The sequence below is a fragment of the Chionomys nivalis genome, chromosome 16 (genome assembly GCF_950005125.1).
Source record: "Chionomys nivalis chromosome 16, mChiNiv1.1, whole genome shotgun sequence".
In the NCBI taxonomy this organism is placed as follows: domain Eukaryota; kingdom Metazoa; phylum Chordata; class Mammalia; order Rodentia; family Cricetidae; genus Chionomys; species Chionomys nivalis.
In genome coordinates this window covers 27090521-27618012 of record NC_080101.1, presented here as the reverse complement: position 1 = coordinate 27618012, position 527492 = coordinate 27090521, and the positions used below count along the sequence as shown (strand labels likewise).

The following is a 527492-nucleotide window of genomic DNA, read 5'->3' as shown; positions in this document are numbered from 1 at the left end:
TCTTTGGATTACGAGCGAATTTCCAAATCTCCAATATCCTTCTAAAGAGGAAACTGAAAAGCTGCTGCTCTCTGTGATGTGCTCTCCAGCCCCTCTAGCTTTCTGCTCCTGAGTACTGCCCTCCACAGCTGCAGTCTGTTATAGAGCGCCCTCTCACAACTGGCTCACAGTTGGGTGAGCATATGCCCTCTTCTGGCTTCCTTAAGCCACTGCATGGATTGGTGCACAGTCATACATTCAAGCAAAACATTCATGCATATAAGAAAGTAAAATACACAGTCAAGGCTACACAGAGAAACTGTCTCAAAAAAAAAAAAACCACAAAGAAGGAAAACACAGAAAGAGAGAGACGTTTTTAAGTCAACAAATTGAAACTTTGGAGTTGAAAAATACAATATCTGAAATGAAATTTTTGATAGACATATTAACAGATTAGGAAGACAGACAAAAACCAGTAAACTTAAAGATAAGTCAATGAGTCGGGTGTGGTGGCTCACTCCTTTAACCCCAGCACTTGGGAGGCAAAGGTAGGTGGATCTCTGTGAGTTTGAAAACAGCCTGGTCTACAAAGCGAGTTCCAGGTCAGCTAGTGCTGTTGCATAGAGAAACCCTGACTCAGGGAAAAAAATAGGTCAATGAAATTATTCAATTTGAAGAATAGAGAGAGGGGGCTGAAGAGATGGCTCAGTGGTTAAGAGCACAGGCTGCTCTTCCTGAGGTCCTGAGTTCAATTCCCAGCAACCCCATGATGGCTCGCAACCATCTGTAATGAGATCTGGTGCCCTCTTCTGGTGGTGTGGGAATACATGGAGGCAGAATGTTGTATACATAATAAATAAATAAATAAATAAATAAATAAATAAATAAATGAAAGAATAGAGAGAAAAAAGAATAAAGAAAGGGGGAGAAAACCTTTGACCCGTGAAACACCACCAAGCAAAACATAAATAATAGAAGTTCTAGAAACAGAGGAGAGAAAGTAAGAAATGTGCACAAGTCCTGGGTTAGATTCCCTAGCACTAGAAGGAAGGTAAGAAAAGGAGGAGAAAGAGGAAGATGAAATGGCTGAAAATTCTCCAAATTTGATGCGAGAACTTATTAATATGTATACCCAAAAAGCTCAGTAATGGAGATCATTGGTGAGCACTTGCCTAGCATTTGAAAGGCCTTGTTCAATTCCAGCACAATAAAAGAGTAATCCAGGCGGGTGTGAGGACAATGAAAAGACCCAAAGCTGGACAGACTGCATCCAGCTTCAGTGAGGCTTGGAGCTGATTGTAATCAGAAGTTGTTCAAATCAGAAAGCACATATGATGTAATCCAAGTGTTGGAGGGAAATCCTATACCCAGAAAAACTACCTATCAAAAATGAAGGAGACAGGGAATGGGGGTCACTGCTTTCATCCTCACAATGAAGAAACCACAGCAGGAAGACTAGAGATAGCAAGTCTGACAAAATAACACCTTTGATCCCAGCACTCAGGAGGAAAGGGCAGGTGGATATTTGGATGTTTAAAGCCAGTCTGGTCTATTTAGTGAGTTCCAGGACAGCCAGAGCTACATAGTGAGACTCTGTCTCAAACAAAACCCTGAAGGAGAAATCAAGACATCCCTAGGTAAATACTGAGAAAATTACTCACCGGTAAATATGTCCGAAAATTCCTCAAGGGCCCTTCAGGTTGACATAAAGGAAACTAAGAAGTAACTCAGATCTACATGAAATAAAGAGAACTAGTCAAAGGAATTACACAGATAAAAATAAAAAGTAGATACAAATATTTTTATTTGTATTTTTTTTTAATCTTACTCCACATGACAGCTCACAAACCTGCAACTCCAGTCCCAGGAGAACCAACACCCTCTAAAGCTCTCTTGGGCACTGCACACACATGCAGGTAAAACACCGAAACACATAAAAATAAATTTAAGAAATAATTAGAAATCAGATTCCTGCATTAATCAGTATTTATAAATATGAGTTGATAGAGATATACTGCAAAAATACTACTTTATGCTCAAAAAAGCATGTGTATATGCACATACACATACACATGGACCTACACATACACAAAAACAGGCATACACACACACACACACACATGAAAGTGGAATAATAAAATACTAAGATGAACAAACTTATGCTCTGTATGGAGATAATGAGAAAATAGCCTTAAGGGCAGAATCCCAGCCTTTGAGGATCCTATCTTGTGAAAACAAAATTCATTTGGAGAGAGAGATCCTGAACTAAGAACGCCACTGAAGAGGCTCTTTGCTGGAAAATAACTGCCTAGGAGCGTGTGTTCTGAGTTCAGTTCCAAGGCACCCAGGGCACTACAGCTGTGAATAGTGGTGCCAGACTGCATGGCAAACAGGAAACAGAATTAGCAGTAAGAAAACTAATACAAGCCGGGCGGTGGTGGAGCACGACTTTAATCCCAGCACTCGGGAGGCAGAGGCAGGCGGATCTCTGTGAGTTCGAGACCAGCCTGGTCTACAAGAGCTAGTTCTGGGACAGGCACCAAAGCTACAGAGAAACCCTGTCTCGAAAAACCAAAAAGAAAAAAAAAGAAAAAGAAAACTAATACAGATTTGGATAGAAGACTAATTTATGACTCTTCTTTTATTCTTCGTGCCATAATTTCTTTCATATATTCTCTGACTTACTCACCTGACCTTAATCCAACCTGCACTAGGGCTCTAGACTGGCATGGGTCATGCTAGGAAAAAAAGGTACAGAAGAGATTAAAGAATACTACCCTGCCGGGCGATAGTGGCACACACCGGATCTCTGTGAGTTTGAGACCAGCCTGGTCTACAGAGCTAGTTCCAGGACAGGCTCCAAAGCCACAGAGAAACCCTGTCTTGAAAAACCAAAAAAAAAGAATACTACCCTTCATCCCCACCCCGGCCCACCACAAGAGCAAGCAAGTCCTGAGTCTCATGAGCTGTATTCTGGTAAGCTTTCTAAGGCTTGGTCACATGTGATGAAGAAGGAACAAGCAAAAGTAGTACAGAAGCTGCCGAAAACAGTCTTTTGTGGGACGCTCTGGGGCACTTGAGTGGCCAATGACAACTCATGAGCTGGCACAAGAACACCGTACATTTTAAAGTGCTTTCTTGTCCACCATACCATACGCTCTTCATAAGCATGCTGTGAGGGATACAGGTCAAGAGTATCTCAAGGAGGAATCTGAGCCGCAGGAAGTTAAATAATTTGTCCAAAATCAAGACTCAGAAAGCCGAGGTCTTGGGACATTTGTTCTACTGTATCACATTGCCACCTGGTGGGCACTTGCCAGCAATACATGGTTCTTCCATTTTCAGAGCAAAGCAGAACCAGAAAGCTGGTATTCCGAATGCTGGCTTCTTCCTTTAGTTTCCTCATGGTGAAGTGTTTTGTTGCAGAAATGAGTTCTAGCAATGAACATTCTCAAAGACTGTGGGCTATGAAAAGAGAGAATTTCGTTAACCCTTGAGAGCTCTGAGTAAATAGACCTTTAGCAATAAAAAGGACCAAGACCAAGATCACCAAGAAGCCCCTCAGAGGGCAACATCTGGTATATCTGCCATACGTGAACAGTTATGGATCCAGGAATTCCAAAAGGTTTTCAACATGACCAAAACAGATGGTTTCATTGACAGAGAAGATTTACATGATATTCTGCCCTCACTGGAGAAAAACTCAGCGGATAAATATCTGGATGTTGTGGTGAATGAAGCTATAGTCCCATCGATTTCACCATTTTTCTCAGCATGTTTTTTGAAAAGCTAAATAGTACAGATCCTGGAAATGAAATCAGAAATGCTTTGGCTTGCTTTCATAAAGAAGTGACTGGTGAATCAGGCGACAGTGGTGCACGCCTTTAATCCCAGCACTTGGGAGGCAGAGGCAGGCGGATCTCCGTGAGTTTGAGGCCAGCCTGGTCTACAAAGTAAGTTCCAGAGCAGTCAGGGCTACACAGAGAAACCCTGTCTTGAAAATGAAAAAAAAAAAAAGTGATTGGTGGGAGTTAGAGTGATGGTTCCACAGCTAAGAGAGTAATGGCTGCTCTTCCAGAGGACACAGGATCAATTCCCCACAACCATATCTCTAACTCCAGTTCCAGAGGATCCAACCCCCTTTCTGATCTCTTTGGATATCGGGAAGGCAGGTGATTCAAAAACATACATGCAGGTAAAACATCCATACACATAAAATAAAATGAAAAGAAGAGGAATGTTGTGGAATAGTAATTTAACTAGGCAAAGATGTGTTACATTTGTTTATGCTGCAGAATAGCACTTTAACTATATGAAGGTGTGTGATGTTTGTTTATGCTGTTTGTTTAATGTTGTGCAGATGTGTTGCATTTGTTTCACCTTGCCTGCCTAAGGCACCTGATTCATCTATAAAAATAAAAACCAAAAAACACTGAACGGCCAATCACTAGGCAGGAGAAAGACAGACAGGGCTGGCAGGCAGAGAGGATAAATAGGAGGGATCTAGGCTCAGGGGAAGAACAGGAGGAGAGAGCAGTCAGACATGAGGAGCATTGAAAGTAAGATATACAGAAAGAAAGTAAAAAGTCCTGAGGCAAAAAGTAGCTGAAGAGAAACAGGTTAATTTAAGGTAAAAGATTAGCCAGAAAAGACTAAGGCTGAGCATTCAAAACTAATAATAAGTCTCCACAACATGATTTGGGAGCTGGTTGGTGGCCCAAAAGAAAAAGCCTGGAACAGAGGAAGAGGAAGAAGAATTTGCACCATTCAGAAGGATTACCCGAGCTGATGACAAACATATAATCAATTGCAGATGAGCAAATTGAATCAACAGTGCATGGAAGCACAAATTGACAAAATGGGGATTCCAACTACATTCATTCGTATTCTTACACGTGGAGCAAAAGACAAAGGTGTCTAAAGGTCTTCCTATTCGAGCCAATCATGCCTTGTTGCCACTTTGGGCACTTCTGAGATTTATCTCCCCTTAGCACTCTTTGCATGCCCTTAGATTTACAGCTTTGTTTTGCACTTACTGTCTGCCAGTTGAGGGCACATATATCTTTACAGACTATAACAAGACCTTCTGTCATTTTCAGAAGACTTACCAGTGGTCTCACCACTCCCAAATAACCACAATTCACACAAAACCAACACAGTTTTTCAGAGAAAATTGTCCATCATTTTTTTTTTCTGAACAGTAATTAAACTTTATGGTAAAAAGCAAAACAAAAAGAAATAAAAGAAGGGCTTGGTACCAATTGTCATTCTCTTCGGTTTAGGTAAACTATCAACATTCACTATGTATGGATAATGTGGTTGCTAATTTAATTAATGATTTTGTGTGTTTTTTTCTAAAATTCAAATTTTGAAGATGTTGAACCTCTCTACACATTTACTCTTCAAGCCTATACTCCCAGCTACTAAAGAGGCTGAGGAAGGAGGACTACTTCAGTTCAACAGTTTGAGCACAAGCCACACGACAGTGAGACCATGTCTTTAAAACATATAGGCAAACCTTTAACCCTAACCCTGAAAGGCAGAAGCAGGCCGATCTTTATGGGTTCTAGGTCAGTCTGGTTTACACAGCAAATTCTAGGCCAGCCAGGACTACATGGTGAGAGCCTATCTTGGAAAAAATGTAAAAGAAAAAAACCCAGAAATGATGTTTCAGTCCTGTAATCCAAGCACTCAAGAGACTGAAGCAGGAGGATTGCCATGATTTGAGGCCAACCTGGGGTATACAATGAGTTCCAAAACAGTCACCACTACAGAGAGACCGTGTCAATGTAAACTGCAGTGTGCAGTGGGAAAATCACAGAATTCTCTGTCCCCATCCTTACGTACTGTTGGTGAGAGTGTAAACCGATGCCATAGAAATAACTGTGGGGTTCTCAAAACAACAACTAAAATTAAAAATAGAGCTATCATGGAGGCTGGACAGATGGCTCAGCAGTTAAGAGCACTGGCTGCTCAGCCAGAGGTCCTGAGCAGCTCACATGGTGGCTCACAGCAGTACGTGGTGAGATCTGGTGCCCTCTTCTGGCCTGCAGCATGCATGCAGGCAGAGCACTGTATACATAATAAATATTTTTTAAAAATAGAGCTATCAGGGCTGGAGAGATGGCTTAGCGGTTAAGAGCATTGACTGTTCTTCCAGAGGACCTGAGTTCAATTCCCAGCAACCACATGGTGGCTCACAACCATCTGTAATGAGATCTGGCGCCCTCTGGCCTGCAGGCATACATGGAGGCAGACTTTCTATACATAATTAATAAATAAAATCTTTAAAAAAAATAAAATAATAAAAAAATAGAGCTATCAGCCGTGTGGTAGTGGCACACGCCTTTAATCCCAGCACTCAGGAGGCAGAGGCAAGTGGATCTCTGTGAGTTCGAGACCAGCTAGCTCCAGGATATGCTCCAAAGCTACAGAGAAACCCTGTCTCGAAACCCCCCCCCCCCCAAAAAAAGAGCTATCATATGAGTCAGTAATACCACTCCTGGGCATATACACACAAATGGCTCTATACCCGACCTTAGAGATACTTGCACATCTCTTTTTTTTTTCTGCTCTATTTACAGTAGCAAGGCCATGAAATCAGAAAAAAAAAAAAAAGGAAAACTAAAATATGATACACAATAGAATTTTCATTCCTAAAGAAAAATGACAGTTGTGCACTTGTACACACAAATAAAAATGAAAAATCCTGGAAAATGGAAAAAACTGGAAAATACAGGAAGTGAGGTAACTCAGCTGTACTGGCTAGTATTATGTCAACCGGGCACAGGCTAACATCCAGGAAGGTGACACTCGGGTAAGAAAATGACCCCAGCAGACTGAACTATGGACAAGACTATGACTCATTTTCCTGACTGATGAGTGATGTGGGAGGATCCAGCCCATGTGGATCACCCCTGGGCTGGTAGTCCTGAATGCTATTAATAAGAAATCAGGCTGAGCAAGTCATGAGGAACAAGCCAGTAAACAGTGCTCTTCCATGGCTCCTGCATCAGCTCCTGCCTCCAGGTTCTGCCTCGAGTTCCTTCCTGCCCTGACTTCCTCAATGATGAACTATGATGTGGAAGTATAAGCTGAAATGAACCTTTTCCCCCCAAGTTGTTTGTTTTATTATGTTTTGCTTTTTGGTTTTTCGGTTTGGGGGTTTTATTTTGGGCAGGGGGAGTGATAGCATTTCATTCCAGAAATAAAAATTGTAACTAAGGACAGGCGTGGCAGCACACACCTTTCTTTAATCCCAGCACTCAGAAGGCAGAGGCAGGCAGATCTCTGTGAGTTCAAGGCCAGCCTGCAAAAAGGAAGGGATTGGCAGAGAAACGACCAAAATTAGCATTATGAAAATGCCATAAGAAAACCAATTTGTGCTAGGAATAAAATTTAAACACACAAAAGCAGTGATTGTGCACATCTTTAATCCCAGCACTTGGGAGGGAGAGGCAGGTAGACCTCCGTGAGTTCAAGGCCAGCCTGGTCTACAAAGAGTTCCAGGACAGTCAGAGCTTTGTAGAGAGACCCTGTCTCAAAACAAAACAAAACAAAACAACAAATGAACAAAAGCCCTGAGGTACTAAGTTGTTAGATTGAGGTTTCACAGTAGAGTTTGGATGGCATAGTTCAATGTTAAAATGCATGTCCTAGAGCATGGACAGTTCTGATCCTGGCAATCAAGACAAGGGCAGCACTGAAATTTCACTGTCTGATAGAGGTAACATTTTGGCCCTAAGCTCCAGGACACGGCTCTGGGATCCATGTGGGGGTTGGGAGTTCTGTGTTCTATGATGTAGTGATGACCTCAAGAAACTGCCACTAAGTTGAAGAAAATGGAATGGCTGCTAGACCAGTTTCAGGCTAAGGGAGACATGGGGCTTCTCCAAGGCCAGCTGACCCACGCTCTGGCCTGCAGACACTGCCGCAGCAGCATCTGCCTTCAAAGTCCAGGGAGTCTGGTGATATTATTCTTGTTTATGGTTTGGCAGATCCGAAGATGGCGGCAGCTCAGGAAATGGCAACAGCTTCAGCCCTGGTACTCTGGAGACATAAGGATGCAAGGCAAGGTAGGTGCCCACTGATGTGGATATGTATGAATAACTATTGAAATGACATGTGAGATCAAAATGGAGGGTCAATGTCATGGATGTGGTCCCAGATATGTGATTATAAGCCACAGATTAGTGACTGGGTGAGTGTTCAGTGACACGATTTGAAAGACTAATCACAGACCCTGACTTGAAGAAATGCTGATCTCTAAATGTGAACTGGGTTCTGACATTAACAATGGATGAAGAACAGGATAAGTGACCACTGACCAGAGCTGTGAGGCAGGTGAGCCTGCACATAGAGCTAATGAATGTATGATACATCACATGTCTCTGAGATGTCACACCTAATAGTATGCTCTACTCCCTAGGGACTACAGCTTCTGTACCATTTAGCCTTCCTTGATTGCCTGTGGAAGCAAAAGTCAGAGGAGGAGGAGGAATATGGGGAAGAGAAGGCAGAAGAATCATCATCTCTGGATCCACTAAAACCATATTCTCCTTCCCAAGACACTCGCACTGGAAATGAATTCACTGCAGCTCCACCCCAGCCATCCTGTAGTTCTGAGGGCCTCCCCGAGGCCACAGAGTTAAGAGAACAAGTACTCATGCAACCTTCAAGCCCTTCCAGATCCTTCCCTACCTTCCAGATCCTGACCAACCTATCTGTGAGGAACAAGATAGCTTCAGGAAATTGCCTACAGCAGAGAAAAAGCCAGTTCTTCTGGGGTCTTCCCTCGCTACACAGTGAGTCCTTGGAGACTATTTTCCTGAGCTTAGATGGCCCTTCTCCACTAAAACTGTCTATTTGTCCTTCTGTCTTTTTCAACAAGGTTGCCTTCCTGCCTGTGTACAACTTGTTGCTTCCCTATTATCACTCCCCAACTTACTATCCTACCCCTGAAGCCCACACTATGAGAAATCTGGAAGGAACAGCAGCTGGTTCTCAACCAGGTCAATCTCCACCTTCCCCTCTTATCCCATCAGTACCCTCCACTATTAAGCCCTTGTCTATAGGTTGCAAGGGAATCATATCTGACACTGAGGTAAACACACAGTGGTTTACACAGCAGAAAGAGGTTCCTTGTGTCTCTGAGAATCAAGTCCTACACTCACAGCCTGAACACCAAAAAATCAGATCTTCCACATTCTTATATTCATCTGAAGCCTGGAGGGAAATGCCAGGGGACCCCAGCCTCCTTCAACACAATCCAGAATCACCTTCTGCCTCTCTGTTGTATCCTTCTAATCCTCAGGAAGTCCTAACTAGATTTGAGGCTCCATGGATAACCATGAAACAACATGAGCACCCAAAAGCCTCTGAATCTGCAATGCCAACTGCAAGCCCACACACAACTTCCCTGACAGAATACCAGAGAACCAACCCTATAGGAGACCTGTCTGGATTGAAAGCTCTCTGGGAAACTACAGGGCAAAACAAGAACCCTCAGATCTGTAAGCTTCCAATCTCCGCCCCCTGCCAATTCACAGTACCCATGACAGAACCTCAAGGAACTGGCCCTCCAAGAACTCCCCCTGGATATGAAGCTCAGTGGGGAATTATACAACATAAAGACAATCCCCAAACTTCTGATCCCTTAATGCCAGTCTCCTGTCAACCACCAGATTTTCTGTCAGAAGCAGAAAATGTTAACCCCAAAGGAAAACATCCTGCACCAAAGGACTTCTGGGGAAGTATGGGATATAGAGAGAGCCCACCTGTTTCCAGGTCTCCAGTGTCAGTCCCCTGCCCTCCTCTAAACACCCTGTCAGAACACCACAGGCCCCTAGAGCATCTGTCCACATACAAGCCTCAACAGCAACACAGAGACAACTTGGGCAATCTCTGGGCCTTTGAAATCACAACTTTGAACTTCAACATGGGGTTCTATGAAGCCAACCCCGCATGTCTCTCCCTGGGATCTGAAACTCCACTGAAGGGTAGATCTGGTACAGAAAATCTCTGTGTCTATATAGACCTAGTTTCATCTCCTAGCCTTCCTTCTGCCTCTCTGCCAGACTTTGCAATAATGGGTCAAAGAGTCTTTTCAGAGTCTAAAGTTTTATGGGAGACAAAGGGGCAGAGAAAGAATCTCTGGGTGTCTGACTCCCCAAGTCCTGCCCACATACCTCTAGCCCCCTTTATAGAACCACAAAGAATCAATACTGTGGATGGCTTCTCTAGATCAGAAGCTACATGGAAAGATCCTGAGCATACAAGAAAATGTTTGTCTTCTGGGCCTTCATATCTGAACCTCAACCCAACCCCAGTTCTTGTACAGCCACCCCTCAGAGCTAGCCCCGTAGAGAACCTACTTAAATCTAAAATGTGTTGTGGGGACACTCAAAGGAAAAATGACTTCTTGGCCTCTGAGCATCTAGCTCAGAGCTTATCCCAGCACCTGCTTGGAGCCAGCTCCTCAGGAGTCCTATCTGAGCCTGCCGGAGGGTACATGAAGCAGAACGAAAACTGTTGTGTTTCTGCATCCTCGGTTTGGGAATCCAGTCCACCTCCACAGTCTGTTTTGAAGTCTCACATAAGTGAGCTTTCTGGAGATCCGTGCAACTATAAGCCTATGGAGTCAGCAGGAGAGCAGAGAAAGGACTCCTGGGCCACTGAGCTACCAGACCCCAGTTTTCTCTCTGCTCACCCCAACACCGAGTTTATATGTAGAAATGTACAAGAAAGACAGGCCTCCCAGGCCCCCAGTCCTCCAGTAGTAAATCCTCTGCAACCAACATCCTGGACTCCCATTCAAGCTAAAGCCCTAAAGTCTGAGTTTATCCAGCCTGGCCTACAGAAGGAAAAGATGTCCTCAGAAGCCAAGGCGAAGGCCCCATCTTCCCAGGGTGGGGCTGTCTCAGGGGTGTGTGACCACCCTGTGAGCCATGCCTGGCAATGGAGTAGAGAATTAAAGCTCAGACTAAAGAAACTACAGCAGAGCCCCACTTTCAAACCCCCAGACCCACATCGCCCACTTTGCGGCTCCCCAGCTCTTAACTCCAGAATCTTGGGGACTCTCCTCTTGTCCTCAACATCAGACTCATCCTCTCAGTCTGCACCCCTGCTCGTCAAGTAGTGGTCCCCCAAAAGTTCAAAGGACAGAACCTCAGCCTGTCCAGGCCCCTCACTGCCCTCACTCCTCTTCTAGCAGAGCAGAACAAGAGTCTCAGAAAAACAAGAGGATAAAATGGAAGGTAAGGGGCCAGACCCCATCCCCAGGGGACGTTCACATGAAGGTTAATGAAAACTGCTCAGGAATGGGGGAGCCCTCAAATATAGTGGTTCTGGTCTCTAGCAAGAGACAGGACAAGACTTCAGTTCTATTTTCAGCCCAAAAGAAAGGGAGTCCCAGAAAATTCAAAGCAGAGAAACGTGGAGGGACTGCAAGATTGGGACCCTCCCGTCACAAGGAAAAACCCTGCCCGGGCCTGCAAACCAACAGAGGCCCCTAGACACAGATTTCTTATAAAGTCTCAGTACAGAGCTCATCGTTCTCCACACACTGTTCTTGCTCAGCAGCTTCTCCCAAATGCGGCTGGTTCCCAGGATCAACAAAGGGCAGGCCTGGTAGCTGGTGATATCCAGAATCCTCGCCATCATAAGCACTGTCCTTGGGCCCCCAAGGGGAAGCAGCTCCCATCCTCCACACGCCATAGTCCCCCTACCAGAGGTTTTCAAAGGTTGTTAGCTAAATTTCTAGGTGTCCGTAGACCCTTGCCAACTAAATCGTCAGTAAAGTATGATAGTACTGGCACCCAATATCCTCCAGTGTGAATCAAACCAGGTGTGGGTATGAAAATAGACACAAACAGAGAAAATTCTAATAAAGTAGCTCAACTAGACAAATCCCATTTATGTCTTCTTTAAAGTCTGGGTTACTAAAGATGTCAGTTCCCTATTCTTTTAGAGCTGATATAGCCCTATTGATTAGGTTCTAGAACAGTGGTTTTCAACCTGAGGGGTTAAACAGTCTTTTCACAGGGGTCACCTAAGACTATTAAAAAACAGATATTTACATTATGATTCCTAACAGTAGCAATTTTGGTTGGGGGTACCAGAGAACATGAGGAACTGTACTAAAGGGTCACAGCACTGGGAAGGTTAAGAATCACTGCTCTAGAGAAAAGATAGAGTTCTACAGCTTTAACTTTCTCTTCCAGGCTTTAGGAGTCCACACATCTCTATTGTTTAGGGTAAAGCGGCAAGGCCAGAGGAACACAGTCTGGTGCTGTTCTTGAGAGAAAAACACTTCATACCAAATGAAAGAAAAATGCATCCATTCACATAAGAACCAATGATATAAACAACTGTGGCTCATATTACAGTCCTTCTCTTCATCTACTTGACCTATAAATTCTGTTGTTTTGAGACAGGGTCTTACTATAGCCCAGATTAGTCTGAACTTAATATCCTCTTCCCTCAACTTCCCAAGTTCAGGGACTCCAGATGTGTGCCACCATGTTTATTTAGCTTCTATATTTTTCTAACCACTCCTCAGTTTTATATCAAGCCCACCCTTCTCTATCCTTCAATCAGCTAATTTGACCCCAAGGCCACATAAAACAAGTGTCTTCACATTTTGGACCTATTTTGAGACTTGTAATTTGTCTTTTTGTTTGCTGTTTACTTTGTTTCCTAGAGATTCAATATAGGGTCTTGCAGTGTTCAGCAAGTGCCCTACCACTTGCTAAATCCCCAACCCATTCTCACATCTTTAGTAATTGCCAATTTACAGCTTTTATCCATGTTCTTGGTGCACTGCTGGTTGGGTAGGGTACTAGCTTACTCTTGTTGATGTAACAATTCAGACAAAACACATGTGTTAGCCAAAAGTCTAACACATCTCACACTGCTATATCAAGGGATTGGCAGAGAAGCAACTCCTTTCTGCCTCGCCTTTTCCCAGCTTCTGGGAGATGCTCATGAACCTTGGCTATTAACTCCTTTTCTTCATTTCCAAAGTTATCAAATGCAAATAGAGTCCAAAAAAAGGAGTATCTCAAAAAGAATTTTTTTTAATGCCACGTGTGGGCTAGAAGAGTACCATATACCTATAATCCCCCAACAGTATAGAGGAAGAGTCAAGGAAGACAAGTTCAAGGTCAGCCTGGGTTATGAAATGGGATACTACGTCAATAAACTAATTATTAAAAGGAAATTAATCAAAATAAATACATGGTTATAGGACATTCATTTAGCATGAATAATTCTCAGCGTGGTCAAGAAAAACAAATACTACATGAAGAGACACATTTACACACCTACCTAGAAGGCACAGAAAGCTGATTTCTGGTCACTGGAGATACTGTTTTTGCTAGGCATGATAGTATATACCTATAATCCTAGCACTTGTACAGCTGAGGCAAGAGGATCATCCCAAATTGGAAGTCAGCCTGAGGTAGAATGAGACCTTGCCTCAAAAATAACTTGCTTTTGCCGGGCGGTGGTGGCGCACGCCTTTAATCCCAGCACTCGGGAGGCAGAGGCAGGCGGATCTCTGTGAGTTCGAGGCCAGCCTGGTCTAGAAGAGCTAGTTCCAGGACAGGAACCAAAAGCTACAGAGAAACCCTGTCTCGAAAAACCAAAAAAAAAAAAAAAAAAAAAAAAAATAACTTGCTTTTATTTTTCTAAATTTCTATAATGCGCATCACCACTTCTTTTGGGGCAGGGTTGGAGACAGGGTTTTTCTGTGAAACAGCCGTCGAACTTGCTCTGCCGACCAGGTTAACCTCAAACTCAAGAGCTCCACCTGCCTCTGCTGCTGGCAATAAAGGTGCACCACCACACCTGCTCACATTACTTCTATGAAGGTTAGAGGAAATTATAAGTTCCAGGCCAGACGGCCCACATAATGAGACCCTGTCTCAAAAAAAGGTGGGAGAGCAGAGGGGACTGGTGAGATGGCTCAGTGGATCGTGTTTGCCACCAAGACTGACCACCAGTTTGATTCCTAGGATTCCACGGATGAGAAAATTTGACTCCTGAAATTTGTCTGACCTCCACCTGCACTTGTCACTTTGCATATCTGTCTCTCAGGGCCAGAGAGATGACTCAGTTGTGAGCAGTGGACCTGTTTCTCAGCACCGACCTGGCAGCTCACAATCATCTGTGGTTCCAGTTCTAAGGGATGGCACTCTCTTATGATCTCTGATGCTATTAGGCACACATATGGTGCAGATATAAACACTTGCCCACACAAATAATTTTTAAAAATAGATTTTAAATGCAAAAAATAAGGAAAAGGGGATAAAAAGTGAATTGCCTTTTTTTGTGATACTGAGTATCAAACTCATAGGCAAGGCAATCTACACCCCTAGCTCAAAAGTGAATATTAAATCTTGCAATATTACTTACATACCACCTTAATTTCCCACATATTTTAGCACAAAATGCACACTGTGGGGATCGAGTGTTTTAGGTGATTGCTGACCTCTCCAAACTCAGATTCCTTTCTTTGCATGCCTAACCTCACACTGCTCAAGCACACCCTGTGACTTCACTCAAATGTTACCCTGCACTTCACCAGTCTCTGAGATTCTTATTTTAGCATGGTTTCCCTCCTTGCTTTCAGTCCTTGTGCCTTTGTTGATGCCCCATTTCTCCAAACTCCAAATTTTAGGGCTTGGAAGTTAAGAGCTTCCTGCTCTTCCAGAGGACCCAATTCAGTCCCAGAACTTCGAGAGACCGTTCGCAAACCACCTGTAACTCCAGCTCCAGGAAACCCAACATTCTTCTGGTCTGAGGTAGCACACAACACATAAACCCGGACTCATATAACTGAGAAACAGGCTGTAGGTAACAGTGGAGTACTTACTTACCTAGGATGCACAAGGCTCTAGGTTCAATCCCTGACCACCACAACAAAATTAGTCATTAGCTAGGAGAGGTGGTACAGGCCTTTGATGCAAACAACAGCCTGGTCTACCTAGTGAGTTCCAAGACACTCAGGGCTACAGTGATACCGTCTCAAAAACGTTCATTTGACATTAAGTTTGTGGCACTGTACATCCATTAGACTTTAAGAACAAATTCTGAGAGCTATCTTGGACCCAAATAGGTCTTTGGATGTTATTTATAATCTTGCCTTTGCTATGTTGGTTCTCTATAATGTAGTTTATGCTGTTCTTTTCAGATAATTACGTCATTTCCTCCTTCCTGTCCTCCCTCCAAAACTTTCCACATGCCTTTCCATGCTTTCAAATTCATGCCTCTTTTTCTGTTGTTACATGTAATGCTATGCCACATCCTTGACCTGGAGCTCTTCCTCTAACCATAGCACATCCTTCTTACACAAGTACCCTATAGTTCAGAGGGCATTTTCAAACATTTTAGCTAAGAAAGTGGTCCAACTGTCAACGCTAGTATGACAAGTAACCATCCTAATACACCTTCCAGTAACTTAACCTGTATTCCTATGTCCTGGGGGAAATGATCCATGTCTTGCTATGATTATAACTTTATGAAAGAGTTCCCAAAGTCGGACTGGAGAGATGGCTCAGAGGTTAAGAGCACTGGCTGCTCTTCCAGAGGTCCTGAGTTCAAGTCCCAGCAACCACATGGCCTGCAAGTATACATGCAAGCAGAACACTGTATATGTAATAAATCTTAAAAAAGAAAAAAAAAGAAAAAAGAAAAAGAGTCCCAAAGTCTTTGTCCAAGTGGGCTCATCTCTGGCCCTTCATGAAAATGGGTTGCCAACATGCAAGGATGATGGTGACACAGTGCAAAGTGGGTAGAAAAACTGCAGACCACATAATCAGGAAAGCCCAAATGGCAAGGGGAACAAGAGCTAAGTGGTAGGTGGAGACACTGATTCAAATCCTAACAGCAAAATCTATTTACTGAACAAGTCTAGAGAAGATGTTCCAGTCTGTAATCAGACAATCTAAGCTATCTTATGTCCTCGTAGTTTGCCCATACAGACTAGAACTTTTTTCTTACTGTAGTTTTTGTGATGACCAATTCTGCTTAGTGGATTAGTAATTATTTTCAGTTATTACACTCTTGGGGCAAGGTTATCATGGCACTGACTTCAGAAACAATAGTCGTAACTATGGTACATCTTGAATGACCAAATTAGAGAGCTGGGGGGGGGGGGGTATAGTTCAGTGGAACAATGCTTAGCTGGGAAGCACAAACCTCCAGTATTTTAAGAAATGTATGTATGTATGACATGTGCAAGTACAAGGATCTGGAGTCCTCTGCAGAGTATATGACATCTTAATGGTTGAGTATTCTCTTCTGCTCAAAACCTTTTATTCTTCTTTTTTGAGACAGAACCTTGGCTGTCCTAGAACTTACTATGTAGACCAGGTTGACCTCACACTAAGAGATCTGTCTGCCTCTACATACATTCTGAGTGAACCACCATGTCCAACCCTCCAAAACTTTTTTTTTTTTTTTTTTTTGCAAATCTAGTAAGAGTACCCCAATCTAATCCTTCAGGATAAAGGGTTCTACAAACCTGGTTTTCACTATCAAATACAGGTAGAAGGGGAACACATTCGCCACACATGCAGCTCCATCAGGCTGCTCCCCTTCACTACAGTCCTATCCACTGATGCTGAATGTATAGTCCAAGAAAGTATAGAACAAATACTATCCCCACCCACCCTGCTCAGTAAAGCTGCATTAAAGTGTTAAAAGAAAAGGGGTGGGACTGCTTTTAGGAAATCCTGGATGCTCAGAGAAGAATTTTATTGGGTTCTTCAGGAGTGTAGGAGTCAATTTTTTTTTTTTAAAGAAATTTCTGATTTAAGTTCTTCCCATGTACAAGACACAGGTCAGTGACAAATTTCATCCCAAAGTATCCTGGCATTATCCTGTCCCTGGTGAGTTTTACCCTTGTGATAAAGAATAAGGAATAAACTCATTCCTATCCTTAATTATGGATCAAGAGTATGGAAAGAGTATCTAGGGAGATAGATGGATTAGTGAACAAACACTTGCCACATTAAATGTGAGGACCTGAGTTTGAATCGCCAGGACTCACAAAGCCAGATGCCAACAGTATGTAATTAATTCTAGTGCTCCCAAGGGAGCATGATGGGAAGGAGAGAAAAAAGAACCTGTGCCAGTGGGTGGCGCAAACCTCTAATCCCAGCACTTGGGATGCAGAGGCAGGCAGATCTCTGTGAGGCCAGCCTGGTTTACAAAGTGAGTTCCAGGACAGCCACGGCTCTTACACTGTAGAGAGAAAAAAATCCCCCCAAAATTCCCAAGCCAGATGTAAGGAACAGCAAAGAGACTTCTTAGTCTCAAAAAAAGTAGAAGGTGAGGACTGATACCCAACAGTGTCCTCTAAATTACTTGCATGCAACCACACTTACACAAAAGCAAGTATATTTTTTAAAAGTGTAAACTTTTTTGGACCCCTGAGAGTATGTCAGTAGGATGCGAACTTCCAGGAAAAGAAGAGGCACGGTGGCCAGGACTCAGGCTCCATTTTGACCCAACATTTATTGTCCTTTTACAACATGTCATTTTTTTTAATTTTTAATTTTTTTTTTGGTTTAGAAACTGCTTATGATTAGTCTTCCAACAGTAACTCAAAAGCATGTAAAATAAAATCAACCTACTTTCTATATAAACACCCAGCAAACTGTGGCCCCTCATCCACCTACCCAGGTTGGCTAGGGGTAAGGGAGGGCTTGGGCAGCATTGAGAAAAGTACAGATGCTTTATTGTGGTAACGGTGAGGGTAGTGCCTTGGTTTACACCCCACAGGTTGCCTGCACCACCCACTCTGCAACAGAAATGGTGTAGGCCCAAGGCCCAATTCCTTGCTGGTAATTCACTCTTCACCTCCCAAATGAAAATCACTTTTATTTTATCGCTTTTGTAATTTTTTCAACAGAAAACCCCTGTCCAGAGTCTGACTGGAGCTGAACTGTTCAGACTGAGGAATGGAACAGGCCATGGGTACACCCATGGTCCCTCTCGGGCAAGTGCCCCCACCCCCAGGGAACAAGGTCCAGCTAGGCCAGCTCGCTGCATGCTGGCACACCACTTAGCCATACAGGTCATCGTCATTGTCTTCTGTGTACACACTGCCACCTGTGCCACCTCCACTGCCCTGGCTGGGGCCAGCTCCACCCTGGTTCCCTGAAGGGAATCTGTATATACAAGAAAAAAGCCAAAAAAGAAGATATGGATAGGGCCTGTGCAAGGTTTTTATAACTACTGCTCTAGCCTCCTTATGAGTCCCCACCACTGTTTCTACAAGTCCAAGTCCCCCAAGCAACTTAGGAACTGCCCATTGCCACCAACAAGATTACCTGAAGCTGCCGAAACCTCGACTTTGCTGAAGTGTCTGGGCAAACATTTCATACTTCCGAATGTCATTATCACTGACAGAACGACGGGCAAAGCGCATGGCTTCTTCAAAGTGATCTCTGCGGATCTCAGGCACTGGATCATCCTCTTCTACTTCCTATAAAGTTGGTAAGCACAGACCACTATGCTAGTTAGGACCCAGTTTGCACTCCATCCCTGGTCTCCTTATCCTCCCATTATTGTAGTAGTTTATGGATCTTTGACTCTCCAACCTTAATCGGGTGCCAGGCCAAATTTCCTAAAGGTAGACACTGCTCTATTTAAAAATGTACCAGTGCATCCTAGAAAAGGGAAAGCTATACAGAAAGAATTCTTATCAGAGGTTGCCAGGGGCTTAAGAAAGAAAAGAGATACTGATTGAAGTGTACTAAGCAAACTTTTTGTATCCTAACTGTTCCATAAGTTAACTTAGATGTGTGAGACACATGGAAATTAGTGCTTAGAGACAACAGCACCTTAAACCTCAAATTTAGAATCAGAGTGTAAATAGATCTTCAATAATCATTACATACTATATTGTACACTGTTTTACCTAGAAGCTTCATTTCCAGTTAACACATACTTTATAGTTGCTTTGTATTTTTGAGACCAGGCCTAGGCTGGCCTGGAAATTCTGTCTTCATATATCCTGATTCCTACAACCTTTCTAGAAGTTATTTGCCCTCTTACTCCTTTATTCAAATCCCAGCTTAACCCCTACTCTTCTACTGAGAATTAACTCCAATTGCTATGATTTATGAAACTAATTCCCAGCATCAATTGCTTTATTTCTCTAAGAAACGCCTTAACAGTTATATTGCAAAGGCTCTCTCTAAAAGGCAAAGAAAGCCACTCGCTCGTTTCTTATTCATTCACAGAGTGAATTCCAAACAGAGTGGAACCACTTTTTTTCCCCCTAAAGGTTTTTCAAGACAGGGTTTCTCTTGTGTTACAGTCCTAGCTGTCCTGGAACTAGCTCTTGTAGACCAGACTGGCCTCGATCTCAAGAGATCCCCTCTCTCTGCCTCCTGAGTACTGGGATTAAAGGCGTGCACCACTATTGCTCAGCTAGTTTTTACATTCTTTTTGTTGTTGTTGTTGTTTTGGTTTTTCGAGACAGGGTTTCTCTGTGTTTTACATTCTTATAAATAAATACATTTACATTTTGGAAGTACATGGATTCCCTTCCCCACCAGAATGGGAAAGTCCAGACTCTTAAGTTTTAAAAAAAATCTTTTCCAGGTTGGAGAGATGTCTCAGCAGTTTGTTAATAGCACTGGCTGCTCTTCAGAGGACCCAGGTTCAATTCCCAGCACCCATATGGCAGCTCACAACTGTTTGCAACTCTAGTTCCAGGAAACCTGACACCCTCACACATACATGTTAGGTAAAACACCAATGCACCATAAAATTGAAAAATAAAAATAAAACCTGGTTTATCTGTTGCACAATTGTACTTTCATTTCCCTCTAGGCATCAAGTTTAAACTGAACACATAGTCAACCCATCTCTTTCTACATGGGTTCACTACTGAGAGATGGAATAGGTATGCACAGTGGAATAGGCATGGACCACACCCAGCTCAGCTGTTTACTATTCATTTTCTTAGATACCTATCTTAACAACTCAGTCAAGGGACCCTTCCTAACACCTTCTGCTCTCAACTCATGGAGAATGGCCCCTAGACGGGCACATTTGGACAAAGTGCTGACTCACCATAGCTGATGGATTTGTCTGCCTCTCTCGTTCTCGCCTAATCTCACTCTCAATAGATTCACGAATGGCCAGTTTACAAGCACGTTGGCAAATCTCTGTCAGATCAGCTCCAGAAAAGCCATTAGTCATCTTAGCCAGGAACTCCAAATCCACATCCTAAAGGAAGCAAAAGAGCTACTTTAGCATTGTGCCTTCCTGCCATGGGGGCACATGGATCTTTGGGCCATCCACCTTAAACACATTTGCTCCTGCCTCTGCCACCCCATTTTATTCTTTATTTCTTAAATTATCCTAATAGTCACAACACGTTCATGTTCCCTTTAGCTAACCTGGAGATCTCCAAAGGCATCCTATTCAGGAATCAAAAAACATTCTATATTAGCTTCATAGAAAAAAAGTCCTACAAATGACAACTTTGCACCTGCCTTGGCAACTGGGGACTTGCGCAGGTTAGCTTTTAGGATGGCAACACGGGACTTCTCATCAGGAAGTGGGATATAGATGAGCTGATCAAGACGGCCAGGTCTTAGGATAGCAGGATCAATGATGTCAGGCCGGTTGGTAGCTCCAATGATAAACACATTCTTTTTTGTGGACATGCCATCCATTTCTGTGAGGATCTGATTGATGACTCGGTCAGCAGCTCCACCACCATCTCCAATATTACCACCACGAGCCTTGGCAATTGAATCTAACTCGTCAAAGAAGAGTACACAGGGGGCAGCTTGCCGTGCCTGTGAAAGAGAAAGAGATCAATTCAAATATTAACTAGATTTCTCAGACTTCAAACAAAATAACCACCAATGCCCCAGCTGGACTGCCAGTAACAAAATGGTCTTGACTCTGGAGAAACAGCCTCTTATCCTACCTTGCCTACCAACATATGAACATTAGCCAGCCTCTGATAGCTCACCTTGTCAAAAATTTCCCTGACATTGGCCTCAGATTCTCCAAACCACATGGTCAGCAGCTCAGGACCCTTGATGGAGATGAAGTTAGCCTGGCACTCATTAGCAATGGCTTTGGCCAGCAAGGTCTTCCCACAGCCAGGAGGTCCATAGAAAAGAACACCTTTGGAAGGAGTCATGCCAAATTTGAGGAATTTGTCTGGATGCTCCACAGGATACTGGAAAAAAAAAAAGATAATTTAGTCAACCTCCATATTTTAAATAAAATTGTTATTAATCATAAGCCTATCATCTACTTCATGGTACATCCTATGGTCTATGATGCAAGTTTTTTGAAGATATGCTCCTTACTACCTAAAACTGACTAACAGCAGGCTTCTGGGTTGTACTCATGATTCTAAGTAAATTTTTGAGTCTGAGGCTTAAAAGGCCAACTACTACATACCGAGGCAATGACTGATTACCCTAGGGCAAATTAGCCTACCTGAACCAGCTCCTGAAGCTCCCGTTTGACATCCTCCAGGCCTCCAATGTCTTCCCAGGTTACTTGTGGCACCTCTACCACAGTTTCCCGAAGTGCTGATGGGTTGCTTTGACTCAAAGCCCACTAAAAAGGGTGTTTGAAAAAGTAGGAATGAGATGGGGTGGGAAGCTTTGCATAAAACAGAATACAAGTTTGTGTTCCTAATTTGGGGATGTGGTCCTTACCCGGAAGTCATCCATAGTAACTGCCAAGGAATTCATGACCTCAGCATCAATGGTCTCATCCTCAAGGTCAATGAGGTCCATTTTTTTTCGGATGGCCTGTAGAGCAGCCTCTGAACATAGGGCTGCCAAATCAGCACCCACATGGCCATGAGTCTCATTGGCTACCTGCAGAGAGAAGATCTACTGATGACCTATACTTAAGACCCAGCTTCCTTAAGAAGTCAGAAACAGAATCATAACTTCATCCCATGATTCCTATCTCTGATTCCTCCTGCATTCTTGAAGAGATACACTAGACCATTTATTGGCAGAGATGTTAAATACTCAAGCCTGGAATTGAGAGGTGGAAATAAAACTGCTCCAACAACTAAAAACGTATTCCTGCCCTGAAACCAAAATAATCTCCATCCAACTCTAAAATTGCTGTGTAGCTTACACTGGCCTCAAACTCAAGATCCTCCTGCCTCAACCCTTCCTGAGTCCTAGGATTTCATACTAGGTTATGTTTGTAGTCCCTTGCAACTTCCTAAAAACAGAGCTACCCTAAATCTTGGCCATCCATCACCACCACTCCACCTGTTCCAAGTCCACATCATCTGCCAGTTTCATGTTCTTGGTATGAATCTGAAGAATTTCCAAGCGTCCTGTAGCATCAGGGATTCCAATATCTACCTCTCTGTCAAAGCGACCTGTGGGATAATACAGGGATGTAAAACAGAAGTAACTGCTGATCATAGACAAGTCACTCCAGAACTCTCTTATTTAGAGTTAACATTAATGCCTCACAACTCGCAAAACCTTTAGGTAAACCAAGATAGGTAGTTACTCTAGAGCAATGGTTCTCAACCTGTGGGTCATAACCCTTTTGGGGTCAGAGGGCCTTTCACGGTGGTCCCATATCAGATACTTACATTACAATTCATAACAGTAGCAAAATTAGTTATGAAAGCAGCAACAAAATAATTTAATGATCGGGAAGCTCATCATAACATAAGGAACTGTATTAAAGGGTGGCAGCATTAGGAAGGTTGAGAACCACCGTTCTAGAGGCAATACAGAATGGAAAAAAAAAAAAGACAGTAGGCCCTGCCATGGCAAAGAAACTGAGGATTTAACAGCCTGGATGAAAGACAGTGAGATAAGGAAATCAAGCCAGCAGAACTATAATATACCAACAAGTAAGAACAAGTTGGGTTGGGCAGTGGGGCGCACACCTTTAATCCCAGCACTTAGGAGGATGAGGCAGGTGGATCTCTGAGTTCGAGGCCAGCCTGATCTACAGAGAATTTCACGTCAGGGCTACCTACACAGAGAAACCCTGTCTTAAAAACCAAACAGATAAAAAGAACAAGCTGGAAAGAATTTGTGTTCTTTACCAAACCGCCGTAGGGCTGGGTCAATGCTATTGGGTCTATTGGTTGCTGCCATAACTATCACATGTGCTCTTTGCTTTAAGCCATCCATAAGGGTCAACAACTGAGACACGATACGGCGCTCCACTTCCCCGTGAGTCTGTGAAAACAGTATGTGTGGTTAGAAACGAAGTCAGGACCTTCCAAGTCCCCACCATCCCCCTAGGTAAGTTCCTACTTTCTCTCTTTTGGGCGCAATGGCATCAAGCTCATCAATGAAGATGATAGCAGGAGCATTCTTCTCTGCTTCCTCAAAGGCTTTACGGAGGTTGCTCTCAGACTCGCCAGCCAATTTGCTCATGATCTCAGGACCTGAAGATACAGAATAGACAAGAAAGGGCCAGTGAGGTGGCTTAATGGGTCAAGGTGCTTGTTACAAAGCCTGATAACCAGAGTTTAATCCTGGACCCCACGTGGTAGAAAGAAGGAACTAATATTTGTTCCTCATGTGTTTGCATGTTCATACAAACACAATAAATTAATAAAATAGTTGTTTTTTCAGAGACAACAAAAAACAATCTTGAAAGAAACTGTTTTGTATTTTCTTCCCTAGCCCCAATACAGGTCCTGAGTAAGAATGTAGTCATTTCTGTCTCTCATAGCATTCTTGGCCCGTTATCAAGCTCAAGCCAGACTAGAAATGGACTCTGCATACTTCCCATAGCACAGTTCCAACTGTGAAGATGACAAAGATGATTTGGTAAAAGGCTACTTGCCATTGGACTCCTAAGATCTAAGTATCATTCTAAAGACAGACAAAAACTCTCAGATAAGAATAGATTTTATCCAGGTGGTGGGGCGGTGGCACATGCCTTTAACCCCAGCATTCAGGAGACAGAGACAGGTGAATCTGCGTTCCAAGACAGCCAGGACTACATAAAGAAACTATGCCTCAAAAACAAAACAAAACAACTTTTTGATTGATCATTACACCTTGTTTCCCTAATGTCTTCAGGTTATCCACTATCTTTCTCAAGGGAAAAAAAGAAGAGAATCCCAGGACTCAGGAGGCATAAACAGGAGGTTTTCTGTGAGTTCAAGGCCAGCCTGGTCTACAAAGCAAAGCAGCCAGGCCACACAGTAAAACCATGTCTTAAATCCCATCCTACACCTCATTGCCCACACCCAAAATATACTCATTTATCAGAAAATGCTTAAGTGGGGTTACAGAGATAGCTCAAGTGCTAAGAGTCTACCTACCTTAGAAAAATGAATACCCAAGTTAGATTCCTAAAACCTACTGTCAAAATAACAGAAAAACAGGCGTGGTGACACATACTTGTAAACCCAGCACTAGAGAGGTAGGTGGATTCCTGGGGCTGGCTGGTTAGTCAACTTAATATACTTGAACAGTTCCAGGCCAGGTAGACTACACCTAAATTTGAGAGATTATTCTCTGAACTGGACACATGTGCATGCATACTCCTACACACAAACACACCACAAACACACACAAACACACACACACACACACACGGCTAAAAGCTAGAGAGATAAGTCAGCAGTTAAGAGCACTAGCTACTCTGCTAGACATCCTGGTTCAATCCCCAGCAACTATATATATGGTGGTTCATAGGTTCACAATCAGCTTTAACTCCTGTTCTAGAGGTTCTGATGCTCTCTTATGGCCTCCTCAGGTACTGCACACACATAGTATACACACATATATGCAGACAAAACAGAACAAACTTGTTAAAATAAAACAATTTTTTAAAGATTTATTTATTATGTATACAGTGCTCTGCCTGCAGGCAGAAGAGGTCACCAGATCTTGTTAGCCACCATGTGGTTGCTGGGAATTGAACTCAGGCCCTCTGGAAGACCAGCCAGTGCTCTTAACTACTGAGCCCTCTCTCCAGCCCCAAAATAAAACAATATTTTAAAATATGCTGAAATGTATGGGTACAAGTGGAATGTCTGTGAGCTTCCCAACTCAGAAATGGTCTAGTCAGATACAAGATAGACCAAGTTTCTTACCATTGATCAGGAAGAAGAAGGCTCCAGTTTCATTTGCCACAGCTCGGGCAATCAGCGTCTTCCCTGTCCCAGGAGGTCCATATAGCAAGATCCCCCTAGGAGGCTAAGGAGAGTAGAGAGTAGTCAGGGTCAGAGGCTTACCTTCCCCAACTTCACCCATCCTAGACTAGCTTAACTACATTTCTTTTACTGACAGGAAAAGTGATGCCAGCAAGTTGGTAACATTTATAAATTCAACTTCCACAGGAGACTAACATGTTATGACAAGGGCTCAATTTGATAAAACAGGATCCAGGTCACTGGATAAAGCGGCGTTTGTTTTTCATTGTTAGAGGCTTTCACGGATGTTTACAACCTACTAGGAAAGGGATTCTCAATCTGTGGGTCATGACCATCAGAAAACATGTATTTCTGGTGACCTTAGCCCAGCCATAAAATTTCACTGCTACTTCATAATGGTAATTTTGCTACTGAGGTGTTTCAGTACCTAAGAGCATCAGAAATATGTGTTTTCCAGTGGTCATGACTCACAGGTTGAGAACTGTTGCTCTGATTTAATCTCAGGTTAGAATGTCAATTTTTTTGTTTGTTTTGTTTTTCAAAATAGGGTTTTTCTACGTAGCCCTGGCTGTGTGCTGGAACTCACTCTGTAGATCCAGCTGGCCTCAAACTCTTAATAAATCCGGCACTCCAGTGCTGTGATTTAAGGTATACATCACCACCGCCCAGCCCAAATTGTCTTTTAAAAATCAGTAATCAATTGCAATTTTTCTTCTTTGAAGATGTCTGCAGCCTTATCCACAGGAAACTGCCCTCAAAGAAGTCAAAACCATTTGTATGCTTACTAGGCAAATTAGTCATTTCATTTTTGGTATGTTCTATTACATAGAAAAGGTCAGAAAACTATATTCTAGATAGGTGGTACTCAAATGTTTAACTCAGAAATCTAATACTTGATCAATTTTCTTCCTTTATTGAGTAATGGGCTACAAAACTGGCAAATTTATGGCTAACATTTTAATATGATCCATGAAAGAACTGTAATGTATATTATGTACGTGTATGTATCCACAAATATACACTACCCATTTCTTTCTTTATAATGGCTCTAATGAATTTAGAGCCTTCTCTAAATGCTAAGGATGCTCACCTTCACACCAATTGCCTTAAAGAGCGCAGGATGTCTCAATGGCAGTTCCACCATCTCCTTTATCTGAGCTAGCTGCTTCCTGCAGCCACCGATATCATCATAGCCTACTTCATTCAAGGACTCTTCCTCATCCTGGAAATGGAAGCATACAAAGAACAAAGAAAACAGGAATAGTATTGTCAGCAAAAATACAATTTCTCTAAACCCTCCCACTATGTGGTATGGGAATATATGCTGTATGAGAAGATTCTCTTCTATAGGAATCTCATCTTACGCCAGATGTAATGATACACGCCTGTAATCTCCAGCACTTGGAAGGCAGAAAGAGAAAAGACTGAAAACAAAACAAAACAAAAACAAACAAACAAAAAACAGAAACAAAAACCTCCTCTGTCACAGCCCTTAGTCTTATTGATAAGGGATCCCTAAAACTAAAGCTAACCTATACATGACTGGGCCCATCAACATCCCATTTTGAATGAAGTGGGGGTGGTTCATAAAGCATCACCTAACCCTGAGGAGCAAGCTGTAGGCAGTTAATGGCTGCTAGGAGACAGAGTCATATTCCTTATGGTACAGTCACTGAGTCACTGGCAAGCTGTAGCTGGTCAATAACCCCCCATAGCAATGATCAACTCTAAATAAATTCAGTGGGCCACCAAGAGAGGAAAATACAAAGAAATAGAAACAGAAACGTGAAGTACGAAGATTTTGAGAGAAAAGGGAGAATCAGTGGAATTAGGCATGATGGTGCACGACTTTTAATCCCAGTTTGGGAAGCAGAGGCAGGCAGATCTGTGAGTTCCAGGTCAGCTTAAGTGACATAGTGAGACCCTGTCTAAAAAAAAAAAAAACAGAGCTGGAGAGATGGCTCAGTGGTTAAGAGCATTGCCTGCTCTTCCAAAGGTCCTGATGGTGGCTCACAACCATCTGTAATGAGATCTGATGTCCTCCTCTGGCATACACACAGACAGAATATTGTATACATAATAAATAAATAAATAAATTTAAAAAAAACACCCAAAACCCAAGGAGGGATAATATGATCAAACACAGCTACGTGGGTGCTGGGAATTAAACCTAAGACCTCTGGAAGAGCAACCAGTGTTCTTAACCACCAAGCCATATCTCCAGCCCGTTTATATTTTTTGAGACAGGATCTGCCATCACAGACCATCGTGCTGGACTCAAACTTAACAGTAATACTCCCATTTCCACCTCCTAAGCATTAGGATTATTGTCATGTACCACCACACTCAGTGTCAATCATTTACATCTTCTAGACTCCATCTCAAATCCATGGCATTGGGTTCTTTCAATAAATACTTAGGAGATTTTTCACTTCCATAAAGATCATCTAATTTCCAAAAGCATTCAGCTTGATAACCAACACAAATGCCACTTGAGTGGTTAATAAAATTGGGAGATGGGGATACAGTTCAGTGGCAGAGCACTTGCCTAACATACACAAACCCTGGGTTCAATTCCAACACCACAAACAGAAAACAAACTCACCTCTCGCTTGATTGGCTCCCCTTCACAGTGAATCACTGTGTCTGGAGCAACAATACAGTAAGGGCTGGGATCTGTCTCTACTACTTTGAACTCCACAGCTCGCATCCCACCCCGGACAAGGAAAATATCTCCTATAATACAAAGCAATACAAGCAAAATTAGAGGTGTCAAGAACAAGATCAAGTGAAAATTCTCCACCAGACCCATGATCACTCAGTAGATACCCTTATTCCCTAACCAATAGTAATACTATTATTATTGAGCAATAGTAAAACTCTAATCTGTATTGCATTTCTCTGCTACTCAAGACTAGTATACAGAAATGGTATGACAGAAGCTCCCTTTAACAAACAATCAGGGTACAGATAGCCTAAGCTTTCACTACAACTAACAATGGCAGAGCTGTATACTTTAACCTTGACAGCAAAAAGAGATCATTCTTCAGAGATACATGAGAACTACTTACTATCCTGGAGCACAGAAGGAGGTGAGAGGGTAGACAAATATGTGTGCAGGATACATATATGCATACTCGTAGATATGAAAATAACATGGAACTGTTCCAAAGTTTACTCAAGTATCAACCATTCTTAGACTCAGTTTCTCTCACCTTTCCGGATGGGTCGATAAGCTTCCAGGAAGTACGGCTTAAGGTACACTTCAAAGAGATTGCCAGTGATGCCTTCCACCGTGTCATCGATGGGTAGCACATGGATACGTTTGCCATACTTTACATCAGGGCATGGCTGGATGCTGAGGATGACAAGCAGACTCCATATTACCAACCACACTGCAGCCCCAAGCACTGGGTGTCCGAAAGGGCCTGGCACAGACAGCTGATGGCAAGCGAAAGAGAAAAGGCAGGGATGGCCTTAGGTGAAGAGAAGAAGGAGAGCAGGGTGGAAGAGAAGGTAAAGGAACAGCCAAGCAGAACTAAGACAAGTCACAACCACAACAAGGGAATAGAAGTCCACTCATCAAGTCAAAATTAAGAATACTTGGAAGCCGCACATATGCACACTTCTACCACTGGAGTCTTCAATATGAAAGTCAAGGATAATCTTTTCTAGTTAATACTGACCATCGCCTGTCTCTCCCCAGTGTTCAGATTACTGGGAATATAGGTACATGCTACCATGTCTGGCCTAGTTAATATTGATAACCCACTTTTACAAGGGGGAGGCGGACGGCAAGGTTTAACAAGAGAAATCGAAACTTTTGATGTCAGTGAAAGATACAAAAAAAATAATCTCAATCACAAGATCAAAACACCTTGAGAAAGTGACTAAGCAGGCTCAAGAAGGTACTTAAATTTAAAAAAAACTTCAGAAACTTGATTGATCCTTGCCAAGTAACTGGAGATTGTGGGAGCCTCGTGCCTAGCTGGGAAGAACAAACAAAATCATTCATCAAGAGCAATCCTAGGTCTAGCTGTAACTATGTTCTTCTCCCCCAGGTTTATCTTTTTTGCTTTCCTTTTCCTTTTTGGAGACAGTCTCACTATGTAGACCACACTAGCCTGAACTCATAGCCCCACCTGTCTCTGGGTCCCACGTGTGTGCACCAAGCCCAGCCTAGGTTTACTTATTTTTAGAAGTACTGTTTTAGAAGACCTCCCTTCCTACTCTCACTTCCACTTCATTACAGCATCATCACAAGCCATTAAGAAAGCCATGGAGATGTCAATTTGTCCTAATAACCATGCAGGGGAGGTGGATTTTGAAGTCTCTAGAAAAGCAATGCAACCTGAAGACAACCCTGAAAATATGAGTCTTCTCATGACCAGGTAGCTTCCTACATATGCAACTGCCATGGATTCTGTCCTGGTTTTAATGGAGGAGGGTTGGTGTCTATAATGCAGACTGTAGTATATGGCCTCACATCTCCCTCCACCCCACACACACCTGATGACATCCCCTAGGCGAACACGGAGGTTATTCCGAACAACTCTATTCATTCGAATCTTCTCATCAGAGCATGTGTCATCAGAAAGCACAATGCACACAGCTTCCCGTCTCTTCTTTCCTTTTAGCAACACTGTGTCACCTCGGAACAACTGCAGTTCGTCCATCTTGGGCTAAGAAAAAAACAGTTAAAGACTTGGAGCCACTGAGCTTTTCAGTAGGCTGAAGACCTCTAGGCTAGAATTCCCTATAAACCCCCACTTTATCCGTCATTGCAAGAAAAATGACAAAAGAAAGCTGGGGAAATCGTTCTACTTAAGTGCAGTAAAGACTGGACTGTACACCCAATTTACCTGAGACAAGGACACCACACTGTTATCTTCATTGATGGCTTCATCAACAATTAACCGATTGGGTCGGTTCTTTTGTTTGAGAATGGCTGTTGATAAATCATCGCCTTTTGAACTAGAAGAAAGAAAATGGGATCAGACCTAAAGGATACTGAGTCCCACCAATCCCTAAGATTCACACAGGAAAGAAAGAATGGATAGATGGCCGGGCGGTGGTGGCGTACACCTTTTTTTTTTTTTTTTTTTTTTTTTTAAATTGTTTTTTCGAGACAGGGTTTCTCTGTGGCTTTGGAGCCTGTCCTGGAACTAGCTCTTGTAGACCACCCTGGTCTTGTGAAGAGCTAGTTCCAGGACAGGCTCCAAAGCCACAGAGAAACCCTGTCTCGAAAAAACCAAAAAAAAAAAAAAAAAAAAAAGAATGGATAAATGAAGCTTAAAAGCTCAGATAAGCAGGTCGGTAGTGGCACAAGCCTTTAAACCTAACACTTGAGAGGCAGAGGCAGGAGGATCTCTGAGGCAGGCCTGGTCTACAAAGCTAGTTTTAGGACAGCTAGGACTGTTACACAGAGAAACCCTATCGGGGAGGAGGGGGGGACCCTATGGGCGAGGGACGATGACTAAGAAAGAAATGAAAATGCTTTCATAGCGCCTGGTGCATAGTCACCATTGAAAAAGTTCTCTTATTGCTTGTCTTCCAAAGAAATGAAGTGAGCCAGAGAATGTTTAGGGAGGCCATGTTCCACCTAGTAAGCCTCTGCACAACAAAAAACAACTTTTAGTACTATCCTCCTCAAAAACTAAACCTCATGAATCCAAGAACATTTCCTAGTACTACAAGACCACCAAGCACAAAACAACATAAAACAAAAAGTAATATATAACAGGATAAAAAAAACATGCCTAGAACCTTCTGAAAGAGGCACCAACTCCTCCTGGCATTCTTATAAAAGCACATGACTTTTATTAATCCAGAAACAAAAATTGAGAATTTTTGAGACATGGGAAAATTTAAATCCTTCACTTAAATTAAGAAACTAAGTTGTTGCTGAGCAATGGCACCTTTAATACCAGCACTCATGGGAGGCAGATCTCTGAGTTCAAGGCCAGACTTGAGTTCCAGGACAGCCAGGGTTACAGAGGAATACCCTGTCAAAAGAAAGAAAGAAGAGAGAGAGAGAGAGAGAGAGAGGGAGAAAGAGAGAGGGAGGGATGGAGGGAGGGAGGAAGAAAGACAAAGAAAGAAAAAAAGAGAGAGAAAGGAAAAGAAACCATGTTTCTTTTTAAAGTTTATTACCAAATGAATTAATTACAAATGATTGGTTTCATTGACATTTCCATACATGTATGTATTTTTATGAGCCCCCATTGCCCTCTCTAGGCCCTCTCCCACTGATTCTTTTCCTCTGTTTTGTGTATGTGACCCATTTTAATTAAGAGCTAACATGATTAGGGGTAATCTACATGAGCAACCTGCCAGTGGCTACACCACTTGAGGAAATGTGTCCCTTTACCCATGCAAACCATTAGCTGCCACTAACTCCTGAGGAACTGGTGGGACCTTATGGGCCTTTCCCCAATAATTTTCTAGAAGTTAGTGTTATTCACTGGACAGTGATACTAATTCCTTTCTTTCTACATTTATTTATATCTATCTGTCTTGAATATATATATGCTATGGTAGTTGCTTTGTCTTCCCACCATGTGGGTTCAATGGACTGAACTTAGGTTGTCAGGTCTGGCAGCATGTGCCTTTACCTTCTAAACCATTACACTGGTACCAAATGTCATAACTAGCTCATTTCTAGCATCCACCTACTAGACTCAGTGGTCTCTCCCTCTGAAAAGTTACCTCTGACCACGAACGGTGGAATAAGCCTTTAATACTAGCACTTGCGAGAAAGAGGCATGTCGATTATCTATGCATTTGAAGCCAGTTTAGTCCACAGAATTCCAGGCTGGGGCTATATAGTGAAACCCTATTTCATCAAAAAGAAACAAATGAAATCCCCAAAGCACTTTTCTTCCAAGGTTTGAGAAACGTTATTAACCAAAATAGAAGTCAAACGATGGAAAAAGCAAATGAAGGGGAGGAAAAAACCTATTTCTGCAACAAATCAATAGGCATAGTGCTTCATGCCTGTATCTCAGCAATTGCCTGAGCAGCATAGCAAGACTATTTCAATAGTAGTAATCATAAATGAGTGCCTATAAAGCATGACATTGTTCTAGGAGCGAGATGAGACAGCAAAATCAAACAAAAACGCACTGCCACTGGAAATAATCTTACCCTCACTTATAGACTATTGATTATTATTATTATTATTATTATTTTATGGGCCTTGCTATATATAGCCCTGTCTGACTATATAAACTAGGCTGACCTTGAACTTGCAGGGATCCTCCTGACTGAAATCAGAGGCACGCATCACCATACTCAGCTATGTTACATCTTTAATCACTACTTCAGATAAACTAGTTTCCAGAGTAGTTTCCTTAGCTCTAACTTGCCTCCTCATTTCAAAGGGTGTGGCCACAATGCTGCTGAGATTCCAAAAATAAGTGTATTCACCAAATTTTCTATTTTCCCAAACTGCTTTGCCCAGAGGCTGCCCATCTTCTTATTTTATTTACAGGACTGAATTAAAGATAATTCCTCAAGTTATCACTTTGTATTTTAATCTCAAAACTGCATTTCAGAATCAGGGCATGGTGGCGAACACCTTTAATCCCAGCACTTGAGATTGATTGGCCAGCTAGTCTACAAAGTGAGTACCAGGGCAGGGAGGCTGTCACACAGAGAGACCCTGTCTGGAAAGAAAAAAAAGAAAGAATGCAACTTCAATCTGACTGAGTCCTGATCCTGGCTCCAGAGATGAGTGGTATGCCTTTAAAGACCTGTAATTCATCTACCCATGGAGTTAGAGCTGGTAACATCTGAAAAGAGCTGAGAGCAACTGCAGCTCTAAATGTTCTTTAGGGAAATCTATCGTCTGCATGACTCAGGTCCTTTCCAGAACTCAAAACCACATAAGGGAACTTGGAAGAAGTTCAGGTAAGAACCATCAAGAAGACCTAAAGGTAAAAACCATCTATGATGCCAGATTTCAGGAATTTTAATTTTAAAAAAATCTGGATATAACTGTGCATACTGTGACTTTTCTATGACCCCATTATTGGGGGATAAGGGTGGCAGAGCAGCAAGACCAGATATTCAAAACAACCTTGACTCCGTGCCCGAGTTTAATCCCAGGTCCTGGGCGGCAGAAGCAAGCTGATCTCTGAGTTCGGGGCCAACCTTGTCTTCAGAGTGAGTTCCAGGACAGCAAGGGCTACACAGAGAAACCCCGTCTTGAAAAATAAGCAAACAAACTTAACTTTACAAAAAGATAAATAGGGGGCTGGTGAGACGGCTCAGTGGTTAAGAACACTAACTGCTCCTCCAGAGGACCTGGGTTCAATTCCCAGCACCCTCATGGCAGCTCGCAGCTGTCTGTAACTCCAGTTCCAGAGAATCTGACATCATTTTACCAATGCACATGAAATAAAGTTAAATAAAGTTTTAAAAATGATAAATAAAACAAAGGTGAAATACTACAGAATAATTTTAAAGTATATTTTGTTGTTTTTGAGACAGTGACTAGGTAGCCCGGGAACTCTCAATGTAAATTAGGCTAGCCTAGATTGAACTTTCGGCCTTGAGTGCTGGGATTAAAGGCGTGCACCACCCCACCCACCCTGGCTATTTAAAATACTAATAGTCCTTTTAACTAAGCAACTGAGTGAATATTTCATCCCAAGGAAATGAAACTCAAAACACCTAATCTCCTCAAAACAGCAAGAAGATTTGTAAAAATTATTTTCCTACGCTTGCTGATTTTTCTTTTTTGCTTGGGTAGCTCTAGTTTCTAAACGGAATGTCTGAAGTAACTGGGTTTTATTTGATGCTTTCCTGAGAGAGTTGGGGCCATAAAATCCCAAGGCCCAAACAATCTCTAATCGTAGCTACTTGGGAAAGAGATGTGTGTTTTTAAGAGTTATTTAAGACTAAGTCAACTCCAACCTGCAATTTCTGAAAGTCGTAATACAGAAAGCAGAAACAAAACCAAACCAACTCAGACTCTAACTTCAGCACCTTAAAATAGAAAAACACCTTTCTAGCCACCCCCTGAACAAAGATATAATAATAATAATAATAGTAATAATAATAGGTAAAGCTTCCTGGTATTTACAACAGGCCTAACGAGGTGAAAATCGCCATTTGAGAAAAGCACGACCTTCCCTCTCCCTAGCGGGCCCGCACTACCCAGGGTGCAAAAGATGCCAACCTCCGGCAAGGCCGTCCGGCTCTACCAGGGCCGACCTGGGCTTCCTTCTCCCGGGTTGCTCGGCCCGGCCCTCCCAAGTCCCAGGGCTCCAGAGGCCTTCACGTGGCCCCAAGTCCACGCCCACTGGGCCCAGTCGGGGCCTCCGGCTCGCAGTGTTTTCTCTTCGCGGGCTCAGGGTCTTCCGCGAGTGGTCGGAGAAGCGCCCGACCGGTGTCCCAGCGCCATGGAGCTCCGAGCCGGCAGCGTGGACCCTAAGGCCTAAGTAGGCCGGGGCCGCCGTGCCGAGGGAGCGAGGCAGGCCGACCGGGGCCTGCATGACACAGCACCATCTTGCCCAGGCTCCGACCCAGGCCCAGCGCGGGCCCGACCTAGGGGGCGCGCGGGTGCACAGCCCGGCCCGAGGCCCTCACTCGCCCCTTGCCTCTCCTTCCGTCTCTCTCCTCCCGGCCTAGACTCTCCGACGCGGCCCTACAGGGCCTACCCAGCGCGGCGAGTCCCACGATGCGCGCCGCCGCAGCCGGCGGCCGTGCGCGCGCATCCACTTACTCGGCTCCAGAGGCCATGGCGCGCGCCTGTCCCGGTCGGCGGCTGTGGCGGCCTGAGGGTAACGGCTACGAGAATGGCAGGCGACCGGCTAGGCCCGGGCTTGACTCACTCAGGCGGTGGATCAACAGCAGTGACAGACCCTCAGACAGCCTCCCTCTCGCTTCCTCCCAGCGGCACCGGGGCGGCAGGCGGGCGGGAGACGCTAGCTCCGGATCCGCGAGGGGGGCAGCGGCAGCGACTAATCAAACGACGGCTGCAAACGCTTCGCTGAGACTGAGCCGAGAAGAGCCGAATCATCGGAAGGAGAGCTGCCCTCACCTCCACCAATCAGCGCCTGCCTGGGCACTCGCGCCCGCCTCTCCGTGCCTCTCCCCAGCAACCCGCGGACCACGACCAATCAGAAAATTCGTTTAGGGTCTGGCCCCGCCTCAAGGCTGCAACACGCCTAGTAACGCCACGTCAATTGGCCGCAGCACTACGCTTCCTCGACGGATTGGGATTCCTGACCAATAAGCAAAAGTAATAGGCCAGCTCGGCTGGTAAAAGGAGAGCCTTTAATTCCTCCGAGGAGGCCTCTCCTACTTGGCTCCTGTTGATTGGCTCCTCAGTTTATAAGCTGCGGGAAGAACCTGACACAATGGCTTGAATCCCTATTAGTTTAGTCAGGTTGTAATGGTAACCCACATCGTTCATTCCTCGCCAATCCTGGGGATCCTCTTACTCCACTACACCAACCCTTCGTGCTCCTTTACAACACTGACTCCAACGAAGGGCGTGGTGGTTGGGCTAGGTCTGTAATCCTAACAGTTGGGAAGCAGAGGCAGGAGGATTATTAGTTGGAGATCAACTCAGGAGACAGGACCTTTTCTGAAAAACAAAACCAGATCGTGTGTAGTGGCACAGATCTATACTTCTAGCATCGATACAATGTCTCAAAATTAAATTTAAAAAGCAGTGTGGTGGCACATTCTTTTAATCTCAACACTTCAGAGGCAGAGGCAAGTGGATCTCTGAGTTTTCAATCAGCCTGAGCTATTAAAAAAAAAAGTCACAGCCAGGCAGGGCTGCACAGTGAGACTCTGTCTGAAAACTAATAAAATTTTAAAAAGCTAAAACAAGTGGGTATGGTGGTATTGACCCTAGATGCCAGTACTCCACAGCTAAGAGCGGGAGTGCTGCAGAGATAGACTAGCTCTAGGCACCCTTTCTCCGGGACCCTAGTACTGAGTCAGCAGCACCCCAGCTCCTAATCCATTCTACTGACACTGCACGCTCCTAAGTAATCCCCCAAGCTTCACAGTTTCTCGGGGTTTGGGAGTCCATACTCCCTGCCGTAGTGTATAAATATCACCTAGGGAGGAGGAACACTCAGGTTCAGAGAGGTCAGTGACTTCTACAGAACACACAGCACTTCAGCAGTGCCTAAGAGCAAGAAAATCAACCCCAGGCTGGGCTTAAGGTCCTTAGGCCTCCAAAGACAATGAATTGGCACTCATTGTAGTCCACAGGCTGTTAGCTCCAGTGGAATCCTGATTCTGTTCACCCTTAACCTCCTACCCCAGACTGATCTCAGACAGTTTGGCTCTAGAGATGGAGCTACTCTGAGAAACATCTCTTTCATTTTTGTTTTGATATTTTTAGACAGGACCTCTCTACACAGCCCTGGCTGTCCAGGAACTCATTGTGTAGACCAGGCTGGCCTTGAACTCCACTTGCCTCTGCCTCCCGAGTGCTGGGATTAAAGCTGTGCACCACTTGTCCCCCCCTTAAGTATCATGTACCCACTCTTCCTTAGTGGCCTGTCAAAGTCATTCTTCAGACCTGACCTCACTCACTGTCACCTAGCCCAGATTCCTGTGCTTTCAGATAACAGAGCTAGCGAGATGGTTCAGTGGCTAAGAGAATGTAACTGCTCTTCCAGAGAACACAGGATAGATTCCCAGCACCCATCAGGTGGTTCACAACCTCCTGTAACTATAGCTCTGAGGGACCCAATGCCTCTGGCCTCCAAGGGCATCCACGCACATATGGATAGCATACACACACATGATTTAAAATAAGTAATTGAAATTTTAATAATAATTTTTAAAGGACTATGTCACTGCTTCCTTGAAAGGATTAATGTAACATTTTCCTCATACACCTCGAGCGCTTAAGTTAGATGGGGGGGAGGCTGGGTGAGGGATAGGGACTGCGGATTATGTGTGAGGATTTGGAGTTCAGTCTCCACAATCCAACCTTCCAAAAGGAAAGTGGGGAGAAGAGGCGATCTGGGAGGCAGGGAAGGCAGACAGAAATGGATGTTGGAAAGATAGCATCTTAAAAACCAGCATCCAACTAGCCTGCCATGAGCCTTCCCATTCAACCATGTGTAGTAAGCAGATAAGAGATAAATATGAGATTTTACTCAACACACACACCAGAAAGAAAGAAAAAGAAAGGAAGGAAGGAAGGAAGGAAGGAAGGAAGGAAGGAAGGAAGGAAGGAAGGGAGACCGGAGAAAAGTGTCATCACCAAAGTCAATGGTTTGCTCATGAAAGCATTCTGGAACCAGACTGGCAGGAAGCAGACCAAGTTCATACGACACCAACCTCCTCAGTGGAAGAATTATTTGGGAACAATCAGCTCCAGCCATATTATCCAAAGAGGATAAGGCAGAGAAAACCCCTCCCCACGGAGACGGTCCACAGGGGCCCTAGCTCAAGCTCCTGGGAACAAGGAAACTACAGGTCACAAGACTCCAGCAGAGACGTTCCAAACTCCTCAAGGAGAGCTTCACAGTTAGGGGGATGAATCCAGCTCAAACACGTTTCTAAATACAGTGGAAGAGACCTGAAAAGCAAGAATGGTGATGCCTAAGAGTGACAGATGGACAAAGGTTTGACATCTTCCTTCCTTCTGTTCCTCATCACCCCCACCAGGATTCCAGCTCCCTACACAGCCCCAAGCCAGGAAGACTCAGTCTTACCAGGTGGCTTCTTCCTGTGCTGGCTGAGTTTGGGCCTTCTGCCAGAAAGCAGCAGCCTCATTCTTCCGTTCCAATCTTTTCAGAGTCTGAAGCAGGTAAAAGGAACCATCTCTGCTGCCTACAGCCCCACCCCAAAGTACAAAGACTTAGAACCTGATTTACAGACCTGGAGAGAGGAAGCATCTTGTCTACACACACACACACGAAACCAAAACTAGATTATTTATAACCATACTCTCCCAGAAGCCACCGCCTGCCCAGTACAAAGTGTTCAATTGGCCCTGTTCCTACAAACCCACCGCTACATAGTCCAGATCTTTATGTCTGAGGACAACAGGGAAACCAGAGAATTCTTAGGAGCTTGCATACATGTTTGTTTGTATATGCACACATGGGTACCTCCTGGGTAATACAGTAAAGACCTACCCAGTCTTCCTATCTGGGCATACTATGCTTACACTTCTGTCCAAGTACCACCCCTCTTGTACAGCTAATGTCATACAAAAGTACTTACCTGGGCATATCTGCACACTAAGGAGAAAGTCACTTAAGGCTTTGGTATCCTGGTTACTGGCTGCCCATTCCAGCCCACGACTAAGCAGAGCAGCTACTTGAAGATGTTTCAGTGCCACATCAGGCCTACACTTCTGCTCACAGTTGGAGCCTGCCCCTAGAGATCACCACCAAAGTCAGCAAGTATCTTCCTGCCATCCTAGCCATAGTCGCTAAACCCCCAAGTCCCCATTCTCATCCTACCTTCCCCAACTTTTTTTTTTTGAGACAAGGTCCTACCACATAGTCCCGACTGACTCAGCACTCACTGTGTATATCAGGATGGCCTCAAACTCAGAGGTCTACCTGCTGAAGGGCTAGGATTAAAGGTATGTGCTACATGCCCAGCAGGTCTAGTGGACCGAAGCACAATGGAAAGGGAGTCCACAAGCCACTTTCAGGAGTTAAGAAAAACTGACAATCTAAATTAGAGTCAGGCATGGTGGCAAACACTGAGAGGTAGAGGCAGGAGGAACAGAAGGTCATTCTTGACTAAAATAGTAAACTTAAGGCCAGCTGTTCTATATGAGAACCTCTTTCATAAAAAAGAAAAGAAAGGAAAAGAGAAATTTTTTTTTAAAAAAATTAAATCAAAAAAAAAAAAATTAAATCACCTTGTTCTTTGTCCTCAGGCAGGGCCCGAAAGAGCAGCTCAAGGCACCTGAAGTAGGATATAAACAAGGATAAAGAGCTGACCTCGGACATTAAGGTGACTACTGAGAACAAAGTCCATCAACCAAGGTCCCCACCAGAAGTCATCCTTCCACACCTCCCCAGCGCTCTGCTTCCTGACTCACTGGCTAAACTCACTAAGTGCCTCTTTTTGAGCCTTTAGTTGTGACCAGGCCTGGCCCTGAAGCAGGTGGGTGGCAGAGACCCAGAACGGACAGTATGGCAGTTCTTTGGCTCTTTTTCTGGCATTTTCCCACAAGGACATCTTGGGAAGCAAAGATGAGGTTCGGCTGAGCAGCTCCTCACATACAGTCAAAGCATCTTGGGCCCGGCCTGCCTGGATCAGCGCCGCTGCCGCCTCCAGACACAACTCTGGTATACAAGGCCCTGTAGAGGAGGTGGGTGGGGAGAACTGGGGGAGGGGAAGAGGAGACAGTGTCTTGAAGTGGCATGACACCATTCCTGAGCTCATCACCAGGTTCCAGTACCATGCAAAGAGACCAATGAATAGGGTGGGGGTGTCCCAACCCACCCACCTAACTGCAGAGAACCTTAAGACACACCTACCCCTGGCTCTGAGCCACCCAGCAACATAGCTAGCAGGTCCAGGTAATGTTCCGCAGCATCCTCTGCCCTGGAGAGGCAGGCAGACCGTGAGTTTCACCAAGGACTCTGGCCCCCCAATAAGGTTCCAGTAAGAATACTCTCTTTGCCGGGCGGTGGTGGCGCACGCCTTTAATCCCAGCACTTGAGAGGCAGAGGCAGGCGGATCTCTGTGAGTTCGAGACCAGCCTGGTCTACAAGAGCTAGTTCCAGGACAGGCTCCAAAACCAGAGAAACCCTGTCTCGAAAAACCGAAAAAAAAAAAAAAAAAAAAAAAAAGAATACTCTTTGCTAATGGATGCCTTGGGTCCTGAGGAGTAAAGGGGGAGCAGGGTTTGGGAGCTCCAACCCTGGCTCAGTATAGATCTATCCCATTTCAGGAGAGATGAGGGAGGTTACTGTCTGCATGAGGACTTCTCAGTTAAGGTCCCGCTTTAAGGCAGGAGGCTATGTCTTGCCAATGCTTTAATCACAGGGATAAGCAATCACACAAAGGAAAAGAAGGGGTCTGGGAAACATGGTTCAGTGGATACAGTGCTAGTTATACAACTATGATGAGTTTAGAGCCCCAGTGCTCTTGTAAAAACCCAGTACGGAAATACACTTTTTTCTTTTTCTTTCTTTCTTTCTTTCTTTCTTTTTTTTTTTTTTTTTTAAGATTTATTATGTATATAGTGTTCTAACTGTGTGTATGCGTGCAGGCCAGAAGAGGGCTCCAGATCTCATTACAGATGGTTGCAAGCTACCATGTGGTTACTGGGAATTGAACTCAGGACCTCTGAAGAAGCAGTCAGTGCTCTTAACCTCTGAGCCATCTCTCCAACCCCTTGTTTTTGTTTTTATGAGACAAGAGTTTCTCTGTGTAGCCCTGGCTATCCTGGAACTCGTTCTGTAGATCAGGCTGGCCTCAAACTCAGAGATGCACCTGCCTCTGCCTCCCAAGTGCTGGGTTTAAAGGCACACACCACCACCACTGCAGCCACTACCACTAGGCTACAGTACACATTTTTAACCATAGCACTGGGGACGAGGGAGGAGTCAGAGACAGGCAAATCACAAGGCTTCATTGGCCAGCCAGTCTAGCCAAAACTAGTGAGGTCCAGGTTCACAGAGAGATCCTGTCTCAAAACCTACAGTATACAGCAATATAGGAAGATACCTGTCAATCTCTAGCTTTCACACACCCCAAAATAGCCAAGAGGAAGCTCCCCCATCCCTGCACACACAGGCATACCACACATACCAAAAATAAATAAAATTTTAGAGAAAGAGAATTACAGTTCAGCAAAAGCATCAGAAATGGGAAGAGAGGCTCAGGTGAGCAGCAGGGAGACTCACCTCCCTGTCTGTAGACATCGACTTGCTAGCAGGTGCTTAGCCTGGCTCTGTGTGCCGCAATGAAGAGGAGAGGCTGGGCCAGGTTGTGGAAGCAGCAATTCTACCTCAATAAGAAGTTTGAGTGTTGAACTATGAATGGGACTATGAGGGGCACTCAAGGCCTAAAAAGAACAAAAAAAATTTAAATCTTTTTTTTTTTTCGAGACAGGGTTTCTCTGTAGCTATGGAGCCTGTCCAGGAACTAGCTCTTGTAGACCAGGCTGGCCTCGAACTCACAGAGATCCGCCCGGCAAGAATTTAAATCATCGAGCCCCACACATCTGTGCACTTCTGTCTTGACGAGTCACCCCAACACAAGCACCTGCACAGTCCTCCACAAGGTGTCTCCACTAAAGCTCCTCACCTCAGCCAGCAGCTCCAGACTCTCCAGCTCTGCTGCTGTATTTCCTAGTTGCCGATATATTCTGGAAGCCTCCAGAAGTGGAAGGGCACAGGTGGCTCCCACCTTCAGGGCTGCAGTCAAGTACAACAGCGCTCTCTGTGGATTTCCCTATATGAATGGGAAGAGACAAGCCTAAGCTACCCTCACAGAGCATGCTGCCCAGGGTTTCTCCCAACCCTTACAGGTTTATCTTTACCATCTTCCGAAGACAAGTCCCCAGAGCTGTGTACACCTGGACTAACACAGAAGGTGGACACAGGCCTGAGGCTGCTTCATGCAGGCTGCTTAGTGCACGGGGTAGGCTCCCTGTGATTAGCTCCTGGAGGCCTGGGGGCAATCACGGTACAGGATTAGAAAAGGCAAGAAGCATGATGGGAAACAAGAACCTAGAGAACTCCATGAAGATACAAAGAGCATAAGCCCAGAGGACCCCTTAGGGAAAGAGGAGGTTACTAGACCTTGGCGGCAGGCAAATGCTGTCAAAAGAACATCCCTCAAACTCTCAGCATCCTGTATACTCAATGGGGTATCTGCCTTCTCAGCCAGAGGGCTCCAGGACTTTAGCAGTAGCAGCAGATCCTCAGAGGTCTCTGTCTGGAGAGAGAAGGACAGTCAAAGGCTCTATCCCTGTGAGCATCCTGTCTCCTGTCAGTCTGTCCCTGTAAGCATCCTATCTCCTGCCAGTCTATCCCTGTGAGCATCCTGTCTCCTGTCAGTCTATCCTGTGAGCTTCCTGTCTCCTCCTGTCAGTCTATCCTGTGAGCTTCCTGTCTCCTCCTGTCAGTCTATCCTGTGAGCTTCCTGTCTCCTCCTGTCAGTCTATCCCTGTGAGCATCCTGTCTCCTCCTGTCAGTCTATCCCTGTGAGCATCCTGTCTCCTCCTGTCAGTCTGTCCTGTGAGCATCCTGTCTCCTGTCAGTCTGTCCTGTGAGCATCCTGTCTCCTCCTGTCAGTCTGTCCTGTAAGCATCCTGTCTCCTCCTGTCAGTCCTGTAAGCATCCTGTCTCCTCCTGTCACTCTTTTTTTATTTATTTATTATGTATACAACATTCTGCCTCGATATATGCCCACATGCCAGAGGAGGGCACCAGATCTCAGTACAGATGGTTGTGAGCCACCATGTGGTTGCTGGGAATTGAACTCAGGACCTCTGGAAGAGCAGCCAGTGCTCTTAACCTCTGAGCCATCTCTCCAGCCCTCCTCCTGTCACTCTTATCCCAGTTTTTGAGCCCAAGAATCCTTCTGATTACTGTTCCCCCATTATAAGAGAAAGATAACTATGGGGCAATGACGTGGGCAGGACGAAAAATCCTAGAAAGTAATAACTGAAGTTCCCTGTCACTCATATGTCCAGGTCCCATATGACATGGGACATGGAATATTCTTGGGTTACTATGAGAAGACTGAGGCTAGGAGGTAGCTTCAGCAGTCACAAGAGCCTTATCCTGATTTTGATTTATTAAGCTATTTTTAAAACTGCCCTCAAGAAAAATCCCCCAGGCCGGGCGGTGGTGGTGCACACCTTTAATCCCAGCACTCGGGAGGCAGAGGCAGGCGGATCTCTGTGAGTTCGAGGCCAGCCTGGTCTACAAAGGGAGTTCCAGGACAGACTCCAAAGCTACAGAAAAACCCTGTCTTGAAAAACCAAAAAGAAAAAAAGAAAAAAAAAAAAAAAGAAAAGAAAAATCCCCCAATGAGGAGCTAACCAGAGAAAGGTCACTCAAAAACAAACAAACAAACAAACCTGGTTTTAGCTGGGCAGAGGTGGTTGCACACGCCTTTAATCCTAGCACTCAGGAAGCAGAGGCAGGCAGATCTTTGTGAGTTTGAGGCCAGCCTGGTCTACAGAGTAAGTTCCAAGACTGTTAGGGCTATACAGAAAATCCCTGTCTCAGGGGGAAGGGAAAAAAAAACTGGTTTGGTTTTTATTTGGGTTTTTGTTTTGTTTTGTTTTTTGTTTTTGTTTTTTTTGTTGTTGTTGTTTGCTTGCAATTTTTTGCCAACCATCATAGCAGCCTTCCCAGCAGATGACGCTGTAAGCTGAGAATGGTGGTATAGGCCTGTGACTCTAGTGATGCAGCCTCTGAACAGTGGTTCTCAAGTTCCTAATGCTGTGACCCTTTCAAACAGTTCCTTATGTTATGATGACCCCCCACCATAAAATTATTTTGTTGCTTCTTCATAACTGTAATTTGGTTCTATTATGCATCATAATATAAATATCTGTTTCTGATGGTCTTAGGTGATCCTGTAAAAGGGTTATTTGACCCTCAAAGAGGTCACACAGGTTGAGAACCACCACTCTAGCACCTAAGGCAAAAAGGATCATCTTGAACGGGGCTACAGAGTAAGTTCAAGGCTAGACTGAACAATTTAGTAAAGTTCTATCTCCAATTAAAAAACAGTGAGAGCCAGGCAGCGGTGGCGCACACCTTTAATTCCAGCACTCGGGAGGGGAGGCAGAGGCAGGCGGATCTCTGTGAGTTCAAGACCAGTCTGGTCTACAAGAGCTAGTTCCAGGACAGGCTCCAAAACTACAGAGAAACCCTGTCTTGAAAACCAAAAAAGCAAAACAAACAAACAAACAAAACAATGAGAATCAAGAGCTGGGTATGGCGATTCACACCTGTAAAGCTCGGCATTGGAGGGGCTGAGCCAAGGAGAAACGCAGCAAGTTTGGGGCCTGGGTACACAGTAAGAGCCTGTCTCAAAAATGACGAGACCTGTCATGATGGCATAATCCTCTAAACCCAGCACTTAGAGGCAGAGGCTGGAAGATCTTTGTGAGTTTGAAGCCAGCCTGGTCTGCCTTGAGAACAAGTGTGGGTGGATGGGTAGGGGGTGGTGTGGACTTGGAGAGATGGCATTTGTTCTTACAGAGGACCTAAATTTGGTTCCCAGCACCCACATGGTGGCTCACAACTATCTGTAACTCCAGTTCCAGGGAATCTGACCCTTTCTTCTGACCTCCATGGGTACCACGCATGAACACTGTATACATACATACATATAAGTCAAACACTCATACATATAGAAATAGATTTTCATTTTTCCTTTTTTTTTTTTTTTTTTTTTTTGGTTTTTTGAGACAGGGTTTCTCTGTAGCTTTGGACAGGGTTTCTCTGTGGCTTTGGAGCCTGTCCTGGAACTAGCTCTGTAGACCAGGCTGGTCTCGAACTCACAGAGATCCACCTGCCTCTGCCTCCCGAGTGCTGGGATTAAAGGCGTGCGCCACCATCGCCCGGCCTGGATTAACTCTTGTAGACCAGGCTGGCCTCGAACTCACAAAGATCCACCTGCCTCTGCTTCCCGAATGCTGGGATTAAAGGTGTATGCCACTACAGCCCAGCTAGAAATAAATTTTCTGAAAGAGTGGGTGGGAGGGGAAATGGAAAATGTATCTTGGCAGTAGAGTGCTTGCCTAGCATGTCTGAAGCCCTAGGTAAAATACCACAGCTATGAAGACAGGAGGGTAGGCAAGTTCATCTTCACTTCCCCAGTTACCTGGCTGGCATTTAGGGTTTGCAACAGCAAGGCCAGATCCCCCAGGTGGTCAGTACTCATCCAGAGGATAGCCTGAAGGCTGGCCAGGCAGTGTAAGGCAGGTAGCAGCTCCGGCAGAAGGGAGGAGGCAGAGAGGACGGAGTGCCACAGCTCCGGGAGTCTCTGCTGCGACTTGGGCTCCAGCTGATTCTGGGTCTCCAGCACTGTAGAGCACACACACACATCCATCTCTCAGCTCCCCACACTCTCTGATCTAAAATCCCAAAGAAAACAATAATGTGCCTGGTCTGAGGAACATGCAGAGGACTAGAAACGGCATCATTCTCAACGAAGGTATTGGTGCCTCTCGCTCCTCCTCCAGCCCCTAGCCTCACCTCTAAATCCAGACTGGATTGTTAGGGACATGGGAGGTCTTACCTCTCTCTAGGCCCCTTTGGACATCCTGGGTAAGGTCTTCAGTGAAATCCTGGGCCAGGCTAGCCCTCAGGATTATATAATTACAGGTAACAGTCAGCTCCAAGGGGAGAACAGGAACAGCAGCAGGGAGTCCTGGAGCAACAGATGCTGGTCTCTCAGGCTGTCCCATGAGATACAGCCCGAATGCTTTCCATCCCAGAGATCAAGCCCACTCCAACCAAGATGGCTTCAATAAGGAATTCATCTTTTGGTCAGACAACCTGGAGAGAAGATCTCGAAATCTCCTGAAAATCATTCTTCAAATGTTGCAGTGTGTGAGTGTGTGTGTGTAGGGTAAGGAGGAATTCACCTATTGAAAGACAAGTCCACCCCTGTCTCTTTTGTGCTTTAAACAGTGTAGGTGGGCGATTAGTTAAACCTTTTTTTTTTTTTTTTTTTTTTTTTTTTTTGGTTTTTCGAGACAGGGTTTCTCTGTGGTTTTGGAGCCTGTCCTGGAACTAGCTCTTGTAGACCAGGCTGGTCTCGAACTCACAGAGATCCGCCTGCCTCTGCCTCCCAAGTGCTGGGATTAAAGGCCTGCGCCACCACCGCCCGGCTAGTTAAACCATTCATTGTATCCAGGGTAAACATCCGAATGAACAGTTGTTTTCTAGAAGTTCTTAGACTTTGAAGAAAACATGTGGAAACAGTGGTTGTTCTCTGTTATCTACAGAGCTGTTTTTCTGAAGGAGCTGTACACCATTTGCATGGCTTTGTCACCGCGAGACAGTCCTGGCACACTTGGAGCGCCCAGAATTATTGAGCACTACAAACGGTACACAATAGGGACTAAAGCGACAAGGATGTGATGCTGTCCTCCAGAAGAACATGCAGATGAAATGAGGGGCTATTGTATGAGGAGCTTGTTTTACCCCAAAAGCAACTTTTGTGTAACAGTCAACCAATACACCTTTGCACGGCTATTCGAGGTTTAGTCCATTGCAAAAAGGCGAAAATTCATCTTGAAGTGACCTTTCTTTCTTTGATCATCCGCACAATACAGAACACCCGACAAAACAGGGGTCCCTGAGCCCCAGAATACTCACAGTTCCAGAGCCACGTAAGAGAAGCTGATCTTTGGCTGCTGGGGAGAGGAAATGAAGCTCCTGGAAGCTCTGTCTTACCTTGCAAAGTGATGAGGAGCTCCTTAAACCCTTCCAGTGTGTCTTGAGCCAACTGCTGTCGCCTCAAAGACGGACGAGAATCCCCAGTCAGCTGCTGAAATTAGAAGGTGATGGACAATGGACACATTTTCCAGGCCCTTCTGGTTCTTCGGATAGAAATCAAGCTCTGCTCCTTTCCCTAAGCAAGGGTGAAATCATTGCAAAACCGCTTTCTGGGATCTTGAGGATACGGGACGAGGGTCCCAGCAACATCTTACCTTAGCCTGTCTAACGAGCCGGTCATTCTTTTCCCTCCACAGGTCCAGGATACTAGATGTTTTGGGGAGAGCTGGAATGATCTGGCTGGACATTGTCGCTGAGGTGGCGCCCCGTTACCCGAAGAGGTTTTCTGATGGGTGAGGCTGGTCCCACCGACGCCTTCACCTTAGACGCGAGGAGGGTGGCCCTCTCGGTCGCAGCCGGCGGGCTCTCGGTGGCCAGAAGTTCACTCACTCCTCGCCGCCGCCACCGCGGCTCTGGTTGGCCAGGCTGCAAAACTCTCTGCCGCGGTTGGTTCACTTCAAGAGTCGGTTCCCGCGGGAAACTGAAAAGAAACCCGGAACAACGAAGTGGGGAGACAGGCCAGCCACAGGCCAGGTACAGACTGTTGGCCTTGGCCTGGGCCAAAGTAGTGAGACTAGGTTAGAGAGCGAGCCTTGGCCCCAGAGTCTCTGGCCCCGCTCTGCCTGAGCACCAACGGCAGCCCAGGTTTTCCCCTCCGTGGCAGGCTGGCCCGCGCGGTGCCTGCTGGGGGTTGTAGTACTGTGGAGAGAGCCCAATGAAGGGTTCCCCACCCCCACCTCCACTCATCCTCTCCACCCCCACCCCCTTCAAAGAAATGTCTCCTGAAAGCTAGGGACAGGGGACTGAAGTCCTTGGTAATCTTCCCATCCTTTCTCTTTGAGCAAAAAGCCAGGGGAAACGGACATCCCAAAACAGAGAGGAGAAAAAAGTACATGACACTGTTATAATCCAAAACGATTCACAGAAGAAATGCAAAATCCCCAAATATAAAGCTTAGAAAACAAGCGATCACCTTCATGGGTTTAACAAGTTTTGGTTTTGCTTCGCTGTAGTTATTTCTGAAGACTATTTTTTGTTGGTAATTATGTGTATGTGTCTGTTATGAGTAGGTGCATGCGAGTACGTGTGGCCAATGCCCTGGACCTGAGCTTCAGGCCTGACCCCCCTGACATGAGTACTGGGAATAGAGCACAAGCCTGCAAGAGCACATTATACTCTTACCCCGGAGCCATCTGTCCAGCCCAGTGTTATTTTTGAAAAAGTCTCACTATGTAATCCTGCCTGGCCTGGTACTGGCTTTGCAACCTCCAATTGGTGGTAGTCCTTCTGCCTCTCAAGTGCTGGGATCACAAGTGGGTGCCACCATGCCCAGCAAGCAATGAGGGTTTTGTTGTTTTGTTTTCTGAGACAAAGTCTCTCTATGTAGCCTTAGCTACATGGAATTCACTTCAAAGATTCTCAAACTGTGGTTCTTAACCTATGGTCAAGACCCCTTTGGGGTCCCATATCAAATATTTGTGTTATGATTCATAACAGTAGCAAAGTTACAGTTAAGAAGTTAATAATAATTTTATGATTCAGGGGTCACCACAACATGAGGAACAGTATTAAAGGGTTGCAGCATTAGGAAAGTTACGAACCACTGGTCTAGAATATCTGGTCTCAAACTCCTAAGGATTTCGCTGCCTGTCTCCCAGTGCTGGGATTAAAATGTGTGCCACCATGCCCTGCCAAAACATTTCTTATTTGGTTCATTCATTTCTGTCTTATGTGTGAGGGTTCTACATATTTATGCTATGTATACCTCAGGCAAGCCTAGTCCTGGGGAGGGTTAGAGGAGGGTATCAGATCTCCTTGTACTGGATGGACGGTAGCAAACCAGCGCCTGTGCTGGGAATTGAATCCATAGCGTCTACAAGAGCAACAAGTGTTCTTAGCCACTGCACCAGCCCTCCAGCCAACAATATGTTCTTAAATCAATTAATAAGCATGAACATTAAGTAAGAATGAAAAATGAGGAATAAAAAGTTGAACTTCATTAAAATGGAAAATATTTAATCTGGGAGTGGTGGTGCATGACTCTGATGGTAGCGGCGTGATGGGAGTGGCGGACCAAGATCTGAGGCAGGAGGATCAACAATTCAAGGCCAGCCTTGATCCACATGAGACCCTGAAAACCAAAAAGCAAGCAAGCAAACAAAAATAATAATAATAAATAAATCTCATGCTCCAAAGAGAAAGGTATCTATCTATAAGAAAAATCACACCTTCAATCCCAGCACTCTGGAGGCAGAGGCAGGTTGATCTCTTTGAGTTTGAGGCCAGCCTGGCTGGTCTACAAAGTGAGTTCCAGGACAGCTAGGGCTGTCAAAGAGAAGCCCTGCCTCAGAAAACAAGCAAAGGGCGGGGGAGGTGGTGGAGGAGGAGGGAGAAGAAGAAGAAGAAGAAGAAGAAGAAGAAGAAGAAGAAGAAGAAGAAGAAGAAGAAGAAGAAGAAGAAGAAGAAGAAGAAGAAGAAGAAGAAGAAGAAGAAGAAGAATTATTAGGTCTGTGTGGACAGTTCAATGGTAGAGTTTCTTGGGTGTTTTTTTATTGTTTTGTTCTTGAAACAAGATCTCACTAAGTGCATTTGGTTGCCCTGAAACTGTCCACGCAGACAAGGCTGGCCTTGAACTCACAGAGCCTCACCTCCCTCTGCCTCCCAGGTGCAAGCACCACCACACCTAGCAGTGGCAAAGAAAAAAAATAGAGAATCTGAATGGACATTTCTCTAGTAAGCACAAGAAAAATATTCTACAAGTCCTCAAGAAAAACTAGAATGTAAAACTAAAACACATCACATCTTCTAGGAAGACTGAAGTCATCAGTAGGAGACAGATAACAAGTATTACACAGATACAGAAAAATCAAAGCCCACATCTGGAGATATGGCTCAGTAGCAAAGCCATTATTCTCAGGAAATGTTAGTCAGGGTTGTGCTGTAGGCCTGTAATCCTGCTGTGGTCGGTCCTGCCAAAGCCAGGGTTCAAGTCCTGAGATGGGGAAGGGGCTTCGGGTATGAAGAAATGAAGTAGTGTCCGACCTCCAGATGAATTGCACACAAGTGGCTGCCCTGAGTAGGTCAAGACATCTTTATTTATACTTCAAACAAGCATATTTTCCATATTAACAAACATTTTTATGCTGATATTTTGTCTGTGCTTTAACAAATAAAGCTTACCTGAAGATCAGAGTGTGGAGCTAGCCACACTACTCAGCCATAGATAAAGGCCAGGCCGTGGTGGTGCACACCTTTAATCCCAGCACTCAAGAGACAGAGGCAGATGGAACTCTATGAGTTTAGGGCGATCCTGTGTTACAGGAGACGTGAATCAGTCTAAAAGAGAAATAGAGCCATGCAGTGGTGGCTCACACCTTTAACCCCAGGGGAGGTGGAAACAGGAGTGATATGGCTAGGCAGAGAGAGAGGAATAAAAGGCAGCAGGAGACAGGAGCTCAGGCCATTCAGTCTGAGACAGGATACCCCATTCGGTAGAGGTAAGAACTAGTGACTGGCTGCTCTGCTTCTCTGCTCTTTAAGCATTCACCTTGATATCTGACTCTGGGTTTTTATTATTAAGACCAATTAGAAATCACATAACACATGCTTTTTTCCACCCTCCAACCTTAACTCCAGCAAAAACAAATACATCAACTATGTTTTTCCCAACCTTTACAACAAAATATCTTTTAAATCAAAACAACAATTATAATTTTGCTAGGCCAAATATCAAGCCACATAATCCTGTCTTTACAAAGCTAAAAGATGGTAAACATAGGCACACATGCTCAAGAACAGCATCATTCAAAACTTAACAAAGCATATATACAGAAATATGGGTGATCCATCGCAGATTCTGTTAACACTGAATCAGAATAGCTCTGGAGGCCTGGAGTGACAACTGTCACCCCCAGACAAGAAACCCGAGAAGCATCAGCTCCCAAAGGATTTTAGAAAATATGAGAAAAAAAATAGGTTTTCCAGGAATGATCACATCTGTCCCATGCATGACTAACACTAATAACCAAGAAAATTATCAATATTGTGAGAGAGAAGATAGCTCGCAGGCAGTGCAATCCCAGCAGTATTCTACGCTGTCTTGAAGTTCACTGGTTCTTGCCCAGTGAGACTGTCTCCTTGGGCTTTGCCTTGTGGAGACCCATTGGACCAACACTCACATGCTGATCCAAAGCTAGGCGAATGGCTTCCAACATAATCCCAGCACTCAAGAGTAGGACAAAGGACCAGTTCAAGGCCATCTTTGGCTATAAAGTGAGGTGGAGGCCAGCCTGGGCTGCGGGAGACACTGTGAGCAACAGAAATAAATGCATACAATGCTGGAGAGAATGTAAAACGGTGTGCAACTTCACAAGAAGTTCTCTGACTTATGCTTTGTTTTTAAGACTCAGGATAAACCCACTTCAGTCTCCCAACTGCTAGGGTCACAGGCACGTGCCACTATGCTCAGCAGCCCAGCATGTATGGCAATCTTTTTATTATTATTATTATTATTTTAGCTTTTACGTTAAATAATTATGTACTTCCTTAATTTTTTTTCATTGGTTTCATTCATTGTACATGGTACTGGCTTCCATAAGGACATTCTCAAACAAGTAGAGACGATACTTTGAGCATCTCACGCCACTCCATACTCCCTATTCTTCCCTCACTCCCTCCTTAGTTCCCTTTGTTTCTCTACCAAGTAAGCTGGACAGGGCTGAGGGCCACATGTGCTATGGGTTAGCTATGAATATGGCCCAATACAAAATCACAAACTTATTTAAAACATTGTGAGATTTATTTAATGTATTTATTTATATATCTTATGTACTCTGTCTGCATGCCAGAAGAGGGCATTAGATCCCACTATAGAAATGGCTGTGAACTGCCATCTGGTCCATGGGAATTGACCTCAGGACCTCTGGAAAAACAGCCAGTGTTCTTAACTCCTGAGCCATCTCTCAGCCTGAAATTTTTATTTTTTTGAAATTTTTAATTTTCCTGGAGTTTCATTCTACTTCTTTATTTGGCCATGGAAACTGCACATATGTGAGGGTCAGAGGGCAACTTTTGAGAGTCAGTACCAGGGTTCAAATTCACTCTGCTTGCTAAGCCATCATCTCTCCACCCCCCAACCCCCGACACACCTCAAAAAAAATACATACTTCTACAGGGTGAATTTTGTAGTCATGATAGTACACATGCCTATATCCTAGCACTCAGGATGGTAAAGTAGGAGGGGGATCAGAAGTTCCAGGCCATCATGGGCTATATAATGAGAGCCTATTTATAAAACAAAAATTACTCTCACTGTCTGAAGTTTGTTTAGCAACAGAGTCTCATCATACAGCCCTGGAACCAAGTTGTCTTAGTTAAGGTTTCTAATGCTGCCAAGAGACACTTTGACCATGACAACTCTTATATGGAAAACATTTAATTGGGGTGGCGCACTTAGTTTCAGAGGTAGGGAGCATGGCAGCACGCAGACAGACTTGGTACTGGAGCTGAGAGTGCTACATGTCACCGCGAACAGAAAGTGAAGTGATTGTCACACCGAGGGAACTGGAAGCCCGCCCCCAGTGACACACTTCCTCCAACAAGCCCCCTTCCTAACAGTGCCACTCATTTTAGGGGCCATTTTCTTTCACACCACAGTCACTGTACCTAGCTGTCCCCATTTTAACATCTGTTCATCTGTCACATAATAGTCCCATCTCCTCATGACTGGAACACAAACCTCAAGGGCAGTCCCAGCCCCTCCCTCTCTCCAGAGCCTCTTCTCAAGTCCACAGGTGGACATTTTCGGGACAATGTCACACTTTAAACTCGACATGTGAGTGGTGGGATAAGCAGAGGCACAGGATGAACATAAAAGAGAATCATTAGCCAGGCGTGCTGACACACACCTTTATTCTGGCAGGCAGAGGCAGGTGGATCTCTCTGATTTCAAGGCTAGCCTACTCCACATTGAGTTACAAGCTACAGATACATAGTGAGATTGTTTTTAAAAAGATGCATTACATTCATTTCATTTTGGCTTTAAGTTGGGAATAATCAATAGGCAGGTAGATGTGAGAAAGGTGACATGGGCTAAAAACTAGAGAGAGGCTTCTACGGCTGTGGGAGAGAAAGGAACCAGAGGAAGAAACAGTGCTGCTTAAGGCTTCAGACACAGACGTCTATGTGCTTCACGATGCTGGGCTTGTCTTCTCTGCTATCAGTTAAAGCACAGAATGACCAAAACCAAACAAACAAGGAGGACACAGGACAAACAGGACGACTACAACATTTGGGAAGAACCCAGACAGCTTCTCGCCAAAGAGTTCTCGGGTACAGCAACCCCCACCTAAGGTGACATAACTAATCGTGCTTGGTGGGAGGAGGCTGACTTGGCGAGCTCTTCCACATCTTAGATACACACATTTACACTGCTATTTGATTCCACTTTGGGGACCACCCCTGTAGTCCATCAGATGCATCCAAACAAGGAGCGAGGGCTCAGGCTCCACAGTGATTCTGAATTATAGAATGAAGTCCCAGGGTAAGCAGTCTCTGGTTACATGACGGTAGGAGATGTGTCTGAGTCTCTCCTGCAGAATATCCAGCACCAGTACAGGTCAGGCCAGATGATTCTTCAGCCCTCTCCATGGCCAGGTGCCAACAGGCAAGGCCTGGGCTACCTCTGCTGAGCCAGAACCAACCGTCTGAACCAGGAACTCACGGCGCCATCCACTCGCATTACCAAAGCTATGCCCAGGAGAAGTCCCACGCTGCTCACAATGAAACCGGTGGCTTCAAAAATGAACCTGTGAAGAAAGATGGAGTATTTCAGGACACAGGTAATAATAGGTCGAATACCTTTCTTAAGACGCAAAACCTTGTCGACTTAAGATAGCCATGGTTTCCTCAAAGTCTCTCCCTCTACACCACTTCTTCTCAAGCAAACCCACTTACTTTGGGGCAAACACCTTCCAGACCATGAGATGCCTTCGGAGGATGGAAGCTGCCAAGGCACAGGCTAGAATCTACGGGAAGAGAGATGGGCGGTTACTTTGGAGGAAGCAAGGCGAAGGAGGAAAGCAGTGTATACCATTGGAAAACACCCTGGGTTGGGAGTTAGGAGACCCAGTTCTTGTCCTGGTTCAACTACTGACTCCTGTGAACTTGGACCAGTCACTTCGCACTGTCTGTAATGCTGACATTAGTGCTCTGCCTTCCAGCAGAGGGAGACATGAGTAACTCATCTCTGCCTCTGCATCAGTCTGGAAGAGAATCCTGGCCATACCCACGACTTTTCCATTATGTCTGACAGGCCACGAACAGGACCCAGATCTAGACACAGCAGAGAAGAGATGATCCAGGATTAGAATAACAAAGCCCAGGCCAGTACAAATCTGCCCTCTGAGGCCTGAATGTGAGCAATCATTTCACTGATCTGAACCTCTATCAGGGATCATTCCCCCAAGGGATTTGAAACTAAGAGTGTAAAGTGCACACTGGGGCAAAGGTCATCAGCTCCCATGTCTCCCCTGCACCCACCTGAACTCCAAGGACGAAGAGGTACTTGAGGCCAAGCTGCATCAGGGCTGCATTGAAGTGGTGCGGAGCATCCCGGAGGCGCATCTCCATCAGTGGCTCCTCCTCCTCCTCAGGCCTGACTCTGGCCTCGGCTTCACTCCCTGAGAGCTGCTGCCTCTTCCTTGGCCCTTGACTCTCACACAGGAAGGGCCAGAGCAGGAGCAGTGGGCAACCTACTGCCTCCGGGAGGACAGACTGGCATCAAAGGAGGATCCTGGGACCAGTCCAGCCTGATCCCCAACCCCGAGCTGGCTTGGGCTGCAGGGAGCTTAGGGCCAAGGGATTGCAATGAGCCAACAAAAACTGCGTCCTCCCTTCCAGATTCAAAGTTTCCCTTTCTTTCCACAAAGCTAGAGTCAACAGAAGTTAGGGAGAAAAGGAAAGAGGTACCTGCAAAGAGGATGTGGGAGGCAAAGGTGTTTGCTCCCACTAGTAAAGCAGGCAACCAAGTAGAGGAGCCATGACCCTCTGGGAATCCCACGAACGCTGCATGCCAATGGATGGCTGAAAAGACAGGCTGGTGGCCAGTGGAGTAGAAGGTCTGGGTGGCCAGAAGGGCCCACGCTGAGACTGCCTGCCACAGCACAATAAAAGGACCTAGAAGAAAAGACGCGTTTCTTTACAATTACATCTCATCAATAGCCTTCTCTTCTGGGACCATCCACTCCAAGTACTTGAGCAAATTGTTTTGTTTATTTATTTATTTATTTATTTATTTATTATGTATACAACATTCTGTCTGTGTGTATGCCTGCAGGCCAGAAGAGGGCACCAGACCCCATTACAGATGGTTGTGAGCCACCATGTGGTTGCTGGGAATTGAACTCAGGACCTTTCGAAGAGCAGGCAATGCTCTTAACCTCTGAGCCATCTCTCCAGCCCCCTTGAGCAAATTGTTTCACACAGTCACAAACTATCCCAACCTTCCTTACAGCCAATATTGCTATTCTCATTGCCTCAGTGTTTCAAGTTATAGCACAAGACCATAGCGTTTGGCTTCTTCTCTCTTCCTCACAAAGCGCTCACCATGCCATAATATATTCATAGTGTATCACGTTTGTAACTAACTGAAGTGCATTTCTCTGAGAAGTGAGTTCTGAAACCTCTCTCTCCCCTCTCGTGGGTGGGGAGGGACGAGTATGGTGACGACAGATAAGGGAGGACATCAGAAAGATCTTCCCAACTGCAGGGACGCGGGACTGTGGGTCAAGGTGAGAAACACCTGCCTCAAAACAAGATGCATCAGGGCTAAGGTTTGTATTTACCAGTGGTGGTGACTGATGTCCCAGCAGCAAGCAGATGCAGGAGAAGGAAGCTCTGCAGAAACAGGAGCAGGAACACGAGGCTGACACGCTCTGCATGCAACAGCAGAAGCGGGAAGGCCAAAAGGATGAGGGCTGTGACCATCGCAGCGGAGTAGACACTTCCCAACTGGTACGCGGCTACAGTGACAGGACCCTGAGATTTGGTCCTCTCTAGCCGGCCCTGGAACTCTTCCTGCATGTGGCGGTAGATTTGTGGGACCACATAATCTAGGTCAGCCTGAGAAGTAGGGGGACCTGAGAAGGGAGTGAGGATAGTCCTGGTCCTTGAAGCACCAGCCCCAACCTTGACCAGCACAGTCACAGGCCTCCACAGCAGCAGCACGAGCCCTGAGGCAGCCAGTCCTACCACAGCCCGAGGCAGCACAACTGACGCCCCAGAAACCAGGGCCCGGAGACGTGGTGGTGCTTCATCTGCCCCTGACGCCAACGCCCAGTAGGCAGCCGTGCCTAGTGCCATGAGGGGCAACCCCCAGCGCACGAAGAGCACAGGTGGCTCAGGACTCTTGAGATTACCATAGCGGCGAAGCCACAGGCGCACAACAACTAACAGAGTCACCAGTGCCCCCACGCAAGCTCCGTACCACAAATTCTTGGCTCGACCGCCCACCATAGACGCCAAAGGACTCAGCCAGGGAGAGGAGTGGCAAGCAGGTGTCTCTTCAGGGCAGCGATGGAAAAGCCCAGCTAGCCTTGTACATAAAAGCAACCCAATTCCAAGCCTCAGGGCATATGTGCCACTGTGCCGCGGAGGGCCTGTTGGGGCAGAAGAGCCAAGGCGGGACATTGTAAGCAGTTTAGGTGGCAGTAACTGGCCCTCCCAGTGAAGATGGGCAACCAGGAATAGGATGAGAGAGCCCAAAAGGAAGGGAGTAGCCCTGGCCTCAGCAACAACAAAACTATCAGAGAAGAAAGTGGCCCAGCGAATGAGCAGGAGCAAAAGAACAGGTCCAGGGACAGGGAGTAGGGGTACCAGGGGCCTACTGGACCCCCAGCTAACCCACACTTTCCACAGAAAAATGAGGAGTGACCCTGCTGCAGCCACAGCCCCTAGAACCACTGTATCCACCTTTGACCCTGCAGTTACCGCAAGTCCAGCATACAGTACGGCCCAAGTTAGGCCCCAGGCTACAGGCACTAGCAGTAGCGGGCGGAAGGGAAAGCCTGGGGATACTGCCAACTGGGATGCAAGCAGACAGAGAAAGCAGGCAGCAGCCAAGAGAGCAGCACCCCCTGCCATTCGGACCAGAGAGAAACGGGCCCAAGACTCGATGCATATGGCCCGAGCTCCCCGCAGGAACCGCTGCAACTCAGCGGTCAACGTCTTCAGCGACGTCTCAGCCTCCTGGGGGTCCTGCAGGAGCTGCTGGTAGCTAGCAGAGGCCTTGGAGAAGAGCTGCTGCAGCTGACGAAGCTCTTTAACCTGGAGATCCTGAGTAGCAGCTGCGTAAGTATGAAGAAATCGGGACACCTGGCAGGAAAGGTCAAACAAACAGGAATAGGTCAGGGAACGAAACTGGGACGGAGGTAAGGACAGAAATAAGACAGAGGTAAGGATGGGGGTAAGACAGAGGTAAGGACAGAGGTAAGACAGAGGTAAGGACGGGGGTAAGGATGGAGGTAAGGACGGGGGTAAGAACGGAGGTAAGGACAGAAGTAAGACAGAGATAAGGACGGAGTAAGACAGAGGTAAGGACAGAGGTAAGGACAGGGGTAAGACAGAGGTAAGACAGATGTAAGGATGGGGGTAAGGACGGAGGTAAGGACAGAGGTAAGACAGAGGTAAGGACAGAGGTAAGGACAGATGTAAGGATGGGGGTAAGGACGGAGGTAAGGACAGAGGTAAGACAGAGGTAAGGGCAGGGGTAAGGATGGGGGTAAGGACGGGGGTAAGGACGGGGGTAAGGGCAGGGGTAAGGATGGGGGTAAGGACAGAGGTAAGGACAGGGGTAAGGACGGGGGTAAGGGCAGGGGTAAGGACGGGGGTAAGAACGGAGGTAAGGACAGAAGTAAGACAGAGGTAAGGGCAGGGGTAAGGACGGGGGTAAGGACAGAGGTACTTAGAAACCTGGGGCCCAAACTATCCAGGATGGGAGAAGGGCGTGGCTGTGTTATGGAGGCGAGGTGAGGATGGGAAGGACAAGGGTGTGTTTCATCCTCGAACTTAAGCACACACAAGTCTAGTCCTCTCGCCTACCTGCTGGGCATTGATATAGAGAGCTGAGACTTGGGCCAGAGCAGATGCCTGAGGATGGGAGTCGTTGCCACCTGGGAACAGCTCAGTTATCACTTCTCCGATGTTCCCAAATGGGATGGGCAGGCCTAGCAGCAGTGCCAGTGTGGGCACAAGGCTGACTTGAGGAATAACCTCTGGCTCCTAGAAAGAAAGGACAGGTATCGGGGGGTTCATCAGGCCTAGGTAAGAATGGTGGGAGGGAGAGTCTGGAGAGATGGTCCAGTGGGTGAGAGCGTTTGCTGCATAAACAGAAGGACAGGAGTTTGGGTCACAGAATCCATGTAGGAAGCTGGGCATGACCACGTGTGTCTGTAACCTAGTGCCGTGGTGGGCAGACAGGACTTCTGGCCACCAGGATGGCTCAGTGAGAGACCCTGTGTCAGTGGAAGAAGGTGGAGCATGCGAGAGCAGGATCCCCAATGTCCTTTGGCCTCTTTGCACACGAGCCATACCAGCACACACATATGCACATATACCACATACATATCTCACACACACAAATAAATAAAAATAAATGAGAGTGGGGCCAGATGGTGGTTTAGGGAACCTACGAAGACGGGGTCACAATATGGGGAGAGCAGAAGAGGTACAACCAGGCCTCACCTCCGGGGGGACAGTAGGGAAGAGGGGGGTGGGGCTGTACAGGAAGAGAGCAGCTGAGACCTCCAGCTCACTGTCCCCTCCATGGTCCCCATTCATGGTCATCCCATGGTCACCAGCTACCACCAGCAGTGTGTCATTCTCCAGACGTTCCAGAAGTTCCCTGAGGGCCAAGAAATGTGTCAGAGGGTAGGGAGAGATAAAGACTCTCCTCTGGGGCCCATTCAGCCCCACCACTGACTTCCATAACAGGCCTCAGTCAAAAAGACATCTCTTAGCCGGGCGGTGATGGTGCACGCCTTTAATCCCAGCACTTGGGAGGCAGAGGCAGGCGGATCTCTGTGAGTTCGAGACCAGCCTGGTCTAAGAGCTAGTTCCAGGACAGGCTCCAAAACCACAGAGAAACCCTGTCTCGAAAAACCAAAAAAAAAAAAAAAGACATCTCTTCAGTCATAACCCTGCAGCCCAGAGCACAAGCCAAGTTATTCAAAATGGATGGTGCTCCTAAGTTTTGGGGAAAAGGCCTGTATAAAATAATTCAGAGCCAGAGCACAAAAGTGCATGCCTTTAAGCCCAGCACTTGGAAGCCAGAGACAGGTGGATCTCCGTGAGTTTCAGTCCAGCCTGATCTGTTTTATAATGCAAGTTCCAGGTCAGTCAGAGCTATATAATGAGACCCTGTCTCAAAATTACTTATACATACATACATGCAAACATACATTCATGCACAAAAGAGGCTCCAAATAAGGTGTTTTTCCTCACAGTATTCTATGTCCTGAGATTCTCAAACATAAACCCACTCCCCCGGCCAATATCCCACACTCACTGGATCACTTGGTCCATCTGGCTAAGTTTCTTAGCCATTTCAGGGTGGTGAGGGCCATACTTGTGACCACAATGATCCACGCCCAGGAAGTGAGCAATCAGCACGTCCCAGGCACCGCTGTCCACTGCGGAGGGGAGAACACTGAGCACAGGACAGCAAGGCCCACTCCTCACCCGAGCCCAGCCTTGGCATTCCTGTATGCCTAGGGAGACAGCCACAGGCTCTGCCACAGCCGGCATCTATAGACTAAAAGCACCCTCTCTGACTTCCAGGGTTGAGAGGCCCCAAGCGCTCTCTCCCCATGCTCACTGGTAGGATAGAGGTGTTCTAGGATGCCATTGTCCACTGTGTGTAGGTCTCTGACATTGAAGGAGGAGAAGAAGAAGGCTTGGGAAAACGCTCCAGGGAAAAGGTCTTTCCAGGTATCATCTCCCATGAAAACGATACGCCTTCCTGTAGAGACAAGAGGGGAATCAGAGCAGGGGAGAACATGAGAGAAGACTCTAAAAAGCCCATCAGAGAGCAGGTGCGACAGCTCAGTGGGTCAAAATGCTTGCCACCAAGTCTGACAACTTGAGTTCAAGACTCAAAACCCACATGGTGGAAGGAGAGAATCGACTTCTAAAGCTGACCTCTTATCTCCATGTGGACCATGGCATGTGCACTTGCACATAGAACGCTATGTGTGTGTGTGTGTGTACACACATATCCAATAGGAATGTCTCTCTTTTTGTTTTGGTTTGTTTGAGACAAGGTTTCTCTGTAGTTTTGGAGCCTGTCCTGGAACTAGCTCTTGTAAACCAGGCTGGCCTCAAACTCACAGAAATACGCCTGCCTCTGCCTCCCGAGTGCTGGGATTAAAGGTGTGCGCCACCACTGCCCGGTGTTCCAATAGGAATCCCAACCATACATCCCCAAGATTAGGAATTCATTCAGTATCACCTAAAATTTCCCATCAAGCTTTCTCTGACAACCACATTCCCTAGACCACATTCCACTCCTACAAAATGATCTGCTACTCCTTGGTCCCTAGGGTTTCTACTGACATGTATGTTTGCTTGCTTTGAGACAGGTCTCACTATACAGACCAGGCTAATCTGGAATTCAGAGATCCTCTTGCCTCTGCCTCCTGAGTGTTGGGATTAAAGGCTTATGCATTATGTTCTGCCTTTGACCTATTTTTTTCACAAGCAGTCAGTGAACACAACTGTACACCTCTATTCTTTCCTCCACACTGCAAGCCAAGATTCCTGCCTTTTCTTCCTTAACTGGGAGTGCCCAAGAGTTAAACATTTTGTGTATATTAGAAGCTTCAAGGACAGAAAAAAAAAAAAAAAAAAATCTCTTGAGTTCTCCACAAGCAAGGTCCCATCTATTTCTACTCCTCGGTTTCCCTACACCATAGTCAAACTTACAGCTGGGTACGCTAAGTCCTGGCTCCCCAACTTCTAAAGGCCAGTTAGCCCTGGCTTCCAAAGAGGTACATACTGACCTGCACTGTTGAGCTGCTTAATGAGATTATCTTCCACTATAGCATGGCTGGCAAAGTTACTGCCAGCATCAATAAAGGTAGGCAGGGAACCAGTGGTGAGAGCTTTGAGACGCTGCATGGTGGTCGTGGGGGGATCCACCTGAGATCGGTATAGTCGGGCATGGTGGGGTTTATTCTCTAGGATCCTCTGCAAGGAGCCTAATTTTCCCAGAAAAGGCACGGAGACAGGACGTTCCCCAGGCACATGTGAGCGCTGGGGCTGGGCAAAGTCAAATCGCAGAGCGTCTATCAGCACCAACACAACCCTGGAGAACTGGGATGGCATCCAGCAGGCCCCAGATTTTCCTCGGCTCCCCCATGGCAGGGAACCAGGGCCGGGGGGCTCTTGGCAGCTGCTTTGGTTGGTGAGCTCCAAACGGGTGAGAAGGAAGCCACTTGTGAAGAGCGCAATTCCAGCGTAGAAAAGAAAACAGACCCAGGCTAAGAAGAGGAGCACGGAGACTTTCTGCATCCTGATAGAGAAGAGGAAAGTTTTCATTGTGGTGCAAAGAAAGTGGATATTTTGTCCCTCAAAACAATACCCAACAACAACCACTTACTGCAGTAAACTTCAAGATGTAAGCAACTCATAGCCAACTCATTCCAGCTGTTTCTACCAGTCATACCATCTAAGGGAGAGATGCAGAGACTCTGGATCTCAACCTGGAACCCACACTACACCTACTGCTTCGGGCTCCGGGCGTGAGCACAAGAACCTGGGCATATACAACCAGGAGATCTAATGCTATCAAACCACAGTCTAGAAGCAAGACTATTCCAAACGGCTGGTAGATGGTTCTCTGTCAATTCATTTCAATGAATCCCTTCGGACTATCTCAACACTGCTAGGGTGGCAATGGTAATAGATAAGCAGCCACACGGAAAATCGGGTTGAGTAAACGGCGCCGCCTGGCGGGGGCGGAGGAGACGAGGGGGAGGAGTCACGCGCCGCTTCCGGGCGACCAGGATCAACAGAAAACCGAGGTCCGGCGTCCCCAGGAGCCCTAGTCTAGAGCCCGTTGAGCTAATCTGGGGTCCAGGAGTCCCGGCGGCTCTGTCTCCTCCGGTGGAAACCCGGCCAACACGTGGGCATGCTCACTCCGGTGCCGGGCACCCCGGCAGCAAGCTGAGGCACCTGTACTAGGGATGGCTGCGACAGAGGGTTCTCGGGAGACCTTGGCTCACCTGGATCCGCGCCCGGAAGTGCAGCGGCGGTGCCTGTAGCCTGACACCACAGAGGTGCGCACATCGGACAGAGCGCCCTACGGGAGATTCGTCGCCACCTGCCGGCCGGCGCCAGGGTGGAAGGCTGGCAAGTTTGAGCGAAGTTCTAAGAGTTGGGAGGATTGGGAGGACGACGGGTGTGTACATAAACATGAAAAACAAATTTATGGAACACTTTTTTTAATCCATTTATTTTATGTGAATGTGTTTTGTGTACCTGGATATATTAGTGTACCAAATGCATTTAGTGCTGCAATTGCTCTTAACCATAAGCCGTCTTTTGTTCATTTTTTGAGTAAGGTCTATTCTATTATGTAGCTTTGGCTGTTGTGGAACTTATGTAGACCAGGCTGGCCTCGAACTCAGAGATCCGCCTGCCTCTGCCTATTTTTTTTTTTTTTTTTTTTTTTTGGTTTTTCGAGACAGGGTTTCTCTGTGGCTTTGGAACCTGTCCTGGAACTAGCTCTGTAGACCAGGCTGGTCTCGAACTCACAGAGATCCGCCTGCCTCTGCCTCCCGAGTGCTGGGATTAAAGGTGTGCGCCACCATCGCCCGGCTCTCTGCCTATTTTTTGTTAGCACTTCTGGGGTCAAATTTGGTTAGCTAGACTATTCATATTGTCAAGCTCTGAGTTTAATTACCAGACCCTCCTTCAGTGAGTAAGGTGGAATAAAGATGGAGGATTATTCCACACACATACAGAAACATGGATACATGCACATAAGGCATGGAAAAGACCTTTTCCTCCTCTGTTTTTAGCTGATTCCAGTTGATAGCACCCATCACTGCTCTCAAAACTATTAGCTGGCCGGGCGGTGGTGGCACACAAAAAACTGTTAGCTGAATCTTAAAAATATATTAATAGGGGCTGGAAAGTTGGATCAGTGGTTAAGAGCTCTTATTTTTACAGAGGACCTGGGTTCAATTCCCAGCAACCACATGATGGCTCAAAACCATACAGAACTCCAGTTCCAAGAGACCCAAAGCCCTCTTCTGACCTCAAAGGCACCAGGCACACATATGGTACATATTCATACATGTGAGCAAAAGCACTCATCATATAAAAAAAATCTAATTAATAAAAATCAAATAATGCAATTTAAAGGTGAACAGTGGGCCTCTAGACATTTCTCTAAAAAGGATACTCATAGCCAGTGAACACATGGAAAGATTCATAACATCATTAGCCATCTGGGAGGTGCTAGAAGTAGCATTTTAACCATCCTAGTTTGGACAAGGGATGTATCTCAGCAGTAGAATACTGGACTGGCATACACAAGTCTCTGGGTTCAGTCCCTAGCACACCAAAGAAAACAATAGCTGGAATGCTTGCTTGTAATCCCAGGACTCAGGGAGGAGGATCACCACATGTTCAAGGCCAGCCTGTGCCAACAGAGACCCACAAAGAGGAAGAAAGATGGTGACAAGTACTAGCAAGGATGTGCAGAAACTGGAGCCTTCACACACGGGCGGAACTGTGAAATGGCATAGCAGCTTCTCAAAAGGTTTAGCTGATGTATTGCCCAGAAATTCCACGCCTACATAGCTACCCAGGGGTGATGCTTAATAGTAACTGTCAACAGAATCTAAAATCACCTGGGGGATGGGCTTCTGGACGCGCCTGTGGGGATTATCTCGGTTATGTTAGCTGAGGTGGGAAGACATGTCCACCGTGGATGGCACCATTCCTTAGGCAGGGGACCCTGAACAGACTAAGAGTAGGCCAATAGTGAGCAGGCTACGAATGCATACATTCATCGTTCTCTTCTGATTACAGAGGTAATGTGACCACCGCTACAAAAAAACCCAAAATAATAAAACTGCTTCAAATTTTTTTTTTTTTTAGTTTATTTTTAGTTATATGTGTTTGTGTGTATGTGCCTCATGGAGGTTGGCGTGTCGGATTCTGATGGAGCTGGAGTTATGTAAGGCTGCAGTTCCCCTGCTGTGGGGGCTGGGAAATGAACTCTAGTCTTCTACAAGAGCAGTACGTGCTCTGAGCCACTGAGCCGTCTCTCCTGTTCTCACTGCTCTGACTTTCGGGCCACGATGGACTGTGACCTGAAACTGTTTGCTAAATAACCTTTCTCCTTTAAATGTTTTTACCAGAGCACTTTATCACAGTAACAAAGAGAAACTACACACCAAGATAAAAATACATCTAAATAAAAACCTGTATGTGCCAGGTGGTGGTGCACACCTTTAATCCCAGCACTTAAGAGGCAGAGATAGGTGGATCTCTGTGAGCTTGAAGTCAGCCTGGTCTACAGAGCGAGTTCTAGGATAGCCAGGGCTACACAGAGAAACCCTGTCTCCAAAAACCAAAACACCTATGTGTAAACATCCAAAGTAGCATCTATAATTACCAAAAGATCAAAACACAAATTTCCACTAGGGAATAAACAAAACCTGGCATGCGCATGCGGCAGTGTGCGTAGGGAGGGGTCTACGTTCTAAATGTGTGCTTACACAGTCTCTAAGAATATTAAGATCTGCTGGGTTTATTGGTTGATGGAAGATGTTCAAAACCCTGAGTTAGATCTCCAGCACTCCATAACATCTGGTATAGTCACACATACCTGCAATCCTAGCACTTGAGAGGTAGAGGCTAGCTAGTTTGGGGCCAGTCTGCGACACACAAAACACTGTCTCAAAAACAGTAAGTAGTTAGCTAACTAAAAGCCTAACATACATAAAATGGGTAAGTTGGCTGAACATGGCGGCACATACCTGTATTAGCACTTGAAAGCTGAAAGCAGGTATACCACAAGGTCAGCCTGGACTACGCAGAGGGCCTACCTCCAGAAACAACAAAAAGGGCAATTTGTATATGTGAGTTGTATCTTGGCAGGAAAAACAACTCAATTTTCTTTTGGTTTCTTAGTAAATATGGGGCACTCTATCTACAGATTATCTACAGTCCTACAAATATACTTCTTCCTTTCCCGTTAAATATATCCAGTTGCTACTTCTTGCTTCTGTTACCTGTCCCAGCCACAGCAGTTCCTTTCTCTTGTTTATAAGCCAGATGTGCTCTGCCTCTCAGCGTTTACACACTTCATTTCCAGATCACCAGATGGGTCTCTTTCCCTCCATATCTAAGCTATGGTGTCATTTTCATTGACATTTCCTGGAACCCAAGCTAACTTACGTTAGTTCTTTCATCAGAGCACTATGACTTAAAGATGATTATATGTATGTGCATGTGCCACGGTGTGCGTGTGAGTTAGAGAACACCTTTTGTGAAACTGGTTCTTAGCCGGGTGATGGTAGCACACGCCTTTAATCCCAGCACTCAGGAGGCAGAGGCAGGCGGATCTCTGTGAGTTCGAGACCAGCCTGGTCTACAGAGCTAGTTCCAGGACAGGTTCCAAAGCCACAGAGAAACCCTGTCTCGAAAAACAAAAAAAACAACAACAAAACAAACAAACAAAAAAAATGGTTTTTCCAGCTTTTGCATGGTTCCAGGGATCCAACCAGGTCATTTGGCTTGCACAGCAAGAGGCTTTAGCCCCCTGGTAACCCAGCCCTGTTTATGACTTTCTATCACTGTCTACTTCCCTACCTGACTTTGTATTCCGGGGAAAGCAGAGGCCACTGGGGTTCAACTTTATTGCTGCTGCTTTTGAGACAGGATCTCACTAAGTACTTCAATCTGGCCTTGAACTCATAATCCTGCTGGGATTTTTTTTTTTTTTTTTTTTTTGCTTTTTTGAGACAGGGTTTCTCTGTGGTTTTTTGGAGCCTGTCCTGGAACTAGCTCTTGTAGACCAGGCTGGTCTCGAACTCACAGAGATCTGCCTGCCTCTGCCTCCCAAGTGCTGGGATTAAAGGCGTGCGCCACCACCGCCCAGCTATGTGAAGTTCATTCTTGAGGAGAATCAGCTCCCCAGACCTGCCTGGGCTGAAGGTTGGGAGTGGTCATCCAAAGAAAGCATGAGTGATTTTTCTAACTTCATTCCCTAATCAAAAAGGACAGTTTCCAATTTGCCGCTGATAAGTTTATTACATGATTATTAAGTTCAAATAAAAAAATAAAAACTAAAATTTTAGCAGGGAGGCTAGAGCCAGAATCTGAGAGTAGTTTCCTGTCCCCAGACTCCCTGGCCAAGCCATCTCCTTAACTGAGCTTGACTCTACCCAGTTCTTCAAGACTTGCATCTGTACCCTGGACATCTCTGCTGTTCTCGCTGGAGTTCTGGGCTCCAGGCACTGGGGTTTTAGTGAGAGCCCCATATACGCCCATGGCCTGCAGAGAGAGGGAGAGAACCATCAGGACACTACAGAAGATCTGCTCCAGACTTCAAACAGGAGCCACTCAACTCCTTTTGTTTTCCCCTTTCTCTCTCTTTTTCTTCCTTTCGAGACAGGGTTTCTCTGTAGCTTTGGAGCCTGTCCTGGAACTAGCTCCTGTAGACCAGGCTGGCCTCGATCTCACAGAGATCCACCTACTTCTGCCTCCCAAGTGCTGGGATTAAAGGCGTGTGCCACCCCCACCCGGCTCCCTTTTCTCTTTCATCCTTCTCTTCCCCTTTTTCTGAGCCAAGGTTGCATTGTGGAGCCTAGATAGGTTTCTCGCTTGTGAACTTCCTGCATCTCCTGAGTGCTGATATTACAGGCATGTACCACCATCCCCAGCCCCTTGTTTTTTTCTTGTTCCTTCAAGTTTCCTAAGCATTGCAGTCAGTGATAAGAATCCTGCAAACCATCACCCCGGGGTGACTCAGAACACTGGTACAGGTATCTGCAGGACTGAGTGGGGATTTCCATTCTTAGTTTCTAACACTGTTATTGTACACTTGTCTTCAAAGAACTCTAACCTGAGCCACCATACTTGTGACGTCACTGGGGTTGGAGGGCAGTAGGACTGTATTGGAGTCCTTGGCAAGCTTGGAGAACGCGTTGACATACTGCTCAGCCACAGTCAGTGAAGCTGCTGCATCTCCATTCTGTGGGCACAGGGGGTTAAAATCAAAGGTCACAAATTTAAGGAGAGAAAAGAAAGGTCAGGTTCCTGGAGAAGCAGTATACAAATCCTAATACAAAGCTCATGTTGTCTGGCTTAATAGAGTCCACAGTGTCAGGAACCTCCATAAGGGTGGATGAGCAGAACCCTTAACTGTCTGTTCCTAACCCATTCCCACCCATTGGCCTCTTACATGTTGAGTCAAAGCTGAAGCCAGGATTCGAATTGCTTCAGCTTTAGCCTTGGCCTTGGCCAGAACAGCACTGGCCTCTCCTGGAAGGGAAAAAAAAAAAGACAGTTTGACCCAAGAAATGAGAGTACCCCAAAGTTCCTGCTCTAGCACTTACCTCTCAGACCCAAGCTGTGTTCTCCCTCAGCCTCTATGCTACTCACCTGCTGCCTGATTTATCTGTTCAGCCTTTTCTGCTTCCGAGGCCAGAATCTGGGCCTGCTTCTTCCCCTCTGCCACATTGATAGCTGACTCTCGTGTCCCTTCAGACTCTAGAACTGTGGCCCGTTTCCGCCGCTCTGCCTCTACCTGGAAGCCCCAACGACCCCCATCAAGAAGAAGCCAGGGGGAACCCTACCCAAGACTTACAACTCTATCTACCACAGTAGGGGATTCTGACCCCGTCCCCCACCTGCATCTGCATAGACTCTTTCACTCGGGGTGGCACATGGATATCCTTGATCTCATAGCGCAGGCAGCGGATACCCCAGTAGTCAGCAGCTTGGTTGATGGCATCCACAATGTGGGCATTCAGGGACTCCCGCTCCTAGGGATAAATATGAGCAGGTACAAGTCACTGTAGCTATCAAGAGCCTAAACTGGGAAGGTCCCGGGCTAATCCTCATCTCCAGAAAAGCTCTGGCAGGGCAAGGAATGTGCCCCCAAGCCCTCGGGCCCAGATCTGCTTACTCGAAAAACTTTGTCCAGAGAGAGTTTGCCAAGCTCTGATCTCATCGTCGTCTGAGCTAACTGGGTGACAGCATACTCAGGGTCTTCCACACCATAACTTGCCTGAAAAAGGCAAGTATAGGGTAAGAAATGACAATGCAAGATTTTGGCCAGGCAGTGGTGGCGCACGCCTTTAATCCCAGCACTCGGGAGGCAGAGGCAGGCGGATCTCTGTGAGTTCGAGACCAGCCTGGTCTACAAGAGCTAGTTCCAGGACAGGCTCCAAAAACCACAGAGAAACCCTGTCTCGAAAAAAAACAAAAAAACAAAAAAACAAAAAAAAAGAAAAGAAAATGCAAGATTTTAATGAGGGGCAGTTGAGAAGGCTGGATAAAGCCGGGACAGATACCTTGTAAGGATCCATAATCCGCAGGTAAAGGACTCCATCTATTTGCAGAGTTACATTGTCTACAGAAGCAAAAGAAAGAGAAAAGGAAGGTAGTCAGGCCTCTTGTCTCAACCAGCTCTTTTTTCCTAAGCCCCAGATAATGGCAATCACATCCGAATGCACTTAGTGCATCCCCATCACCCCGTGTCTCTCACCAAGGGTCACAGCCGACTGCTCCGGAACATTGATGACAATTTCCTTGAGACTCTGCACATATCGGATTCGGTCTAACACAGGGATGAGGATATTCAAGCCCTGGGGAAAAAAAAGTCATAGATTCTCAGTGGGAGTAATCCAAGCTAAGTTTGGAGTAAGCAAAAAGTCATGTACAGAACCCAGGAAAGCGATAGCTTCTACCAGGACGTGTCCTCAAAGGCTGAGGTGTCACTGATAGGGAAACCTAAGAGCACAAGGATGAAAGACTAGGCCACTGAATGTCAAGAGAATGGGAGCCAGCATTTTTAGGCAGACAGGTGAGGCTGAGAGGAAGGGTAGCTTCAAGAATGCAGCCTGTGGAATACTTGGGTAAAAGGAAAGCAGCAGAACACGGATGTGATGGTCAGGGGCTCTGTCAGATCCGGTCCCTGCTAGGAATGGTCCCTAATAGTCAAAAGGCAAAAGTGTAGACAGGCCTCGGGTAAGTCCCATTCCCACATGAGTAAGATCACTTGGCTGGCTGGAGGAGGACAAAAGAGATTCTCACAGGTTCCAGGATCCGGTGGAAACGGCCCATCCGCTCCACCACCCAGGCCTCCTGCTGAGGCACAAACAGCACCACGGTGTTTCGGGGCAGTCCAGAGGAGGCGCGGCGCGGAGCGCGGCCAGAAGCCTGCACAGAGCCCTGAAGAAAGAGCAGAGTCGACTGAGGACGCGGCGCGGAATCCCACTTCTATTCGGAAGGCATATCCCTAAATCGCGACCCCCAAGGATCCCCGGAGAATGACTCACGTGGGGACCATGACCTCTGACCCCAGTCCTTCCCCAAAGTTGGAATCCCGCTCCTTCCCAGCTGAGGACCCAGGTGATTTCTGTCCCGGGCCTCTGAAGAAGGTTGCCTCGTCCTCACCCTCAGCAGAAGGGCTCCAGTGCCCCGCGCCGCGCGCGCCAGCATTTCCCACAGCCTCAGTGACCTCCGGAACCAACGAGAGGTGGGGCAGAGCGGTCTCTCCTGAAGCCTAAACCCGAGCCCTTCCTCCTGATGTTCCACTCCGCCCGACGTACTTCCGGCGTCTCATTCCACTTTTGCCCTCGTCCGTCCCGGCCCCCCAATCGGCGTACTTAGCAGAGCGTACGTCAAATCGTTCCCTGGGAAACGTAGACTTTGAAGAGAGAGCCCGAGGCTGCAGGTTTGTTCTGGGTGTCAAGAAGTTCCTGGGTATTGTAGTCGAAACTGAGGTAATTGTCTGAAAGTGGTACAGAAACATACCCCACCAAATTCTGTATCCACAGCCGTGACTCAGTTTACTCCCCAGCTCGTATAACTGCCCTAATCTGTCACCATAACAATCAGTGGTTTGGCGCTGACGAGTTGCCGTGGTTGCCATAGTAACATTCTTGGGTAGTCGGGCTGTTGTGCCCAACCCACCCACTGGGGACTGACCCCATTCCTGTTGTCATGGTAACTAGGAGGCCTAACTTTGCTTGACGACTGGGCGGAGATTTTTTTTTTCCCTCTTCCTTCTTTTCCCAAGGCGTCAACAGTTCTTTCCATATTTTCTGAGCCAGATACTGTCAGGCGTGATTTCCTTACGTTCAGAGGCCAGCAAAGACCCTCAGTCTTTAATTTTGTCTGGAGCATGTCACCTTGCTCAATCTCTGACACTCTCGAATACATCCCTTAAACGGCCTGTATTACCATCATTCTCATCCTTGTTCGACATACAAGGACAATGAGGTTCTGAAAGGCTAAAGTGACCTAGGGAATTAGTGTAAGAATCCAGATCCTCAGAGTTTAGCTTCTATAGCTTCACTCTACCCTCCCACCCCCAACCCTTATCATATGAAGAGGAATAGGACTATGCTCCAAGAATCAGCCCGACCTCGCCTAAGATCCCACGGGGTTAGCAGCCTGTTGCTTCCTCTTTAGAAGAGAGAACAGTTCTAGCTCCAATTAGGCCCTACCTCTCCATCCACATCCTCTGAACACAGAAAAAAAGTAGAACTTAGTTCAAGTTTCCAAACAAGAATTTATTTTTTTTTCTAAAAAAATGTACCAGGTACGATTTTTTCTTGTTTTTTGTTTTGTTTTCAAGTTTCAGCAAATGCTTGTTCCCCTCAGTCAAGCCCCAAGGGATAACAGTTGAGGCTGGGCCAGAGTCTTGAGTGGAGAATGTGGTAACTGGAAACCACATGACCGAATAAGAGGGGCACCCCTCATCCCAGCTGAGGTAGGTGGGTCAGAGTCTGGTCAGGTGAGAGGAGGCTCCCCAGTCCTTAGGCCTGACTCTGTCCCTGGACACCTTCCTCAGTCAGGACCCCAAAGCAAGGAAACACAGGCAGGAGGAGAGGGACAACTGAGTCTGAAGCCCTAAGTAAGGGGTGGTTGAACCCCTATGTTACACATACATGCACATTCTCTCCCTCACACACACACCCACACAAACCCAAGTTTGTGTGCATGCGTATATTTGCATGAGCACTTACACATGCGCAAACACACACACACTCACACACACACAATCACATTAGCTTTCAAAGATGGATTGGAGGGGAGGGAAGGGAAGGGAATAGAGGAGAATGCAGGAAGCTGAGTCTTTGGCTAGTGACTCAGTTCCTCTGGAATCCACTCTCCGCCCTCAGCCGAGGGAGAGCAGTTCTTCCCTCGCCCCAACATCAGCTTCTTCAAGTCCTGAGGTTGGAGCAGTATCTGAGAGTGGGGTGATGCCAATGATCAGGTTTGGGAGATCACCAAGGCCATCCAATTTGAATAAATTATAAATTAAAAATAAATAAAATAATAAGTGGCCCCTGCCCAGGACAGGGAGGCAACACTGGCATTACTTGCCTAGGAACTTGGGACAATCTCAGGGTAGCTCTGGTTCCTCCCTACTACCTAAGCTGGCCTGGAAAACCCAAGGGAGGGGACAGGCACATGGAGGACCCAGAGTAGACAGAGTATGGAAGGATCAGAAGCTTTAAACACCCAAATAATTAATTTGGGTGTGAGCGTGGTGAGGACTTTAATTCAAGCCTGAAGAGGCTCTCACCATTTCTCCACGGTTTACCCTGTCCAGGATGGAGCAGGCTAGGCAGGCTTTGGGCCCACCTAATTTAAGATGATGTCAATCAGGGCAAAGGTGAATAACGTGGATTATGGGGGGCCTCAGTCACAGCCTGCAGTTCATAGGGGAGCCCTGTATCCAGCTCCAGGCTCCGGCGGGAAAAAAGCAGGCGGATGTCTCCATGCAGGCTTAGGCGGCCTGAGCGGGAGCTCCGGAACCTAGGGGAAGACAGCGCAGACCAAGTCAGTGCGGGACAGACAGCGCGGACCAAGTCAGTACCGGACACACAGCAACAGCGCCGACCATGTCAGTACGGGACAGACAGCGCCGACCAAGTCAGTGTGGGACAGGTACCCGGATTTCCCCAGCATTCCCGGGAGCCTGTATTTACCTGAGGTGCAGCAAGTAGCAGAGGAGGCGGTGGGTGGGGTTAGCATTTCCCTCCTCACCTACAGGCACCAAAAAGAGGCGATGGCGCAGGAAGGTCATGTGGGCAGCAGGCATGTCCGAGAAGTCAAAGGTCACAAGGAACATCTTCACCACAGTCTGGTTGGGGTTAAATAAGGTCTGGGGACATGGCAGTCCAAGTCAGCAGGGTCTATGGGTTAATTTTCCTCTCTTCCCACATCAACTCCCTCTGGGTACCACTCTCTCACTTACCACTTGAATGGTGCCCACCTTGGGCACACTGTAACCCTTCCTCCCCAGAGGATTCAGGTCCACAACACCCTGGGAAGATCAATATCCATTAGCCAGGCTAGGAAGTAGAGAACCATGCGCACTAAACCCTGGCTGTTCTGTAATGTCTCCCCTTGGACTTAGGATCACCCCATAGTAGAGTTTTGCCCACATGACCCTAACTCTTAGAAGAAGAACAAGTAAGGCATACCTTTTCCCACTCCTCCTACCCCCAAACCCTCTCAGGTAACTTTGGGGTCATACCAAGAAGGGGGCTGGGGCATTTTGCTCAGAAACATCAAAAAAGGTGACAGTGACAGGCAGCGTGACATGCTGGGGACAGTAAGACCCACTGGCTCCAATCTCTGCAGTAAAGCCCTCAATGTGGCCAGATGGCGCAAAGCGTCCTCGAAGCAATGATTCCTGGTATTGGGGGGGAGTAGACACAGTCTGAGAGTGACGCCAATTCTTTCCTTTGTCTGAGCCACACTCCACCACTGAATTCCTCCCAGGAACCCCTAACCACAAAGGCCAAAAGGAGTTACCTCAAAGTTGCCCAGCAGGGTACGGCTGACAGCAGGGGTAGGAAAGGGGGAGGCACTGGAAGGGTTCAGCAGGCCTGGCCCCTTCCGGAGGCTTCGAAGGGAGCTTCTGGTAAGAGAAGGGGCACATATGGGTTGCTCCGAGTAGTCTGGATAGTCCTATATCCAAACCTTGGCCCCACTCTTTGCCACTCCCCAGGGCTCCCTACTATATATAGTGTTGGGAAAATGACAGACTTCTGCCTGTGCTCTCATGGCCAGGGTAGAGCGAGATCTGGTCACTTACAGCTTCAGGCGACAGGCACCTTTCAGCCTCCGCCCCATGGGACTGCAGTCTGTTGGGTCCTACGGTGAAAATATTGGGAAGAGAGACGGCATGAAGACCTGACGTATTTCGGAATAAGGACTTACTACAAGTTCTCTGGAGAACATCTCTATAGGTCTCTGCCACCTTCACCTACACAAATGTCCACTTAAAAGTGCCGAGAGTACGCTGGATATGGTAACATATGCCTGTAATCTTAGCACTCAGGAGACAGAGGCAGGAGGATGAAGAACTCATGCTTGGCTGCATAGGGAGTTTGAAGTCACTCTAGGCTATCTGAGACTTTGTCTCAAAAAACAAGACCAAGAGACTGGGGTTATAGCTCAGTTGATTAGAGTGTTCGCGTAGCATGCATACAGCCCTGGGTTCAATCTACAGCACCACTGACAATACGGTGGGGTGGGGGTGGCACAAGCCTTGTGTAATCCCAACACTGCACTTGGAAGGTGGAGAAGTTCAAGGTCATCTCTGGCAACCTAGGCTTGCCTGGGATACATAAGACCCTGTCTCCAAAGAACGAAAATTAAATAAAAGAATAGATGAATTCATCCACTGGCTTACCAAAACAGGCTCCTTGGGCCCAGGCAGCAGGTGGCTCCAGAAGGGTGTGGCTTTGGCATCAGAACTATTGGCAGCAAGAGGGCAGCCCAGGGTTCCCCGGCGCCTCCGAGGGGCTGGCCCCTCATCCTCAGAGCTGACATCCAAGGCTTCTCCAGCAGGCAGCAGCCTTCGCTTGGTGGGGCAGGGGCCTGGAGGTCCAGGGCCAGGGGGTGTGTGCTCGGGACTGTGCCCATTGGCAGTTCCAGGGGACTCCCTAGGCCAGGGGCTGCTCCCGTTACCCACCCTAGCCACTGGGCTCTTACCCCCTGTTTGTGCAAGATTGTGCAAATCAGTGTCAAGTGTGTGCAGCTGGCCTGAAGGGCCTGGCCCTGGAGACTCCCCCAGGTACCCCTTTCCCCCTTGATCTGGGAAAGCCCAGTCTCTGGTGTGCAAAGTATTGCAGGAAGTATTTGAAGAGGGCCAGGGGGTACTTTGGGTCCCTGAAGTCCAAGGTGAGGTGGCACTACCTCCCTGTTCCACAACACAGAGGCCATGATGGGAAAAATGCTGGCTGGCCACACCCAGTCCCAGACCCAGTCCCTCTGGGCTCAAAGGTCCCACAGTAGATGGTTCTTCAGGGGGTAGTCTCTCTCTGGTCCCCAGCCCAGGGCCTCTCTTCAGCTCCCAGGGACCCTCAGTAGGAGGGGCGGGCCGCTTCAGAGCCCTAGGAGGCTCAGAGGCACCAGCTGAAGGGGAAAAGATGGATACCTGGTAGACCCCGGGGGATGTCGCCCCCCCTGCTGGGCTGTAGCCCATGAGCAGGCCACCCTGGAGGGTCCCCTGTCTGACTGGAGGCTGTGAAGGGCCAGCCTCTGGCTCTGAGGATGGAGACGGCTCTGCCTGCACGTGGCGCATGAAGCCCCCCTTGGGTCAGGGGGGGCCCCCCACACGGCCTTTATGCTGGGCCTGGGCTGGGGGGCCTGGGGACATCTGTAAAAGAGAAGAAAAGGAGGTCAGGGGAAATCAAGAATTTTTCTTTCTTCCAGCCAAGTTTCAGACCCTCCTCCATCCTCAGCAGGAGATCTTGAGCAGTGTGTGGAGGTAAAGTTGACTGATCCTGGGACAGATTAAAGTAATTCAGAGGCTACTCTCAGAATTCCAGGCCGGGCTGGTGGACACGTTTTGCTCCAGAGTCTTACTGAACTTGCTATTCCCTCCTTCCTGGAAATTACCCCGATGAAGACGCCTCAAGCCTAGGTGTGTGTCTGTTCTTCCTGTCTGATGTCTTGTCCCTCTAGCTTGCAGTCTGGTCCATGCCCACTGCACTGGCAAGGTGACTGCCACCATTCCGTGCAGCTCCTGGACTCTCAGCTGGACCCTGAAAGCAAAGAGAAAATATAAGTCAGGATCCCTGAAGCCAAGGGTAAAGATCCCTCCATTAATATGGGCTACTATATTAGCGCATACACTAAGACATCCTCCCCCTTTGCCACAAGCTTTTCTGAAACAGAAGAGGCAGACTTGAGACCCAGGGCCCAGGTAGAAGAGTTGGGCTACTTGAGGAGTCAACAAAGAAGCAAGTCGTGCCTGACTGTATTAGGGGTAAGAGAGTAGAGGCAAGATGAACCATTCATCCGGGTCACTATCATGGCAACTGGCCAATAGGGGATAAGAATCCCCAAAGATCAGAGATACCATGTCAGCTAGTAGGTGGATAGGGCAATAATTTACCTCTCTTACTCAAGGCCACCCAGTTACACAACCCACTTCCATACGTCTATCCCAAGGGGCAAATGCCACCCGAGAGCGCCACGGGCAGAGGGGGCAGAGGTCGTGAAGACAGTCACACCCCATCACACACCTACAAGCCTCAAATCAACTCCACGCCAGCCCTTCATGTCTGAAACCCCAACTGCCCCCAGCAATCTGTCTTCTTAGCAAGAGAAAAGAAATCCAGCCAAAAACAAGTGGTAGGAGAGGACCTGGTGGGAAGGCACCTTCTGGTTCTCACCCCTCCCCCCAGGCCCTGCACACCAGAGATAAGGAGGCAGCAGGCAGTGGACTGGAAACAACAGGAGAATCTCTCCACGCCCCTCCCCCAGTGCACAACCAATACTCAAAAAACCTAAACCATTTCTCTGTGCTGCCCAGGCACAAAAGTGGTATTCCTGGGCCAGAAGCCAATATTACAGTGATGAGACTGTCGAGCTGAAGGTCAGCTGTCCCAACGGCCATTCTTATTTGCTCAGCAGCCTGTGAGCACTACCAACCACAGCGCCCTTTAGCATAATGCTAGAGGCTGAGGCAGGAGGATCTTGAATTTAGGTCTGGTCTAGCTACACTTTGAGGATCTCTCTCAAAATCAAACAAAACAAAAAAGAAACAACAAAAACCAGGTTACATCCAGCCTCCACTACACCAGAGAGTTCAAAGGTCATCTGAGGCTACAAGAGACCCTGTCTCAGACAAAACAAAACAAAACAAAAAACAAGCTGGGGCGGTGGTGGCACACACCTTTAATCCCAGCACTCGGGGGGGGGGGGGGGCGGTTGGATCTCTGAGTTCCAGGCTAGCCTGGTCTACAGAGCAAGTTCCAAGAAAGTTAGGGTTACACAGAGAAAACCTGTCTTGAGTGAGTGAGAGAGAGAGAGAGAGAGAGAACGAACAAGAAACAAATTCCAACAAACTAAACAAAATCCTCTTTCCCACTCCCCTTCCTTGGATAGCTCAAAGTCCACCCCCTCTGAAGGTCTCTCCTCTGAGACTTCCCCATGATGTTCACCATATCCTGCAACCCAATAAATACTTCTGTTCACTTTTGATCATGCCAGACCTGAGGACAAGCCCAGTTTTAAGCTCAGGAGAAACACACAAGCCTGGAAAAAGCCTAAATACCAGCCCTAGTGAGCTGGGCAGCAGTTCTGACAGAGCAGAGAAAGCCTCCCCGAGGACAGGAAGAATTGCAACAGCAGATGTGGTGGTAGGAGGCAGAAAGGAGACATTTACACTTAGGGACTGGAAAGCTCTCCTGTGTCAACAACCCCCATCATTGCAGGTCACACGTTCCCATTTCCCCAGACCTCCTTAGCATGGAGATCCTGAGAGTATTCTGGTCCTTGGTGGTGGGTGAGATGGCTAGAAAGAGAGCACTAATAACGGCAGTGTGGTAAGAGAGTACAGTCTGTTCTCATTTCTGCCCTCCTATTCTCCACCCAGTTCAAGAAGGGCATTTTCCTTAGCATCCCAATTTCCAGGTCATCTCAGTTGGCCTCCCGAGTCCTTGCCTCGAGGAAGTCAGGTGATGGCATGATGCTCTACTTGACCCCAGCATGCCTGGCATCTGCTCATTAACCCAGAGCCCATTAGTTCCCTCCCTGTTGAGAGACGCTCGAAGATTCACTCCTCTGCCACCCAGCCAGTCTGGCTTTAGACCATGGCTTCAAGCTGACTCATGGGGCAGGATTGCAGGGAGGGGGGACAGACCAGGATAAGCCAAACCTCACCCTCCATGCAGGGGATGGGCAGCAGCTGGCATTAAACAGCTGTGCGAGACTGTGGCTGCCAAGGACTACAGCTCCCAACATGCCGAGAACAAGGCCAGCAAAAACAACAAGTCCCAGAATACCATGAGGTCTGTACCCTCAGATACTTGTTAGGCCCAGGAGGTGGGAGAGGTTCTAGTATAGGGAGAACACCTAGGCTCACTCTTTCCTTCCCTTCAGTGTTCACGACACCCATTTCACCCTGACCAAGGAGTGTTCCGGGAAGAATTCTTCTCCATGTGTTTTTTCACTCTTATCCTATGCAGAGTACTGCTGCTCACTGCTGTACGTTTTGTCCTCACACATGGCTACACACGCTACGGTAAATGTTCTAAGACCACCACTGTGAGTAGGAAGGTCAGCCTTTGCTTTCACCCTCCCTCTGGCTCCTGACCTAGAGTCCTTCACCCTTAAGAGAGAGGGAGCAGACTTCAGCAACCCCTTCAAACTCAAACGAGTAGACTCACCTTGGCCCCTGGACTCCTTGTTCTGGACGATCCCCCACCCCCGTTTAGCTTCCCAGGTCGGTTCTCACTCCCTTCCTCTTCACAACCTGGGGCAGGCCCCATAACCTGCAGAGGCTTTGAAGATCTGCACCTTCCACCTAGTACACACTCACCCCGCTCCCAAATTGGCTCCGCTGCGGTGGCCGCTGCTCCGGGCCCTTCCGTCCCGTCCCGGTCCCTCCCCTCGGATAACCAGTCTCCCCTGTTACGGGCCCCCAACCCAGACAAAGGGTGGCTTAGGCGGAGAGCCTTGCTCTTGTTTGGCTCTTCTCTGATCAGCTTCGTGTGCAACACTAGCGGGCCCTGGCGTCCGAAGCCCCTCTAGCCGCTGTTGCACCCCTCCCCGCGACGGTCCCTCCCCGGGGCCGCCCCGGCTCCGCGCCGCAGACTCCGCTGCCCCTCTGACTCACAGGCCATTTCCTACCAGCTGATGGGGCCGCCCGCCCCGCCCAGCGCCCGGCCACCCCCGCCACTGCGACCACGGCTGCCACGCCCCCCTCAGACCACACCCTCTTTGGGCAACAAGTATGCTCATTGGCCCAGTGGAGGCCAGCCTCTCAGCAACCTCAAGTGTGAATCACGCCCTCTCCAAGGGGCGCACATCTATTGGTCCACATAAGGGCAGGCCTACCCAATGTTGCCCCGCCCACCCTCTTAACCCTTTTTTTTCTGTCCAAGACCCAAGTAATTCTCCGTCCTGTCATTTAACCCTTTCAGACTTCATCCTCACCCGTCTCAACAAACGTTTCTTCTCCACTAGGAAGCTCCAGCCTATTCTTCTCATACCAAAACCAAGACTAGATAGGTTCCAAGCCTATTCCCCTCTCCCAGCATTCCTAAACAGAGCTCCAAGTGAGAGGGTTGTTGCTATCCAGTAAGCTTCCTACAGGTCAGAGGGGAAGAAAAAGACCTAACATCAGAGGCTATCTCCATCCATACTGAAAGATGACCCTCCTTCCCCCCCTCATTTTTTTTCTTTTCTTTTTTTTTCTTTTCTTTTCTTTTTGGTCTTTGCTTCTAATCCCAGGGAATTTCTGGTTTCTGAGACAGGAATATGTTCAAATTTCAGGGACTCAGGCCTTATTCTTTGTATCTCGAAACTCTTCTTGGATTGGGCTTTGAAGCACTTTTTGCTGAGAGGCCTCTGCTCTGTTTGAGGAAGCACAGCACCCTAAGAAATGAGTTAAAGAGGCTTCTACCCAGAGTCACTCCTGAGACGAAGCTGGTCTTCATGACTCAGCTCTCTCGGTCTCACTAACCTCCTCCTGAGTCACTGGGCCCCAGGCCCAGCCCTGTCCAGCCAAATCAAGTGGCAGCAGAATCAGCATCCCTAACCTTTGTCCTCTGGCTCTGCACATAACCAGGTGGAATCTTTGCAAGGACCGGGCATTCACAGACACGTTTTAGAGGGGCTTTTCTGGAGATAACCTAGGAAAATGGATAGTCTTGTCTACCTTGTCCTCTGAACTCAACAGCGAGTCAGACAGGTCATCACCAAATCAGACCTTTCCTCCCGGCCAGTCACAGAAACAGGAAACAAGAACCAGAGCCAAAAGAAGTAGAGTTCACTCTGTCATAGTTTAAAGGCCCAGTAAGGCCCAAGGTCCTTTTCTGTCGTGCCTATGCTATGAGCCCCCAGGACCGTCAGTTGAAACTGAACTGTAAAAAGAGACACCCCTTTTCCCCCTGCTTCCTCTCTGTGCTCTATGATTAGCTACAGAAAACAACAGTTTTCTAGTGTTCTTTCTCCTTACCTCTGATGAGCAGGAAGCCCCCCAAAAGGATGTACTTCCCTAAGACTGACCTCCCTGCTGCAAGCAGCAGGACTGACAAAATTGCCAAAGCCCTAGCAAAACTGCAGCATATCAAAGTGTGAACCTGTTTGCTTAGTAAAGCTCTCTAAGAAGACAGAAGAGACAGAGATCATCTCAGAAAAGCCCTCAGCAGCTCTGCTGGGTTCTTCTTACTATCCTACACTCTCAATCTTCAGCTTTGTACAAAAATCAGGGGGTAATGTTAAAGGAGTCAGAATCAAAAATATTCCAGGCCTCAGTGTGCCCTGGGGAAAGAAGTGCAATCATGCATGAGGTCATACCTAGCTGCGCTAAACTCTGAGCTTGCATTTTTGTTGTTGTTTTGAGTTTTAGAGCAAAGATCCTGCTGTGTAACCTAGGCTAACCTTGAACTCATGATCCTCTTGTCTTAGCTTCCAGAAGGTTAGGACTACAGGTTATTGGGTGTTTTGTTTATTGTCTTTGCTTTGTTTCTTTGAGACAGGGTATCTAGTAGCTGAGACTGTATTTAACACTGGTAATCTCTTGCCTCTGCTGCTGGAGTGCTGGGATTACCTAGACACAGCCTGACTTTAATATTTGGTTATGGTTGTTAGGGGTGTGTGTGTGTGTGTGTGTGTGTGTGTGTGTAGCCTTGAACTCACAGAGATCTGCCTGCCTTTACTGCCTTTAATGAGTTTGAAGCCAGTCTGGTCTACAGAGCAAGTTCCAGGACAGCCAGGGTTACACAGAGAGACCCTGTCTCAAAAAGCAAACAAACAAAAATTATTCACTGCTGGGAATGATTGCACATGCTTTTATTCCCAGCTCTAGGAAGGCAAAGGCAGGCAGATCTCTGGGAGTTTCAGGCCAGCCTAGCCTACACACAGAGCCCCAGGCAAGCCAAGGCTATGTAATAAGACCCTCTCTTAAAAAAACAAACATTTTCTACTTGGTTATGATGATGCAGGTATATGCATGTATGATGTGTGAGGGCAGATCAGAGGACAACCTGGAGAATTTCGTTCTCTTCTTTCACTATGAGGTCAGGGACAGGAATCCGGTCATCAGGATTGCACAGCAGGTGCTCTCACGAGCTAACTCGCCTTACTGCCCACCCCCCTCTTAAAATAAATAGCAGTTATCACTAGTTTAGTTCTTTTTTGGGGGGGTGTTACTTTTTCTGTTTTGGTTTTGAGACAGGGCTTCTACCCAGAGAAATCTGCATATCCCTGACTATCCTGGAACTCATTCTGTAGAGCAGGTTGGCATCAAACTCACAGAGATCCACCTGCCTCTGCCTCCTGAGTGTTGGGATTCAAGGCTGCGCCTCAATTTAATTTCTCACAAGCATACACATGTGTTTGTGTTATTTTTTCTCTCTTTTCCTTCTTACTGGCAAATCCGTGAGAACAGCAACTTTGTTCTCAGTGCTAACATTCTCAGAGTCTGGCACACAGTAGGTATTCAATAAAATTTTGTGCCGAAAACAGTGGGCCCAGATACTGAACAGCAATTTGAAAACTTAAACCTTAACTCCTGCTCTCTCATCAAGTAGCCTTAGGAAAGAAGCCAGTTTCTTTGACCACAAATTTGCAAATTTAAAAGGAGAGGTTCTGAGCTGGGTTTGGTGGCATGCATCTATAATCCCAACATTTGGGAGGAGGACACAGAAAGATTAGGAGTTCAAAGTCATCATCGGTTACATAGTGAGATAGTGAGTTTGAGGACAGTCTGGGTTACTTAAAACCCTGTCCCCAAGTCCAAAATTAAAAAAAAAAAAACCCCAAAACCCCAAACAGACAAATAAAATAAGGATTCCATTAAACAGTGACCACTGAGGACATCTGCAACCCTGGCCTTTTAATCCTAATGGCTAATGCGCACTCACGTCCATCACAGAGGACAAGCAACTGAATTCCTGCTGCTGGGAGCAAAGCAGAAAGGCTATATACTCAGCATAGCAAACTGGTGGCTTTTCTCTTTATGCCCCACCCACTCGCACAAAATGCCCTAGCCCAGAGGAAGCTTGAATGCCTCTGCCTTAGGCCCGCCTCCCTCTGATAAAGAGCGACTGGGAAGCAGTGTTGCCATAGAAATCAGTGCCTCCTCAAAAGGCTTTAGTTGGCCCTTCTTTACCCCACCCTACCCCATGGCTTTGTCTGTCTTGAGCACCCCTCCCTTCCTCAGCCAGGCTCTCAGCAACTGGGTGGCTGTGTGAGGAGGCTGGCTTAGGGCCCCTTTTCAGCAACACCGTCACACTCGTTCAGTCACGGTGTGGAAGACAGCCCTTTCCCACCGTCCCCAAGCCAATCCAGAGGCAAAAAGAATGGTGGCACCACATTGATTCTCTTGGCCCCACTTTGTGTTCTGACAGTCTACTTCCAAACCCAGAGTGTAGGGAGCCATTCTCTCTTCATCCCCTAGCTGGGCTAGAACCTTTCATCCCTTCCCAGATCACGCTTACCGCAGTGGCCCACCTTTCAAAGCATACAGAACCCTCACTACCTCTCAGCATTTCTCTCTAGAGAGCCCCCAGAATTTCTGAGGATCCTGTAATTCCCCACCCAGGGAAGGACAAAGGTAGAGAAATCAGTTTCTGGCAAGAGGTAAAATGTGGCTTCCAGTCACTTGGGATTTCCTGGCCGAGGTGTTGGTGGTAGTAGCATGGTGGGATCTGAGCCTCCATGCTGGTCACCAGGGTCTCTGAACATTAAGTACAAAGTCTGGAACAGGTCACAGATCCTAGACTGGCAAGAACCAGGCCAGGCCCCAGTGTGAGGAAGGAAGTGGGAAATGAGCACACCCAGAGCATAAGGGCAGGGCAGGGGGTGGGGTGGGGTGGGCAGAGACCAAAGCAGGCTTCTGTAGGAACAGGAACTAGATTGGGGATTGACAGGAACCCAGTGACAGAAAGGGTCCCGAGAGATACTTGTTGGGGATGGTGTCCTGGCCTCAGCTAGACAGATTCGAAGTAGGATCTAAAGTCACAGTCACACAAACCCTTGAGGCAAGCAGGGCCTGCCTGCTCTCTGTGTACACAAGTCAGAAGGAGGGGTTAGGAGCTCAGCATCCAGCACTAGATTAGCTTCTTGTTCTATTAAGTTCAGCACCCTCACACCTAGAACACAGACCACAAATGTCTTCTTGGAGGCCCTACAAAGCAGTAGATAGAATGTTACTCTCTAGAAGTATTAGGATTCTCCCCAATAGGGGTGCCTACAACTCCTGCCCTTCACATAGTACCCTACAACCCACCCCTCTTTCTCCACACAACCCCACCAACTCTCCCATATGCTGGACTACCAGCCAGTTTTCCATCACATAGACCCCCGTTCTCCTGAAATTCCTCCAAATCGCTCAAGTATCACCTCTAATCCTTCACATCAGACAGCGATCCTTTTCTCTAACCCTAACCTCCAAATTCACAAAGCACTCCCGCCCTTCCCCCACAACAGCCCCTAGAGAGTGCACCTCCTTGCACACTGAACCCCTAACTGCTCCCCCAATTCCGCATCATCCACTCCAGAACAACAATCTCCAAATTCTTTTCTTCGCTAACGGTGGTCCTACTTCGGGTCTGCCCAAGCCCACCCTTGGCCTTTCCTCCTTTTCCACGCGCACCCCGCCCCACACCTGTAGTTCCGTGGGTCCTGTTGCACTTGAGAAGGTAGTAGGAGCAGTGACTGAGCAGCCTTAGCTGCCTCCTGGGCCTGTAAACCTCGCCCCTTGGGTCCGAACCCCGCCCCCGCAAAGCCCGGCCCACCCTCTCCCTTGTCCCAGCTCCCACCTCCCCCGGGTTTGTCCCCCTTGCCCCGGTTCTTTAATCCTTCAGACTCCTCCTCTGCAGCAGAAACCACGCCCCTTCCATAACCGCGCCCCTTTCGTCTTCTTTGCTTTACCCCAGGATCCTCTGCTTTCCTGAGCACCACCCTCTGATTCCCGCCCCCTTTGGTTCTCTCCGCCTTTCATCAGGACCCAACCCCTTGGATTACTGCCTGGTGGAACACCTTCCATGTCCCTTTCACGTGAACACTGTCCCCTCTGGACTGCAGTGACTTTTATCCCCCGCCCCTTCTCCCGCCTGCCTCACCAGGGCACACACGCTCCTTGGCCCGGGTCGGCAGGCTGTGATTGGCGGCGGCTGCCCCAACAGATGACGGAGGAGACAAAGTGACGGCTGCAGGTCGTCTGAGGTCCCACCCCGGCCACGTGCGGCTTCTGTGATGACAGGTCCAGGAGGGCGGGGTTTTGCCTGACCAGTTACAACCCCAAAATGACCAGATCCCGCCGCGGCTGGGGAGCCGGAGCTCCGGCCAAAACTCAATAAACTCTCTTTCTAGGTTCCTCTCCCCTCCCCTCTTCTTCTCTCCCCTCCCCTCCTCTTCTCTCCCCCCCTTCCTCTTCCATCCCCTCCCCTCCCTTCTCCTTCCCTTTTCTATCTTCTTCTTTTCCTTTAAGTGTCCCATTTTACTGTAAACTGGCCTCTAACTCGCCGTTCTTCTGCCTCCTCCCTCCTCCCAAATGCTTGAGTTCCCGATGTTTTCTTGCTGGTGTGAAAGAGCCTCTTGAGGATCTTGAGCCTCTGTAAAGACTCTGAGTTAGCTGGGCGGTGGTGGCGCACGCCTTTAATCCCAGCACTTGGGAGGCAGAGGCAGGCGAATCTCTGTGATTTCGAGACCAGCCTGGTCTACAAGAGCTAGTTCCAGGACAGGCTCCAAAACCACAGAGAAACCCTGTCTCGAAAAACCAAAAAAAAAAAAAACGAATATCCGAGAGGTTTGCAACATAGTGTATAGGAATAACAGGGGTCTAAGAAAAGTGGAAGAATCTGAAGAGTGGGGTTACAGTTTAGCTGAATTATATGGTCGGGTCTGGGTTCGGGAATGGGCAGTAGGAGTCACATCTGTTTCTGTTGAGGTGGCTCAAGGAAATGTGTGACCTTGTATCGAAAGTAGGGAGGTAAGACACAGAGGGATTTTTTTTTTTTTGCAGTAGATTTCTCTAGCAAAAGAAGACTCTCAGTAATAAATAGAGACCTCCCTCAAAGTAGAAAAACACAAATGAACATACATGGTGCTGTTACTTGAAATGTAAAGTACTGAAATGGAGCTATGGGAGCCTGAAACTGATGAAGAAAAGTATTTTGCCTTGCAAAGGTGCTGAGTGAACCATCTGAAAGCCAGAAAGCAGATCCAGGAGCGCAGAGAGATGTAGCCCAGATACCGGTAGGTGGCAGCACAGGACACTTGTAGAACTCAGTGAGGCTAGCCGCAGAGCCAGTTGGGGGCCTTCCTGGGGCTTTGACAGGGTGGGTTCTGATAAACAGAGAAAGAAGTTCTTGGAGGCTCTGATTCTTTAGGCTCTGTGACTTTAGTTAATGTGTGTGTGTGCTTATTCATTTGTATTGTTTGTGCTTTGAGATGGGGTCTATCTTACTCCAGTGGTACTGGCTTAGAAATCACAGTGTAGCCCAAGCTGGCTTTGAATGTGCGGCGATCCTTTGGTCTCAGTCGCTTGTGAAGTAGGATGGGGGGGCGGGGGAGGGCAGTGAGTAAAGCAAACCGGTCAATTCAGTGCCGAAGGTGTGCTACACAGCTACAAACAAAAGAAAAAAAATCTCCACCTTTAAGAAATTCACTTACGCAGTCTGAAGTTTGTAGTGACTTGAGCTCAGAACTGTCTGTAACTCCAACTCTGACACTGGTTATTGGCTTTTGCCAGCACCTGCAGGTACATCTGCATAATTAAAATATTTAATTTTTTTAAATTTTTTTTTATTTTCCGAGACAGGATTTTTCTGTGTAGCCCTGACTATCCTGGAACTCAAGCTGTAGACCAGGCTGAACTTACAGAGCTGTGCTTTCCTCCGTCTCCCAAGTGCTCGGATTAAAGGTGTGTGCTACCACTGCCTGCTAAAATAAATCTTTAATCCCAGCGTTTGGGAGGGAGAGACAGGCCGATCACTGTGAGTTTGAGGCCAGCCTGGTCTACATAGTGGGATAGCCAGGGCTACATTAAGAGACTTTGTTTTTTTGTTTTTTTTTTTAAAGGATTGTGCCAACAGAGTTGTATGTGTGCATGTATGTGTGCACATGCACGTGAGTACAAGCCTGCATGCATGCTCATACCACATGGCATGTGTGAATGTCATAGGATAAATTTTCTGGAGTCTGTCCTCTTGTACCATCATGTAGGGTCTAGGGACCAAACTCAGATTGTCAGACTTGACAGCAAAGGGCCTTTATCCACTGAGTCATGATGTGGGATTCCCCTCTGTATGCTGTGAATATGGTTTACTACCATTGGTTAATAAAGAAGCTACTTTGGCCTATGGCAGGGCAGGATATAGCAAAACGAGAAATCTAAGCAGAGATAAAGGAGGAAAGAAGGCAGAGTTAAGGAGATGCCATGTAGCTGCCGAAGACATTAGAACCTTACTGGTAGACCATGAGTCTTGTGGTAAAATATAAAATAATAGAAATGGGTTAATTTAAGGTGTAAGAGCTAGATAGGAATATGCCTGAGCCATTGACTAAACAGTGTTGTAATTAATATAGTTTTGTGTGATTATTTGTGTTTGTGTGGCCGGGAAATGAAATTGCAATCTCTGATTGCAGAGCCAGCTCACCAGTCCCAGAACAGCGTTGTTTTTAGATTTACAGAAGTCTCGTGAAGGTGGGATAGTTTCCATACATACCTCAAACCCAGTTCCATTACTATTATTATTTCTGTACTGGGAGTTAAACTTAGGGCACTGTACCCCAGACAAGCAATCCACCACTGACTATTCAAACTCCGTTTATTATAAAGACCATACAGTATGGGTCATTTATTACGATTAAAGAAACAATATTGGTACAGTATCATCGATTAACATTGATGTTTTATACAGCTTTTCTTAGTTTTTTTTATTTTGCCGTGTTAGGATTCCTTCCAGGATTGCACCATCATATGAAGTAACCTTAGGCTTCTGTTTGGCTGTGACAGTTTTTCAGGTTGACTTGATTATTGATGATCTTTAACAGAATCTCAATTTTTGTTCTGACTCAGACTCCCAAGAGCAGGGATTACATATGTGCCTACCACATCTGGATCCTACGATTCTTCTTTAGTCAGTTGGATCTGAATGTGTGTTAGAAACCTGTAATCCCAATGCTGGGTAGAGGCAGAGGCAAGAGGATAAGAGTCAGGACTAGCTTCTGCTGCTTAGATTAGGTGATACAAACCTGGGTTATATAAGGCCCTGTCCTAAAGGGGAAATAGCATCTGGGGAGTGGCTCAGTGGGTTAAGTGTTTGCTGTGTAAATATGAGGGCCAGAGTTTAGATCCCAAGCACCCATATAAATGCCAGGCATGCACGATGGCTCTGCCAATACATTAATTTTTTCCTATAAGACCCTTTTTCTGGGTAGTGATGGCCTTTAATCCCAGCACTTGGAAGGCTGGGAGGATATCTGGAGGATATCTGTGAGTTTGAGGCCAGCCTGGTCTACAGAAGTTCCCAAAGCTACACAGAAACCCTGTCTCAAAAAAAAAAAAAAAAAAAAGACAACCAACTTGGGGTTGGAGAGACAGCTCAGCAGTTAAGAGCACTGACTGCTCTTCCAGAGGTCCTGAGTTCAATTCCCAGCAACCATATAGTGGCTTTGTAATGAGGTCTGGTGCCCTCTTTTGGCCTGCAGGCAGACATATGGGCAGAACACTGTATTCATAATAAATAAATCTTTTTTAAAAAGACCATTTTCAGATTTCTGAATGAAATAACTATGAAATGATGAATGTGTGATGTTTAGGCATAAAGTTGTTGACTATTCTTTAAAATATTACATTTTCTGTCTCTCTCTCTTTCTTTCTTTCTTTCTTTTGGTTTTTCAAGACAGGATTTCTCGCCGGACAGTGGTGGTACACGCCTTTAATCCCAGCACTTGGGAGGCAGAGGCAGGGAGATTTCTATGAGTTCAACGTTGGCCTGGTCTACATAGTGAGTTCCTAGCCAGCCAGGACTATATAGTGAGACCCTGTCTCAAAAAAAAATTTTTTTTTTTACTAATAGTAGTAGTATTGGCATTTTATGTGTCTGGGTGTTTTGCCTGAATGTATGTCTGTGTATCATGTGTGTGTCTGGTGCTCAAGGAGGCCAGAAGAGGGTATTGAATTCCCAGGAGCTGGAATTACAGATAGTTGTGAGCTGCCATTTGGGTGCTGGAATCCAACCTGAGCCCCTGCCAACATATTTTTTTGAAGAATTTGTAGCAGTTTCAATTCCTAAAGCAATATACGAGAGCTGTACTTTCTTTACATTTTTTGCCACCTTTTCCCCCTTGCCAGTGCTTGATGCCAATCTTTTTTTAAAAGGCTTGCTTATGTATTTATTTATTATGTATACAGTGTTGTGCTTGCATGTATGCCTGCAGGCCAGAAGAGGGCGGCAGATCATTACAGATGATTTTGAGCAACCATGTGGTTGCTGGGAATTGAATTCAGGTCCTCTGGAAAAGTAGCCAGTGCTCTTAACCTCTGAGCCATCTCTCCATCCCCGATGCCAATCTTTTTAATTCAAGTAGTAGTACCTCACTGAGGCTTTAATTTTATTTCAGTCAATTCCCTGGAACTGAAGTTACAGACATTAGTGAGTTGTCTTGTGAGTTCTGGGAACCAAACTCAGGTCATCTAGAAGAACAACCAGTGCTCTTAGCTGATGAGCCAACTCTGCAACCCCGTATAGGAAACTTTTCAATATATATTTGACAAAGGAAACTATTGCAAATATCTTTTTCCCTCTCTCTGGCTTGTCTCTTTTTGGAGATAACAGTTCATTGTGAGCTGGGCCTGGTGGAGACAGAAGCAGGTGGATCTCTGTGAGTTTGACCAGGCCAGCCTGGTCTACAGAGCCAGGACAGCCATGGCTACACAGAGAAACCCTGTCTTAAAATACAATAATAATTAATAATAATAATAATAAAATAAATAAAAAGAAAAGAAAAAAATGACTGTGTAGTACAGGTTGGCTTTGATTGAGATCTTCCTACCTCAGCCACTGAAGTGCTAGGTTAGAACTGAGATTTAATTAGGTCTTACTCTCTTTTTTTCCCTCTGTCATCCTCTTCTTCTGGATGTGGATAGAACCCAGGGCCTTGCCCATTCCAGCCATATACTCTACCGCTGAGCTAGAACCCCAATCTCTTTAACAGTGTCTTCAACGAACTTAAGTTCTCAACTATAGTGATATCAAATTGTTACTGAAATCAGGTCTGCTCTGTTCTGCTGAAAACCTAGAAGTCAGAGACTGGGGGAAGGAGCAGGGTATGTTAACACACACCGGTAATCTCTGTACCTGGGAAGTTGAAGCAGGAGGATTACCATAAATTCAAGGTAAGTCTAGAGTACATAGTACTTGATCAGCCAGAGATACATAGCAAGACTCTGTTTCAAAACATCAGCAATAAACAAACGAGTGGGAGGAAAACGGGACCAATTAAAAATTAAAGCTGGTCCTGAGGAAAGTGGAGGAGATATTTCCAGTGCAAATTTCTATCTCCAAGGGCTTGGGAAGTGCAAGTGGCTATTATGGGACACAAACAATAAAACAGCAACCACATGGTGGCTCACAACCATCTGTACAGAGGTCTGGTGCCCTCTTCTGGCCTTCAGTCATACAAACAGAATATTGTATACATAATAAATAAATAAATATTAAAAAAAAAACAAAAAAAACCCCCAATAAAACAGTAGGTGGGAAAGCTGGCTGAATGGGTCTTTCTCTTCAGAGTCATTTCGTCCTCCTTAAAAAAATATCTATTTTCACCGGGTGGTGGTGGCACACCACCTTTGATCTCAGCACTCAGGAGTCAGATACAGGAGGATCACTGTGAGTTCGAGGCCAGCCTGGTCTACAGAGCAAGTTCCAGGACAGGCTCCAAAACTGTATGCAGAGAAACCCTACGTTGAAAAACAAAACAAACAAACAAAAATTATTTCATTTTACGTTATGTGTATATATGTAGGTCTGTGTATAAGTATGTGCATGTGAGCCCAGGTGCTTGAGGACTCAGTCCAGAAAAGAGTGTCAGATCCCTGGAGCTGGAGCTACAGAGAGTTGTCAGCCACCCCACGTGTGCTGCAGACCAACCTTGATTTTCTGAAGGAGCGGTACGACCTTTCAGCCCCTCTCCATCTTCTTGAAGCTGGGCTGCACCTTAACCTCTTCCAGCAGCATCTGTGTTTCCTTTTCAATAAACCAGCTTCTATGAACAAGAGAGGAGGAGGCTTTATAAGCAACGTCCTATGAAAAGGACAGAGGGGGATGGAGAGATAGCTCAGAAGTCAAGAGCACTGGCTGCTCTTTCAAAGGACCTTGGTTCTATTGTAACCTTACATGGCAACTTGAAACTGTTAACTCCAGTTCCAAGTGACCCAGTGCCTTCTGGCTTCTGTGTACGCTGCATGCAAATGGTTGATAGACATATTTTCATGGAAAACAGCCATACACTATACCATATATATATTTTTATATACACACCATATATATACCACATATATACCATATATATACACACACCATATACATACCATATATATATGATATATATATACTTTTTAAAAAAAAAAAAACGAGGATAAATTAGAGTATAGCCAGGCATAGTGGTGCCTGCCTATAATCCCAGTGTTTGTGTGGAGGTCAGAGAACAATGATGCTGTCTAGGGGTACAGGAACATATTTGTTTTTTCTGTCAATTAAAATGCAGGAAAGGTCGGCCAGTGGTGGTGCACACCTTTAATCCAAGCACTCAGGAAGTAGAGACAGGCATATCTCTTTGAGTTTGAGGCCAGCCTGGTCTACTAAGTGAGTTCCAGGACAGCAGAGCAGAGAAACCCTGCCTCAAAACAAACAAACAAACAAACAAACAAATAAATAAATAAATAAAATGTAGGAAAGAAGTTTTACTGAAATCTTGGGGGAATACTAGCAGAGCCATCATATGATATCAGAAAAAACAGGGTCTTTGTTTCATTAATAAAATAATGCAAAATGAATTTAAACGGAAGCTCACGTACAATTTATTAGAGTTTTAAAAGAAAATCCCAGGGTAGGCAAACTGCAAAGGTTGCAGCATCCGGGGCAGAGGAGGGTGGAGAAGATAAGCGTGGAGGTGACCCAGGTGGCAGGCAGCCCCACCTGGAGGAGGGCTTAAGAAAAAGAAAGGAAACACAAAGCACTAGTTACGGAGTTTAAAAGCATATTTAGGATCCGGCCAGTATGTAAGCTAAAAAGACAGAAGAGGAGAAAAAGAAATGGTCAGGCCTCAGAAAGGTGGGCAGAGCCAGAAGAACCTCTTGGTGGCTCTTAGGGACTGCACTAGAGAAGGGAATGCTGGGAAGGAAAGCATATTGTGTTAAGGTGAACCGGCCTTCGTAGCCAAGACTCTGTCCCGCTCCACTGCAGCAGGGAGGAGATAGGAGCACAGCTCCATCTAGAGGTAGATTCTATTATTTGCAGGAAGATGCCGAACTTGACTTTTCCTCCTTTGTGAGTCCCAGGTTTGAACTCAGGCCATCAGGATTGGCAGCAAGCCCTGCTACCCACTGGCCCGTCTCACTTATTTCGGAGTTTCACATAAGAAGAGCCACCTTGAATGTAGGTGACGCTGTTCCTTGGTCTTGGAGAAAACGGGAAGAGTACTCCCATACATACATCCCTCTGATTTCTGTCCTGGGTTGTGGACGTTACCAGCTCTCTCAGCTCTGCCACTGTGACTTTCCTGCTATGATGGACGTTACTTGGAACTGTGACCTAAAATAAACCTTCCTCCCTCTGTGGCTTTCGTCACTGCAATTGATCACACCGACAGGAAACAAAACTAATAGGTCAGGTGTCCTGTTCTGTCATTCCTTTCTCATTCCCTTGAGGTGGCGTCTCTTACTGAACCAGAAACTCACATTTTACAGTTTGCCTGGATGGCCTGCAAGACCCGGTGATTCTCTTGTCTCTTTCCCTACCATTTCGTACACTCCACAGACACCCAGAAGACGCTGCAGAGGACATGTGGCTGCTTACTCTGGCTCCTGTGGTGTAGCCTCAGACATGACCGTTTCAAATAGTTTGTATCAGACTTTTTGCTACCACAAGTCTTAGGGACCATACAACATTTTCCACTCAGGCAAAAGGTGTATGTGTGTGTCTACGTATGCACACGTCCTAGCAGATGGACTCTAGTAACTAGTGAAAAGGAACAATGCCAGTAGTGTAAACAATTTGGCACAAAGGTTTTGTTTGGCATGATTAGCCCAAATATTTGTGTTTTTGTTTTGTTTTGTTTGAGAAGAGGTCTCTCTGTATGGCTGCCTTGGCTGCCCTAGAACTCACTGCGTAGACCAGGCCAGCCTCAGTCTCAGAGAGATCCATCTACCTTTGCCTCCCAAGTACTGGGATTAAAGGCGTGCATCATCATGCGGCCTTGTTTTGTGAGTTTTTCTTTTTGTTTTTTAAAATGTAGCTGGGAGTGGTGGCACATGCTTTTGATCCCAGCTCTTGGAAGGCAGAGGCAGGCAGATCTCTGAGTTTGAGGATAGCCTGGTCTACAGGATGAGCTCCATGACAGCCAGGGTTACAGGGTTACAGAGAAACTTTGTTTCGAACCCCCCCCCCCAAAATTACATTTAATTAATCCTTAAATTTAAATTATTGTTAGCTGGGCTGGGTAATGGTGGCACATACCTTTAATCCCAGCACTCAGGAGGCAGAGGCAGGTGGATCTCTGTGAGTTTAAGGCCAGCCTGGTCTACAAGAGATAATTCCAGGATAGGCTCCAAAACTACATAGAAACCCTGTCTCAAAAACCAAAAAAAAAAAAAAATTAAAAAAATTACATTTAGTTAATTACTTGGTTAATTTTGTGTGTCTATGATCGAGGGCAATTTGTGGTAGTTGGTTTTGCTACTCACTCGTGAGTTCTAGGGTCATCAGGTTTGTCAGCAAGCCACGTTTAAAGGCCGAGCCATCTCACTAACCCTTGCTTTGGTTTTTATTTGCTGGCTAGATAAGAAAGTAAGCCCCCCCATCACATTCCTGTTCTTCCTCCTTGACATTGTAACAGAAAACCCTTTCTGATATTTTCAGGAGCAGGCTGAGCAAGTAACGTGAAGAAAGAAGCTGCTAAATGAAGCTGACCATGGTGGTGACGCGCACACACACGCACACACACACGCACACACACGCACACACACACACGGAAGCTGTTGCAGCAGAGCGGCACCTGCAGAGATGACAGCAGAACAGCCAGTGCTGATATCCACAGAAGTCGAGCTGTCATGAGAGTGGCCCCAGGGCCGAGGAACTGTGCAGCCTTCCCAGTGGCAGAGGCAGAACCACGGGAGCAGCGGCAGTGCTGAAGGAAGGGCCCCTGAAGTGCTCATCATCAGTGCATCAGCAATGACCGTGGCAGACAGCACGGTAACTTCCAGAGACAGGGTCTCAGACACCCAAGCTTGGGAACCAGTGCCACTGAGTGCTGTCAAGAGTAGACAAATCAGCCGGGCAGGGTGGCACACACCTCAATCTCAGCACTCGGGAGGAGGCAGAGGCAGGCGGATCTCTGTGAGTTCAAGGCCAGCCTGGTCTGCAAAGCTAGTTTCAGGACAGTTAGGGCTGTTACACAGAGAAACCCTATCTCGAAAAATTGAGTAGATAAATCTCAGGGCCCTAGACTTGGGAGCTATAATGAGAACAGCTGTAGGCACCAGCAACTCCCCAGTGCCCTAGACCTGGGTGCTATGATAGCATGAGCTGAGGAATTCTGACACCCCAGGTCTACATACGTGCTGTAACAATTTTGCTAAAGGTCTTTTATACCCCAGGCCTACAAAAAGAGTAGTAAGGGCTGGAGAGATGGCTCAGTGATTAAGAGCATTGCCTGCTCTTCCAAAGGTCCTGATTTCAACTCACAGCAACCACATGGTGGCTCACAATCATCTGTAATGAGGTCTGGTGCTCTCTTCTGGCCTGCAGGCATACATGTAGACAGAATATTGTATACATAATAAATAAACATTTTAAAAAAAGAGTAGTAAGATTTGGTTGTGAGGAGCGGCGGGCTGAGTTCCGCCCAGCTCCCAGCCGCCTGGCTAGCTTATGCCCCGAAATAATTACACGGAAACTGTATTCTTTTAAACACTGTCTGGCCCATTAGTTATACCTCTTATTGGCTAGCTCTTACATATCGATTAACCCATTTCTAATAATCTGTGTAGCACCACGAGATGGTGTCTTACCAAGAAGGATTCTAGCCTACATCCATCTGGGGTCGGAGAATCATGGCGACTGCCTGACTCGGCTTCTTTCTCCCAGCATTCTGTTCTGTCTACTCCGCCTATCTAAGCTGCTGTCCTATCAAAAGGGCCAAGGCAGTTTCTTTATTAACCAATAGACATATGACCCTCCTCCATCACCTAAGGGTCCTGGTACTTCAGGCCTGTACAAGGAGCTGTAATACTAGTACGTGCCACCTACTGCTGTTCCCTACCGTTTATTGCCACTGTGCTACTGCTCTCTGATAAACGCCAAAGGACACAGCAGCTGCCAAACCCAGTACTGTAAGAACCTCACTTACACTTTTTTTTTTGATCCCCAGCCAGCTGCTTGACAACATAATGAGGCCTGGGCAGGTCCAGGCAGAGTATGAGGGACTCTAAGTGCCTTCCTCTGGTAAGAGCATCACAAGGGAGTTTGACGTCCTCCAGTGAGTTGACTGACACTTAAGGAGAGGCTTCCTTATAGTCAAAAGGTTTAGAACTTGGCCTTAGAGCATCAGTTCTCAACCTATGAGTTTTGACCCTTTTGGAGGTTGCATATCAGATATCCTGCATATTAGGTATTTATATTACAATCCATAACAGCAAAATTACAGCTATAAAGTAGCAACAAAATAATTTTATGGTTGGCGGTCACCACAACATGAGGAACTTTGCATTAAAGGGTTGCAGCTTTAGGAAGGTTGAGAACCACTGCCCTAGAGCCATCTTCCCTACAGAAATGTCTGAAGAAAGAATAGAAGAAGAAAGATGCTTCAAGGCCAGCCTGGTCTACAGAGCCAGTTCCAGGCCAGCCAGCGCTACACAGAAAAACCCTGTCTCAAAAACACCAAGCAACCAACCAATCAACCAGGAAAGAAGGAAAGAAGGAAGGAAGGAAGGAAGGAAGGAAGGAAGGAAGGAAGGAAGGAAGGAAGGGAGGGGAAGAGAAGGGAAGGGAAGGGAAAGGAAAGGAAAGAAAAGAAAAGAAAAGAAAAGAAAAGAAAAGAAAAGAAAAGAAGAAAGATGCAGCAAAAGCCCAAGTAAGCTAGCTTGTGTACCCATGGAGACTTCAGGAGCAGCACATAGATGCTGAAGACTTGAGATGCTCGTGCAAGTTGTTGAACTGGAAGTTACTGTTCATCATTATCTGATCACCAAGGCCACCTCTGAGAGCCTTAGCTTGTTCATAACCCAAATGATTCCTGTAGGTCCTTAATCCCAATGTGGCACTATGGACTAGTTCTCATTCGTGGCCAAGTGAGATGCATTTGCAATAATAAATCATCTTAAGCCAGTGCAGTGCATGCACTTTCAGTCCCTCCCTCCCTCCCTCCCTCCCTCCCTCCCTCCCTTCCTCCCTTCCCCTTTCTTCCCTTTTTGGCTCCCATTCCTCTTAATATACAGTTCAGGGGCTGGGCTCACACTTTGATTCTCTTGCTTTTGTGTCCTGAATGTTGGGATCACAGGCATATACTATTCATCATGCCTGGCAGATATCTCCTGAATGTTGGGATCACAGGCATATACTATTCATCATGCCCAGCAGATATCTAAATTGTCCCTTCAATGACTTGGTCTCCTGACAGCATTCATGCATTCGTGCAATTCTTTTTCTTTAGCTTGTTTGTTCATTTGTTTTTGCTTTTTTGAGACAAGGTTTCTATGTGTAGCCCTGGCTGTCCTGTAACATACTCTGTAGACCAGGCTGGTCTTGAACTCATGAAGCTCCACCTGCTTCTTCCTCCCAAGTGCTAGGATTGAAGGTGTGTGCCATCACCACCTGGGAACATTTTATTGTTAGTGTGTGTGTGTGTGTGTGTGAATGTATGTATGTGTGTGTGTAAGTGGAGGTCAGAGGGAGACAGTAGTGTGTTGTAGAGAGCGGGCCGGCTTGTTTGTCCTGGCCACCTGGCTAGCTTAGCCCTGAAATAATCACGCAGAAACTATATTAATAAAAACCCGCTTGGCCCATTAGCTCTAACTTCTTATTGGCTAACGCTTACATCTTAGTTTAACCCATTTCTATTTATTTTTTATTTTTTGGTTTTTCGAGACAGGGTTTTTTCTGTAGCTTTGGAGCCTGTCCTGGAAATAGCTCTTGTAGACCAGGCTGCCTTGAACTCACAAAGATCCGCCTGCCTGTTCTCCCGAGTGCTGGGATCAAAGGCGTGCGCCACCGCTGGGGAAATGGATGACCAAGTTTGGCTCTCTGCATCCAAGTTGGGTGACACACAGTTGTCTGTAACTCCAGCTTGAGAGATGTTGATTCCTTTGGCCTCCGAGGGCACTTGCACACACACATAATTAAAAATGAAATAAATCGACTTGCTGAGTTCTGCTCGGCCTGGGCAGCTGGAAGACTTTTACAATGGGCGGGCACTTTTACAATGAGCAACTGTATGGTGGAGAGATGGGAAAGAGAAGCTGAGCGGGTCATGTGCTGTGGAGAGGCAGGACTGAACAAGGAGGCAGTGGGGAAGAGGCTGAGTGGGTGGTCTGTGCTGCCACCTGGGGTCATGGTGACGTCTAGCCAAGGCTGACGCCAAGGGCTATGTCTGGATTGGTGGCCCTAGAGCAGCCAGGGTCTGCATGGATGTCCGTGGCTCCTATTACCACCGAAGGTCCTGCAGATCCCCCAGGGTCTGGGCCTCCACCTGCTGCCATGTTCGTGTCTGAGACCTGTTGACCGAGATTTCTGTCCTGCCCGGTCATGCAGCTGTTCAGTCCCAAAGAAACACACAGAGGTCTACATTAATTATAAACTGATTAGCCTATTAGCTCAGGCTTCTTATTAACTCTTACATCTTAAGTTAACCCATAATTCTTGTCTGTGTTAGCCACATGGTTTGGTACTTTTTATCAGTGATGCATTCTCATATTGCTTCCTTTGCATCTAGGTGACAACTGCAGACTGAGCCTTTCCTTTTCCCAGAATTCTCCTGTTCTGGTCACCCCACCTATACTTTCTGCCTGGCTACTGGCCTATCAGCATTTTATTAAACCAGTACAAGTGGCAAATCTTTACAGGGTACAAGACCATTGTCCTACAGCAGAGAGCCAGGCTGCCACCTTGCTATGCTGATCTGAGTGGCCTGTACTGTCACCCAGGGCCATGGTGACATTTGGTTCGGTCTATGTCTGGGCCTCTGATCTTACCATGGCTGGGGTCTGTGTTGATGTCCATGGCCTGTGTTGCCACCAAAGACCACATAGATGCCCAGGTCCTGGGTTGCCACCTGTAGCCATGATGATGTCAGAGGGCTTTGCCGCCATTGGGGCCATGCAGATCTGAGTAGCTTTGCTTCTCTCCGGGATCACAATGGTGTCTGGCTCAAGCTGCTGCCAAGGGCCATGTTGGGTCCATAGTCCTGTTGCAACTGGGGTCAGTATTGGTGTTCATGGCTTGTGGCCATGCAAACTACATGTGTTGAAATCTGAGGGCCATGCTGAGCTGGCCCTGCCCTTTGCTGATCATGGGAGGTCTAGCCTTGCCTCTCTCTCTGGCTGCTGCAGTGGGGGAGCAAGGCCCTGACACACGCAGGAGAGCTCGCCCCATGACCCCGGCCCCTCAGCATGTTCACAGGAGAGCTGTCCCTGATGGTGTACACAAGAGTGCCGTCTCTCCCCCTTGCCTGAGGGAGCTGGTCCCTGCAGAGGCCCAGACTGACCAACTCAGCTACCACCCAGGCTCATAACAGACCCAGTGCCTGGAGCTGGTCTACTCCAACATCTACTCCATCTATGACCTGCTATAGCGCTGGAAGGGAGCCATCCTATGGAATCAGAGCTACAGGATCTCTTGACTTGAGGGGGCAGCAGGATGCCCGAGAGGAGTTTCAGTGAGGGTCCAGTATTGATGACGTACCAGAAGCCAGAGGCTTTGAACTGGACCCACAAGTCATTGCAGTGACCATTTGCAAGGGAAGCTGATTGGACAGGGGGGTTTACTGGGTGACACACCACAGCTCCTACTGATGGAGAATGAACCAAGAGGTGATGGAGAGGCAGGAAAGACAGAGGAGCCAAGTGGTTTTTTGTTGTTTTTTAAATCAATATTTTTTTCTTTTTTGTGTATGGGGACACTGTAAGGGTGAGGGGTAGATATGAAGGGACTGGGAAATGAGTGGGATTGGGGTGCGTGATGTGAAATTCCCAAAGAATCAATAAAAAATTGTTTTACTAAAATTAAATAAATCTTTAATTTATTTAAGGTGTCGTCACTCTTATAACTGGAATAGCAAAGATTATGACTTATTTTTTCAGACTATTGCTTTCTCAGTTTATGCCTCAGCTTCCATTTTTTGTTTTATTATTATTAGTTTTTATTATATATATATATATATATATTTATTTATTTATTTTCGAGACAGGGTTTCTCCGTAGCTTTTGGTTCCTGTCCTGGAGCTAGCTCTTGTAGACCAGGCTGGCCTCGAACTCACAGAGATCCGCCTGCCTCTGCCTCCCGAGTGCTGGGATTAAAGGCGTGCGCCACCACCGCCCGGTTTTTTTATATATTTTTATTTTGTGTACATTGGTGTTTTGCCTGCAGGTATGTCTGTATGAGGGCATCAGATCCCCTGGAACAGAAGTTATAGACAGTTGTGAGCTGCTATGTGGGTGCTGGGAATTGAACTTGGGTCCTCTAGAAGAGCAGCTAGTGCTCTTAACTGTTGAGCTATCTCTCCAGCCCCGTTTTATTATTTTTAAAATTATTTTTATTTCATGTGTATGAATGCTTGCCTGCATGTATGTATGTGTACCATGTGCATGCCTGATGCAGGTGGAGGCCAAGAAAAGGTGATCTGATCCCCTGTAACTGGAGTTGCAGACAGTTGTGAACTGCCATGTGGCTGCTGGGAACCAAAGGTAAGTCCTCTGCAAGCGCAGCAAAAGCTTTGAACTCCTGAGTCATCTCTCCTGCCCCTGCTCTTTTTCTATTTGTTTTTTAGACAGGGTCCCATGTAGTTCAGGATTGCATTGAACAAACTGTGTAGCCAAGAATTGTCTTAAATTCCTGAGTCTGAGCCGGGTGGTGGTGGTGCACACCTTTAATTCTAGCACTAGGGAGGCAGGGGCAGGTGGATCTCTGTGAGTTCGAGGCCAGCCTGGTTTGCAGAGTGAGTTCCAGGACAGGCTCTAAAACTACACGGAGAAAACCTGTCTCAAAAACACCAAAATAAATAAAAATAAAAATAAAAAAATAAATAAAAAATAAAAAAAACTTTTACTGAGCCTGCTGCCTCTAATCTCCCAAGTGCTGAGATTACAGGCATCTGATGTCATGCTTGGCCTCAGTTTACATACTTTGGTAAAGCCATGTTGACCAGGCCCACACGTCAAGGTACTGAGGCTTGCCCCTAGTTCCTAAGAAGGTGAGGCTGTTACCCCAAGCCCTGGAGGAACTGAGTTCTGCCAACAATCACGGGAGAGAGCGCAGAGCAGAGATACTGCAGCCAACCCGGCACATCAAAGATTCTGAGAAGCCCTGAATTGGAGGGCCCAGTTAATTTGTGCCCAAATTCTCGACCTGCAGAAACTTTGAGATAACCAGTGTTGTTTTAGGTTGCTAAATCCTGGGATTATTACATGCCAATAGAGAATACCCTGACTGAATCTACTTAGCTCTTGTGTGCTCCTTACTGCTCTGTTATTTCCAGGGGCAAAGGGATTACCAGGCTCTCATCGGCTGACCTCTGCATTCTCCAGAATCAATAACAGCTCTGTTCTTTCTACTCTCAGTACCACAATTCGAAAGTTCAACTCTTGTGTGTGTGTGTGTGTGTGTTTGTGTATGTTTTTGAGAGAGGGTTTTCTGTGTAACAGCCTGGTTGTCCTAGAACTTGCTTTGTAGACCAGGCTGAACTCGAACTCTCAGAGATCCACCTACCTCTGCCTCCTGAGTGCTGGGATTAAAGGTATGTGCCACCGTGCCCAGTTTAAACTCCTTTTTCAGTTCCTTGCTTGCTCTAGAAAAACAGCTAAATACTCCCACCATGGGTAACTGTCTTTGAGATCTCTTGATTAGGGTGCCTAGTTAGCTTGCTCCAAATCTTCCCCAGATTTGTAATTTTACCATTAAGAAAATCAGCCTCTCTCTCTCTCTCTCTCTCTCTCTCTCTCTCTCTCTCTCTCTCTCTCTCTCTCTCTCTCTCTCTCTCTCTCTCTCCTCCTCCTCTCTCTCTCTCTCTCTCTCTCTCTCTCTCTCTCTCTCTCTCTCTCTCTCTCTCTCTCTCTCTCTCTCCTCTCTCTCTCTTTCTTTCTTTCTCATACAGGGTTTCGTGGTTTCGTGCAGCACAGGCTGCCCTCAGATTTACCATTTAGCCTTGAAATTCTCAGCCTCCATAGCCTGAAGAGCTGGAATTTTGCCTCCACAGTCCAAATGCAACCTGTGTAATTATTACGGCAAATACCTCTTCGGTTGTAAGGTCTAGCCTCATTAAGGAAATCCATTACAAAGTCAATTAAAAGAATCTGTTTTTTGTGTGAAAAACTCACACGCGCTAAAGGAGCAAAAGGTTTCAATTCCCGCCGCTGACAGGCGAGGGTTAGTTCCGCCCACCCTTGCTTTAATAGCCCTTTCAGTGGGCGGAGCTGCTTTCAATCTCGTAGATTAGGAAAATGAAGCGGACCTCGTTGTCGTTGCGCTCCTGAGGGGGCGGGGTCGTCAGACTGGGCGCGAGCGGATTGGCTGGGGGCGTGGCCCTGAGGCTTGGCCCCGCCCAGGCCCTCTCACGGATCCCAGCCCGAGTGACGGCGGGGAGCTCTGGTCGCACCCGCTTCGCAGCTATGGCGCCTCGGGGCCGCGCCCAGTTCTCAGTTGGCCGGCGGAGCCTTAGACCTTTCCTCTGCTCACTCCGACCGTGAGAACCGGGGCGGCTCCGAGGGAGCGGGGAACGCGGCCGGCGACGGGCACCATGAGTAGCGGCCGGCCCCGCGAGGCGGACAGCCCGAGGCGGCGCGGCACCTGCTGAGAGAAAAGAGGGAGCGGCCCGGCGCAGCGAGCGCTGAGGTGTGGCGGAGGTTGGTCCGCGCCTCGGCCATGTCGCTGCTCTGCGTGCGTGGTGAGTGCGCGGCCGGCTGGACCCGAATCTCCCGCGCCTGCCCCACGCGCTTCTCGGAGCGTCCGGGCACCGCCTCTCCCGAACTTCACTCCTCTTGCGTCCCGGGGTGGTGGGTGCCCAGGAGGGGGATGCGTTCCTCGTCCCGGGTAAACATTCGGCGAGTTCCCCCCCTCTCTTGACCTCCCTTCTGCAGTGGACTGCTGCTCTTTCTTCTGACAGCCGGTGACAGTGTTGGCTGCCTTGCCGGGTTCTGTAAACAGTGGACGGGGTCTGAAGAGAGTGGCTTAGTTAGGGGACCGCCAGCCTGTCCGGAGCCGGCAGCCTCGCCTTCTTCCCCCTGCTCTGTGAAAGTACTGGGCTGGAAGCTGCTTCTTTTTTATGGCTCTGGCCGTGTTAGTGGTACAGCTGTCGCGTCCCTTTAGTTTATTTCTTGATTTGCATCTTACTCTTGTCTGGCTCCTCCCTGGCTCCTTCCCTTGTCTAGGCTGAGATTATTTTCGCATAACGCTTTGAGGAAGGATATGCTGCCCTCTCTGCTTTGGGAGCAAAGCATGGAGATATGGTTTATTGTAGTTGAGCATCTGTCCCTTTCTCTGAGGGCACTTGATGCACCCAGGAAGGGATGTGTGTTTGTGTGTGATTTTTGTTGGTAACAGTCTTGTTATGTAGCCCAACCTGGTGTAGCTCAGGCTGCATTGGAAGTTGTGATGTAACCGCCTCACCTCCTGGGATTACAGGAAATTTTGGAGTTTCAGTCGTATGAGGTACAGTGTCCTGGTTGGACGTAGATCTGTGTGAGTGGAGTCTATTCGTGGCTGGTTTTTGTAGTATTCTGAGAGCCAGACTCCGTAGACGTTTTGAATGAATGCAAGAACCGTGATTTTAGAGAGATTATCAGGTCAGAAAAAGTAGGGTTTGGATGGCTGATTGAATTTGATCTTGAGAAATTCAATCTAGAAGCTATTCGTATCTGTGAACAAAATGGTGTGCTAAAGTGGCTTGATTGCGAGAGCACATTTACCCCCTAAGGCCTCCCCAGAGCCTTTTCCTGTCGCTTTTTACGGGACAGCCAAGAGTTCATGTTGCTTTTGGCTGTCCAGATTAGAAGCATTGTTGTTTGTGAGCCCTCTGATTACAGGGCTTTCCCCAGCTGCTGGCAAATGGGGCCGCTTTGGGTTGTTCTCTTCCACTGTCTAGTAAAGCTGTTCTAACCCCAAGTAGGATTTGGTTATTTCCGGGGATTATGAGGGATACCGTTTTTCTTCTTTAGTGGTTGATTTTTCATTAATGAGAATTTTGCTTTGGTTTTAGGGAGGCATTTTCCCCTCAGCAGCTGGGAATCTATTTATTCATTTAGATCCCTGCTGCCGAGTAGCAGGGTTTGGGAGAGGTTGGGTTTGGGAATGCCTCTTGGACAGTTTATTAATTCCCTGCTGCCACACCATACAGAGCTAGACCTTATGAAAGACTCTGTATGCAGGGGCATTTTAAAACCACATATTATCTATCTGAATTTAAATAAGTAGAGAAGCTGCTGCGGTTCTTGTTTGATTGTCTGGACATTCAGCTACCTAGTCTCTCACGGTCTCTGTCCCCTCTGCCCCTTCTCCAGCTTTACTCTAGAGTCAGCTCTCCTACATCCCACTTTCTTGGATTAGAGGTTTGCACTACTGTGCCTGGTTTGCTTCCTGCTTGTTTGCTGGGGTTTGAACTTGTGCCCTTGGCACGTTAGGCATGCACTTAACCATGGATCTAGACCCTTAGCTCCTCTGCTTTTTGAGAGGGGAAGTGGGCAGGGCAGAGTCTTACTTAGTAGCCTAGGCTGGCCTTGGTCTTCAGAGTTTTTCAGTTGTTGGTGTGAGCTATTACACCTGATAAAAACTAAATTTTATACAGTGACATTTCTTGCATTATATTCTGTCAGCTGGAATTTGTATTTTTGTTGCCTTTTTTTTATTTTTTGAGATAATGTTTCATTTTGTAGTCTACAATAGCCTACATAACTCATTATGTAGCCCTGGCTGGGTTTGAACTGGTGGTGATGGTGGTGATCCTCCTGCCTTAGTCGTCTAAGTACTGGGATTTGCTATACCTCATCACACACACATTTATTTTATTTTATTTTATTTTTTTGGTTTTTCAAGACAGGGTTTCTCTGTGGCTTTGGAGCCTGTCCTGGAACTAGCTCTTGTAGACCAGGCTGGTCTCGAACTCACAGAGATCTGCCTGCCTCTGCCTCCCGAGTGCTGGGATTAAAGGAGTGCGCCACCACCGCCCGGCTTCACACACACATTTAATTCCAGAATTTGGGACGCAGAAACAGGCAGGTCTCTGAGTTTCAGGCCAGCCTGGTCTACATAATGAATTCCCTGCCTGCTGTGGCTACTTAGTGAGACCTTCTCTCTAAAATAAGCAAACAAAACCAAAACAACTCCATAAACAAACGCTGGGATTATAGACATATGCCCACCCAGCACCCCTCACTGGGAGGAGGAATGATACTTATTATCTGAGAGCATATTATCTAGTGATACTTTTTAACAACTCAATTTCAATTCATCTTGAAGTGGAATTGGGTTAAAAACTTTTCAGACTGGCATGGTGGCTCATGCCTTTAATTGGAGGGCTGAGGTAATTGGACCTCTGAGTTTGAGGCACCCTGGTTTACAAAGCAAGTTTCAGGACAGCTACATGGAAGAACCCTGTCTCCAAGAGAGAAAAAAAAGAGAGAGAAAGAAAAAAAAGAAACTTTTTTATGTATTTAAATTCAAACTGTAGTTAGCAATATATAAATTAGTAAATTGTGTTTTTGCTTTTTTTTATTGTTTTGCCTTTGCCTTTATTAATTTATTTGAGACAGTACCTCTACCTTCTAAGTGCTGGCCAAATTGGCTTTGACCCTTCAATCATGCCTCATTTCCCACAGGTTAAAGGCTCTCAGTATCTTGATTCCTGTGTTCTCTCTCATATGCTTCTTTATCTTTTAATTTTTATTATATTAATATGTGTATGAATGTTTTGCCTGCATGTGTGTTTGTGTACCACATGTGTGCCTGATGCTGTGGGAGACCAGAAGAGGCCTTGGATCCCCATGGAGCTGGTGTTACAGATGGCAGTAAGTCAGTATCTGGGTCCTGTAATCGAATCCTTGTTCTTTGGAAGAGTAGCTAGCACTCTTAACTGATGAGCTATCGCCTCAGTCCCTAAAAAGTGTTTATTTAGAGTGTGCATATTTGTAGGTTCATGCTTTTTTTTTAAATATTTATTTATTTATTATGTATACAATATTCTGTCTGCAGCCCAGAAGAGGGCACCAGACCTCATTATAGATGGTTGTGAGCCACCATGTGGTTGCTGGGATTTGAACTCAGGACCTTTGGAAGAACAGGCAATGCTCTTAACCTCTGAGCCATCTCTTTTGTGGAGGTCAAATGACAACTAGCTGGAGTCAGTTCTTTCCTCCTACCATGTGGGTCTGGAGATGGAAGTCTGGTTATTAGTCTTGGAGCAAGTGCCTTTGCCTACTAAGTCCTTGGCTGGCCCTAGCTCTCCTTTTTGATATATGTGTTCTTTTTAAGAATTTATTTTAAATTATGTGCATACACGTATGTCTGTATGGGGGTATGTCTATCTGTAGATACAGGTGTCCCCAGAGTCCAGAGTGACAGTTGTATGCTGGAGCTTGAGTTGCAGGAGGGTGAGATACCCTGTGTGGGTGCAGGCAACTGAATTCAGGTCCTCTACAAGAGCTACAGTGTGTGCTCTTAACTGCTGCAGCATCTCTCCAGAGATGACACTTTTACCAGCGCTTTGCTCTTAGCACTAACTTTGTTCATTCCTGCATCTGCTTTGTTCTGTGCTGGTACCCTCTAAAAGACTTATATCTCCTATTTATCTAAAATACGTCCTTTCACAGTTTAAAGCCTGCCTCTGTTGAAAACTTCCTCAGTCCCCAGTGACCTTTTTCTCCTTTAAACCTTAGAGAACTTGTGGTCTGGGCACCGGCACTAATTTGGATGTGAATCATGTACTCTGGCATTGGTCTTGTATTATTACACTTAAGGTGACCTGAACAGAGAGACAGCATTGGTCAGATCAAACTAGAATTGTCTTACCCCTTGTAAGAGGCACAATGAAAAACTAGATTGAGGGAGTTATTGTTATTATTGAATTATTGGTTAGACTAATAAACAGTGTAGAAGCTGTTTGAATAACACAGAAAGTTTAATTCTGAGTAGATATAAGATTGAAAGTTTCATAATAACAGATGGAAAATAGTTTAAAAGGTTTTCTAGATCACTTCATCAATAAAAGAATAGAACCAAGATAAATGGGTTAGTGGTTTAAATTATAGGATTTTGTCAGGTGGTGGCTCATTCCTTTATCTTAGCACTTGAGAAGTAGAGACAAAGATCAGGAGTTCATGACCAGCCTAAAAGTTCTGTGAGAGCTTTTGTCAAATGACCAAATATAAACAAATTTATGAGACCTTTATGTTAAGGGCTGGGGTTATAGCTGAGTGGTTGAGCTGCCTCACAGGTCTAGCCCCTGGATTTGATCCTTAACACCACAAAAATGAACACAAACCCCAAAAGAAGAATGTTAACAGTTAAGGTTTTTTGTTTTTTTTTTTAAAGAAAGAAATATGATAGCCTACTTATGAGAACTACTGTATATTGTAAGCAGTAAGTGAAGCAGTTGGAGGAGTGTCCTAAAAGGATGTCATCCTTTGGGTGGAAGGTTAGTTTTAGGTTTTTTTTTTTTTATATTTATTTATTTATTATGTATACAATATTCTGTCTGTGTGTATGCCTGCAGGCCAGAAGAGGGCATCAGATCTCATTTCAGATGGTTGTGAGCCACCATGTGGTTGCTGGGAATTGAACTCAGGACCTTTGGAAGAGCAGGCAATGCTCTTAACCGCTGAGCCATCTCTCCAGTCCCCCTAGGTTTTTTTTTTTTTTTTTTTACATTTTTCTTTCTTTTTTCTTTTTAAAAAATCTTATTATTATTTATTTATTTATTTGGATTTTCAAGACAGGGTTTCTCTGTTAAAAAATCTTATTTTATATACCAATTCCAGTTCCCTCTCCCTCCTGTCCTCCTGCTCCCCCCACTTTCTCCCCACCCCACCCTCCATCCACTCCTCAGAGAGGGTGAGGCCTCCCAAGGGGAGTCAACAAAGTCTATCACATCACTTTGAGGCAGGACCAAGGCCCTCCCCCTGTATCTAGGTTGAGCAGGGTATTCCTCCATAGGGAATGGACTCCAAAGAGCTGTTTATGCACTAGGGATAAATACTGGTTCCACTGTTAATGACTCCACAAACTGCCCAAGTCACATAACTGTTGGAGGGCTAGTTTGGTCTTATGCTTGTTTCCCCCATAAGTCCAGAGTCAGTGAGCTCTCACTTGCTCGGGTCAGCGGTTTCTGTGGGTTTCCCCATCTTGATCTTGGTCCCTTTGCTGATAATATCGCTTCTCCATCTCTAAAACTGGACTCCAGGAGAGTTCGGCCCAGTGCTTAGCTGTGGATCTCTGCTTTTGCTTCCATCAGTTACTGGTCAGCCTGGTCTACATAGTGAGTTCTAGGACTCTGGGATATGTAGAGATACCCTGTCTCAAAAAAACAAAACAAACTATATATATCTTTAATATGTTTTGGTACAAGTATACTCAGAATAATGGTACTATTTTGTTTCCATTGTAATATAAGAGCAACCACAGTAAACTAAAGACTCTTTAGCTTCTCTTGGTATTCTCTTGGTATGCATGACTAACTTTAATGTAAGCATTTTGAGAATTGGGCCTTTTGTATTTCTTTGTAATTCAAATAATTGAACTATGGATCCTGATCCCAATTTATTCCATAAGTGACCACCTTTCATTTGTTACATTGGGTGTGGTGACACACATCTATAGTCCTAGCATTTAGTGGGTGAACATAGGAGGATCAGTAATTCAAAGGCCAACCCGGTGTACACAAGAACTTGTTTCAAAAAGAAGAAGAAAATAGTTTTGGATCGTTAGTAGTGGCACATACCTATAACCCCAATATGCTGGAGTTATGGCAGAAGGATCACCATGAGTTCAAGGCTGGCTTGCACTACTGAGTGAGACCCTTTAAAAAAAATGTCTTGAGAATTCTCAGTTTTTAATTAGATTATTTGGTATTTTGATGGTATTTGGGTATTCTTAAGTTATATATAAAATATGTATATAAAGACCTCTGTTCTGTGTGGGGTTGGTGAAGATCTTTTCCCATTAAGTTGACTGCCATTTTGTCTTATTGTCTGTGGATTTTTGTTTGTTTTTTGTTTTTTCATTTTTTTTGTTGTTTTTTTTTTGTTTTTTGTTTTTGTTTTTTTTTGACAGGTTTTTCAGTGTAGTTTTGGGACCAGTGCTGAAACTAGCTCTTGTAGACCAGGCTGGCCTTGGACTCACTTAGATCCGCCTGCCTCTGCCTCCTGAGTGCTGGGATTAAAGGCATGCGTAGTCAGATGGACGACTACCTTAACTGTCATCATAGAAACTTCATCTAACAACTGGTGGAAGCAGAGGCAGAGATCCACAGCTAGCACAGGGCTGAGCACCCAAGTCCAGTTGAAGAGAGAGAGGAGCAATAATATGAGCAAAGGGGTCAAGATCAAGATGGGGAAACCCACAAAAACAGCTGACCTGAATTAGTGGGAGCTCACTGACTCTGGACTGACAGCTGGGGAACCTGATAGGCCCAAACTAGGCCCTCTGAATGTGGGTGGCAGTTGTGTGGCTGGGGCATTCTGTGGGGCCACTGGCAGGGGGACCAGGATTTATCCTTAGTGCTTGAACTGGCTTTTTGGAGCCCATTCTCTTTGGAAGGATACCTTCCTTGCTCAGCCTAGATGTAGGGTTGGGGGAGGACCTTGGTCCTGTCTCAAAGTGATGTGCCAGACTTTGTTGACTCCCCATGGGAAGCCTGAGGAGTGGATGGGGGTGGGGTGGGTGGAAGGTGGGGGGAACAGGAAGAGGGAAGGGAGAGGGAACTGGAATTGATATGTAAAATGAGAAAAGATTGTTTTTAAAAATAAAAAAAGGAGTCTTGAAAATTTAAAAAGTAATATATTCTTTGTGTATGTAATTCAGTGGTAGAGTGTTGGCCTACGTCATGGAGAACCTGGATTCAGTCCCCCAGCACTGCAACAAGCAAACAGTCCCTGAAAGTAATAGATGATAATATATTGGTAATTATCAAAATTTGAGACTATGTAGAAAATTGTAAAATGAAAAATAAAAATCATGGTTTTCCCACCTTCACCCAAAGTCATTTTTTAAAAAATTCATTACCTTTGTGTATATTTGGGAGCTGAACCATAGGCCCAGTGCCTGTTAAGCAAGTGCTATACCACTGAACTACACCCGAAACTTTGTTTTTATTATAATTGATATGCATGGTAAAATATTGAAACAGTTGACTGAAGTGAAAGGAAAATGTTTTCCTGTTATCATTCTTTATTCTCACTTCTTAGTAGTAATTACTATTTACTGTTTTGTGTAAAGTGTAGAAATTTTCATAATGTGAATTTTTTCAACATAAAGGCATATACAGATGGTGTTATATAGCCCAGGCAGTCCTCAAAGTTGCCTTCTAGCTGAGGGCGACCTTGAACTCATGATCCTTCTGCTTCTGCTTCTCAAGTGGTGATATTAACCACATCACCATGCCAAGCTTCATATGAGTATGTGGTTATATATAATTTAATATACACAATATTCTATATTTGAACCTAGGGCTTTATGCATGCTAGGCAAGTTCTTTACAGTAAGCTACATCTTCAGCCAATATTATTTCTCATTTTTAAATTTGTTTTGCTTTGTTTTGTTGAGACAGGGTTTCTCTGTAGCCCTGGCTGTCCTGGAACTCACACTGTAGACTAAGCTGGCCTCAAACTTAGAGATTTACCTACCTCTGTCCCCCAAGTGCTGAGATTAAAGGCATGCACCACTACTGCCTGGCCTATTTCTCATTTTTTAAAAGTTAATTTTATGGGGCTAGAGAGATTGTTCAGCAGTTAAGAGTGCTGACTGCTCTTCCAGAGGACCTGGGTTCAATTCCCATCACCCACATGACGACTTAAAACTATCTGTAACTCCAGTTCCAGGGGACCCAATACCCTCACACAGATGACATACCTACAGGCAAAATACCCATGCACATAAAATAAAAATAAATCATAAAAAGTTAATTTTATGTTTTATTCTTATATAAGTCATACATACATATATGTATATAATATGATTTAATATAATACATGACATATAATATAATATATGACATATTATAATAATATGATTTATTGTCAATAAATAATATGTATATATATGCCATGTAGCTTCTTAAGGAGAAAGATGCCAGTTGCCAGCCAGAACCTTTCCGGTAGGCCACAGCCTCTTGGTGATTCACAGATTAATAGAAATGGGTTAATTTAAGATCTAAGAGTTAGCTAGAAATATGCATAAGCTATTGGCCAAACAGTGTTGGAATTAATATAGTTTTTGTGTGATTATTCGTGTTCGGGCAGCTGAAAACAAGCAGTCTCCATCTACAAATGAGTAAAATCACATACCACCAGCCTTGGTGGAAGATGAGAACAGACTGAACACTGTGGCATATGTGCCTCCTACAAGGAAACAAATACATCTACATAATAAAGTTTAAAAACTTCTATTCTTCTAAGTGTGACTTGTGATTTATCCATTCTTTTCTGTTTTAAAAATCATTTGTTATTTTTATGTGTATGTATCTGTGCCTACATGAGTTTATGTGTATCTTGTGTGTGTAGAAGTCCAAGGAGACAAGAAGAGAGCATCAGATTCCTGGAACTGGAGTAATAGATGGTTGTGAGCCACTATGTAATTCTGGGAACCAAACCTAATCCTCTGTAGTCAGTACCACTGAGCCATTTCTCCAGGCTCTCTCTCTTAAAAAAAAATCTATACACAATATGTAATATATTATAATATATAACAAATATAATATATAATAATATATAACAAATTATAAATATGATTTAAAAATTGGAAACATGTACAGTTGTGGGGCATCTGTGTCACTTTTGTCTCAAACACACAAAATAGTTGAATAATAAATGCTTTTAAAAATTTGTGCTTGGGGGGCCTGGAGAGATGGCTCAGAGATTAAGAGCATTGCCTGCTCTTCCAAAAGTCCTGAGTTCAAGTCCCAGCAACCACATGGTGGCTCACAACCATCTGGAATGAGGTCTGGTGCCCTCTTCTGGCGAGCAGACATACACACAGACAGAATATTGTATATATAATAAATAAATATTAAAAAAATATTGTGCTTGGTTGTAGCTCAGTGACAGAGTTCCTATCTGTTTGCCCAAGGCTGTGGAATCATCCTTGTACCACAATTTTTCACATATTGCACAAGTATTGCTTCCATTTTCAAAGTAAAACAATGGTTTTAATAATGTTAAGTGAACATAGTTGATTTATGTTGCAACTTGCCCTTAAATAGCTTATGATTTATTGTCACTAATTAGTTGCCCAATTAACTTAATGGGAAACTCATAGGTTAACTTTGATGGCTCAGATATTTATAGGACATTCATAATCATAGTATCCATTCTACTCAGAGATGCCCTTGGTTTAGATTTCTCTTACTTTTCCTGGACAGTATTGTCATCAGCTTCATCTAGTTTCTTGTTTCTTTCCATCACATTAGAATTCTGGTAATCCCTGTCTTTATAAATAGAGTAGTTACCGGATTCCTTTTACTTAACCAAGGCACCAGGAAGTTGATGCTGCCTTGTCCTTTCCAGGCACCAGGAAAGGGCCAGCTTCCTCTAATATGGCTCATGTCATAAACTCTCTGTGTAAGCAGTACGTTCTCTAATTTCTTAGGTTTGTTTGCTTGTTTTGTGATAGTCTCATGTTCTTAAGGCTAGTCCTAAAGTCATGATCCTCCTGCCTCCAATTTCCAAATATTGGGATTCTAGGTGTGTGTCATCACTTTGGTTTAATTTCTTTGTTTATAAAATTATAGTTTCTCTAAGATTTGGGCTTTTCAGGCAGATTTGATAAAGATATGTATAAAATGTATTCCAAACCTAAAGAATCATGTTTTAGTTCAATTTTCAAATCTTATTTATCTGTGCTGTGTGTTTCAGACTTACTTTTCTATAAGTTTGTTTAAAGTTTGGGCTGTGTATCATTTGTAAATATTTGTTGAGTACCATCTCTATGCTTGCTTATGATAGAAATTTGTATTAGATAAGAGGCCATAGACTCCACATGGGTTTTAAAAATATGTCCTTAGCTGAGTGTGGTAGTGAATGCCAGTGGATAAAGGCAGGAAGACCAAGGACTGCCTAAGCTACATAGCAAGTTCCTATCTCAAAACAAAAACAGTCTCTGAAATGTCCCAGAAGTTAAAAGTGCTTTGCTGTGCAAGTCTGATGACCATGGCTCTGAATCTGACTCCTGGAACCTATGGTAGAAAGAAAGAACTGAGTCCCAAAGTTGCCCTCTTATGCACACATGCACACACACATAAGAATGATAAATAAAATAAAAGTAAATTAAACATTTAAAAATAAAGATGAAAATGTCTGTATAAATTCAAAGACTATTCTTTTTAAATCTGAGTTAGGATGAGCAAAATAATGTATTTTTTTCTGTACTGTATTGTCTTTTAAAAGCTTGTTTTGTACTGTTTTCAGTGCTGAAATTGAACTTGAATCCTTACACCAAGTGCTCTACCACTGAACTACATCTCCAGCCCTCTTTTTCTAATTTTATGTTTGTTTTTGGTTTTGCATCCAGGCTGGCATCTAGAGTGCTAAGATTATACACATATGCAACCTGGGAGGTGTTAGCCAGATGCTTCCACTTAATGTCTATTACACTAGTGCACTATGCTGTATCTCACTGTGTGAATATACCATGGTTTTCTGGATGAACTTACTTGCCTGGTGACAGTGTAGATTGGATGAGGTGGGCAAGTGACTCAAGGTAGTTAATACAGGAGTAATTTAGGTTGTCTGTAAAGTTTCTTCCACTCTCACTGTGTTGCCCAGTATGGTTCAGGACATTCAGTAGTCTGCTTCAACCTCAGGAGTCTGGAATTACAGTTGAGTAGCAGCATATCCACATTTTTTTCTTTTTTGCTATACTGTACATTGAATTCAGCTAAAACATGATTCTTTAGGTTTGGAATACATTTTATACATGGTAGCTATGTAATTTCTCACAGTTATACCTCAAACCTTTCTAAACTTAAAAGATGTATCTTACATGTATGAGTTTACATGCTGTGCCATGTTGCATGTATGGACATCAGAGGACAATTTTCAGGAGTTGACTCCCTTCTTCCAGGGGATCCTGAGCTTAATTAAGCTCAGATTCTCAGACTTTCATGGAAAGCACTCTACCTGCTTTGCAATTTTATTAGCATATGTTGATTATACAGAATAATGGGCTTCATGTTCTTCATCATTTGGAGTCTCCGTTATTGTTCTCTTGTTCTTCTCCCACTTTAGCTAATCCTTGTAGCCTTCTTTCTACTTTCATGTTTTTGTTGTTAAGTTAACCAATGAGGATCATCAGGATCGCTTACAGGAGCCCATATACCCTACCAGTGATTATACTATTGAAGAAAATACACTGCCCCCCATCAGTTGCTAAATTTAAAACTGAGGGAGGAGGGATTGGGTCCTATGAGCCCCTCCTCCTTCTATGATAGAATGTTGGCAGGCAGATCTAGTGCAGATAATCACAGCTGCTATTAAGTTCAAGAGTTCAGTACCATGTCATGTGTGGAAGTCAAGTGTTTCATACCACTCCCCAACTTCTTTTGGCTTTTATTTATTTTTTTTGCCCCTTCTTCTGTGATATTCCCTGAACCTGTAAGGAAGTGAAATAGATATCACATTTATGGATTCATTTGTTCTTCCTTTGACCACTGTGAATTTATTCAGTTACTGAGTACTTCTGTAGAAAGAAATTTGTATGGCCAAAGCTGACAGCTTCATGAATATGTAGGCATAAATATAGTTATTTAGAGGGCAATTCGACAGGCCCTATTTTAACTTAAAAAAAAGTCTTCCTTGAGACTGGGTCTTGCTAAATTGTCCAGATTGGCCTTAAACTTGTGATCCTCCTGCCTCAGCTTCCTACATAATTGGGATTACATTTATTTATTTGAAACATGGTCTCACTGTGTAGCCCAGATGGACCTTGAACTCCTCATCCTCCTGCCTCAGTCTCTTGAGTAGCTAGATCACAGCCTTTACTCCTGGTCTGTAGGTATAATATTTTCTGATGAGTTTGAACTATCATAGAAAAACTGTGAAATCTATCACTCCCATCTCCTGCCTCCCACCTCCCACTTAGTCTCACATCACACAAGCTGGCCTTGAACTCAGTATGTAGCTGAAAATGACCTTTAACTACTGATCTTTCTGCCTCCTTCTTCCCAGTGCTGCAATTATAAGCATACCCCATTTTTGTTCCCCCCTTTTAAGATTTGTTTATTTATTTAATTTATATGGGTGTCTGCATGTATATCTGCATACCAGATGAGGGCATCTGATCTTATGGGACTATAGTTAAAGATAGTTGTGAGCCACCATGTGGTTGCTGGCAATTGAACTCAGATTCTCTGGAAGAGCAGTCAGTGCACTTAACCACTGAACAATCTCTCCGGCTGCTATTTATATAGTTTTTAAGACAAGGTCTTATTGTATAGCTCTGACTTAGTAGTTCTGGCTGTCCTGGAACTCACTCTATAGACCAGGCTGGCCTTGAACTCACAGAAATCCTCCTGCCTTTACCTTCCAAGTGCTGAGATTAAAGGCACGTACCACCATGCACAACCCTGACTTAAGAGTGTGTTGTTTCTCTACCCCTGCCCTGACAGGATTTCTCTGTGTAACAGCTCTGGCTGTCCTGGAAATCTCTCTGTAGACTAAGCTGGCCTCAAACTCACTGAGATCTGCCTGCTTCTGCCTCCTGAGTGCTGGGATTAAAGGCATGAGCCACTACTGCCTGCCCTGACTTACATTTTTAAAAGATTAATTTAGTGTTGTGTGTGTATGTGTATATGCATATGAGTATGGGTATATGTGCATGTATTTGGAGGCTAGAGGTGTGATGTGGGAAGGTCATTTGTCAATCTGTTGTTTCATTGGTTAATCAATAAAGAAAACTGCTTGGCCTGATAGGTCAAAAAATTTGGTAGGTGGAGTAGACAGAACAGAATGCTGGAAAGAAGGGAAGTGAGCCAGACACCATGCCTCTCCTCTCCAGGGCAGACACAATGAAGCTTCAGCCCAAGATGGACATATACTAGAATCTTCCTGGTAAGCCACCACCTCGTGGTGCTACACAGATTATTAGATATGGGTTAAGCAAGATATGAGAGTTAGCAAAGAAGAGGCTAGATATAACGGGCCAAGCAGTGTTTAAAAGAATACAATTTGTGTGTTGTTATTTCAGGGCATAAACTAGCCAGGCGGCCGGGAGCTGGGTGGCAGGAACGCAGCCTGCCGTTCCTTCTACAGAGGTGAGTCTCCTGGTGGTATTTATCAGGAGAGATGGCCACCTTATTTTCTGAGTCGATTGCTGATACCTGGGGTTCACTTATTAGACTTGCCTGGCTGATCAGCAAGCCCCATGGATTCTCCTGTCTCTGCTTCTCCAGTACTGGGATGGCATGGCTTTTTTATGCATATATATCTGTGTGAGGGTGTTGGGCACACTGGAATTGTAGTTATACACAGTTGTGAGCTACCATGTGGGTGCTGGAATTGAACCCAGGTCCTCTGGAAGAGCAGCCAGTGCTCTTAACCACTGAGCCATCTCCCCATCCCCAATGTGCTGCATTTTTTGATTGTCAGTTGATATAGGAAGGGCCAGCCCACTGTGACAGGGCTTCTGGTTGTACAGGAAAGTTAAGTGAACAGACATTGGAGAGCAAGCTATTAAGTAGCCTACATCTGGTTTCTGCTTCAGTTTTTCCCTTCTTTTCTCAAAGATGTACTGTGACTTGGAAACTTAAGATGAAATAAACTCTTTTCCCCCTAAATTGCTTTTGGTCAGAGTGGATTATCTAGCAATAGAAGATTCAGTGGAACAGCAGCTATCTACGCAATGTGTAGGAGAGGTCCATAGGTCAAAAGACGTGTGAGAGTCTCTTTCTGTGTTGGTGAGTTCACAGTGATTAAGTGCTTACTTGGTGTTGTGATCAAGACATTTAGGCTTTCTTGCAGCTGTTTTTTTTTTATTTTTATTTATTTATTTTTTATGTAGACAATACTGCCTTGTAAATGATGCTGAGAAGAAAGAGGTTAGAGGGCAGTGAATGAGAAAGGTGTGCTTAGCAACCATGAAGAGGCTGGCATTTGGACACTGGGAAGATAAATACTTGTATATAATTTGATCTGAGTCCTAAATAAGGGGGGAGGGAATTAATAAAAAGAGAAAACCAGGAAACCAAAATACTGCCAGGTAACCTTTAGGACAGGGAACTCTAAGAAGTAGTGATCAGAGGGTAGAGATGAATGATAGTGATTGAATATTAAGAAAAAATAAAGAGGTCGTTGGGTTTCAGAAGTAGAGCAGTTTTAATAATGTGAGGGCAGCACCATATTCCAGGAGTTGAGCATTTGGGAAGTGAAGACATAGAATGAGCAAGTGGCTAGTCAGAAGTTTTGTGATGAAAAGAATGGTTCAGAATAGTCTTAAGAATGAAGGAATTTTAGTGTTTGGAGCCTGAAGGGAAGGACTCAAGAGCTGAGGACTTAGTCTACTGGTAGAGGGCTTGCTTAGCATGCACAAGGCCTTGGAGATTTATTCTCAGTGCCTTAAGAAAACAAAGGGCAGGGGCTGGAGAGGTGGCTCAGCGGTTGAGAGCACTGGCTGCTCTTCCAGAGGTCTTGAGTTCAGTTCCCAGCACCCACATGGTGGCTCACAACCATCTGTAATGAGATCCTATGCTCTCTTCTGGCGAGCAGGCATACATGCAGGTAGAACATTCTATAATAAACAGATAAAATAAATCTTAAAAAAAGAAAACAAAGGGCAAAGTCACAATGAGGTGAGAATAAGGATTGATAGTAATTGATTTCTTTATCAAGTGGGATGGAAGATTATTGGTTGGTAATAACATGATGGGAATGTGTTGGAGAACTTAAGAAAAGTGCAAAGGGTTTCATTCATTCATATTTTGTCCCAGCATGTGTTGTGCTAGCCTCTTGGGGAAGAATGAGAGAAAAATTGCTTCCCCTCTTAGAAGTTTTGCTAAAGGCAATGAGAGAGTAGACATTAAGCTAACAAGTATTGCACAAATTAATATAAAAGTATAACTATGGGGTGCTGAGATGGCTCAGCAAATATGGGTGCTTACAATCAAGTCTGATGACCTGAGTTTGATTTCTGGAACCCATGTGGACATAGATAACTGACTCTTGCAAGTTGTCCTCTGACCTTTACGTGGGTGCATGGTATGCCCTCTCTCAAAATAAACTCAAAAAAAAAAACAAAAAAACAAAAAAACAAAACCAAAACAACAACAACAAAAAAAAAAAAAAACAAAAAAACAACCCAACCCTCTAAAATTGCAACTAGTAAAAAGACTGACCATTCTGTGAGGTAGTCTACATGTTATTGTGAGAACAAAAGTTAGGGGAAGTGATCTACTCAGGTTACAGAAACCTTTCCTAATAAAGCTAAGATCTGGAAGAAGAGAAAATCTTACCAAGTGAGAGGCAAGAAGAAATGATGTTTTTAAAGAAAGAGAAGCTGAAAGCAAGCAAGGATAGTATATAAAGAAGAGAAAAGATGCTTTACTGTGAGGCAAGGGAGATAAGAAAGGCCCAGTTATCATTACAGGGCTTTGTAAGGCTACATGAAACATGAGATGTTAGTAGAAATGAGATGGAAAAGAGACCAGAAAAGTGTTTGCCCTGCAAGCAGGAGTGTAGGCAAAATATTCTGTCCTGCCAACTAGCTCCCAAATAACCACACAGAGACTTATTATTTATAAATGCTCAGTCAATAGCTTAGGCTTGTTGTTAACTAGCACTTACAACTTAAATTAACCCATATTTAATCTTTGTTTTGCCACATGACTCATGACTTGCTATTTTATTTTCTACACATCCTGCTTCCTCTGTCTGTCTGGCAACTCAGCCCTTCTTCTTCCCAGCGTTCTTAGCCTGGCTCTCCTGCCTAACCTCTTCCTGCCTAGCTGTTGGTCAGCTGATTTTTTATTAAACCAATGAGAGTAGCAAGGTGGTGGTGGTACACACCTTTAATCCCAACACTCAAGAGGCAAAGGCAGACAGATATCTGTGAGTTCAAGGCTAGCTTGGTCTACAGAGCAAGTTCCAAGACAGGCTCCAAAGCTACAGAGAAACCCTGTCTCGAAAAACCTTAAAAACAAATAAAACCAAAAAAACCCCAGCACGCAAGAGACAGAGGCAAACAGACCTCTGTGAATTTGAGTCCAGCCTAGTCTACAGAGCAAGTTCCAGGACAGGCTCCACAGCTACACAGACTGTCTCAAGAAAACAAAATCAAACAAAAATACAAACAAAAACAAAAAATAAAAGAAAAACCCAATGAGAATAATACATATTCACAGTGTACAAAAGGATTGCTCCACAGCAATTTCCCTTTGTCTGATTATAAAAGGTTTTATCTTTAACATAGTAGAACTGTATATAACAGAAACAGCTATTAAGTAAGAATTACAGTTGTAATATCCAGTTCATTTGTATTTGACAGAATTAAAGAAAATCCCTATTATCTATCTTATCTTTGTGAGTCTAAAGTTTTATACATAATTTTTTCTTTTACTTATGAAAACTTTAAGTCTAATTATTTCATCTTTAACTTTCTCAAAAACCCCAGAAGGGTGTAATGTTATCTAATGACAGGGGCATTTGACTTCCTGGACACTCACCCAAAGTTCTTCTGTAGCATTGGGCTTCCAACTTTGGCCCACAGGCCTAGTATATCTGATGCATGAATTTTGTGAAGCAGGAATTTTGAGGGACTGTATTACCCTGTCTCGGCAAAATTTGGCAGATGCTTTTCTTTGTGTCCTGCTGGTCCAGTTTGGACAGCATACTGTTAGTTGTTAAAGCAAGGGCAGTTTCTTGCCCAAATGGCTAGCTTTTGCCACAAAGAAAGTAAACTCCAATATGGAGATTCTTTGATGCCCATCATCTTCTTTTGAAGTAAATTGGTGCTGTCAGGAGCAGAAGTGTCTCACTGGTATGAAAAGCCTTAGGTTATTAAACATCTTAAATGTCATATTATGTAGATTTTTGAAGTATTTGAAGACCATCTATCTATGTATCTATCTATCTAAATATATCTATTTAACCTTGAAAACATACCTAATATGAATACAAGTTTGATTATTATAGATGACTACTAACCTGTAATTATACATTACATTTAAAAATTTTTTTGAAACAATTTTTTTTTTAAATCAATCCCAGTTTCCCCTTCCTCCCCTCCTTCCACTCTGCCCAATTTCTCACTCCACCCACCTCACCCCCATCCACTCCTCAGAGGCCTCCGGGGGAGTCAACAAAATCTGTCACATCACACTGAGGCAGGACCAAGGCCCTCCCCCTGTATGTTAGAGTTTTTTTTTTTAAATATTTATTTATTATGTATACAGTATTCTGTCTACATGTATGTCTGCACAGGCCAGAAGGGGACACCAGACCTCATTACAGATGGTTGTGAGCCACCATGTGGTTGCTGGGAATTGAACTCAGGACCTTTGGAAGAGCAGGCAATGCTCTTAACTGCTGAGCCATCTCTCCAGCCCTGTATGTTAGAGTTTTAAATGAGCCGCATAAGCACAATACCCCAAACAAGAGTAGAAACATACATACAGTATAACAAAAATAACTTTAAATTTTTATTAATAAACCAAAATCTATACCAATGTAAAATATTTAAGATTAATAGTTGCTTTTTGGATTAAAGTAGATTCAATAATCTACACTTTTATCTCATCATTTCTATATTATAGCCCTCCTTTTCCTGTAGAAAGAAATCTTTGAATTTAACTCTTTTGTTAGTTTTTTTTTTTTTTTTTGACCATGACCAATAACAACTTGTAACCAAGCCCTCTTAAATGATGACAGATATCCATAACCTATCTTTTGGGAATGTGGGTATTGTTTTCTCTGGACTGCTTCCTGTTGTCTTGGGGTGCTGGTATGTTTGGGGGATATAGTGATTGTGATCTAGGAAATAAGGCTTGCCTGAAGATCAGAGTGCAGAGTTAAACCACTAGTTAGCCATAGAGACCAGGCTGTGGTGGCACACACCTTTAATCTCAGCACTCAGGAGATAGAGGCAGATGGAGCTCTCTGAGCTCAAGGCCAGCCTGGGCTATACAAGAATGATCTAGTCTTAAAGAGAAACAGCCAGGCAATGGTGGCTCACATCTTTAATCCTAGTATTTGGGAGTCACAGGCCTTTAATCCCAGCAATAGGGAGGTAGAGATAGGAGTGATATGAGAAAGCAATATAAGGCAGGAGGAGACAGGAGAGCAATGCAGTCTGGAGGTGCAGTCTGAGGATTCAGAGACAGGATTACCCTTTCAGTCTGAGCATTGGTAGAGGTAAGAACTCTCTAGTGGCTAGCTGCTCTGCTCCTCTGATCTTCAGCATTAACCCCTATATCTGACTCCGGGTTTTTTATTATTAATAACAATTAGAGTTCGTGTTATAGGGGAACCGTGAGAAAGGCATGATAAGTCAAGTTCTGACTGGAGTAGTCTGTGAGGCTGGACCATCTCATCCAACAGCCTTAAAGCTGTTGCAGAATTCTGAGGAAACTGCAACAGAGGTGTTCTGAGATGTTGGATGACCTGGGCCATTCATTTTTATTGGTATCTGGTACCCTTGCTCAGAAAACATAAACTTTTACATAACATACACATCTACATTAATAGAAATATAGACTGTATGTTGTACACAAGTTAGCCAAAGATGATCTTTTGTTTCATGTTTGAGTTGATAAAATATACATTACATGTCTTGTATTTTTCTAGGTTTATTTCTTTATGTCTGAAGCAAGAATGTTCAGAGGTTCTTTCTTGATCAAACGTGATCTTCTTCAACCCTGAATGAATCTATAGTATACAGAATCCAGACTTCCTGTGTATTTCCCATCTCTATGTGACTTATTCTTTTTTTATTATTTTACTTTTCTCTTTAAAGATTTTACTTCGTTATTTTTAAACTGTTCTTTTTTCTATGATTGTTTATAGCCTTTCTCCTTTCCTTTTCAAGCCTATGTACATTTTTAAACACACTGTAACATGTTTAGAGGTTTCTTTCATCAGGATCTGTCTTTACTATCTATCCGTAACCCCTTTTTGTCTGTATGAGGAGAACTTAAACCCTTATAAGCTTAGGTCATGGTGTACTGGCAGCTGGCTCCTCCCGCCTCGGCTTCCTGAGAGCCTAGTCTCACGACAGAGTTATTGGCAGGAGCCATTGTACTGCCCCAGCTCTGGGAAGTTTCTGGGTCCACACTGCTGTCAGCGTTCCTAACTAGTCTCATGCCCCCTAGTAATGTGCTGCTTGCTGCTCATAAACTCCATACAAGTGCTCGGTAGCCCGGGCCTCTTAAAAGAGCCACGCCTCTGTTTGCCTCTGAGCCTACCTGAGAGGGGAGGGGGTGGTCACCAGGAAGCTGTGTTGGACTCTGTGTTCTTTAACTCTTTTTTTTTTTAAACTTTTTTCAGGCTTTATGTGGATGTACGTGGTCCTGAACATTGTACATCATTTGTAGGTAGAATATTTTGTCCTTCCAGTCAGCATTGTCCCACTAGTCGGCTCCTAAAAAAACACACAGACACATATTATTAATCATAAATGCTCGACTGATAGCTTAGGCTTGTTACTAACTAGCTCTTACCTTAAATTAACCTGTATTTATTAATTCATGTGCTGCCACGTGGCTCATGACTTGTTACCTCATTTTCTACATGTCCCGCTCTCTCTGCGTCTGGGTGGTGACTCTGTCCTTCTCAGTGTTCTCTCAGTTTGGCTCTCTTGAACAGTTCTCGTGAATCCAAAATTCTGCATTTTCCATCATTCTATACTTCCAGGGGGAGGTTTTAAGCCATGAATGTTATTATACCAAAGTCAGTATATAAAATACCTATCATAATCATATATATATCAATCCTAAGCAAACAGAAACCACAGCTACATTAAGTCTGAGTAACAGATGTCAGTATATAAAACTGCCTTCTCAAGTTTAAAGTCTAAGCACTTTTTTGTTTTGTTTTTGAGACAGAGTTTCTCTGTGTAAGAGCCCTGACTGTACTGGAACTCACTTGGTAGACCAGGCTGACCTTGGAAATCTTTCTGCCCTTGCCTCATGAGTGGTGGGATTAGAGGCATGCACCATCATACACAGCAAAAAACTATTTTATTTATTTATTTATTTATTTATTTATTTATTTATTTTGGTTTTTCAAAACAGGGTTCCTCAGTATACAGCTCTGACTGTCCTGAACTCACTCTGTAGACCAGGCTGGTCTTGAACTCAGATCTTCCTGCCTTTGCCTCCTAAGTGCTGAGATTAAAGGCATGTAACACCATACCTGGCAAAACTATAAATTTCTTATTTTTGTAAAAAAGCTGGACTTAGTGGCATGTACTTTTATCCCAGCATTGGGGAGGTGGGGATGGGTGCATCCCTGGGACTTGGGGGCAGCTACCCTAGGTTACTGGTGAGCTCCATGCCAGTGAGAGACTTTGTTTCATAAAAATGAGTGATGGGGTCTAAAGAGATAGCTCAATAGTTAAGAATACTGGATACTCTTCCAGAGTACCTAGACTTGATTCTCAGTACTCACATGGCAACTCACAACTCCCTATACCTCTAATCCAGGGATCCAACCTCTTCTTTTGGTATCTGCAGGAACCAGGGATGCAAATGGTGCACAGACATATGTGCAGGCAGAATACCCATACACATAAAATAAAGACAAGTAAAAACTAAGGTGATGGCACCTGATGAACCGTGCCTAAGGAATGATACCTGAGGTTGACCTCTGATTTCTGCATACACGTATGTGCATGCACTCACATGAACACACACATATATACAAAGAACAGTATAGGCATGATGGCACACTTGTAATCTGAGCATTTGGGAGGCTGAGGCAAGAGCAGTATTGGGTTTGAGACTTTTTCAAAGAAAATAAAAATAATCTAGCCTGTATAGATCCTGTCTCAAAGTGCAAAAATTTGGCTGGGCATCATGATTCATGCCTTTAATCCCAGCACTTGCGAGTAAGAAAAAGGCACATCTCTGCCAGTTCTAGATTAGGCTGGTCTGCATAGCAAGTTCAGTCCAACTAGCTAAGGTTATGTGGTGAGACCCTATCTCAAAACAAAAACAAAACTCAAAAAAACCCAACCCCCCTAAAAACGACATACTAATTAAACAAACAACCCAGCCCCCAAGTCCCAAAACAAAGCAAGAAAGAAACAAGAACACCAATAACAAAACAAAGAACAACAACAAAATCAGAACCAGTAATGGTACATATACTTGTAATCTCAGAATTTGGGAGGGGAATGCTGAAGAATCAGGAATACAGGATCACCCTTGACTACCTATCTAGTTAATACTAATATGGTATACATGAGATCCTTTTTCAGAAACACAAAGCCAAAATAAAGATTAAAAAAGTGAAGAAAGAAATATAAAGGAAAATATACTCACAAGAGAAAAATAAAAGTTAATTTAACATTTTTTCTTTTATCTATTTCCTTTTTATCATATGCATTAAATTACATTACACTTTATATGTCCTGATTTTTTATCCTTTATTTTTCTTTTATTTTCTCTGTATGGGTGTTTTGACTTTATGTATGTCTACCATTTTAGTGCCTATGAATTTCAGAATAGGACATTAGGTCCCCTGGAACTAGAGTTACAGGCAGTTGTGAGCTACCATGTGAGTGCTGGGTCCTGTGGAAGAGTATCCAGTCCTTTGATTTCCTTCTTTCTTTTTAAAAGATTTATTTTATTTATGTATATGTGTTTGTGTTAGTTATGTGCATATGCAGGTATCCAGGGAAGTCAGAAGAGGGAGTTGGAGTTGGGTCCTGTAAAACTGGAGTTTCAAGTGGTTGAGAGCCACCTGACATAGGTGTTGGGACTTGAACTCTAGTCCTCTGCAGAGCAGTAGATACTCTTAACTGCTAAGTCATTTCTCCTGCCATGCTACATTTAGAAAAATCTTGTGTGAGCCGGGCAGTGGTGGTGCACTCCTTTTAATCCCAGCACTCGGGAGGCAAAGACAGGTGGATCTCTGTGAGTTCGAGGCCATCTTGGTCTACAAGAGCTAGTTCCAGGTCAGACATCAAACATCAAAGCTACAGAGAAACCCTGTCTTGAAAAACAACAAAAAAAAAAAACCAAAAAAAAAAACTTGTGTGTGTATGTGCACGTGCATGAGAGAGAGAGAGAGAGAGAGAGAGAGAGAGAGAGAGAGAGAGAATATGAAGGTAAGAACAGCTTTTGGTGTTGTCTCATCTTCCATCTTGTTTGAGACTTGACCTTTTTATTGTTCCTGTTTGGAGGATTTTCCTGTGTCTGTTCTCATCTCCTGGGATTAGATACACATACTACTCGGTCCAACTTTTATGTTGATTCTAAGAATTCAAACTCAGATTCTCAATCTTTACAGAAAGCATTTTTTTTTTTTCTGAGACAGGGTTTCTCTGTGTAACTTTGGCTGTCCTGGAACTCACTTTTTTTTTTTTTTTTACTTATTTATTTATTTTTATTCTTTTTTAATTAAAATTTCCACCTGCTCCCCATTTCCCATTTCCCTCCCCTCCTCCCAAATATTGCCCTCCCCCCACTTCCCTCCCCCATCCCCACTCCTCTTCTCCTCCCCCCACTCCATTCCCCCTCCCTCTCGATACTGAAGAGCAGTCCAAATTCCCTGCCCTGCGGGAAGACCAAGGTCCTTCTATCTACGTCCAGAAAGGTGAGCGTCCAAACAGGCTAAGCTCCCACAAAGCCAGTTCATGTATTAGGATCGAAACCTAGTGCCATTGTCCTTGGCTTCTCATCAGTCTTCATTGACCGCCATGCTCAGAGAGTCCGGAATCAACCCATGCTTATTCAGTCCCAGACCAGCTGGCCTTGGTGGGCTCCCAATAAATCAGTTCCGCTGTCACAGTGGGTGGGTGCATCCCTCGTGGTCCTGATTTTTTGCTCATGTTCTCCCTCCTTCTGCTCCTCATTTGGACCTTAAGAGCTCAGACCGTTGCTCCAAATTGAGACTCTGTCTCTACCTCGATCCATCGCCAGATGAAGGTTCTAAGGTGATATGCAAGATATTCATCAGTATAGGATAGGGTCATTTCAGGTTCCCTCTCCTTAGTTGCCCAAGGTACCAGCTGGGGACATATTCCTGGACACCTGCGAACCCCTCAAGAGTCAAGTCTCTTGCCAACCCTAAGATGGCTCCCTTAGATAGGATATATACTTCGCTGCTCCCGTATCCATCCTTCCTATATCCCAACCATCCCAATCCTCCGAGCTCCTCCCATCCTCCCCTTCTCATATTTCTCATCCCATTTCCCCTTTGCCCCATGCCACCTCACCCGCAAGTTCCCAGTTTTTGCCCTGGAATCTTGTCTACTTCCCCCTCTCCATGCGGATGACTATATGATTTTCTTTGGGTTCACTTTCTTATTTAGCTTCTATAGGATCACACATTATATGCTTAATGTCTTTTATTTTATGGCTAGAAACCGATTATGAGTGAGTACATCCCATGTTCCTCTTTTTGAGTCTGGGATACCTCACTCAGGATAGTGTTTTCTATTTCCATCCATTTGCACGCAAAATTCGAGAAGTCATTGTTTTTTACTGCTGAGTAGTACTCTAATATGTATATATTCCACACTTTCTTCATCCATTCCTCCATTGAAGGGCATCTAGGTTGTTTCCAGGTTTTGGCTATTACAAACAATGCTGCTATGAACATAGTTGAACAGATACTTTTGTCATTTGATGTGGCATCTCTTGGGTATATTCCCAATAGTGGTATTACTGGATCTTGGGGTAGGTTGATCCCAAATTTCCTGAGAAATCGCCACACTGATTCTGGAACTCACTTTGTAGATCAGGCTGGCCTCAAACTCAGATATCCACCTGCTTCTGCCTCCCCAGTGCTGGGATTGCCAGTGAGCCAACTTCCTAGCTCCTGATTTAGTAATTCTAATTTGCTTACTATTAAAAGAGCACACTAATGAAATCACTATAAATTACTGAAATAAAAAAATAAGGAGTCAATAATTGACATTTAAGGACATTGGTCTGGCAGTATGCTTTTGTGGTGTCAGTGTTGCTTGCTTAGCAGAATAGGCCAGCTGTTTCTAGTAGAAGCCAGTCAGGAGGTCATAACCTCTGCTTCCTAGTCCCATGATGACAGGTGTTTCTTGGTTTCTATGACATCTGATGTTGCTTTCTAATTTCCTTGAGATCTAGTTCCATGACTTGTTCTAACTAGAGAGAAGAGGTATGGTAAGCTGTTAACATAGCTCTGAGCACATGCACCTTAATAACTTGAATTCTTACTTGTAGCTTTACCTCACAGGCTCCCAGTCTTACATAATATAGAATGCTAAATAAGAATTTGATTTGGTTCAATGTGTATATATGTTAGTAACTTAATGAGTTCTGACTTTCCTGTTGGAAAAATGAAATTATTTGGTGGTTGGTTTGTTTTTGAGATTTTGAATTTGGACTTGTTTTGTATTTGTTTCCCTGACCTTGAACTCACAGAGATCCATCTGTCTGCCTCGTGTGCCACATGCCTGGCTGTTTATTTGGTGTTTTGGTGTTTTCAGACAGTGTCTCATTTAGCACAGACTAGACTTAAACTCTCGCATCCAGGTACTCACTAGGCTTGACCCTGCTTAACTTCTAAGATCAAAATAGGTTAGGTGCATGCAGAGTGCCATGATTGACATTATGTAGGAGAGGATGACCTTGAATTCTTGATTCTCCTGCCTCCATCTCCTGAATGTTGGGATTGTAGATGTGTGCCATCCCATCCACTTTATGTGGTTCTAGTGTCTTCATGCATGCAAGGTAAGCATTCTTCCAACTACATCCCCAGCCCTAGTTAATGAATTTTAATAAATACCAATAAATAGGTCTGCTACAGTGATATACAGCTATAGTTCCAGTTATTGGGCAGCCTGAGGTAGGAAAATTTCTTGAGCCTAGGAGTTTGGGGTTAGCTTGGACAACATAGTGAAACCTACCTATAAAATAATAAAATAGCAATTATGATTATGTGCTAGAAAAGAGACTTTTGGTACTGGGACTCAATGAATGCTAGGCAAGTACTCTATTCTATAGTTACAACTTTCATCTATGGTTTATTTTTTAAGACAGGGCCTTACCAAGTTAACCCAGGCTGGCCTTGAACTTGGAATCTTCTTGTAGCTGAAGTTATATGCTTGTACCACCAAGCCTTGTAAGAGTGCTCTCTCTCTCGCTCACTCTCTCTCTCTCTCTTTTCTCTCATCGTACTATGTAGCTCGATCTGGAATTTACTCTGTAGACTAGGCTGGTCTCGAACTCACAGAGCTCCCCCTGTTCTTGCTTCTTGAATGCTGGGATAAAAGGTATGTGCCACCACACCCAGCTTTGTAAGAGATCTTAAAATAACAGTGTTAGCTATTAAGTTAAACATTAAGTTGACGGAATTTGAAAATACCTTAATATTTCATATTATACTCCACTAGAATTGTAATAATCACTTGATTTAGAAAGTAGCTAGGTAGATAGCTGAACTGACCTCGTCCTGTCCATGTGTAAGCAAACTTGAATTGCTTCTAATAAATAGTAACTATAGAAATCTGATAGCATATTAATGTAAACACAAGGAGGCCTACTTATTTATAAAACATTTTAAAAGATACATGAGCACTTGTATGTGTTCAATTATAACCTAGATTGTGTTTACTTTAGAATTAGTCATTGGCTTTGTTAGTGAGGATTGACGTAAGTACTTGTTTGTCTTTTGGTTTGAAAAGGACTTTATAGTTAGTAAATTTTTTTTTGGCTCTTGGATAAATTATGTTTTTAAAGCATATTTTATATTCTTCATTCTTAGTCTCTTCAAGTTATGATAGAAATCTATAAAGTGTAGTGAAAATTTACCAGTGATATTTAAGACTTTTCAGATGGGCTGGGCTTGTAACTCAATGGTGGAAAGTGCTCCCCAGCATGATAGCCCTGTGTTCAATCCTTAGTGTTAACTGTAAAAGGAAAATAACTCTATAGAATACAAGAAATCATATATACATTATTTAGTTTTGTTTACACTAACCATGCTATACAATATCCACACTACCTTCCACTTTTATGTGGAATTCAGGGACTGAACTGAGGCTGCCAGGCTTGCCTGGAAAGTGCATTTACTCTGCCATCTTGCTGCCTCCTGAGATACTCTCACTGTTCCCCCAGGCTAGTCTAGAAAAGTATACATTGCAGGCTGGTCTGGGTCTCTCTCTCTCTCTCTCTCTCTCTCTCTCTCTCTCTCTCTCTCTCTCTCTCTGTGTGTGTGTGTGTGTGTGTGTGTGTAAGCCAGAGGTCAATCAATGTCAGATGTCTTCATCAGTTGCTCTCTGCCTTACTGGGTTAGGGTCTCTCACTGAACGTGGAGCTTGCTGATTTGGCTAGGCTAGTTGACTGGTGAGGTCCAGAGATCTGTGTCTGATTACCATCCCTCCAGTGCTGGAGTTACAGGCACTCACTGCCATGCTGTTTATTTTTATTTTTTTATAAATGCTTGGGCTATGAACTCATGCCCTCATGCTTGCATAGCAAGTACCTTATTGACTGAGCCGTCTTTCAAGACCTTGGAACGCTAGATCCTGCCTCAGTCTCCTTAGGACTGGGGTTTCAGGCATGTGCTACTATAGCTAGCCATACTACCAGATTTTCACAAAATTAATTTTGTTTTTCTTTGACTTGGTTTATGTTGGCCTAAATTATAGCTTTAGCTATTTCAGTTGGTGTGGATCTGATATTAGTGCTGCAGTGAGAAAGCTGTGGGCTGCCCAAAGTGTAGGCTTTCAAATCTGGGCTTGAGTTTCAGAGTGTACTGTTTGATTAAGTCTGAGACCTTGGGCAGTTGACTGTGTTTTAATTAATCTTTAAAGAGGAAATTGTATGTTGTATAGTAGCTCTCTCTCTCTCTCTTTCTCTCTCTCTCTCTCTTTCTGAGTTGGAGTCTTACCATAGCTCTGGCAGATGCTGAGTCTTGATCAGCCAAGTTCCAAAGAATATGACTTATAATTTCATTTCTTTTCTACTTTCTTGTTTTTTTGAAACAGAAATTTAGCTGCATACATTTAGAGTGTGTGGTTTGAAAAAGAATGATTCTCACAGGCCCATGTATTTGAATGCTTAGATATTAGGAAGTGGCACTATTTGAGAAGGATTAGAAGGGTTAGGAGATGTGGCCTTGTTGGAGGTAGTGTGTTACTAAGGCTGGGCTTTGAGGTTTTAGAAGCCCAGGCCCAGGCTGTCTCTCTTTGTCTCTCTGCCGCCTGTGGATCAGGATATAAATCTCTCAGCTCCAGTGCTATGCCTGCCTATGTAGCAACTCTTGTTGCTACAGTCACAGTGTCTTTTCACAGCCATAAAACAGTGACTAAGACAGACTGGACAACACTTAAAGACAGGTATGATGACAAGTCCTCTTCTATAACCCAGCCCCAGGACTAGTTGTTCAATCTGAATTTTGATATATATAAGAGGGGATATGAAATGTTAGACCATGCAAAGGGATGATGGCATTGATAATAAGGTTGGGTCTGAGAATAAAGAGTTGGTAATTTTAAAGCTAAAAAAATCCCCTTCCTCAATTTTCTTTGTAATTTTTTTTTCCTTCAGGTTTTTCTATTGTGGGAGTTTACTAAGTAATACAATGGTTTATTTATTTATTTATTTATTTATTTTACAATTTGTAGTACTTGTCCAAGTTGTTTTTCAGGTCTTAAGATTATGATAGTTATTCCTGCATAAGGGGGATATTTTTAAAGATTTTTTTCCTCTCTCTCTCTCTCTCTCTCTCTCTCTCTCTCTCTCTCTGTCTCTCTCGGTCTCTCTTTCTCTCTTCCATTTCTTTCTTTGTTGTTGTTCAAAACAGTATTTCTTTGTATAGCCCTGGCTGTCCTGGAGCTAGCTCTGTAGACCAGGCTGGCCTCAAACTCAAAGATCTGATTGCCTTTGCTTCCCAAGTGCTGGAATTAAAGTTGTATCTCCACTGCCCGGCTAAAAACTTTTTAATGTGGACTTATATGTATGTATGTATTTAGTGTGTGTATGGGGCATTGAGAATTGAACTTATGACTTTGCACATGCTGGGCAAATGCTTTGCCACTGAGCAACACACCCCAGCCTCATGAGGGGATTTTTTTTTTTTTTTCAAGTTTGAAACAGTCTGGACTGTCCTGGAACTCACTGGTTTGAACTCATAGAAATCCACCCGCCTATGCCTCCGCCTCCTGAGTGCTGCGATAAAAGACATGTGTCACCACATACAGCTCAATTTTAATTTTTAAAAATATTTTGTGTGTATAGCTGTTTTGATGCATGCTTGTCTGTGTACCATGTTCATGCAGTACCCTCAGAGGCCAGAAGAGGGTGTTGGATTTCCTGGGGCTGAAATGGGTGATGGGAATCAAACTCATCCTCTGGTAGAGCAGCCAGTGCTCTAACCACTAGAGCATCTTTCCAGCCCCATGATAAGAATATTTTAAGTTCTTTCCATCTATCTTACCCTTTTCTTTTTCTTGAATACTTCTATTCTCTCTCTCTCTCTCTCTCTCTCTCTCTCTCTCTCTCTCTCTCTCTCGATACCTTTTTCTGTGCTTGGTGTTCAGTAGTAATACATTCAGTAGTTTATTCAGGTTAATATACTCTCCTTATTTTAAGATATGGCTTCTGGTCTGATCCTTTATTTTTATTTATTATTTTTTTGATATTTTTTTTCTAGAGTTCAAAGTAGAGACCAGAGGAAGCGTATCTCCCCTGCCTCCCAATGCACACTCTTTTAAGACAGGGTCTCATGTAACTCAGGATGGCCTCAAACTTCCTTTGTAGGTGAATATGACTGATCCTCCTACCTCTACCTCCTAAGTGCTGGGATCACAGGCATGTGCCATCACTAAAGCACCCTTGTTTTATATTTCAATTTTAGAGTAAATCCAGGCCTAAATAGTTAGCCACACTTTTTATTTGTTAGGTCACAGAAAGTTTCTAAGTAGAAACCATTATTGGTTCTATCTTGGCAAGAGTACAGAGAAGCTCGTGTGGCAGCATATGCCTGTAATCTTAATTAACACTTAGGAGTTTGAGTTGTCATGATCCAGCCACCTGATCTACATAATGATGTCTTGTTTCAAACAAAACCACAACAGCAGCAACAACAAAGTATATAAAATCTGGGTGTGGTGGGTCTTGGGGTAGAGGCAAGTAGATTCTGAGAGTTAAGCAAATGCCTTTACCTGATGCCATCCCAGTATCTTGATTTTTCTCCTTGTGTTATGTGATACGGTATTTAACAGTAGATATTCTATAAATATTGAAGGAATGTATGCAAAATACAAAAGCAGCTTTGTATTTGAGACTACTAGCGTTCAACAGGTTTGTCTTGGCTTCATAAACTAATGGTTCTGTCTTTCTTTCTTTGTTGAGACAGGGTCTCTAATCTGGCTATTCTAAAACTTGCTAGGTAGATGAGGCTTACCTTGATTTCCTAGTGTTGGGATTCATAGATTAATTCTTAATTATTTACCTACTTTATTTTCTCATCCTTTTTTAAAAAATCATCTTTACTTCTATTATATTGGCACAAGCCACCATCATTCCTCATCTGGACTACTTCAACAGGTTTTCAGTGTATCATTTTTTAAAAAAAATAATTTGTGTACCTGCAAGTGCATTTTCAACACAGTAGACAAGTAGAGATATCTTCTAAAACTGCAAATCAAACCCAGTGGCTTCCCAGTATATATTTCTCATTTTTATTTGTTTATTGTTACTTTTTTTTTGGTTTTTCAAGACAGGGTTTTAACTAGCTTAGTAGAGCAGGCTGGCCTCTGCCTCCTGAGTGCTGGGATTAAAGACATGTGTCAACATGACCTGACCTATTTACTGGCTTTTAAAAAGGCTTATTTATACCAATTTTAATTACGTGTAGGTGTATGTATATCTAGGTGTGATTTTGTACATGTGAATGCATGTTCCCGTGGAAATTAAAGGCATTAGAACCTCTGGAGTTGAAGTTATGATAATGAACTGCCTGACATGGGTGCTGGGAACAGAACTTGAGTACTTTGGAAGAGCAACAAATGTCCGTAACTACTGAGCCATCTCTCTTGTCCCATACTAACTTTTTTGAGATAGTGTCTTGTTATGTAGCTCAGACTGGCCTTGAACCTGAGATCTTTCTGCCTGTCTCCTGAGTCTTGTACTAACATGCTAAATTTTATCTCTAGTTTTTAGAATCTATTCCATTTCTGAGTTAGGAGACAGGACATTCTGACATTGATAGTCTATTCAGAAGTATTTCTACTCCTTTCCTTTCCCCAACCAAAACACACACAAATAAAATATGCCTGGAAAGATGATTTGTTAAGAGCAGACAGAAAGGCTTCAAAAGACAGACTAGAATTTAGGAGTTATCTTAGTTAGGGTTTCTATTGCTGTGAAAAGACACTGTGACCATGGCAACTCTTTTTTTTTTAAATTTTTTTTAATTTATTATGTGTACAGTATTCTCAGTATTCTATCTGCATGTATGCCTGCAGGCCAGAAGAGGGCACCAGATCTCATTACAGGATGGTTGTGAGCCACCATGTGGTTGCCGGGAATTGAACTAGGACCTTTGGAAGAGCAGGCAGTGCTCTTAACCGCTGAGCCATCTCTCCAGCCCCCCATGGCAACTCTTATAAAGGAAAAAAACTTAATTGGGGTGGCTTACATTTTCAGAGGTTTAGTTCATTATCATCATGGTGCAATATGGTGCTGAAGCACATCTTGACCCACAGGCAACAATACTGAGATACTGGGCATGGCTTGAGCATATATGAGACCTTAAAGCCTGCCTTTGCAGTGACATATTTCCTCTAATAAAGATTCATCTACTAATAGTGCCACTCCCTGTAGGCTTATGGGGGCTAATTACATTCAAACTACCACAGGAGTCTATATCCAGAGCTAATATGGCGGTACAGGCTGGTAATCATGTGTGGAGAGGCCCAGACATCAACAGAAGAACCCTGTCTGTCTTGGTCACTCACATGGAAGTTGTGTACCTTTGCTGTCCTCTCCCTCCAGTTTCTTAGGAAAAACCTCTAGCATGCTAGTGGGATTGAAGAGATTTTCAAGCTCCACTCACTGTGGAGCTAACAAAGGTAGCTACTAGAAAGAAAGATATTTTTATCACTCAGACTAAAGGCATGGGAGTCCTCCTGAGCAACAGACCTTGCAGTCAGAGGACCAGTGATGGAGTCCCAGCTCTATTACTTGGTCTGTGACCTTATGCAAATTGTTTAAATCTTCTAAGACCCAGGTCCTTATCTGTAGCAAGGAAGTACAAGTAGGATTTATTAAAAGATTTAGTTACTTTCCCACTTTTCTCATGGTTCTGTAACACCATGCTCATAGTTATCTCTGCTGTAGTATTTATGTTGTAACTTTGTTTTATTTAGGGGAGTGGTCATGCTTGTGCCGTTCCTGAGTATGTAGACATCAGAGGACAATGGAGTCATTCAGGTTCTCTCCTTACACCTGTGGCTTCAGGAGATGAAACTCAGATCATCAGCCTAAACCTGTTTTTTTTTTTTTAAGATACTTAAGAGATGACATGTTTTGAAATTTATATTTAATTGTTGTCTAGTATTCTTGACACATAATATGTTTGAGTTCTCTAAATGACTAGGCCTTTGTATAGAATACTTAAAATATAGATAAATTATAAGCAACCTTTAATGCTGTCCTCCAGGATTTGGTTGGGAAGAAATGGCCTTGCCATGTATATATGCAAAAATATCCTTTTGGTATAGCTGTCTTTTCAGAACATGTACAGAGCTGCTTGCTTCGTACATGTCAACTCTCCTTGGGTCTGATGTTCATCCTTGGTGTAATTAAAGGGGACAGGCTGATAGGGTCATACTATACATATGACTACTTTAAAATATGAATTACCCTGTGATTTCCTTTTCTCAGGGTTAGCAGGATGCCTAGAACATTATGGACTTCACATGTGAGTGGCAACTGATGGTATAGATTTCTGGGTTATAGTGCTTTGCTGTTAGACAATGTTGATGGTTGCTTTTCTTGAGAATTTTTTTATTATTTTCATTAGTATTATTTGATGTTCTTTGAGAACTCTCAAGTTGCAAATTTCGATCTTTATCTGAAGAAAACTTTCTTCTATATTTGAAATTACTTATGTTCTAAGTACTCAGGAAGTTGAAGTGGGAAGATCATATCACCTGCTTGATATCAGCTTGAGTAACAGAGTGAGACCCAGCCTCAAAAACAAACAAATAAAGTGGGAGGAATATGAGATGGGGTATAGCTGAGTTGGCAGAATACATAACCCCAGCTCCCAGAAGTCAGGAAATGGAGGCAGGAGAATCAGAGTTCAGGTCATTCTTGGCTACATAGGGAGTTTGAGGTTAATCTGGGATACAGGAGACATGAAGAACACAAATAGAAGCTGCTTAAGCGCAATACAAGTCTCTGCACAAGTTGCTGTGCGTCAGGAAAAGCGGCAGGTGGGGGTAAGCGTGCGAGAGCTTGGGAAAATTATCCAGTCCCCATGTAGCTCTGCTGTGGCGGGGTTTTTGCAAAAATCCGCTTGTAGGTGAAATCAAGACAGAGGTACGGGGGTGGGAGACCCTTGACCACAGACCTTTTGGGCCTTTTAGGTCGGTCCACCAGGTAGGTGTAGAGTTGGGATTCACGCTGAACACCAGATGAAGATGGACGCTAAAAAGAAATCCCTCACTACCTCAGAATTGAGTATAATAAAGGATTATTTATTTAGGGGTAGACTCACAGATCACAGTCCTTTGCACAAACGGGGAACAGGAACCGAAACCGAATCCAGCAGCTGGAAGAGAGAGTGGGCACACAAGTTTTATAGCTGCATTTATAGTATGAGACCATGCCCAAGTGGGTTGATATCTTAAAGGCTATTGACTGAAGGAGTTCCCACAGCAGAGACATGTCTCTAGAACAACAAAAGCATTAATAAACAAGTTAACTTAGAAGAAAACTAAAGTGATAATGTGAGGAAAACTTTAAGAAACTTCCAAAGAATAAAGAGATCAGTACAATTTTAAAAGGGGAGGAATCAAATTTAGCATGTAAGCAAAAGCCAGAAGTGATAGCACATGCCTGTAATCCCAAAAGTTCAAGACCAGAATGAAATGGATTCCAGGCCTTATCTTAAAAAACAAACAAACATTCAATGCAATGCCCCTCAAAATCCCAGCAAAATTCTTCAAAGACCTCGAAAGAACGGTACTCAACTTCATATGGAAAAGCAAAAAACCCAGGATAACCAAAACAATCCAGTATAATAAAAGAATTTCTGGAGGCATCACAATCCCTGACTTCAAACTCTACTACAGAGATACAGTACTGGAAACAGCCTGGTATTGGCATAAGAACAGACAGGAGGACCAATGGAACTGAATAGAAGATCCGGATATCAATCCACACATCTTTGAACACCTGATCTTTGATAAAGAAGTAAAAATTATCATATGGAAAAAAGAAAGCATATTTAACAAGTGGTGCTGGCATAACTGGATATCAACATGTGGAAGAATGAAAATTGACCCATCTCTACCACCATGCATAAAACTCAAGTCCAAATGGATCAAAGACCTCAACATAAAGCCAGCCACACTGAACCTTATAGAAGAGAAAGTGGAAAGAACATTTGAACGCATTGGCACAGGGACCCACTTCCTAAATATAACTCCAGCAGCATAGACATTGAGAGAAACAATTAATAGATGGGACCTCCTGAAACTGAAAAGCTTCTGTAAAGCAAAGGACACAGTCAACAAGACAAAATGACAGCCTACAGAATGGGAAAAGATCTTCACTAACCCCACATCAGACAGAGGTCTGATCTCCAAAATATACAAAGAACTCAAGAAATTGGACACCAAAAGATCACATAATCCAATAAAAAAATGGAGTCCAGACCTAAACAGAGAAATCTCAACAGAGGAATCTAAAATGGCTGAAAGACATTTAAGGAAATGTTCAATATCCTTAGTCATCAGAGAAATTAAAATCAAAACAACTCTGAGATTCCATCTTACACCTGTAAGACTGGCCAAGATCAAAAACACTGATGACAACTTATGCTGGAGAGGTTTTGGGAAAAGGGAACACTTCTGCATTGCTGATGGAAATGCAAGCTGGTACAGTGTGGCGATTTCTCAGAAAATTAGGAAACAATTTTTTAATTGTTTAAACATTTACTCAACAATTAAACAATTACTCAAGACCTAGTAATACCATTTTTGGGTATATTTCCAAAGGATGCTCAACCATGCCACAAGGACATGTGCTCAACTATGTTCATAGCAGCTTTGTTTGTCATAGTCAGAACCTGGAAACAACCTAAATGCCTCTCTATCGAAGAATGGATAAGGAAAATGTGGTACATTTACACAATGGAGTACTACACAGCAGAAAAAAAAATAACGACATCTTGAATTTTGCAGGAAAATGGATGGAGCCAGAAAACATTATTTTGAGTGAGGTAACCCAGACCCAGAAAGACAATTATCACTCACATGTACTCACTCATAAGTGGTTTTTAAACATAAAGCAAAGAAAGCCAGCCTACAAACCACAATCCCAGAGAATTTAGACAACAGTGAGGACACTAAGAGAGACTTACATAGATCTAATCTACATGGGAAGTAGAAAGTATAAAAAGACAAGATCTCCTGAGTAAATTGGGAGCATGGGGACCTTGGGGGAGGATTGAAAGGGGGAGGGGAAAAGTAGGGAGGGGAGCAGCAAAAATGTAGAGCTCAATAAATATCAATAAAACAAAACAAACCAAAAACAAACCAAAAGGCAGAACTGGGTAGTGGTGGTCCACGCCTTTAATCCTAGCACCCGGGAGGCAGAGAAGGGCAGATCTATGTGAGATCAAGGCCAGCCTGGTACAATGAGAAACCAAAAATCAAACAAACAAAAAAATCTACCACCACCACCAACAACAACAAAACAAAAAAGCAAAACAAAACATCAACAACAAAACTCCAACCAGAATCTAGTTAGAGCCCTAACACAAGGATAACTGGAGCTCCAGAAGTTGACAGAAGAACAAATGGCCAGGCATGGTGTGCATGCATATAACCCCAGCACATGAGAGGTGGAAGTGGGAAAACTAGGAGTTCAAGACCAGTTTCAGCTACATAGATTTTCATATTTTTCTCCTATTTTGTTAAATAGTCTTATCTTACTGAGTTTCTTTTTATTTAGTCTTCACTTATTTTGTGTTGAGATTCAAACTCAAAGCCTAAAAAAATGTTAGGCAGGTGCTGCACTACCTCTTTGATGCCCTCTGCCCCTTTAAATGCTTTTAAAATGTCTTTGTGTGTGTGTGTGTGTCTGGGTTGATGTGTTGTATATCACAAATGTGGGTATCGGATGATAACTTTTACTAGTCAGTTCTCTCCTTCCACTCTTGGTACCCAGGATTAAACTCAGATTGGCAGGCTTGTGCACTACCCACTACCCACTGAGCAGTCTCACTAGTCCCCCTTTAAGTTTAAATTCTTTCCTGTCTCTTAGTAGGCATCTTATTATTGTAGTCTTTGGCCTTTCCTCCTTTGCTTCTGTGTCACCCTCTTCTGTTTTGGTATTTGTTCATTTATTCATTTACTTATTTTTATTTATTTTTGGCCTCAAACTTGCTATGAAGCTGAAGATGATCATGAACTTGTGATCATCTTGTCTCCATCTTCCAAGTTCTGGAATTACAGGTGTGTACCTCCATGCCAGATTTATGCAGCACTGGGGACCGAACATAGGGCTTTGTGCATGCTAGGTTTGCTTTATACATTCCCATTACAATTTGTTTTTGTGATAATGTTTTCTGTTGCCCAGTTTGGCTTAACATTTTCTTTTTGAGACGGGGTCTCATTATGTAGTTCAGACTGGTGTTGAACTTGAGGTCTTGCCTTGGCCTTCTAAATACTAGGTTACAGACATGTTCTGCCACACTTGACTAAATCATCACTGTCTTCTCTCTGTCTCTCTCAGATAAGGTCTCATATAGCCTAAGTTGACCTTGAACTCACTATGTAGCCCAGGCTCTTCTTGAACCTGAGGTCTTCTTGCCTCAGTCTCCTCTAAGTGTTGGGATTACAGACACATGCCACCACACTTAGCCATATTACCAATTTCTTTTCTTCTTTTTTGATATAGGATCTCCTATAGCCAAGAATGACTTTAATTTTCCTACCTCCACTTCCTAAGTGCTGCTATTATAGGTATGGACCACCATACCTGGTTTATTTGGTTCTGAGGACCACACCCAGGACTTCATGCATATTAGGCAGCACTCTATCAATGGACGTATGTCCCCTTCCCCACCATTTTTTATTCTGTCCTGGATTCACTTGGTAGACCAGCCTGGTCTCAAACTCACAGAGATCTGCTTGCCTCTGCCACCCAAGTGCTGGGATTAAAGGTGTGTGCCACCACCACCAGGCTCCCCACTATTTTTTGAAGAAGCAATTTTTATACATAATTTTTGTTAGAAGATTAAACTTTATGTCATGAGAACTAATGAGAGAAGACACCAAAATACAAATGAAATAAACGACAATGCTTAAATGTATGGAAATGTGCAAAATCAGAATACAATAACATAATCAGTAGCATTACTTACCAGAAGGAATACTTCTAGAAGTAAATTTAATCAGTACTTCCCATTTTTTAAAAAATTTATTTAAAAGTTTTCATTTCATTTTACATACAACCACAGTTCCACCTCCTTTCCCTCCTCCTGCTCCCTCCCCACACCTTCCCCCACCCAACCCTCCTTCCACTCTTTAGAAAGGGTAAGACCTCCCATGAGGAGGAGTCAACAAAGTCTGGTATATCAAGTTGAGGCAGGACCAAGCCCCTTCCCCTGTATCAAGGCTGAGCAAGGTATCCTTCCATAGGGAATGGGATCCAAAAAGCCCTGGGATAAATCCAACTACTAGTGACCCCACAGACTGCCCAAGCCACAGAACTGTCACCTACCTTCAGAGGGCTTAGTTTGAGCCTAGATAGATTCCGAAACTATCAGTCAAGAGTCAGTGAGCTCCCACTAGCTCAGGTCAGCTGTTTCTGTAGATTTCTCTGTTGGGGAATATTATTTTCAGGTGTGTGACTTATTTATGCTGTATTTGTTTAACTCTGAAGCTGTGTTACTGTGCCTGTCTAAAACTTACCTGATGGTCCTAATAAGGAGATGAGTGGCCAGGAGCGTGGCAGGAGCAAGGATAGACAGGACTGGCAGACGGTATAAATAGAAGGAAAAATCTGAGAAAGAGAGAACAAGGAGCAGGGCCATCAGGGGCCAGCCACCCAGCAGGTTGCGGAGTAGGAAGGAAAGAAAGGTATACTGAATAGAGAAAGATAAAAGCCCAGAACCAAAAGGTAGTCAGGATAATTTAAGAAAAACTCTCAAGAAACAAGCCAAGCTAGGGCTGGGCATTTATAACTAAGAATAAGCCTGTGTGTGATTTATTTGGGAGCTGAGTGGCGGGCTCCCCCAAAAACCAAAAGAGCAAAGCAACATACATTTCCCTGTCTTTATCTTGACCCCTTTGTTCATAGAATCCCTCTTCTCTCTCTTCCAACTGGACTCTGGGAGCTCAGCCCAGTGCTTAGCTGTGAATCTCTGCATTTGATCAGCACTTCCTACTAGAGTAACAGGAATTAAAAGTACCCTGTAAGGGCCATGAGATGGTGGGCAAAGGTACTCTCTACCAAGTCTAACAGCCTGAGTTAGATCCCAGAGACCCACATGATGGAAAGAGAGAATCAACTCCTGTAGGTTGTCCTCTGACCTCCACACATCTGTTGTGGTATGTGTGCATGCACACAAAATAAATAAATGCAATAAATTATATCATAAATGGTCATCTGCTAACCTAATCACTTAGGACTTTTATTTATTTACTTAGGTTTTTTGAGAGAAGGTTTGCCTATGTGTAAGTGTCTGGAGGCCAAGAAAAGGTCACTGAATCTCCTGGTAGCTATATCTTCCTGACCATGGGTGCTAGGGGCTGAACTTAGATCCTGTAAGATCCCCTTACTCTGTAAGAGTAGTAGGATCTCTTAGCTGCTGAACCAGCGCTCTCTCTCTCTTTCTTTCTCTCTCTCTCTCTCTCTCTCTCTCTCTCTCTCTCTTTCTCTCTCTCTCTCTCTGATCCTGGGGATCAAATTCAGGTGCTCATGCTTGTATGACAAGCAGTTTACTGACTGAACCATCTTTTCAGCCCTAAGTATTCAGTTTTAATAGTTAATAAGGGAGAGGTGAGGAAAAGGACATCATGCCAACCATTCTTCATGGTTTTGTTAGTTCCTGTGGTCAGTTGGTTAACAAGTGTTATAATGTGTCTTTTATATTCAAATATTTGACAGGTGTGAAAGTCAATAAAACATACTATGCAAATTGATCATTATAAATGTTTGATGTTCACCAGAGATTGATAATAAGGCAGTAGGAATACATATAATTTCTGTTTTAAAAGATGTTACCTTTCAAATAAAAAGAAAATGGTAGTTACTGCACTTAAGTGATAGACTTTAATGCTGAGTTCTGAAGCAGGAGGGTAACAAACAAGAGACCAAATTCCATATGGCTTTGGAAATTGCTTCCTGAGAGGTTAGGCTTGACCAGGCAGGTTAGTGTCCGTGTGCCTAGAGAACTAGGTCACTGCTTGTGAGTCAGTGTGAATAGGATTATCTCCTATAATCTTAAGAGAACCTGTAGTAGATTTGGTCCTATAGTAAGGTTAGAGAAACACAGGTGCTAAGGTTAGATTTATTTTTTTGAATATAGGCACATAGTTTCTCTCTCTCTCTCTCTTTGCCTTTATTTGTGAAAAGCTTGGGGAAATGGGCTCTGTCTGGGTCTATCTTTAGCTGACTTTAGGGTTTTCATATCAGCTGTAGTCTTTGTACTGATATATTTTTTTTTTTTTTTTTTTTTTTTTTTCGAGACAGGGTTTCTCTGTGGTTTTGGAGCCTGTCCTGGAACTAGCTCTGTAGACCAGGCTGGTCTCGAACTCACAGAGATCCACCTGCCTCTGCCTCCCAAGTGCTGGGATTAAAGGCGTGCGCCACCACCGCCCGTCAGCTGTAGTCTTTAAGAACCCCAGTGTTCTGTAATGATTGTTATTTTCCCATCATTTCTACTTTTTTTTTTTTTAAATAAACAGTAGTGGTGTAAACAGAGACAGCTCGCTTGTTTCCCAACTACTCAGACCCGAATAATTATACAGAAGCTATACTAATTGCAACACTGCTTGACCTATTAGCTCAGGCTTCTTATTAACTAACTCTTACATCTTAAATTAACCCATTTCTATTAATCTGTGTATTGGCATGAGGCTGTGGCTTACTGGTAAGGATCTGGCGTCTGTCTCCAGCAGCTACATGGTGTCTCCATGACTCCCCCTTTCTCTCTCTCTCTGTATCACTTCCAGCCTGGCTATATTCTGCCCTGCTATAGGCCGAAGCAACTTCTTTATTAACCAATGGTAATAAAACATATTCATAGCATCAATGATGGATTTTGTGTTAGAGTCCTTAGTAGCTGTGATTTCGAAAACAATTTTAATTTTAAATTGGCTTCATAGATAGTAAATTTGTTTAATATGTTGTCTGATAACATTGAGGTTGAGACATATACTTTATTTTGTCTATCTATACATTCTACTTTATCTTTCTATCTATTCATTTATTTGTTTGTTTAGTTTTGAAGCAAGGTCTAGTCTTGAATTTGCAATGTACCTGAGGCTGCCTTTGAACTCTTGGTCCTCCTGCCTCTGTCTCTCAGCTGCAGGAATTACCAGTATGTGCTACCATGCTTAGCTCCGACTGTATTTTTATTTAACTATAATATATTTAATGGATTTTGTTTGTTAGTTTGTTTTTGAGACAGTCTTATTTAGCCAAGGCTGGACTCACATTTGCTATGTAGTTGAGGATGACCTTTAACTTCTGATTTTATTGCCTCCATCTCTCAATTACTGGGATTAGAGCCCTTCACCACCATGCCCAGTTAATTCATTGTTTTAAAACTGTTGACACCGGGGCCTGGAGGGTTGACCTAAAGGTTAAGAGCATTGACCAGTGTTCCAGAGATCCTGAGTTCAAGTCTCAGCAACTACATGGTGACTCACAACCATATATAATGAGATCTGATGCCCTCTTTTGTCGTGCAGGTATACATGCAGACAGAACACTGTATACATAATAAATAAATCTTTTTTTAAAAATGTTGAAACCAGGCCTGGTGGTACATGACTTTAATCCCAGCATTTGGGAGGTAGAGGCAGGCAGATCTCTATGAAATCAAGACCAGCCTGGTTTGTAGAGCAAGTTCCATACCAACCAAGGCTCCATAGTGAGATATATCTTAACCTACCCCCAAAATAATAACAACAAAAAAAAATAGACAAACAAAACCAAAAAACCCCAAGAGAAACAACAATGAAAATCTTATGTTGAAAGTAATATGGACCTATTTTTACACATGAACAGCATGAAGATTTTGTTTTTTAAAAACAAAATAGTATAAGTTTATAGTGTAGGTTGACCTGAAACTCACTATTTAATTCAAAGATTGTCCTTAAACTCTTGCTGCCCTCACCTCCCAAATGCTGGGATTAAAGCATGTGCTGTCCCATCTAGATCTAATGTTAGGACTTAAGAGCTAAAACTATGAGTCAGATGGAGTGGCACACACTTTAATCCCTGCTCCCAGGAGGCAGAGGCAGGTGGATCTCTGAATTCAGGGCCAAACTGGTCTACATAGCGTGTTCTAGGACAACCAGGGCTACATAGTGAGATCCTGTCTTGAAAAAAACAAACAAACAAACAAACAAACAAAAACTAAAACCCAAAAAAACCAGCAACCCAAAAAACTAAAACGGTGATAGCCTCACATCTGAGTGGACATGATCCCATTGTGTGACCCTGACTGGCCTAGAACTCAGATATCTGATTGCCTCTACCTCTTTAGTGCTGGGATCAAAGGTGTGCACCATTGTGCCCAGCAATTTTTATTTTTATTTTATTTTTTTACTTTATGAGACAAGGTCTTATATAATTTAGGGTTTGACATTGTGGCCTCCTATCTTACCCTTCCAAGTGCCAGGATTACAGCATACACACTGTTGGATCCATTTTCCCGCTGTGTCTGCTCTCTCTTCTCAGTTTCCTGCCTTAAAAGCTGTAGTGTTAGTTTTCAGGGATGAATTATTAGACATAATAATCTTCCATAACTATTTATTATAATGAGATAATTTCCATTCCATGTAATGTTATTTTAATTCTCTCCCTTTTTAAGAAAGGAGCTTTTTATTATTTAATTTTATGTGTACAAGTGTTCTGCTTGCATGTATGTATGTGCACCATGTGTGTCCTTGGTGCCCAGGAGACCAGGAGAGGATGTGGGATCTCCTGGAATGGAGTTACACAAGGTTGTGAGCCACCATGTGGGGGCTGGGAACCGAATCCAAGTCTCTGCAATAGCAGCAAGTGATCTTATTTGATGAGCCATCTCTTTAGCCCCATTTTTGAAACAGGATTTTACTAAGTAGTTCTTCTAATATTTAGAAGTCATTATATGACTTCCAACTTGCATAGATCCTTCTGTCTCTTCCTACAAAGCAATGGGATTATAGGCATTGACCAGCCCAACCAGCTAATTTTTAAAAATTTTAACTATGTTTTAAATTTTGTTTGTAGTTTTCATTTATGCTGATTTTATTTAGTTTTCATAGGTATTGATAGGACAATGATAAATATTAAATAGATTAATTTTATTAAGCAGTTTTTTGTTGTTTTGTTTTTGTTTTTTGAGTTTTCTTTGTGTAGTCCTCACTCTGTAGACCAGGCTAGCCTAGATCTCAAAGATAGACCTACCTGCCTTTGCTTTCCCAGTGCTGCCGGGATTAAAGGTGTGTGCCACTACTGTCTGGCTTTTATAAAACATTTAAAAAACTTTATTTTTATGTATTTGGTGTGTGTGTATGTGCATGTCAAAGTGTGCATGTGAAGATTAGGGAACAGTTTTGGGGAATTGGTGTTCTCTTTTACCATTATGGGTCCTGGGAATCAAACTTAAGTGGTCAGACATGGACATAAGCACCTATTCACTTGGCTATCTCTTGAGTCCTGTTTGAGTTTATGAGAGTCTCGTGTAGCTGAGGTTAACTTCGAACTTCTGTTCTTCCTGCTTTTTTTTTTTTAAAAAAAAATTATTTAAAAAGAAACTATCTTTTTTCATTTTACATGCTAAATCCACTCCCTCCCCTCCCCTCCTCCCACTCTCTACCTCTCCCCCATTCCACCCCTCATCTACTTCTCAGAGAGGATAAGGCTTGCCATGGGGAGTCAACAAAGTAGTCTAGCACATTGCTTTGAGACAGGATGAAGGTATCCCTCCAGAGAGAATGGGTTCCAAAAAGTTAGAACAAGCAGTAGGGATAAATCCTGGTCTCACTGCCAGTGACCCCACAGTCTGCCCCAGCCACACAACTGTCACCCACCACATTCAGTTTGGTCTTATGCTGCTTCCCTAAGTGTCAGATCAGAGTTGATAGGCTTCCATTAGCTCAGGTAAGTTGATTTAGTAGGTGTCCCCATCATGGTCTTGACCTCTTTGCTTGTATTCTCACTCCTCCCACTCTTCAATTGGACTTTGGGAGTTCATCAGCCCAGTACTCTGCTGTGGATCTCTGCATCTGCTTCCATCTGCTTCCTGCTGGATAAAGGATCTATGGTGACATTTAAGATAGTCATCAATCTCACTATAAGGCAAGACCAGTTCAGGCACCCTCTCCACTATTGCTTAGGGTCTTAGCTGGGGTCATCTTGTGGATTCCTGGGAATTTCTCTAGTGCCAGGTTTCTTGTTAGCTCCATAATGATTCCCTCAAACAAGATATCTATTTCATTGTTCTCTGTCTTTGTCCTTCCCCCATCTCGGCCACCCTGTTCCCTCAAGTTCTCCTCTCCCTCCCCTTCTCCCCTCCTCCTTCCCTTCTGCCTTCCTTTCTCCCCCCACCCCCATGCTCCCCATTTTCTCAGGAGAACTTGTCTCTTTCCCCTTTCCAGGGGAATATATTTATGTTTCTCTTAGGGTTCTCCTTGTTACTTAGTTTCTCTGGGGTCATGTACATACCATGTTCATCTTTCAGGGTCTGGGTTACCTCACTCAGGATAGGGTTTTTTTTGTTTTTTTTTTTTTTCATGAAAAAGGATGGAACAACAACAACAACAACAACAAAAAAAACCTATCCATTGTTTTTTACTGTTGAGTAGTACTCCTCATTGTGTAAATGTACCACATTTTCTTTATCCAGTCTTTGGTTGAGGGGCATCTAGGTTGTTTCCAAGTTCTGGCTATTATGAATAATGCTGCTATGAACATAGTTGAACAAATAAATGTCCTTGTAGTATGGTTGAACATCCTGGGTATATGCCCAAGAGTGGAATTGTTTGGTCCTGAGGTAGGTTGACCCAATTTTCTGAGAAACCGCCATACTGATTTCCAGAGTGGTTGTACAAGTTTGCATTCCCATCAGCAATGGATGAGCATTCCCCTTACTCTGCATCCTCTCCAGCATAAGCTATCATTTGTGCTTTTGATCTTAGCCATTCTAACAGGTGTAAGATGGTAGCTCAGAGTCGTTTTGATTTGCATTTCCCTCATGGCTAAGGATGCTGAGCATTTCCTTAAGTGTCTTTCAGCCATTTGAGATTCTTCTGTTGAGAATTCTCTGTTTAGATCTGTACTCCATTTTTAATTGGGTTACTTGGAATTTTGATGTCTAATTTCTTGAGTTCTTTATATATTTTGGAGATCAGTCCTCTCTCTGATGTAGGGTTGGTGAAGATTTTTTTTTCCCATTCAGTAGGCTGCCTTTTTGTCTTATTGACTATGTCCTTTGCTTTACAGAAGCTTCTCAGTTTCAGGAGGTCCCGTTTATTTATTGTTGCTCTCAGTGTCTGTGCTACTGGTGTTATATTGAGGAAGTGATTTCCTGTGCCCATGCATTGAACTGCCTCTACTTTTTAAGTGCTAGGATTACAAGCAAGCACTAACAAGCCCAGCTGAAATGTATTCTCTCTCCCTCTCCCTCACTAAATCCCTCTTTCCCCTCTCTCTCAATTTTTAAAGACAGGGTTTCACTGTGTAGCTCTGGAACTCATTATGCAGTCCAGGCTGACTTTAAACTCATTCACTAGCATTTGCCTTACAAGTGCTGGGATTAAAGGCGTGCTCTGCATGACCTGCTCTATTTTCTTAACATTTATGAAAAAGAATACTTGGGAAGAAGAGCTGGATTTATGTGAGACTACAGAAGGCATATTTTGGATCAATAAAAAGAAATAGATTTTAATAATAATAAGTACTGACTGAAAGAAATGGAGATTTGATGGCCTTGTGAGGTACTAAGTGACTCATCTCTTGGAAGTATTCAGTGAGGTAGATGCCAATTACTGGAAGCTTTCATTTGTAATGCAGAAGGTAGAGAAAGGCAAATCAAACCTTATATATACTTTCTAGGCACTTTGCTACAACAACACCCCCACCCCCACCCCCGGCACTTATCCTTAATCTTTATGGATTGATTTTGCTGCTTTCTCACTCTGTAGCCCAGGCTGGCCTTGAATGTGCAGCAGTTCTCCTGACTCAGGCTACCGAGGGCTAGGATTCCAGACTTGAGCCGTTAGTCCAGCTGTAGCCGTTTCCTTACATGTATAGTCCTTAGTTTTCCACAGGAGTTTCATGTGCTGCTCTGGCTCTAGGATTCTTCTTCTTCTTCCTTTTTTCTTTCTTTCTTTCTTTCTTTCTTTCTTTCTTTCTTTCTTTCTTTCTTTCTTTCTTTCTTTCTTTTTTTTTTTTAGGAAGCAGTTCTGTGTGATTTTGGAAAGGAGCCCCTCTTGATATCTGCTTGTTCTTAGAAGTAACTTATCACTCTTGTTTGAAAAGCTATCATCTATATTTTCCCTAATCTCTTGTTTTGTTGAGAATCAACTGGAAGAACTTTTCTTTTTTAGAGTTTATTTCTTATCTTTTTTGTTTGGCTAAGGATAGAATTCAGGGCCTCACACATTCAAGGTAAGTGCTTACTTCCAGCCTGATGATTGCTTTTTAAATAAAGAATATTTATAACTTAAAACATTTTTTAAAAAGATTTATTTATTTATTTTATGTATATGACAGCTCTATTGACTTTATGCCAGAAGAGGACATCAGATCCCACTATAGATGGTTGTGAGCCACCATGTAGTTGCTGGGAATTAAACTCAGGACCTCTGGAAGAGCAGCTAGTGCTCTTAACCATTGAGGCATCTCTCTAGACCTATAACTTAAAGTTTACAAAGACATCTAGCATAAAACTGATCCTCTACCATTTGGATTTCTCTACCACCTTGTCAGGAGGTGGGAATGGAGGTTTTTTTTTCCCTTTGGGTATGAGGTTGGGCTGAATACTTTTGAGAAGGTCTTTGATCAAATGTTCAGCTTCTTTTCCCAATAATTAGACTTAACTTCCTAATTCTGCCTCTTTTGTTTCTTTCAGTTAAAAGAGCCAAATTCCAGGGTTCACCAGGTAAGTAAGTCTACCCCTCCATTATTGTTTCCTTTTATGCTTGCTGTGATGTAAAGCAGTCTCCCTCCCTCCCTCCCTCCCTCCCTCCCTCCCTCCCTCCCTCCCTCCCTCCCTCCTTCCCTCCCTCCCTCCGTGTGTGTGTGTGTGTGTGTGTGTGTGTGTGTGTGTGCAGGACCCCAAGGAGGCCAGAAAGGGTGTCATATCCCCTGGAACTAGAATTATGGGGTGGTTGTAAACTGCCATGTGGGAACTGGGATTTGAACCCAGGTGTTCTGCAAAAGCAGCTAGTGCTCTCTTAACTACTGAACCATCTGTCTGTGTTAAGAACAATCTTCTCCGCCGGTGCACAGAAATCCAATCAGGCCAAATTAAACCAAATTAAAATGCCCATGTTTTAATAAATGCAGCACTCTCGGGTGGCCGAGAGCATGGCAGGGGAGGCAGAAAACCGTGGAGCACATGCAAAACCCGGGACCCGTGTTCCTCCTTGGGCGCCCCACTTAAATACCGGTGGAAGTGGTCCTGGCCCTCCCCCGGGGAGGGGTCAGTACCTGGCATGCTGGGATTTGCAGTTCAGACCAAGGCAATTCCCAGGCTAGGGGGCTGGGATGGATGGATGGGGTGGGGCTGGGGTGACCTCCCAATTTAACATCAAAGCCTCCTTTAGAGCAAGCTTAAAAAAACAAAGCCAGCCGGGCGGTGGTGGCGCATGCCTTTAATCCCAGCACTCGGGAGGCAGAGGCAGGCAGATCTCTGTGAGTTCGAGGCCAGCCTGGTCTACAAGAGCTAGTTCCGGGACGGGCACCAAAGCTACAGAGAAACCCTGTCTCGAAAAACCAAAAAAAAGAAAAAAAAAAAAAAGCCAAAACTGTGGGCCAGCAGGATGGTTCAGGGACAAAGCCCTCGCTGTGAAAGTCTGATGACCTGAGTACTTCTTTGGGGATTCCATTTTCTGCTTCTACCATGTATTTTCCAGAGAATGAAGTCAGGTTGTTTCGGCTTCATATCAGGCACCTCTCCCTGCTGAGCCATTTGAAAAGCAATCTTAAAATAGATCATTAATTATAAACTGGACAGAATGCCGTTTCTATAATCCTGTACTTGGGAGGCTGGTGCAGGAGGATCGCATGTCTAGGTCAGCCTAGGCTATATAAAGAGACCTTGTCTCAGAAAACAACGATTTTATTTAGTTTACTACTTAAATTCATTGGTTTAATTCACTATGTTAATTTATGAAATTATTAATTCATTGCTGTAAAGCATTTTTCCTGTATTTTTATTGTTTTACTTGTGTTTATTAATGAAAAGTGTACCATTTTCTCTCTTTCCAACCCAATTATACTCCTCTAAAGCAATTATTTAGAAGTTTTTTGTTTACTTTTCCAGATCTTTTTTATATGTATTCTTGTAAACATAAATGAAGCATGATCCTAATTAATTAAACCCAGAATCAGATATCGGGGGTGAAAGCTGAAAGATCAGAGAAGCAGAGCAGCCAGCTGCTAGAGACTTTTTATCTCTATGAAATCTCAGAATGAATGGGGGAGATCTTGTCTCTATAAATGGAATCCTCAGACTAAATGGTCAAAGATCTCTACCCGCCTTATATTCCTGTTTCCACCTCCCAAGTGCTGGGATCAAAGGTGTGAACAACTACTGCCTGCCTCTATTTCTATTAAAAACTGGTTCAATCTTGCATAGTCCAGAGTGGCTTTGAACTCCTGATCTTCCTACTTCTTCCTCCTAAGCGCTAGGATTAAAGGAGTTTGCCACCATGGCCTGGCCTCTATGGTTAACTAGTGGCTAGCTCTGCTCTCTGATCTCCAGGCAAGCTTTATTTGTCAGAACACAAAATATCACATGTGTGTCTGGTGCCTATGAAAGCAAGAAGAGGGTGTCAGAACGCTAGGAACTCTTCCTCTTCAAGAGCAGCTAATGTTTTTGAATATTTCTCCAGCTTCTGATATCACTTAATTTAACGGATTTGTGAATTGGGTAGTACTCTGAATACTATTAACATCTTTGTTTTGCAATTTTTCAAAGATAAATTTAACACATACGTGACCCTGAAAGTCCAGAATGTGAAGAGCACAACTGTAGCAGTTCGTGGTGATCAGCCCTCCTGGGAACAAGATTTCATGTTGTAAGCACTATGCCTAAGTGTTTGTCTGTACATTCCATGTCAGGGATATCAGGTAAAACAGTAAATGCGTCTGTGTGTGCCAGTGATGTATTAATGTGCCAGCAGTGCTATGGATTTTTTAAAAATCTGTTACAGGAGCAAGTGAGGCTTGTGGTAGTAGGCATGATACATTGCAGTTTTTTTTCTCTCATTGATTTGTAATTTATTCTTGCAGATGAATGATGAATATGAGTAATTTAGTGAGTTGTGGATACTGCCTGCTCAGACTTCTCACTGGTCAATTCAGATGCTGTACAGTAGCACACTTAGCATAATGTCAAATGTAACTTTGTCTTTGGTTCTCAGAGGCTAAGGTGGTCATATGTGTTAAATCATTTCCTTCCTTCCTCCCTTCCTTCCTCCCTCCCTCCCTTCCTTCTTTTGGTTTTTTTGAGACATGGTTTCTCTATATAACAGTCCTGGCTTTATGTATATAGGTATATAAAATAGGTATATGGAACAGACATTTACAATAATAAATAAATTTAACTTTTTAGGGCTGGGGATGTGGCTCAGCTGATAAAGTTTTTCTTTTGGATTAGGGATGTAGCTTAGGTACAGTTCTCAGAATTGAAAAAAAATTAATTTTTTTCCAAGACAGAGTTTCTCTGTAGCTTTGGAGCCTGTTCTGGAACTAGCTCTTGTAGACCAGGCTGGCCTCAAACTCAGAGATCAGCCTGCCTCTGCCTCCTGAGTGCTGGGATTAAAGGTGTGTGCCACCACCGCCAGGCAAATTTTTTTAAAATTTATTTATTTATTATGTATACAATGTTCTGTCTGCATGTATGCCTGCCCACCAGAAGAGGGCACCAGATCTCATAGATGGTTGTAAGCCACCATGTGGTTGCTGGAAATTGAACTCAGTACCTCTGGAAGAACAGCAAGTGCTCTTAACCTCTGAGTCATCTCTCCAGCCCATGGCAAATTTTTTTTTTTATTAAAAAAATTTACTCTTCATTTTACATACCAACCCAGTTCCCCCTCCCACCCCTTCTCTTGCCCCCCACCCCACTTCTCCCCTTCATACCTCCCCCCTTCCAATCCTGCAGCCACTCCTCAGAGGGGGTAAGGACTTCCTTGGGGAGTAAACAAGGTCTGGCATACCAGCTTGAGACAGGACCAAGTCGTCCGTGTCCCGTCCCCCCCCCACTCCTCCCTCACCCCCGTATCAAGGCGTCATAGGGAATGGGCTCTGAAAAGCTAGTTCATGCACCTGGGATAAATCCTGGTGCCATTGCCAGGCCGCCCCCCCCCCCCAACAGATCGAGGCACATAACTGTTCACCTATATTTAGAGGGCCTGGTGCAGTTCCATGCAGGTTCCCCAGCTGTCAGTCCGTGAGCTCCCACTAGCTTGGGTCAGCGGTCTCTGTGGTTTTCCCTATCGTTTTAAAGGAAAATAAAAGAAATTTTACTTTTAAACAATTCTTTGTAGTTAGAGATGAAAGCAGGCTGTATACAAACGAGATGGATGTGCCTGTTTACTTTTTATGAAACTCTTCTTAAGAAACAGCAATCCTCAAGGTAAAACATGTTAGCATTAGACAGTGCAAGATAAAATTTTATGTTTCTATGCAGAAGAATGACCTAATTAAACCATTATGAGTCTATAAGAGAAAACCTTTGTATGTATAATATAATAAAAGAGTACAGTCCAGAGCAAACAGTAGTCTTGAATCGGAGGCGCGCTGTTTCAGGACCATTCTTTGTCATTGTGTGGTGCAGTGGTGCGCACAGTACAGAGTTGCAGTGTCATCAAGTGGTGCAGCACAGGCCAGCACTGCTGGAAACACCTCAGGTTCAGTCCACTGCACTTGGATGTTGAGTTAATGGCTGGGCATCGTGTGTTTGGGAACTTTGACTGTTTGCACATTTTCTGTGACCTCTCAGTTCAATTACATGGCCACCATATGGTGTAGCAACCCAGGGTCTAAGCAGCTGCCTTAGGAGATGAAGATTCTCTCCTAATACTGCTCCTATTTTAATCAACAAGGTGATAAACCTCGTGTACTTTTTTACACAAGAAATATATATATATATATATATATTTCTTTATATATAAAGAAATACCTAGAGTCAGTTATACAAGCCTCTTCCCTTAGTAACTGTACCATAGTATGGTATGCCAGTCTAGCCTTCCTGTTCTTTCCTGACTTGAGTCCTGTAACAATCCCTCCATTAGAACTCTTCCCACTGTGTGAAAAATTCTGCTCTTCTGTGGTCTTCCTCAATATAGCTAGCTGTATTTGTGCGTGTTTATTTTCCAATTGCCCAAAGAATTTTCTTTCAACCTTGCTGTGATTTGCGTGAATTTTTGTCTGTTTCCTATATTGAGTGTGTGAATTTTGCTTTTTTCACTTTTACACATAGACTTTATTAGCTATTTTCTTTCTTCTCTCATTCCTTATTCCTTCTATTGTGTCCTTTGGTTGCTAGCAGCTCCTTTCTCATCTGCCTGCCTTTTTCATTCTTTGTGGGTTTTTTTAGCCTTTTCCTCCTCAATATATTTTGTATCTAATTGGTATAGATTTTGGTATTTCTCACAATATTTTATACTATATTATTATTTTATTTGTTGTGGTTTTGCAATAAAGGCTAACATAGCTCAGGTTAGCCTCAAGTTCAGTACATTGCTGAGCATGACCTTGAACTTCTAGCCTTTGTGAGGTCCAATGATTGGTTTTGTGTGTGTGTGTGTATTTGTGTGTCAGTGTGTGTGCACGCGCGCACGCGTACGCATGTATGTGTTTGTATATTTTAAGACATTGTAGCTTAGGGTTACCTGGAACTCAGTACAAGGAGAATGACTTCTAAGTTGCAGAAACCCTTCTGCCTCAGTCACTAAATTCTAGAATAATAATCATGTTTCATCATACCCAGATCATGTTATTTATATTTAATAGTCTGTATTTTTTTTTATATTTATTTATTTATTATGTATACAATGTTCTGTCTGTGTGTATGCCTGCAGGCCAGAAGAGGGCACCAGACCTCATTACAGATGGTTGTGAGCCACCATGTGGTTGCTGGGAATTGAACTCAGGACCTTTGGAAGAGCAGGCAATGCTCTTAACCACTGAGCCATCTCTCCAGCCCCAATAGTCTGTATTTTATTTGCAGCACTAGATTGGTCACTTCTTATAATTATTCTTTTTTATAATTATTTGAGGATCAAACCTAGAGCCTTATGCATTCTAGGCAAGCACTCTACTACCAAGTTATATGCTCCAGCCCTCAGATTCATTATTTAAAGAGGGCATCTTCACTTATTGGTGTGAGTGTTCCTGACTCTGAATCTTGTATACACATGTGCCTGTATACCCTTGGTTGTGTTAATTAACAAGGAAAACAAATTTCCTCTGGGCTCTGGGGATATACATAGAGTTCTAACTTCTTGCTTGTATGTTCTGTGCATACATATACATGAGAGGAGAGACTCCTCATAGAAGAGAAATCTGTGAAGAATAGATTTTCTTTATCTGTCCATGTCAGGCTGTTAAAGACCATGGACTATTTCTTTTATCTGGCAGCTTGAAATATAATTTAGGAGTTGCATTGGGACTATATTTATGTATCCCAAGAAATGCTTCATTTTTAGATATAAATGAAAGACACTTCAGATAGATTTACAGATGTTGCGTGTACTTTTACTAGCCTAAAAGCCCAGTTCCTCCACCGTGAACAGCCTAAGTTAGTGACTGGGTTAATTACCTAGTGTGGCTTTGGACACTTCTCCAGATACCTTGGAAGAGTTTTTGGAGATGATAACTGGGTTTGATATTAAGTGTCCTCCCCCAAAGTACCAATTACATTTAAGTGCTTGGAAAATATTAATTGAAAAGGTAAATGAACTCACCAATATACTCTGTACTCTACTGTATTTGTAAAAGGAATACATTTTCTTTGCCTTATATCTTTGCAACATAGTTGGTATGATTTCTGTTACTAGAACTTCACACACCAAATTTTTTAAAATTATTTATTTTTATTTTATGTGTATTGTTGTTTTGCCTGCATGTATGTCTGTGTGAGGGTGTCAAGTACCCTGGAAATGGAGTTACAGACAGTTGTGAGCTTCTATGTGCATGTTAGGAATTGAACCTGGCTCCTCTGGAAAGAGCAGTCATCTCTTCAGTCCCAACTCCAAACTTTTAAAAAAAAATATTTATTTATTTATTATGTATACAATATTCTGTCTGTGTGTATGCCTGCAGGCCAGAAGAGGGCACCAGACCCCTCTACAGATGGTTGTGAGCCACCATGTGGTTGCTGGGAATTGAACTCAGAACCTTTGGAAGAGCAGGCAATGCTCTTAACCTCTGAGCCATCTCTCCAGCCCCCAACTCCAAACTTTTATACTTTTATGGTGTTTATAAGACAACAGAGAGGCCATGCTTTCTCTAAAGCACACACTTTGCACTTCCTGTGATGAGTAGCCCATGTTTTTCTGGACTGTCTGGTTTTTTTTTTTTTTTTTTTATTGGTAGCAACTGTTTTTTATCTTTCTTTCCTTTTTTTTTTCAAATCACCTTGTGTTCAACAAAAGCTTTCTTGAGAATATTCTTAACACTAATATATGTATTTTTTGTTCTACCCTAACAGTGTGATTGTGCTTGTGATAGCCCCTACAAGCCAGTGTTCTACTGTATATGACACTGCTTTTATTTATACTTTTTCATTGCTCGAGATAGAACCCAGGACCTCATACATTAGAAAAGCCCTCTGTTACCCAGCCCTCCCCCCAATTCATGTGTTCTCAGAACCCCTTTCTTCTTCCTGGGTGCTGTTTCATAAATCTTGTAAAGAAGACTTTGCTTCCTGAAAGTTCCTGTATGTATTCCATAGATTTAAGTTAGGACAGTGGTAATGTTAACAATAAAACATTTAAAGTTGCTGCACAGGGATAGAAATATAGGCAGGCCTGAAAGGAATGCCCGAATTACCTAACCTCATGTTTAATGTGCTGCTGCATTGGTCTGACCATGATAGCATCTCCAGAGGGCAGGAGATATTGCAAAGGTCTTTCTCTTCCTCTTTGCTTCAGTACCTTCATCCCTACATCATTCTCTCCTTCCTTCTTTGTTTTTCTTTTGTTTGTTTGGATTTATTTATTTATTTATTTATTTATTTATTTATTAAAATTTTCCACCTCCTCCCCTCCTCCCATTTCCTTCCCTCTTCCCCCTCCCCCTCCCTCTCCAGTCCTAATAGCAGTCAGGGTTCCCTGCCCTGTGGGAAGTCTAAGGTCCTCCCCCCTCCATCCAGGTCTAGGAAGGTGAGCATCCATTGTTTGGATTTTTTTGAGACAGAGTTTCTCTGTGTGTAGCCTTGGCTGTCCTGGAACTTGCTCTGTAGAGCAGTCTATCCTCAAACTCACAAAGATCCTCTTGCCTCTGCCTCCTGAGTACAGGAGTTAAAGACGAGTGCCACCACTATCTAGTCCCTTCCTTCTTTCTTATCTCATTCCCTTCTTTCCTTTTCTGCTTTTGTTGAGGTATAATCACTGTATAAAACTAGACCTATTACATATGCAGCACAGGGAGATTGAACATACATACACACTTAAGTTCATAGTAACTTTTCGTTAATAGGTGCTATGTTGTATAGCAGGCCTCTAGATCTTAACTTGAATCATGCATTTTTGGAAACCCAGTCTTAAACAATAGCAGTAAAATATAAAAACAAATTTATTTTCTCCCTTTCTCTCTCACCCCTCTTTATATCCTCTGCCCCATCCCTTCTAGAGTTTATGTAGCACTGACTGGCTTTGAACTTGTAGTTCTCTGGCCTCAGCCTCCTACACTCTGGAATTACAGGCATATACCACCATGTCCAGCCATGACATTATTCTATGGATAACTGTTATAGGTTTCTTGAAATGGAAAGTGTGTTTGCAGCATTCAGGGATACTTAGATTTTTCCTAAAATAGATAGTAGTGAAAGTGTTCAAGGATAGCAAAGTAGGGAATAATAGTGTTTTCTTCCATGTCACCTGGCTCTCCTCAAAGGGCTCTCTTTTTCCCATCAGTGAGATCAGTCGTCTGGACCTGGGCCTAAGTGTGGAGGTGTGGAACAAAGGACTGATATGGGACACAATGGTGGGAACCGTGTGGATCGCATTGAAGACTATTCGTCAGTCAGATGAGGTAAGTCAGTGTGTTGCCTGTTTGGAAGTATGGTTGCCGCCTTTGCCTTCCTTCATCTTAGCTCCACTTCAGCTGATATTTATCCATGCATACCCGATCCTTGTCTAATTAGAGGGCATGTGCTGTCCCCACTTCTGACCTCAACCAGAGGGTTAGGAAATTGTCTTTAAGCTGCTCTTCCCTGTGTCCTGTGACAGGACTATCAGATAGATAGTCTTGTCTCAGTAATGTGTGTGTGGTCTGAAATCCTCATCTTAGACACTATCCTGGGAAGAATGCCATTAAACCTCCTTAGCCAACTGGCTGGATACTATTTTGGGGTTTTCTTTCTCTGAGCTACTCCCCAGGCAACTGGTTTCAAACCAGTTTGGATATAAGGAATTGCCAGATGTGGTGGTAGGTATTTTTATTGTCTCTATTCATATTTAGGTCAAACTCTCAGTCCACCATCTCAGATTTGACTAAGATATCACTGTAAATACAAATTTGCAAAGAAGTTGATCTTTTCCTGTTAGCCTGACTATGCACTACAAGCTTCCACTGGAAGTGGGATGTTGAAGGCATTGACTTCATTTTCTATATTTCTTTGAGTTCTGATAAGTCTGCTCCTCTAGGCAGAGAAGCAGCTCATTTTCATAGCAGCTTTATTCAAGTCTTTCAGTGACAATTGACCAGTGACATAATCATTAAGAATCCCGACACTGAGTATTGGTTCACATTGATGCTTACTTGGTACTCTGGAAAGTCTGTCCTCACCAGGACTTCAGAGCTGAACACACAGTGAAAGCTGACGGCGGAGTCCCCATCTCAGCAGAGGGGAAAGCAGAGTCACAGAGCGGGTGGTGGTAATGGTTTTTCTCCCCTATTATCTGGATGTGAGTGGTCCTCTGAGGCTCTTGAAGAAGGGAACTCAGAAGAAAGCACCTGGCTCTTGAACAAAAAGGGAACCAATAAAGTTTAAAGTTTAATCTTAGGCCTTTGTTTCCTAGGAAGGACCTGGGGAGTGGTCTACACTGGAGGCAGAGACATTAATGAAAGATGATGAGATCTGTGGAACTAAAAACCCAACTCCTCATAAAATTTTGCTTGATACAAGATTTGAATTGCCTTTCGGTGAGTCTATTTTGACGAGATTTTAAAATGATTTAATTCTCTTTACGATATTGATTGAGCTTGTCTGATGTTTTTGTCAATGTCTGTTTTGTCTGCTTAGCCGTTTTCTCTAGAGGCATACATATTCATTTATTCTTTGCCCCATGTCATTTAAACCAAGGTGAAGTATATTGGTCTTCATTAAAGATTATGCATTATCTGAGCTTGGTGGCTCATGCCTATAACCCCAGTGCTATATAAGTGGAATTAGGAGGCTCCTTAGAAATACAAGCCCAGGGGTTTGAAGAGAGGGCTCAGTGGTTAAGAGCACTGACTGCTCTTGCAGAGGTCCTGAGTTTAATTCCCAGCAGCCACATGGTGGCTCACAGTCATTTGTAGTGGGATCTGATGCCTTCTTCCTGGCATAAAGGCTTACATGCAGATAGAGCACCATATATAGAAAATAAATAAATAAAACTTGAAAAAGAAAAAAGAAATACAAGGTCAGCCTAGTCTACACATCAAGCTTAAGATAGGGCCACACAGTGAGACTCTACCAACAAACAAGAAGCACTAAACATAGTGAAGCAGTGGTGGCATAAGCCTTTAATCAGCAGAGGCAGGCAGATCTTATCCATGGTCTACAGAATGAGTTTCAGGACAGCCAATCTACACAGTCAAACTCTGTCTTAATGCCCCCGAAAGAAAAGAAAACACTTTAAAAAAGAGTATACTCTTCAAGTTGTTATAGGTTCCTATTACTACTTACTAAATGACATGAAATTTCTAATTTTTAGATTTAGTCTTTAAAAAAGACCATCTTGAAGTGAATATTAACTCGGTTTTGTTAATTTAAGATTAAAGAGCACTGAAAAAAGAATATACTTAATTGATTTTTTAGTTTTTGGATTTTTGAGACCACTCTAAATTCAGGACTAACTTTGAACTCAGAGCAATTGTTGTGCCTCAGCCTCCAGTGGTATGTATCTCCATCTGCCTCTGCCTCCTAAGTGCAGGGATTGAAGGCATGCGCCATCACTAAGGTCTAGCTTGCAGTTTGTTCTTTTTTTTTTTTTTTTTTTTGGATTTTTCGAGACAGGGTTTCTCCGTAGCTTTTGGTTCCTGTCCTGGAACTAGCTCTTGTAGACCAGGCTGGTCTCGAACTCACAGAGATCCGCCTGCCTCTGCCTCCCGAGTGCTGGGATTAAAGGTGTGCGCCCGGCTCTTGCAGTTTGTTCTTAACTAATATGTTATGTGGCACACAACTGTGTAATGCTTTAAAGAGTTGACAAGTGAAAGTTAAGTCTTCTTCCCAAGCCAGTTCACATTCTTGTAGGCTGTATAAGAATATACGGGGCTGGAGAGATGGCTCAGAGGTAAGAGCATTGCCTGCTCTTCCAAAGGTCCTGAGTTCAGTTCCCAGCAACCACATGGTGGCTCACAACCATCTGTAATGGGGTCTGGTGCCCTCTTCTGGCCTGCAGGCATACACACAGACAGAATATTGTATACATAATAAATAAATATTAAAAAAAGAATATAATATACTCCTTCAGTCTATAAGCATATATATGACCTTTCAAACTCCTTTATTTATAATTTTAATAATTTTTAGGGGCAGTCTGGCTAATGTAGCTCAGGCTGGCTCAGAATTTAACTTGTTAGGACAAATTGGCCTCAGTCTTGTGATCTTCCCATGTAAGTATTCTAAGAGTTGGTCTTATAGGAGTGTGTTGTAATCTTGGCCTCATACTCTTTTTTTTTTTTTTTTTTTTTTTTTTTTTTGGTTTTTTGAGACAGGGTTTCTCTGTAGCTTTGGTGCCTGTCCCGGAACTAGCTCTTGTAGACCAGGCTGGCCTCAAACTCCCAGAGATCCGCCTGCCTCTGCCTCCCGAGTGCTGGGATTAAAGGCGTGTGCCACCACCGCCTGGCAAGCCTCATACTCTTAAAACACAAATAATAACAATCTTGAAGGTTTTTGTTTTTGTTTTTGTTTTTTTTTTTTGTGTGTGTGTGTGTTTTGAGACAGAGCCATTTCTGTAGTCAGGCCGGCTTTGAACTTAACTATGTATTTCCAGCTGGCTTCAAACTCACTGTGATCCTCCTGCCTCATCCTTCTGGTGCTTTCCTGTCCCTTGTTTGCCATTGAGCTAAGAACCAGCTTGGAATTTTTCCCTTTTAAAGGATGAATAATGTTCCATTGTGTATATATAAGTAATTTTATTTTTCATCTATTTATGTTTTTTATCTGTTTTGTTTATTATTTTATCTATTTCATCGTTTATGGACACGGGTACTTTAACTCTTGGCCAGTGTGACTAAATGTTGTTATGAGGTTTGATGCACTAATATTCCTTTGAGATTCTTTCAGTTATTTTAAATGACCATGAACTTGTAATCTTGTCTCCTTAGCTTACTGAATATATTGAATTAGAAATGCATACCACTGTGCCTGCCTGTATTTTTAATTTTTTGAAGGCAAAATAAAAATTTAAACATCTTTATATTCCAAAGTATAGCTTTTCTTCTAATCCCTTGGAGTGTTTTTTTTGGAGTGGTCTGGCTGAGTGAAAGGTGGTACGGTCACATAAACCGTAATTCTGGCATCATACCGACATCAGCTTTAATCATAGCTATGGAGGAACTCAGCCATAGATAGAATATATGTCCTCTCAGAGATTTAGTTTCATCCTTGTCAAAAAGAGAATCAGGAACTGTAGTTTCATTATATTGTCTTTCTGAAATAGTCAGTAATGTTCATGGCAACAATTGAGACATTGTTAAAATTCATCTGTCACTACCACCTTTCTGATTATATTCATTTGTCTAAATAAAGTCTTATTTGCTGATGACTGACTTATTACCAGCTAATATCATCTGTTCTTTTTTATTGTAGACATCCCAGAGGAGGAAGCCAGATATTGGACCTACAAATTGGAGCAAATCAATGCCTTGACAGATGATAATGAGGTAGGAACTGCTTTATTTGAAATATTGAAATATGGGGAAAATCTCTCATCCATTATAGATTTTCCAGGGAGGGGCCAAGAGCATATTGTGTGAGGCATTACAGTTGTGGTAAGAGAATCTAATCCATGGCTTTACATTTCCAGACACATGCTTTACCAGTGAACTACAACCCACTCCGTAATAATGAAGCTGTCATTATTATGATTTTTAGTTTCTTTTTGAGACAGGGTCTTGCTGTATAGCCTTGACTGGTCTTGAACTTGATATCCTACTGCCACAGCTTCCTGAGGGCTGAAAGTACTGGCATGCACACTGTGCCCGCTATCATGAATGAGGGCAGGAGAAAATCTGAAATTTAAGTAGAAAGCTCCGTCTCCTACTTTTCCTATTTCTCCTAGTGCTGCTCAGATGGTAGTGTTAGTCTGACTCTGGGCTGTTGAGGAAGGAGCTGATAGCAGCCCCTCTTATGTTATGTAGAGGAGTAAAAGGTATTTCTTCTGTTTCTGCTCATATTATTATGGATATTAATTTATCATTATCCTGAATCACGTGTACTTTTTAGCACTGTTTAAACCATTGCTTTGCTTGGTCCTGTTGTCAAGACTTATCTCCAGCTCTGAGTCTGTTGTATAAAGAGAAGACAGTCACCTCCATCTGGGGCATCAGGAATGGGAGAGTGCTTTTGTTATTGGCAGTGTAAAGAGATTTACTTTGAAATATGTTAGCTATTAGAAACACAAATTGCCAGATATGGCATTCTTTAATTCCAGCACTCAGGAAGCAGAGCTGACAGATCTCTCTTGAGTTCAAGGCCAGCCTGGTCTACAAAGCAAGTTCCAGGACAGCCAAAGCTGTTAATAGAGAAGCCCTATCTTTAAAAACAAAAACAAAACAAACAAAAGAAACAAGTAGTTATGAGATAGCATTTGAGTGCTATTTTAGGAGAAATGTGGAAGAAGGCAACCTATGAGAAACACCTGAGGATCAGGGTCCAGATGAGGAGCTCAGGTCCAGAGTCTGGATCCGTGACCTTTAGTAGTAGTTGCGCAGCAAAGCCTCCTCTCTCTCTGTCTCTCTCTGTCTGTCTCTCTCTGTCTCTGTCTCTCTCTGTCTCTCTCTCTCTGTCTGTCTCTCTCTCTGTCTGTCTCTGTCTGTCTGTCTCTGTCTCTCTCTCTCTGTCTCTCTCTCTTTTTTGTGACAGAGTCTTTCTGTATTACCCAAAAAGGCATTGAGCTCATCACATAGCCCAGACTGGCCTTGATTTCATGGTGAGTCTCCTGCCTTAGCCTCTTGGTGTTGATATTTCATGTCTGTACCATCATGCTTGTCCCTGTGAATCTTTTGTTTCTGTTCACTTTCTAGGGAACAGAAGGACTACATTTACACCTTTATTTTCTGTTCTGCTGCCTTGTTCTTTAACACCTTTATTGAGTCATAATTCATACCTATCATGCAGTCACCTGTTAAATATACAATTCAGTGTCTTTTAGAATATTTGCTGCGTTGTCTGTGCATATATCCCTACAATCACTTTTGAACATTTTCATTACAATATAACATAATCTTGTGCCCTTAACCATCTTTATTTGATTCTTCTCCCTCGTCAGCCATAGGCAATCACTAAATTCTGTTTTTCTATATAGCATATTCTGGACATTTCACATAAATGGAATTATGCAGGATTCTTTGTGACCATCTTCTTTCAGCTATCATGTTTTCAAGATTTTATTGTTGTGGAATGTATCATTCCTTCTTTTTACTCCTAAATAATACTTTATTATGTGGATCTTAAGAATTTTGGTTTTGAATCAGGGTCTCTGTAGTGCTGGCTGTTTGGGAACTCACTGTGTAGATGTCATTAATAAGAGGCCTTACCATCATGATCTACTTATGTCTGAAAGGCTCCTCTTCTGATTTTTTTTCTAATGTCGAATTCAAATTTATTTAGTCTGATTTCATCCCCTAATAATCAATAGTATGTTTTAAAACAAATTCTTGATACTTATGTATATGGATATTTTTCTGCATGTATAGTGGTGTATGTGGAAGTCAGAAGAGAGCACTGATGTTCTGGAACTGGAATTAAATAGTTGGGAGTCACCCTATGGGATGCTGGAAATCAAATCTGGGTTCTCAGAAGAGCAGTAAGTGCTCTAAACCACTAAGTTATCTCTTCAACTCCTGAGGAATAATGGAGTAAATAAATAAAATAAAATTTGTAATAAGTCATCACTATTATTAGTACTTTGATATCTATTTTTAAAGTACTTACTTTACTCAACAAATATTCTCAAGTTTAATGATTCTTAGCTAGATTTTGCATTTTTTTTTTTTTTGAGACAGTGGTATCTCACTACATAGCTCTGACTATCCTAGAGTTTGAGGCTGGCCTCAAACTTAGAGATCTGCCTTTGCTGGGATTAAAGGAGTGTGCCAACATTGCCCTGTCGGGCTAGATTTTGCATCTTTAAATATTATTTTATTCTCTTTCCAAACTTTAAATCTTTGTACATTTGAATTTTATACATATATTTTTATTTAGCAGACTTAATTTTTTTTAAATATTTATTTATTATGTGTACAATATTCTGTCTGTGTGTATGTCTGCAGGCCAGACCTCACTACAGATGGTTGTGAGCCACCATGTGGTTGCCGGGAATTGAACTCAGGACCTTTGGAAGAGCAGGCGGTGCTCTTAACCTCTGAGCCATCTCTCCAGCCCCCGCAGATTTAATTTTTAAAAAGTAGCTATGACTTACAGAAAATTGAGCAGATGGTTCAGTTATCTCTTCTCTCCCACCCCTACCCTGTAGTTTTTTTCTATTATCAACATCTTTCATTAGTGAGGTACACATGTTACATTTGGTGAACACATATTAGCATATTATTATTAACTAAGGATTTTATTATTATAACTTTTATAGTACACTGAAGAAATAAAGCTTGACTATTTTTATTCTAAGGAAGTTATAATTTTTTGAGGAGATAGATCTGTTATCCTAAAGAAAGTATGTCTAACCTGCAGCCTACAAACACATGTGTCCCAGCGTAGCTTTGAATGAGGTCCAGCATTTGTAGATGACAGCAGCATGTCATTGTCAAAAGTTAAATACCCCTGTGTGTCCAAAAAGAAAAGGATAGAGGAGGAGAAGAAAGGAAAACTGGTATTGATAGTTGAAATATATATTTACATATGACTTAATACATCCTTGTGTATGCTTCAGATATCTTACCTGGGCATAGTAGAATAGACCTGTAATTCCAGTACTTTGGAGATAGACACGAGAAGATCTAGAGCTTTGTAGCTTTGGAGCCTGTCATGGAACTCCCTCTATAGACCAGGCTGGCCTTGAACTCACAGAGATCCACCTGCATCTGCCTCCCAAGTGCTGGGATTAAAGACGTGTGCCACTACCGCCCAGCAACAATAAGGGTCTTAAGCATCTGAATTTTGTTGTATGTTGTGGGTATTGTCTTGGAATGTTGACCTAACAAGGCTAGCCAAAGGATACAACAATTATATTTTTATTTATTATAAGGGGAAAACTCACAAAACAGGAAATGAGAAATCCAAGCACAGCAGTGTCCTGCAGGAATGGCGCAGAGAGATAGCACCAGGTTTTTCCTCGGGTCCCAGAAAACTATGTCTTACCTGGGCTCTACCTCTTAAAGATAATTGGCTAACAAGGTCTTCCCCATCATTGGAACCACTGTCGGAACTACTGTCCAGTGGATAGAGTGGAAATAAGTATTGTCTCTTTCTCAACATTGAGCTTTTGTTTGTTTGAGACAGGATCTCACTTTGTGGTTCTAGCTGACCTTCAATTTAAAGAGATCTTTCTGCCTCAGCATCCCAAGTGCTGGGATTACTGAACCACTGTATCTGGCTTTTCATTAGTGTCTTAGTTACTGTTCTATTGCTGTGAGGAGACACCATGACCAAGGATTTAATTGGATGCTTACTTACAGTTTTATAGGGTTAGTCCATGCTCATTCTGTTGGGGAGTGTGGTGGATGACAGGCAGGCATGGCACTGGAGCAGTAGCTGAGAGTATTATGCCCAAAGTCCAGATCCCTGAATTACCACCACAAGACCAGATCCAATGCAAAAACAAAGAGTCTTTATTGCAAGTTAACTTAGATCTCTCCGTCTGTCCAGAGCTGCTGCAGCAGCAGTGGTGATGACAGCAATAGCAGCAACAGGAGCAGAGTAGGAGAGACCCCGAGTGGTGTGGGGAGGGGATTTTTATAGAGGAGAGGGCTTAGGGAATTTCAAGCCTACAGGAATGTGATTGACTGTCCCCCATGGGGTGAGAGGAATTTTCAAGTCTACAGGTTTGTGAATGGTTGCCCCCTCATGGGGTGAGGGAAATCCCAAGCCTTGGGATTGGCTGCCCCCTCAGGGCAAAGATCTAGGAAAGGTCATGGTCATCCTTAGTCTAGAGGTTACTATTTTCTTACTCAGGGATTGGTTGGTTTTGTGTCAGGGACAGAAGTGGCTCTGATTTTAGGGCCAAACTGTGTTTGTTTGTTTGTTTTTTAAAATATTTATTTATTTATTATGTATACAATATTTTGTCTGTGTGTATGCCTGCAGGCCAGAAGAGGGCACCAGACCCCTCTACAGATGGTTGTGAGCCACCATGTGGTTGCTGGGAACTGAACTCAGGACCTTTGGAAGAGCAGGCAATGCTCTTAACCTCTGAGCCATCTCTCCAGTCCCATATTTTTTTTTTTTTAATAGCTTTTAGGCTCCAATTTTAGGGCCAGGATGAATTTCTTTGACAGGCTCTGGTTCTAGGGGTAAAGTGTGTTCTTTTGGGTCTGATTTCAGACTCAGGGTATTTTTCTTTGGTTCTGGGTTCAAGGAAAATTGTTTCTTTCACTCATGCAAGTCCCAAATTCAGGGTGTGTTTCTTTCACTGGCTCTGGCCTGAGAGCCAGGGTACTCAGGGATTGTGCTAGGGCTACAGATCACAGATATGCTGGGGCCTGGATCTCTCAGAGTTTACAATTTATCTTCAAGTTGGAGGCAGAGCCAGAGAGAGATACCAAAGACACAGACAGAGACAGAGACAGACACTAACTGACCGGGCCTGGCTTGGGTTTTAAAATGTTAAAGTACACCCATAAGTGACACACCTCTGTTGTAGGAACAAGTGGGCCTGCTTTTTGTCCCAGCCACCCAGCTAGCTTACACCCGAAATAATCACACAAAAACTGTATTCATTTAAATTACTGCTTGGCCCATTATCTCTAGCTCCTTATTGGCTAACTCACATCTCGATTTATACCATTTCTAATAATCTATGTTCACCACGAGGTCGTGGCTTACTGGGAAAGATTCAGCAAGTCTGACCTGGCATCTCCATGGTGGCTCTCTCTCTGACCTTCTTCCCAGCATTCAGTTCTGCCTACTCTGCCAACTTAAGTGCTGCCCTAGCGAAAGGCCAAGGCAGTTTCTTTATTCAACCAATGAAAGCAACACATAGACAGAAGGACCTCCTACACCACACCTCCTCCAACAAGCCCACACCTCCTAATCCTTCTCAAACAGTTCTAGCAATTTTTTGCCAAGCATTCAAATATTTGATCCAATGGATGCCACCACATAAATCCTTTTTTTTTCCTTCTTACTTTGAGACAGGCTCTAGTTTGTAGCTCTGGCTGACTTAAAACTCACTAAGTAGACCAGGCTGGCCTCCAACTCACAGAAGTCTACTTCCCTCTGCCTTCCAAGTTCTGGATATGTGCTAGCTACTACATCTGGCTGTCTTTATAAGTCTTTAAATTTTACTTACTTATTTTATTACATTTACTATGTGTGCATGCATGAGTGTGTACCATGAAATATATTTGGAAGTCAGAGGGGAAGTTGCAAAAGTTGAATTTCTCCTGCTGCTGTGTACAACTGGGGGCAGGGGTTGATTTCAGATAGGCTGGACGCAGGTGCATTTACCCACGGAACCATCCTGCTAGAATATACATTTTAAATTTAATTTTAAGTTATCATACAGAATAATACATTTTAAAAAATTCTCATGTAGCCCATGCAGGCCTTGAATTAGTTGTAGTCCTCCTGCTTTAGCTTCCCAGCTTCTCCATTTCCTCTCATGATCTCCTTTCTAGTTAAACACACACACACACACACACACACACACAATTTTAAAAGTATACTGTTTTGCCATTGATTTTTGTAGACTGTATTTAGGTATGTACTACCATGCCAGGCTGTGGATAGATTTTATTTATTTACTTTTTCCATAGCTAGCCTGCTAGCATCTGGCTTATTTATTTATGTGTAGTGCTAAAGATTCAATTTGGGCCTTTGACTTGTTAAACAGGTTTTTAACCACTGAACCACATCCTTGTCTTTTTTTTTAATATTTATTTATTTATTATGTATACAATATTCTTTCTGTGTGTATGCCTGAAGGCCAGAAGAGGGCACCAGACCTCATTACAGATGGTTGTGAGCCACCATGTGGTTGCTGGGAACTGAACTCAGGACCTTTGGAAGAGCAGGCAATGCTCTTAACCGCTGAGCCATCTCTCCAGCCCCTTGTCTTTTTTTTTTTAGACTTATTTTCTTTCACATGTTTGAACATTTTGTCTGTATGTACACCATGGGCATACCTGGTACCCATGGAGGTCAGAAGAAGACATCAAATATCTGAGAACTGGAGTTGTGGATGGTTGTGAGTCACCATGTAGGTGCTAGAAATCGAACCTCTTTAGGAGCAGCAAGTACTCTTTAGTCCCCATCTGCCCTTTTTAAAACAATCTTAATTTTATTAATTTTGTTGTAGTTCCCTGGGATTTAACTTCTTTTTTGGGGCCTAAAACAAGATTGATTAAATGTAGCTTCTTGAAAGTATCTATTCTGATCTCTTACATGTTAATTCTTCTACTTTAATACTTAAATTTTGGGACTTATTTTTGTTATTCCTATGTCCTACCTGAAAAACCATCAGTATTGAAGAGATTCTGGAGAGATGGCTCATTATTAAAGCATACTGATTGTTCTTCTAGAGGACCTGGTACCCACATAGTAGGTCATAACTAGTTATAACTTCGGTTCTAGGAGATCTGATGACTTCTTATGGCCTCTGCTGGTCCCAGGCATGTATGTGGTGCATAGATACTTATAAAGGTAAAACATCACTCATGGAATAAAAAAAATCACCCATCATTATTTAGAATGGTTATAGTTAATAGTTGAGTCCTCTGTCACTTTGGAGTGAGTGTTCAGCCTTGCTGAGCAGTTTCATGGTTGTCAGCTTTACTAATGCAGTCCTATTGTGTACATTGTGCTTGACTTTTGATATCTCCTACTAGAAGTATTAATATCAATATTTTCTTATATTTGTATTATGGTTTACTGCTTGTGAAATACATTTTATACAAAAATTATTTCAGATCCAACTGCTTGAAATATCTTTTGCTACTGAATTCTCATTTATATACAAATCACCAGCTTTTGTCTGGATTATCTTAATGGACAACCCATTGTAATTCCCTAACAGTTCATCCCTGTAACAGCTGGCATAGTCATTTTATTTCAATTTTTTAATTTTATGTTTTTGTATCACTTGTGTGCCTGATGCCCAGGGAGGCAAGAAGACAATGTTGATTCCTCTGGAACTGGAGTTACAGATGGTTGTGAGCTGCCATCTGGGTTCTGGGAAACAAACCCGGGTCCTCTGGCAGATCAGCTAGTGCTCTTTACCACTGAACTATCTCTCCAGCCCTCTTATCATCTTTTAAAAGTGTAATTGTTTTAGTTACTTTTCTGTTGCTGTAATAAAACACTGTGACCAAGGTGACTTAGAGAAGAAAAAGTTCATTTGAGCTATTATTCTAGAGGATAAGGGTCCATCATGGTGTGGAGTCAGGGCAGCAGGCACAGTGACAGGAACAGCTGAGAACTCAAATCTCAAATCAGAAACAGAAAGCAAGGAACGAGTTAAGTGGGAATGACATATGACTTTTGAAAACACACCTCTGACATACTCCTTCCAGCAAGGCCACGCCTCTCATACCTACCCAGACAGTTCCACCAACTTGGAACCAAGATTTCAAATGCCCAAGTCTATAGGGACAGCTCATCCAAATCAACACAGTAACCAAATCATATTTCCCTTATATTTAAAGCTAGAGGGCCTTCCAATACACTAGCATAAACTTCAGACTCCTTACTGTGACTTAAACTCTATATTTCCAACAAGCCTTTGCAAGCAGTGGGTGCTAAGTCAATATTTACTGGATGAGTGACTCATTGGCAGGTTAGCTGTGGCTTTCCCAAGAACTTCGTAACTTGTTAATGATTGGCGAAGTTAGCATGTGAAGGTCAGATACCTTTTTCATGTAGCCCATGGTGACCTCTAACTCTTCATGTAGTTGAGGTTTCCTTGAGCTCATGATATCTTCATTCCCTCTGCTGAGTGGAGGGATTAAGCATGTACCACTTTGACTGCCTGGCCCAGATCTTTACACTTTTCCAGTCCTCCACTGTGCTCAAACTGAACTATCTGTCTAAGATGTGTACATCTGTTGGTTTATATCTTCTTGATTTCTGCCCACTCTTGAAACTTCCCCTTAATTCTGTTCTCTTTTATAGAGAATTTTCTTATGGCCTCAGTACCCTGTACATTTGTATTGTCATTGTAGTGGTTGTGGGTGGCCCTGGAGAGGCTAGAGTGGGAGGGAACTCCCAGATATATCTGAAGTCCAGCTGTATACTCTCAGATACGCAGTTTCAATATCCATAAGCATTTGCAAGGGAAGTAGCATTGTTGCCCAAGGATATGCAGACAGGCTGATAGAGGTTTTCAGTTTTATCATTTGGTTGACCACCAGCATGCACAGAACCCTTAGAAATACTCTAAGGCCAGGCCTTCTGTAGCTGCCTGGCATGCTCTTGGTCAGAATGGTCCCTCTGCTGTACTGCTTTGAGCCAGCACCATAACTGGAGATCTAGCCTAAGCCAGAATCCCACAGGGAGGATAGCAGTGGGAAATTCTGTATATTCAATAAAAAATTGACCCCAGTCAAGCACTGAATATTTTTTTTATAGGTAGCAGATATCCCCACCCCCTACTGTACTTGAAACTCTTACTATATATTTTTTTCTTCTCCTTTCTGCTTCTAGTATTCTAGTCAAGAAGAAAGCCAGCGGAAGCCATTGCCCACTGCTGCCGCCCAGTGTTGTAAGTGAGAAATTTGTCTCTGAGCTGGTTTTAATTGCAGCTGCCTGTCCTGTCTCCACAAAAGAGGCCTGTGTTGAGTTGAGGAGAGCTGAGCTGTGTAAACAGAGGCTGCTCCAGAGGTTCTGTGTCCACCCATAAATTTCGGAGGGGGACTTTTGGTTTGTGTGTATAGTAGGACAGTGCTATCTGCCCTTCACTGACTAACTCTTACTCCATGGTGCATGGTTTTACCTGCTCTGTCCTTGTTTACTCTGCTAGTATATTTTAGGGCTCAGGTTGATCTCTGTGAAAAACTCCTGCTGTTTCATGTTTCACAGTATACTTCACATGTTTCTCTTTTATGTTTCCATGTACCATGTATGTGCACTGACAATATCAGACATTAGAACTTGGGTCTACTTTATAGATATAGTCATTTGGGGTATTTAGAATAGATCTTAGTGTTAGAGGGCTTGTCTAATGGGCACAAGACCCTGGCTTGATTCCCAGTACTGAAAAAGAAAAGAGAAACAAAGAGATCATTAGGAACCCCACAAAGTTTTAAAAGACATAGACATTATTCCATTTTGTATTTCTTGTATTTAGCTTAATTTTTAGTGCATAGTAAACTTTAATAACGTTGAGTGAATTAACAAAGGAAGAGAACATGTCATTTTTTTCTGAGTTAATTTGTCCAGGTCACAGATTTTTTTCTGGGAATGAGTCATGAATTGTTAGTGTATTGCTATCTTTCTTCAAGTCCTTACAAAACTGCTTGAGAGATACTGAAGAACTACTGTAGAGTTTTAGTTTTTCTTTTCTTTTTTTTCTTTTTTTGAGTGAAAGCTCATGATTTTATTGTCTTCATAACAAGGTCAGCTTAGAACTGGATCACTTGGCCCTTTCTCTTCTTATCACCACCCAGTTCAAAATGCTTGCATCTCTTAATAGCCAGCATCCTCTTAGATCTGCAGTTGGGCTCCACACATTCCAGTCTCAGCACAATCTTCTTTGTAGTTTTCACCTTTTTGCGGAAAATAGGCGTAGTCTGCCCACCATAGCCACTCTGTTTCCTGTCATAACGCCGCTTTCCCTGGGCATACAAAGAATCTTTGCCCTTCTTGTACTGGGTCACTTTGTGGGGTTGGTGCTTGCCATATTTTTTGCAGAATGTCTGGCGGGTCTTAGGAACGTTCACCATGTTGGCGGGTGCGATATCGGCACAGAAAGAAAGAGTGAGTTTTAGTTTTTCAACCTGAGAAGTGGTGGTGGTGGTGTGTTGTAATTTGCTTTGCCCTCATTTTCCTGAATCAAATGCCAAATTGTATCACCTGCAGATTAAAATTGGCCGTGGTAGCAGTTGTCATAATAGTACTAGTAATAATAAGAACCATAGGGACACAGGTCAGTCAGCAAACCAACAAAGAGTGAAATAATAACAATAAAAACACAGAAGTAACATATGGAAAGTTAAAATACACAGATGTTCTTCTTAGAGCTTAACTATTATCTGTTCTATTGAACTTACTTACTCTTCACAATAACCCTTAAACAGATTCTACAGTTCCTTTATCTTAGATGATGAAATTGATGTACGAAGAGGTTGAACAATCTGCTGACTCTCATAGATTATTGAGTGGTGAATAAATGTCAAACTGAGGCCATCCTAGTCCATAGCACCTATCTTGAGTGACTGTTACATCACTTTCTTCTTATAGTCAGAGAAAAACCTCCATTCATAGTTTGTACATGCTTTAATACTCTTTCTTGATAAAAGTAAGACTGGTGCAGATAAGAAAATGTATTTTTTATGTGGTTTGTTGTGATCTTCTGTTGCTGCTCCTAATTAGGATCAAATATTTAGGATCATTTAAGGCTGGAAGAATCTGAATAGAAGATTAAACTGTAAGCTAGAATCTAGAAGTCTTTTTCAAAACTCATTGCAATGATTTAATTTTGATCTTTTTCTTAAACCCTTTCTCGGGATTGCTAGTCAGAAACAAATGGGATGATTACTTGTTCAAAGCTTCTTTCTTCCTGAACTCTGTGTGATGAAGTTGAAGCAGCAATGCCTTGTGGGCAGGAGGAAATGAAAAGTGATAAATAATCACAGTTTTTATTATGTTGATAATTTTGTTTGCTGTGAAACCCTGTTCCTATAGCCTCCCTGCTTCATCATTTAAAAAAAATCTTAATCTTACAGAAATGTTGCTTAAAAATTCAGTGAACAGTCTTTATTGTCCTATTTTTTTAATTTTATTGTATGTAGTAATTGAAGACCCTCAATAAGATGGCCTTTGAGCAGAAGCCAGTACAAGCTAATAATTGTTTGTAGAGAGTGTGTTCCAGTCAGAAGGCACCAGAAGCTGAAAGGACTGATGGGGTCTGGGGTCTGTCAGGAGCTTGAATGCATCTAACCTGGATGTCTTCTGTTATTATGTTCAGGAGTTCCAGACCTTTGGGCCTTAGGGGCTCCTGGTAGTCTTCATCTCTTCTACCAATGACTGAACCTTAGCAGAGGCATGTGTGCTATATCTCATGGAAGCCTAGCCTGGTTACCAGCTGCCACTGACCATTTGTGTTGTGACCTTGGACAGGGTACTTCCTTCTCTGAGCTTCCTTTAAAGTGTATCCTAGGTCATTTTGCCCTTTTGGATGCATAGCCCTATCATTCTTTGATCACTTGTGTACAATGAATGTTCTAGGATCATCTTCCTTTTCTCACCTTAGTTTTAGAAGAAGCCATCTCTCCTTGTGAAGTTTTGCTTGAGGAATGGTATTTAGATTCTAGAACTAGTTCTAGGTCATTGCGAGGACTGCTATTGTTTCTTAGCTCTCTGAATGGATAGAGCTAGGAAACACACACACACACGTTCATCTGGTATCACCTATTAACTTCCTTGTTTTTTTCTGGTTTTCATTCATATATGTTTTTCATTCATATATGTATCTTCTCTCTCAATGAGAATTCCTGTTTTTTGTTTGTTTTTGAGACAGGGTTTCTCCGAGTAACCCTGGCTATCCTGGAATTTACTCTGTAGATCAGGCTGGCCTTAGAGATCTGCTAGTGCTGGAATTAAAGGAATGCACCACCACACCCTGCTAAGAAGCTCTGTTGTTAAAAACATAAATTACTCATTCATTTCCTGTGTGCTATAATGAATACAAATAGATTTTAGAATATATTATAATTAATAACAAGCTTACCCAGTAAAGTTTAAGATCCTTTTTTTTTTTTTTTTGGTTTTTCGAGACAGGGTTTCTCTGTGGTTTTGGAGCCTGTCCTGGAACTAGCTCTTGTAGACCAGGCTGGTCTCGAACTCACAGAGATCCGCCTGCCTCTGCCTCCCGCGTGCTGGGATTAAAGGCGTGCGCCACCACCGCCCGGGTAAAGTTTAAGATTCTTAAAAGGTTTTTGTTTTGTTGGTTTTTTTTTTTTTTTTGCCGTGGGAAAGTAGGATTACAAAATCATTGTCATATCTAATAACAAAATTTCATGTTACAATGATATCTGTCCTATTTCAATTCCCCCATATTCCTAAAACATCCCCCTTTTGTCTCACTATATAACTAAGTCAGGATGCATGGTTGCATTTTTATATAGAGTGTGATAACTAACTTTTGTTTGTTTTATTTTATTTAGTGCTGGAGACAAAACCTAGGGCCTGTGCATATTAGGCAAGTGCTTCATCAATGAGTTATGTCCCTGGCCTACAATAAGGTTTAAGATAACCTTTTTGTGTATGTATTGCCTATTAGCCTGACTTTGTATTTCTATTAAAATTATTTTGCAGCCAGAGAGATGGCTCATTGGTTTAAGAGTGCTTGTTGATCTTCTAGAGGACTAGAGGTTAGGTGCCAGCACCCATGTTGGATAGATCACAACTATTAAAACTGTAGCTCTAGAAGATCCCTCTAGCTTCTGTAGGTACCTGTACTCATATGTGCATGTGTGCGTGTGTGTGTCTGTGTGTATGAGCATGTGCACACACATTTATAAAATAAATTCTTAAAAAATTATTCTCGGTCACCACTACTATTGTAAAGAGGATGCTTGTTGCTTCCCGGCTGCTCAGACTCCCAAAATAATCACACAAAAACTATATTATTTAAATCACTGCTTGGCCTATTAGCTCTAGCTTCTTATTGGCTAATTCTTATATCTTAATTTAACCAATCTCCATTAATCTGTGTATTGCCACATGGCAGTCGCTTACCGGGTAAAGTTCCTGCATCTGTCTCTGACTGGGCTACATGACTTCTCTCTGACTCCACCTCCTTTCTCCCAGCATTCAGTTAGTTTTCCCCACCTACCTCTATTTCCTATGTAGGCCCAAGAAAGTTTCTTTATTAACCAATGGTATTCACAACATACAGAGGGGACTCCCACATCACATTACAGTGTCATATTACTTTCTTTCCTGGGCTATTTATCAGACTGGGTTTTATATATTTGCATTAGAGATTCAATATACTTTCCAAAGACATATTTCTCATATATGGCATCAGTTTTGAGTTGGTAGCATGCTGCTTTTTGTATGTTTTGACCTCACAATATCATGTTTTTTGTTGCTTTTCATACTGGAGTCCCCTTTGTTTCTCAAATGGAAGATAATGAAATGGTAGTCTGATCTGTATATCTTGTGCAGATCTGCGTAGCAACAAATGGTAGAATTGTGAACTATAGCCACAGGGCTAAATATCAGAAGTTTATGTAGAATAGTTTCTCTTACAAATGCATCTAGATCTCCACAGTATTCAACTTTGACTCTTCGATAAAGGTATTCATATGTATGTCTTGTCTGGGCATGCAGTAACACATCATGGTGCCATACTTAACAGACTCATTGTGAGTAAGTTCAGTAGTGGTCTGCTGTCCTCAGATTTTATACATTTCAGCTTTGCCCACTCACTGTATTAATGACAGCATTGCTAGCTGTAAGTTAGATGAATCAAAAGTGACTCAGTCTCTGGAAAGAATTTGATAAGTATGCATATATCCTGGTACATTGTCCCCAATCTGTAGGAAATGTTCAAGGAAACTAGATGTACAAGGAAAGAATGTATAGCTTTTAAATAAAAAAAATTTTTTTGAGATACTTGAATATTTATGTGAAAAAATTTTAAAGTAGGTATTAGGAATATTTTCTAACAGAGCCTCTCCCCTGGCGCAAAGGATTTTAATCAGACCAGATTAAACCAAATTAAATGCCGGTGTTTAATAGACGGCGGTCCTGGGTTGCCAAGAGCATAGCAGGGGGAAGACAGAGGGAGTGCACACGCAAACCCAAAATCACAACTATGTGTTTCTTTTTCCAGCGGGACCCTAAATACCCTGTGGGAGTAGTCCTGACCCTCCTTGGGGAGGGGTCAGGGCTTGTCAGGCTGGGAGTTGGAGTCCAAGCGCTTGTCAGGCTGGAAATTAGAGTCCACGCGCTTGGCAGACTGGGGTGATACTTCCAACTCAATATTACAATTGGGTCTTAAAAGTATTAATATGATTCTCGTTATCTAGGGAAAATATATACACATGAATAGATGAAAACTTCAATGTAGTAGTAGCTCCCAGTGGTAAAATTGTAGTATATATATATCTATATATTGGTTTTTCAAGATAGGATATCTCTGTGTAATAGTCCTGGCTGTTCTGAAATTCACTCTGTATACCAGGATGACCTCGAACTCACAGAGAGCAACCTACTTCTGCCTTCTGAGTGCTGGGATTAAAGCTGTGCACACCATGGCCCAGCTATATTTTAATATTTTCCTTACTGTACAGTACTAATGTTATAATTTTAAAAACGGTGTGTATGTGCACGAGAGAATATGAGAGAGAGAGAGAGAGAGAGAGAGAGAGAGAGAGAGAGGCCATCCTGCAATAGGGCTCATGTGAAGAATATTTTTATTGGGGAAAGGGAATTAGAAAGGGAAGAGGGGAGGTAGGAGTCTGGCCTCGGAAGACAGGCACAGCAGAAGAGAAGAAAGAAACAGAGAGAGAGAGAGAGAGAGAGAGAGAGAGAGAGAGAGAGAGAGAGAGAGAGAGAGACATACACAGAGAGACAGGCAGAGAGACAGAGCAAGGAGGTGAGTGGGGCCCGACTTTTAGGGGGCATAACTCATGCTCACAGAGACCAAGTAGTCAGGGCCCTGAGCAGCCCAGAGTACGCTGAGCACTGGCATGCACATGTGTGTACCCTGCTAGGTCTCTAAGGGACAGCCAGTGCAGGTGCCTGAATGCTAACATTCCTCCCTTTTGTTTATTATAAAAAGGTGAGGCATTAGAAAGAGGTAGCAGGTGAGGCTGGATGAGAGTGCCGAGTTCTCGAGACTGCTTCCTGCTTAGCTGGGGACATCAGAATCTTGGGGGTACCCTGAGAAACCTGGAGTGCTGGCCATATCCAGGAATATCTGGCAGGCTCTGTCTGGCACCATTTGGATCTGGCAAGATGTTGGCAGATCAGAGGATAAAGTTAAGTTTAGGGATTTTTTTCTTCCTTAGGTCCTGGTAATTGAGGGAGGGGAGTCCCAAGACCAGGAAAAGAGGGGAAGGCTTAGGCTGTTGATTGCCAGTACTTGTCTAGAGTGTGTCAGACAGTGCATCTGACCTGTTCAAAGTGGATCCAAGTCGACTCCCTGGAGCGCACAAAAATTCTTTGAGTTTGTGAAAAGATGAGTTTTAGAGACATTCGTGTTCCCACTAATGTCTATACTGAAATTTATATTGTAGAAATGGCAATATACTCATGTGAGAAGTGATTCTGGTTGAAAGCATTAACACTCTTTCTTCTATCCAGAAAACTGTGAGAGATGTTTTTAGCACAATGAAAAGCACTTTCTAAGTCTATAGTTAGAAAGCAACTAAAAGGACTTTAAGGTCCTGGGCTTGTGGCTGATTGTATAGTGATATAGTATAGTGGTAGTATTCACCAGAGCTAGATTAACAGCTTATCAGAATCCCATCAAGTATTGTTAAGAATATAACAGTAGGGGCTGGAGAGATGGCTCAGAGGTTAAGAGCATTGCCTGCTCTACCAAAGGTCCTGAGTTCAATTCCCAGCAACCACATGGTGGCTGACAACCATCTGTAATGGGGTCTGGTGCCCTCTTCTGGCCTGCAGGCATACACACAGACAGAATATTGCATACATAATAAATAAATAAATATTAAAAAAAAAAAGCCGGGCGGTGGTGGCGCACGCCTTTAATCCCAGCACTCGGGAGGCAGAGGCAGGCGGATCTCTGGGAGTTCGAGGCCAGCCTGGTCTACAAGAGCTAGTTCCAGGACAGGCACCAAAGCTACAGAGAAACCCTGTCTCAAAAAAACCAAAAAAAAAAAAAAAAAAAGAATATAACAGTAGCATAGTGAGGGAAAGAAATCGGAAACATTTCATTTGTTATACATCTCAGATCACTTTCTCCTTATCACCACATAAGCTTTTCCATCTTCACAGAAACAAACCTTAAAGTACCTTTCATCTACTTCATCAGATGTATATGGCTGACCACTGAAAACAATCACTGCAGAGTAGTGATTTAGACAGAGGAGTGATTAAAAGTGACATTGAAGTATGTTTTGTGAGCTTATCTCTTTTCTGAGTCTGGTGATGAGGTAAATTGTGTATAGACTTAGTATTGGCTCTAGGAGAGTGAGGCCTGTCTCTTGAATTTTACACAGAGGACTGAGAAGGCAGCTGAAGCCTTGGTTGCTGCTGTTAAATTGACAAAGCTACTGGTAGCCTAGTCATCAGACAACCTCAGAGTTCTGAGAAGGATAAATTCTACCTGAGTTAGCAAATAAAAATGACAGAGATTTGCCGGGCGGTGGTGGCACACTCCTTTAATTCCAGTACTTGGGAGGCAGAGACAGGCAGATCTCTGTGAGTTCAAGGCCAGTCTGGTCTACAGAGTTCCAGGACAGGCTCCAAAGCCACAGAGAAATCCTGTCTCGAAAATAAAAAAAATAAAAAAATAAAAAAAAAAAAGACTTGCTGACTACCTAGACAGCTACCCCAGGGTCCTCCATAATTGAGGTTTCAGGACAGTGTCAGTCTTTGGCTGGAAGGTCTAGGTCTGCCAGGCCCCAGAAGGTCCATGTAGCATGAATTCTAATTGGTCTTAATAATAAAACCCAGAGTCAGATATAGGGGTTAATGCTGAAGATGAGAGAAGCAGTGTAGCCAGCCGTTAAAAAACCCTTTACCTCTACAAAGTCCTCTGACTGAAAGGGTGCTCCTGTCCTCAGACTATCTCCTCAGACTGCTTCAGACTGTTGCCTCAGACAATCACCAGGAAAGCCTGCTGAGACCACAAAACCAGTATTGTAATTTAAATGGCAGGTGTGTGAGAAGGAGGGCATCAGGGCTCACTGGATGGTATTTTCCTTGGGGGAAGGGAATGAGAAAAGGGGGAGGGAAAGGGGGAGACCAGCTTCTGGTCACAGGCACAGCAGAAAAGAGGAAAGAGAGACAGAAAATAGAGGGAGAGGAGGTGGGGAGGGCCTACCTTTTAAAGGGGGTGTAATGCATGTATACAGAGACCAAAATAGTCAGGACCCTGAGCAGGCCAGAGTACTGCCTGAGTACTGGCAAGCACATGCATGTATCCTGCTAGGTCCCAAGGGCAGGCCAGTGCAGGTGCCTGAATGCTAACAACTGATTTTTTTTTTTTTTTTAAAGGAATTTGTATTTCTAGGCTGGACACATAGCTCAGTAGAACAAAGACTTAGGTTCCATCCCCAGTACTGCAAATGCAGGAAAAACACAACTGAATACTTTTAAAGACCCGATAATATGAAGGCAAATTGCTGTAAACTCATTCTTTTAATTAGGAGCTGGGATTTAGTTAGGCAGAGTTGACCGTTGAGCTTGATACAGTTAACATCAATAATACCAGTCATTCTTTGATTATACATTCTAAGGAGCTTTGAAGTGTTCTTTATTGATAATACTTCTATTTCCCCCCCTAATTAGTTTCTTTTGGATGTAACAAAATGTTTTTTGGAGTCTATGTAGTCCTGTTGGCAATATGATCCCAACTATAGTTTCAACTTTGGAATAGTTTTTTAATTTTTAAAATTTTTTCTTAAATGTGTGTATGTGCATACCTGTCACAGCACATGGAGATCAGGGACTGAACTTTGATTTTCAGCCTTGGTGGCAATTACCCTTACTGGCTGTCTTAGTTTTCTATTGGTGTGATTAAACACCATGACCAAGGAAACTCATAATGAAAGCATTTAATTGGGATTGGGTTTACAGTTCCAGAGGGCTAGCATTCATAATGGTCAGGCAAAGGTACGAGGGTAGACAGTTGAGTAGCAGCTAAGAGATCACATCTGATCCCCAAGGAGGAGGCAGAGAGCACGCTGAGATTGTCAAGAATCATTTGAAACCTCAAACCTGCTCCCAAGTGATGCACCTTCAACAAGGTCACACTTCCTAATCCTGGAATTCCTAATTAGGAATAGTACCACCAGCTGGGGACCAAATAGTCAAACATATGAGCCTCTGCGAGCCTTTCTTAGTCAAATTACCACATACATCCCTTGAGCCATCTTGTCAGATCCAGTCTGAACTTTTATTTGAGATACAGTCCACCATTTGTGTTTCATAGAAATATTTCTGGTTATCTACAAGTGTTTGTTTTATTGTTTAAAAAAACTATAGAAGCCGGGCGGTGGTGGCGCACGCCTTTAATCCCAGCACTCGGGAGGCAGAGGCAGGTGGATCTCTGGGAGTTCGAGGCCAGCCTGGTCTACAAGAGCTAGTTCCGGGACAGGCTCCAAAGCTACAGAGAAACCCTGTCTCAAAAAAAAAAAAATAAAATAAAATAAAAAAACTATAGATTTTAGGGATATGATACATTTATATGTGCATGTGTGAATATGTATATATATCTAAAATATCCCAAAATTGAATTAATGTTTTGAATAGGAAAAGGGGTTTATAATTTTGCATATTAGTTTAAAATATTTCTTAAAGAATGAACTGTTCAGAACAGAGGGTGTGAATTAGATCATGAATAACAGCTACCAGACATTCAGAAGTACTGTCAGTAATGCTCTGTGATTTTGCCAATTTGTAACACTTTAATTACCATTGTATCCAAAAGAGACATGTTTATGTAAAGCACTTTACCCTTCTTTATTTTCTTTATTTCATGCTGGTATTTGTTGGTTCTTAGGAAACAGAAGTTAGTTTATGCTTTCATGTGCCACACCACATTCAAGCACTTCTCTTAATCCTCCCATTACTCTCTGTTTCTGTGTTGAAAAGCTGCCCACTGCTGCTATATGGCCTGTAATTTCTAATGTTTACCCTAGAAGGAGGTAGAGAAATGGACTATTCTGTGTATGTAACCAGGTATCCACCCCCATGTGGAAGAATAGGATACGGAGTGTTCTAATGGATAATGATTTCATTAAAACACAGAATGCAAGTTGGTGATGCTGATCTTAGTCTGCTTCTCTGTTTAACATAAACAAGATGAGCTTTAAGTTTATGAACTATGCTGGATACCTCTCAAAGAGGGCCTTGCTTTCCCAGTGAGATGATGGCGGATTCCCATAGAACAGATAAGATTGTCCATCTCTTTCTGGTTCAGAATGTTTTTCTATTCTGGACCTACCCTATCTCAGGAGTGGGCCCAACTGGTAATTTCTGAATCAAGGCTTGATCATACAGATATGTGATTATTATACCAACACTTTATGCTGGAGGACACCAAATTGAGAGGACTTGGCGTTTCCTCATCATCAGATCTAATCACCTTACAAAGTTTCCAGATGTAAAGGAACCTTGGGTTGCACCAGAACATGTGACCTATTCTGCTGGTGATTTGGTTCCTACTTAATATGCATCTCTTGGAGACCTTGTATTCTCACTTTCTCAAATGGTATTAGAATTCTCTCAAAAGCAAGTAGGTGAATGGGAAACGGGGAGCAGTTGGAAATTTTAATTAAAAAAGAATAAAAATAAATAAAAAAAAGCAAGTAGGTGAATCTACAAATAAAATATTGTCTATTACCTGCAATCTGGATGGAGCCCCTCACCATAAATTTTGAAGTAGAAATCAGTCATCACAATAGTCATTCAGGATGTTTTATTCTTGTCCAAATATATATGCATGCATTGTTTTCTCTCCATCTTTTGAGTTGGCTTTAGAATACAATATACTGTAGTGAAATGTCCACAGTCATCTTATATTTGATATTAATACTTCTTGATTAGTGTCATAGTTAACTTCAACTGTCTGCTGTCAGCTTGACACAAATATAGAGTTACCTGGGAAGAGGGAACCTCAATTAGAGAATTGCTTCTATATTAGCCTGTGGGTGCGTTGTCTATAGGACATTTCTTGATTGTTAATTGACATAGGAAGGACCAGTCCATAGTGAGCAGTATCATACCTACACCTGGGCTATATACGAAAGGTAGCTTATTCCTTGCCCACCTCTGAGCTTTACCTAGCATATCAGGCAAATCTTTTTGGAATGTTTTAACAGATCAATAGCTTCCACAAACCCAAAAGCTAAAATGCGATCAAGCACCATCTGAAACCTACACCCAGAGACTTCCTTGCTTTGTCATGATCCACCCTTTCCACTACACTGCTTTTGGTCGTGATAGCTTATAGCAACAGTAAAACTGTACCAATTAGTGTTCCTGGGATTTTTAACTAAAGGAATTTATTGAATCCCTGAGAAATAGATTTATAACTGCTTTTCACAATTGAGAACTGTTTCTGGACTTCTGTCTCAGAAAACATTGGGAATGAATGCTTCCCATTTTCCTACAGTGACTTTGATACATTTGCTATGATCTGAGAATTTTTGACAGTTTCTGTCCATAGAGTACGCCAGTTTCCTCACTGATTCTGAATACTTGGTGGCCACTTTGCCTAGAATTGTGGGAAGGGTTGCTTCCCTCACCCTCAAACACACTAATCCCTGCCTCCTTTTTCTTTATTCATCATTTCTAAAAAAATTATTTTTTATTTATTCATTTTGCCTCTGGTCAGTGTACCCTCCCTCCTCTTCTCCCAGTCCCTCCCCTCCCCTCTCCTCTGTCCCCCCATCCATTCCTCCTCCATTTCTATTCAGAAAAGGGCAGTTTTTGTTCACATTTAATCATTTACCTCTCTCCCTAGTTGTCTTTCTGCCCCCACATTGTATGTGTGTTTCAGAAGGGAGCTTGCAGGAGTCCATTCTCCTCACCACATATGAATTCTGATCATCAGACCTTTACCACTGAGCCATCTCATCAATCCAAGTTGTGGTTTTTGAAAACAAGCTTTTATTTATTTATTTGAGACAAGATTTCTCTGTGTAGTCCCAAAGCTACAGAGAAACCATGTCTTGAAAAAAACCAAAAAAAAAAAAGGTTTCTTTGTGTAGCCCTGATTGTCCTGGAACTCTCTCTCTATAGACCTATAGACCAGGCTGGCCTCAAACTCAGAGATCCACCTGCCTCTGCCTCCCAAGTGCTAGAATTAAAGGCGTGCGCCACCACCGCCCGGCTATATTATAATTTTTTAAATCTTGTACGTCTTGGTGGACATTTGGTTTGTTCTTACATTTTTGTTACCAAACACAATGTAATTAAGAAAAATGTAATGCAAATATATTTTTGTTAGAATATGCACTAGGCCTTTGTTCTATTATATATTCTTCATGTGTGCATGTATGGGAAATAGAGATTGACATCAGATGTCTTTCTCAGTTGATGACCATCTTATTTTTTAATATGTATTTTACTAGTTCTTTGGGAATTTCATACAGTATATTTTGATCATATTCTCTCTCAGTCCCTAAAGTCTCCCCTGATCTGCACTCTTTCCATCCCACTCAACTTTTTGTTCTTTTCTTTTTCCATCTTATTTTTTTGAGACAAAATTTCTCATTTTCACTGGAGCTCGTTAATTTGGCTAGATTGACTGACTAGAAAGATTCAGAGACCTTCTACCTCTGATCTCTGCCTCTCTGTTGCTGGTGTTACAGGTGTACCCCACTAACTTAGCTTTAAAAAAAAAGATAACCAAACCTTTTTTGGGGTGTCTGATGTGTGCATGTTTGTATATGTGAATATGGGCTTTTGTAAGTCATAGACACAAATAGAGGTCAGATGACAGCATTGGATATTGGTCCTTGCCTTCCACCTTGCTTTGAGACAGTTTCTTGTTATATTACCACTGCATATGCCATGCTAGCTAGCCTGTGAGTTTCCTAGAATTCTCCTTTCTCGGTTTTCAATCTCATTGTAAGAGTGCTGGGATTTTGATTGCAGATGTCTGTTACTGCACCTGACTTTGCATGGGTTCTGATGTTCCAAATGCAGGTCCTCATATTTGCATGGCAAGTACTTTATTCAATAAACCATCACCCCAACCTCCAAATTTTTTTAAAGTTGAGTTGTGTGAGATCAAATTTATGTCTTCAAGCTTGCATTGCAAGCACATTATCAGCTGTGTCATCACCCCAAGTGCTCCTATTCTGTCTTTTTGTACCTTTTTAAAAATTGCTCAAAGTTAGTATGTATGATTATTTGATTGATTTCTTTTCTAGGTCATAATTTTCATGAGTAGGGAAATGTTTATGTATCCAGAGTAACTATACTTAGTAAATTCATTGAATATGTGCATTGTTATACATAAAATTAATTTTGTTAGGTACTATGAATTATACTTGAATTTTTTAAAAAAATTCCTGTTGATTTTTCATATCTAACCACACTGACTCTTCTACCTGGCTGAACCCTTCCTTCTCAATTCTTTCCTTCTATCTACATTTTGTTTTGTATCAGTTTTATTTTTATCTTGTGGATCTTCAGACTGAATTTAGGCCCTAAAGCTGCTAAACAGGCTCTACTACAGAGCCACACTCCTGTCCCTTAAACACATTTTTCAGTTTTTGGGACAGTGTCTCACTCTGTAGATTGGCCTTGATCACCCAGAAATCTTCTTGCCTTAGCCTCCCCAATGCCAGATTTCAGATGTGAGCCACCATGCCTTGTTTATGCACATTTTGTGGTATTTACATTCTAGGTTCTGTTCTAGGTGCTTGGGATATATCAGGGAACAAAACAACACACAAACTTCTTGAGTAGCAGGGGTATAGGCAATGACCACAATGATTAAGGAAGTCATACAACATGTTAGATAGCAGACTAGTGAAAAAATAGATGGGGAAAAGCATCATGTGTTAAAATTGGAGATGAATGGTACCATTAAGTAACATGATGAGAATATAGATCATATTGAACAGATGACATTTGAACAAAGACTTTATAAAGAAGTAAGAGAATTAGCATTGGCTCTCCATGGAAAGTACGATTCAGGAAACAGCTGGTTGAAGGTGAGTGTTGCCGGCACAGGATTGTAGAAGATCTATTAGATTTGGGGAATGCTTATTCTTCATTTGTATGTTGATTATATGAGTATGCTCACAGTTTATTCAACAGTACAATTATCATCATCAAGTACTTTTCTGTGCCTTATATTTCAGTAGAATTTTTAAATTTAAGTTAAGAAATAGTTTTAGAAGCCAGGCGGTGGTGGTGCACACCTTTAATCCCAGCACTTGGGAGGCAGAGGCAGGTGAATATCTGTGAACTTGAGGCCAGGCTGGTCTACAAGAGATAGTTCCAGGACAGACTCTGAAAACTGCAGAGAAACCCTGTCTTGAAAAAACCAAAAACCAAAAAACAAAAAAAAAAAGAAAGAAAGAAAAGAAAAGAAATTGTCCTTATTTGCTTTTTATTGCCATGATAAAGACATAACTAAAATCAACATAGGAAAGACAAGATTTGTTTCAGTATTTCAGCTTACAGTTGTAGTCCATCATGAAGGGAATTCAGGGCAGGAAGTTGAGGCAGGAACTGAAGCAGTGGTCCTGAGAGACTCTGCTTACAGGACTGCTCTGGTGCTTTGTTTTGTACCACCCAGAACCATCTGCCCAAGAGTGGTACTGTCCCAAGTGAGCTGGGCCTTCCTGCATCAATCTTTAATGAAGAAAAGGCCCTACAGACAAGACAGTCTGGTGGAGGCATTTTCCCAGTTGACGTTCCTCTTAGCAAATAACTCTAGTTTGTGTCAACTTACAAAAAAAAAAAAAAAAAAAAAAAAAAAAACAGGATAGAAGTGAATATTGGACATTTTATAATATCTTAGTACTGACTCAACTGTGGGATTTTGATCTCTTTAGCCAGTGGTTTTCCTCCTCAGCTCTTTGATGGGATTGAAGACTAGATAGTCACAGTTACAGTTTTCTCATATTGTAGCTAGGGTATATTAGGTACAAGACTTAGAATCTCTAGTATAGGACAGCTATTTGAATAATCTCTGTTATTTGCGAATTACCTATGGCCTGGACATTTAGAATTGTTTCTTGCTTGATGTTGTTCTTGTTGGTTGTAATTTCATCTTTGATTGTGTTATTTATTACCTTTTCTTTTTCTGCATAGTACTTCATAGTTGTTCTTATTGTATATAGTTTTATGTTAGGATTAGAACCTTCGTATTTAGAAAAAAGGGGAAGTGTGAATTTCGATCCTTTTAGCCAATGGTTTTTGGGGATTATGACCCCTTGGGCGTGGTCTTGTCTGTGGACATGACAGTTTATAAGCTGAGGGAGAGTGTCTCACACTCTCTTGCTCCTGTGCTCTCTTGGGTGGTCAGAATGGAGCAGTGACTTGCTCTTTATTTCTGGACAGAATGACTGGACAAAGGCATCTGGATCAGTGGTGGTGTCTAAACCATTCTGTATCAGTGAATGTTTACCCCTATTTTATACCTAAATAAATTCTTGAGAATCTTTAACAGACTCTCATGGCTTCTTGTAACACTCTTTTTTTTTTTTTTTTTTTTTTATAAATGATTTGTTTTCTGTTCATTGGCGTTCTGCTTGCATGAATGTTTGTGTGAAGGTGTTGGATCCCCTGGAACTGGAGTTACAGATAGTTGTGAACCACAGTGTAGGTGCTGGGAATTGAACCAAGGTCCTCTGAAAGAGCAGCCAATGCTTGTAGCTTGTAACCCCTGAGCCATTTCTCTAGCCCAGCTAACTCAATTTTTCATCAGTGTTTTCTTTTGGTTCATTAATATAATGAATACATTAATCAATTTCTATTGAAAATCACCATCACCTTCTTGTTATACACTCTGATTTATTGTGGTCAATAGCTTTTTTACATATTTAATGCTAGTGTTGATTTGCTTATATTTCACTTTTGAGTTCTTCATATCTATATTCACAAGTAAGGTTGGCCAGTATTTTGTTTTCTTTTAGTTACTCTCCTATACTAAGTTTGAAGCATTTTTCTTAATGATAGGTTCTTTTCTCTTGTTTTACAAAGAAAGAAATTCTGTGGCACTTGTTTAACCTACTGTCTAGCAAAAGGAAAAGGAATAATTTCTACTGCTTGATTTTATGTCCTTTCTGAGCTATCTGATAATTACTACAATTTAGTAATTTAGAAGTGAGTCCTGTCATTGCATGGGCAATGTCTATTCACTTGGAGTCTGGATTTCAAATATTCTGGCGTTGCAGAGTCACAGAATAAAATAAAAAAAAAACAACTAGCTTGGACTGTTAATTGGTGATGTAACAGTTGCCTGGGGGGATGTTCTGTTGGTAATTATAGACCTTATTTTTTAATGTGACTATTTCTAATTTTTTTTTACATTGCCACTAGAAACAAGATAAAAATTACAGACCCAGAGAGATGACTCAGTCTATAAAGGCATGTGCCTCAAAGCCTGCCAAACTGAGTTTGGTCTCTGGGATCCATATGGTAGGAGGAGAGAATTGAGTCTTGCAAGTTGTTCTTTGACCTCCATACATACCCTGTGGTATGAGTGTATCCACACAATACATGCATGCACCTAAATTAAATAACATAAAACTGATAAAAAATTTAAAAGATAAAATATACAAAATTAGAGGAATGTATGTTGATGTAGCCCACATAGCCCAACCAGCCAGTTTGGGCATAAATGCCAAAGATTTACCTTTAAAAAAGTATCTGTATTGAATTAGGTTCTAGAGTGGCTAGAACTTCTTATATTACATTGAGGGGGGGCAGAGAGAGGGACAGAGAGGCAGAGAGGGACACCCAGAAAAAGTACACATGTGGAGGTGGGAGGACAACTCCTGGGAGTTGGTTTGCTCCACCATGTGGGATAAAGCTCAGTCTTCAACTTGATGAAAAACTCCCTTATCTGAGCTGCTGAGCCATTTATTGGCTTAGTGGCTATAATTTTTTTAACTTATTGTGTAATCACAGTTTAGAAGACTTTAGCATAGTAGCATAGTGTGGGTCTAGCCACCTTCTTCCCTCCATTAGCACAGGAGTGCTGTGCTTTGATGTGAGAGACTGTTTTTTTTTCATGGAAGAAATTTTGTTGCTTATTTTTCCCAATATAATTCAAAAATTATTGGCACAAGAATCATCAAAGTGTTCATTAAAGGAAGGTCCATGGCAATAACAACAAATACAGATTCTCAAACCTTTCTCAGCCCTTTGACTCAGAATCTTTGAGAACAGGATCTAGAAATCAGTATTTTTTTTAAAAAAAATATTTATTTTTCTGAACCAGGTGGTAGTGGTGCACACCTTTAATCCCAGTACTTGGGAGGCAGGGGCAGGTGGATTTCTGAGTTCATGGCCAACCTAGTTTAGAGAGCAAGTTCCAGGACATCAGGGACTACACAAGAAACACTATCTCGAAAAAACCAAAAAATAAAATATATTTATCTTTAATTTTGAGTTTGCATGTGTGTCTGTGCATAGGTTTGTGCATGTGTGAGTGTGGTTGCTATGGAGTCCAGAAGAGGGTGTTATATCTCTTGTGAACTGCCCCCTGTTCATGCTGGGAACTAAACTCAGGATCTCTGTAAAAATAATAATATGCTTTTAGTTGCTGAACTATCTCTTCAGCCCCCAAATCTGTATTTTAGCAAGAACTTTGATTAATTCTTATGAAAAACCAATGTTCTTGAGATTAAAAAGAATCTACTTTATCTGATTTGTCATTCAGCATAGGATTTCTATGCCCAACATGGGAGAAGCCCAAAGACATAACCTGTCAGACTTACTTTGAGTCATGCTTGGTTATGTATGCTTGTAATCTCAGCATTTGGGAGAGTGATCCAGGCCAATTAAGTGTTTAAGGTCATCCTCCAGTACACAATGAGTTTGAGGCCAGCCTGGGTTATCTGAGACTCCAGCGCAAAACAAACAAGTAGATAGACACTTTTCTCTGATGTACTGGGAATTTACAACATGTAGGGTATACATAGGATAAGTTAGATCAACAACGAAATAATATAATTTTAAGACAAGCCTTAAAACAACAAGTATACTGAGACAGAACTTATATACAAAAGATGAACTTCTTTAATAATATAGTTTGATTAATTTAAGGGGCTACAGCTTTACTCAGTGGTTGAACACTTGCCTGGAATGCTTGATGTCCCAAATGTAATTTGTTGCTAGATTGTTTTGTTAAAAGCTACAGTAGTGAATTTCTCTATTAGAAAATAGGAGACAACTTAGCAGTACCTTATCCCTTCCTATGCCTCCATATCACTGTCAGTAAGGCCAGTGTCTTTTAATTTTTGTTAATATAATAAGTATATTGTCCTACTGTATTAAAAAAAACACAATTTGATTAGTTTAGTTTTGACTTATACTGTAGTGACATACCATAATGGAAATACAAAAGACTTTCCATCTCTTGTTTCTTCATGCCCTTACCATCTCATTACCCCTGTCTCCTGACAACATCTCATGGACTTTCTGGCACTATAGATTAAACTTGGCTTCCTGGAATTTTAGTTTGTTTTGTTTTTTAACTTCTCCCATACAGTACATCCTACCAAAGTTTCCCCTACTTCCACTCCTCCTAGTTCCTTCCTACTTCCCCTCTTCCCTAGATCCACTCTCCTCCTTTTTCCCTCCAGAAAAGAGCAGGCCCTCAAGAGATGACAGGCCAAAACAAGGTACAAGAAGACAAGGCGAAGCCCTCATATTGAGACTGGACAAGGCAATTCAATAGGAAAAGAGCCACAAGAGCAGGCAAAAGAGTCAGAGATACACTCACCCCCACTGTTAGGAGTCTCAAGAAAACACCAAGCTAACAGCCATAGCACATATGCATAGGACCTGGTACAGACCCATGCAGGCCCCCTGCTTGCCTCTTTGGTCTCTGTGAGCCCATGTGAGCCCTGCTTAGTTGTTTCAGTGGCCCATGTTCTGGTGTCCTCCATCCCATCTGACTCCTACAGTCTCCCCACCTCTTGTGTGGGGCTCCCCCATTTCCAAGGAAGGAATCCGATGGAGACCTCCAATTTAGACTCTCTGCATAATGTCTGGTTGTGAGTCTCTGCAACTACTCCTCTCTGCTGTTGGAGGAAATGTCTCTGACGATGGCTGGACAAGGCACCAGTCTATGAGTGTAGCAGAATGTCATTAGGAATAATTTCTTTAATTTTTTAAAATTTTAGTTAAATTTTTATTTAAAGATTTATTTTTTATTTTGTGTACATATGTTTTGCCTATTTATACCACAATTTGCTTATTCATTTACCTATTGATAGATATTCAAATGTGTCCAGTTATGAATAGTACTTTTGTATGATATTTTGTGTTTTGACAAATAAAGCTTGCCTGGATATCAGAGAAACAGAGCAGCCAGACACTAGAGACTTCTTATACCTTTATGAAATCTTAGACTAAATGAGCAAGATCCTGCCTCCATCTGCCTTGTATTCCTGTCTCCACCTCCCTAGTGCTGAAATCAAAGGTATGAGCCACCACTGCCCGGCTCTGTTTCTCTTTTAGGTTGTTTCAATCTCCTGTAGCCCAGGGTGGCCTTGAACTCCTGATCTTCCTGATTTCTACTCCCAAGTGCTGGGATTAAAGGTGTTTGCCACCAAGGCCTGGCCTCTATGGTTAATTAGTGGCTAGCTCTGCTCTCTGATCTCCAGACAAGCTTTATTTGTCAGAACACAAATAAAATATCAAACAACATAGTACTGTCATTTTCACAGTCACACACACACACATTTTGTTAAAAACCTAGAAGTAGAATGGCTGAGTCACATGGGTAGTAGATAAAGGTATATATATAACTTGTAAAGGAATTGTCAGTTATTATTTTGATAATAGAGACATTGGACTAGAGTTACTGAGCACTGTGTAAGAATTAACTGGAGTTTTAGGGTACCGATTATTGGAAGGAGTATTAGGGAACACCTATTATTACCCATGGTAGCTACAAAATGCTGTTTCATTACTTGTAATGAATGAGAAAACAAATAGAGAAACAGTACCAATCTGAAATGTCATACCTAGTATAGCACTGAACCCAGGTTTGTCTGGTTGCAAAACTAGAATACTATGATTTATGCAATGAGCAGAAGTATGCTTCAGTTTCAGAAGACAAAAGTAAGAGGAAATGAGGCTGTTGCTGGCTCCACCTCCTGAGTATGGCAACTGTGAGAACTGAGATACCCATCTTGAGGAACTAAAGCATGAGAGACTGATCACCACTGAGATTTGATGTTTATTTGACTTGAAAGCCATAGAGAGAAATACTGAATAACCTATAATAAATTATTAAAAGGACAATATGTGGCTAGAAGTGAGACTAATATTTTTTTCTAAATCTAGTTGTATGCTAAGTAGATTGAATGGGACAGCAATTAGAAGCCTGGAGGTCTAGCAAAAAGTCTGTAGTAAGCCTTTTCTTTCTTTCTTTCTTTCTTTCTTTCTTTCTTTCTTTCTTTCTTTCTTTCTTTCTTTCTTTCTTTCTCTCTCTCTCTCTCTCTCTCTCTCTCTCCCTCCCTCCCTCCCTCCCTCCCTCCCTCCCTCCCTCCCTCCCTTCTTTCTTTCTTTCTTTCTTTCTTTCTTTCTTTCTTTCTTTCTTTCTTTCTTTCTTTCTTTCTTTCTTTCTTTCAAAAAACCAAACTATCTTTTCATTATACATACCAATCCAAGTTCCCTTCCTCTCCTCCTATCCCATCCTCCTTCCCTCCCCCCCATCCACTCCTCAGAGTGGGTAAGGCACATTGCTTTGGGGAATGTCCAAGGCCCTCGCTGCTATATCTAGGCTGAGCAAGGTATCCATCCAAAGAGAATAGGTTCCAAAAAGCCAGTACAAGCAGTAGGAATAAATCCTGGTGCCACTGCCAGTGGCCCCACCGTCTGCCCCAGACATACAACTGTCACCCACATTCAAAGGTTCTGGTTTGATCCTTTGCTTGTTCCTTCCCAATCCAACCGGAGTTTGTGAGCTCCCATCAGCTCAGGTAAACTGTTTAAGTGGGTGTACCCATCAATGTCTTGACCTCTTTGCTCATATTCTCATTCCTCCCACATTTGGTTAGAGAAATGTTATGCGTTATAACTATGCTTTCAGGAATCATTACTTTAGTTCAAGACATGTTTAGTTCTGTATTGAGTGTGAAAGTAGCAAAAATGGTGAGTTTTCCAGTCTTCCAGAGAGTGCTAGTTAGCTATCTAGATTATTTTAACAGGTGCACCTGAGCTAGGAGGGGTTGACTAGTCCTCTTCTAAACATGTGAGCCAATGAGGTTTGGGACTCTTTAGAAGTGGAAACATTAGTATGCTTATTAAAGTAGACATCTTCAGCTCACTTGGCATGTGTAAATGTCCAGTTTGAGAATGATACTGGTTTAAGCTCTTAGGATACTATTTACCAATTCTTTTCTGTAGTACATGTGCTTTATTATCTTTTTGTTGCTTGTTTCCTCTTTGGCATCCTATGATAGGTAATACCTTTTCTTCTCTGCTCACATCTGGCATTTTAATTAATTAATTAATTTTTAGTTTTTCGAGAAGTGTTTCTCTGTAGCTTTGAAGCCTGTCCTGGAATTAGCTCTTGTAGACCAGACTGGCCTTGAACTCACAGAGATCCACCTGCCTCTGCCTCCCCGAGTGCTGAGATTAAAGGCGTGTGCCACCACTTCCAAGCTTGTTCTTTTTTTATCCTTCTCTCATGTATTGTAGCTTTCATTCATTGAAATTCCTCATTGAAGTTGCTGTTTTATTTATTTCTAAATCTACCAGGCCTTATCAGTTTTAATTGTTCTGCTGACCACCTGTGTCCTGTCTACTCTTTGCAGTGTCTTGTAAACTCTTCTGCTTTTTAAAAAAGACTTGTTTATTAATGTGTAATTTATATATAATAAAATTTGCCTTTTAGTATTTAGTTAGAAATTTTAGAGTATCATAATTTGTAGCCTCCCCCATAGTTGAGATACACAGCCGTATAAATGGAATCACATAACACATAGTTTTTTGAGTCTGTCTTCTTTAACGTACAATGTGTTTGAGGTACACCTGCATGTGGCAGTGGTTCATCCCTTGTTATTCCTGGCTAGCATACCCTCTGAATGTGCCAATTTGTTTACCGATTTGTCAATTGAAGGACATTTCTATTTCCAGTTTTTGTGACTCTAAAAACTGAAACAAACAACTGCAAATATTCCTGTACAGGTTTTTGTGTGAGCATGTTTTTGTTTCTTTTGGGTAAAAATCAAGTAGGGATATAACTGGATTGTATGATGTGTGCATAACCTTAAAAGAAATGCCAAGAACATTCTCTAGAATGTTCTGTACTTTGCATTCTTGCTAGAAATGTACAAGAGTCTCAGTGTCTCTATGACCTCACAGACACTGTACTGTCAGTCATTGAAGTTGGCCTCACCCTCCTCTTGTTGTTGAAAAGGTGAGTGTTGTCATTCTTCTCTTTGTAATCCTTCCCCACATATTGTCTCTTTGGTTTCTTGGTGACACAGTCTTGCTTCACAGCCCAGGCTGTCCTTGAATTTGGTATCTTCCTCCTTCAGCTTTCTCAGTGCTGAAATTATAGGCGTGTACCAGCATGACTGGCAGTTCATTTGCTCATTTGTTCTTTCTTTCTTTTTTGAAAGTTGAGCATGTGCTAATTAAAGTGCCCTTCTTTGAGCAATAGCCACAGCTTTTTTTGGTCTTAATTTGCAATATTCCCCAGTGTTCTTATATATATCTACATTTTTGTTTTTATTTATTCATTTACAAGTATTTGCTAGAACTTCTGCTTTAGAAATAATAATAATATTATTGTGTGTGAGAAAGATTTGACTCTGTGCTTACCATGGTATGCACATGGACAGTTTTCAAGGAGTTGATTCTCTCCTCCCATCTTTAAGGCAGGGTATCTCCCATGCTGCACACACCAACTTCAAGCTGATTCTTCTGTCTCCACATTTCATTTTACCATAGGAGTACTGAGATTACAGATACCAGCCAGCACATCTGACTTTTAGGTGGCTTTCAGGGTTCAAAATGAAGTCTTCGGGCTTGTAAAACAAGTGTTTAGACCTACTGAGCCATCTTATCTAAGCTTCTATTTTCCATTAAATATTATTTAGACACAATACAACAAAAGAACAAGACAGAAAAAGGCATTTTTTTATTGAAACATATTCTGAAAACTTCAAAATCTCTGCTTTTCCTCTTTTCTGAGTACTGTATTCAGATACCCAATTGTGTGTTAACAGAACTCATTTAATATATTCATTAGATACCCCAAAGTTAATATACCTCATTTTCACTTGATCATGTCCCTAATCCTGACCCTCAGTTTATGTAACTCTTCTCAGCGATTGTTACATTCATCTACTAGTACAAGCTAAAAAGCTTACTATTCATCAAGCCTGATTGGTTTTTACCTCCAGAATGCCTCATGGATCTATCCATGTCTTCCCACCCTCTGTGTCACATATATAGTTCAGGCTATTGACAAATGTCTATAACAGCTTCCTTGCCAGCCCCACTATACCAGTAGACCATTGACTACACTGCACTGCTGTTTTCTTTATGAAATAGAAAATTGGATCCTATCTTCTTCCTCTTAAAAGATGTAGTAGCTCTGTATTGCCTTCCTGATAATTCCACTACTGAAGATGCCCTGTGATTGGGCACTTTCATAGTAAAATTATCCTTAATTGTTGTCCTATTAACTAGTGAGATATACTAATACTTCCTTGGGTAGGGAAGAAAACTTGTTTGATTAAACTAGTATTGTTTCTGTTAACAGTGTTACTTGGCTGCAGTAGTGAGAATAGAGAGTAGCTTATTAGAGAGCCTGAGGCGTGGGTTGTGTCCTGTGCTCTCCTCAACCCCAGGTTTAGGATGGTGCCAGTAGATGGGTTCAGATTTTCACATTCAATTTCTGTATGTAATAGATACATGTTTAATTGGGTAAAAGATGCTATGTTCTGTTGTGGAGTGCTCAAGGAAAGAAGCAGTATCTGCAGGGAGAGTTGCCTTTGGGCTCAGAGTTAGAGAAATAGTCTTGTCACTTGCCTGGAGCAATGTATGCTAAAATTCTATGTATATTTTCCCCCTATTTCTTGAAAAAAAAAAAAAAAAGCTAATTACCCTCTAGCAGTTGCTATTGGCAACAGTACTATAGCCTGGGAGAATTTTCTTTTCTTTTCTTTCCTTTTTTTTTTTTTTTTTTTTTTTTTGATTTTTCGAGACAGGGTTTCTCTGTAGCTTTTTGGTTCCTGTCCTGGAACTAGCTCTTGTAGACCAGGCTGGCCTCGAACTCACAGAGATCCGCCTGCTTCTGCCTCCCGAGTGCTGGGATTAAAGGTGTGCGCCACCACCGCCCGGCCAAGAATTTTCTTTTTGTCTGCTACCCATGACTAGACAATTAACCCAATTATAAAAAAAAATTAAATGGCACACTAAACCAATGTACCATCCCTGAGGAAGTATTAAGTGGAGACATATATGGTGGGAAGAAGGTGAGTGCCCAGGAAGAAAGAGGTTATCAACTAAACAGTCTGCAACTTATTAGTAGTCAGGTGAATGCAACCAGCTGAGCTTGCCATCAACTGATGCCCCCAGAATTTTGGGTCTTATTGTGAAATTTCAAGACAGCCACACTCTCAAAATTCCGAGGGTCTTCTAGACCAGACCTTGAATATTCTTCACGGACCTTAGGACTGTCAGAGAGCACAAGTCAAGGAGTTGTTTCCTTTCCGCCACCTGTTATTAGGAATCTATAAGACAAGCAACAACCGGGCAACCTGACAACCCAACAAATGATAGCTGCTGACCACAGTCGTGGGACTAAGCACTTGGTGTGCATTTTCTCACCTAAGTCTTAGAGTGACACAGAGGGAACAACTCATGTTGTTATTCTCATGTTACAGATGAGGACACATCTGCAATGATGTTATCAAGATTATATTCTTAATAGGTAATAGAGCAGGAGAATTGAGCTTTGACTTTAAAGCTTATGTTCCTAATTAAGAAGCTAAATTATTTCCATTTTTCTAGGAATAACTGCTGATCTTTATCCAATTTTTTTGTTCCAAATTCAGTTTGGGTATAGGAAAGAATTTAAATTTAACTAATTTTTGACTTTACTTTGAAAAGTAGATAGAAAATGCGTTTATTTTTCTTCAAGTGTATATTTTAATAGTCTTAATTAAAATGTCATATATAATTCCAGAAAAAAGTGGCTTCCTCTGAGGATCCAATATGCCAGGGTATTTTTATTACATATTGGAAAATTAGAGGCTAAATTTTTAAGATAGACATTGTTCCTCCCCATTTTCAAATATCCTCTGTAGAGAGTAGCAAAGTTGAATCTCAGATGGATGATCACTCCTCTGAATGTGTTATGAGAGCTGAACTTCTCATGGATATACTGTGGCAGGCCCAAGCTTAGAGGACATGTGGACAAGGAAGTACTTTTTTGAGACAGGTGATCAAGGTTTTATTTTGACTAAGCGAAGACATATGAGCTCCTGAATGATGATATTCTGAGAGACCTGGAAAGAAGTTTGAATAGTACCAAATCAGCAAACTGTGAAAAGCAAGAATATTGTGTAGGTTTGCCTCATGCTTTTTAGAAGGTATTATAATCTATAATGTAAAGCTCTTGCCCCACAAATATAGCAGGCAGGAGTACAATAAAGCATATAAGAATTGGTGGGGGGGGGAGGAATGGTCTTTTAATTACTACTAAAATGATATCTGTCATACTTCTTTTGCTTCTTTGTGGTTTCCTTAGGTCACTGGACCTATTTGGGCTGGGGAGAGCATCAGAGTACGTAAGCATTTCAATTCCTTATCATTTTCTAGACCTTTTTTTGTGTGTGTGTATAACTGTGTGCAGGTGGGTGTGGCACACAAATGTGCATGTCACAGTGAGAATGTGGAAGTCAAAGCACAACTTGTAGGAGTTGGTTTTCTTCTACCACGTGCACCTTGAGGATTGAACTCAGATCTGTAGGTACCTTTACCTGCTGAGCCATCTTGCCAGCCAGTTTTCTTGATTTTTCCCCTTTAATGTTTTCCCTGTTAGCTATGAAGCTGAAGCTGGATATTCATGCATACTAGTATATGGAATTCAGTTCTCTTTTCCGTCCTTATTTAAATGGTGGCTAGAGTGGGGTAGGGAGACAAGGAAAAGGAGAAGGTAAGGAGACTGATTTTGAGTGAGGTTTAAACACCAAAGTTGCAGCTCAAATCTTCATGAACTACTGAACTTTATTCCCTAGACACAAATGGTGCTACCAGCCTTTGGTGTTGGCATTTTTGGTCTCCTGACTGACATAGGACTATGACCAGAAGAAGGTTTATTCTGAACTGAACTAGAGACAGAGCTATTGTTGTGAATCTCAGTGTAGCCGTGTCATGATAAAGCTGGGAAGATCTAGAGAATAGACGGATGTTTCTGGTTTATTAGTCTAGGTTTGTGTCATTTCAGGAAATGAGAAACAGAGGCTATGGTTTGACTTTTCCTTTAAGCAGCCCACAGAGACCAGAGTCTACCTTTGTTCTGAGCTTGGAGAGCAGGGCACCCAGTACTTTTCAGCAAAATGGCTCAGTTTTAGACTGATTTTGTCCATGAGCAGGGCAAGAACCAGTCTCAGTGATTAGGTATCCAGCAGATGCATGGCCAGACTTAAATCATCATTGTCATTGGAGTGTCTAAAGTACTTCTGTGGATTGAGTGCTAGAGTGGATTTCTACTGCTAGAGAACTGCTCAAAATGCCTGAGAAAGATGAGAAATGTTAACTTTCTCAAGTGGAAAAAAGCAAACCATGAAGAATATGTGTCAGTTCTCTTGTTTCTTTTCTGACCAATAAATTTCTAGTGGTATTCAGGATTTAGAGACAGTGACCAAATCCAAGACTACTTCAAACCAGACAGCCACATTCAGTATTTCATTCTGTTTTCTTGAGTGTTTTCTGTATGGTTGGAGAACTATCTTTGTTGCAGGTTAAATTACCTTACCTAGGCTACATTTATTTTATTTTTTCCCCAACAAAATGGAAATCTATTTCACAATTGGCAGCAACTGCCTTAAAAAAATACAGTTGATATGCAAATGCTTTTCTTTTTTATATAAATAACATTTTTCACTTTTTACATTTATTTTCTATTATTGCCTTTCATATACTTGCCAAGAGAATTACCAATTTTTCTCAATATGTATGTATGTGTGTGTGTGTATATATATATATATACATAAATAAATAAATAAATAAATAAATAAATAAATAAATAAACTCAGAGACAGAAAATGGGGATCAAACTGAAGGTCAGAAAAATAAAGCAGTCAGCCACTGGCTCGTATCTCGACCTCAGTCCAAAAATGGTGATCCTGCCTCCAGGAATTTCAGAATGAGACTGAACCTGAGAGTTGGCTCCTCCCATTTTATAATCCTCTCTAGTTTTGGGATTGAGGGCGTGTACCACCTCCACCTGGTTTCTAAATCAAGTTAGTGTGGTTATTGGAATTAGAGGTGTGTGTCATTGATGCCTGATCTGTAAGGCTGGCCAGTGTGACTGTTTTACTTTTCTGATCCTCAGGCTAACTTTATCTATTAGAGTATAAATGAAATTCCACTCCATGTATGTATATACACAAAGTCATATGTCTCATATATATATATCCTTTCATGATGCCATCTTTCTTATCTGGACTCCAGCAGGTATTCCCTTCCTCCTCCACTCTTACTTACCTACATCTCCATAAAGCTTTCCTTCCTTCCATATCAGGAAGTGAACTTCCTTTCTTTTGAGTGATATATAGCCTATCGTATGGTATTCTCATGTACTAACTTCCTTGAGTAAAAATTCAGTATTTGGTTGTGAGCCTAGCCTTTAACGGCTGAGCCATCTCATTTGAGGTGGACAATGGTGGCACACGCCTTTAATCCCAGCACTTGGAAGGCAGAGGCAGGTGAATCTCTGTGAGTTCAAGGCCAGCCCGGTCTGCTAGGGCTGTTATACAAAAAAGCCTTGTCTCAAAAAAAAAAAAAAAAAAAAAAAAAAAAGCAGAGCAGTTAAGAGTACTTGGTCAGATGCAACCAATAGTTTCTAGCTTTGACACATGAGATTTTACCTCTGACTAAGCTCCTCCTTCTGACTCAATAGGTTGTCTTTTGTGGCCTCTAAAAACTCAAAAGATTCTCTAGCTTACATACTAATATCCTTCTTGTCAAGGTTCAGGGAGACTTGACCTCCGCCCCCTCCTCTATATGCATGGGTAGTCCAATACTGACTTCCTCAGAATTACTTTTGTGAGTTCAGAAAGAACTAAGTCTGAGTGGCCATATTGGTTTTGTTTCTAGATCCTTTCTAGTCTTCAGAATGAAAAGAATATGAAGGTCTGAATATGATGCCTCCAAGTCTCTTTTCCTAATGTGTCTTTAGAATGCTTCTAAAATCAAATGCTTTGCCCTTCCCAGTTTCTAACCTTTACCAGTTTTGTTTTATTGTGTTTTTTCCAAGACAAGGTCTCACTTTGTTGCCCTGGTTGTCCTCGGATTCACTCTGTAGACCAGGCTGGCCTTGGCCTGCCTCCCCCTCCCAAGTGCTAGGATTAAAGGTGGATGCCACCACACAGAGTTTCAACAAATTTGTTTTAACTGTTGAGTGTAAGCAGTAATTTCTGACCATTTGAAGTCTAGTCTCATTCTCATTCTCATGTTTTACTATAGTTTGATGACATTCTCTCTCAGGGTTTTTTTTTTTAATTTTTTAAGTGTTCATATGTTACCATAAACTAAGTGCGAGCTAGGAAGTCCTTGGTGTCCCTAACACTAGCCTCACTTTTTCACCCTAAATTCAATAGAAAAGACTCACAAGATCATCTCTGCCTTGTGTCCCAGCTGTACCCACAAAGGTGATTTGGACTTCAGTGCTCAAATATATTTCTTTCTTGCTCCCATTTGTTTTAGTGGAATTATTATCTATAGACTAACTTTGAAGCCCAGGAATTGTTTCCTTATCATTGCTTGTTTTTTTCTTATTTTTAATCAAAACCAGTTTTTAAATATTATATCTCACTGAATATCCTTGCCCACACCCAAAATTAAGTTCATCTGGCTAATGCTTCTATATCTTTCACTTTTTTGAGACAGCACATAGCCCAGGCTGGTCTTGAACTTGCTATGTAGCTGAGGATGGCTTTGAATTCCCAATCCTCCTGCCACTACATTGCGAGTTCTGGAATTGCAGCTGTGTGTTTCATCAGTTCTGTCTGAATTTTTGTTTGTGTATTTGAGTTTCTGCTGTGTGTTCACAAGTCTAAATTTCCTGCCCTAATAAAAGTTGATGATCTAGTTTTTGGGGAGATTTCTGAAGCCTACACTGCTATGAAGATTATCTTTCAAAATTATTAATATGAGATGCCTATTATATGCTAAAAAGTCTTTCCATTTGGGAATCATGAATTTTCCTTTTTTCATGGTGAGCCAAATAGAAACTTGGCAAAACAAAAAAAAAAGGACATGTGGGACCTTCTTAATCATGTATGAATGATTATCAGCTATGACTTCTCTATAATGTAGTTTACATACTCTTAGATTCATTCCTTCCCAAACACAGTTTTTATTTATGATAAACCAGTTGCTGGTTTGAAAAGCAAAACTACTTTTGGTCACTGCTGCTCGGGAAATGTGAACGCATTTTCAGTGAGAGTGCAAACGGTTTCCTTCTTTTAGCCAGTGCTCAGGGTGGGAATTCTGAGCACAGGTTATAGACTCTTGATAGGAATTGTCTTACAACAAGACTGTTCTGCTGTTCTTTTTGTTTTGTTTTGTTTTTGTTTGTTTGTTTGTTTTGGTTTTTCGAGACAGGGTTTCTCTGTGGCTTTGGAGTCTGTCCTGGAACTAGCTCTTGTAGACCAGGCTGGTCTTGAACTCACAGAGATTCACCTGCCTCTGCCTCCCAAGTGCTGGGATTAAAGGCGTGCATCACCACCGCCTGGCTGTTCTGCTGTTCTTAAACTGCATTTTGAGCCTTTGACTAGACCTGAAAGCCCTGACCTTGGCTGTCCTGATTTCTAGGACCAGATTCTGATATGCTTTGATTCAGCCCGTGTATTTTAAAGGCTGAAAACTCCTGACCAACTTTAAACTAAAATTTATTTTCTTCTAAGACATGGAAAAGGCATTTCCACCCTTTGCTCTTTCCCCTTTGATAATCAGAGAGACCCAGAGTATATGTGAGACATTTCAAAGCAGAGCTTAATTAAATTATTATAGCTAGAAAACTGGAAGCAGACTTCCAGAGAATTTTGCACTGGGAAAATGCAATTTAGGTGTTCCTCTAAGAATCAACAATAAAATGAAACTGCCATTTCTTATTTGATAATGAGAGAGACTATTTTGCATGTGTTTTTGATGTCACTGGACTTCTGTGCAGGTCAGTTTTTACTCTTAAGCTTCTAGAATATGACTACCTAAGTTAGAAGCAGGAAATGTTCTGAAGAATTACATAAAATTTGGGCGGTTGATCTGTTTTTTCTACAGCTTTTGAAGACCCTGATAGTGCTGTTGATGACCGAGACAGTGACTATCGCAGTGAGACCAGCAATAGCATCCCTCCTCCTTACCACACAACTTCCCAGCCCAACGCTTCTGTGCACCAGTTCCCTGTGCCAGTGCGATTGCCACAGCAGCTCTTTCTTCAAGGCAGTTCCCGGGACTCTTGCAATGATTCTATGCAGAGTTATGACTTTGATTATCCAGAGCGTCGGGCACTCAGGTCAGTATTGATCCAGGTCCCGTGATAGCAGCTGGCAGGCAGGATGCTGGCGTTCTGATGGAGGGAATAGTGGAAGTGTAGCAGTATGTCAGGCCAGACTAGAGCATTTTAATGTAGGTTCTTGCTCTCTTTCCCACACACTTATATTTAGATGTTTCCAGTAGGAATGCTTGTCATTGTGATCCTATCTGTGAGGACATGCCCACCTGGGGTGGTTGGCTGAAAAGAGGCAGGCAGATCTCTGAGTTTGAGACTAGCCTGGTCTACGGAGTGAGTTTCAGGATAGCCAGGGCTACACAAAGAAAAATCCAGTCTCAAAAAGAAAAAAAAATTTGTCCTATCCCATCTCCTTCCTGGATTAGTAATTTTGACAAACCATTTACTAAGATTAAAACAAATAAAGCCACCAATATAAGTGTTTGAGTAGTCTTTCCTGTTTGAGTATTTCCCTAGCAGTTTCCTAAGAAGACCAATTTAGTCTCATAGCAGATTTGGTATTTTTGCTGGAATTTTATTTTAATTCATTTTATTAACTTCTTAAGTACACAGTATTTATGATTAAATAAATTAAGGTACAATATGGCAGTGAAGAATCTCCCAAGCACACCCATGGTCTTTCTCCAGCCCATCTCCTTCCTGTCTCCTAGTTCTCTTCCTACTGTTACGTTCTATGTGCTCTTCTGTAGACTATTATCACATATTATAAGTATAAAGGAAAATCATACCTTTGTGCTCCTCCCCATTCCCCAATTTAAATTTCAATAATTAAAAAAAATATTTTCAACTTAAACTGTGGGGAAATAATACAATGAATACTTGTTGCTTAGATTTATTAGTTGTGTTAACATGTAGCCACATTTATTTGATTTCATGATCACTAAAATGTTTATCCATCTACAGTGCTGTTTTTCCTGACATTTACAATAAGTTGCAGACATTTTTTACATCACTAGAAAGTACTTCAGCACATAGCTTCTGTAAAGAGGACTTATCTTACACAACCTCAGTGCTCTGATAATACTAAGAATTTTATATACAGTGACATTATCTAATACACAAATAATTTCTTCAGTTCTCCCAGTGTTCTTTGTGTGCATTTCTCCTTTTTCCAAATTTTATTGTATTTTGTTTTGAATCAGGATCTCATGATGAAACTCAGTCTTGTAGTTTTTCTTCTTTTTTTTTTTTTTTTGGTTTTTCGAGACAGGGTTTCTCTGTGGTTTTGGAGCCTGTCCTGGAACTAGCTCTTGTAGACCAGGCTGGTCTCGAACTCACAGAGATCCGCCTACCTCTGCCTCCCGAGTGCTGGGATTAAAGGCGTGCGCCACCACCGCCCGGCTGTAGTTTTTCTTCTTAAAAATAGTATTTTTCCTTTTAAAAATGGTTTATTTATTTTTATTTTATGTACATTTGTCTTTTGCCTGCATAAATATCTGTGAAGGTGTTGCATCCTCAGGAACTGGAGTTACAGACAATGATGATCTGCCATGTGGGTGCTGGGATTTGAACTGAGGTCCTCTAGAAGAGCAGCCAGGGCTCTTAACCACTGAGCTGTCTCTCCAACCCCTATTTTTCTTTTTGATGTATAACTCTAGTCAAAATCATGAAGCATTATGCTTGGTTTTCCTGTTTCCTTAGTTTCCTTTAATTTAGCAATATTTCTTTGTGTTTTTTCTCTAGCTGTGTAAGATACATTTTTTGAGGAATCAAGGTCTTAATTTGATCTTATTTGATTGCTTCTTGGCGTTTAGAATCAGTTTAAACATTTTTGGCAGAAATACTAGATAGGGTGCTATTTTCTTCTTAGTTCACCAGGAAATAATTTACTTTATCTTATTGTTAGGGACACTTTATTTAATATATTGGTAAAGAAATCTAGTATATGCTGTATTGATCTCCATACTCTTTCTCATTTATAGTGAATCAATATCTGGGATTACATCTATAGTTCATTTTCCTAACAAATTTTGCCAATAATTTTTAACATCTATTGATTCTTGCTTGAATCATTTACTTTATTGGTGAAAAATTAGTTATTTTTAAAAAATCATTCCAGTTTAGCTGATAATTTTGACTTTTAAAATTCACCAGATCATAGGAATGACCTCAGCCTACCCCCATTTCACCAATTGTACACTGGTGAGTTTTTATCTGGAGCTTTAAAAGGTCATCTCCTGCTAGAAGTATGGTCAATGAAGTTTTTTTTATATACCAACTATAGCATTAGTTTTCAATCTTCTGAATCGAAAATGAAATAATATTAAGAATCGTATAGAAGTTGGTAACCATTCCTTAATGGTTTATTGAATGAATGCTTGCACTTTTTGCTTGTTTGTTTGGTTCTGGCAGTGCCAAGAATTGAAATTTCCGCCTTGTGCGTGCTAGGGGAAGGATAGTCCTTTATCTTTATTTCCTCAATGCTATATAGCCCTTAGATTTCACAGACAAAAAATTGTAATGCTTCAAATAATTTGCTTGTTTGGTGTTATACTCCTGATAGCTGAAAGTTATTTTTGGGATGTGTATATTATTTTCTTCTTAAAAGATACACATTTGGCTATAATTCTGTGTGTACAGCCCCAAATATAACATTCAGCACGTTAACATTTAGATTTTCTTTTATACTCAAATTCATCAACAAATGTAGGTTGTTGGAATCATTTAATACTTTTTCTTATGTATACTTAGCAGTTCAAACTTAGGCATTGTATATTCAGTGTGGATATTAATATAACATATAAATTTTGTATGTTTCTCAGAAAATAAAAGAAACTGAACAAATAGCAGTGATAAATGGTAACAAGTGAACTTAAAAGTTGTTTTTAAAGTTGTTGTTTTTCTTATGTAGAAAAGCTCTGTGTTCCACAAGATTCATTGACATATATGGATTTCTTTTCATGTTTTTTCAGTTTGATTTTTTAAATTGTTTTGGCAGTTTTAGTATTCTAAACTCAATGATTCAGTCTTATTACTTATTCCTTCCTTTTCTCTGTTTCTCCTTTTTCATTTCTCTCATTCCTCCAATTTTACCTTCTTACATCAGACAAGACTGGCAGGCTAAGAATGACAAAATTAGGATTATTTCAGCTTTTTCTAATGTTAACTATGAAGAACAAGAAAATAAATATGAGATGAATGGAAAAACATCACAAGACTTTCTAGAAAACAGTGATATAAATTTGAAGGAAGTAGGGGTAAAAGAATCAAGAGCCTTTTCAAAAGCTGATGAGCACCATCGCCAACAAAAACAGCCAGAGGACAGTTTGAGAAACATATCTCCCAAGAGCAAGCACACAGACTCCTCTGCTGCTTTTGATTTTGACTGTAAGTGTGAAGCACCTACACTTTCCAGATATCCTCAGAAATATCACACAATAGATAGAAGGGGAAAAAAATTCTTATACAGACATTCTGAAGATAATGAAAGATGGCATTATAATACCAAGATTAATCCCAAATGTCCATATCCTGATGCTGATAACTCTGGATGCTGTCATACTGAAAAGAAGAAACTGAACTGTCCAGTTTTGTTCCCTTACAAAAATGGATTTGTGAAAAGCAGCACCTGGAACATGAACTCGGAAAGCCGTGATTGTGGTCTTCCCTATTGCTTAAGGAACCGTGGAAACTCTTCTGGCTCTAACCACTCTGCCACTGATTTTACTCCATTAGATATTCGTGAAGATTCTACCAGCAGTACTTCTGAAGAACTTCTAGATTCCCCCATTTCTGATGAGCAGGAAACCATGTTGCCAACATGGCTTCCATCCAATGTCCATCATATGGGAGACTTTCCTGAAGACTGTAGTGTGGCACATTCAGCATTGCCATTACAAAGGATGAACTGTGATACAAATGCAGTTGGAAATTTGTCCAGATGCTCCGTGGAAGATATGGCCCCTTCCTCTATCAAGGGACTCAAAGGGAATTATGTTGACACGATGGATGAGCTTCAGTGTTTGGTAGAAACAGTGTCAGAATATTTAGCAGAGAAGGAAGAAGAGATTAATAAATTTGGTTCCCTTTCAAAAACTACAAAACCACACAAACACAGCACTGCTGTTGATAATGCAGGACAGAAAACACCTGAGGATCAAGCATCACCTTTAACTGTTACCCAGAATGCCAAGGCCAAGGCCGTATCTTTCCCTGAGTTGAATGGAGTAAAATGTGCTGTGGGTTCTTTATTCAGTTCACTAACAGAAAAGGTAGGTTCAGGCACGAAGCATCTTACAACCTCTGTGGAAAAACTGGTTCATTTAGTTCCTGAGAGAACAGAAACTCTTAATCAAACAGAGACAGTTAATTTGGGAACTAACTCCAATGCCAACTCAGTATTAGAGAAGAATCTTTCTGAGAAGTCTTTATTATCCTCTCAAACAACTAATGATAAGGATGCTGACAGACATGGCAGAACCTCTGAGAGTGAGCACCTGGGTGATGAGACTAAAGGTGTAAACTTTCAGGACAGCACAGAAACTATGAGAAAGGACTCAGCTTCACAGAGTCAGAGTTCAGTTATGAAGTCTGTTTTCAGCATGCTGAATCCATTAAAGATATTTTCTGAGAAAGAGGAAGACCACAACAAAAATGAAGACCGTAACAGAGCACTGAAGAGGGAAAACTTTGTTGGGTGTGGTTCAGAGTCAGATCAAAGGAAGGGCATTTTTGACAAACAGAGTAGAAGTCTTGTAAGTAGAAGTAAAATAGAAACTACAGATCTCCAAATGCAAGTAAGGGAACATTTGCTGTCCTTACAAGAGGCCATTGAACCTTCAAACATAGCTAGTAGTACAAGTAAGAAAGGTGATATTGAGAATATATTGGAAGGAAAACCTTCTGTAGATCTTTCTCTGTTACAAGAACAACCAAAACTAAGTGCCAAAGATACTAGGGGGCATCGTGATGTAGCTGGTAGTACCCCTGCAAATCAAGAGCCTTCTGCAAAGCCATTAGAGGAAAACAAAGTTAACAGCGATGATGATCTCCTTGAGCCACTCAGAAAATCATTTAGTCAGTTTCTGTTTACTTCTCCTGAGACCCATCAAAATGAAACTTTGTCAGAACCTGTAAAAATTCTTAAGCTGGAGGAAGATGAACAGGAAAAGGGTGCTAAGAAAGATGGACATTCATTTTCATTTAGCGGAAAACTACGTATTCCATTTTTCAGTGTCCTTAGCCATTCTGAAAAGCATCAGGATATAAAAGAGAAAGGAAGCATTTTTCCTTTGTTTAAATTTCCTCTCACTGACAGTCGTAACACTGCTAATAACCAGAGTCTTCAGAGCTCAGTAGCAAGTACTGATAAAGAGAGTCTACAAAATAGCCACATGGATACCAGACATGGTTCAGTAAAATCTAGTCCATTTCCAGATAGTCATAATGATCTAGAGAGATTAGGTAGTACTGAGGAATTCAATAAGAATGACCAAATAAATTGTCCTGAAAATGTTGAACTTAATTCGTTAAAATCTAGTTCATTTTCAAATATTCATAATGACCCAGAGAAATTTAACAGCACAGAGGAATTTAATAAAAGTGACCAGATACATTGTTCTGAAGATGAAAAACCTAATACAGTTTGGTCTAACTCACCTTCTAATATTAGTGATTTTGGGAAATTTGGGAGTTTAGAAGAATTGAACCCAAGCAGCCATGCAGCAGTGGAGCACTATGAAAGAGCTGACCCTGAAGTTGTACCTAAAGAACACGTAACATTAGAGCTCCCAGAAGAACTTGAGACTCTTAAACAAGTGGCATTTCCCTTGATACCAGAGTCTTCACTGGAGTGTATTTCTGCCATCTCAAAATCCACATTGGTTAATAACATTAATGAAGACAAAGTCAAAGATAAAACTTCTAAAAAAGAAATCCAAAGAGGCTTCCTTTCTGGCCTTTTAAACATGTTTACTTCTCTAGAAAACATGCCTAGTCAACAGGAATCCAATCTGAAAAATGATTGTTCCCATCACAAGATTAATATCTCAAGCCCATTACTCTCTGGAATATTTGGTTTGATATCAAAAAGCAGTGTGAATGATTATAATCCAAATGAGGCAAAGCTCATATCTTTAGATGACACAAAAAATTTGGATGGAAGTAAGCATTTATCCACAGATGAAGTCCCTGTTGATTTATGTGTGACTTCTGAGACGCAGAGGAGCAAGGTTGAAAACAATGAAACGTCTAGCTTCATACAAAGGTCTTTATCATTATTAAAAGAAACCATCCCATCATCTGATGGTTGGGTTGATAATCATCTTTGCCCTCCTACATGGAAAAACCAGAGTGAAAAGCATTGCCCTTCTTCTGAGAACATTCTCCATTGCAATGAACAGGGTCTCTTAGAGAAATCTTTGGCTAAAAGGCCAACAGCAAACCATATTCTTGAAGCAAAACTTCCTGAAAGGTCAAACAAGTTAAGTTCACCGGTACTTAATCCTAACATTTTAAGTAAGTCAAACCGTTATCAGGGCTTTGATGAGGACTGTTTTCAATGGTATCCTGATATAAAAGATTTCTCTAAAAACTCCAGAAGACTTCAACCAATTTATCATTTGTTGAATCCAAACACATTTCCATCAACAGATGCTTTCTTGTGGCCTGACTCAGAAAACCCAGTAATAAATTTGTGCCAAAAAGATCAAAATGCAAATATCTTTGAGTGGGGCACAAATCCAAACAGTGTCATTTCATGTGACTTATCATATGAATCATCAGACCAGTTAGCATTTAATGAAGGTTACTTTTTAAGAGGTGATATGTGGGCAACCAACTCATTATATGGAAACTCTGGTTATCTTCCAGTTAATGAGACCAAGAATTCACTAGAAGAATTGCCCATTGATTTAAGTTACTCTTCAGATTATGAGAAAATTATGTATTCCCTACTGGAGCAAGAATCAACAAGAATGGATGAAAACTTTCTTTTTTCAAGTTTTGGTTATGAGTACAAGGAGTGGTTATCATGTCTTGAACATGGAGTTTGGTGTCCCTCAGAGGATGGGAATTGTGGATATTATATGTTTCATGATGGTCAGTATATATATTCTCTTCTCACTAATTCTACTGGGCAGTATGTATATTTATTTATACCTGATTATTATTATCATGAATATTTGAATTATAATTTACAAACAGATGATCTCCCAAGTATTATGCTAGATGAAAGCATTATTTCTACCCATAGTCTTAAAGTTCTTGACAAGGAAGATGATTTAATATGGTATGTTGAAGAAGAATCATTTGAAGATCCTCTTGATTTATCTGTAACTTTGCCAAGAAGCGAGGGGTCATTGTATGTAAATCTAGAAACCTTTTCTCAAGTACTTGAGTCAAGTTTTGATCAAAGGGATAAACCATTAGATTTTTCAGGCTATAATTCTCAAAAATTTAAAAGAGATTTCAGATCTTTCGCAGGGACATCCGATGGTTTGGAAGATTTTGAGTATATTTTGGATCTCAGAAACAAACCTGGAACTATGAGCAATCATGTTGTAAATAGAGGCCAAATTATAGAGAGAGATATGAACTGGCCTTTAGCTAAAAAGTCATCAGCTCACCTTTCCAGGCTCCATTCTCTTCAGCCATCTTCTGAAGAAACGTCCTCTTTAATTCACCCAGAAAGTGTGATTAAAATTTCACAGAAAGAAGATACATCATCAGCGAACAAATTGACACCTGTATTTTCTGTTTTGGGTGCCTTAATTAGAAGTACTTTGAATTTTGACAAGACTAAATCTGTAGAAGATTTGGTCATGCAGAAAGTAGATCAGCAATCAGAATTAGCTGAGCCCGTATGTGCTGATCTTCAGTCACTAATCTTGAGTAAGCAGTTTCCGTGTAACTCCACAAAGGAAGAAGAAAATTATCCTGAGGATTTGGAGAGGCTAACAATATCCAGTATTCAGCAGCCAGAGTTTACTGACAACATAAGGCAAAATGGTCAGATGGAGAAAGAAAGTTTATTAAAATCTAGTTTTCAAGTAAGCCAAACAACTTTTAAAGCTAAAACAGATGTAGATGATGTTAAAATTATTACAGCAAAGTCTATTTCAAATCCTTTTGCACCACAGCTTAGTAGGGATGAACATAAAAATTGTGAACTTCTGCAGGACCCGTCTTCCAAAGAGTCTGAGAGAACTTTGCTTAAGAGTGCATTGAGACTCTTTGGTTGGGAAGAAGAGTCTTCCGTAAGTCCAGTGACAAATGAAACGCAGGCTCTTGGAATTATGGACCTTTTTAAAACCCAAGTGAATAAGGAAGAATCGTCAAACTTGGAAAAGAATAATGATAAAGGTGGAAAGATTTCGTTTCAGGAAAAAAAGGAATCTTCTGGCGTTTCAAATTTTTTTGGTACCCTTGGGGATTTCTTTAAAACCAATGTGTCTCCCAAACAGATAACTGAAAATAGGTCTGTTTCTTCAGTGACTGATGAGCATGAAGACCGGTCAAGTCCTAACCCTGTGCATCTAGTAGATCAGGATACTGGAAATTTTCCTCCTATGTCAGTTTCCTCAAAAAAGATTAGAATTAGAAGTCTGAACAAACAGACCACTGTTGATGACAGTACGCTAAGTGAGTCATCAACCAGGGAGATGCAGAGTAATGATTTGAATGAAAAAGAGGTACCTTTCAGAGACCATCAGGCACAGCAGTCAGCAAGTTCACCTGTCTTAACAGGTAGTTCCAAAGAGTCTCCCAGAGGCTATTCAAAAGAAACTTATGCCATATCTGTAGGAATAGAAGTTCCAAGGAATAATAACAAGTCTTTTGATGCTCTGAGCAGAAGAAATACAAATGAACAGGATCATTTTCCTAACAAAGAATGGAAATTTTCAGCTGCTACATCTCCATCCCAACAAGAGCTTCCAAACAGAAAGAATATATTTTCTTTCTTAACTGGATCTGAAAAATCTGAAAACAAAGCCCCTGCAGCTCTCCCAAGGGCCAAATCTCAAGCAGAAGGGCTATTCACACTTCCTTCCTTTTTCTCCACCACTAACTTAAGCATCAAGAAGAATACCTCTCGAAACAGCTCTGCTTTCAGTTTGTTTAACTTGTCTTTTTTGGATGAAAAGCAGCAGACCTTTGAGGAGAAGCAAAGCCTTTCAGCTGTTGCTCCAGTGACTGCCCAGCCCTGTAAGAAGCCATTTGTTTCTGTAGATGGTACAGACACAATGAGGGAAGGTTCTAATAATCATAAAGAAAGCATAGTCCAAAAAGCAGCTCATGAAGAGCAAGTGGCTCCTTGTTTGTCCGTTAATAGCACCACTAAGCTTACTACCTCCCTTGCAGACGAACTTATAGAGAAAACCCAGGGAAAAGTGAGTTCTAATAAGGAAGGAGCTGAAGGAGCAACTGTTTCTGGTTTTCAAGTGAATCAGCTGCCAGACAACATTGTTCCTCTTTTACCAGAATTTCAGGAACAAGCCCTAGGGGTAGCTCCTCATGAAGAAGAGACTTCCCACCAGGAAACCTTCCTCAAGGACTCAGAGGCTAAGCCTTTTCCTCATGGTAATGGTTTGATTGAAAAACTCAATGATTTAGCTGTTTGTAATGAACACCAAAATGAAAGATTTACCACTGACCCATTGAACTTGCCGTTGGAGAATGCCTCTGGTAGTCTTTCAACGCAGACCCTGGATTCACCTTATGCTTCTCCAGAGTCAGGGCATGCAGGGCTCTTCCGGAACCAAGATGCAGATAAATTAGAAGACAGATCAATATTAGGTTCCAAAGTAGAAATGCTTTCAGGGCTTGTAACCAAAGTAAAATCTTTTTCTGGCTGTCTAATTGAACAGCCTAAGACTCTTTCTGGGCTTTTTTCTACTAAATCTCAAAAGAAAAATTCCATTTTTTCTTTTTCCTCTGATGCATCATCTCAGTCCCCCAAAAGTGAGTTGTTTGGAATTTTCAGAAGTCCCAAACCAGAGACACATAAACAAGAACCATCTGTATCTACTTCATGCCTTCAAAGTGGTTGTTCCAGAGACCCTGTAGGATCAGTACCTCCAGAAAACTTGCATAGACAAGCTGCCTCTGCAGGACTCAATTCAGAATCTGCTCTCAGTGGCTGTAGCATGACTATGATTGGTGCAAAGACAGAATCAGATACCTTGATGGATAACCCCAAACTAACACCTGAGATGGAGAAAAATAATATTCCTGAAAATATTTCAGAATCCCCAGGTTTTGAAGCACTTGCTACATCTTCTGTCTCAGAGGATGATATGGGGCAAAGAATATCTTTGAGTGATGAAGGAGACATGGGGATGTTGCAGGGCACAGATACAGAGGTATCATTGGAAGCAGAACATATTCCTCCTCCAACACAGCTACAACCAGAGCCTGCCTGGGTTGCTGAAGAGATTCCCCCTTTAAGCCAACCACTTCTTGAACCAGAGCCAGAGATCCAGACGATTGACACAAACCAAGAGTTTTGGGGGCTTGCAAGCTCTTCTCTAGAAAGTAATACTTCCCTGCTTGATGAGGCAGGAGTCAGTGGGAATACTACACTGGAAATACAAAGGGATCTCTCTTGTTCTTTGCAAGAGGAACCTGTGCTTTGTACTGAAGAACATTCTGGTATACTTCATGTGCAAAAAGATCCACCTGCAGCCCCTCAGGAAACAGAGCAGGCAAGACCTCGTTTTGAGATCCCAAATGTGGCCAGTTGGCCAAAGTTTCACTTCCCATCTACTCCTTCTGACCATGGGAAGACACTGAGTTCTATTTTTAACCCCTCTTGCTCATCTGGTAACACGGCGGTAGAGACTGGCGTAATGTCAAGCTTTAAGAAGTTGTCCACTTTGTTTGAAGGATCTAGTGAGGGGAGAGGGGGTGTTCTGGGAAGTGATCCAAAACTAGTGTTAGGAAATAAACTCAATATTTCATTTCCATGGTCAAAAGAAAATAAAGGAGCCTCTGAGCAAATGCCTAGAGAGTCTTCTCCTCCAGTTTTGGTTGTTAGCAGGGATCAGGACCTTATCATTAGCAAGGCAAACAAAGTTTCAGAGTCTTCTCAAATACCTAGTGCTAATCCTGAGCCAGTTGACATCTATACTCAGTCCTCTGGAACCACTGGACAGTTGGAAGACAAACCAAGGGACTATACTCATGGGCTCTCAAGATCTGGGGAAGTGGAAAGGCAGCTGGAAATTCCAGCATCTGGAGAACATTGGGGTACAAACAACGATCTGTCTGGATCTGCCTGCTCTTCTGAGAAATACAAGGAAGAACACTGCAATATCTCTGGGTTACTTCAGCCAGAAAAGCAAGAAGAGGGGATATCTGCTATCACTGGCTCTGCTTTGAATGTGGGGCAGCTAGTCATTCTGGAGGATGTCAAGGAACCAGTGACCAACAAAAGGCCTGTTCTCAAACCAGGCATCATAAATGGTTTTAAGGAATTGACCATTTATGATGCAGATGATTAGTCGTAGATTATCATAGCTTACTTTTGGTCTACCCTGTGTCATTCCTAGCACCCAAGCTTCATGTTAATTAGCAGCTAAGTGACAAAATCTAATGTGTGGGGTTTTCCTTCTCTCACTTTTCTAGTGCCGAATAGGATTCATTGAGTGGACAGGGAGCATCTAGCATAAATTAAAGAATATTTGCATAGTTTATTTTATTTTGTCTTTTATCAAATGGAATGGAGAAAGGAAAAAGGAAGGGGCAGCAATCACTTAAGTATCTATTAATTATAATTGTATAACCAGATAGGATACTTTCTTGGGACTTAGACTCTTATATCACAGTAGATGGGAATAGCTGTAGTTTGCTTTGGTTTTCTAAGTCTTCTAAGATTTCTCCCCAGTGGCTGTGAAGGTATAAAGTAAAATACAAACTGCAAAGGATGACTTAGGAACACATGTATTCCATATCCTATTCCACATGGATTTGTAAAACTTCTTCTAAGGTCTCTGATATAGACTACCACAGTGCTCTGGACTGAACAACTGTAACAAAGGATAACCCTGGATTACCATGATACTTTACTCACAGCTGTAGTTCTTTTGCTGCTGTTCTTTCATCTGGAGCACTGAACAAGGTACATCTGTAGAGGTTGCTACGGTTGCCTCTGAGCATAAGCACTGCAAGTATAGTTTAGGAATGCTACTGTAACCTCTGGCCCAAACATACCCAAAGCATTAGATCTACTTTGAACAGTGAAGAGAGACAGACAGACAGAGAGAACATAACGATCTACTTTGAACCCTAACCTGATACGTGTTCTGCTAATATGTACTGAAAAGTCAGAAATCTGCCTGAAAATAGCAGGTAATTGAGAGTACCCATTGGGAAAATTTCTTTGGGAAACATCAATGCTTTCTTTTAATCTGACCAGAGATAATTATAAGACCTTAAGTTAAAGACTTGACCTTGGGAAAAATAAAATAAAATCAATTCTTTTTGCATAAAAGCTTTCCAACAGGATACCTACTAGTAAGAAAACAAGAACTCTTGACTTAGGATTGAGATGTCCAAATAGGCTGGCCTTGTCTCACTCATTTCCAAGTCCATCTGTCTTCATTAAGATTAACTGACATCTTTCCCTTGGAAGATGAGCTTCAGGGTTCCAGGGGGTGTCTTGAAATGTTCTTCTCACTAGTTTGCCTTTCTTGCCACCATCATAGTTACTCTCAGCTACAACTGCTAACTCTTGTAGCATGGAACACTTCTTTCTGTGCATGGGAATTCAGGTGATGGAGAGAGGACTGAACTGGCCTCCCTTCATAGATAACTTTTGTATAGTCTTGATTTAGAGGAGTTGGACATAGTTTACTTTATGTATAATGAGCCCCTAGACCTGAGACTCAGCTACAGATGGATAGATTTATCTTAGGGATATTTACCATGCCACTGAGGGTATCACTATTGCATTTGTGTTGGTGAGGCCTGTAGAATTCCCTGAAAAATTTCTTAATCCTGGTCTTCATCACCTAGTTGCTTCCATACTCCATCCTGCAGGGTGTAGGAACATGCCTTTCTGCTTTGCTAAGGCGCAGGCACATGCATTGTAATTGTAGACGAAGCAGTAAGGACTTTTTAATTAAGTAATAGAAGGGGATGGAGCTCATTTACTCTACTTTACTATGTGGAATTTGGAAAACTTTAATCACAGCCACTGGAAAAATTTCTTTAGAAGACTGAGTAGCATTTCATAAATAAACAACAGGTCATTTTACTATTTCTTCATTTTACTGACAGGTAGCAATTCGGTAAAATATTCTTTGAAGTCAGAGCTGAAGTCATAGTTTAAGTGGTGTCAGAGAGCTTAATGTGTTGTCTTTTTCCCTTTTGTGGTTGTGTTGAATGTCTACAACAATTTTTCTAGATTGAAATGTTTCCCTCACTTCCTAGGAACCTCCTATTTGTGTTTATTTCTGCTCCATGCAATTATTAGTTCCCTAGTGTATCTGTATTTGTGGTCTGGTCCTTGGTTTGCATTTATTTACTAATCTGTTTTCTTTTCATTCTTACAGCCCTGCCAGCAGTAGTAGGTATGGTTCCTCCTGTAATGTGAGTCAAGGAAGTTCTCTACTGAGTGATCTAGACCAGTATCATGAACAAAATGATGACCGGCGGGAGAGGGACTCCATTCATTCTAGCCATAGCTATGGCAGCCTCTCCAAAGATGGCCAGGCTGTTTTGGGAGAACAAGAAAAAACCTTGGAGGTGACATGTGAATCAGAGAAGGGGAAAACAGGTGAATCCAAGGAGGTGAGAGAAGATACCACAACCCACCCTCTTCAAGATCTGGTGCTACATAAGGACCATGCCCTAGGACCCCAGGAGAGGTAGGTGATGGCTAGCTCACATGATACCTGTTATATCTCTTATTGAATACAAACACTTTCACTTGTTTCTTGCATCTAGGTAGGGTGGCAACCATGGTTAAGTTGGTTTTCCTTTGAGTTTTGATATAACCCCCAAAATATTTGAGAGACTTGTGTTACTGAGGTGCAGGTGCACTAGGACTTCTTGAATGTGTAACCTTGATCCTACAGATGCATTCTTTGAGTCTGAAAGTGGGCCTGAGCCCCACAGATCATTTAGTTACCATTGCTTAGGGTTCCTTGGCAGTATCCAACTCTATTCATATTTTATTTGTGAACATTGATATTTATTTCTGTTTTACCCTGTCTGAGGAAAAGAATTAAGGAAGAACTGGCAGATTTAATACATCTGCTTGTAATTAAAAAGTTATTGTACATGGTTTAGCAGTGTGTTTGGCATTTTGTATCCATAAGAAGAAAATTTTATAATGTATCTGTTGGCCAAGTGCAGTGTACACCTATAATTCAGTATTCTGGAGGCTGAAGCAAAGGGTCAGGAGCTTATGACCAACCTGAGCTACACAGCAAGACCTTGTCTAAATACAGTGTCAATAATAACTAAAAATAGTCCTTTTAAGAGTTATATAATAAAGTGTAGTATAGAGTTTGAGTGTTCTTTTTATACCCTGAACTAACCTGTTTAGAATAGCTGAAAGGTTTGGGCATATTAAGTCTCTCAGTTTTAGTATTGTTGCTATTTTTGGGGAAATAATTATTATGAGAAACTGCTGTATTCATTTTAGGCACTTGTTTGATTATCTGGCCTTTACACAGAAGATGCTAATAGCAGTGCCCAGACACTGTTAGATAGTTTCCCAAGGATTAAATCCTGTCCCTGCACCAAGTTGAAAACTCCTAGGGTAGAATGTTAAGAGGATGGATTAGGATGGATGGAGATAGAGACAGAGACCCACACTGGAGCACCGGACTGAGCTCCCAAGGTCCTAATGAGGAGCAGAAGGAGGGAGAACATGAACAAGGAAGTCAGGACCACGAGGGGTGCACCCACGCACTGAGACAGTGGGGCCGATCTATTGGGAGCTCACCAAGGCCAGCTGGACTGTGACTGAAAAAGCATGGGATAAAACCGGACTCTCTGAACATGGCGGACAATGAGAGCTGACGAGAGGCCAAGGACAATGGCACAGGGTTTTGATCCTACTTCATATTCTGGCTTTGTGGGTGCCTATACAGTTTGGATGTTCACCTTCCTAGACCTGGATGGAGGGGGGAGGACCTTGGACTTTCCACAGGGCAGGGAACCCTGACTGCTCTTGGGACTGGAGAGGGAGGAGAAGAGGAGTGGGGGGAGGGGGAGAGGGGCGGGAGGAGGGGGAGGGAAATGGGAGGCGGGGAGGAAACGGAAAAATTTTTTTCCAATAAAAAAAAAAGTATTCTGCAAAAAAAAAAAAAGAGGATGGCTTAGATTTTCAGACATCTAGATCTCATCACAGAGCTAAGAGACCAGGAAAGTTAATGCCAGGTGGCTGGATGAATCATGGATCTTCCTGAAGATTGTTATAAAGCTGCTTTCTCTCTTCCTCTATTTTTATTTTGCTTGTTTTTCTTTCTTTTTATAAGATAAGGTCTTATGTTATAGCCCACGCTGGTTACAGTCTCATAACTTAACCTCCTGCCTCTGCCTTCTGATTGCTTGAGATTATAGGCATATACTATAATGCTTAGATCCATTTTCAGATTTTAGTCATCTGTGCTTCAGATAATAATGAAGAGGCCTAGGAGACTTAGGTCTGGACCAGGCCTCCTTCTGGAGTCAATGGTCCACCAAAAGGTTGGGGTTTTTGGATCTTGAACCTGACATTACTATTGTCAGGGCTGAGCTCTTAGAAGAGGTGAAGTACTTGACATGAATACTTGTTCATCTCTTTTGTTGTCTCCTTTTAGGTCTTAGGTTTCTGATCTTTACACTTGGAGTTGACTCAGGGCCCTTGCCATTGCTTCTTGTTTCATCGCCTCTCAGCATCTATGAACTATTTCATGAACAAAGGAGAAGGAAGGGGGATGAAAAGAGTTGCCATTTTAGAGAGAAATTGTTTTCAAAATAGGAATTCAGAACTATGCTGCTGTTTTAGTTTTTTGAGACAGGGTTTCTCTGTAGCTTTGGAGCCTGTCCTGGAACTCGCTCTGTAGACCAGGCTAGCCTTGAACTCACATAGATCCGCCTGCTTCTGCCTCCTGAGTGCTGGGATTAAAGCCATGTGCCACCATCACCCATCTTAGAACTATGCTGTTTTATCACCTGAATCACAAGTCACATCTAGGCATGACCACAAAAATATTTTTTTTTAGATATTTGGCAGTCTTGCCTTGATTGTCACTTTGTTGTCTCTGCTATTTATAAGAAATATTCTTTTCTTTGTTACAAGTCTTCCCGAGGAGAATGCATCTTCACCATTTACCCAAGCCAGAGCACACTGGATCCGAGCAGTTACCAAGGTTCGACTCCAGCTGCAGGAGGTAGGAAATTTGTTCCAGTAATGGTTGGGACAGTTTTTTCCTTTGAGAAATTTGGAAGACATATGGTGCTGGAGAAGCTGTCAGTGATTAGTCATTTTCTTATGGTGTGCTTCTGGAATGCATGGCAATTAAGCTAGAGCCTTAAGAGATGGGAGGTGGCCTTGGCCTTTTCTAGGCTGTCTAATGAGAATCAAATAGGGATAGGAGGTGGGAGCTTGAGGGTAGGGCTAAATGCCTATTTTCTCTACTATCAACTCCTTTGTTTGATATTACACTAAGGAACAAGGCCTCTTCAGTAATTTGTTGTATTCTTCATTGGCCAGTTCAAGTACTACTGGATGGTTTTACCCAGGGTTGGAAATAGGGTACAGACATTTTTATGGGAAAATTTGGCCCTAATATAAGGCCTAAAACATGGACACTTTAAGATCTGCAATGAGGGGCCTGGAGACATGGCTTAGTGGGTACAGATACTTTCTGTGCAAGCATGAAGATCTGGATTTGGTTCTTGGCAACCATGTAAAAATCTGGGCATGGCTGCATGCATCTGGAACTCCAACACTGTGAGGGGAGGTGATAACAGCAGGATCATGGGGGCACCCTGGTCCCCATCCTATTTCCAGATCCTGTCAGAGACCCTGCCTTAGAATAAGGCAGAGATTGATAGTGCAGGACACCTAACTTCTTTTGCCTTCCATGCACCTTTATATATTTGACCACACACAAAAATACACATTGGAGTTGGGAGGGAGCAGGGGACATGGAAAGAGGGGAGAAAAGGCGATAGAGGAAGAAAACAAGCGTAGGTTCTATTACTGATCTAGTTAGGTTCTATTACTGTTATAAATACCATGACCACAAGCTACTTGGTGGGGAAAGAGTTTATCATGAAATAAAGACAGGGCAGGAACCTAAGGTAGGAACTGAAGCAGAAGCCGTGGAGAAACACTGCTTATTGCCTTGCTCTCCATGCCTTGCTCAGCTACTTTTCTTATGCAGCACAGAACCACTTGCCCAGGGGCATAGCACTCCTAGTGAGCTGGTCTTTTCATGGCAATTGTTAATTGAGAAAATACCCTACAGGTAAAGTGATGGAGGTATTTTCTCAATCAAGATCCCTCTCCTCCCAGATAGCTCTGTTTTCATCACATTGACATAAAATTCACCAGGACAAAAGATATTTTTTTTCACTTTTAGCATTAAAAGTTTCCTCTTCGCAAAACATGTTTTTTTTTTTCTTTTCTTTTTCGAGACAGGGTTTCTCTGGAGCCTGTCCTGGAACTAGCTCTTGTAGACCAGGCTGGTCTCGAACTCACAGAGATCCGCCTGCCTCTGCCTCCCAAGTACTGGGATTAAAGGCCACCTGCCCGGCGCAAAACATGTTCTTATCTGGGCATCAGAAGTTAGGCAGTCTACAAGCAGAAGTGTAGTTTTTAAATGACAGTAGCAGTCACTAGTGTAAAACTTGGCAGATATTAAAATCAGGCATGCTCACATGTGTGCACATACCCTTTAAAGACTAATGTAAATGTAAGGGAAGTTGTGAGACAGCCATGTTTTTGTATCTCTTTATCAAATGCTGCAGCTGTCACCATGTCACATTTGCTTCATTGTTTTCCCTCTATTATGACCAATCTTTCTCTCAATTTGAGAGAAAGTTTGTATCCTCCCCTGAAAATAAGGCCACTCTCCAGAATCACCACACTTGCACTACCCAAAGAAAACTTGCACCATCAAGAAAACACCAGCATCAGGACCCCATCAAATTTTCTAGCTGTCCCCCACAAGCTCTCTCTTTCCTTTCTGATCCAGAATCTAATGGCCGCTACACAGATTCACATGCATGTGCACATGCACACATGGTTTTGTGGGTTGTTTGTAAGGCAGGGTCTCTCTATGTAGCCTAGGCTAGCTTGGAGTTTACCATGTATTCTTGGTTTGTCTCAAACTTTCAATCTTTATGCCTAAACCTCTGGAAAATACTGGGATTGTATAATGTATTGTTATACTCAGTTTTAAAAAATATAACATTTAAATTTTTAAAAATTTTAATGATTTTGGTTCTTTGAATCAAGGTCTTGTTACACAGGTCAGGTTGGCCACGAATTTATGCTCTTCCTGCATCAGCCTTCTGTGTGTTGGGATTATAAGTGTGTACTACCATGCCTGTCTTAAAAATGTTTTTTATCGTTAATAAATATTCTTAGATGTCAGCTATTAATTTGTTATGCTTTTCACATTTTTAATTTACATGATGTAATATCTAATTGTATGTATGTATGTATATAATTTAGGTGAATAATGTGTCAGGGTAATAAAACACTGGTAATCTGTTGAACTGGACTGACTGATGTGAGGAAAACAAAAATTAAACCAACATTTATAGAGTCAGTGTCATAACGCTAAGTTTTTATTTTGAATGTTTTTAAAGTAAAAGTTCTGAAATTCTTACTATGAAGTAAAATCACCTTCACTGTGTGAAAAGAAAACTCAGAATGAGAATAAGAAGAATGCATTAATATGAGTTTAATTGGTTATAACATTAAGGAGATAATTGTTGAAAATATAAAACAAAAACAAAATCAAATTAAAAGCCATCCAAAAAGTAAAGCTTGTAATTGTCTGGAGAAAGACCATGATTTATCCTGAATTAAGAGCAATAACTGTTTAACTGAATGATGATTCTTAATGTAGAGACAGCTGTTCATTTGATTAGTAGTGGCCAAAGGGGGAAAGATAAGCTGAAGCTTAAAATGCGTTCCATTGATGCTTACAATGAGCTTTGTTGACAGAGTGGATGAGGTCATAAAACAGAATGAACACAGCACCAAGAATTTTTCTCCTGAATTATCAAAGTTCAACCTGTGTTGCCCCTTTACCTTCTGCTGAAGACACTTATTTTTATTAGTTTGTTATTTATCATGATAGTCTCTTTATGTAAACATAAAATCAAATATGAATATACATTCTACTTTCTGTTTCATATAAAAGGTTATGGTACAGACCTAAAGATCACAGTGTGAACCTGGGAGAGTGAGGGCCTGAAAATGAGGGAAACTAAAGTCTGATGCAAAAGCCAACTTTATTCAGAACATCAGACAATTTATACTCTGAAGGTTAAGAAGAATCACATGAGTAAAGTTCTCATGAGTTCAAGCTGTTTACAATCACAAGGATTAGCTGCATGTGACAAAAACATATTTTTCTATAGAGACATATAAACAAATATCAAAATCCAGTTATAATAAATAATCTAAAGTGAACTCACTCCCATCTGATATATCTGAAGGGGCGTGAAAGCACATTCCAAGAACAGTTTCATGTTTTTGAAGAAACTGAGGTCATGAGACTCTTGTTTTCTTGGCGATTTCTCATAGACACTCAGAATTCACCTTGCTTGACTAACTCCATTCTTGGACTGTGTTCCACCAGTATAATATACAGAGGGACAGCTTTTGCTTCTTCACTTGAAGACACTCTTATTTATCAGCGCTGAGAACTTTCAGTGCGTGACTCCACTGCAGGTATCAGTGCTCTGTTGCTGTCCTTTTGAGCAACAAACCATACGAAAAATGAGAATCCTTTTATGTTGATCATTTCATGTGTGTGTGTCTGCAATTTTAAAATATATTACCACATTGTTACTTATTCTTCAATAATTTACATGAACAACAGAGGTCTGCTTTAAGTTTTCTTTTATAATGTGGTCTGATGGAGCAGCCAGCATTGGGAACATTGCCAGTTAAATTACAAAGGGAAAGTAAAGTTGAGAATTAAATGAGAACGTAGCAAGTGACTCTGCAGGTCTGCTTCCATACAGAGATTAGACATGCCACTCTTGTTCACATTGGCCATGCTAGAAGCACTTCACCAGTCATCCCTAACTCAGTGAGCAGTCTGAGGACATTTGCTAAAGGTTTTACAGACCACCCCAAAGGGCCTGTGTCTTCCATAGGGCATACTGGCAACTTAGTCCCTACCAGTAATGCCAGAGGTGTTTTTCTTTTCTAACCCACAAATAGAGTAATTTGAAAAGTTTTGGGGTTTTGGTATTCTTTTAGGTGGTAGTATCTTAGTAGTTTAAATTTATGTTTCTTGCCAGTGAAGTTGAGCATTTTTCTTAAATAGAAAGGCTAATTATAAACCATTTTGTGTGACTAACTTATTCTTTCCTCATCGTTATTGAGTATTTTGTTTGTTTTATTATTAATCCTCTGGGCTTTTTGTGTTTTAGGGAAATTAAGTCTTTGTTACATGAGTTGCCAGTCTTTTCTCAGTATATCATTGTGAGGAAATGTAAAGAAATTTAAAGAACCATGTTTTTGTAATCCTGACAATAAAGAGAACAATATCTCTTTGCATTGTAAATTGTCCAGGAAATCCATGACTTTAGAAAGGAATATCAGGAAAGAAAAAAAAATGTACATACTTCATGTTCCACTTCATCTCCATGACACAATAAATTCCTTCTGGTCTAGCTCTACACAGTTCAAAGTGTGAGTCATGGGCTAACACAACTGTTGTTTTTAGTCTTGGATGAAGTAGGTACTAAAATTGGAAGTGTGCCTTCAGAGGCAATTTGAATTGCCATGACATCAGTCATATCAAGGCCCAGTCTCATTGAACAGGATATGACCCAAAAGTATCAGACGATGATATTGGAGATGAAAAACCAGGTCCTTAACAAAAAGTAGTTTGGAATACATTAGTTGGTACTCGTAAAACATGGGATAATTTATTTTCCCCAAATCCCTAGAGACTTGGTACTTGCTGTTTCTTGTGCCTGGAATTTTTTCTTAATTTGGCTTGCTAGATTATCATCTAGGTCTTTTAAGACCCAGCCAGATGTGAAGTGTTTGGAGAAAGTGAAAACCTACTTAGAATTGACACTCATAATGAGATAATGGGGTTATTATTTGCTGTTTTGCCTTTCTTTCATTCTTTTTTTTAAACAAGTATGTAAGTTCCTGGAATGTCAGGGATATATTTTTTTGTGTGTGTGATATTGCCTGGTATAGAATAAGGCAAACAAAGAATGTCTAGCAAATCATTTCTAGTTATTTAGCCAGCTGAAAATGCCCATCATTTTCCTAAATGACTCCATGTATAAATTGTTTTTCTGTTGTGATAAAAATACTGTAACCAAAGGCAATTTAAGGAAGAGTTTATTTGGGCTATGGTTTGGTTTCCAAAGCACTAGATAGATGTTGAGGAAGGCATTGTAGCAGGAGCCGGAAGCCGAAAGTCATATCAACCACGCACAGGAAACAGAGAGAGGGTACTGAAAGTGGGGCAAGTGATGTACTTCCTCCAGCAAGGCTCCCCTCCTAAAAGTTCTGTAACTTCCCCCAAACACACCATTTAAATATGAGCCTGTGGGGGACAAATCTGATTTAAACCACTAAAATGTGCTTCCTTATCTTCTAGTTCATCCTGTTTCCCAAGGTCGGCCACTAAAGTTAATAACAGCAAAATATTAACCATATCATATCAGTTGTTCTCTCCTTTGTGTTTCTTTTGTAAACACAAGTTTACTGACTTATTATAGTATTATATTATATATAAGATTATAGTATGATTATTTTTATTTTCTCAGTTTTTGTAAACTTTATTCTGGACGCCTTTAATCCCAGCACTTGGGAGGCAGAGGTAGGCGGATCTCTGTGAGTTCGAGACCAGCCTGGTCTACAAGAGCTAGTTCCAGGACAGGCTCCAAAACCACAGAGAAACCCTGTCTCGAAAAACCAAAAGAAAAAACTTTATTCTGGGTTAGCAAATGTTTTTGAAAAGCTTAATTAATACATTAATAATACCCCACAATATGACTATTCCTTAATAGTTGTTTGTACATTGTCATGAATAAGATTTTAGTAAATGTTGTCATAGAAATATAGTTTCATTTCTGTATATTTCTTTAACTTACCTTAAAATATTCTAGTAAGTGGCCATCTAAGGACTATTTTTTTGGAATTAATAAATTCCTAAATTTATTTTAGAAAATATTTTACAGTTTCTGCTTTGAGTGTCTAAATGTGCTGGACCAACTTTGAGTATTAACATTTTTGTCAGTTTGACCAAAGATTAGTAACTGACTTTTAAAATTTACATTTTTTTCTGTTGTTTGTGACTTGAGTATTCCCATAAGCTTAGAGTCATTTATACTGAGTTGTTATTACATTAAACAGATTTTAGGGCACTACCCAGAAAGTCAGCTACACTTATGCTATTCCTATAAAACTATCAGAGACTTAAGGGATTGATTATTCAGGGCCATACTTGTGTCCTCTGAGTACCTGCTCATCTGAACTTAATAACTGCTTGATGACATTGCTGGTGCTGACAAGGCAGTAATGTTGGTAGTGTGGGTGGGAATGGGCATGAATCTGTACCTTATTTGGTTTAGTTACAGAAGAATCTGAGGGAGGAGGTGAGACTTTTAGCTCTAGAAACAGAGACTGCGGTGGCAGCAGGTGGGTGGGTGTTCCAGGTGGAAGGGACAGTAAAGGAGAAGGCATGGAGGCAGGCCATAAGGAAGGCTTGACAGGAGCTCTTAGGCTGTTGAAAGCTGAGAAAGGCAAGCCTTGGTAATAAGACATTAAGGTGAACAAAGAGATCAGAAGGCCCACATTTGAATGGAACTGTCACAGGAGACACAAGGTTGTCCAAAGTCAGCCTATGAGATGAATCGGCAATTTCTTGGGGCAGTCCCTAAAACAAAAACCAAATTGATTGTCTACTGCAAAGTTCTGGTTCCACTTGTAACTTCCTCCAAGCAAAGAAGCTTCCTTCTTGTTTTATAATTGAAGCTCTAAAAAGTGGACCTTTAGGGAGACAATGATAAGCCTCAGAGAGAAGTGGGCCTTTGGGGACCTTCCTCTTAGACTAAGCAGCACTAGGAAAACATTTTGTAACCTGATACTCCAGGGTTTCATTTGATTATGACTGCCCATCTTAACTTACATTATCTCAATCTTTGCCCTTTGATCAAGATCACTAGTTTCCTTTCCCTTTCGGATCACTGAAAGATCATAAGCCTTAGTGGTTGAGAGCACTGAATCCAGAAGACCTGAATTGGATTCCTAGCACCCGTATGGCAGCTTACAATTCTGGGGCACTGCATTTACATAGCATATATACACACAAGCAAAACATCCATACACATAAAATAAAAAATAAAATTGTTAACAATTGTTTTAAGTAACTAACAAATGTAACAGGATATGAGGCTGAAGATCTGGCTTGGGGGTTCAGAGCACTGACTGTTTTTCTAGAGGACCCAGATTCAACTCCTAGCACCCATATGTCATCTTACAACTGTCTGTAACTCCAGTTCCAGCAGACTGATGCCCTCCATAGCCTTTGTAGTGCTCTAGGCACATACATGGTGCACATACATATATGCAGACAAAGTAAACCATACCCATAAAATAATAAAGTATTTAGAAACTTAAAAAATAAAAGAATAAAAGTATTCAAAATGATGTATATAATATAAAGGTTTCCTCTTATTCCAGCTCCCAGGTCTCCCACTTCTTCCCCCATTACATTGCTACCCTGTTTTATGAGTCTCCAGAGATAATGTGAACCTTTACAGATGCAAGCTTGTATATGTATTGCATATTCTCCTTTGCCTTGCTGTAGTTACTGCTATATTTGTGTATTTTTCCTTATTAGTGTGCATAAAGCTACTGCTCTATTAAGGCTATTAAAAGTGGCTTTTCCTCTGGCACAGAGTTACTGATTTTTTTATGTAGGTATTTACTTTGTGAATTATAATTTGCATACTTTTTCTCCTATGGATGAACATTTGAGTTGTTTCTAATACTATAATGCAAAGTTCTGCCAATGGGTCTAAATACTTGAAGACCTCTTTTGACCACAGGTTTCAGTCTCTGTTCCTCATAAGCTCTTATCCAGAACAGGCCTGCTACTACTTCATAAACCAGAAAAACTCCCCTAGACAAGAACTTTTGCTGCTTCTCTGAATACTGTGAGACTGCCTTTGCTCCCCCTGCCCTTTGACAAACTGAGTTGTCCTTACCTGATAGGAGAGACCAAACCTAATTTTTTTAGCATCTAACCTTGACTAAAACCTGGCTATTCTGTCATATCCTCTGTAGTGAAGACCATGCCTTCTTGTTTGTTTCATGTTTCTCCACAGGAGTAAAGCTTAGTTTCCTTTGGCTTCTTCTGCCACTTCTAAACCATTAACATGCCCTATTCTTACTTTCCTAATTGCAATTAGGTTGCAACTTTCTCATAACCCTTTGTTCACTGGAAACTCTAGTACCTATATCATAGTTTGCATTTTACTGTCAATTACTGTCATAATAATTACCATAATAGCCACATTGAATATTATGTCTCAGGCATTGTTAGGTCAGTGATCATCTCATGATAGTTCTATAATTTATTTAGGATTACATTATTAGCACCACTGAATAGAATAAGTAACTGAATGCCTCGTTGACTTTGTGGTGTGTGTATGAGGGGTGTTTATGTGCATGTGCATATGGGGTTCAGAAGTTGACACTGGATGTCTTTATCTTTCTTTACCTTATATTATTTATTTACTTTTGAGACAAGGTCTCACTGTGTAGCTCTAGCTGGCCCAGAACTTGCTATGTAGACCAGGCTGGTCTTAAGCTCTTAGAGAGATTCACCTACCTCTGCCTCCCAAGTGCTGGCATTAAGGGCGTGTGCCACTATGCACTGCTCCATCTTATTTTTAAAAAATTATAGAGCATTATATGTTTGTGTGTGTGTGTTTTCATGTGTGTGCATGTGCATGCATGTCCGTGTGTTCATGAACAGTGTGTGGCATACATCTAGAGATAAGAGAACCTTGTAGTAATCAATTCTTTCCTTCCATCATGTGGGTTTTGGAGGTTAAACTCAGGTCTGGTGGCAAACACTTTTACCAGCTGATCCATCATATTGCCTCTTCCTCACCTTAATTTTTGAGACAGTGTTGCCCACTGAATCTAGAGTTCCATTGCTTTTGCTAGACTGGCTGTCCAGTGAATCCAAAAGATCCAATTATCTCTGCCCTACAACACTGAAGTTACAGTTGTACATGTCCACACTTGGCTTTCATGTTGGTGTTGGGGATCCTAACTCCTGTCTTCATGCTTCTGCTACAAGTGCTTTGTCCACTGAGCTATGTCTCAAGTCCAGGAACTCAATGTTTTGTAAGGTGGCACCAGGGTCACCCAGTTAATAAGCATAGACCTGAGATTTTAGTCCAGATATGATTTAACTTGGAAGCTTCCCTGTCTTTTAAACATCATTTTCCAAAGTGTGTTCCATATGATTGCAGTCTAGAGTTGTTAATAGCTGTCAGGTGACATAAGTTCTATGGCCAAAGAAATTTTAGAAACACTGAGTTCATTAGAATGTAACACTGAACAGATTGCTCTTGGGAGGCAGAGTTGAACCCATTCTTCACAGAATTTGGATACACTTAGCCCTAAGACTCTTTAAACAGAGACTCTCATAATGTACAGCAATTTTGCTCAATACTTGGTAATGAAACCTTATTTTTCAGAAGTGTTTAATTGAACTTATTTTTCAAGGAAAATTTCAAGGAACATTTATAATTGCACCTCTCAAGGTTATCAGTGAGCTCCCAGCTAAACACAAAGGCAAATGCTGTCCTGTCTTTATCTTACTGCACCCTGTCTGCTGTATTTGATACTCTGAGCACATGCTTCTCCTTGACTGGTTTCTCTTTATCTGGTTTCTCTTTTCACACCTTAAATGCTAGTCTTTCTGGGACTCTGTACTCGATCTTTTTTTTTTTCATATAGCAGTATTCATCCATCCTATGAAACCCCATTTATTATGCCAAGAGCCATATATATATTCTTCCTTTCATGTATCTATAGCCCATATTTCTCTCCTGAACTCCATGTCGTATTTCCAACTACTTTTTAGACAGTCACTAGTCATATCAGCACCCTAGATTCAGCACTTCCTAATGGAGATGTCACTTCTTACTCAACAACCTATTTTACATGTTAGTTTTGATTCCCATGCTCCCCAAATCAATTTTGAACCCATAAGATAAGGCTGGGTTCTTGATAAGTAAGAGAAAGCAAAGCCATTCTTCCTATGAATGGAAGAATTAGAAGCAGGAATTTCACTTATTTCCAAAACAAGAGGAGGACACAACATCCTTGTACAAGATGCCTTGTACACCAGAGAGGGGCTTGTATATGCTTTATGCAGCAGCAATATCATAGCCAGTGATTTTTATCTGAGGTATGACTATTGCTAATTGAAAAATTTCCCCAGCAGAGACTGCTTTTGATGCAGTTAAGGAAAAAGTATAGAGTAGGAAGGATAGTTTTCCTAAACTCTGGGATGTAAATAGAGACTGCTAGTTTATTTCCTGACCATCCAAACCCAAATAATCACAGAGAAAGTATATTAATTACATCATTCTTTGACCTATTAGCTCAGGCTCTTATTAACTAACTCATAAATTAACCCATTTTTATTAATCTATGTATCACCACGAGGCTATGGCCTACTGATAAGGTTCCGGTGGTGTCTTTCTCCTTCAGCAACTATACAGTGTCTCCTTGACTTCACCTACTCTCTCTCTTTATCTCTTCTAGCCTGGTTATAGTCTGCCCTGCCATAGGCCAAAGCAGCTTTATTCATTAACCAATAAGAGCAACACATATACAGAAGGACATCCCACATCACTGGGAATTATGAAGAATAAAGTCACTAAAATGAGATCATAGGCCGGGCGGTGCCTTTAATCCCAGCACTCGGGAGGCAGAGGCAGGTGGATCTCTGTGAGTTCGAGGTTAGCATGGCCTACAAGACCTAGTTCCAGGACAGGAACCAAAAAGTTACGGAGAAACCCTGTCTTGAAAAACCAAAGAGAGAGAGAGAGAGAGAGAGATCATACTTATATTTTCCCAGCCATTTTGGCCAAACAATTTAAACACACACACACACACACACACACACAATCTTCATGAAAGCAAAGAGTTGAGGTAATGGAAGTTAAGATGGGTAGCCATGGTCAGAGAAAATTCTGAAGTATCAGATTATAAAAAGTGTTTTCCTAGCCAGGCATGGTGGCACACACCTTTAGTCTCAGCACTAAAGAGGCATAGAATGTGAATCTCTGAATTTAAGGCCAGGCTAGTCTACAAAGGGAGTTCCAGAACAGTCAGGGGTATTACATAGAGAAACCCTGTCTTGAAAAATAAAAAGTGTTTCCTAGTGCTACTATGTTTAAGAAGTAGGGTTACCCCAGTTTTAAATCTGATGCCCTTTTCTGTCTTCTGTGAACATTTCATGCATGTGGTGTACATACATACATTTTGGAAAAGAACCCATACATGTAAAATCAATGTTTTAAAGAACAGAAGTAGGAGCCAGGCAGTGGTGGCAATTGTCTTTAATCCCAGCACTTGGGATGTTGAGGCAAGGTATAGTTCAAGGTGAGTTCAAGGCCAGCCTGGTCTACAGCACTAGTTCTAGGACAGCCAGAGCTACACAGAGAAACCCTGTCTCAAAAAACCAAAAAAAAAAAAAAAAAAAAAAAAGGGACTAGGGTATAGCTCAGCACTAGAACACTTACCTGTCAAGGCCTTGAGTTCAATTCCCAGCACCACATACAGGTACTAAATAAAGATATATGTTGTAGGAGCAGCGGGCTATGTTCCTGTCACCCAGCTCCCGGCCGCCTGGCTAGCTTATACCCTGAAATAACAACACACAAACTGTATTCTTTTAAACACTGCTTGGCCCATTAGCTCTAGCCCTTACTGGCTAATTCTCATATCCTGATCAACCCATCTCTAATAATCTGTGTAGCACCAGTCTTACCGGGAAAGATTCAGCATGTCTGACCTGGCGGCTTGCTTCATTGCGTTTGCCCCAGAGAGGAGAGGAAATGGCATCTGAGCTCACTTCCTCTTCCTCCCAGCATTCTGTTCTGTTTACTCCACCCAACTTATGAGGCCAAGCAGTTTCTTTATTAATTAACCAATGACCTTCCTCCATCAGATATACCTATTGCAAAGAAAGAAAAAAAGAAAGATATCACATAGATTTATTTGTGAAGTACTTCTCATTAAACAAACAAAACAAGGACTAGGAGTGAGCTATGCTATCTGTGTAGTGATTACCTCTGGGGAACAGAACTGGCAATAATTAGATATGAGTACAAGAAACCTTTGGAGTTTTGTGGGTACTATTTCTTAATCTGGATTCTTTGCCAAGGTGAACATGCACTTTTGACTTGTCTATTTTTATACAAATATTCAGTTCAGTGAAGAACTTTTTTTTTTCTTTTTTCTTTCTTTTCTTTATTTTATTTTATTTTTTTTTTTTTTGTTTTTCGAGACAGGGTTTCTCTGTAGCTTTGAAGCCTGTCCTGGAACTCCCTTTGTAGACCAGGCTGGCCTCGAAGTCACAGAGATCCGCCTGCCTCTGCCTCCCGAGTGCTGGGATTAAAGGCGTGCGCCACCACCGCCCGGCCTAATGAAGAACTTTTTAAAAAACTTAAGTGTGCTGGGCAGTGGTGGTACATGCCTTTAATCTCAGCACTCAAATCTCTGTAAGTTCAAGGCCAGCCTGTCCACCGAGCGAGTCTCAGGACAGCCAGGGTTATTACACAGGGAAACCCCGTCTTAGGGGGGAAAAGGCTAAGTGAAAATTAGCATTGAGATACAAAATAGAGTCTATCTTTATATTCTGATGTAAACATCAAACTAACAGATATCAGTAGATGGGTAAGTAAAATTTTTCCTCAGAATCTTTTTTCATTGCATTTCAGTGTCAACTTTATAGCCTGGCATCCGCGACCACCATGACTTGATTCAACATCCTTTTTCGGCTATATGGATAGAATAGCTTAGGCCTTGGATTCCCCTAGACCCATAGTTTAAACAGCTTTATCACTTCCTTCTTATGTAACTTTTGACTTAGACAAGTCACTCAGCCTTTTAGAAACTTAGTTTTCTTCCCCTTTGAAAGAATATCATACCTGCTGACTAATTGCATATGGAATAAAACCTAGCATATTATTAACACCAAATAAATGTTAAGTTTTATTTTCTTTTTAACAACATGACTTTTTTCTTCTGTTAATCCCATTTTCTACCTTGAGTGCCTATTCTCTCAAATTTCCATAGTCAAATAATAGCCACACTTAAAAATTACTCCTAGAAATTCTAAGAATTATTTCCCCCTTAAATTCTTTTTTTCTTTTCACTCTTCTCTTCTCCTTTTTTTCTAGACAGGGTTTCTCTTCACTGTTCTGGATCTCACTCTGTAGACTAGGCTGGCCTAGAACTCATAGGGATCCACCTACCTCTGCCTCCGAATGCTGGAATTAAAGGCAAGTGCTGCCAACACATGGCTAAATTCATTTATATTTTAACTGCTTCTTGTGATACATTTTAGTCTCTCACTATAGTGTTTAGGAGTTGCCGAAGGCTGCCTTCTCATTGAAGACCCAAAGAGCATCGGCATTCTTTCTAAGCAGGCTGTTGTAAGAGGCAGAGCCCACTCAGTTCAGTAAACTGGTGCATGAAAAGGCAGGCTGAAAAAGCTATTTTGGCCGTTTGACATTCATTTTTGTACCAAGAAAAGTTCAGATGTCTAGTCAAGCATGTGGAGTGAGGGTGTCAAGTTGTAGACTGTTTGACCCATCTTTTGCATTGGTCTTCTGTTAAAAAGGCCTGTTTCAAAAATAACTTTTCTTGTGCACTTGGGATTTACAAAGTGATGCTCATGTGATACGTATAGTGAGTGTGTGATGGTCATTATAACGAAGCAGGTTAACACATAGAACAGAGCATCACATATTATGAGCATTCGATAAACATCTGTTATTGACATGGTCTTTTTTGTAACAAGAGAAGCTAAAATGTATATATTCAACAAAAATCTTTAACACAATTTTATTTACTGTATTCCCTCATTTTATACATTAAATTTCTAGACCTATTTGTCATATATATATATATATATATATATATATATATACTATTTTATCTTATTTTTGTAACTTTTATTACATTTTAAAAGTGTATTTAGTATGTGTGGTCATTCATGTATGTGCCTGTATGTATGTGTGCGGGCCAGAGAACAACTTGCATAGGTTCTGTCTTGTCATGTAGATCTTGAAGATCAACTTCAGGTCATTAGGCTTGGCAACAAGTGTCCTTACCCATGGAGTGGTTTAACTAGCCATATGTTATTTTATATTTTTTGGTCTATATTTCCTCATTTTTCCCACCCATCACTATTTCCCCTATCTCTATTTTTGTTTATCTTTATTATGTTGCTGAATATTTCTTTTAACTGTCTCTTCTGTTTTCCAGGTATTTCTGTGTTCAGGAATATTTTTAAATTTTGAGATTATAATAGAGTTATATTATTTCCCTTTTCCTTCCTCCCTCCAGACCCTCCCATATATCCCTCCTTACTCTCTTTCAAATTAATGGTCTCTTTTTTTTCATTAATTATTGTTACACACACGCATATGGGAGTGCGCACATGCACGCTCAGCTACTTAAACACAACCTGCTCGAACTCTATACTGTTACTTGTATGTATATATTTTCAGGTCTGACCATTTGGTGTTGGATAACCAATTGGTGTGCTCTTCCCTGAGAAAGACTGTTTCTCCTGCTCTAAATATTCCTTAGTGTCCTGTAGGTTTTTTTGGTAGGGTTGAAGCCTCCTGGACTTTCCCCTGGCCCCCTTAAAGGTCACATGTTTATTGTTAATTGTCCTAGTTCAGCTCCTTCTTACTGGAGAGAGAAGTCATGTTAAGACAGTCATGTTCGTGAGAGTTTATGGATATAGCTTCTAATATTTTTTGAAGACACAGTCTCACGGGAAAATTCCTGTCCTTCTGGCTTTTACAATCTTGCCCTCTCTGCTGTGATCCCTAATCTTTAGGGGTGTGAGTTGTACTGTAGTTGTAGTGGTTGGAACTGGGCTGTACAACTGTATTTTGATTGGTTGTGGTTTTCTTTATTTGTCTCTGTTTCCAAAAGGAAGTGTGTTTAAGTCTTAAATTTTGTTTATCCCATCATGTATGCTTATATGAATGCTTATACATGTATATACAAACACTACATTTTTATTCATCTATTAATAGATGCAAGTCTCTGGCTTATCAAGCTAAGAAGTCAGTCATGACCATAAATAATTTATTGCAAAAGTAATGCTTGTAGTGAAAATAGTTAGCCTTGGGCTGTAAAGTAGCAAATAAGCCTGCTGAGTTAGGCGGTTAGAAAAGTCCTATCAGAGGAACTCCTAGAGAATATTAAACTAGCAGTTATTTTTTTAAGTACCAGAAAAATAAAAATAAGATGAGCTTAGAGAGATGAAATCAAGGGTAAACCTGCATCCTGTGTGTATATTTGTCATAATGGAGATCCATAGCTTCTTACATGTGCCACTAACCATCAGTTTTAAAAGTGGATACATCTTTTGGGGTGATGGTGGCACATATCTTTAATCGCAGCATTGGGAAGCAGGTGGACCTCTGTGAGTTCAAAGCCAACCTGATCTATAGCGAAAGTTTCAGGACAGCTAGGGTTAAACAGAGAAACCTTGTCTCAAAACAAAACAAAACAAAACAAAACAAAAAGCAAACAAACAAGAAAGAAACATTCTAAAGTCCAGCTATAGTTTAAACAATAATAGAACTGTTGATAGTACAATTATTAGTGTTGCTGCTGCTGCTGCTGCTACTGCTAATACTACTGTTTGCAGTGCGGGGGTTAAACCTAGAACCTCTCACATGCTAAGCAAATGCTCTACCACTGAGCTATATCCCCACCCTTTTCTGTCTCTCTGCCCTTTTTCTCCTCCTCCTCTTCCTCCTCCTCCTCCTCCTCATCTTCCTCCTCCTCCTCTTCCTTCTCCTTCTCCTTATCATTATTACCCCTACCCCTTCTTTTTCCCCTTCTCGTTCCTTTCTTTTTCCTTTTCAAAAGGTTCTCATTCCCAGTTTGTCTGGGAACCCGCTGAATAGACTGAGCCAACTTCAAACTTACAACAACCCTCCTGCCTCAGCCTCCCAAATGCTGGGATCATATGCCACCACATGCAGCTAGGGGATGGAGAGGTGAATCCATGGCTAAGAGCACGTGTTGCTCTTGCAGCAGACCCAGGTTTGACTCTCACTACCTACATGGTGACTTACAACCCTCTGTAACTCCAGTGCCAAGGGATCAACACCCTCTTCTGATCTCTGTGGGTTCCAGGCAAGCATGTGGTACTTATACATATACAGGCAAAACACTTATACGTTTTTTTTTTTTTTTGTTGTTGTTGTTGTTTTTTTTTTTTTTTTAATTTGGGGAAAAAGGTAACTTCTTGAAGTCAAAGGAAAAAGACATGTTATTTCTTAGTTTTTTCAGCTTCTACATCCTGTGGTTGGATGTCATCTTCAGGTATTATAAGAAAATGTATTTATTCAGCACACACCTAAGGACACTTGCGCATAAATAGGTAAAGATGACAAGTTGGGAAGGGCGTTCCAGATGAGAACGAGCATCCTGAAGCAGTTCTTGACAGGTGAAATAGAAACTGTGCATTGATTTCCCCCGAAGGCACTCTTCCTTCTTGGCATCTGTGCTATGTTTTCCTTCAAGTTGTTTCTTATTTTTGACAGTTCAGTTTTTGTTTCCTTCACACCGTTTGCTATCCTCTGCTTGTCTCTTAAGCCTCAATGATTCCCAGACTCTGTTTCTCCATCTTCCTCTCCTCTAGATAATCTAATTTGTGTACTTTCCTGTGACTGATGAATCCCAGTTGCAGTCTCAGTTGTTTTTCATGAGTTCCAGACCTACAGCTCCAATTGCCTGTGGATATTGTCACCTGTATGCTCAGAGGTACCTAATAATATTCGACCTGTACTCATCTTTTCTTTATCCGCCATGTCCTCTTCTATAATTTTTTTTCAGTAAATGATGCTATCAGTCTCCCAAGCACAGCGTTTTCCTTCTCCCTCACAATAAGATACGGATATAACAATTGCTTTGTTAGAACATCTCATTTTGTGAACTGCCTTAGACCAAAGATAATGACACCTTTTCACCATGCCTTGTTTAATATCTAGGTAGTTGATTGGTATCCATCTATTATATTTTGTTCTTGTTTCATTTCTGTTATTGTTATTTTTTAAAAAAAAAACTAGCAAAAAGCCACTCAGGGGAGAGAAGGTTTATTTTACCTCATAGTTCCAGTTTACAGCCTATTATTGAAGGGAAATTACATTTGCAGCAGCTTGAGACAGCTGGTCACACATCCACAGTCAAGAGCAGAGAGAAACAAGTACATTTATGTTCACGTGTTTGTTCTCAGTTGGATTGTTCCACTCTTTACAGGTCAGTATCCCCTGCATTGTAAGGGTGCTGCTAAAGTAGACTGGGTCTTCCCACATCAGTTAACTCAATTAAATGATGTCCAGTAGTCACCAATGTGGTCAATTTCTCATTAAGACTCTCTTCTCAGGTGATTCTAGATTGTGTCAAAGTAACAATGAAAGCTAAATATCACACTCTGTCTGTGTGTGTGTGTGTGTGTAATCAATAGTTCTGGAAGATTCTGTTTAGTTTATACTAAGTCTGTCATAGGAGCAAGCCCTTTACCAATGGAGCCTATATTTTCCATTTTTATAAGAATACTGTCAGATTAGAGCCAACTTTGATGAACTGATTGATGGCCTTGGTGACCTTTTTAAAGACTATATCTCCAAATAAAATCACATTATGAGGTAGTAGGATTTAGAATTTCAAAGTATAAATTGGGAGGGTCAGGTCACAATTTGTTGTAGCCTAGCCTTTCAGAACCACTTACCATGAACAATGTAATTTATTTATTTATTTATTTATTTATTTTTTATTCTTTTTTAATTAAAATTTCCACCTTCTCCCCGTTTCCCATTTCCCTCCCCTCCTCCCAAATATTGTCCCCTCCTCCCAGTCCCCTCCCCCATCCCCACTCCTCTTCTCCTCCCCCCACACCATTCCCCCTTCCTCTCGATACTGAAGAGCAGTCCAAATTCTCTGCCCTGTTCTATCCTTCCTGGACATAGATAGAACAATGTAATTTATACACAACAAAAGTGCCTTTCAGTTCTGAAAGCTGAGATGTTCAAGATCAAAGCACTAGAAGGCTCTGTGTACACACACACATACATATACACATGCACATACACACAGTGAGAGAGAGACAGACAGACACACGCACACACACAAACACGGGGGGGGGCTATAGTTCAGGAACTATATTTTTTTTAGTCTTGTAGTGGTTTGAATGAAAATGGCCCCCAAAGGCTCATAGGGAGTGGCACTGTTATGAGGTGTGTCCTTGTTGGAGAAAGTTTGTCACTGGGGGTGGTCTTTGGGGTTTCTGAAGCCCATACCAGGCTCTTCTTGCTGTGTGCTGATCCTACCTCTCCAGCACCATGTCTGCCTATGTGCCTCGATGTTTCCCACTATGACAATGAACAAAACCATTAAATTGTAAGCCAGTCCCAATGAAATATTTTCCTTTCTAAGAGTTGCTGTGGTGATGGTGTCTTTTTACAGCAATAAAACCCTAGCTAAGACTAGTCTGGACACTGTGACTTTTGATCAGGGTTGTGTGAAAGCATAAGTGTGTATACTACTTTAAGAGCCTTTAAACAGTGACAAAGGACTCTTCAAAACCCTTTCAGTCATTTGCTTCTGAAATGGACATAGCCCACAGCCTTTGACAGTACAGGCAGAAAACTTAACTCCTTAGTTGGGCAGTCCTGAGCATTTTGTTTATTGTCTCTTTATGCTCAAGATTCTAATTGGACATGGTGCTTGACCTGGTTGTAGAACTGAGGCTTGTCAGCAGTTTGTGACTCCTGAGGCCTGCCTTGCAGCTTGTCAGGTCACATTTGGGCTGTGTGGCAGCTCTGTCTTAGCACATCAGTAAACTCAGCAAGACCCTGCCAGGTTCATCATTCCCTTAGGGCAGCATGTTCCTGGGGGAATAAAGATGAACACCTCCTATTGCCAATCATTCTCTGCTTGTATATAGTTGCTAAATAGTTTGAGGAGAGCATAATTCTATAAGGAGGAAAAAAAAAGACTTTTCTCAGGCACCAGAACAAACGATTTTCCCCACGCACAAAAGAAATCCCAGCTGTGTGACCACATGTCAGCCTCTTCGTGATACTTCTGGGTTTTCTTAGTGGTAGAGAAGGAAAATAGTCACAAGCTGACTCCTATGTAAAACAGAACTGAGTTTCTCCTTCCTTTGTCTCCATATTTATGACTGCCATCATGGCACCTGCTGGTTCCGACCCAGCCAGTCTCTGGCAGTGACTCCTGGAAAGGGAGGCCAGGTTTGGAGTAGGCATGTTCTTTGCTTCCAAACTAGTTGTGTCTGATCTTAGGGATCAATAGACTGGTTACTTGAGGGAGAGAATTATGACTCTGGAGGCCCTCCTGAATGACCCTGTGGTACTACCCAATGACTTCAGTTGAAGAGGGTTTTGTGCACCAGGTGGCCTCCTGACTACTCCATTCATTCAGCTCCCCATTAGAGCTCCTGCCGCTCTGAACCTTCCTATAATTCTGCGTGTCACTGTCTCATTTTGAATTTCTATCTTGACTCATCTGTCTCTAGGCGAAAATCCCTGCAAAGACTTAAATTTGGAACTAGACCTTGAGAATGTCTGTTGAAAGCATTTCACAGTTTCTGGAAAAATGCCTCTCCCTTCTTAACCCAATCTGTTTTCCTAGCTCTGCCCAGTGCACTCTGGAGCAGGCTAGCTTTGAGGATGTTTCCCAGATGAGGAGGACACTGTGCTACTTCTTACTCAAAAAGGTACCTGGTTTTTTTAGCCTGCCTAAGATTATCAAGGGTCAGATTCACTGTGACAAAGAGGTCTCTATTGTTGCTCTTACAGCCAAAGAAACAAAAATGGCCTACTACCTATCCCAGAGGAGAATGATTATTTTGTGGTCATGTCCTGTTTGAAACTGAGCCCTGTAGGACTGTGTTTGAAGGAATATCCCCTTCTTTACCAGAGCGTATGCTGACTGCTCTTTACCATGTTTTATCCTCTGTATTAGTTATTTATTTCATTGCTGTGATAAAATACTTGACCAAAAAAATCAACTTCAGGAAGGATTGATTTATTGTGGCTCATACTTTGAGGATGCAGTCTATCTATCTAGTGAGAAAGGTGTGGTGGCAGGAGCTCATGTGAAATAGCTGCTCATATTGAGTTTACAGCTAGTAGGCAGGGAGAGAAGAACACTGGCGCACTATTTACTTTCTCCTTTTTATTCAGTCTTTTTTTATTCAGTATCAGTCCAAGAATGGTACCACTTGCATTAACAGCAGGTCTTTCCACCTAAAAATGCCTTTACAGAGGCATTCAGAGAAAATGTCATCCAGATGATTTTAAGTCCTGGCAAGTTGCTCAAGCAGGGGCAGTGGTAAACACAAGAATAATTTGTGGTCAAATTCATGTGAAATTTGAAGGTTCTAATGGGAGATTGATAATTTTGTTGTGCTTCCTGGTGTCTTGAACATATCTTCCATTCTCTGAACCATCATTTTTCTAGAAAACCAAAGCTGCTTAAGAGAGGGACTGTGCACATTTGTACAGGTGAACCAGACTGGGTCCATTAGCCTCAGGCTGAGGCCTCAGGAACTTGAGGCCCTGGGCAAGCCCTAGAATCCTACTGGTGGATAGGGTATGAAGAAATAGGTTGCTCAGGCAATGCCCTGGCCCTGAGGATCTTCCTCGTTCTTGATAGTGTGAGCTTTTCCTCAATTTAGAATGCCTGGACCCAGACCTCATAAAGGACAGTTACTGCTCTTGATTCCTTATGCTTGACTGCAGAGCTGGGGAAGGAATTCTGATTTAATCAGTCTTTCCTCTATTTGTGTTAAACCCTGTACCTCTTCTGGCTCAAGCCTGGGAAACTCCACAGTAAATTGGCTGTGATTTCCACTGAAATTTGACAGTTTTCAAGTTATTTTCTTCCTCTGTATTTAGATGTGGTTAGTTGTGCTGTCAGCCCTTATCTCTTCTGTCATCTAGCCAACTCCCAACTGGGTTAGGAGGTATTTGTTCTGCTGTCAGTGTTGGCTGCATAATGAGGTGGATGGTTAAGAAATGGGTTATTTAGCATCTTCTGGAATCTAAATTTTCTGCCTTGGCTGAGGGGAAATCAATGTTATTGGAAGAAGGCAGCAAGGAGGCAAATGTTGGCTCTGAAACCACCCCTTTCTCCTTGGGATCTTGGATAAGATATGGAGATTATGATTGATTTAAAATCTTGTTTTGAGCCAGACACGATGGCTCAGGAACATATAATTCTAGCATTGGGAGGCAGAAACAGGAGGATTATTACAAGTTCAAAGCTAGCCTGGGCTACAAAATGAGACTCTGCCTCAGACAAGTCAAAATTAAATAAATCAAAGCTTTGTTTTATCTCTCATATAGGACTGCCTGCCCTACAATGACAGATCTCAGGATAGTGCTGACTTACCACCTGGTTTTTGGGTTAGATGGGGAAGATTCTTTTGTGGATTGTTACAGGAATGTTTGAGATAAATTCTGAATCAATTAAGTATGCTGAATCACTCAATTTTGCCACCCTGTTTTTGACCTGAGGTCTGAGGAAGAGGAAGGGCTTTCCTCATTGTGCCAGGTTCAGGGAAGGCTGAAGAGAAGCAGTGCTACTGGGTTGTTACTGGCAGTTCAGGGGTAGGCACAGCAAGCAGTGTTTTCCTGTCTGTATCTGCAGAGTGTACGAAGGGAGCTTGTTTCATGTACCTGCCATTTTATGTTCCAGAGCTTCAATGGTACCTGCATTATACTCAGACATGATGCCACAGTGAGCGGTTTGGGTTGTCTCTGAAGATAGACACTTGATTTTGTAGTATGTTCTACATAGACTTATGAAATTGTTGGGATTAGGACAACATGAGAACCACTAGACTGGAAAATCTCCATAGAGATAGGGCTGCCATTGGTAAAGGCAAGCTGGGATATTGGGGATCATGGACATAGAACTCTGCATCTTAGACAGCTTTTGATTGATGTTGTATTAATTTGGGTTGCCAAGTTAATCTGATTTCTGGATTCTAGAAGCAGCCTTTGGTCTTGACTGCTGCAATTGAGAGTCTATTTTGGTTTCCTCAGTTTCTCCTCCTCCCTAGTTGCTATAATGTCATAGCCTAAGGGAATTCTTTTGCAGTAGCTTTTCAGGATGTGAACTACGAGAAAATGGCATCATGAGATGAAAACTGCGCTTGGTCACTGCCCCTGTCCTTCAGCTTCTCTAAAGGCTGGTGACAGACCTTATATATCGTGAGCTAATCCAGAGCTTATTTTAATAGAAGAGAAAACTGTCTTTGTATTGTGCACTAGCCATATTCTGAGTTCCCCCTGAGATTCGGAGCTTCTCTGTTTTTTCTCTCTTAAATTCTATGGCTTAGATGTGAAAGGGGTGTATAGAGAGGAAAGAAGGAAGAAAATGGGGGAGGGGGAGAGAGAGTAAGATCTATATTTAGCAGGGAGAGACACTCACCAAGGGTGTGTGAGTGAGCTTGCTGGCAGGATTGTATGTGCGTGAGTGTGCTGGGAAGGGGGTGTGTGCGCCAGCAACGTGTGAGGAGGGCTGGTGCCCTATGGGAGAGTGCAGGCAGGCAGGAAGCAGCTGGAGAGGAGGAGGAGCAGAAGCGGAGCCGGAGCTGCCCTGCTTTCCTCTCAGTCTCAAAGCCGGGAAAGGATTGAGTTAGAATTCCACATCCAGTTGAAGTTTGCTGCTGTTGCCTTCAGTAGCCTGGTCTTCAGAATCCCCCCTCAGCAGAGAGGTGTGGACCAGACTGGATTCCTAGGTTTGCAGCCACCAGACTCCTGCCCCGCCTTCACTGAGGGGATTTCTCTGCTAGGCATTGTTCCTATCATCAACTTTGCACGGAGGAGCCAGCCAGCTAGGTGCAACTGAGAATAACAGCTCCTTGGCTCTGTTTGTCGGTTGGGCAGGCGGCTGTGCTGTGGCTCAGAAAGTTCATCCTGTGGCTTCTCTGTCAGTCTAAGGAGTGCTTCTAAATGGATTACCTCTTAAAGGCAGCACTTGCATTCTAAAACTTGAGAATCTGTGGCTTTAATGTTTTTTCCCCCCTTTTCATTTCTTTAACCTTATTTTGGTTGCAGCAGTAAGGTAAGTGATATTGAATATATGATTGACTCTGAACGACAAGCAGGAACAAAAGCAAAGCATTTGTGGGTGGAATATGGAACAGCTATATTAATTATATAACTGCTTGAGCCAAGTTGCTGGTGGGGGTCATTATAATGAGTGAAAAATAGCATACTCAGCACTGGGGTGGAATCTTCACATACACGTGTTTGTGTGCTGATAATCTGGCCATCCATTCTTCCTGTATACTCTGCTGTATGTCTACAACTACCTGTCCATTCCATTGGATGTGTGCATAGCTTCTGTCTTGACATGTCTGTATGTGTTTATGACTAACCTACCTGGTCCTCTCCTGTATATACACTGCATATAGACAACCGTTTTATTCATCGTATATGAATATATATTTATATATACATATAAACTTATCTCTACCTCTTTGTAATTCATATATAGAGCTCATTTGTCCCTCCATTTATGCATTTATACATGTACTTAGGTAACCTTCCTGTTCTTAGGTATATTCAGAAACCTTTCTATATTTCTTCTTACATGTGTGGAGAGGGGCTATACTGTCCAAGTCTGATATGTGCATGCCTCTCATGCGTACAAATGCCTTATAAACAAGTGTCCATCCTGAGCTTTTCCATCTTTGAATGTATGTACACATACATATAATTTGTCTATTTATGTGTATGGTCAAAAAGCCTTAACTTTGCAATTGAAAACTTACTTAATCCTGGCCTTTCTTAGTGACCTTGATCAAGTCTAATTTACCCTCTCAAAGCTCTATTTTTGTCTTCTATGAAATCAAAACAATAATTCTTCTTGCCTTACAGGGTTGTAATAATATGTGAGAATCATGTAAACTGAAAATTCTAAATAAATGAGTCTTTTGCCATCATTATCTGCCCCTCTAGTAGACCGTGCATCTAGCTGCATTAAGATTACACTCTTGCTCATTGAAGGTTTCCAAGCCTTCCATGTCAATAGATAGCTTCTGCTGAAGTAACAATGTTTGTCCTGTAGTTTTCTCCAGAATACTGGAAAGAAGCTACACAGAGCTACAGGATATTGACAAATGGTTGGATTGAGAGGGAAAAAAAGGGTCTCATTTGTTGCAGTTAGGACTTGATATTTGGTTCTTTGTAGCGTTAAGGAGAAGTGAGCGTGTCCACAAACAGAAATGAGCTACTTCCAACTAGGATCAAAGTAAACAGGTAAAAAGCTGAGCTAAAGAAACAGTTCACTGTCACTGTGATGACACTCTTCTCTGCACTCAGAGGCTATCTAGAGTATTTCCTACCCCAGATTTCTAAGTCCATGTTGTCCAATATGGTAACCACTTGCCACACGTTACTGTTTAGTCTACTTTGATTTTTTTTTTTTGAAACAGAGTCTCATGTAGCTCAGATTGTCCTTGAACTGTATATAGCTGAAGATGACCTTGAAATCTTGTTCCCCCATCTCTGTCTCCTAAGTGAGGGGAGTGGACCAGGCACTTACATTTAGGTCTAATGACCTGAGTCTGATCCTCAGATCCCACAAAATGAGAACCAAATCCCACATGTACCCTGACATATGTACATCTCTGCATGTGTATACACACATACAAATACTTAGATTATAGACGTATGCTACCATGCCCAACTAGTTAGTCTGCTTTGAGATGTTCTGGAAAATAAGATGTAAAATATGAGATTCAAGGATTTAGTATAAAAAAGAATACAAATATATAATTAATGATATTTTTTATTGATTACATGTTGTAATAATATTTTGAATTTGGGGTTAAATAATACATATTAAGATTAATTTTACACGCTTTCTTTACTTTTTATAGTTTTGCTAGGATCAGGGCAGCTTTTCTTGCTGAAAGGGCAGGTGAGCCCTTTCAACAGCCCACAACAGCAGTGGGGATTCTCTCCACCAGTCTCATGTGCTAGGGAGATAATAGCTAACTGATACCCTGGTAATTTTTGTCCTAAATAAGTTCTAGAAAATTGTGAATACATGCTACTGGGAAGAGATTTCCAGCTGAGTTTTACAATGGAAATAGGTTGCTGGTCATTAATCTAGAAGGAAACCTGAACCTTGAAGTTTTCATGTTGTCATGGAAACAGAGGAGGATCAGACTAAATAGGAGACTGCATACTAATCCAGTTATACCATCAATTCCTCATGGTACTGAGATCTCACTGTATGCCCGTCCCAGTGCTTTTTCATAGTGAGGTCCTGTACTCTAGGTATTAGGAATTTGAACATAAATGAAGAAAATTTATTATGTTCTTATGGTTCATATCAATTCTAGGCCCATAAGCAAGAACTTAGTAACAATAAGGATATTCTTCTGACTCAAGGGTATAATCTTAGGTAATTGGGCTTTTGAGAAGCTAGGGTACTTATCCCATCTAAATACTTTCAAGTTAAAAATTTAGAAAAAAATACTTTAATAGCCAAACAAAAGAATTCATTGGTATAGGTAGACCACAAGAATGTTGAGAGATAGTACATCCTAGAAACTTCAGGACTAGGACTAGGCTAGGCCCTTGATCTAGGGCATTCTCATTTCTTTGTACTAATCTTGTTATTTATACTTTGGGTCCTGATCTCTTTCTTCTGAAAAGATACTCTAGGAATTGATTCTTTCGCAAAGATCGACATCTTAAGAGTCCCCCTACCTGCTGTGACTGGCCCTAGAAATCACTCCTCACGACATCACCTTACAGCATAATTGGTAAATGGCCCAGGGATCATGTAGCCTTGATGGGAGGAGACTTCCCTTGGCGTTTTTTGTCCTGCCGCCCTCTAGGTTTGTTTCCCAGAATTGAAAGGCTGCTTGATATATGTTCATAGAATCCTTGCCTGTTTCCCAGAGGTCCTTGGTTGTTTCTTTAAAGCCAAGATTTGGGTCAGAGGTATTTATTTATTTATTTATTTATTTATTTATTTATTTATTTATTTTTACAAGAGCTAGTCATGTCCTTAATCATGTTTACTTTATAAGTCAGAGAGAAGAGTAAATGAATCAGCCATTTAAGAATACTGAGGAGCATTTCTCTTGACTTGGTTTTAGTAGGTTGGTGCTGATGGAATGTAATTTAAGTATCTACTCCTGGCCCTAAGTCTTAGATTTCCATAATTAAATCTTTAGCTTTCTGGTTACTTCACTTTCTTTTCCTATGTTTTCTTTTCAAATACAGATAGCTCTTGAAGGAGAGGCTTATTTTTCCCAGCACCAAGCATTCCTCAGGGGAAAAAGTGAATGCTTATTTCAGAGTGAGTGCTGGAAGTTAGAGAGTCGACCACAGTGAACAGGCCAGCAAGACAGGCAGAGTGATAGCATGAGCACTCTGATGGCAACTGGAGGCCTAGATTGAAGCAGAGGATTCACCAAAGGAAGTATTCTCTGTGGCCTATACCTGTCCTGGTTTTATGCATTTCTTCTTTTCTATATTTCACTCCTATAATAAATACTTTTTAATTACAATTTGTCAGTATTTTATATCATTTCATATTGTTATTCATTCTCATCAGAATCCCACCCCCCCTGTAACATATAAAGAGTAGAGACTGTTTCTTATATTCCTAGCATTTAGCTTAATACCTGGCATCTCCTTTATGTATTTATTAATTCAAATTGACTTGGAGATCAGATGGGTCTTCTATATGGCCCCTGTAATTTCATTCAGTAGTAGCAAAGAGAGACTGAGGAAGAAGGCTGACTTGAGTCTCCTGGCCTCACGGGTTGCCCCTTTTCTGATAGTCTGTTGAGCTCTGAGCAGAGTGGCTGGTTATTCCTCAGGTAATACATTGAACTTATCTTTTGCTTTGGAGCCTAAAAACCAGAATGGCTGGATGAATTTGGTGCCATTGCAGAACGTGTATGCCTAACAGGTAATTGTTAAATTCAGTCCTTTGAGAGGCAGTGGCTACCAATTGAAAGAAAGTTTGAAGGGTTTTGTTTGTTTGTTTACAGGGAGAAGCTGCTATTAACCTGGCTTCTTGAAACCCAGGGTGTTAATATTCAGGCATTTGTACTGGCCTGCCCTTGGGGTTCCGAAGAGCTCTGTCCTCAGCTGTAGCCACTAAGAGAACCTCCTGTGCACATTCACTACATTCCCTTTTCAAAGGGCCCTGTCCACCTTCCATCTCTCTCTATTTCTGTCTGTCTGTCTGTCTCTCTCTCTTCTCTTCTGCCACTCCTGTCCCCAGGGGCTAGACTCCCTTTTCCCCTCTCCCCTTTTCCAATTTACTTTCCCCCAATTAAAAAAATAAAATACCCTCCACCTGAACTTTGTTGATGACATCTTTCTCTTATGCTATGCGCCACTATTTTCTAAATTACAACACAGGTTAAAGCAGTAATGGGTGGACTGGACTTGTTTGTGGCCTCACAAAATACTTAAGTGAGGGGTTCCTTGTTAAAGTAGAGTTCTCATAGGAGCTGTCAAGAAGGCAGGGAACTAGGAAATAAGAATTCATGTAGTTTCTGTCTCTTAGTTCTTGACCTAGTTATCTCCTGTAAAAGAACCAGCTCATCTTTATCCCAAGTCCTATGACTTCTGCTGCTTCTCAATCCAGGGAGGTACAGTGCTTTTAAATTTTAGCTCCATAGACTAATTGTAGAGGGTGACTTTTCTTGAAAATGAGTAGCTATTAGGTCAGCTTTGTTCTTTAAGGCAGTTTTCCTCTTTTAGTAAGGATTTAGAAGACTTACAAATCATGATAAAATCTAAAAGAAAATGAGGGAAACAATCTCATGTCAAATAATTTAAGGACAGTGTGTCTGCCATTAGCTCATCTTGTCCTTGGTAGGTTGCCTAGCAAGACCATCGAGTATTGGTAGCCCTACGCATCTCATGAGTCTCTGTTTTCCCCTTATACTTTCCACTCTGCTCCTCCCCCATTTTTATCTCCCTAGTAAACAGGAAATGTTTATTACCCTTCCTCTATAAGGTAATAATCAGTTCCACCTCTGTCCTATAGTAGTTACCGTTAACTTAAAGTGCCAGAAGCAAGAATGGTAGAAGGTCTAGCTGCAAATTTTTGGAGAATGGCAAAGCACCCTGTGTCGTATATCCAACTTCCTATTTGTCTCATGCTTTGCTATCCCCCACCCAGTCAGAAGATTAGCATCCCTATTACCTGAGCAGTACAGTCACATAGCTATAGTGCCTTGGAGGATAGACTTAAGCAACACAATCACATAGATATGGTATCTTGAGTCCCAGAAAAACTGAATCAGAATATTGATTGTGCTGCTCCAGGCTGAGCCTGAGCTTCCATCTGACTCTGTTGTGAGTCTATTATTTGTGGGCCTTTAGTTGTCTGTCCCATTAGACTTATGTTGACTGCCATCTGAGTTCTGAACAGTGCTACACCTGTACTTTCCCACTGTATTCTGGAATTAGTTGTAGGGATACTTTTCTTCCTTCAATCTGAAATACTTGCCATGGTTTCTTTTTCAAGTGAATGGTTGCTATCTGAATCCTCATCAGAAAAACAAAATAGATAAGAAAGAAACGTCCTGTGTTGGTCTTTTCATTGTGTGCATGGTGGTTAAACATCTACACAATCATCCCTGAGTCAGAGTCTAATGCTGAATTTTGTGAAGGTTCAAGTAAGAAGTCACTAATTGACCTTAACTTATCCACATCCCAGGAGCTTGTCTCAATACTGATACCTTTGTACTTGTTAAGAGCATAAAAGACTTGATTTGGTTTGAATCAATATTTTAAAGGGAGTCAAAGGAAGAGCAGGGATGCCTATAGCCTTTAAGGCTTGTCAGGGTAGATTCTTACTGTCTTTGAAGGCATTGTTCTTATCCTGCTTGAAAGCTTGGTCTGATTTAAGTTTTCTGTTTCTTTCTGATCTGAGTGTACTATTTTTCTTTTTCATGAGCTACAGGAAAGAGCCAAGCCAGGAACCAGGGGCATGTGTCAGGTTTGAGACCCATACATGAGGTCATTCCAGGCAAGCACTGTGGGCTAAGCCAAAGACCTCAACTAGCAATAATTGCTAAACCAATCAAAAAAGAGAAAAAGAATAAAGAAGGAAGAAAGAAAAGGAAAACGCAGGACAGGCTCTTCTAAGGCAATTCCTATTAAACATCCCAACAAGAAATAAGAGACAGAAGCAAAGAACCAGCACCTCTCCTAAGGGGGAAAATGAAACGATTGTTGCGAGAGTCTGAGGAAGAAATCATGCTCACGTTGGGACCTTCATCCAGCCTCTCACCAGATAAGATTAGGGCAGAGACTATATGTGGTGTCAAGAGCAAGTCCGCAGGCCCTACTGGATCCTTACCAGAAGGCAACTTCCTGCCCCCTTGCTGTGAATCAACAGATTCTACTACTGCTGGAGAGAGAGATGGGGACCTGGGCCAGCTTTGCATCTTTGAGCAGCAAACCAGCAACCAGCTTCCTCTGACTTCTGCTGCCTGTGTTTCAGGGTCTGATTCTCAGGAACTCTCACCTGCCAGCTGTTCAGAGCCTTCAGAGAAAAACCAAGCCAGGCTCCTTTTGTCTAGAGACCCTGGCCAAAACTATAGCCATAGACAGCAAGAACCTTTGGGAGATGTAGTAGATTATATCATCAGAGAGCTGCAAGGTATCAGTCGTCTTCAGTCTGAGATTGCTGAGCTGCGACAGCACTTGAGCCAAGTTCGGGGCTCTGTGGATGAAGTGTCTAGCTGTGTAGACTCAGTATTGAGTGAAATAGAAGGTTTGCATGTGGGTAGCAGCTCTTTGGCCAAGGTGTGTGATGGGGAAAAGGCCCAGGAACCCCATGTAGAAAGATCCAGAGAGGAAGCCATTCTTTATCTATATGGTCTTCCTGAACATGATGGGGAAAACACCGTGGAGCTAGTGGACAGCTTCCTAGCTAAGCACCTCTGTGTTAATGGTGTGCAGTGCAACAGGTACGTCAGAGAGGCATATAGGGCAGGCACAGCTCCTGCCCCCCGGCCTACTGTGGTGAAGCTTGTCCATCTAGAGCACAGGGACCTCATTTTGCAGAAATCCATCCTCTTGCAGAGTGTGGGGGTCAGGGTTGCTACCAGAGAAGAGCCAATATGGCCACAAGGGTGTAAGAATCCCACAAAGGACTCTCTATCATGCTTGCAACAACTTCAAGACCATAGTTGGAACTCTTTAAACCAGGGTAAACCAGCTCTTCAGATGGAAACAGGGAACAGAAGATACATGATGGGACCATACCAGACGAGGACTCAGAGTCAACATAGAGGACCCCAGGTTTCTGAGCAGCAAGGCCTTTGCTTCCCACCAAAGGATGGTTTGGCGAAACAGGATGATGTGTCTAAGCTGCAGGATGACGTAGGAGCATCAGGAACATCCCGGGTAATCAATGATCATTGTGCCAAACTATCTCCCCTCTCTCAACTTGGGGAGTCTTCCTCAGTGTTAATGTCAAAAGAGGAAGATTGTGGAAAATCACAGATTTTCAAACAGGGCAGCCAAGAACGTGAAGCATGTAAAGTAACAAAACCACAAACTGACTGCAGCAATAAAAGCAAGGACAGCAGTTGCCTTTCACTGTCCAGCTCACTGAAAGCAGAGAGGGTAAATGCAGAGGACAAAATTCTAGGCTGTGAAGCTGGTCTTGATATTCTGAGCTCAAGGCAGCTGGAGGACCTTTTGGCAGACAAATCTAGAAGGTTTACAACTCTGAGCTCTGATAGCACAGTGGAAGAAATGATCATAGGGCCAGAGACTTTCAGTAACATGGTTCATATTGACCTGAATGAAGAAGAGAACTGTGCTGCCCAGGTCCTTAAGGATGTCTTTGATAAGTCCTCCTGTATTCTAAGTGGCTCCCAGGAGGATGAGGATGTAGAAATTAAATTTTACTCAACTAAACTGAGCCGAGCAATCCACCACTTTCGTTTGGCTCTTCAGGGGGTGTTTCAGAAGCTGGAGAACAATGAATCCATCAGTCCTGAGGACCTGGAAAGCAATGAAAGTGGTTCCCAATCAGAGAACAGTGATAGACTTCTCAGGACAGCAAGTTCAGGAGGAGCCCATGATTGTTCAGTGGAGAGTCCTGGAAGTCAGGGGAGTGAGAGCTTTCTCAGTGTGGTCTCTGGTGGAGTAGGCATCTCTACACAGGGTGATCAGACACCTCAAGATCCAAGCAACGTCTCTCTTGCTTCTAATAACTCACCCCTTGCAAACTCATTGCTCAGTTTCCCTCTAGCCCCATGTCTGGGAAATGAGACTTGTTCCAGGCCTGACTCTCCTGATCAAGGCAAACTGAGTTTAGAACAAGTATGTGCAGAGACCATTTACCTCAACAAGTGTATCAACAATTTTAAAAATGTTCTGAGAGAGAAAAGACTGAAGCAGAAAAAACTTTTGCAAGAGCTAGTGCAGACAGCAAGCCATCTTTCAGTAGAAGACATCCCCTCAGGTATTCTGAGTTTCTGTGTGGGATTCCAGCTGACTCAGTATGGCTTTCATCTGCTGATGGGGTTGGTCCATGGCTTGAATCAGTGTAAACTGCTTTAATACATACCTTAAGAAAATCTATGGGAAATAGAAGGAAAGAGGATGCTAAGGTAGTAGAAGAAGTTCTAGTCTCTGTCATTAGGACATTTCCAGTCTATTAGGGAACCATGGAAGTAGCCTTTCCAAAGAGACCAGAACATTTGGGCCACAGGAGGCTGCAGTTGTAGACGTGGGAAGCAAAAATGGGAAATAAAGCACATTTATTCCTGGGTTCCAGAGGGGCAGAAAAAGAATCCTATGTTGTATTTTAAAATACTCTTTCTGGTAGTTGATGGTGCTTCTTCATGGAAATTTCCTTACCTTTGCCTCTCCCTGTCGCCATCCTAGTTCTGGCCTTGCCCACACAGAGCACCCAGCAGCTACCTGCTTATAATACTGGCCCTGCCCAAGGGCCCAGCTGCCCTCCATAGATCATATTCCCCTTCTGCTTTCCCCAAATACCTGAGAACTAAAATGAAATGTGTTTCTTAACAGCAGGAAATGAAAGAACTTGTTTCTAGGCAGTGTTGGAAATACGTGGTTTTACATTTTCTTCTTCCAATCAAAATTAAATTTATCCAAAGAGCATATGCTATATTTATCCAATTTTAAATGTAAATGGGGTTATCCTGTTTTGCATATAACCTGATTCGGTTTCCCAAGACAAAATGAAAATGGAGAAACATATCTTACTGGCAGAGGTGTAAGGGATCAGATACTCATACATTGCTGATGGGATGAGATGATGTAGCTTCTAAGGAAAGCATTTGGGAAAATGTATCAATGTTATAAATATACACACCTTTTGAGCCCTCAGCCTCACTTCCAGGAATGTATCCTGCAGACATTTTTACATGTGGAAGTGGCATATGTACAAGGCTATTTTTGAAGTATTGTTTTTAATAGTAAGGATTGAAAGCAACCTAAATGTCCTTTAAATATATAATGAAATAAAATTTTGGCACACATAAACAATGGGATGCAGTGCCATGTAGCTATTAAAAAAAGTGAGGTAGCTCATTATTCAAATGGAAAGCTACCTAAGTTTTGTCAACCTGGAAAAAAACATAGTGCAGAATGGTATATGTGAGATTGTATGAGATCCTTCCATTTCTATAAGAGAGGGAAAATATTCACCCTCATAGAGCCTGCTGTAGTAGATAATACTGAGGGAAAGATACATGAGAAACTGGTATCGTCATGTATTACTTGACAGAAATGCAGCCGGAGAAAGACACTATTGGTAACTCCTTATTGTGTTAGCACAGAAGTATACATACATAAACCTAGATGGTATTGTCTACAGTAGACCTAGACCACATGACATACAGCATTCTCATATGTAGTCTGCTGTTCACTCAAATGATAAGTAGCACATGGCCATATATGGTTCTCCTTGGGAGAAGGTTTATTGGGTGAAAAACAAGTGGAATAGAATGGAGTTTTTTTTTTTAAATTTTAAATACATTATATACCTCTTCATTATTTAAGGACTTAAATAATGTGAATGGTAATGTCAAGTCATAAGATTCAATTTAGAAGAAAAAAATTGAAATCATGCCACTCTCTTCAAATACTCCTAGAGCTGTTCTAACTTATATCTGTATAAAACAATCCAAATTCCTTTACTTGTCATTACTAGTCTCGGGTTTATCTTTTCTTGTTCCACTGGGCCCCTCCCTAAAGGAAACTTCTGTAGTTCAGTTGTCCTTGCTTTTTCTGTTTTCAGTGTATTCGCGTATATATGCTTCCTTCTGACCCGAGGCATTGCATTCACTATGTCAGCCTGCGCATCTTCTCGTTCCTCAACAGCCCACAGCACTTTCTATAATTCCCCGTCTATAAAGGATCTTTTCTTCTTTATTCTGAAGTCAGTTTGTTTCTTCCTTGAACATCCAGAAATGATTTCTTTGCACAGCAAGAGAAACACTGTGTTGACAAAGCAGTTCACCTTTACAACTCCTTAAAGCTTGAAGGAGACCGGCTGGGCCAAGAAAGCCTGGAAATGATTGCCATACTTTAAACTGCTGGTCAGTCTTTAATCCTTCTCCTGATGAGTCAGTCAGCAACTAGACACAACTGGTAGACATTTTCTTGTTTTAATTATGAGAGTTTTAGTATTGTAATTTACATATCTTAAAATTGCCCTTACATCCCTTCAAAGGTGGTCTAGCATCCCTATTGTTTGTTTGTTTGTTTACATAATTATAAAACCATCCATTATCTAATATAAGAACATTTCTAACACCTTAAGAATCCCCATTAACAACCAGTTTCCCACTCCTTTGCCTTCAGCCTCTGATAACTACTAATCTACTTTTTTGTGTGTGTTCTGCATAGTTTCCATAAATGAATTCCTATAATAGCAGACACTTTGTGTCTGGTTTCTTTTATTTAGCAAAATTTTTTTTAGTCACTAGTAGTTTTGCACATATCAGTGCTTCATTTCTTTTTGGGACTGAATAATATTTATTGAGTGCACATTCTGTTGATAGTCATTTGGAGAATTGTTACCACTTCTTGCTCTCAAGAATAATGTACCAGCAATGGTGGCTCATGTCTTTAATCCCAGTACTTGGAAGGCAGAGGCAGGCAGATCTCAGTGAGTTTGAGGACAGCCTGGTCTACAAAGCGAGTTCCAGGACAGCCAGGACTGTTTCACAGAGAAACCCTGTCTCCAAAAACAAAAAAACAAAAACAACAACAAAACAACAAAACAATGCTGCTGTGAACACTGGGGTGTGTATCAGTTTTGTGTGAATATGTTTGTTGCTTTTCCTTCTGAGTCAGTACCCAGACTGCTAGGATTATAGGTTTACTGCACCATGTCCACATTGGATATGTTTTCTATTCCCTTAGATTTTTTACTCAGAAGTAGAATTGCTGTTTCCTGTGGTTATTCTGTGTTTGACAAGTTAGGGAAATATGAAACTATTTTCTAGTGTGGTTACACTATTTTATATCTCTAACAGAACATAGGGTTTTAATTTCAGACTAGTGTTGGCAACAGTATTTGTCCTTTTGACTACTCTTGTGGTTGTGAAGTAGTTTCTCAGTGAAGTTTTGATTTGCATTTCCATAGTGTCTGATTTTGTTAAACATCTTTGCATGTGTTTATTGGTTCTTTATATTACTAAAGTAATGTCACTTAAATTTCTGGCACATTCAAAAAATGTTCTCTTATTAAGTTGTATACGAGCTATTTGAATGTTCTAGATATAAGTACATTCATTACCAGCTATATTATTTGTAAATATTTCTGTGATTTTATATGTTGTTCATTTTCTTTCTTTTTTGTTTTTGTTTTTGTTTTTGGTGTTTTTTGTTTGTTTGTTTGTTTGTTTGTTATTTCGAGATGGGGGTTTCTCTGTGCAACAGCCCTAGCTGTCCTGGAACTAGCTTTGTAGACCAGACTAGCCTCAAACTCACAGAGATCTGCCTGCCTCTGCCTCTTTTTTTTAATTAAATTTATTTATTTATTTATTTATTATTTATTTATTTATTAATTAAAGATTTCTGCCTCCTCCCCGCCACCGCCTCCCATTTCCCTCTTCCTTCCCCAATCTACTCCCCCTCCCTCAGCAGCCCGAAGAGCAGTTAGGGTTCCCTGCCCTGTGGGAAGTCCAAGGACCTCCCGCCTTCTTCCAGGTCTAGTAAGGTGAGCATCCAAACAGCCTAGACTCCCACAAAGCCAGTACGTGCAGTAGGATCAAAACCCAGTGCCATTGTTCTTGACTTCTCAGCAGCCCTCATTGTCCGCTATGTTCAGCGAGTCCGGTTTTATTCCATGCTTTTTCAGACCCAGTCCAGCTGGCCTTGGTGAGTTCCCCTGCCTCTGCCTCTTGAGTGCTGGGATTAAAGGCATGTGCCACCACTGCCCAGCCTTATTTTCTTGATGTTGTCTAGGGAAACATTTTTTTTCTGGTAAAAATTTTGTTACTTTAAATAGTCTTTCTATGGAGCTGGGTAGCACACAGAAGTTTTGAGTTTTGATAAAATTCAGTTTATCAGCATTTTTTTGTGATTATCATGACTAAGAAACCATGGTTTAATACAAAATCCCAAAGGTTAATATGTTTTTGTGTGTGTGTGTGTTATATGTGTGCTTGTGTGTGCAGCATCACATTAATTTTATGGTTGAGGATTACAACAACAGGAGGAGCTGTATTTAAGGGTCACAGCATTAGGAAGGTTAAGAAACTCCATTCTATTAATTTCTACCATATGTTTTGAGACAGGGTCTCTCTGAGTTTGGAGCTCAGTGATTAGCTGTATTCTCTGGCCAGTGAACTCTAAGGATCAGCCTGTCTCCACTGCACCCCACCCCACACTAAGATTACAGATATGTGCTACCATGTTCTGCTTTGTTTGTTTATTTTTATTTTTATTTATTAATTTTTTTTTTGAGATAGGATTTCTTTGTGTAGCCTTGGCTATCCTGGAACTAGCTCTGTATATCAGGCTGGCCTCTAATTTGCAGAGATCTACCTACCCCCGCCTTCCAAGTGCTGGGATCAAAGGCATGCATTCAGATTCCCAGCATGCTCTGCTTTTTCATAGATGCTGGGGATCTGACCTCGGGTCCTCATGCTTACACAGCAGACACTTGACTGGACCATTTCCCCAGCCCCTAATCATTTGTTTTTTGGAGAGTTTTATAGTTCTAGTTGATATATTTAGATCTGTGATCCATTCGTAGTTGTGTGTTCATGGTGCAGAGAATGGTCCAACCTCACTCTTATGCATTATGTACATCTATTTGTTTCCTCTAAAATAGCCTTAGCACATTTATCTGACATGAACTGGGCATGAGAGTAGGGGTTTGTTCCTGGACATTCCTCCTCTTTGATCATATTCTTTTATGACTCAATTCTTTTTGAGACATTCTCTTTACTTGGCTTCCATAAAAACTGTCTGGCTCTTTATTATTGTAATTTTCTTTTGTCATTGGTTTCAAGTTATGCTTGCCTATCTTTTTTTTTTAATCTGTACAACTTTGTAGCACCCTACGGCTCAATCTTGCCTTTCTCTGTTCATATCCATCTCTGAAATGATAATCTAACCTTATGGATTTTATAGTCATTCTGAGACTTTACAGCTCAAGTCCAAACATCTTCCACAAATACCACTCCATATCTATTCAGTATTATTATTAGAAAGTAAACAGGTGTCTCAGACAGAGCACATCCCAATCCAAACTCTAGATATCTTCCTCCTCAATTCCCCAACAACTCTGTTTTTTATCTAGTTTTCCTTGTCAGTAAATTGTGGTCATTCCTGACTTCTTTTTTTCTCAGAAAACTAACATCCTATCCATTAGTAAATTATGCATTCTCTACCTTCAACTTTATTAACTGATTTATTCTCTCTCTCTCTTTTTCTCTCTCTGTTTGTGTGTGTACGTGTGCATCTGTCAGAGGACAACTTACAAGGGTCAGTTCTTTGTGTTTAGCATATGGGTCCCAGAGGTTTAACTCTGTGCTGAACCATCCTGCTAACCTATCATCTACATTCTAAGCAATGATCTGTGCCTCCATAACATTCATTTCTGTTTAGAACACATTTTCTTTCATCTAGATTATTGCAGTAGTCTAACTGGTCTCCTTGTTTAAACTCCTGTCTCTCTATAGTCTGTTTTTAAATAGCAACCAAAGTCGTTGTTATAAAAGATTGCATTGCTTCTTATTCAAAACATTGAGTAATTTTTTTTTCTTTCACTCAGAATGAAAGACAGAGGTCTTTTGGGGGCTTGAACTGGCTCTTCATTGAAAACTTGCTATTCTTCCACACCAGTTTTGTTCTCACCTAAGACTTACGCATGCATGCATTAGACCTAAAATACTTTTCTTCAAGGGCTCGAAATGTTATTTTTATTCTTTTCCTCCACATCTCTGCTTAAATGTATTATTGATGAGACCTCCCTGTCAATTTTTTTTTTTTTTTGCTTTTTCGAGACAGGGTTTCTCTGTGGTTTTGGAGCCTGTCCTGGAACTAGCTCTTGTAGACCAGGCTGGTCTCGAACTCACAGAGATCCGCCTGCCTCTGCCTCCCAAGTGCTGGGATTAAAGGCGTGCACCACCACCGCCCGGCCTCCCTGTCAACTTTTAATTTAAAAAGTTTGGTTATTTTTTTTCCGAGACAACCTTGTATTTACTACATTGACATTCAGTTCACTGTGTAGCTAAGGATAGCCTTGAACTTCTGATTTTTCTGCCTCTCCCTCTGAAAATGGTACAGGCTTCTGACATATTTTCTTTGGTCCTGGACAAGAGAGGTTTTCTCTCTCTCTTTCTTTCTTTCTTTCTTTCTTTCTTTCTTTCTTTCTTTCTTTCTTTCTTTCTTTTTTTCTTTCTTTCTTTCTTTCTTTCTTAAAAAAAAACCTTTTGTTTTCTAAGTCCTGAAATTTCTAGATTCCTTTTGCTAAATACAATACTTAGGTTTGCCAAGCCTTCTGGCTAAAAAGGTAAGATCAAATATATAGTGCTTATTCTCAAGAAGTTCACAGATTCCTTGATCACAAGATGTTCTCAATAAATTCACAGTTCTCAGGCTGGGGGATAGTTTACTTGGTACAATGTTTGTTTACAAACTTTAGGATCTGAGTTTGATCCTCAGTACTCACATAAAGCACCAGGCATTGAGGTTCATACCCCTATAATCCCAGCACTGTGGAGGCAGAAAGAGGAGGCTCTCTAGGACTTGCTGGCCAGCCAGTCTAGCCAAATTGAGTTCTAAGTTTGGCAAAAGACCCTATCTCTAAAAGTAATGTAAAAGGCCAACAAGATAGCTCAGTGGATAAAGGCTTGTACCACCAAATTTAACAACCTGGAATTTGGTCTCTGGAACCCACATGATTGAAAGAAAGAACTGACTCCTACAATTTTTTTTCTGACTTTCACATATATGCCATGGTACTTGTGAATACTTGCATGATTTACATATACACTCACAAATAAATAGATTTTTTTAAAAAAGTAATGATTTTTTACTTTTTTATGTAAATGATTTTTAATGTAGAATGATTAAGGAAAACACTAACCTTGACCTTTGGCATCTACGTACATGTGTATACAATTATACACACATACGCAGAAATCCACAGTTCTCAAGAAGTATAAAGGGAGATGTTTATACAGACAACTGCAATGAAACATACTATTGATAATGTACTGCCACAGAAGAGTCCACACAGAAGAGTGAGTGCTATTGACACATGATGAAGAGATACCTTATTCTGCCCTTGGAAGTCAAATAAGGAAATTTCATAGAGGTTTTAATATTTGATCTCAGTCATGAAGAATAAGCCCTGGTCTGTTCCATGAGCTTGAGAGGAAGATGTGCAGGCATTCAGTGGGCAGCATGCAGTAAGACTTTTGCAAATGGGACAGATACAGATGGAAGGCAGAAGGGTAAGTTACAATGGTGTCAAAATTTAAAAATTTGAAGTATATGTTGTAATAAGGCATGGTGAGCCACTGATGCTGCCAAGCAAAGAAAAACTGTGATGAACAGTTTGAAATAGATTATGAAGTATGAATTGGAGAGGACCATGTCCAGTGCCAAGGGAGGTGAGCATAGAGTTTCTTGTTGTAGTCCAGATGAGAGGCATTGAGGGTATGGATTAGGTCAGTGGCAATCTAGAATACATATCAGGAAAAAAAATGTCAAAAGATAGTTAGGAGTTAGACTACAGAGGATTGAACTATCAGCCCATACCGTACTAGTTAGGATTTCTACAGCTGTGAAGAGATACCATGACCATGGCAATTCTTATAAAGGAAAAACATTTAATTGGGGGGGGCTTACTTTTCCAGAAATTTAGTTCATTATCATCATTGCAGGACATGGAGGTGTGTAGAAGACATGATGCTGGCTACATATTGATCAGAAGCTAACAGGAAGTGGTCTGAGATGCTAGGCATGGCTTGAGCATATATGAGACCTCAAAGCCTGCCTCAGCAGTGACTCACTTCCTCCTACAAGGCCATACCTTCTAATAGTACCACTCACTTTGGGGGCTCTTTTCTTTAAAACTACCACACATATTTACTGAGTAAAAAGAAGGAAGAATCTGGCTGTGGTGGGGGAGGGAAAGTAAGAGGAGGTATTTGTGGTGGTGGTGGTGGTGGTTGTGTGTGTGTGTGTGTTTTAAAACATCCTCCGTTTAAACTAAGCATACGTTATGCAGGTGCTATGCAATAGTCAGTTAATAGTACGCTAGGCTAAGCAGGGATCTGAAGGTATGGTGTAACTACTGTTAATGTCCAGCTGAGATTCCACATCTATCCATTTGTCATATTCTCATGTGTGTGATGGTGGAATTTGTCAAGGCATGATATGATAAGTACTAAAAAGAGGACAAAGATAAAAAGATCTTAGATGCCTTAGTAGGACTTAATTAACTACTACCTGGATGGGTATCAGGAAAAGCTGTGTCAGGCTGGAAGATGGAATGAGTAAATAAATATGTAGATTTTTGACTATGTGAGAAAATGAGATTGTAAAGTCCAAGAAAGTAGGTGGTAGAGGAAAATTTGGGGATTAGGATCAAATCTTTAAGAGCTTTGATGGCTTTGTCAGCTTATTGTATATTTTAAAAATTTATGTGTGTTTGTGTGTTTACATGTGTGCATGTACACATTCTTGGGCCTAAGGTTAATGTCAGGAGTCTTGATTATTTTCCACCTTGGTCATTGAGGCAGGGTTTCAGATGAACCCAGAACTTGCTAATATAGCTAGTCTAGCAAACCAGGTTGTTCCAAAGATCCCACATCTCTGTTTTCCAGATGCTAGAGTTAAAGGTGGGCTGTCTTTCTGTCTGGCGTCTGTTTGAGTCTGGGGTATTTGAACTTCAGTCCTCAGGCCTGTGCAGCGGCATTCTATTCACTGAGCCATTTCCTCACCTGAAATTGATTATATTTTATTCTTGAGAATAAAATTTTGGAGAAACCAATGGCAGGGAGGGGGTAATCAGAATATGGTATGATATCTAGGCTGTGTTTAAGAAATAGAGAAGGAAAGAAATATTTTCAATTTGAGTCTTTAGGGTCAAAGTAGTTCTTGCCTAATTTTCTTATTCAGAGAGAAAAAAGTATCCTCAGGAGGGTGGGATGCGGATGTGAAAGAGTTCTGTTCCTGCTCCAGGAAGAACTTATCTTTAATCCTCACTCACCTTCCTGGTGCCACACTATGGTGGAGGATTCCTATTACAGAATTCATTCTTCTCTCTAAACAAGTGATTCATTTGGCCATCAGAAATAGAATTGAGAACTTATGAATTAGTTTCTTCTATTTGCAATATGATAGTGATGGACTTTTCATATGAAGAGACAAGAAAGTGGAAGGGCCTAGTCAGATGATTTCATAGAGAAGGAAGCCACATGTGGTCCTGTAAAGCAGCGTAGTCGCTGGTGAGTAGAAAAGGAGACTCTGTCTTCTGCTGTGACTTGCTTGACCAGTCTGAAAGTGTCCATTTCCCTTGGAGTATTGCTCTGAGATTAATACATAATAATCAAACCTGAGATTGGAGTCATAGTTTTAGTATTCAGATCACTGTGATTTCTGTTAGAGCAGTTGACACTCCAAGGTCTTTCCATGTTCAACATCTTGATCCTGGCTGTAACTCTAGGTCCTACTTTAGCCCAGCCTTATTTAGTCTGGAGAAAAATGCCCAGGTCCGCAGCCAAGTCTGCACTGTGAAATGGAAAGGGCTCAGCCACCAAGCTTAGGTTTTGAGGAGCTATATACAGATGAAGTTAGCTCATATGGCTTTTGCAGAAAGAAGGTACTGTGTGCTTAGCAACTTGTGCTGCCTGCAGGAGTCTGATTCTGTAGCCTTGGCAGTCCTGACTCTGAACACAGACTGCTTTGGGAGAAGAGAAGGACAAGTGGAATCCCCAGGCAGACCTTGTCCTTTGCATTAAGTACTCCCTGTTTATTCAGACTAAAAATCAGACCAGCCGACACAGGAAGTAAGGATTCTGGGAGTCAGTCAAGTGTCCTTTATGGCCTCCCCCAATGTTCAAAGTCCCTCTTCTCCATGTCCCTCTAGGATTAGCTGCCATTCTTTTGGGTTCCTGCAATAGAACTGAACCTACTAACCTTTCTGCCCTTTTTGTTTTTTTTCCTGCTCTTTCTCTCCTACAGAAGGAAAGCAAGAAGCTCTTCAGGTTGTGCCTCTGGTCATTTGAGCCTATTTTGTTGTTTATTTTCTACTTCTCTCTGATTACTGTGTGTATGTATATGTGTGCATGATCTGTGCCTCTGAGCTGTGGTTCACATTAGATAACCTGTTTTTCCAGAAAGAAGTTTGTATGCATGCTTCTGCTGTGTGTGCTCATGCCATGTTCCCTGGAACGTAGTGAAAGAATGTGTGTGTGCTGTCATGGATGCACATTCAATATAGCATGTGTGTGCTTCCACTTGTATTCAGTCTGACACTGCAACACACTCGATTGCCCTCCTCTTCTCCTAGTTTGCACAGTGTGTCCATTTCCTACTTGTTGCCAACTCTGGCATATGTTGTAACCAACCCTGACTGAGCCCAGCATGTTCACATACTTTATATTTGAGTTCAGGAGCTACGACAGATATATTTAGGGTCTGGAACCCTAAGTATGAAAGTATATTCATGCTTTTGAGCTAACTCCCTGACCTCTGGTTGGGCATAAGCCTCTGAACATATACCTGTTGTATGGCCATCGCAAGCCTTGTGAAGCACTAATGCCCTGTGCCTGTTAGTTATGGCTCTTGAATTTAGTGAGGATTTATGTTGCTTGTGACTTTGGCTCTAACAAACACTGAATCCTGTTCAGATGAGTTTGTTCATAGGTTCTGAACCTATAAGCACAGGATTCATGTTCACCTGGATTTTTCTTTGGGTATATCTCTGTCTGTGAGCATACCTTCTATAAGTACTGGCTAGACTCCTTCCTGCTCCCTCCCTCCTTCAGTGTGCTGTGAATGCATGCTCTGTGCTTCTGCAAACTGTTGCCCTCTCTGAGCACAGGAAATGTTCACAATCTGGGCCTAGCTCCCAAAGACTTTTTTTGTCTGTTTTCTGAAGCCAAGTAGTTTCTGGCAAATATCTAATTCTAAAAATTAAAAAAAAAAAAAAGAGGTAAGAATCCTTTCAGTACAGTAGCTGCTTCCAGAGGGAAGATATGGCCTGGTTGGTAGGGTCTAGGGATGCACAGATCTCGGCCTCTGCCCTAGCATCCTTGGGAGACTTGTTCCCCATTGCCTCACCCACTGTTGTTTCTCCTGTTGGCACATTCCTAGCCCTCCCCTTACCACTGTCCTCCCCTCCAGGACTAGGATGGGAGGCAGATGAGCTGGAATAGGGATGGAGTAGACAGATGGATTAAAGCTTGGGGAACCTGGCAAGTGTTTACAGAGGAGGACCTCCAATCCTAAGTCCACCTGAACTGTTGCCCTCCTTTCCATCACCTGTTAGACCATCTTAGCTCCCCATACTCTTCTGTCTGTTACTCCCTCCAGAGATAACCACCTTATTTTTGTCCCCCTTCTGGAGCTCATTTGTACTAGGATAGTTAAGGACCAAGGCAGTTGGGGTAAAAGGAACAAAGCTCGCTAGGAGGCCCCAGACGTGCCAGTATTGATTTCTTGTTACTCAAAAGCCTGCACAATGGCTTTCCTGGAGCCCCCCATTAACTTTAGAACTCTCTCTTCTCTGCATTGCTTAAAAATTTTTTTCTTGTTCATTTGGCTTTGTGCTCTTGTTTTATGTAGAAACCTTTAAAAAAGTGGGTTTTTTTTTTGGTAACTGTTCTTTTCTTGATTGTTTGGTACCTCAGTTTTCAACTTCTTATCCTAAGTTTTATGTACTGTAAAATCCACCAAAATCATAGCCCAAGTATTTAATCTGCCCTATAACCTCTTACTAGATCATTTATAAAATGTAGGGGCTAGACCCACTCTTATCTTTACATAGTGAGCCTGAGGTTCAAGGACCCCAAGCTACACCAAGTTGTCCTTTTACCTCAATAAATGGGATCCCAAGAAATTCATTTCTCCTGCTGTCTCCCAATTGCTTATATAAAGAAGGTAAGAGTTCCAGCAGCTAGCTGCTCCCAGTGGATCTCAGCCCCGAGATCTTTCTGTTTACTGCTCACAACAGCAGTCTATTGATGCCCATGGTAATAGGGTACCGGTTCTGTCACAGAATGGTTCATATGACCTACTTTGCTCACTGCCCAACCCATAGGCACTCTTCCATTTCCCATGAGCTAACTTTTTTCTTCTCTTTTTAAAGATTTCAGATGATGGTGACTCCTCTATGCCTCAGTGGCTCCCAGACGGGTACGTGGTCCTCTGCAAGCTTCCTGTGGACTCCATCTTTTCTTTGGGGATATGTGAGACAGCTCCATATGCTGGATTGTGGGAGGGAAAGGAAGAGGTCCCACCATGGGTTGGATGGCTGTCTGGGGTAGAGGAAAGAGCTGTTGACTGACTCCTGAGAGGCTGAAGCAGGAGCTTTGTGTAACAGTCCTTGGACCAGGAGAGGCCACTTTAGCACTCACATCCTTGCCTGTCTAATTTCTCTCTCTCAGTTTTTTATTTGCATTGATTTTCTGCCTGTGTGTGTGAGGGTGTAGGATCCCCCAGAACTGGAGTTATAGACGGTTGTGAGCTACTATGTGGGTGCTAGGAATTGAACCACAATAATCTGGAAGAGTCAGTGTTCTTAACCATTGAACAATCATCTCTGAATGTGTAGTTTCTTATTTATCGTGTCATAGTGGAGATGTGCTTTTTATATAGAAAATAAAGGCATTAGAATAAATATATTCATCTGAAATATTTTCCTATTTCATTGTTGGTGTAGCTGATTGTTTTACTCCCTGGACTCAGTCCTGTTCTAGTTGTGAGTCACTTATTACATCCCACTCCAGTCAAGACACAAGTGGCATCCCTTCTGAGCTCTGGGTTCTGTCTGTGCTTTGTTTCTGACCCATGTGATTGCACCAGAGTCATTTTAGAGCTCAACTGCTACCCATAACCTACTGATTGTTCTCAGGAGAGGAGCTCAAGTGTCCCCCAGGGCCTCTTCTTCCAGCAGCCCATTTAGTTCTCCTACCTTCCCTTTCTTGTTGTCCCACAAAGGCTTCTGACATCAGCTTCTCAGCTGCCTCCTCCTACTCTTAGCCAGGGAAGAATGTCAGACTGTCAGACAGATCACAAAGTTAGCTACTATATTCTCTCTCTCTCTCTCTCTCTCTCTCTCTCTCTCTCTCTCTCTCTCCCTCCCTCCCTCCCTCCCTCCCTCCCTCCCTCCCTCCCTCCCTCCCTCCTTCTCTCTCTCTCTCTCACTCTCTCTCTCTCTCTCTCTCTCTCTCTCTCACACACACACACACACACACACACACACACACACACACTTTGTCTTCTTTGGGCAAGTCGTTTGAAAGAGCCAGCCCTTTCCATCCTTTTGACTTAACCAAAGCATATCGTAGTTGCTAGAATTCACTGTGAATTCTTGTCACTAGTTACTTCTTCAGTGAACATTAGATTCTTCTAATAATTATGAAATGTATATATATATACCAGTAGAGCCTATCCAAATTGGTTTTAAAATAGAATGCAAGGGTTTTCAAAATAATTTCCTCTTGTCTTCCTTTCTGTGCTTCTTAGGTTTGTTAGTCTCACTGAAACAAAGTCCACCTCCTGTGCTGAGAGAGCTAGTTCACTAGACATTTGTATGTTGAGTTGGCTCTTCCAGCTTCTGGTCTTAACCCAATTTGTGTCTTCCTTTTTTTGCCTATATCACGGTCACATCTGATTTTTCTGGGACTTCTATGTTTAGACCAGTTATGGTGCACAACCCAGCTACCCAGTATCTCTAGCTCATTGTTGTTACTGGAAGCAAATGCATGATTAGTTGAGTATGTTTGTGTGCATCTATAAACTGAAGACTCTGAGGCAGGAGGCCTGTGGTTTATGGCTACCCTTAGCTAGCTGTATAGCGAATCCAAGGCCAGCCTAGACAAAGCAGCAAGACCCTTTCTCAAAACAAAACTAAGTACATAAGGTTCATTTTGGAGGATAGTTTGTTTATTTATTATAGTTCATAATTCAGCATTGAAAGAGCCAGAGCCTTTTTTTTCCTTTTTAACTCCGCCGTATTTTATGGAGGTGACACTGAGACTCAAAGAGGAGGAGGAATATTGGACACAGGGAGCTGACCAAACTGCAGACAAATTCAGGTTATAGCAGTATAAGACTGATACGCTTTTGGAGCCATACTCTGTTTTCTCTTGTTCTTTTTTTAAACGTTATGTTAATAAAATTAGGCAACGACAAAAAAATTAGTATACCAAAGTGTATACTACACTTTATAGGTCTTCAGTTGCTTTTGCTGTAATTCTTCTCTGGTTTCTGTTGACGGATATTTACGTAGGCATTTAGTATTGATCTAGACTACCACTATCAGAGTCCCTCCGCTGTTACCTCCTGCCTCCACTCCTTGACTTTGTAAGTCTCCCGTTGCACTCCCTCAGCCTCTTCTGAGTTGTAGGAACTTAACTCTTCATGGAGACCCTCTGTGTCAGAAGTCTCAAGTAGACAGAATAGATGAGCCTCTTACTGGTAGATGGAAGTCTCCCTCAAATGTCATTGTTTAGTCGTCTTGCTTGCCTAGGCAGGCGGCTCTTCTGCTGGAGCCACCTTGTGGGCTCTGTTGTAGCCTAGGCTATACTAGACTTCTCTTTGGGGAGTTATCTGGTCTATGTAGAGCGAAAGCTCTCTTGGTACTAGTTCCCAAGTTGCCTTTTGAAGTACAAGCATCATCAAATAAACAAAAGTGTCTTGAATTGTTCCAGTGAGGTAAAAGAGCTTTTAGACATTGCTGAAATGGAAGGAAGCACTGAGAAACTAAAAGAAGATTCCATTGTTAATCCCTTGGATTTCTTTCCTCACTTACTGTCTTCCTTAATCTTTTAAAGGTACATGGAGGTTAGTTCATTATCCTCTGAGCAGGAGGAAAACAAGGATAATAGAATAAAGGACCCGACAGTAGGACAAAGCTAGGACTAAAGATTCTGATGCTTTCTTCTCTCCTTAGGCCAGCTGGAGGGCTCTATGGCATTGACAGCATGCCGGATCTACGAAAAAAGAAGCCACTGCCACTTGTCAGTGATCTGGTGAGTGAAACCCCTGGCATTAGCTCAGTAGTAGCCTTTGGATATACACCCCAATAGGACTTGGCAAACTCTCGGGATTAGAATCAGCCATTTCAGATTTACTGATACTTAATAATGGTTTCAGTGGATCCTAGTTCTAAATTACTTCTAAGCCAGGACCCTGGGCTCTTCAATGAGTCAAGTTCCTACCTGGAACATTTGTAGCTTATGCCTTAAATACTGAATTCAAAGATCTTATATCAGGCATCTTAATTCCTCTAGGTAGCTTTGCAACCTTTTGTGATAACCAAGAATGGAAACTGACCCCACCTCCTGCCTTTAATTTAGATTACTGACACCTTGGTATGTGATACAAATAACTGGAGCTTGATCCTTCCTAGAAGTCAAATGAAAACTTCCTAAAACATAAGTTCTATAGACTGTGTCTTAACCTAAGACATTGAGAAGATATGATAAAACATTTGTGGAACTGAATTGCATTAGGCTTAGGAGTTAAAGGTGCTCTTGGAATCTCAAGGATGACCAAAACCTCCTATTCTAGGTCTTACTTTTATTTATTTATTTATTTATTTATTTATTTATTTAAATTTTTTTTTCGAGACAGGGTTTCTCTGTAGCTTTGGAGCCTATCCTGGAACTAGCTCTTGTAGACCAGGCTGCCCTCGTCTCACAAAGATCCGCCTGCCTCTGCCTCCCGAGTGCTGGGATTAAAGGCGTGTGCCACCACCGCCCAGCTTAGGCCATACTTTCTAAAGCAGGATCAATGTGAGCAATTTTCTGTAGCCTGTGAGTGGTAGGAATAGAGTGGGACCTAGGCTTTCCCAGAGGCTCTGAGCTCTAAGGTCAGATATGAGGTGTGAGGATTCAGCAGGATTTGAACCCTCTTCTTTTTCCCATTTTCTACTCCTGTGACTCTTATTTCTCTCTGTTCTGTCCATTCTGGTTTTCCTATCCACTCCTTTTCTTTTTTCTCCTATTCTCTGTTCTCTTTTTCTCCTACCAGTTTCTCTATCCTTCACTGGGTGAATGGAAACGTCATTTCCCTTATTTTCATCACCATTTCTTCCTTTCCTTACTTCCTACCAGTTCTGTATCTTCTTTTTCATTCTCTTTTTAGTGTACCTTATCTTCCACCAGCTTCTCATCTAGCTGGTAGAAGGTGGATTCTGATCTCATATTTTCCTTATTATCATTTCCTTTATTATCTCCTTGCTTACCTTTCTTCTTACTCTTTTATCTCTACCTCCCCTCCCTTTCTCCACAAACAGGTCTGGATCATTTCTTGTTTTCCCTCCTCTGTCTTTTAGCTTTGCCTGTTTTTCACTTTGAGACACACTGGCCCTTAGAGTGGGTACTCAGCCTGTGCCCTGGGCAGCTCTCTCTGGATGAGACAGTTTTAGTAGATAGAGTTATTAGAACATGTCTTTGTGGTAAACTGGAGGAAAGAACCTCTTAGTTGCCTCTGAAAGTTTTTATGCCCTTAGTGGACTTTAACATCATGTTGTTCCTTTCTTTGCTTTCCTCTGCACAGGCTATGGTGAGTGCATCCAGGGCCCTTCCCCGTCCTCTTAAGAGTCCACATTCCCAAATTATTTGGGCCCCTCTCAACTGATGTTTTTGCTGAGGCTCATGAGCTCTGCCTGCTCAATTTCTGCTGCCTTAATGAAGTCATGTGTCTTTTAGGGGCTTCCTTTAAGATTTTGGCTTGGCAGAAACATGGAGTTCCTCTACATAAGAACCTGGCTAGCAGGACAGCCCCCGTTATTGAACTTTACTCTCTGTCCTGTTTGGCCTCCACTGCCCCTTTTTACTTGCCAAATACCCTGTTTATTTGGGCTGCTGGCCTTTGTTTCCCCATGGATTGGGTGTGGGGAGGTATCTTGGCATAGGAATTAGCATGGATGGTTCTTATATGTGACTCTGATAGCCTGTGTGTGTATTTCATTCTTATAACCTGTTCCTTACTATATTCTAAGCTTTTCATTTTTCCTTTGCCTTCTAATAGACAAGGGATTTCTATGGGATAAGACACCATAAGAATAGTGAAAGAGGAAAGCCCTTTGGATGGTGGCTATCCTGAAAGAAGTACCATACTAACATTGCTAGAACAGTCCCTTGAGGACCTGGGGTGTTACATCTCAACCTGGGACTCTATTATCTATTACCCAGGGGCAGTTTCTGAGTGACAGTAAAAGTAGAATGGTTATAGAATGGTTATCTGTTACAGTCAAGTGGCATTAGAAACTGAGGCTGTCTCTTCAGGACTGCTAGTCTTTTGTGGCAACCAGGGTTGACAGACAGCTCTTCTCTCATAGTCACTGGTTCAGTCACGGAAAGCGGGGATTACTTCTGCAATGGCTACACGTACCACTCTCAAGGATGAAGAGCTGGTAAGTAACTCATAAGCTTTTGTTGAGTCTACTGGCATCAGGATTGATCATCTTTGTAGCCATACTAACTATGAATTTTAAAATTCTGGACATATATGGTTGCCAAGATAATATCTGGTCTTAATTTTCTACACTGGGAGAAACAAGAGTCCAGATTGGAGTATTAAAGCATATGGCCACTGATCTTGGGTGTTTTTTTTTTTTTAAGATTTATTTATTTATTATGTATACAGTGTTTTGTCTGTCTGTTTGCTGGCCAGAAGAGGGCACCAGATCTCATTATAAATGGCTATGGTTGCTGGGAATTGAACTCAGGACCTCTGGAAGAGCAGTCAATGCTCTTACCCTCTGAGCCATCTCTCCAGTCCCTGATCTTGGGGTTTTATAGTGAGTCTTTTACCCTCTTGTTTCTCTAGAGTGAATGAATGTTCAGATTCAATTATGGACCCATGTTGGATGAGTCTTTTACCCTCTTTTTTCTCTAGAGTGAATGAATGTTCAGATTCAACTATGGGCCCACGCTGGATGACTAGAAGTAAATTTAGTGGGGCCTTCTCTGTGCCAGGCTAGGCTCTGGGCTGGTCCAGGCTAGGTTGTGTTATTCAGAGAAGAAACCAGGTTGCAGCCCTGGCACTTTTCAGCATGGTCATACAGTTGTTGGTATGTGATGGGGCATGTGTCTTTCAGAAATCCCATGTGTATAAGAAAACTCTGCAGGCCTTAATCTACCCCATCTCGTGTACCACACCCCACAACTTTGAGGTCTGGTCAGCTACTGCTCCTACCTACTGCTATGAGTGTGAAGGTTTACTCTGGGGCCTTGCCCGGCAAGGCATGCGCTGCAGCGAGTGTGGAGTCAAGTGCCATGAGAAGTGCCAGGATCTGCTCAATGCCGATTGCCTACAACGTGAGTCGTCCCATGGGATGAGGACTGGGGAGCAGGGGCAACAGGGCCTTTCTAAAAGAGTCTGCAGCAAACAGCAGTGGTGTCTGGTTTATTATTTTCTATTCTGATTTATTCTGAGGGCCTTTACTTTTCAGAAAAGTAAGGTGCTGAATCAAGAGATACTGCTTTTCCAAACAATGGGCCTTACAGTTTCCCTTAACTTCCTTTAGGGAAAATCCTTGAACTTTCTATAGCCTTCTGTTGGAGCTCAAGTCTCTTGCAGGATTCATGTGGTTCCAGAGGCTCAACTAGAATAGTATACACCATTGCTCATGTGACTAGAGCATGTTTAATCAAGGACTGAGAGGACAAAAAAGAGAGTTCTATGAATTTCCAGGCCTCCCAGAGAAGCCTCCCATAGGTCTAACTAGATCCTAGGAGACAGAATTTATTACTTGTAGACAGATCTTCTAGACAACAGAAGTTTCAGGTAGATGGAGCAACAGACTATAAGGAAAGTGTAACAGGTGCTCAAAGCCCAGCTACGTATGTCACGTGTGCCGCTGATGGTATTTGCACATAGGAACAGGAAAAGCAACAAGTTCCTAGCAGGGAAGGTGATAGTACTCAAAGTTACTGCCACTCTGCCCAACTTTTACTGAGTTTGCTCTCAGTGTAGCCAGACTTCAGGAAGAATGGCAGCAAAGGAATGTAGGTAAGTATTCTCTTAGCCCTCCATGTCTCCCAGCTGTTACTCATAATAATGCTTTAAAGGTTGTAGTAGAAGAAGATAAGCAGATAATAATTGTGACCATTTCTTGAGCAATTGCTGCACGCTGGGAAGAACGTGTATTATAATACACATTTTGAAAGACTGTGTATTGTACTCTTTTGCCAGGCATGAAGGACACACCCTTAATCCCAGCATTGGGTGGCAGAAGCAGGCAGATCTCTATGAGTTCAAGGCCAGCCTGGTCTACATAGTGAGTTCTTAATTCTAGGACAATTAAGGCTACATAGTGAGAGCCTGTCTCAAATAACAAAGTAAAAGAAAGAACCCCAGGAGATAAATACCACTGTTTCCTCACAGAGAGAAAGTAGTTCACAAAACGAGGAGTGGTAGAACTAGGGTTTAAACCCAGGTTTGATACCAAAGATTTTATTTTCTTATCATACTACACTATTTGTTGAGATTAAAAGCACTAGAACCATAGAGTACAACCCAATTGGTAGGTAAGATTGGCCGAATTGTCATGGCCACCTACCATTGCTCCGCAACATCTGAAACACCCTTTGGATATATTTTGACCATAGAGTTAGACACTTGATGGGAGACTCTTCCAATATTTATCTAAACAAAATAGTATAATGAATTCCCATCATCATTATCAAGATTTTGCTACCTTTCAAATTTTATTTTAAAGTCCTCTGGGCAGGCAGCAGGCATCACAGTGATCACCTTTTTGAAGGGAATTCACAATATCCTTAAGCTTCCCCCATTGTTTCATGCCTCTTCCCAACACTTCTTCCTGGCTTGACCTTGGTCTTGGAGGTAGCCTGTTGCTTAGTTCTACTTTATGGGCCATCCTTCAGGGGCTGCTGAAAAGAGCTCTAAACATGGAGCTGAGGACAGGACGCAGAACATTATTATGGCTATGAAGGACCGTATGAAGATTCGAGAACGGAATAAACCAGAGATCTTTGAGGTTATCCGAGATGTCTTCACAGTGAGCAAAGTTGCCCATGTGCAGCAGATGAAAACAGTGAAGCAGAGTGTCCTGGATGGTACCTCCAAATGGTCAGCCAAAATTACCATCACTGGTAAGCAAGCTAAAGTTTGAGGGCTTAGGGAGACCATGGGGAAAGCACGAGGAGGAAGCATCTCAAGTATGAGGGAGCAAGGCATTGAGGAGAAAGAATTTATAACTGAGAAGAAAAGAGAATCCTATCATTCATCCCTCCTCTCCCACTTAGACCCTGGTGCAAGAAGAGGCCAGTATCCACAAGCACTATGAACAATTATACAAGCATATCCAAACAATCTGACATTGTATACTCAGTTGGATTTTATAAAAACTGGGCATGGGAGGAAAGGGGTAAGGAGGAAACCAAAGACTATTTGACTGGTGGTTTGCTATTATGGTAGGCAGCACTGAAGCATGTGTACATTAGAGAGTTAGGAACCAGTGAGGTCGGTGGCCATTGATCAGGAAGTACTCAGGGAAGGAGATGAGGTTCTTGGATTAAACTTGAAGGAGAAGTTGGTAGCCTATGGCTAAGGTTACATGTGGAGAAGTAAGGCTCCTGTGCATATACAGGAGGCTTCTCTAAGTTGGAGAGAATGTGGTCAGTGCTATGGGAACTTGTGACTTAACTCTGAAATGTACTTTTCTGATTTGTGCTTGGGTTGCAGTGGTTTGTGCCCAGGGCCTACAAGCCAAAGATAAGACAGGATCCAGTGACCCTTATGTGACTGTGCAAGTTGGGAAAACCAAGAAGCGGACCAAAACCATCTTTGGAAATTTGAATCCTGTTTGGGAAGAGAAGTTCCATTTGTAAGTCACACATGACTCTCTGTCTTGAAACTTATATATTTTAGAAGCGATATTAGAACCCACTTTTCTGGCTTGAGCCCTAAGACTCTGGACAAAGACTATGAAGATTCTCACCTGTCTCACTGGGTAGCAGCCATACTTTCTTGGGGTTTCTTCTTAAAGTCTTTGGTAGTTTACCCAAACCCTGTCTTAACTAGGTCAGTTTATGGGTCCTGGTGCTTTTTCTAGCACTAGAACAATTTTACTACTACCCTGTGATACCTCCATAACCCTGCCTAGGAAGTATTAAGTTTTTCTCAGGACTGAGGAAAGGATGTCTTGCCTATAAACTGGGTAATTATGCTTGAAAATGGCAATTGGGTCTGGAGGCGTTTCCCTCTTTCCTAAGGAAAGTCTTTCTTCCTACCCAAGCATATTCCTCCATTCCTTTCCCCTTACCTCTCTTCCTTACAGACTGTTTCACCATATCCTAGAACTTGAATGAAAGTCTGGAGTGGCCAGATGCTTTGTCTTACATCCCTACTCCCCAAAGTATAAGACCAGGACTTTGGGTCTGAATCTGCTGAGCAGGCTGACTATACAGAAAGCAGGTTCTGCTGACTCCTCTGAGCACTCAGGGAAAAGGATTGGGATACAGTGAAATTACTCTCCAGTCCAGGTAGCAATTACTAAGTAAAGCACCTGTGTGTTTGAGAATCTGAGTCGTTCCTATAGCTACTTTAAAATGAACTGTTTCACAGTTGTCATCTTTTACTCATTATAGATGAACAATTTATTCAGTTCCTATTTTATGCAAGATACTTTACATGGTACTGTTCATCTCAGACTGAGTGATAGAGTTTCTGTCTTCAAGATGTTTATTGTTGACTTATCCATTATTTTTTCAGTAGAGAAGTTACTATTACAGTATAGTATTTTAATGGAAATATCTTGAATGTAGAAAGATATAAGAATGGAGGGAATTGCCGGGCGGTGGTGGCGCACGCCTTTAATCCCAGCACTCGGGAGGCAGAGGCAGGCGGATCTCTGTGAGTTCGAGACCAGTCTGGTCTACAGAGCTAGTTCCAGGACAGGCTCCAAAACCACAGAGAAACCCTGTCTCGAAAAAAAAAAAAAAAAAAAAAAAAAAAAAGAATGGAGGGAATTGAGTAAAACATTCTGCTTACTACTGGTTTGGAGTGAGAGACCAAGATCCTGAAAACAGCTTCTGGGGAGGAGAACAAAATTGGAGACAGGTATCTCCCTTCTCCAAAGCAAAACACCACAGAAGAGAACAGCCATTCAAGGGAATAATAGAGTGGTAGAAGTTCATAAGCCCTGAGTTGGGTACATGGGAGAATTAGAAAACTAAGCAGATATGACCTGATCACCCTACTAGGATCGTGTCTTGGACTCTGAGGAAGGAGCTACCAGTTGTTTCTGGAACCCTGGTGTTGTCCTGTTCGAATTGATGATACAGTTAGCTGCATAAGAAGCCAGACTTGACCATATCTACTCATTTCCTTCCTATCCATAAGGATTGAAAACCTTTTGCTTGGACAGACTAATTCACTTGGAATTTGAGTGCCACAATCTGCTGTAATTTTCTCTTTCTTTTTCAAGTGTAGTTGGTGGAGCTTTGGGGGCTGGAAACTGGAAGTGATAGTGATGCTGTCCGACCTAATTCTCTACCTGCTTCTTCCACAGTGAGTGCCACAACTCTTCCGATCGCATCAAGGTACGTGTGTGGGATGAGGATGATGACATCAAATCCAGAGTGAAACAGCGGCTGAAGCGGGAGTCTGATGATTTCCTTGGCCAGACCATCATTGAGGTTCGGACACTCAGTGGAGAGATGGATGTCTGGTACAATCTGGGTGAGGAAACTGAGTCATAAAATGTTACTGTGATTGGAGACCATTCCAAGGGATCTAGGAAATCTATCAAATCACCAAACTCCAGGTCATAGCCTGTATAGAACTTGTCTTACCTTTAGAGAGCTGACCATTGGTAATGGTGGAAAACAGAATGGCAATGGTTAAAACTTAGTTCTAGCTTGTACATTCTTCAAGTTTCAGTTCTTTTCATCTCCATCATAATCCCTAATCCCTGTAAGTCTCTGACCACTCCTGTTCTTTCACTTAGTACGGGGTTATTTATAGAATGTGTGGCCACTTGGGTTGTTGCCATTTCCCCCCTTGAATTACACCAGAATAGGGCTATATCTGTAGTTGCATTGCTGTGAATCCCAAGTCTTCTTTCCTTTGTAGAGAAGAGGACAGACAAGTCAGCTGTCTCAGGGGCTATTCGACTACAAATCAATGTGGAGATCAAGGGAGAGGAGAAGGTAGCCCCATACCATGTGCAATATACATGTCTCCATGAGGTGAGCAGCGCTTTGTAAGAGGAGAGCTGGAAAGCAGGGGTGGGTTTTGACTATAAGTAAGATTTGCAAGTACTTGGAGACCTAGGACCATTTTTGTTGTTATTTTATTATTGGTTCATTGTGCTATTTTGGTTAACCTGAGGGACTAGACCTGTGGTTCTTTGTGGTCACTATGAGAACTGCCTGCAATGACCTTTGGAAAGACTAAGCAGTGATGTAAAGAAAATTTTCTACTGAAATTTTTAGTTATGATGTACTGTAACCCTTCATTCTCTCTACTCTGTGTCCTGCAGAACCTTTTCCATTACCTCACAGACATTCAGGGCAATGGAGGAGTCTGGATCCCAGAGGCTCGGGGTGATGATGCATGGAAGGTGTACTTTGATGAGACAGCCCAAGAAATTGTGGATGAATTTGCTATGCGCTATGGCATCGAGTCCATATATCAGGCCATGACGTGAGGCTCCCCTGGGGTCCTGGGAAGTAGCTACTAATGCTTTAGGTAGCCAATGAAGGCACAAGACATAGTCGACAGGTGCTTAGTAACTATAAAGTGCAGTGATTCCATACTTTCCTCTTTGAACTGGGTGAAGTGTATCCATGCCTTAATGAAAGAAGCATGTATTAGAAAGGGAGTATATTTGCCAGCGTCTCAGGAATTTGCCTGTTTACCCACCAAGATCATGATTAGAAAAGGAAAAAGGCATTAGTAGGTATACAAAGACAAAGACACAGATATCACATGTCTGAGCAAATACAGCATGTTTTTGCCCATGTACGCATATGCATAGCCAACAAGCTGACCTAGATTGAGTCTACAAAGAGTGCTCTAAGCTGTAGGGAAAATATTTATCTGTGGAATCTACCAGTGCACCTACAATAGAAATTCTTGTTTATTGGGAGAGACATCAGTTGGTGATATTGCCATAGAGGTGTACATAGGGATCCATACTGCATAAGTAGAGGAAGGCAATTTGACCTGGCTTTACTTCCACAAACCGTAATTGGCTTCTTACTTGAATTCTACTACAAACTGTGAAGAGTCTTTGAGAATGTGGTTTCTGTCTTTCAGGCATTTTGCATGTTTGTCATCCAAGTATATGTGTCCTGGTGTACCAGCAGTGATGAGCACCTTACTGGCCAACATCAACGCCTATTATGCTCACACAACTGCCTCCACTAATGTCTCTGCATCCGATCGTTTCTCAGCCTCCAACTTTGGTGTGAGTGTGATGAAATACATGTACCAAAATGCTGCCATTTGATGGTTTGGTATGTTTTGGCCAGTTGTATAGATTGACTGACATGCCTAATATTCAGATAGTTGCTACCTTGAAAGATAATCCTTTTTTTTTTCTTCTAGATAAGATAATTGATAGACTATCTTCAGACTCTAAGAAATGATGGCACCACTATGCTGTAGGAGACATTTCTGTGTCAGCCCAGACAAAACTCCTCTAATCAGGACCATAATTGAATCACAATGTTGTTTAGTCTTGCAGTCTTTACTCAGAATGTCACCTGACATAAATTCAGGATAAGCAGGATGAAATGACCTATCACAAATGTTCTATCTGTAGGCATAAAATTACTGATATCCCCGCAGTCTACTGCATCTGTAGTCCCTGACTTTGGGTATTTATAGTGTTTTTGTTGTTAATAAAGTTTTTCTGTAGACGAGTTAATGTTACTGACTAAGCCAATCAGATCCCATTATATATTGACTTAATATCTATTGATGTAATCAATATAATGAATTCTAGAAATGTTGTGCTAACAGCCTATAGGCATGTGATTCTACATTTAATGGCACTTTTTCTATGAAAATAAAACTGTGAAAATAGTACATATTATATATTTTAATATTAAAATATACACTAAGGAAAATTGCATGAAACTTAGTTAAAATAGATACTTCTTGTGTCTTTCTGACACCTTTCAAATACAGCACTGTTTTCTCTCTCCTCATCATTGCTAGACTCTGTCTGTTAAGAATGCCCCAGGATAGCTGGGTAATAGTAGTGCATGCCTTTAAGCCCAATACTTAGGAGGCAGAGGCAGGTGGATCTCTGAGTTCAAGGACAACCTAGTTTACAGAGTGCATTCAAGGACACTCAGAGCTACCCAGAAACCCTGTCTTAAACCCCCCACCCAAAAAAAAAAAAAAAAAAAAAAAGAATACCCAGAGGCACTTTGGCACCAAGGTGGAAAGGAAGAGGTGAAGACCCAGTCTCTGTTAGGCTTTTCAGGCCCCAAGGCTATGTAGACTGAGTGGACACTGGCCTCACTTTTCTGGCTGCAGCGGTGGGAAGGTGGGCTAGGGGGGTCTTATAGGGAAGTGAGGCAAAGGGCCTGTGATGGAATGAGGAAGATCCAGAATGTGGTAGTCTGTAAAGGAAAAGTGTCCTGAGGGGAGGGAAGTTGGGAGCTTGGGAGTGTCTGATTGGGACCAGGATTGCAAAGTGAAGGTAGCTAGAAGCAGAGTGTCTTGGGTGCCCACTGCTCTTGTCCATCCATATGCCTGGCTCCTTACCCCCCACTTTGAGTTAATAGCCACTCATTGGCAGGGCTTGGGTATGGGTTGTCTTTTCCCAGCTCTTCCAAGGTCCTCACTACCTGCAAAGAAGCTGAAAGGGCTCCTGAGGGACAGTGAAGGCCATGGCTCTGAGATACTCTTGAAAACCATACTTGGCCTCTACAGCCTGAGTTCCACATCACCTACCCCTGACAATTCCAGACCTCTCTTCCAATCTCCCTGTGAGCTATTTTGGGTTTGTCTCTTTCTCTTAGTCATATGAGTCAAACCAAGGACGACTCAGCTAGATGGCCCTTATCGTAGGCCTTCCCAGACTCCGCTGCTAGGGAGCAAAAGCAGAAACTGCCTCTTCAAAGCACCCAGGATGAGGTCTCTTTCCAGCCCCGAGTCTTCTTTTCAGTGGACCTTTCCCCAGGTCCTTGGACCCACAAGATGTGGCTGATGCTCAGGGATACCCAGTCCCCCAACCCTGCTTGATCACGTCACTAATTACTTCCAGTGCTCTCTAGTGCCTTGAAGGTTTCAATCATCTTCTAGATATGGCGTGACTAATATATGCACACTGTTTAAGCTTCTGCTCATCAACAAATGCTTTATTTAAAGCTAAAAAAAATACACCAACAGAAGCCCAGAGATCTCAGAGATTTAGGAGCAAGTCAGAGAAAGTGTTTGAATTTCCTTTCACCTGACTAAGATGAATTAAGGTCTCAAACAGATAGAGATATACTTACTGATCACATCCTTGTGTTTAGGAAGAAATTTTTCCCTTTCCAGGGATATGAATGTCTCTTTGTCAGCATGAAAAGGTTTCCAAGTTTAAGATAGTGCTGCTGAAAAAATGGAACAGGGTTCATCTAGTCTGTTCTCCTTTACAGTGGTTGTTCCCATGGACAGAGATTAGAAAAGATGTCCCCCCCCCACTCCCTTTTTCATTGTTTTTTCTCACCCTCAGAAAGAGAGATTTGTGAAACTGCTGGATCAACTACACAACTCACTGAGAATAGACCTCTCTACATATAGAGTAAGTGAAGACATGCTGTGGGTAGAGTAATGAGTAATATCAAACTCAACCTAGAAGACACGGGAAAATCTTAGTTATAAGGATGAAAGGCAAGGAAACTGATCTGTGCCATTATGCCCACCTGGATGCCCAATGCTGTAAATACCATGGTTCTTCTGACTCTAAGGATCATTACAGTCTATAAATAGCACGTATGACAGCTTTTAGTGGACAGGTCGCTTTCCAGCCCTATTCATATCACTCTAGCCAACTTTCTAACGACATAATCTCTCCCAGAATTTCCCTTAAAATATTAGATACTTAGTCAATTTTTTTTCTTTCTTTCTCCCCCCTCCCTCCTCTCCTTCCCTCCCCCCTCCCTTCCCTCTTCTCAATTCCTAAGAGACATATGAATCTTTGGCCAGGGGAAGAAAGAGTAGCCTGTCTTGGACAAGTAAACTATATTAGGTGTTATACCTTTTTCTGGTATAGGAGTAAATAGATGTAGGAGAGTGGGTACCCAGGATGAAAAAATGGACAGCTTCTCAGCTCCTTTTAAATTGGATCTTCTTACACTGGCTTTATCACTCGCTTCAAATGTTAGGAATGCTCACAGCAGGCAATACGTGTACATTAGAAAGTAAGTGCAAGAGCAGCCTCCAGCTTAACAAAAGTGAGGCTTTGGTTATCTGCACCGTCCTTACTCTGCATTTGCACAAATAATGGAGAAGTAACTATAATCTCACCTTTGGCATTAGTAGCCATCTACAGGCTTAAAGCTGACAGAGCTCAGTCTTTCCTTTCAACTGTCCATGCAGCTTCCTCCTAAAATTCATGTCAAAGAGAATAATCTGTGACATACAGGAAAGTCCTAAAGAATTTACTTAAAAGATTTTGTTCAAAACTCTGTCATCTGCTGGTGTCAGAACACTAGACGAGCAGGGTAGATTGAAAGTACAGGTTCTGCATGCAAGCTCACTGACTGACAGCTGGGGAGCCTGGAGGACCAAACTAGGACCTCTGCATGTGGGTGACAATTGTGTAGCCTAGACTGTTTGTGGTATCCCTGGCAGTAGGCCTAGGATCTATCCCTGGTATATGAGCTGACTTTTTGGAGCCTTGGAGCCCATTCCATATGATGGGATACCTTGCTCAGCCTCAATACAGGGGGAGGGTCTTGGTCCTGCCTCAATGGAACAGGCCAGGCTTTGTTGACTCCCCATGGGAGGCCTTACCCTTTCTGAGGAGTGGATGAGGGGAATTGGTTGAGGGAGGGGAGAGGAAAGAAGTGAGGGAGAGGAAACTGGTTAGTATGTAAAATGGATAAAGAATTTTAAAAAAGAAAGTACAGGTTCTGAATCTCAGTTTGGTCATTAACATGGCTTCAGTTATATTCATGATATACAGTTAGATTGTAGTTTTTGAAGTACTCAGTGGGTGTAAGAATCTTCATCCAAGAAAGGGGGGGATGGAAAGAGGGGGAGGGTGACTGTATCTGTGTTCATCTGAACAAATGCTTACACATTCATGGGAAGTCTATTTGGGAAGAAGTGTGGATTTTGAGTTGTAAAGTATTCATCTTGGCACCAGGCAAGGACCTGTCTGCATCAGTAATGTAGGTTGCCCAGCTCAGCTATAGAAAACCCCAGTGGGCAGCAGTTAGGGAAACTGTGGTTTCATTACTTTTGGCAGTGAAGGTTTTGTGTTCCTCTGTTCCTTTCTTAACACTGGCTTGATTTGTAACAGAATAACTTCCCTGCTGGGAGCCCTGAGAGACTTCAGGATTTAAAGTCTACAGTGGACTTGCTGACCAGCATTACTTTCTTCAGGATGAAGGTAAGGGTGGACAGAACTGGCTAGTGCTGGCCTGAGGACATGGAAACCTGGAGAGTAAGAGTCATGGGACAGTCCGAAGCTACAGGATTCATCCACTTCCAAACACGCCAGTTCCCCAGATTACTTCTAAGAGTGTGCAATCCATAGATGAGTGAGGAAGACCTGGAGGTTCTCCTCATCAGCTACCCTGCTGTATCATCATAGGGTGTGCTCACTAGTTTCTAAGGGAAGAGAGACGTATGAGCGGTGCAGGTGCTTAGTCCAACTTGCTTCTGCTTCTCATATCTTGGTGGATCAGGAAGCAGAGAGCAGAACTAGGAGAACAGTGCCACACTCTACCCCTCAAAGGTCTGCTCCTTGTGATCTGTGTCTGATAGCTAGATACTGTGACCCAGAGGTTCCACAGCCTCCTAAAACAGTACCTCCAGCAGGAGACTAAGAAAACATGAGCATTTGGGGAATATTTTCCACTCAAACCATAACACTGAGCAAGGTTTGAAGACTTGGAAAAGGTGAAATAAATCTAAAGAAGATTTGCAGGAATGATGGGAAGATATCCCACCTAGGTGAGCAGGAACCTATGCCTGTATTTCTTCTGTTAACTGGCAGGTACAAGAACTGCAGAGCCCCCCAAGAGCAAGCCAGGTGGTAAAGGATTGTGTGAAAGCCTGCTTGAACTCTACATATGAATATATCTTCAACAACTGCCATGACCTCTACAGTCGCCAATACCAGCTGGTAAGAGATTTGGGGCTTGGTGAGGTCAACTGACAGTAGCTCTTTGGGAGGCTCAGCTTTTCTTTACTAGAAATTCCTGGTGGAGAGAAGCTCAAAACAAAGTCCTTGATGTTCTCGGATGAGTAAGTTGGCAACTTTGGACCATTTGTCTCAGTGTAGATGTCTTTGAATTGACAAAGGACCCTTCGACAAAATGTGACATACACATGCCCGAGTTGAACAGAAATGGCTGTGATAAGTTTTGCGTTGAGCAGTTTGATAGTTCAATTTGAGTAGAATTCTCAGGCCATCCCAGCATCTTTCTTCTACCTTTGCTGTCTCACAGTTAATTTTGATCAGGTGTATTTGGACCCATGCAAATTCTACACTTCCTTCCTCTAAGACTGTAGCGGCCTCTGAGCTCCTGGCACAAAGGTTTAACTTTTTCCTTTAGTGACTCATGCCTTCTGAGATTATATTCTCTGACTAACTCTCAAGGCTGAGCCTGACCTCCTGTGAGGCTGAACCACTTCACCTATTTTGGGCTAGCATTCTAACTTCATGCTAAGAAACTTAGATTTATTTGTTTACTTTTTGTGTGTGAATGTGTGTACACATATACATATGGGAGTCAGAGGAATATTTATAGGACTTGCTTTTCTCTTTCTACCATGTTAGTCCCAGGGATCAAACTCAGGACATCAGATTGGGTGGTACCATACCTTTACTTGCTTCTCCAGCCCCATCTTTCTAGATACTTCCAACCATACCTCTCCTCTGCCACCCACTTAAAAGCCAGGACTACTTTTTAGTTCCAGTAACTCTAATTACAGTTCATGTCTTAGGACTGCTTCTGCAGATTCACTTTCCTTCAGTGCAATAAACACACACAGTCCAACGTGTATGTGTACGCATGTATATTTATGTAAAATGTTCCAGGCCAAGTCCAAGAAAAGCCTTAAGTACTCCCTCAAGAACTCCCCAGTCTCATGGGCATGCATGTATATTCAGTCAATATGGTCTGTTAGAAGTGTGTTGAGAGCCAGGTGGTGGATGTGCACACTTTTAATTCCGGCACTTGGGAGGCGGAGGCAGGCAGATATCTGTGAGTTCAGGCCCCATCTGGTCTACAAAGCAAGTTCTAGGACAGCCAGAGCTGTTACACATAGAAACCCTGTCTTTACCAAAAAGAAAAAAGGAAAAAGAAAAAAAAAAGTATTTTGAGAAAGGGATAGAGTGAAAGGATTCCAAGGAGTGAGAATTTAGTCTTGGTTCAACAATGGGAAAAAATGACATAAAAAAAAGGGACATAGATCTTGAAAGGCAGTAGAACCAAATGAGGGAAATCTACTGAACATCCATCTTCTGGTGAATGTATCCAATCTGTGTAATGCTTCCTCTGAGGGCCTTAGTAAAGATCTAAGACAATGGTTCTCAACCAGTGTGGTGGAGACCCCTTTGTGGGTCAAGCAACCCTTTCACAGGGGTTGCTTAATTGGAAAGCACAGATATTTACAGTATGGTTAATAACAGTAGCAAAATTACAATTATGAAGTGGCAATGAAAATAATTTTAGGTTGGGGGTCCCCACAACATGAGAAACTGTATTAAAAGGTCACAGCATTGGGAAGTCCGAGAACCACTGATCTAAGGCCTTTCTTTTTCCTGCTGCCTTTTCTCATTCTAAATGTTCTTTTTATGCCAGTCATATATTTAAGGTTTCCCTCTTTAAAGGCTTTATAGAACTTTCTGCTGGTTCTAATGTCCATGGGAGGTTTTCCTGGGACCTTTGTTTAGCTTGGTACATTCTGGGCTTCTCTGTCATCTGTGGATTCTCTTTGACTAGGGAAGGATACCGTTCTCAGGTTTGATCTTTTAACTATACAGATGTTTTAATATTTGATCTCTCTTTCCTAGCATAATAATGAACTAGACTCTGAATAAGGCCTACAAACTTTAGCCTTTTTTATTTTACTATCTACTTTTTCCCAATCTCATTTTCATGAGGCAATGTATACATTTGAGTAAACTCTTGGGTATTTTTTGTTCATTAGCTTGTTTTGGTTTAATATTTCTATCTAATCATCTTTAATGGATCATTTATCTACCCATTCACTTAACAAAAATAGAGTATTAGATATGTAAAGTCAAATAAGACATTTCTGTCTTGGGGAAAATTATTGTTTGGTAGAAACTAGGATAAATTATTACACGTATCATTCTTTTGTTTTATTACATTTTATTATAGAATTAGATAGCTGATATACTAATACCAGAAATTCATAGACTATGTTCTGGGAGCTCAGGAAAGAGGCATCACTAAGCCAGAAGCATCAGAGACAACTTCATAGAAGTAAAATTCAACTTGGATTTTGAGGAAGGAGTAAAAAATGATATCAAGAAAGGAGCTGACAGGAAGAGAAGAGGAGAAATAGAGTATTTGAAGGTACAGAATTATGCATGAGTATGTTAATTTAAGGAAACATAAGCAGTTTTTATTCAGGTGTTTATAATTTCAAACTCTGAAGTTCAACTATTGTGGGATTAAATCCTAACTTCTGCTTAGCTCTGAGGCAGTAAGCAAATCATAGACCCTTCCTGTCTTTCAGTCTCCTTGTCCAAAATGAGATGATAGTAACTTGTGCTCGAGTCATCAAGATGATAAAGATGAAGTTGAATGGTGGTGGTTCATGCCTTTAATCCCAGCACTCAGGAGGTAGAGTAGGTAGGAGGATCTCCCTCCTACTCAGGTAGGAGAATCTCTGTGAGTTTGAGGTCAACCTTGAATAAGAGCTAGTTCCAGGACAGCCAGGGCTGTTGTACAGAGAAACCCTGTCTCAAAAAAAAAAAAAAAAAAAAAAAAAAACACACACACACACACAAAAAGATGATGATGAAATCAGTGTGTACAAAGCTTTTAACATCCTGCCAGGCTCCACAGTAAGTGGTGATCATGATCAGTACAACACAAGAGAATTAGGAAGACATGAAGTGGAGAGAGAAAGGTACATTCCAAAGAGCCTTTGTGTCAGATGGAGGAGTCCAAACTTAATTGAAGGCTGTGGGAGAGCTTTAAGCCTAAGGTCATACTCTAAGATTTCCCTAATAGAGAAATCACAGACAGTTTGCTGGAGGACATAGTGGATTGAAGTTCAAAGGCCAAAGTCTTTTGAGTGAGTCTTTGCTGGAATAGTGGCAAAAAAACTAAAAGAAAAAGATGCATGTAAGTGAAATTGAGGTACAATCAGTAGGCTATAGATTGTGTCCTTGTTTCTACTAACTTCTTGTTGAGGACTTTAGAGACTGCAATGGCATTTAGTATCCACATAAAAGTTCCCATCCCTGTCCCGGGCAGCTCCACCTTTGCCTTTGTCCCTGTGAGAGAGATTGTCCATTCCAGTAGCTGCAATGATCACAGCGCGTCCTTGTCTGGGGTCTGAATGTAAATGGCTCTTCTTTTCCTGAGATCCACTGTTGTGTTCCTTTGTCATCTTCTAAACAAATCCTCTTCTCCAACTAGGCAAATAGCTTTCCAGGTGCATTTCTTCCAGCTAATATAACCTTCAAAGGATCCAAAGGGGACCTGCCCCACTGAAAGTTAGGTCATACTGCACATAGGGTCTGTCTGCTGAATAGCGCCTGCTCCACTTGAAGGAGCTTTGCAGAGATGAGATGTTTGTGTGTGGTGTGTGAAGTGTGGATCTGAATAGGGATGCCTGGATGTGGGCAGACCTTACAGAACCAGACCTACTTGAGTGAGGCTAAAGGGTGCTCATTTCAATCAGTCACCTGTCCATAGTAACTAAAAGAGGGAGCACGGTGCCTTTATCTCTCACATTGTTCAAGGTTACCAGAGCTGAGAAGAGCGATTCTCAATAGTTGAAGGTTCTCCCAGTTGTCATCCCTCATTGGAACATAGGCAGACATTTAGAAGACATGTGCCAGGAGAGGAAGTATCTCTGACTTTAAAATAACAGAATGGTGAAGGGAAAAGAAAAAGGAAGAGTCTTTTCAATTCTGCTGTGATTATTTCCCTTTCTCCTCCACTCTCCTGTTCTCTGAACAAGAACCAGGAGCAGCAACCACTAGAGGAACCAGGGCCCAGCATTCGGAACCTGGATTTCTGGCCCAAACTTATCACACTCATTGTGTCAATCATAGAAGAGGATAAGAATTCCTATACACCTGTTCTGAACCAGTGAGTATAATTCTACTTGGCTCTATCTTGTTGATGATTGGTCTGTCCATCTGTCTAACAGCCTCTTTCTTTCCTATCTCTGTATGTTTGCAGTGCCACTTCTTCCAACTGTCCGTCCATCTGTCCTTCTGTCCTTTGTATCTGTCTGAGTAACTGTTTCTGGAGACAGGTGTGGAAACATAAGGGGGGCCCAACCCAGAATGGGATAGCCTTCCTAGAGAGAAAAGCTTCTGTGACTGGGACTGCTAGGGGAACTCGAAGGGATCCAGAGACTGTGCATGTGCCTGTCCATATTGACTAAAGCTGGCCTTCTTAAGGCCCACCCCCTGTTCTTGCTCCTCCAGCTAATCTATCCTAGGCCAACCCTCCAGCCTCAACCCTTCTTGGAGATCTAATGCCTTGTCTTACCTTCTGGGAATTCTGTCCTCTGGGTTCATCTTAGCTGATAGGGTCCCCTTTGCCCTTATTTATCTTATCAGACTGAACCTAGTCCTGTTCCCTAGGACTCTCCTCTCTTCATTATGTCTTGTAAGAACTAGGTACCTTGGGATAAATAAAATCAAATAGCTCTTGCCTTGATGTTTACTGTGTTTTTACATCTCTCAGGTTTCCTCAGGAGCTGAATGTAGGAAAAGTCAGTGCAGAAGTGATGTGGCATCTGTTTGCTCAAGACATGAAGTATGCGTTGGAGGGTAAGGGTCTGCCAGACTCCACCCATCTCATAAACTGTCTCTTTCCTTTCCCAGACAACTCGAAGTTCTAGGTAAACAGGGTAGTAAGAAATTAGAGGGCTTCTAGCTAGCCAGAGAGGCAGGTAAACTAAAGGAGGTATTGCATGGATAAAGCTGCAGCCAGAAGAAATAAGGAAAATGGATGTGCAGATGCAGATTTCTCCTTCCAGTTTTATAACAAATTCGTATCCAAGACCTTTCCAGTCCAGAGAGCAGCTTCACCCATGGTAGGAGCTTAAATATAATATCATTATTTCCTTATACTTACTAGCCTGGCTTTTAAAAAACAAACAAACAGAAAAACCCTTCTCAGAAAGCTTCTTCCCTCACTCTCGTAATGCAGAGCCACAGATAAAGTTTTTATTCACTTTGTTCGTTCTGCTTACTCTTTTTTTCCACTTCTCACCTCCACAAAGATATCACTTTCTGTCTGTGTCAAACTCTCTCATCTGTACCCATCTGTGCTCACCAATTTAGCTGCCTTTCCTATCTGTATATGTTAGTCTAGCTCCTCAGTCTGTAAAAGTGGATCTAGAAGGAAAAGGAACCATCTGGGACAAGCTCAAAGCAGAGTTTGGATCACTTGCTTGGGTGGAATGAAGACATGGATCACTCTCATACCCTTAAATTTATGAGGTTTAGAATCAGTGATTTTTGAGATTAAAAGACACTTTGAAGGTCTGTGCTAAGTTGTTACAGCCAAACCACATGTGTAGTTTGCATTGTGTAATTCAGCCCCAGAGCAGTGGCCGAGGCTTGCTTACTTTGGACTCATCTTTCTGGGGTGTAGTCCACACATTGGTTGAAAGGCTTTACAGATTTCACCTGACTCCCTACCTTAGTGAGACAGCACTCACCAAGCCTCATGGGAAGTTTGGTGTCAGTTCTTGAAAATATCTATGGTGCACTTAGCAGAAAAAAGTAAATACTTCTGAAAAATGAGCCAATTCAAATTCTGTTCAATTTCATTTTGGGATATTAAGACAGCAAGAGATGGAAAGAAACAAGTTAAACTTAGGCACAAAATTCCATCAGAATCTTTAAAGACATTTCCAGAATTAGAGAGATTTTGCAGAGATCATAAGGTCGAAAGAACGATCCAGGAATGAAGGATGGATGAAATGAAACAGGGCTGGGGAGATGGCTCAGTGGGTTAAAGCTCTACCCACATAATTCTGATGGCTTCACAATTCTGATGACTTCAGTTCCTCAGAATCCATGTAGAAAGCTGGATGCAGGCCAAACATGGTAGCACATACCTTGAATCCCAGCATTCAGGAGCAGAAGCAAGAGGATCTTTCTGAGTTCGAGGCCAGTCTGGTCTACAAAGCAAATTTCAAGCCAACCAGGGCTATATAGGAGACCCTGTAAAGGCAGGTGGGGAGCAGACAGATGAAACAGGCTGGTTAGCCTGGAGTTACTGCTCCTCAGCAGAAACATCAGAGAAACCCTATTCAGTAAGGCAGACGACAAGAACCAACTCCCAAAAGTTGTTTTCTGACCTCTGCCTATGAATACATACACATACACAATAGATAATCGAATAAAACAATAAATAAATAAAAGTTTTAATGCCCAAGTCAAGGACAGGTTATGGGAACATTATTGCTCCTTCTAATAGATTAACCCCAATTCGACCACAAGTAACAACAATCTCATGAAATTTGCATACATACATACATACATACACATGTTCATGTGTCATTCATTGCACATGTGTGCAGTGCTTAGAAGACAAATATCCAGACTCAGTCCTTAGGTGCCTTTTTGTTTGAGACAGAGTCTCTCATTGGCTTGGAACTTCAAGCAGGTCAGGTTGGGTAGCCCATGAGCTTTCGGGCGTCTTCCTATGTCTACCTTCCATCTGCTTTCATCTCCCATCTTGCCTCCATGCCCAGCTTTTTATGTAGGTTTTGGGATCTGAACTCAGGTGCTCATGCTAATGAGGCACAAGCCCTTTACCAGCTGAGCTGTCTTCCCAGTGCAATCTTGCCGCAGCATTAACTCTTTGGGTCTTGTTAAAATAAAATGTACGCAATATTTGAAAACTCATCTACTTAGCGTTTATATATTTAGGTTAATGTTTACTATAGAAATTGTTGGCCTGGTATAGAGGACACATACTGGATTGTCAGAGAGTGTAAGAATTACATACAAATACAGAAACTTAAAGGTCCTCAAACAAACAAACAAAATGTTCAGAAGTCACCAGGAAGCCCTGCCCCCATTTCCAGTGGGCCGTTAAACAAGCATAAGGGGAGGGTGTACCTGATGCTGTCATTCTGTGTTTCAAGGTCAGGAACTGGTTCAAGGGCATCAGGGAATGGAGTAGAAAAGAGGGTCTCTTTGCTGTCCTTGATTTTCCGACTCTTTGTTGCTCATTGGCATCTCTGCTTTGTCACAAGCAACTACTATCATTCGTATTCGAAAAGTCTCCTTTGCTGGTGGTAAGAACTTTTGGTTGTCCCCTTGCCTCTAGTTTTATACCCTACCTTCTGCTGCTCACTGCTTCCTAGAAGAGATGGCAAATGCATTTTTTGGTTACAATGGTCCTACAGTATCAGATGATAAAAGTTCAGGGACCTGAAACCCTTCCAGGCGCTGGCCAGCACAAGCTTCTCTTCCCCTGATGAGTGTCTCCTGTCCTAGTCATTAGAACTAGTATCCCCAGAGTAGATGCTCTGCTCTGACTTGGAGGAGCAATACCTCTGCTATCTCAAAGTTGAACAATGACATCTCCCAGGATACCAGCTGCTCCTTCTCTCTGGCTTAGTTTCTCCTTCTTTATAACCGTTTTATTGGCACACATTGACTTTTATTATTCAAAATGATACTCCAGCTATAACGGGTAGGTATGATTATAGTGTGTGGATGTGGCGAGTGCTTTAGACTATGTATTAGCCATGAGTGGTCTTCATCCTGGATTGAGATTCAGCTACCTAACCCATCAGATCCATAATAATAGGCCTATTTGCTAAAGCACAGTAGCCTGATTTAGGTTTCCAAAGTTTCCAAACTGATTATCCTTATTTGCATATTTTCCTGAGAGCTCATTTTCTTTGTTTCAGCTCTTCTTGGGAGCCCTTCACTTTACCTCAGGAGTCTGTCGTAACATGGTTGTTCCACTGTCTTTCTGTTTGGTTTTCTCTGTCTCTGGAAGGTCCCATTAACATCTCATGCCCATGAACATCATAATAGCTCTTCATTTAAGCCTATTTGATAGAAAAGCTCAGTTCCTAAGATTGAAAACAAACACTAGAAAACCATTGTCTTTCCTTCCCCTCAGCCCTCCTATTCCCTGGCAAGCTCCACTAGTTATCATTATCCTCTCTTTTATCCATCTTTGCACTTCTATAAACTAGAGCAGGAAGACTATAGACTTTACTTGACTTAGCCTCTGTAAAGGAAGGTTTGGGCCAGGCTCTTAGAGAGTGGCTGAGTAGGTAGATGTTAGGAGGACTTGTAAATTTCCTGTCTTCTAAGCTATCTGACAGAACAACCTGTCTAGACCTACTGGCTTAGGAAATCCAGGAACCATGGCTACTGAAACTTGATCCAGCTTCTCTCTCTCCACTAGAACATGAGAAAGACCGGCTGTGTAAGAGTGCTGACTACATGAACCTGCACTTCAAGGTGAAGTGGCTCCACAATGAATACGTGCGGGATCTGCCTGCCCTCCAGGGACAGGTGCCTGAGTACCCAGCGTGAGTGTGTGGGCAGCAAAGAAGAGGGGACGGGTCAGTTCAGTAGGCCAGGCTCAGATTGCCTGTTGCAGGCACTGCTGTAGAAAGAGGAGAGTTAATGCCCTGCCTTCTGGAAGATTCCATCTGGAGGCATTATGTTATATACCAATTAGCTCCAGTCTCTAGTTTTCCTGTTCTAACTAACTACAGATGGTTTGAGCAGTTTGTGCTACAATGGCTAGATGAGAATGAAGATGTGTCCCTGGAATTCCTGCGAGGGGCCCTGGAACGAGATAAGAAGGATGGGGTAAGTTGGGGACTTTGACTACACAGTGGTTCATCCATGTCTCAGCATTTAGTTATTGGCCAGAAGTTTTTGATTTCTGCTAGGCTAATCTGCCCAATCCTATAGAATCTGCAGGAAAGTTGTGGAGAGCACAGAGCCACCTCTGCTAGGCTGGGCTCTTTCATACCCTAAAGCTATGGATGGTTACTCCATGTGTGGTCTTCTTTAGTTCCAGCAGACATCAGAGCATGCACTCTTTTCCTGTTCTGTGGTGGATGTCTTTACGCAACTCAATCAGAGCTTTGAGATCATCCGAAAGTTGGAATGCCCAGACCCCAGCATCCTTGCCCACTACATGAGAAGGTTTGCTAAGGTAACCATGGGCCTCCTAGACCCTTGCCCCGTCACATCACTACATGCAGTCACAGGCCTGAGTTCCACGCTTGTCCATGCTGGTCTTCATGCAAAGCCTATTGCTCCCCCTTTGCCATGTCTAGTTGACAGGTTGTCTGTCTCAGATCTGTTTTGCAATTGAGAGAGTTTTGCTCCTCTTAGTATTTTGGGGGTTTTCTTTGGTTTGGGATGTTTCATATATTTGAGACCTGATCTTCTATATAGTCCTGGCTGGTTTAGAACCTACAGCATAGCCCAGAATGGCTTCAAACCTGCAGCAGCCCTCCTTGCCTCTGCCTCCAGAGTGCTGGGATTATGTATGTGCTCTCCTGCAGCCAACTTGCTGATATTATTGCAAGATCCCTGTGAAGACATTAAGGATTCTCTCCTCTTTTCTTCTCTTTCCTCAGACCATTGGGAAAGTGCTGATGCAGTATTCAGACATATTATCAAAGAGCTTCCCAGCTTACTGCACAAAGGAGAAACTGGTAGGCCCGGCACTGGGGCACTGAGAGGAGAGGACTGGAGGACGTTGTATGTGCCTCAGCTGCTCTTGACTTGGGCTCACTTCCATGCTTTGCTTGAGACTCATTCACAAGATAATGTGAAGTTAGCTAGGAGTGCCTCTGAGCCTCCCATTTTTGTGCTTCTTCCCCCACTAAGCATTTGCTTAGTCTTTTTTCAGTAAAAAATTTCAGATATTCAGAGTTATAAATAGAAATACCATGAGTATCTTTGTAACTATCACCTAACCAAAATTTAGGTAAAAATGTTTGCTACTAGTCTGTGTTCAAAGAGAATTGTCTGATTTGGCTCCAGATCTGAGTCTTTAGGGTGAGACCTATGCAATGTGAAGTCCCTGTGGCCTTGGAATAGCGTAAAAGAGTGAGGGACCCTAAACTAATGGGTGTTGTGCTAAGACTGAAGAGATCCTTTTTGTCCCCAAAGCCCTGCATCTTGATGAACAACATGCAGCAGCTGAGGGTCCAGCTGGAGAAAATGTTTGAGGCCATGGGAGGCAAAGAGGTAAGTCTTAGGGTCTGTGGTTACTGTACTTTGCCTAGGTTGAGTTACCTGGTCACAGAACTCTACCCTCTCTCAATTAAGTGTAGGCTAGGTGTTTGGCTTCAAACTTAAGGTGGCTGCATTTGAGATAGGCATTGTTGTAAAGTTCTAGAAAGGAAAGTAGCCACTGGGATATGATACCAACCCAGAGGAACAAGCATAGAGGTAGGACCCCAGGAGGAAGAACCAGGCATTTGGGATATGGACCTAGGAAAGAGAATTAGCCATTATGGTAAGAAGGAGAATTAGGCTTGGGGGTGGGGTGTGACCCTAGGAGGGAGGAGCAAACATTGAGGTATAGTCCTAGGAAAGAGGAGAAAGCTTTGGGATATGGTCCTTTGAGAGAAGAACAGGTGTCGGGGTATGGCTCTACGAGGGAAAGTGGTGGTATATGAAAAAGTGAAAGACAGCAGTCTGACCTGGCTACTACATGAATATAGCTGGACTCTGAAGCTTCAGACAGTCTGAAGGAGCTACAGGTGAAACTGAATACAGTTCTGGATGAGCTCAGCATGGTGTTTGGAAACAGGTAAGTGGCCCGCAAAATACACAGCCCTTAGAACCAGGTGAAATTCCTGGCTACTCCCAGAGCTGCTAGCCAAGCTCATCCAGCTGCAGATCTTCCTATATTTCTGCATATTGTCCGTCATAGAGTTGCAACATAAAGAAATGAGTCTAAATTGCTGGTGTCACTCCAGTGTCAGTGGCGGGGAGGCAGGGAGGGCTGCACTGTGAGCACATGTGTAGCTTCCAGGTGCGGATTGATGAATGTGTTCGACAAATGGCTGACATCCTGGGCCAAGTTCGGGGCACGGGAAATGCATCCCCCAACGCCAGGGCCTCGGTGGCTCAGGATGCAGATAGTGTACTGCGACCCCTTATGGATTTCCTGGATGGCAAGTGAGTATAGCACCCTGAGAGGAAAGTGAAGCTGAGGCCATCGGACAGAGGAGCCTCTGGGGGAGCAGGCATCCCAGATTTTCCCCTGGCCTCACCTATTGCCTGAATCTGTAGCCTCACGCTCTTTGCCACTGTGTGTGAGAAGACAGTTCTGAAGCGCGTCCTGAAGGAGCTCTGGCGGGTGGTGATGAACACCATGGAACGGGTGATCGTCCTGCCCCCACTCACTGACCAGACAGTAAGAACACCATCCTCCCCGTTGCTCCCATTGTCTTCTTTTCCCTCACTCCCCACTTCCTTTGTAGCCCTGCTTTTGACTGATCTCTTTCTGCCTAGGGTACCCAGCTGATCATAACTGCTGCCAAGGAGCTGAGCCAGCTTTCCAAACTCAAGGTTTTTGGGATGTGGGGTCTTCATGAGGCTGCTGGGAGGGTGCCTGGGGGCCTGGAATGGGGGATAGAGCTATTACTATGGGGTGATTGGTAAACTGACTGGTGGGGGCACTGTGTTTATCACTTTCTTGGGCTTTCCTGATACTGTTTTTTTCTGGGGTTCCAGGACCACATGGTAAGAGAGGAAACACGGAATCTCACTCCAAAGCAGTGTGCCGTCCTTGACCTGGCTTTGGACACCATCAAGGTGGAGACTTTCCCCCTTTTCCAGACAGTCTCCCTCTGTACATACACTTGGCCTTGGCATCCCACCCTACCAGACTAGCTATCAGACTCTTAGCATTCCACATCCAGAAAACAAGGCCTACGCAGTGTCAGGGATACAGAGAGAAAAAGAAACGATCCCAAGTCAAATACCCAAGTCAGGTGCATGTGAACTGTGATTGAGGCATCTGGGGAAAGTATGTCTGAGGTATCAAGTTCCCTAAGGTTCAGAGAGGTAAAAGATCACTTTTGGCTCTCCTCCCTACCTAAAGTGCTTCTATCTCATACCTGCCCAGCTAGGCATGCCCTTTCTTCAGAAATTCCCACCTCCAGGAATATGTCCCTCCTCTCCTGCTCCTGCCAAATACCCAAATGATGCTGAGGGACTATGGCTGACTCTGTAGGTCTCTGTCCTTACAGTCCTCTTCTGGCTTCTCTGAGGACAGTTAGGGAGTTGCCTCTCTGTAAGGGGATGAAGCAGGTTCTCATTTATCTTTCAGCAATACTTCCATGCAGGAGGCAATGGTCTGAAGAAAACATTCCTGGAGAAGAGCCCAGACCTGCAGTCTCTACGTTATGCCCTATCTCTGTACACACAGACTACAGACACTCTCATCAAGACATTTGTGCGCTCACAGACTGCCCAGGGTAAGGGCCTAAGGACTGTATGTTTCCACCTCCCCTCCATATACAGTGCCTGTAGGGAATTAGTATTGTTTAGCCCTCGGAGAGGATCCAATTGTTCCTTAAAACTTGGATTTCAACATTCAGTACTTAAATTCAGTACCTACTGAGGCACATGCCCATACCAGGCAGAAGAATGAGAGTCACAGGGGCTTTGAAAATGTGCCTGGTCTTTATTCCTTTTCCTGAACATTTCCTACCCAGTGCAAATTTACTGGGCTCAGCTATACACTATCTGGTAATGGGGAAGAAGAAAAATCTGTGAGGAAGCCTTGACAGGGAATGCTTGGATACATACACATGAAGTCTTGTAGCTTTACTTGGTGCTTTGGAGAGAAAAGGCAAAGGGTTCCTCATACACTGCAACGTGGATGAAAAGAGAACCAAGGCAAATTATGGGCAGCTGAGGGGTGCACATAGCAGAGACTGTAGGCTCAAAAATGATGCTTATGCACCAGGGACCAGACAACTGGGTTGGTTTGTTTTGGAGGTGGGAGCATATTTTTGTCTTGGGAATTTCCAGTCCCCACATATACTTCCTGCCACCAGCCAGGCCTATCCAAACTAAAGTACATCTGCAAAGAGAGGCTCATCCTGGAATTCTGACCTGATCCTGCAGCAGGGTCCTTCTGGAGGCACCTATAGGCATACTTAAATGGAGTCCTCCAAGAAAATTTGGGTGGGTTACCTGGAGTATGAACCTGATAGCATAGCAAGCATGGGAGGCTTGAGTCTTCCCAAGCTGTGGATGTGGAGTGTAGAGTTGACCTGGAAGGCAGAAATCAAGCAGTTAAGAATGAAGTGACTGAAGGTGTCGTGCAGTACCGCTCCATTTCTTACAGCTGTTCGCAGTCGAGGGTCTGGAGGAAAAGCAAGAGAAGCAGGCATGGTGTGGCTGAAGAGGGAGGGGGACCTTTTGCAGAGCTGAGGATGTGTACGGCCTGTGATATTAGGGAGGTTCTGAGTTAATCCAGAAAGGCTTTTGGTAGTATAGTGATAGAGCTGGAGAACAGTAAAGAGCGGGCCTACAGTGCTAGGGCCGCACCACAGGGAGACTGCACCTTCCCCTTCCCCCACTGGTCTTAGATACTTTCCATGTTTTCTACTGTTGTGCTATGGAGTCTAATGTGGAACACTTAGACACTGACCTTGACTCTCAGACCTCTTTCTGTACCCTGTCCCAGTCTGAGCTTCCTCAGAATGTATTTGGATTCTCATGAATGTCTGTAACTCCTTGACCTCTAACAACTCTTCTTTCTCGTTCTGCTGCTGCTCACCTCTTGACTTGCCTGTCATCCTCGCTCAGTGCATGATGGGAAAGGTATTAGGTTTACTGCTAATGAGGACATTCGTCCAGAAAAGGGTATGTTCTTTTACATTGTGCAGTCATGAATCAAACACTGACTCACCCTGTGAACTACAGTGAAGTGTATGCTTGGGATGGCTGAACCAGCTATCAAACGTTCCGGAGCTCTATGCTGAATCTTTGACCTTGGCAATGTACTCATGTAGCCCAGGAAGAACTTCTGTTCTTGACCTATGTCTTGTCCTCCAAATTCCCCACCATTACACCTCAGGACAAATGAGGGTTTTCTTTGAGGTACAGGTTAGTGACATATTCTCAAAATCAGGTGGAGGCCCTACTAAGAGACACCTACAAACTAACCCTATGCAGAGATTGTGACTAGAGAGTTGTTCTGTAGGTTTAAGTAGGACAGAGAAGACCTCCCAAGCAGGGGCACCCAGAAATCCTGAGAAAAGCATGAGGTTGCATCTCTTGGCTAGAGCAGTAAGAGATATCATAAGTCAGCGCACATGCCTATAATCCGAGAAATCAAGAGGCTGAAGCATGAGGCTCTCAAATTCAAGTCTAGCCTGCACTATATAAGGAATAAGAACAAGAGAAAAGCAGAGAGAAAGAGGGCAAAAGGGAGAGAGAATTCTCAGTGCATGTTTCAGTAACTTTCTCCCAAGATTCAGTTTATTTTGTGTTAGAGTGCACAGCCTCATTCTTTCTCTCCTGTTGTTTCTTCTCCCATTTGTTACTTCCCCATGACTACTGTGGGTGATATCTTTTTGCTTTAGGGAAGGGTGTAAGGTGGGAACATTCTAAACTCATTTTACCTGGAACTAGTTCTCTAGTAGACAATCATCTGTCCTCAGGGGCTGGTGTGGATGACCCTGTGGGAGAAGTCTCCATTCAGGTGGACTTGTTTACACATCCTGGCACTGGGGAGCATAAGGTGACAGTGAAAGGTAAGTGCTCCTGACTTGTAAGTTTGGCTTTTTCTTGCTATGACCTCACTCATCCTGTGAAAGCGGGGGCTGCTCATCCCAGTGCTCCAGCTCAGTCCTTCTCAAGGGGAACATGACCTGGGGTTCAAGAACTGGGATACTGGGGGGTCCCTCACAGATCTCCCTTGTTTGGGTAGTGGTAGCAGCCAATGACCTCAAGTGGCAGACAGCGGGTATGTTCCGGCCTTTTGTGGAAGTGACCATGGTTGGCCCACACCAAAGTGATAAGAAGAGGAAGTTCACAACCAAGTCTAAAAGCAACAACTGGACCCCCAAGTACAACGAGACATTCCACTTGTAAGTTACAGAGTTGGAAACCTATAGGCTCTGGAATGAGGGTGTGCTGGGTGGTAAGGGTGAAGAGACTGGAAATAGATCCATGGGCTAGATGTCAAACTTGAATGAATTCAGCAGAAAATGTTCATTTCTGGCTTTTTATCCTCTACCCTGTGCTCATAGCCTCCTGGGAAATGAAGAGGGTCCAGAGGCCTATGAGTTACAGATATGCGTGAAGGATTACTGCTTTGCCCGGGAGGATCGTGTGATAGGACTGGCAGTAATGCCTCTGAGGGATGTGGCAGCCAAGGGCAGCTGTGCCTGCTGGTGCCCATTGGGCCGGAAGATCCACATGGATGAGACAGGCATGACCATTCTCCGGATTCTGTCTCAGAGGAGCAATGACGAGGTGGCTCGAGAGTTCGTGAAGCTCAAATCGGAGTCTCGTTCCACAGAAGAAGGAAGTTGAGCATCTTTGGTTTATGTGCCATCCAGACAACACCAACCACACACATCAGTCAGGGAGAGTTAGCTGTGTAGCCAACTTAGAGTCCTTGTAGTCAAAAGGCTGACTCTCCCAGTTGAGGATGTTTAAGGAGAATATGGGGGGGGGGGGTAGTAAGACTGTGGCTTTTCAGAGAAAAGTCATGAAATCCAGCCAATAGGTCTGTGGTGTTAGAAGCTGGGCTGCGGAGCTACTTCCTGGAGAGATTTTTCTATAAATGGAGAGGGACAGACATTTCCAAGAATGTCAGCTGTTCTTGGCAGTCAACTCTCCATTCCACCTCCCACCTCTAGCCTCCTCTAAACCACACTTTGTCCAGTTAGATGATTACATGCTCATCATAGAAGATGTTTAGAAGGCCTACAGCTCGTTTCCTGAGCTCCAAGGCCCATACTGGAGATTAGCCAGAGCAGGAATGCACAGACTGGAATTCACCGTCCCTTGAACTGAACTGGTTTGTGTGGATCCAGTAAGAACAAGGCTTGGGAACTGAACAAGATACCTTCTGCAAAGGAGTTGGCTGATTTCCTTAGCTCAGACTATCTGTCATGAGTCAGAGAAGGTTCACATGGTGCTTTGGAGCCCTGAGCAGAATATTTCTTTGGAATCCAGGCACCAGGGGTCTTACCTGCCCAGAGTACTCCCGACTCCTTACTCTGTCAGCAGGGATTGATGCTTAGAACATACATACACACACACACACACACACACACACACACACAGAATTCTTTTATGTATAGACTTGAGGGCTAATAAGGATCCAAGGATATTTTCTTGAGTAGTCCCTGAACAAAGCCAAAAATCTTGGAAAACTATCTAGAAAGAGCTGTCCTCACCTATGGCCACAACCTTCTAGCTGTCCTCCTTGAAGAAAACATCTAGTCTTTGGCCTTCCTTCTTCTCCTTGGGATCAGCGGCTGTTCATCATGGATTGGTCAAGCATAAAAAAGGAGCTTGGACTCTCATTCTTCTGTATTAACTGGATGGAGGGAGTCCTCAGCACTCACTGGAAGGTCAGGGACAAACTTTCAGAGGGTCAGAGGAGCTTCATGGACCCTTGCTCAGAGATGTGACTTGGTCCTTGGATTTCCTGATACTAACTTACTGAAACCGCTGAGGACTCAACATTGTCCACACTACACTGGCCAACACATAAAACAAACCAAACATTTGTGCTGTTTTTAATTATTATATGTGCCATTGTTACAGAAAATTATAGGCTAGACTGTAATAAATTATCTTATAGCAGCTTTTGGGGTCTGGAATTCTGTGAAGATGTGGAAAACCATAAAACTGACTGTCATTTTTAATGATAGCTTTTGGATCAAAAGCCCCCTCCCTACCCCCTTATAGCCAAATGGTGGGACCTAAAGTGGTTCTGAATGAGCACTGATTCAGCAGTCATTAGACTGAATCATTTTGGTCTTGACTGAGAACTAGTCTGATAACACTCTTGTGACCTAGGACATCAGCTTCCTGCAAAAGGTCCAGAAAAGAAGGAGTCGACATGTGCCATGGGAAGTAGGCCATGCTTCCTCCTTCCTTGTCTAGGATCACTAGAACAGACCACAGCTCTGAAACAGGTAGATACCTGCTGGGGAGAGATGCAGAACGTAGCACAGGCCTGAGGCTGCTATGGACAGCACAGATTAGGCTTTTCAGCTCTTTTTAAGGAAGATAAACTGTGGTAACAAAACTAATGAGGCCTTCTGGAATCAGAAAAGATGACATGAGAAATGTAGGCCTCACATACTCCTTCAGACTGCTGTCACCACCTGCAACAAGAAACTAGCCCCATTTCCATTTCTTGCAAAATAGATCCTCTCTATTCAGTTGCCAAGGAGTTTTAAAGCTTCTTCTTTCTCCCCCAACCCCACCACCAAAGCAGCCACCTTCTGTCATTTCTGCATCAAAACTGCCCCGAGGGGCTGGGCAGGGGAACTCAAACTTTGAGCCCAACAACTGGGAGACAGAGGCATTTGGATCTCTGTGAATTTGAGGCCAGCCATGGCTACATTTAGACCATGTCTAAAAATGAAATGTCCCCCATGAAGCTACTTTCTATTATCTTGTCCTGCTACCACTAGTTGTCAAGGGTCTTGATTGGTTTCATTTTCTCTATATTTATTGACCATAACAGACAGGTAGCTGTAGAGAAACACAAACACAGCAAACAGAGGCAGACAGATACAGTAGTTAAGAAAACACCCTAACAGTAGGTACACACAAAGAAAGACCCTCTTCAAAGCAGAAGCTCAGCTTCTTGAGGCTTGGAAACCTGTAAAGTGTGTGAATGTTTTGCCTGAATGTTTGTTTGTGCCGCACCTGGGTGCCTGGTGCCCACAGAGGTCAGAAGGCATCCATTCAACCCTGGAACTGAAATCATGCATGTTTTGAGTCATTGTATGAGTGCTTGGAATCAACCCAGGACCTCTGCAAAACCGAGTATTCTTATCGCTGAGCCATCTCTCTGGAGTCTCTCCTCTTTCCTTTTCAAGCTCTCCAGTTAAATGCTACTCAGTGCTCACCTGTAGCTTCTAAACTGAAATTTAAGACCCTCCAAGAGGATACACCAACTGTATTATATACCCCACTCCCAATCCTGCAGCTCTCTGAATTATCTCTACATGCTTGTGCACTTGTGCCCCTCGGTCCCTTTTTACCTCGTATGACCTTCTTGAGATGTCAGACATCCCTTTCCACCTCGTTTATCCTATTACCTCCGGAAGTCATTGGGATTCAGCCAACTCTGGGCAGCACTCCCCATTGTTATTCTGTCTCTCCTCATCAGCCCATAGTCTCTGCCCCACTGGCCTTAGCCGTCCCAGGGATTTACTCGATACTTCAAAGCCAGAATTTGGTCTGCAGGTTGCTTAAACAGTCACCGAGTAGGGTTGAATTCCACAGTAATGGGCTAGAGACAGCACGTGGAGCGTGCCGGTGGGGGTGGGGCAGATGCTGCCTCTGGGCGGAAATTGTGCCTCTGTAGCACCTGCGCAGAAAGATGCGTTAAGATGGAGGTTGCTGGAGTAGAAGGCTGTGAGGCGACGGTAAGCAGGGGGCGCCCAAGAGAAGTTAAGATCTTACTTTATCCGGTGGTTATTCAATTTCCTTCCTTGAGAACTATTGTAATACTTCCCGCTCTGTCAGTACTCCTCAAACATACAAGTTTACCCAGCGCTCCCAGATACTTTTGTCCAGATACTTCCAAAGAGAGTCTTTATCCCCCGCTCCCCAAAGAATTTCCCAAGGGCGCACATTTGTCCATTTATTCCATAAAGCAGGTTAACCCTCTCCCCTAACTGTGTGTGCTTCTTTTCCCAAGACTGCTAGGGTTCTCCTGCATTTTCCATCATTCTCTTCCTTTTAATGTCTACCTGGAAAGAAAAATTAAACTGTTTACCATGAACATACTTTCTAATGCAAATAAGTAACCAGGTATTTATTTATATATCTAGTATTAACTATAAACTGTAACTATAGACATTATTTGGTTGCTTTGAGACAGGGTCTTGCTGGACAGCCCTAAATGGCTGGAAACTCACTGTGTAGACCAGACTTGGAACATGTAGTGGTTCTCCTGTCTCTGCCTGCTGGCTGCTAGGATTACAAGTATAAATTACCACACCCAGCAGTAACTAAAACCTTTTCCAGCCAGCACTTAAGAGGCTGAGGCAGTTCAAGATCAGTCTGGGCTACATGAGATCCCTCTCAAAAGTTTTTTTTTTTAAAAAAAAAAAAAAAACCAACTTTAAAAAAAAAGTTTTAAAATATACATTTTGCAGGTTCACCACACACCGCACTTATTTTCTCATCCTGGGATGTACATCTAGTAGGCATTTGAATATATGACCCTTAGTTTAGAACTTGGGATCATTTTCTTAGCTAATATTTAAGCTGCTAATGAAAACAGGAATTCATCATGTGTGTTAAAGTTAACTTAAGCTCCTTTGCTGATTGTAACAGAGGACATCCCAGGAGGTAAAACCAAGGGTGAAATCCATACCAAAATAGTTTGGGTAAGAGAATTCAAGCAAAATATCTGAAAGGGCCATGATTCATCTGAAGAGGACCCATCCATGTACAATTCCTCTCTGAGAGGGCAGGCTAAAGATAGGTATTATTTTTCTCTCTTGTGGAGATGTGGTCACAAAAGGACTATTCCTATAGTACAATCTCAAATAGTCTGAGTCCAGGCAAGGGGTGTAGCATATGCAAGACACTAGAATTTTAAAAAGACAAAAATTCTGGTCCTTTGACTCAAGAAGACACAATGGTAACCCTTTGTGTGGAAAATAAGTATCTTTAGGCTGAGTCTAACCACACAGAACAAAACACACTTTCACTAGTGGATATATTAAGAGCTTGTGCCATACTCTATGTGTAGAAATATAATGTACATGTTAAATAATACTACAATAGTATGAGTTGATAGTTTTAAAAAAATATTTATTTTTATTTGTGTCTCTGGATATTTTAACTTCTTGTTTGTACACCACATGTATGGGTGCTCTTGGAGGACAGAAAAGGGTATCAGATCCCCTAGGACTGAAGTTAGAGACATGTGAACTGCCATGTGGGTGTTGGGAATCCAACACCACTGGAAGAGAAACCAGTGGTCTTAACCACTGAGCCATCTCTCCAGCCCCTTGATACAGTTTTAAATAAAAGAAATTAGGAAAACTTTGAGGTTAGACGAGCTGAACTAGTGTGTTTTAAAGGACAGAATAAACATGTGACACCTGTTCACTGAATGTTTCCCACATGATCTCCCTAGACCCAGAAGCAGAAAAGCAACATAAAATGCAAAGATGGTATTGAAGCAGAAATCAGAAGACAGACGTGGGTCTCTGACACATACTGTTCAGGATCCTGGCCTTTACAAAACTGTTTGTTGCAATTGTTATTTGGACTGGTAAATCCTTCCATATCTAACTCAGAGGGGTGAAATGGGCTCATGTACATAAGAGCACTTAGAAAACTATACATTTTCTCTATGTGAATAAAGAAACATTATGCAGAATCCTCTGTGTTCTGATAAATTAGCTTCAATGGAATTTGTCTTGTTTAATCACAGGTTCAAGAAGATTATATTTGTTGAATAATTACTATATGTCTGGTATTATCTAGACACAGACACTAGCATCGAATAAGAGACAGATAACCCTCATAAATTTAGGGGTGGTCGTCAGCATATCAATTGCCTACTGAGCATGTAGTGCAGACTCAACACCACATTGAGGAGGCAGGAAAAATCTAAATTCTAGACTTAACTCTGTTGCTATGTAGCTATGACAAGGACTTTTGTGTGTCAACCCGGATATCCTCATCTGTGAAATAAGGAGGTAAAGTGACCTCACATGTTCTTTACAGTTGAACTTCCCTAACTTAATGTGTTGTCTTCCTACAATGTCCCTGTTGAAAAAGCTGAACAGTTAGAGACCCATAAGGACAAGTACTAAAGTCACACTAGATTCAGCACAATAATAACAGAGGTACCATGGTTTGGTGGTAGAGTGCTCAGAGAGACTTCATGGAAGACTAGGCAGATTGGGAAGGATGGAGACTTTGGAGTAGAAAAAAGGGAGGAGATTCCTGCATGTACTTGGAAGTTGAGTGGAAGTTCAAAGGAGTGGGGCATTCATCCTTTTTGTCCTATTTTTAAAAAAGTTAAATTTTAATTATTTGTGTGGGTCTGTGTCCACTGAAGCCAGATTTGTCATATCCCCCTGAAGCTGGAGTTACAGGCAGTTCTTATAGCCTGATATAGGTTCTGGGAATCAAACTCTGGTCTTGTAAAAGCAGTACATGCTCCTAACCTATGAGCCATCTCTCCAGCCCAGCCCCCATGTATTATTTTTTTAATGTAGCAGTCAGAGTCTTGACAGAAAGGCAGTTGACACAGTCATAAAGATTTAACTTAAGGGCCTGGTCAGTAATAAAGGGACTAGCAAGGAGTAAACACAGAGGAATAGCAGCAGAAGCTCTCCTAAGCATAAAGGGATCAAAGGAAAGGACTGTTTATCCTGGAGTCAAGCTAGAGCTACAGCTCTGGGAGAAGAGGCTCCCTGACAGCTATGATCCTAAGTGGTGAGAAACCACTGCAGGAACTTGAGCAAGGTGCAGAGGAATAAATGCCCTAATGTTTACCTTGTCCTTCAATTGCCAGCTAGTACTTTTCATTGCTAAGACCTAAATGGCAATCTAGAGCCAAGAGAGTATGGGATATATACTTCATAAACGTCAGCTTCCCAGACCAGGACAGATGAGTTGGAGGATGGGAAAAGAAATAGCAGACATTTTCTCCAGGAGCAAACCATCATTATAGATGCTTTCCAAATAGTATAGTGTCCCCTATGTGAAAATACTGCAAGGTTCAGTGTCCTTATCTGTGTATGAAGATGCTGACACCTTTGTTGAAGAATTGTTGTGAAGATTCTGTGATGTATATGAAAATGCCCAGCATGGAGCCTTGATCCTCTGGATCCCCACTTTATATTGGGTCCTTTCTTACATGCCTGGATAGCTCCTTCTCTAGCCAAGGTCTCAAAGTGTAGATGAACTGACTGAATGAAGGGAAAGATAAAGTATACCCCTGGGGCCTATTGCACATTATAGTGACTTCGGCTTTTAATGGGAGAAAGCTAAGAAGTCATTGAAAAGTTCTACAGGAGCCTTAACTTCTGACATGAGGGGTTTTTAATCATTTACTAAGGAATCATCTCTTTTTTCATTCAGTGAGCCTTGATCACTTTTAAATTATTTAGGTTTTGGGTTCCTTTTATCTCATATGAGGAAGTATTAATGTACTTAATTAATGTATTAATGGTCCTCAGCTTTGAATACACATTGGAATCTCTTGATATTAGATAATACTGATTCCTTGAATTGATTGGTCTTGGTTGCATGCTATGCTTTGAGTTTTTTGTCTGTTTATTCGTTTTTTAATCATGAACTGGGTGCTGCATATGCCTGTTATTCTAGCTATTCAGCAGGCTGAGGCAGATGATTTTGAATTCAAGGTCATGGTGTAGCATAATTAAACCAAGTCTCAAAAACAAAGTGAGAGGGGCTGTAGAAATAGCTCAGCAGAAGAGTGTACTTGCTGCTCTTCCAGAAGACGCAAGTTCAGTTCCCAGCACCCCCAATCTAATACAACTCCAGCTTCAGGGAGTCTGACACCCTGTTCTGGCCTCCACAGCTGCCTGCATTCAGGTACATTTACTCCCACACAAACACGGGCACATAATTTTAAAATAAAAAGATAACCTCCATAAAGCACTGAGTAGAGTGTCCATCACACTACATTGTTAATGAGTGGTAGGTATTATAGCATCAGGATGCCAGCTCACTGACAAGCAGTTTTTGTTTCATTCTTAGGTGGTGTTTCTCTGAGATGAAATACATAAAAATTTTTATTTCAGGTAAGTACTCAGCTCATATTAGTTGAGGTAGATTTCACAAGCAGTACTAGTATCTGCCTAGTCCTGGGTGTCAACATGTAGAAGAATGCAAATAGATCCATATCTATCCTCATGCACAAAACTACAAGTCCAAATGGATTAAAGACCTCAATATAAATCTGACTACACTGAACCTGATAGTAGAGAAAGTGGAAAGTAGCCTGCAATGCATGGGCACAAGAGACCACTTCCTAAATATAACCCCAGCAGCACAGACACTGAGAGCAACAATAGATAAATGGGACCTCCTGAAACTGAGAAGCTTCTGTAAAGCAAAGGACACAGTCAATAAAACAAAAAGGCAGCCTACTGAATGGGAAAAGATCTTCACCAATCCTACATCAGACAGAGGACTGATCTCCAAAATATATAAAGAACTCAAGAAATTAGACATCAAAATTCCAAATAACCCAATTAAAAAATGAGGTACAGAACTAAACAGAGAATTCTCAACAGAAGAATCTCAAATGGCTGAAAGACACTTCAGGAAATGCTAACATCCTTAGCTATCAGGGAAATGCAAATCAAAACAACTCTGAGATACCATCTTACACCTGTCAGAATGGCTAAGATCAAAAATGCATAAATGAATTTATAAACAGATGACTGAAAATGGAAAAGTTGTCTGGAGAGATTTATTTTCACTGAAAATGTTTAAACCAACTGGACATAGAGGAAAAACTACTCAGGGTGGGCGGGTGAAGTAGATAGCTCCCAGTGCCCTTCTTTTTTTTTTTTTAAATGAAAATGCAGCTTTATTTTTAAATATTCTATTAATCATGCAAAATTCAACAGAAAGAGACATTGTAAAAACAAAGATAATAGTTTAAATTAGAATTTTTTTAATTGAAAAAAAATTTCCGCCGCCTCCCATTTCCCTCCCCCTCCTCTCTCCCTCCCCCCCATTCTTCTCCCCCTCCGTCTCCAGTCCGAAGAGCAGTCAGGGTTCCCTGCCCTGTTCCCAGTGCCCTTCTGATTTTGAAATTTTGCAATTTCCAGAATCAGAGTGACCATAAAAGGTTATCAGAGATCTAGAATGATTCCTAGACCAGGCATCCTTGGTGGGGATAGAAGGCAATTCTGTGTTTTGCTATGTTTGAGACAGGGATTCACTGGGTAGATAGACCTAACTGGCCTGAAACACTCTGCATAGACCAAGCTGACCTCAACCCCACAGAAATCTCCTGCCTCTATCTCCTGAGTACAAGGATTATAGGGGTATATTGCTGTGCCCATTTGGAAGGCAATTTTGAATTTTTTAAAAAACAAAAAACATAAGACGTACTTTAGTTGTAGCGTGCTCAGTTTGGTTTCCTCGTGGACATTTGACTTAGACCCATTAGAAATGTGCTGCTTTTTCCTGTGAAGGACCACGTGAGGCCCAGGGCCCCAGTGTGGGTTAGTCACAGGAGCGCCTCACTCTGTGGCTGCCACATTGTCTCTAATGAAGTAGGGCAGCTAAGGATAATGTGCCTTTGGATTTCTTTTAGCTGAGAGACATACAGGTCCCAGAGCTGATTTTCAGCATCAGACAGATAATGTGCTTGTGCTCTTTGTAGCAATTGTCTTGAGGAATTCATCAGCAGGAGACATCATGATATGAGTGTGTTTCAGGGAGAGTTTCCTTGGACTGGTATGTCAAGTAAACCTACCTAGTGTTCTGTTCACTCTTCTTTTAAAAACTCATGTTTATTATTTGTATGTCTATGTGCATGTGTATGAAGATCAAAGGACAACTTGTAGAAATTAGCGCTCCTTCTACTGTGGGTTGTAGAGACCAGGCTCACATAGCAAGGGCTTTGTACCCACAGAACCATCCTGCCCCACCCTGTGTTCACTCCTTAGTCCATTTCCTTAAAAAACAAAATAAAGCAAAAACAAAAACTTCTCCCCTATTTAGAAGACAGGAATGAATATAGTTCCAGTTACTAGACTGGTAAAGAAGAAGATGAAATAAAAAAAATTATAGCACACAGAGCAATGGCTTGTTTTGGAGAATAAAATCAAAGTATTGTGGGTGTTGGAAGGGTAAAGTATTTTTGTATGTGGAAATTCCCAGAATTGCACTGGCCTTTGTAAGATAGCTTTGAAGGAATCACCTTTTTTTTTTTTTTTTTTTTTTTTTGAGTCAGGATTTCTCTGTAGCATTGGAGCCTGTCCTGGAACTCGCTCTGTAGACCAGGCTGGCCTTGAACTCACAGAAATCCACCTGCCTCTGCCTGTGGAGGATTATAAGATGGAGAAGGCAATACTTTTAGAAGTGACAATATGAAGAGTGCACAGATGAGGAGAATGCGGGTCACATAGACTGGTTTGCATAAAGATAAGTAGTGGAAGAGAAAAAGGAGATGAGTAGTTTGGGTACAAATCCAAGCATCTTAGATGATTGTTGATGACTTCGCTGGGTAACACATGGAAACCACTAAGGGTTTTGGCTGGTATCTAAGATACTACAGTAGCTGTTGGTGCTCAGCTCTGCCCTCTCTGTCTAAAGAGCACATTCCTGCTTTCTTGCTTGTGCACGTGAACTTTTGGCTGCTTGTTCTACTACAGTGTTCCATGTGGATGATTTCCATTGGGAGCACAGGAACATAGACTGTTGCTGACTTTGACCCCAGAGGAAAGTGGAGTCTTCCCTAATGTTTGGTGTTGTACATGGTCACCTTCGACTCCAGATAAGATTCTACACTAAAACACCGAATGATGCTGAGAAGGGATACCAAATCTTCACTGCCATGACCACCTCCTTCTGTAGAACACCCCTGGATAGTTGGCTCAGTGGGTAAAGGCGCTTGTTATCAAACCTGAAAACCTGAGTTTGATACCTGGATCCCTTGTGATGGAAGAAAGGAACCATTTCCTGCAAATTGTCCTATGACCCCCATATGTTGCTATGGCACATTTTCATATTATATGTATATTTAATAAATGCTAAACAATTTTTTCTAGAATGCTCCTGGAGGTAATGGAACTCCCTGGCCCCATTATAATAATATTCTCACCTAGAAGGGAGTAGTCAGACAAGAATCATTGCCTTTTAAGTTTTCAGGGGCACAATATTCAGGGGAATGTTAGACAGAAGGTTAACTAACTCTAGGATTGACTGGCTTTACATATGAATTTTTGTCATCAGGGAAATGTAAATTAAATTACTTTGAAATTCCATTTTACCCCATTCAGAATGGCTATGATCAAGAAAATATAATAAATACTTACAAGACTTTTGGGAAAGAGGAATTCTTATCCATTGCTGGTAGAAATGTATCAAACCGGACTCTCTGAATGTGGCTGCCAATGGGGGCGGACTGAGAAGCCATTGATAATGGCACTGGGACCTGTTTCTACTGCATGTACTGGCTTTTTGGGCCCCTAGTCTATTTGGATGCACATCCTCCTAGTCCTGGATGGTGGGAGGAGGGCCTTGGACTTCCCTGCCCTCTCTTAGGAGGGAGGAGGAGAGAGGAGGGTGAGTAGGGAAGCAGGAAGGGAATGTGAGGAGGGGAGGAGGTGTAAATTTTTGAATGGAAAAATAAAAAATAAATGTAAGCTACTGTAACCACTGTGGGAATCAATATGAAAGACCGTCAAAAATTTAAAAATAGGGCTTATGCAAAGACTTGGTGGATAGAAGCATTCACTACATATAAATGATGATCAGAGTTTGATCCCCAGGAACCACATAAAGGTGGAAGGAGAGAATGGACTCCACAAGTTATCCTCTGATTCTCTCTGTCTCTGTCCTCTCTCTCTCTCTCTCTCTCTCTCTCTCTCTCTCTCTCTCTCTCTCTCACACACACACACACACACACACGTCATGTGCACTCACATAGTAATGGTAGTCTTAATTTTTTTTTAATTAAAAATCAAACCACCATTTGACTCAAGTCTACTACTCCTGGGCACAAACCTAAAGAACTCCATATCCTACCACAGAAGTATTTCCAAACCAGTGTTTATTGCTGCACTATTGACAATAGCAAGGAGATGGATCCAGTCTAGGTGGCCATCAACTGCAGAATGGATGATGAGAATGGCATAGATGCACCATGGAAGTTTTCTCCGCTGTGAAGATGAGTAAAATTGCAGGAAAATAGATGAAACTGGGAAGTATTATATTAAGTGAGGTCTTGGAAAGACAAACAGATCATTCCTTCTGATATTTGGGATTTAAGAGTGAGCATAGATTATAAAACTAGATAGACAAAACAAAGAAAAGTAGATGTTGAGGAAGGGAGGGGAGGACAGAAGGTCACATGATATGAACATGGAAAAAGATGATACAAGGGTGGAACAACATGATGGAGGGAGGAGGAATGGGAAGAATCAAGTGTTTTTAAAATGTCTTAATGAAATCCAATTCTTTGTAAGCTAATAATAAATGAATTTGATCATCTTTCCCCAGCACATGTTTCAAATTAGTATATTTTTAGGTTGTATTGTGTTATAATTTTTGATTTTAGATTTTTTTCTGTTTTCTTTTTTGCCTTTTTGCTTTCTCTGTGTATTCCTGGCTGCCCTGGAACTAGCTCTGTAGACCAGGCTGGTCTCAAACTCACAGAGATCCGCCTGCCTTTGCCTCCCAAGTGCTGGGATTAAAGGTGTGCGTCACCACCACCTGGCTATTTTAGAAATACCTTTAATAGTATGTGTGTTTGTGCATGTGTTTGCATGTTTTGCACTTGTCATAGCACATATGTGGAGGTCAGAGGACAACTTTCAGGGGTTAGTTCTCTCCTTCCACGGCAGGATTTGGGAGTTTCAGATTTTCAGGTCTGTATGGCAAGTATTTTTACCCACTGAGGCATCTCATTGACCTAGAATGTCTGATTTTAAAAGTTGCTGTTTGAGCTGAGTGTGATGGCATACTATAGAGGTAGAAGCAGGTGGATCTCTGTGAATCTGAGTTCAGCCTAATCTATATAGTGAGTTTCAGATTAGCCAGGGCTACATAGTGAGACCCTGTGTGGAAAAAAAAAAGGTTTAAGTTGATGCCTTAAATTTTTTCTTGGGAGTAGGCCAGAATTTCCAATAATTTTTGAAATGGTCCTTCTTCTTCTTGGCCCAAGCTTACTTCTGCTCTTTTGTATTATATATTTATGTAAAGTGTCATTCTCATCATTTACAATTATAAAATCAAAATATTGATAGACTCTGAAAAGTTTTGAAGGTATTCTGTATCTTGCAGTATCATATATTCAGCCAAAAATTAATTCCTTATGTAAAAATAAGGCTATTACTTCATTAGCATGATGATTTTGTATTCATCTTTAATAAATTATACAATTATGTATTTAACCAAAAATGATTTAAAAATAACTTTTCTTATGATTTATTCTCAATAAATGTTTGATTTGTATACTTATTTTATATACTAACACATTAGGGTCATCTAAAATTTTCTTAGGTGAATAGGGGTTACACATAGTTAAGAGCATTTGTTGCTGTTCCAAAGAACCTAGATTTAGCTCTCAGCACCCATGACTGCCTACAACTCCAGATCCAGGGAATCTAGTTCCCTCTCTGACCTCTGGGGGCACTGTACTCACATGGCATATGAACACACACACACACACACACACACACACACGCAAACAATTTTAAAGCTTTTAAAAATAATTTTATTATCATTAATTTTTTTATATCCTGACTGCAGTTTCCCTCCCTCCTCTCCTCCCCGTACTTCCCCTATACCTCCCCTTTGCCCCTTCCATCCATCCACTCCTTCTCCTTTTCTATTTAGAAGGCAGGCCTCCTTTGGATATCAACCAAACATGGTACATCAAGTTGCAGTAAGATGAGGCACCTCCCTCATATTAAGGCTGAACAAAGCAGCCCAATATATGAGGAGTAGGGTCCCAAAAGCCATCAAAAGAGTCAAAGACAGATCCTGTTCCCACTGTTAGGAGTCCCACAAGAGGACCAAGCTTCACAACTATCACATGTATGCAAAGTGTCTACGTCAGTCCCATGCAGACTCCCTGGTTGTCGATTCAGTCTCTGTGAGGCCCTATAAGGCCAGGTTAGTTGATTCTGTGGGTTTTCTTGTAGTGTCCTTGACCCCTCTGGCTCCTACAATCCTTTCTCCCCGTCTTTTGCAGGATTCCCTTAGCTCAGCCTAATGTTTGGCTGTGGCTCTCTGCATCTGTTTCCATCAGTTAGTTGGTGAAGTCTCTCTGATGACAGTTGGGCTAGGCACCAGTCTATGAGTATGGCAGAATATCATTAGGTATCATTATGAGGAATTTTTTGATGCCAGTGGTGTTTGGTTCTATCCCTGGGTTGGGCTCCCTCTCATGGCAAGGGTCTCAGACTAGACTAGTTACTGGTTGGTCACTCCTACAATTTCTGCACCACCTTTACCCCAGCACATCTTGTAGTCAGGACAAATTATAGGTTGAAGACTATGTGGCTGGCTTGGTGTCCCAGTCCCTCCAATGGAAGTCTTGCCTGGTTAAAAGAGCCAGTTCAGACTATGTATGCCCAATAGCTAGGCGTCTTAGTTGGGGCCACCTTGTAGATTCCTAGGAGTTTCCATTGCACTAGGTTTCTACCTCACCCCAAATGCACCTTTTTTCCAGTTGTCTCTTCCAGTACTCCTCCCCCACCCCCTCCTGATCCTTCCTGTTCCCATCCCCAGTGTGCCCTTGAAATCTATTCTATTTCCCCCTCCCAGGGAGATCCAAGCATCCCCAGTGTGCCCTTGAAATCTATTCTATTTCCCCCTCCCAGGGAGATCCAAGCATCCCCAGTGTGCCCTTGAAATCTATTCTATTTCCCCCTCCCAGGGAGATCCAAGCATCCCCTTTGAGCTCTCCTTGTTATTTAGCTTCTTTGGGTCTGTGGGTTGTAGCATGGTTATCCTTTACAGCTAAAACTTTTAAGTGTGTACTTACCATGTGTCTTAGGGTTTCTATTGCTGCGATGAAACACCGTGACCAAAAGCAAGTTGGGGAGGAGCGGGTTTGATGGACTTTCACTCCAGCACTGCTGTCCACCGCTGAAGGAAGTCAGGACAGGAACTCAAACAGGGCAGGATCCCGGAAGCAGGAGCTGATGCAGATGCCACTGAGGGGAGCTGCTTACTGGCTTGCTTCCCTGGCGTGCTCAGCCTGCTTTCTTATAGAATCCAGGACCACCAGCCCAGGGATGGTACCACCCACAATGGACTGGGCCTTCTCTCATGGATCAATAATTGAGAAAATGCCTTACAGCTGGATCTCAAGGAGGCATTTCCTCAGCTGAGGTCCCTGCCTCTCTGATGATTCTAGCTTATATCAAGTTGGCATACAAAACCAACCAGTACACCATGTTTGTCTTTCTGGGTCTGGGTTACTTCATTCAGGATGACTTTTTTTTTTCTAGTTTCATCCATTTGCCTGCAAATTTTATTGTTTTTTTTAACAGCTGATTAATACTCTGTTTTATAAATGTACCATGTTTTCTTTTTAATCCATTCTTTGGTTGAGGGTCATATAGGTTGTTTCCAGCTTCTGGCTATTATGAATGAAACTGTTATGGACATAGTTGAGCAAGTGGTCTTGTGGTGTGGTGGAATGTCCTTTGCATATATGCCCAGGTGTGGTATAGCTGGGTCTTCAGGTAGATAGATTCCCAATTTTCTGAGAAACTGCCATATTGATTTCCAAAGTAGCTGTACAAATTTGCACTCCCACTAGCAGTGGAATGTCCTTCTTACACATCCTTACCAACGTGAGCTATCAATTATGTTTTTTTTTGTTTTTGTTTTTGTTTTTTTTTTTTTTGGTTTTTTGAGACAGGGTTTCTCTGTGGTTTTGGAGTCTGTCCTGGAACTAGCTCTTGTAGACCAGGCTGGTCTCGAACTCACAGAGATCCGCCTGTCTCTGCCTCCCAAGTGCTGGGATTAAAGGCGTGCGCCACCACCGCCCGGCTATCAATTATGTTTTTGATCTTAGCCATTTTGACAGGTGTACTTTTGATTTGCATTTCTCTGTTTAAAATGTATGTTGTCTTATCATAAAAGTTGATTTCTTGTATACAAATGTTTGTCTTCAAAGCATTTTAGATACAAGATTGTTCTCTGAAAAACAGTTAACTTGCAGAACTATATTGGTCTACACATAGAAATGTGCTTACTGCCCTTAAAGACATGAACTCAGTGTATTACTCAAATATTCATTAGGAGTGTTACCCAGATATGTACCTTTTGCTTGGCTTTGATTTTGTTAATTCACTATGCAAGAAATGTAGAAAAGCCATTGTTTTCCTATAATTCCAGAGTTTACTAAATAGTGATAAATCCACAAGCTTCAGTAGTTTCAGTGACTGATTTCCCAGACAATCCCCCCTACCTTGGTGATGTGACAGAGACCAATGCACATTCTTTCATTCTGATCTTAATTACTAATATTAAATTGAATTTCACACATCTCGCAGCATACAGTATCTATGCATATATGTGGTTTACAGAATTATAAGATAGGCCATAGCAGAGTTGCAAACGTTTCAAGAGTAGGTTGATAGAAATGCTATCTATGTAGATAACAAAAAAAGCAGACGGCTTCTGGTCTGGGATAGAACTGGGAGGGAGCTGCTACTGAGACCTACTGGAGAGCCTGGCTAAAAGTAAGGCTACAGAGTGGAATCCTGCTGATGGAGCAGAGCCAGTCGGAACAAGAAAGATGTGTTCCTGTGCAGTGGGCAAACGGGTGAACAGAGATGCTTGAGTACACCAAGTCAACAGCTGAGGATGGAACTGAGGCCAGTCTGGAGCTCCAGGAACAGACAAGTGTTCTCTGCCTGCCTGTCAGTCATTGCCACACAATGGGTGTCAGACCAGAGCAGAGCTAGGCATTCATCACTTGGTTGGATCCAGGGGAGGGAGTTCCAGTCTTTCTTGGTGTTCTGTGTCTGATAAGTTCTTAGACGTGTTTCTTAATATTCCTATATGCCACACAGTATTGATTCGCCCTGATAAACTGATAGGGTGGCACCCTTTTTACTCCCAAGAATAAGTCGTTCATCTGTCTTTGCCATGTGACAGACAGGTGGTGTTGTTGTGGGTCCACCCAGGGTCAACCTGAGTAACTTAGCAAGAATAAAGAGAAGAAATAAAGCCTGGTGACAGAGCTCAGTGGAAGTGTCTGCCTAGCATGTGTGAGACCCTGGTTTCAATTTTTAGTGTTGAAGAGAAAGAAGTTGTTTTATTTGACTGATGAGAGAACCAGTAAGATGTTAAGATCAGCTACAGTGAAAATGTAGGGTATGAATATTTATAGACTATTCAGTAAAGAAATATTAAAGACAGAGGCAAGAAGATTGAAAGTTCAAGGCCAGCCAGACTACATAACAAGACACTCGCACAAAAAAGAAATATTAAGATTTCTGAAGTGACTATAAGTTGAGCAACGTGCCACAGCCTTTGGAGTTGTCTTTCCTCTCCACTGGATAAAATCCACGTTAGCCTCTGCTCTGGGGATTAGGATGTAAGCCAGAGCTGTGCTGCGATATCACCCAGCAGTTTCTCATGATTATTTTTCTGACAGACGTAGTCATCTATAAGCTTGTTTGCCATGAAGTGAGGCCCGTTTCCCAGGATCTGAAACTGTCTTTATAATGAGGGTAAATGCAGTGAGTCCTAAAACCTAGTCGTGTGTGTAAGAGGTAGACTTTCGGAGGTTTCAGAAATGGAATTCCAAGTTTCTTAAACACGTGTCAGGATGAGATAGTATCAGCATGGACAATCCTCATTCTGGCCTCTGGTTTCCTTACAGGGATCCCATGGAATTGTAATTGGCACTACTCTGCAATGTCTGTACATGAGAGGGAAAACGAAGACAAGCAAAGTGAATACGGTAGGTAAACTCAGAATTTGACATCTGTACATCCTTACTGTTGCCTCTGAAAAGTGTGCGAGTGCATATTGCTGCACACAAATGTATCTGACAGACTCAGCCAGCTGTCCAATCAAAGTAGCAGCCCACCAAGAAAATGACGAAGAAAGGAAATATGTTTTGCAGAAGAACATACTTCATGCTTCTAAGCACACAGTCCCCAGTTTTACTATATAAGAATTCTAATTTAAGTAGTTGAAAGTGAAAGTGGACCAAGGGGATTCTTAAGAGAGCCAGAAAAGCTTTCAGGTGAACCCAGTACAATTAAGAGGCAGAGTGGCTGCTAGGACCTACTCTCTGAGGGAAGAAATCCTATGGAGACATAGCCTGGCACTTAATAAAAGTGGAAGGCTTTGCAACAGTCAACCTTCAGCCTAAATTCTGGGTCACCTGGTAAATAGCAGGCTAACAAGACCTTGAGAGTTTTTTTGTGTGCTGTCTAAATAAATGCAGGCATTTTCCCTTTAGTATACTCCCACATCCTATTGCATCCACCCGGCACACCCCCAAACCCTATATGCTTACGTGTGTCTCTGCACTTGTTTTTCCTACTAGGATTAGGAGTCTGGAAATAGTCAGGATGATACTTGCTCCCTCTGACAACACTAAGACATAAAGAGGACCTCCTGAGCCCTGTCAAAAATTCATGATTCACTAAATACTATAGTTTAATGAGTATTTAAATGGTGTTTAAATTTATTTGAGTGTTTACTTGAGATTAAGTGAAATTTGAAGGAGGGTTACATGAAAATACTATATTATATTATCTAAGAGTTTTATGAATTCAGTATTCATGGAGACCTGAAACCAAACCCCCAGACAGAGAGGCACCAATATGTATGTTGGTATTATATATATAATCTTAACGGACTCAACATTTCTTACAGTGTGTAACACATCTTGTTTTCATGTGGTGATAATACCAGGTGTTGTAGTTAGCAGATTCATTCTGACACAAAGTCCTTTAAAGCCTGGGACTCTGTCTTCCTCAGCTTTCCCACCCTACCCAGCTGGATCATTCTAGCTTCTGCACAATGGAAGCTCAGTGATGATTATTAATTTAAATTACTGGACAATTTTGTTGGAACTTCTTCTCTCCTAACACAGTCAACACAGAGGCTTCTGTGATACTCAGCGATATGGGGCTTTCATCCCAGAGCAGCAGCCGCCAGCTCGGAGTCCACTGATCCATCTAGTCCTTATACTGCCTCCACCTAGACAGTAGTGGGCCCCACAAGCTGTCCCCACTTAAAGGCAGTCACAAGTCCAGGCCTCTGGAGCTTCTGATGATCTATAAATGGTTTTTGGTTGTGTTTTTTTATGAGCACCCCTCCCCTAACACACACACACAGACTTGATTACTTCATTAGAACATTACAATTCATGAAAACATCATGCTTAAATTTACTGCTTAATATAAAGAATATCTTAAAGTATACAAATAAGAGCCAGACTGTGGTGAGCCCACAAGTATTATACAGTAATGTACAGCTGATGGCTCTACTGGACTGCCCACGGGAAGTGCATATGCACACATCCACCTGGAGTAGCCCATGTTTGCAGAGCTGCAGGGATACCTGACTTCAGATAAGTCACTGTCCATTCTGTAAAAATCTCATGAAATCATGGCGTTCTCCCTTCTATAGTATCCCAGCAGTGTATAAACTGACTTTTCCTGTAAGGCATCCAGATACCTCCCCCCACACCATGAAGCCTCTATGTGAAAAGGATTCAGTCAGTCAAGTCCTTGTTCTCGTAGCTGAAATCTACAATAGTCCCCCACAAACCTTCGTTATCGACAGTGCTCACTGATAAGTAAGGAGCCTCATACAGGAGGCAATGTGTCTGCTCTAACAGCAGACTCAGGAAGGTGGAATCTCCTGGTCTGCTCTGACTGAACAGGCTACTAATACTTTGTATTTACCCTTCACCTTGGTTTCAACTAACATAGGATCATAGCCCAGGAAATTAACTGTTTAAACAGGAAAAAGGCCTGATTTGCTGAAACTAGAGAAAAATTTTCACTTGGGCACTCTGCTGAAGTCAAAAGCAAGGTCCCCAGAAGAGATTCCTTTTAACTCAGCCAGCTCGATGCTAAAGCAAATCAAGCCCACTGGTCAGTAGAGCCAAGGCTGTGCTCCCAGTGGCAGAACTTCGCAGCCACGCCCCTCTGAGATGTGAAGATCCACGGTTTCTTGTGATTCCGTGAACATCCATGCTTGATACTATAGTTACCACCTATGGGATTGCTAACTTGTCTGCACACCTACATAAACTGAAAGCTTTGTGGAGATCACCCCCTGTGCTTTATACCCTTATGCTTTTTCTTCTTCTTCTCCTCCCTTCTTTCCTCTTTCCCCAAGGAATAAAGAAACTTGCAGGAAAGTTCGTCAGTTAGTTCTACCCCTCAGATTCCATTCACAAGCCAGTTTTCGCTTGTGGAAGAAGTTTCATTCTGAACCCTGAGGGAGTCCTGTGACTGGTACTCATTAGCTCCTGATACCAGATGAACACACACACACACGCACCACAAGTGTAATCTCAGCCCCGGCATCCATCTTGGGAAACCCACCTCCCCAAGGAGGGTAAAGGAAGTACACCAAACCTTGACCCCTCCCCAGGAAAGGTCATGACCACTCCCACAGGCTATTTAAACTGCTCCCCAAACTAAACACGTGGTCTTGCCTCTTCCTCTTCGATGGTCTCACTGGCTTTCCGTTTCTCCCTTGGGTCCACCCGAAATTGCAAATGTCCAATTAAACCTGGATGTCTTTTAATTTGGTCTGATAGGGATTATTTGCATCGGCAGAGAGGCTCGTTCTTAGGAATTATTCCAAACAACAAGGTCTAGAAAAACCATATGAACAGGAACACCGACCCTGTGGAGTTGAAATTATACTACCTTCCTAACCCATGGATGCGTTCTCGTTCACCTCCCTTCTGGCCTCTACAGCTTCCATGAGCTCTGAACCCTGATCCGTGAGGTCTTATGGACGTTTATTGCATGTGCATGATTACTACTAGACTGTATGTATGGAGACCCCAACAAGGTCTGTCTAGACTCTACTCAGCCTCTCTGTGCAGGAGTCCTGCCTCCAGAATAAAGAAGGTCTTTTTTTTTTTTTTTAATTGAGCTCTACATTTTTCTCTGCTTTCCTCCCTGCCTCCCCATTTTCCTTCCCATTTTTCTCTTCTATGAGGTTTAGTGTGGCTGGCTAATAAAGAAGGTCTTATTACTTATCATCAGATAAGAGTCAAGGAATTTCTTTATGGAAAGCCCTGAAAAGTTTCTGCACCCCGATAAGCCTCTCTTCTGGGGCAAAAATCCAAATAAGATCAAATTAGAAAAAGCCCAAGTTTATGGATACAACTGCTCCCAGATACTTTCCAGCATTCCAGAGAGGAAAGAAAGACCGGAAATCCACATGTTTGTTTTCTGGGGGGCAGTTTAAATAGCCTGTGGGAGTAGTCCTGAGCATCTCTGGGGAAGGGTCACCATTTGGCGGGCTTTCTCAGGGGCAGAGTCTGGACTGATGCAACTCCCAGGGGAGGGGGCTCGGATGGAACTTCCATCCACACATTCCAGACTCTTTGGATATATGGATGCCAGGGTTTTGGGTGAGGCCTTTACCCAAACAAGCCCTAAGATCAAAAGGCAGTAGATGATCAGAGTCTCATGACCTGTATTAGAGAAGAGAAACGCCGATTATTGTGGGCTGCCTCAGGGAGGGAGTCAAGAGCCAGGAGCCAGGAGCCATAAGTAAAAACGCAGGCACAGACACATGATAGTCTTACAGCAACTGTAGGTGAAAAGTCTCAGTTACCCTAAAACAAGATGTGGAGCTGACCAGATTCAGTAGTTGACTGTGGGACATAATCAGGGCAGCACTTTTGAAGGATTAATGTATGGATTCCTCTAGAGATACTTGTTTTGTTGTCTCTAGAAAGCTGAAACCCTTGAATCTTTTTTTTCTACTTCTCTCTCTCTCTCTCTCTCTCTCTCTCTCTTTCTTCTTCATCTTCTCCTTCTCCTCTTCCTCCTTCTTCTGTTTAATTGTGTGTGTGTGTGAGTTAGAATTTCATGGAGCCCAGGTTAGCCTCATATTCATTATATAACTGAGCATGGCTGTGAACTTCCGATTGTCTGTCTCCGTTTCCAGAATGTGTGCCACTATGCCTGGTTTTATGTGGTGCTAGGGACCAAACTCAGCACCTCATGCATACTTGCCAAATAACTGAGTTATAGTCCTAGCCCTTTTTGTGGTAGGAGGCACCTTGAGTCAAGCAAGGCCTTATTATATAGCTCAGGCTTCCCTCTAACCAGATATCCTCCTGCCTCAGCTAAGATTACAAGTATGCACCACCACCTCACCACTGCCTGTCTATAACATCCCATTTTTTTGTTTACCTTTCATTTATTTTGAGACAAAGTCGTTTTGAACTCAGTATGTAGAGTAGTTTTGAACTCAATATGTAGGTGAAGAGGCCCTTGAATAGAATTCTGATCTTTTGGCCTGCATTTCATCAATCATACCTGATTGCTGCAGAACTGGGGCTCAGACAGAGAGCTTCTTTTTTTTTTTTTTTTTTACTTTATTTTTATGTGAATTGGTGTGAAGGTATCAGATCCCCTGGAACTGGGGGTACAGAAGGTTGTAAACTGCCATGTGGGTGTTGGGAATTGAACCCAGGTCTTCTGGAAGAACAGGCAGTGTCCTTAACCTCTGAGCCATCTCCCCAGCCCCAACAGAGCTTCTTACCTGTGAGGTGTACACTCTACTAACCAAGATGCATTTCCAGCACCCAAAATTGTCTCACAACAGAGATCCTCAGAAGACAGTGTGAGGAGCTAGTGAAGTGCTCACTGGCTCGCATCACCGCAGGCCAGCCTGTGAGGGACAGGCTTCTGACCATTCCCCTCCTTTTTCTTTCAGAAGAAAGAATTTTGATGGCCAACGATAGAAAATTCAACTCTCTTTTTGACTATCCGGTAAGTCTCCTGTCCCTGAGTATTTCAGAAGTGGTTACTGTTCCATGCATTCTCCTTTTGAGAGGAAGAGAGTTCATTATTGATGTAGAAACTATAGCCTAAATTCCAACTTCAGCCCCTCTGTAATGAATGGCACAATGAAAGCTCAGAAGCCAAAATTAAGCCAGGAGAATATGTCTCAGGTTTGGTATTTATGTGTGACCCCCAGAAAAGAACTATTCTAGCTTTCCACACAAATACTTCCCCAGTTCTCTTTGTCTCACTTAGACAGCGGTGACAAAACATGCGTGTTGGCTCCATTGCTCTCCAGCAGTGTTGTTTCCCACTTTATATCAGTCAGCCTCCTGCTGGTGAACATTTAAAATGCTTCCAGTATTTTTCTGTAATAAATGGTCCTGAGTGAACTTCATTCTGCGTATCAGTTGGCACATCTGTTTTTGTATATATTTTGAGCTTTCTGGCAGTGAATTGTCTAGTCCTAAAAGGAAACACATTTAAAAAACAAAAAACCTGTGACACATTTTCCAGCTTGCCTTCTGAAAAGATTACATCTATTTATATGTCTACCGGCCGTAGAAAACCACTCGCTTCATATTCTTGCCAAACCAATTTTGATTGTTGTTGTTTTTCTGAGCTAGGGGTCTCTTTTTTGGCCTCCAATTGCTAGCTTTCTACCACACCCTGGGATTGCAGCCTTGCAGTTTCTAGGCCTGGGTTAAGCTATTTATTATCAATCTCTTCCATCTTTGCCAGCTCTTAGATGAAAAAATGATATTTGCTATCAATTCTTTTAAATTTTTTGGTGAAATTAATCATCTTTTTTGTTAATTAGGCTTTTGCATTTTTTAAAAACTATGTGTTATGATTTTTGCCCAATTTTCTATTTGATTTTTCATTTATTTATTTATGAAGTAATTTATAACACAGCAAATATATTATAAAATTATGCTTCAGCGCCCATCTTTGCTCACATCTACTCCCTTATAGGGAACCACTATGGTTAGTTTCTCATGTACTCATTAGTACCTTTTGTGTACATAAAGGAAATATGAATATATTCTCTTTTTTATATTTTTACACTCTCTAGACCTTAATACTTTTCAGAGTCTTAATTTCATAATAGCTTTTCTACTTTTCTTTTTTCAGTTATATAGAGTTTTCTCTTTAGATTTGGCTTAAAATGACCCTTTGGGTAATTTTCAGTCTTAGTCACAAACAATGTTTTTATTTTCCTTGGTTTGGCTTAGCTTTTGAAAGAAAGTCTTGCTATGTAATCCAGGCTGGCCTTCAACTCAAAATCCTCCTCCCTCAGCCTACCAGGTGCTAGAATTACAGGCATGTTCTACCACATCCACTTCAAACAGTGCTCTTACATGCTGTTCCTACATCTATAGCTACACACACACACACACACACAATCATGTGTACATTTAACTCTAAGTATATGAAAAATACATAGCCATATATGCTTGTGTTTCCTGCAGGATATCAATTTATGGCTTCTGAGTTAGAGGTTCTGGATAATAACCATGCTTACAGTGTGGTACTGGTAGCAGACTTTCCCTTTCTCTGTATGGAAAACAAAGCAGTGAGATACAGGAAAACAAGCTGTGGATATCAGACGACCTAAGTTTGATTCTAACTGTGCCCCTTACTCACCTTGAGACATTGTACAGGTGTTTAATTTCTCTGATATTTAGTTCGTTCATCTATAAATGAATATGGCATCATTCACCATATATGATGGATATGAGAGTTAAATACAATTACACAAATGTTAGTTTTCTTTCACTATAGCTGTTATCCTGTCTCATTTACTTCTGTACCCATAGTTTTTGCTAAATTTTTACTATATAGTCTACATTCAATAATTATATCCTGAATACTGAGGGAACAACAGGTCAGCCAGTTCTGAGCTCACTTTCTGGCTCTTCTACTTGTGTTTGCCCTTTGTTGTTATTGTTGTTTGTATTTTACCTACAGGACAATTCCATCAAGACCTCAAAATATAGTTTTTTTAACTTCCTGCCCATAAACCTGTTTGAACAATTCCAGAGACTCGCAAATGCTTATTTCCTTATTTTGCTGTTCCTACAGGTATGGCCTGCTAAGACATTTTCCAGTGTTTTCCTTTCTTCTCTGGGGGTCAGGCTGTATAATCAGTACCTAGACTGGAAGATAGCCTCTTTATTTTGACATTGACAAATGGATGGCTGTTCCCTAGTGTAGCAGAAGTCAGGAGTCATCAGTGTGAGGCAAGTCTCTGTATGAAGGAGACAAACTCTGGAGTCCCATGGAGAGGGAGCTCCTTCATCATGACTGTATAGCCACAGTTCAGCTTGATCATAAGAAACCAGAGTCTTTACCCAAGCTCTGGCTACAGTCCTGTTCCTCTCTTTCATCCCAGCCTCTGTGATAGGAAGTTGACACTTACCAAGGGAGAAGAATGGTACAGAATGTAAGAGAGCCAGCACAGGGAAAGGAATCCATGTAGGGTAGCCCCATGTTGAGAGAAGGGGACAGATCATCTCACCCTCCCTTGTACTGAAAATTTGGGTGAGTGCATAGTTTTCCCATGCCCACTGTTTTCAGGTTATTTTAGTTTTATGTATATGTATAGGTGTTTGCCTACATGTATGTTCATGTATGCATGCCTGGTACACACAGAAGGGGGCATCAGAAACTCTAGAATTAGAATTATAGATGGATGGTGCTGGGAGTTGAACCTGAGTCCTCTAGAAGAGCATCTGGTACTTTTGACCACAGAGCCGTCTCCCTAGCCTTGCCATGTAAACTCTAAACACTCTACCTTCCAATACCCTCCCTTCATTATTGGAGAAGAATGACTCTCTGCCATTAGGACTAAGGCAGAGACATTCACAACATGGAAATGGCAACTTGCATCCCTTTCTTCCTCTTTTGGGAAGTGTTTACTTGGATTTGGGGATGCAGGGAGGTTAGAACGGTGAAGACTAGCTATGACCTTTGGGTCTATAGTAATAAACCCAGAGGGGTGAAAATGATGGTGGGGGCAAGAAATTTGGGGGAGTATGTTATTCTTAAGGATTCTGACCCAAGATCCCTCTATTTTCTTCTCGAAGTTGATTCCTCAGATCTCCTCCCTGGCTTGGTATACAACTGTGATACCCCTGGTCGTGGTGCTAGCCATAACAGGAGTGAAAGATGCCATCGATGATGTGGTGAAGTAGCTTCTGGGCTTCCTTCGCTAGACCTAGGAATTGGGCTATGGGCCGAAAGACTTCCCAGAGCTTTCCTTGTGCCAAGAGCATTTCCTCGTGCCAAGAAATGCTAAATAGAAATATGTTTCTCATACTTGTTCCCTTATCTATCCCACAAGCCCGTGACTCTGCTTGGTCTCTACTTGGCCAGAAAGGGGCAGTGCAAGGCTTTTCTCTGCTCCACCACTTTTAGCCCTTCTCAGTAGCCCCACCCTTGGCCCCTTTAGCTTTGTCTGGCTTTGCTGCTGTCTTTCTTCATCTGGCTCTCCTCCCACTTCATATCCCCTCCCCCTTTCCCTCTGTCCGTTCCTTCTTTTTCCTGCTCCTCCTTTCTTCTCTCCCTCCACATTCCCCTTCTCTCCAGTATTCTTTTTTTTTTTTTTTTCCTTTCCGAATGCTACTTGTATTTGGCATACACAGCTAGGAGCTCTTTGGTTTTAGAATGCCCTATGGTGTGATCAAAGACCCCTCTTTTCCTGGCCTTGGAAAGATAAACTGACCTGGGGGTAGGTTGGGAAGCTGTCCTTGTAGTGTCTTCAAAGAGGACTGATTTTTGTCAAGACAGATTATGGACCGAAGTTTAAGAGTATGGCATTTCCTACTTTTTTAACTTTGTAAAATACAGGCTTAGCACGTGTAGTGCTAAATTTTAACCACAACCCAGATAAACAAACTGAGCTATATAAACTCATTTTATCTCAGAACCACATACATACACCTGGTACCATCTCATTCTAGTAAGAACTGAAAACTCAACATGCCAACATAGAGCAGTCCAGCTCCGTCTGGTTCAGAACTCAGTCTCTTTAGAATAAATGTTAAGGGAACCTTGGGTTGTGGAAAACTGAGTGTTCTGCCTGCCCCTTCCTAGCCCTGTCCTTCTGCAGGGAAGGACTCGCCTTGGAAGGGAGTGGTTCCTGTGAGTCCTGTCACTGGGGCATGTGCTGTATTTGTTTTCCTGCTACCTGCTGGTCTGACTATTGGCCTCTCCACTCCCCACATCTGCTGAAGATGGTTCTTTGTGCAGATCATGGGATTCCCTAGTGCTGTCAGGCATGTGCCTGTCCTCTTAGCTTTTGACAGAGTTATTTGTTTTCAAGCTCCTGGACTTTAGGCTTTTTTTTATATATTTGGCACAAAGATTGTGTGTTGCTGGTGACTTTTCTCTTTCCCGCCTTGTTCCTGCAGCTGCTTATAAAATAATCACTAAGAGACTTAATATTAATTATAATGGTTTGGCCGATGGCTCAGGCTTCTTATTGGCTAGCTCTACATATAAATTAACCCATTTCTAATAATCTGTGCATTGCCACATACCCTGTGGCTTGTCAGAAATGCTCTGGCATCTCACTCCTCTGGAGGCTTTTGTCGTCTTCCTGACTCTGCCTTCTTTCTCGCTGTCTCCCTGCTTGGGTTTACTGCCTCACTATCTGCTGCCCTGTCATAGGCCAAACAAGCTTCTTTATTAGCCAGTGGTAATAAAACATATTCGCAACATACGGAGGGGCATCCCACATCAATTGTGTCTCTTTCTTTTCCCTGGGTTCTTTTTATACTTTCCTTCTAAGCTTCCATGGAGCCTGGTCTTAATGGTAGGAGGGCTTTGGCATATGGGAGAAGGGAATCACATACAAGAACCACATTTCCAAACTTTTAAATTGTACATGCAGTTTTCTATATGTCTATTTCCTGAACATTCTCTGTGTGGTTTTAGAAACGACACCAGAGTGACAAGCAAGTCAACAACCGCTCTGTTTTGATGCTGGTGGATGGCAGGTATGTTCTCTTAGGAAAGCCAACCGGTTAGGTAGGGCCAGTTCAGGGAGAGGTCAGCATTGCTAAAATGTGATGCGGTCGGTACTTTAGGACAGTAAAAAGAGCCTCGTGTTAAACTTTAAAAGAATCTGTTTCTATTTAATTGAATTTTTTTTGAGGTGCTGCGGATCAAATCCAAGACCTCGGGTGAGCTAGGAAAGTGCTCTAAGAATTCGCCTATAGATGTGGTCTAGCATACTCTGAACCTGCCGTATTAATTGAGATGTGATCTAGCATACCCTGAACCTGCCGTATTAATTGAGATGTGATCTAGCATACCCTGAACCTGCCGTATTAATTGAGATGTGGCCTAGCATACCCTGAACCTACCGTATTAATTGAGATGTGGTCTAGCATACCCTGAACCTGCCGTATTAATTGAGATGTGGTCTAGCATACCCTGAACCTGCCGTATTAATATAGATGTGGTCTAGCATACCCTGAACCTGCCATATTAATATAGATGTGGTCTAGCATACCCTGAACCTGCCGTATTAATTGAGATGCCTCTGGGCTTCGTTTCTATAAAATAGAATTAATATTCTCTGTCTTAGAAGATGCCTGAGAAAATAAAAAGGAAATAATATATCAAAGGAATTGACAAGCCACAGCATGAAATTAATATGCTGGCAATTGTGATCAGAGTGATTGGCCTCTAGACATTTGCCTTTAGGACATAAAGGCCTCCATCATGGTTCGCTGGTGAGTCCACTATAGCTGTTGGGTGGTCAGTGCGGTCTGATAGACCACAGACAGTGCCTGTGCCGACTCCACGGCTGTGCTATTTGGCGGTAAGACTGGAATGAGGCAGACATGTTCCTACAAAAGGCAAAGTGTAAAAGCCTGTTCGAAGACGTATGGCAAGCTACATAGAGTCACATCTGACAAACGGGATTAAGGGACACCTCCCGGGGGTGACATCTGTACCAGGTGTTAAAGACCAGTGCGAGCAGAACACGAGGAGAGAAAACACAAACCCAACGGAGTCAAGATTGAAGCCCAGCCTTTCTTTCTCACTGTGGCTTTGCTGAGTTCTAAACACCTGTAGCTTTGTTAAGTCACAGTTATCCAAGCTTTGGGGCTCTGCCCCATCTGTTATTGTGTTGCTGATCTTAATCAGAGTGGATTGTTTCCTCCATGATTCAAATGGCAGAAAGTTCTGGAAATATCAAATAGGTGATTTACTATAAAAAAAAAAAAAGGTAAAGGAATGACATGGCTTTAAAAAGACAGACCTGGGTGTATTAGAAACTGACCAAGCTGGCGAATTACTGGCCAGATAAATTTAGTCAGATGAACTCCTTCAAATAGCTCAAAGTACTTAGGCTGTGTGAGATTTTTAGAGAAGAATTTGTCACAGAGACAGTTTAGGAGTTATCCAGAGGCCCTGGTTAAACTTTGTAACCAGTCAGTGTCTACTTATTTTAGAACATACAGGGAAAGCTCATCACGGAATAGCTTCTTTCAAGAAAGCAACTAGAAGGAAAGCTTGAAGATGTGGATCCGTGGCCCGTGGTCCGTGGCCAGTGCACACGAGGCAGCCTCTGGCTAGCAAGCTGTGACTTTCGTTTTGTTGGTTTGGGGTGTTTTTGTTTTTTTCAGACAGGGTTTCACTCCATAGTAATCTGTTCTAGCATTCACTCTGTAACTCAAACTTTCTCCAATCCATGGCAATCCTCCTGCCTCAGCCTCCCAAGTGCTGGGATTACAGGTGTGATCCACCACTCCCTGCTCTTTTGCCACAGCCCAACAAACGAACTGACTTTACAATGAGTGGCTTATTTTAGGCTATCTTTTCACTAATGGTGTTGTCCTTTGAAGATATTGACTTTAGGAGAGGCTCTTAGTCCCAGTCCACAGCCTCTCATGATCATAAGTCTTTTCTTGCCACGTTAGAGGGAGAAACTGAAACTCGGGGTAAGAGATTATTAAAATGACAATCCCTCCCTTGTCCAGAGCAAGAGCAACATCAGAGCATGCTTACTGTCCTGGGTGTCACCCTTCTGCTTCCTGGCTCTTTTACTTCAAGGACAGTCTTGCTTTTGAAAGAGTGCTGGCTTTGACTCACCTAGTGTTTCTGATATTCGCGGTGTGAAAGGCACAGGATGTTAAAGAGCTCTGGGGGTGCCATTCAGTGGGGCTGTCTTCCTCTCTGTCTAATCTGGGGGTGCCATTCAGTGGGGCTGTCTTCCTCTCTGTCTAATCTGGGGGTGCCATTCAGTGGGGCTGTCTTCCTCTCTGTCTAATCTGGGGGTGCCATTCAGTGGGGCTGTCTTCCTGTCTGTCTAATCTGGAGGTACCATTCAGTGGGGCTGTCTTCCTCTCTGTCTAATCTGGAGGTACCATTCAGTGGGGCTGTCTTCCTCTCTGTCTAATCTGGGGGTGCCATTCAGTGGGGCTGTCTTCCTCTCTGTCTAATCTGGAGGTACCATTCAGTGGGGCTGTCTTCCTGTCTGTCTAATCTGGAGGTACCATTCAGTGGGGCTGTCTTCCTGTCTGTCTAATCTGGAGGTACCATTCAGTGGGGCTGTCTTCCTCTCTGTCTAATCTGGGGGTGCCATTCAGTGGGGCTGTCTTCCTCTCTGTCTAATCTGGGCTCCATTTTTATTAAAATATCCAGGAATACTTTTGTAATAGTTTGACAGCTCCTTATAAAATAAAATACAACTTTAAAGTCTCCAATAGAAGGGGGAATCTTATAACCCTGCTTTTCCTTCCTGTCTCTAGTGAAAATCCTGCCTAGAGAACCCCTGAAAGTAAATGTCAAACCAAGATAAAGTTTTCATTTGTTTTTTTCCACAGCTATTGTTACTCTTCAGTGCTACCAGAAAATCCTTAAAACAAAGAGTGAATTTATAGTAAATTATTTTTAAATAAAATAAGCAAAGAGGTGGTCTTTCCGGGAATAGCTATGTCTTCATGAGTCTGGTAAAGCAGGGTTGTGCATGAGAAGCCTGCACTGAGAAATGAACTGGAGAATGACTGTGCCCACTCTTCCCCTGCTCTTCGTGTACTTGGTGCAATAGGATTCTTCAAAGGGGCTGGCCACGTTTCCACAGTGTGCGTGTATGCATTCATCTAAGCCCTTTACCAGAGAGGAAGTGACTTAGGAATCCTGTTGGGAAACTGGAATGGGGGGGGGAGTAATTGTTGCTGAATCTACCCATACTGCCAGGCTCCCTTTTCTAGGAAATGAGGATTTGAAGGGTCAAAGGTGACCCAATGAGAGAACAAAATAAAATTAGTGAAGCCACACAGCAGAACAAGTTTTAGCTGTTTAGTAACAGAACGAGCCACGTCTATACGTGTCCTCTATGGGGTGTCATTGAGTGAAAAGTGAAGAATTTACTGCTTAACTTTGTTTTTTGAGACAGGGTCTCACACGATAATCCTGGCTGGCCTGGAGCTCAATATGTAGACAGGCTGGTCCCCAACCCACCCGAATACTCCTGCCTCTGCCTCCCAGGTGCTGGGATTAAAAAAACTTACTCTATAACTTTGAAGTCTATGTGTTGTAGGGGATTCTATGAATTGATTTTCCTAGGAAAGTTTTTTTTTTCCTATTTTTTTCTTTTGATTTTGTTTTTGTTGTTGGGGGTTTGGGGTTTTTTTTTGTTTTCGTTTGTTTGTTTTTTTCAAAACAGGGTTTCTCTGTGTGTAGCTCTGGCTGTCCTAGAATTTGCTTTGTAGACCAGGCTGGCCTTGAACTCACAGAGATCCACCTGCCTCTGCCTACCGAGTGCTGGGATTAAAGGTACGCGCCACTACCACCTGGCTTCTAGGAAAGTTTTAAAAATATAGTGGCTATCTCTGAAGAACAAAGCTAAATGCTGGGGAAAGAGACTTGTTAAAAGAAACAGAGCTTGTTCTTGACTGCCCAGAGGATGCAACCAAAACCAATTGGCCCTCCCGAGATATATCTTCATCCATCTTGCCGTTTTCTGTTTCTCTTGCTTTGTTTTGTCTCATTGTCAAAGCAGAAGGTTGGGGGGACTCACAGGCCCATTTTCTTACAGGGTTGAGGAGCACAAATGGATGAATGTTCAAGTGGGAGACGTAATAAAGCTACAGAATAATCACCCCGTTACCGTGAGTATCTCCTCTCTTTGAATTGAGATCAGGGAGCCCTGCAGCATTGTTCCCTCCGCCCCTCTGGGCGATCTCCAGCTGCCTCGCTTTGCAGTGAAGTCACTAGCTCCTCTGCCAGAAGCTTGTTGTCCATCTCTCATCATAGCTTCAGGTAGAATGGAGCAGCTTTGAGAGAAGAGCGTGGTAGCAGCAATGGGCCACAGATAATGAGAGCAGCCAAGAGTCCGCAAAGTTCTTAGAGTGGACATCTTTCCCTGAGGGGCTGATTTCCATCACACTGTAAGGCTAAGGGCCAGCCTCCCGTGCCTCTTCTCTGGCTTTTCTGATTACAGGCAGATGTACTGTTACTTTCTAGCAGTGAGCCGTATGGTCTGACATACATTGAAACAGCCGACCTGGATGGGTAAGTGTTTTCTCCTGATATTGCATTAAGAAAATTTAGCCACTTAGAGGGCAAATATGATGGAGGGAACTAATTTTATTCTCAGTTGAAAGTAGTAGTTTATGCCAGAAAAGTAAAGCTATCCAAGTGAGAAGAGACAAGAAGCCACAGCCTTGGAACCTTCAAGTCTAAATCTGAGCCCTGGGCAGCAAGAATGAGCATTCATCGAATACAGGATTGGGAAAATAAACTCCAAATTCTCTAAACTGGGATCAGTCTGCCCCCCCTGTCTTTGAGTTCCATGCCTTGTCTTTAAGAACTACAGAATGAAAGTATTTGAAAAAAAAAAAAAAAGATTTCTCTGTACTGAATAGGCACAGATTATTTTTCTCATTGGTATTCCCTAAAAATAAGATAGAACACATATTCACATAGCATTTACATTGTATGAAGAGAGTATTTATTGGTTATATGCAAATGCTGTACCATTTTATAAAAGATGGCTGAGCATTGATGGACTAAGGTGTTCACGTAGGGTCCTGGAGCCAATTGGCTGAAGGCAGTGAGGGACAGCTATATTCCATGATACTGACTAGCATGAAAGAGAATCAAAGGATTGCAAAATTTCAGAATGGGGTTACAATGTTTCTAGGAGGAAATTTGAAGGAGGAAGTAATTCTGCTCTAAAAAGAATTCAAAGTGAACCTTTACTTCCTCACAGAAGCTAAGGCTTCACTTACTTGGGAAGATGGAGGCCATTTCAGAGACTTGTCTCATGGTGTTTTCTATCAGTATGCATTCTGGTCTGCAACAGTCATTCTTGGTTGTCAACTTGGCAACATCTGGGATGAACTAAAACCCAAGCAGCTGGGTACACCCATGAGGGAGAGGGATTTTTCTTATTAAATGATTTGAGGAAGGAAGGTAGACCTTTAATCTGAACCACACCTGGTAGCACGCTATATAAAGGACATGAAAGAAGGAATTGTTCACCCTTTGCCTGCTTGCCCTTGCTCCCGATTCATTGGTATTAGAGCCTACTTCTTTGGGATTCCAGTGTATACTGAAGACCAGCTGATACAGCCAGTTTTGTGGACTGAACAGCTACTAGATTCTTGGACTTTTTCTTGGGAGATAACCAGTGTTGGATTAGCTGGACCACAGCCTGTAAGCCACCCTAAGAAATCCCTTTTCGTATACATACGGATTCATTCTGTCGGAACCAGAGTAATACAGATGTTGTTAGAGCGGCGACTCTCGGTCTTCCTAACACTGCGACCCTTAATACCCTTCATGCTGTGGTGACCCCAAACATAAAAATTGTTTTCATTGCTACGTTAAGATGTAAATATCTGTATTTTCCAATGGTGTTTGGTGACACTGTGAAAGGGTTGTGGAACCCCCAAGGGGGTCATGACCCACAGGTTGAGAACCACTGTTTTAGAGTAAAGAAGTATAAGCTTCTGGAATAGGCTTTCCGACTTGCTGACACCTATAGTTACTGAAGACTCCCCGGTAGTATTGGAGCATCTTGAAAGCCATGGTTAGAAATATTTGAAAGGTTTACTGTGTGGAATAAAGAATTTAGTGACTCTCTATATAAAACTTTTTGACAATTTGTGGAAAAATAAGAAAAATGATGCTAATGGTTGTATCCAGCATTTCTGGATAAATTGACAACAGATAAGAATGCATTTATGGATAAAATTAAGCAACTTCTAGTGCCTCAAGAAACAGTGGTAAAGGGAAAGGACAAGCCCAGTAAAATGATTGACTGGCTCCAGATGTGTCTAAAGGTTTCCACGTGTGCCCTGGAAGAGAATCTTCTCTCTAGTAGCCAGAGAGCTCAAGTTGCAGAAAACCAGACCTAAGCCCCCATTATTAGGTTGGATGAATTATAACAAAAATTTAAATCCCAGCGTCAGAGGCTGCCAGTGGTTAAGGTGGGGGACTTATTGGTAAGCTGGGATCCTTAGACTTGGAATGAGATGTGTGAGTGGACCCTACTAAGGCTGCAGACTTTGAGCTCTCGGATTCCCACCCTTAGCAGAGGGTGTATCTTCTGAGGAAATCAATACTTCGTTGCTGCTAAGCCAGAAGTAACCTTCCCTGAAGGAGACTCCAGCAAGAGAATACCAATATCCATCCCTCAGGGCCCTCTAATAGTCTCTAGACCTACAACCAGACTTAATTTCAAGGAGAAATCTGGGAAATATGTATGAGAGCGGATTTTCAAGGGTATAAGATAACAGGGAAAGAATATAAAACTAGATCAGGCTGAGGCTATTGATATGGGTCCTCAGATTGGAGACTCTGTTTAATATGGAAGCTTGCATAATAAAAGGAAAGGTGTCAAATGGTTGGCTGAAGCATTTACCAAAAGATGGCCTACTGGAAGGAGTTGAAGATGCCTGATATCCCTTGACTTAGTGTTGATGAAAGGATTTTAAGGCTCAGGGAGATTCCAGTGCTGGAGTAGCTGTGCTGTGAAAGCCTACTCCTCTACAGTGGGAAGGCCAGAAGACACGCCCTTTATGAATCCTGTAAGACGCTATCCACAGCTCTCAACTTCAAAGGAATAAGCTGTACCCTGGATTCACAAAGTTTTTTTTATAATTTTACAGAATAAAGAAAGCCATAAATCAAAGCAACTTTAAATATTTTGGTGGAGCTAGGCATGGTAGCATATTTAATAGCACTGAGGAGGCAGAGGCAGGCAGAGCTCTGTGAGTTTGAGACCAACCTGCTCTTTATAATGAGTTTCAGGACATCCAGGGCTATGTAGAGAGATCTTGTCTCAAAAACTCTTGGGTCTAGCCGGGCGGTGGTGGCGCACGCCTTTAATCCCAGCACTCGGGAGGCAGAGACAGGCGGATCTCTGTGAGTTCGAGACCAGCCTGGTCTACAAGAGCTAGTTCCAGGACAGGCTCCAAAACCACAGAGAAACCCTGTCTCAAAAAAAAAAACAAAAACAAACAAAAACAAACAAACAAAAAAAAAAAACAACTCTTGGGTCTATAGAATAGTTCCTCCATTTTATTGTGCCTGCCTCTGTGGAGTACCCACCAACGTATTTTATTTCGTTTGACATTCTTAGCTGTTGGACTGGCGGAAGCTAGTGTTCTGCTAAGTCAATAGCTTCTAAGAGGCTTTTAATTATGCTCACAAGTGTTAGCTGATGTAGAGTGGGGCAAGACATGACTGTTCCAGAAGCTAAAACTAGCTCAAGACAAATTAACTAGCCCCAGAACCTACAAAATTCCAATCTCTCCACAGCAATGAAATTCCATTTGTTCTATCAGTCTCTGCAGACACAGAAACTCCTTCCAGAATTTTTTTTGTTCACAGCCAGACACAGCTTCCATTGGGGAGTTTTCATTCACAGTGCAAAGTGGTGAGAGTGGTAGCAACACATTTAAAGAGCTTCCCTCGTGCCAGACCTTAGGGTTGGAGACGCTGCTGCTCAATCGGATGAATTAAATGCAGTGGGTTTATTTGGGCCCCAGGGTAGCAGGGGCCAGGTGTCAGCACTGAATCACTAAAGGCAAAATGATAGCAGTTACTGAAATGGGCAAGAGAAGCAAAGAAATCTTTACAGTAGCCTGACCCATAATGGGCAGCACAGGCAAAGTGATTTTTATGGTGATAAGACTCATATGAACTCATGGTACAAGATAATCAATCATGGTGATTCTAGGCATGAAAGATAAGGAGCCTACTACATTTTTGTTTGATCTGTATAAGCAGAAAAAAAATATTAAACAAATGAAAAAAAAAACTACATTCAATCATGGCAAGAAAAAATCTCAGCCAATGAACTAATTTCCAGACTTGAACCAGTTTGCAGACCCAGAACAAAGTGGCTAAGATGGCAGAGATGGAGGTTCTGCACGGGCTCGACAACATGGACTTCTACTCTCCAGGCTGACCTGCCTACAACTGTTGCTGAGTGCCAGATCTGCCAACACAAAGCCCCAGATAGGGCGCCCTTCCCCAGGGTGACCAGTCAGCTACCTGGTGGCAGGTTGACTATGTTGGACCACTTCCCTCTATGGAAAGGACAATGCTTTGACCTTACTAGAGTAGATATTATTCTGGTTATGGATTTGCCTTTCCTGCATGTAATGCTTCTGCCAAAACCACTATCCTTGGATTTACAGGATGGCTTATCCACCATCATGGTATTGTTTCTGACCAAGGAACTCACTTCACAGCCAGAGAAGTGTGACAGTGGTTCCATGTTCATGGAATCCACTGGCTTTCTCATGTTCCCACCATCATAAGCAGCTGGCCTGTTAGAAGGATGGATGGACTTTTGAAGACACAGTTACAGTGCCAGTTAAGTGGCAGCAGCATGGAGTGCTGGGGCAGGGCTCTCCAGAAGGCAGTGTATTCTTTGAATCAGTGTCCAGTATATGGTATGAGTTCTTCCTGAGTTAGGATTTATGGGTTCAGAGATCAGTGCTAGAAAGGGGAGCATTTCTAGCCCCACTAGAACATTTTTGCTTCCTGTTCCCATGACCTTCAGTTTTGCCAGCCTAAAAGTTTTGGTTCCAGAATGGGGAGCACTCCTGACAGGAGCCACAACAAACATTCCATTGAACTGGAAGCTCAGATTTCTCCCTGGTCACTCTGAGCTTCTGATACCCTTAAGCCAACAGGTTAAGATAAAGGAACAGTGTCAGGAGGGGTGATCGACCAGAATACCAAGGGGAAATTGGATTGCTTCTCCACATGGAGGTGAGGAAGATTATGCCTGGAGTGCAGGAGATTTTTTAGGGTGTCTCTTGGTCCTGCCATGTCCTGTGATTGAAGTTAATGGGAACTACAATAACCTAACCCAGAAAGGATGACAAAGAGCACAGACCCATCAGGAAAAGAGACCTACCTGCTGAGTTCTTACTGTTGGAGAACCCAGAATGGGTAGTAGATGAAGGTAGCTGTGAGCACCAGCTAAGGCTATTTAGCCAGTTACAGAAATGAGGACTACAATCGACGTGAGTTAAGAATGTAATTATATAGATATTTGTGTTTTCTTTCCTTAATTTCTTTATCATGCAATATGACATCAATTGAGAGAATATCAGTGATTATCATAATTAAGTTTTGAGATACTAAAAGAATATTCAAGGGACATTGCCACCTATTCTAAAATCTATAATGTGTTTGCAGCTGTATGTGGGAGAGTTATGTAATGTTAGGTGTAATTGTGACCTGTCTCAGCATATATGCACTTGCGGTTGTAGGTGAGATAGCTGTATCGTGTTAGGCATAATTATAAGCTGGTTTTCATTTGTAAATGAAATATGTCGTGAGAAGACATGATTGTGTGACAGGTTTGACAAGGGGTGGATGGGCTTGTCATGGCTAGTCTTGGCTGCCAACTTGACTACATCGAGAATTAACTATAACCCAAGCAGCTGGATACACCGGTGAGGCATTTTTCTTAATGAAATTTTTTTGAAGTGTGAAGACCCACCTTTAATCCAGATCTTTTGAGGTGGGAAGATCCACCTTTAACCTGAGCCACACCTGGTGGCAGCCTACATAAAGGACATGGAAGAAGGAACTGCTTACCCTTTTTCCGCTTACCCTCATTCTCAATTCACTAGTATTCATGCCCACTTATTTGGGATTCCAGTGTATACTGAAGATCAACTAACCCAGTCAGCCTCCTGCTCTTGACTCTTGGACTTTCTACTGGGAAACAGCCATTATTGGACTATTGAACTATAGTCTGTAGGCCACTTTAATAAATTGGCTTCATATATATATATATATATATATATATATATATATATATATGTGTGTGTGTGTGTGTGTGTGTGTGTGTGTGTGTGTGTGTGTGTGTGTTGTGTGTGTGTGTATGGTCTGCCAGTTCTAGTCCTCTAAAGAGCCCTGACTAATCCCAAAAACCAAAAGCTTTTGAAGTCTATAGTTGTTACTATCTCTGTGTGTTCTTGTATCCAAAAATGGTTAATTGTGATCTTGTGATCTTTTCATGGACCCTGTAAATATTTTTGAACCCAGAACTATGTTTCCTCTGAGGTGTGAGCAAGTTCTCACCAGAACCTGCTCCATCTTCCTGAAGGGAGCAGATGCTTGCCACCTTCAGGTTACTACCTAACATTCCTAACGGCTACTTCTCCTGTGTTGGTTAAAGTAGTGGTGGTATGTTGTGCAGGGTCTGAGGGGTGGGTTCCTTGCAGTTACCACTCCTCCATACTGCCATGAGAACCAGGTGTAACTAGTGTGAGGCGTTCACTTCAAACCCTTAGCCTGTATTCTGCTGGCAACATTTATTTTCTAAAAACCCAGCGAAGTAGCACAAGCTGGTCCTGTGCTATTGTTGTGTTTATGTCTCATGCATTTGATGAACATTTACTCTAGTGAAACCAACCTGAAAGTGAAGCAGTCCATTTCAGTTACCTGTGAGATGGAGGACAACCTGAAGCTGCTGTCTGCCTTTGATGGTGAGTCGGGAAATGAGTGGGCTGCCCACCCAAACGTTCATCACCAGAGGACTAAATAAAGAATGGTACATCCATGCAGGAATTCTATACAGCTCATTTTAAACAATATGCAAAGTGATAGATAGTCCTTGACGTGGAAGAAAACTTACACAACATAATAGGAGAAAATTATAGATTACAAAAGCCAGCATGTACACATAATGTTAAACATATTTGGGGTGGGACTGGAGAGATGGCTCAGCCCTTCCAGAAGTCCTAAGTTCAGTTCCCCGCAACCACATGGTGTTTCACAACCATCCATAATGAGATCTGGTGCCCTCTTCTGGCCTGAAGGCATATATGCAGGCAGAACACTGTATGCATAATAAATAAACCTTAAAAACAAACAAACAAAAGATGCTTTGGGGAAACATGCACAGAATAGAAAGCTTACAGGATGTAATTCAAAGGCTAATAGCCTTTTCTCTAAACAATAAGTAGACTACAATGTTTTCCAAAAGCCTTTAATCCCAGCCCTCTGGAGACAGAGGCCAACAATCTCTGAGTTTAGAGCCAGCCTGGCCTACATAATGAGTTCCAGGCTAGACAGGGATACGTAGTAAGGTCTCAAAAACGTTTCTTGGTCATTTTAGCATGTTATAAATATTTACAAAGGAGATCCAGCAAGATGGCTCAGAGAATAAAGGCACCTGCTCCCAAGCCTGGACCCAGATGGTGGAAGGAGAGAGCGGCTCCCACATGCTGTCCTCTGGTCTCCACACACGCACCATTGCATACATCCCCCCCCCACGTCAAAGTAGATAAATAAAGCCAATAAACATTTTAAAATATTTACAAAGGATATGTTTATTAATCAGGAAGAAGTCAACTATTTCTATTTTGAGAAAAAATAGTGGTTCCCTTTAGAGTAATATTTTCATTTCTTCAGCTTCACTGATACTGACTGACCTGGCAGTACTAATATTGATCAAGTACCCTGTGGTGGTTTCTCTGGGTGCTCTATAGCAATACAGATTTGTTGTTTTGTTGGGTTAGTGCCCTGAAATATTTTTGTGCTTTCTAAAGGAATTGAGTGCAGGAGGGGGAGTAGCTGAGAAAAAATGAATAAAAAAATATGTAGTTGTGTTATATGTTGTCCTGCTTTTCTGCTGAGCATTCCACCAAGGTTACAGAGCTAGCACCCTTCCTACTTTCCTTATCTGCAGGAGAAGTTCGCTGTGAGCCCCCCAATAACAAGCTGGACAAGTTTTCCGGAATCCTGACCTATCTGGGGTACAGCTACTTCCTGGACCATGACAAGCTTCTGCTCCGGGGCTGCATCATCAGGAACACAGACTGGTGTTACGGTTTGGTGATTTATACTGGTATGCTTCCTGCAGCTAGAGCCAGACCCCACCCGTTAGAGCCTGCTCACCACCAAGTTATGATTCGGATATAATATTCAAACATGTATCAGAAGAGTAGCTTAGTGCTGGGTTGATGCTAGGCTAACAAGTGCCTGGAAAAGAAGTTGAGGGGGAAAGTGACTTTGTTCCAGGCAATGTGCTTTAAACATATCAGCTCCTTCTTTCTTAGAGAACAGCTTTGTGTTTCAACACCATAAGGCATTCATGGGTTTTCCCAACCATACATGGACACAGGAGAGGGTGTTCATATAGAGAAAGTATAACAGAATTAGCATGTGAACGTAAGATTACACAGAGATTATGCCCATAAAAAGGGAATATAGACAGTGTTCATTATGCAAAATAATAGAAAATATATCATGGAGACTTCATAGAAGAGAAAAGCACCATGTTACTGGCCTGTATTGAGATGTCATTTAGAATCACGACCCACAATATGTAGTGAGAGATTTTCTTGGTTCATGGCATGGCTGGGAAAGAGCCTCTGCGCCACTCTGCACCCTTAGTGGCAACAGACACTGATAGTTTTGTTCCTGTTTTATCCCCGTGATAAACTATCTTAGGTTAACTCTTTAGGATGAAAGACTTAATTTTTGCTCAGTTTCCTAGGTGTTAGTCCATGGTTGCTTGACCCTATAGCATGGGACTGTAGCAAGGCCAAATGTCACAGTGAGAATACATGCTCGACACAGCTGCTCATGTCCTGCTAGCGGAGATGCAGACCAGCGCTAGGAGGGGCCTTCAGGACCGTGCCCTTCAAGTTTCTACTACCTCAATAGCGCCATCTGTTGGATACCAAGCTTTCAACAAATGCGCTCTTAGGACATAATTGAAATGTAGGCTTTAACACAACCATAACCACAGTAGGAAGAATCAAGAAAGATTTAGCGTACAGAATATTAATAAACTTGGATTTCTGGAGGTCTTTTCTAGATCATCCACTCTTAAACATGAGACTTAGTTCTCCTTCTGTGGAAAATAAGACAAACACCTTCTGGAGAAGGTGAAGAATCCAAGGAAGCCCTGATAGAACTTGTTTTTGGTTCTTGATATGGAATGGCAGCTTCTAAGCTGCTCAGTTTCCACCTCAAATGATGTAAAGTAGACCTCCTTCCTTCACTGCATCAGCAGCTATGCACACATAGGAAAACCGCTCCTAGATAGTCCATTTGTTCAGCGGCAGGTTTCCCCCAAAGCCATAGTAACGATAGTGATGCATTTGGGGGAGCTCTGTGCGGGGTCTCGTGGTGCAGACCTGCGTCACTGTTGTGTGTACGGTGCTGCCACCATCTCTCCCTTCCTCTTGAAAGCCAGTCTTTCCGCAGTCCTTGGGAGATGTGATCCCTCCACTGCCTCGAACTCTCAGAGACCCAACCCTGTGGAGGACAGAATGCTTCAGCTCATGCTCTGTGCTCCTGGTGTTTGCCCACAAACCAGAAAACCCAGCTACCCCACATGAGCACATCTGTGGCACCCCTGCATTAGAACACATGTAAGACGGTAGTCAGAGGACAAAAGGCCGGAGAAATCCCTACTTACACTTCCTTCCTAAACCCCCTTTTGAATATTTTCTCTCACGCTGCTACCAATGTCTCTGACCAGTAGTTTGTAAGTCAGGTCCATGCCATTCAAGGCTCCTTTGCTCACTGTGAGGAAAAAGGAACATGGCATCTATGTTTCTCAGCCACAGAGAAGTCTCAGCTCCCAAGTTTCTACCCCAGAAAGAAATCGCTGTCATCACCACTTCCTTTCTTCCGTTCTCAGGAACTTTGAATGTAGCCTGACTCAGCAACGGGTTTCCTCAAAAGAAAGCAGAGTGTCTCCTACCAGAAAATTCCTTCCCTTAGCTAAATAAGCCAGGTGGGGACAAGAACACCCAGGTGTCTCCTGTTCTGACTTAGGGAGAATCCAGACAGGAGGAGCTGGTAAGAGAGGAGTAAGTGCAGACACTCAGTAAGGAAACACATTCCTTTCTGTGTATCGCTGATTGGATTTACATAAGAGCTTAGAATAAGTGAACATAAAGGCATACGTCAACACGATTTGAAGCTCTGAGTATATTCAGTGATTCTAAGATATGGAATTCTCCCTGTTTTGCTTAGGGCCAGACACCAAATTAATGCAGAACAGCGGAAGGTCCACCTTCAAACGAACACACATAGACCACCTCATGAATGTCCTTGTGGTCTGGGTGAGTGAAACACTTTCACCTGTGTCTTTGCATAGACATATGTCCACAGCAGTAGCTGGCACTTTCAAATCAGAATGTAGTTGTTTGAAGTCATGAGAAGTTTGATGACCCCACAAGCTAAGGTGTGAGCCAGGAAAGAACAGACTCAATGTACACAGTATGATCTAAGTTATGCCTTCTATTCAAGACAATGACAATTGAGAAACTGTTGCTTTTGGTAATGGGACCAGAGCGAATCTAGGACCCTGCTTTAGAAGTAAAGATGCTTTCTCATGTCAGTTTTGATCATTACTTTACTAACCTATCACATAGACTAATGGTACACCTTATTTAAACTGGACGTTTTAAAGCCATATTCCTCAAAGGAGTCTTAAGGCTGCTGCAGAGGCAGGAGAAGATCTGGTAGCGTTTGCTCTGGCCTTACCTGAGTTCCTGCTTCAAGTAGAGTAACTTCTCATTATGCTGTTTTATAACATTTCAATTGGAAGAATAGAGCTTCTTCTGCTAAAATAAATAAATAAATAAATAAATAAATAAATAAATAAATAGATCACTAATAAAGAGATCATGAGAAAGGGAAATATACCACATTTTCCTTATTCATTCTTCGATCGAGGGGCATTTAGGCTGTTTCCAGGTTCTGCTATGAACATAGCTGAGCACATGTCCTTGTGGCACGATTGAGCATCCTTTGGATATATACCCAAAAGTGGTATTGCTGGGTCTTGAGGAAGGCTGTTTCCTAATTTTCAGAGAAATCACCACACTGACTTCCAAAGGGGTTGTACCAATTTGCATTCCCACTAGCATTGCAGAAGTGTTCCCTTTACCCCACAACCTCTCCAGCATAAGTTGTCATCAGTGTTTTTGATTCTTATAGGTGTAAGATGGAATCTCAGAGCTGTTTTGATTTGCATTTCTCTGATGACTAAGAATGTTGAACATTTCCTTAAGTGTCTTTCAGCCATTTTAGATTCCTCTGTTGAGAGTTCTCTGTTTGAGAGTTCTCCATTTTTTTTATTGGATTATATGTTCTTTTGGTGTCCAATTTCTTGAGTTCTTTGTATATTTTAGAGATCAGACCTCTGTCCTTTGTGGGGTTAGTGAAGATCTTTTCCCATCCTTAGGCTGTTGTTTTGTCTTGTTGACTGTGTCCTTTGCTTTACAGAAGCTTTTCAGTTTCAGGAGGTCCCATTTATTAATTGTTTCTCTCAGTGTCTGTGTTGCTAGGGTTATGTTAGGAAGTGGTCTTCTGTGTTCAAGTGTATTTCCCACTTTCTCTTCTATAAGGTTCAGTGTGGCTGGCTTTATGTTGAGGTCTTTGATAAATTTGGACTTGAGTTTTGTGCATGGTGATAGATAGGGGTCTATTTTCATTCTTTTGCATGTTGATTTCCAGTTATACCAGCACCACTTGTTAAATATGTTTTCTTTTTTCCATTTAATATTTTTTGCTTCTTTGTCAAAAATCACATGTTCGAAGATGTGTAGATTGATATCCGGATCTTCTATTCAGTTCTATTGGTCCTCCTGCCTGTTCTTATGCCAATACCAGGGTGTTTTCAGTACTGTAGCTCTGTAGTAGAGTTTGAAGTCAGGGATTGTGATGCCTCCAGAAGTTCTTTTATTGTACAGGGTTGTTTTGGCTATCCTGGTTTTTTGCTTTTCCACATGAAGTGGAGTACTGTTCTTTCAAGGTCTTTAAAGAATTTTGCTGGGATTTTGACAGGCATTGCATTGAATCTGTAGATTGCTTTTGGTAAGATTGCCATTTTTACTATGTTAATTCTGCCTACCCAAGAGCATGGGAGATCTTTCCACTTTCTGATATATTCTTCAATTTCTTTCTTCAAAGATTTAAAGTTCTTGTAATACAAGTCTTCTACTTGTTTGGTTAGAGTTACTCCGAGATATTTTATGCTATTTGTGGCTATTGTGAAAGGTGTTGATTCTCTGATTTCTTCCTCGACCCTTTTATCATCTGTGTACAGGAGGGCTACTGATTATTTTGAGTTAATCTTGTGTTCTGCTACATTACTGAAAGTGTTTATGAGTTGTAGAAGTTCCTTGGTAGAATTTTTGGGATCGTTTATGTAAACTAGCATATCATCAGCAAACAGTGAGAGTTTGACTTCTTCTTTTCCAATTTGTATCCCCTTGATTTCCTTTTGGTGTCTTATTGCTCTAGCTAGGACCTCAAGCACTATATTGAATAGATATGGAGAGAATAGACAACCTTGTCTTGTTCCTGATTTCAGTAGAATCGCTGGGAGTTTCTCTCCATTCAGTTTGATGTTAGCTGTTGACTTGCTGTATATTGCCTTTATTATGTTTAGGTATGTTCCTTGTATCCCTGCTCTCTCCAAGACCTTTATCATGAAAGGATGTTATATTTTGTGAAAACGCTTTTCAGCATCTAATGAGATGATCATGTGGTTTTTATTTTTCAGCTTGTTTATATGGTGAATTACATTGACAGATTTTTGTATGTTGAACCATCCCTGTATCTGTGGGAAGAAGCCGACTTGATCATGGTGGATGGTGGTTCTGATGTGTTTTTGGATTTGATTTGCTAGTATTTTATTTAGTATTTTTGCATCAATGTTCATGAGTGAGATTGGTCTTTAATTCTCTTTCTTAGTAATATCTTTCTGTAGTTTGGGTATCAAGGTAAGTGTAGCCTCATAAAAAGGGTTTGGCAATGTTCCTTCTGTTTTCATTATGTGGAATAATTTGAGGAGTATTGGTATTAGTTCTTCTTTGAAAGTCTTGTAGAATTCTGAGCTGAAACCATCTGGTCCTGGGCTTTCTTTTGGTTGGGAGACTTTTGATGACTGTTTCTATTTCTTCAGCAGTTATAGGTCTGCTTAATTTGCTTACCTGGTCTTGATTTAATTTTGGTAAGTGATATTTATCCAGAAACTTGTCCATTTCCTTTAAGTTTTCCAATTTTGTGAGGTACAGGTGTTCGAAATATGACATGATGATTCTCTGTATTTCCTCCATGTCTGTTGTTATGTCCCCTTTTCATTTCTGATTTTGTTAATTTGGATATTCTCTCTCTGCCTTTTGATTAGTTTGAATAAAGGTTTGTCCATTTTGTTGATTTTCTCGAAGAACCAGTTCTTTGTCTCATTGATTCTTTTTATTGTTTTCTTTGTTTCTATTTTGTTGATTTTAGCTCTCAATTTGATTATTTCTTGCTGTCTAGTTCTCATAGTTGAGTTTGCTTCTTTTTGTTCTAAAGTTTTTAAATGTTCTGTTAATTCACTAGTGTGGCATTTTTCCAATTCTTTATGTGGGTGTTTAGTGCTATGAACTTTCCTCTTAACACTGCTTTTATTGTGTCCCATAAATTTGGGTATGTTGTATGGTCATTTTCATTGAATTTTAGGAAGTCTTTAATTTCTCCCTTTATTTCTTCCTTGACTCATTGATAATTCAGGTGAGCATTCTTTAATTTCCATGTGTTTGTGAATTTTTTGGAATTAGTATTGTTGACTTCTAGTTTTAAACCATGTGATCTGATAAGGTACATTGGGTTATTCCAGTTTTTTGTATGTGTTGAGGTTTGTTTTGTTACCAAGGATGTGGTCAGTTTTTGAGAAGGTTCCATGAGGTGCTGAGAAGAAGGTATATTCTTTTCTGTTTGGATGGAATATTTTATAGATGTCTGTTAAGTCCATTTGAGTCATAATATCTGTTAGTTCTCTTATTTCTCTGTTCATTTTTTGTCTGATTGACCTGTCCAGTGAGAAGGGAGTGTTGAAGTCTCCCACTATTAGTGTGTGGGGTTTAATGTATGATTTAAGCTTTAGAAGTGTTTTGTTTACATATGAGGGTGCCAGTGTATTTGGGGCATAGATGTTCAATATTGAAATTTCCTCTTGATGGATTTTTCCTGTCACAGTTCTAGTTACCCCGTTGGTTACTCTGTATTCCTTGAAATAGCTCAGCACTCCTGTGCTTTGCTCTGATCCCTTGGAGTTTGCTGTCTCAGGCCTACTTTGGCCTAGGTTGTCAGCTTTGCCCTGTTTCTGTAAATACTGGTCTGGATCCCCTCCTGCAGAAGTCCCTGGAGTTGGACCTGGAAAGGTTTCTGATTCTGGCCTACTTCCTTGGATGTCCAGGCTCAGGTGTGCCTAGACTGGCAGAGGACCTTCTTACTCCCTCCGAAGTTCCAGAATCATGCAAGGGACCCGCAGAGGTTCCAGGTCCCTGCCTATTCCCTTTGATGTCCCAGACCAATGCCTGGACCCACAGAGGACCTGGCTCAGGCCTACTCCCGTCTGAGGTCCCGGACTCATGCCTGGCCCCACAGAGATCTCTGGCTCCTGCCTATTCCCTTGGAGATCCCAGGTTCTCTCACGCCCAGACTGGCAGAGGTCCTGGCTCAAGCCTAGTTCCTGGGAGGTCCTAGGCTCATGCCCAGTCCCACCGGAGTCCTGGTTTAGGTCTACTCCCTTGAAGGTCCCAGATTCATGTCCAGACCCTCAGAAGACTCTGGCTCTGGCTCACTCGCTCAGCAGTTACTCCCCTGTATCTGTTCCAGTGGAGATTGCTGACTCTGGATTTGGTTGCTGACTCAATCCTGATCAGCCAGTGTCCTGGGACTGGATAGAAATTAGCTTTATTATTTAAATAACGTCTTTGCATAACTGAGCTGTTCTGGTGGTATCTACAGTTAATTTCTTTTCATTTTGTTTTTATTGTACTGCTAGAACTGAAAAGCATCTTGAATGCCTTTTCTTTGTATAGACTTCTCATCAATGTCTGAATTATAAACTGCCTTTTTAATGAGAAGTTTCTCTAGGGCGAAGGCTGTGGCTCAGTGGTGGAGTACTCACATCGTATGTTTAAGGCTCTGGGTCCCCAGCACTGCAACAAATGGAAATAAGGAAAGCTTAAGATCACAGTTCCTTCCCACAGTCCTTTAGATGCAGTGCATACAGCTCTAAAAACTAGCAAGGCTTGTTGACTATTGAGAGTGGCCGCAAGCACCCACATCAGACAGCTCACAACTCCCTGTAAGTCTAGCTTCAGGGGATTTGATGCCCTCTTTTGACATCCACAGACACATGTGCATGTGTGCATGCACACACAAACACACATACATGCACACACACAAATAAGTATTTTTCAAAAAAGTTATGAAATTGTTTAGAACAAAGGGTACAAATAGAGGAGAAAGAGATGAGAAAGGTGGGTGTCAGAAACAGGAGGGAAATGTGTCCAACACACAGCACATGCGTGCATGAAAACTTAAAGTGTATAAATAAATAAATTTAGTATTAAGAGATTGCAGATTGCTGGACGGTGGTGATATACATCTTTATTTTTTTTTTGTTTGTTTGTTTGTTTTTTTGGTTTTTCGAGACAGGGTTTCTCTGTGGCTTTGGAGCCTGTCCTGGAACTAGCTCTGTAGACCAGGCTGGTCTCGAACTCACAGAGATCTGCCTGCCTCTGCCTCCCGAGTGCTGGGATTAAAGGCGTGCACTGCCACCGCCCGGCTGTGATATACATCTTTAATCCCAGCTCTCGGGAGGCAAAGGCAGATGAATCTCTGTGAGTTCAAGGTCAGCCTGGTCTACGTAGTGAGTTCCAGAGAACTCAGAGAAACCCTGTCTCAAAAAAATAAAAAATTAAAAAAAGAAAGAAAAAAGAAAAAGAAAGAGGTCAATCATGTGTGAAGAGCTTAAAAAGAATGGAACCAAGGATTGTGAGTTGAGAGCCGCCCGAGCTCATAGTGAATTCCAGGACAGCAGAGCTGCACAGCAAGACCATATCTCAAGAGGAGAGGGTACAGGGAAAGAGGAGGAGAAATATGGATGAGGAAATCATGAAAAGGAGAAAGAGAAACAGGAAAAGGAGAAGACTGAATTTCCAGAGAGGAATCAGGAATCGGCAGCAGCGGAACCATGTCAGCGTCTATGGCAGTCTGTGCAGAAATTACTTGCAGTCTTTAGTCCAACAATCAGATAAATAGTGAAATACAAATACAAAGTTTGGAGGCTGGAGAGATGGCTCAGTGGCTAAGAGCATTGGCTGCTTTTCTAGAGGATCCAGGTTCATTTCCCAGCACCCATGCGGCAGCTCATAGCCATCTATAACTTCCCTCCCAGGGGATATAATGACCTCCACTGGCTTCTACTGAACAAGACGTGTACATAGCACACATACACATAAAATAAAAATTAAAAAATGAAGTGTAAAGAAGTATCTATATGTATCTTTGACCATCATGGAACTGTAAATAAAATTATTTTAGGGGATTAGGGAGCTACACTGAGATCCCATTTCACCTCAGTCAGAATGACTGTCATCATGAAAAAAAATAGCAAGGACATCACGAAAAAAGAATTCTTATGCTCTACTGATAAAAATATAATTAGTACAACCATTATGAAAAAGCATATGTGGAGGTTTCAGAAACACTGAAAGAGGATTTCCTGCTTGCTGCAGCTGTACCATTCCTGAATATAAACCTGAAGGAATCAAAGTCAGCATTCAGTTGCCAGCATGCCAAGACTTGGATTCTTTCCCATCACTGCCCTCGAGGAGCTGTAGTTCAGTAGGCCCATGGTCTACCTTCAGCTTTACCAGATTCTGAACTGCCTGCAAGATCTCCATCTTTCTTACTCTTACTGCTGCCAAAGCCACACAACTCAGTGTGTTACTGTGACAGCCCCCCCAACTCAGTGTGTTACTGTGACAGCCCCCCACAACTCAGTGTGTTACTGTGACAGCCCCCCCAACTCAGTGTGTTACTGTGACAGCCCCTTCCCCACACAACTCAGTGTGTTACAGTGACAGCCCCCCCAACTCAGTGTGTTACTGTGACAGCCCCCCACAACTCAGTGTGTTACTGTGACAGCCCCCCCAACTCAGTGTGTTACTGTGACAGCCCCCCACAACTCAGTGTGTTACTGTGACAGCCCCCCCAACTCAGTGTGTTACTGTGACAGCCCCTTCCCCACACAACTCAGTGTGTTACTGTGACAGCCCCTCCCCCACATCACTGCTGGCGTGATTAAGGACTTGAACTCCTGTGCTCTTTCGAACCTGTTTCTTCCTTCAGATCTAAGTGACTTGCGGTAGACTATTCTCCCACTGTGACTCCCAAGCTCCTCATCTGTCAGGAGTTTCCATCAATATCAGACAACATGTAGGACAGTCGGCACAGCTCCTGCTAGCACTTGTTGCCGTCTAGTTGTTACCCCTCCCTTCAGACCCCCACGGAAGGCTCATGCTGGGCTTCCTTCTTTGCCCTTGCCACTCGAGGGTCTCCCTGTCTCCAAGGTAACACACCGCAGTAGAGCTAAGCCTCTAGAAGGTAGGTGAAGAAGCACAGCCTTAGATGGATGTTCATTTCATTCATACTTTGCATTTCTGTTTTGTTTTCTGCACAGATTTTCCTGGTTTTAGGTGCGATGTGCCTCTTGCTATCCGTTGGACATGGCATTTGGGAGAGCAACAAAGGTTACTTCTTCCAGGCGTTTCTCCCATGGCAACAGTTCATAGCTTCATCAGCTACAAGTTCTGCCCTCGTTTTCTGGTCCTACTTCATAGTCCTCAACACCATGGTTCCCATTTCACTCTATGTCAGGTAAGCATCTGGTGGTTGTGTTCAAGGGCAGGGTGACTTTATACTTCCTGTTTTAATAACAACTAGAGTGTGATCTAATAGGAAATATGAATTACCATCTTTCTTTTTTAAAGATGAGTGCTTGCTATGTTGTCCAAGCCAACTTCAAACTTCAGATCCTCCTGCCTCAGCCTCAGTACTGGGAGTGTGGACATGTTCCACTATTCCTAGCTCACTTTGTAGTCTTTATCTCTTTCCTTTCCACAGGCTTCGTGTATAAAGCACTCTGAGGAGTATCTAGAAACTGGCTAGAATACTGCTTGCTATTATATGATTTATATAAAAGAATAATTATCGGTACCCTCAGGTAACCTGTAAGTGACTATGCAAACCCATGAAACAGTTGGTATTGCCTAACTACGCCAGACAGCCTTTCCTTACCGATGAGTTAGGCCCCAAACATTCACTCTCATGTCCGTTGTGTAGAACTCAGAATACATTTTTCCATTTAAAAAGAAAAGAGAGAGTGTGTGGGAAACAGGTATGGTAGTTTAAAGAATGGCCCCCACAGGCTCATAAACTTGAATGCTTAATAGGATTAGGAGGTGTGGCCTTGTTAGAGGAAGTGTGTCACTGGGGTGGGCTTTGAGGTCTCAAAAGTCCATGCCAGCACCGTCTGAATCAAGATGTAAAGCTCTCAGCCCCATGGCCATGCCTGCCTGCCTGCCTCCATGCTCCCCGTTATGATGATAATGGACTAACCCTCTGAAACTGTAAGCAAGCCCCCAATTAAATGATTTGTCTTTAATATGTGTTGTCTTGGTCACAATGTCTCTTCAAAAAAATAGAAAGTGACTAAGATAATAGGTATATTGACTTATATTGAGTTCCAAATATAAGTTGTATAAGTTTTCTTTTTTAAAATTTATAACTTTTTGTCATTTATTATTATGACTTAAAGTTTTCTAAATTTTCATAATGTTTCTCTGGCTTTCATTGGAGAGTGTTTTAACAATGCCTGTTTAACCTCTAATTTTATTAATTTGAGATTTTTTTCCTTTTCCTTTAATGTGGCTATGTGTTTGTAAATTTTATTTATCTCTTCAAAGAACGAATTGTGTGTGTGTGCGTGCATGTGTGTGTGTGTGTGCGCGTGTGCATGCGTGCATGTGTGTGTGTGCGCGCATACGTGTGTGTGCGTGTGCGTGTGTGTGTGTGGTCTGTCCATGTCCTCTTTTCCAAGTCTCCTAAAATCTGACCTCTGATATCCCACCCAGAAAGTATTCTCCATAACTGAGTTACCTTGTTTTTTGTTTGGTTTTTTTTTTTTTTTTTTTTTTTTGGTTTTTTTCGAGACAGGGTTTCTCTGTGGTTTTGGAGCCTGTCCTGGAACTCGCTCTTGTAGACCAGGCTGGTCTCGAACTCACAGAGATCCGCCTGCCTCTGCCTCCCAAGTGCTGGGATTAAAGGCGTGCGCCACCACCGCCCGGCACTGAGTTACCTTTTTAAATAAACGTTTCTGACTACCAGTATGTGCCAAGTCCTCTACTAGGTACTAGGGATAGAAATCTGAGTGATAAGACATTTCTTTCTTTCTTTCTTTCTTTCTTTCTTTCTTTCTTTCTTTCCTTCTTCCTTCTTTTAGAGAAGCTTGCTCGGAGCTGTGGAAACCATACATAATTGTGGTACAATACAAAAATTCTCTTATAAAATATGCATGAGTATTATAAACACTTTAAGAAGGAATATATTAGTTCTGCCCAGGGATACTTACAACAGTTTACAGGAAAGGTAATCCTCAAACTATATTTGGGCAGTCCACAGGTGCAAGATGTGGATATTTTCTCAAAGTTGGACCAGATGTTAGATCTAAAAGAACATAAATTACAAGCAAAAGAATTTGGATTTTATCCTATAAGCAGCAAAGAACCAACCAAGACCTAAGAAATAATGTAAATTATTAATATAATTATATATAACCATATAATATTAAGTATGTAATAAAATATCATAATTGGCATATTAATTATATGACATGTATGTATTATATAATATGTTATATTATTATAATAAATTCTCCCTGTACATGACACAATCTTTCCAGCTCTAAATACTTTTAGAAGGTCTGAAAATGGGAGCTGGAGAGGTAGTTCAGTGGTTAAGATCTCCCCTTGCTCTTGTAAAGATTCTAGGGTCGGTTCCTGGCACCTACATGATAGTTCACAAAGATTTGTATTTCCAGTTTTATGGGATCTGTTGCTTTCTTCTGGACTCTGAGGATACCAGGCACACATGGTGCACACACATACATACAGGCAAAGCACTAATATACAATAAGACATTTTTTTAGGATGGTCTAAAAATAAACTACAGCAAGAAGCAGATAAGGGAGAAAAAGTAAAGAACACACCATGACCAAGTTGGTTCACCTTGAGATACAAAGATCAATAAATGTAACACAGCATATAAACAGACTTGACAGAGGTCACTCAGTCATCTCAGTAGATGCAGAGGAAATTGGAGGTGCATTTGTACACAGGAGACCCAAGCGGAAGCCTGCACCCTGGCCACTTTTCCAGCATCTTGACTCAGTTGAGGATGGCTTAAATGGGAGGATCTCCTTCAGCCCAAGGACCCCAGACACGAGGGCACATTGACCTCAGTGGTTTGATTCACTAGACCTAAGCAAGATAAGGAAATAGCGATCCTAATTTCAGAGCCACTCCCAAGAACTCTCTTTTAGGAACGGTGTTGGGTATTGAGCCCTTCATCTTCTAATGTTATGTTTTCAAAACAGATGGGGAGAGAAAGGAAAGATTTATTCATGAAGGAAGATTGGACTGAACATTTAGCCTCTCCTATTAACTTTGCTATATTCTTGAATAAATAAATTTTCTATTAATTATTGAAAGAAAAGAAAAAGATTTGAGAAAGCTCAGTATCCCTTCGTAGTAAAACCCTGAATAAAATAGGGAAAGAAGGAAAATACCTCAGCATGATGAAAACTGTGTATAACAAACCCAAAACCATAATTGTAGCAAGTGTGAGACACTGGCAGCATTTCCTCTAAAATACAGAATGAAGCAAGGATGCCCATCCTCTCCACTGATTTTTTTGCATGTGTATGTGTATACCGTGTGCATTCATGTGTGTATATGCATGTGTGTGTATATGGGAGAGGGCTGCTTATGCACGTGTGTGGAAACCAAAGCTTAGTACCAGGAGTCTTCCTCAGTCACTCTCTACCATTCATTGAGATGGATCTCTTATTGAACCACCTCAGCTGAACTGAGAACTCCCTGACACAGGCTGGTCTAGCTAGCCTCCTCGCTCTGGGGGTGGCCTGTCTTCACCATTCAAGTACTAGAATTGCAGGCAGGTCACCAAACCCATAGCCCCAATCCTTAGGATCGCACAGCATATGTTGTATCATTAAACTCTCATCCTAGCCCTTCACTCTTGTGCAATATAGTCTTTGAAGTCTTAGATAGAGCGAGACAGGGAAGAGAAATAAAAGAAAAACAATTAGGAAAGGGAGTTAAATGATCCTTATTTGCAGATGACATGATCGTATAAAGACACTGAAACTTTCATCTTAAAAGCCTTATATCTAATTTAAAAAGCAGTTATTAAAGTATCAGGATACAAAACCAATACACAACTAATTAGTAGCTTCTCTATATGCTGATAATAAAGTTTTCAAGTAAGGAACTGGAGGGAGGGGTTCTCAGTCATAGGCGCTCCAAAAAACAAAACGCCTAGACATAAACCTATCTAAGGAGGAAAGACTTCCACAATGAGAACGTTTGAACCCTGAATAGATGAGTGGAAGAAGACACTAGAAGAAGGAAAGTCCTCCTGTGCTCCTGGATTGGCAGAATTCATATTGTGAAATTATTAGTTTTATAGATTTAACACAATTGCCACCAGATTCCACTGACATTCTTTATGACTCTAGGGAAAAAAAATCTTTAATGTGGAAGTTTGAAAGACTTTGGGTAGGCAGACAATCCTACACAGGAAGACAGAAACTAAAGAAAACCAATGCTGGAGTGTCACAGTATCTGACCTCACTGTAGAGCTACGGTAACACAAGTAGCATGGCACTAGCACAAACAGATACGGTGGCTCATGCAGTAGGACAGGAGACCTAAAATCAGTACCTTAATAAGTGAGTCACAACATACATTGGAGAAATAATAGCCTCTTCAAAATTGTGGAAATCATTATAGTAAGCAAAATAAGCCAAACTCGGACAATCACTGCATGTTTTCTCACACGTGGAACCTAGATTTGAATTTGTCTGTGTGTGCGTGTATGTGTAGGGGAAAAGAGATCTTAGGGGAGAAGCAGAAAGAGGGTAAGGAAGTATATTTGACATGAAAACAGAAGGTGAACAGTTCAAGGAGGTGAAGGGACTAGGGAGAGGGTTAAGAGTTCAGAAGCTGGTGGGGTGGGGTGAACAAGAACAAGATATGAAAACGCTGTAGTGAATCCCATTACTTGTTACATACTCAAAAGTTTTTAGTCAGGGTCTTACCATGTGGCCCTTGCTGGCCTGGAACTCACTGTGTAGACCAGGCTGGCCTCAAACTCACAGAAATCTGCCTGCCTCTGCCTCCCGAGAACTGGGATTTAAAGTACGTGCCACCACGCCTGGATATATGCTCACTTAAAACTGATACGTTGACCTGTGTGAGAATCAGTGTTATAGAGAGATCATTTGGAGAGACAGAGAGAGCACAGTGGATGAACCCATAAAACCACCTCTGATTTGTACAGCTTTTTCCTTTTTCCTGAAACAAGAATATCTGAATGCTGCAAGTTTTCCTCCCTTTCCAACTTGACCACAGTAATAATCTTTTTCATTATACCAACATAACCTTTTGTAAGTTAACTGTTACTCCAAAGGTATTTTTAATTGACCTTTTCTGGATACATTTCAGAAGATGAGTGGGAAGCAAGGTATGTCTCAGACAAATTAATCATCTATAACAGGGTCCTGGTGAGAAAACCTTGCATAATAGTATGAGTTGTAATGGACCGACTAGTGTGGAAAGGTCCGTATGAAGGTAGACCCAGGGAAGAGACTCTTTCCACGTGCAGACCCTCCTCTGTCGTGGACCTATAAGAAGGAAACCAAAATAATACATTTGCTTGTCCTGCTCTGACCAGGACCATTTCCCTTCTTTCTCCTTAGTGTTGAAATAATAAGACTGGGCAACAGTTACTATATCAACTGGGATCGACAGATGTTTTATGCACCAAAGAACATCCCAGCACAGGCTCGCACTACCACTCTCAATGAAGAACTTGGCCAAGTTAAATATGTGTTCTCTGACAAGACAGGAACTCTGACGGAGAATGTGATGGTCTTCAACAAATGCTCTATCAATGGGAAGACCTATGGTATGTGCGCATTCCACTCTCCCTGAGTCAAATATAACTAAATCTACAAAGTCTCTGAATTATATTTGCCTTCTATTCTTACAACCCTTTATTAACTAAGCTGGGAGAGGGAAAGGTGATCTTCCCCGGGGAGGAGCACACCAGTGAGCTGTCCAGTGCCCAGTAGCCCAAAAAACACATATACAAGTAACATTGTATGAACTCAGGTTACGTTTAGGACTATATCAACTACATATATGCGTGTAATAACAATTAGTGAAAAAGAGACCATGAATTTGAAGGAAAATGGGAAGGGTTATATAGGAATATCTAGAAGGGGGAAGAGAAGGAGGAATAATATAACTAGATTATAATCTCACAGAAACACATTTACTTAGCACCTACTTGATACAATCTATTGTTTTGTGCATTAAGAAGACCAAGATTTACAAGATTTAGTCCCTGTTCTCAAGGGGTTCCCGATATCTTGAAAAATAATATGCTCTGTTATTTTAATTCAAAATCAGATGGAAATTGTAAAAGAGTAGAAATTTTTTATTTAAAAAATTAAGTTTTTGAGTTTATTCTCTAGTATAGCAACCAACCACAGTTAACAACAATGTCTTGTATGATTCAAGCTCATTGTCTAAAATAAAAGAAAAAACCCTAAATGAAGGAAGAAAGAAAAGAAAATTGTGGATGATGTGCACGAATGTCATCCAGGCTGTCCCCTGGCCTCTGCACACGAGTGTACATATGCATGGATACACAAAAAATTAGTGAAGCAAAGCCTTCTTCTAAATTACCCAGTAATCCCCTTTCTAGAGATCCTCTGAAAGTGGGAAAAATATTAAAACAGGCATTTGCAAATATTCATTGCAGCACGAATATTGCTCAAAACGTGGAGATGCCCATACACTCATCAACAGACGAGTGGAGATTTTAAAGTTGTCCATAAATATATGTAGTTGATTCGATCATGAACAATGATGAGTTTGGTACCTGGTACAATCCAGGTTCTAAATCTGAGGTACAGTGTGTTGAGTCAGTGAGCCCGACACAAAAGGACAAACGCTGTATGGTTCTCCTTAGGAGAGAATACATGACGGGAAAATTCACTGAAAGAAAAGAAGAAGAAGGCAGAAATGAGGAGGGGTGGGAGGTTCTGTTTGAAGAACGAAGTGTTGAGGGCTGGGAATGCAGTGGTAGATAACTGCCTCAGAGTCAGGAGGCTCTGGGCGTGATCCTCAGTGCTGCCAAGAAGAGGGAGGAAAGAAGGGAGAAAGAAAGAAAGAGAAAGGAAAGAAGGAAGGAAGGCAGAAAGGCAGGAAGGCAGGAAGGGAGGGAGGGAGGGAGGGAGGGAGGGAGGGAGGGAGGGAGGGAGGGAGCAAGGAAGGAAGGAAGGAAGGAAGGAAGGAAGGAAGGAAGGAAGGAAGGAAGGAAGGACTGCAAATAGATGGTAATGATAATTGTATAACACTGTGGATGTAATTAATACTGCTGAACCTTAACTTAAAAACAGCTAAATGGCAGGTTTATAGCACACACAAAAAGCCTCCTTTAAACCCTTCACTAAATCTATTCTCTGTATGCTTGTCAATAGGTTATTCCTATGACGCCAATGGACACCATGTGCCCGTATCTCCGGTGAGTAATCACAGCTTCTGTGACATACGTGTGGGAGGCGAAGGGAGTATCTTTACACAGCTCAGTCTCTACTCCCAAGATAATGAGCCTTTAGAGCCTAAAATGTTAAAAATGTCTATACATGGCCTATTTTTATTTGAGAAATTTTTGTGAAAATAGTTTTGTTGGTTTTGGCTTGCTGTGTTTGCTTCACCTCTCCTCCTTCTCTCCATCCCTCTCTCTCAACAGAATCTATGTAGATCAGTTCCTCAAAACAATCCATGGTCATTGTCTTAGTTCTGTGTTGTGAAGAGATACCATGTCCAAGGCAATGCTTTTCAGAGAGCATTAAGTGGAGCTTGCTCAGTTTTCGAGGGCTGGTCTGTGATCACTAAGGCAGGAGGCAGACAGGCACTGTGCTGGGGCAGTGGCTCCAGCTTTACACCCTGATGTTCAAGAAGTGGACAGAGGGAGAGACACCGGGACAGACATGGCCTTTCGAAGCCTCAGAGCCCAACCCAGCAGCACATCTACTCCAATAAGGACACACTTTCTAATCCTTCCAAACAGTTCAACTGGGTGCCAAGCGTGCAAATAATTGAGCCTATGGGAGCCTTCTCATTCAAACCACCACGTTCCACTCCCTGGCCCCCATAGGCTTGTAGCCACATCATAATAAAAGATGCATTTAGTACATCTTCAAAGGTCCCCACAGTCTCAAAACAGTTTCAAAGCCCAAAGTCTTTTCTTAGACTCAAGACATTCTCTTTACTGTGAAATCAAAAAGTATCCTTCCAACCTCGAGTGCCCTAGAAGCTACATTACCATTGCAGAAGGGAGGGAGCGGTGTGCAGAAACACTGGCCCTAAAAGTGGCTGGCTCTTCCTGGTTGTCAGCTCAACTGCATCTGGAACTAAAGTCCAAGGTGCCGGGCACACCTGTGGGATTTTTTCTTACATAATTTTTAAAATTTATTTTTAAAAAATTATACACCATCATGTTTGGTCTATTGTGCTTTTCTTTTATTTTTAAAATATATCAATATGCTAAATAAAGGAAAATAGCAAATTGAAAAATTATTTTTATTGATTATCTGGGAATCTCATATCATACAACATGATCGTGCTTACCTCCCAGTCTCCTATGTCTGCCTCTCCACGTAACCTACCCCTATCAAGACACACACACATACACACACACACAGATGTCCCCCAGGGTCCACTAATAGCTGCTGCTACACCTATAACCAAACTAAAGACTAAGCAGGTTCTTAGAGGGGATGTCAAAAGTATAGTCTATGAGTAAGTACACTATACTACTAAAGGCCTTAATGAGTTTGCTAATGCATTCAAGCAGAAGTCTGGAGAATATGTGTGGGTATGGGATTTTGAAGGGTATGGGATCATGGTAGAAGAAATGTAAACCTGGATTAGGTTGAATTTATTGATATGGGCCCTCTGAGTGGAGAGTCTAGGTTTAATATGGAAACTCAGACAGTTGGGGAAAAAAATGTATCCCAAGTTTATTTGAATAGTTAGCTGAAACAGTTGACAGAAGATGGCCTACTGAAAAGGAGTGGGAGATGCCTGAAACCCCTTGGTTAGTGTTGATAAAGGGATTTTAAGGCTCTGGGAAATTCCAGTGCTAGGGTAGATTTGCTATATAAAACTTAATCCTCGAAGTCATGTCCTTCACTAACCCTGTAAGGTGCAGACTGGCGCGAGGGCACCAGCACATCTGAAGAGCTTTGTTGTCGCCCTTTCCTGCTGCCCAGTTGCAAGAATTAAATACAATAAGATTAACTGGGTCCAGAAGTAGCAGGGGCCAAGTGGCAGCCCTGATCCCAAAAGGAAGGTAATTGTTGTTGTTGTAATGCGAAGCTCTACGGTGGCCTGTGGTGGTCAGACGGGCCTCCACAAGAACTCCTCTTACCAGGGCAAGGGCATGGGAATTTAGAAATATAAGTAAAGAATACGAAGACACATGTGAAAATAATAAAACATAAACCATAGAAAATACCAGGAGGGCATTCCGGTGAATACTGAAATCAACCGTGTTTAATTTTCTATATTTTTATACCCCAATATGAAAGGGGAAAGAAGACAACAAAAGACTTCTTTAACATGATACAAAGGACAACTCAAACAATTAATTGCTTTAACACCCTGAGGCATCAAGTCATTAGCATTGTTTAGGCTATGAAGCTACCCTAGACCAAGTATCCTGAAGGCAGCCACTCCAGAGGTAACTTCTAATTACAGAAGAAGGAGCAGAAGTACATTTGCATATCCTGGCCATTTATAGGATGGAATTAGGCTCACATTTTTGGGCATCCACAATTTCTCCCTTTTTATTAATTTTAATAAAGCCTGTGCTTCTGCAACAGGACAGATGATTGTGTCTGCCTTAGGTGAACACTTCCCCATTTCCCGGACTTGTCTGTCTTTGGTACTTGTATTCCAATCATACATGTCCATGCCTTAGATGTCTGGGAGGAGAAAAGATCAAACCCGTATTTGACTGCCAACATCTGTAAGCAACTGGTTACAGAAGAAAGCACTCTTTGTGTTACTCTGTGTCTCTGAGCCAAGTTCCCGTCAGGAGAATTCATCCACAATTAGATAACGCTTTGTGAAAATGTCCCTATGGCTACAGCCTCCTAATTGAAGGAGTTGAAGATCAACAGGGATTTACAATTGGTCTAGAGTGTTTCTTAACAAATTTTGGCTGTATCAAAATCTAAATTTCTTATCAAATATGCCAAATCCATGAACTCATTGGAAATGTCAAACTTTACTTGCTATCTTATAGTGATATATCTAAAGCAGTTACAAACATTATCAGGTCAATACCATAATTCAGAGTGGAAATAATTAACAATAAACACACAATTTGTCACATTGCAATTCTCTTAAATCCATTCTAAAGACAAGAAAAGGTTTCTGTGATGGGTGAGAGTCCAGTTGTAATTCTGCTTTTAAGTAATTGTCCCAGTCTCTGAGCAGCAGAAAAAATCCTTAGGATACCCTCCTCATATTTGATGAGGGGTTTCAGTCACTCTTTATAATAAGTCCTTTTTACCCCCAAGGGAAAAATTGAGGTCTCATTTCTCTCGCCCTATATTTCAACAGCAGATTGAATACCATACTGGCAAAATGAGTTCTGTGTCCAAAGAGTAAAACAGTCAAATGTTCAGTCTGCATTTCTGGTCTGGCTCCAAGATAAACAGGACTCATTAGTTCTGGAAGTCTGCGTAGCAAGTCCATCAAGAGCCTGGAAATCAGTAGTCATTACCACGATCTTCTCTCCCTTCTCAGACTGCAGCAAGTTGTAGTGAGTCAGGAACCCTGGTTCAGGAACCCCTTTCCTTAGCCTGCAGCAAGATAGTACAAGGAAGTCAGGATCATGGGTTCAGGAACCTCTTTCCACTGTTCCTATGGTGTCATCAGTGGCTGTGATGTCATCAGGGCGGGTACTCTTCTACTGTATACAGTCATCTCATCCAGCTTTATTTTCTTTTTGTGAAAAAAAGCACAAACATATCCTCGACCCCAAATTAACAGGGTCGGGTATTTTCCATAGTCCAGTGTGAGGGTCTCTCCACCTTGCTTTAACAAAGGTTGCCTTGGTACCATCATGCCAAAATCTGTCAGTGGCAGATTGTTCACGGACACCCATATCTGAGAAGTTTAGCGTAAAAAGTGCATGGCTCAAGACATTATGTGGCATTTGAGGATATAATTCTCCTGTTTTTATTTTTTGAAGCTGTGTTTTCAAGGAGCCATGGGCACACACCACAGTTCCTTGTCCTTGAGGATTATAAGGAATACCTGTCTTATATTCGATATTCCATTGGGAACAAAATCTCTGAAATGCTTTACAAACATATCTGGACTCATTATCTGTCTTTATGATCTTTGGGGTGCTGTGGGACAATGGTCTGTATGTACCCTGTCACTTGTATTTTAAATAAATGTTGATTGGCCAGGCAGAAAGTATAGGTGGGGTGACCAGGCAGGAAGTAGAGGTAGGGCAACAAGAATTCTGGGAAGAGGGAAGTGCAGTCCACGGTCATAACCCAGCCACAGAAGAAGCAAGATGTGACTGCTTGCTGAATAAGGTACCGACCCACGTGGCTAACATAGACAAGAATATGGGCTAATATATGTTATAAGAGTTAATAAGAAGCTTGAGCTACTAGGCCAACAAGTTTTATAATTAATGTAGACCTCTGTGTGTTTATTTGGGACTAAACTGCTGCAGGTGGTGTGGCTAACACAGAGGGACCGGGTAGGACAGAAACCTTGGTCAACACTGGGGTTCCCATAAATGAGAAGTATTTTAAGCAATGAGTTATTACATGTTTAGTGGCTTCTCCAGTTTGTGCAATGGCCATCAAGAATCGTGAATATGTATCAATTGTCATATGTACATATCTTAATTTGTTAAACTCTATAATATGAGTAACATCCATTTGCCATACATGATTAGGAAGTAGTCCTCAGATCTTTACCCCCAGATGAGGTACAGATAGATATTGTGGGCATACATCACATTGCTTAACAATTTAGCAAGCAGCTTCCCTTGTTAATCTAAATTGTTTTCTTAAACTTTTACTATTTTGATGATGCAGAGCATGCATGTGCTAAGCAAGCTCAGCCTGAGATAAAGCGATCATTTTTGTAAGTTTATCAGCTAAAGCATTACCTTCACCTAATGGACCAGGAAGATTTGAATGCACTCTGGCAACCTTCTTTGTTGTATAGCATTTTGAATTTTCTGGAACAGCATCTTAACTTGCTTATTGCTCGTCCCAATATATGGGCTGGTCTCTAGGACTTGAAGAACATGAAATATATATCGGCTGTCAGTGTATAGATTAAACGCCTTATTTACAAAAAGTTCAAACACTGTTGTCACAGCTCGCAGCTCAACTATTTGAGCTGAGGCCAGTTCTCTTTGTACCACATGTCCTTCACCATTAACCACATATTCAGTCCTCCCATTAGGAGAACCATCCATAAAAGTTAACATTGCATCCTTTAAAGGATCTTTTGCTACAACTTTAGGGAAAATAAAGAAATATAGCTGCACAAATTGCAGTAATGGATCAGTTGGGAAAACATTATTAATCTGGCCTTTAAGTTGCACAAACGCAATTGCCCAAGAATCACTGTTTTGAAATAACCAATCAATCTGTTGCTTAGTTAAGGAACATTGATCATAGCCAGTTCTCTGCCAAAGTATCTCCTAAATTCCATCTTGCTCTTCTGTGCTAAGCAAGCTACTGCTTCAAAATAAGGGTTTAATACCTTAACTGGCAAAAACGGGAAGGTGCAGCCAGAGAAGTGGACCGTTTTGCCATAACACTGCTGTAGGAGTTTTGTAGGTTATATAATGCTTGCCAAGGCTGGTCATAATTAATATAATGTACTCTCTGTTTCTGTATAGCATCCTCTACCTGGGTGAGTACTTGTCTGGCTTCTGTAAGCTGTCTACTAGAATTTGGATCTCTGCTCCCTTTAAGAATTTCACTTAGTGGCTCAAGATCTCCCATAGGAGTCAAGGATTAAATAGAAAGAAATTATATCAGACTGTGAGAGTTAGAGATGAGAAGAGCCAGGTATGCTTACTGATCAGGCAATATTAGTATGTAAACAAGCAGATACTGAAGCTTGTCATGTGGTGTTTTTATTTATTTATTTATTTTTTAAAGATTTATTTTTATTATGTATACAGTGTTCTGCCTACACACAAGAAGAGGTCACCAGATTTAATTATAGATGGTTATGAGCCACCATGTGGTTCCTGGGAATTGAACTCAGGACCTCTGGAAGAGCAGTCACTGCTCTTAACCTCTGAGCCATCTCTCCAGCTCCCTCATGTGGTGTTTTTAACATTCTTTTCCAGCCCACTTTCTCTCTGTGGGATCCATTACACTGATACCATTGAACCAGGACTGGTTCTTTTCTCAGCCCCTAAATCAGACAGAAGAAAACAGAAATAAGGATTTCTCAGATACCAGTTCCTAACAGAGATCATCTAGCCCTTCATACCCTCCTGCTTGATTAGCAGATAGGTTTAGGTCTCCATTGACCATTTAGACTAGCGGTAGTGCAAGGGAGCAGGAGGTCCACCAAGCCATGTGTGTTCCTGCAAGACGGTTCTTTCCTGGCTCAAGCGATCCACAGCCCAGGTCAGCAGGCAAAGCCACACTGGCGCATTTGCCAACTCTCTTGCCTTCCCTCTCTCATTTCCTGACAGATCTTGTCACATCCCAGAAGCAACCCCAATGTGACATTCTGGAAAATGTGCAGCTGTGGCTGAGAACTTTGCTCTGGTGTTTATGTTCCAGAACGACAAGGTCGACTTCTCCTACAACCGCCTGGCTGACCCGAAGTTTTCATTCTATGATAATGCTTTGGTGGAAGCCGTGAAGAGTGAGGACCACTTGGTGTACTTGTTCTTCCTCTGCCTCTCATTGTGCCACACGGTGATGTCCGAAGAGAAGGTGGAAGGTAAGCATAGGCCTGAGCCTCGTGGACTGAGACTGTGCTCCAGAATCAGGACTGGTTGGAAGTGGGGTGGTACCATGTGCTCTGAGCAGTCTCAGCTAAGAGAGAACTTTCCAACAAGCGGTACTGGCCAGCAGTGGAACAATAAAAACAAGGTGAGGAGCAAGTTGGGTTAGGGAAAGAGTCATGGAATAGGGGTCAAACTTGGTGAGGCACTGTGGGTTCTGAGACAGATGCATCTGATCAGTCCCACTGTCATTGACGAGACTTCCTGGAGGGCGAGCTGAGCGATCCTTCTGTCACTTAGTGTGTCTGTTATCACCATGTGTATTAGTTTCTTTCATATGACAAAGTCATCTATTAATTTACCCAAGCTTTTTTTAAACAACGAATGAGAAATGCCTGTTTATTCATTATCAAGTCTTTCTTCTTAAATCAATAATGGTTTTAATTTTATTATCATTATTTTAAGTGTATGCACATTTTGCCTACATGTACATCTGTATGCCACTTATGTGCCTGGTGTTTGTGGGGTCAGAAGAGGGCATTGGACCCCCTGAGACTGGAATGGAGGTGGTTGTGACCAACCATGTGGGTGCTGGAAATCGAACTTGGGTCCTTCTCTTTGAGGCAAGGTTTCTCTATGTAGTCCTAGCTGTCTTGGAATTCATTATATAGACCAGCCTGGCTTCAAACTCACAGAGATACTCCTGCATCTGTCTCCTGTATGCTAGAATTAAAAGTTTGCACCACTATGCCCAGCTTAAGATTTATTTTATTTTATTTTATTTATTTATTTATTTATTTTGGTTTTTCGAGACAGGGTTTCTCTGTGGTTTTGGTGCCTGTCCTGGAACTAGCTCTTGTAGACCAGGCTGGTCTCGAACTCACAGAGATCCGCCTGCCTCTGCCTCTCGAGTGCTGGGATTAAAGGCATGCGCCACCACCGCCCGGCTTAAGATTAATTTTATATGTATGGATTTTTTTTTCCTGTATGTATGTGTACTATGTACATGCCTGGTACCTAAAGTGGCCAGGAGAGGGTATCAGATCCCCTGGGACTAGTAGTACAGATGGTTGTGAGCCACCATGTGAGTGCTGGGGATAGAACCATGGTCTTCTTGAAGAGCAGCCAATGTTCTTAACCTTTTGGGCTAGGCATGTAAGGAAGTTTTGAAGAACTATATGCCCTTCTGGGCCACGTGAAATATGGCTTCACTTCTGGGTGGACTTAAGTTGCTCATCTCTGTAGGTCCTGTTGCCTTTTTGTTTGTTGTCAGGTGAGCTGGTATACCAGGCCCAGTCACCAGATGAAGGTGCCCTGGTCACTGCTTCTAGGAACTTCGGCTTTGTGTTCAGTTCCCGCACATCTGAGACAATCACAGTGATCGAAATGGGGAAAATCCGAGTTTACCAGCTGCTGGCTATTCTGGACTTCAGCAATGAGCGCAAGAGGATGTCTGTTGTTGGTGGGTGCACCCTCTGCGTGAGTCTCTTTGGTCCTGTGAGCACATTTGTACGTTGGCTTTGTGTTTCATCTACACATAAATCCTTTCCCCCTCTCGTGACTTCTCAAACATACACCCTTTCTCTCTTGTCTCCTTTAAATTGTCTCTTAGGTATAAATAGGGACTTACTACTGAGTGCTAAGTCCTTTCTTTAGTATTTCTGCTGGTGACTTACCAATACGCTCACCGGTAAGATGAGGACATAAATTAATCCATAATGCCTGAACATGGCCTAAGAATGGGAGCCAATAGCATAGTAGTCCTCCTTGCCCATGGAGTCACAGATTCAGCAACTATAGATCAAAAATATTTTGAAATATTTGGGGGCAAGTTACAAGCCCCAGCCTCAGATAATAGTGAGATCCTGCCTCACAACTAAATAACAATCTGCACCACACTATTCCACGGGGGATAGTGAGCCCGCAGAAGGCTTCTTTTGGAAAGTTTCTCTGTCACTATCTGGCCCTTCCTGCATGATCTATCCTGTGTGACCACACCATTGTGTTCTTAGCCTCCAAAGGCAGCAGAAGTGAGTGTTACAGGGAACAGCCCCTTATGCCCCTCAGTGAACCCAGACAAATTCCCAAATAGTAGGCCTATGTGGTTATTCCCAAATAGTAGGCCTATGTGGTTATTTTGCTTAATTTGCTCATCTTTAGTTCGGACGCCTGAAGATCGGGTCATGTTGTTCTGCAAGGGAGCAGACACCATTATCTATGAGCTGCTCCATCCGTCCTGTGCATCCCTTAGTGAGGTGACCATGGATCATTTGGACGTAAGTGTTTAAATGGAAGCCGATGGACGTGGGTGTGGGTCTCTGCAGCTTCTCACAAGACCGGTAATGCATCCCTGTGCTAGGGTGTTTCTATACGGGCATGTGTTGGCATCAGTTTTCTTTGGTTGACAAAAAAAAAAAAAAAAAGCCTAAAACTATTTTATTCTGCTGTATTCTCGCTGACCATAATTCCAACTTCCATGTCAAAGAATTGTGTGGGACAAGACCCTGGAGGCATAATGAGGATCATGTCTGTAGGATCATATACAGTGATCAGAGTAGTTCTAGGATCCTTGCCTCCAGAGGGCCTCTAGACCTGGTATTTGCTTCAGAATGTGGTCTGCTAGTATGGAGGCCTTACTCTACAAGACCTGATATGTTATGGTAAGGATCAGAAAGCAAGCAGTAGGCTGTTTGAGCGACTCTCTGTCATCAAACCCTCGAGGGCACCTTCCCTCTTCCTATCTCGTTCTACTCCTGCCCACCAGCACTTGGAATACATCATACAAAAAAGAGAGTGACCTCTGCTTGCTGTCACAAGAATGAGAAACCAGATCAAAGAACTCTGAGGTCTAACACTCAACCTGTAAATATAAGAGGCCAGCTGTATAAGGAAAGAACAAAAGACAGGATGGAGAGGGATGAACAAACCAGTAAAGTATTTCATAAAATAGATTGTAGAAAATACTGTTTTACTAAGTAGTAACACGTAGACAGAAGTCAGAGAACAAATATCCAATAAACGCATGAAAAGATGGTTGGCATCATTAGTTATTAGAAAATACAAATTAAAAAAACATGAAATACTGTTTTTCTGTACACCAGGATAGTTTAAACCAGATAACCAGACCATAATAAATGTCATCTAGATGTAAGAAAATATAGTCCTCATATACTGCTGATAAAAAGGTAAAATGCCATGAGCATTTGGGAAAACAGTCTTGCGTTTCCACAAAAAATTAAGCATAGAGTTATCATGTGGCCCAGAAATTCCATTCTAGTTCTGTTTCCAGAGAAACAAAAACATGTCCACGGGAAAAAAAAAATACATGAATGCTTATGGTTGATTATTCATGGCTACAAAATGGCTGAAGTAATCCGAATGTCTATCAACAGATAAAGGAATAAATAAAATGTGCTTTTTTTCCCCTACAAAGCCAAGTTTGACAATAAAAGGGAATGAAGTCCATGCAGCTATAGATGAGCCTTGAAAACATGCTACCTGAAGAAAGTCCAAAGATAGTATTTCATGACTCAGTGTGCAAATCTACAGAGAAAGAGTAAATTCTGGGTAGGCTCAGCGATAAAGCCTGATACACAGAGTCAGGACCCACACGTGGAAGGAGAGAACAACTTCCACAAGTTGTCTGCTGATTTACACACTCACACACAGCCACTCACACACACACACGCGTGCACACACACACAGTGTATGTGCATCACAGTAAATAAATAAGCAGGTGTCCTTGTATACAGAACAGAGGAGGTAAGTTAGTGGCCAGGGTCAGGGAGGAAAGGAGTTGACAATGATGCTAATGGACTTGTGTTTCTCTGGAGATTTATGGATGTGTTCTAGTGTTAGATAATGGTGAGAATTCTACAAACTTGGTGAACTATAAACTAAATTGTGTGTTTTAAAATGATGAACTTTACAATATGTGGATTATATATCAAGCTTTTAATCTGCATATGTGTGTGGGTGAACGAGTACCATGGCACAGTGTAGAGGTCAGAGGACAGTTTGCTGAGTTGGGCCCTGGGTCCTAATGCAGGTTGTCAGCCTTATAGAAAGTGTCTTTACCCACTAAGCCATCTTGCCAGCCCGTATATCAAGTTTTAAGAAGTGAGTTTGTGTCCTACACAAACAGCCCTTCCATCTTATTCTTATTCAGGCCTCAGTATTTTCTCATGGCCTGTTCTCTTCCCTAGACTACTTCACAGAGACCATTTCCCCAGCCTGGCTTCAAAGAACTGTCATAAAACCTTCTCAAACCTCTGGGCATGTTTCCTGATGCCAGTCTTAATGGTCACTTATCATGTGACTCAGCTGCACTGAACACTGATGACAGACCTGTGAGAGACAGACTCGAGTGCACAGAAGCCCAGCCCCAGCCCCACTGGAACAGGAATCAGCAAACAGGCCACAGAAAAATAGGTGGCAGGGACGACTTGGGCACCAGGCCATGGTTTGCCCACGCTAAGAGAAAAGAAAATACACAATTAAGATGAGAGATGGTAGCATATTCCGCAGAGTGATTTGTCCAATGGATTAATGCATCTGATGGTGTATTATCCTCTTATGTTCTGCCGTTATCACATTTGCCCTACAGGACAAACAGTTAAGATTTGGCATTCCCTGTGGATATTGCCTTACGTTGTTTACACCTGGAAGTTAAACAAGGAATCAGAACAAATCTGTGTTTTCTCTGATCTTATCCTGCCAGTGAATTCTCACTCACTTTACTCTAGCTGTGAGCATGTGGAATCATGGTGTTTCTAACCCGCCCTCAGATATGTGAACTCTGCTCTAAACCACACACATTCTCACCCAGGCTTCCTTATGATCAAGCTATACTCCAGCAACATGGCTCCCTGTGTCTACTTCAGACATGTCTGTGTCTGAGGAAGAACTAACTCGTGCAAGAGCATGCCTGCTGTGCTCTCGTTAGCACAGTTGTCTATAGCGGTTCAGCTGAGCACTACGATGCAGACAGACTACGCATGCGCTATCTAAGTTATTCATTGAGTGCCCGATGGAGAAAGGATGAGGGGAAAATTGAATGTAGATTTGCTAAAAGTAGTAACCTTTTAAAGTAACATTATTTTATAACAACTCCCTCTTAGTTTATTATTCTCTCCATTTTCATGCCACCACCATCATCATCCCCTCTGTGAGGAGTATATTATTATCCAGATGTTAGAAGGAAATCCAGATGTCGCCTAGGCCAGCCTGAGCTTAGGATCTTTCTATCTCGGTCTTCAAGTGCTACAATTACATACATGATCACCTCACCTAGCTTCCTGGAACACTTTTCTTAGAAAGTACTAGACTAGCCCCAGGAGGGTCTATTGTCCAGGCAGATTGGCCCTATGCTCAGTCTTCCAGTCTCTTTTCTCAGCCTTACCCAGCTCAGACCTGGCACACACATGTATCTTTCAGGATTTTGCCAGTGAAGGCCTTCGCACCCTCATGATAGCTTACCGAGAGCTGGATAATACATTTTTCCAGACGTGGATTAAAAAGCACAGTGAAGCCTGCCTGACTTTAGAGGATCGGGAAAGAAAATTAAATCTGGTCTATGAAGAGGCTGAAAAAGACTTGATGGTGAGTATAAAGAAGCTCAAGACCGACTGAGGAAGAGATGGTGGGAATGGCAGCTAGCAGACTGAGCAAGAGTGAAGGCTTTCTCTGGGAGGAAGATAGGTAAGCTCAACAAGAAAGCCACAAAATTTTGTCCCTGAGAAACTAAGTACAAGGATTCATCTTGCTTAAACAGGCCCAGAATCTTCTAAATCCATTATGAAAAATTGTTCTAGCTACAATTTTATTTTAAGTCCTTCTCCTTAGCCCTCAGAATTGCTGAGTGAAACCAGACGATCTGAGGCCAGGAATGTAGCTCAGTTGGTAACATGCTGGCCTAGCACGAACAGAGCCCTGGGCTCCATCCTCAGTGTGACATAAAGCTGGGTATGGGAACACGAGCCTGTAATTGCAGCACTGAGGAGGTGGAGACAGGAGGATTGGAACCTCAGGCTCATCCTCAACTACATAGCAAAATGAAGATTCTGTTTCAAAATAAAGAAAGAGAGGGATGAAGAAGGAAGAAAGGGAAGGAATAGGAATTGATCCAGAAGAAAAAGATCTGAATAATATACAGATTTGGTAATTCAGAATGAATTGATGTCATAGTCGAGACAAAAATAATTTACTCATTCATTCAGCATGTGTCTATGAGCCACATATGTGGTCTATGTAACAGTAGAGAAAACAGGCAAAAGGAAATATAGTATATATATATAGTAAGTTAGTGGTGAAAATATTACAGGCAAAAGGAAATGTTATATATATATATATGTATATATATATATATATATATAGTATGTTAGTGGTGAAAAATATTACAGGAAAAATGAAATGATGTCAGAGAGAGAAGCACTCTCTCGCTGTGCGGACCAGCTTGTCACACACTGTGCAGGCAATAGGAAAGACCCCAGCAAGGACAGGCTTGATTTGTTAAGGAGCAGATCAGCTGGAATGGGATGCGTGAGGGGGCAGACGGTGAGAGTCCTCCCTGGCCAGGGTGACACCTGACACAGAAGGTTGGAGCAGAGAAGTCATGTGACAGCTTCTCAAGCCACCACTCTGCAGAGCAGCTGCTGAGAAGGTGGTCACCACAGGGCCGCACACACTTTGCTCTTCTGAAGAGAGCCAATAGGATTTGGACATGGGTTGGATTATAGGCATAAGAAAAAGAGAGGTTAAGATGACCCTAAAAGGTGTGTATTTGCTTGTTACCAGACTGACCAGGCTGGCTCTACTAGAAAAAGAGAAATTACTAACAGCCGAAACAAACAAAATAAGCAAACAGTAGAGACCTCAGCTTCCCATCCCCCTGCCTTAGTTTACCCGTCTCCCTGCTCCTCAGTTTGGTTGTGGGGCTCACGCCCCGTGTCAGCACCTTAGGATACTATAAACAGAAGGCTGAGTGTTAGACAAGATTCTCCTGACCCAGTGAGGTGGGAAGTCGTGAAAGCCTCGGGTGCTCTCAGTCAAACCCGCCCTGATACAAGAAGTGAAGGCTTGGTGTGAGCGCGTAGCTTCACATAGGACTTGGACAGGCTCTTCTGTCTCCAGTTTCTAACGCTATGTCTCTAAATTTGACTTCGGTGTGTGGCTAAAAAAAAAAAAACTGGGGCTGGAGAGATGGCTCAGAAGTTAAGAGCATTGCCTGCTCTTCCAAAGGTCCTGAGTTCAATTCCCAGCAACCACATGGTGGCTCACAACCATCTGTAATGAGGTCTGGTGCCCTCTTCTGGCCTGCAGGCATACACACAGACAGAATATTGTATACATAATTAATAATTAATAAATAAATATTTAAAACAAAAAAAACTGCATGTTAAGAGGCCTTATCCTTTCTGAGGAGGGGAAGGGGTAACTGCGGTTGGTATGTAAAATGAATAAAAATAAAATAAAATAAAATATAAAAAAACCCTGCATGTTCCAGGTGTGGTGGCACACCTTTAATCCCGGGTAGAGGTAGGCGGACCTCTGTGAGTTTGCGGCCAGCTTGGTCTACAGAGTGAGTTCTAAGACAGCCAGGGCTGCACAGAGAGACAACAGCTGTGTGTGGCAGAGGCATGGCATGCTGCCTTTTCCCTCTGGGACCCTCCCAGCAGGAGAGTCGGCTCAGAGTGTTGAGGTGCACACGCAGTCTTCAGGCTACACTTAGTGCGGTAGCTCTCTCATCTTGGGCCTCACTCACTAATGTCTCCTATCTGAAGCTACTAGGGGCCACAGCCATAGAGGACAAGCTTCAAAGCGGAGTACCTGAGACAATCTGCACCCTGACCAAAGCCAAAATTAAGGTGTGGGTTCTAACTGGAGATAAACAAGGTAAAGGAAACGACTGGCCTGGACAAGCCCCTTTCTGCCCGGTCAACCATGTTTCCCTTCTTCGTTTGACGAAAGCTTGCCGGTTACCTGGCTTCCTGTCCACGTTTGTATGTGATTTGTCGTTTACTTTGAATTGGTGGTCACTGGTAACGTGACCCATCAGGAAGGAATGGACAGCTTAAGCACTTTATAGTGTTGTCTTTAACAGCCCTTTCTGTTGTCCCGAGGTCTGTTTTCTTACCACCTCCCAGCTTCCCTCTGGAAACCCCGACTGCTGCCACCCCCCGTCCCTGCCATCTGTCCGCTCTCTCTGCCTCTTGCCCTTACTAACTTCAGCGCCGTCTGCATGCAACCATCAACTTAACTGTCTTCACATAAACTAACTTCATAGTACGCCTCTGCCCAGGGACCTGCAGTGACTTCATGATGTAAGCATCCCTTTGGCCTTCCAGGACCTAGGTGGTCTGTTGCTACTCACGTGTCTTTATCTCCCCTGTTGTGATCTTTATTTTCATGTGTCCCCTAAGCTCAGTTCTTACTCCTGGGTTTGGGTTGTTGTCCTACTTAAGGTAGCTTTGCTTCTCCTGCACAGTCCTATGAATCCTTCAAGAATTTTCAGTAAGAAATTTCTGGAAAAAAAATGTATCTTTCATCTGCATTCTCGTTGCACTTGGGCATTAATTTTATTTTTATTTTTTCTTAAGTATTAATTTATTCCAAATCTGAGGCTTCTTAATATAAAAGAAATGATGCAAGTTGAGCATGTCTCTATCCTCATAATATTTAGCATAGAAATTGGAACAGTACTTTCAACAAAACACATCCACAGGCAAGCAAGATGACCCAGAGGGGGAAGGAGCTTGCCACTAGGACTGTGACTTCCTGACATCAATCCCTGGAACCCATATGACTCCTACGAGTTGTCTTCCAACCTCCACACGTGTGCTGAGGCACACACATACACACTCACCAATAAGGAAAGGCCTTTTAGAGAAGACTAAGTCTGGATGATCCTGGCTACTCATAAACAAGCCCAAAGGCAATGCCAAGTAGAAACTCACCTGTTACTGTTAGGCTATAGTCTCCCCTGGCACATGAAAAACAAATTTTATTTTAATGGATCCAGAGCAAACATGGACGGATGGGCTCTGAGCCTGCTACCCCTGTCCAAGTAGCTTGCCCTAAAGACTCTGTAAGGACCAGTCAAAATGAAACCATGTTCCCTTTTCCACAGAGACTGCTGTGAACATCGCCTACTCCTGTAAGATATTCAAGGATGAAATGGATGGGGTGTTCGTGGTGGAAGGCACAGACAGGGAAACGGTTCTGCAAGAACTCAGGTACACGTGGGAAGGCAGCCTGAGTCCTGGCCCCAGATGTGGCCCCCTCCACAGAGGCGCAGAGAAGAAATGAGGAAAGGGAAACAAACAAACGCCCCAAATAGCTGAAATACTTTTATAAAGAATATTTGGCCTACAGGACCTAGAGTGTGGGTGGGGAAATGGGAAGGCGGCAGCAGCAAAGGCCTCGGAGACGGTGAGTGCAAGGCTGTCTGCCGTTCTGCAGATGCCTGGAACCTGCCTTGTCCACTTTACCTTGGACATGTTTTCTTCCTACGTTGTATGGCTTCAGATGAGACTCTGACCACGGTTTTTTGGTTTCCAGGGCTGCAAGGAACAAGATGAAACCTGAGTCTCTCCTGGAGTCAGATCCTATAAACATTTGTCTTGCCAGGAAAACCAAAATACCTTTCAGAATGCTCGACGAGACGCCCAACGGCAGCTTTGGCTTGGTCATCGGTGGCTGCAGTCTGGTGGGCAACACAGAACTACCTCTCTGATCCTTTATTCTGAGTCCTCTACCCCAGGTCCACCCAGCTCCAGGAAACTAAACCTTCTCTATTCCCCTCCCTGGGGTATCGGTCCCTGAAAGACATCTTTCCCTAGGCTACTCTAGACAAGCGTATACTAAGAAAGTGAAGCCAAAGAGAAGAAAAGTCTTCTTTATTCTTTATTCAAGTTTTTCCTACTAACATGGCTTGCTGCTTGGGGTAAAGGGGAAAACAAGCAGAACAGGACCCTGCAAATTCACTTGACCTAATGACCCAATGAGAGGCCATAAATGGTTTCCCACTGGAGGCCAAACCAGATGTGAGGGAATAACTCACGTCTAGAACGAACTCAAGAAGTAGGCCCTGTCAGGGGTAGCACACCTCTGAGGAGCTAGGCTTGCCCTAGGAAGGAGAGGACAAAGGGAAGGTCTACCCGAGAGACTGTGGGTAACACCTTGAATAAGTGTGTCTTGGCGCTACAGGCCTATGCTCTAGAAGGGAACATGGAGTTGGAGCTGCTGCGGACGGCATGCATGTGCAAGGGGGTGATCTGCTGCCGGATGACACCCCTGCAGAAGGCCCAAGTGGTAGACCTGGTGAAGAGGTACAAGAAGGTGGTGACACTGGCCATCGGGGATGGGGCCAATGACATCGGCATGATCAAAGGCATGTGAGGGGAGGTGGGCAGTAGTCCCCACCCGTGGCTTATCCCTCCCTTCCTCCATGGGCAAAATTGGTCTAAATGGTATTGTGCTGTCGATTCACTGACTCCGGCACCCACCTGACGTATGAAGTGTGTGACTGATGTGTGCAACCCCACTCACACCCCGTGTACTGGAGCTCTCACAGCCCACGTCCACAGGCATGCATAGCCCACTCACACCCCGTACACTGGAGCCCTCACAGTCCACGTCCACAGGCATGCATAGCCCACTCACACCCCGTACACTGGAGCCCTCACAGTCCACGTCCACAGGCATGCACTAGGTCAGACTCGCTCACTGATGCACTGATGGTAGCCCCACAGGAACACATGCATCCTCACCCTTGCATCACAGCTACTGTGTCATCCATCTGAGATGGCATCAGTTCCACAGAAAGGTCCCCTGTGCAGGAGTCAGGCTCTTTCTTTCTTTTGGAGTCTGTGGGCTCAAGGTTGTGCTCCCTAGAACCTGCGGGGGCTCCCCTGGCTGGAGGGGAGTAGGTGATTTACTGAACTTCATACCAGTAGGAGCAAAGAGCTGAAATTTTCCAGTTTGAATTCCACGTATGTGTCCAGAAACGTGTTGATCTGTGAGGTATAAGCAAAATCTCATACAGGAAGCACCACCAGGTAGTCCAGCCTCAACTTCAGTTCTAGAAAGTGTTCTTGCTTCAGCATTGAGACTTTAGAAACTTCAGTTGTCCTGGCTGAGCATAGTGGAACACGCCTTTAACCAGCACTCAGGAGGCAGAGGCAGGTGGATCTCTGAGTTGGGGACCAGCCTGGTCTACAGAGCGAATTCCAGTGCAACCAGGACTACACAGAGAAACCCTGTCTCGAGGATGAATGAATGAATGAGAAAAAAGACATTTCAGTTAACCCTATTGAGCAATAATGTAGCTATATGCATGAGAAAATCAGTGAAAAAGACTAGAACAGTGAATTGTGAGAATAATTAAAACTTTTAGGAAATTTGGTGTCTTATGGTCTATCAAATACAATCTTGCTTTATCTAGCAAAATTCACTTTAAGTCCCCCCAGAGAGTTTATTTCTCACTATACATTGCCTATCCCTCTGAACAGCTGGGATTTTGCTCCTTGGATAAATGTGGGTGATTAAATATTGTGTTAGATTGGCATTCACCCTGTATTCTTAATTCATTTAAGTAGCTTCTGTGGATAACAAGGGATTTAAATCACAACTATCTGATTAGTAAGAAAGAATTCAGGTGGCTGGCACGGGACAGAGGACAACCTTCTAGTGCTGGCTCTACCAAGCAATCTTAAATGACAGCACCCAAAACAGAGTGCAGAAGAAGGGGCTTCCCAGCATGTGGGGAAAGGGTGATCAATCAAAAGAGATTCTACTGTGAAGGTGCCATTTTTAACCGGGTCTGACAGTCGTCCCCAGTGTAAAATAAAAGGCTTGTATCTCCACGCTCCCTGTTCACTTCCCAGGGTAAGAACCCAGCAAACAGCTTTCCTGTCTTAGGAATCTCTGGGGTTTCGTTGCAGCTGCCAATATTGGGGTTGGCATCAGCGGCCATGAAGGGATGCAGGCCATGCTCAACAGTGACTTTTCCTTCTGCCAGTTCCGCCACCTTCAGCGCCTCCTCTTGGTCCATGGCCGCTGGTCGTACAATCGCATGTGCAAATTTCTCAGTTACTTCTTTTACAAAAACTTTGCCTTTACACTGGTGCACTTCTGGTATGCCTTCTTCAACGGGTTCTCCGCACAGGTAAGAGAAGGCACCGCTTTCCTTCTCAGTGTGTGTAGGATATGTGTAATATATTTGTATCCCTCTCCTCACCCTGTATTAACCCCGCGTCCAAACCTACATTAGCCTTACATTTCCACATCATGACTGCTACCTTCAGAACTCTCCCAGGAGCTATACTAGAGTTCTCAACATAAAAAAATCAAGAAAAATTGGAGGATCTGGATTTCTCTTAACATCCAAAGTCATATTTTTGTTTTTGTTGTCCATAATATCTTAACAATTCTCTACTTTTACTATTTTTAGATTTTTTTATTTTATATGTTTGAATGTTTTGCCTACATGTATGTATGTGTACGCATGCCTGGTATCCTCAAAGGCCAGAAGAGGGTTTCAGATCCTCAGGAACTGGACTTCTCCACTTTTAAATACTGGTTTTAATTTTGTGATTATAATATGGAAGAGCCATCTTTATTTTTAAATCATCGGAATCATAAAGTATAATAGTTACATTCTACATCCTTCCAAGGTGCTGTGCAGTCACTATATTTCAAGTCTGTAGATGAATAACGACAACAGTGCAAATATATCACCCATGCAGACTAGACTAAATACTGGGCAAGCCTCCAGGAGCTTCTCGGGTCATGACAGACAGGCTGTTGTGATATTCTCTTGTACTTAGAACTACAGCTGCCCAGGAATCCCAACATACACAAAATTGTTCCTGTGATAAATTAATTTCACATTTGAACAGGAAACCACAGCTGGCATGGACATGTAGGTTGTGATGTTGTGAGAGCCCTTTGGCCTAGGAGAAGCCTTTCAGGAGTCTCTTGAGGAATCCCAAGAAAAACAACGTGAGGACTGGTTATCTCAGGAGATGTCTACGCCAGTCAGCAGACAGGGTAGACTGTCAGGCCAATCTGGTCTGCGGGGGTGGTCTGACCTCCTGTGGGCAGTGAGGAAAGCAGCCCTCCCTAGGTTCCAGATGAAACACTCAACTGGAGAAGCGTCATTGCATCTTTCTCCCTTGCCCTGTTAGTAAATGTTCAGGGCCACAGAAGCCAATACAAGCCACCAGGCAGACAAAGAAAGGAACCTCAAGCTTCACTGGTCTAGAGGTTCAGGACCATGGCTAGCTTTCCCTGGAAGCCTAGCTGTGTCCTCTCTGTACGCAGAGGGACAGTACAGGTCAACCTTGGAAGCTCAGCACGGCTTTGCCTCAGTCTAAGATGTGGGCTCTAGTGTATGATCGAAGAAAGACTGGGACTCTACCTAGACTTCAGTCATGCTAGGCAGGGGACCAGGAGAGGGCTGCATTGGACCTGGGAGGTAGAGCTGGGCTTTATGAAGAAAGTAATCTAAAAGCAATCTCCTTGGTACTCTTCCAGACAGTTTACGATACTTGGTTCATCACCTGCTACAATCTGATTTACACTTCCCTCCCTGTCCTGGGCTTGAGTCTCTTTGAAAAGGTAAGATGCAGGAGCAGGGCTCTTAGACAGGGATGAAACTCTGGACTCACAGAGTGAGGAGAGAAACGAGAGTGAGCTCTCCAAAGTCAAACGTGAAGAAAATAATTTCTAGAGCAGGGAAAGGAGCTGATCCCCTGGACAGTGGCATACGATGAGGAAGGAATCCTCCAAAAATTAATGAGAGGAACAGAACCATTATGCCAAGACTTGGTAGAGCAAAGAACTGAGAAAGGAGACGCCTATTCAGAGGTACTAGGATGAGACCACCTGCTGCAGGAAGGCCCCGCTGAGACTGTGGGCACAATACCTTATGTCACAGGGAATCAGCCAGGGCTGGCTCTGTTCCTCTTAGAGTCCCTCTGTAGGAAGGGTCTGATCCCTCTTCTCCCTGAGGCTTCTACTCCAACCTCCATTCTGGGCAGTAGTTAGAGTCTCAATAGATGAAGAGCAGCTTCCAAAGGACTTGCTAATTCTAAGTGATTTTCCTGCCTCTGCCCACTGACTTGACATAAAAACTTAACAAAAGGAACACTTCTACCTGGGGACCTATACCCTAGTTCCACCCCTCTCCCACACTCCAGCCCTCCCTTCTAGCTGCCCCTGAGCCAAACTGCCCCCTTTGTCACCCCCAAATCCTAAGTGCCTCCAAGTGCTTCCCAACTTCCTGTCTCTGAGTTTTCTTCTACTACAGGTCCTTACCTAGAGAGGGCTGTGGTCACTGCTCTGTTCTCTGGTTCTGCTTCCCAAGCACTCCCTGAGGAAATTCCTGGGCAGCCTGGCCGCAGACTGAGTAAGGCGAGACACCCCTGCTCTGAGGAGAGGGAAAGGTTCTGACGGTCTCCTTCCCCTCTGATGTTACCAGGATGTGAATGAAACATGGAGTCTGTGTTACCCAGAGCTGTATGAGCCAGGACAGCACAACCTGTATTTCAACAAGAAGGAGTTTCTGAAGTGTTTGGTGCATGGCATCTACAGTTCCTTCGTGCTCTTCTTTGTCCCCATGGGCACCATCTTCAACTCAGAGCGCAGTGATGGAAAAGACATCTCCGACTTCCAGTCATTCTCCCTGATCGTGCAGTCCACCTTGATCTGGGTGGTGACAATGCAGGTGTGGCCCCTGGTAGTAGGGGCAAGGGGGCTGGGTGGGGAAGCCTGTCCGTCAGGAAAGGGAAAGAGGGCAGGGAGCGACTTCCATTACAGGCTTAGCCAATGCAAGTGGCCGACAAGTTGTACAGCATTGCCCATGAGCCGGTGCTTTTCAGATCGCCCTGCGGACAAACTTCTGGACGCTGATAAGCCATGCCTTCATCTGGGGTAGCCTGGGTTTCTACTTTTGCACCTTACTCTTCCTGTGTAGTGATGGCTTGTATCTAATGTTCCCCAGCACCTTCCACTTCCTAGGTAAGACCCTGACCAGCAGGTGTTTGGTGTGGGGGAGGCCTAATAAAACGCTAATCTAATGTTTACTGAGAAACTATGCATTGCATACTTGGTGCTTAGCTAGAGTATGAATAGACACAGTCTCTGCTCCAAAGGGTGCAAAGCCTTCCCAGAGAATAGTTCACTTTAGAATTTCCAATTTTTTTTCAAATATCTTAGACTATTTGATCTTCACAAGTCTCTCTTGAAACAACAAGGTAAGAATTATTAGCAGAATTCTGGGGGTTTTTGTTTGCTTATGATTTATAATTTTATGTGCATTGGTGTGTGTTTTGCCTGCATGTGTGTCTGTGCGAGGCTGTCAGATCCTTAGAACTGGAGTTACAGACAGGCATGAGCTGCCATGTGGGTGCTGGGAATTGAACCAGGTCCTCTGGAAGAGCAGCCAGTGTTCCTAACCACTGAGCCATCTCTCTAGCCTTTGTTTTGTGTGTGTGTGTGTGTGTGTGTGTGTGTGTTTGTTCATTTTCAATTGAATGACTTGAAACTCCAGTGCAAACTGCCTCACTATCTTACATTGCTCTGCTCTCTTATCGCGTGCAAAGACTGTGCATGTGTACTTGCTGTCTGCCTCTTGGCAGACCACTGACTCATTTTTCTTCTCCAAAGCTTTCGATTCTTTTTTTAAATTTTATCACATTCATTATATATTTATTGGGCATGTGAGAGACACAGAGAAATAACAACTTGAAGGAGTTGGTTCTCACCTTCTATTACGTGGGGCCCAGGGATGGAACTCAGGTCGTCAGGCTTGGAGGCATGCTAACCTCTCAACTGTCTTGCTGGCCCCAGTGCCTTCCACTCATTTTTGCATAAATGCACTAGGATGCCCTTACAGCCCGCCCTTCCTCCTGCTCTGTCCAGCCCTGCCTTTAGAGGGAGACAAAGGTATGTGAATTGCGTCAGCCCCCAAAGCAGCTGTTTCCCAGGAAGGGGAAGCTACTGCCCCTGAGTAGCTGTGCAGAGGGAAAGCATATAATGGCTTTGTTGGCATGTCTACTACTTCTCAAGGGCCTAGACTGTCTGGAAATCAGTAACTTCCTTCTTGGGCCTGGAGAATGGAGCTGTGCCCTGGCTGATTTCTCCCCACCCCTAACTCTATCTTCACCCTTTCCTTTCCCGGTTCACTGTTTGCAGGTGTGGCCAGGAACATCCTTAACCAGCCACAGATGTGGCTGTGTCTTGTGCTCAGCACCGTCCTCTGCATGATTCCTGTGATTGGATACAACTTCCTCAGATTGCTCCTCTGGCCTGTCAATGTGGACAAGGTGAGTGGAAGTGGGACCCTGCACAGATGGAATTCACCATCCCCTCTGTCTTGGCCTCCATTTGAAAACCTTGTCCCCCGTGCTCTGCAAATAGGTTTTGAACAGGATTCATTTCTGCTTGAAACATCCGCTGCCACCCCCAGTCAAGACCAAAGTAAAACACCCAGGCCTTCGACGTTCTGCCTATGCATTCTCCCACAAGCATGGCTTTGGAGCCCTCATCACGTCTGGCAAGACACTGAAGTCCAATGTCGTCAAAACAAGCAAGAGGGCCTTGTAAAAAGCAGACGCCTCAGGAAAATCTCAGTCAGTCAGCCATTACTCTTCCTTTCTTGTATTTATGCAACTCAATAAAAAGGTATTGGGATCTTCAGACACCAGCATAAAGCGACTCCAGGGCTTCAGTTTCTTCGTTCCCAGTAAAGGCAAGGAAAGCGGTAACAGCCCCCAGATATCAGCCAGAGTTACAGCATTTCAAGAAAAAGCAAGTCGAAGCCTCCTATCGTTCCTTCCATATCGTTATCCTAACAAGCAAATGTGGAAGAGGAGAAGAGGGGCAACAGAGAAGAAGGTAGGGCCTAAGGGCCTCAGTTTGGACCCTGTCTCTCCCTTACCCAGAGAAACTATAAACCTTCCCAGAACCCCACAGGAACATATCCCCACCCAGACACCATTTTCAGATTTATCTGGAAGAGTCGGGGTGCCAGGGTGAACGTTTGGTGGCCCTGAGCAGCAGAGGAGGAGGGAGCTGAAAGACTTGGTCTGAAGAAGCCAAAGGAGGATTTCTGGACCAAACAGAAAAGAAGAAGAAAGGAAAGAAAACGGAGGTGGGTCCTGCCTGGATCGGACAGCACAAAGTTTTGCCTTCCCCTTTCTGACCCCTTTGATCTAAGAACTGAGGTGTGTTCAGGCATTCAGAGCAGGAGGGGAACAACCCAGGAGATTTAAAGATTAATTTCTACATGGGATGTGAGCCATTGCTGGTGAGCATTTGTCTTCCATAAAATGATTTTGAGAAGAAATTGTATGTACTTGAAAAAAAAATGTTTCCAAGAAGTTTGTGGAGAAATAAATTGCTTATTTAGGAGTCAAGAGATGTGTGTAGTCTAAGGGGGCCCTCGTGACAACATAATCTGAGCAATAGCATCGTGCAGCACTGTCAGTAGCACAGCCTGTGGGTCCCACATCCTTGCCCTCTCCTCCTTCGTCTCTGCTCTGCTTTTCTGCCCCCTAAAGTCTATGTTGGCCTTGGCCTGACCACACATTTTCACACAAGGTTTGTTTGTTTGGTTGGTTTGTGGAGGTGGGCTTTTCCAGACAGGGTTTCTCTGTGTATAGCTCTGACTGTCCTGGAACTCACTTTGTGGACCAGGCTGACCTCGAACTCACAGAGATCCACTTGCCTCTGCCTCCTGCGTGCTGGGATTAATGGTGTGTGCCACCACCAACCCTGACCACACACTTTTGACTACATAATCCTATCCTGTTCACATATCTTCAGCATATGTCCCGAGGGTTCAGTCCTAGGAATAAGTTTTCTGAGTATCTTATCCTAACTCATGATATCCCCTACCAACAGAAGACAGTTCTCAACTCTGTAGCCAAGCACGATTTCCCCTTCCTCATCTCCTTCCACTTCCTTCTCCTGCCTCCTTCTACCTCCCCCATCCACTCTTCCATCTCCATTCAGAAAGAGTAAGGTCTCCCATGGGAGTCAACAAAGCCATGGCATATCGAGTTGAGGCAGGACCAAGCTCCTCCCCGCTGCATCAAGACTGAGCAAGGCATCCCACCATAGGAAATGGGTTCATAGGTTCCAAAAAGCCACCTCATGCACCAGGGTCAGGTCCTGGTCCTGCTGCCAATGGGCCCCACAAACAGATCAAGCTACACAGCTGTCACCCACATCAGAGGGTCTAGGTGGGTCCCATGTAGGCTCCCTAGCTGTCGGTCTAGAGTGTGCTCGCTTCTCTGCTTTTCACCTAGTCCTGAATGATCTCGCTGGGGGAACTGTTTTGTTTTGTGTTTAATTCTCACCATCATACAGAAGGCAGATGCTTAATATTTTTTTACTGTTTTCTTGCCTTTTCCTTTCAAAATGAAGCTCATGCTTCTGTGGGCAGTTTCCAGTTATTCTTTAGGGGCTTCGGGGCCTCTTTTTATGGCACATGGTTACTCATGGTCTCCCACATAAGGCATCTATAGAAGTAGAGTTTGAACCAGTGTTATCCTCAGAGCTCCTGAGCAGTCAGTGCCCTCTCTCGATTCTTTACGTGTGTCCTGGCTTGGCTCTCCAATCCTTGGTCTCTGAAGAAGAGCCATGTCTGGGAGTGTGTGTGCCAAGCGAGTGTGCAGTTCATCATTGCCCCTCCTGCTTTGAGAAAAGGGACAGGAATCTGGATGTCAGCTCTTGGGGGAGAACTGTTAATGGACTTTGAGTTACAGCCTCAGTTGAATCCAAGTTCAGAAGGATATGAGGAAATATTTGGGCAGATTGTTGATACAACTGACAAATACACAAAATATTGATACCCTGCTTGTCGCTAGAAAGTCTTTTAAAAAGCAAGAAAAGATTAATTATCTGTCCAGTGGCAGAACAGGAAATGGTATCTGCTATGTGCTCCCATGGATTTCCAGGACAAAATATTACCCCAAAAAACATAGAGGCCATATATAAAGGACACACAGTGGCTTTATCTCATCAGATAAGTTATCTGAAATTGTAATACCTCAGAAGAAAGAAGGTGGGGTGTGCTGCTAACTGTCTTGGGATTCTGAATTAGATAAAAAGGAAGGGAGAAAGTGAGGCAAATTTTCTGCATCTTGCCAGATGTGGTGGCCTCTGACCAGCACACAGGAGGCAGAGGCAGATGGGATCTCTGTGAGTTCAAGGTCTGCATGGAGAGTTCCAGGACAGCCAGAGCTACACAGTGAGATCTGTGAAAAGGGAGATTCGTGAGCAACAGAAAGGGGCCCTGAAGGAAAAGCTAGCTATAGGTATTTGCTGAGGCCTAGAATTGGTTTGTGACAGCATATGTCAGGTAAGAATTTTCTTCAGCGTTTCTCTCTACTGCCCTAATCAAACTCTGGAGAGGTAAGTGGGTCAGCACAAGCATTTACTGAGCTCCACTGTGTTTCCCACTGGGCATGACCACCTGCAGTCTGGCAGAGCCAAACAAGGAAAAGCGTGCAGTCAAAGTTTGAAACTTTAAAAATTAATTCAAGGGGCTGGCACAGTGGGAAGATTGCCAAAGACCTGTGTTCGATACCCAGTACCCACTTAGTGCATAGACATACATACAGGCCAAACACTTAAACATACAAAACAATAAAAGAAATAAATATAAGAATTATAAACATTAATTCAGGCTTTGTACACCTATAATATCAGAAGATTCCAGTTTCATTGAGTTTCTTAATTAATGAATGGAAGCTAAAGTGACGAATGTCAGTTACTACCTAAAAGTACTAGAAATTTTATGGACTTCAGATCAAAGAGATAGTCAGAGGCAAAAATACCTCTTACACCTCCCTGAGATGGAGTCCTCCAGCATAGCTCAGGCCGGCCTGGGACTTGTGGTTCTCTGCCTCGGTTTCTCAAGTCCTAAAATTATAGACATATAGCACTATATTTAGCCATTAAATGGTTTTACCCCTCACTCCACGGGTTCCATTCTTCGAAGGCCCTAGTTAAATAGACCCACACTCTTACAGTTTGCTAATCCGATCTATAAATCTGCTCCATTTGAGCTACTATCTTAGCTCCACATGTCTCAAAGCACAATTTGTATATAGAATGTTCCAGAGCCTTCTGGAAATTCACTCTCTAGTCCATCATATTCATTTACATACACAGTAAATAGTTATTGAGCACCATGATTTGGGTGCTGGTCTAGATTCTATGGATACAGGGAGGGGAAAAAAACCAAAGATTTCTGAAGCAGAGAGCAGGTACTCTAGTAGACACCAACACATAAACATCATCCAATGTCCATTTTCTACTGCTGATGATATAATACCACGAACTAGGTAAGCTTGCATTTGTTTTAAAAGAAGCTTGGTTTGAAATAAACAGAAACACACACACACACAAATAAACAATTTTTTGCATCTATGGAAAGGATCAGGAGAGGGAATGGTGGTACATGCTTTGAATCCCAGCACTCGGGAGGCAGAGGCAGACAGCCTGACATAGCAAGTTCCAGGCCACCCGTAAGAGTAAACTTTGTAAGGGAAGCCAGTCTGCTGTGTGAAGCTCAGCGCAGGGCTGGGTAGCCAGATAGATGTGCTCCGAAGAGTGGACCGTTTAAATCCCATCTGAAAAGATTTGCTCAGGCTTCTCTAATAGAGAATAGGGGTACAGGGCTGGAGAGATGGCTCAGTCATTAAAACATCAGTCACAGCCAAAACCATAAGAGAACAGGGACAAAGGTGGCATCTGGAAGACTATGAGGCAATTTTATTTTCCTGTGTATGGTACAGTGGGCTGAGGACTAAGGCCATAGTAGTGGCGGAGGTGATCAGTGGGTAAATAGAGTGTATACTTCACTTTTTATAATTTTCCTTTATTTTTTATTTTATGCATATGAGTGTTTTACCTGCATGTCTGTACACCATGTGCATGCCTGGCGCCCATGGAGGCAGAAGAAGACACTGGATCTCTGGAGGAAAGGGAACTGGAGTTTCAGAGGAAGGTGAACTGCCTTGTGAGTGCTGGGAATCAAACCCCGGTCCTCTGGAAGAACAGCCAGTGCCCTTAACAGCTGAGCCATCCCTCCAGCACCCATAAACAGAGGGAGATGTTTTAAAGAAAGATCCAAAGCCCTCTGAGGTAACAATTTATCAGTATCACTGATTTGCTCACTACCTGTCTCTCTAGTAACCAAGAATATTGAAGCCATTGATTTCTAGCCTTTCCACACAGTTGCTGATGAATGAGTGGACGTAGGTGGTTGCAGTTACACCAGCTGATTCCACTACCTAGCCATGCCTGGCCACGGTGGCTACGTGACTCATTGTAGCTTCTGTCTCTGGTGGTTAGATCTGGAGCTCTGAGAAACTAAGTCGGTTATACAACCGGAGGTAAAAGGTCACGTGATGGGCTGGAGCGATGTCTGCTCTTCCAGAGGTTCCCAGTTTGATTTGAATTTGAGGTGTACAACCTGCAGAACTTACTGATTAAGTGGGAGACAGGTTAAGGGAAAATAGTCTAGGGTCACTTCCAGGATCCTAATGCTACATATTCCCATCTTAGTTGGGGTTTCTATTGCTGCTATGAAACCATAACCAATAAGCGCACTGGGAGGAAAGGGTTTATTCAGCTTATACTTCCACATTGCTGTTGACCACTGAAGGAAGTTGGGCCAGGAACCTGAAGGCAGGAGCTGATGCAGAGGCCTGGGAGGGGTGCTGCTTACTGGCTTGCTTTCCCCTGGCTTCCTCAGCCTGCTTTCTTATAGAACCCAGGACCACCAGCCGTGGGGTAGCACCATCCACCATGGGCTAGGCCCTCCCCCATTGACCACTAATTGAGAAAGAGCCTTACAGTTCAGAAAGCCCCTCCTGAGGCTTCCTCCTGGACTGAAACAGTGCTTGACTGTTCCTCTCTTCGGGTCTGCTTTATTCTCTATGCAGAGGACTACAGACTTCGGATGATTATTCTGACAAATGCTGGCCACTTTAAAATGGAGGCCTCAACTTCTGAAACTACATGGCCTCTTATTTTTATTTATATTATTTTTAAATTTTTATGTGCATGGGTGTTTTGCCTACATGTATGTCTGTGTACCACGTGTATGCAGAAAGACCTGGGTTCCATTCCTAGGATCCACACGGTGGCTCACAACCACCTGTAACTGCAGTTCCAAGGGATCTAATGCCCTTTTCTGGCTTCTGCAGGCACTAGGTGCCTCCTCATGGCTCCCCCTGTTGGAAGAGTTAACAACCAACTCCACTACACTCTAAAGCAAACCTGACTTCAAATGGTCTTAATTGATCTTTCAGGCTTCTGCATAAAGCACTTTATTGGGGCAAGGTGTGGTGGCGCACACTTTTAATCCCAGCACTGGAGAGGCAGGCAGATCCCTGTTGAGTCTGAGGCCAGCCTGCACTACATAGAGTTTCAGGTCGGTCAAAAAAACCTGCTTCACAAAAAAAAAAAAAAAAAAAAAAAAAAAAAAAAAAAAGAAAGAAAGAAAGAAAGAAAAGAAAAGAAAAACAAGCAAGACAGAACTTTATTGTCTCTCCATCATTTGCAGGAAAGCCCTAAGTCTCCATCATCCAAACCTGTCCAACTGTTTCCTCCAGGGCTCCACCGTTTCTCACCCCTCAGTATCCTTGTTTTGACCCTTTGTCTTTTCTATGCCGAGTCCCTCTACAACTGCTTTTGCTGGTGTTTGCTTGCTTTGGGAGACAGGATCCTACTATGTATGCAGCCTTGTCTGTCCTGGAACACACTATAAAAACCAGGCTTAGCTCAAACTCAGAGATCCGCCTGCCCCGTGGGATTAAAAGCATGTGGCATCAAGCCCGACAAACCATTCACACCATTCGTTAAACTCGGTCTCCAGCATTTCTGAGACTGTGAGGCTAGGATACATTAACACACTGTGACTTTTATCTGCTGTCTTGGCTGCCCTACAAAGGTGGAGCTTCTAAAGGACAGGGTCTCAGGCTCTCGCCATTTCTAGAATGGCTGTCGCTTTACTGGGCTTCCACTTAACTGCCTACAGAACAACCGCCTGCTCGCCCGCCCAGAGCAGCAGGGAGGCACCGGCGTCCTTCCCCAGCCCAGCCCGCGCTGTCCTCAAGGATGGTACCAAGTTTCATCAGGACGTCTTACCCCTGACTGTGCATGGGGTATTTTTTGAAAACCACGAAGCCCGAGTGCCCGCCCCGTCCACACCACACCCCAGTGGCCGAGTCCACTGGTCTCAAGGGAGGCCAGGCTCTGGCGTTTTGTCCTTGCTCTGTTTTTCACATTTTTCTGCTGCTCTCCCGGAATCCAGTGAGGCTCTTGCTGCCGAGGCCGAAGCCGGAGGCCACACGCACCTGCCCGGGAGGCCCCGCAGTCTGCGCTCCCTGTCCCACCCCACCCCGGCTCGAGCGCAGGGCGGCGCCGCATCCCGGCTGCTGGCTCCGGGCGAGGCTGTGCGCGTGACTCGCGCCGGGCGCAGCGCCGCAGCCCGGGAGGTGGGCGCGCCCGCGGGCTTGGCGGGCCGAACCAACGCGCTCCGCGGAGGGGCCGCACCGGGCTGCCCAGAGCGGACCATCGGCACCACGCCTGCAGGGGGCGCCGGGCGTTACCAACGCCGAGCCGAGGGGAGCGGAGGGGAGCGCCGGCGTGGGCTACCACGCGACCCCTGGAGGCGCCGGGAGGCGCGAGACGACGCCGCCCGCGCGGAAGGACGTGGCTGACAGGTGAGCAGCGGGCTAGGCGCGCCTCTCCCCGGGCTAGCGGGACCCTGGACTCACACTGTCCCCGCGTTGCGAGGGGTCCTTCGGGACGGGGCGTCGGCCTGCCCACCCACCCTGCCCACAGCCAGGCGCTCGGCCTGCCCGCCCCGCCTTCGCGCCTCCGGTCCGCACCCTCTGGTCCCCGGCTCTGCTGCAGACCCTGCTGTTCCGAGGTCCAAGGAACCCTCAAAAACCCAGCATCAGCCAGCCCATTAGGCACCACCCCGAGTCCACCCCCAACCGTCTCCTCAAACTGTCCCCCTTTCCCCGAGACGCCCGGACTGGCTCGTGCCAGTCATCGCTGAACCCACATCTGTGTCCTCCCGGTGGGAACACAGCTGCCTGTCGTCTCCGGCAGTGACCGCAGCGGGTCCTCTGCGCCATCCGTCCGTTTGCCTCCTGATTCCCAAGTTGGTCCTTGCCCAGCGCCAGCTACGGTCCTCCCTCATTCTCGCCCAGTTTTCCCTGGGAGAAACCTTTAGTTTGCTGCTGCCCTGTCACTGCGCTCACCTGCTATGAAGGACAAGGTGATCCAGTTGTCATAGACTAGCTGTGGCTTGCCAAGGTGGCTCTGCAGACTCTGAGAGGACCACACACTGCTCATCTTTGTTACCCCAGCTCCCAGCACAGTGCCTGGCACATAGTAGCACGGATGAAATACCTACTGGTGAGATGAATGAATACATGAGCCCGATGCAGGGACTGCGGGACAGGAAAGGTGTGTCTTGTTACATAAAGAAGAAAGGGGGTGTCATTTGGGGAGTTAGTTCAGCCTTTCATTCTAGGAAGTGCAGAATTTATCACCTTCCCATCCGTTCTTCCAGTTTCATTTGCATTAGGACTTCTATGTATCTGCTGTTTATGTGGTTTTGTTTTTGTTTTTGTTTTAAAGGCAGTCATAGAGCTGCAGAGGTTCTTATTGGTTGGTGCCTTAGAGGCTACCCAGAAAATCTTGAAAGAGCTTTGCCAGGGTTACAGTTCCTCTTCCTTGGAGACTAGCTGCTCCCCCTGGGGAAGAACTCTAGAGCCAGCCCCAGCCACTAAACCTGACTCTAACTAGCGAGCAGGTGCTGCAGGCAGGTTGAAAAAGAGAGGGACCTTGGTCAGGTTCACAGTTGGCCCAGGCTTTCAGGAAAGCAGGCAGTGTTGCTGGGTGCTGAAACCGTGCTGGAAAACGGTAGCCGTTTATAAGCTAAGAAGGGCCTGATAGCATTCATTGTTCCAACCCCGGGCTCAAAGTATTAGCAAGGCTGAGGGGCTAGGGGTGTAACTCACTGGCAGAGCACTTGCCTGGCATCAAGTCAATGGCTTCAGTCTCCAGAAACAAACAAATGAACAAATCATAAATAAATAGCACAGGAGTTCCCTCAGCGGCTCTGTAGAATGTAAGCGGTAGTGTGTGCCTTCATGGGAAGACGCCACTTAGCTATCCCTAGTGCCCCTCCTGCTGCCTGGCTCTGGGCATTTGCATGGTTGTTTATTTCTTCTTTCTGCTGGTTTTTATATTGAAGTCAAAAGACACTTTTTGTTGTTTGTTTTTGGTTTTTTTTTTTTTTTTTGGTTTTTTGTTTTGTTTTGTTTTTATAGCCCTGGCATGCCTTGAACTCAAAGACATCCAACTGCCTCTGCCTCCTGAGGGGTGGAATTAAAGGCATGGGCCCCCACATGCAACTTGACCATCACTTTCAGAAGTCAAGCCTGCCTTAACTTTCTTTTTTGTAATCAGTAGGTTTCCCAGCATGGGCTCCTTGCAGACCTCAGTAACCCCAGATCAAAACAGCCTGGATTTTTTATTTTCTCCTCGATCCCCCAGACTTCAGATCACTACCAGATAAGATAGTAGTGGCCCAGTGAAATTTGAATTTCCGATAAACAACGGAGCCCTATAATTTTACTTGCTAAATCTGGCTACCGTAGTTCACGGGGAGGCTTATGTGTTCTGTTTTCCTCTCAGGGCAGGCTTGCAAATTTAGGACAGTAGCTCACCCTTTTCTTCCTGTCTTCCTGTTACTCAGCGCAATGACTGTGCATCTGCTAAAAGTCACTTGACCAAAGAGGTCACGCGTACATGCTTGGGTGAGGCCAGGCTCTGTGAGGTGCTCAGATAAGGCGGTGTTCAGGTTACTGTGCAGGTTCCCACTCCCGGCTGGTCTGTAATTTTGTTCTTTCTATCCAGTGAGTCTGATTTGCATGGGAGCATCTTTTGGGAGGACAGGTGCTAGCACTGGGCTAAGACAGCTGGCCTTGTGCACTGGGGTAGAAGGGTGGGCGTGGGATTCTTACCACAGCAACAAAGCATTAGCCGATAGATAGCACATCGCCACTGTATCAGATTTACACTGCTTTTCATTGTGATAAAACTTTATGTTCATTTTGTTGTACAGCCATCTCCATCCCTTTTTAGAATGTTCATCTTTTAAAATTATTGGTTTATTTATTTTTATGTGTATGGGTGTTTGGCCTACATGTATGTCTGTGTACCACATGCATACAGAGGGCCCGTGGAGGCCAGAAGAAGGTGTCTAATCCTCCTGGGACTGGGATTACAGAGCGTGGAGAGCTGGCATATGGGTGCCGGGAATCAAGCCCAGGCCCTGGAAGAGCAGCCAGTGCTCCTAACCACTGAGCCATCTCCCTAACTCCTTTATCTTCTAAACTGAGACTCTGTACCAGTAAGACTAACGCCCCGCTCCCCCATCTGTGATCTCCTGGAGTCAGCATCGCAAGGCTGCCTCTGAATTTGGCTACTGTAAGTGGACTCGTGGTGATTTGAAATAGTTTCTTTTACCTAACATGACATTTTCAAGTTTGATCCATGTTGCAGTTTATATCAGAGTTCGTCTCATATTTAAGGCTGACTATACTCGGTGTGTGTACGTGTGTGTGTGTGTACACGCGTGTGCACACGTGCACTTTTCTGTGTGCACTGGAGAGTGTGTGCGTGCCACATTCCATGATACCTGAGTTGCTTTCGTCCTTCGCTGTTACGGATAACACTGGGATGACATGAGTGTGCAGACGTGTTTGAGTTCCTTCTTTCAATTTTTGTGATTTATACCAAGAAATTAGTTGCTGGGTTATGATAATTTTATGGGGTGTATTTTTATAAGAACCAGCATGGTTTCTCATAAATGTTGTGCTATTTCTGACTCCCACCAGTACACAAGGAGTCCTGTTTTTCCCTATCCCTGCCAATTCAGCAATTCTATAGGTTTTAAGTGACCGTCCTCATGCGTATAAAGAAATGTCATTGTAGGTTTATGTTTGTCTTCCTGTTCAGCTTTACAGTGCCAGGGATCACGTCCAAAGCCATTGCTACAGCACAAGCCCTGTTTTCAGAATGGAGACAAGGTCTGTTCGGGATTGGCCTTGAACTCAGCGTGTAGCCCAAGCAGGCCTTGATCTCCGGCAGCTGGTGTTGTTTATTATACCATCTCCAGACATCTCCCTCCTCCCTCCCTGTGGTTTGGTCTGCACTCCACTGATGAGAAGATGTGAACATGGTTTGTGTGTCTACTGGCCACGCTCAGCTCCTCTTTGGAGAAATGTCTACTCACGTCCTAGCCCAGCTTTGTACTGGGTTGGTTTCTGTTGCCACGTTATATGTTCTTTACATACGTGAGCCCTAGCCTGCTGTCAGATAAGTACTTTGTGATATTTTTCTCACATTTTGTGAGTTGCTGTTTCTCTCTTAATAATTTCTTTGTTTAATTTAATTGGGGGTCTCACTATTTAACCCAGACTGGCTTTGAACTCAATGTAAAGGTCTTTTATTTCTTTGACTAAGTTTTTCCTAAGTGTCTTTTTCTTTTTGATGTTATTATATATGGAATCAGTTTCTTGATTTCCATTTTGGTTTATTCATGGTTAGTGTGTGGAAACACAGCTGATTTTTATGTGTTATTGTGTGTCCTGCAGTTTTATAAAAATTTGTACTAATACTTTTTGTGGAATTTTTAGGGTTTCCTGATTGTGGGATCATTTCATTTGGGGATAAAGATAATTTTACTTATTATTTTTTTCAATTTGGATGCCATCTACTTCTTTATTTATTGGCCTCCCTTCTCAGGTGAGGCCTCCTGGTATCTGTTGAATAGAGACGGCAAAGTAAAATGTATTTACTCCTAACACACAGTCCTCTGGATTTGATAATCCGGTGTCCGAGTTCTCAGCTGACTCCTAGAAGAAAACTGGTCCATTAATCAACGATTGAGAACTGTGGGCCTGGAGAGGTGGTCCAGCAATTAAGAGCACTTGTTGCCCTTTCAGAGGACTAGAGTTCAGTTCCCAGGACCCGTCAGACAGCTCACAAGTGTCTGTAAGTCCAGCTCCAGATCAGATGCCCTATTTTGGCCTCAGTGAACACCTGCACACACACACACACTCACACACACACACACACAATGTGCTCAAGTGTACTTCCCACTTTCTCTTCTATAAGGTTTAGTGTGGCTGGCTTTATGTTGAGGTCTTTGATAAATTTGGACTTGAGTTTTGTGCATGGTGATAGATAGGGGTCTATTTTCATTCTTCTGCATGTTGATGTCCAGTTATACCAGCACCATTTGTTAAATATGTTTTCTTTTTTCCATTTGATATTTTTTGCTTCCTTGTCAAAAATCAGGTGTTCTAAGATGTGTGGATTGATATCGGGGTCTTCTATTCAGTTCCATTGGTCCTCCTGTTTGTTCTTAGGCCAATACCAGGCTGTTTTCAGTACTGTAGCTCCGTAGTAGAGTTTGAAGTCAGGGATTGTGATGCCTCCAGAAGTTCTTTCATTGTCCAGGATTGTTTTGGCTATCCTGGGGTTTTTGCTTTTCCATATGAAGTTGAGTACCATTCTGTCAAGGTCTGTGAAGAATTTTGATGGGCATTGTATTGAATCTGTAGATTGCTTTTGGTAAGATTGCCATTTTTACTATGTTAATTCTGCCTACCCAAGAGCATGGGAGATCTTTCCACTTTATGATGTCTTCTTCAATTTCTTTCTTCAAAGATCTAAAGTTCTTGTCATACAAGTCTTCCACTTGTTTGGTTAGAATTACTCTGAGATATCTTATGCTATTTGTGGCTATTGTGAAGGGTGTTGTTTCTCTGATTTCTTTCTCAGCCCTTTTACCATCTGTGTTCAGGAGGGCTACTGATTATTTTGAGTTAATCTTGTATCCTGCTACATTACTGAAGGTGTTTGAGATGTAGAAGTTCCTTGGTAGAATTTTTGGAGTTGCTTATGTAAACATCATATCATCAGCAAATAGTGAGAATTTGACTTCTTCTTTTCCGATTTGCATCCCCTTGATCTCCTTTTGTTGTCTTATTGCTCTAGCTAGGACCTAAAGAATTGGTTTATTTACTTTGATTTTATGTTTTTGACTGTCTTGCCTACATGTACAGATGCAGGCCTGGTGCCTTGGGAGGTCAAAAGAGGGCATCAGACCCCTGAAACTATCACTACAAACAGTTATCAGTTGTCATGTTGGTTCTGGGAACCAAACCCCACTCCTCCACAAGAGCAGCAACTGCTCTTAACCAGTGAGCCATCTCTCCAAGGACCCCTGCTGGGTTTTTTTTTTTTTAAGTAATTTGATCCTTAAAAAACCAAAAACCTCTCTCTTTTTGAATTCTTGGTTTAATAAAAAGTCATCTTCTTCAAGAATGTAAGACAGTAAGCTGTGTGTTTCAACTTCTTGTGTAAGGTCCTGTTGACAAGAACCATGGGTTGATAACTGATCTTCAGTTGTGTGTCTGGCTCCCTTGGATAGCTCCAAACTCAGGAGTGCAGAGATGGCCCTGGTTAGACTCAATGCGTCATTAAATAAAACAAATGGGCATGAATATGAGAAAGACAGATAGGGAGGATGGGGTGAAGACTCTAGACAGGTGGGAGGGAGGGGAGAGAGGGTGGAGGTGAGAACCACCGTGTGCATTGTCCGTGCAGCGATTAATGAGAGTAAGGCCCATCTCACTCTCTGCTAGAATGGAACCACCTAAGGCTCCAAAGACTAAGCTTATTTGCTATATAACTAAACCAGAAATCTATATTTGATCTGTTTATATGTTTTATACTTTTGTGTTTTCTTTCATTTCCTGTATAGTTCTTAAAAAAAAAAAAAGGAAAAGCAGTTTCACATTTCATGTACTTAAGCAAAAATGGAAAGTTGTTTTTATCCTTGTGTAGGTAAGAGGAGAGTTCTCAAAGCAGCACAGCTGGAATTCCGATGAATTTAGGGTAAAAGGGAACCCTGGTCCTGCTCCTGTTGACCCTGGGGTTGTTTCCCTTCAAAAAACACACACACTTTTCTTTGAATATTAACCCAACCTGTTGACTTTAGATACAGCCAAATTTTATCATACAGAAAAGCAATCTTCTAATGGTTCTGAATAGCCAGATTTTTCTATAAGATGCTAATATTGGTGGTTCTTTTCTGCTGTCTTCCCAAAGGGTTTACTTTCTCATTTGCCTGTCACTATGTAGCAGATCAGCCCAGAGCAACCACTGAGAACCGATAATGGCACTGGGAGACTGAGGCAGGTTTATGAGTTCAAAACCTGCCTGGGCTACATAGCAAGCCCGTCTCAGACAGCTACAGCTGAGTACTCGCTGGGTCTGATCCAAGTGTCCTAGAATGTTTGCTGTTATTAGCTTTAAGACACAGTCCACTATACAGCTTAGGCTGGCCTCAAACTCAGGATTCTCTTGCCTCAGCCTCCCAGACTGCTGGATTTGCAGCATGTGCCAGGCCCTGGGAAGCTCTGGCTCTCCCTCTGCACCATGATTCCCAGCTAGAGACATGGTTGGGTTGAGAGCCTGTCACTTGTTAATGTGCTGTACAGCAGTAGCTTAGTGGTGGCTCGAGAGAAGCATTACCAAAATACTGCAGACATACCGTCTCCAAACTCCTGTGAAACTCATAGCCTTAAGTCAATGGGCTGCATGAGCCGATGAACTTACATCTTCTTTCCTTTTAGTCTAAGGACTACTCGTTTGTCAATTTCTTTTTGTCCAGAGTTGAAAAATGTTTTTATACTCATACTTTCTTGTTTGCAGTATGACAACTTTGGGGTTTGGAGTTTGAATGTATGTCTGCATGTAGATACTGAACACTGGGGGTTTCTGCACCTCCTCTTTGAGTATCGTGGCCCTCTTCCTCTGATCTCCTGTAGACATACGCTTTGGGGGGGAAATAGAATCTGCCTGCATTACCCCTGAAGTTCTCGTTGGGAATGCTAACATGAGGCCCAGGTTCTTAACTACTTAGAAACATCCCTAGGAAAGGGGCCTAGAGAGGTGACTCAGCCAGTAAGAGCACTGGCTGCTCTTCCAGAGGGCCTGGGTTTGGTTCCCAACACCTCTGCTGTGGCAGACCATTTGTGACCCCAGCTCCAAGGGCTCCGAAGCTCTCCTCTAGTGCTGGTGTTGCATACACATGGTGCATGGACACACAAAACACTCATGCAACAAATAAAAATTGATCTTGTTTTTTAAAAAAAAAAAATCCCTAGGTAAGGTGATTCTGCGGGTTCACGGACCACGCTTTGAGAAGCGCTGTTCTTCCTACTTTAATCTCTGCAGACATCAGCTCTGACCAGTGTTAGGGATTTTCTTCTTGTTTGTTTACTTGTTGTTGCTGTTTTGTTTGTTTTGACACAAGGTTTTATTATGTAGCCCTAGCTAGCCTATAGACCAGGCTGGCCCTGGACTAGGAATTCACCTCCCCTCCCTCCCAGAGGCCGGTGTCACCACGTCTAGCTTTCTTCCCCTAGAAATCAAGCTGTGTGGAGCTGGGGAGGTGGCTCGGCTGCTCTTGCAGAGGACCCAGGTTCAGTTCCAGCACCTGCATAGCACCACACAGCCCCCTGTGACTCCTGGGGTCTGACCCTCGTCTGGCCTCTAGGCACCTACATGGTGCACGTACGTACATGCAGGCCAAGTATTCATACACATAATTTTTTTTAAATTTTGAGACAGTCTCACTATTTAGACGTCGGTGTCCTGGAACTTGGGTAAACCAGACTGGCCTTGAACTCACAGAGATCTGTGGGCCTGTGCCTTCTAAAGTGCTAGGATTAAAGGTGTACTATGCCTGGCCATAAGGGCAGGCAGAGAGTCTCTTAAGTCCAAGATTTCTCAGAGACCTAGGAAGACTCAGCTTCTTCCAGTTTTTGGACTTCTAAATTTGTTTTAAATGATTGTGGGTTTGGGGAGGTGGCTCAGTGGTTCAGAGCACTGGCTGCTCACGCAGAGGACCCGGGATCAACTTTCAGCACCCAAATGGCGTCTCACAACTGTCTGTAACCCCAGTTACACAGAATCCAACACCCTCTTCGGGCCTCAGTACTGGCCATGTAGGTGGTGCACAGACATACATGCAGGCAAAACAAAATTTTAAAAAATTAAATGTTTAAATGATTGAATTTCAGGCCAGGTTTGTAGTTATTGAAGACTGTTTTAAATATTTACGTTAATACATTGTTTAATACAAAAATGCTCGGAGCAGCTGGGCGGTGGTGGCGCACGCCTTTAATCCCAGCACTCGGGAGGCAGAGGCAGGCGAATCTCTGTGAGTTCGAGTCCAGCCTGGACTACAAGAGCTAGTTCCAGGACAGGCTCCAAAACCACAGAGAAACCCTGTCTCGAAAAAACAAAAAAAAAAATAAATAAACAAATAAATAAATAAATAGATAAATACTCGGAGCATATATGAAGGTCCCCGAGGCAGGAATATGATTGGTATTTTAGAAAAACCGACAGCATCGATACAGCTGAAAGTATCCCTCGCGTTTGCTAACCTGGAGTTCACTGATGGTCCAGACAGTATCAGAGCGGTAACAGGACAATGGAAGGCTGGGGGTAGCACGTGTTACCAGCACTTAGGAGGCTGAGGCAGGAGGGTCATGAGTTCAAGCCCAGCCTGGACTATGGAATACATTTGAGACCAGTCTTCGCTCTAGGACCAGATTCTGTCTCAAAGAAGTGGGGAGGGGAGGGAGAGCAAGGGTTGACTGGAAAGTTAGATAAATAAAGACATCATGGGTAACCAGCAGTGCCAGCTGCTGAAGAGAGTAGAGAAATGGGGCAGGGCTCTGATGACCTGGGGTCGGGGCTTCTCTTTAATGGAAAGTTAGCTTGGTTATGAAGTCGAGCGGCCCTGTGTGGTTTCTCATGAGCAGCAGCAGTCCCCAGCCAGCGCTGCCTGCACCTGCCCTGCTCTCCAGTGACCTCTACTATTTTGTTTTGCTTTGCTTTATTTCTAGCAGGGCCTTGCTGTGGAACCCTGGCTGGCCTGAATGTGTTATGTAAACTGATGAACATCCTGCCTCTGCTCACCAGCATGTGCCACAGCACCCGAGACCCCCTTGCTCTCTTCTCTGGTTTATTTCCCATCCCTTGGCTGTTTGTAGCGTTCCACCAGTAGACTCCAGGTCATGTCCACCACGCCAGGCCAGAACTGCCGCTGCAGGTCTCTTCACTGTTTTGCTGCCTGTGTCCACACTTGTAAATACTACGTTTAGTTCGTTACTTTTATTTGTTCATTATGTAGCCCAGGTCTCAGTCATCTTTCCGCTTCCACCTTCTCGGTGCTGAGGTTACAGGCTCGGTCCACCATGCCTGGTTTATAGCCTCAGTCTGACACATGCCTGTGTGTGTGTTATTGTTATTGTTGTTTTTCTTTTCAAGACAGGGTCTACTATGTAGCCCTGACTTCCCTGGGATTTACTTTGTAGACCAGGTTGGACTTAAAACCAAAGAGATCCGCCTGCCTCTGTCACTGAAGTACTGGGATAGAAAGAAAAAATAGCATTAATAACCTACCTTCTTTACCTTCTTCTTTGAGGGGAGCTGGTGGCTCATGCCTTTAATCCCAGCACTCAGGAGGCAAAGGCAGGTGACTCTCTGTGAGTTCAAGGCCAGCCTGGTCTACAAAATGAGTTCCAGGACATCCAGGGCTACAGAAAGAAACCTTGTCTTGAGAAAATAATAATAATAATAATCTACTTTCTTCACAAGCTCCAATTAAATAAGTATCTTGAGACTTGGTCTGTGAATCGTTATTACTGTAGACCTTTAGCACTTTTTATTTGCTCAATTTTTTATATATTTTTCCTGATTCTCCTCGAAGTTCTTTGGCAGAACTGTGAAAATACCTTATATGTTGTTTTCTGACTGGCCAAGCACACTTCTTCCTCCTCTGCCTAGACTCTTGCTGTCAGCCTTCATCTAAGTTCCTTTCAGGCCTCAATTTAAACATCTCTGCTGCAAGGCTTCCCACCTGTTCATTTCTGACCAGGTCTCTTGCTTGTTCCTTTCTTGTCTGCCTTCCTCTGCAAGAATTGTTGAGGGTCGAGGGAGTCCCTAAGTAGTAGTGTCTGTCTGTCTGTCTGTCTGTCTGTCTGTCTGTCTGTCTCTCTCTCTCTCTCTCTCTCTCCTTCTTCCCTTCTTTCTTCCCTTTGTTTCCCTCCCTCCTTCCCTTCCTCTCTCTTCCCTCCCCCTTCCCTTCCTTCCTTTCTGTTTTGTTGTTGTTGTTGTTTTTAAGACAGGGTCCTCTATCCTCTATGTTGTCCTGACTGACCCAGAACTCAAACCAGGCTGACATAGGCCACCTTTTCGGGGTGACTTCTGCCAGGCTCTTAGCCACAGTGGGTGCATACATTCCAGGGTAGGAGCGTGAGGATTCAGCAAAAGGAACATAGATATAGGAGAAATAGGAGACAGAAACATGGGCTAGTACCGGGAGGGTGGTCTAGTGAATACTGAAATCTCCCGTGTTTAATTTCCATTTGCTTACCCCGACCCCAAAAGATAAAAGTAAGATTAAAAAAAAAAAAGCTGCATCATATGATAGAAGGAATGAGCAGGTCAGTTGAAGGATTGTGGACTTCATTTTTACTTTAATATTCTGTTGCCAGAACAAGACAAGTAATGCTCACACCCTAGACCAAAACATTCTGTTGGTGAACCACTCTCTGGGTGGAATCCATAGATATCTCGCTAAGGGAGTAAGAGCCTAGTTGGATCCTTAGACTTTTGTTTGAGTAAGAACAGATCTACTTCTTAATTCCTGAAATACCAGGGCTGGCTCTTAACCACACCTGTTGACAATAACCTTGAGAGAGCAGAACTCTCTGCGCTAAATCAAGTGGGGTGGAGCCTTGACCTGGGTTTGAGGTAGGAGCAGACTACAAGGTCTGGTCCTGAACTGTTGACAATAACCTTGAAGGAACAGAAGTAAGTTCCAACTCTCTGACCCTAGGCGTTGTAGAATAAACTCACACCAGGGCCCTATCTCCAGGCTGGCCTCAAACTCCCAGAGCTTCACCTGCCTCTGCCTTTTAAGCATTAGGAATAGAGTCACATGCCAATACTTTAAGCAAAAGCTTTCGAAAGCAGGACTGTGGGGGTGTGGTATTCCTCATGCTTTTAAGCCTTTGTGTGGTATTCTTCATGCTAATATGGCTTTTTAAAAGGAGACTCTTGTCAACCCCTGAGTTCATGTGGAAGACTCTCCCACCGTGTTCTGTTGACAGTGGGCTGTTCAGGTAGTCATGTACCTACCGATGTTTATTGAATGGGGAGTTCTTAATTTGTAGATAGCTTCAAATTCGCTGTTCCTCTCTACGTTCTCTTGGGATGTTCCCTATGACAGAGGAGCAAAGAACAGAGCTGCGAAGAGGGGTTAAAGAACGGGATGCCGCTGCCTGTGGAACAGGGAACAGTGGCTGTGGTAATAACTTGCTTCCCCACTGTCAATTAGTCTCAGAAAGGCAGGAGCAGGTATTTGGAGTCCAGAAAGGAGATCCCTGGTATGTATTTAGTGTAGTTGTTATTTACTGAGACCTCAAGAAGTGCCAGTCACTGTATTTATCTTTTCTCCTCTCACTTGTCCTTCCACCTGCGAGAAAGGTGTTATTATCTCCATTAGAAAATGAATCTGAGGGGGCTGGAGAGATGGCTCAGAGGTTAAGAGCACTGGCTGCTCTTCAGGGGGTCCTGAGTTCAATTCCCAGCAACCACATGGTGGCTCACAACCATCTGTAATGGGGTCTGGTGCCCTCTTCTGGCCTGCAGGCATACACACAGACAGAATATTGTATACATAATAAATAAATAAATAAAAATAAATAAATAAATAAATATTTAAAAAAAAGAAAATGAATCTGAGGGCTGGGCTGGAAAGGTGGCTCAAGGGTTAAGAGCACTGGCTGCTCTTATAGAGGACCTGAGTTTTGGTCCCAGCACACACATGGTGGCTCACGGTCATTGTAACTCCAGGGCCAGGGGATCTGATGCCTGTTCTGGCCTCCAGTGGGACCCGGTTGTTGATCTTTTAGCAGCTGTGGAGCTAGCATTTTCAGGTTAAGCACAACCAATTTCAGTGACTAGTACAGTATGTAGTGATCTGTTCACACAGTATAGGCAGGCTTTAATTCAGAGAGTGTGAGTACTGGAGAGATGGTTCAGTGGTTAGGAGCACTGGCTGATTAGCTCCTGGACAAAACAGAGAATTCGTGTGCATATAGGCTCACAGGTGTGTGCAGGTGCATACATTTGTGTGTTTGCGTGTGAGGCAGAACAACCTTGAGGGCTTTTCTCATCAGGTGCTGTCCATCGTGTTTTTTGAGACAGGGTCTCTCTGGCCCAGAACTTGGCAGTTAGGCTAAGCTGTCTGTCTCTACTTCCCCAGCTGTAATTACAAATGCACGCCACGTTGGCTGGCTTTTCATGTGGGTTTGGTCAAACTCAGATCCTTATGTTTGCCCAGCAAGCACGTTAGGGACTGAATTATCATCACAGCTCCAGAGCTGCCTGCTGTGGTATTCTTTTAGAGGATTTGCTTAGGTTAGTTGTGAGTGCTTGGTTGCATATGTGTACGTATGTGCATGCCTGGTGCCCGTGGGAGCCAGAAGAGGGCATCAAATAACACCCTGGAACTGGAGTTACGGATGGTTGTGAGCTGCCATGTCCATGCTAGGAACACACCCAGGTCCTCTATAAGAGCAGCCAGTGCGCTTACCCACTGAGCCATCTTTCCAGCCCACTTTAATCGTATTTGAGTGTCCGTTACTAAGAGTTGAGCCCAGAAACTTACACGTGTCAGACAAGAACTCTGTCTGGATTCATCACCGGTGATTTTTAGAATTTAACTGTTTACTTATGATTCAGCCTTCCCAAGGCCCAATTGATAGTTTGTATATTCACGTATTAGTAAGGGACTGTGTTAGGGATAAAGCCGCGCCTTTCCCATGTTAGGCATTCGTGCTGCCACTCAGCCGTGCCCAGCCCAGTTGTGCTCATTCGCCTGGTCTGCCTGGACGAGCTGGAAGCTTCATGAAGACAGCCATTGGGGCTGTGTGTCCACATAGGAGAGTACCTGGCACTTCAAAGGTACTCGGTTGTAATTACTGACTGAATTATCTGACTTGGGGGTAGGCGTGGCATTGGAGTCCTTAGGACCACAGATTCACTGTCTGTCTACCTGAGCAGGGAAGGAAACCCTGCCACGAAAGCTGTGGGGTTGGGTTGCTGAATTCCAAGATCCTGCTTCTTTTGGAGTGGAGGCCAAAGGCCTGATGCCAGATGGACTTTGTTTTGGCAAAGGGGCTTGTCCTTGTGATGTTTGACCGTAAGTGGATTGATTGTGCAGTGTTCTGTCCCCAAGTGAACCCAATGGGGCTGCAGTTAGCCAGAACCTCCCTACCTCTAGACATGGCCCCAGTCTAGGGCGTCCCAGCAGGGCATGTCCAGCCCTTCCTTGAAATTCTAAGCAGCCTGAAGACTCTCCCAGATGGAGCTGGATTAGCTCCCAGTGTGGACAACGGGTCTTATGTAACTTCATAGACTGCCCTCTTTATTGTCCCCTGCCCTTTTAAGGAAAAAAAAATTGTTCCTGGACTAGTACTGGACTTTTTGCCACACATCCTGCATTCTTTCCTTGCTACTCAGCAGCCCCCATGAATAACTTACGGCAAAATTGAAGACTTGTGAGGTTAAAGGATGAGGTGGGAAGGGAGACGGAAATAGGAAGGAACGTCAGAACACGTTGTTCTGGGTTTCACACTGCGGTCCAGGCCCGGCAGTGTGCAGCCCCTGGATTACTGCTCTGCGTGTCCCAGAAGCCAACCAGTGAGCTTCTTGTTCCCTCCAGCACCCCACACCCTGGCAAAGAGAGCTGCAGTCAGACTGCATGAATTGTCCACACTGATAGCTGCGGGCCGTCTGGAGAAAGCCATCCCTCCAGTTTAGCTTAGTGAAGATGCCGTTGCTGGATGCGTTCGGAGAGAGAGTTCTTGCCCGGCATGTGGAAGTTCAGGACACATTTTAAAGCATCTGCTGTTAGGTAGCTACAAAGGTGAAGAACGCAGCTGCTGTCTGTAGCACACAACCAAAGAGGAAAGAAAACGTGCACGAGATATTTAAAATAGTTCCTAGCCCTCAGGCCCAGGTGCATGCTCATGGTGTTATTTCTCCGATAAGGTTGAGCATCGGCTCTGTATTCATCTGAATTATCATGCTATCCAGGATTAACAAAACTCTCTGAAAATATGAGGGCTGCATGGAGTCACCTAGACAAATGAGCAGTTTCTAGACAGTAGAGAAACCACAGGACAGAGAGGCTAAAGAGATTGTGAAGAGTCAAGTAAACCTCTGAGAAGTTGGGCTACTTTAGAAATCTTTGAAGATTTTTAAATGGCATAATTGTACAATTAACAAGGCACAGCATGTGTCTCTATGTATTTCCATAATATAAAATGACCGCGTCAGCGTAATTGGCATATCCTTCATCTTAAACATTTATCCCTGTGTTAGAAATGCTCAAAACCATTCCTGCTAGTCATTTTGAAATATCCAGTCAGTTACTCTGTTAAGAGTTTTTAGGCAAGAGAGTAATCTAATAGACTTTATTTTAAAGGCTGACTGGGTCTCAAGTCAGACATGAAGATTCAGACAAGTGATGATTGCAGGTTAGGCTTTAGTAGGAATAAGGATGGAGAAAGGGGACGGGATCAGTAAGGCTTGATTATTGATATGTGGTAGGACATCGAAAGTAGAGTGTGTGTGTGTGTGTGTGTGTGTGTGTGTGTGTGTGTGTGTGAAACAGAAGCCCAAAATGTGTGACTCTGGTCAGATGGAAGCTTTATTTCTCTACCACAGCAGCGGGAGTCCAGCCCTGGGCTGGCGTGGCATCCTTAGTCTCTGCCTTCCGGGCCCTTCCAGTCTTTTGTTTCCTCCTATTGTAGAGACCAGTCCTCAGCAGCTCAGGGGAGACACAGGGTTGGCAGACTAATCACTCAGTTGACTCTCTAGCTGAGGGAGTAAAACTTAATTCTCTGGGGCCAGCAAAAAAAAAGAGGAAGCAAAAGTGCACGCGCACACACACACACACACGCACACACATGCACACACGCACGCAAGCACCTCCAACATATCAGGATCTTACCTGGGGTGCTGACCTTCAGCAAGCCCCCAGCAGGTCAGAGAAGCTGGAGAGGAGATGCAGAGCAGGAGAACTGCTAGACAGAGACACATGAGGACTTCTCTGAGCTCAGGCCAAAGCTTAGCTCTTCATTTTATTTTTCTTTCTGTTGCTTGCTCTCCTCTGTTCCTTTACTGCTCTGTTCTTCTACCCTGATGCTCCCCTTCTGCCTCACTTCATTTCCCCCACAGCTTATATACCCCAGCAAATCCTTCAGGCGATATAAAAATTACAGTCTGGTTATGTTCTATTTTTCAAGTTAATGATTACAAGTAAGAAACAATATGTTTCTCATTTCCCTTACATGATTAAACATTTTATGTGTTACAGGTAAAAAACAAATTATCTCCAAGAATTTACATATATTCGTGTCTAAGCAACTTGTTCCAGATTAGCAGAGTGTGAGTGAGCGAGGTATTTGTCTCAGGCAGTTCTTTTGCTAGCAGGCTGCATTTTGCAGTTGCAGAGAAAGGATCAATCATTTCATTATTTATCTCAAAAGGTGATCTTATAAAAATCTTAAAAGAATCACAAATCTAAACTTTTATATATGAGAAACAGCCAGTCATTTCTACTTTTAGTCCTCAGGGTGCATACCCACTCCTCAACACTAAATCATGTCAGGAAGCTGAGGACAGAAGAGGGTGCTCACCAACCCATTCTAGCAAGGAAGGTGCATCAGCCAGCAATAGCCAGGCTGCCTTTGTTCCTGCTCCCTGACCTCAGTGAGTCCCTTGCTCAGCTATTAAAAGTGTACCTGGGCCGGGCGGTGGTGGCGCACGCCTTTAATCCCAGCACTTGGGAGGCAGAGGCAGGCGGATCTCTGTGAGTTCAAGACCAGCCTGGTCTACAAGAGCTAGTTCCAGGACAGGCTCCAAAACCACAGAGAAACCCTGTCTTGAAAAAGCAAAAAAAAAAATAAAAAATAAAAAATAAAAAGTGTACCTTTCTAAACTTTAAATTGTTCCCCAAGGTTTTCTACATCAAAGCCATTACCCAAAGCATCTTAGCCTAACTTTACTAACAATCTACTTGTCTAAATTCTTTTATTTAGAGGGTGGTGGTTGAATCACTACTCTGCTCCAGCATCAGTGTTTGGAAACCGTCAGTCGCTGCTAGTTTAACTACCAGAAACACTGCCCAGTGAGGGGCTAGAAACCCCTGCGAGTTTTCATACAATTCTTAGATATGAGGGATGTGGTGACCGCGAAGGCAGTAACAGAGCTTTGTTCAATAAGAGCATGAGGGCCTCATGAAACTTGGTCCTCTGGCTCTGCGGCTCCAAGGCTCACCTGAGTGTGGCTTTGTTGACCGCCCAGCTATGTTCCCTGAGTTCCAAAACTGCTCGCTGTTCCCCTTGTATGTCCCCTGACCGCTTTCCCCAGGCCATCTTTTGGCCCTATGTAGAAGCTGTAGTCGTCACACCTCCCCTAGGGTAGGGAAGAGAGGAAGGTCACATCCCACTCATCCTACAGAGACTGCCCTAAAGCCTACACACTTCCTCTACAAGCAGGTCACTCCTGCAGGGGAAGTACAAATACATTGTATCCAGCCAAATTACCAAAGCTGAAAAAGAGTAAGAATGAATATTTGATTGGCAGCTAACAGTTTGGGAAGGTAAGGGAACTGATCCAGACAGCCCAAAGTGTTTACAAAATAACAGAGGTGACACCAAGCACTTGAAGAGACTTCTTTAGCCACTAGGCAAAGATGAACATATTTACAGCTTGTTTTATTCTTGGGGGGGGGTAATAAATATTGGTTCAGATAAGCCACAAGGTTAAGTATGACTATAACTGTATTGACTTGATGTCAGTCACTACCATGGGAAATTGCTGTGCCTGTGGTTTGTAATATCTTGTCATTTGTTAATAGCCATAGTATTAAAAAGGGCTAACCAACAGATTGCCGTTGTTTTAGAACAAAATCTAATCAAGTCTCAAATGAAGGCATTTGCTCAGTGGTCCCCTCTGCCGAGGGCATTAGAAGATGTTGAGTAAAGGCAGGGGAACTTGGGAGTGAGTCAGACCAGAGTTCCAAGCCCAGCACCGTTCTTCCCAGCTCTGTGATCTTGGATAAACTTAATCCCAGACCACCTTGGTTTTCTCGGCTGCAGAGTAGGGCTAGAATATCTACTCTGCATAGTTATTGTAAAGATCCGAAATGTGTTTATGACCAACACTGGCTCTGTGGGTAGCATAATAAGTAATGGGTAATCTTAGAAGGATGGAGTTTTCAGCTGTTAGCCATTTGTTCCTTACCTGAGACCAGGCTGGCCTCGAACTCACAGAGATCCTCCTGCCCCTGCCACCTGTGTGCTGGGATTAAAGGCCGTGCACCACCACTGGCTGACTTCTACATTTTTAAAGGATTAGACATTTCACTATTTCTGACAGTGAATTTTAGATGTTCTCACCATAGACAATGATCAAGTATTTGAGGTGATGTTAGTGTTAAGAAAAATCCTCTCTGCTGGCGCACAGAAATCCAATCAGGCCAAATTAAACCGAATTAAAACGCCCATGTTTTATTAAATGCAGCACTCTCAGGTGGCCAAGAGCATGGCAGGGGAAGACAGAAAAACGGGAAGCATGCCCAAAACCCGGGACCATGTGTTCCTCCTCTGGGTGCCCCACTTAAATTCCCTATGGGAGTGGTCCTGACCTTCCCCCAAGGAGGAGGGGTCAGGACCTGGCATGCTGGGATTTGGAGTTCAGACCAAGGTAACTCCCAGGCTAGGGGGCTAGGGTGGATGCCAGGGACTGGGATGACCTCCCAACTTAACATCACGGTTAGTTCATTTGATTTACTTAGTCCACAATGCATTCATAACTCATAACAAAACTTTGAACCTTATAAGTATACAGCTATAAATGGTCAATTTAAAATAAAATAGTTTTTAAAGAAAAGAAAACCCCGGGAGTCCATTGCATACCTATATTACCCTCAGAGCCAAGTCTGCTCCCTGGCCCCTTTCAGGTGGATTTGCTGGTCCCGAAGGCCCGTTCTCTAGAGGCAGGTGGGTGTCACTAGAGCTGGCAGGAGAGGTTCAGATGTGTGCTTTGACTCTCAGGGAAGGCAGTAGCAGTTAACGTGTGTCAGAGAAGACTAGATTTCTCTTTTCCATCTCTGAGTTCCAGAGACCTGGCCAACTGAGGAGTTGCGGGACTAGGAAGAGTGAAGGCTCGTGCTGGCGTGGGTACAGTGCCGCCTTTGTCCCGCTGCTCACTGGCGCTCAGTCCTCCCTTCCTGTCGCCTCCCGGGGCCTTTTAAACTGAGTCCAGGAGATCCTGCTGCCGACCGCATCATGTGGAGCTCAGCCTCCACCCAGGGTCCTGGGTCAGCCTGTCACAGAGCAGGGTGAGCGCAGGAGTCCCTGCCGCACTGCCTTGGACCCTCTTTCTTGCACATCAGTGGAAAACATGGCCTCTGTGGAGCTGTTGCTCAGACCCACTCTCCAGCATGGCCGCTGTGACCTAGAAGGGGGAGAGCCGGGAAGGGCCACGGTGCTCTACCTGCCACATTGATTACAGTTCTGAAATGCTCTGGTCCAAATGCTGTATTTCATAGCATTTCCATTTCCCGTTCTTGCTTCAGCAGCGGATGATAACTATGAAGAGACCCTTTAGCAGGTGGCAGGCCTGGAGTTTGTGAAGACAGGTAGCCTGCCCTTATGACCCAGCACGTCAGGGGATACGCAAGAATGAAAGCAGTGTCCCTGTGCTCGGGCATCCTGCCATGGTCCCAGGGTGCCAGCTTCCAGAGGGAGCTGAGCTCCGAGACCTTTATCACTGGTGATCAAACCTGGTTGTCTCTGGGGCTGCATTGTTGTTATGATGACCAGGTAGATAAGCCTTGAGTAACAGAAAAAGAATGCATTGACTGAGTTCACACCCGGGCTCCTGGTGCCACTCACGTGGCTGTGGCCATGAGTCAGCCTCAGCAGGGAGGTGAAGGAGTCCTTGATACTCTGGGCTCGCCTGGTTTTTTGCACTTCAGCATTCCTACCTGATGTGTGGGACATTTTTGTCATTCTCCAGCAGGCTGTCATGAGGAATAGCCCCTCCTTAGGCCTGTCTCCTCCTGTTTACATGAGCTGCCCAGCTGTCTGCTTTCCCCAGCACTGTCTGCCTGACCGCGGAGAAGGCTGGCAGGAGCTGCCTTATAGGGAGGCAGGGAGGTGATGGGAGCAGCCTCAGGGCCCCACGTGCTGTGGTCAGTATGTACACGGTTACTGGGCCCCACTCTGCAGGCCTTTGGGAAGAGGTGATGTGGGCGCTGGCTTCTGGTCAGAGAGCTAGTTTTTGGGTGCCTCTAGCCTGCTGTGTCCTGTAGGGGTGCAACCCTAAGAAATATGATGTTCCTGCTGGGAACGGCAAGGAGTTGAGGACGGTTTCGGCCTGTTCTCTGTGTCAGGTGTTCTGCAATACTCTCCCAAGTATTTCTTTTTCTGTCAGCACTCAGTGCGCCAGTCTGCGACTTGTGACAAGGCCAAGCTTGGGAATGCTGGGTGGGAATCTTCCCTTGACTTTGCTCAGATCATTCCACACAACAGGTTGTAAGTGTATGTATACACGTGTCCTGACCGGAACAGCCATTGGCTCTTCTGGAAGCGGCCTACCCGACTGAGGAGAATGTTATGGGCAGCAACCTTCAAGCTGTGTGATCACAGAGATCTGGGACTAGACACCTGGACACCTGGCGTCTGCTTGTTCCACTCCCCTGTCTGTCAACACTGAACTGTTTTCCCAGAGCTTGCTACCTTCTGAACCCAGCTGAGCAACCTGGAGAAGCCTGGGCCACTCCTATGGCAGGAAGCTGCCCTACATTCGGACAGTAACCAGTAGAACTTGATACTGACGCCAGAGTGTAAAAATAAACACCTCGTACAGTTCTGTCTTAATCCATCACCAGCAGGGTTGCTATTTTTAGCCTGTAGGCCAAACAGGCAGCTGTGATTGGGCATACACCAGCCGGGCAGCCCTCTCCTGCCATCTTAGGATCAGGCTGTTCCTCCCCTTCACCTACTGGGAGCTGAGCTGGGGCCCCAGGAGAAGGACTTTCAGTCTGGGAACATGTCTTACAGCAGGTAACACTAGCAATAGTGTGGTGTCTTTGCTCTGGGAGGTAGATTGAGACTCCAGAAGGCTACCATTGTAGATCTGATGGACACAGGATCGCCAGGCCCAGTTCAAGGAGGCAGGGAAGGACATGACTGTCCTTCCATTCCCTTTGACTCTGTTTGTGTTTTGACAGTGTCTCTCTCCGTCTAGGTGGGCCTCAACCTTGCTCTGTGGCCGAGGATGGCTGCCTCTCTGTGGCCGAGGATGGCTGCCTCTCTGTGGTGCTGGGTTTACAGCCGTGCATCAGTAGCCCGCTCAGTCCTCTGACTGGTAGATAATTTTCCCACAAATACCTCAGGCATAAGGCTTTAGATTTCTCTGGAAACTGGGCGAGGAGAAAAGAAACAAGAACACTGGTCATCTGCCAGAGACAGAGCAATAATAGTGACATTGCTGAGCACTGATGTCAGGTATGACAGACTCTGATTCTCGTCACAGCAGTTTACAGCCCAGAGTTTCCCAGAGTTCCAGGCTGTGTCTCAGATGGGAACTGATCTTAGCACCAAATCCTTGCTCTGCGCATTACAGACCCTAACCTCTTGAATCCTCAGGACAAAGCCAGATGCCACACACCTGCATGTTAAATTGTTTATTTAAGTGAGCAAGACATAACTTAGGCTAACCTTGGTCTTTTAACTAAAGCAAACACCATTACTGGTGCATAGAAAGTCTTTGCTGCCCCTACAAAGTCCCAGTGCTCTGCCCGAGCGTGGAGAGCTAGCCGTCTAAACTCTACTGGCAAATAAGGCACTTCCAGGGTGGGCTTCCACTGCAGAGAGCCTGACCAGATGAGCCGGGTTCCCTAGAGAAGCCTGTGATGGCAGTCACGCTGAGGCAGGGGCGCGCTTGGAGGTTTCCTTGAAAAGCTTCCCTCTGCTCTCTCACCTCCCCCACCCTGGCCCCACAACTGGTTTGTGTAATTCAATCTAGATTCTTCTCATAGCCACTTCTCTCGCATATGTGCCCTTTTATTTACAGCTCTGGACAAACCTATTGGCCAGCAGTCTGGCAGCCTGCACGCTTCAGTCCACTGTCTGGGAGGAGGGGGAGCAGGGAACACTGGGGCTGTGCTTCCCAGATCCCAGGAGCCAGAAGGCACTGCCAAAGGATAAGGAAGGTGTTGACCACACTGGACAGTTGAAGCAGTGGAGGGGCCTTGTTTGATATAGCTGCCTTACTCACACAAATCAGTGCTTTAAACTGCCTCTCAGCAAAGCAGGCCACTCTGGCCTCAGCACCCTATTCCTGTCTCTAGTCTTGGTGGTTTCTTGCTTTCTCACTTCACCTGCGTCTGACATTGGGAGACTTTGTCCTGTGGCCTCGTTGATGCCTGCCTTCTCCACCCCTTCTTCTGAAGAGCTGTTTGTCAAGGTAGGACCTGAATCTTGCCAAGTTCCCCGATGTCCTCCTCTCCCTCTAACGTGGCATATCCACAGAAGGAATAGGGTTTGCAGCGGGCTCTTGATCTCTGGAGACGTGACTGACATTACAAGCCGGCCTCTGAGCCTGAGGGGTGTGCCTGCACAGTCTGGAATGAAGAGGGCGGGAAGGAGGCTAGACATTAACACCCTGCATAGGAACTTTAGATTCGGTTTACTCTATGATTATACCTGAAAGGAACCCTAAGGGGTCTCCAGATGACCAGTTGCTAGAAGCTGAGCTAAGAAGGGAAAGCAATGCACCCAGGCTAGACCAGCGGGAAAGATTGTCTTCCTAGGTGTAATCCCTTTCCTGCAAAAAGAGACCCTGTAGCGAAGCTCAATTTACTATCAGGTTTTTGTGAAATAAAGAAGAGCAATTCTTGCCGGTGGTGGCGGTGCACACCTTTAGTCCCAGCACTGCAGAGGGCTTGCCTTTGATTGTTAGAGGCAGCACACACGAAGAGCCCAAAGCAGAACAACGTCTGTGCTTCGAAAGAGGACACTATATTAGGGAGGCCTAATAAGGAAGCAGCTGGTGTGTCTGGGACAGCCCTTCCAGAACACTCCCAGCATTCTGGCTGGCCTTGCTTAGAGTCCAAAATAGCGTGAAACCAGTTAAGAACAGTATCCTGTTCAGCTAGGAGCAGTTCCACTGCCCAGAGGGAAGTCAGACGACCTTGTGGGTGTTGGTTCCATTCCATTTGTTGAGGCCAGGACCAGAGCCAGGTGTGCTCGGGCACCTGGCAGCTTGTTTATTTTCCTTGTTACTCAGCTACTGATATGCACTATCAATGCCAGTTCTTAAATCTCTAAATTCTCTGAGCATCTCAGGGACAAGTACTTTCCTCTAGGGAAGGCTGCGCCTCTGTCTGTACTCAGGGCCTCTGAAGGCCCAGAACCAGAGTCAGGGAAGGGGGTTCTACAAGAGAACACCCATAAATTCACAGGCAGCATGAAGCTTATTTCTGCTCTGGAAAGCCAGTCTGCTGTTTCATTAACAGGTGATGTAGGAGCCGTGCAGAAAGAGGTGGTTTCTTTGAGTATTTTTGTATGCGTTTGTATGTGTACATTTGTGGGTGTGTGTCTGTCTCTGTGTGTGCGCACACACGTGCGGAGCCCAGAGATCCACGTCATGTGTCTTGCTCAGTCACTTCTTCAGCTTACTGTTTTGAGACAGGGTTTTCCACTGAACCTGGAGTTCACCTATGAGGCTAGACTGTCCAGCAAGCCCCAGGGTCCTCCTCCTTCCCTGGCTCGGGAATTACAGGCATGCTGCCATCATGCCCAGCCTTTTACGGACCTGAATTCAGGCCCTGGAGCTTGCGCGGCAGCTTCACCGAGTCACCTCCCCAGCCCCATAGGTGACTTCTTTAGTCGTTCATCTCACTCTTCATACTCTCAAGCCTCAGCAAACCATGTTTGGGCCTATCTTTACCTTTGCCCTGATGTTTCTGGAATGTTTTTCTTTAAATGGTAGGATCCCTTTGAATTCTATTTAGACTCCCCACAGTGGGAAAAGGAAGTTGGGGAGCATGGGGGTTTAGCGTCCCGTCTTCAACCAGAGCAAACCTGTTTTGTGTATTAAGGCTTGGGGAATACAATTAAAATCCAATTGTATCATGTTCCCCAGCATAGTGCTGCCCTGCCCCCTGCAAGGCATAGCGACCATGATCTCAAACTGGGCCCCTTTCCGACATCTCTAGCACAAGGCAGTCCCATAGATACTCACAATGTGCTCCTGAAGGCTGGACGGTGGCTCTGTCAGGGAAGCACTAGCCCTGTACACATGAGGGTATGAGTTGGATCCTTAACACCCCTGTAAAAACTGGATCCAGGGACACGCCTGTCATCCCGGCAGCGGGGATGCAGAAATGGGCAGGTCCTTGGGGCTTCCAGACTAGCTAGTTTTGCTAGCCTTGGTGACATGTGAGCTTGTACCCACCAACCCAGCACACACATGCATACAGCATGCACACTCAGATCTTAAGAGTCTCCAGATGGGCAGTGAGTTGGTTCCATGGGTAAAGGGGCTTGCCACCAAGCCTGCCAACCTGAGTTCAATTCCCGGAATTCACGTGAGGGTAAAGGAGAACTGACTCCTAAAAGTTGTGCCCTGACTTCCATATGTGTATGTGGCATGTTTGCGTACACACACACATACGCATACACACACACACACAATCAATCATCATCCAATAAATAAATGTAAAAGGAAAAATTGCCTCAGGATGCTTCAAGATCAGAAGAGTGCAGAGTAGAGTTTATCATAATTTATTCTGACCTGTTTTAATTAAGCATTTCTTATCTTTGTGATTAGATTCAGTCATCCTGTATGGGGTGAGACATGGGTTGTGGCTGACATCAGATATGCCTGCCTAGAGCAACGCAAACGAAAGCACTCCCTTATGAGGTGAAAGGTCAGTGGAGTGATTGTTGGGAGATCAGGGTCAAAGGTGCTATTACATCGTCCTCTTGCTCTGTCCCTTTAGACAGGGTCCTGCCGTGTAATCCAGGCTGACTACAAACACAGCCTTCCTGCCTCAGCCTCCCAAATGCTAGGACCACTACACCTGGCTCCTTGTTGTGTTAGGGGCTGTCCTCAGAAGTCTAGCATTCCTTAGCTCTGGATTAAAGTTGAGAAGGAAACATTAGGGGCTGGAGAGACGGCTCAGGGTTAAAAGCTCCAGCTGCTCTCCAGGGGACCTGAGTTCAATTCCCACCATCCACGCAGCAGTTTTAGGAGATCCCACACCTCCGGCCTTCACCGGCACCAGGCGTGCAGTGAGGTTAGGAAGTGGTGACACTGTGGTCTGTGGTGTGCTGGGGTAAAGGATGCCCTGAACATGTGAGAGCTGTCGCCAGTCCTGCCAGACAGTGCTCGACGTGGCCTCACAGGGGTATCAGGGCCATACCCTGGGCCTAGAGCTCCTGCAGGAATCAGCTAGCACTCCGTGCATCTGATCACAGATGGCGTCGCTTAACCTACAGCCCTCCTGAGAGGACCAGTCATGGCTTTAAGTTGTGAATTCCTCCCTCTCTCCTTCCTTCCCTTCTCCGTCGTTCCCTATTTTGTGGGCTCAGAGACTGCTGTTCCTCAGCAGGTCAAGGGTGGAGATGGGTCTTCAGCCACTTTGTGTCTCTGTCATCCGGTCAGTTCAGTATGGAGTCAGGAGATTCACAGGTCTCATGAAGCGTGGAAGCAGCAAGGAAAGGAAAGAGATAGTGTCATAGCATGTACCTGTGATCCCAGCACTCAGGAGGGTGAGACAGTGTCGACCGCCTTGACGGGTTACTCTGTCTAGGGTCTGTAACCCGCCTGGCTGGTCAGTTATTCCAGGGTCACGGAGAGGCACCACCTGAAAGACATAGGCCGATAAGGGGAAGGAGGTTAGGCAGATTTGTCGAAGCCTCCGATTATTAGAGTCATGGTTGCAGCTTATATAGCCCCTGGATGAGGAGCTTGGGGGGCTGGGGCACGGGGTCTTGCCACGTGGTCCATGCCCGTCACGTAGGCCAAGAGGTTACGATAGGTCAGGTCACGATTCCTTGGTCAGGAAGTCACAAGTTGACCCACCTAGTTCTCTAGATAGTTTGGAATGTGAGGCAGGTTCCGTTAACAGATAGCTCTCTATTAACAGTTAATTTGGGTGTGGGATAGGCTTGGTCAATAAAACTATTCTCAATACGATTGGGAAGTGAAGCCCTCCGCAAAACTCCTCACAGCGGTGCTTCCTGTAAATTTTAGGGGGATATGGCTCCTGACAAGACAGAGGATGGCCACAAGTTTGAGACCAACCTTGACTACACAGCGAGTTGAAGACCTGTCTGAGGGACACATATCAAGACACTGCCTCCAGAAAGCCAAGGGAAAGGAAAAGAGAGTTAGCACCCAGACCCATGTTGTCTCCAGTCCTCACCATGGAGTGACGACAGCATGGCCGGCCCTCCTTCCCATGGGTTCTACATCCACAGATTCCATCAGCTGGGGAGTAGAAATTCTCGGGAGGAGGCTGGAATACAGAGCTTGCCTGACACACACAAAGCCTTCGGTTCAGCCCCCACTTCTGGAAGGTGGGGAAAGGAGAAAGGAAAACAGTTGAGAGGGAAAATCAAATGGGCAGGACTGGGGCTTGGCAGCCACCAAGCCCACCCTAAGAGCCGCTGTTTGGTTGTTGGTTGTTGGGTCTTTAGAGACAGGGTCTCTCTCTGCACAGTTCTGGGCACCCTGGAATTAGGTAGGTAAACCAGGCTGGCTCTGCCCGCCACCCCCACCCCACCCCTGTCCATCTCTGGGCTGAAAGCTGCTGTTCTGAAGGATGCATCACTGAGCAGAGTGGACAGAGATGGCGCTCGGCTTGCCCTTCTCCGGGCTCAGGTGTGGGCCACTAAGGCTCATTTATTCTCAGACTGGCCGAGAACCTGAGCGAGGAAGAGATGGAGGCTTCACTGGGTCTATAGACAGAGCAGAAATTTTTCTCTGATCTGAGAGAAATCAGCCTCTTTCCATTGCCTCCCTTTCTCTGGAGGAGCTTTCTGCAGGCTCCCCCTGGTTAACGGGATTCTCTCCCCTTACAAGCCCCCTGGACCCCAAACACTGATGTGACAGGCCCTCCTCTGTGTCAGCTCTTAGACCCTCTGAAGACAGCTGGACCCCACCTTGGCTGTAAGCACTGCCCCCCTGCTAGGGAAGCCTCCTGCAGGGCCAGTGCTTTTGTGAACAGAGCCCCCCTGTGTACGGGAGCCCTGACTAAGACCCGGCTTCAAGAAAGGCGGCTGCTGTTTTGTTGGTGGCATGAGAATAGGTGGTTGGGGGGTTTGGGTTTATTTCGTTTTCTCATAGCCTTTGGGTAGGGCTTCCAAAATCCCCTCCACCCTAACCCAGCTGCAAGCCTTACTAAAAGAAAAAGGTGGAAAACAAATCATTCACAGTAGAAGGAAAGAGAGGGAGGGGCTAAAAAGGGCGGCCTGAGAGGGGAAGGAAGGAAGGAAGGAAGGAAGCGAGCTCCCGGGCTCTGCCCAGACTTCTCCCAACACGGAGCCTGGAGAGAAGCTTGGCCCAGCTCTCACCATTTTTTGCTGCCGTCTGGAAAGTCTCCATCTTCCAGCACCTACTGCCCTCTGTGGCTGACTTCTGTCTCTACTCCCCCCTCCCCCCGGGCTAAGCAGCCTCTGGAACCGACCGGGAAGCTGAATGGCTGCACTGTGGGCTTGCCTGCTCCTTTCCCTCCCCCTTGGTAGCGACGTCACCGCAGCCCAGCAGCCGTGGCAGTAGCCGCTGCGAGAAGACAGGCTGAGATTGCGCAGCCTCTCTGCATTACCTAGGATGCCATTGTAATAGCAGAAAGCAGATCTTAGAAAATCAGCCCGATTCCCCTGCGCGGCCGTGGGGACCAGTGATTCATCTTGGCGGGAGTCACCAGGTCCAGCTTGAGGCTCCTGGCAAAGGTATGGCTCTGGTAGGGGAGGGGGCTCGCAGCTAGGCAGAGGCAGGCTCACGTTAGCATCTGTCTCTCGAAAGGGACAGTGGCAGCATGCAGCCACAAACTCATTTCTGCATGCATGGGCGGGGGAGAGGAGAGACTTGAGCTAATGCTATTTGTGCTATTTGATCGGAACAAGATCTTTTTCTTCCTTTCGGGTATCCCTAATGAAGTGCTATAGCTGCAGTTGTCAGAATGAAGGGGTCAGATCTGTACACAAAGGCTGGGCGGGTGGAGACACCTCCACAGCTATCGTAAGTGAATGCTGGAAACAATGCAGGGTCCACACATCCTTTCCCAAAAGGCTGGTGGCTTTGCCTCGCGCGCACACACACACACACACACACACACGTATGCACATAGACACATACCTTGCTCTGCTGGAGAAGCCGCCACACTCCAGGTTTGGATGCCATAGGAAGGAATGTTGTCTAAAATGTCTCCCAGTGCATGGAGAGAGGGACCTGGCTGGTCACACTCAGCCTTCTACAGAGCCACTAGCTAGCAGGAAGAGACCTAGGCATAAGCTGAACTGATACTCTCAGATCCACCACGCTGCCCTGGGGAAGGCCCAGTCCAGGAGACTCGTCAGTCCCACAGCACCCAGCAGGACCTCAGGTCAAGGTCAGATTACTAAAGAATAGCTGTGCCTGCCTTTGCCCTCCCTGCTGGCTCTGAAGAAACCAAAAAACAAGGAACTAGTGGCCAACAGAAGGATGCAGATGGGCACTGACAGGAACCTTCTTCTGGAGTTCTCTTGTCCACGGTGGCCTGTTGCCAATCAGGTAGAGCTCCTTAGATTCTGTTCCCATCATCTGGGGCTTCTGCAGTGTATAAATAATCAGTCTGGGAGCACAGTGGGAGAGTGGTAGTTCCTAGGAAGTGTTGAGGAATGTAAGCTCAGAGCAAGGACAGGGATGTGGGAGCTGCGACGGGGGCAGGATGAGGCAGCCTGGGAACTGCGCTGTGAACGACAGGAAACAGGCTTGGCCAGTGTTGTGAGAACGTGGGGATGTCAGCATGAAAGGGGCTGTGGGTTCAGAGCAGGTGATAGTTCCTATATGAGTGGACTCCAAAGTGAGAGCCTATCCAGGGCAGTAGGAAGCAGACGTGGGTAAAGGAGAGAACTCTAGGAAGAGGGCATGACCTCAAGTGCTTGAGACTGAGTTGTAGACGTCCTTGAGAACTGGACTAGCCAGGCCTGGATTCCATTTAAACTGCGTGGCTGTGACTGTGGAACTAACCGTGGCGAAACTACTTCTGCCCTGAGGCCTTGGTTTCCTCCAGTCTCAGGAGACAGAGGCTGGAGTAGTGAGGTTCTGTTTGAGGTCAGCCTGGTCTAGATAACAAGTTCCAGGCCGGTCAGTCAGAGCTACAAAGTGAGACACCCCCCCCTCAAAAACTTGCCAGGCGTGGTGGTGGCCGACGCCTTTAGTCCCAGCACTCAGGAGGCAGAGGCAGGCGGATCTCTGGGTTCAAGACCAGCCTGGTCTACAGGGCGAGGCCAGGACAGTCAGGGCTACACAGAGAAACCCTGTCTTGAAAAAAAGTTAAATAAAATAAAGAATGCTCCCAATGAGAATGGTTATCCCTGTCTGGGGATGTTAGGATGGAACCGGAGACGACATGTGTGCACCTCTTATGTGAGGCGCAGTGAACAACCACCCTAACAGCATGTGCTAAGCTAGATCATGAGACACCCCAGGGACGGGCTCACAGACGCTTTCCCTGAGTCTGGAGATCTAAGTTCCACATCTCCACTCTCTACCCAGCTAGGTATAGCTAGAATGTTCATCTTCTGTAAGAACGTCCTCCGCCTCCGTCTCTGAGTCTCTGAAAAGCACAACCCTCCCAGAGATGCTCATTCATGGTTTCCGTGGTGTTTGAAGCACAGCCACAAACCTCATTACATTGTTCCTCTTTGTGTTTGAGTCAGAGTCTCGTGTAGCCCAGGTTAGCTTGAACTGACTATATAGCTGCAGCTGGCCTTGAACTCCTAACCCACCTTCCTGCCCCCCACCTGTTGGGATTATAGGTGTGCGTCATCACCACTCCTGGCTCTCCTTTCATTCTCAACTGATTTTTCAAAATGTTCAAAAGTCGGGGTTCCTGGATCCTGTCTTAATTGTGTTGTTTGCTTTCTGCAGAGCACTCTGGCACTGAGTGTTATCTCCATGCCTCTCTACTTTAAAAAGTATTTATGTGTGTGAGTGTTGTGCCTGCATGTATGTATGTATGTATGTATGTATGTATGTATGTATGTATGTATGTATGTGTACCGTGTGCCTGGTACCCACAGAGGTCAAAGGAGAGAGTCGGATCCCCTGGGACTGCAATTTGGGTTGGTTGCGAGCTACCATGTCGGTGCTGGGAACTGAACCTGGGCCCTCTGCAACAACAACAAGCATTTTCTTGACCACCAAGTCATCTCTCTGCTCCCCCTCTTTTTTACTTTTTATTTTGAAATAGAGTTTTGCAAGACTGTGTGCTGTGTAGTCTGCCTTGAACTCACGTGGTACCCCAGGTAGCCTTGAACTAGAAATCCCGCCAGGTATCTGTACCACTAGACCGAACTTCCTTATTTTTTAAAATGTGGCCCTGCTGTCTTTGATCTTTGTGACCACCAGTGAGCTGCAATATTCCAGTTTAAAGTGCTCTGTACAGCCAGGGATGTGTCGGTGATGATGTTGGTCTGCCTTCCTTAGGGCCTTGGTTTAGTCCCCGGCACAACCTAAGCAAAGTGTTCTGTGAGAATTTGAAGGGGTGCCAGGTTTGGGGACATGCTCCTTTAATCTCAGCTCCCAGTAGGTGGTGACAGGGCCAGCCTGAGCTACACACATACACACACACACACACACACACACACACACACACCCGTCACCACTCTTAAAACAGACTTAACACTTAGAGATCCAAAACAAAAGTGTCCTTGTGCTTTCTGCTTGTACCCTCCCAAGTGTACTTGCTGTGTTCCTGGTCAAAGGGTTCATTTCTTAGACTCTGTCTGAGAGTTTGTTCTTCCACATAAATGTATATGTGTTCTACAAACAGTCTGGAAGACTAGAATAATAAATTGTTTGTTTAGAAGGATCTCACTCTGTAGACCAGGCAGGCTGGCCTGAAACTCACAGAGATCCACCTGCGTCTGTCTCCCAAGTGCTGGGCTTAAAGGTGTGTGCTACCATGCCTGACCTACCTTCCTCCTTTCCTCCCTTCCTTCCTTCCTTTCTTTTGTTTTGTTTTTTTGTTTTGTTTTGTTTTCTTGAGACAGGGTTTCTCTGTTGTTTTGGAGCCTGTCCTGGAACTAGCTCTTGTAGACCAGGCTGGTCTCGAACTCACAGAGATCCGCCCGCCTCTGCCTCTGGAGTGCTGGGATTAAAGGTGCCTTCCTTTCTTAATTATGTGTTTACTTGTAAATGTCTCTTGTAAATTGGGTGCCTTACAGTGGGGAGAAGCTCCCACTGAAGATCATTGATGGTTGTATCCCAGAGGCACCCTTAAAGTTGTTGCTCTGTATCCATGCACTTCTTAGTCCAGCCCAGGGATTATAGCCTGGGTCCTAGGGCGAAATCTAATATATATAAGGAGAAACTTTCTCCTCAGAGAAACTATTATTTATGTACGTGGTGTGTATTTACTATACACAAACTAGATATGCAGATGAACCATCCAGAATTAGTCAACAGAGGTCAGCACTGTAAATACTTGGTTGTGTGTTTCAAATTTTCTTCCATTCATATAAACATAAAAATAACTTAGAATAACACCATAGTATATACATTTCTTTTTCCCCTTTAAGTCAGTGCTCATATTTCTACATTATGATTGTCTTAAGCCATGGTCTCACTGTATTGCCCAATCTGGCTCCGAATCCTGGGTTGGAGAAATTCCTTTGTGTTCTGAGTAGCTGGAGCCACAGGACACCACCATACGCAGCTAGTAACACAGGATTGTTTTAATCACGCATGCACGCACACATACAGACACATTTGGGGGTGGGCAGGGTTTCACTCTGTAGCCCTGGCAGGGCCTGATTAAAAGTGTACACTACACCTGGCTTTATACTTTTTAATTGACGATTATTGGAATTTTAGAGTAGTCCCAACATTTAATCTTTGTTATCCTTATAGCATACAGATGAACATGTGACCCAAAATAATTTTGTATATATATTTGTTGTGTGTATATATATGTATGTGTGTATATATCTCTATATTATATGTGTGTGTGTATATATATATATGTATGTATATATATATGGAGATAGGAAGAAAGAAGTAAAGAGAAAACTGTGTCGTGTCTCTCATATCAGAACATCCTAAAAAGTCCTCTTCATTATTCCCCAAAATGCTGTTAAGCAATTGTTCCCCATTCCCTGTCTTGTTCTCACCTATTTCTGCACGTGCCCAACCCCCTCCGCCTTCCCAGTCCCTCTGTCCCCATCTCTCCTCTGCAGCATCATTTCTTCCTCACTCCTCTTCATGAATCCTAATCTTCTGTGGGTTTTGTTTTGTTTGGTTTCGTTTTTCAATACAGGGTTTCTCTGTAGCTTTGGAGCCTGTCCTGGAACTAGCTCTTGTAGACCAGGCTGGCCTCAAACTCACAGAGATCCACCTGCCTCTGCCTCCTGAGTGCTGGGATTAAAGGCATGTGCCACCACCACCCGACTGTCTTTTGTTTTTTATTTTGCTTTTTTGAGACAAGATTTTGCAATGTAGCCTTGATAAGCCTAGAATGTCCTTATTGAGATACAATTCATATACCAGTTGTCTTATTTGTTTTAGAGAGCTGGCTTGTTTGTTTTTCCCCAGCTTCTCAGCCCTGAAATAATCACACAAAAACCATATTATTTGTAAAACTGTTTGGTCAATAGCTTAAGCATATTCTGGCTAACTAATATCTTAACCCATCTCCATTAATCTGTGTATCTCCACGAGACTGTGGCTTATGGTAGGGTTATATGACCTCTCTCTAACTCTGCCTTCCTCCTCCCAGCATTCAGTTTAGTTTTCCCCACCTAGCTCTGTTCTGCCCTGCTCTGCTATAGGCTCAAAGCAGTTTCTTTATTTAACCAATGGTAATCACAGCATACAAAGGGGAATCCCACGTCAGTCTTAGTTGGGGTTTTTATTGCTGTGAAGCAATACCATGACCACAACAACTCTTATAAAGGAAAATATTTAATTGGGTGGTGTGCAGTTCAGAGATTCAGTCCATTATCATCATGGAGGAACATGGCAGTGCACAGACAGACATGGTGCTGGAGAAGGAGCCAAGAGTCCTACATCTTGATCTGCAGGCAACAGGAAGTGAACTGAGACACTGGGTGTGGCTTAAGCATACAGGAGACCTCAAAGCCGGCCTCCACAGTAACATGCTCCCTCCAACAAAGCCACACCTCCTAATGGTGCCACCCCCTTTCGGGGGCATTTTTTTCAAACCACCACACCAGTATGTTCACCACTATATAATGTGTAACCATTACCACTGTCTGATAGCAACATACTTTCATCACCCCACAGAGACCCCCCTTTGCCATGAAGCAGTTGCTTCCCATCTGCCAGCCCTTACAGATTCCTAACCTACCTTCCGTCAGTTGGTTTCCTGTTCTGGTCTCTGACCAGGTGGTCATGCTTGCTTAGCATCCATGAAGACCTGGGTAAAGGCCTTAGCACCATAGAAACTGGGCATGGTGGTACCTGCTTATAATCCCAGCACATGGACAGTGGAGGCAGTAAGACCAGGAATTCAAGGTCATCCTTGGCTAGATATGGATTTGGAGGCCAGCCTGTAATACATGAGACCCTGTCTCAAAAAAAGATTTTTTTATTCTTATTTTTTCTATAACTCTTAATCTTGTAACTTAGTTTGCCTTCTCTAGTTTTTGCTTCTCCACATCCATTTGATGATTGTACTCAACACAATAGGGCTTACAAATCCAATACAGGAGAGTTCCTCTCAGAAGTCTTCATTTTAATGTGATTTAACATACATAATTTAATATATAATCATATTTAATTAAAACTTTCTATAATTGTCCCTTGTGCATATAGTTATTGGTCATTGGCGTGTCTCTTTGATTAGTTTTCTTTATGCCCTCACTTCCACATGAAGAGCTTGGCCCTTTGGTCTAAATTAGTTAAAATTTAAGATAATGGTGGCATCAAGGGTTCAGTTAAATGATTAAGTAAGAGAAAGTAAACAAGGGATTTAGAGCCAGAATACCAAAGGGGAAATAGGAATCAGAAGGGAGAGAAGAGAGATGAATGGATCAGAAGAAATGAGACATGGGGAGTCTAGGAGAGAGGGCCTGAATCCGACAGCTCAGGACAGAGTTTGAGAGGTCATTCTTCCATAGGGTGGCCAAGAGACCAGAGACCTCACCACCAAAGGAACGTTAACTTATCAGAGGTAAAACTTGGCTAGAGGAGACTCCAGGGGATCCCCAATAGTGATGTGCTCTGCGACAGCAGAGCCAGTTGGGGCACTTTGAAGGTTCTAAACGCTGGCCTAAACAAGCATCGAGACTGGATGAGGCTCATGCGTTCCAGGTGTGGTGTAAGAGTGTGGTTGGCTGGTGCAGCGGGGGTAGATGTAAAATACCACTGATTTCTGTGAGCATGTGATGTCTGTCCAGTTTTCCTCCTCCGTGTAAACTTGTATGCTGTAGCCGTGCAGCCATTGCTGTCCTTTTCTCGGTGCCTTGTGCTCTCCAGACATCCTGCATGGTGTTCTCAGTCATGTCACCCCTCCACCTTGTGTGCAGGTGTGCATATGTCTGTGTGTGCGTGCATGTCTGTGTGCATATGTGTATCCGCGTGTATGCGTGTGTATCTACATGTGTGTATATCTCTGTGTGTACGTATTTCTGTATGTATGCATATATGTGTCCATGTGTATGTGTGTGTCTACATGTGTGTATATCTCTGTGTGTGCATATGTGTGTCCATGTGTATGCATGTTTATCTACGTGTGTATATCTGTGTGTACGTGTGTCTGTATGTGTGCATATATGTGTCCATGTGTGTGTATCTGTGTGTGCATGTATATGTGTATCTCTGTGTGTGCGTGTCTGTATGTCTGTGCATATGTCTGTGTGTCTACATGTGTATGCGTATTCTCTATGTGCAAATATCTGTGTGTGCATATGTGTGTGTCTTATGTCTGTGTGTGTGCATATGTGTATCTATGTGTCTACATGTGTATGTATGTCTCTGTTCTGTGTGTGCATATGTGTCTGTGAGTCTGTGTGTGTGTGAATGAGTGTACATGCCTGTCTCTGTTGGATGCTGTTTGTTCATTTCCTGGCTGCCCAGACCCAAAATAATCATACTGAAATTATACACACACACACACACACACACATTTGTTTTGTTTTTGGAGACAAAGTTTCGCTGTAGTTTTGAACCTGTCCTGGCACTAGCTCTTGTAGACCAGGCTGATCTCGAACTCACAGAGATCCGCCTACCTCTGCCTCCCAGGTGCTGGGTTTAAAGGTGTGTGTCACCACCACCCGACTATAAACTGAAACTATATTAATTATAATACTATTTGGCCAATAGCTTAAGCATATTTCTAGCTAGCTCTTACATCTTAAATTAACCCATTTCTGTTATTTTATATATTACCATGAGGCTTTTGGCTTACTAGAAAGGTTCCAGCTGGTAGCTCATATATTTCTCCTCTGGCAGCTTCTGACTCCGCCTACTCTCTTTTTATAGATCTCTTCCAGCCTGGCTATATTCTGCCCTGCTATAGGCTGAAGCAGCTTCTTTTATTAACCAATGGTAGTAAAAAAATATATATATTCACAGTATACAGAGGGGAATCCCACATCATGTCTCTGTCTCTGTGCATGTGTCTGTGTGTACGTGCATGTGTGTGTCTATGTCCATGTGTGTCTGTGTGTCTGTGTGTACATCTATGCCTGTCCATGTATGCGTGTATATTTGTGAGTGTTTATGTGTATGTGTGTATCTGTGTGTGTGTGTGTGTGTGTCTGTGTGATTTGTCGATATTTACTGCTTAGAAGAGAATGGGAACTCTGAGAGGTCTCAGCTGGTAAAGACACTTCCTATGAGTCCACTCCCTGAGTTCACATGGTAGAAGGAGAGAACAGACTTCCACAGGTTGTCCTCTGCCTCCACACACATGCTGTGGCACACACACACAACCACACACCCTCTCTAACTAAATAAAGGAAATTTTTTCATAAAGAGGGAGGAACATGTTGTCCCTGAGTTCCCCATACCTTCATATGTGTCATTAAAAGAGGCCCGGCCTTTTGTTGCAGTTGAACACACGGTGACCTTAGACCCGCGCAAGGCAGAGTCTGTGGCAGTGCCCTCTCTGTTGTTGGGCCTGGGCTGTCAGAACCTACCTGACCCAGAGCCTTCATTCTTCTTGGACTCTCGTTCATCTGAAAATAACCTGGGGAAGGGCCTGTCCCTGATGTCCAGGGAGGTGACGTTAGGTTCCCTTTCTCTTCCTCTCTCCAGGTGCCAAGCTCTCCTGATGAAATGTGTGCTGCCCCACTGGGCTCCCAAGGCAGTGTCTGGTGCTGTTGATGCCCTTGTTGGAACTTTCCAGAATGGATAGCCCCCCTAAGCTGACTGGAGAGACCCTCATCGTCCACCATATCCCTTTAGTGCACTGTCAAGTCCCAGACAGGCAGGGCTGCGGGGTGGCAAGCGGAGGCAGTGGGAGCACAAGACCCCAGCCCTTCTGCCCTCCTGCGCTGGGCCTGGGACAAGCTGACTCCCTGCTATACAACAGCCTGCACTCTGCCCCGGGGGCATCTACACGGTCTTCAGACAGCATCAAGAGTAGGGGTCGGGATGGCCGCGGCCCTGGAGCTTCCAAACGACACAATCCCTTCTTGGTGCAGGAAGGTGTGGGTGAAACAGGACTTGGTGACCTGTGTGACGACAACCCTGGAGAGAGTGCCACCCAGCAGTCCTTCCACCTGCACAGCGCCAGCCAGCCCACCTTCCATCTGTCTTCTTTCCAGCTGCCATCGTCGGGCCCTGGCCTGCGCAGGCCGTGGGGTGCAACACGCGGTCGGCCTGGCGTGGTGGAGGGGCAGGAACAAGAGCCAGCAGCAGCCTTGGGGACCCAGCAGGGCAGCACCAGCCCCTGCTTCCAGCCAGAGCTGGACTCTGAGACCATGGAGCTGGACGAGTGTGGGGGACCCGGTGGGAGTGGCAGCGGAGAGGGAGCCAGTGATACCTCTGCCTTTTCCTTTGAACAAGAGTGGAAGCTCAGTTCAGACGAATCCCCGAGAAACCCTGGGCGCTCCGGCTCGGGGGCTCAGCACTGCCACTACAGCAGCGCGTCCAGTCAGTCCGAGGCCGCCGACCAGTCCATGGGCTACGTCAGTGACTCCTCCTGCAACAGTTCAGACGGTGTGCTAGTCACCTTCAGCACCCTCTACAACAAGACGCACGGCAGCTCCCGTGCCACCCTCAACTCTGTCCCTCAGTCCTGCAGCGACTCTTCCTTCTGCAGCCAGTCCGACCCTGGAGCCTTTTACCTGGACCTGCAGCCCTCCCCAGCTGAGTCAAAAATGTCGTGTGAGTCCCACCACCCCGAGACTGGGGACAGGGAGGAGGGCTGTGGTTGTCCTCATGCCTCGTCCCCCGAGCTCGATGCCAACTGCAATTCCTACCGCCCACACTGTGAGCCCTGCCCGGCTGTGGCTGACCTCACAGCCTGCTTCCAGAGCCAGGCCCGCCTTGTGGTGGCCACACAAAATTACTATAAACTTGTCACCTGTGACCTGTCCTCGCAGTCCTCCCCAAGCCCGGCTGGCTCTTCCATCACCAGCTGCTCTGAAGAACACACCAAGATCAGCCCTCCACCAGGCCCTGGCTCGGAACCAGACCCCAGCCAGCCCTCTGAGTATTACCTCTTCCAGAAGCCAGACATCCTGCCCGAGGAACAAGGAGGAGTGGCTTCCTCGACGGAAGCAGCAACTGCCATGGGCCCCACTGTACTCGAAGGGCAAGTGTACACAAATACTTCACCCCCCAACCTAAGCACCGGCCGGCAGCGCTCTCGAAGCTATGACCGGAGTCTGGAGCGCAGCCCCACTGTCCGCCTGGGCTCGCTGGAGCGCATGCTAAGTTGCCCAGTACGCTTAAGTGAGGGCCCTGCAGCCTTAGCTGGGCCTGCTTCCCCACCCAGGAGGGTTACCTCTTTTGCTGAATTGGCCAAAGGCCGGAAGAAAACGGCACCAGGCTCTGGCTCGCCACCACTTCGGGTGAGCGTTGGAGACTCCTCCCAGGACTTCTCGCCCATCCAGGAAGCCCAGCACGACAGGGCGGGCCCACTTGATGAAGGCACTCGATGCAGCCACAGTCTGCCAGCCATGCCCTTGGGGCCAAGCCTGGACCTCCTTGGCCCAGAACCCTGGTCCACCCAGCTTTGTCAGGGTGCCCAGTCCAGCGAGATGCCACTTCCTAACCTCAGAGCTGCTGGACAGGACCCCTTGGCCCAACTGATGGATCCCGGACCTGCTCTCCCAGGTCCAGCCAACAGCCATACCCAGAGGGATGCAAGAGCTAGAGCTGACGGTAAGGAACTCGGACAACGCCAGGCTATGCATCCACTCTATACCAGCCTGGACCTCGTTCCCTGGGGGTGGAGACAGGAAGAAGAGAATACCAAATAGATGGGTCACTGGGACTTGGAGTCTGGTACCCTGGGAAACCCTGAAGCTGAAGTACAGGCCCTTAAACCAGAAGTGGAATTGCTAACAGGCAAGGCATGTAGCCAGTTAGACACATAGGGACTTACAGTGCTTGGGGCAGCTTAGGGACATGTCCTGCAGGGAGACCGCAGTGGAAAACAGTGAAGTCAGTTCTTTGATCATTAATGGCAGCCCTGCACTTAGAGCCTGACGTGGCATGTGCCTCTGGAAACTGAGGCAGGAGAATTGCTTGAGGCCAGCTAGCATGGGCAGCAGGTGAGATCTTCCTCTTTAAGAAAAAGAAAACGGAAACCTCAGAACTGACCGTTGCCCTGACCTTTCAGCTCCCTAAGCCAGTCCCTTCATTATCGATTGCATTTCAAGTAATTGCTTATACCCCAGTCTGTCCTGGAGGTTCAAGTAATTGTGTATACCCCGGTCTGTCCTGGGGTGCTAGCGAGGTAACCCGACCTGGAGGGGTTTCAATGAGGGACAGAAACAAAAGGCGGCCACTCAGGTACCAAGGTGGCCGTGTAAGGTTTGAGTCACCCGGAGCAGTGCAGTTAAGACTGGCGGATTGGGAGGACTGAACGGTTTACACTGAAGCTCCGTCTGGAAGAAAGGTTAGGGTTAGATTTTGTATTTGCTCGGAATCTGATTCTTTCCAGGAACTGCACTAGACTGATTCAGCATAACCACTAGGATGGGGAGAGCCCCACAAGGGTTGGCATCAGAGCGACTGTGTTGTTACTGTTGGTTTGGTTTTCTGTTTGCTTAATGGCACGTTTTGACTTGCACTTCTAGAAAGATCCTTGGTGGTTTGGGTGGAAGGTGTGAAGCGCCTTCCTGACAGGAGAGACTGCTGACCTGAGTGGTAGTGAACCTCTGCGATTTCTACTTAGTGACAGCCCAGCTGGGGCTCCACAGTAAGACCTTGGGCGGGGCAAGGCGAAGTGGGGGTGGGGTGGCAGTTAAAACTGATTGTCCAGGAAGAATGTGTGGACTTGCCAAGTAAACAGGAAGAGAGTCTGACCAGAATGTGATTTAAAGGCTAAGCAGAGCAACCCTAACGGTCAGTCGGGGATGTGACTGGACTTGATGGGCACATCCTGCAATTCTAGCATTCAGGAAGTGAAGACGAGAGAGTCAGTAGTTCAAGATTGGGCCAGTGAGATGGCCAGGCAGGTATAGGCACTTAAGAGTCCACGCTCAGCAACCTCAGTGAACTCCCTGGAACTCAGACAGCGGTGAAAGGAAAATACCAACTCCTCAGCTGTCCTCTGCTCCCACACTTGTGCACACATACAATGATTATTAAAATACATGCTTTAGCCAGGCATGGTGCCACACACCTTTAATCCCAGCACGCAGAGGCAGAGGCTGTGGATCTTGTGCTAGCTTGTTACACACGGTGAGTTTCAAGCCAGTCAGGGCCACATTGTCTCAAAGTAAAGGCAGTCTGGAGAGGTGGCTTAGTGATTAAAGTGCCTGCCGGGTATCACAGTCCCCACCCTCAAAACTGCAGATGCCACAAATGCCTGGCGGTGTGGCAGCCCACCTGTAACCCTGGTCTCAGACAGTAGAGAGAGATGCCCAGGACAAGCTAGCTGTCAGTACTGACTATCCAAGAGCTCTGGGTTTGATTGAGCCATCCTGCCTCAGTGAATAAGGTAGATGAATGATCAAGGGTGATTCCCAGTATCACTCATATATGTGCAAATGTGCACATACATACTTATACACATTCTCATACGTGTGCAAGCATGTACACTACATACCACACAAACAAAAATGGAAAAATGAAAAAAGAGATGGAGAGAAAGAGAGAGGTAGAAGGAGAGAGTCATTAAAGTATTTTTACTATACTAAAAACTAGTTTTAGTACTTCTTAAATTTAAGTATTTTTATTGTGTCATTGAGATGGTTCAGTTGAGAAAGGTGTTGGTCGACAGGTTGGTCAATCCTAAAGTCCACATGGTGGAAGGAGAAAGGCAGGGTCTTCTCCATCCCAGATTGGCCTTTGTAGCCAAGGACAACCTTGAGTTTCTGATTCTGCTGCCTCCACCTCCTGCTGGGATCGTAGGAATGAGCCTCTAGATTTATTTGGTCCTCAGGACTGGCCAGGGCTTCCTGCCTTCCAAGGCAAGCACTCTACCAACTGAGCTCCGTCCCCAGTCCCCCGTACGACCTTTGTATCAAAGTCGTGTGTTGTCCTATAATCTCCAGTGAAACACCACAGGTTCCTCTCTTGACTGTACACACCCTTCTTTTTTTTTTTTTAAATATTTATTTATTATGTATACAATATTCTGTCTGTGTGCATGTCTGCAGGCCAGAAGAGGGCACCAGACCTCTTTACAGATGGTTGTGAGCCACCATGTGGTTGCCAAGAATTGAACTCAGGACCTTTGGAAGAGCAGGCAATGCTCTTAATCACTGAGCCATCTCTCCAGCCCCACACCCTTCTTAAAATCTGAACCGACAGTCCATCCAATGCGTGGATGACCCAGGAAATGTCCCCGTCCCGTCCCCCGTCCCGTGTCCCCCCCCCAACCTGAGCAGCGGGGGTCCACATTTAGTAAAAGGAGCTTGTCAAATCTTGATAGAACAAAGCTAATAAAGCAGAGGGCAAAGTGAAATTCGATTTGTAAAGTCTCCTTGAGTTGATTTTGGGCCAGTAACTGACCCATGAGTCAGCAGTTTTGAAAAGCCCTGCACAAAGGTCACTTGACAGACGCGTTAGGGGATTGCAGGGACAGCCCACCCCTGCTTTGAAAGCAGGATCACTCGCTTCCCGTGGAGCTCTGCATGTGACATTTTAAGAAGGAACTAAGGAACTAGGGCTGCCTCTCCCAGGTACACGACCTGTGGCGTGATCTCTGCCTAGGATTTTCTTAAGAATCCTCTCATAGGAAAGAGAGAACTTGATTTGGGTCCCAGGGGTAAAACTAACACCCGTTCCTCAAGGTGACCTCCCTTCTAAATTAATCTTCTTCTTCTGCCTCATACCATATATTGGGAGTAACAGGGAGGATTTTGGTTTTGAAAATAGGATCTCCCCATATAGTCCAGGCTAGTTTCAATTTCAGATACCCCTGCCTCAGCCTCCCAAATGCTGGAGGTGGTAGGCACATACGGCAGAGGACAGTGTTTCCTTAGAGGGTAGGACTAGGTATATAGTCCGGATATACTTTACTAGGACTAGATAGACAGTCCGGATACACCTTACTGGGACTAGATAGACAGTCCGGATATCCTTTAAATGGGTGCTGATAAAGCTGTTGTTGTAATAAAGCTGAGAAGACCCAGTCAGCCTTGAAATGTGATCAGTGGAAGGAAGACACCCCTAATGGAGAAAGCCGTACTTAAAAATGGGGCTGAAGGAAGGGGGGGGTAAGGTCGGGACAGCCCTTGGCCTAGTACAGCAGGGACTAGATTCAGCCCCTGGTGAGGAGAGAGGAGAGTCAGAATGGCTAGTGTGGGAATTTGAGGAGAGAGCAACCCAATCTATGGTGTAGCTATGCCTGAGAACCTCGTCTTTATTCTTTGAGCACTAACCACAGAAGATAAGATACATTAATTTTTTAAGAAACTAGGTTTATAAAAGGTGTTTTGAGACAGAGGAAACTGGACTGAATCAGAAGTAGAGATTCATTCATTTAACTGTTCATTTCCTGGACCCTGGAGATACAATGACCAATAGGGATTTGCCCCCCACTTTGCTGGGCCGCTGTGAAGTCACAGTGCAAGCACTTGGAGAAAGAAACTTCCCATGCTTTACAGACGGAATGAGACCGGATCAGAGGGCTCTTGGCCAGGGGGCTGAGCGGGAAGTATGGGGATGAGATCTCAGGCAGAAGGGACAGCAGGATGGCTGCAAGTGTGCCATGGGGAAGGACTGGATGGAGTATGGCTAACACAGCAAGGAGAAGGGCAGAGTGGCCTCTCGGCATGATTCTGAATCGCTTCTCTGAGGCTGTGTACCCATCCCTCATGACTCATCGATGTAAATAAGAAAGACGCACGGCAAGCCCAGTCTGGTTCACGCATGTGTGATGTGGTGGACGACACGGCCCCAGAGCCAGAGTCTGGCTTGCCGTTTCCTAGCTGAATGATCTTAACCTGAGACGATGACTTAATGTCTCTAATTTTAAAATTTCCTGATCTATGTGTGGCAGGTGGCTCATACCTATAGTGTCAGCACTTGGAGGTTGAGACAGGAGGATCAGAAATCCAAGGTCAATTTTGACTACAAAGCAAGATCCAAATAAGCCTGAACTACGTGAGATCCTGTCTCAAAAAAGAAAAAAGGGAAAAAAAAATTGATCTGTGGAGAAGTCCTACCTCTTATAGTGGTTGAGCCACGCCCAGGGTTTTAGGTCCTGTAAGGGTTATGGCGCCATCTTGTGTTCATTCAGATATCTGCAGCATCTGCTGTGGCCCCTGCGTTGCTCTGAACCAACTCAGGCACACTGACCTGGAAGGGGCCCCAGGGTTGGGGAGCACATTCCTGTGCAGGAAGAGTACACATGGACACTGAGGTTCTTAGGGGATCATGGAAAAGCGAGAATGTGGGTGCAGAGCGTCATAGGCAGGCTGGCTCAGCTGCAAGTCTAAGTGTCTTGCTGCTGTGTGCTCAGAAATGGAGCATGTGAGCAAACTGAGTGGAGACCGGTGAGAGCTTGAAGTCAGCAGCGTCTTGACACCGAGTCTGCAACTCATACAGTCTGTGAGCGGTTCCACCATTGAGAGAATGGAGGCATCAGGAAAACGGGCAGAGCTGATAGGCTGATGGCGGTAGGGTCCGAGTGTCTCCCCGGACACAGAAGCTGATAGGTGGATGGGGTAGGGTCTGAGTGTCTCCCAGGACATGGTTTGGGGACTGTCTTTCTAGTGAGGCTGTTTTTGTTTAAAATGAAAGCAAAGCCCGTGGCAAGATGATCTAAGATAAGGAGATGAACTTAGTGCTGGGAGCTTGGGCATCTGCGTGAAAGTCTGAAATCCAGCTCCCTTTGCAAGGGAGAACATGTTCAGTGTGAGGAAAGGTCTGGGCCTCTGACACACCTTAAGACCTTTGGAGTTCAGAAAGTGGAGAGGCAGAAGGCAGTCCAGACCATAACACATAGGGAAGGTCTTACAAGAAGGAGCAGTGCCCCCTCCACCAGTGTGGGTCCAGCAGCCCAGGCTCGCCCACCTTTCCATCGGGTATTATAAGGCTGCCCTTGGTGCTTCCTCTGGCTCAGTCCTTCTCCGTCCTGTTGCTGCAGGGGGCGGCACTGAGAGCCGACCAGTGCTTCGCTACAGCAAGGAGCAGAGGCCGACCACGCTGCCTATCCAGCCCTTCGTGTTCCAGCATCACTTCCCCAAGCAGCTGGCCAAGGCCCGTGCCCTCCACAGCCTCTCCCAGCTCTACAGCCTCTCGGGCTGCAGCCGTGCGCAGCCGCAGCAGCAGCAGCCTGCCTCACTGGTTATCTCCACCACTCAAGGCCCAGCCCCAGCTCCCTCAGGAGAGCCACAGCCATTCACACCCCAGACCTCTGGCAGGGGTGCCAGAAAAGCTGGGCCTGAGCTGGAGACCTCAAGGCCGTCACCCCTGGGAAGCTACTCCCCTGTCAGGAGTGCCGGCCCCTTCGGGCCCAGCACTGACTCGTCCACCTCTACCTCCTGCTCCCCTCCACCAGAGCAGGCCACAGCAGCAGAAAGTCTCCCCACATGGGGCCACCCTTGTCCTCCCGTGCGGCCTGCCGCCTCCCAGGGGCCACTGAAGGAGGACCAGAAGATTCCGACCTTGACTGAGTACCGGCTCCATGGCACGGGAAGCTTGCCACCTCTGGGCTCCTGGAGATCTGGCTTTTCCCGGGCAGAGAGCCTGGCTCGAGGAGGTGGTGAGGGCAGCATGGCCTCCAGGCCCAACAATGGTATGAGCTTCATCTGTAGCCCAATCCTCCCACTCCTTTGAATGGCTTCTTATGTGTTCAGCGCGGGTCACACCCACAGCGTCTGGCGTATTTGCCACATCTTCTCAACCCTAGCATTTTATACGGGCCCCTGGGTGGATGTGAAATACCGTCTCCTAACTCTGCCTCCCGCTTGTTCTCTCCCCAGCCAATCACCTATCCCCTCAAGCCCTCAAGTGGCGGGAATACAGGAGGAAGAACCCATTGGGACCACCCGGTTTGTCAGGAAGCCTAGATCGAAGGCCACAGGAAGCTCGGCTGGCCCGCAGGAACCCCATCTTTGAGTTCCCTGGTTCTTTTGGCCCTGCCAGCCAACTGAATTACCGGCTGAATGGTGCGTGACCGCAGTCCCTGGTATACCCAGGACAAGCTAGGATGGGCTTGGAGAGGGGTCAGTTAGTCAAGAGGATGGAGGGCACCCAGCTGAACTCTCCAGAAGAGCTTCAGGATAAGGTTTTTCTTTCCTTTTCAGGTCAGGTAGCAAAGCCGTTACCACTGACCTGCCCTGACCTCCAGGACCCCTTCTCCTTAACTGAGAAGCCTCCAGCTGAGTTTTGTCTGTCTCCAGATGGCAGCTCGGAGGTCATTTCCATTGACGTGCTTCAGAAGAAAGGTCTGTATCAACACCAGCCTGGTTACCCGCTGTGCCTGGTGCCCTGGCTAACCCTCCAGAAGGAGTCTGTGGGCGTTAGGGTGTTAGAAGATTGTGTGGCGTACTGCGCGAGGGTCGTATGTCAGGAACCTAAGAATCGGCTCCAACCAGCCCTTCCTTCAGCAATGAGAGAGACTGTTCCATAGTTTCAAAAAATTTACAGGAGTCTGGTATGGTGGGAGGCAGGGGCAGGTGGATATCTGAGTTCAAGGCCAGCCCGGGTAACACAGTGAGACCACCTCAAAAACTCCAAACAAACAAAAAAGTCCCTAAGTGCTGAAGGTATGGCCACCTGGGTGCACACGTTGGTGCCATCTAAGAAGACGAGGACAGGAACACGCTGTTAGCAGCGACCAGTTCCTTGGGAAAGGAACCAAGCATAAGTGTGGGCAAAGGGCAGGGCTGGCAAAGGAGAAGTTGCAGCTCCTTGTAGCAAGAGAGACACAGAGGGTAGAGAGAGAGGGGAGAGCCCTCTGTGGTGAGAGCACGGACAGTGGATGCAGATGGGTCAGCCTCGGTTGGCTGGGCCAGAGTCTTGAGACCAGCACAGTCACCCCAGCCCCTTCCCCACAGGGCTGGTGAAAGCTGTCAACACTGCCGTGGACCTGATCGTGGCCCATTTTGGCACAAGCCGGGATCCTGGGGTCAAGGTAAGCTGGAGCTCTGAAGAGCTGAGCTGCGCCCTGCAGACTCGGCTGTTTGTGTCCAGGGATGGAGATGGCCAGAGGGGACCAGGGGGGCTGGCTAAGTGAGAACCAGGTCAGGCTTCTCATGTTGTCCTGTGATCTGCAGGCAAAGCTGGGGAACAGCTCTGTGAGCCCCAATGTGGGCCACCTGGTTCTGAAGTACCTGTGCCCTGCGGTCCAAGCTGTGCTGGAGGACGGGCTCAAGGCCTTCGTGCTAGACGTGATCATTGGACAGCGTAAGAACACGCCTTGGAGTGTGGTGGAGGCTTCCACTCAGCTAGGTAGGGGCCGGACTGCGACTCTGGGCTCCAGGCTGAATTCAGAGCTCCAGAGACTAGAAATGGATCTCCAACCCTGTCTCCTTCCCAGGCCCATCCACCAAGGTCCTGCATGGTCTATACAACAAAGTCAGCCAGTTCCCAGAACTCACCAGCCACACTATGCGCTTCAACGCCTTCATCCTCGGCCTGCTCAAGTAAGTGTGTAGGACGCAGGTCTAAGCAGCCCGCGCCACTACAGTTCCGCGTCCTCTAAAGGGCCGGCTGCCGGGAATGAGGCAGTGTTCGTGCAAGGCCTCAGCATGCCTTTACCCCACCTCGCTGCAGCCTCTCTGCAGGCCCTGCTTTCTTCCTCTGCACGCACCCACAAGCCCGTCCACTTTCACAGGCCCGCGGCCTGGCCTATTTAGAAACTAACTGGGTTTCTCAGTGTTCAGGGTCTTGCAAACTGTGATCCTCTCAATTCCAGCTCTGCTTCTACATCCTGCCTCAGAGCGTGCCATAGAGTAGCATGTCCCACATATCAGCCCGGTCTTTACCTTTGGCCCAGAGCAGCCTGTCCTCACTCAGCAGTCACTCTGACTTATGTCTGCTGCCCCATTCCAAGAAGAAATGACTGACTTGCGAATTCCATGTCCACCCCACTCCCCACATCCTCATTGACTTTCCAGAATTACATTACAAGGTGAACCGGCAGCAGCCGGCCATAAATGTCCATCTGTATTTCCTCCCTGTATCTGACCTTCTGCGTTGTCTGACTGTGTTCACGTGAGACTTAACCCTTTCACCTCTCCCTCTCCAGCATCAGGTCCCTGGAGTTCTGGTTTAACCACCTGTACAACCATGAAGGTAAAGCCACAGCCTGTTCCGGCTCACCAGCTAGAGTAGGAGGGGAGGGGTGAGGAGGGGAGGGGGAGGCCCTCCCACACTTTCATTCTCAGAGTCTGGGGCTTCTCCTTGACTCAGAGCCGTGGAGGCCCCAGGAGACTTAGGCGGTCTAACAGCTAGGGGGCCCCCAAGCCCCAGCATTTCTCTCTGACCTCTGACCTCAGAGCTGCCGCTTCAGGTGACAGATGCACACACTACACGCTGCAGCTGGCTTCGTGTGAACCGAAGCGGAGCGCAGCCTGTGCAGAAGCATGCAGACCTCGCCGCGTCCCTCTCTGTGTGACGTCACCCTCTCTTTTCCCTAGATATCATCCAGACCCATTACCAGCCCTGGGGCTTCCTGCGCGCCGCTCACACAGTGTGCCCTGGCCTCTTCGAGGAGCTGCTGCTGCTGCTCCAGCCGTTAGCCCTGCTGCCCTTCAGCCTTGACGTGCTGTTCCAGCACCGGCTGCTGCAGAGCGGGCAGCAGCAGCGGCAGCACAAGGAACTGCTGCGCGTGTCCCAGGACCTGCTGCTCTCTGCACACTCGACACTGCAGCTGGCCCGGGCCCGAGGCCAGGAGGGCCCTGGGGAGCGGGTGAAGGGTGTGGGCGCCTCAGAAGGTGGAGAAGAGGATGAGGAAGACACGGAAGAGGCGGCTGTGGCCGGGGGGAGCCCCGAGCATGCCAGGTGGACCCGAGGGGGTCAGGCGGGCTGGTGGTACCAGCTCATGCAGAGCTCCCAGGTCTACATCGATGGCGCTACCGAGGGCTCTCGGTTCCCTCGCAGTAGCAGCGCAGGCAGTGAGAAAAAGAAAGGGGTAGGCAGTGGGGGGCCTTCTCAGGCTCCACCGCCACGGGAAGGTGTAGTAGAGGGGGCTGAGGCCTGCCCTGCCCCCGAGGAGGCCCTTGGCCAAGAAAGGGGCTGGCCTTTCTGGATGGGGAGCCCCCCTGACTCCGTGCTAGCTGAGCTGAGGCGGAGTCGAGAGAGGGAAGGGCCTGTTGCGCCACCAACAGAAAACGAAGACGGGACCGCGACTGCGGAGTCTTCCTCCGGAGGCGGCATCAAATGGGGACACCTCTTTGGTTCTCGGAAAGCTCAGCGGGAAGCCCGGCCTGCAAACAGGTGAGAGCCGCTGGCATAGACAGTGGTGTGGCAAGCCTGGTCTAAATCTGGACACAGGCAGAACCGGAATCTGTCTCCTCCCCCGTAGGCTGCCTTCAGACTGGCTGAGCCTGGACAGGTCTGTGTTCCAGCTGGTAGCGCAGACGATGGGGTCCCGTCGGGAGCCGGAGCCCAGGGAGAACCTGCAAGAGTCACACTCTCCAGCCCTGTCCTCCAAACCTCCGTGGTACGCCCAGGGGAATGAAGTATTGGGGAGCTTGACTGGCTTCTCAGAGGCCTTCTCTGACCTCCGTTCGTTGTTTCTCCAGTGAGGTGCAGGCGCTGTGCCACCATCTGGCCACAGGCCCTGGACAACTGAGCTTCCACAAAGGCGATGTCCTGCGGGTGCTGGGACCAGCCGGAGGAGACTGGCTGCATTGCAGCCGGGGCCCTGACACGGGCTTGGTACCTCTGGCCTATGTGACATTGACTCCAACTCCAAGTTCACCACCTGGAAGCAGCCAGAACTGAGGCCTTATGCATGCTGGTGGCCTCAGGGACCCTGATCCCCCCGAGACTCGGAGTCCGAGAGTTCTTCCCAAGCCCCTAGGCTTGGCTGCAAAAAGTAGACTGAGAGCCGGGGGCCACGTACCCCTGTGCTGGCACCTGCTCCCTGTGCTCAGTATTAACTACTCCTCCTCAACCGTCCCCGGCGACTTTGTCCAGACCTCCACCCAGGAGAGGAGGGAGGACGCAGCGCTGGGCTGCCAAGATCTTTCCTGGCCCATCTGGGCCAATACTTCCATGGGTGTAGACAAGTCTCCGGAGGGAGGTGGCCCAGAGGCCGTTGTGGGTTTACTAGGCCGAGTGACAATGAGGATGGATAAACAGTATTGGGGCCCGAGCCCCGAGCCCCCATGCTATAAACAGACAGTGACCAGTGCCTGGTCGTCAGAATAGGAGGAGGAGCCCAGGCTTCTGTTTATGTATTTATGTATTTATTTATTTATTTATTACGCCTATTAATAAAAAGGTGCTCAGCCTCCAAACTGTTTTCTTTGTGCCCCTCCCCCTACCTGCCTCTCTTCCTTCCAAAAAGATCGCCAGGATAGTATAAAAAGAGAGACCTTTTCGAGACCAGCCTGGTCTACAAGAGCTAGTTCCAGGACAGGCTCCAAAACCACAGAGAAACCCTGTCTTGAAAAACCAAAAAAAAAAAAAAAAAAAAAAAAAGAGACCTTGAAATCCTGGTACTTAAGCCAGGAGCTGTTTCTGAGTGGTGCTGAGGCCCAGAGCATCATGGGTGAGGTGCCCAAATGTCCCACCAAACTGGAACTTATACCCTGTGTGGCAAAGAGAGTCTGTCATGTGTAGGCAGAGGCATGAAAATTCCATCCAATTCCCAGCCAGCTGCGTGGACTCTCCAAACCGCCCTCTGAAATCTGCCCTCAACTCTCTGAGTGCCTTGGTTTCCTCTCTAAAGCTAAATCGCAGAACCTGACATCCTCCTTATCTGTTTATTCCAGTCCCCAAAACCACCCCCATCTACCCCACCCCCACCTCCGTGTACATCCCAGTTCCCAAAGCCTCTCACCTGGCACATAGCCACTGTAGTGAGGAAGGAGACCCAGGTTCTGGAAGTTGGGCCTGGGGAGTGGAGAAAGAGGTTTGGGATCCTTCTGCACTCTGCCCTTTGAACACTTCTGCCCAAATTCCTGCAGTGCCTGGTTGGTGAGCACGGGAAAGCTGGAGCCAAAGAGGAAGCGGGCACGGGGCACGTAGCCAGTGAAGCCTGGGGGTAGGGGGAGATGCTGAGTCAAGACATCCTGGGGATCTCCCCATGCCTACCCACGTCCTCTCACCTGACATGAAGAATTTCTGGGGATCTGTGTCATCCATGGAGTAGGGGGACGTCTAACGAGAGATGTTAATGGAAGAAAAATAGATTGTAAGTTCAGGCTCCCAGGAGACAGAGCTGGCAGCCAATCCCCATGTCTGGTATCCACAGCCCCCATGGTGCCCCCAGGCCTGAGCCCAGACTCCCGCCCCCATCACTAGCCTTCCCCAGCTCACTTGGGCCACCTCCTGCTGCAGCTCAGGCTCCTCTGCCTTGGGCCCTTGGTCTTTCTCAGCCTCTTTTCCTCCCCTGGCCTCCTTTGACCGCTCATGACTCTCCTGCTGCCCGTGCCTTTGCGTAAAGTTATTCATAGCTTCAGCCCAAACCTGGTTGCAGTTCTTGGCAAACATGAACTGTGCCTGCGGTATAAAACCTAGCAGAGAGAACGGTGTGTGTGTGTGTTCAGGACACACCCTGTGGAGAGGGGACCTCGTTCAGGCCGCCATACAGACCTGTATACCCAGGGACTATGCTGGAGCTGAGCCGTTCGTGCCCACGCCTGGGAGGTAGCTTCCCCCTGGAAATCCCAGGAGATCTTGGAGACTGGATGGGAGGCAGAAGCTTGCGGTGAGCAGGAGGCCAGGCTAGGCCAGGAGGGCCTCGAAGGAGCTGACCGGTCACCTGCCCATAGGTCTGGCCCATGCTGTACCGAAGTAGTGGGCAGTGTCCAGTGTACCTGAAGCACAGGACTGACCCCTCAGCTCCACGACTGTCACCATCATCCTGACACAGGCGCAAAACCCTGCTCTTGTTCTGTACTTGGAGCAAGTGTTTGTTTCCCTCTCTGTGTGTTTCTTTATAGACAGGGTCTCTGTGGCCCAGGCCGACCAAACTCCTTTTGTTCCTTCTGCGCCCCACCCCCTTCTGGGATCAGGCAGGTGCCAACCACCCCTCACCCCCAGCTTTAGTCTATAGGTCGTTTTTGTTCGTTTGTTTTCCCTACTGGAGACTGAACCTAGGGCCTTGTGCATGCTAGGTAAGAATTAAAGCACTAAAACTGCTACTTGTCTGCCCCGAGCGAGCGTTTCCAGGCCCCCTGCCTGGGTTTGCAATCCTCCCGCCCTGCTTCTACCCTGTTTCCATGGAGAAGACAACACAAAGCTTGGTTAGACCCAGCTATTCTGTGCCCCAGTTCCCCTTTTCATACAACACCACAGATACCCCCATTCTCAAACTAAGATGTCAGCTTGACCCAGGGTCTAAGTGAACCAACTGCCATCCCCAAACCCCTGTTCCCCAAAGCAGGCAGAAGAGCGCTGTGGGAAGAAGGCTTACCCTGGAATATAGTGAGGATTCCGAGGGCTGAGTCCTGGGATGTCGGTGTTGACCACAGCCATGGGAACCCGAACAGTTCCTTTTATTTCCCTTCCAGGAGGGGACTCTGGGCCGTGTGTACTGTGTCCAGGGCTATGGAGGCAGAGGAAGGGGTGGAGCTGAAGGTGGAGAAGGGAGGTACTGGTGTGGAGATTGCTTGGGCAAAGCCAGCAGAGCCAGAGAGGAGCAGACTTCTTGGTCTGCCCTGGGACTAATGCCATCCTGTCACGTGGGGCAAGGCAGAAACTGAGGGGTACACCTGCTTCACTACACCCCAAGAAAGCTGCTAGGTGGGAGGTGAGGGGATGAGAGAAACCATTCAGCTCTGTGTCAGAAGACTTCCTGCTTAAGGCCCTCCCTGGCTGAAGAGAGGTGGCTGGGGTGCCCCAGGAGGCTTGTGGAAGGAGCTGGGGTTTGTGTAGAGAGGCCTCAAAGAGAACGAACGGAAGTCCCACGGGCCTCTGGGTACGACTGAGTCACTGTCTCCTCTCACAGCTGCAGGTGGTACTGTTTACCCCGCCCACTCTGAAGCCCAAATCAACATATACAGGTGTTTATTTTTCCAGTGCAAGGACTGGAAATCCCAGGCCGTGCGCATGCTCGGCAAGTCCTCCACCGCTCCTGTGTGTCTCAGGACACAGATACCTTTTAACTCAGGAAAGTATGAAGCCAGAATTGTGGAGTAGGGGCAAGACCTGCGGCCAGGCAGCCTTCGACTCCTATCCTGAAGGCCCCAATCTCATGGAGCAGGAACCTTAACTTCCTTTGGTCCCAAATTCTCCAGACTCCAGTGTGAAGGTTAAAATACCTGAGCTTACTGAGAACGTGGCTGCCAAGACTGACTTTTCGGTGGCAGTAGCATTCAGGGGCAGAGGCAGGTGGATCTCTGTAAGTTCAAAGCCACCCTGGTCTACAAAGCGAGTTCCAGGAAAGCCAGGACTTAAAAAAATAAATAAATAAATAAATAAAAAAAAAAGGGAGGAAGAAGACTGATTTTCCTCTCATCGGCTCATGACACCTCAGCTTCCAACAAGGAAGGTCAGTGAGGGGGGACCCAGCAGATGTGATGGAGGAGTGTTCCTCCTCAAGGATTCGGGGAAGGAGACTCATGAGAATAAGACCAGCAGACAAGTCAACTTTGCCTTTAAAAGATGGCCTAGGCTCTAAAGCTGAGCTTCTGGCCCTCAGGACAAGACAGAGAGGCTCTGCTGCTGCTGGGAAGGGTCCTGGGGCAGGGGGATGTCTCAGTTCCTCAGAAAGAGAGGAAATGAGGCGTTTTCCTGACTCTAGGCCATCTTTGGTGTGATGTTGAAACACTTTGGCAGGCATCTCGAATCCTTGGGAAAGCTTACTGGGGGCAAAGCCTCAGTGCATCTGGGATAGAGCAGAAAGGCCAAAGGCCAAGTCCCAAAGGTAAACATGGGGCAGCTGACCTGACCGGCTTTCTATTCCGTTGTTAAGGCCACTTTCTCTCACTTAGAGCGCAAAGCATCATGACCTAAAAACCTTTAAAACTAAACAGGCTCAAAGTTAACCATGGTGGTACATTCCTCTAATGCTAGCACTTGGGAGGCTGAGGCAGGAGGATGCATAACAAGATCCTGTCTCAGAACAAACAGCTGCCTCAGGTTTTGACTTCACTTGCTACGGACCTCGGGCACATTCTGTAAACCTCAGTTTCCTTGACTGTACCACAGGAACGTGGACGTTACTGCTTCATAGAGTAGCAAGCAGACGTGTGTACATACAGAGCGCTCTGTTTCCTGCTAAGCTGCTAACTAAACAGCAACCCATAATACCCGACAGAAATGGGGAGGAGAGCCAAGGACAAACCCAGATATTAGTGTTAGTATTCGGGCATCTGCACTGGCCTGACCTTGGGGTATACGTCCTCAGCTGCAGCCACTAAGAGCATCTCCTGTGCACATTCACTATGTTCCCCTTTAAAAGGGCCCTGCCCACCTCCCATCTCTCCCTCTTTCTCTCTGTCTCTTTTCTGTCTTCTGCCACTCCAGAGGCCAGTCTCCCCCTCCCCCTTTTCACTCTCCCTCCACCCGAGCTCTGTCACATGGTGTCTTTCTCTTGTGTGCCACATGGGGTCTTTCTCTTGTGTGCCACTTTTTCTTTTTCTTTTTTTTTATTTGTCTGTAATTTTATTTGATTATCATTAGGTGTCTTATTTGATTATCATTAGGTGTCTGTGTTCTAAGGAGAGACAGAAAGGGGGTGGATCTGTATTAGAGGAGAAGCATGGAGGAATTAGGAGGAATGAAAAGGGGGGACATGGTCAGTATGTATTATATGAAAATAACTGTTTTTTTTTACTTGATGAATTCAGTTTTATTTGTTATGTAACATCTATCACTCTATATTTTTATATTGATTTTGTTGAGCTATACATTTTTCTCTGCTCCCCTCCCCTCCCATCCTCTCCCCTCCCCTTCAACCGTCTCCCAAGGTCTCCATGTTCCCAGTTTACTCAGGAGATCTTGTCTTTTTCTACTTCCCATGTAGATTAGATCCATGCATGTCTCTCTTAGGGTCCTCATTGTTGTCTAGGTTCTCTGGGATTGTGATTTATAGGCTGGTTTTCTTTGCTTGATGTTTAAAAACCACTTATGAGTGAGTACATATGATATTTGTCTTTCTGGGTCTGGGTTACCTCACTCAATATGATGTTTTCTAGCTCCATCCATTTGTCTGCAAATTTCAAGATGTTATTATTTTTTTCTGCTGTGTAGTACTCCGTTGTGTAAATGTACCACATTTTCCTTATCTATTCTTCGGTTGAGGAGCATTTAGGTTGTTTCCAGGTTCTGGCTATGACAAACAATGCTGCTATGAACATAGTTGAGCACATGTCCTTGTGGTATGATTGAGCATCCTTTGGATATATACCCAAAAGTGGTATTGTTGGATCTTGAAGAAGGTTGTTTCCTAATTTTCTGAGAAATCGCCATACTGACATTCAAAGGGGCTGTACCAGCTTACACTCCCACCAGCAATGCAGGAGTGTTCCCTTTACCCCACATCCTCTCCAGCATAAGTTGTCATCAGTGTTTTTGATCTTGTATGCCACATTTTCTAAATTACAATATTGGTTCCCTAACCAGGAAAGGTTCTTCTGGCATTTCCTCCTGCCCACAGGCGGTCTGAGGTACGCCAGGATCCTGGAACCCAGTTTACATAGGACAGCCTCGCTTCTCTGGATTGCTGGGTCCCTCCATCCAAAACCACACAATTGGTGAGCCTCTCCCTTTTTCCCACCTCTGGCTATTTCCTGAGTGAGGACTCATCTCTCGTGTGCTTTTTCACTTTTTGACCTCATTAAGTAAGCCCTGGTACCAGGCAACCATGGTTCTTTCGGGCTCAGAGCCCTTGGTCCCTGCCCTTTGCCTGACCACCCACTGGACAGCCTGTGCCTGTGACCCTCTCTGAATTCGTGGCCCACCAGGAATTGCAGACCCTTGGGTCTTCTCTGGCTCACCCATGGGAACTGTGTCATCCACCTCCTTGCTCCCATTGGGATGTTTTTTGGAGACCATTCCTGATCAGCTAGTGTTGCAGGACTACCAGCTGTTAGCCATAGAGCTGGAGGCACAAGACCATCAGACACGTCCAGGTGAGGCTGTGGTGATGGGAAAGGATCGGGCGCTTTAAGCCCTAGGGAATCAACCTGGATCCATCTCGAACAGCATCTTGCCAGGTCCAAGTGACGTGTGACAGTTCAACAGGGACTGATTGGTGAAGTGAAACAGCCAGATACTCCAGGACGTGGCCAGCACCCCAGCTTTCCAGGTCCCCCAAAGATGAACAAGATGAACAATGCCTCCAGGTCAGCAGGATGTAGGTCGTCTTGAGAACATGGGGCCTCATCCCTGCCTCACCTGCTACCCATTTTTAACTCCTCACCTTTTTTTTTTTTGTTTTTTGTTTTTTGTTTTTTCAAGACAGGGTTTCTCTGTAGCTTTGGAGCCTGTCCTGGTACTCACTCTGTAGACCAAGATGGCCTCAAACTCACAAAGATCAGCCTGCCTCTGTCTCCCGAGTGCTGGGATTAAAGGTGTGCACCATCACCACCTCGCCAACTCCTCACCTTTTAATAATAAATAAAAAGGGAAGGATAATAGCATTCAGGCACCTGCACTGGCCTGCCCTTGCAGTCGGTATATGTCCTCAGCTGCAGCCACTAAGAGCCCCTCTTGTGTGCATTCACCGTGTTCCCCTTTGAAAGGCCCCTGCCCACCTCCCATCTCTCCCTTTTTCTCTCTGTCTGACTCCCAATCTCTCTCTTCTCTCCCATCACTCCTGTCTCTAGAGGCCGGTCTCCCTCCCCTCTTTTCCCATTCACATCCCCCCCATAAAAAAAACTCCTCTACCTGAGCTCTGACACATGTGTCTTTCTCTCCCGTGCTGCTTTTTCTAAATCACAACAGTAAGGGTTTAGGAGAAAGTATGAAATTGAGAACTGGAAAGGCTATAATTCAAAGCTGAGGATTAAAACAAGGGTGTTTTTTCTCAGGGGGTGTGGAGACTGAAGACAGTCTCCCATAGCCTAGACTAACCTCACTCTGTGTAGCTAAGGATGACCTTGAACTGCTGGTCATAGGCTCGGGCTAGAGATCGATTTTTCTGCAGTAGAGACTCCCCAGATAGAATCGGGGTACGAGTGAAGTGAGACCACACGACACTTAAGTCGTGTGGCTCAGTGGCGGGTCACCTACTTTGTGTGTACAGGCCCTAGGTCAAATCACTAGCACTGCAAATGTTTTTAAAAAGAAGAAACAGTCCGGCCACGGTGGCACACTCCTTTCAGCACTCGCACTCAGGAGGCAGAGGCAGGCGGATCTCTGTGAGTTCAAGGTCAGACTGGTCTACAAGAGCTAGTTAGTTCCAGGACAGGCTCCATAGCAACCCTGTATCAAAAAAAAAAAAAAAAAAAAAAAAAAGAAGAAGAAGGGGAGAGAAATAGAGACATAGAGACTAAAGAATGTAAGATCACCCTTAACATCCTTAACTACACAGCAAGTTCAAGGTCAGCATAGGTGGGCTATTTAAAAAAATACTATAGATAAAACTGTTTTAAACGGAACAGGGGAACCAAGGACCTGGGAACCAAGGACCTAACAGCTATACTCGCACGTACTCAGTTCCTGAACAATTACCCATATAGGTATGTTTTGGTTCAGTCCCCTGGGAAACGGGGTCAAAATGACCTCTTACCTCACCTGATCTGGCAGCAGCTCTGCAGTCAATTATTGGTAATAGCCCTTTCAAATAAGCCAATCAAAATAGTCAAAGAACAACCCCCCTTGCTTCTGTGGCCCCTTTAAAAGTAGCCTGTGCCATCTATTCGGGGTCCCTCAGCTTCCCGAATGCTGGGGGACCCTGTCATGACAGAATCAATAAAATCCTCATGCTTTTACATCGGCTGTGGTGTATGAGATGGTCTCTGGGGGCGACTCCTCCTCGGTGTTTGGACGCTGGAGTCCAACACCCGCGACAGGAAACCCCCAAACAAGACCACCACAGAGCCGGTATCTGATGCAAACACAAAGGAGTTTAATTGATTTCAAGCTTGAACTTGGTCCACTGTCCAGCACTCTGGCCTAGTGGGTGGAGGAAAGCAGGTTTGAGCATTTACAGATTAGTGTTTATATAGGGAAAACCACAAGGGAAACCCCAGGTGGGTCACAGCCTGGTCAGAGGGTCTTGGGGTAGCTGATCTTTAACCTCATTGGTTACGGTGAGGGGAAGTACAGAATTGAAGAGTAAAGTAGTTAAAAATACATCAGGCGTGGTTGAGACATGTGGTCAGTCGCTGTCATTAGCCATGTGGTTAGTGGCTGTCATTAGTCATACCCGCATCAGTCATACCCAGGGTGGAGTTCAACTCATTTGGAACTTGGGCTCATGGAGAAGGCATAAGAGGGGTGGTCTTAGTTGAGTTCAGATTTGACCCTCACAGATGCAACTCTGTTTGTGGTCCAGAGTAGAGGAAACTGCTTAATCAGCCAGGATTACTGGTGCAGGGTTGTAATCCCAGCTACTCAGGAGGCCAGATCACAAGAATCAGGTCAGCCTGGGCTACACAGTGAGACCCTGTCTCAAAATGGAAAATGTAAAAAGTGGTCCAGGGATGCAGTTCAAGAGTAGAGCATTCGCCTAACACGGATGAGACTCCAGGTTCATCCCCAATACCCAAAAGAAAAAAAGAAATGAACAGAAACAGTGATACCTAGACATATCAAAGGAAAGAAAATGGTACAATATCTGCCTGTTTTACATTTATAACATTCTTCAAATCCACAATAACCAATATTCACTGGTTATTTGTTTGGCAATTACAATGAAATGTGCATTCAAACTCCCATGGCTTACTTATACCCCACTAAAATTAAAGGACACACTGAAGGGCTTCCCTGTGCCCAAAATTATGACCAGAAACAAAGACAGAATCAAATCCACAGAAACTTTAGAAAATTATCAGTTGTTCCAGATATTTATCAGGGTTTCTCTGTGTAGCCCTGGCTGGCCTTGAACTCACTCTGTAGACCAGGCTGGCCTTGAACTCAGAGATATACCTGCCTCTGCCTCCCTATTGCAATCTGGCAAGGCCCTGTATTTCAATGGTCAAAAAAGTTCAACATTTTCTCAAAAAGTTCAGAGAAGCCATCCTTAGCATTGTCTTAGTTAGGGTTGCTATTGCTGTGATGAAACACCATGACTGGAGCAAAGGAAAGGGTTTATTTGGCTTGCATAGTGTGAATCACGGTGCACTGAGGGAAGCCAAGACCGGAACTCAAACAGGGCAGGAAGCTGGAGGCAGAAGCTGACACAGAGGCCATGGAGGGGAGCTGTTTACTGGCTTCTCCTAATGGCTTGCTCAGCCTGCTTTCTTACAGACCCCAGGACCCCCAGCCCAGGGGCGGAGTCATCTACAATGGGCTGGGCCCTCCCATCAATCACTAATTAAGAAAATGTCCTAGAGGCTTGCCCATGTCCCCATCCTACAGAGGCATCTTCTCAATTGAGGTTCCGTCCTCTCAGATGACTCTAGTGTGTGTCAAGTGGACAAGAAACTAGCCAGCACAAGCATGTGCGTCCATGTACATATTCAGGATACAAGATACAAGCATGTGCGTCCATGTACATATTTGGCATACAAGATACAAGCATGTGCGTCCATGTACATATTCAGGATACAAGCATGTGCGTCCATGTACATATTCAGGATACAAGCATGTGCGTCCATGTACATATTCAGGATACAAGCATGTGCGTCCATGTACATATTTGGCATATAAGATACATCAGAGTTATTTGACAATTTACAAGGTCTTGTATTTACCCTTCAACAGTTTGACTATGATTGTAATTCCTAGAACATCCCCTAAGAAGTTACTAAATAGCATAGAACTGTACTTATCTGTATGTAAGAGCAGTGTTCGGTTTAATGTTAGAAAATGACCTCAATATGTCATTGTTTAGACTATGATCTCTCTGTTTTTAACTTTTTTTTCTTTTCTTTTTTTTTTTTTTTTTTTTTTGGTTTTTCGAGACAGGGTTTCTCTGTGGCTTTGGAGCCTGTCCTGGAACTAGCTCTTGTAGACCAGGCTGGTCTCGAACTCACAGAGATCCGCCTGCCTCTGCCTCCCAAGTGCTGGGATTAAAGGCGTGCGCCACCACCGCCCGGCTTGTTTTGTTTTGTTTTTTGTTTTTCAAGGCAGAGTTTCTCTGTAGCTTTGGAGCCTATCCTGGAACTAGCTCTTGTAGACCAGGCTGGCCTCAAACTCACAGAGATCTGCCTGCCTCTGCCTCCTGAGTACTGGGATTAAAGGCGTGCACCACCACCACCTGGCTCTATTTTGAACTTAACTTGAAATACTGGAATTTGGGCAGGCATGATGTGAACCAGACACACCAAAAGCACCTTCCCGTAGACTTTCCCCAAATATCTGGCAGGAACAACACAATGGAGGAAGAATTTCTTCTGTTCATAGTTTCACAGACCTCAGCCCATCGTGTCAGGAAGTGCATGGAGGAGCAGCCGGCAGCAGAGGTGCAGCTCGGCTGGAGCAGAACCGCTAAGAGGAAGGAGCTGGAACAAGGAGTCGGGTACTGCTTCCTCCCGGCCCTACCTTGCACAGTTCGCCACCTCCCAGTGGTGAACTCGACTTTCAAATCTCTCAGTGGGCTAGAGCACTGTTTGGAGAGGAGCCCTCGCGGTCTAACACTGGAAACACACTCACTGGCGTATCTAGCTATGTACTCTAGTGAGTTCCTAGGTGTCTTTAAATACAATCAAGTTGGCAACCCAGAGGCTCCCACAAATCCGCTGGTGCTCCTGTCCTTTCTTCCCATCACCGTGCCCATCACTGTGCCCAGGCTGGTCTAGGAGGGAAAGGGAGGGAGGTGGAAAGAGGGCAGCACCCCGTAACAAACCCCACATTAGAAAGCCAACCTCAGTCATCCCAGACTTGTGAGAGTAGCTGTTCTCTTGTAGCGCTGTTTGGGACAGGGGTGTTTTGTTTTGATTGGTTTAGGTTTTGTTTGTAGTTTAGTTTGTTATCTGCTGTGTGTGAGTGCTTCACCTGCATCTATGTCTGTCTGTGGACCACATGCATGCCTGGTTCCTGAGGAGGTTTTTGACCTCTACATGGGTCCTGGTAATTGAACCCCAGTCCTTTGCAAGAACATGTGCTTTTAATCACTAAGTCAACTCTCCAGCCCCTGGTTCAGTTTTTGAAACAGTTTCACATGGTCTCCTGCTCACTATGTGGTTGTGGCTGGCTTTGAACTCCTATTTGCCTGCTTCTATCTTCCAAGTAACTATAATTACAGGCATGCACCACTATGCCCGGCTACATCACTGAGATTTGATATAGCCTGTTACATGGCACTCTTGTGGTAATAGGTCATTGATATAGATTACTACCCAAAGCACCCATATAGTAAACACTACACTTAAATGTTAGAGCATTCCTTTAAGGATCGAGGGCCAGCAAGATTTCTTAGCAGGTAAAGGTGCTTGCCTCCAAGCCTGAAGGCTTGTGTTTGATCTCTGGGACAGGAGAGAACTCTGCTCCTACACATTGTCCTCTGGCCTCCAAATGTACACCAGGACATGAGTGTACACACACACACACACACACACACACACATAAACAGAGATAAACGCAACTTAAATCTAATGTTCAGGGCTAGGTGTGGTGGTGCATGAATTTAAGCCCAGCCCTTGGGAGGTAGGTGTGAGGCCAGCCAGGTCTACTTAGTAAGTTCCAGGACAGCCAGAGCTACATAGACAGACCATGACTAGATAGATAGATAGATAGATAGATAGATAGATAGATAGATAGATAGATAGATAGATAATAAATACATGCATACATAAATAGAATCTAAACCTATCATTCCATCACTCAGAAGACTAACTGAGGCTTGCCAAGAGGTTGACACCAGCCTGGGCTACAGAGTGAGACCTCTTTTTAAAAAGTCAGAAGCAAGGTAAGACTGCCGACTACCTACAACCACCATTTCACACTTCATGTTGTAGATCTTAGGCGAGAAACTCGGAATCAAACATGGAGATGCTAGATGGAAAGAAGACGACAGAGAATTTTCTAACTGGATTTTGAGTGCAGGTTTTGGACACACAGGCAAAATAATCAGACTTGATATTTTAAAAAGAACATTCTGGGGGCAGCAGGTGCAGTTCTAGTAAATAACTTTGCCTGGCCCTGCATTGAATTTCTAGATGTGAAAACATACAAAACAAAACCCTCTTTGTAGAGCAGTGGTTTGGTTCTCTGTGGGTCACGACCCCTTTGAGGATCAAACAACCCTTTCACAGGGGTCTCCTAAGACCACTGGAAAACACGAATATTCACATTACAATTCATGACAGTAGCAAAATTACAGTTATGAAGTAACAATAAAAATATTTTTATGCTTGTTGGTCACTATAACATAAAGAACTGTATTAAAGGGTCACAGAATTAGGAATTGAAAATCACTGCTATAGACAGTAAGTTACAAAAGGACAAAGGCATTCATTAACATGGAAATCTGAAAAGGAAGTTGCTTCCAGAGTCCAGGCAAGGGATGTGGTGTGGCTCACTGAGTCCGAAGTAGCAGTACTCATGCCACAGACACATCCCAGAGGTGCCTCCTGTAGCATGTGCTGATGGCTAGATAAGACAAGGGCTCAGGGCTAAGCCAACTTTCTCACTGAGCATTTAGTAAGAATTATTGAGGTAGTGACACTTAGAGGCAAGTTGAGACTACAGGAGGAATCAAGTGTTTGTGCTGAGCATGGTGACACACATCTTTAGTCCCAGCACTCAAGATCTCTGAGTGCTAGGCCAGTGTGGTCTATCTAGCAAGTTCTAAGAGAGCCAGGGCTACATAGAGAGACCTTGTCTTATGTTGGGGACCAGATTCAACAAGGGTACCACTTACCAGGGTAGAGGCATGGGATTAGAAAAAGAAGAGAATGAAGACACGAGTGAAAATAATAAAAGAAGCATGGTATCGTACCCGGAGGGAGTCCAGTGAATACTGAAAACTGCCCACATTTAATTTCCCATACACTTTTATACCCCAGTACATCAGGGGGAAGAAGACAAAAGATTGCCTTAACATGATACAAAGGACAACGAGAACAGTTACTTGTTTCCATACTTGAGACATCAAGTCATTAATTCATGAGAAAAACGTTCTGTTGTTTAGGCAGTGAACCTACCCTAGACCAAGTATCCTGAAGGCAGCCACTCTCTAGGTCAAACCTCTTAATTCAAAGGAAGGAGCAGAAGTATGCTTGAATTCTCTGACCTTTGGTCAGGGTGGAGTGGATCTATCTGTATGGGCCATCTTAATGTTAAAAAGACCAAGTAACCACAACTTAGGTCAGGGTGTGTGTGTAGCCACACTTGTTTTCAGCAACTTTGAGCAAGCTGAAACTCTCTGACCTTCAGACTGGGTGGAAATAAGCTCACATTTTTGGGCCTCCACATATCCTCCATTTTTATTAATTTTAATAAAGCCTGTACTTCTCAACAGGACAGATGATTGTGTCTGCCTTAGATGAACATTTTCCTGTATTCCAGACTTACCTGTCTTTAGTACATGCATTCCAATCATACATGCCCATGTCTTAGGTGCCAGGAGTGGGGGGAGGATCTTACCCATTTCTGACTGGTGAACTCTGTAAGCAAAGGGTTAAGGGAGAAAGCAAGTCTACGTGCCCTGTGCCTTTGAGACAACTTTTTGTCAAGAGAGTTCACCAATAGCGAGATAATCATGGGCAAGCAGATGCTTTGTGATATACATGTTCCTATGGCTACAGCATCTCCTAAAGGAGTGGAGGATCACCAGGGGTGGGAAAGCCCTTTTGAATTGGTGTAGGGTGTTTCTTAACAGTTTTCAGCTGTATCTAAACATGCCAAACCCAGGAACTCATTGGTAATGTCAAAAGACAAGTTTTAATCTTTTTCTAATCATTAATATCTCATAGTGAACTAAAGCAGTTACAAACATTACCAGGTCAATACCATAATTCTAGCATAAATATTAACAATAAACATGCAATTTGTCAAATAACAATTCTCTTAAATCTGTTCTAATCAAAGAACAAGAAAAGGTTTCTGTGATGAGTGAGAATCCAATTGCAATGCTGCTTTTAAATAACTGTCCCAGTCTCTGAGCAGCAGAAAAAAAACCCTCAGGCTACCCTCCTCATCTCTGAAGAGGGACTTCAGTCACCCCTTGTAATGAATCTTTTTTCCCCAGAGGAGAAAATTGAGGTCTCACAATTTTAGGTCCCTGTTTCAACAGAAGATTGAATATCATACTGGCAAAATGAGTTCTGTAGCCCAAGGTATAAAAGAATCAAATGTTCAGTCAGCGTTTTGGGGGTTGGCTCCAAGGTAAACAGGACACACTAGATCTGAAAATTTGCACAGCAAGTCCATCAAGAGAATGACCAGTTGTCACTGTTGGGACCACTGGGATCCCGCAAAGATGGGGGACAGACCACCAAAGTCTCATAAACCTGGAGCAAACTTTATTCCAGGGAAAAGAAAAAAATAAAATCTCCATGGAACACAAAAAGCTTATCAGCTAGCTGTGACCACAGCCAGAAATGGACTTGGATGTGGCCATGGGCTGTTTATAGCAAGAAGCAAGCATTAGGCATAAACAAAAGAATTTTTACAATCTCAAGGTAAAACTCAGGTACAAATTGGTTTTTTTTTTTTACAATTTCCATTAACAGGGATTTTTAGTTAAACTCGTGCTTGTATTTAGTCCATTATTTCTCTCTGACACTTTCTGACGGTGTTTACCAAAACTTTACGCTCCCCTGATACGGCCAGTTTTGGTGGCAGGGTAGGGTAAGGGACAATGCACGACCAAAAAGTCAGGAACATCCCATCTTTAAAGGTTAACTCAGCTCACATCAGTTGCTGGTCATGAGTGGCCAGGGGGTTATTTAAAAGCTGACCCTCAGTTTTCAGAGGGACTCTCAGTTTGCAGAGGGTCGCATCAGCCTTGCAGACAGAGCTGTGGATTGTAAAGCAAAGTAACCCACTGTTAATAGTTAACCCTTAAGTTACTGACAGCCTGATCTCATTTTCCTAGGCTTACAACTTTATATTTATTTATTTTTAAACTCTTAATTCTGGAATCTACATTTCTTTATTCTTATTCTTGCATTCTTCAGTCACCACGATCTTCCTTCCCTTCTCCACCTACAGCATGATGGGGGAAGTCAGGGACACAGACTCAGTCCAACTCTTCTGTGGGTGGGGGAGACCTGCCTCCTAGATGATTCCAGACCCTACCAGTTGACTGTCGACATCAACCATCACAAGAGACAGTGCTAAACACGTTTCATGGTTTTGGGCAATTTAACTTCAAATGGTATGATAATATTTTTTTCTTTTTCCATTTTCATGTGTGTGTGTGGTGTGCATGAGTATGTATGTTTTACATGTGTGTTGGCCCACTAGTATGTGGGGGTGTTCGCATGCATGTAGAGCCCTGAGGCTGATCTGAAGCATCCATTATTCTGGATCATTCTTCCACTTTATTCACTGAAGTAGGGTCTCTCAATCAGATCCAGAGCTGGCCAACATAGGTTAATCCTGCTTTTCAGCTTGCTCTATGGGTCCCTGTTCAGCTGCCATTCCCAGATGGACTTTACATGGATTATAGAGATCCAAACTCCCATATACATGCTTGTGAGGGCAGCCCTTTAAGCACTGAGCCTTCTCCAGCCCTACAATAAGACTGTAAACTGTATTATCTAACATTGCTTTTCTATCGTGTTACAGACAGATGTGATGTAGCAGGGTGCCAAGACCCTGCGTATCTAGGCGAAGGATACACAGGTGTTCCGTGTGCATTTTCATAATAAAGACTCCTGGAGAGGTTGTTTTGAAAGTGTCCGTTATTGACTATATTCAGTTGCCTGTCCTTCCTAATGTCAAATACCCATCTATTCCTAGTACTCATCTTTGTGTATAAATGCTATTCCTTTTTTGACAAAGAGAAATATCACTATAAAGATAGCTAATACCGGCTCTAGTCTAGATAGGTGCAAAACAAACATTTTCTAAGATAAAACATATCATAAAATAGCAAAATGCTGGAATTGGTGATGTACACCTACAATCTCAGCACACAGGTGTTGTGGAATATTATTTTAAGATGTGTTACATTTGTTTATGCTATGGAACATGTTTTAATCATGAAAAGATGTGTTGCATTTTTTGTTTGTTTGTTTTGTCTGTTTTTTCAAGGCAGGGTTTTTCTGTAACTTGGAACCTGTCCTGGAACTAGCTCTTGTAGACCAGGCTGGCCTCGAACATCACAGAGATCCACCTACCTCTGCCTCCCAAGTGCTGGGATTAGAGGTGTGCGCCACCACCGCCCCAGCGCATTCTTTGATGTTGCGTTTGTTTAACCTCAGGAGGCTGTGTTAGTTTGCCTATCTGAAACACCTGATTGGTCTAATAAAGAGCTAACTGGCTAATAGCTTGGCAGAGAAAGGATAGGTGGGGCCCATAGGCAGAGAAAATAAATAGGAGGAGAAAAGTGGCAGGGGAGAAGGAGAAGAGGAGGACACTAGGGCCAGGCATTCAGCTACACAACCAGCCACAGAGTAAGAAGTAAAAAAAGGTATACAGAATAGAGAAAGATAAAAGCCCAGAAGCAAAAGGTAGATGGGATAATTTAAGAAAAGCTGGCAAGAAACAAGCCAAGCTAAGGCCAGACATTCATAAGAAAGAATAAACTCCCATGTATTTATTTTTTGGGGCACTGGGTGGCAGGCCCCAAAGAGTAAAAAATAACAACTACACCCAGGAGATAATCAGGAGGAGAGTTCAAGGCTAACTTTGGAAATCAATATGGCAATTTCTCAGAAAATTAAGAATCAATATACCTCCTCTTTCCTTTTGCGGCCATCGCTGGATTGTAGCCACCAAAATGAAGTTCAATCCCGTTGTGACTTCTGACTGAAGCAAGAACCGTAGATGGCATTTCGGTACACCTTCTCACATTTGGAGGAAGTTCATGTCTTCCCCCCTTTCCAAAGAGATGAGACAGAAGCACAGTGTTCGACCTATGCCCATTCGGAAGGATGATGAAGTTCAGGTTGTCTGAGGGCAGTACAAAGGCCAGCAAATTGGCAAAGTGGTCTGAGTGTACGGGAAGAAACACACATCTACACTGAACGGGTGCAGCGAGAAAAGGCTAATGACACAACTGTCCACGTGGGCATCCACCCCAGCACGGTGGTTCTCACCAGGCTAAAGCTGGACAAGGACCACAAGAAGATCCTGGAAAGGAAAGCCAAGTCTCTAACCAATAGGAAAGGAGAAGGGCAAGTACAAAGAGGAAATGATGGAGAAGATGCAGGAGTAGGGGCATCTCAGACAGTCATTAAAGACTGTTTAAATAGTACAAAAAAACAAAACAAAACAGAATCAATCTACCTCAAGACCCAGCTATACCACTCCTGGCCATACACGCAAAGGACATTTAATCCTACCACAAGGACACTTACTCAACTATGTTCAAAGCAGCTTTATTCATAATAGTCAGAAACTTGAAACAACCTATATGCCCCTCACTGGAAGGATGGATAAAGAAAATGTGGTACACTTATACAATGGAGTATTACTTAGCTGTTAAAAACAAAGACATCATGAAATTTGCAGGCTAATGGATGTAACTAGGAAAAAAATCATCCTAAGTTAGATAGCCCAGACCCAGAATGACAAACATGATATGTACTTACATTAGCTGTAAAGGAAAAAATAATCATGCTACGGTCCACAGACCCAGAAAGTCTAAGGAATGAGGGCTTCAGGGTAACACAAGGATCTCCCTGGGAAGGGAAATAGAACAGATTTCAAGGGTGGACTGGGGCGGCTGAGAAACACGGAGCCTGAACTGGCTATCTTCTGTAACCAGGCAATGCCTCAAGGATTGGGACACCAACCCTGCCACAGAACCTCCGACCTACTGTTTGTCCTGCCTGCAGATTGTTCTGGGGCCAGAGTCTAGAAGAATCGTCATCAAGGAGACCAGAGAGACTTCATCCACACTGATGGGAGCGGATGCAGAGTCACACATTAGGTAGAGCTCAGGGAGCCTGTGGCGGAGGGAGAGGAAGAATGGAGGAACCAGAGGAACAGGGACACCATGAGAACATGGCCCACAGGATCAACTGACTGGGTCTCGGGGGGCTGGGGTTTCACAGAGATCAGGGAGCCTGCAGAGGTCTGGTCTAGGTCCCCCGCATGCATGCTAACTGCTGAGCAGCTCCATGTTCTTGTGGGATTCCCAACAGTGGAAACAGGGGCTCTCTATGACTTTTGCCTGCTTTAGGGACCCTTTTCCTCCTACTGGGTTGCTTCATCCAGCCTTGATGTGATGGTTTGTGCCTGGTCTTATTGTAGCATGTTATACAGTGTCTTGTTGATGTCCCTGGAAGGCCTGCTCTTTTCTGAGGGGAAATGGAAGGGGGTGGATCTGGGGAAGAGGGAAGGTGGGGGAAGGAAAGAAAGGAAAACTGCAGTCAGGATGGAAGAATTAAAAAAAAAGAATTCAAGGCTAGCTTTAATGACAGGAAGTTCAAAGCTAGCATGGGTTATAAGGGACCAAGTCATTTAAAAAAGGAGAAAAGGGGCAGGAAGAGAGGGATGATGTGAGGGGAGGGAGGGAGGAAAAGAAGGAGATAGGAAGACGGAGAGTTATCATGGTCCCTTGCTTTGTTTCTGTCATCAACTACGAAAGACCACACCATCTATCAACAACAGAAGACACTGTTTGGGTCATGGCTCTGAAGGACAGGAATTCCTAGAACATGGTAGCAGCATCAGGCAAGGGGCTTCACACTGTACTATAACATGTCGGAGAGCAAGAAACAGGAAAGGAGACAGAGAAACTCGGGACGCATCTGTGGAGAACGCAGTGGTTGGGTGACTCCATCAGTACACTCATGAGGGTTGTACCCCTGAGAGCGAATCGTCCCCATCATCTCCTAAGGGTCTGTCCTCCTCTCAATAGCAGTTTAAATTTGACATGTGTGTCAAAGGCAACATCTACACCATAGTATGTCAGAAGAACTTTGGCATCACCTTGGGGAAGATCCCCATGACCAAAACAAAATAGATGAACCAAGCATCAAAATTTACTTCAGCTGCCAACACCTGAGCGCATGGCATGCGTTCAATTATGAGCTCATGGTGTGTACACGGGAATCTTCACGGACTCCCTTGAAGAGGCTAGGACACCAACACTATCTGAAAGTTGGCAAAAGGAAACATTTATCCAGCTTCTCCTGGGAATTGCATCTCTGGATAACAAAGAGTTAACGTGGAAACCATGTTAGATTTGTTTGTTTGTTTTGTTTTCTGTCCCAGTGTCAAGCCCTGAGAGAGCCCCTGTCTAGGATTTATTCTGACTCTGGGTTTCGGTGGCTTCTGTCTCTCTAGTGAGGCAGTCAACTGTGAAGCCCCTAAGACAGGAGAGGATACCTGTGCTGTGAGGTCCCCAGACCCCACTCAGACTCCAGACTACAGGATGGTGTCACCCACTTTCTAGGTGTGTGGTCCCCCCAAATCCTCTCTGGAAATGCCTTCACAGACACACCCTAAGCAGTGCTGTGCTGACATAGGGGCTGCTCAGCTCAGTCAAGTGGATACAATTAATCACTAGAGAAAGGGGTTTCTCCCGCCCCAGTGCCGAACCCACGGCCTCAAGCAAGCCAGGCATGCGTTCTGCTACCCAGTTATATATAAACAGCCTGAAAAGTTTCTTTTTCTTTCTTTCTTTCTTTCTTTCTTTCTTTCTTTCTTTCTTTCTTTCTTTCTTTCTTTTTTTGAGGCAGTATCTCAATATACAGCCTAGGTTAGTCCCCAACTCAAAATCCTCCTGCCTCTGTGTCCTGAGTGCTGATATTCTAGCTATGCACCACTATGCTCCAATTCTTATAGCTTCTTAAAATAATAATATAGCAACAACAACAATAATAATAATAGAGCCTGGAGAGAAGGCTCAACAGTTACAAGCACTAATAATAATAATAATAATAGAGCCTGGAGAGAAGGCTCAACAGTTACAAGCACTAATAATAATAATAATAATAATAATAATAATAATAATAATAATAGAGCCTGGAGAGAAGGCTCAACAGTTACAAGCACTGGCTGTTCTTCCAGAGGACCAGGGTTCAGTTCCCAGCACCCACATGGGGCTCACAACTATCTGTCATCACAATTCCAGGGAATCCAGTGCCCTCTTCTGGCCTCCTTGAGTACAGGCATGTACACTGCACACTGATATGCATGCAAGTAAAACATGCATACACATAAAATAATAAAAATTGTTAACTAATAATGGAAAAAGATGGAGAATCAGACAAGAGATTTTTAAAGATTAAGAGCTATTTCAGGAGCAAAGTAAGGATCTCATTTAGATTTTGATTAAAATAGACAATTTCAAAAATCCAACATAAAGAAAAAAGTGAACAGCTAGAACCTCAAAATTAAAATCATTGTTTGGTTTGATTTGGCTTGATTTCTAAAATAAGTTCCTGCTATGTAGCCTAAACTGGCCTCAAACTCATGATCCTCCTGCCTCTGCCTCCTATTTACTGGTTAGGATAAGTATTTATCTGACTTTTACTATTGTTTTTAATTTTATTTCTATCACTGTATGCATGTATGGTGTGAGAGCACACACATGTCAAGACACATGTAGAGGTCGGAGGACAAGTCTGTGGAGTTGATTCTCTCCTTCCACTTGACATCCAGGTATCAAACTCAGGTCGCCAAGGTTTTTGAAGCAAACACTACCCACTGAGCCATCCTGTCAGCCCTATCATTATTATTATTATTATTTTTTTTTTTTTTTGGTTTTTTGAGACGGGGTTTCTCTGTGGTTTTTTGGAGCCTGTCCTGGAACTAGCTCTTGTAGACCAGGCTGGTCTCGAACTCACAGAGATCCGCCTGTCTCTGCCTCCCGAGTGCTGGGATTAAAGGCGTGCGCCACCACCGCCCGGCCCTCTATCATTAGTTTTTAAAGGCACAACAATGACACTATGATTTTTTTTAATGAATAATCCTTATTTTTATCAGTTATATACTGAAATATTTATTGATAAAATGACATAGATATGCACCAAATAACTGGCGGAGGGGACAGAATGGATGAAACAAGATTGCCTATGGATTGACCCTGGGAGAGTTTACAGGCACAGAAGGTATCTGCAAGCAGTGAGATAGAAGGGTCTGTGTATGTGTGTGTGTGTGAGAGAGATGACAATAATCTCCCACCCGCATCGGCATCAACTTTTAAAGACGGGTGCAATCACCCAGTGAGCTAGAAACCTAAGGGAGTACTGGCTGCAGCAGTTTCCCCCACGGGGTTTGCTATCGCACCTCCCAAACTAGCTAACATTCTCTCTTTCGTTAGTCCTGTCCTAGTTCAGTCTCTAGCCCCAGCAGACGGAACCACCACCCGGCCTCCTTGCAAAACATTCTCCCTCACTACAACCGGCTCTTCGGCCTGAGATTACTGTCACCAACATTAATATTACCTCAAATATGAATCCAGTGTCGGTTAAGCTTACTATGAAGGGGGTGATTATTCTATAGACACACATTCCGAGTGTCTCTAGACCCTGCACGAACTACAGAAAACCAATTCCCTCCAGGCATGGTAGCACATACGTGGAATCCCAGTACAGGAGGAGTCTTCATGAGTTCAAACCGGACCCAATCTCTACCCAAAAGATCACCAACAGTTTCTCAGTTAACTCTCATGTAATGTTAAGAGTATGTTTTTGCTGAGACCAAAGTCCCCGGGAAACTGAACAGGCATCGGCCTACCCCACTGTCTCTGGAACATGACTCTATTCTCTCTCCAAACTTGCGCGATTCTTGCCCTTATACGGTGCCCTACCCCATCAAGCCCGCTTTGCACCGTCACAGCCTCTCCCGCCGCGCTCCGCGCCGCCGCGAGGTGGCAGGAGACCCACGGCTGCAGGGCTGGAGACCGCCGCCGGGATGCAGTGACGTCACGCAACCCCAGCGTTGATTGGCTAGTTCCCCGATGACCTTGAGGGGGAGGAGCCTGTGGCCGAGCCGGAAACGTGGGGCGCAGCGAAAGCCACGTCCCGAGGCTGGGCGTGCGCACGCCGAGGAGCCCAACCGCTGTGGCGGCCTCTGCACCTCCTCCCCTGGCCTGAGGGGGCACACTCGCTGCTCCGCGACCCGGGGCGCCACCTGCTGAAGGGGTCACACGGCCGCGGGCTGGGCGATCGCGAGGGGAGGAGTCACCTTGAGAGGAGGGACACAGTGGCGAGCCGAGAACCTCGGAGAGGGCTCGCTTAGCGAGAGGAACACAAAGAAGAGGGGTGCAGCGCCGAGGGGCTCGGGGCACACACGGAGGTGGCAGTGTCATCCCCAGGAAAGGTCCCCCTGAAGGACAGCGGCCTCCGAGGGGCGGGATCTCGCCGAGGGGTGGACTCTGGCGGAGGGAGGGGCTCCCCTGCAGGTGGAGGCTGCTCTTAGGAGAGGGTCATTAGGACAAAGAAGTAAGGGGGTGGTCAGCGGGAGGACCCCCGGAATCTGAACTTCCCTTAGGGGAATCGGTATGGAGTGAGGAGGGGTCGGGGCAGGGCAGGGATGCGGCCAGAGGCTCTCTACACCGCCGACCGCGGCCGCCCGAGAGGACAGGTGTTAGCGAGCCCCGAGATTGAGGGTGTCGGGATCCGAAGACCCTAGAAATGGGCAGTCGGGGTGGGACGCAGGCCAGTCAGGCAGCGGGCTTGATCGGTGCAGCCCAGGGCGGAGGCGGCCCCGCGCCCGCCGTCCACCCCTAAAACCCCCGGTTCTTCACGCCCGGCCTACGCGCGGGTGCGTACCTGAGGGGGCGTGGCCGGGCCAGCAGCCCGGACTCCAAGGAGTTAAACGCAAACCGGGCCCAGCCCCGCCCCGGGCAGGCCGCGCAGCCTGAGCCCGGCGGCGTAGCGGAGCAGCAGCCGCCCGCCCGCCTCCGCCCGCGGGGAGCCCGCCCGCCGGCGCCCCGGAGCGCCGCCGCCGCCCGGCCCAGGCCCAGGCCCAGGCCCCGTGCAGAGCGGAGAGCCGCGGCGTTCCACCGGGCCCAGCTCGCCGGCGCGGCGGGGGCGGGCCCAGGACCTTCGGCAGGTCCTCCGTCCTCCGGGCGGGAGCGGGAGTCCCGGCACCCGGGATCGGACTGGGCCGGCGCCCATGGCGAGCGCGGCCTGCCCGGGTCCCGGGGACCCGGCCATGTGAAGCAGGCCCGGGCTGGGGGCCCGGCTATGGCCGGGGAACGGCCCCCACTGCGGGGCCCCGGGCCCGGAGAGGCGCCGGGGGAGGGGCCGGGGGGCGCAGGCGGAGGCCCGGGCAGGGGCCGGCCCTCCTCCTACCGGGCCCTCCGCAGCGCCGTGTCCAGCTTGGCGCGTGTGGACGATTTCGACTGCGCAGAGAAGATCGGGGCCGGTTTCTTCTCTGAGGTCTACAAGGTAGGACCCACAGACGAGAGGGTAGAGGGGCGGGACCGAGCCTTCGACGGGAGGCTAGAACTTGGAGGCCCACAGCCTGGGTTAGAGATCCAGTACTAGAGCTAGCCACCCAACTTGCCCGGCACACACCGATCCTTGCCGCCCCCAGGTTCGGCACCGACAGTCGGGGCAAGTCATGGTGCTGAAGATGAACAAGCTCCCCAGTAACCGGAGCAACACGCTAAGGGAGGTGCAGCTGATGAACCGGCTCCGGCACCCTAACATCCTCAGGTTAGGGTGAATGGCCTAGCCTCTTGCTGGGCAGCTTGCTGGGCAGGAGGGAAAAGGACAGGTCCCTTGGGAAAGGAGGGAGATGCGGTGGAGCCCAGGCTCTCAGAGCCTACCCTTCTATCCTCTCCATCGTCTTTCAGGTTCATGGGGGTCTGTGTGCACCAGGGGCAGCTGCACGCTCTTACGGAGGTAAGCACTAGGCGTAGGCCAGGAAAGAGGGAAGGCACCACACCTCCAAGTGGAAGCGGGCTTGGTGGATCTGCGGGGAGATTAAATAGGAGCCACCCGGGACCTTGGGACCTCCTCCAACAGGAGGCTTCCTGAACTTCCTTTGGGCACACCACATACCAGAATCCTCAGTAGTCATTCTGTGTATCCCTGAGAACAGTGCCGGACCCATAGAACTTTCTGCCGTGATGGAGATATTTTGTATCTGTGGCCACACAGGAACCACCAGCCGCACATGGGCCTGGCTAAAGCAAGAGCTACTGTGACAGATTATCTGATTTATTTAAATGCACAGGCTGGCATAGCTAGCTACACATCGTGCTACTCTGATGGGTGGCAGCCTAGGCTATAAGTGGGAACCTTAGAGCACAGGCTGGCTCTTCTCACCTTTGTGAGTGTCACCTGGCTCATGAGTGGCAGACATAGAATACAGATTGGCGCCTTGACAGTCATTCCTCTTCTCTTTCCCCTATGTCCCCAGTATATGAATGGGGGCACCCTTGAACAGCTGCTGAGCTCCCCAGAACCCCTATCTTGGCCAGTCAGGCTCCACCTAGCACTGGACATTGCCCAAGGCCTACGGTACCTACATGCCAAAGGTGTGTTTCACCGGGACCTCACATCCAAGGTAGGCTGGCCAAGGTGGGCAGGAAAATGAAAGAGGGTTTGTGCCTATGAAGCCGTGATTGGCCTGTGGATGTTGGCATGTGGGGTAGTAGATATGCTCGGATGTTGGGGTGACAGGGTGCTGGAAATTATTAAAGAACAGGGCTAGGAGTGCTCTGAGGAGCGAGGTGTCACACCGAGTGTTGAGTGACATCGCAGTAATGGGGTGCGATGGAGAACTGGGAGGGAAGGTTGAGGTGATGACACTGAGCTTTGGGTATATACTGGGAGACCAGAGAGCAGGTGATGGGTGTGTGAGGATGCCTATGTGTGTGTGTCAGAACTGCCTGGTCCGAAGGGAAGACCGAGGCTTCACAGCTGTCGTGGGTGACTTCGGACTGGCTGAAAAGATTCCTGTGTATAGGTGAGGTGAATGCCCTTCATACCCCAAGCCTCCCAGGGATCCCTATACAGTGACATTTTCTGAGGGTGGGGAGAGGGCTCACCCCATCCTCTTTTCCTGGGGGGAGATGTCTGAACAGGAGGTTCTGACTGCCCTGCTCCTGCAGGGAAGGGGCAAGGAAGGAGCCGTTGGCTGTGGTGGGCTCCCCATACTGGATGGCTCCAGAGGTGTTGCGGGGAGAGCTGTATGATGAAAAGGTAAGAGCCCTTGAATAGAGCCCTATCCAACAACAACCTCCTAAATACTCAGGACCTCCCCCTTCTCCATATCCCTCACTGTCACCCTTCCCACACAAGATAACTGCCAGCTCCTCCCCCTGGCATGGCCCATCTCCCACCTCCAGGCTGACGTCTTCGCCTTTGGGATTGTCCTCTGTGAACTCATTGCCCGAGTACCTGCGGACCCTGACTACCTGCCCCGCACTGAGGTGAAGTAACTTCCACACTAGGTGCCTCATAACCATGAGGGCTCCCTAGAGGATGACGTCCTCACAGGGGGCACAGACAGACAAGGAATGCTAACTTGGCAGTTCCTCCTCTGTCCCCACAGGACTTTGGCCTGGATGTGCCTGCTTTTCGAACACTGGTGGGAAACGACTGCCCACTGCCTTTCCTGCTTCTGGCCATCCACTGCTGCAGCGTAAGCTCCCCGCCCCGCCCCACCCCACCCCATCCATGAGTTGTCTTCTAAGTCCTGGGGAACTTCCCCTCTTCCTGAGCCCCGAGTGGAGCTGCCTGTCTTTACCCATCAGATGGAACCCAGCACCCGAGCCCCTTTTACTGAGATCACCCAGCACCTGGAGCAGATCCTGGAGCAGCTGCCTGAGCCTGCTCCCCTCTCCAAGACGCTCGTCACTAAGGCTCCCTTGACGTACAATCAGGGTAAGTGAGCATGACCTTGACCCAACAGAAGTCCTGCCTCTCCTGAGAATCAGTTGTCTGGAGGAGGCTGAGGGGATCTACTGGTTTTGGAAAGACTTGGAGTCAGGTGAAGTGGGGTAGGATGGAGAGGCTTCTCAGCCCAAGGGAGCAGAGGTAGGGAAGAAAAAGTAGAAAGGTAGCTGGGGGAGGGGCTGCTGGTCATCCGGTCAAGGCACTTGCATAAGGACCCAAGTCCTAAAAGTCTCCTCTGACCTCTGACCTCCACCTACAGCTCCATCACCCTATGGTTCACACAGGAGTACACATAGACCCCTAAGGAAAATGGTAGCTGGAAATAGCAGCCCTCCCTTCCAGAGCACCTGTAGGGCACCCTCTCTCAGCTCTTGCCCCACCACCTTCCTAGGAAATAAGGGCCTCACTCTTTGTGAGCAGATGCAGAAAGCAGGGTCACACCCCTACCTCTCTTTCTACAGGGTCTGTTTCAAGAGGAGGTCCCTCGGCCACACTTCCCAGGCCAGACCCCCGGCTCTCCCGCAGCCGGTCAGACCTCTTCCTGCCACCTTCACCAGAGTCACCCCCCCGTTGGGGGGACAATCTAACACGAGTCAACCCCTTCTCACTGCGGGAAGACCTCAGGGGTGGCAAGATCAAACTCCTGGACACACCCTGCAGGCCGGCCACTCCACTGCCCCTGGTACCGCCATCACCACTGACCTCTACCCAGCTGCCCTTGGTGACCACTCCAGAGACCTTGGTCCAGCCTGAGACCCCTGCCCGCCGCTGTCGCTCACTACCTTCATCCCCTGAGCTCCCCCGGCGGATGGAGACTGCACTGCCAGGTCCTGGCCCTTCCCCCGTGGGCCCCTCAGCTGAAGAAAAGATGGAGTGTGAGTGCAGCAGCCCAGAGCCAGAGCCCCCAGGGCCAGCTCCCCAGCTGCCTCTGGCAGTGGCCACTGACAACTTCATCAGTACTTGTTCCTCAGCCTCTCAACCCTGGTCTCCCAGATCAGGACCTCCCCTCAATAACAACCCCCCTGCCGTGGTGGTCAGTTCCCCGCAAGGATGGACTGGGGAGCCCTGGAACCGAGCACAGCATAGCCTTCCCCGGGCAGCAGCCTTGGAGCGGACAGAACCCTCGCCACCCCCATCAGCTCCTCGGGAGCCCGAGGAGGGCCTGCCCTGCCCTGGCTGCTGCCTTGGCCCCTTCAGCTTTGGCTTCCTATCCATGTGCCCCCGCCCCACCCCAGCTGTTGCCCGCTACCGCAACCTGAACTGTGAGGCGGGCAGTCTTCTCTGCCACCGAGGGCACCATGCCAAGCCACCCACACCCAGCCTGCAGCTGCCTGGGGCACGCTCTTAGCAGTGACGCCTGCGACCTCAGGCTTCCAGCCTTGGCCTTCAGGATAGCCTGTAAGGACAGAGTGCACTTGCTGGACAATGCCAGCCCCAGATGGGCTGACTGGCTCTTCTCCCCGTCTAGGGGAGCCTCAGCATGGTCCCAATGGACAGAGCACTTCCTATCTGACCCGTGGGTTCACCTTCCCATGGGGATCACTGAACTAGACACAGCATTGCTGACACACAAGACTAACACGTGCAAATTATTTAAAAATATTTCAATAAAACTGCCTGGCTGGCTCCGGGCCATCCATCCACTCAGCGGTGCGCCCTCCTCCCCTGACACATCTCCAGTTTGGGAAGTTCTTAAGGGAGGCCAAGTCCACTCCCTTCCCAGGAATAGTCCAGTTTCTGGGCGACTTTGAAGCAGGCAGCAGGTTGTCAGGCCAGGATCAGCCCTTAGCTGAGCATGCCCGAGAGTGAGGGAATGCTTGAGGAATCGCAGGCCACAGGTTAAGGATGTAGGTCACAAGTTCTTGTTCCTGTGTCTGGAAAAATAAAGCAGCAGCGAGCTCTAGGTGACTGTCACTAACCCTAGTCCAGTTCACCCTGTCTTCCCGCTCCCCTGTTCAGGATGTACCTGTCCCCTTTCCCTGCCTAGCCTGACCCTACATAAGCAGACTGAGCCACTGGAGATTGTGGATTTGACAAATTTGGGAACAGATTTTCCCTCTGTCTCCATGCACACAACTATGCCCGCTCTCCATACCTCGTGCTTACCCGTTTCAGTGCAGGTGATCCCCATCAGGAAACCGGAAAGCTTCCAGCTCACAAATGCAAGGATAAGAGTCTGTGCACTTTGAGAAATATCTTTGCCATGATTCATGCCATTTCTCTAGCTTCCTACAATGTGAGCTTTGAGAATAAGATACAGGCGATCTGTAAGATTGTGTGAGATACTGCAAGTAGAATTGGGATACACTCTGATCCCCTCCTTTCCCCTTATTCTTTGTTCAGGTTTCTGAACTTCAGCTCAAACAGCCCTTAAGGCCATGGAAGAAAGCTTACCAAAGTCATAAAAGATGAAAACTCCACCTAAGGAGATGGGCTCACTGGTGTATGCCTTTAATGCCTTAAACCCAGGAGACAGGCAGGCCACACTACACAGTAAGACAGGACTATCTCAAAATCATGGGACGTGAAGTAGCCACAGCTACTCATTCTGCTGCTCTCTGCTTGGGGCAGTTCTAGTGGCCCAGTTGGCATGGGCTAAGCAAGCGCAGCTGCAGTTTGGGCAGCTTGTCAAAGCTTAGAGAGTTCAAGGCCAGTAGCACTTCTCACTGGCTGTGACAGATGACACAGACCTCAACCTAGTAATTCCTTTTGTTTTGGGTTTTGTTTTTCAAGACAGGGTTTCTCTGTGGTGTTGGAACCTGTCCTGGAACTTGTTCTGTGGACCAGGCTGGCCTCAAACTCACAGAGATCCACCTGCCTCTGCCTCCCAAATGCTGGTATTAAAAGGTGTGCGCCACCACCGCCTGGCTGTTTTTGTTTTTTTGAGAAGGGGAGTCTTGCTGTGTGGCACAGGCTGGCCTAAACTCCCAGTCCTACCTCAGCCTCCTAGGTGCTAGGATTACAGGAATATGCCATTGCAACTTTCTTAAGTATGTGCTAGAGACCTCCAGGCGCTGTGGGTGGAAGGTGGAATAGAGCACAGGTCGATGTGCAGACTTAGTGGGTCAAGGCCCTAAGCCCAGTGACCCGAGTGTAGTCCCTGAGGGCCACATGGCAGGAGAGAACTGACTCCTGCCTGCCACATGGCACCCCTCCTCAACACACATTTTTAAATCAAGACTATCTTAAACAGTTAAGTAGAAGAAACAAATTACAATGCTGATTTGTGGAAGAGTTTTGGGAGCAGAGTTTAGGGAAGAAATATCTACTAGAGACTGAGTTGACAATACCTCAAATTCTTCCTAGCTTGCCAAGTTTCTTCATTTTGGCTTGGCTGCTGAATCCAATATGACTTCGAATCATTTAGCAACTCCGCTAAGACACTGGGCAGAGAGACCTGAGGGGATTCAGAGAGGTGTGTGAAAAGTAGTGAGAATATGGAACAAAATGGAGACACCCTAGGAGGCCTATGAGTTTACTTAGCAAGAGACCTTGCCCATTTAGTACACGAATTAATTGCTCCTGCATCCGTGCAGGGCTGCCAGATACAGCCACTCTCCTTTTCACCTCTCAGCTGAGTAAGAATCTGGAATGGAGTCAGTCTGAACTTCTGCTCTCAGGCAATGGAGCATCCGGGTCTGGCCCCACTCCCCTGAGAGGCAAGGGCAGGCCAGCACGGCACACACTAAAGTGGAGACGGCTCAGGATTCACCTCTCATCAGTGCTAAGCAATAGGAGCCATGGGACAACACAAGACTGAGAGGATGCGGAAGCCAGTGCCACATCTCCTGGCAAATGGTGTGACTGTCCATATCTGTCCCGGGAAACAATGCAAACCATGGCATGTGGCAGCCGTGCACTGCCACTCCTGACTCAGTGACACACCTCCCTTTCCCTGTGGCACCCACTTCAGGATATGGAGAAGGGCATGCTCACTTGATAATACTTATCCGGTTCTTTGGCTACAGAAGCCAGTTGGGAGGACAGAGATGTGCAGTATTTCTGGCTCGCTTGCCAACTCCTGAGAGTGTGTGAGATGTAAAAGCATCTCCCCTCGTGCTGTGTCCATCCCAGCGGACAGCAGGTGTCTACAAAGCAGAAGGAATATGACAGCCACACTTGGAGTAAGGTGACCAGTTGGCCAGCTGGTTGCTAACAGTAGTCCCTCAGGTCTACTCTGATATCTTCATCAACTTTAGCCCTTCATCTTTGCAAGCTTTTTGCCTTTTTGGGAAACGTTGTACTTCTTAATGATATGGGAAGCTTATTTTAATGGAGCTAGTGTTCCTGTCCCTGGCTTCCGAAAGGTTAAAATCTGCCCTAAGACTGGCCAACCTTGCCTGGGCTTCCACATTGGTCAAAGGACTTTTCATTCATTCATTCATTCATTCATTCATTCCATTTACTCCTTAACACATCTCCACTGCACATTCAAAGTTTTGCCTCACTCCTCCAGCCCCTGGCAACATCTCTTGCCACAACTCCCATAAGCAGACAGACTTGGTTCCCCTTTTTCTGAAGTTATGAACACTATCCATTTCCATATTCCCACTTAAAGACACCTATCTCTGTTGATTTCCAGGATAACTTTAAGGGATAAACATCCTCCTTAACATCCCACACTCCACTCTGCTCTTGATCCCAGTCACCTTTCCTATTTCCATTTGATCCATCAGTCCTCGCTCCATCACTCAGAAAGCATTCCCTATTCCCGCCCCCTCTCCTATCTACATTTTCTTATGTCTCCATCACACTTCCCCTATTGATCTGCATTGTGACTTAAAGATTTTTTGATTTGGTGTGACTGACTTGAATAGAGTGAGAGAATAAAAAACATGCTGAAAGGTCTTGAAAGTTGTGTGTGTGTGTGTGTGAGAGAGAGAGAGAGAGAGAGAGAGAGAGAGAGAGAGAGAGTGGTGAAACCTGAAACCTGAATGTGGTGGCTTGAACAGAATGGCCCTCATAGGCGCATATATTTGAGTGTTTGGTCCCCAGTTGGTGGAACTGTTTGGGAAGGACTAGGAGGTGTGGCCTGTGGAAGGAGGTGTGTCAGTGGAGGCAGGCTTTGATAGGTTTCAGAAGACTCCTGCTCCCACGTGCTCTCTCTGTCTCCCACCTGAGAAGCAAGCTGCAAGCTCTCAGCTGTTCCTGTCACCATGTGTTTGCTCTGCCATCATGGACTCTGACCCGCTGAACCACAGACCCAAGGTTGCCTTGGTCCTGATGTTTTGTCACAGTGGTAGAAAAGTCACTAAGACCCCAAGTGAGTACCAGGTGAGTGGCCGCCATCCTATCTGACCTGCCTTGAAAGGCACGTCAGAGAATCCCCACAGAAAGCTGGCTATAGCCATATTGATGCGCTCTGGGTTTGATTGAGAGATCCTGCCTCAGTGAATAAAGTAGACGAACAATCAAGGACAAATCTCTGCATCGACCCGTGCACACACAAATGCATGCATACATATACACATGCAACACAGACACACGAAATGGACAAGGGGGAATTGGTGCCATTGTGAAGATTGTCCTCCTTTGGGTCGGGTGAGGGTAGTTAAGAAGAACACCCAGCGGTGGCAGTTGTCCTGAAAAGATCGGGATCTGCAGAGCACAAATGCCCAGATAGACTTGGTGGAACCGTTCTGATGAGCTGATGGTGGCGGCACCCACTGAACATGCTGGAAAAGCAGTGGGGAAGGAGTCTCTGTGGAAAGCACGCTGGCTGCTGCAGAGCAGAGCCTCAGTGGCACCAAACTGTCATCTGTACAATGGGTCACACCTGATGCAGGCCTAGACTACGCAGTCAGCTGGGTTCATCCAGGGTTGAGTTTTTAATCAGTCTAGTGCACCAGAACCAGGGAACAAAGGAGTAAGTGATTGGATAATAGACCCTGGAACCCAAGACGGATAGGGAGAGAAGCAAGGATAAGAGAGGGCTGTTAGGAGGAAAGAAAACTGGGACTCCACGGGCTGGATGCCTTGGGAAGGCTGGAGAAGTGTAGAGAGTCCTGTTGGGCTGGGTAGCTGCAACCAGAGTAGATGTCTGCAACCCAGCTGTGGACAGATGCGCACCATGGGGTGGCAAGGTCTGAAGTGTGGCTATGGGAATGGCGAGGGACTGAAAGTCATGGAAAATAAGACTGTTAAGGAGAGGGGTTGGGAGATGGCTCAGCAGTTAATGTGTTTGTCACAAAAGTGTGAGGACTTTAGTTAAGGTACCCAGCACCCATAGGAAAAGTAGAGCTGATCACAGCCGTGCTCGAGGTTGAGTGGAGAAATTCTGTCTCAGAAACTAATCTGCAATGGCACACACGGGGGTGGGGAGGGGAGAGGAAGAGAAAAGGCACCCGTGAATGCACGCTCTCACGCACGCACACAGAACAGGAGCATACGGAAATGAGAGCCATGAGTGTGTGCCTGCAATCTTGCTGTCTCAAGCTTGGTGGAAGCTTCTAGATGCCTCTGGGTCAGAAAGAGATTTGGACAATGTGATACGGGATCTATGGAGAGTACTTCCTTCCCCCCTACATCATCCACCATAGAGCTGAGAGCATCCCCCTAAACCCAGTGTTTAGCTTGGTGCTTCTCAATAACCAAGTCACGGCCCAGATCAGTCCCTGCTCCGGCTCACGGCCCCTTTCCTGAACAACTCACTGAGCTCTGGGCTCCTGGATTCAGTCCGTCCCTCACAGGTCATCCGCCCCACCTCCCTGATCCCAGAGCAGATACCTGAGGAACAGGAAAGAAAGCGCCTCAGTGTGTCCTGCATGTTGACCAGCCTCTGGTTCAAGTTCCTCCTCTGCTGCTCCTCCCTTTCCAAGTTCTCCTTGGTCCTCTGTCCCTCAGACTGGCAGGCCTGTAGCTGCTGCTCCGTGACCTCATGGATCTTCTGCTTCTCTTTTAAAGCGTCCTGACTCAGGGACAGCTCTGTCCGAGACTCCTGCAAATCCTCCTCCTTCTGCCCCAGCTGATCTGTCTTCTGCCTGAGCTGCTGCTGCAAGCTGCTGTTGGTGGCTTCCAAAATCCTGGTTACCTGCTGGAATTGCTGAGACACCTGCAGATCTGGTTGGCCATAGAAGAGACTGGTTGGGTGTAGCAACGCACATCCGTACCCCTGACTAGGGAAGGCTGAGATAGGATAGCAAGTTCGAGGCCAGCCTGGGCTACATATGAAGAACCTTGGCCGGGGGAGCAGGGAGACTGAGTCTTCCAGCTGGTACTCTAAGACTATAGTATCAACCTTTTTGGCTTCTCGTAACTTCTTGTATTATGTGCTAAATTTAAGATCTGGCTGCCCAGTGTTTAAGGAACTCCTAACTGGGTAAGGATAATGTAGGAAGGCAGGACACTCCAGGACAGACCTGGCTGGAAACCAGACCCAAAAGCCAAGGATGTCGGGACAATGTCTTTGAGCCTTCCCCATGAAAGGCCAAGTAGGGGGAGAGAAGAGATGTTTAGAATGAGTGGGAAGTGGGGTACCCATACTCACAGCGAACTCCCAGGCAGATGGCAGCCACCCCTAACATCAAACAGGCCAGGAAAAGGCCCAGCAAGAAGTATTGCAAGCCGACTGCGGGACCTTAAGGGACAGGGATGAGAGGCAGTCAGTCCCAGGGAAGAATATACTCATTGAGACACGGAGAGGATGGGAAGCACTCCTAAAGCGGGCCTTGTCAGTCAGGGAATAAGAGCTGGGGATCGTAACTGGTGAAAAGGATTGAGGGGGCGTTACCCGACAGAAGGAGCTAAATTTCATACAGGGAAAGGGACCTTGAGTCATGTGACTAGGGGCCATCCGAACAGGGAATTGTGATACGGATTGACTCCAGGTGCAAACAATCACTAGCGGGATGAGGTAGGTTGTGGAGTGGCTGAGCTGTCGTTGAAGCCCCAAAGGCTCATTTCCAGAAAGAGTAACACAGGGCATAAGCCAGCCCCACCCCTCCGGGATGAAGTTTGGCATCCCTGCCCGGCATCCGCGGGTGCGCTGTTGGTGAATGGCGCGCTGGGACTGCGGGGGTCGGGTGGGGGTGGGGATACGTACAACGGGAAAACCACCCAACAGCGGGCGACTTCACGGGGCTCCAGGATGCAGCTGGCTGCTCTGACCTGACGCCTGCCGAAGGGGAGCGTCCGAAGTGAGGGTGGAAAGTCCCGGTAACCTCCCTTCTCCCCAGTACCACACCATGCTGAGACCTTGGCCTGTCCTGGGCTAAGTGCTGTGGGACAGTCACTCTCGGTACTTCCTCTGCTGCCCCGGGACTCATGTCCCTGTCGCCTTTGGTGGTTTTGCGGATGGACCCTGTTCACCTCCTGCTTGCTCCTCAGAACTGCCACGCAGGGAGGTCCTCACCCGGAAGCCCTTCTTGGATTGCCTTACTCACACTCCCCTCATATCCCTCATTTCTCTCCTGGGTCCTCCTTTCCTTATCATTTCCTCAGGGTCGTGACTCTCATTCCTCTTCCCACTCTTGTTCCCCACCCATCTCGCACCCGGCTGCCCTGATCCTGCCCCCAGTTTACTGCGAGGACCCTTCTGGGACCGTTCATCTTGCCCCTGGCTCTCAGAGAACTTGTCCTCAAGAACAGCCCTGCCACTTTCTCCAAGACTGCTCTTTGCTCCCCAGATAAAGGCGCCCGTCCTAAACACATCCCTGGGCCTCCATACCTGCTTTGTCCACTACGGCAGAGGAAGCCAAGCCTGATGACCCTCCTGGGACTGGAGACACTTGCACATTCTCGTAGGTGAGTTCTCCATCCTCGTAAGCCTCACAGTCTGAAGAGGAAAGGTCCCAAGAAGGAGTCAGAAATGAGGTCTGGAATGGGGGTGGAGTATGAAGGAGGGCAGCGATGTGCAGGACTTACCCTGTCCGAGGTGATTAGAGACGCTGTTCTTCAAGGGCACCTTCACAAAGCGCAGGTCTGCGTAGGTGATGGCATCAGCCATGGCATTTGACGCTTCTGTTAAAGGTCTTTCAGCTAATCCACTGGCCCACACCTCCCTGGCCACTCTCCTCCCTTAGGCATTGAGTTCTCTCTGTGACTGTAAGGCTCAGTGCTTTGCAGTGTGACCCCAAACCAAAAAAGAGGAAGACTTCTGGCAGATGGACTCAACGAAGCAGAAGAGATCCCCGGGTTGAAGCCAGAGGGCCACGGAGGGAAACAGAGGGCCACGAAGAGCCACGGAGGTCCAAGGAGGTCCAAAACACACAAACCTGTGTCCAGCCAGCGCCCCTCCCCATATATCCTAGACTCACTTTGACCTCCACAGTACTTAAGATCCACATAGTCCTGTATGTTCTCTGGTTGGCCACTCCCCTCCTGACCAGTCCTGTATGTTCCCTGGTTGGCCACTCCCCTCCTGATGGCCATTTACTGAGATCTATCCATGTGTACTTGGGACTCTTTTGTTCTCAGCTGACCCAGGGCACATCCCCATCTCTGCTCCAGGCTGCAGCTTCATCCTCAACCATCAGTTTGCGGGTTCCTACCCTGGAACCTTAGCTCCTCCTCATTCTGGGGGGTTCCAGTAGGCCCATGACTTAGCAGGATGGGGTGCTTAGTTTGGTAGCTTATATAAGGCTGGGTCTCCCGTTTAGCATGGAGCACTTCTAAGGTGAGCCTAACTCCTCTCCTGCTTGCTGAACCTAGAAACCATTCCTGGGAATATGACGGCTTGTTTGAGGACACAAGCGAGGCAGGAACACGCTGGTTTTCCTCTGTGAACACCCAGATTCCCCACTTCACACCTTTTTCCTGCTGTCTTCCTGATCACACCTGTGACCAGGTGTCTGCTTCTGTCATGCATCCTTCCCTTAACATCCTGTGGCATTCTCTGTGTCCCCACTTCAGAGCCACATCAGGGATCAGTGTCCACGCGGCAGGGGTTTGGGAGCAGCTCTGGACTGCGTTGAAGGGCTAACCTGGAGCAACCGTAGTCCACACATCCCTTCTAGGAGGGATGAAAGGAAACTGTGGGCTTGGATTTCAAGAAGGGATGCGGTGGGTTGGAGAGATAGCTCAGTGGTTAAGAATACTGGTTTTCGATTCCCAGCACTCACATGGCCATTCATAATCATCTGTGACCCCCCCTCCCCTCAGTCATCAGCCCAGCACATAGTATACAGACATACATACAGGCAAAACACTCATATACATAAGAATAAAATAAAACTTAAATAAGAAAAAGGGGTGGCCATGGCTTCCTAGGCTGAAGTGAGGCAAAAGAAAATGCCCCCTTGTTGTAATTCTTCCGTTAGAGGTCCTGGGGACTGGAGGTGTAGCTCATGGAACACGGGGAGTATGATGGTCTGGCCTCACTTCCCAGCGCACACAGACACACATACAGTCCAAACATTGCCCCATCGTTCATCCCCAGAGAAAATGGCCTCTTGGGTCAAGTGTTGGGACACACCTTCAATCTTAGAAATCAGGAGGCAGAGGCAGGCACAGATGTAGCCTGTGAGCCAGAGGACAGTCTGGTCTACACCATGAGTTCCAGGCTGGCCAGGGTTATATAGTGAGACCCTATCTCAGAGAAAGAGAGTCAAAGACAGAGACAGAGAGAGACACACAAAGAAACAGAGACCCAGAGAGAGCAGAGGCGTTTGCAGAGGAGACCACCATGTACGCAATTGTTGTAGGTGAAGAAGGCCTGGTTGACAGTGGGGCTGAGCAGAGCAGCGCCCGCAGGGCCTAATGTTCTCTTATTGCAATATAGCCTGTTAAAGGAATCCCAAAAGGCCTTCATGGTTGGGGGTGCGGGGGTTGAAACCGGATGAGGTATGAAGGTGAGAAAACCCCACCCCCTTTTGGGCCACATCCGCCCCACCCCACCCCCACCAGCTGTCCTGCAGCTGCAAGTAGGAAGAAAGAAAAGGTGAAGTTCCTCACCGCGTGCTACCCGCTCATGTGACTGGTGGTGTTGGGCGGGGCCAGGTAATGTTGGGAGAGATTCCTTGCCGTAAGTAGCCTGGCGGAGCCTGCCTGCCCCAGAGAAAGTGGCCCCTGGGGCTGAAGGGCAAACGCACTGTCACCTGAGCGAAGCATCTGAGGAGAGGAAGGTGCACAAGTACTTCTGTGTGTGCTCGCGTGTGCACAGCCCCCCCCCCCCCCGCACTTTGTGGCCTGTTAGTGGTGTCTGTGGGAGGGGTGGAGTGTACACAATGCGTCCTGTGGGCTGAGGTGACTGGTGTGAGCTGTCATCTTTTGCCACGACGGGAAATGATAAGAGAGCCTCTTCAGAAAAGCCATCATAGGTCAAGACAGCAGGTTTTACAAGTACTTCCTTTTTGAGATTCGTTTGTGTTTTAAGGGTTCTCTGCAACAGCTGTTAACGGTCCCTGCCTGCTTGACTAAAGTTTCCAGCACCTTCCTCCAGGCAGCATCTCAGGTCCTCCCCCAGAACTGGCAGCGGACTGGTGACTCCCTGGGGGCCTGTGGGGGCGTGTAAGAGTGAGTGGGAGGGTTCAGAGCAGCTGGTGTCGGGAATGGGTGGGGACAGTTAGGGTGCTGCATCTGCGGAACACATGTGGGCATGGACAGGGCCAGTGACTTTAGGACGCTGGCATGGACTGCAGACGGTGTCTCAGTTTCCAGAACCCTGGTACACAGGTGATCATGACCTGTAAGTCAGGGAAGATGCCCAAGCCTGGCTTCTAAATTGCACTGGAAACAGCATCAGGGACCCTCACACCGTTACCAAGAAAGTGTAACTGAGCTGGAGCTGGGCTGAGGGGCACAGCTCACCTGCATGGCCTTAGAGTCTTCATCAGGCGTGGTCTGAGCTTTGCTCCTCCTTAACCCTCTGGTGATGGTGACCCATCTCTTCACATTCTGCAATCCCTTCCGTCTTAGCCCAGCTTGTAGTGCAAGGATGAGATGGGAGAGATCCTGAGGATGCCTAGGAGAGCTGCTGTCTGTATACCTTGATTGACTTCTAAGTGGTCTTGTATTTTACAGAGGGGAAATTGATCGGGGGGGGGGGGGTGCAACTCTCACCTTTCCTGGGTGTGTATGAAAGTCTGCAGTATTGGCATCCATATTACCTTTCAAAGCTGAACACCCAGACGTCTGGGACTCAGCTCTCCACACTGCCCAGACGTCAGGAACACTGGAGATCAGACCATGACCTGAAATCGGATACCATGAGGACAAACACCACAGCCTTCCTTGCCCTGACCGCCCCTCCGCTTACTACGGAGAATGGCTTGTCTGACTAGGACAGGGGGACCAGCTGTGAACTTGATCTGTGTCATTTTGGTCTTACAAGTCCAGCAGACATCAGGAGACTCTGAGCTAGACTGTACCTTCATCATCACTGTGAGTACTGGCCTCGGGGGACCCTAACCTAATGACAGTGACAGACTAAGGACATCCCAGAAGTTCATACACTAGTCCAATGTGTGTATGCCTGTGAATATGTGACTTTACCTAAGAAAATGTAGACATGCTTAAGAAACGGTCCTTTAGATAGGTGGTCACCCTTTCTATTCTGGGAGTTCCAGTTTAATTTCAGGGAACCTCAAAGGAAGGTTAGGGGAAGAAAGACATTCTAAAAGGAGAAAGAGCCAGAGAGGCGAGAGGCAAAAGCTCAGCCCTTTCTGGTTTTGAAGGGAAGGGGGCCAATAAACCAAGGAGTCCAGGCAGCTTTCAGAAACCAGTAGAACAAGGAAGCACATTCCTCTTGAGCCCCCACAAATCCGCCAGCCCTTCGGATACCTTGACTTCAGTCTGTCACTGTCGTCAGCGTTCTGGCCTCTGGACCCACAAGGCAATGTATCTGTAGGGGCTGGAGACCGCTCAGTTGGTTAACAGCACTGTGTGTTACTCTTGCTACTTGTGGTACTCAAGTTCAGTTCCCACATCTCACACCTTAGAACTGCATGTAACCCCAGCAGGAAATCCCCTGGGGTGTCCTGTGTTCTGTGTCCTCCTTAGGTGTGTGCATGCGCACGTGCGTGCGCGCACACACACACATACGCACACATACTTAATTTTTTAAAATTATCTTTTAAGTAAAACTTTCAGACTCATTTTATTTTATGTGGATGTTTTGCCTGCATGTATATGCACCAGGTGCCTGCCTGGTGCCTGAGAAGGCCAGAAGAAGGCACTGGAACTAGAATTACAGATGGTTGTGAACCGCCCTGTGGATGCTGAGAATTGAATCTGGGTCCTCTGAAAGAGTAGCCAGTGCTTTTAACCACTGAGCCATCCAAATACGACAAAAGAAGGTCATTGGGGATGGACCCATCCTTCAGAATCAGCAGCCTGCAGAATCAGACTTGGAAATGCAGGACTTTTGATGAGTGCAGAGGGGGACACCTCTGTCGTAACTCTGACCTGGTGGAGACAGGACACTATGCACTGCCTGGAAGGTCAGTAATAGATAACTATTAAAACCTTACCAGAGTATTGCTCAGCGTGGGATTTCTAGTAAAGAACAAAGATGCGCCATGCCATTGTCTCTTCCCTTAGAGTCAGTCCAAGCCAGGTGGTGGCACACCCTTAACCCCAGCACTGGGGAGGTAGATACAGGCGGACTCTGTGAGTGAGTCTATGTCAGTGAGTTCCGGTACAGTCAAAGGTACAGAGAGACCCTGTATAAAATAAAATTTTAAAAAAATGTAGAAAGAACAGAAATGTAGCCGTTAAGCCACCAGGTTTATGCCACTTTGGTCGGGCAGCAGGAGGTAAGTTTTCTGGTATCAGCACTTGACTGCGGATATGAAGATCAGCTCAGCACTGTGTCACTTTGGACAAGTTACAGCTGCTTTTCCTTTGGGCAGGGAGGAGGGAAGCGGGAGGGGACAGGGGCTCATGTAACCCAGGCTGGCATTGAACTTGCTATGTCTCCACAGACTACTACTTCCTAACTGTAAATAAGAGATAATCTAGAATTCCATCCAGGCTTTACTAGCAGGAGGTACAAGTGTCAGCAAAGGCCGCTAAAAATCACAGCCCAGCATTAAGTCAGAAGGGTCACAAGTTCAAAGCCAACCTGGTGTCTGCAGGGCTGGCGGATTTGTGGAGGCTCAAGAGGAACGTTCCTTGTTCTATTGGTTTCTGGAAGCTGCCTGGACTCACTGGCTTATTGGCCCCTTCCCTTCAAAACCAGCAAGGGTTGAGCTTTTGCCTCTCGCCTCTCTGACCCTTCCTCCTTCTGGAATATCTTTCTTCCTCTAGCTGGGAAATTGCCTCCTTTGAGGTCCCCGGTGTTCAGTGGGAGCCCCATTCCTCCCTCCCTCTCTCTCCAAACTCCACCTGCTCAGAGAATTTCCAAACAAAGGAAAAGCGCCCAAAAGCCCAATTCTACATTCCTCCCCTGTTGCCGCCAGCCGTTCAAGTCCCCACCTAAGTGCTCAGCTTTTGACCATACCTGGACACAAACCCTGCTTTGGCAGACACGTCATTGCCCCTCACCTACAATCTATAAAACCCCCTGCCTTAGTTCCAGTGTACAACTTCTCTAGCCTCAATCTCTGAGACCAGTGACCCTGCCCAGGAGTTGCTTTGCTCAATAAACCTGTTACACTTTTTCAATTCTGTTACTCTTTTTCAATTCAGCTTGATCTGGCTTACTGTGTCGATGGAGAAACTTATTATGGAGGACTCCCAGGCTAGAAAGGGTGATCATTCATCTAAAGGAACTTAACTAAAGCAAAGCATACCTGCATTTGTCAGGTAAAGTCACACATTCGTCGACGGCTGGAATGAGTGTATGAATATTTCGGGATGTCCTTACTCTGTCACTATTGGTAGATTAGGGTTTCCCAGAGGCTAATGGTTGCCTTCAAGACCCAAGATGCTTTTCTTTTTCTTTTCTTTTTTTTTTTTTTTTTTTTTTGAGACTGGGTCTCATTATGCTGAAACTCACTGTGTAGACCAGGCTGGCCTAGAACTCACGAAGGCCACTTGCCTCCACTTCCCAAAGTGCTGGGATTAAAGTCATGTGTAGCATAAATAATAAAAACCCAGAGATAGATACTGGAGTTCAACCTGAAGATCAGAAAAACAAAGCATCCAGCCATGGGCCCTTACCTCTACCTCAAACCAAAATGGCAATCCTGCCTCCAGGAATCCTCAGAATGAGATTGAACCTAAGACCTGTCTCCTCCTGTTTTATGTTCCTCTCTTGTGCTGGGATTAAAGGTGAGCACCACCACTGCCTGGCCTCTATAGCTAACTAGTGTAGCTTCTGGGATTAAAAGTGTTTGTCACTGCTGCCTGGCCTGTATGGCTACTACTGTGGCTGCTTTGCACTGACCTTCAGGCAAGCTTTATTTATTAAAACACAAATATTATACCTCTACAGTCGTGTACCCATGCCTACCAGGATCTTCTTTCTTTCTTTTTTATTTATTTATCTCTCGTTTTACATTCCAGCCACAGTTTCTCCTCCCATTCCCTCCCACCTCCTCCCTTCTCCCTCGGATCCTCTCCCCCTCCCTTTCCCTTCAGAAAAGAGCAGAGCCTCCCAGGGATGTAAACCAATGGCATAGCAAGCTACAGTAAGATGAGGCACATACCTCATATCAAGCCTGGGTGAGGCAACCCAGTAGGAGGAAAAGGGTCCCAAAAGCAGGCAAAAGAGTAAGAGACACCCCAACTCCCACTGTTAGGAGCCCCACAAGAACACTAAGCTACACAACCACAGCATCTATGCAGAGGGTTGAGGTAAAATCCATGCAGGCTCTGAGTGTTGGTTCAGTCTCTGTAAGCCCGTATGCACCCAGGTTAGTTGATTCTGTAGGCTGTTTTCTTGTGGTATCCTGGACCCCTCTGCCTCCTACGATTCATCCTCGCCCTCTTCCACAGGATTCCCTGAGCTCCACCTAATGTTTGGCTGTGGGTCTCTACATCTGCTCCCATCAGTTGCTGGGTGAAGCCTCTCTGATGACAATTACGTTGGGCTCCAGGCAAGACCTTTTCTTAAATAAATTCATAACTAAAAACTGCCACATAGCTTCAGAGTCAGGAGAACAACTGTGGGCTTCTGGTGGCATCATGAAAGGGGCTTGTGGCTGTTTGTTCTCTGAACCTCAAGACTCCTGGTAGATCTCTGGTGACTTTGTCTCTACTTCTTTGGTCTTGCCTTGAACAGTGACACATAAGATACCTTGATTCAAGCAGATGACGATTATTTGAAAAGAAGAGCAAACACTGTACATGGAACAGCAAACTTGAGATCCAGACACTGGCACGTGTCTGTAATTCAAGCCTATGGGAAGTAGAGGCAGGAGGACTGGAGGACAGTTTGGTCTACATAGCAAACCACTGGTCAGCCAAGACCCAGATGAAGAAGAAGATGGGGGAGGGAGTGAGGAGAGCGGGGAGGAAGAGGAGAGGAAGAAGACAAAGAAGATGGAGAAGAAGAGGAGAAGAAGAGGAGGAGGAAGGAGGAGAAGTTGATGATGATGATAGCGAAGAAAGTTGGACAATACAGTGGTACAAAATGGTGGCTCAAAGCCCAGAATGCAGTGTCAGAAAGAAACAGGGCTAGCATTTAAGGAAAAATGAAACCGGGGGCTCAAAACTCATTTACAGCCCCAAGGATGGAAGGAATCGGGGCTAACAACAATTTATGTACCGAAGCTCAAGAAACTGGTCATGGTGGCGTACAACTTTAATCCTAGCCCTTGGAGGGCAGAGGCAGTGGATCTCTGGGAGCTCAAGGTGACACAGTCTCCACAGTAAGCTCTGGACCAGTCAGGACCAGATAACGCAGTGCTTCTGATGCAGCTCCTCATGCTGTGGTGACCCAATCATAAAATTGTTTTTGTTGCTACTTCAGCAAGTCTTCTAAGGGGCAAAACCCTGCCAGTGAGACAGTCCTGGACCCTAACACTGTGGTTTGTCACCTCTCAGCTCCTCGGCTCCAGCTGGTTGAAGCAAGTGGGGAACTGAGCAGTCCACCATCAGCCAACGGTCTAGAAGTTGAGGTCATTCTCAGAAAGTTAAGTGGCGATCATGCAGACGACCACTCAGCAGGAGCTGGTGTTGACGCATGTGTCGACATAACCTCTGTTGACCTACTGAGTAGAGCCTGCCACTCACAGCAAACATGCCTGACTCCTGACTCCCACACTGACTGAGGTGGGTGAGGAACCTGGCAGGGGTGCTTGTCCTGATTATCATCTGGAGACAGATTCAGAACAGGAACACCCAGTAGGGATGATCCAGTGTCTATTGGTGCCCTGTGCCCCAAAATTCATCCACAAATGGACAACTTCGACTACCAACTGGAAAAGAGCCCAGTGGGCGGGCGCAGAACCCTCGGGGATGAAGCCTAGGTCAGACCAGGCAAGTCGCCTTATCAATTAAGTGATGCTTGCGTCCGGAACAGTCGGCAGTAGAGGAAAAAGTTCAGCTCAGCTTTAGACCCGACTGCACAGCTGGGGGTTTTATGTTCCACGGGCCTCTTGCTGACATCGTATCTCTCTTCCTCCTTCTTTTTAAAGAAGCAATGGCTGCATAAGTTTAATTTCTGAGCCAGCTGTGAAGGTGGAAGACACTGGGAGGGCATGGACTGATATATGACCGCACCAGGGGCCTCATTCCCAGGGATGAGAGATGCTTCCAAGGGCACACATTCTGAAGCGGCTCTCAGAGCGCCTAAGAGGTCTTCAGCTTGCTTCTGCCCTGGATAGAAAGCGGACCCCGTTTTGGGGTTAAATTGTGCATCTGGACACCTAGTGAATTTGTATATGCTTTCATGTCTCTTAGTAAGTTGAATTTGCTCTGTTGAAGTTATAACAAAATCCTTTGCACACATTCTTTCACCATAATTTTACTTTGAAAAAAAATGTAAGCCTAAAGGAAAAGCTGAAAGAATAGTACAATGAGCACCCTGGTCCTTCATCTGGTCTGTCAGTCAGCGCAGCCCAGTAACAGAAGTGCAGTCCTTAGGATATGTGTGTTCGTTTACATATGCATACGGTTACATGCCGACATATGCATACGGTTATATGGTTACCTGCCGTAGAACAATCTGAGATGGTTTGGGTCTTTGTTCTTTTGTTTGTTTGCATGGCTTGATTTTACTCTGAGACAAGGGCTCACGCTGACCATGGGCCGGCCTTGAACTCGCAGTGATCGTTCTGCCTTCCTCTCCCGAGCTCTGAGACTGCACGCGTGTCCCGCCACACCTGTCTTCACAATACCATAGAGCCAATGCCACCTAGGTTTCAGTATGGCCTGTGGTGGTCACACAAGAATAAAACTGTCTGATAAAGTTCTCAAATGTATTAGATCATGACTCTGTACACACTCACACACTCACACAAACACACACACACACATACGTGCGCCCCTTTCCTTCTGAGGGTGAAACTTGGAATCTGCAGAGTAGGTAGTGGGGATGGGGACATAAGGATAAGCAAGGACCCATGGGGGCAGACTGGATGATGTAAAAAAAAAAAAAAAAAAAAAAGTTGTGTTTTTACCCAGCATGCTCCATTTCTAACTTGAGATGCAAGCCCTCCATCAACAGTCACCGACACCATTCCCATTCCTGCCCAGTGGAACTGTCATGGCTTTGCATGAATACTCACCTACTCACCCCTCTCTTTCATCCCATTGGTCAGTGCTGCTCTCCCAGCCTAACAGCCACCAGCATCTCATCAGGGCAGCTGTGCCGGCTTACAGGAAGCTTTCAGGGTCAGGCCTGTTGTCTTTCCCCATAGAAGAGAGTGGAGGGGTCATGAGACCCTCAGCTGAAATTCCAGCACTCTTTCCTTCACTGTCATCCCAGATGTGTGGAATCCTGCGCCTGCTGCAGTAACTTCAGGAGGTGCTAGATCCCACCCATACTGCTGTGGAGAAGTTGTCATCCATGCTGGGGTTCAGACTCCTCAGTGGCATGGCTGCTTTGAAGACACCCATGCTTTGGTAAGAAACTCCTCATCGAAGCTCTGTAAGTGGACCAAATAAACTCACTACCTCACGGAGTTGAACATCAGTAGATCGTACTTTGGTCTGTTGTTGGCACCCTATGTGGGTCGAGTACACGTTTATTTATATTTACCCAGGAAACGTTCGAGAAGCACTCGGTGCAGAACCTAGGATGAGTCTAGGGGAACCCAGTGGCTTTGTTTCTCTGCCATAGGTGATGAGGTGTGTAATTGAAGCTCAACAGTCTGAGGGTGGGATGTCTTCAGGAGAACCCTGAGGTGAGCATCTTCATGTGCTGTGGAATTGCATTGTCCCCTGGCTATAGCGGCATATGCATGACCCCTTTAAGAACTGCAATTGAGGCTGCATTTTCTTCCCAGAAGGAGAGTCTTCAAGAACGTTTGTGAGGGCTATCCTAGTGGGGCTCATCTTATGTGTAATGGGGTGGCATGCCTCCTTGGTGAATTCGTTTGCCAGGCCGGGGTAGAGCTATCCCAATAATGGCTGATAGACAGGAGAGTGTCTTTCAGCCTCCAAACGCAGAATGCACAAAAGAAGGTTTAAGGAAGCTGCAGCAGAAGTGAGGCAGGAGCTCAGCCAAGTAGGAGCTGAAGCAGAACCCATGGAGGAATGCGGCTTACTAGCTCACTCGCCAGTTCCTGCTCAACTGGATTTCTTCTTTTTTGGTTTTTCGAGACAGGGTTTCTCTGTAGCTTTGGTGCCTGTCCTGGAACTAGCTCTTGTAGACCAGGCTGGCCTCGAACTCACAGAGATCCGCCTGCCTCTGCCTCCTGAGTGCTGGGATTAAAGGCGTGTGCCACCACTGCCCGGCCCTTAACTGAACTTCTTATACAGTCCAAGCCCACTTGCCTAGGGAATGATGGAGCCCACAGTGGGCTGGCCCCACTCCCATCAATCATCAGTCAAGCCAGTGTCTCACAGTCATGGCTGTAGACCAGCCTGACCTGGGAAATTTCCCACTTGAGACTCCCTCAGTGGGGAGTGGACAAACTAGGGCAGTTGCCAAGAGAACTGGATGTTATGCCCTGTTGATGAAGACGTCGCACGCCTGGGTTGCAGAATCTGAAGAAATCAAGATGGAATGTGGCTTGTGGTTCCCTCCCTGCTGCCTAGTTCACATGGTGCTGTCAGGCTGCTGTGCAGATTGCCTGGGGGAGAAGTGTTCCCCACATCTGAGACTTGGGCCCTGGAGCTGTGGAAATGCTACTTGGGTTGTGCCAAGCAACTTCTTGATTGGATTTCAGGTTTACTCCAGAGGGCAGAATTTACATCAGGTGTTGTAAAACAGGACAAAAACCCGTGGCTAAAGAGGTCACAGGCTCTAGTGAGGAAGCAATGTTTTATGTTTTTTGTTTTGTTTTGTTTTGGGTTGCGTTTTTTTTCTTTTTTTTTCTTTTTTTTGGTTTTTCGAGACAGGGTCTCTCTGTAGCTTTGGTGCCTGTCCCGGAACTAGCTCTTGTAGACTAGGCTGGCCACAAACTCACAGAGATCCACCTGCCTCTGCCTCCCGAGTGCTGGGATTAAAGGCACGTGCCACCACCGCCCGGCGGGTTTTTTTTTTGTTTTGTTTTGTTTTGTTTTTCAAGATGGAGTTTCTCTGTGTCACTTTGGCTATCCTGGAACTCACTCTTATAAACCAGGTTAGCCTCAAACTCATAGAGATTCAACTGCCTCTGCCTTCCAAGTGCTGGGATTAAGGGTGTGCGCCACTACTGCCCCGCAGAAGCTTATTTTTTAAGTGAGCAGCATTTATTGTAAAGATTTACATTCGGGGCTGGCAAGATGACTTAGCCCAGCAGCTAAAGGTCCTGTCATTGAGCATCACACCTGAGTTCAATCCCCAGAGTCCACGTAATGGAAGGAGAGAACCAACTCTCTCACACTGTCTTCTGAACCCCCTCCCCGAAATATAATTTTAAAACTTCTGGGTTTTTTTTTTTTTTTGAGACAGGGTTTTACTGTGTGATCCTGGCTGTTCTGGAATTTGTTCTGTAGACCAGGCTGGCTTCAGATTCACAGAGATCTGCCTGCCTCTGCCTCCTGAGTGCTGGGATTGAAGGTGTGTGCCACTACTGCCCAGCTTCAATAAAATTTCTGAAGATGACTGTTCCTGTATGGTGGCCCAACGTTCAGTGGGAAGTGGAAGAAAATAACCAGGCGTACATCTCTCTCTCTTCCGAGGCTCACGGGCCGCGACAGGAGGGAGGCAGAAGGAACGTAAGAGACACAGCAAGGGGTGGGATGCTGTGGAGTGCTGTCTTCCCAGGATAGCAGCCATGATCATCCTCAGGACAGCTGCGACTACTTGCAAAGACCCTCCAGACCAAGCCTGTTGACACCCCAATGAAGAAAGGGTGGAGCAGGTCCCTGGACCCTGGTCCAAGATTCTGGCCGCGCCTTACACTCGCATCCCAGCTGTGTGTAATTCTGTAGCTGCCGCTCTCTGGAAGTGATGGAAGTGCGGACATTGTTGACTGAAGAGGGAGCTCCATCTGTGTGGGCACGCAGTTGAGCCTTTTCAGGGGTGTGACTGCTTTGGGGTCACTCATCCTCCTCTAGGTGGCCCCCACCCCTGCTCTATAAGTGAGCCCTATAAACTCATTAGCCTCCCAACTTGGGTGTCAGAAAAGTCACACTTTGGTTTGTCACTGGTGCCCCATCTGGAAGGAGTAGAAATTTGTTGATGTTTTCCCAGAAAAGGTCACACAACTGATATTTGGTAAAAATTTCTCACTATTCTCTTATGGTGCTGGGGATTGAACCCAGGGTCTCCCCCATGCTGGGCAAGCACAGTTTGTACGTGTGCGTATGGGCATGCGCAGGCCGCTACCTCCCATCTCTCTGTAAGAGCGCTGAGATTGTACTCCTGCCGCCACTTCACATGAAGTCTGAGGATTCAAACTCGGGTCCTCAGGCCTGCACTGTGACATTTCCCCAGTCCTCTCTTGGCCAATTTTTCAAAAAATTTCCTGGTCCATTCTTTGTAATTATACTAACTATACACTTTAATTTTGGAAAGCTGACTTTTTAAAATTATTCATTGTCCTAGCTGATGAGATGGCTCGGCCGGCAAAGGCACGTGCTGCTACGCCTGAGGACCTGCATTCAATACCTCAGTATCCACATGGTAGGAAGAGAACCAACCCCCCAAAGTTATCTTCTGAGCGCCACATGCACACCTACTCCCTCCAAAAATAAACAAATAGTGTAATTAATTGTTTAAAAGAAAAGGGGGCTGGTAAGTTGGTTCGTTGGTTAAGAGCACTTGTTGCTCTTGCGGAGAACCTAGGTTCAGTTCCCAGCACCCACATGGTGGCTCACATCATTCATAACTGCAGGAGAGCTGGCACTCTCTTCTGACCTCTGCAGGCATCGTGCACACGAGAGTGCACAGAGGAGCATGCGGGCAAAACAACACAGAAAATAAAGTAGATCTAAAAAGAAAAAGAAATGAAAAAAAGTTAAAGGAAGAAAATTCTTATTGCCTCCTAACTCCGTCTAGTTTCTTTGAAGGCAATCATCCCCTGACCTGCCCTCACTCAAGCCTGGGCTATAGATTGAATCTACTGGTTTGAAATCAGCATACATCTGTCTTTTTTTGTTTGTTTGTTTTTGTTTTTGTTTTTTGAAACAGGGTTTCTCTGTAGCTTTGGTGCCTGTCCTGGAACTAGCTCTTGTAGACCAGGCTGGCCTCGAACTCACTGAGATCTGCCTGCCTCTGCCTCCCAAGTGCTGGGATTAAAGGCGTGCGCCACCACCGCCCGACTCATGCATCTGTCTTTTTGTTTGTTCCGTTTTCTTCTAGTGTCTCTCTTCCAGATCTTTATTTCAGAACTCTATCACTTTGCTGTAAGTTTCTCTTAAGTAAGCATTCATCTGAATTTGATTTATGGAACAACTAGTCTTTCAATAGCAGAATTCAGTTCACTTGTATTTACTCTCGAGTATGATGTATGTGATTCTTCATATCATTTGCTCTGTTCTATTTCCAGCACTCACAAGACTGAGGCATAAAGGCTGGGAGCTCGAGGCCATCGTGGGCTACATACCAAGTCTCGTCTCAAAAAAAAAAAAAAAAAAAAAAAAACAGCATCAACAAAAACATTCAGAGAATTACAACCCCGGTCCGTGCTCGCAGACACATGATTCTGCTAGCATATAAAAACACAGCAATTCCCAAAGTGTTGTGACTATCCTCCCACTCCAGTATAATGTGCTCCTTCTATTACAGTCACTTGTTATCCTTCCCTGTCTCCTAACCCTCTCCTCTCTTAGACATCTGGAGCATGTTTGCCTGCCTCCCTGGAATTCCCACCCCTCGATTCCTGAATTTAATTGAGATCACTTAGTCCTTGTTAGAATTTCCCTTACAGTGTGTTCCATCTGTCTTGCGTTCTTATTTAGCATGTATATTACACGTTATAAATAGATTTAGATATAAATATATAGGTCATGCTTCGTTGCCCTCCACTGCTCTTCTTCCTCTCCATTTTCTCATCTCGACATCTCTGCTCTGATTCCTCTGTTGTTTGCTTATAGTGTTTTCTCGAAACCGCTTCGCAGATGGGATACTTCATGACATCTGAAAGCCTTCACAGCGCTTCCATTCCCCCCCCCCCCCCCCCCGCCCGGCTGAGTCCGTGTCGCAGGTTCTTTCTCTCACTCATTAGCCCGCTTTCAATTTCAGTGAACCAGAGCTGCAGATAAAGGAACCTGCTTGCTGGCTGCAAGGGTGTAAGATTGTCTACATCACTTTGAGTTTCGAGACTTTCTTTTTACTTGTGCATGGCTGAGCGTGTTTCTATCAGGCTGGTCTGGAGGGTAAGTGTTCGCTCAGTCCGGGGCGACATCAGCTACCCTTCAGTCACAGCCTTTCACTCTGGGAAGCCACAGCCTTTGCATGGTGCCTTTCCTGGTTCTGTTCCGATCCCATCGTTCACCACAGAATTTGCATGTCTATATTTTTGTCGAATGCTTTGAGATATTTCTTTTTTTTTAACCCAGGCTTGTTTAGGGATTTCAGCAAAGAATCCCCTTTGATTTATCTATAGTAACTGTAAGCTATGAGATCATGGTCTTTGGTTCAAGGAAATATTTTGCGTTTGTGCTTCCAAAGTCACATATTTTCCTACAGGGATTTACCCGTCTCTGCCAGCAGGTTCCTCTGCTCTGGTTTGTTTGCATTCTCCTCATTAGAAAGTCTGCGAAATACAACCTCTCATTAGTTTTGGGGGAAGTCATGGAGACCCAGGGCTTCTTATCGGACCCACTGTCTTCCAAACAGTCCTTGGCCTTGGCTCTGAGGCTGTCCTCCAGAACTGTCCGCAGGGAATTTTCTCTGCTGGAGAGCAGCAGAGCCGGGTTAACTCCTGGCCTGTAGTCGGGAGTTGTCAAAGGGGGTGTGGAAGGAACAACCTCATCACAGATCCACCTGCTTCTGCCTCCACTGTTGGGATTGAAGGCGTGTGCCACTGTGCCAGGCATGTGTATACTATTTCTATCAATAAATGTTCAACTGAGGCCACAGGCAAAGGAAGAAATGTGCAGCTGTTGAGAGAGAAGGCAGCATTCAGTGAAGGCAAGGGAAGCGGGTTTGCAAAATGGGAAGAGGTAAGATGTATATAAACACAAGAAAGAATTCGAGATGGAGAGAGCATCTCACAGGGAGCAGGAGATGAAGGCATCTTCCAGTCCCTGAGGCTTCACTGCAGGTTCTTGTACCACAGCCACAGTTCCGACATCCCCATTCTGTGAGGTCTCCAACTTCCCCAGCTGTTCTTTCAGTATAAACCCCCTTCACGTAGTCTATTCTTACAAAGGCTTTTGGTTTCTTGACCTTGTTCCTAATCAAAGTGTGGGGCTGGAACCCTATTCACTTCTGAGAAGCACTCTTGTTTTTCAAGAGAGGGTTTCTCTGTGTAACCCTGGCTGTCCTGGAACTCACTCCATAGTTCAGGCTGGCCTCGAACTCAGAGATCCACCTGCTTCTGCCTCCCGAGTGCACTACCACTGCCCATCTTAGAATGTAGTTTGTAAAAATCTAAAAACAAAACAGAACACCATTTAGGCGATTCTCTTCCCAGGAGCGACTCCTCGGTTCCTCCAGGTTGCTGCTTACAGGAGGAAGCGAGAAGACTATGTGGTGGTTGCTCAGACAGCAGGAGCAGAATAAAAGCGACGAGGAGGCAGATTTGGTTCAAAATCTTAAAAGTTCTATGATTACAAAGATTGGAAATGAGTGCTTGGCCAAGCAATGAAGTCCCCCAACTCTGGAAATGCTCGCGGGGAAGCCTGGAGGGTGACTCCTATAAACAGTACACGTTTAGGTCAGATCTTCCAACCTCTTCCTAACTAAATAATTCTAGAAATTGCTCAGTTAGGCTGGAGAACAAGTTAACCAACACGTTAAACAAAAATATTATTACCAGGAGCTGGAGAGATGGCTAAGAGGTTAGGAGCACTGACTGCTCTTCGGAGGGCCCAGGTTCAATTCCCAGCGCCCACATAGCAGCTCACAGTCATCTGTAACTCTAGTCTCGGGCATTCAGCATCCTCTTCTGACCTCCTCCAGTACAGGTGGCTCACATGCACACACGCCAGTGGAACACTCACACACACAAAATAAAATAAAGTTTAGAAATGATGTTACCAGAGCCCGAGGACAAAGGGTAGAGAAACAAGCTTTAATCAACATGGCCATGCAGAAAATAAAGAGGTTCAGTGACCCCCCGAAGTTCATTTTCAACGGCCTAATGGAAACTTTTAGCTTTAAAGGAAGCAGGGGACCCAGGGTTTGCACCTCTGACTGGGGTGGGGTGGTCTGGCTGATCACTGTCTCAGTTATGGCTCTCCAGGGAGCTCTGAAGAAGCTGTTAATGCCTTCACTTGAGATCCACAGTCTGTCTCTAGGATGCAGCCTCACAGTGTGGATGACCGCCCTTACTCAGGGGGAGTGATCTGTCCTGCAAAGTTTGCTGTTACTTGGTGTGTGTGGGGGGGTGTCAGCCCTTGTAATAAAGGTGTTTCTCAATTAGCCCTCTTCTTCCTGCTGTCTGTAGGAGAGAATGACCCAGGATATCAGGCCTATAATCCCAGACATTTAGGAGGCTGAGGTGAGAGGAACCCAAGTTCGAGACCAGCTGTTGAGACTCATGGAGAGGAAGGGACAGACTCAGAAGGAGAAAAACTGTTGAAAGGCAAAAATCGAGTCAGAGTGGAACAAAATGATTTTATCTGGTGTCCCCTTCAATATCTTAAATCCCACAACATCTTATCAGCTAGTGAAGGCACTTGCCACCAAGCCTGGTGATCTAAATTCATGTCCCAGGACACACATGGTAGAAAAGATAACCAACTCTCAAAGGTTTTCCTCTAACTTCCCCTTGGTCACCATGACTTGTACACACACACACACACACACACACACACGCCAGACTCACAGAGATCCCCCTGCCTCTGCCTCCCAAGTGCTGGGATTAAAGGCGTGCGCCACCACCGCCCTACATGGCTGTGTTTTTGCTTGTATTTTGTTTTAAATGCCGTAGGGCCAATGGCATACAGTGCATTTGAGTCTGGAGCCGAGTGGCTCACGGAGGAACTGGGCAGTGAGTGAAGATGCCAGTGGTCCGCATCTTTCGCTCTTATCTGCTGGGCTTTTCGAAGAAAATTATTCAGAACTCATGTGATTGCAGGATGGAAAACCTAACTTTGACTGAAACAAACTAGGGAATTTATTAGTTTACATGGCCAAAAGCCCCAGAAGGCAGATCTAGCTCTGCCCATGGTAGAATCTAAGACTCAAAATGAAATCACCAAGACTGGTCTCACATAGCTGCCCAGCTCTGCCTCCCTCCTGATGGGCAAAGCCATCTTGGGATTCAAACCCATCTTGCCAGACTGAGAAGGCAAGGGTAAAGATGAAGGACTAGCATAGATAGCTTCTGATATGGCGTGCAGTCCTTAGCACCTGTATGTGAAGAGGACACTTCAGAACTTCCTGCTGTTGACCCTTGGTCCCAAAGACTCTTCTGCTGGGTCTAAGTTTACAACTGTCATCAAAGACTGAGATCTCAGCAAGAGGGGAAGCTGAGGACCCAGAGGGCTCTAGGGACGTCCCTTAAAAATCTGCACCCCGCCCCACGATTTACCCGACCCGAATGATACACCAAAAAGACAAAGGAATCCACAAAGAAAGGAACTCAAGCTGGAGACATGCTAAATAAATAAATAAATAAATAATCTTTTAAAAATTATAGACAACAAGAGAACACAAGAAAAGGGAAAGAAGTCAGACACAGTGGCACACACCTTTAATCCTAGCACTTGGAGAGCAGAAGTAGACAGATCTCTAAGTTTGAGGCCAGCCAGGTCTACAAAGCGATTTCCAGGACAGCCAGAGCTACGCAGAGAAACCCTGTCTTAACGAAAAGAGAAGAGAACAAAAAAGAGAGAAAAGAAAAGAAGCAAGGACGTGGGAGGGGGACGATTAGGGCGTGGGGCAGTGGAAGATCACTTGCCTAGAATGAATGACGCCGGTGGGTTTGATTCCTAGCACCGAGAGCCTAGTGAGGGATGGGAAGAGAATTCATAGAACACAGGCTTCAGGCACTGTAAGAAAAACAAAGTTCAGATCATACTCCACTGCAGATACACATAAAATAAAACAACAACAAAACTATCGTATTACAGAAATTCAGTTAAAGAGCGGTGTTTGGCCAGCTCCAAATCCATTGAACCACACATATAGACATGTGTAGGATTCTGGGGCAAAGCCAAACCAGAGGACTGCAATTCCCAGGATGCTATGGGTCAGACCTCATTACGCCTGCGCAGAAGTGGTGCGTTGCCGACTCACGCCGGTCGAGGGCACTGGAGCTTACTTAGTTCTGCGTGGTTTGAGTTCAAGCTAAACCCAGTCTTGGAACGTAAATCAGTTTACCATGCTGGAGCCTCAGAGCCCTCAACCCTGATTCCCGCTAACGCGTGTGAGCTATTTCTATCATCTGCTCTTCCAAACCTAAGATCTCGCATCCTTCACGACCCTGAACCAGCAGAAGCACAACAGCTCTCAGAAGCCCACTTCCCGATGCAGTGGTTCCCCTCATCCAGAGTCCGCCCCCCAAACCACCCTTCCTCCTACACAACTGTCTGTCTGTCCTTGATTGTGACCTAGGTGTCTCCAAGGGAGACCCAAGTTGGCACCCTGCTCACGTTCACCCCGTGTCTACCAAGTGCAAGGTTCCCTGTTCTCTGGTTGTCTTTGGAACTTTGTAAATGGAAAGGAGAAAAGCGTGGGATGAAAACTTCGGCTTCTTATTTCTTCTGTCCTTCGAACCTCGGAAATGTTGGCGGAGCTGGACAGAGGCTCTTGCCAGAGAGGGGGCTGGAGCTCCGGCTGAAGGCGATTTCTCCCCCCTACCCCCCCACCCCCGTTATGCCGTGGGAAGCTGGAGCTGAGAAGGAGCTCACCAGATTCAGCTTTTTGCCACCGTGGATCATAAATGGGCTACAAGAAAGTTGGAGGAGAGCAACCAATAGCGTGCGAGGGTTAGACAGAGCGGTGAGCCGTGTGTCGCTGTCGGGGTGTTGCTGGGAAAGTTTAAGCAGTTTGGAACTGGGCTGTATTTCTGTGATGGGGCTCAGACCACAAAGATGGATGATGTTTTAAAACCTAAACATTTCTAACCCATTATCTACTTTCCATCCCTCCTGCAACCTTTGTGTGTGTGTGTGTGTGTGTGTGTGTGTGTGTGTGACATTTTTGACGTCTTTGTAAGGGCCTGCCTAGCTTCACGCTACAGGCCTCCAGGCCCCGCAGGGGTCACTGAAGCGCATCCCTTGCTTCACTCGGCGACTCCTTTCCACCTCCCTAGAAGCAGAAAATCCAAACTCTTTGGCATGACTGGTTTCTGTCACCCCACCAGACTCAACTTGCCCATTCCTTTCCGTTGCCCCTTTCCCTTTCCGTTGCCCCTTTCCCTCTCCGCCCATCCGTAACTCTCTAGACGCCTCTTCTCCTTTGCCTTGTGGTGCCCCCTGCTGGACTGTATTCTGCTCTTTCGTTTTCCCTGTAACCTGTGATGTTTCTCTGCTTGGTCACTTCACCTATGAATTCCTCCACAGGACCCCGTGTTTTCCTGATCTTAATAATTCCAAGAGTTATTTAAATCACACAACAACTTTTTTTTTAAAAAAAAATGAACAAGGGATCTGGAAAGATGACTCAGCCATTACGCACACTTGTAGAGAAACTGTTGCAGAGGGTCCTGGTTTGGTTCCCAACACCCACATGGTGGCTCACAACCAACTATACCGCCTGTTCCAGGAGACCCAACGCCCTCTTCTGGCCTCCATGGGCACTGCACAAACATGGAGACAGAACACCCATAAACGTAAAAATAAAGGTTCAATTTTAAAAATAATTTTATGGGGCTGTAGAGATGGTTCAGCAGTTAGAGCACTTGTTACTCTTTTTTTAAATATTTATTTATTATGTATACAGTGTTCTGTCTGCATGCATGCCTGCAGGCCAGAAGAGGGCACCAGGTCTCATTACAGGTGGTGGTGAGTCACCATGTGGTTGCTGGGAATTGAACTCAGGACCTCTGGAAGAGCAGTCAGTGCTCCTAACCGCTGAGCCATCTCTCTAGCCCAGACTTGTTACTCTTGCAGAGGACCCTGGTTTGGTTCCCAGCATCCACATAGTGGTTCAGACATACATGCAAGCAAGACACTCATCCACGTAAATATTAATAGAGATAATAAGAATCTTAAAAAGGCTGGGAAGATAGCTCAGAGGGTAAAGTGCTTGCTTTGCACGCATGGGGATCTGAACTCCATCCCAGCCCCCACATAAAAGAGCAGGGCACAGTGGCGTATATTTGTAATCCCAGAATGAATTCCAGGACAGGTGGATCCCTAAAGCTTGAAGACCAGTCAGCTGGCCTAGGCCACTAACCTCAGGGCCCAATAAGAGACTGTCTCAAAAGCACAGATAGGAGCTGTAAGTGGAGTTTCTCTTTTCCTTGGCAGCCGCTCTCAAGTTACCATGCAGAGACTTATTATCAATTATAAATGCTCGGTCAGTAGTTCAGGCTCATTACTAGCTAACAGTTACATTTTAAATTAACCCGTATTTCTTATCCCCCCTCTGCCACATGGCTGCACCTTCTTCCTACACAGCATGTTCATCTTGCTTTTCTCTGTGTCTCTCAAGACTCCTGAGACTCCACCCTTCTTCCTAGCATTCTCTCTGTCTTGAAAATCTTGCCTAGCTATCAACCAATCAATTTTAAATTAACAACAAAAGCAACATGTATTTCCAGTGTACCAAGATTTTTCCACAGCAAGGACCTGACAAAATGGCTGGGCAGCGAGGCTTGGTGGGGGAGGAGCAAGGGCCTTTGCTGACAGATCAGACAGCCTGAGTTTAATCCCTGGGTACAACCTAGTAGAAGGAGAGAACCAAATTCTGCACACCTCGTTCCCTCATCACCCTCTCCCATGAACACCACCACTAATAACAATAATAAATGTGATTTTTAAAAAATTTAAATCTAACAAGATAGGCCATGCCTAACTAGGAGCACCCAGGGTTAGCCTCTGGCCTCTACATGTACATACACACACATGCATGCATGCATCATATATGTGCCCTCCCTTGTAAGCACATGCATATGTATACACACACATCATCATCATCATAATAATAACAAATGATAAGAATATCTCCCCATCAAACAGGATCAGAAATGGAGGCCCAGTTGCTTAGGTGTAGTGGGAGGCTTATGGGCACCAATGTGTTGGAGGAGAGAGCCGCTTGTTGGTTCCCAACTGCTCAGCCCCGAAATAATCACACAGAAACCATACTAATTAAATCTCTGCTTGGCCCATTAGCACTAACTTCTTATCGGCTAGCTCTTACATTTTAATTTAACCCATTTCTATTCATCTGTGTATCGCCATTTGGCAGTGGCTTACCAGCAAAGTTTCGGCATGTCTGACGCTGGTGGCGGCTCCATGGCGTCTCTCTGACTCAGCCCTTCTCTCTCCCAGCATAACAGCCTAACTCTCCCCGCCTAGTTCTGTTCTTCCCTGCCATAGGCACAAAGCAGTTCTTTATTCATTAACCAATAAAAGCAACACACAGACAGAAGGACCTCACACAACACTTAGGAACACAGGTAGTTGTGGAAGCTGTAGAATTTGAACTCAGGCAGTATGGCTCCCAAGCCCACAGTTCTAACCTGGTTGCCAATCTGCCTGTTACCACTGCATCTTATATAGTGCAGGAGGTGCAGGTTAAGAACAAAGCAGGTGATGGGTGGACAGGCAGGCATATTGGATAGGGGTTTTAAACACAAAGAGTGAGGAGCAAAAAAATGCTGCCAGGACTATAGGTGACAACTAAGAAGGTGGAGTAGATCATTCCCATGAGGATAGGGTGGCGAGGAGGCCAATAGAGGTGTTCGTCGGACAGAATAAAGATAGGACAAGGGATGCCACTGATAGGGAGCTAGGGAGCACTCAGGGGGCCAGGGAAGAGTGGGTGTGGAAACTGATGAAGGCACTAGGCCAGCAGGCAGGGGGACACGGTTACCGAAGCCATGGAGAGAGTACTTCGGGACTGGTGAGGTTTCAGACCCCAGTGGCAAGGGGGTGGCTCTGAACAGAAATCTTGTGACTGTTCTAGAACCAGGAATAGCACCTGAGCAACTGGGCTCCGATCCTTCAGCCTCGGCAACTACCTCTCTCCAATTGTTTCCCGGCTAGGCAAGCCCAGAAATCCTCTATACAAGGTCAAAGCTCCCACCCCCACCCTTTGGGGGGTCTGTTACAGACGGGCAACCTCTGCTTAAAATGCAAAACGTTTTTGAGATGCTTTATTGAAAACCAGGGTATGCCAGAGACAGCAGCATGGAGACCATTCCCTGTCCAGGGTTTTCAGGCCAGATATCAAGCCCGAGACTCCAGAAGCCTTTCAGTGTGGGCTCCCATACATGGTACCCACCCACATCCTCTCTGGCTCTTACCACCTCCTCCCTGCCCACTTCCTGTGTCTGAGAAGACAATGAGGTATCTGATAAGCTGAGAAGGGGAGATAGGGAACCCGGGTTTAAACCCCGGAAGGAGGAAAAAGTGTGAAGCAGGGAGTTTGGGGGCTTACAGGAACACAGAAAAGATAAGTGGAAGGGGGTGGGGTCTTACAATCCATCCTCAGGCAGTCAGGAACCTTCATACTCTGAGATGCATGCCTTGCAACCGCACTAAGTAACATCAACTGTCACAACCTCCTGGGGGTAGTCGGGAAGAAGGCATGCACTAGCCAAGGCGGCGGGAGTCCCTGATCCAGTAGCGAGCCATGGTTGCCCACAGTTGCAGGTCCTCCTCAGCTGGGTGCAGGCTGACTGTTGGCATAGGCCTGATCAGGGAAGGAAGCCCGGGCTCTGCGTGTCTGGGCGCACACTGAGGCATAGAGTTCCGGCTCAGGGCCCTGGGCCTGGGGCTTTGGCTCAGAGTCCAGCACCACCTCACAGTACTTTATGGGGGTCCCAGAGCTGGGGACCCGACCTTGTGCAGGTCGCAGCTGCAGGCTAGTGTAGCACGTCGCCTCCTCCGTAGCCTGGAGATGCGAGGATGTTAGACGTTCTCTGGACCCTCGGGAACGATCCCCATTTCCTTCCCTCCCCTTTTCTTCGGCCAGCTGACTCACCCTGGCAGGGCCTCCAGAAGATGGGTCCTGCCCTTCTGGCCTTGGCTCTTCAGACAGCCGTCCTGGCACAAGGGAACAGGAATCCGGTCAGCTCCTGCTAGCCCCTGGCATCTCTACACCTCCATCCCACCTACTAAGAGCAGGCCCTGTGCCCTGTTTCTCCCCTCTGTCCATAGTACCTACCTGTCTGTAAATAGTGCAGGTTCCCATACAGGGGAATTTCTTCCACGGACTCTCCGGAGCTGTGGCACAGAGTTTGGGAGACTTTTTAGTTAAGAGGGAGTACTCCATTAACCCATCCCAGTTATCCTTTACTCACCGTCCCTGCGCCTCCTGGCTCCTGCTCCGACGGCTGGTCCACTGGGACGAGAGTACAGCCAGCGAAATGAGAAGCAGCACTGTCACAACCCCTAAGAGGGCCCACAGTCCCCACGCAAACGTCATGGAGGGGATCCCTGTGGATGTGAATGGAGGGACTGTTACTGCCCTGCACAAACCCCTTCCCCAACCAGCATCAGATAGGACTTGGAGCCGCATAACCCCTCCCCCAGGAGCCCCTGCCCCGCCCAGCTCACCCAATGCTAGTAGATGGCCTGTGCAGTTGCTACCGCTACTCATATCTGCCGCTGGTTGGTGTTAGAGTCGGCTTCACGCTGTCCTGAGTCACGGGTCTGCCCTAGTCATGGCCTGACAGCTGTCACAGCCCTCCGCAACCCCAGTGTCTTCTTAAACCTGGCCCCCACAGCTCAGCATCGCCAATACTGACGGTGGCAAAGTTGCTGGTTTCCGGAGAGGAAGGCAGAGAGGAGGGATCAGCAAAAGAACAAAGACCCCGCCCTGTGCCTGCACCTGCAACACCCTGAGCTCTCAACTCTCTGACATCCCCAACGGCCCTGAGCCCCCTTTTTCACAGAGTAGTCACACGTCTGAGTGTCCTGCGCCATGTGCAGGTGAGTCCGCAAAGGTGGCCTGTAATGCGACTAGCAAGGACAGGAGCCCTTTGTCATGGGATGTCCATCTTTTCTCTCTGGCTCACTTTGTCATGAAGGAGATGTCTGCCTTGGTGAGCATGCTCAGACTTCACGGTTCTACTCCAGGAAATAGATGTATTTATTTATGTAGTCCAGGCTGGCCTCAAACTCAATATGAACTCGAACTCCTGCGCTTTCTTCCGCCACCTCCCTAGTTCTGAAATTACAGGCATGTACCACCATGCCCAGCTGAGAATATATCTGTATATTATTGCTATTACTTTCATTATACTCAGAAATAGGAAGATAGAGGAGGATTCCTTCCTCACAGCCTAACTCATCCCAGTGTCCGTAAGAACCTGACACTCTATTAATTGCATTAAGGGAATCTCTCTTCCAGGCTAATTTAGGCAAATTGGGCCTGTCTTTAAAGTTATTCACTTGCTAGAGAGAACAGCAGCAAGTTCCAGGGTTACGTAGTGAAACCCTGTCTAGGGGGAAACATCCTTCACAAAGACTGGCTGGGAGACAGGTCAATGGGTGGAGTCCTTGCCTAGTAACTGTGAGGACCTGAGTTTGGATCTCCAACACCCACACAAAAGCCAGGCTCAGTGCACACATCTGTAACCTCAGCTTTCCCTGGTGGCAGGGAGGCAGGCAGATCACTAGAGGTCACTGGCCAGTCAGTCAAGCTGAATCAGTGAGAGACCCTATCAAAGAACAGAGTGGAGCCCGGCTGTGATGGCACGCGCCTTTAATCCCTTGGGAGGTGGAGGCAGGTGGACCTTTGTGAGTCTGAGGCCAGCCTGATCCACAAAGTGAGTTCCAGGACAGCCAGGGCTACAAAGAGAAACCCTCAAAAAACTAAACTAAAAATAAGAAAAGAAAAGAAAAGAAAAAGAAAAAAGAATAGAATAGAGAATTCTGGAGCAGGACACAAGAAGTTGGTTCCAGGCTCCACAGGAACGTGTGGATGGATGCACACATGCAATTTTTAAAAATGTTTTATAGATCTTTGTTCTAAATTGTTGTGAACAATAATGAGCTCCTATGATGTGTATGCTTCAGATTAGCATAGGGTGGGGGTACGGTCTTATTTAGCCCAAGCTTGTTCAGTGGAGACTGGCCTTGAACTGCTGCTCCGCCTGCTGAGGGCTAACTCAGCCAACCCAACTGTTGCTTACCTTTTTAAAACTGTCCGTAAACAGGTGTGGTGGCTCATGCCCGTAATTCCGGGAACACTGAATAGGGGGCCAGCTGGACCATATAGAGAGTGCTATAAACAAACTAAAAACCTGACTCTCCATAGAAGTTGATTCAGAGAACATCTAGTCATGCAAGGTTCCTGGCATTTTAAATTGTTCAGGTTTCTTTTAGGCACGGTGTCTCCAGTTCCACAGATAACTAAAGGTTTTTACTCTTTGACTACTGGGCATGATGGCACATGCCTTTAAAACCAGCATTCAAAAGGCAGAGGCAGGCAGAGCGCTGTGAGTTCAAGGCCAACCTGGCCTACATTAGAGAGTTCCAGGCCAGGCAGGGCTATAAAATGAGATCTTGCATACATACATACACATACACACATACATACATACATAAAACAAATAGCAAGGAACTAAAGATGTACAGCTCATTGGTAGAATCTGTCCTAACTGCGCTCAAGGCTTTAGGTTCAACCCCCAACACCAACCCCTAGCCCACAATTTAAAACAAACAAAATAGGAACTGCAGGGTCTGGCTCAGAGGTTAAGAGCACTTGCTGCTCTTGCAAAGAACCCAGGTTTGATTCCCAACATCCATATGGAGGCTCACAACCGTTTGTTACTCCAGTTCCAGAAGATCCAATGTTCTCTTCTGACCACCAAGGGCACCAAACACAAACGTCTCACACAGGCATATGTGAAAACAAAAGGTTCCAGTGGCTCAGCCCTGAAGATTGCTCGTTGCTCTTCTAGAGGTTCAGAGTCTGATTCCTAGCACCCACAGGGTAGCTCACAACCACCTCTGTATTCAATTCCAGGGACTCTGATGCCCACTTCTAGCCACTGTGGGTACCAGGCATGCAAGTGGTACACAGACAGATATGTATGTACCCATATCATACATGAAATAAAAATTTTAAGGTCTTTAAAAAACAAAAACACTCTCATACATTAAATAAAATCTAAAACAAATCTAAATAAATCTAAAAAGGCAAAATAATTTAAGCCCAAACAATAATAGGAAAAAAATGTTGGTTGCAACATACAGGGGGAGGGACCAGGACCTGGGTTCAATCCCCAGAACAAGTAAATAAATAAAACTAAAAATTATGGAATTGGGCTGGAGAGATGGCTCAGAGGTTAAGAGCATTGCCTGCTCTTCCAAAGGTCCTGAGTTCAATTCCCAACAACCACATGATGGCTTACAACCATCTGTAATGGGGTCTGGTGCCCTCTTCTGGCCTGCAGACATACACACAGACAGACTATTGTATACATAATAAATAAATATTTTTAAAAAATTATGGAATAGTGATTACAAAGTTGAGAAAAAAATGTTTCTTTAGTTCCCAATTCCTTCACTCAAGGGGACCATTTATAGTTTTAATTTATATTTAGGGTTTTATCAAATTTGTTGTGAATCTTTGCTAAATTTTTCCCTAGCACTAAGACATTCTAATTATATACCTTTTGCTTCATATGAAGGAAACTTTTACATAAAGTGTGTGTATGGGGTGTGTATGTGTGCACAGGTGCAGGTGCCTTTGGAGGCCAGAGGGGGCGTCAGATTCCCTGAAACTGGTGTTACAGGTAATTGTGAGCTATAGGACCTGCATGATGTGATTTGAACTCTGGGCCTCTGAAAGAGCAGCAAGTGCTCTTAACTACTGAGACATCCCTCCAGTCCCTAAAAGAAACTTTATAAATTGAAATCTAAGGTGTGGGGTGGGTGGCTCAATAAGACTGTTGCTATGGAGGCGTGGATCTGGGTTTGAATCCCCAACTGCCACCCTGGTATTGAGAGCAGGCAGATCCTTAGAGTTCTCTGGTCAGCTGGTCTAGCAAGACAAAATGCTAAGACAATGTTCTTCTCCACATGTGTGCATGTGTACACACACCCATATACACTAAACACAGAAGGAAATACACTTGAAAAAAGGAAAAATTAAAATACTGTTCATCACTCATATCAACATGGAGAGTCACTGTACTTTCTTCTTTAAAATATAATGATGTAATTATTAATTAAAGTAATTAAGATTCATTACTCTTTCTTGTTCTGTAATTAATTTAAATTTGTTAACTATATACATTTCTATACTGGCATGTTTATATAACTACAGAGTTCAATAACTTTTAAATTATGTTCCTTTTCTGTGTTTACTGGTTTTTTTATTTTATTTTATTGAAAATAATTTTGACATTTAGAGAATTTTTAAAAATATCTTTTTGGGGCTAGAGATGTAGCTCCATTGATAGCATAGTTACCTAATATGCCTATAGCCCTGGATTTGATCGGCAGTACCAAATAAACTACACACGTACAATCCCAGCACTCAAGAGGTAGTAGAATCTGAAGGCTCAGACATTCAAGGTCATCCTTGTCTATATAGCGTGCTCAAGACCAGCCCGGATTGCATAGGGTCCTGAGTCAAAAAGTTAAAAAATATCCACTTGAGTGTCAAATACAAAGTATAGCAGTGATTTAAAAACAGAGAGATTTCTAGCCCTTGGGTGGTGAGGTGAGGTGGGGGAACATGAGTCAGAGGTGAACCTGAACTAATTAATGGGTCCAAATTCAGCCTAGACTACATAACATGAGCTTCTCAAAAAAAAAAAAAAAAAAAAAAAAAGTCATGAAATTTTCAGGCAAATAAATGGAACTAGAAAAAAATCATCCTGAGTGAGATAACCCAGATTCAGAAAGACACACACTCATAAGTACTCACTCATAAATGGATATTAGCTGTAAAATAAAGGATCACCAGGCTACAAGGCACAGAGAGGCTGAATAACCAAGGAGGGATCTAGGGAGACTGCATGGATCTCCCTGAGCAGGGGAAACAGAAGAGATCTCCTAGATGGACTAGGGTGAGTGGGGATGGGAGAAGGAGGGACCAGGTAGGGAGTGGTGTTGGTGGAGGCTGCTCGTTCATTTCCCAGCTGCTCAGACCAAATAAGCACACAAAAACTATATTAATTGCAATATTCTTTGGCCAATAGAGTATACATATTTTTAGTTAGCTCTTATATCTTAAACTAACCCATTTTTATTATTTTATATTTTATCACGAGGCTTGTGGTTTACCAGCAAGGCTCTGGGCATCTGTCTCCTCAGTGGCTACATGGCATCTCTCCTTGACTCCGCCTACTCTCTCTCTATGTCTTTTTTTTTTTTAAAGATTTATTTATTTGTTATGTATACAACATTCTGCCTCCGTGTATGCCCACATGCCAGAGGAGGGTGCCAGATCTCATTACAGATGGTTGTGAGCCACCATGTGGTTACTGGGAATTGAACTCAGGACCTCTGGAAGAGTAGCCAGTGCTCTTAACTACTGAGCCATCTCTCCAGCCCTCTCTATGTCTTTTCCAGCCTGGCTTTATTCTGTTAAGCCATTGGCTGAACGCAGTTTCTTATTAACCAATGGCAATAAAATATTCAAAGTGTACAGAGGTGAATCCCACATCAGGGTGGGTGGAGGGAGAGAGTTTAGAGAGAGACTGGAATTGGAGGGCATTTGGAGGGTGATGTGGAAATCTAGCATAGTGAAAACTCTCAGGAATCTGTGAGGGTAACGCTGTAAAGCCTCCTAGTAATGTCAGCTATGGAGCCTAAACAGGCTACCTTCTGTAACCAGGCGAGACTTCTAATGGTGAAACTGCCACAAAACCTTTGACCTACCATCTATCCTGCCTACAAGATGTGCTGGGGTAATGGTGGCACAGAATGTGTGGCAGTGGCCAACCAAGGTCTGATCTAAATTGAGGCCCACTCCGCAAGAGGGAGCCCATGCCGGACACTGCCTGGATTACCAGGAACCAGAGTTTAGATAGCCCAGAGACCTAGGGTAGAAAAAAAAATCAATGAAATAACTCCTAATGATATTCTGCTATATTCATAGATCAGTGTGTGGGCTGGAGAGATGGCTCAGTGGTTAAGAGCATTGGCTGCTCTTTCAGAGGACCTGGGTTCAATTTCTAAAACCTGTATGACAGTTCACAACTGTCTATAACTCCAATCAGTAACTGCAACTGTCTGACACTCCCAACCCAGACATACATGCAAGCAAAACACTAATAAAATAAATAATCATAGATCGTGCCTAGCCCAGTCATCAGAGAGGCTTCCTCTGGCAGATGATAGGAGCAGATGCAGAGACTCACAGCAAAACATGAGGCAGAGAGGGAGCCCAAACTGGAGATTCCCAGGGGGTCCTTCCCCTTGGAGTTCAGGGAATCCTTGAGGAAGAGGGGAAGGAGGTCAAGGCTCATAGGGGCTCACAGAGACTTACGCAGCAAGCAAGGAGCCTGCATGGGTTTGCACTAGGCTCTATGGTATGGTTGTTTGGCTTGGGGTTCTTTGTAGGACTCCTAACGATTGGAGTGAGGGTATCTCTGACTCTTTTGCCTGCCCTTGGGACCCTTTTCCTCCTACTGGGTTGCCTCCACCAGTCTTGATATGAGGGTTTGTGCTGGTCTTGCATCTTATGCTGTGTTCAGTTGATATCCCTGGGAGTTCTGTTCTTTTCTGAGGAGAAATGGAGGAGAAGTGAATTTGGGGAAAAGGTAAGGTGTAGGGGGGCTGAGGAGCTGAGAGGAGTGGAAGGAGGGGAAACTGTTGTCGGGGTGTATTGCATGAGAGATGAATAAATAGGAATTTTGGAGGTTTTTTGTTTTTCTTTTTTTTTTGTTTTCTGTGTTTTGTTTTGTTTTTGCTTGTTTGTGTTTGAGAAGGGGTTTCTCTTTAACTTTGGCTGTCCTGGAACTTGAGCTGTAGACCGGGCTGGCCTCCAATTCACAGAGATCTGTTTGCTTGTCTCTCTAGTGCTGGGATTAAAGGCATGTGCCACCACTGCCTGGATATAAATAAGAGTTTTCAAATATTTTTTGAGGGTCTCCTTGTGTGGCTCTGGCTGTACTGGAACTCACTCTGTAGATCAGCCTGGCCTTAAACTTACAGAGATCCTCCTGCCTCTGCCTCCTGAGTACTGAGATCAAAGGCATGTGCACTGTGGCCTGATAGTTCTTTAAAATCTTGATTGGCTGATTCTTTGGAGGAAAAGAAAGTTGGACGATCTGGCAATAGTGGGCAAGAGTTCTCTGAGCCAGGCACTGTGACACGTGTTCAGAAGGCTAGGGCAGAAGGATTTTGAGTTTGAATCTAGCCTGGGCTATAGATTGAGACCCTGTCTCAAACTGAAACTAAAACAAAGACAGTAGCTGGGGTTACAGCTAAGTGGCAGAATACTTGCCTACCATGTGTGACTACCTACATTGGCTAGACACCCCCCAGTACCACCAAAAATAATGAAACCTTATTCTGAAGACCAGGTTTGGTGGCACACACTTATAGTCTCAGTGCACAGGTTGGAAAAGCAGAAGTTCAAGGCCATCCTTGGCTGTATACATAGTTCTTTTTTGTTTTGTTTTGTTTTTCGAGACAGGGTTTCTCTGTGGCTTTGGAGCCTGTCCTGGAACTAGCTCTGTAGACCAGGCTGGTCTCGAACTTGCCTCTGCCTCCCGAGTGCTGGGATTAAAGGCATGCGCCACCATCGCCCAGCACATAGTGAGTTCTGAGGCCAGCCTGGACTACATGACTCAAATAATCAAAAAACAGACAAAAAGGCAGCCCTCAGTTGAGAGTGATGTAAACCATAGAATGGGCCTAAACATGGCGCTGTGCCAGCCTCCGTCACTCCGGGTTTGGATTACCCCACCTTCCTATCCCAGCTATCTTGGAGAAATCAGACGTTGACAGCTCCCATTGCCCTGCCCTTCAGTTTCTCTTTCTGGAAAAACAAGCATTGGTCCCCACATTTTATTCACATGTGTACCTCTTGCCTGGTGATTGACAAGCCCTGAAGACAGAGAAGCAAATGGAACACATTTCTTCCCTGTTGAGAAGATGGCCCCAGTGGCACCCAGTTAAAAGTTAACAGGGAAAGTTGGGCATGCTGTCTGCATACCTTATAACCCAACACTCCATAGACTACAGTAAGAGATCTTGGACTTTAGGCCAGCATGGGCTGCTGAGACTGTCTCACACAAATAACACAAGATGGGGCAGAGGGTGTAACTCCATGGCCTAGTTTCTTGATTGTTTCCGAGACAAGGTCTCCCTATGTAAATCAGGCTGGGCCTTGAACTCATAGAGATCCGCCTGCTTTTGCCACCCAGCGCTGGGATTAAAGGAGTGTGTCACCACGTCTGGCAGTTCTAATTATTAACCTTGTGTGGGCACTTCATGACTATACACCCCGCGTGTGGGAAGTAGAAGCAGGAGGATCAGGAGTTGTAGGCCAGCCCCAGCTACATAGAGAGTTTGAAGCCAGCCTAGGCTACACGAGACCCAAAAGAACCTAGTTATATTTACCTTTTGGGTCGTTGTGAACATTCATTCATTCCACTCCATTCCTCAAGCGCCCGCTAGTGTCTTTGCTAGGATCGGACAGTAAAATAGGAAAAGAGATACGGCGATATGCTCTCTTGGCACTAGCAGCATAATAAAGAAAGAATAAATTAGAAGTTAAGATATTTTTTAGAACTTTTTCTTCTATTAGCAAGTGTCTCGTGTCTCACGTCTCGAGGGTGGAAGTGACTTTGAGTTCCTGATCCTCTTGCTTCCACGAAGATTACCGGTATACACCACATCTGTAATTCTACACAAAAGATACAGGGAAAGAAAAAAGATGCAAAGAAAAAGAAGCAGCCGCGCTGAGAATGAGCCCCGTTTGGTTGGCGCGCCGAGGCGCACTGCCTGCGTCACTAGGAGAGCTGACGGATGACGTCCCGCTGCACGCCGCTCGGCTCGCCCCGAAGGGATCGCTTCTTAGCGGGCTAGCTGTGACTCGCGGGGGTAGTCTACGCGCGTGCGCACGCGGCACTCTCTGCCCGTGGTCCGGGGACTTTCCCCTAGGCGAAAGGATAAGGAACTGGTCCCTCGTGTGTAGCCTAGGAAACAGGCCTTCAGAGCGAGCTGGTTGTGGGACGACAACGCGCCATTTTATAGCTCTAAAACTGCCCTTATTTTTTGTTTATGGTGAGGAAATTGGTCCGATCAGTTCTAAATACAATGAGCCACTGTTCTAGGCATGATACTTTATACTTATAGATTCTGGAGCCATAATTGCTTAAGGACTATATAAATAGATAGAAAATTAACTAATGTAGGAAAGTCAGATGGGCGTGGTGTTATGCAAATATTACTTGACCCGCCCTGTGCGGTGGGCGTGGCCACCCGAGGCGCCCTAGGGCGGGAGCGGCTGCGGTCATGTGCGCGTGCGCACTACGGCGGGACGCCAAAGCTGGAACGTGGGGGTTCTGGCGCACCTCCGCGGTGAGCCAGGCATGGCGGGCGTGGGCCCCGTGTCGAGTGTATTGGGGCTGCTGCTTGTGTCTGCGCTGTTTGGGGTCCTGGGAGAGCGCCCCAGCCCCGATCTGGGGGCACACCCAGGTACCAGTGAGGGCTGCTGGAGGGAGGCTTGGACTGCCTGGGAGAAGCGTCCTGTCCGCTGACGGGTGTCTTTAATCTAACACAGACTACCGCTCCCAGGTCGGTCCCGGGGCCACCGAACCCCGGCGGCGGCCGCCACCCAAGGACCAGCGCGAGCGGGCCCGGGCCGGAGCGCTGCATTTGGGGGCACTGTACACTGCTGCCGTCGTGGCTTTTGTGCTGTACAAGTGTTTACAGGTGCGGTCTGGCCGTGGGTTGGGGGAGTCCTGGGCCTCAATCTCCTGGGGGCGCCACGGTGCCAAGAACAAGACCCCGCTTCCCGGCCGCCTGTGACATGAAGACTAGTTAGTTCCTTGGTTTTCCCACATCGTGGGGGTTCGAGGAGCTAGAGAAGTAATGGGTGTAAGGCGCCTGGGAGAGGATAGCTAATGACCGTTAAGTTTAATCCTCCCAGTTCAGTGAAGAGCGATTTTTTTTCCATCATTCACCTAGTGTCTGATGGAAGTGAGATTTTAACCCAACCATAGTGTCTATATGCGAAACAATGCAGTTACTGCTGAGGCTCCAACTTTGGGTGTTAGTGTGCCAGACACCAAGCCTTTCATGTTCTCCTTGGAAAGGAAGGCCTGAAATGTGAACTAACCGTACATTCTGATGGGGCTGAACTAGAGTGGTGCCTACCACCTAGGGCTGTCTCTTCAGTTCTGATCAATTACTTGCATTAGGAAATAGAGGCTGAACTAATTAGTGACAGAAAACTAACTGAGGTGGCTAGTAACGAGCCAGGCAGACTAGACAGGCTGGAATGAGGATTAATAAATGCTAGTCCTGTCCTGTGAATGGAGCTAAGCAGTCAGGGAGACAGGCTGCAGGACCTATGGAAGAGAGATGTAGGCATTGCAATTGATAGGTTCACGTGTGTTATAATAACCTACTTTCCAATTAAAGGGTCTGCCCATCTGAACAGTGAGAGAACTGTAACCTTAGGGCACTGCCTTTAAGAGCACTATATAATTCAGTAATACTTGGAAGGGGGGTGATGTAAATTGAAAACTAACTTGACAGACTGGGAACTTGATACCAGCAGAAACTGAGGGAGCTGGACCTAGTGGCACAGACTTGTTATCCCAGCTACTCCAGAGGTTGAGGCAGGAGGATTGTAAGTCCAAAACCTGTCTGGGCAATTTAACAAGACCCTATCTCAAAGGCAACACAGAGGGTGGGGATGCTAAACAAGGAAGCAGGCGTGTGGCCGGCCAGTCTTCAGATTCCTGCTGTAGAGTCTCACATTCCAAGGAGTGCTTTGGCATTGTAGCCATATGTGGGCCTGTTCTTTCATGTTCTGGGTAAGCAGCTGGACTAGAAACTATTGTGATTCTGAGGTGAATGCCCAGAGCTTCTCTGGTCCCTGTCTTTACTGCCGTTGAGGACTGAGGTGCTGCAGCTTTACCCTTTCCCGCTTCCACAGCAGGGCCCGGATGAGGCTGCCATTCTCCAAGAGGAAAAAAACAAGAAATCCTTGCAGGCAGGTGGGTTGAGCAGCTGTAGTGGTGGTTTTTGTGGGGGAGTCGGTCAGGGGACTCCGGGAGGAACCATCCCATCTACCTTCCTCCCAGAGCAACAGCTGGTGCAGTTGACACAACAGCTGGCCCAGACAGAACAGCATCTCAACAACCTCATGACCCAGCTGGACCCCCTTTTTGAGCGGTGAGAATCTGCGGGGTGAGTGGGGAGCCACAGAGACAGACTGAGCAGCCCCTGAGTGGATATTTCTGCAGGGTGACTACGCTGGTTGGAACCCAGCGGGAACTCCTCAGTGTGAAGCTCAAGACCGTCCACCAGCTCCTCCAAGACCGCAAGCCTGACGTGGGTGTGCAAGTTCCAGGTAAACGATCGGGAGGTGATGGCTGGGAGACAAAGCCCGTGAAACGGGAACCAGCTGATTTCTCCCTCACAGAGGCCAGCGTACCCTTTCCTGAGGACTTGGGGAAAGAGGACCAACAAGAAGCTGGAAACAGTCAGACCTGCGAGGGGCCCACAAACTGGAGCCCAGATTCATGGAACCTAGCTCCTTCCTGGGAGGTGGAGCAGGGACTGAGGCGAAGATGGCACAAGACTGTCACAAAGGACCCAGCAATGAAGGGGGGGCCGCCACTGAAGGGTCAGTAAAACCCAGTCCCCTTGCCCTGGGTGTGCCTCTGTGTTTTTCCTGCTCCCAGCTGGTCAGACACAGGAATACTAGGTGCATAAGCCAGCTGGGCCTCCCAGAAAAGGTTCCCTTATTAGGAAAAGAGACTGCTTTCCAGAATTCGGAGAAGACAGAGGGAGCTACAGTCCTTCCCTGTACTCCAGAGGCTACTGAATGCCAGCCATCAAGGCTCAAACTCCTTTTTCTCGTGGTTTAGACAGAAAGTTCTTTCCAAAAAAACAACAAAACAGCACTTTATTAAAATCCAGCAGGGAAATAAATTATAGGACTTTTAAAACATAGGAGGTAGTTCAGGAAGATCTGGAGTTCAAGGCCAGCTTGGGCTACGCGAAATCTTGTCTCAAGAAACTATACAGTAGCTAGGTGTGGCAGCATACACCTGGCAAACCAACACTTGAAAGGCTGAGGCAGGAGGAATTCAAGTTCACATCAGCCTGGGTCACATAGCAAGACCCTGTCTCAAAAATAAGAAACCATCGATAACAAAAAGGGCCTCCTATAAAAAGCTACAGATTGAATAGGCAGCGAGGCTCCCCCATGGCATGGTGTCAAAGGAGCTGGATCAGCTGGGGCTCAGCTAGGTTCAAGCCTGCTTTCTGATTCTTGTTTTGTTTTTTAAAACAAAACAGGGTTTCTCTTATGTAGCCTTGGATGTCCTAGAATTCGCTCTGTAGACAGTGCTGGCCTAGAACTCAGAGATCAGCCTGTCTCTGCCTCCCAAGCACTGAGATTAAAGGCGTGCGCCACCACTGCCAGCTTGCTTTGATAAACTAGTTAAATGGCCCGCGTCAGCCCATGGAGAGCCCTGTGGTTCCAGTGTTGAACTCAATTCCCTTTTGTTCTTGGCTCTGCCCTATCCCTGAGTATCCTGAGTTCTGGAATTTTAAGATTCTTCTTAGACATGCCCAGCTGCCACATATATGCCAGGATAGCACATTTGTAGATGACAGCATCGTGTTGCAATAGGGCTGGACACTTCTAGCTCTTCTGACTTCTGTGGGAAGAGAGAAACAGTTCAGGCTGGAATGCGTGCTCTGTTCAGTCGCCCATGGGGATGGGGGAGCCCGGCAGTGAGAGAAGCACTCCTTTCCACCTCAGGAAAGGGCACAGCTTACCTGATGGCCACGGTCAGGCTGTGGTACCATCGTGACAGCTCCTCATGGTCAGTGGACATGAGCAGTAGCTTCCCATGGGGGAAGGACAGCTAGGGAGAAACCGCTTTAGTTCAGAACAAGTCAGACCAAAGTGGTCACTCAGGGATAAGACCATGACTAAAAGGAGAGCTTGTCCCCAGCCATGCCCTCACTCTCATGGAAAGGGACCCAGGCCAAGTGATACGCTGGTCTGTGAGTGCCTGTAGTATATCTGAGGCCCAGATTTCCCATCTACAACTTACACTGAGCAGACCACCACAAGTTCCTCCTGAATGGCCGAAGACCCTGTTAAGTTGGCACTGGGACATAGGGTACAGGGCCCTGCAGACAAAGGTGCCACTCTTCAGCAGGTGCAGTGGGGGTCGAGGCTTGGCCATGAGGAGCACATCAGAGAAGAGGAAGAACATGCGGGGCCGGGGCTCCCCATTGGGAGGCACCACTAAAAGCCAGCCCTGTCGCAGGAACCATCGCCCTAGAAAATGAGAGCCGTTATCTTATACAGCTTTAGAATCCATGGGAACCCAAAAGGGCAGGGAGGTATATGCTGGCTTTGGCTTTGAGTTTTTGTTTGTTTGTTTGTTTGTTTGTTTGTTTTATTGTATGTATATGTAGAGGTCAGAGGACAACTCCAGGGAGTCAGTTCTTTCCTGCCACCTTTACTTGGGTTCCGGGATTAACTCAGTTCATCCAGCAAGTGCTTTCGGCCACTGAGCCATCTTGCTAGCCCAATAATATGCTGGCTTTGTAGAGGAAGAGAAGCAAGTAAGAAGGGGGTATTGAGGACGGAAGGACAAAGTCCACAGTCTACCTGAGGTAAGCCCTTTTGCCTTGCGTCCACTGAGTAGAGCCTGGACACGGAGGAGGTGCTGGTCATTCTTCTGGCTCTGGCCAATGGCGTGGACTCTCTGGGCAGTCTCGCTCACCAGGCGGGCAGCCCCTGGAACAACACCCTCTCCCTCATTTCCAACAGGACTTAGGCTCTGCATGGCTACTGGTGGTAAAAGGCTAGCTAGCCTGGAGGGGCCTGCATCAGGTTCTAGCTTCTTGCAGAGGCAGGACACTTAGGGACACTATACATGTAATGGGAGATGGAGACATACCAGGCATTGTTGGAGGTCAGAACCAGAAACAGAAAGGCTTTCAGGACAGGCAGCCTCTGCCTGAGTTGGAGAAGAACAAGAACCTACGTGTGAGCTGTTGGTAGTCAGGGCTGTTGGGAACTGTGTTTTCCGCCAAGGCCACGACGAGATTCTCGTACCTGGAAGTACACAATTGGAAGAAAAGGGAAGTAGAGCCAGGCAAAATGCCCTGGTTTCAAATGATCTGAAGAGCACCTCCCAGATGCTCATCCCTTAATTATAAGGTCAGGAAAGGCCTGGCTGCTCTGAGGCCCCTCTCCAGCCTGGGACTCAGAATGTGGGCTCACACTATGCAGGCCACTTCCATCCCACACTGCAGAATCAGTGGCCGACTGTAGTTCAGGAGGCTGGGTCAGAAGATGGAACTTAAACCAAGGAGGCTACCACAGACAACCTAGGAACCCTGGAATAGAACTTCGAGACCAATGAGCTTTTCCGGACAGTCTGTCTGCCTTAGTGCAGGTTCCCCCCTTCAGTATGCAGCCCCACGGTCCCAGTCTGAAGCTGAGGCCCTGGGTACCCCTGTACTTCAGCACACAGTCCTACAGCCCCATTCTGAAGCTGCAGGCCCTGGGTACCCCTGTACTTCAGCACACAGTCCCACAGCCCCAGGTCTCAGGCTGCAGCCCCTGGGTACCCCTGAGCGTTCACATTTACTCCTTTAAAAGCGCCTTAGAAGATATTGGGCTCAGAGAGGCAGAGCTGGGATAGAACCTATGGCGTCCCCCACAAAGCTGTAGGCAGAGCTATGCAGCCAAGGGAACTAATTCTAGTCTAGAGGGGTCCACTCACTGCTGGAGCCGCTGCAGAGGCAGAGGGAGCAGGTCCTGGAGTTGAAGACCCCTAAATTCAGGGCGGCCTTCCTGAAGCTGCACGAACCTCCGAAAACGTTTATTCTTCTTCAGTTGCGTCTGAATCCATAGGGAGAGTTCACATCAGGAAGAGAAACCACTGCCTTATATTACACTCTGTACACACGCTCAGCCTTCAGCAAGCGGTGCACTCCTGAGGGAAACCTGGTCCTCCTGGGGATGTTAGCAAAGAGCTGGGCTCGAAATGCAAAACACTATTAGTTTAGGTCTCTAGATTAAGAAGGGAAGGAGGAAGAGAGTTACCTGAAGGATGGCCTGAGAACTCTCAGCATTGGCAGCAAACTGGGTGTAGAGCTCCAGGTGGGAGCAGAAGCCCTCTAGCCCCGGTCCCCAGTGCCCTTCTTCCAAGTAGGGAAGCAGCTCTCTGTGAGGGCAAAGGACAGTAAAAAGGCAGGCCAGCAACTACTCAAGCTCTCCCACATATACCTCCCATAACCCTCTCTCGGAGGCAATGCTATTATCCCATTTTACAACTGGAGCGCAGGCAGGTTGAGGCATTGGGGCCAAGGCCACAGGTGAAAAAGTTGGCAGATGAACTTGGCCTTTCCGGCTAGGCTGCAACGCTTCCACTCACAGGCTGGCGGCATAGATACGCTCCCAGTTCCCAAACAGGGCCTGGCGCTCTGGTGGTCGTAGTGTCCCCTTGGCTTTCAGGATCCCCAGGAAGTACTGTGAAGGGAACGAATACAGTTTTCTCAGTCTGTCGCAAGAGGAAGCCAACGTCGTCGAGGTGCAGCCAGAAACTGCAGACGTCAGTCCGAAGCAAGGTCTGAGAACCTCCCACACCCCCGCCGAGCCCCACCGTGGCCACAAGGCCCAGTTGTTCTTGGTAGCGACGCTCGGTCTCCAGCAGCTCCCGAGCGGTGCAGACACGTTTCCGTTCCCAACGAGCACGCTGCTGTCGCACCGGGCAGTGCGCCGTGGAGACTGGACTCTCCATGTCTGAGCCAGGGTTCCAGGCTTCCCGCAGTGTCGCGCCGGAGATTCAAATTCCAACCGCTCGGGGGGCGGGGCCGCGGAGGTGCGGCCCGGGAGCACAGAGCATGCGCGGGCAGCAGCTCGCGGGGCGGGTACCCTCTGCTGTGTCTGCCCCATCCGCTAGGGCGGCGCTCTAGGTGCGCTGCGACGTCGCGCAAATGCCAGGTGTGGCGCGAAGGAGGCACAGCTGTCTGAACACGGAGACAGGAGACTACAAAATGCAGACGTTGACAAGGACTCTGTCTGACTGCAGAATTGGGAATGTGGGGATAAGTACCGTCCATACTACGTCCTGAGCCCATGCCAGACAGAGAAGCAGTTGGCCAGTCATTCCCAGTGCTTTCACTAGCTAGGAACCTTTGAACTTTGGACCAAAGTGCGCAAATTTTAAGTTACTGTGTTTCTTCATTTAATTTTTTATTGAGATAGGTTCCTATAATGTAGGCTGGCCTTGAACTGAATTTGAGAATGACTTGGTTTTATCCGCCTGCCTTCAGCTTCCAGATGCTGAAGTTAGTTTTGCAGCGTCATACCCGGCTTATGAGGGGCTGAGATGGAACCCACTCGTGCATACTAGGCAAACACTCTACAGCGACATCCCCAGTTCTGGTTTTGTTGTTTTGTTTTGTTTCGTTTCATACTGATCTAAACTTGATCACAAACCAGCTTCAGTTGAGGAGTCGGTAACGTGGTAGTTTGGGTTTACTGGAGTTGTTTTTTTTTTTTAATTTTTCTCTCATAAAATACATTTCAACCACAGTTTCCCCTCCCTGCACTCCTCTCACCGCCCCCCCCCCCATACTTCCTCTCTCCCTCATTCTGATCCAGGACAAAAACTTTGATGGGTTGGCCGGGTTACCTTATCAAAAGGAGAATGTTCTAAATTTTCCTTAGGACTTTGAGGAATTGGGTATACCCCCGTAAGGTAAATTTGCAGGAACATTTTGTCAATATGTCAGGAATCTCTTTTTAAAGATTTTCATGTTTAAAAACTATATGTTCACATGGGAGGGTATGTATACGTGAGAGTGGGGTGTGTGTGTGTGTGTGTGTGTGTGTGTATGTGAATGCCAGTGCCCAGAGTCCAGAAAGAGATGTCCCAGGAGCTGGAGTCATGAGCAATTGTGGCCACTCAGTGTGGATGCTGGAATTCTCCCAGGAGGAGTCATGGGCAGTGTGGTCACCTGGTGTGGGTGCTGGGAATCAAATTCTGGTCTTCTGAGAAAGCAGGGAGCACTCTTAACTCCCCAATCATCTCTCATACAGATAAACAAATAATTTCAAGATAATAAAAATAAATATTTTTAAACAAGGGGAAAGGGCTGGAGAGATCGTCTATTAGTTAAGAGTGCTGGCTACTCTTCCAAAGGACTCGGGTTGAATTCCCACTACCCACATGATGTCCCATAATTATCTGCACCTCTAGTTCCAGGGGATCAGGCACCCTCTTGTGGCTGTCTCAGGTATCAGGCATGCATATGGTACACAGACATATGTAACTGAACATTTCTCTCCAACCCACCAGTTCACAAATACCTGGCAGCCATTTCCCAAATAATTGACTCAAACGGAGGCTTAATATAAATTATAAATGCTTGGCCAATATCTTAGGCTTATTACTAACTAGCTCTTACATTAAGTTAACCCATATTCCTTATTTATGCTCTGCCATGTGGCGGTACCTTTATTAACATGGTACATTCATCTGCTCCTCTGCATCTGACTGGCAACTCCTCACTCCACCCTTTCCTTCCCATCATCCTTAATTTGGCCACCCCACCTATACTTCCTGCCTGGCTGCTGGCCAATCAGCATTTTGTTAAACCAATTCAAGTTTACAAATCTTTACAGTGTACAAGAGGATTATTCCACAGCAGACATAGGCAAAATACCCATACCTATAAAATAATAAAATAAGGGGGAGGAGAGGAGGAAGGGGAACTGGGATTGGTATGTAAAAATAAATGAATTTTAAAAAATAAAATAAAATTTTAAAAGTATTTATTATGTATACAGTGTTCTGCTTTCACAAATTCCTGCACCAGAAGAGGGCACCAGATCTCATTATAGATGATTGTGAGCCACTACGTGGTGGCTGGGAATAGAACTCAGGACTTCTGGAAGAGCAGCCAGTGCTCTTAACCTCTCCAACCCAATAAAATAAATTTATTTTATTTATAATATATTATACTTATATATAATAATTTATAAAATTTATATTTTATATATTTATAAAATTTTATTTATATTACATTTTATTTATATTATGTATAAGATAAAATAAATATTAAAAAGTTCAGTCAAATGTGGTGGTGTACAACTTTAATCCCAGCACTAGGGAGAAAGAGGCAAGAGGATTTTTGTGAGTTCAAGGCCAGCCTGGTCTACAGAGCTAGTTCCTGGACAGCCAGGGCTACACAGAGAAACCCCGCCTCAAAAAACAAAACAAATTCTCTCGATAGATAGATAGACAGACAGATAGATAGATAGATAGATAGATAGATAGATAGATAGATAGATATAGGGAGATATTGATATAGAGATGTAGCGAGAGAGATATCTACATATGTCTATGTATATATATATATATTTTCAGACTTAAGGCCTACAGAACACTGAGATTTTAAAAAAGCATTGTCTTAAGACACCTGGTTTATGGATATAGTTTAAAAACATCAAAACACTCATAGTAAGTCATAGTTACTCATAGTAACACCAAGAGAGAGGAGAAAGGCAAGCTACAGAGAGCTGTGTGTGTAATATGATTCCCTCTGCATAAAAAGGTACATGAAAGGCCGGAAGGCTAAGCAATCAAAACCTAATTGTGTTTTTATCTCTGAGGGGATGAGACGGAATATAATTGGACAAATGAGTGTCTACCTGTGCCAGGCAGTGGACTCCTGAGGCTAAAGGTCTGAGAATGGCACAAGTCGGGGGATATTTTAATTCCCTGAGACTCTTCTTCATGTTCCCCAGCTTTCCCGCATTGGCTATGCTCTATTTTGTAATTATAAAATACATTTTATATTGGGATACTAAATGTAAGAAACATTAGATCCCATTTCTTCCATTTGGACTCCTAGGAATCTGGGCCCCGAGCCAAGAAGCAGGGGATTGCCAGGGTTCTAAGCTCCCCCAGCTCAGGTATTCTAAGAATCCTGAAAATGTTAAATGCTGGGCTTAGACCAGAGAAGAAGAGCCTGAAAACCCTGGAGAAATGGAGAGTTTGGAGCAGACTGTTTCTTTGGTTTGGGTTCCAGGAGAACTGGTGTAACCAGGTTAAGGGCCAGTAACACTGTCTCAGGTGAATGCAGAGAGATCACCTGGTGGCTTACGTCTGTTATCCCAGCATGTAGAAAGCCTAGGCAGAAGGATTGCTGCAAGTAAGTAGCCTGGGCCACACAGTGAGACCCTGTCTCAAAAAAACCAAAACAAATGAGAAGCAAATGAAGGGTAGCCCATGCTCAAATGTGGGTGAGCACAGATAAGCCCCTGGGGATCCTGTGAACCTAAACAGTAAGAATAGAGGGGCTACAGACATGGCTCAGAGACTAAAAGCACTGACTGCTCTTGTATAAGACCTGGGTTCAGTTCCCGGAGTCTGATACCCTCTTCTGGCCTCCCAGGGCTTCTGCATGCATGTGGTATTCATGCACACACATACACATGAAGAATGGAAGAATTGGAGGGGGGGGTAGAGGAAGAGGTGGGTATGTCTGAGTATGTCACCAGTCTGTGGGTGGAAGAGGGGATGAAGCAGAGCTCACTATAAATTCAGGTTGGGAGCACTGTCTAATCGGTAGAAGAGGGCAAGGCTGAGGATGAGGAGACACACTAAGGACTTCTTGAAATGTATCCACTTTGGTTCTGCCGCACAGTGGCCACATAAAGACATGTCCACAGCCAACAAGTGTAACCCTACCTGGAGAAAGGGGTTTTGCAGATATAACTAGAAATTTTTGTTGTTGTCATATGTTTTTGTTTGTTTATTATTGTTATATTATTATTACTTGAGACAGGGTCTCAACATGTAACTCTGGCTGGCTTCAAACCCACAAAGATCGGCCTGCCTCTACCTCTCAAGTAATGGGACCCAAGGTATGCACCACTAGAATCCAGGAGTGGCAACAAAAGAGGCTCCGCCAGAGCCTCCGAGGGAGCCTGATCCTGCCAATACAACTTCAAACTTAAGGCCTACAGAACGTTGAGAGTTTTAAAAATTGAATTGCCATAAGACACCTGGTTTATGGGTTTATGGTGATTTTTATGATAGACCTAGCAATAATAGTGTGATGGGCCAGCCTCAAGACCTCAAAACAGCTTTGGTCTTGTCTTCCAATCCATGACTAGGGAGAAGGGGGCTTGTTTCCCGCTTTACCAGTGAGTGGTTCCCTCTTCCATAACCCAAGGCTAAACAGAAACCTGATTTAGGAATGTGTTTGTCCGGGTCACAGACCCAGTGACCAAAGACTTGGCTTAAAAACACGGAGGTGTCCTGTACCAGGCAGGGAGTGTCCCACGTGGTTAGATTCAGCATAAAAGGACTCTGAGAGCTCAAGCTTTAGGGTTTGGTAGATTCCTGAGTTATAAAGGTGTGATCCAGGATCAGAGTCCACATCTCCACCCACGGCAAGGAAACGGCCGCGTGGAGAGATAGAGGGCGCAGAACTGTAGAGGATATCCGGAAAGTTAACAAATGCTGCAGCTCCGTGCTCGGAAACACAGGTACAAAGCCCTACAAAGGAGAGGAGGAGAGGAGGCATCACGGTGCTGTCGGAAGGAAAATGAGTAAAAGCTGAGCTCGGTGTTAGAGAAAGGGATCCATGCAGCCCCCAAGCTCCACTGTACAGTATGGTCCTCTCTGTTCCCATGGCCTCTCCCTCCCAGACTAGTTTAGCTATTACCTCAGTCTGCCTTCAGCAAGCCCCTCCAATTTAGATATTACCATGATCCTTCCATGTGCCAGAGTCCAAACAAGGTTCTGAAAACAGCCAACTCTCCACAGTACATGATGGGTCAAATGTCATGGATGGTGCTGAATTTGGCTTCAGAAAGGCCAGCAGGGTCTGTGCATGAGGCAAGCGCTCTGTCACTGAACTGCATCCACATCTGCTCACACAAGGTTTTTTTTCGGGGGCGGGGGGGATGTTATGGTCTGGCACGCACAAATCATTGACAATGAGCCCCTAAGATACAAGGACCTGGCAAGGTGTTCTACAATGAGAAATGCTTGATGATAGCTGTTGAATAAAAATTGACTCAAATTTTGAACCCTGCCCTCATGGTCTCAAGGAACACAACGTATAGTAGAACAGATAAAATGTCATATATCATTGTAATATGATTAAATTGTGAGCAAGATTATTACTGGGGTCAAGTGCAGTGCAGTGGTAGTTCAGAGGCACCATTGAACTCTCCCAGATTGGAGGTAGGGGGTTGGTAAAGAAAGGGTGGTGGTGGCACAAGCCTTTAATCCCAGCACTCAGGAGGCAGAAGCAGGTGGATTGCTGTGAGTTTGAGGCCAGCCTGGTCTACAGAGCGAGTTCCAGGATAACCAGGGCTACACACAGAGAAACTGTATCTCAAAGCAAACAAACAAAAAAGGTTTTCTTAGGTTAGCAAGATGGTTCGGCAGATAAAGTCACTTGCCTTCCAAGCCTGACATGCTGGAGGAAGCCTACAAATGGAGCAGAGATGCACCTGGATATGTGGGATCAGGGAGCTGCCGGAAGTAGCCAAAGATCCTGACAGGCTGAGATGCTCAGACTGTGTAGAGAAAAGGAAAATGAACAAAAGCTGAGATCAGTGTTGGAAGAAAGTATCCATGCAGCCAAGTTCCCTTCTCCCCTTCTCCCCTTCCAGTTTAGAGTATGGTCCTCTCTGCTCCTATAGCCACTGACATCTGAGTTTGGCCCCTGGCAACCACATAAAGGTAGAAGAGAACTGACCCCATAAAGTTGCTCTCTGCCTCCACATCCAAATGCACACAAGCCCCTCACATGCACATAGGAACCCCACACTTCTCACTTCTGTGGGTAACTGAGCTCTCTCCCTCTCTCCCTCCCTCCCTCCCCCCCTCCCCCCCTCTCTCTCACACACACACACACACACTTACTTTAAAATAAAATTCAAAGCATGGTGATGAATGCCTTTAATCCCAGCACTCAGGAGGTAGAGGCAGGAGTATCTCTGTGAGTTCCAGGACAGCTTTGTCAACAGAGTGAGTTCCAGGACAGACAGGGCTGTTACACAAGAGAAACCCTGTCTCAAAAAACCAAAACAAAAAGAAAAGCTTCCTGGAGAAGTTGCCTGGCATCTGAGTTAGAACAGAAGGTATTTACAAAAGAAAGACAATGAAAACATTTAGCACCATAGTGGTTTACAAACATTAATAATCAAAGTCAAACCTGATTGGGTTCCTCAGATTGGCCTCTTGGACTCTTCTAAACTAGGCATTACCCTTTAGATCAGGAATTGTCTAGAAGGTTCTCAAAGAGAAGCTGGGATAGCAGAATTACCTGGAGCCATGGGATATGGTTGTATGCTGTAGAATTAAAACTAATTTGATACATTCAATTAACCTATACAACCACCCTGCTGAATGTTCACTGAACAATCCTCAATATGGACATGAAATGACCTTATTCTTTGTGATTTGTTGAGGCCATGGGGATCCCCTGAGAATGAGCTGCAGACCTAACAGCTGTCTTCTATCCTATGCTGCGTACCTGGGAACAAGGACTGGAAGAGGCTCGGTAAATGCTCATTAAATGGACAGACAGGAGCCCCGCGTCCATTCTCACGCGGTTCCAATTCTTTACACCCAGTCTCTCTGCCTGATCCGTGTTCATAGCAGTCTTCAACATGGTCTAATATGAAAACTGGACTCAGTCATGCTCTGCAAATAATTTCTTTTTACATCTCTTTACTTATTACATGTGTATTTGCATACATGTGTGTGTCATGGCCCACATGGGGGACAGAGGACAACTTGAAGGAGATGGGTCTCTTTTTTCACCATGTCAATTCTGGGGGTTCAACTCAGATCATCAGACTTGGTACCCACTGAGCCATCTGGCCAGTCTCTGCTCAAAATATCCCATGCCTCTTCTTTACCTAGAATACGGTTCTCCTTACTGTGGCTCCCATTCACCTTCCCATGGAGCTCCCACCTCTTCTTCAAAGGTGGGATCGTATTTTGCCCACTTCCGTACTTTCTTAGACAGAATTATAATATTTGTCCTCACTCACTGGAGTGAGAGCACCTCAGGCAGGGACTCTTCATTTTGATTTCCCTGTCCCTAGTCCACTGCCTAGCATGCCATAGGTATTAAATAAATACAGAATGCAAACGTGTGTGGCATTCTAGGCACCGAGTCTTAGATTTTAAAAGGCAGTAAAAAGTTTGGAGGAAAAAAATGAGTATTTTAGGATTGGGAGTGTAGCTCAGTGGAAGAGTACTTGCTTGGCACCTATGCCCCTGGATTTAGTCTCCAGCACTGAAAATCAGATTGGCAGTGGCAGAGCGGGGGTGGGGGGAGTGTAATCTAACTGGAACAATACGGGGAAAGTAAGAGACAAGACAGAACGGTTTCTTGGGTGAGGTTTTGCAGACCTGGAAGTTGGAAAAAGAAAATGGTCATACTTTGGCAGGCAATGGGGGAGCCATCAGTGTCTTTCATATTCAGACTCAAACATTCATACTCAAATTTGCCTCCTACTTACCCATGGGCCCCGCTACCTGCTCAGCCCTAGGCTGTGTCTTTACCTGCCCCCTCTACCCAAGACCTGACTGTGGCAGGATTTAGACACAGGTTTCTTGTCTCCTCCGCCAGACTACACCAGGGCCCCAGCTCCCCTTTTTTCCCCTTCCCTCCCGAGGCTGGGAAGCAAGCCAGGCCTAGCAGAGGCTGGCAGGCAGGAGCTGGGTGGTGCCACGGAGAACCTATACAGTGCCAGGTGGTGCCTTGGGCTCCAAGCTAAGCTGGTGATCCCGATAACCTTCTGCCTGTGAACACACCTGCCTCTCGCCCCAACCCTACCTCTTACCCAACCTGTGTCCAGGCTTTGATATCGGGGAGGGGGGCACAGGGCCAGGCAGACCTGTGGGACTTTGGCTCCATCTCTGCAAAAGGGCATTCCGTGAGTCAGCCTGCTCCCCTCAAGGCTTGCTCCTCCCCCAACCCAGCTCCTATTTCCGATGCACGTACAGCCCGTACACTCCACACCGTGTCCTGGGACACCCCAGTCAGTCGCATGGCTTCCCTGGGCCCCAGATCCTGGCCCTCTTTGTTGATCCCAGCCCCTACTCTGCTGCTGCTGCTGGTGGTGCTGTTTCTGCTGCCCCTAGTGTCTGCTCATCCCCAGGGCCTGTCCGGATTGCAGGGGGAGCCCTCCTTGGGAGAAAGTTCATCTGGGGAGGATGATCTGGGCGTGGAGGATCTGCCCAGTGAAAAGGATGCACCTGGAGAGGCTCCACCTGAAGTTAATGCTGAAGCTGAAAAGGAGGATTCCCCGAAGTTAGAGGATCTACCTACTGTTGAGTCTCCTGAGGACAGTCATGGCTCTCACGAGGACGGAAAAGGTAAGTGGTCATCAGCTTCCGAACTGAGGCTTAGGTAGTTTTAGGCCTCCCCTCCCTATACCCCAACCCTAGCAAAGCATGCAGGAAGGACACTGAGCTCTAATAGGCAGCCCTTCTCCTTAAAGGGGAGAATAATTGGGAGAGATGGCAAAGAAGAAGGGAGGAAGTTGAAGAGGAACTAGAACTGAGGAATGGATGGAGAGGGGAAAAATGCAGAGAGATAGAAAAAGAGTAAGACGAGGAGCGGAAAAGAAAGGAGAGGAGAGGAGAGGAGAGGAGAGAAGAGGAGAGAAGAGAAGGGGGGGTCCCAGAGGACCTACAGAGAGTATACAACTGTCACTCACAATTTTCAGTGCAGGAAGAACCAAACAACAGGCGGAGGAACTTTGATTTGCTTTTTTGGGGGTGGGGAGAGGTAAGGGATGAGGCGGGGTCTTATCGTATAGATCGGGTTGGTCTTGAACTATTTTCTGCCGTCTACCTGTCTCTACCGCTGAGCTCTAGGATTTCAGGTGTGCACCACCACACTTGGCTCTAAGTTAGGAACTTTGGGAAAGCTGGAGACAGACAGGAAAAAGAGGAAGGTGAGCGGAGTAAAGGGAAAAGGAAGACCTGCTGGCTTGGATCTGCTAACTGGAGCTGCTCTGCAGACCCTAGCATTGGCTGGTCTGCTGGTCACTCCCCAGAGGCCGAGTCACAGTTGGTGGCACCTAGCCTGCTTCATTCGTTACCTGCACACTCTTGTAAGACAGCCGGCTCTGTGAGGCCCCACCAGAGCCCGAGGGAATCTCTTTCATTATGGGCACTGAGAAGTGACTGGGCTGTAAGAGTGAGCTTATTAATTCTTCTGATTTATGCAGGGGGTGGCCACGGTCTTTGGAGCTATAGAGGTAAGACACCCACCTCCGACACACAACTAATCTGGGAGTCCAACCCTAATGATCTACCACACCCCCCACCCCCTTCCCGCCACCTCCAATACTAGCTCTAGTCTGGACCCACGTCTCTGACCCCACCCCCCACCCCACTCCCTCCTCTAAGCTTCCTGACTCCACCCCCTGCTTATCCTAACGGTTCTTGTCCTAATCATCAGACTTGGTGCACCTTTTTCTCTCATCCCAGGCACCCTACTCTGGCCCCAGGTGTCCCCAGCCTGTGCCGGCCGATTTCAGTCCCCTATAGATATCCGCCCAGAGCTCACCTCATTCTGCCGCGCCCTGCAACCCCTGGAACTACTGGGCTACGAGCTCCAACCTCTCCCGGAACTGAGCCTGCAGAATAATGGTCACACGGGTGAGGTGTCTAGGGCGGGACCTACGGAGGGGAGTGGCAATTCAGCTGTGCTTGGGGGGTTCTCCTGGCGCTCACGGGTGGGTAGACATCGCTCCCTTGCACTCCCCACACAGTACAGCTGACTCTGCCACCTGGGCTGAAGATGGCTCTGGGACCTGGGCAGGAATACCGGGCTCTGCAGTTGCACTTACACTGGGGAACTTCAGATCACCCGGGCTCAGAGCACACTGTGAACGGCCACCGTTTCCCTGCTGAGGTGGGCATCCGGCTGTCCCGAGAGGAACAAAGAGGACGTGATCGGAGAGCTGGGCTCATTTTGACCCTTAAACCTTCTCTAGATTCACGTGGTTCACCTCAGTACGGCTTTCTCCGAGCTTCATGAAGCCTTGGGTCGCCCTGGGGGCCTGGCAGTTTTGGCTGCCTTTCTGCAGGTACCACACTTGACACTCCTATCCCATGCATCTGGTTAGCAGGGACTCCATTCTGGCATTCTCAAGCTGGTCAATAGCATTCTGCTCCATCCACGCTTTTGCTCATTCAGCAGCGGCAGGAACCAGGAAGCAGGATACAAGGAGGTTTCCTTTAAGGAACCCACAGGGCAAAGGCTGACTTGACAGTCATAAAGGGAGAACACTAAAAACAGTGGTCATGGAGGAGGTGAAACTTAAATCCTTCACAGGTGGGAAACAAGGAGGGCTGTTGCAGAGAGAGACCATCATGAGCAAAGACAGTATGGACCATTTCAGGGAATGCCACATACAACAAATGGCCTGGGGAGGAGGCATTTCTCGACTACTTCCGTGAGCCATCAGGTCCCCATCATGAAATGCAGTATTCACTGACCTCTGTGTACCCTTAACAATCAAGAACGCACTTGCCATGGTAGGAGGAAGCCAGGAAGTGAGGAGATGCCCTGCCTGTAAGCCTCACTAGTGTGAAATTCACAGCATCAAGCCAGACAAGTGCCTCAGATATAGCATGTAGGACTCCACTCCAAACTCATAAATCATTAAAGCGAATACAGAGGCAATACAAGTACAAAACATATTATGGTTTTCTTTGGAGACCATGGAGTGTGTGTGGCAATAATAACAAGGGACGCTATGAAAGTGAGCAGGGCCCAGATCCCTGAGGGGCCAACCATCCTCCTTCAGTTTGCCATTGAATTCCAGGACACCGAGCTAATTCATTTGCAAAGCAAGAGTAACAGCATTTGAATAATCAGATTTTTATATTTTCCCAGCATCCTCAGAGGTAAGGAATGGGGAAAGACTACAAGAACCCTACCCCATGTTCAGGCCCTAACTGTGATCAATCCCCTGCAGGAGAGCCCAGAGGAGAATGGTGCCTATGAACAGCTGCTGTCGCATCTGGGAGAAATTGCAGAGGAAGGTCAGTTTGTGGCTCCCTCAGGAACTGCCCATCTGAGGATGGAGATAAGGAAGGAGTTGAGGATGAACTGGCTCTGAGATTGGCAGCGATGGCGAAACTGCTGAGAGACGAATGGGAACAGGGGAACTACTGTCCGCAATTAGAAATCAAAACCAAACAGGAAATACAATTAGATGAAAAAGCCAAGTTGAGGCTGGGCATGGTGGCATGTGCCTTTAGTTCAAGGCCAACCTAGTCTACATAATGAGTTCCAGGCCAGCCAGGGGTATATAGTGAGACCGTCTCAAAAACAAACAAACAAACACAACAATAAATAAAGTAGAGAGGAAAAATGTTTAATGTTTAAAACATAGGATTGAGTGTGGAAAGCTAAATTGACTTTGAGAACTGTCTACCATTTATGAACATCAAACATTTTATGTTTGTAAGTGTTTGAGAGCAGGGCACGGCAGAGCATGCTGACAATCCAGTGCTTGGGAGGCTGGCTACACACCAAGTCGGAAGCCAGCCTAGGTTACACGAGAACATGTCTCCGAAAGGCTAGGGGTATAGCTTGACGGCAGAGCGAGGGCATGTGTGACACCCTAGGTCCGGCACTGAAAACCCACTTTAGCTGAAAAGTTAGCTCCCTTTTCAGTGACTGAGTTATTTTAAATCTCAATTTACTAGACTTTTAGTTTTTTTTTTTTTTTTTATTTATTATGTATACAATATTCTGTCTGTGTGTATGCCTGCAGGCCAGAAGAGGGCACCAGACCCCTCCACAGATGGTTGTGAGCCACCATGTGGTTGCCGGGAATTGAACTCAGGACCCCTGGAAGAGCAGGCAATGCTCCCAACCTCTGAGCCACCTCTCCAGCCCCGACTTTTAGGTTTTTGATAAACTAAAACACACAGAGCTTTGTGTCTTTTGTTTTGTTTTTTTGTTTTGTTTTTCAAGACAGGGTTTCACTGTGGAGCTCTGGCTGTCCTGGAACTCACTCTGTAGACTAGGCTGGACTTGAACTCACAGAGATCAGCTTGTCTCTGCCTCACAAGTGCTGGGATTAAAGGTGTGCGCCAGCACCACCCGCATTTGTGTCAGTCTTTTATAGTTACACATATTAAATGTATTTATAAGTTATTCTACATGTTGTTTGCTCACTAGATAGAATACAGGATCTCCACCAGTGACCTATGTCCCAGCTCCACTTTCTTCTTTTATTCCAATCTGAGTTGAGTCAGCAGTCCTGAATGATATGGATGCGTACTCAGAAGACTGAAGGCCTTGAAAGGAGGGCTGATGAGCTCTTTTCTTGGGACTGGAGAAATGGCTCAGCCGCACAAGGCCTCCTCTAATTGCCCAAAGCCCTTCACCTCCTTTTGTATCAACCACACATAGTGAGAAGCAGCGAACCTGGGCTTGTGCCTGGAGCTTCCAGGGCCACATAATCTAGGTGAGACCTCAACACAGACCCTCTCCACAGGCACACAGATCAAGATCCCAGGTCTGGATGTCTCTGCATTGCTGCCCTCAGACCTCAGCCGCTACTACCGATATGAAGGGTCTCTAACCACACCTCCCTGCAGCCAGGGGGTCATCTGGACTGTGTTCAACCAGACAGTGAAGCTGAGTGCGAAGCAGGTAAGAGTGGGGTGCGGCATTGACATGTGGCGTTGGAAAATGGGAACGTAAGAGGAGATAAGGGCGAGTCAAGGGGCGGTGTCGTGAAGGGAGACAGAGAGCTGGGGACCCCTTGCTCCTTTTTGTCTCTTACTATCTATCGACCCTCCCTCCGGCAGCTCCATACTCTCTCTGTTTCCCTGTGGGGACCTCATGATTCTCGGCTACAACGGAATTTCCGAGCCACACAACTTTTGAATGGGCGAATGATTGAGGCTTCTTTCCCTGCCGAAGTGGACAGCAGCCCTGAGCCAGGTACACAGTTGTCTGATGACCCCTGTCGCCAGGTCCCCTAGCCACGTGTCCCTCCTCTTCCTGTGTCTTCATTTGTGCTTACAGCTCTGTCACAGATACTCATGGGCCCGGCTCTAATGTCTCCTTTTTCTCTTCAGTCCACACGAATTCCTGCCTTGCTGCTGGTGAGTTGGGGTCCCCCTTGATCCTGATGCTGGGGAACACCCTTTAGCACCATTCAGTCCAGGAGCCAGTACTTTATTTTTCTGCAGAATAAATGGCCCTAAGCCAATGCTAGATCAGGTAGATAGATCTGTACCACTGGTTTAGTTTATCAGGACGAGGCCCCAGAACTCTCCTGAGATGCCCCTCCCTCCCCCAATACCTCTTTCACCTAGCTGCTGGAGGGAAACCCACTTTCTGAGGCAGCCCCTCCTTTCCCCTAGGTGACATTCTAGCCTTGGTGTTTGGCATCCTCTTTGCTGTCACCAGCGTGGCCTTCCTCATCCAGCTGAGGCAGAACAGGTATCTATGGTCCTCCCTTGGCACAGCCTCTTCTGTAGAACCCAGAATTCCAGGACTGCCAATGAACTCATTCAGGGCTGGCTTTCTGTTCTATAGGCACAGAAGTGAGACCAAAGATGGAGCTAGCTACAGCCCAGCAGAAATGGCAGAGACTGGAGCCTAATAAGGAGAAACCAGCTAGAGGATTCTGGAAACCTTGTCCTGTCCTGCCCATTATACAACTCCTTTAACCACTAAAGAACCTTTCTCATCTTTTTAACTTTTCTTCTTTTCCATAAAGTACTGTAATGGGATCTTATAGTGAAAAGTCAAGCCTGGACTCAATTCTTGCTTTGTTTCTTTGTTTTTTGAGAGAGGGTTTCTCTGTAGCCCTATCTTGGAACTAGCTCTGTAGACCAGGCTGGCCTTAGAGATCTGAATGCCTCTGCCTCCTGAGTGCTGGAATTAAAGGTGTGCACCAGCACTGCCTGGCAACTCTTGCTCTTACTAAGCAATACACCCTCTGATCTTACTGTGGAGGCCAGGCTGGCCTTGAACTGAGTGTGTAGGTAATGGAGTTTGAACCCAGTCTCTTGTTCTGACTAGGCAAGTGTTCTACCATTGACTAAGCTTCTAGCCCCTTCCCTTGAACGCTTCATCCTCCTGTCTCAGCCCCTTGAATGCTGGGATTACAGGCATGCACCATCATGTCTGGCTCATCCCAATTATTTTTTAAATAAATATTTCTAATAAAACACGTATAAGTTGCCTCTGTCCTTGAATCAAAAGGATATTCTATTAATTTTTCATGACTGCTAGGGGAAGAAGCAACTCCCACAAGGTAACACAGTCCCTGAGGCAGGGTTGTCCAAGAACTTTATGCATTAGCCCAGGTGTGAGTGGGCTATGTTCTTCCTGGCTTTCTCAAGTAGAACATGCCCACTTTCAGATTTTAGAATCTGCCTGCTTTCCTTGCTCACGGCCCCTTCCTTCACTACTCCGACTCCTCGCTGCCATTGTTCCGTCTTCATTACCGCCTTTCGCCTATTCCCGCCCCTCTTTTCCCTTCTAGACAGTTCCGTGGTCGCTTAGACTGGATCAAGACAACAGGACCTGCACCGTCATGCATGGATTAACCCCCTGAGGACCATGGGATGATACTGGGCCTGACCCCTAAACCCAAAACAACCTCCTCCATTTCCAGTTCTTTGCTCACACAGTGTCTCTTTCTGGCTAACGTGGCATTTTTCAGGATTAGAACATGGACCTTGTTGGGGCAAGAACACAGAGCAGTTTGAGTCAGATGGTTGGCTTAGTCACACGGATTGAGCCTTTTGGGCATTTGCCCTGTTGGAATATCTGCCCCTTTTTGAAGTTTTGCCTCTAGAACGTCTGGCCCAGTGACTGTTGAAGCAGAGCTGGGCCATGGATGGTGGCTCTGCCCTGTGAGGACTAGAGGCCAGGACAGTTTCCTACCTGCTAGGGAACCGCTACACAGGGTTGTTTGCCGAATCCGAATCCCGGATCCACATCTCAGAACCCCCATTACAAAGGGGATCCCACTGCAGGGATGGGAGCCAGGCCCTGCCCATTCAGGCCCTGCCCTCCCAGCACTACTGCCAACCAAAAAAAGGCCTTGGCATGCCAGGAACATCATTTTATTGGCCTGAGGAGGGAACTATATAGTCTGGCAGGCAGCAGGGCCCGCCCTTACAGGTTGTTGAGTTCCAGAAGGGTCTGGTCCAAGGTCTGGTGAATCTCCACGTTCTCTTCCTTGGCACTAGCCAAAGTCTCTGCGAGGGGAGCGACAGGTGAGGTGGGGGAGGGGAAACAGGAAGCAGGAACGCGAGGGAGGGAACCAAGGACCGGGATGGCAACACATGCAGAAACATGTTAGGAGACACTTTGTGGACCTGGGGCAAATGGGTAGACCAACCGGACACAAAAGGCTGGGGTGGCATCGGTGGCCTGGGGAGGTAACAGGTGGCCTTCCTTTAGAAGGTTCAGGAAAATTGAAAACAGAAGGGAAGACAAAGGTTCAGTCAGGAAAGGGAGGGCCAGACAGACAGAATTGGGACAGAAAACAGACCTGCAATTGCTGTGAAAGCCCCTCTTGCTGAGATCCAATACTTTTTCGACTTCACTGGACCTTTTCTGACCTTTGGGCCCCTCCCCAGTGCCTCACTACCCCATCTCCCTTCCAGCCATTCCATCAGATTCTAGAATCCCAGTTAAGTGCTCCAAGGTCAGCAATGGGCTGCAGAGGGGAAGGGAGGCTGTGCTCGATGGACCCACTTATATCACATGCATGGATCATCAGGAAGTGACAGGCTGGGAGTGCCATGCAGAAGGATCTGTGTGGGCCAGTGTTCTGTGCGGGGGGCTGAGTGTCACAAGACCAAGGACGTTGGTAAAAGCCAGGGTCTCAGGAGTAAACAGTGCTTTGACAGTGATGATGGAGGACTCTTTGGGGGGCAGGAAAACAGCATGGAGACCAAGTTCAGAGTTTATTTAGTAGAGGAGGAGGGAGGTCAGTGGATGGTGGATAGACAGCAGGGGGAAGCCAGTGCCAGAGCAGGTGACAGAAGTGACAGGCGTGCTCCCTCAGCTGTCCTCGGCCTGGCTATGCAATGTTGCCAATTTGTGCTCCTCTTGGCTGCCCCCGCCCCCTCAAAGAGAGTGGAAAGAGAGACGAGAAGAAGGGGGCCTGCAACGGCCACAGTGGTATGGACTCAGAGGGAGGTGATGTCATTGAGCGCGTTGTCCAGCTCCTCGCTGATGGCCTTGTACTTCATCTTCTGTGCATAGACCTCATCTGGGGAGTCCCAAGAGGAGGAGAAGAGGAGGGAGCAGGGGGGAAGGAGAGGGAGGAGGGGAGGAGGAGAGGAGGGAGCATGGGAAGGGGAGGAGATGGAGGAGGGGAGGGGGAAGGAAACACGGGGAGGAAGGGAGGAGGAAAAGGAGAGGAGGAGGAGGGTGGAAGATGGGGAAAGGAGCACAGGGGAGGAGATGGAGGAGGGGAAGAGGAAAGGAGGGAGAGAAGGTTATGAAATGGAAAATAGAATCAGAGAGATGAACGGAAGAGAGAGGCCAGAGGACAGGCCAGATGGCAATCAGGGCTTCCTCTTCCCCTTTCTCTCCCCTGGCTTCTCTTTGTCCACTGCACCCCAACTTCTCTCTCCCGCTGCAGCATCTCCCAGGAGCCTGTGGGCAGTGCTCTGAGCAGGCAGCCATGCAAGCTTAAGAGGGAAAGGAAGGGTGCTGGCCAGGAAAGTCTAAAGTCCTATAGTTGGAGATAAAATCCTGCTTGCCTGAGAAGACTGGAAACAGGAGACATGGGGATTAATGGAAGTAAAAGGTTATCAGAATAAAAGAGAAAGGCGACCTTTGTTGATAATAACAGTAACCACAGACCAGCAGATACCTGGATTTCTGGTTTTGCTAAGGCTAGCTCAAAGTAGCATCTTCCATTAACAGTATTGTGTAAATCCTGACATTTGATCCAATAGTGGTTGGGGATATAGCTCAGTGGCAAAGAACTTGCCTAGCATGTATGAAGCCCTAGGTTCAATCTCCAGCACCAAATTAAAAAAACAACAACAAATATCTCTGTATTCAGTGAAGAAGTCTTGTGGCTGCAGACAGGTCTGTGGTAGAGCTCAGGTCTAAAACATACAAGGCTGTGGGTTCCACCCCCAGCACAAGGGGGTGGGGCATCTCTGCAATAAGACCATTGCATTGTCCTTAGTGGTAGCATTTGCTACACTAGTGTTATGCAAGACCGGCAGATCAGCATGAAGGAGCTGGTGGCCCAAGCCTGTAATCCCAGCATTGTGGAGTCAGATTCCAGGGGATTGCCACAGTTTTGAGGCCAGCCTGGTCTACAGAATAAGATCCTGTCCAGTGAAAACAATCATTTGGAGTAGGGTCTATATGCTGCTTGTTTGTGTTTCTTTCTTCTTCTTCTTCTTCTTCTTCTCTCTTTCTCTTCACCTCCCATGTGACCTACGACTCCAGCCCTCAGAACTCCAATTTTGAAAATTGTGTGGCTATATAGTGATGTGTGTGTATTTGTGGGTGTGTGCATGCTATGGTGTTTGTGTGGAGGTCAGAGGTCAACTCTGACGTTGGTCCTTAACTTCTATCCTGTTTGAGACCAAGTCTTATCATCACTTCGCATGCCAGGCCAGTTGAGCTTCTAGCCATCCTCCTGTCTCCACCCCCATTTCCTCTCCTGTAATGTAGGAGTGTTGGGACTGCAGACATTGGCTACTGTGTCTAGCTTTTACATGCATTCTGGGTTTCACGTTTGTTCTCACGTTTGTGGGACGTGCTTTACCTACTGAGCCACTCTTCCAAGCCCAGGAACATGTTTTCTTAAGAGGGTGTCAGGTCCCCTGGACCTGGAGATACAGAAGCTTGTGAGTCACCATGTAGGTGCTGGGACTCAAGCCTGGGTCCTCTGGAAGAGCAGCCAGTGCTCTTCACCACTGAGCCAGCTCTATAGCCCCATCAATCTGTTCTTAACTTTTCAGATAATCATTCATTCTAAACCCAGAAAAGCACTGGAGTGGCCTGTCATAAATACTTGGATTGTGGACATGGCCCACCAGAGTCTGCAGAGCCCAGGGTAATCCAACTCGTTTAACAAATACAACGAGATAAGGGGCAGGCTGAGGGGGATGGGTGCGGAGGGGCATCCTTTTTACCTTCAAGGTCATCAATGGTCTTCTCCAACTTTGCCACAGACCTTTCAGCAAACTCTGCTCGGGTCTCAGCCTGCAATAAAGACGGGATTGGAGACATGGTCAAGAAAGGGGCCTTCCCAGAGAGTCTCCCAGCAGCCACCCCTCTTTCTTGTCTCAAACCCTCAGTGTGCCACCAGGGGCAATCTCACCTCCTTCAGCTTCTCCTCTAGAAGTTTGATCTCCTCTTCATACTTGTCCTCTTTGGTGGAATACTTTAAGAGACACACACATGCCGTCAGTGAACTGCTTCCTACACCCTGAACTCTGGAGCTCCCCATGAACCCCGCGGGCTTCTGCTGACCTTCATTAAGCACCTAGCCCTCCCTACCTAAGCCCTCTTCTCCACCCCGCATGACCCCAAGACCCAGTCCTCACTGCCCCTCTGCCCCTTCTACCTTGTCCGCTTGGGCTTCCAGGGATTTCAAGTTGTTGGTAACAATTTTCAGCTCTTCCTCTAGGTCCCCACATTTACTGCAGGGGTGTGTGGCAGGATGGAGCGTGAAGGCACAGTGAGGTGAGACAGGGGTGGGGGGTGGAGGGGTGGCACGGTGGGGGAGGGGTGGAGGAGAAAAGAGAAGAGCCAAGTGGTGAGAGTGACAGCAGGCTGAGTTTGGAAGCCACACCCCCGCCCCCACCCCAATCCCTACTGCAGGAGAGAGACAGAAGCCTGAGATGCTGAGCCGAGGTGAGGTGTGAGGTGAGAAAAAGGTGCCATTGCCTAGAAAGGCCCAGAGAGGTTACTACCTCCTCCTCAGAGGCTATCAGCGACTTGAGGGCCTGGTCCATGGTTCGAAGCTCCTCCTCCAGCTGCCTGGCTCGGCTGGGGGGCAGCAGGCATAGATCAGAGGACTAGGCCTGTCCCTGTGGCCTCTGGCCGGGGGAACTGCCTGACCACTGTGCACAGTGCCCTTAGCTGTTTACTGTCCCCTTCCGGCCCCCAGGGCATCCTTACCTCTCGGCCACCTCAGCCCTCTCTTCTGAGCGCTCCAGCTCTCCTTCCAGGATCACCAGCTTCCTGGCCACCTGAGGGAAAGTGGGAGGGAGAAGTAGGTCAGTGGTGACTGACGGGGACTTTGGGGACTGCGGGTGAAAGCGAAGCGGGGCAAGGCCGGCACCTCCTCGTATTTGCGGTCCGAGTCCTCAGCGATGTGCTTGGCCTCCTTCAGCTGCATCTCCTGCAGCTCCATCTTTTCCTCATCCTTCATGGCCCGGTTTTCAATGACCTTCATTCCTCTGAGAAGCAGGGGGAGGAGTTCACGTGGGGTCAATCCCAGCAGAGGCAGGCCCCTCCCTCTGTAGCCCCTGACCTGCCTCCCTCCAGGGCCCCCTTCCCCACCTCTCGCTCTCATCGGCTGCTTTCTCAGCCTCCTCCAGCTTTTGCAGGGCTGTAGCTAGGCGCTCCTGCGCCCGATCCAACTCCTCCTCTACTAGCTGGATGCGGCGGTTCAGGGAGGCCACATCTGCTTCAGCCTGTGGGTCAGAGGGCAGAGGTCAAAAGGCTTTGAGTGCCTTAATGAGCATCAGCTAAGCTCCAAGGACAGCAAGGTTCTTCTGAATCTTAGCTTTCTGGTTTCTGTGTGGTCACCGTATCTCCCCCTCCCACCCATTTGAACAATAATCTTCTGCTTAGGTGAAAATCTGTATCTCAAGCTCCATTCTCCAGAGGTGCTGCCTCTTCTGGCACTATACATGGTAGTTCCTGTAACCCCCTTGAGAGAGGCCGCTCCAAATGTTAACACCTAAGTCTGGGGCAGCTCTGTTTCCTACAAAGCAGACCCTGATTCAGGTAAGAGGGAATTGGGAAGAAACAGTACAACTAGACTTTGCCGCTGCTTAAAAAAGCAGCTAATCACAGAATCAAGTTCTGTGATATCACCAGTTGCCAGGCAGGCTCTCAGCAAGGCAATCCAAAAAGGCAAGCCAGGCCTGTAGGGAGCTGTGGCAGCAGCAAGGGGCTCCCTGCCAAGGTGACAGTGGGGGCGGGAGGAGGGAATGCAAGTGATGAGACTCAGACTCTGAATATGGAAGCAAAACCTTAGAGGTTTTGGAGAAGGTCCATGGAAACCCAGGCTACCCTGAGAAAGAGAGGCGGGGCGGGGCAAGACGGCCATAAGGGAAGATGACAGCAGCAGTGCGGTTTTTAAGCGCCCTGGCTCGGAGTCAGACTGTCTGTCGTCTCTGAGCCACGGCTCAGCTATTCCACACTTGTTATATGACCTTGGGCAGCACATTTGGCCTCTCTAAGCCTCAGTTTCCTCCTTCACAAGCCGGAACTAACAATCACAGCTTCTTCGGACGGATGCACTGTCAACCCACTGGACCAGGCGGGAAGCTCATGAAACTAAGCAGGTTTTCGACCCCATGCTAGATTCACTGAACTGAGACCTCTGAGGGGCTTGGGACTCTTGTGCCTTAAAAAAAAGTATTGATTTTATTTTATATGTATCATTGTTTTGCCTACACGTATGTGCACTGCATGTGTGAACCACCAGGAACTGAATCCAGGTCCTCTGAAAGAGCAGCAAGAGCTCTTAACCATTGAGCCGTCTCCCCAGCTCCTCCCCACTTTAAGCCGCCTATGGGAAAGGGGGACATTCTCTGCAGGTGACATGCTAGACACATTGCCTACTCAGAGTCCTCCCTTCATATTAGATAGCCATGTCTCATTCTCTGAGACAAAACCAGAGACCCCTGTTGAGATTTAAGACCAAAAAGAAGGGATGGGACTAGTGGAGGGGAAGGAGGGAGTGAAGGGTAAGAGCTGGAGAAGGGGGGGGTGAAGGGGAAGAGCTGGGGAAGGGGGGAGTGAAGGGGAAGAGCTGGGGAAGGGGGGAGTGAAGGGGGGAAGAGCTGGGGAAGGGGGGAGTGAAGGGGAAGAGCTGGGGAAGGGGGGAGTGAAGGGGGGAAGAGCTGGGGAAGGGGGGAGTGAAGGGGGGAAGAGCTGGGGAAGGGGGGAGTGAAGGGGAAGAGCTGGGGAAGGGGGGAGTGAGGGGGAAGAGCTGGCTAAGGGGGAGTGAGGGGGGAAGAGCTGGGGAAGGGGGGAGTGAAGGGGGGAAGAGCTGGGGAAGGGGGGAGTGAGGGGGAAGAGCTGGGGAAGGGGGGAGTGAAGGGGAAGAGCTGGGGAAGGGGGGAGTGAGGGGGAAGAGCTGGGGAAGTGGGGTGAAGGGGAAGAGCTGGGGAGGGGGTGAAGGGGAAGAGCTGGGGAAGGAGGGAGTGAGGGGGAAGAGGTGGGGAAGGGGGGAGTGAGGGGGAAGAGCTGGGGAAGTGGGGTGAAGGGGGGAAGAGCTGGGGAAGGGGGGAGTGAAGGGGAAGAGCTGGGGAAGTGGGGTGAAGGGGAAGAGCTGGGGAGGGGGTGAAGGGGAAGAGCTGGGGAAGGGGGGAATGAGGGGGGAAGAGCTGGGGAAGGAGGGAGTGAAGGGGAAGAGCTGGGGAAGTGGAGTGAAGGGGGGAAGAGCTGGGGAAGGGGGGAGTGAAGGGGAAGAGCTGGGGAAGTGGGGTGAAGGGGAAGAGCTGGGGAGGGGGTGAAGGGGAAGAGCTGGGGAAGGAGGGAGTGAGGGGGGAAGAGGTGGGGAAGGGGGGGGGTGAAGGGCAAGAGCATGGCAAGGGGTGAGGCTGGCACAGAGGGAGGCCCTGGGAAACATCACCATATATAGAAAGCCGCTTATGGCTTGTCCTCCAGGTGCCTTCAGTACCCGGAGTTTGGCCACCTAGAACAAGAGTCCATCGTGGGCACAGGGCCCATTGACTCAATGTGGAAACACTGGAGACAGCACAGGGGAGAATGACTCTGGGGGACACTGGGGGTCACTCTAGAGAGATGATGGTGGTAGGGTAACAGTGGCTGCCTATGGGCCTGTATAATACGGCCCTGACAAGCTTCAGAAGTCCTGGGCTCATCCAAGACCGATATCTGTCATGTCTGCTCTCCTAAGCTGTGGATGCTGGCTCTTCTCCCACCACAGAATAGTCACCACAATAGTCCCTACTGGCTGAATGGCAAACAGAGAAGAGAAACTGAGGCACTGTGTAAGTTAACCGCTGTGTTCAAGGTAACACTATAAAATTGGGCTGCATTTCCTATTTATGCTGGCAGGGCTGCTTGCTTCCCCAACTGTCCCTGCCGCCCCCCCCCCCCCGGCCCCCACCAAGCTCCTTGGGTTTCCAGTCTTGCCTCCAGCTGCACTGAGCCTTGGTTATTTATAGAGTACCAGATGCCCAGGGTCAACTTTGCTAGCAGCTGTTGGTCAGTTCCCTCCCAAGTGCCAGCACTGGTAGAGAACCAACCTGGAGACTAGAGGTCAAAGAAACCCAGCTATGGGGGGCGGGGGAGATAGAGAAAGAGCAACCCCAGTGCCATCTCGGGTGTTCACACCATGCTTGTGTTTCTCACCCCCCAGGCCTACTTACAACTCATCTTAAATCCCAAACCAGAAACTGAGGCAGGGAATGGTGGAAGTGCCTCATCTACAGTCCTGTGATCACCCCGCCTGAGGACATGAGTGGGGAACGGCAGGAAGCAGAGAAGTCTGGCTGGGGATGGGCAGGCAAACCTCAGGGTAAGTGGAGCCTGCCAAGGTGGCTGCCTTGGCAGTTGTGGCCCTGTCCCTCGGCCCTGTGGTTGACAGCTTAATGAGGGTAAATGAGGAGCCATTGGAACCTGAGCTGAGGCTCCAGGGCAGCAGTCCTGCTGGGGCCAGAGGTCATGGGTGGGGAATTCCTAACTGCGGGGCCCCTTAGCGCTGGAACTCTCTCCCTCTCCTGCCCGCTACCTCCCCACATTCAACCCCAACCCTCACACACCCCAAATGTGGCTGCCATCTCCTCCTCTTCATGCTCAGAGGGAGGATGAATAAGGGCGGGGGGGGATGGTAAATTCTCACCTCCCACCCTCAGTGACTCACCCAGTCGATCACTGTCCATTCTAAGGGTTGGAACCCATGGGAGTTACAAGGCTGAGTCCTGAGGGGATGTAGGAGGTGGTTTTGATTTACCCAGTGTCTTGAATTACTTGTGTAAACCTGTTCCTAGCTGGTGTTACAGAGAGGAAACCATGTCTGTTCTGGTGCTAGAGACCTAGGTCCCTTTCTTCCTTCATGCTCATGCCTGGGGCTCCTAGCCAGTGTCCTAGTGTTGTTAGATGTCCCCAAAGCCACACTCACGTCGGTGGCCTTCTTCTCGGCCTGCTCCAGTTTCTCCTGAGCATCCTTCACAGACTCAGAATACTTTTCCACCTCATCCTCTGTCCCCTTCAGCTTCTTCTGGAGGGCCTGCTGCTCTTCCTCCAGCTGTGGAAGAGGGAGGCTTGATCAGCCAGGCCTGGGTCAGGCCTGGAGGCAAGGAAGGCAGTGGTCTGGGAAGGGTGTGTGTGTGTGTGTGTGTGTGTAAGGGAGGGTGTTTCTAGGAGATACTTGGAGATTGTTGGGTGAGGAGAGACAGTACAGTTAGCAGGGTTAGGAGGCCCTGGGAGGAGAGGCAAGGACCCCCTGCTGCTTTGTAAAGACAGGAGTGGGAACTGGGGACTCCTGGGAGTGGGGTAAAAGATTTAGTTAGGGCTGAGCTCTGGAAGGTCCTGTGAAGACCCAGCCCCCATATTGAAAGGAAGGCCTTGGAGAGCAGACAAGGGGAGGTTACACGGGACCCCACCTGCTTGCATCGGTCCTCAGCTTGCTTTTTGTCAGCTTCGGCCTGTTCCGCGCGGTCGATGGCATTCTCCTTGTCCAGTTTCAGCATCTGCATCTTCTTCTTGATGGCGTCCATGGCTGCAGTTGCGGGTGGGCCGACAGGCGGGCTGTGAAGACTGGGTAGACTGGGCTGTCTGCGAGCACTGGATGCACGTGGGGGGACAGGTCAGGAGGACCGAGAAGGACTGGGATGTCCCAGCAGCGCGGGCGCCTAAAAGGCGGGGAGGGACCGGGCGGAGCCGGGGACCAGGACCCTCCCCTACCAAGGCCCAAACCTTGTAGGGGCAGAAGCACTGCCCGGTCGCGGGGCGCGGCCGCTCTTGGCGCCCACCCCTCCGGTCCGCCCCCTTGGGTCCTGGCCCCGCCTCCCCTCTTCCCGGGCCAGCCGTCGGAAGGAAAATTGAGGACTGTAAAATCTTGGTCAGCAGAGGGGACAGGACCCTTGGGCCGGGGGCTCAGCGCTTCCTCTGAGTGACAGCCGGGCCCAGTGGCAGCTGTGGCTGGGGCCACCGGAGCTATTTCAGGGCGTGAGCTCACGGCAGCTGCCCGGGCGCAGGGACCGCGTGCCCTCCCTCAGGCTAGCAGCAGCCGCTGCCCTTAATTTAGAAGTTTCCTGTAAATCCCCCCAGATTAAATGTCTCTTGGGAGGCGGATCTCCTGCACGCCTCGAGTGCCTCAGTTTACCCCGGGTTCCAGACTCCAGGTTTGCGTTAACGACGTGGAGGTGGTGGTGAAGTCTCTTCGAATGATTGGGGAAACTGAGGCAGGAGGCCTGCTGCCCCCAAGGGCGGGCCTGGCATCTGTTAACCTAGTATCTCCTCCCAGTCTCAGTGCCCAGAGCCAGGTTCTCAGCTCCCTCCCGCCCCGCCCCCCACGTGCCCCGCATATTTTCCACGAGGCTGCAGCCCGGCTGGCCAGGGCGCTCTCCCCACCCCCACTCGGGACCCGGAG

General features: G+C 44.6%; 18 protein-coding genes and 1 non-coding gene across 46 annotated transcripts; 8 read left to right on the top strand and 11 right to left on the bottom strand.

Moving 5' to 3' along the window:
• The first annotated feature begins 7820 nt into the window (after positions 1–7820).
• On the top strand, positions 7821–11814 carry C16H9orf131 (chromosome 16 C9orf131 homolog). Its single transcript, XM_057791192.1, is given in 5 exon segments — positions 7821–7946; positions 8408–8990; positions 9663–11037; positions 11039–11440; positions 11442–11814. Coding segments are annotated over 5 exon segments (2859 nt in total).
• Positions 11815–17480: 5666 nt separating this feature from the next.
• On the bottom strand, positions 17481–35158 carry Vcp (valosin containing protein). Of its 2 annotated transcripts, none has more exons than XM_057790610.1 (17): positions 34866–35158; positions 29998–30109; positions 29645–29817; positions 28351–28493; positions 27741–27871; positions 26226–26357; positions 25076–25178; positions 23277–23410; positions 23063–23198; positions 22263–22375; positions 21687–21851; positions 21463–21585; positions 20984–21196; positions 20496–20804; positions 20071–20226; positions 18318–18472; positions 17481–18155 (listed from the first exon to the last, which is right to left on the bottom strand). In XM_057790610.1, the coding sequence occupies exons 1-17, from the start codon at positions 34880–34882 to the stop codon at positions 18050–18052; spliced, it is 2421 nt and encodes an 806-aa protein (XP_057646593.1). In that variant the 5' UTR covers positions 34883–35158; the 3' UTR covers positions 17481–18049. The 2 variants fall into 2 exon arrangements, with proteins under 2 accessions (XP_057646593.1, XP_057646594.1); XM_057790611.1 differs by lacking the exon at positions 34866–35158 and adding an exon at positions 34320–34338.
• A 1858-nt stretch (positions 35159–37016) lies between these two features.
• Positions 37017–47229, bottom strand: Fancg (FA complementation group G). Its single transcript, XM_057790692.1, has 14 exons — positions 46782–47229; positions 46525–46618; positions 45362–45493; positions 44945–45147; positions 41899–42034; positions 41637–41767; positions 41402–41548; positions 40999–41159; positions 39625–39691; positions 39183–39469; positions 39000–39046; positions 38348–38503; positions 37834–37951; positions 37017–37697 (listed from the first exon to the last, which is right to left on the bottom strand). Exons 1-14 carry the CDS (start codon positions 46872–46874, stop codon positions 37589–37591), a joined length of 1881 nt encoding a protein of 626 aa, XP_057646675.1. The 5' UTR covers positions 46875–47229; the 3' UTR covers positions 37017–37588.
• Positions 47230–49815: 2586 nt separating this feature from the next.
• Pigo (phosphatidylinositol glycan anchor biosynthesis class O) lies at positions 49816–61941 on the bottom strand. 3 transcript variants are annotated; one of them, XM_057790902.1, is made up of 11 exons: positions 61905–61941; positions 60681–61192; positions 59498–59641; positions 59189–59312; positions 58366–58525; positions 57724–57903; positions 55470–56997; positions 54595–54801; positions 54166–54380; positions 53581–53651; positions 49816–53432 (listed from the first exon to the last, which is right to left on the bottom strand). In XM_057790902.1, the coding sequence occupies exons 2-11, from the start codon at positions 61189–61191 to the stop codon at positions 53303–53305; spliced, it is 3270 nt and encodes a 1089-aa protein (XP_057646885.1). In that variant the 5' UTR covers position 61192; positions 61905–61941; the 3' UTR covers positions 49816–53302. The 3 variants fall into 3 exon arrangements, with proteins under 3 accessions (XP_057646885.1, XP_057646884.1, XP_057646886.1); XM_057790901.1 differs by lacking the exon at positions 61905–61941 and adding an exon at positions 61280–61816; XM_057790903.1 differs by lacking the exons at positions 49816–53432; positions 53581–53651; positions 61905–61941 and adding an exon at positions 61280–61816 and having other exon boundaries at positions 54215–54384.
• Positions 61942–65929: 3988 nt separating this feature from the next.
• On the bottom strand, positions 65930–69473 carry Stoml2 (stomatin like 2). Of its 2 annotated transcripts, none has more exons than XM_057790633.1 (10): positions 69322–69473; positions 68959–69096; positions 68411–68510; positions 68217–68275; positions 67829–67930; positions 67551–67685; positions 67303–67447; positions 67103–67182; positions 66764–66892; positions 65930–66192 (listed from the first exon to the last, which is right to left on the bottom strand). In XM_057790633.1, the coding sequence occupies exons 1-10, from the start codon at positions 69364–69366 to the stop codon at positions 66064–66066; spliced, it is 1062 nt and encodes a 353-aa protein (XP_057646616.1). In that variant the 5' UTR covers positions 69367–69473; the 3' UTR covers positions 65930–66063. The 2 variants fall into 2 exon arrangements, with proteins under 2 accessions (XP_057646616.1, XP_057646617.1); XM_057790634.1 differs by having other exon boundaries at positions 69204–69340.
• A 976-nt stretch (positions 69474–70449) lies between these two features.
• Positions 70450–83494, bottom strand: Atosb (atos homolog B). 6 transcript variants are annotated; one of them, XM_057791121.1, is made up of 9 exons: positions 83475–83494; positions 74794–74939; positions 73583–74551; positions 72983–73041; positions 72700–72805; positions 72419–72577; positions 72137–72205; positions 71868–72043; positions 70450–71694 (listed from the first exon to the last, which is right to left on the bottom strand). In XM_057791121.1, the coding sequence occupies exons 3-9, from the start codon at positions 74474–74476 to the stop codon at positions 71541–71543; spliced, it is 1617 nt and encodes a 538-aa protein (XP_057647104.1). In that variant the 5' UTR covers positions 74477–74551; positions 74794–74939; positions 83475–83494; the 3' UTR covers positions 70450–71540. The 6 variants fall into 6 exon arrangements, with proteins under 6 accessions (XP_057647104.1, XP_057647101.1, XP_057647103.1 ...); XM_057791118.1 differs by lacking the exon at positions 83475–83494 and adding an exon at positions 83018–83152; XM_057791120.1 differs by lacking the exon at positions 83475–83494 and adding an exon at positions 78020–78052.
• Positions 83495–100442: 16948 nt separating this feature from the next.
• Unc13b (unc-13 homolog B) lies at positions 100443–293770 on the top strand. 5 transcript variants are annotated; one of them, XM_057790261.1, is made up of 41 exons: positions 100443–100734; positions 146714–146743; positions 148787–148886; positions 154953–155070; positions 156060–156183; positions 159059–159132; positions 168284–168341; positions 194415–194450; positions 199172–199406; positions 212897–213211; positions 215638–215728; positions 259708–259754; positions 262516–262594; positions 264910–264984; positions 265672–265891; positions 267464–267691; positions 268284–268425; positions 270112–270281; positions 270675–270790; positions 271084–271247; positions 271863–272013; positions 274279–274347; positions 276073–276162; positions 276772–276900; positions 280947–281077; positions 281684–281769; positions 285386–285512; positions 285702–285798; positions 286007–286150; positions 286581–286658; positions 287119–287196; positions 287676–287764; positions 287983–288135; positions 288250–288373; positions 288472–288528; positions 288694–288774; positions 289292–289439; positions 290782–290838; positions 291639–291731; positions 291908–292067; positions 292230–293770. In XM_057790261.1, the coding sequence occupies exons 1-41, from the start codon at positions 100713–100715 to the stop codon at positions 292513–292515; spliced, it is 4872 nt and encodes a 1623-aa protein (XP_057646244.1). In that variant the 5' UTR covers positions 100443–100712; the 3' UTR covers positions 292516–293770. The 5 variants fall into 5 exon arrangements, with proteins under 5 accessions (XP_057646244.1, XP_057646245.1, XP_057646246.1 ...); XM_057790262.1 differs by lacking the exon at positions 194415–194450; XM_057790263.1 differs by lacking the exons at positions 194415–194450; positions 290782–290838.
• Positions 169162–169521, bottom strand: LOC130887742 (60S ribosomal protein L36a-like). The gene has a single exon (XM_057790270.1). The coding sequence runs from the start codon at positions 169519–169521 to the stop codon at positions 169201–169203; it is 321 nt and encodes a 106-aa protein (XP_057646253.1). The 3' UTR covers positions 169162–169200.
• On the top strand, positions 225947–226087 carry LOC130888296 (U4 spliceosomal RNA). Its single transcript, XR_009058433.1, has one exon. It is a non-coding gene; the product is annotated as a U4 spliceosomal RNA (small nuclear RNA).
• A 1795-nt stretch (positions 293771–295565) lies between the features above and the next one.
• Positions 295566–372200, top strand: LOC130888270 (phospholipid-transporting ATPase FetA). The gene is made up of 28 exons (XM_057791191.1): positions 295566–295601; positions 309712–309847; positions 314821–314876; positions 316860–316973; positions 317978–318076; positions 319830–319891; positions 323947–324019; positions 324352–324422; positions 330792–330874; positions 332080–332238; positions 334383–334471; positions 341881–342077; positions 347257–347465; positions 349048–349091; positions 355426–355588; positions 356866–357054; positions 357753–357868; positions 361029–361193; positions 363374–363485; positions 364720–364825; positions 365151–365298; positions 365799–365982; positions 367535–367758; positions 369129–369212; positions 370075–370320; positions 370475–370613; positions 371790–371920; positions 372015–372200. Exons 1-28 carry the CDS (start codon positions 295566–295568, stop codon positions 372198–372200), a joined length of 3621 nt encoding a protein of 1206 aa, XP_057647174.1.
• A 6921-nt stretch (positions 372201–379121) lies between these two features.
• Positions 379122–428134, top strand: Rusc2 (RUN and SH3 domain containing 2). Of its 2 annotated transcripts, none has more exons than XM_057790264.1 (12): positions 379122–379339; positions 415371–417446; positions 422830–423480; positions 423668–423853; positions 423992–424132; positions 424745–424821; positions 424964–425138; positions 425227–425332; positions 425938–425984; positions 426329–427127; positions 427216–427353; positions 427436–428134. In XM_057790264.1, the coding sequence occupies exons 2-12, from the start codon at positions 415439–415441 to the stop codon at positions 427635–427637; spliced, it is 4530 nt and encodes a 1509-aa protein (XP_057646247.1). In that variant the 5' UTR covers positions 379122–379339; positions 415371–415438; the 3' UTR covers positions 427638–428134. The 2 variants fall into 2 exon arrangements, with proteins under 2 accessions (XP_057646247.1, XP_057646248.1); XM_057790265.1 differs by lacking the exon at positions 379122–379339 and adding an exon at positions 406544–406837.
• On the bottom strand, positions 428115–430396 carry Cimip2b (ciliary microtubule inner protein 2B). Of its 3 annotated transcripts, none has more exons than XM_057790268.1 (6): positions 430279–430396; positions 429456–429679; positions 429166–429376; positions 428969–429020; positions 428701–428830; positions 428115–428449 (listed from the first exon to the last, which is right to left on the bottom strand). In XM_057790268.1, exons 1-6 carry the CDS (start codon positions 430338–430340, stop codon positions 428361–428363), a joined length of 768 nt encoding a protein of 255 aa, XP_057646251.1. In that variant the 5' UTR covers positions 430341–430396; the 3' UTR covers positions 428115–428360. The 3 variants fall into 3 exon arrangements, with proteins under 3 accessions (XP_057646251.1, XP_057646249.1, XP_057646250.1); XM_057790266.1 differs by having other exon boundaries at positions 428122–428449; positions 428701–428898; positions 429180–429376; XM_057790267.1 differs by having other exon boundaries at positions 428345–428449; positions 429180–429376.
• Positions 430397–449994: 19598 nt separating this feature from the next.
• On the top strand, positions 449995–455485 carry Tesk1 (testis associated actin remodelling kinase 1). Its single transcript, XM_057790800.1, has 10 exons — positions 449995–451378; positions 451527–451648; positions 451789–451837; positions 452358–452504; positions 452824–452906; positions 453052–453142; positions 453289–453372; positions 453495–453584; positions 453697–453826; positions 454300–455485. The coding sequence occupies exons 1-10, from the start codon at positions 451175–451177 to the stop codon at positions 455184–455186; spliced, it is 1887 nt and encodes a 628-aa protein (XP_057646783.1). The 5' UTR covers positions 449995–451174; the 3' UTR covers positions 455187–455485.
• Positions 455486–455607: 122 nt separating this feature from the next.
• On the bottom strand, positions 455608–462782 carry Cd72 (CD72 molecule). Of its 7 annotated transcripts, none has more exons than XM_057790802.1 (8): positions 462701–462782; positions 462504–462611; positions 461880–461951; positions 461325–461414; positions 460565–460897; positions 457775–457926; positions 457174–457235; positions 455608–456103 (listed from the first exon to the last, which is right to left on the bottom strand). In XM_057790802.1, the coding sequence occupies exons 1-8, from the start codon at positions 462780–462782 to the stop codon at positions 455950–455952; spliced, it is 1053 nt and encodes a 350-aa protein (XP_057646785.1). In that variant the 3' UTR covers positions 455608–455949. The 7 variants fall into 7 exon arrangements, with proteins under 7 accessions (XP_057646785.1, XP_057646786.1, XP_057646784.1 ...); XM_057790803.1 differs by having other exon boundaries at positions 457177–457235; XM_057790801.1 differs by having other exon boundaries at positions 457174–457264; positions 457780–457926.
• Positions 462783–485646: 22864 nt separating this feature from the next.
• On the bottom strand, positions 485647–487207 carry Sit1 (signaling threshold regulating transmembrane adaptor 1). 2 transcript variants are annotated; one of them, XM_057791005.1, is made up of 5 exons: positions 487037–487207; positions 486781–486916; positions 486645–486703; positions 486462–486523; positions 485647–486371 (listed from the first exon to the last, which is right to left on the bottom strand). In XM_057791005.1, the coding sequence occupies exons 1-5, from the start codon at positions 487077–487079 to the stop codon at positions 486138–486140; spliced, it is 534 nt and encodes a 177-aa protein (XP_057646988.1). In that variant the 5' UTR covers positions 487080–487207; the 3' UTR covers positions 485647–486137. The 2 variants fall into 2 exon arrangements, with proteins under 2 accessions (XP_057646988.1, XP_057646987.1); XM_057791004.1 differs by having other exon boundaries at positions 485647–486523.
• Positions 487208–495928: 8721 nt separating this feature from the next.
• Positions 495929–498547, top strand: Ccdc107 (coiled-coil domain containing 107). Of its 2 annotated transcripts, none has more exons than XM_057791187.1 (6): positions 495929–496090; positions 496176–496327; positions 497562–497619; positions 497707–497797; positions 497869–497975; positions 498048–498547. In XM_057791187.1, the coding sequence occupies exons 1-6, from the start codon at positions 495985–495987 to the stop codon at positions 498257–498259; spliced, it is 726 nt and encodes a 241-aa protein (XP_057647170.1). In that variant the 5' UTR covers positions 495929–495984; the 3' UTR covers positions 498260–498547. The 2 variants fall into 2 exon arrangements, with proteins under 2 accessions (XP_057647170.1, XP_057647168.1); XM_057791185.1 differs by having other exon boundaries at positions 497559–497619.
• On the bottom strand, positions 498517–502448 carry Arhgef39 (Rho guanine nucleotide exchange factor 39). The gene is made up of 9 exons (XM_057791184.1): positions 502267–502448; positions 502039–502133; positions 501708–501828; positions 501385–501503; positions 500641–500711; positions 500262–500390; positions 499696–499925; positions 499415–499503; positions 498517–499293 (listed from the first exon to the last, which is right to left on the bottom strand). Exons 1-9 carry the CDS (start codon positions 502402–502404, stop codon positions 499278–499280), a joined length of 1008 nt encoding a protein of 335 aa, XP_057647167.1. The 5' UTR covers positions 502405–502448; the 3' UTR covers positions 498517–499277.
• An 8206-nt stretch (positions 502449–510654) lies between these two features.
• Ca9 (carbonic anhydrase 9) lies at positions 510655–516500 on the top strand. The gene is made up of 11 exons (XM_057790864.1): positions 510655–511026; positions 511887–511916; positions 512149–512319; positions 512433–512575; positions 512658–512750; positions 513645–513711; positions 515178–515335; positions 515494–515629; positions 515767–515793; positions 516055–516133; positions 516230–516500. Exons 1-11 carry the CDS (start codon positions 510699–510701, stop codon positions 516294–516296), a joined length of 1299 nt encoding a protein of 432 aa, XP_057646847.1. The 5' UTR covers positions 510655–510698; the 3' UTR covers positions 516297–516500.
• A 1268-nt stretch (positions 516501–517768) lies between these two features.
• On the bottom strand, positions 517769–526813 carry Tpm2 (tropomyosin 2). 4 transcript variants are annotated; one of them, XM_057790503.1, is made up of 9 exons: positions 526504–526813; positions 526020–526145; positions 522197–522330; positions 521976–522093; positions 521813–521883; positions 521605–521680; positions 521010–521072; positions 520822–520891; positions 517769–517905 (listed from the first exon to the last, which is right to left on the bottom strand). In XM_057790503.1, the coding sequence occupies exons 1-9, from the start codon at positions 526615–526617 to the stop codon at positions 517823–517825; spliced, it is 855 nt and encodes a 284-aa protein (XP_057646486.1). In that variant the 5' UTR covers positions 526618–526813; the 3' UTR covers positions 517769–517822. The 4 variants fall into 4 exon arrangements, with proteins under 4 accessions (XP_057646486.1, XP_057646484.1, XP_057646485.1 ...); XM_057790501.1 differs by lacking the exon at positions 521605–521680 and adding an exon at positions 521256–521331 and having other exon boundaries at positions 517770–517905; positions 526504–526804; XM_057790502.1 differs by lacking the exon at positions 517769–517905 and adding an exon at positions 518581–518927 and having other exon boundaries at positions 526504–526806.
• Between the last annotated feature and the right edge of the window lie 679 nt (positions 526814–527492).

Excerpts from the sequence above, each read along its gene's own strand:
- Ca9 (XM_057790864.1), top strand. The coding sequence starts at position 510,699 with ATGGCTTCCCTGGGCCCCAGATCCTGGCCCTCTTTGTTGATCCCAGCC. Across the intron at positions 515,336-515,493 it reads TGAAGCTGAGTGCGAAGCAG|CTCCATACTCTCTCTGTTTC; the intron begins GTAAGAGTGGGG and ends TCCCTCCGGCAG. Across the intron at positions 515,630-515,766 it reads GGACAGCAGCCCTGAGCCAG|TCCACACGAATTCCTGCCTT; the intron begins GTACACAGTTGT and ends TTTTCTCTTCAG.
- LOC130887742 (XM_057790270.1), bottom strand. The coding sequence starts at position 169,521 with ATGGTGAACGTTCCTAAGACCCGCCAGACATTCTGCAAAAAATATGGC.
- Vcp (XM_057790610.1), bottom strand. Across the intron at positions 22,376-23,062 it reads CCCAGCCCTACGGCGGTTTG|GTCGCTTTGACAGAGAGGTA; the intron begins GTAAAGAACACA and ends ATTATCCCACAG. Across the intron at positions 18,156-18,317 it reads CGAGGTTTCGGCAGCTTCAG|ATTCCCTTCAGGGAACCAGG; the intron begins GTAATCTTGTTG and ends TTGTATATACAG.
- Ccdc107 (XM_057791185.1), top strand. The coding sequence starts at position 495,985 with ATGGCGGGCGTGGGCCCCGTGTCGAGTGTATTGGGGCTGCTGCTTGTG. Across the intron at positions 496,328-497,558 it reads TGCTGTACAAGTGTTTACAG|CAGGGCCCGGATGAGGCTGC; the intron begins GTGCGGTCTGGC and ends CCGCTTCCACAG. Across the intron at positions 497,976-498,047 it reads CGTGGGTGTGCAAGTTCCAG|AGGCCAGCGTACCCTTTCCT; the intron begins GTAAACGATCGG and ends TCTCCCTCACAG.
- Sit1 (XM_057791004.1), bottom strand. The coding sequence starts at position 487,079 with ATGAGTAGCGGTAGCAACTGCACAGGCCATCTACTAGCATTGG. Across the intron at positions 486,704-486,780 it reads AGCCAGGAGGCGCAGGGACG|CTCCGGAGAGTCCGTGGAAG; the intron begins GTGAGTAAAGGA and ends TCTGTGCCACAG. Across the intron at positions 486,524-486,644 it reads CCTGCACTATTTACAGACAG|GACGGCTGTCTGAAGAGCCA; the intron begins GTAGGTACTATG and ends CCCTTGTGCCAG.
- Cd72 (XM_057790801.1), bottom strand. The coding sequence starts at position 462,782 with ATGGCTGATGCCATCACCTACGCAGACCTGCGCTTTGTGAAGGTGCCC. Across the intron at positions 461,952-462,503 it reads TGCCGTAGTGGACAAAGCAG|GCGTCAGGTCAGAGCAGCCA; the intron begins GTATGGAGGCCC and ends CCCCTTCGGCAG. Across the intron at positions 457,265-457,779 it reads CAAAGAACCGGATAAGTATT|TTTTCACACACCTCTCTGAA; the intron begins ATCAAGTGAGCA and ends TATTCTCACTAC.
- Rusc2 (XM_057790264.1), top strand. The coding sequence starts at position 415,439 with ATGCCCTTGTTGGAACTTTCCAGAATGGATAGCCCCCCTAAGCTGACT. Across the intron at positions 417,447-422,829 it reads TGCAAGAGCTAGAGCTGACG|GGGGCGGCACTGAGAGCCGA; the intron begins GTAAGGAACTCG and ends CTGTTGCTGCAG. Across the intron at positions 427,128-427,215 it reads GAAGCCCGGCCTGCAAACAG|GCTGCCTTCAGACTGGCTGA; the intron begins GTGAGAGCCGCT and ends CCTCCCCCGTAG.
- Unc13b (XM_057790259.1), top strand. The coding sequence starts at position 245,097 with ATGAAACGATTGTTGCGAGAGTCTGAGGAAGAAATCATGCTCACGTTG. Across the intron at positions 288,136-288,249 it reads ATGGATTTCCTGGATGGCAA|CCTCACGCTCTTTGCCACTG; the intron begins GTGAGTATAGCA and ends CTGAATCTGTAG. Across the intron at positions 288,775-289,291 it reads TGGCTTTGGACACCATCAAG|CAATACTTCCATGCAGGAGG; the intron begins GTGGAGACTTTC and ends TTTATCTTTCAG.
- Atosb (XM_057791121.1), bottom strand. The coding sequence starts at position 74,476 with ATGCGCCACGTGCAGGCAGAGCCGTCTCCATCCTCAGAGCCAGAGGCT. Across the intron at positions 72,044-72,136 it reads AGGTGGGCACCATTCAAGTG|ACCTTATTTAACCCCAACCA; the intron begins GTAAGTGAGAGA and ends CCATGTCCCCAG. Across the intron at positions 71,695-71,867 it reads TGCTACTTGCTGCACCTCAG|GTTCCGGAGCTCCCGCTCAG; the intron begins GTAAATACAGGC and ends GTCTTCCCCTAG.
- Tesk1 (XM_057790800.1), top strand. The coding sequence starts at position 451,175 with ATGGCCGGGGAACGGCCCCCACTGCGGGGCCCCGGGCCCGGAGAGGCG. Across the intron at positions 452,505-452,823 it reads ACCGGGACCTCACATCCAAG|AACTGCCTGGTCCGAAGGGA; the intron begins GTAGGCTGGCCA and ends TGTGTGTGTCAG. Across the intron at positions 453,143-453,288 it reads GAGAGCTGTATGATGAAAAG|GCTGACGTCTTCGCCTTTGG; the intron begins GTAAGAGCCCTT and ends TCCCACCTCCAG.
- Stoml2 (XM_057790633.1), bottom strand. The coding sequence starts at position 69,366 with ATGCTGGCGCGCGCGGCGCGGGGCACTGGAGCCCTTCTGCTGAGG. Across the intron at positions 68,511-68,958 it reads TCCACCGGATCCTGGAACCT|GGCTTGAATATCCTCATCCC; the intron begins GTGAGAATCTCT and ends TTTTTTCCCCAG. Across the intron at positions 66,893-67,102 it reads CTTCAGCTTTGACTCAACAT|AATGGAGATGCAGCAGCTTC; the intron begins GTAAGAGGCCAA and ends CTGTGCCCACAG.
- Tpm2 (XM_057790503.1), bottom strand. The coding sequence starts at position 526,617 with ATGGACGCCATCAAGAAGAAGATGCAGATGCTGAAACTGGACAAGGAG. Across the intron at positions 526,146-526,503 it reads CTGAGGACCGATGCAAGCAG|CTGGAGGAAGAGCAGCAGGC; the intron begins GTGGGGTCCCGT and ends CCTCTTCCACAG. Across the intron at positions 522,331-526,019 it reads CCGAGAAGAAGGCCACCGAC|GCTGAAGCAGATGTGGCCTC; the intron begins GTGAGTGTGGCT and ends TCTGACCCACAG.
- LOC130888270 (XM_057791191.1), top strand. The coding sequence starts at position 295,566 with ATGGAGGTTGCTGGAGTAGAAGGCTGTGAGGCGACG. Across the intron at positions 295,602-309,711 it reads TAGAAGGCTGTGAGGCGACG|GATGAGATAGTATCAGCATG; the intron begins GTAAGCAGGGGG and ends AACACGTGTCAG. Across the intron at positions 332,239-334,382 it reads CGGTTTGGTGATTTATACTG|GGCCAGACACCAAATTAATG; the intron begins GTATGCTTCCTG and ends TGTTTTGCTTAG.
- Fancg (XM_057790692.1), bottom strand. The coding sequence starts at position 46,874 with ATGTCCAGCCAGATCATTCCAGCTCTCCCCAAAACATCTAGTATCCTG. Across the intron at positions 45,494-46,524 it reads GCTCCTCATCACTTTGCAAG|GACTCCCTGCTGCTGTTCCT; the intron begins GTAAGACAGAGC and ends CTGTTGCTCCAG. Across the intron at positions 37,952-38,347 it reads TAGTGTGCAGATATGCCCAG|GCAGCAGAGATGGTTCCTTT; the intron begins GTAAGTACTTTT and ends GTGGGGCTGTAG.
- Cimip2b (XM_057790266.1), bottom strand. The coding sequence starts at position 430,340 with ATGGCTGTGGTCAACACCGACATCCCAGGACTCAGCCCTCGGAATCCT. Across the intron at positions 429,377-429,455 it reads CATAGTCCCTGGGTATACAG|GTTTTATACCGCAGGCACAG; the intron begins GTCTGTATGGCG and ends TCTCTCTGCTAG. Across the intron at positions 428,450-428,700 it reads CTACAGTGGCTATGTGCCAG|GGTATAAGTTCCAGTTTGGT; the intron begins GTGAGAGGCTTT and ends TTTGCCACACAG.
- Pigo (XM_057790902.1), bottom strand. The coding sequence starts at position 61,191 with ATGCAGAAAGTCTCCGTGCTCCTCTTCTTAGCCTGGGTCTGTTTTCTT. Across the intron at positions 57,904-58,365 it reads TCCCTACTGTCCCCCCGGAG|GAGCCAGAGGTTATTCCTCA; the intron begins GTGAGGCCTGGT and ends CTTTCTTTCTAG. Across the intron at positions 56,998-57,723 it reads TCTATATCAATGCCCAGCAG|GTGTCCCGATTTCTTCATAC; the intron begins GTAGGCGAGAGG and ends CTTTCCTGCCAG.
- Arhgef39 (XM_057791184.1), bottom strand. The coding sequence starts at position 502,404 with ATGGAGAGTCCAGTCTCCACGGCGCACTGCCCGGTGCGACAGCAGCGT. Across the intron at positions 501,504-501,707 it reads GTTCTCAGGCCATCCTTCAG|ACGCAACTGAAGAAGAATAA; the intron begins GTAACTCTCTTC and ends CTATGGATTCAG. Across the intron at positions 500,712-501,384 it reads CCTCTGCAGCGGCTCCAGCA|GTACGAGAATCTCGTCGTGG; the intron begins GTGAGTGGACCC and ends GTGTACTTCCAG.